The sequence below is a fragment of the Carcharhinus amblyrhynchos genome, chromosome 2 (genome assembly GCF_965287045.1).
Source record: "Carcharhinus amblyrhynchos chromosome 2, sCarAmb.v2.hapA, whole genome shotgun sequence".
In the NCBI taxonomy this organism is placed as follows: Eukaryota; Metazoa; Chordata; class Chondrichthyes; order Carcharhiniformes; family Carcharhinidae; genus Carcharhinus; species Carcharhinus amblyrhynchos.
Window position 1 is genome coordinate 144,192,126 of NC_137325.1, and position 576,716 is coordinate 144,768,841.

Genomic DNA, 576,716 nt, shown 5'->3' on the forward strand with positions numbered 1-576,716 from the left:
AAGACACCGTATGCCTTCTTAACAACCTTATCTACTTGATTCCCAACTTTCAGGGATCTATGTACACATACACCTAGATCCCTCTGTTCATCCACACTATTCAAAGTCCTCCCGTTAGCCCTATACTCAACACATCTGTTATTCCTACCAAAGTGAATTACCTCACACTTCTCCGCATTAAACTCCATCCGCCACCTCTCGGCCCAGCTCTGCAACCTGTCTAAGTCTCCCTGCAAACTATGACACCCTTCCTCACAATCTACCACACCTCCAACTTTGGTGTCATCAGCAAATTTACTAATCCACCTAACTATACCCTCATCCAGATCATTAATACAGATTTCACCAGAACAAAAGTTAGTGTATGTGACCATTAGGGTTAACAGGATTTAAACATCGTGGAATTATCTAAACTCGGAATCTGCCTTTCTATACACTCTGAATCGAACACCACAATTACTTTCATTAATGTCCTTTGGGGAAGGAAATCTGCCTCCCTTACCCGGTCTGGCCTACATGTGACTCCAGAGCCACAGCAATGTGGTTGACTCTGAAATGTCCCAGTGAGACACTCAGTTCAAGGGTGATGAGGGATGGGTAACGAGTGCTGGCCCAACCAGCGACACCCCCATCCCTCGAATGAATAAAAAAACCCACGACCCAATCTTTCAATAGTGAATGAAAGAGAGGCTTCACTTCTTTAACAGTATGTTGACCAGCTGTATTTCTATTTTGCAGTAAGATTTTCAGCCTGGTTGGTGCGAGAGGAAATCTTTCCCTCTTGAAATCTGGATTCACGTTAATCACACTTTATATCATTGACAGGATCGGAGAGTTATTGCCACTCTCCAATTGCCCTCAGAAGGGATTGTGGGCAACTAAAAGTCAATGAGATTGAGTGGATCTTCCCCTCACTGTTCCTCGAGACTGCTATGGGCACAAGAACTAGGAGCAGGAGTAGAACATCGGGCCCCTCGAGCCTGCTTCGCCATTCAATAAGATCATGGCTGATCTTTTTGTGGACTCAGCTCCACTTATCCACCCACTCACCATAATCCTTAATCCCTTTACTGTTCAAAAATGTATCTATCCTTGCCTTAAAAACATTCAATGAGGTAGCCTCAACTGCTTCACTGGGCAGGGAATTCCACAGATTCACAACCCTTTGTGTGAAGAAGTTCCTCCTCAGCTCAGTCCTAAATCTGCTTCCCCTTATTTTGAGGCTATGTCCCTAGTTCTAGTTTCACCCGCCAGTGGAAACAACTTCCCTGCTTCTATCTTATCTATTCCCTTCATAATCTGATATGTGTTTATAAGATCTCCCCTCATTCTTCTGAATTCCAATGAGTATAGCCCCAGTCTACTCAGTCTCTCCTCATAAGCCAACCCTCTCAACTCCGGAATCAACCTAGTGAATCTCCTCTGCACCCCCTCCAGTGCCAGTATATCCTTTCTCAAGTAAGGAGACCAAAACTGTACCCAGTACTCCAGGTGTGGCCTCACCAGTACCTTATACAGCTGTAACATAACCTTACTGGGTATTAGGGTTATAAAATCTGTGTATAGATAGATATAAATACAAAACTGATCAAATGATCCAAGTATCAGTAACATAAAATTCATACAATAGATTTTAACTACCCCGGGCTCCTCTCAAATCAGAGTCACTTTAATAGACCATAAGGCAAAGGAGCAGAAGGAGGCCATTCAGCCCATCGAGTCTGCTCTGCCACTCAGTGAGATGAAGGCTGATCTGATATAATCCTCAACTCCACTTTCCTGTCTTAACCCTCGAGTCCCTTCCTGATTAAAAATCTGTCTACCTTAGCCTTGAACGTACTCAATAACCCGGCCTCTCCAGCCCTCTGCGTTAAAGAATTCCGCACATTCACTTCCCTAATGGAGGAATGAAGAAATGAGGGATTTTAAGTGTGAGAAAAGTGTACTTACATCCGTCGCCATTAACTCTGCGCCATCATCCACTTTATCCACAGATATCACACCCTGTGAGCAGCAGTGATAGTCCTGGGGGTTGGTGGATACCATCAGGATGTCTGGAACGGGAAGAATTAGATTCCTGTTCTTAATTTGGTGATGATTAATATCCCTGCCTTGTTTTTGCCACTTCTGACCTGTGCTGTGACCTGTTCTCGCTCGAGTGAGTGTCAGACCACCCGATGGTTCAGAGACCCTGCCTTTAACACAACAAAACACAAACCTGGGCCCAGGCCGGACACTGATTCAGACGGAATTTAACACTGAGCCAAAGGAGGAGGAGACTGGACAAAAAACAAAATTACTGCAGAATCCGAAACCCAACGAGAAAATGCTGGAAAATCTCAGCGGGTCTGGAAGCATCCGTAAGGAGGGAAAAGAGCTGATGTTCCGAGTCCAGATGGCCCTTTGTCAAAGCTTTGGGGTCACCTGGGCTCAAAACATCAGCTCTTTTCTCCCCTTACAGATGCTTCCAGACCCGCTGAGATTTTCCAGCATTTTCTCTCGAGAAGGAGCCGGGCCTGGTCAGAGAGAGAGGTTTTAGAGGGAGAAGCAAGAGGCAGAGAGAATATTCCAGAATGTCAGGCCTACACCCTGAAGACACGGCCGGCTCTGATGGAATACAGGAAGTGGGAGACACACCAGGGGCCTGAGCTGGAGGGAACGCAGACCCGTCAATGTGTTCTAGGGTTGGAGGAGGTTAAGGAGACAGTGAGCAGGTGGAGGGATTTGAACACGAGGCTGAGAGATATCTATATTTTACTAAAAGCGTCTGGTTGCAATGCCACAATGCTATTGACCCCTCACTTCTGATGTTGTTTACCTTGAAGCTCTTTTTTCTTGCCGGACAGGATCTGATAGTAAATGTGGTAACTCCGTTCCCCAGGCTGCTGAAATATTACACGGGACTTTTCCAGCAAGTCTGAGAACATGAAGAATGAACAATTAGCAACTTGCCTGAAAGACATTCCTGTCCTTTAACACAATGGATTTGCTATTCCGATCCCTCGCAATTAGTGCTGATGCAATCAATTTAAAGTTTATTTGTTCATCACAAGTAAGGCTTACATTAACACTGCAATGAAGTTACTGTGAAATTCCCCCAGTCCATAAGTCCATAAGACATAGGAGCAGAATTAGGCCACTCGGGCCATCGAGTCTGCTTTGCCATTCAATCATGGCTGATATATTTCTCATCCCCATTTTCCTGCCTTTTCCCCATAACCCCTGATCCCCTTATTAATGAAGAACCTATCTATCTCTGTCTTAAAGACACTCAGTGATCTCCACAGCCTTCTGTGGCAAAGAGTTCCACAGATTCCCCACTCTCTGGCTGAAGAAATTCCTCCTCATCTCTGTTTTAAAGACCTTTAGCCTGAGGTTGTGCGCTGTGGTTCTAGTTTTTCCTACTAGTGGAAACATCCCCTCCATTTCCACTCTACCCAGGTCTCGCTCACTGTAAGTTTCAATGTGATTCCCCCCCCAATCCTTCTAAACTCCAACGAGTAGAGATCCAGAGTCCTCAACCATTCCTCATACGACAAGTTCTTCTAGTTGCCACAGTCCGGTGCCCATTCGGGTCAATCCACCTAACCAGCACATCCTTTAGAATGTGGGAGGGAACCGGAGCACCCGGAGGAAACCCACACAGACATGGGGAGGATGTGCAAACTCCACACAGGCAGTGACCCCGAGCTGGGATCGAACTCAGGCCCCTCGCATTTTGAACAGCAGTGCTAACCACTGTGCCACCCCAATCAAATCAAATCAAATTCTCTCACTCTACTTCTCCTCATTCCCTCCATTAATGCTCACACACTCTGTCTATCTCCCTATCTCTCTCTCGCTTTCTCTAACTCTCCTCATTCCCTCCATTAATGCTGACTCTCTCTCTCTCTGTCTCTTTCCCCTGATCCCACTGCTGGCCGTGTCCCCTGCCTAACGCCCAGATGAGTTTTGTTCACGCTGTATGCTTTCTCTAAGGTGTCTTTGCAATCTCTGAAGAACTCACACGATGTACCTGCCATTTCCCCCCAGACCAACCCAATCATTAGCACTCAATCCATTTCCTTATCAGCCTGTCAAACCTTCCTGTGGTGAGAATTCATTCTCATCAGCCTCTCACCTTATCACTCATTAGGTTTTTATATGAATTTGAATATTGCTGAGAAGAGAGGCTGTAAGATTGGGTTCTGATCAGTAACCCTGTAATAGCGCCCGAGCCATTTCCTCACCAGATTAGCTTAATGCTGAAATAGAGACAACAAAGGCAATCTTTGGGATAATAGTTATCCTATCAGACCATTGCTTACTGTATGTTAACTCATGAATGGGTCTAAAGGTTATATAAGGCATTAGTGAGGTCGAATTTAGAGTATTGTGTACAGTTTTGGTCACCTAGTTACAGGAAGGATGTAAATAAGGTTGAAAGAGTGCAGAGAAGGTTCACAAGGATGTTGCCGGGACTTGAGAAGCTGAGTTACCAGAGAGAGATTGAATAGGTTAGGACTTTATTCCCTGGAGCGTAGAAGAATGAGGGGAGATTTGATAGGGGTGTATAAGATTTTGATGGGTATAGATAGAGTGAATGAAAGCAGGCTTTTTCCACTGAGGCTAGGGGTGAAAAAAACCATGGGTTAAGGGTGAAAGGAGAAACATTTAAGGGAATATTAGGGGGGGGCTTCTTCTCGCAGAGTGGTGGGACTGTGGAATGAGCTGCCGGATAAAGTGGTAAATGCGGGGTCATTTTTAACATTTAAGAAAAACTTGGACGGGTTCATGGATGAGAGGGGTGTGGAGGGATATGGTTCAAGTGCAGGTCAGTGGGACTAGGCAAAAAAATGGTTCAGCACAGACAAGAAGGGCCAAAAGGCCTGTTTCTGAGCTGTAATTTTCTATGGTTCTAAGGCTGTCAGTATTGAAAGTGCCCAGTCTGTCTCAGGTACCCTTGATGCAGTGCCCAGCCATTGCCCTCTCCTCCCTGGGCGCTGTGTTCACCCGTGTGTCTCTGGCAGGTTCTGCTCACCAGATACAGTCATGAGTGGCCTCCCATGATTCAGGTCAGTGTGGGCCTCACACCAACACGAATGGACAATTTAATATGGGGGACTATCAGGTATAAAGGCCTGAAAATGATATTTGAACATATTCACATGGGGATCCTGACGTTTAATGGTGGGATACCCGTTACGTCACTGGCAGGGGACCATCACAATGGGAAATCCTGGGATCTGGAACTCTAGCCGGATTGTCCACCCCTGCCGCCAGTCCCACCTGCTGGAATTGGGAGCAGAAAATCCCCCCCATTGTCCCTGTTTCAGCTAGGCAAAATAAGTGACAGCCTTTCGCTAGGTCACTTCACAGGACAATGCCTTGACCAATCAAAGTCAAGTTGCCTGTCTTAAATTTCAAACAATTCTTAGCAGTTAACTGTCAGCCACCATCCACTGGTGCATTCTCCATGGCAATGCATCTACCAATCAGAGTCCACTTGCCAAGCAATCAAAATTCTCTTCTTTGTAACAATATAAAGTTGTTCTCCCCCCGGCATTGAAATAGTTGCAAATTGTCCTGATGAGCACCGGATGAAAAGCTTTGGCATAAATCTCTCTTTTTTCAGCAATATCCGGGGTCTGGACTATCAAACAACTCGTTCTATATGATTTCCACATCAGGTACAGTTTGCCACGAGATGGACCCATCACATCAATCCCCTCCTACTGAAAATGACTCATCGTACATACATACGCATACATATATATACATACGTACACACACATATATACATACGTACACACACATATATACATACGTACACATACATATATACATACATACACACACATATATACATACGTACACACACATATATACATACGTACACACACATACATACACACACACATACATACATACATATATACACACATACATACATACATGTGTCTATGTCAGCAGATGACAGTTTGCCCGTGTGACCGAAATGGATCCTTATGTATTTGCCCTGAAACCAAGGGAGATTTTTGACAATAAATATTGCTGTTCAAAAATCAAAATCCATCAGAATAAGCTGACGTGAGTGAGTATTCTGCCTTTTAGCTCCAACACGGCCCAGACAATGTGTTAAAAGTCTTCACAGCAAGGAGGAGGCCATTCAGCCCCTCAAGCCTGTTTCATCCTCCAGTTGGATCATGGCTGATGTGTATCTTCACCCAGAATCACAGAATATTACAGTGCAGCAGCACTGAGTCTGCACCGATACACAAAAGACAAAAAAAACACAAAGAAACATTCTCTTACTGAACAAAATCTGCTCTACCCTCTTAATCAAACTGATTCCCAGAATGAGCGCAATGTAAAATCCCTGACAGCTGACATAGCGAGGTTCCTGCAGCTGACCTGGTTCACAGGAAGTGTCCAGTCTTCGATTTAATATCTATGAAACATCTGACTTCTCATCGCATTGCGAAAGATAATCTTTGGATTTAATCAGCACGAAACCTCTCAGCCTTAATCCCAGCCGGGGATTATCAGTAACCATGTTAATGTCAGGATTAATAAAGGAGTCATTCAAATAATGGATAGGGGCAGCATGGACAAGCTGGGCCGAACGGCCTGTCTCTAAGCTGGAAACCTCTACTCAGTTGTGCCAAGCGCTGGGTTCTGAGGGAGAAACGTCCGACTGGGAACGTTCCCACTTACGAATCTGGAAGAGTTGTCATTCCGGACAGTCTTTGCATTTCCAAAGGCCTCCATTGCTGGGTTAGCCTCAATGATCTGATCCTCGAGGGTCCCCTGTGAGGTTCGGAAAGAGAAGATCCATTTTCCTTGTTACTTAAACATCTCCCAGTCAAAGAATAATCGCAGCACGGAAAGAGACCATTCAGCCAGTAGTGTCTGTGCTGGCTCTCTGCAAGATCATTTTAGACCAGCACTTCTCCCATCCCTGAGGGTGGCTGAGAGGCACCCACATTGCTGTGGCTCTGGGTAAGGCCAGGCAGGGTAAGGATGGCAGATTTCCTTCCCTAAAGGACATTAGTGAACCAGATGGGTTTTTACAACAATCGACAATGGTTCCATGGTCATCAGTAGACTTTTAATTCTAGATTTTATTGAATTCAGATTTAACCATCTGCATTGGTGGGATTTGAACCTGAGTCTCCAGATCATTAGTAAGTCTGGTCCTCTGGCTTCCTCATCCAGTGGGATCACCACTACGCCATTTACCTCCAACTCTGGAGGCCTTTCCTTATGTCCCCTTTGCTCCTTGTTCCATTTATCTCACATTGGTGTCCACTCATTCTCCACCCAATGGGAATAGTTTCTTTCTATTCTGTCCACTCTGCCTGACCCCCTTATGATTTTAATCACATCCATCAAATATCCTGTCAACATTTTCTTCAATAAAGAACCCCAGAGCTTCCAAAACATTTTCAAGTAACCTGGAATATCTTGTTGGTAATGAGGGCATTGGGCAGTGGGAGAGAGGTCAGTGGATTGGTTGGTGGCTGGTGATCCAGTGGGGATCTGAGAAGGATCCAGTGATGGTTGGTTGGAAGGTTTTTGGGGGGAGGCGGATGGGGGAGCAGGCAGATCGTGCGGTTAGTTTACTGAGTAGCTTTCTCAGGAGGAAGCCCTGTGTCACCTCTGATCCCATCCCTGACACATCCTTTCAGCTGCTAAGTTTCCCTGAGCTGGGAAAAGCTGATTCCCTGAGGTGAACTGGCTGTTTAAGGAAAGGCAGGCCGCTATGACTCTCACCAACTTTTACAGATGCACCATAGAAAGCATTCTTTCTGGTTGTATCACAGCTTGGTATGGGCTCCTGCTCTGCCCAAGACCGCAAGGAACTACAAAAGGTTGTGAATGAAGCCCAGTCCATCACGCAAACCAGCCTCCCATCCATTGACTCTGTCTACACTTCCTGCTGCCTTGGCAAAGCAGCCAGCATAATTAAAGACCCCACGCACCCCGGACATTCTCTCTTCCACCTTCTTCCGTCGGGAAAAAGATACAAAAGTCTGAGGTCACGTACCAACCAACTCAAGAACAGCTTCCTCCCTGCTGCTGTCTGACTTTTGAATGGACCTACCTCGCATTAAGTTGATCTTTCTCTACACCCTAGCTATGACTGTAACACTACATTCTGCACCCTCTCCTTTCCTTCTCTATGAATGGTATGCTTTGTCTGTATAGCACACAAGAAACAATACCTTTCCCTGTGTGTTAATACATGTGATGATAATAAATCAAATTAAATCATTATGATATCTAAATGAACATACCACGTCTGTGAGTGGATTGGTTGTCCCATTGAACAGGAAGTGGGTGGGTTCTTGCTGGGACCAGTTCCCCGGACATATTTTTGCATTTTAACTTTGAACATGAACCCCTCTCATCTCTTTCAGGAGTTCAGGTTAGATTCTCTCTCACACTTCCAGTAAGATATTTGGAGTACTCACCATTTTGTCCAAGGCAGCCCCATGAGCCTGCGAAATAGAGAGAGAATATTATTCTCAATTCAGGAGGAAATTCATTAATAAATGGATTAGCTGTTAATTTAACCACTTCCTATTTGTCTTAATGAGATAAGCAATGTTAGAGAAACACTTAACTCATTTCACACAAACATGAATCTCTCAGGTCAGAGTTTTACAATCTTCCTGGAGGTACAAGGTGAGATTACTCTCTGAGCACAGTGTTTTATTAGTGTCACAAGTAAGGCTTATATTAACACTGCAGTGAAGTGACTGTGAAAATCCCCTAGTCGCCACACTCCAGCGCCTGTATGAACACACTGAGGGAGAATTTAGCGTGGCCAATGCACCTAACATCTTTCAGACTGTGGGAGGGAACTGGAGCACCTGAAGGAAACCCACGCAGACACGGGGAGAACATGCAGATTCCGCACAGACAGTGACCCAATGCCAGAATCGAACCCGGCTCCCTGGCACTCTGAGGCAGCAGGGCTAACCACTGTACCACCCATGGCCCACATGAGATGTAATTCAGACCGTGGACAGGAATGTAGTTCGGAGCGTGTACGGGAATGTAGTTCGGAGCGTGTACAGGAATGTAGTTCGGAGTGTGTACGGGAATGTAGTTCGGAGTGTGTACGGGAATGTAGTTCGGAGTGTGTACGGGAATGTAGTTCGGAGTGTGTACGGGAATGTAGTTCGGAGTGTGTACGGGAATGTAGTTCGGAGTGTGTACGGGAATGTAGTTCGGAGTGTGTACGGGAATGTAGTTCGGAGTGTGTACGGGAATGTAGTTCGGAGCGTGTACGGGAATGTAGTTCGGAGCGTGTACAGGAATGTAGTTCGGAGCGTGTACGGGAATGTAGTTCGGAGTGTGTACGGGAATGTAGTTCGGAGTGTGTACGGGAATGTAGTTCGGAGTGTGTACGGGAATGTAATCCGGAGTGTGTACGGGAATGTAATCCGGAGCGTGTACAGGAATGTAATCCGGAGTGTGTACGGGAATGTATCAGTGTACAGGAATGTAATCCGGAGCGTGTACGGGAATGTAGTTCGGAGTGTGTACGGGAATGTAGTTCGGAGTGTGTACGGGAATGTAGTTCGGAGCGTGTACGGGAATGTAGTTCGGAGGGTGTACGGGAATGTAGTTCGGAGTGTGTACGGGAATGTAGTTCGGAGTGTGTACGGGAATGTAGTTCGGAGTGTGTACGGGAATGTAGTTCGGAGTGTGTACGGGAATGTAATCCGGAGTGTGTACGGGAATGTAATCCGGAGTGTGTACGGGAATGTAATCCGGAGTGTGTACGGGAATGTAATCCGGAGCGTGTACAGGAATGTAATCCGGAGTGTGTACGGGAATGTAATCCGGAGTGTGTACGGGAATGTAATCCGGAGTGTGTACGGGAATGTAATCCGGAGCGTGTACAGGAATGTAATCCGGAGTGTGTACGGGAATGTATCAGTGTACAGGAATGTAATCCGGAGCGTGTACGGGAATGTAGTTCGGAGTGTGTAGGGGAATGTAGTTCGGAGTGTGTACAGGAATGTAATCCGGAGCGTGTACGGGAATGTAATCCGGAGCGTGTACGGGAATGTAATCCGGAGCGTGTACGGGAATGTAATCCGGAGCGTGTACGGGAATGTAATCCGGAGCGTGTACGGGAATGTAATCCGGAGCGTGTACAGAAATGTAATCCAGAGTGTGTACGGGAATGTATCAGTGTACAGGAATGTAATCCGGAGCGTGTATGGGAATGTAGTTCGGAGTGTGTACGGGAATGTAGTTCGGAGTGTGTACGGGAATGTAGTTCGGAGTGTGTACGGGAATGTAGTTCGGAGTGTGTACGGGAATGTAATCCGGAGCGTGTACAGGAATGTAATCCGGAGCGTGTACAGAAATGTAATCCGGAGTGTGTACAGGAATGTAGTTCGGAGCGTGTACGGGAATGTAGTTCGGAGGGTGTACGGGAATGTAGTTCGGAGTGTGTACGGGAATGTAGTTCGGAGGGTGTACAGGAATGTAATCCGGAGTGTGTACGGGAATGTAGTTCGGAGCGTGTACGGGAATGTAATCCGGAGCGTGTACAGGAATGTAGTTCGGAGGGTGTACGGGAATGTAGTTCGGAGTGTGTACGGGAATGTAGTTCGGAGTGTGTACGGGAATGTAGTTCGGAGTGTGTACGGGAATGTAGTTCGGAGGGTGTACAGGAATGTAGTTCGGAGGGTGTACGGGAATGTAGTTCGGAGGGTGTACGGGAATGTAGTTCGGAGTGTGTACGGGAATGTAGTTCGGAGTGTGTACGGGAATGTAGTTCGGAGCGTGTACGGGAATGTAGTTCGGAGCGTGTACGGGAATGTAGTTCGGAGGGTGTACAGGAATGTAGTTCGGAGGGTGTACGGGAATGTAGTTCGGAGTGTGTACGGGAATGTAGTTCGGAGCGTGTACGGGAATGTAATCCGGAGCGTGTACAGGAATGTAGTTCGGAGGGTGTACGGGAATGTAGTTCGGAGTGTGTACGGGAATGTAGTTCGGAGCGTGTACGGGAATGTAGTTCGGAGTGTGTACGGGAATGTAATCCGGAGCGTGTACAGGAATGTAATCCGGAGTGTGTACAGGAATGTAGTTCGGAGCGTGTACGGGAATGTAGTTCGGAGTGTGTACGGGAATGTAATCCGGAGTGTGTACAGGAATGTAGTTCGGAGTGTGTACGGGAATGTAATCCGGAGCGTGTACAGGAATGTAATCCGGAGTGTGTACAGGAATGTAGTTCGGAGCGTGTACGGGAATGTAGTTCGGAGTGTGTACGGGAATGTAATCCGGAGCGTGTACGGGAATGTAATCCGGAGCGTGTACAGAAATGTAATCCGGAGCGTGTACGGGAATGTAATCCGGAGCGTGTACGGGAATGTAATCCGGAGCGTGTACGGGAATGTAGTTCGGAGTGTGTACGGGAATGTAATCCGGAGCGTGTACGGGAATGTAATCCGGAGCGTGTACGGGAATGTAATCCGGAGTGTGTACGGGAATGTAGTTCGGAGTGTGTACGGGAATGTAATCCAGAGCGTGTATGGGAATGTAATCCGGAGCGTGTACGGGAATGTAATCCGGAGCGTGTACAGGAATGTAATCCGGAGTGTGTACGGGAATGTATCAGTGTACGGGAATGTAGTTCGGAGTGTGTACGGGAATGTAGTTCGGAGCGTGTACGGGAATGTAGTTCGGAGCGTGTACGGGAATGTAGTTCGGAGGGTGTACGGGAATGTAGTTCGGAGGGTGTACGGGAATGTAGTTCGGAGTGTTTACGGGAATGTAGTTCGGAGGGTGTACGGGAATGTAGTTCGGAGGGTGTACGGGAATGTAGTTCGGAGTGTGTACGGGAATGTAGTTCGGAGCGTGTACGGGAATGTAGTTCGGAGGGTGTACGGGAATGTAGTTCGGAGGGTGTACGGGAATGTAGTTCGGAGTGTGTACGGGAATGTAGTTCGGAGGGTGTACGGGAATGTATCAGTGTACAGGAATGTAATCCGGAGGGTGTACGGGAATGTATCAGTGTACAGGAATGTAATCCGGAGGGTGTACGGGAATGTAGTTCGGAGTGTGTACGGGAATGTAGTTCGGAGCGTGTACGGGAATGTAGTTCGGAGCGTGTACGGGAATGTAGTTCGGAGCGTGTACGGGAATGTAGTTCAGAGGGTGTACGGGAATGTAGTTCGGAGGGTGTACGGGAATGTAGTTCGGAGTGTGTACGGGAATGTAGTTCGGAGGGTGTACGGGAATGTAGTTCGGAGTGTGTACGGGAATGTATCAGTGTACAGGAATGTAATCCGGAGGGTGTACGGGAATGTAGTTCGGAGTGTGTACGGGAATGTAATCCGGAGCGTGTACGGGAATGTAGTTCGGAGCGTGTACAGGAATGTAGTTCGGAGTGTGTACGGGAATGTAGTTCGGAGTGTGTACGGGAATGTAGTTCGGAGCGTGTACGGGAATGTAGTTCGGAGCGTGTACGGGAATGTAGTTCGGAGCGTGTACGGGAATGTAGTTCGGAGCGTGTACGGGAATGTAGTTCGGAGCGTGTACGGGAATGTAGTTCGGAGCGTGTACGGGAATGTAGTTCGGAGGGTGTACGGGAATGTAGTTCGGAGTGTGTACGGGAATGTAGTTCGGAGTGTGTACGGGAATGTAATCCGGAGCGTGTACAGGAATGTAATCCGGAGCGTGTACGGGAATGTATCAGTGTACAGGAATGTAATCCGGAGCGTATACGGGAATGTAATCCGGAGCGTGTACAGAAATGTAATCCGGAGCGTGTACGGGAATGTAGTTCGGAGGGTGTACGGGAATGTAGTTCGGAGTGTGTACGGGAATGTAATCCGGAGCGTGTACAGAAATGTAATCCGGAGCGTGTACGGGAATGTAGTTCGGAGTGTGTACGGGAATGTAGTTCGGAGCGTGTACGGGAATGTAGTTCGGAGGGTGTACGGGAATGTAGTTCGGAGTGTGTACGGGAATGTAGTTCGGAGTGTGTACGGGAATGTAATCCGGAGCGTGTACAGGAATGTAATCCGGTGCGTGTACAGAAATGTAATCCGGAGCGTGTACGGGAATGTAGTTCGGAGCGTGTACGGGAATGTAATCCGGAGCGTGTACAGGAATGTAATCCGGTGCGTGTACAGAAATGTAATCCGGAGCGTGTACGGGAATGTAGTTCGGAGCGTGTACGGGAATGTAGTTCGGAGTGTGTACGGGAATGTAATCCGGAGCGTGTACGGGAATGTAATCCGGAGCGTGTACGGGAATGTAGTTCGGAGTGTGTACAGGAATGTAGTTCGGAGCGTGTACGGGAATGTAGTTCGGAGCGTGTACGGGAATGTAGTTCGGAGCGTGTACGGGAATGTAGTTCGGAGCGTGTACGGGAATGTAGTTCGGAGCGTGTACGGGAATGTAGTTCGGAGCGTGTACGGGAATGTAGTTCGGAGCGTGTATGGGAATGTAGTTCGGAGGGTGTTCGGGAATGTAGTTCGGAGTGTGTACGGGAATGTAGTTCGGAGGGTGTACGGGAATGTAGTTCGGAGTGTGTACGGGAATGTAGTTCGGAGTGTGTACGGGAATGTAGTTCGGAGGGTGTACGGGAATGTAGTTCGGAGTGTGTACGGGAATGTAGTTCGGAGCGTGTACGGGAATGTAGTTCGGAGCGTGTACGGGAATGTAGTTCGGAGGGTGTACGGGAATGTAGTTCGGAGTGTGTACGGGAATGTAGTTCGGAGTGTGTACGGGAATGTAGTTCGGAGGGTGTACGGGAATGTAGTTCGGAGTGTGTACGGGAATGTAGTTCGGAGCGTGTACGGGAATGTAGTTCGGAGCGTGTACGGGAATGTAGTTCGGAGGGTGTACGGGAATGTAGTTCGGAGTGTGTACGGGAATGTAGTTCGGAGTGTGTACGGGAATGTAGTTCGGAGGGTGTACGGGAATGTAGTTCGGAGCGTGTACGGGAATGTAATCCGGAGCGTGTACGGGAATGTAGTTCGGAGCGTGTACGGGAATGTAGTTCGGAGGGTGTACGGGAATGTAGTTCGGAGGGTGTACGGGAATGTAGTTCGGAGGGTGTACGGGAATGTAGTTCGGAGTGTGTACGGGAATGTAGTTCGCAGCGTGTACGGGAATGTAGTTCGGAGGGTGTACGGGAATGTAGTTCGGAGTGTGTACGGGAATGTAATCCGGAGTGTGTACAGGAATGTAGTTCGGAGCGTGTACGGGAATGTAGTTCGGAGTGTGTACGGGAATGTAATCCGGAGTGTGTACAGGAATGTAGTTCGGAGTGTGTACGGGAATGTAATCCGGAGCGTGTACAGGAATGTAATCCGGAGTGTGTACAGGAATGTAGTTCGGAGGGTGTACGGGAATGTAGTTCGGAGCGTGTACGGGAATGTAGTTCGGAGCGTGTACGGGAATGTAGTTCGGAGCGTGTACGGGAATGTAGTTCGGAGCGTGTACGGGAATGTAGTTCGGAGTGTGTACGGGAATGTAGTTCGGAGCGTGTTCGGGAATGTAGTTCGGAGCGTGTACGGGAATGTAGTTCGGAGCGTGTACGGGAATGTAGTTCGGAGTGTGTACGGGAATGTAGTTCGGAGTGTGTACGGGAATGTAGTTCGGAGTGTGTACGGGAATGTAGTTCGGAGTGTGTACGGGAATGTAGTTCGGAGCGTGTACGGGAATGTAGTTCGGAGTGTGTACGGGAATGTAGTTCGGAGCGTGTACGGGAATGTAGTTCGGAGCGTGTACGGGAATGTAGTTCGGAGCGTGTACGGGAATGTAGTTCGGAGCGTGTACGGGAATGTAGTTCGGAGGGTGTACGGGAATGTAGTTCGGAGTGTGTACGGGAATGTAGTTCGGAGTGTGTACGGGAATGTAGTTCGGAGTGTGTACGGGAATGTAGTTCGGAGTGTGTACAGGAACATATCAATTTCTTACTGTCTTCTTCGCTGATGTCTCTCCGTGAGCAGCAATGATGGCGAAATATTGGATCACCCTTTTTGTGTTCACTGTTTTCCCGGCACCTGATTCACCCCTGTGTAAATAACACAGATTACAAAACACTGACAGAGACAGACCCATCCCCACAGACAGACCCTACCCTGGAGAGACTGTACCCCAGAGAGACCTTATCCCAGAGAGACCCTACCCCAGAGAGACTCTACACTCACAGAGACCTACTCCAGAGAGGCGGAACTCAGAGAGACCCTCCCACACACAGAGAGTGGTTTGGTATCTCTCTGATTGGACACGAAGCCTCTCTCTGATTGGACACAAAGCCTCTCTCTGATTGGACACAAAGCCTCTCTCTGATTGGATGTGAAGCCTCTCTCTGATTGGACACAAAGCCTCTCTCTGATTGGACACAAAGCCTCTCTCTGATTGGACACAAAGCCTCTCTCTGATTGGATGTGAAGCCTCTCTCTGATTGGACACAAAGCCTCTCTCTGATTGGACACAAAGCCTCTCTCTGATTGGACATGAAGCCTCTCTCTGATTGGACACAAAGCCTCTCTCTGATTGGACATGAAGCCTCTCTCTGATTGGACACAAAGCCTCTCTCTGATTGGACGTGAAGCCTCACTCTGTTCCCAGAGACTATTTCAAACTGAAAGTTTAATGACGCTGAGAATAATATTTCACAGTTAGGGATTCTCAGGGTACTTACGTGATCAGCATGGACTGGTTCTCACGATCTGGAATCAAACAGAACATTGATTCAGAAAACTTTCAAACCTTTCCATATAAACACTCAATAATGATGGTGCCGAGCTCGATAGGGTGGGTGTGGAAAAGGACAAAGGACTCAACAGGGTTTGTGTTGGTGTTTGTGTTGGTGTTTGTGTTGGGGTGTGTGTTGGGATGTGTGTTGGGGTGTATGGTGGGGTTTGTGTGTTGGGGTGTGTGTTAGGGTTTGTGTTAGGGTTTGTGTTGGAGTTTGTGTTGGGCTACGTGTTGGGGTGCGTGTTGGGGTACGTGTTGGGGTGCGTGTTGGGGTACGTGTTGGGGTGCGTGTTGGGGTGCGTGTTGGACTATGTGGTGGAATGTGTGTGTTGGGGGGTGTTGGGGTGTGTGTTGAGGTGAGTGTGGGGTGTGTGGTAGGGTGCGTGTTGGGGTGCGTGTTGGGGTGCGTGTTGGGGTGTGTGATGGGGTGCGTGTTGGGGTGCGTGTTGGGGTGCGTGTTGGGGTACGTGTTGGGGTGCGTGTTGGGCTACGTGTTGGGGTGTGTGTTGGGGTGCGTGTTGGGGTGCGTGTTGGGGTGTGTGTTGGGGTACGTGTTGGGGTGTGTGTTGGGGTACGTGTTGGGGTGCGTGTTGGGGTGCGTGTTGGGGTGCGTGTTGGACTATGTGGTGGAATGTGTGTGTTGGGGGGTGTTGGGGTGTGTGTTGAGGTGAGTGTGGGGTGTGTGGTAGGGTGTGTGATGGGGTGCGTGTTGGGCTGTGTGTGTGTGTTTTGGGGTGTGTGTTGGGTATGTGATGGGGTGTGTGTGTGGGAGGGGTTGGGGTGTGTAGTGGGGTGCGTGGGTGTATGTGTGTTGGGGTTTGTGTTAGGGTACGTGGGGGGGTGTATGTGTGTGTGCGTGTTGGGGTGTGTGTTGGAGTGTGTGTGTGTGTGTGCGTATTGGGGTGTGTGTTGGGGTATGTGGTGGGGTGTGTGGTGGGGTGTGTGGGGGTGGGGCGCGTGTTGCGGTGCGTGTTGGCATGCATGTTGGAGTGCGTGTTGGGGTCTATGTGTGTGGGGGTGGGGCTGATTTGTTAAACCCCTCTTGACCCACAAGCTGTGCCTCCCTAAGACCTCTGGGAAACATGGAGCCTGAGTTAAGATGGCCTCACACTGACTGATAACAAATGACAAACTTCTCCTTTTTACTCAGAGTTGGGACGTCGCTCTGATCATTAACCGTGTTGCACTGGACTTACTGCTCAACATTTCGAAATAGGCATTATCGGCGATGGAGTAGATATGTGGGGGGGCCTCGCTCCTCCGTTTGCGTTTATAGGCTGTCACCACGGTTGGTGTGTACACAGGGAGCCACTTGTAAGGATTCACGGACACACAAAATAATCCCGAGTAAGTCTGCAAAGAAATCGGTGTCTCTGTTAATCCAGATAACTCAGCAGACCCCTCTCATTGACACTCACTGACCAACATCCTGGGGCAGAGAAGATCATCTCCCAGCCTTCCCTTCATAGGAAACATTTGCCAAAGTAACAATAACATTCAACATTAAACTGCACAGATAAACAGCAAGATTCAGAAAGATTCCTCTGCTGAGTTTCAGTCCATCGTTTTACTTTCTCATCTTCAATCCTCCAGCAAGAGACATTTGTAATTTTTAAATTTCAGCTGTAGTTTCTGAATCAGGTGTTAAATAAATGGGTGACACAGTGGTTAGCACTGCTACCTCACAGCGCCAGGGACCCAGGTTCAATTCCCAGCTTGGGTCACTGTCTGTGTGGAGTCTGCACATTCTCCCCGTGTCTGCGTGGGCTTCCTCCGGATGCTCCGGTTTCCTCCCGCAGTCCAAAGATGTGTGGGTTAGATTGATTGGCCGTCTAAATTGCCCCTTAGTGTCAGGGGGATTAGCAGGGTAAATGTGTGGGGCGGCAGGTTAGAACCCTGGGTGGGATTGTGGTCAGTACAGACTGGATAGGCCGAGTGGCCTCCTTCCGTACTGTAGGATTCTATGAAAACAGAAACTGAATGGAAAAAGCAGACGGAAAAAAGGAAAGCATGAAACTGACCCCCCCCCCCAATCCTTTCCCCAGCTTCTCCCCCCACCCCCACCACGTCCAATCAACCTAACCCACACATCTTTGGACTGTGGGAGGAAACCGGAGTACCCAGAGGAAACCCATGCAGACATGGGGAGAATGTGCAAACTCCACACAGACAGTGACCCGAGCCGGGAATTGAACCCGGGACCCTGGAGCTGTGAAGCAGCAGTGCTAACCCACTCTGCTACTGTGCCAGAAGTGAGGCAGATTTATTTCCTTTCAGTTGAAAGTCCCCTCTCCAATCTGAATTTGAATTTTCTCTTTCTAATCCTTTAGCATTGTTTCTTCTTCATCTACTTTCCTTCTCTGCCCACAGCCGTGTAACAGAGTTATTGAGGTGTCTGTAGCTCTCACTATCTTTCTGCTACTTACATAGATGAGCCAGTTGGAGTATCTCTGTCTGAGGTTGTGGAGCACAGAAGCTTCATTCAGATGGGTCAGCATAGCAATGTCTTCAACCAACTCAAACTTAGGTGGGTTCATCTCCTGAGTGTCCCCTTCCTTCACAGTTACTTTCTAAAAGGGAGATATCGATTGATTTGATTTGATTTGATTTATTATTGATATACAGTGAAAAGTATTGTTTCTTGCAAACAAAGCAAACCATTCATAGAGAAGGAAAGGAGAGAGTGCAGAATGTAGTGTTACAGTCATAGCTCGGGTGTAGAGAAAGATCAACTTTAGTGTGAGGTAAGACCATTCAAACGTCTGACAGCAGCAGGGAAGAAGCTGTTCTTGAGTCGGTTGGTACATGACCTCAGACTTTTGTATCTTTTTCCCAATGGATAATAATTAAATCACAGCACATTGGAGAACAAATTCATTTCACACCGTATAAACACTGACAGGCATTGCTTGTTCAATCAGAGGATTGTATTTGAGAGAATGATGTGGAGATGCCGGCGTTGGACTGGGGTAAACACGGTAAAAAGTCTCATAACACAGGGTTAAAGTCCAACAGGTTTATTTGGTAGCACAAGCCACTAGCTTTCAGAGCACTGCTCCTTCATCAGGTGAGTAGGAGTTGCTTTCACAAGCGGGGCATATAAAGACTCAAACTCAATTTACAAGATAATGGTTGGAATGCGAGTCTTTACCCGTCTTAAAGGTACAGACAATGTGAATGGAGAGAGCGGTAAGCATAGGTTAAAGAGATGTGTATTGTCTCCAGACAGGACAGTTAGTGAGATGTTGCAAACCCAGGCAAGTCACGGGGGTTACAGATAGTGTGACATGAACCCAAGATCCCGGTTGAAGCCGTCCTCATGTGTGCGGAACTTGGCTATCAGTCTCTGCTCAGCGACTCTGCGCTGTCGTGTGTCGTGAAGGAGACAATACACATCTCTCTAACCTGTGCTTGGCCCTCTCCCCCTCACATTGTCTGTACCTTTAAGACTCGATTACCTGTAAAGACTCACATTCCAACCATTATTCTGTAAATTGAGTTTGTCTTTAAATGCCCTGTTTGTGAACAGAACTCCCGCTTACCTGATGAAGGAGCAGCGCTCTGAAAGCTACTGGCTGTGCTACCAAATAGACCTGTTGGACGTGGTGTGAGACTTCCTACCTTGAGAGAATGCCTAGAGTGTGAGTGTTGACTGACCAATGCAGCATCACTGCCAATCTCAGTCCTGTCTGTAACCTGACAGTAAACAAGCTACAGGAGTGGGATGGGGAACAGAAACTCCGATTTATTTATTCCCCTAATCAAGGAGCATGGAGACTAACTGGAAACATCCCCCCCCCCCCCACCACCACCACCACCACCCCCCCAAGGCCCAACCCTGCTTACAGTCAATCACATCAGCTGAATGGACAGGATTGAACCCAGATGCTTAGGGTGGGATTTTCCAGCTGCATCTGCCCCAAGGCCGGAAAATCCTGCCTGAGGTCAGCGGACCTCTGCATTGCCTGCCCCCCCACTCCAACTCCCATGACGGGCGGGACTGGAGATTCCGCTCGGACAGGCTTTCATGTCAGTTTGACTCAGTTTCTCACTGTTTCCAGCCTCAGGGAAGCTTAGAGATATTTTTTACCCTTTTCTGTTCCCCGCTGGGTGTCACCAGCTGGGCCAGCACTTATTACCCATCCCTGAGGGCACTTAAGAGGCAACCGCATTGCTGTGGAACCTGGAGTCACGTGTAGGCCAGACCGGGTAAGGCCGACAGATTTCCTTCCCTCAGGGACATTACTGAAACAGATGGGTTTTTTCAACAATGTTTTCGTGCTTATCAGGAGATTCTTAATTCCAGATTTTTATTCAGTTCACATTTCACCATCTACTGTGGTGGGATTTGAACCCAGGAAGTGTGAGAAAGGCTATTGAGAATGGATAAGGCACCAGGAGCAGAGGCACTGCTGATTATTGCCCAGTCTTCCTCAGACACAGGGCTGGTGCTGGAGGAGTGGGGAAATGAGGGTATTACACCCTCATTCACAAAGCAAGCCTCCAGGATTGAGGGTCTGTGCCTAATGCAGGAATACAGAGCACTCTGCCACATCCCAGCCAGGATCAACCAACTCAACACTGACCTATCACCCACTAGCTTAACAACAACGTTTTAAGGAATTATTGGCTTTGGTCAAGTTTTGCCCCCTCTCTAGTCGGGCCATCCACACACTGAATGAGAAATTCCTCCTGGATACACGCAACAAATTTCTCTCCATCCAACCCTCTAATACTATGGCTGTCCCAGTCAATATTGGGAAAGTTAAAATCCCCGACCATCACCATCCTATTTTTCTTGGAGCTCTCTGTAACCTCCTTACCTATTTGAGATTGGGACTGTTCTGCTTGGACAGAAGGCGGCTGAGAGGGGATTTGGTAAAGTCACGAGGGGGCTGGACAGAGCAGATAGAGAGAAACAATCCCGTCTCATAAAAGGATCGAGAATGAGAGGGCACAGACTTAAAACGATTTGAAAAAGAAGCAAATGTGATGCGAGAGAAAGCTTTTTCACACCGCGAGTAGTTGGGTTCTGGAATATTCTACCTGGAAGTCTGGTGGTTCAATTAGCTTTCAAGAGGGCACTGGACTTGAATCGAAGCCATGTGTAGGGATAGGGGGAACAAGGCAGGGGGATGGCGCTAAACCATGATGCCCGTTTACAGACCCAAATACGATGGACCAAATGGCCTCCTTCTGCATTATAACAATTTTTAATTCCGTGATATGAAGGCACAGGCACCAGTGGAAGGGTGTGGGTAATCAGAGATGGATAAACCCTAGAGTGGGGAGCGCAGAGATGCCAGAGGATAATCGGACTGGAGGAAATCACAGAGCTGGAGCAAAGGCAGCACGGTGACACAGTGGGTTTGTGCTGCTGCCTCACAGCGCCAGGGACCCGGGTTCGATTCCCAGCTCGGGTCACTGTCTGTGTGGAGTCTGCACATTCTCCCTGTGTCTGCGTGGGTTCCCTCCGGGTGCTCCGGTTTCCTCCCACAGTCCGAAAGGCGTGCTGGTTAGGTACATTGGCCGTGGTAAAATCTCCCTCGGTGTATCCAAACAGGCGCCGGAGTGCGGCAAGTAGGGGATTTCCACAGTAACTTCATTGCAGTGTTAATGTAAGCTGACTTGCGACACTAATAAGTAAACTTTAGAAAGCTCACGGAGGGGTTTGACTGCAAGGATGATTATTTTAAACCGGGCTAGTGTAGGTCAGTGAGCACAGGAGTGACGCCTATCTCTGGCTCGCTGCCACGAATGATTCAGAAAAGCAGAGTTTGATTTGTTTGGTTCAGTGAGAGGTGACCTGGTGAAGTCAGATTGCTCACCCCTCGCGAGGCCTGAAGAAACTGTGTCGAAATGTGACAGTAGAATATAACTGGAGTGAAACATTCCTCACATGAAACAAATTCTAACAGCGCGATTCGATAAAACACTCGGATTTCTCACCTACCTCTCCAGCGACTGTCTCTGCGATGATTTTCCCATCACCGCGTTCCTTTATCTCAGCCTCAATGTAAACTTCCTTCTTGTCAGGGACCCAGACTTTCTTTTTACCTTTCAAATGATGAGATGCAGAAAAGACATTTGAAAAACGTTTCGCCGCATCGCGCCCGAGCTGCAAAAAGCAGTTAAAGCATTGGCCACCCCAGACATCACCCCACCGTCACAACATATCTGTCCCCCCCATATCCACCCACACCCCCCACTACCCAGACTGATCACGACCCTTTGCCCCATTCTCCCCCCCCACTGATCGCCCACAGAATGGCAGCAAACCCCCCTACCGCCAACAAGAGATCTATCTAGCCCACCTTCTCCTCTCTCCCCCCACTAGAGAATGATCAGGCCTCCCTCCTCCCCCACACCCCCCTCCCCCCCAACCCCCAGAGATCCATCTGACCTATCTCATAGAGGTCATGGAGTCACAGAGGTTTGCAGCATGGAAACAGGCCCTTCAGCCCAACCTAAAAGTAGGGAGGTCTTGCTGCGGCTGTATAGGGCATTGGTGAGGCCGCAGCTGGAGTACTGTGTGCAGTTTTGGGCGCCGTACTTACGCAAGGATATCTTGGCCCTGGAGGGAGTGCAGAGGAGGTTTACTAGGCTGATGCCGGAGTTGAGGGGGTTGAGCTATGAGGAGAGGCTGAATAAACTAGGCTTGTACTCGTTAGAGTTTAGAAGAATGAGGGGAGATCTCATTGAGACGTATAAGATGATGAATGGGATGGATAGGATAGAGGTGGAGAGGCTCTTCCCGCTCAAAAAAGACAGTAGGACTAGGGGGCACAGCCTCAGGATAAAGGGGGGGCAGTTTAGAACGGAGTTGAGGAGGAACTTCTTCACTCAAAGGGTGGTGAATCTCTGGAATTCTCTGCCCGTTGAAGTGGTGGAGGCTGCCTCGCTAAATATTTTTAAGAAGCGGGTTGATGGGTTCTTGATAAGAAAGGGGATTAAGGGTTATGGGGAGAGGGCGGGAAAGTGGAACTGAGCCACGACAGATCAGCCATGATCTTATTGAATGGCGGGGCAGGCTCGAAGGGCTGGATGGCCTACTCCTGCTCCTATTTCTTATGTTCTTATGTTTATGGAACACTTCAGCACACGGTTTGGTTCTAGTTCTGCTGTTCCCCATGGATTACTCGGAATCTATCAGCTCAATGGCTGCCCACTTTACAGAGTAACTTGGGATGTGGCGTGGAGCTGGGAAATGGAGATATGTGGCACTGAGGCTAAATTCAACTCCAACCTCCAACAGGCAAGTGACAGCCATAGCCCACCGACACAGGACCCCCAACCCAGGGAACCCTCCACCCACCCGCCATGGACAGGGAACCCCCATATGGACACAGGGCCCTCAACCCAGGGCTCGTCCACTGACGTGGGACCCCCAACCCAGGCATCCACACCACCGCACAGACACGGGACCCCCAAACCCGGGAACCACTGTCCCCCAACATGGATATAGATCTACCCCAACCCAGGAAACTCCCCCATATGGGCACAGGGCCCTCAACCCAGGGCTCCTCCCCCAAAACATGGGACCCCCACCCCCACACAGACACAGGACCCCCAACCCAGGGAAATTCCCCCCCACCCCAGCATGGATACAGATCCACCCCAACCCAGGGATCTCCCCCCTGCCATGGACAGATAACTCCCCATATGGACACAGGGCCTTCAACTCAGTGCTCCTCCCCCGACATGGTACCGCCCCCCCCAACCCAGGGACCCCCACCCACACACACAGGACCCCCAACCCAGGGAAATCCCCCCCCCCAATGAGGAGAATGTGCAAACTCCACACAGACAGTGACCCGAGCCAGGAATCGAACCAAGGTCCCTGGAGCTGTGAAGCAGCAGTGCTAACCCACTGTGCTATAGTTTTGATTAGGTTTAAGATTGTGATTGGAGTATATCACTTTCCAATGTAACAATGAATCCGTGGTTTTATGATCACTATTTCCTTGTGGATCTTTCATTACAATAGTATTAATTAACCCTACTTCATTACACAATAGCACATCTAAGATTGCTTTATCTCTTATTGGTTCTGCTTTAAGAAACTGTCACAAAAATATTCAATAACCTTTTCTTCTACGCTTGCCAATTTGATTGTCCCAGACGAAATGAAGATTAAAGTCACCAACAATTATTACATTGTCTTTGTTACAAGTCCCAATGATTTCTCACGTAATTGTTAGAGCTTCTACAAACTACTCATTGAATCATACAGTACAGAAGGGGTCCCTGATCCTGGCATACAACACAACTTTCAGGGCTCCTTGCAGTGGTTACAAAGAACAGTATTTATTTCCCATATGGACGAGAAGGTGGGAAAATGGAGTCAAAGGCTGAGATCACCCATGGTAGAGAAAGCTCAATGGGCCAGGTGGACTCTTCCTGCCCCTGTTTCCTGTGTGTTCCACAAGCTCCAGGGTAATTAAACAACATGAGGCTTGGACATATCCCTTTTGCTTGCTGAGCGTGGATCTCTGTGAATAAATATTTCTAACAGCAGAAAGCCTACGGGTCGGCTGATTATTTTAAACGGTTGTTAGTGTAGCTATCAGCACACTCAGGGTTATCCAGCAACTGTTGCCCAATCACAGAATCACCTCAAACTGTAGAGGTTTTGTTTTGTGTTTTGCAATTCATAGAATCATAGAATCTCTACAGTGCAGAAGGAGGCCATTCAGCCCATCGAGTCTGCATTGACTAGCAGTCTACCAGTTGTAGACTGATTGACTGTGACTGGTGGTGTGTCTGCTATGACCAGAACAATACACAGCAGCCGTGTTGAATAATGACCCCCCGCTGACAGCTACACACTAATGTGTCCCAGACTGTTCTCTTTTCCCATTGTGAAGATGGAAAGTTTGATTCTGTTCCTCTGCAGTTTGTTAACAAGCTCTTCAGTGAGCTTAACAGCGAGTTAAATGTCTTGCTGGCTCCTCTCCCAGGCCCCACCCTTCCTTCAGAACTTCCAGAGGCATTGGGTGACTGACACCCCATCTGAGCACATCATTCCCAATGTGTGTCTACACCCACCCTGGAGCCCAAAGGCAATGGAAAACCCAATTTGTCTTTACCGCTAGTTAAGGAATGATCAGGTGGTGCCTGCACCGTAAGCAGATAAAGAACTTACTGTCAAACGGAACATTCCGGATTTTCTTCAGCTGTGCTGAGCTCTTCCTCAGGTACGGAGCTGCCTCACCAAAGATTGACAAGTCCTCCTTCTTATCCATTTCCCCCAGGGGAGATGTGTGTGTGTGTGTGTTGGGGTGGGGTGATCTCACTCTGTGGAAGGAGAGAAAGAATATACAATGCAATCAGAGACTTGCTTCACACTGTTTGTGAAAAATATCCATGGAACCTGGGAGTCAGCCATTGGAACTTGTGGAAAATGTAACATTCCAGCTTGTGTCTGGGGTTCATAGATTCACAGAATCCTACAGTGCAGAAGGAGGCCATTCGGCCCATTGCGTCTGCACATATCACAATCCCACCCAGGCCCTATCCCCATAACTCTATACATTCACCCTAACTAATCCTCCTGACATTAAGCGACAATTTAGCATGGCCAATCCACCTAACCTGCACATCTTTGGACAGTGGGAGGAAACTGGAGCATCCGGAGGAAACCCACACAGACACGGGGAGAATGTGCAAACTCTGGACAGTTAATTGTGCAGTAATATTGGATGGGTGACAGTGAATTGGCAAGTAACATTACCTTTCTCCAAAGTTTTATTTCTGTTGAAGACAGTATGGGCTCCTGATTCACTATCACCTAGATTACCCACATACCAAACAGGAGGAGGAGTAGGCCATTCAGCCCCTTGAGCCTGGCCTGCCATTCTGTTTGTTTCACGTTCTACATCCCCACCCACCCCAGCTCCCCTTGCCTAATAAGAATCTATCTATCTCTACCTTTAAAATATTCAGTGACTTCACTTCCACCACCTTGTGACCAGATCAATTCCTGATACTACTGAACAGGAACACCCCAAAATGGAACTGTAGCTCGTAACAAACTCACACGGCTGTCAATTAGTTTCTAACAACAGTAAAAAAAACCTGAAAAGTTTAATTATAATACAATACTCCTTTACTCCCCTCTCTTAGCTCCACAAATATACACAGATTTCAAAGATAACCCTCCACTCTGAAACAAAAAGGCCATAGCCACTCAATTAACCTTTTGTGGATTTACGCTCAAATTTCCCCCAATATTTGTCACATGAACATTTCCAAATTCCACACTTGGAAAGACAAACAATGTTTTCCATCAGCTGTTTTGATAAAGCTGGTTTCCCAACAATCCTTTCAATCAAAACTTCATCTCCACTGTTTTAATAAGGATCCATCTCCAGGTTTTCCAACTTTCTTTTCAGGATCCTTTTGCCTTGAATGTTTTTACACAAACTCTAACAATTAATTATTTCACAATTATTTTAAATTATGTCTCAAGAACTGTAATGAGTTATCATAAGCCTTAGAACCACTTCTGATATCTTCTGGCTTCACACTAGCCAACTTCTTTTCAGCTGTTTGTCTTCACTGAACAGTATCCTTTTCTAGTTTCAGTTTCTTCTGTTTCTTTAACTTCAGGCTTTTTGGAAACTCTTCATCATTTCTCTACTTTCCTTAACTAGCAGTCCTTTAGCTTTCTGGCACTGTTTTTTTTAACCATTGTAAGGCTTTTCTTCTAACAAAGCTAAGTGGTTATTCCTTCTCCTGCTGCCTATCCACAGCTGCTATGAATTCAGTTAAAACATAATCACAGAAGACCTCCCTGCCTTAAAGATATCCCTGGTTACCAAGCTTTTATTCGCTTTTCATGCTGTAACCATCTCTAAGCAGAAAGATGCACAGTTTTAACTGAAACCATAACCCCCAAACATGCAACCACCTTTGTTTAACATGAATCTAATTATACATTTACCCTTTCTTACACAGAACCACTCACTTAAATCCACTTACGTCTATACCTCATTTCTAATATTTAACAATACAAATATAGATAATTTAAAACAATATTTTTTCCCCAACAGCCTTCTGAAGCAGAGATTTCTAATGCCAAACAACCCTCAGAGAAAAGAAATCTCCTCACCTCTGTCCGATAAGGGTGACCCCTAATTTTAAAATAGTGCCACTTTGTTCTGGACTCACCCAGAAAAGGAAACATTTGCTCAATGTCAACTTTGTCAATTATATTCTGGATCATATAAACTGCAATCAATTCACTATTTTAAACTCCTTTGGAAACAAGCCCACCCTGTCCAACCTTTCCTCTAAGACACCCTGCTCATTCCAGGTATTAATCTAATAAACCTCCTCTGACCATTCCCAGTACATTTATCCTTCATTAAGTAAACGGACCCAGACTGTACATTGGAATTGAGATGCGATTGACATTGGACCATACAAAGTAAAAACCATTCCCTTCATCAAATCATTGATATGCTTCCTGTTAGCTAACCAAACCTTTATCAATGCAAAGATGTTACCTCCCACACCACAAGTTCTTATTTTGTGTAGTAACCTTCAATGTGGCACTACATCAAATCCCTTTGCAAAATCCAAATACACCACATCTCCAGGTTCTCCTTCATCCACCTTGCTTGTTACTTCTTCAAAAAAATGCCAATAGATCAGTTAAACATGGTTTTCCTTTCGTAAATTTGTCTGATTGTGCATTATTATGATCTTAATATCCTGTATAGGGCCACACGGTGGCAGAGTGGTTAGCACTGCTACCTCACAGCACAAGGGACGTGGGTTCAATTCCTGGCTCCGATCACTGTCTGTGCAGAGTCTGTATGTTCTCCCCGTGTCTACGTGGGTTTCCTCTGGGTGCTCTGGTTTCCTCCCATAGTCCAAAAGACGCGCTGGTTAGGCGCACTGTCCATGCTAAGTTCTCCCTCAGTGTACCCAAACAGGCGCCGGAGTGTGGCTACTAGGGGATTTTCACAGTAACTTCATTGCAGTGTTAATGTAAGCCTGCTTGTGACACTAATAAATAAAATAGCTAACACACTCTGCTACTGGGTATAACATGCATGTATATAACACACTGTTACAGAATGTAACACATATTTAACATACTGTGTTGGTGGATATACCCATTATATGGTCAAATACTGTCACTGTATAGAACACACCAGAATATAGAGTGTTATAATAGAATGTGTTAATAAAATAAAATACAGCCGCGCCTATTAGTGAAAGCTCTGTGGGATAAATGAGAAAATTAGTTGCACAATGCAAAATGAGATTAAAAAGAGCCACAATCAATTACTTACCCTGTTGACAGACCCAACAAGTAAAACAATTATCAGGAATGTAACTGAGAGGTGATCCTCGCTATTAAATGCAGGCACATCAAAGGCTCCTGCGCTATTGGTCCCTATTTGTAGATAGATCTCAAAGCATTAGGAAGATTAAGAGGAAGGGAAACTTTCCAATGACTCACGGATCTTTCGGGGAATAGAAACAGAAGGAGACAACTGAATCATTGTTATTTTTAATGAAGATGTGAGCACGGAACAATGTGTCCAACCACAGGCTCAGAGAAACGGGGCCAAGAACCAACATTCCAGCAGCTCATTGGGTACCTGGACCCCTGTGAAACATGGGATACTGGCAAAATAGATGCTCCGTATTGAAATGTAAAAGATTAATTCCGGAGCCGGGAGACTTCGAGAACATGATGGATTGGGGAATTTGGGGCTGTTTTCCTTCGGGGAAGAGAGAGGAGATTTGACAGAGGTGCTCCAAATCAAGAGAAGTCTGGATAGAGTAGGAACTGTCCTCATTGGCAGAGAGCTAAGGGGACATCGATTTAAGGTCATTGATATGAGGAAAGATGTCATTACACAGCGAGTGGTTCGGGGCTGGAATGCACTGTCCGGCAGTGTGGTGGAGGGAGGGTGAATTGAGAAACTCAAGAAGCACCAGAAGACTAGCTCTTACACACAGCCTATATTGGCACGATGGAGCGAATGGCCTCCTTCTGTTTTGTAACCTTTCTATAATTCTATAATGTTTTCTTTCCGACCACGATAAAAAATTTCCACTTCACGATCTGCGCTGACAAAGGGTTAAACACACATTCAGATCTCTGCATAACGGGCAAACTGCAGTCAGGACCTTTCTAGCGGATCCCCTCCCCCCAACCTCACCCCCTCCCCCAACAGGGGAAGAGGGAGTCTCACTGTCAAAGTGAAAGTATCACTCTTCACCTCCTTTAATAAGAGGGAAACACTTAGCAAATAAACTGAGGAGGAGTGAAATGAGTCAGTCTGGATTGCTAAGAGCAAAGTCACAATGGAAGCAATGAATTTTGAAGAGGTGATTGAAGGATTGGGTAAGTGTGATGTGGGGGAGATGAAATATGTGAATGTTTGAGAAAGTGGGGGATAGAATCAGAGGCAAAATGGACTGACAGGTAGGGACAAAACAGAAGGAGAGGTTAGGAACGAGGAGGAAAAGCTCTGCAAGATCCTGGATGGTGTCATCATTCTTCACACTGGAACCAATGATTCAGGAACTGGAGCAATTGTGTTAAAATCTGCAGTTATAACAATTTGTGTGTTACAGCGAATAACACGGGCCACACTACATAGAGGAAGACAGAGAGAAGCTTGAAGGCGACTGGATAGTAAATAGTAAATTCAATTTGATACAACGAAATGTGAGGTGGGTCGTTTTGATAGGAAGATTAAGGGGACTGCATATTCCCAGAAAGGTCAGAAATTAACTGGGATTGTGGCCTTTTGAGTGGGTGCGGGTGAGCTGCCTTCTTGCAGTAGTGCAGGTACACCCACAGTGCTGTTAGGGAGGAATGAAGGGTTTATCATTTGAGGAGTGGTTGAGGAGTCTGGGCTTATACTCGATGAAGTTTAGAAGGATGAGGGGAGGAGTCTAATCAAAACTTACAGAACACTGTGAGGCCTGGATAGAATGGACATGGAGAGGATGGTTCCACTAGTAGGAGTGACTAGAACTCGAGGGCACAACCTCAGAGATGAGGAGGAATTTCTTCAGCCAGAGAGTGGGGAACCTGTGGAACTCTTTGCCGCAGAAGGCTGTGGAGGCCAGGTCAGTGAGGGTCTTTAAGACAGAGATAGATAGGTCCTTGATCAATGAGGGGATCACAGGTTATGGGGAAAAGGCAGGAGAATGGGGATGAAAAAGATATCAGCCACGATTGAATGGTGCAGCAGACTCAATGGGCCGAATGGCCTAATTCTGCTTCTATATCTTATGTTCTTATGGTTTTGTGAGGGATTTTGACCCAGCAGCAGTGAAGGAACAGTGAAATATTTCCAATTCAGGAAGGCACAGTGGCACAGTGGTTAGCACTGCTACTTCACAGCTCCAGAGTCCTGGGTTCAATTCCTGTCTAGGTCCACTGTCATTTTCATTTATATTAATGATTTGGATGAGAAGATAGGAGGCATGGTTAGCAAGTTTGCAGATGACACCAAGATTTATGGCACAGTGAAGAGTGAAGAAGGTTATCTACGATTGCAACAGGATCTTATTCAATTGGGCCAGTGGGCCGATGAATGTTAGATGGAACTTAGTTTAAATAAATGTGATGCATTTTGGTAGATCAAGTTGGGGCAGGACTTACTCAGTTAATGGTAGGGCTTTGGGGAGAGTTACAGAATAAAGAGATCTTGGAGTACAGGTTCCTTGAAAGTGAAGGCACCACAGAGTGGTGAAGAAGGCATTCGGCAAGCTTGGTTTCATTGGAACATTGAATGCAGGAGTTGGGATGTCTTGTTGAAGTTGTACAAGACATTGGTAAGGCCACACTTGGAATACTGTGTACAATTTTGGTCATCCTTTTGTAGAAAGATATCATTAAACTAGCTACCGGGACTTGATGGTTTGAGTTATAAGGAGAGGCTGGATAGACTGGGACTTTTTTCCCTGGACTGCAGAAGGCTTAGGAGTGATCTTATAGAGGTGTATAAAATAATGAGGGACATAGATAAGGTAGATAGATAGTCAATATCTTTTCCCAAAGGTAGGGGAGTCTAAAACTAGAGGGCATAGCTTTAAGGTGAGAGAGGAGGGATACAAAAGTGTCCAGAAAGGCAATTTATGGGGCACCTATGACTGTGTGGCCAAATTCCCCTCTAATTCGATTTTCAGGTTTGCTGATGACACCACCCTAATGGCTTGGATCGCAAACAAATGACAAGACAGAGTACAGGAATGAAAGAGAATTTGGTGAAGTGGTACAGCAACAATAATCTCTCCCTCAATGTCAACAGAATGAAGGAGATTGTCATCGATTTCGGCAAGCGTCGAGGAGAACATGCCCTTGTCTATATCAAAGTAAAAAAGGTTAAAAGGTTTTAGGTGTTGGTGGGTTTTTGATAGGAGAGGGGATTAAGGGTTATGGGGAGAGGGCAGGAAAGTGGAACTGAGACACGACAGATCAGCCATGATCTTATTGAATGGCAGGGCAGGCTCAAAGGGCTAGATGGCCTACTCCTGCTCCTATTTCTTATGTTCTTATGTTCTTATGTAGGTGCCAGATCCCCAACAACCTGTCCTGGTCCCCCCCATGCAGACGCTATAGTTAAGAAAGCCCACCAACGCCTCTACTTTCTCAGGAGACTAAGGAAATTTGGCATGTCAGCTACGACTCTCACCAACTTTTACAGATGCACCATAGAAAGCATTCTTTCTGGTTGTATCACAGCTTGGTATGGGCTCCTGCTCTGCCCAAGACCACAAGGAACTACAAAAGATTGTGAATGTAGCCCAATCCATCACACAAACCAGCCTCCCATTCACTGACTCTGTCTACACTTCCCGCTGCCTCAACAAAGCAGTCAGAATAATTAAGGACCCCACGCACCCCGGACATTCTCTCTTCCACCTTCTTCCATCGGGAAAAAGATACAAAAGTCTGAGGTCACGTACCAACCAACTCAAGGACAGCTTCTTCCCTGCTGCTGTCAGACTTTTGAATGGACCTACCTTGCATTAAGTTGATCTTTCTCTACACCCTAGCTATGACTGTAACACTACATTCTGCACTCTCTCCTTTCCTTCTCTATGAACGGTATGATTTGTCTGTATAGCACACAAGAAACAATACTTTTCACTGTATGTTAATACATGTGACAATAATAAATCAAATCAATAATAAATAAAGACTTGCATTCTAACCATTATTCTGTAAGTTGAGTTTGTCTTTATATGCCCTGTTTGTGAACACAACTCCCACTTACCTGATGAAGGAGCAGTGCTCCAAAAGCTAGTGACTTGTGCTACCAAATAAACCTGTTGGCCTTTAACCTGGTGTTACGAGACTTCTTACCATGATTACCCCAGTCCAATGTTGGCATCTCCACGTGGTAGCTTATCATAGAATCATAGAAACCCTAAAGTGCAGAAAGAGACCATTTGGCCCATCGAGTCTGCACTGACCACAATCCCACCCAGGCCCTACCCCCACATCCCTACATATCTTATCCACTAATCCCTCTAACCTACACACCTCAGGACACTAAGGGACAATTTAGCATGGCCAATCAACCTAACCCACACATCTTTGGACTGTGGGAGGAAACCAGAGCACCCCAAGGAAACCCACGCAGACACGAGGAGAATGTGCAAACTCCACACAGACAGTGACCCGAGCCGGGAATTGAACCCAGGTCCCTGGAGCTGTGAAGCAGCAGTGCTAACCACTGTGCTACCGTGCTGCAGTTTGATGCCTGTGCTGACATCATGTAAGGTGAACCTCATTGAGATCATGAATGGGCAAGGCAGGGGTTGTAGAGGTGGGCCTGCTTTGTGGAACACTGTCACTGGGAGGGCAAATGGTGCCTCACCCTCCACACGCACACATTGCAATGTCAGGGAGATACTAACAGGCCGTCTGCAATGACCTGTACCAAGGAGTTCTCCTTCAGGAGAGGAAGGAAAAGCTTACATTCACACAACACCTCTCATAGCCTGAGGTCCACAAGTGCTTCTCAGATAATTAAACACTTCTGTTTCAGGCCAATCAGTAATACTCAATGTCCATCAATAATCAACTACACAGTGGGAATTAGGAATCAATGTCTAAGATATTTTAAAATAGACGTAAAACATCACTCAGCATCCCCCAAGGCATCAACACTGGCTGGGTTCATGGAACAGAACTTCCATCACTCTTCAGTTACAGTGAAGAGAATTCTATACCAGATGTTGGTTAAACTACATATAAAGTGCAGTGAGCTGTTTGGGAACCACATACTGTTAAAATCATTACCTTCATAGAGCATATGGGGGCAGCAATGTGGCCCAGTGGTTAGCACTGCTGCCTCACAGCACCAGGGACCCAGGTTCAATTCCTGATTCTGATCAGAGTCTGCATGTTCTCCCCAAGTCTGTGTGAGTTTCCTCGGGGTGCTCTGAAAGACGTGCTGGTTAGATGATTTGGCCGTGCTAAATTCTCCCTCAGTGTACCTGAACAGGCGCTGGAGTGTGGCGGCCAGGGTGTTTTCACAGTAACTTCATTGCAGCGTTAATGTGAGTCCACTTGTGACACTATAAATAAAAAATAGAAGAGTACAGCACAGGAACAGGTCCTTTGGCCCACGATGTTGTTCTGAAAATGACACCAAATTAAACTAATCCCTTCTGCCTGCCCTTGGCTCATATCGTTTTATTCCTTGCATATTCATGTGCTTATCTAAAAGCTCCTTAAAAACCCCTATTGTGTCTGCCTGCACCATCGTGGCAGAGTGTTCCAGATATTTACCACTCAGCTCTACCTTGAGGAATTTTAACAGCAGGCAGCTCATTTCGTTACAATTACTGGCCAGGTTCCAGTGTCTCCGAGATGGACACATCTCCGGAAGTGAAGAAACGCCCAAAGGCTGAGCTGCTGCTGTGAAATTTTGAAAGAACAATTCGATATTTCTCAGCATTAACCCCAAAAGTAACCCGGTTTTTCCAATTTAGAACCAAAAACGTGAACCCAATGTACTCCCTTTATTAACTCCGTAATTACAGACCAGAACTATCCTCCACAAACCTTTATCGCCAAACCCTCAAGGGATTCATTTCAGGAAAATCTGTTGAAATTTTTTAATGAATGAGACCATTGACTGCACTCATCGTCCACCCGCTTGGGACAATCTCCTGCTGAAAAATAATGAAGAGGAAATCTTGTCAAACACTTTTGCCAATAGGAAATGGGACAGTCGGTATCTCTGGGAAGCCAAGTGCCCATTTCTCCCAAGACCATAGAATCCCTACAGTACAGAAGGAGGTCAATCGAGTCTGCACCAACAGCAATCCCACCCACACCCTATTCCCACAACCCCACACATTTACCCTGCTTATCCCCCTGATGCTAAGGGGCAATTTATCATGGCCAATCAAACTAACCCACACGTCTTTGGACTGTGGGAGGAAACCGGAGCACCCAGAGGAAACCCATGCAGACATGGGGGGAATGTGCAAACTCCACACAGGCAGTGACCCGAGGCTGGGAATTGAACCTGGGTCCCTGGTGCTGTGAGGCAGCAATGCTAACCCACTGTGCCATCGTGCTGTCCTAGTCGATGTGGTCAATTTACCATCACCCACCCTTTGCTACAGCTGTGGACCATTTTCACCCACTCCCAACATCTCATATCTTCTCCAATCCTCTCAAAATATTCTACTTGAATTGACCCACAGAAACAGAACCCTGAAGGATAATGATATTTAACACAATGATAGCTGCTATCAATGATCCTCAGTTAAAGACCAATTCACCAAGGATCCTTAGGCAGCACCTTCCAAACCCATGACCACTTCCATCTCGAAGGACAAAGTCAGCAGATACCTGGGAACACCACCATCTTCAGGTTCCCCTTCAAGCCACTCACCATCCTGATTTGGAAATATATCACCGTTCTTTCACAGTCACTGGGTCAAAATCCTAGAATTCTCTCCCTAACGGCATTGTTGGCCAACTCACAGAACATGAACTGCAGCAATTCGAGAAGGCAGCTCACCCCCACCTTCTCAAGGGACCAGGGATGGGCGGTAGATGCTGGCCAGCCAGCGACGCCCATGTCCTACAAATGAATAAAACAAAAAGCTGCTGTATCGTGGTGCCGAGTAACCGTACACCTGAACAAGCTGGCTACCTTTTAAAAAATACCGCCATGTTTTTGGAAGTCCACGCAAATGATAAAAAAAGAGTGGGACACAGGAAAGGGCCTCTTTCTGCACTGTAGGCTTCTATGATAGAATTTTAGAATCCCTGCAGTGCAGAAGAAGGCCATTCGGTCCATCGAGTCTGCACCAAACACAATCCCACTCAGGCCCTATCCCCACAACTCCATGCATTTACCCTGCTGGTTCCCCTGACACCAAGGGGCAATTTAGCATGGCCAATCCACCTAACCCACACGTCTTTGGACTGTGGGAGGAAACCCACGCAGGCATGGGGAGAACATGCAAACTCCACACAGACTGTGGCCCAAGGCCGGGAATCAAACCCAGGTCCCAATGTGCCACCGTACCAAATTTGACATATATTCTAAAGATATTAGCATACCAGAATATTAGAGAACAACTTGGATTTATTTAGCGCCTTTAATGTAATAAAGACAATCATTGCTACCTTCACTGGAGGACAGAGAAAGGATTCCATTCCAATCCAATATTAGAATTTGGAATATCACGATCAGTTTAATCTTCCCGGATCTGGGTTTGATATCACAGCTGCTTTAAGCAGCTGCATCACTGTTACCGGAATCCCAGTCATGTTGTTACCCTGTGACTGGGGTTCTCAATCCTCCAGGATATCGCTGGAATTTCCAGGAAGTGCAGACTCTGCTACAGTTTGTCCAGGAGATAATTCTCCAGGATTGTGCGTGTTTTATCCACTTCTTAAAAAATGCATCTGTGTAAAATACGTAGTGATGAGGACGCAGGGCTGTTTGATTAAAGCTGGAGAACTGTCCAATCTGAGAAAAGTGGGGTTTACTTTACAATGTGTGGGAATGGCTTTGAGGTTTGAGTTATAAGGAGGGGTTGGATAGACTGGGACTTTTTTCTCTGGAGCGTAGGAGGCTGAGGGGTGATCTTATAGAGGTCTATAAAAAGATGAGGGGTATAGATCAGCTAGATAGTCAGTATCTTTTCCCAAAGGTAGGGGAGTCTAAAACTAGAGGGTATAGGTTTAAGGTGAGAGGGGAGAGATACAAAAGTGTCCAGCGAGGCAATTTTTTCACACAGAGGGTGGTGAGTGTCTGGAACAAGCTGCCAGAGGCAGTAGTAGAGGCAGGTACAATGTTGTCTTTTAAAAAGCATTTAGACAGTTACATAGGTAAGATGGGTATAGAGGGATATGGGCCAAATGCGGGCAATTAGGATTAGCTTAGGGGTTTAAAAAAAGGGGTGGCATGGACATGTTGGGCCAAAGGGCCTGTTTCCATGCTGTAAACCTCTATAACTCTATGATTGGGGTCAGGTGAGTGATGGCAAGAGTGTGGAAGTGGGGATATACTGAAACCTCTAGGAAAACCTCCATCCGGAACGGGAGAGCTTCCCTCTGCTTATTCCCAATTCCGAGATTCTGGAATTTGCTGATTCCTCTGAGAGGTTGGGTTTTATCCCTTGGCAGCAGATATCTCAACAAGTGAACCCCAACCTTGTACTTATTCAAGATTTGTGAGCATTGTTTGATGCTCTATGATAGGTCCCCATGTAAAACCTGGCAGTGTCTCTGCTCCTGATATTAACAGTAGCTTCCCACAGCCATTTGGCTGGACTCTCACTGACCCACCTTCTTCTACAGCTGTGAGAGGCTCCATTATACTACACTTCCCAGCTCCCTGTCACACTTACCCACAATACTACCCAATACCATCCTAACCACTGCACCCTGAGTGGGGGGAGAGTGGAAACTTTCTCTCCTGCCCGTAGGAGCCGTGTCAGGTGGGGGTGCCAGGTCCAGTGGAGGTCCGAAAATCATCACCAAACCAGCTTGCAATCTCCCTGGCCTGACTTTCGAGATGAGTTAATGGCACCTTCCCCACTGCCCAACTTCGCATCTCATCAATGCTCATTAGAAACCCCCTGTATAATTGTAACGACACATCCCTGCTCCTGTACACGAAACCTCTCTCCATGAAGGCCAACATACCATTTGTCTTTTTCACTGCCTGCTGCACCTGTGCGCTTACCTTCAGTGAGCAGTTTCACAGAAATTTCATAAAATCCCTACAGGGCCAAAGGAGGCTATTCGGTCCATTGAGCCTGTATCCAGGCCCTCTCCTCATATCCCTGTGTATTTACCCTGCTAGTCCCCTTGACACTAAAGAGCAATTTAGCATGGCTAATAAACCTAACCCGCACATCTTTTGGAATGTGGGAGGAAACCAGAGCACCCGGAGGAAACCCACACAGACACGGGGAGAACGTGCAGACTCCTCACAGATGATTATTCAAGGCTGGAATCAAACCTGTGTCCTTGGTGCTGTGAGGCAGCAGTGCTAACTACTGTGTTACTGTGCTGCCCCAGTACAACTGGTGTATGAGACACCCAATTGCACACTCCCCTCTCCTAATTTATGGCCATTCAGACAATAATCTGACTTTCTGCTTTTGCTCCCAAAGTTGATGACCTCACATTTATCCACATTATACTGTAAATGCCAATCATTTGTCCACTACTCAACTTGTCCAAATCACACTGAGGGACCTCTGCATCCTCCTCACAGCTCAGCCTCCCACCCAGCTTTGTGTTGTTACTGCTCTTAACATTAATGATGTGCACTGGACACAGATACTGGACGATATTTGCAATCAGATACCAAAAACAGGCCTTATAATTTTACTGGGGCTATTCTGTGATTGTTGGATGAATTGATTGGTGCATCAATAGAGTATTGTGTGCAGTTTTGGTCACCTAGTTACAGGAAGGATGTAAATAAGGTTGAAAGAGTGCAGAGAAGGTTCACAAGGATGTTGCCGGGATTTGAGAAGCTGAGTTACCAGAGAGAGATTGAATAGGTTAGGACTTTATTCCCTGGAGCGTAGAAGAATGAGGGGAGATTTGATAGGGGTGTATAAGATTTTGATGGGTATAGATAGAGTGAATGAAAGCAGGCTTTTTCCACTGAGGCTAGGGGAGAAAAAAACCATGGGTTAAGGGTGAAAGGAGAAACGTTTAAGGGAATATTAGGGGGGGGCTTCTTCTCGCAGAGTGGTGGGACTGTGGAATGAGCTGCCGGATAAAGTGGTAAATGCGGGGTCACTTTTAACATTTAATCTTGGACGGGTTCATGGATGAGAGGGGTGTGGAGGGATATGGTCCAAGTGCAGGTCAGTGGGACTAGGCAAAAAATGGGTCGGCAACAGACAAGAAGGGCCAAAAGGCCTGTTTCTGAGCTGTAATTTTCTATGATTCTATCTTGAAAGGGGGCGGGAGGGAATATCTTGCAAAATTAAGGAGAAGAGTTAAAGGTTGGGAGGAGGATCAAGGAGCCCAGCCTCTCAGAGCCAAGGGCTCGGTTTCAATTCTGGCCTCGGGTGACTGTCTGTGTGGTGCTTACACATTCTCCCCATGTCTGCGTGGGTTTCCTCTGGGCACTCCGGTTTCCTCCCACACTCGAAAGATGTGCGGGTTAGGTTGATTGGCCATGCAATGATTGCCCCTTAGTGTCAGGGGGTAAATGAGTGGGGTTACGTAGGGATAGGGTGTGGGTGGGATCGTTATCAGTGCAGGCTCGATGAGTCGAATGGCCTCTTTCTGCACTGTGTCGAATTTATGATTCTAAAACAGGAGAAATACATAATTTCTCCGATTTGATTTGATTTGATTTGGTGTTGCCACATGTACTGAGATAGTGAAAGGTTTTGTTTCTTGCAGACTATACAAAGCATACCGTTCATAGAGAAGGAAAGGAGAGAGTGCAGAATGTAGTGTTACACTCATAGCTAGGGTGTAGAGAAAGATCAACTTAATGCAAGGTAGGTCCATTCTACAGTCTGACGGCAGCAGGGAAGAAGCTTCTTGAGTTGTTCTAAACCCTCTGCTTCCACCGCCCCCACCACCCCCGCAACTTCAATGGCCGGTCTATCATGAGGAGAGACTAAATCGGTGAGGATTATATTCACTGGAGTTTAGAAGAGTGAGAGGGGATCTCGTAGAAACTTATAAAACTCTAACAGAAAGAATGTTCCCAATGGTGGGCGAGTCCAGAACCAGGGGTCATAGTTTGAGAATAAGGGGTAAAGCTTTTAGAATCATATAATCCCTACAGTGCAGAAGGAGGTCATTCGGCCCATCGAGCCTGCATCAACAACAATCCCACCCAGGCCCTATCCCTGTAGCCCCGTGTATTTACTCTGCTGATCCCTCTGACACTAAGGGGCAATTTAGCATGGCCAATCCACCTAACCCACCCATCTCTGGAACTGAGGGTGAGGAGAAATGTCTTCACCCAGAGGGTGGGGAATGTGTGGAATTCACTCCCACAGAATGGAGTTGAGGCCAAAACGTTGTGTGGTTTCGAGGAGAAGTTGGATATAGCTCTTGGGGCTAAAGGGTTCAAAGGATATGAGGGGGAGGGGGGGGGAGATCAGGACATTGAATTCAATGATCAGCCATGAACCACGTGGGCAGCACAGTGGCACAGTGGTCAGCACTGCTACCTCACACCACCAGGGACCTGGGTTCGATTCCCAGCTCGGGTCACTTTCTGTTTGAATTTGCAAACACTCTGCCCACAATATAACCACAGTACGGCACAGTGGTTAGCACTGCTGTCTCACAGTGCCAGGGACCCGGGTTCAAATCCAGCCTTGAGTAACTGTTCGGAGTCTGCATGTTCTCCCCGTGTCTGCATGGGTTTCCTCCGGGCGCTCCAGTTTCCTCCCACAGTCTGAAAGGTGTGCTGGTTAGGGTGCATTGACCGAAACAAGTGCCAGACTGTGGCGACTAGGGGGATTTCACAGTAACTCCATTGCAGTGTTAATGTAAGCCTTACTTGTGTCTAATAAATAAACTTTAACTTTAAGATGATGTGGAGATGCTGGCGTTGGACTGGGGTGGGCACAGGGAGAAGTCTCACAACACCAGGTTAAAGTCCAACAGGTTTATCAAAGAACAAAGAAAATTACAGCACAGGAACAGGCCCTTCGGCCCTCCAAGCCTGCACCAACCATGCTGCTCGACTTAACTAAAACCCCCCACCCCTTCCGGGGACCGTATCCCTCTATTCCCAAACTATTCATTATTTGTCCAGACGTCCCTTAAAAGTCACTATTGTACCCGCTTCCACTACCTCTCCCAGGCATCCACCACCCTCTGTGTAAAAAAATCTCCTTTAAACCTTGCCCCTCGCACATTAAACCTGTGCCCCCAGTAATTGACTCTTCCACCTTGGGAAAAAGCTTCTGACCATCCACTCTATCCATGCCCCCCATAATCTTGTAGACTTCTATCAGGTCGCCCCTCAACCTCCGTTGTTCCAAACCAAGTTTCTCCAACCTCTCCTTGTAGCTAATGCCCTCCATACCAGGCAACATCCTGGTAAATCTTTTCTGTACCCTCTCCAAAGCCTCCACATCCTTCTGGTAATGTGGTGACCAGAATTGAACACTATATTCCAAGTGCGGCCTCACTAAGGTTCTATAAAGCTGCAACATGACTTGCCAATTTTTAACCTCAGTGCGCTGGCCAATGAGGGTAAGTGTGTGGATGCTGGCCTCCTGCGCTCTTGCTCCTGGAGAATAGGTGACTGCAGGAGAATCAAAACTCAAAATGTTAACTCTGTTTCTCCCTCCACAGAAGTTAGCTGAACTGCTGAGTTTGTCTAGCATGTTCTGTACTCATTATATATAAATGGAGCTCTGTGCAGGCTTTGCCAATGATCATCACCTAAAATTACCTAGGTGAATGAAATTAGCAACTTAAATATCAGCACGGGGTTAGATTAAAGTCTATTTAATGCGGGCTCTGAAATGGGGATGATATATCTGAGTGGCTTTGGTGTCGGCATTACTGGGCAGTGACAGTGTGTTTTGTTCTGTTTGCTTCTGGCCATTTCCTGGTGACCTTGAGCTGTGTGCCCTCTCCATAGCTTTCAACACCTTCAGGACTCACAAGCGCTGTGGAGAAACATAGTGTTGAGGGCAGCCGCAGAGGGCTGCTCTGTGTATGTTAGAGAGACAGCTGGCTGCTCGGAATAGCGGCTGGACGCCGAGGCTCAGGGGGAAAGGGCCCTGTTTCTCCCGCAGCGGCGACAGCCCAGCAGCTGGCAAGCCCCAGCACTCAGCGATGAGTGGTGTGTGGGAATGATCGGCCTGCTGCGAATGAGAAATATAATCAAATAAAGATCGAATAATGAGAGAGTGTGGAAGAGAGAGAGATGTGCTTTTCTCTGGAATAAGAACAGAATGTATGACAGCCAGAGTCAGCCATGCATTGGCTAATCCCACAACTGACCCAACTGAAAATGAAAGGTTTTGGACCTGTGTCAGGGTTTAATGGTGGTTACTTCAAGTCTCTTAATCCAAAATCAGCATCACATTCCTTCTTGGGAGGGTGTGAGGGAAGCTACTGGGTGGATTGTTTTTCAAATGTCTTAATATAGCTGTACCCTCTCCCTCTCCCACCCCCACACCAGCACTTCAATTCAATTCATTGACAAGGTGTGAAGACATAACTAATTGGTTTAACCCATTGCTGGGCCAATTCGAAGGGCAGTTAGGAGTCAACCACATTACTGTGGGAGTGGAGGCACAAGTAGGCCAGACCAGCTCGGGATGGCAGAGTTCCCTCCCTAAAGGAACATTGGTGAACTGGTTGTTTTCTGGTCACCATTGCTAGAAATAGAATAGAAATCCTTCAGTGCAGAAGGAGGCCATTCGGCCCATCGAGTCTGCATCGACCACAAACCCTACCCCCATATCCCTACACATTTACCCACTAATCCCTCTAACCTACACATCTCTTGCCTCTAAGGGGCAATTTTTAAGCATGGCCAATCAACCGAACCCGCACATCTTTGGACTGTGGGAGAAAACCGGAGCACCCGGAGGAAACCCACGCAGACACGAGGAGAATGTGCAAACTCCACACAGACAGTGACCCGAGCCGGGAATTGAACCCAGGTCCCTGCAGCTGTGAAGTAGCAGTGCTAACCCACTGTGCTACCACGCCGCCTGAGACTAGTTTTCTCATTTCTTATCTGAGGAACATGCCTAAGGAGAGCCTCGGCAGCAGGAATGGAGTGGGAAGGAATTGGGAGAGGATAACTTGAGGCCCAGGCTTCGGGCCTATCACTTACCTGAGCAGCTGGAGTGGGGCTGGACCTGATTGAACTGGTAAAACAATTAAACTGTGAGGATGTAGGAAAAATGTGAGAGCAGTGAGTATTCAGGCTTTGATTCCTTTTCCCCAAAGTTAGGCAGTTAGTCAAAGGAGCTGGGAAATTAAAAATTACATTAAAAAAGAAAATACATGTCAAATAAAACATTCAGTTCCTTCAAGGAACGTGCAGTGAGACCTGGGTGTCCTTGTACACCTGTTGCTGAAGGTAAGTGTGCAGGTACAGCAGGCGGTAAAGAAGGAAAATGGTATGTTGGCCTCCATGGCGAGTAGAATTGAGTATCGGGATAGAGATGTTTTGCTGAATTGTATAGAGTGTTGGTGAGGCCACACCTGGAGTATTGTGTACACTTTTGCTGTCCTTGTCTGAGGAAGGATGTCCTTGTTATAGAGGGAACACAGCAAAGGTTTACCAGGCTGATTCCTGGGATGGCAGGTCTGTCATATGAGGAGAGACTAAGTCGGTTAGGATTATATTCACTACAGTTTAGAAGAGTGAGAGGGGATCTCAGAAACTTATAAAATTGTAACATGACCTTCCAGGGTGGATGCAGGAAGGATGTTCCTGATGCAGGGTGTGTCCAGAATCAGGGATCACAGTCTAAGGATACAGGATAGATGTTTAGGATGGAGATAAGGAGAAATTTCACCACACAGAGAGTGATTGGCCTGTGGAATTCACTACCACAGAAAGTAGTTGAGGCCTAAACATTGAATGCTTTCAAGAAAGAGTTAGATGTAGCTCTTGGGATGAAGGGATTAAAGAAGGGAAGGTGGAACAGGCTATTGAGTTGGATGATCAGCCATGATCAGAATGATCCTGCAATCTCCTCCCTCACCTCCCACAACAGCTTGGGACACAATTCATCCAGGCCTGGGGAACATAAGAACATAAGATACATCTATTTTTAAGGCTGCCACAATCTCTGATACCTTGTCCTTCCCTATGTCAATAACCTTACAGTCTCTCTCCCTGAGTTCTATCCCATCATCCTCATTCTTTTGAGTTAAAAGTTGGATATGAAATATTCATTCAACACTCTACCAACGTCCTCTGGCTCCATCCACAGATTGTCCTCTTGGTCCATAATGGACCCTACTCTTTCTCTGATTATCCTCCTCCCATTGATATATTCATAGATTAAGATTTTCCTTTCTTTTACCAGAGGTTTCTCATATCCCCTCTTTGCTTTCCTTATTATTTTCTTAAGCTCCACCCTGCACTTTCTGTACCCACCAATGCTTCTGCTGATTTGCTTCCTTTGTACCTGCTCAAAGTTTTTCTTTTCCTTCTTATTGTATCCTGAATATCTCTGGTTATCCATGGTTCCTCTGGGCTGTTGCTCCTTCCTATCACCTTACAGAGAACACACTGAGCTGGTATCTTTCCCATTTTGCCCCCCCACTGCTCTTCTGTACATTTTCCCACATGATATCTCCGGGCACTGAAAATGTGCCTGGCCTCCCACATAGAGCAGGAGGAGCACACCACAGCTTTGAGCTCCTGTGCCATTAAACTCTTTAAATTTAGAACTTTAGAAGACTTTTCAAAACAAAAATCAAGTTGGGTGGCACGGTAGCACAGTGGTTAGCATTGCTGTTCCACAGCGCCAGGGACCCGGGTTCAATTGGGTCACTGTCTGTGTGGGGTTTACACATTCTCACCATGTCTGTGTGGATTTCCTCCAGGTGCTCTGGTTTCCTCCCACATTCTGAAAGACTGGTTAGGTGCATTGATCCAAACAGGCGCCGAACTGTGGCAACTAGGGGAATTTCACAATAACTTCATTGCAGTGTTAATGTAAGCCTTACTTGTGACTAATAAACAAAACTTTAACTTGAGTTTTTAAAGCAAATAAACCCCTAGCCTTGCTTAAACAATGATGCACAATTTATATTCTGAAAACCACCGGGACTTGCTTACAGTGAGTGTATCCACTGGCTGTATCTCATGGGGGCTCCTTTGTCATTATACAATCTCTTATTGTGGATTTGGAGTTTTGATAGGTTGGTTAATTCTGGTAAACAGAGCCAAGGTCCTGCTGTGTCAATGCCAGTAATGAATCATACCTTTTAAACAGATCATTATCACTCATTTTACAAAGTCACCCCCTGAAAATTGGCTGCAAACTTAACGATGGATCACTGAGTGGTGTCCCTGCAAATAAGGAGGGTGGAAGAAATAGAGAACTCGCATTTACATAGCGCCTTCACCACTTTAGTATAACGTAAAAGGTTAATGATAAATATGTAAATATATAGTCTAAATCATCAGTGTGTAACATCACATGACGACAGAGCTGGAGAAGGATAATTTAATATCGATCTCCGTACTAAGCTTGCACTGCATCTCGTTAGCCTAATTATTTAGATATAGCACTTGGGGCGAAGGGAATCAAAGAATATGGGGGAAGGTAGGATCAGGTTACTGAGTTGAATGATCAGCCATGGTCAGAATGAATGGTGATAGGTCAGGTTTGAAGGGCTGAATGGCCTCCTTTTCCTCCTATTTTCTACGTTTCTGGTTAACAAAAGGGTAGCACAGTGGTTAGCACTGCTGCCTCACAGCGCCAAGGACCCGGGTCTGATTCCGGCCTTGGGTGACTGGCTGTGTGGAGTCTGCATGTCTTCCCCGTGTCTGCGTGGGTTTCCGCCGGGTGCTCCAGTTTCCAAGAACAAAGAAAATTACAGCACAGGAACAGGTCCTCTGGCCCTTCAAGCCTACACCAACCATGCTGCTCGACTGAACTAAAACCCCCTTTCTTTCTGGGAACCATATCCTTCTATTCATGTATTTGTCCAGATGCCCCTTAAAAGTCATTATCATATCCACTTCCACTACTTCCTCTGGCAGCCAGTTCCAGGCACCCACCACCCTCTGTGTAAAAAACCTGCCTCATACATTTCCTTTAAACCTTGCCCCTCACACCTTAAACCTGTGCCCACTAGTAATTGACTCTTCCACCCTGGGAAAAAGCTTCTGATCATCTGCTCTGTCCATGCTCCTCATAAACTTGTAGACTTCTATCTAATCTCTCCTCAACCTCTGTCATTCCAATCAGAACAAACCAAGTTTCTCCAATCTCTCCTCATAGCTAATGCCCTCCATACCAGGGTAACATCCTGGTAAATTTTTTCTGTACCCTCTCCAAAGCCTCCACATCCTTCTGGTAGTGTGGAGATTAAAATTGAACACTATATTCCAAATGCAGCCTAACTAAGGTTCTATAAAGCTGCAACATAACTTGCCAATTTTTAAACTCAATGCCCCAGCTGATGAAGGCAAGCACGCTGTATGCCTTCTTGACTACCTTCTCCATCTACATTGCCACTTTCAGTGACCTGTGTACCTGTACACCCAGATCCCTCTGCTTATCAATACTCCTAAGGGTTCTGCCATTTATTTTTATACATTTGTTTTGATATCTCTCCCCTCTCACCTTAAACCTATGCCCTCTCGTTTAATACTCCCCTACCTTTGGGAAAAGATATTGACTATCTGGCTGATCTGTGCCCCTCATTGTTTCATTGACCCCTATAAGATCGCCATTTTTTCTCTGGAGTTCCAGAGAAAAAAGTCCCAGTTTGTCCAGCCTCTCCTTATAACTCAAACCATCAAGTCCCAGTTTCTGTTACATGGAGTGAATCAAAGTGGGTGAAGACTGGCCACCACTCCCCCCATCATTCAGGGTGGGTTAATTGTGGATCCTCTTCCTTCGATTAGTTACTTCATGGCAGAGTTATGATCTGATCCATTGGTTGTGGGATTGTGTTGTTTTGGTCCTTCCACTGTTTAGTTTGTATGTAATCCTGGCCGGCGCAGGTTCAAAATTCGGCAGGCTCTGCAGACAGAGCAAAGTCTACCAGGCAGTGGTCTCCACATCACTCCCCGATGGGTCTGAGACATAGACATTCTCCTGGCTTTATATAAAGCAAATAGTTACATCCCATCCTCGATGTTTAATATAGAGCACGCAGTGGTACAAGATCCATAATTCTGGAGTGTTTGCACTCTTACTATCAAGGGCATAATGAGTGGAGATCAGTTCCATTGGGTGGGTCACATGGAGGATTCCTGCACAGTACAGGAGGTATTTTAGAGCTGGTCAGGCATGGGAACACACACCATGGAACGTCCCAAACTTACAGATGAAGACATTCTGAAAGGCAACCAATGAGATTGACCTCACAAAATGTGAAAGGCAAACCCCTGGACAGATCTAATTGGAGAACTCTTCATTGTGCAGCAACCTCAGCAGCTGAGAGTAGAGTCAGGTTTCTCAGTGAGCAGTCCCCAAACTGGTGCCTTACCCTCCAACAGTGACCTCACATGGCAGTTTCACAATCGGAACTGCAAGTCGTATAACATGAGATAACACCAACCAAACAACTGGTCTCCTCACAGAATACTCATCCATCTAAATCACAGGAGAAGCCATCGCTCCTAGATTGTGGCCTGACTGTGCTGACATACAGTTTAGGTCTGCCCATTACCGCTCTTTGCACTCTCTCCTGTGGTCTTCACTGCACCAGGCTTTATCCTGCTGCCTTGATGGCAATGGGAGAATGGCCAATGGAACGTTCCTCTTTATTTGAAAGGAGTTGGGGTATAAAATTCTTGCTACAGCTGTACAAGGTACTGGTGAGAGCACATCTGGAGAACTGAGAGCAGTTTTGGTTCCCTTATTTAAGGAAAGGTATTTCATTGGAGGCAGTTCAGAGAAGGTTCATGGGGATGATCCCCGGAATGGAGGGATTGTTTTATAAGGAGAGGTTAAACAGATTGGGATTCCATTCATTGGAATTTAGAAGAATGAGAGGTGATCTTGTTGAAACACGTCGAATTGTTAAGGGGATTTGACAGGGTAAATGCTGAGAGGATGTTTCCCATCCTGACACAGTCTAGGATCAGAGGGCAGAATCTCAGAATAAAGGGACACCAGTTCAATACTGAGACGAGGAGGAATTTCTTCTCTTAGAGGGGTGGGAGTCTGAGGATAGTCTCCTTTTTCACCCCAGCAGGAAGAGGCATATTGATTTTTAAGTATTTTGACTGTGACAGTTTTAGAGTTTGTTTTAGCATTGTCTGAACAAGCTCAGAGACCGACATCCAATCTGGGCTACGTTCCTGGGGAAATTCCATGAACAGTTTTGCTTCGAGTGGCAGTAAAGGATGCAAAACATACAAGTAGGCAAACTGGTCCAGGAAACATTCACTGTGTAAGTTGCTGCGGATTTGAACTGTAAAAGGTGGGTGATGTACCAGAGTGCAGCAATGGTGTCAAACTCACACAGCAGACAACTGGAAAGAAGCCCAGATTAAACCATGCTGCTTGGCACATGAAGAAGCAAACTGAATCCTGAATTATTGGGGTGAGTTTTCCTGCTCCATCTGCTGCCAGGAATCGTAGTGAGCGAGGGGTGAACCATCTCCATTGACCTGGTGGGATTTTCTGGTTTTGGGGCAAGTGTGGCTGGAAAATCCTGCCCTTAGTCTCAGTTAGTGCACATTATAAATGTCACAGGGTGGCACATTAACACTGTGCGTTCTTCAAGACTTAGTCCTGGTGCCAGTACAAAGGGGGCTGGGAGTCTGGGGCAGGGGGACCGGGCAGGAGAGATGGGGCAAGGGAGGGATGGGGGAGACAGGATTCTCTAATGTCAGAGGTCTACAAGATGCACTGCAGCAATTCACCAAAGATCCTTCGAAAGCACCTTCCAAACCCATGACCACTTCTGTCAGAAGGGCAGCAGATACCTGGGAACACCACCATCTGCAAGTTCCCCTCCAAGTCACTCGCCATCCTGATTTGGAAATATATCGCTGTTCCTTCGCAGTCGCTCCGTCAAAATCCTGGAATTCCCTCCCTAACAGCGTTGTGAGTCAACCCACAGAACACGGACTGCAGCGATTCAAGGCAGCTCACCCCCACCTTCTCAAGGGCAACTTAAATGCCCATCAGCGACACCCATGTCCCACAAATGAATATTCAAAAGAGGGTTCTGTTAAGAGGAGGACGAGACTTGCGTTGCTCAAGCTTGCAGGAAGAGAACAGAGGTGGGATCTCACAAAGGTACACATGACATTAATGATACTGGAAAGATTACTCTAGAACACTACGTTAATACACATCGTTCAGTGGGACTAGGAACACTGCAGCAAACATTCCAAGAACAAATCTTTGACCGAGTCAAGAGGTAGTCAGAACTCAGCAAGTTTATTAATTTGTTTATTTAAACATTTGTTTATTTTACAATCAATTCTCTTCCTCCCTGAGCGAAGACATTATCTGACAGGTTATAATTGATGAAAGGACAGAGAGATAATGCAGAGACATTGTTTCACTGGGACACTGATTGGGATTCAGTCCCTGAAAAGTCATTGGAAACAGATTCAATCATAACTTCCAAAATGGCATAAATTCAGGAAAAGGAAGGCTTTACTGAATGATGGGAGAAAACAGGGAGTGGAACTCAACGATAGTTCATTTAAAGTATCGACAATGGGCCGAATGGTCTCCTTCTGTGTTGTAGGATCTCCAGTGTGGTAATGGCAGCTCGTTCCACCGCTATGGTCTAGCCGGCTCCCCTGTCCTCACACTGTTCTGGCAGTGATTACTTCCAACAAGGGGTGACTGGAGAGAGGGACAGGACAACCCCAACCCATTTGCCACCTCCCTAACCCTAAGGCACTGGTGTCAATGGCAGCACTGACCAATCCTTAACTAACTCAGCACTGGCACACCCTGGAAGTGTTCTGGTCCACACAGCTCCAGATCCCGGGAAACTCGTGCCATCACCGCCCCCGCCCCCGCCTCCACCCCACACCCTGCCCCCAACCCCCACCAACTTGGCAGCCCTGATCTCTCCTATGCAAAGGGTCACCTCAGAGTAACTCGCTGGGAGTTACGGCCCTTGTGCCTCTCGCCCCTGAAGCGAGGGTGGAGGCAGGTTCAATCGGGGCATTCAGGAGGGTGTTGGATGCTTATTGGAATAGTCTGCACCAACTCTCTGAAAGAGCATCCCACCCAGGCCCTCCCCTCTGCCCCAACCCCCTAACCCCACACATTTCCCATGGCCAATCCACCCAACCCGCGCATCTTTGGACTGCGGGAGGAAACCGGAGCACCCGGAGGAAACCCACGCAGACACGGGGGGGGACGTGCAAACTCCACACAGACAGCGACCCGAGCCGGGAATCGAACCTGTAGAGCTTTGAGGCAGCAGTGTTAACCACAAGAAAAAAAATATACACCACAAAAACTCCCAACTTAACTGGAAAGACGAGAGTGAGGCAGCTTACTCAGCCAACAGAATGAATTTTTAATTTACATTTCTAAAGGGTGAGGACCCCTTTAATCCCGAGAGATCGCTGTATGTGATTGCAGCATCATGAATTAAGAGAACGGGCTTGCTACAAACACAAGCCTATCTATTGTCTAATTGGTCAAGCTAAGGCTTGGTGCATTGACCCAAACGCCCTATGGACAGGGTTTGCCGCTCAGAGGGAGAAGGGCTGGGTCCAAGGAGCAGTCTGGGAAAGCAGCAGGGTAATCCAGATGTGACTGGAGCTTAGAGTGCTGTCACACAGGGCTGGCTGTGAGAAGCTAGGATTTCTGGCAGCATGTGATGAGGTACTGAGGGTAAGCCTGGGTGTCATTGAAGATGACAAATATTTTCGGGTTCTCGGCGTTATCGACGAGCGAGTCGTATCGGAGAGGCATTTCGCTGCTCTCCTTCAGTGGAGGAGTCTTCATGTCCGACTTTCCGTTTGTGTAGGATCCCGTCAGGACATTCGCCACAAACACAAACTTATGCCCCTGGGCGTTGGGTGGGGAATATTGGTCCTGCGTCGACACGATAGCGTTCACTGCAAAGTAAACACCTTGGCCGTAGACAGTGGCTGAAAGAGAAGGATTTCAAATGTTTCAGTCATTAATTACCCCTCCAGCCAGATAACCCCACCCCACCCCACCCCACCCCACCACCTCGACCCAAAGTCGCACCAAATCCTCCTGGACTATAGTTCTAAAATTGGCTAGACCAACAGCCTGCAATCGTATGGCACCTCTGAAGGGAGTGAATCACTCCTCATGGTTGGAATATTGCATACGGTTCTGGGCGCCACACTATAGAAAGGATGTGAATACGTTGGAGAGAGTGCAGAATAAAAGTTAAAGTTTATTTATTAGTCATAAGGAAGGCTCACATTAACAATGCAATGAAGTTACTGTGAAATTCCCCTAGTCGCCACAGTCTGGCGCCCGTTCGGGTCAATGCACCTAACCAGGGTTACAGGGCTGAGAAACATCAGTGATGAGGATGGATTGGGGAGGTTGGGACTGTTCTCCTCGGAGAGAAGAAGGCTAAGAGGAGATTTGGTAGCAATGTTCAAAATCATGAGGGGGGGCTGGACAGAGTAGGGACGGAGAAACTGTTCCAGCTCGGAAAAGGAGCAAGAGTGAGAGATCACAAAGTGATTTGTAAAAGAAGCAAGCATGATGGGAGAAAAATCTTCTTCACACAACGAGTGGTTGGGGTCTGGAATGTTCCGTCAGGGTGTGTGGTGGAGGCAGGTTCAATGGAGGCATTCAAGAGGGCGTTGGATGGTTATTGGAATAGAAACAACATGTAGGGATAGAGGAAAAGGCAGGGGAAATGGCACTAAGTCATAATGCTCGGTTGGTGAACCAGTACAGACATGACGGGCCAAAGGGCCTCTTTTTTGTTACAACCTTCTGCACCCTAATTCTGTGATATGCCAAACCTAACAGTGATATTTCCTCGGACATTGTCACAGTGAAACACGGGAGGTGAACGGTACCATCCTTCAGGAACACCAGAGGTAACGGTGCCAGAGCAGGAAACCATGGTAAGGGCTGGGCCGAGTGGAGATGTGCTGGGTCTGGAACTGGATCCAAAGGCCGGCAAAAGGACAAGGATATTTATGACCTTTGTCTCAGTCACAGAGAATATAATTTGGGATTTGGAGAGATGATTCAGCAGAAACTGAACTGGAGGGGTTCAAACGGGAGGTTCCAGGAAAGATGGTGATGGACTTGAGAGGCAAGGGATATGGGGCAGGAATTTGCAAAGACAGGGGAGGAGAGAGGGGTGGGGACAGCGGATTTGGTGGAAAGATAGACAACATGGAAGGGTTAACAACATTAGAAAGTCTGGGGATGGGCAGCAAAGGGTTAACCATATTATATGACCCAGGGAAGGATAGTGAAGGGTTAACAACGTCAGCTAACACAGGGGTGGACAGCGAAGGGTTAACAACACCAGCTAACCTGGGGATGGACAGCGAAGGGTTAATAACACCAGCTAACCCGGGGATGGACAGCGAAGGGTTAACACCAGCTAACCCGGGGATGGACAGCGAAGGGTTAACACCAGCTAACCCGGGGATGGACAGCGAAGGGTTAACACCAGCTAACCCGGGGATGGACAGCGAAGGGTTAACAACACCAGCTAACCCGGGGATGGACAGCGAATGCTTAACAATGTCAGCTAACCTGGGGATGGACAGCGAATGCTTAACAATGTCAGCTAACCTGGGGATGGACAGCGAAGGGTTAATAACACCAGCTAACCTGGGGATGGACAGCGAAGGGTTAACAACACCAGCTAACCTGGGGATGGACAGCGAAGGGTTAATAACACCAGCTAACCCAGGGAAGGACAGTGAAGGGTTAACAACACCAGCTAACCCAGGGAAGGACAGTGAAGGGTTAACAATACCAGCTAACCCGGGGATGGACAGTGAAGGGTTAATAACACCAGCTAACCCGGGGAAGGACAGTGAAGGGTTAACAACACCAGCTAACCCAGGGAAGGACAGTGAAGGGTTAACAATACCAGCTAACCCGGGGATGGACAGTGAAGGGTTAATAACACCAGCTAACCCGGGGAAGGACAGCGAATGCTTAACAACGTCAGCTAACCTGGGGATGGACAGCGAAGGGTTAACAACACCAGCTAACCCGGGGATGGACAGTGAAGGGTTAATAACACCAGCTAACCCAGGGAAGGACAGTGAAGGGTTAACAACATCAGCTAACCCGGGGAAGGACAGTGAAGGGTTAACAACACCAGCTAACCCGGGGAAGGACAGTGAAGGGTTAACACAAGAACACAGATATTGGGTCTCCAATACAGTGTCAGAATGATTTGGGCCAATATTTCACTCTGTTATTGAATTCCGATGGTAACGTCAGATCTCCCTCCCTAACAGCACTGTGGGTGTGCCTACACCGCACGGACTGCAGTGTTCTGGGGCTCCACTCACTTCCCTGGATCAAGGGCAGTTTGGGATAGGCAATAAATAGCGGCCTAGCCAGCGGCGCTCACATCCCACAAAATAATGTTTAAAAATGGCAACAGCTGCAATGTCCTCACATTGAAGTTCCATTTCAGGCTGTCCAGGTGAGACATTGCCCGGTTCGCTGCAACCTCTGTGCAGCAAGCTGACAGCACTGCGTATTCTGTGGTCCCTGTCCATTATCGCACGTGTGGGCTCATGCTAAAATGTTACAGAAGCCACCCATTTAAATAAATACACAATTACCCTAGAGAAGTTGGTGATGAGCCTCCTTCTTCAGTCATTGCAGTCTCTGAGGTGTAGGTACACCCACAGTGCTGCTAGGGAAGGCGTGACAATACGCTCTGTTCACACACACTCTTTAATATCTATCAGAAAGATTACAAAACAGGGAGTAAACTGAGGAGTGATCCTTGTTCACTCAGCTTGTTCACCCTGGAGCTTCCTCCTCTGGTGGTAACTAGCCCATTGGTCTAGCTGCCTTGGATCTTACCATTCTTCCCACAGAAACTCCGATTGAAACCATGCACATAAATCTCCTTGGTGCTGGCCTCGGTTGTCCCATGGTACAGGACTCGCTCGACATTGCTCTGTGTGGCTATCATGCTGGCTTTCTTCAGCATGTACTGCTGGTATAACAGCGGATTGTTCACCTTCTCCACCTGAGGGACAGTCAGGGACAAACTCCAGTTAACCTCAATTACAGAAAGCTGCGGCTCACAAGAAAATACTTGACTGGCAATATTCGATCGCACAAGTGACGTTCAGTTAACAACACAACTTAACGTAAGAACACAAGAACTTGGAGCAGGAGTTGGTCATCTGGTCCCTCGAGCCTGCTCCGCCATTCAATAAGATCATGGCTGATCTTCTCATGGACTCAGCTCTACTTACCCACCCGCTCACCATAACCCTTAATTCCTTTACTGTTCAAAAATGTATCTATCCTTGCCTTAAAAACATTCAATGAGGTAGCCTCAACTGCTTCACTGGGCAGGGAATTCCACAGATTCACAACCCTTTGTGTGAAGAAGTTCCTCCTCAGCTCAGTCCTAAATCTGCTTCCCCTTATTTTGAGGCTATGCCTCTGGTTCTAGTTTCACCCGCCAGTGGAAACAACTTCCCTGCTTCTATCTTATCTATTCCCTTCATAATCTGATATGTTTCTATAAGATCTCCCCTCATTCTTCTGAATTCCAATGAGTATAACCCCAGTCTACTCAGTCTCTCCTCATAAGCCAACCCTCTCAATTCTGGACACAACCCAGTGAATCTCCTCTGCACCCCCTCCAGTGCCAGTATATCCTTTCTCACGTAACGAGACCAAAACTGTACACAGTACTCCAAACCTGTTGTTTAGTGGCACAGAGCAGGAGTACTGCTGACAAACAAGGCACGTTGTGCCTCAGGACAGATACAAAATGCTAAATTTCAAAGTGAACACTAATTCATACTACATGAGAGACCTGATTGGTTTGGCAAGTAACTCTGATTGGTCACGGTATTCTCCATGGCAATGCCTTGACCAGAGTAGTTGTGCCAACCAATCAGCATTCTTATCTCTTGCAGAAAACATGTTGCTCCCTTTGAAATTTGGTATCTGCTCTCTGTCCTGATGAGTACCAGATGAAAAACTTCGACAGCATCTCTCATTTTCCTGCAGCAATGTAATCGGAGTTAATCCATTAACCAGGAGCCGCTGTAATATTTCACTTTATGAAGCATACCATCTCTTTGGTTGTCAAATGTCAGATTTGTCAATCACTGAGCCATGAAGATCTAATTGTATAAATATCCGTCACAGATCAGGCACCCACCCGTTTACAAATGGAAAAATAATCTTAGAGCAGAGAAAACCAATCACTGAAAGCAGCCTGAAATTTACAAACTGTCACACTTCCTTGCTAATGAACTCTTCATAGAATCTATGAAACTGGTCCCTGCTGACCAAAATATCCATCTAAGAAAACCCCATTTGCCTGCATTTGGCCCATGTCCCTCTAAACCTATCCATGTATCTGTCTAAATACCTTTTTAAATGTTGTCAATATCCCTGCCTCAATCACTTCCTCCAGCAGCTCATTCCACACACGTACCGCCCTCTGTGTAAAAAAGTTGCTCCTCAGGTTCCCGTTAATTCTTTCCCCTCTTAAACCTATGGCTTCTAGCTCTCAATTCCCCAACCATGGGAAAAAGACTGAGTGCATTCACCCTATCCATGCCTCTCATGATCTTATAGACCTCTATAAGATCACCCCTCAGTCTCCTACGCTGCAAAGAAAAAAGTCTCAGCCTGTCCAATCTCTCCCTGTAACTCAGCGCCTGGCAACATCCTTGTAAATCTCTTCTCCACTCTCTCCAGTTCAATAACATCTTTCCTGTAGCGAGGCAACCAAAGCTTATAACCAATTGTAATGATTATTTAAAGGAGTTTGTAGAATAGAGACCCGGGATCTGTTAACATAACACCCCAATCCTATTACAGCTCTCAGATCACCAATCTCAAAGAATGTCTGCACGTCCCTCCCAAAAATACAGCTGAATTAATCAGACAGATGATTGTGTCCTTGTGGGTGCTGTACACCCAGAACAGTTCCCCTACACAATATTGTTTCCTGCACACTTTCCTGAGTAAAGGATTTGAGCTGGTGCTAGGTGTTGTACGTAGCTGATGTCTCACCATGAATCACACAGGGGGCAAAAAAACCAACACAATATTCAGGTGAGTCAAGGTTAATGGATAGGGAGATTATTAGTCCAGTCCTTAAAACTAAAGGTAATATTTTCCGGCCTTATGTTCAGGTTATTATTTACAAGAATGTTACATTTTCATGCACTTCCATCAACCACGTCCACATTCAGAAAGCAAAGTGTACACTCGTCACACTGAAAAATACACTCTCCAGAGGCAGTGAAGCTTCTCGGAGATACCTTTACAGTGAGTTTGCTTTGTGACTGTACTCCCTCACTCTGCAGTGTAGGATTTCAGAATGGCCATCAGTGTGAACTTTCACCCTGTAGATAAAACCCAGTAACCTCAAAGTGCAGAGTCAGGGTGCATGATCGAGTGAGCCCTTTGTGGCATCCCCCCCTCCCTGAGATACTCATTTTTGGCAGCGAGCAAGACCAAAACAAAACAGGCTCGGCTCTAACCTTGATGATGTGGATTTTGTTGTGCATGTCTTTCAGGGTGTCGTAGAAATGTCGGATCATCTTCAAATATTCGTCACTGGATTCACTGAGCCGGACCAGCTCGATTCTCCCGGAGGCTAAAGACGAAGCATCGATATCTGGGGAAAAGACATGGAAAAGAGTCTGATTGTGTCGAAAAATACCACACTGTGCCTCTCCCAAAGATGCTTCAGAGTCTTCTCCACTGTTAACTACAAAATACCACACCATGCCTCTCCCAAAGATGCTTCAGAGTCTTCTCCACTGTTAACTACAAGTCCGGTATTAACCTCGCGCCTTATTTTACTATTGTCAGAAGTTTTGATACAACACGCAATGTCAGAATGATTATATAGTGATCCTATTGGGACGTACACCAGACCTGGTCAATATTTATCCTGCAAGTTAATTATCTCATTGGCTGTTTGAGGAACGCCATGAGCAGGATTTTTACCCACCCCCCTCAAACCCACCCACCCGCCATCGTTGCCCCTGGCTGTCAACAGGTTCTTCCGGTCTAGCCGATGACTACAGTATGATGAATGTCTCACCCATCCCACCTCTGAGGATCTCACCACAGGGTGGGGTAGGGCTGGGGGAGGGGGTGGTGGGAGGCACATTCAGTGGGGCTGGGAGATGATCCAGGAAAGGGTGGAAAATCCAGCCCTGTCTAAATTTGCTACCATGTTCCTGCCATGGCTACACTTGTAAACTACTTCACTGGGCTAAGAGGGCAGAATGGTGGCACAGTGGTTAGCATTGCTGCCTCACAGCGCCAGGGACCCGGGTTCGATTCCCGGCTCCCGTCGCTGTGTGGAGTTGCATGTTGTCCCCGTGTCTGCGTGGGTTTCCTCCCGCAGTCTGAAAGATGTGCAGGTTAGGTTCAATTGGCCATGCTACATTGAGCTAGTGTCAGGGGATTCACAGGGTAAATATGTGGGGTTACAGGGGTAGGGCCTGGGTGGAATTGTGGTCAGTATAGGCTCAATGGGATGAATGGCCTCCTTCTGCACTGTAGGCACTCTATGATTCTGTAAAGAGAATCAAGCTGAATTCAGGAACAAGGGAATGTAAAATATGGGAATAAAATGATTGAAAATCCTCCACATTCTCCAGTTTGGTTTGTGAAACAGGTTCAAGGGTCTGAATGGCCTATTCATAACCCAATTCTTACATCAAATATATAGGGTGCGAGAAAAGCGCAGAGGGCAGCATGAAGATAAACCCAGAGTCTTTTATCAACATGTAAATAGGAAGAAGGAGTCAAAGGAAGGTTGGGGCTGATTAGGGACAAAAATGATTCTCTCTGGGAGGCAGAGGATGGAGGAAGAGTTAAGATGGGCAGTAACCCTGGCCCAGCCAGCAACCCCACATCCCACCAAGTAAGTATTACAAAATGTGGGAAGGCAGAGTCCAAAATCGCACTTTGCATCTATTGTCACAGAGAAAAGGATGTTGCCAATGTGAAGGGAAGGAGGAGTCAGCGGGGACATTTCAATGGAATAACAGTTAAAGAGGAGGAGGCACTTAAAAGGCGGGCAGTGCTCACTGTGGAAAAGCCACCCGGGAATAAATGGAATGCATCCGAGGTCACTGAGGGAAGTAAAGGTCGAATCTGCAAACACTCTGACCACAGTAGCACAGGGGTCAGCACTGCTGCCTCACAGCGCCAGGGACATGGGTTCAATTCTCAGTTGGGTCACTGTCTGTTCGAATTTGCAAACACTCTGACCACAATATAACCACGGTACGGCACAATGGTCAGAACTGTTGTCTCACAGTGCCAGGAACCCGGGTTCAAATCCAGCCTTGAGTAACTGTCTGTTCAGAGTCTCCCCGTGTCCGTGTGGGTTTCATAAGAACATAAGAAATAGGAGCAGGAGTAGGCCATCTAGCCCTTCGAGCCTGCCCCGCCATTCAATAAGATCATGGCTGATCTGAAGTGGATCAGTTCCACTTTCCCGCTTTCTCCCCATAACCCTTAATTCCCTTGTCTATCAGAAACCTATCTACCCGTGTCTTAAATAAATCCAAAATATACATTTTGGATATGTATTAAAATATATATTAAATATATTCCTCCGGGTGTTCCAGTTTTCTCCCACACTCCAAAAATGTTAGGTGGCTTGGCCATGGTAATGTGTGGAATTACAGGAATGGAGTGGGGAAGAGGGCCTGGATAAGATGCCCTGTCAGTCGGTGCACAGTTGATGGGCCAAATGGCCTGTTTCTGCACTGTAGAGATTGTATGAATAGTTAAAGCCTCCTCTGGCATGAAATTGAAGGGCAAACTGGTCTTGTACTGTGCCATAATGACTCGGTGGGATATTGGGAGGTGCCAAGTGGGAGGTTTGCAAGATAAAGAGATGTCAAGTTCTTACAGTTTCTGTTTCTGATACTTTAAAGGTCTGGTTGATTGATATTTGATAGAGATGGGGCAACAGCGTTTCTTATGGAACATTCACGAATTGGTGCTTTTTCTTTTACACAGAGGGTGGTGGGTGCCTGGAACTCGCTGCCAGGGGACGTAGTGGATGCAGATATGATAGTGACTTTTAAGGGGTGTCTGGGCAAGTACATGAATAGGATGGGAATAGAGGGATGTGGTCCCCGGAAGGGTAGGGGGTTTTAGTTCAGTCGGGCAGCATGGTTGGTGCAGGCTTGGAGGGCTGAAGGGCCTGTTCCTGTGCTGTAATTTTCTTTATTCTCTGCTTCATTTAAGCTATCTCATACATGTTCCAGTCACCACGGTTTACTGTGTGAAAAAGCATCATGAGCTGGTATGGAGGGTATGAGGGCACATGGCAGCAGGAGTGCAGGGGGGCTGCACTCTGACCTTTTAGCCAGTTCCTGAATCCAGACTAGGTTCATAACTCTTCTGAGATCTTCGACCCACGGGTCACAAAGAATTTGACCCGACTCCATGAAAATTGTGATGGGATGGGGAAGGGAATTCCTACCCCCTCAGTCGTACTGACCAGGTGGGGCGCACTGGCTGTGGGCTCACGACCACCACCTTTAGTGGAAAACTGGAGTTCCTGGAATTGGATCCTCGTTGCCATTTTTAAATCCCTCCGCCTCCACTCTGACTTGATTAGAGCAATGAAAATCCAAAGCTGCTTTGTCTCATTCTTTCTTTATAAAGGGTGATGTTATAGGTACACCTCCCACTTGCAAGGCTGCTCGAGTCTGTTCAGGCTCTCTCCTACAGCCGCGATAATGTGCAGCTGCATTAAATGTCAGGCACGGACTTGCTATTGCACTCAACCCTCAGAATCAGACACCGAGAGTCCTGTTCCTGAGATTCTGAGTACACGGAGGGAGTGCTGCAGTGTCAGAGCTGCCGTCTTTCATGTGAAACAGTCTGATTTCTCATCTGGTCATAAAATACCCCACGGCACAATTTCAAGAGCTAACCCTGGTGGCAACGGTTAATTTCCCCTGATCAATTTCACTAAAACAGCCCATGTTATGTTTCTGTTTGTGGGAGCTCCATGGCGTTCGATGGGGTGGACACGCAGATTTGTTTCCGCTGGTCAGGGAATCTGACACAATCTCACAGGGGCTGAAAGGAGAAGTAACTTCACTCAACGGATAGCAAATCTTTGGAATTCTTCACCCCAGAGGGCTGTGGATGCTCCATCGTTAAAGATACTTAAAACTGGGATTGATAGATGTTTGGTCTAGAGAGAAGTTGAAGCCCAATGGTTATGTTGAACGGTCTAGTAGGTTCGATGGGCCAAGTAGTTTATTCCTGCTCCTACTTCTTGTTCCCTTGGAGGTTCCATATTCTGATTTCCAAAACACGTTCAATAAAGTACTGCATAAAAAGCTACTTAATAAGTGTCCATGCAGTTGGGGGTAGTATATTAGTATGGATAGAGGATCGACTGATAGAAGACAGGGAGTTGGGATAAGGGGGGCATTTTCAGGATAGAAACCTGTAACTAGTGGAGTACTGATGTGGAGATGCCGGCGTTCGACTGGGGTAAACACAGTAAGAATTCTGACAACACCAGGTTTAAGTCCAACCAATTTATTTGATAGTAAACTCACAAGCTTTCAGGATTTGCCCCTTCACGACGAAGGAGTAAACCCTGAAAGCTTGTGAGTTTACTATCAAATAAATTGGTTGGACTTAAACCTGGTGTTGTCAGAATTCTTACTAGTGGGATCAGTGCTGGGGACACTATCACTTACAATTTATATTAATGACAAGAGAAATGAATGTATTATCGCCAGATATCTGAATGACAAAAATAGGTGAAAAGAGAGGTGATGAGGATGACACAGAGGGATAGAGACAGGTTCGGTGAGTGGGCAAAAACTTGTCAAATGGAATATAATGTACAGAAATGTAAAGTTACATATTTCTGACGCAGGAATACAGGAGCTGAATATTATTTAAATGGAGAAAGACTGCAGAAAGCTGCAGCACAGCAGGTTTTAGGGATCCTTGTACATAAATCACAAAAGCTAGCATGCAAATTCAGCAGGTAATAGGGAAGGCAAATGAAATGTTGGCCTTTATTTCAAAGGGAATGGAGTATAAAAATAGGAAAGTCTTGTTAAAATGAGACAAGGTGCTAGTTAGACCACACCTGGAATATTGTGAACAGTTTTTGTCCCCTTATCTGTGGAAAGATATATTGGCATTGGAGACAATCCAGAGAAGGTTCACTGGATTGATCCCGGGTATGGAGGGATTTTCTTATGAGGAAAGGTTGAGTAGGTTGGACCTGTATTCATTGGAGTTTAGCAGAATGAGAGGTGACCTTATTGAGACATATTGGATTCTCAGTGGGCTTAACAGGGTCAATGCTGAGAACTTGTCAGAGAGTCTAGGACCAGAGGGCAGAATCTCAGAGTAAGGGGTTGCCTGTTAGAGATGGGGAAGAATTTCTTCTCTCAGAGGAGAGTGGATCTGTGGAATTCTTTACCAGAGAGGGCTGTAGAGGCTGGGGCATTAAATATGTTCAAAGCGGAGATAGATTTTTCGTCAGTAAGGGAATCAAAGGTTATTTATGGGGATAAGGCGGGAAAGTGGAGTTGAGGATTATTTCAGATTGAATCAGTCACAATCTCATTGAATGGCGGAGCAGAGGTGATGGGCTGAATGGCCTCCTTCTGTCCTTACATCTTATGGTCACGGATCAGTTGCTATGATTCCTACATTACAATAGCGACTGTATGTGTCAGTGGCTGTGAAGTATTCTGGGATGTTCAGAAGTTTGGAAAAGTTATTGAGTTAAACGCAAACCTTTCTGTTTAGATTGGATCAAAGGCTCCATCTAGTGGCAGCGGGCAGGTTTGTAGCAGGAATGTGGCTTCAGGTTTCGAATGTGGATGGATGGTGTGGTTGTGTTTATCACTGCAGGCCAGGTACCCCAGGGCAATAATCCCCACAGTGCAGAAGGCCCATCAAACCTCCACCGACAACAATTTCATCCACGCCCTATCCCTGCGACCCCACATACCTACCCTGCCAATCCCTCTAACCTACGCATCCCGGGACACTAAAGGGCAATTTAGCATTGCCAATGCACCCTAACTTGCCAATGTTTGAACTGTGGGAGGAAACCAGGGCACCCGGAGGAAGCCCACGCAGACACGGGGAGAATGTGCAAACTCCAAACAGTGACCCAAGGCTGGAATTGAACCCGGGTCCCTGGCGCTGTGAGGCAGCAGTGCTAACCCACTGTGCCACCGTGCTGCCCACAAAATTGATTCCCAACTGCACTATCTGCCATGGTGGGATTTGAGCACAGGCCGCCAGAACATTATCCTGGGTCTCCAGATTGCCTGTCCTGTGACAATGTCAGTATGCTACCTCCTCCCCCTCCTTGCTGCACCTTTTGGTCACTCTAACTCCCAGTGCCCTGGGGAGGGCTGGTATATTCTGCCTTTCTGGGTGCAGAACGTGTTGTACTCTATATCGGGTGGGATTTTCTGGCCCCCCCGCAGCATGTATTCTGGCACATGGAGGCAGCTCGCTATTGGTGGGATCTTCCAGTCCTGCTGACGTGTGTGATGTTTAGTGTTGTATGTTGTCCCACTGCTGGGGAAACTGTCAAGGGGGGGGGGGGGGGCGTCACTTTTGGTGGGACCAGAAAATCTCGCCCATCATGTCATAAAGTACTCATAGAAACACAGAAAATAGGAGCAGGAGGCGGCCATTCGGCCCTTCGAGCCTGCTCTGCCATCAGATATGATCATGGCCGATCATCCAACTCAATAGCCCGATCCCGCTTTCCTCCCCCATGTCCTTTGATCTGGGCTTCACCCCAAGAGTTATATCTGACTCCTTCCGGTTACCCATTCCATGACGTTCCCAACAGCACAGGTGAACATGAAGAACTGCCTGAGAGACAGGCAAAGGCCTCAACCCCACCACACTCCTCAAATACCTTCTATCATTGCTACTGGGTTTGAAGAGAGTGGATAAATATTCCACGCCTTGCTCAATTCTCCTCAGAGACCGAGGTGAACAAGTTCTTCCTTCAGGTATGAACAGGACAGAGGACCACAAACAGGCTAATTGGCTGAACTGTGATTTACATTCTATTTGTTTCTATATTCTACACCCATACAGAATTGTTGGGGACATAATTACCAACTGGGCTTTCCAGAGACTTCCTCTCAATGGGCAAAGACTCTGCGGCTCCCAAGCTGTATTCCTCCATTCGCTCAAAGTCAATGGTGTAAGGCTTGTTGTCGAATATCACATCGATTCTCTTTTCCTTCTGCTGAAACGCTTTCTCGATGCAAGCACACACCTTCGATGTGTAAGGAACGGTGACCCCGTCCTGACGATGCCTCACCCACTGGACTGACTTGACGATTGCATCTTCTTCCATCTTCAACACATCCTCCTGGACAGCCCAGTGCATGAGTTGGGTGATTCTTTCCTTCACGTGGAAGGTGTAATCTGCAAAGCCTTGAATCTTTACCTCCATCCCCTCCACAGTGATGTGGACGGCGTGCTTCTGCTGAAGGTATTCCAGGTAGCTCTTGTAATCTTTGCTCAGGTTTTGGAAGCATTTGTGTTTCATTACATCCTGACGCAGGTGTGACCGGATGGTTCTCTCCAATTCACTTACTAATTGGGTGATGTCCATATCAGAACCACCGCACACTGTTAACTGAGCAGAACTTGAGCTCTGTGCAGCCTCAGCCATGGACATTTGGATAACTTCCTCAAGGCTAGCCTCAGAGGTCTCAGCGTTGGACATCTGAATGGCAAGTTCCAGATTCTTCTCCTGCTGACTTATTGCCATTGCTTTTGAAAGTTCGAGGGCTTTCTTTAACTCTTCATCCTCTCTTGTCTGCTGCTCCATGGAGTACTGGACAGCAAGGCACAGCTGGGCATCATTCATGTCCGTGTCAGCTACAGCCACCATCTCCAAATCCTCCGCATCACCTTCACCATTGCCTCCCTCTTCTTCTTGCTGCTTCTTGGTGTCAATGTTAGAGACCGGGTCTTCCTCCATGACATCATTCCCAGCTCCAAGACACAGGCTGGATGGTTGATCCGTGTAAAGGTCCACTTCAACCGGAACGCACTCATTCCCGTCAGAAACTCCTTGGGAAGTTGAGTTGTGCCCATCTTTGCTCTCCCTCCTTTGGCCAGACGCAGCGACAGGCTCTTTGATTGATGCCAACAAACTCTGGATTTCATCTGAAAAGCAAAACATGCAAGGAAGTGATTTTTGTGTTAATTTTACGTCGCATCGCAGGCTGCCATCTCCACATAACTCCATAACGTCAAAGGGGACCATTAAACAAGTCAGACATTCACTGACGTTAGTAGAGGAAGGGTCAATGGTTTCAGAGAGAAGACTGCCTTTGGCCACTCTGCCCGCTGTTCCCTCGGCAAATCTTCAACCCCTGTCTAGTTCCTTCTGAAAACCAATGTTTCTTCTTCTGCCACCCAGTGACTTCAATCAAGCCACTGAGGTCGGCCTATTGGAACATGAACTCCCTGATTAAGGAGTCAATTGAAGGGCCAATCAGGGAGTCTTTTCCTTGCATTTAACAAGGTGTGTCAGTTCCTCTGGCACCCCTGAGGGTAGACTGTTGACCAGTAGCACTCTGTGTACTGCTGTCGGAATTGCAAATAAAGGGATTTTGGTGAAGGGATTTCTGCTGCCAAAGACTTATGACACCGCACAACGTATTTATGACCCAATTTAGTAAAACAAATCGAGTTACAAGGAAAAGTAACCCTGGGTTATAAATTCACCTTGGGTGGGATCACACAAGATGGTCGCCAGGGATTTGCCAGCCCATTTTGGATTCTGCTCCATTTCCTAGGGGGGTGGAAAGTGGGCCTGCTGAGCAGCCGGTGTCCATTTGGAGCACGTGTGCATTGGTGCTCTGCCAGTCTGTATCACCATGCACTCACATACCAACTCTGTGCCAGCATTGTACCCTAATGGAGAAAGAGTCTCTCTGGAACATAGAACATTACAGCACAAACAGGCCCCTCAGCCCACAAGTTGTGCCGATCATATCCATACCTACCACGCCTATCTATAATCCTCAATCCCATTAAATCCCATGCATTCATCCAGAAGTCTCTTAAAAGACCCCAGCAAGTTCGCCTCCACCACCACCAATGGCAGCCGATTCCACTCACTCACCGCCCTCTGAGTGAAAAACTTTCCCCTAACATCTCCTCTGTACTTGCTCCCCAGCACCTTAAACCTGTGTCCTCTCGTAGCGACCATTTCAGCCCTGGGAAATAGCCTCTGAGAATCCACCCTATCTATTCCTCTCAACATTTTATAAACCTCTATCAGGTCACCTCTCATCCTTCGTCTCTCCAGGGAGAAGAGTCCCAGCTCCCTCAACCTGTTTTCATAAGGCATGCCTCCCAATCCAGGCAACATCCTTGTAAATCTCCTCTGCACCCTCTCAATAGCTTCCACATCCTTCCTCTAGTGAGGCGACCAGAACTGCGCACAGTACTCCAAGTGGGGTCTGACAAGGGTCTTATAAAGTTGCAGCATTACCTCCCGACTCCTAAACTCAATCCTTCGATTAATGAAGGCCAGTACACCATACGCCTTCTTGACCACATCCTCCACCTGCGAGGCCAATTTAAGAGTCCTGTGGAGCCGGACTGCAAGGTCCTTCTGATCCTCTACACTGCTAAGAGTCCTACCCTTGATATCATATGGTCAGGCGTATGAGGGGACTGCAGTAAAAAGCACAGTGGGTGTACCAACAAGAATGTGGACTGCAGTGCTACAAGGCAATGACTCATCAACACCTCCTCAAGGCAAGCAGGGAGGGACAGCAAGTGCTGGCTTTGTCACATCACAAGATCCAACAAAATCCAACTGGCGTTTCTCTTTCCCTCAGACTCACTAACGCTGCAAAGTACAAGTGGAGTTCAGCAGCCAAGAAGCAGCACTATTCTTTTGACTGAATGGGAGGCAATGGCCTAGTGGTATTATTGCTAAACTATTAATCCAGAAACTCAACTAATGTTCTGGGGACCCGGGTTCGAATCCCGCCACGGCAGCTGGTGGAATTTGAATTCAATTAAAAAATATCTGGAATTAAGAATCGACTGATGACCATTGTCGATTGTCGGATCTGGTTCACCGATATCCTTTAGGGAAGGAAATCTGCCGTCCTTACCCAGCCTGGCCTACGTGTGACTCCAGAGCCCCAGCAATGGTAATCATGGATGGGTAATAAATGCTGGCCACTCAGTGACACGCATGTCCCATGAATGAATAAAAAAATTACGACATTATAAACGAAGGGATCTTCCACTTACCGAGATTTGGGATATTTCCATTTGAGTCACACAGATTCACTGACTGCTGTGGTCCTGTGGGGACATAAACATCTCTCTCAAAGCTGGGAGTTGCCTGGCTGTTTTGGGTTTCCAGGGGATGCTGAGGAGAAAAGGTAAAGTTATTGTTAGCAATACTAATGGAAGGGAATGGGACAGAGTGACACAGTGTCTGTGCTGCCAGAATAATGATTTTAATTAGGCAACTGGGTTGGTTTGCTTGATTAGGAACTGGTCAAATTGCTGGTCAAATCAGGGAGCCCCATGCTCTGTCTTTTCAGGGGTGTCAGTTCCTCTGGCACTTCGGGTGTAGACTGCACCCCGGCAGCGCCCTGTACACCGAGGGCACCCTATACACCGAGGGCACCCTATACACCGAGGGCACCCTGTACACCGAGGGCACCCTATACACCGAGGGCACCCTGTACACCGAGGGCACCCTGTACACCGAGGGCACCCTGTACACCGAGGGCACCCTATACACCGAGGGCACCCTGTACACCGAGGGCACCCTGTACACCGAGGGCACCCTGTACACCGAGGGCGCTCTGCCCACTGAGGGCGCCCTGTACACCGAAGGCACCCTGTACACCGAGAGCGCTCTGCCCACTGAGGGCGCTCTGTACACCGAGGGAGCTCTGTACGCCGAGGGCGTTCTGTACGCCGAGGGCGCCCTGTACGCCGAGGGCGCCCTGTACGCCGAGGGTGCTCTGTACACCGAGCTGCCGGATAAAGTGGTAAATGCGGGGTCACTTTTAACATTTAAGAAAAACTTGGACGGGTTCATGGATGAGAGGGGTGTGGAGGGATCTGGTCCAAGTGCAGGTCAGTGGGACTAGGCAGAAAAATGGTTCAGCACAGACAAGAAGGGCCAAAAGGCCTGTTTCTGAGCTGTAAATTTTCTATGGTTATCCCCCTGACACACTAAGGGACAATTTATCATGGCCAACCATCCTAACCTGCACATCTTTGGACTGTGGGAAGAAATTGGAGCAAACCTACGCAGACACGGGGAGAATGTGCAGACTCTGCACAGACAGTGACCCAAGGTCGGAATTGAACCCGCGTCCCTGGTACTGTGAGGCAGCAGTGCTAACCACTGTGCCACCGTGCCGGCCCATCAAGCTGTGTCGAGATTATACACTTGCACTCCCACGATGTGCACCGAGTGTGTCATTAATGAAATGAGGATGGTTTCTCCCCCATTGTTCATATTTACAATGGGCTGCTGGGTTCCTCCCACAATCACTGATAATTCGGTAAAGTGATAATCCTCGATGCTGTACCTGGGTGATACGATAGTCAAAGAAAAGCCATTCCTCTTATTGGAAGCGCACTGCTTCCTGACATCACCAGGGATCCGGGTTCAATTCCGACCTCGGGTGGAGTCTGCATGTTCTCCCTGTGTCTGCGTGAGTTCCCTCGGGTGCTCCAGCTTCCACCCACAGTCTAAAGATGTGCAGGTTAGGGTGATTGGCCATGATTAAATTGCCCCTTGGTGTCCCAAGATGTTGGAGATCAGGGGAATTAGTGGGGTTGTGGGGGATAGGGCCTGGGTGAGATGCTTTATCAGAGAAGTGGTGCAGACTCGATGGGCCAAATGGCCTATTTTTGAACTGTGGGGATTCTGTGATTCTATGGGGTTAATAGGTGCACTGATCGCAAAACACAACAGGAGATAAGTCAGCAATGTGGATTATACTTCTTGGACAATCTCTGCAATGGAATCCTCCCAGCACCAGCACCAGCGCAGACAGATGGGTGAGTCTCTGGAATTCTCTGCCCGTTGAAGTGGTGGAGGCTGCCTCGCTAAATATATTTAAGACGCGGGTAGATAGGTTTCTGATAGAAAAGGGAATTAAGGGTTATGGGGAGAGGGTGGGAAAGTGGAACTGATCCACTTCAGATCAGCCATGATCTTATTGAATGGCGGGGCAGGCTCGAAGGGCTAGATGGCCTACTCCTGCTCCTATTTCTTATGTTCTTAGATACCTGCCCAAAAAAATGTCCCCAAACACAGAAAAAATATATGGAAATTACAGCAGAAATACAGCCCAAACAGTCTGTGTCACTATTCCCCCTCGAGATACACCCTTACCCCATTTTTTTTATTATTCATTTGTTGGACATGGAAGTCTCCGGCTGGCCAACATTTACTGCCCATCCCTAGTTGCCTGAGGGCAGTTGAGAGTCAACCACATTGCTGTGGATCTGGACTCACATGTAGGCCAGACCAGGTTTCCTTCCCTAAAGAACATTAAGTGAACCAGATGGGTTTTTCCAACATCAGTAGATTCTTAACTCCAGATTTTTTTAAAATTGAATTCAAAATCCACCATCTGCCGTGGCAGGATTCGAACCCACTTCCCCAGAACATTAGCTGAATTTCTGGGTTAAGAGTCCAGTGATAATACCACTAGGCCATCGCCTCCTCTAATGTCCCTTCATTCCCCAGTCTGATCAAAGCTCGGCACAGTTCCAGCCTCAATCCTTTACCCCGGAATTAAATTTCACCAGTTTGTGAAAACGTCAGTTTAAATCTCACAAAACTGACCTTGTATCTAGGACTTGTTGTTCATCACCTCTTAACTAAACTGCCCGCTTTTGTTCAACCCTGTTCCATCCCATTATTCACCGTTTTAGATAATTCACAGTCCCAGAATCTCTTCTGTTCTAAAAATGTGGAATTTGCTACTCCAAACTGCAGTGGATGCTGGGAGAGTGAGTAAACTTAAGGAGTTAGACAGGTTTTTAATTGGGAGGGTTATGGGGAGAAGGCAGGAAAATGGGGATGAGAAGTATATGAGGCATGATTGAATAGTGGAGCAGACTCGATGGGCCGAATGGCCTAATTCTATTCCTATAACCTTGTGATCCTATGAAAGAAAGACCCAACTTTTCAGGATTTCTCTCCGATAACGCGTAAACGCGAGCCTCAGCATTCCATGAATGACTGCGTACCTCGGACTGCATCATGATCCAATGCACTCTCTCCAACCCGATCGTACACCTGTACTTTCTCTCCAGCTGATTCAAAATGTTGGTCCCATGCTCCTCCAGCAGGAAGCGGGAGATGCCGGGTTCCTGCAGAGTCACTGTCCTGGAGCAGATGTTAAAGGTGATGCTGCGAAGTAGCTCATCCACAGCTTTACAGGCACTGCTTTCCCCTGTGATCTGTGCAAAGATATAGAGCAAAAACGCACACTGTAAATTCAGAGAAATACACTCAACACGAAGCACAGAAAGAGACCACTCAGGTTGCTCGTCTCACTCTTGAGGTTTTTCGCAAGTTTCAACAGGTTAGCTCTTGCAGATTCTGTGTGTCCTCCTCACAGCTTGCATTCCTACTTATCTCTACGTCATCAGCAAAGCTGGTGCAACACACTCGGCCTGTTCACGGGATTACTTTTTTTTATTCATATGGGACATAGGTGTCGCTGGCTGGCTACATTTATTGCCCATCTCTAGTTGCCCTTGGAGGGCAGTTGAGAGTCAACCACATCACTGTGACTCTGGAGTCACATGTAGGCCGGACCGGGTAAGAACGGCAGACTTCCTTCCCTAAAGGACATTAGTGAACCAGATGGGTTTTTCTGACAATCGACAATGGTTTCACGGTCATCAGAAGATTCTTAATTCCAGATTGTTTTTTATTGAATTCAAATTTCCCCACCTGCCGTGGCTGGATTCGAACCCGAGTCCCCAGGACATTTACTGAGTTTCTGGATTAATAGTCTAGTGATAATACCACTAAGCCATTGCCTCGCCATGAATAGTAATAGAACACTAGGCCCTTCAAACCTGCCCTGCGATTCAATAAGATTATGGCTGATTTTATTGTGACCTGAACTCTACTTTCTTGCCAGTCCCCCAAAATCCTTGACTCCCTTGTGAATCAAAAATTCATCCAAATCGTAAACAGTGCAGGCCCCAGAGGTGATCCCTCCAGCACTCCATTAATTACAATTTGTTAACCTGAAAAATGACCCGTATGCGGCAACTCTGTTTTCAGGTAGTTAGCCAAACCTCCTCCTTCATTCCTTTCTCTTTCAGCTTTTCACACCTTACACAAGGTCACCACAACAGTGGTTAGCCCTTCATACCAACTATCATTTTCCCTTGGAATTGGTGGGTGCACAGCCAGATGTCTTTCCTACACAAATCCTCCCCATTTGTTTGGGGACCACTGCACCAGTGGCTGGGCCTATCCTCTACCTAGGCTAATACATTACACCCAACATCACGAGCTCTTGGGCTAGATTCTCTGATCTTGCTTGTGCTGGGGTTCTTCATCTCGCTGTAGTGAGCAGAGATCTGGCTGAGCGCCAAATTCTCTGTCCTCACTGGCAGTGGCAATGGGACGTGAACGGTCAGAGAATTCTGGCCTTATTTTGTGTACCTTTCATGTGGCACCTTCTCAAATGTCTTTTAGAAATCCAAATATAGCACATCTACTGGTCCCCCTTTGTCCACCCTGCCTGTTGCATCAGTATTGACTAGCTTTCCCAACTTGGTGTCACGCACAAATTTGGAAGGGGCGATTTTGATTTGAAACAAAGAACAAAGAACAAAAAACAACACAGCACGGGAAACAGGCCCTTCGGCCCAACGAGCCCGTGCCGCCGTCCCACTGTCTGTGACCTATTCATGATTTTAGTCTACACCTAACGTGCGAGGATCAGGGAGATCCAATTTAGGGACAATTTAGTACCCAATCAATCAGCCTAAAAGCACATCTTTGGGGGATGTGGGAGGAAACCGGAGCACCCGGAGGAAACCCACGCAACCACGGGGAGAACGTGCAAACTCCCACAGACACAGGCCCAAATCCATGTGTCCGCACAGCAACAGAGATAGTCTCTGAGCTGTCATGTTGCCCTCGAGATGGTCCAGTTTAAGCACACTAACGACATGAAGCAATAGGCAACTTCCGAAGCAACGTCCAAGAGCAGCCCACTACAACCTGCCGCATGCATGCCCCTTGCTGGACTTAAATGCCTGTGGAGACAAAAAAATTCATTATTAAACAGGCAAAGACTAACATCCCTGAGGCAAAACGTATTCCCAAGCCTACAATGTTTAGTAAGGCCTACTATATCCCCCTATATGTAGCCCGCTCATATGGCTGTCTAAGTGACTCTTAAACAACCCTAGCGTGCCTGCTTCCACCACCTTACTCGGCAGTGCATTCCACACCCCCACTACCCTCTGCGTGAAAAACTGCCCTCTAATATTTGTCTTATACCTAGCCCCCCTCACCCTAAGCCCGTGACCCCTCGTTCTATCCATTTCTAATAGCAGAAAAAGCTTACCACCATTTACTCTATCTATCCCCTTCATAATCTTATAAACCTCTATTAGATCCCCCCTCAGCCGACGTCTCTCAAGGGAAAACAGCCCAAGTTCGTTCAATCTTTCCTCGTAAGACAGCCCTTCCATACCAGGCAACATCCTGGTAAATCTCCTCTGCACTCTCTCCAGGATCTCTACATCCTTCCGGTAGTACGGCGACCAGAACTGGACACAGTACTCCAAGTGAGGCCTAACCAACGTTCTATACAACTGCAACATCAGACTCCTACTCTTATATTCTATACCTCTTCCTATGAAGGCTAACATACCATACGCTTTCCTCATCACATTCTGCACCTGCACCGACACCTTCAGGGACTTGTGCACTTGCACCCCCAGGTCTCTCTGCGTATCTATACTCCGGATAGTTCTACCTTTTATCGTATAACTCCCCTCCACATTATTCCGGCCAAAGTGCATCACCTCGCATTTCTCCGGATTAAATTCCATTTGCCATCTATCTGCCCAATCTACCAGCCTGTCTATGTCCTGTTGCATTGCCAGGCACTGCTCCTCAGTACCCGCCAATCCAACCATCTTAGTGTCATCAGCAAATTTGCTGATCACACCACCTACCCCCTCTTCCAAGTCGTTAATATATACCACAAATAGAAGAGGTCCAAGTACCGAGCCCTGCGGCACACCACTGGTGACAGGCCTCCAATTGGAAAAGGAGCCTTCCACTACTACTCGCTGTCTCCTCCTCCCAAGCCAGTTCTCCACCCATCTACATACCTGGCCTTGTATCCCATGAGCCTTCACCTTTTCTATCAGCCTACCATGAAAAGGTGAAGGCTCATGGGATACAAGGCCAGGTATGTAGATGGGTGGAGAACTGGCTTGGGAGGAGGAGACAGCGAGTAGTAAGTTTAAATCTTTTAGATAAATTGTAAATAGCAGTGACCCCAGCACTGAACCTTGAGCAACTCAACTTTCCATACTGTGAATAACTATCCTTTACTCTCTGCTTTCTACCTTCTATCCAGCAAACTATCCATTCTGCCACTTGACCCCTAATCCTGACCTTATCCATCAGTCTATTATATGGACCATTGAGTTTCAAGGAATCTAATTTTACTTTATCAATTACACTTCTCTAGTCTAATCTCTCCATTAACTCTTCAAAGAGGTAAATAAGGTTGTTCAAACAAGATTTCCCACGGAAACCCGTGTTGACTATTTAGTTTCTTGGATTTTTTTTCCCTTAACATTTTTCTCATTACTGACATTAAGTTGGCTTGTCTGGAACAGTCGCAACTTATAGTTCTAAAGTGCATTTAACAGAATGATCATCCCAAAGCACTTCACTACAGAGTTATAAAACAAAATCTGACCTTAAGCCATGGAGGGAATCATTAAGGAAGATGACCAAACTGACCCAACGCTTGGTCAAAGGCGGTCAGTTTTAAGGAAAACCTGAGGGACAAAATTCCAGAGCTCAAGGCCCAGGTAGCTGCCAATGATGGAGCAATCAAACCCAGGCATGTTCAATAGGCCAGAATAAAGGAACACAGATCCCTCAGAGGGTGTAGGGCTGCAGGGGATCACAGAGATAGGAAGAAGTGAGGCCACTGTTCCATGCCCGGTGGGCAGTTGTCAGGGTGCCCCTTGGGCACTGCCAGTTTGCCCCTTGGGCAGTATAAGGGAGCCTGACCAGCACTACCAAGCTGGCAATACCCAGGGCGCACCCCCCCTCTTACCCCTAACCACCTGGGGATGTGGGGGAGAGGGTCTCAATGGTCTCCTCCCCCCAGCGGGGAACAGGCGGCCCCTGAAGGGAATCACTCCTAACATGTGGCGGGGGCGGGGTGGGGGACTGAAGTCTCTGGGCCCGCTAACAGGATGGAAATAGGGATTTAAATCACCTCCACACCGATTTCTGGTGCGGAGCTCATTACTCCAAAAAACTTAGCCCCAGAGACGCGCAGAGGCCTTGGCGCCCAATGGGGAGCCTGCTAAACGGCCTCCGCTGATCTCTGCCGACCCGTTGTGCTGCTGGAGCAGGGGGCTGGGAGAATCGCCCCCTCTGACAGTGCAGCACCCCCTCAGCTCTGAACGGGAGCACCAGGCCTGAGTCCAGAAGTTTGAGGCAGCAGATCCACAGCTTGCACATGTAAGAATGACCCTGGGTTAGGCTCCTGACGAAGTTATGCTGCTGGCAATCATTAGCTTCAACCCTAGCAGGCGTTATTCCTGTGCAAAAAGAGAAACAGAAGAGTTACGTAACTGAAGGGATGACCCACCCTGAGCCCTGTCACATCGCCTTCCAGTGGAAAGATGGAAACCTGTTGAATCCCAGCCAGAAGGTCCTGGTAATATTCCTGCAGGAACCTCAGTTTGCTGCCTTCCATCCCAATCACTAGATCCTCCGAAACATTCCTTTCCAACAAGTCCTTCACCCGCTCCTCATTCTCAGCTCGGAAACATTTGAGGGAGTTGAAGCAGACCTGGTCCCCGATGTCAGATATCCGAGCCTCACAGCAGCTCAAAGATGACAGCAGCTTCTCCCAGTCGGGAGAGGTGAGGATGTGGAGCTGTCGGTCCGATATTGGGACACTGAACTGGCACAGCTGCTGCTCCACCAGGCGGGCGACCTCGTGGGCGACACGGACCAAGGGAGCCGTGACCGTCATCCCAGTGTCCGAGATGGAAAAGTGAGCCGACAAGTCTTTCTCACGCAGCATGTTCTGCAAGTGGTCCTGAACATCGACCCTGGAGAAGAACTTTGCCCGATCCTTACTAATGGGGACATCCACTTGGGCAATGTTACTCAGGAATTCCAGAATGCGGCTCTTTGTCCTCTCGATCCGCAGGGGATCCATTCCACTGACACGGACACAGTTACCGGAATCGACGTCCAGGGACAACTCCGAACATTCGTTCCTCAGCTCTTGCAGGAACGCGCTGGAACGCAGGATACTCAGTTTCACCGTGTCGGGGATGTTAATGGTGCTCGTCACTTCAGCCGGAACCTCAGCTTGGGTTTCTTGAGTCTGCCGGTCACATCCTCCATCCGCGCTGGAGGGGTGAAGGAAATCGTAATAGGGACGAACAAGCAACTCGCGTTCCTGCAGCTTCTGGCTCTTCTGAAGAACTCGATCAACAGCTGCAGGACAAGAAATAACAGGTCTCAATACCGTTGTAGAGCAGAGATTCATCTCCCCTCCCTCGGAGAACTAACATCAAAATAAGAAGTCCCTCAACACCAGGTTAAAGTCCAACAGGTTTATTTGGTAGCAAACGCCAATAGCTTTAGGAGCGCTGCTCCTTCGTCTGGTGAGTGGGGAGTTCTGATCACAAACAGGGAATGTAAAGACACACACTCAGTTTACAGAATACTGATTAGAATGCGGGTTTTTACAGCTAATCAAGTCTTAAAGATACAGACAATGTGAGTGGAGAGAGGGTTAAGCATAGGTTAAAGTCATGTGTATTGTCTCCAGACAGGACAGTTAGTGAGATGTTGCAAGCCCAGGCAAGCCATGGGGGTTACAGCTAGTGTGACATGAACCCAAGATCCCGGTTATGCTGCTAGGGCAGGGAGCTGGTTGAGGACGGCCTCAACCGGGATCTTGGGTTCATGTCACACTAGCTGTAACCCCCGTGACTTGCTTGGACTTGCAGAATCTCACTAACTGTCCTGTCTGGAGACAATACACATCTCTTTAACCTATGCTTAACCCTCTCTCCACTCTACATTGTCTGCACCTTTAAGACTTGAATAGCTGTAAAAACCCGCATTCTAATCAGTATTCTGTAAACTGAGTGTGTGTCTTTACATCCCCTGTTTGTGATCAGAACTCCCCACTCACCTGACGAAAGGTCAGAGCCCGAAAGCTAGTGACTCTTGCTGCCAAATAAACTGGTTGGACTTTAACCTGGTGTTGTGAGACTTCTTACTGTGTTTACCCCAGTCCAATGCTGGCATCTCCACACCATAACAAACATCAAAACAGCCAAACAGGAATACCTCATTTTATAATCTCTAAAGAGTGTGTGAAGTGATGTGACCTGTTCTTCAGTAACTTTGAGTGGTTAAATAAAATTAAATCCCTGACATTTACTCTAAAACGATTTATTTATCTAACTAGCAGTAAGCAAATTAACTAAACTATTAACAAACTGAATAAATCTCTTCTAAATATTAACTATTCCCGAATAAAACAAGGTTCTACCGGTATGCTGTTCAAATAAATACAATTCTCACTCATTAACAAAATAGAATTGAGTTATCGCTAAATTACAACCAGGTTTTGTGTCTTCTGGAATATTCTGGGCCTTCTCAGTTGATTTTTCTGTCTGGAACTTCTTTTTTCTTTGGGACCATTGCTATCAAGATGGTGCTTTCACTAAGACACAGATGAAGCTATGAGAGCCAGTGACGCTCTCTCTCTGTAATTGAGAGCTGTTAGCTCTGGCAGGTCACAGACTCTATCTTTTTGTCCCCTTCGTTTATACTCATGATGACATCATAGAAACCATAGAATCCCTACAGTACAGAAGGAGGCCATTCGACCCATCGGATCTGCACTGACAACAATCCCATCTAGGCCCTATCCCTGTAACCCCACATATTTACCCCGATAATCCCTCTAACATACGCATCCCGGGACACCAAGGGGCAATTTAGTATCTTTGGACTATGGGAGGAAACTGGAGCACCCGGAGGAAATCCATGCAGACATGGGGAGAATGTGCAGACACTGCACAGACAGTAACCCAAGTTTTGAATTGGACCCAGGTCCTTGGAGCTGTGAGGCAGCAGTGCTAACCAATATGCTGTAATATATGTAGATATATATATCCAACATATATGGATTGGTTGTGAGTTGTCAAAACCATCAGGTTTAAATTTAATAGGTTTTTATTATCTAAATGTCTGATTCAAATTGATTGACTAAATTCAAGAGCCTGTTGTCTTGGTAAAGCTGCTGCTTGGCCTTTCGATACTAATGTTTCAGTTTGGGCTCTCCATGTACTTGCATTTTTAAAAAATCTCTCAGCACAAAGAAAGCAGCATCTTTTAAAGGGATGAGGCAATGCTTTCCCCCCAGTATTTTACAATTTTCCCATTCTTATGAACACCAAATTCTAACGCTCTATCTCCGAATCTCCAATTACTCTAACCCAGCAATGGTGACAGTGATACTTGCTGGGCCAGACTTTCCATTTGCCCCAGGAGCAAAATTCCCTTCCCGAAGGCAACGGAGCTCCTGCTTGCCCATTGAATTCTCTGTCCCAATCACGATGATTCCCCCAGCGGCTGGGACTGGATGATTTAAGGGAAGATTGTGTCGTGGACCACACATCCCTGAAGTCGCCCCGCTGATTAATCTTGTCCTTCCGTGGACACTGCACAGAGACCATTTGGACTCTGTCAGTGTTTATGCTCTACCCAACCCCCTTCTCACCTTCTCTCAAATCTCGCCTGATTAGCATATCCTGTTCTTCCTGTCTGCATTTATTTTATTTTTCCCTCAAATATATCAACGTCGTCCCCCTCAGCCTTCCACTTGGTAGCAGAATCACGTTCTAGCCAGTCTCACAGTGAAGAGCTTTCTCCTGAATTCTTTACCGGACTTGCTCGTGATTATAACATGCCCTGCTAATTAATTTATTAGTTTAAGAACATAAGAAATAGGAGCAGGAGTAGGCCATCTCGCCCTTCGAGCCTGCCCCACCATTCAGTAAGGTCATGGCTGACCTGAAGTGGATCAGTTCCACTTTCCCACTTCCTTCAATTTTGTGTTGATTATACATGCCTTTAAGTAGTGAGCCATTAATTTTGTCTTTATCGTTTCTTTCCCCTTTGACCCTATAGGCTACTTTTATTTGATATGTGTGTGCACTCTGTCCCTTCCTATCACACTGGGTAGTATTACTTACATAACTTTACAATGCTGTCACATCCTTTTGCTTTGTAAGCCTATATGTCCCTGGCCAAGCACACAGCCGTCTAGACTCTCACACCTTTGTACAGACAGCAGCTTCAACTCCCCTCACTATACTGTCTCCTACTGCCACTACTTTTCCCCTGCTTGAAGGGCTTCCTGTATCACTGTGGTCAGTTCACTCTACAGCCCCCACTCTCATCCAAACAAATGGAGAGAACCCCAAACCGTGTTGGACAACTGCAGCGGCTAACGCTCCTGTCCTCAGGGTCCCCTTACCTGTCTCAGCTGCAGTCACACTTCCGTGTTCCTGACCACTTTCCAAACCAGATGACCCTATCCTAAGGGGTGTGTCTACCTTCTGAAACAAAGCGACCAGTTAACTCCCTCCCCACCCTGATGTGTTGCAGCATCTGCAGCTGAGCCTCCAGCTCAGTGACTCTGAGCCAAAGCTCCTCAAGCTGCGGCACGGTGACACAGTGGTTAGCACTGCTGCCTCACAGGGCCAGGGACCTGGGTTCAATTCCCGGCTCGGGTCACTATCTGTGCGGAGTTTGCACATTCTCCCTGCGTCTGCTCTGGTTTCTTCCGGGTGCTCCGGTTTCCTCCCACAGTCTGAAAGACGTGCTGGTTAGGTGCATTGGGCATGCTAAATTCTCCCTCAATGTACCCGAACAGGCACCGGAGTGAGACGACTGGGGGATTTTCACAGTGACTTCATTGCAGTGTTAATGTGAGCCTACTTCTGACTAATTAGTAAATAAACTTAAATAATAAAATTAACCTTTTGCCTGCCCTGCACATTCATGAACTCGCACAAGCTGCAGCCTTGATACCATCACCTGTCCCACTACGCTAATGATGGTTAAATATTTATTAAATTATTTATTTTCTTTTACATATTAATTAATCTTGTCACAAACCAGAGAGAATTCACCTGTGCTTTGTTTAAATAGCACAGTGGAATCTTTCAGTGTGATGACAGGAACGGCTGGAGAATTCCAGCCCGGAATCGCACAGCCTGCATAGTAAAGTAAGCTAACCCGTGAGTAAATAAATACCTTCCCATTCCTGGAACGTAACGATGGCTTTTCCCTGGGAAACCATGGTAACATTGAGCACGCTCCCTCCATTGCTGCGCTTGCTCTCAAAGTAAAGGATCAAGATGTCCTCGTCGTCTGTGGGACTGAGATTTTCCACCAGAATGCGGTCAGTCCGGGGCAGCTGCTCAACCTCGATGGCAGCGCCCTGCAAACATCTGCCTTTGGCCCTTTGCTTCATCCGCTCGAAATCTGGAAAATAAGTTTTAAAATGTGGAAAGCTGTCCGTGTACAAGATTGGACCCAGAATCCAAACTGGCTGAGCGCGGATTTCCATCAATATTACTGGTTGTCCAATTCCCCCTCTTCACCGCCTCCCAGAGGCAGGGAATATCTTGCTATCGCTGCCCTTCTCAATAATATCAGACTGCAATCTCACCATGCAGGGTGGCACTGGACTGGTAATCCAGACACCCCAGGCTCTGGGGTCCCAGGGTTGAATCCCACCACAGCAGATGGTGAAATTTGAAGTCAATAAAACAAGAAAAATCTGATGATCATGGAGCCGATGTTCATGAATGTGACCCGGTCTGGTCAACATGTGGCTCCAGACCCACAGCGATATGGCTGACTCTTAAATATTCCCCTCTGGAACAGTTTAGCAAGACACACAGTTCAAGGGAAATTAGGGATGGGTAATAAATGCTGGCCTAGCTAGTGATACCTGAATGAATGATAAACAATGGGAGCCACATACACAAAGCTGTATACTGCAGTGCTTAAATCTTTAGCAAGGTTTGGTGTAATATATTGTAATTAACAACCAGAGAAACTCAGGCCTCTGAACCTCAGACTCGAACCTACTCCAGACTAGACCATCAAATCCAGGCAGACAGTACTGAAGTGGTGCTGCACTGCTGATGGAGGTGGTAAGCTGCACACCATTTGCCCAAGCGGTTGGCAACATTCAGGGAGTTGTATGGTGGTGGCACACTGGTTAGCACTGCTGTCTCACAGCGCCAGGGACTCGGGTTTGATTCCCGGCTCGGGTCACTGTCTGTGTGGAGACTGCACGTTCTCTCCGCGTCTGTGTGGGATTGCTCCGGGTGCTCCGATTTCCTCCCACAATCTGAAAGATGTGTAAGTTAACTGGATTGGCCATGCTAAATTGCCCCTTAGTGTCAGGGGCACTAGCTAGGATAAATGCATGGGGTTATGGGGATAGGGTGGGATTGCAGTTGGTGCAAACTCGATGGGCAGAATGGCCTTTTTGGCACTGTAAGATGGATCTACAGCCACGACAGAAGCCGAACACATTCTGATCAAAGGTCATCGACATGTTAACCGTTCCTCTCTCCACAGACGCTACCTGGTCTGCTGGGTATTTCCAGCAACTTCCTTTGAGGTTTTTCCAGTATTCTGACCAACACCCCACCCACAACAAACACCAGCAAAACTGCTCCTTTAACTACGTCTCTGCTCAGCGACTGCACTGTCGTGTGTCGTGAAGGCTGCCTTGGAGAATGCTTACCCGAAGATCAGAGACTGAATGCCCGTGACCGCTGAAGTGTTCACCAACAGGAAGGGAACAGTCTTGCCTGGTGATTGTCGAGCGATGTTCATTCATCTGTTGTCGTAGCGTCTGCATGGTCTCCCCAATGTACCATGCTTCGGGACATCGTTTCTTGCAACGTATCAGGTAGACAATGTTGGTCGAGTTGCAAGAGTATTTACCGTGTACCTGGTGGATGGTATTCTCACATGTGATGATGGTATCCATGTCGATGATCCGGCATGTCTTGCAGAGGTTGCTGTGGCAGGGTTGTGTGGTGTTGTGGTCACTGTTCTCCTGAAGGCTGGGTAGTTTGCTGTGGACAACGGTCTGTTTCAGGTTGTGCGATTGTTTGAAGGCAAGAAGTGGGAGTGTGGGGATGGCCTTGGCAAGATGTTCGTCTTCATCAGTGATGTGTTGAAGACTCCAGAGAAGATCTCGTAGCTTCTCTGCTCCGGGGAAGTACGTCCAGTATTTCGTTGTCCAGTACTTCCCCGGAGTAGAGAAGCTTCGACATTTTCTCTGGAGCCATTCAACAAGTCATTGTTGAAGATGAACATCTCGCCAAGGCCATCCCCACACCCCCACTTCTTGCCTTCAAATAACCGCACAACCTCAAACAGACCTTTGTCCACAGTAAACTACCCAGTCTTCAGGACAACAGTGACCACAACACCACACAATCCTACCACAGCAACCTCTGCAAGACATGCCAGATCATCGACACAGATGCCAACATCTCACATGAGAACACCATTCACCAGGTACACTGCACATACTCTTGCAGCTTGGCCAATGTTGTCTACCTGATACGCTGCAGGAAAGGATGTCCCGAAGGATGGTACATTGGGGAGATCATCCAGACACTACAACAACAGATGAATGAACACCGCTCAACAATCACCAGGCAAGAATGTTCACTTCCTGTTGGCGAACACTTCAGCGGTCATGGATATTCGGCCTCTGATCTTCGGGTAAGCATTCTCCAAGGTGGCCTTCATGGCACATGATAGTGCAGAGTCACTGAGCAGAGACTGATAGCCAAGTTCCGCACACATGAGGACGGTCTCAACAGGGATCTTGGGTTCATGTCACACTATCTGTAACCCCCACAACTTTACTGGGCTTGTAAAATCTCATTAACTGTCCTGTCTGGAGACAATTCACATCTCTTTAACCTGTGCTTAACCCTCTCTCCACTCACATTGTCTGTACCTTTTAAGACTTGATTACCTGTAAAGACTCACATTCCAACCATTATCTTGTAAATTGAGTTTGTCTTTATATGCCCTGTTTGTGATTAGAACTCCCACTCACCTGATGAAGGAGCAGCGAGTGCTCTGAAAGCTAGTGGCTTGTGCTACAAATAAACCTGTTGGACTTTGACCTGGTGTTTTGGGATGTCGACAGCTCTCATTGAAAACAAGTTACTGTCCTTTTTATTATTTGTTTTATTATTTATTTTATCTGGGAGTCATGAATCATAGAATCCCTACAGCGAGAGGTGAATGTGTGGAATGGATGACATGGCGAGGTAAATAATTCAACAGGAAAACTGAACAGATATCTGAGGAATGGATGATTGATTGGTTTAATAGCAGCTTGCGGGATGTATGCCTCATCGCTACATCCAGATACAAGTGAAATCACAACGGTCAGAAGAATGAGGCTGGGAACCAACACTCACATCAGTATATTTTTATTTTCTGTCTTCATAGAATCCCTACAGTGCAGACGGAGGCTATTCAGCCCATCGAGTCTGTACTCCCATAACCCCACATATTTACCCTACTAATCCCCTTGATACTACGATTAATTCAGCATGGCCAATTAACCTAACTCGCACATCTTTGGACTGTGGGAGGAAACCCACGCAGACATGGGGAGAATGTGCAAACTCTGCACAGACAGTGACCCAAGCTGGGAATCGAACCTGCGTCACTGGTGCTGTGAGGCAGCAGTGCTAACCACTGTGCCACCCATTCTTATGAATGGATTGCTCTTCTAGAAGACTGCAAAACGTTTCACAGGCACACTCCAGTGTGTGCAAGCTGTTCCCACCTTGGAACCACAAAGCCCTGGCTTCAAATCCCACCCCAGGCCATGAGCAGAAAAATCAAAGCATGGTTACATTTCAAAAGTACACCATCGTCTGCAAAACGATTTGAAATATCTGGGAGTCATGAATCATAGAATCCCTACAGGAGGTCATTCGGCCCATCAAATCTGCACCGACCACAATCCCACCCAGGCTCTATCTCCATAACCCCATACATTTACCTTAACTAGTCCCCCTGATACTAAGGACCAATTTAACACAGCCAATCTACCTAACTCGCACATCATTGGACTGAGGGAGGAAACTGGAGCACCTGGAGGAAACCCATGCAGACACGGGAAGAATGCGCAGCTTGGAATTGAACCTGAGTCCCTGATGTTGAGAGGCAGCAGTGCTAACTACTAGACGTCCAATAAAGTGCTGTATAACTGCAATCCTTCCTCTTTCGTACACACCCCAATCATCACAAATCTACATTCCAGCCTCCCTGACATCTCAAGTCAAGAAGTTGAACTGTCTGCAGTGCTCCAATGATTGGTTCCTGATCTGTACTGAACCAGCCAGTCTCAGCCAGGACAATCACTGAGTTTATAGGTTGGCCGCTGACATCAATAGAATGCAGTCTTTCTCCTTAAATATTATATTTTCGTGGGTGTTGCCAGCAGGTTTTGTATTTACTGCCCATCCCTTAATATCCAGAAATGTGGTGAAAGGCCTTATTCTTTGCAATAATTTTCTGTAACTGATTGAGTCACTGAGCAACTTCGGGGGAGGTTCATACGATAGCGTGGGACTGGAGTCACAAACAGGGGCAAACAGCAAGTTTCCTTCCCTTCAGAGTAAATAATCTTAATTTCATAATCATTTTTGCTGATATTGGTTAATTATTCCCAGGTTTTGGATTAAAATTCGTAAGCTACCAATGTGAGATTTGAATTGACGTTTTCTAGGTTACTGGTCTAGTGACGTTACCACAACACTCACAGCAAGATCCATAATCCAGGCCTTCAGGAGGAGAGGGAATTAGATATCAATAGCAGGTGCACGAGCAGGAATCCACACTCACACATTGTCCACATACCTTGTGCAGACAAAGCTTCCTGGAACTGAATAAGTGCTTGCAGTCTGTCTTGGTCATAGTGGACAGTAAACTGCTCACTGCTGCGATCACTGATGCGCTCGATGTAGAGTATTAACATATCGTCCAAGATCTGTGGCTTCAGTCCGCGGAGTACTACCTTCCTTGGGTCATTTGGTGGTGGCCTCCTCACAGTAAGGTTAACATCCTTGAACTTGTGATCTGACTTGGACAGAACGCACTGAGCATCTATAATCAGCATGAAAACAAACAAAAGGAATAATTCGGGATTGAATTTTAAAATAACACACAGTAAGATAGAATCATACAGTCCCTACAGTGCAGGAGGAGACCATTCAGCCCATTGAGTCTGCGCCAACCACAATCCCACCCAGGCCCTATTCCCGTGACCTCACATATTTACCCCGCTCGTCCCCCTGACACTAAGGGGCAATTTAGCATGACCAATCCATCTAACTCGCACATCTTTGGACTGTGGGAGGAAACCCACGCAGACACGGGGGGAACGTGCAGACTCCACACAGACAGTGACCCAAGGCCAGAATTGAACCCGGGTCCCTGGTGCTGTGAGGTAGCAGCACTAACCACTGTGTCAAGGCTTTCAATGGGAGGGGAGATGATGCAAAGGAGGGAAGATTTGGGATATTCAAATGAAGGAATCAAACACATTTTCAAATTATAATTGTTTGAAAAGTATTCGGGAAAGAACGAGTGAGAAAGTCTGCGAATAAGCACAGGACATTCAAACCTGGTGCATGGTCATCATACAAAGTGCCACAGGCAAGAGACCACATTGTGGGACCCAGGCATACAGTGTGCTGAGGGTGTAAGATGCTGCATTACAGCTCTGCCCCCTTCATAGGAAAGGAAATGGGCACAAACCAGGCTGTCCACCAAGTAACCCAGGAGGGGCGTAAGGACCGTCAGAGATTTGATTTCCCTGCTGCCACCTCCGAATTAAGCCTTGCTTCACATCAACCCCAGCCTCCATTCATTGGTTCCCACCTTTCCCAACCATCCTGATCTTTGAGAAATAGAGGAGGAATTAATCATGGACTGGGACAGCACAAACTCTTCATATCATTACTGATCACTGCAGGTCAGCGAGAATTAACCCCATTTATTCACACATCAATACCGTCCTGAATAAAAATCCACCTCTCTTTCCCATGAGTTGCTGAAGGCACTGGGCCTCAAGAAGGCCCAAAGAAAAGTTCATTTTGAAGTGGTGTCAGCCACACTTCTTCCAAATGGGCATGGTGGCGCAATGGTTAGCACCGCTGCCTCACAGTGCCAGGGACCCGGGTTCGATTCCCGGCTTGGGTCACTGTGTGGAGTTTGCACATTCTCCCCATGTCTGCGTGGGTTTCCTCCGGGTGCTCCGGTTCCCTCCCACAGTCCAAAGACGTACTGGTTAGGTGCATTGGCCATGCTAAAATTGACCCTTAGTGTCAGGGGGTCTAGCTAGGGTAAATACATAGAGTTATGGGGATAGGATCTGGGTGGGATTGTGGTCTCTGCAGAATCGATGGGCCGAATGGCCTCCTTCTGCACTATAATGTTCCAGGGTTCTATAATTAACACCAAGAGCCATCAGCAGTGGAGCTTTAATGGCAACTTGTGGTCTTGTTCCTACTTTTCTTTCCCTCCTTTCCTCTCTCCTTGCTGTTAGTCACTTGCCATCTTACCTGCCGAGTTCTCAAAGGTGATCACAGCGCAGTCCCCCTGTTTTGTGATGGAGGTGATGGTTCCTCCCCCAGAGCGGCGTTTACTTTCAAAGTACAAGGTGAGAATGTCCAAGGGCATGTTGTCTGTGATGCCATACACCTGCAGCACCCGGTCATCGGGCTGTTCCATCCTAACCCCCTGGAACACACACACACACAATGCAGGAAGGTCAGCCTATGATTACAAATAGCCAGCCTGGATCTGCCAATGTTTGAGCTCCTGGCAGGAAACTGAATGGCCAAATTCAAAGCAGAGAGTATTAGCTGAGTAAAGATCACCATGAACGCTGAAGAAGACTCATACTGTACTGGACTCAAAACATTAACTCGGTCTCTCTCCCCCCACAGATGCTACCAGACTTGCTGAGTTTTTCAAGCATTTTCTGTTTTTATTGCAGATCTCCCACATCCACAGACTTTAGTTTTAATTCAAGTATGTCTAGTCTGTGGGTGATAGAGGGTTGTAGCACAGTGGGAGGCCATTTGGTCTATCATGGCTGTACTAGCTCTATATTGCAGCACAGCAGAAAAAGTCCAGCTGTCCTGCACTCATCCCATAGGCCTATGTCCTCCCACTCCAAATATTCAACCCATTCCCTTTAGAGATGTAACAGTCTCAATGTAACCATTTGCCACAGAAAAGACAGTCTTCCTGGGCCCTCCCTCTACTCCAATGTGAACATTTTAATTTGCTAACTGGTTCTTACAGGTTCTCTAGCTAAGGAAGTCTTCCCTATTTATCTTACTAAAATTCTTCATCTATTTTAAAATTCTGGGCAACACAGTGTCACAGTGGTTAGCACTGCTTGCCCCACAGCGCCAGGGACCTGGATTCAAATCTCAGCTTGGGTCACTATGTGGAGTCTCCACGTTCTCCCCATGTCTGCGTGAGTTTCCTCCGGGTGCTCCGGTTTCCTCCCACAGTCTGAAAGACATGCTGGTCAGGTGCACCGGCTGTGCTAAATTCCCCCTCAGTGTAATTCCCCCTCAGTGTACCCGGACAGGCGCCGGGGTGTGGCAACTAGGGGATTTCCACTCTCAATTCTCATCACACTGGTATTGTTTCTCATTCTGGGGAACTTAATGTCCTCTCAATAGTGGAGTTCATAACACTGGACATAACTTGGGCCAGCAAGGTTTTGAACAGATTTATGACAATGTCTTTGTTGTTGTTTTCAATGCCCCTGTGTGAAAGAAAACATTAAATGTTGATGGGATTTATTAATCTGTCAAGTCACATTCTCACTGACAGGCATTAAATTCGCCAAGAACATTAAATTCGCCAAGACCGCAAGGAAACTACAAAAGGTTGTGAATGTAGCCCAATCCATCACACAAACCACCCTCCCATCCATTGACTCTGTCTACACTTCCCGCTGCCTCGGTAAAGCAGCCGGCATAATTAAGGACCCCATGCACCCCGCACATTCTCTCTTCCACCTTCTCCCGTCGGGAAAAAAAATACAAAAGTCTGATGTCACGTACCAACCAACTCAAGAACAGCTTCTTCCCTGCTGCTGTCAGACTTTTGAATGGACCTACCTTGTATTAAGTTGATTTTTCTCTACACCCTAGCTCTGACTGTAGCACTACATTCTGCACTCTCTCTTTTCCTTCTCTATGAACGGTATGTTTCGTCTGCATAGTGCGCAAGATACAATATTTTTCACTGTATGTTAATACATGTGACAATAATAAATCAAATCAAATCAAAACCTAGATTTGAACCCATAGTTCTCTTTGATCATCCACATTCTTCAATATCTTCTCATTAAGTACATTAAGCATTGTCTATTTTCCCTTTATTGCATTAAAAATGATCTGTTAGTTTTCCGTCCACGTGGATACTTTGCCCAATTCACCAATCTGAAAGTTAACGTTCCCTAATCCCATTGGGAGTTTATGTCATCTGTCCTCCTCACCCTCACAGCCTCCAGTATTAGGCCCAGAGCAGCATCAATGAAGCGAGGGGAAACCACGTGAATTTGGCAGTAGAAAGATTTTTGTTTGGTGAGAGAATCAAACCGGAAGTTATTGCAGAGGGAGGGGAGCGGGGGTTAAACGGAAATGTGAGATTCAAAACACAAACCAGTCATGTTCTTATTGACTGTTGGAGCAGGCTTGAGGGGCCAAATGGCCTACTTCTGCTCTTACAGATCGAGTCCAGAAGTTTACATACTCGGAGTGCCAGGCCCATGACTCTCCTGTGGCAACTCGCTTCCCTCTGGTGCTGCGGAAAGTTCCAGCACCCAAACTGTCTTGGTAAAGGGACCAAATGCATGGTTGCTAAGCTTGCCAACGATACAAAATAGGCAGGAAAGTAAGTTGTGAGGAGAATACAGAGTCTACTCAGGGATATAGACAGATTAAGCAAGTGGGCAAAAAAAAATTGGCAGATGAAGTAGAATCTGGGAACATGGAAATGTGTCCACTTTAACAGGAAGAATAGAAAAGCAGTAATTATTTAAATAGAGAGAGATTGCCTAACGCTGAGGTACAGAGGGATCTGGGCATCCTGATGCGTGCAGGTTAGCATGCAGGTGCAGCAAGTGATTAGGAAGGCAAATGGAATGCTGTCATTTGTTGAAGGGGGCTGGAGTATAAAAATACAGGGCATTAGTGAGACCACACGCTGAGAATTATATAGTTATGTAATGTTAGGGAGATTAGCGGGGTAAACATGTGGGGTTATGGGAATAGGAATAGGGCCTGCGTGGTTGGGGCAGACTCAATGGGCCAAATGGCCTCCCTTCTGCATTGTAGGGATTCTAACTCTCAAAGAACAAAGAGCAATACAGCACAGGAAACAGGCCCTTCGGCCCTCCAAGCCTGCGCCGCTCAATGGTCCAACTAGACCGTTCTAAGACCTCGATGAGATCTCAGACTGTAGGTGAAAAAGGAGTTAACATTAGTTACGCCTGGCTGGTGATTGTGGAGATGAACGAGACTGTGGTTTCACCAATTGTCAAATTTAGTGTACAAGATGGCGCCTTTCATAGCAGTTTCTTCAGAAGCGTAAGCAAAATCTAAATGAATGATGTTTTCTGGTTCGACTGCTGTCATCATGTGACCAACCTCAATCTTGGGAACAGACAACGGTTAATAAACAACAGGCTGTTATTAGAGAATGGTTTTAATGCAGGCAAGTGTCGCAATAGGCTTCACAGGAGTGCAATCAAACATTGCTGTGGTGCCAAAGGAATTATCAGGAGGGTTGAGCAAAAACTTGTATAATTGCGCAATTTTCAAATTGTCAGCCATATTTTCAAATCCCTCCATTATCTACCCCCTCTCTGTTCCTGTCCTCCTCCCAGCAAGACAAGGGCAACCCTCCAAGATTAACTATAACATGTCAGAGCTGATATCAACACCCCAGTCACCTGGATGAAGAAAGGAAACCCCAGAGAGAGAAGCATCAGAATTTCCAATAGGTGCCGAGCGTAGTTTTTTCCGCAAACACTTTCGCAGGAAGGATATCAGGAATAGAACAGCACAACCTCACAAGGAGCGGGTCATTGCCCCCATTGGGGAGCCCAAACTTAGAAGTCAGACAAACTGGAAATCTAAGATTTCTTGGAGGAGATGGCCTACACTTTTATCTGAAAATAGACTCCAACAATGCTGAACTGAAGCCCCCAGACTCACACTCAGGCCTCACAGTCAACAAGACACTATATCCCCAGGGGAACCGAACCTCAGGAGAGAGAGCCGTGCAGAAGCCCCCGAAAAGGAACGTGTCAGGGCAGGAAACCTACTCCCAACATACTATCCACCCAACCCAGATAAACACAGCCACTGCTGTGCTAACCTACTCAACGGCGCACCAGAATAAGGGCCAACAAGTCAAGGATATTCACATCACTCTTATACATTGAATAAAGCAAACTACCCCCATCTCTAGGTACCCCTGAGGTACCATTTATCCATGAGTCCAACAATCAAACAACCACTGCCACAATCAGCACATCCCAAAGCCTCGGTAAAGAAAAACACAGGCCCCGGTAGGTGGCAAGGAGCCGACAGGCCCGACTGCCTCCAACCCTTCCCGACAAACAGCAAGGACAAAACAGATGTAGGACCAGTGGTTCTAGCCCTGAAGACCAGATACAATACACTTCATCAAACTCAACATCCAGCCTTCAAATTGAGATTGTGAACGACAGCCAGTCCTCAAAGCTGGCCAGGAATTCATCCCCAGCTACGCTCGGGAGGCCAGGTGCACGGATACCCCTTCTCCAGCTCCATTAAGAACAAAGAAAATTACAGCACAGGAACAGGCCCTTCGGCCCTCCAAGCCTGCACTGACCATGCTGCCTGACTGAACTAAAACCCCCCACCCTTCTGGGGACCATATCACTCTACTCCCATCCTATTCATTTATTTGTCAAGACGTCCCTTAGAAGTCACTTCGTATCTGCTTCCACTACCTCTCCCGGCATAGAGCTCCAGGCACCCACCACCCTCTACGTAAAAAACTTGCCTCGTACATCTCCTTTAAACATTGCCCCTCACACCTTAAACCTGTGCCCCCTAGTAATTGACTCTTACACCCTAGGAAAATGTTTCTGACTATCCACTCTGTCCATACCTCTCATAATCGTGTAGACTTCTATCAGGTCGCCCTCAATCTCCGTCATTCCAGTGAGAACAAACCAAGTTTCTCCAACCTCTCTTCATATCTAATGCCGTCCATACCAGGCAACATCCTGGTAAATCTTTTCTGTACCCTCTCCAAAGCCTCTAAATCTCTCTGGTAGTGTGGTGACCAGAATTGAAGACTATATTCCAAGGGCGGCCTAACTACGAGTCTATAAAGCTGCAACATGACTTGCCAATTTTTAAACTCAATACCCACCCCGATGAAGGCAAGCATGCCGTATGCCTTCTTGATTACCTTCTCCACCTGCATTGCCACTTTCAGTGACCTGTGTACCTGTACACCCAGATCCCTCTGCCAATCAATATTCTAAAGGATTCAGCCATTTACTGTATTTCCTACGTGTATTGGACCTTCCAAAATGCATTACCTCACATTTGTCCAGATTAAATCCATCTGCCATCTCTCCCCCTCAAGTCTCCAACCGATCTATATCCTGCCGTATCCTCTGATGGTCCTCGTCGCTATCCGCAAATCCACCAATCTTTGAGTCATCCGCAAACTTACTAATCAATTCAGTTACATTTCCCTCCAAATCATTTATATATATTACAAACAGCAAAGTTCCCAGCACTGATCCCTGAGAAACACCATTTGTCACAGTCCTCCATTCAGAAACACACCCTTCCACTGCTACCCTCTATGACTGAGCCAGTTTTGTATCCACCTTGCCAGCTCACCTCTGTTCCCAAACAACTTCACCTTCTGCACCAGTCTGCCATGAGGGACCTTGTCAAAGGCTTTACTGAAGTCCATGTTGACAACATCCACTGCCCTACCCTCATCCATCATCATCTTCACTTCCTCGAAAAACTCAATCAAGTTCATGAGACATAACCTCCCATTCACAAAACCATGTTGCCTCTCACTATTACATCCATTTATTTCCAAGTGGGAGTAAATCCTGTTTCAAAGAATCCTCTCCAATAATTTCCCTACCACTGATATAAGGCTCACCGGCCTGTAATTACCATCTGCTGGAATCAGACACGATATCAATATACCAAACAGCAGGATTTCCAAGGACCGAGGGTGAATCCCCACTGAGGAAGCTGCCCTCTCCATTGACAGGATTCTCTTCTCCACTTCATCCATTCTCTTTAGCAAATCTCACAGTTCATCAATGTCAGCACCACTATCTGTGCCAGGGAGCCAATACTGTTGTCCACAACTTCACTCAGAATGGCGGCCACTATCTCAACACCAGCAGATCACCGGCTTGCTCACCAAAACCACCGCTGTGAACTGAGCCCCACCCTGGCCATCTCCAACCATAAGAACATAAGATATAGGAGCAGGAGTAGGCCATCTAGCCCTTCGAGCCTGCCCCGCCATTCAATAAGATCATGGCTGATCTGAAGTGAATCAGTTCCACTTTCCTGCCTGCTCCCCATAACCCTTAATTCCCTTATCTATCAGAAATCTATCTACCCGTGACTCAAATATACTTAGCGAGGTAGCCTCCACTACTTCAACAGGCAGAGAATTCCAGAGATTCACTACTCTCTGAGAGAAGAAGTTCCTCCTCAACTCTGTTCTAAACTGACCCCCCCCCGCTTATTTTGAGGCTGTGCCCTCTAGTCCTGCTATCCTTTCTAAGCGGGAAGAATCTCTCTACCTCTACTCTATCTAGCCCCTTCATTATCTTGTAAGTCTCTATAAGATCCCCCCTCATCCTTCTAAACTCCAACGAGTACAGGTCCAATCGACTCAATCTCTCCTGATAACCATCTCAACCAAACAAGGACTTTCTGAACTTAACTCGGTCCCCCATCACCGAACTTTAGCCAGAATCTTCCAGGATCATGTCTCAGATTACACATGTCAGCGTCAGATAATTAAGGCTTCAGCATCAGGGTAAAAACAGATTAAAAGATGGATAGCACAAGAGATTGCAAAAACACAGCTGCTCTCATGCTCGCATCATGTGACCCCCACCCCCTCTTCATAGAATCATAGAATCCCTACAGTGCAAAAAGAGGCCATTCGACCCATTGAGCCTGCACCGATCATAATCCCACCCAGGCCCTATTCCCATAACCCCATATATTTACCCTGCTCATCTCCCTGATACTAGGGGTAATTTAGCATGGCCAATTCACCTGCACATTTCGGACTGTGGGAGGAAACTGGAGCACCCGGAGGAAACACACGCAGACACGGGGAGAACATACAAACTCCGCACAGGCAGTGACCCAAGTCGGGAATCGAACCCGGGTCCCTGGCGCCGTGAGGCAGCAGTGCTAACCACTGTGCCACCCCATTCTTATTGAATAGTTTGTTCTCACTCTCCTGTGCAGCAGTGTGAAAATCACTAGTACCCAGCACACAGCACAAATACTCATCATCATAAAAATTCAATGCATTGACCCTTGCATCTTTTTACACTCCCACTGTCTATAGCTGAAAGACAGAGAGGATTGTACACGTTACAACAATTAATAGCAGTTATCATTGTCGCCAATATTGAAGCAAGCTTTATAGTTCCAGATTTATTAACTGAATTTAAATTCCACCTTGCTACCATAGCAAGATTTGAACCCAGAGCTTTTGTTTATTTGTATTAATTTCATGAGATGTGGTTTGGCCAGCATTTATTGCCCATTCCAAATTGCCCTTAAGAAGATGATGGTGAGCTGTCTTCTTGAATCGCTGTAGTCCCCGTGATGTAGGTACACCCACTGTGCTGTTAGGGAGGGAATTCCAGGATTTTGACCCTGCGACAGCGAAGGAACAGCAATATATTTCCAAGTCAGGATGATGAGTGGCTTGGAGGGGAATCTCCAGATGGTGGCATTCCCAGATATTGGCTGCTCTTGTCTTTCTAAATGGTAGTGGTTGTGGAGTTGGAAGGGGCTGCCTAAGGAACCTTACTGAGTTCCTGCTGTGCATTCTATTGATGATATATACTGCTGCCACTGTTTATCGACAGTGGAGGGACAGAATGTTTCCGGATGTGGTGCCAATCAGTGGGATGTTTTGTCCTGGATGGTGTTGAGCTTCCTGAGTGTTGTTGGAGCTGCACCCATCCAGGCAAGTGGGGAGTATTCCATCACACTCCTGACTTGTAGATGGTGGACAGACTTCAGGGAGTCGGTGGGGGGGGGAGTCACTCACTGCACGATTCCCAGCTCTGACCTGCTCTTGTAACCACTGTGTTTATGTGGCCAGTGCAGTCCAGTTTCTGGTCCATAGTAACCCCCAGAATGTCGGTACTGGGGGGGGTTCAGTGCCATTGAGTGTCAAGGAAACTCTGGATTGTTAGCACAGCGACATTATCACTACACCACCCTCTGCCCAAAATTTGTGAAAAGTTCAAACTAAGAGGGGTGAGGTTCATTCCAGCTCAAGAATAGCCTCAGGTCTCAGTGATATGGAACAGAGAGAGGAGAGGGCGGGGGCCGCAGACACATACATCTAACACCCTTTCTGTCTGGATTGAGAGGAGGGAGGTAAGGCCTCTCTCTTTACACAACCCAGGGTCCAAATATTTCCCCTAAAGTGCACCTTGTGAAAAATCAGGACTGATAGCACCTGTAAAAAGAGGATCCACCAGCACCCTCTCACAGCCATCCAGGGATAGGCAGTATATACCCACAGATTGAGAATTGATTAAAATAAACATGTGTATTTAATTTAGTTTAATACTAAACATTAGTATTAATGTTCACAATAACTCACATTAATGTGAGGCTCACATTAACACTGCAATGAAGTTACTGTGAAAATCCTCTACTCCGGTCCTGGTTCAGATAAACTGAAGGAGAATTTAGCATGGCCAATGCACCTAACCAACACGGCCTTCAGACTGTGGGAAGAAACCGGAGCACCCGGAGGAAACCCCCGCAGACGTGGGGAGAATGTGCAGACTCTGCACAGACAGTAACCCAAGCTGGAATCAAACCCAGGTCCCTAGCGCTGTGAGGCAGCAGTGCTAACCACTGTGCAGCAATCACAAGTCCCACCTATACATCTGGCCATTATCTCTGGCCAAAATTACTGAGCAGCCTGCTCCAAAACTAGGACTGGCCATTCTAAACTACCCCAAGGCTCACTGTCACTGAAATGGAACCAAACAATCTATTTAAACCACTGACCAGAAAAAAGGAGCAAATTAATACAGGATTCGCCCACTACATCCCCCTCTCCCTCTCCCCCACCCCCCACTCACCCCCGCAACCCTGCTGCTCGGATATCTGGGAGGGGGTTTGCTGTGCTTTGCAAAGCTGGCAACTTTTTGTCGATTAAAAAGACACAGAGTGCAGAGTGGAAGCCTGACGCTGCGACACAAGCTCACTGACAAACCAGAGAACCCTTACACAGAGAAAAACCATTTGTGGTTTAAAATGTGTAGTTGTTTGGCTCACAAGTGATCTTTTGAGTCAGGAATCAAGAAATACAGCTCAGCAACCTTCCCCAGTACGTAGGCCCAGAGCCATTCACCAATGCACACCTCAGGACTGCACACTGTCAACTTTATGGGTCAAGAATTAAAAGGCAAAGCAAAGACAAGAATATAAAACATCTGACTGGGAAGAGAGAGAGAAAGCAGTTACGTCTCCACCTAGTTTCAGGAACACTATAAAACACATTTATTATTTATCAGACATGAAATAATATTTCATAGGGGATTTTTCACAGTAACTTCATTGCAATATTAATGTAAGCCTACTTATGACTAATAAATAAACTTTAATATTTTTACAAAATGGCTAGGGTGGTTGTTTGGGATAGACAACACTATGGAATTTAAACAAATACTAACTTGGGAACATTCATAAAAAAATGCAATTAATACTCTTTGTCCCAAGGCTTGTGGTTTTACAAGTACAGTTGCTGCACTTACTTCCAGCTTCTACTTTTCCATATCAAATTAACCAGGTCACACTACAATCTGGCAGTGGATAAATAACAATGTAATTGAGTTTGGTCCACATCTACTCTTGCTCCCAAGTCCAGCTGCCAGTTCCAGTCTGGCACTGGCAGCTCTGAGGGCCGTACCCACATCCCGGTCACAATATATCACACTAAACAGGACTGGGTGGGGAGCAAGCAATGGGAGGCAAAGCAGCTGGAGACACCTGCCCATTTCCTGTACACAACTGGGGCAAATTTGGCCTTTATCAGGCACAGTGGTTAGAACTGCTCTCTCACAGCACCAGGGACCTGGGTTCAATTCCTGCCTCGGATCACTGTCTGTGTGGAGTTTGCACATTCTCCCCGTGTCCTTGTGGGTTTTCTCCGGGTGCTCCAGTTTCCTCCCACAGTCCAAAGATGTGCAGGTTAGGTTGATAGGCCATGCTAAATTATCTCTTGATGTCAGGGGAAGTTGGAGGATAAATATATGGAGTTACAGGGATAGGACAGAGTCTGGGTGGGATTGTTATCGGTGCCATGGGCCAAATGACCAACTTCTACATCACAGACTCAATGATTCTACCTTCCCCGGGACCCCTTTCAATACTGCAAGGCTCCTTAATGCTGATCTCTTCTCAGTAAGGCACCAAGCCTCCCTATTCAATCTCCCCTCCCCTCGATGTCAATCAATGAATTTTATGCCCAGCGACAACTGGCATTTTTATAGTGCTTTTAAAATAGTTAAACATCGCAAGAGACTTCACCAGGGAATACTAGGGCGAGTTTCACTGAGCATCTTAGAGAGGGTGGGAAGGTTTCAGAATGTATTCCTAATCTGGCAGTTATCTGGGCAGCTGAAGGCATGGTCACCAGTGGAGCGCTTAGGGATTGGGGTTGTCCAAGAGGCCAGAATTGATTTACTTATTTATTCATTATATATGGGTTTCACTGACACGCTAGCTTTTATTGCCCATCCCTAGCTGTCAACCACATTGCTCTGGGTCTAGAGGGACAGCATGGTGACACAGTCCCGAAGTTCCATTCCTGGCTTGGGTCACTGTCTGTGCAGAGTTTGCACATTCTCCCCGTGTCTGCTTGGGTTTCCTCCGGGTGCTCTGGTTTCCTCCCACACCCCAAAGATGTGCGGGTGAGGTTGATTGGCCAAGCTATATTGACTCTAATTTGCGGGGGGGGGGGGGGTTAGCAGGGTTACAGGGATAGGGTGGGATTGTGGTCGGTGCAAGCTCGATGGGCTGAATGGCCTCCTCCTGGACTGTAGGGATTCTACGATGTCACATGTATTCATTGGCCAGACTGGGTAAGGACGGCAGATTTCCTTCCCTAAGGGGCATTAGTGAATCTGATGGGTTTTTCCGACAACGGTTTCATGGTCATCAGTAGATTCTTAATTCCAGGAATGTTAGAATCCGTCATCAAGGAGGAAATAGCGAGGCATCTTGAGGGGAATTGCTTGATAGAGCAGACGCAGCACGGTTTCGTTAAGGGGAAGTCGTGTCTGACAAATTTACTGGAGTTCTATGAGGATGTGTCTAGGGTGGTGGATAGAGGAGAGCCGGTGGATGTGGTCTTTCTTGATTTTCAGAAGGTGTTCAACAAGGTACCTCACAAGAGGTTATTGCAGAAGGTCAGGGGACATGGAGTTGGGGGTAGGGTGTTAGCGTGGATAGATGATTGGTTGTCAAATAGGAGGCAGAGAGTGGGGGTCAATGGGTGCTATTCAGATTGGCAGTTGGTGACTAGTGGAGTGCCCCAGGGGTCGGTGCTGGGGCCTCAGCTATTTACCATTTATATAGATGATCTGGAGGAGGGAACCGAGTGTATGGTGTCGAAATTTGCTGATGACACCAAGATTGGTGGAACGGCAAATTGCGCGGAGGGTGTGGAGAGTCTACAGAAGGATCTAGATAGGCTGGGCGAATGGGCCAGGAACTGGCAAATGGAATTTAATGTTGGCAAGTGCGAGGTGGTCCACTTTGGTAGGAATAATGGTAGGAAGGATTATTACTTACATGGAGAAAAACTGCAGCAGGCGACGGTGCAGAGGGACCTCGGGGTCCTTGTGCATGAGTCGCAAAAACCCAGCTTGCAGGTGCAGCAGGTGGTCAGGAAGGCGAATGGGATGCTGGCCTTCATAGCGAGGGGGATTGAATATAAAAGTAGGGAGGTCTTGCTGCGGCTGTATAGGGCATTGGTGAGGCCGCAGCTGGAGTACTGTGTGCAGTTTTGGTCGCCGTACTTACGCAAGGATATTTTGGCCTTGGAGGGAGTGCAGAGGAGGTTTACTAGGCTGATGCCGGAGTTGAGGGGGTTGAGCTATGAGGAGAGGCTGAATAAACTAGGCTTGTACTCGTTAGAGTTTAGAAGAATGAGGGGAGATCTCATTGAGACGTATAAGATGATGAATGGGATGGATAGGATAGAGGTGGAGAGACTCTTCCCGCTCAGAAAGGACAGTAGGACTAGGGGGCACAGCCTCAAGATAAAGGGGGTGCGGTTTAGAACGGAGTTGAGGAAGAACTTCTTCACTCAAAGGGTGGTGAATCTCTGGAATTCTCTGCCCGTTGAAGTGGTGGAGGCTGCCTCGCTAAATATTTTTAAGACGCGGGTTGATGGGTTTTCGATAAGCGAGGGGATTAAGGGTTATGGGGAGAGGGCGGGACTGTGGAACTGAGCCACGACAGATCAGCCATGATCTTATTGAATGGCGGGGCAGGCTTGAAGGGCTAGATGGCCTACTCCTGATCCTATTTCTTATGTTCTTAATTGAATTCAAATTCCACCATCTGCCGAGGTGGGATTCGAACCCGGATGCCCCAGAACATTAGTTAAGTCTCTGGATTAATAGGCTGGTGATAATGCCACTAGGCCCTTGCCTCCCCAGTAGAAGTGCAAAGACTTCAGTGGGTTTGGGAAGGATGGGGGAGGTTGGAAGGAGAAGGCAGACCCTTCGCTGGGAGTGGCTCACCAGGTAGTGAATGAATCCCCCCGCCTGATTCCCAGAACGATGATAATACCTGGAATGGGGCTCGGGAGGAGCGAGCCATGGAGTCAGGAACAGGCACAGAGCTGGCTGTACCAGGAAGTACACTGGGTTCAGTGGGTCCACGGAACACAAGCAGCAGAAAGAACGCGGGCGCAGCCTCTAGCCCTGTACATACATACCCTGTTCCAGAGCAGGGGATTCTGCTGGAGGGATCTGATCTCCTCGGAGCTCAGTAGAAGTAGGTTCCTGGTCCCCCCCTCACACACACACAGACACACAGCGGCTGAAACTCACAGCGAGAGCAGAAACGAAACAGAAAGTAAAAGCAGAAATATCCGGGCTTTCCAGTGTCTGCTGTGTGTGTGTGTGTGTGTGTGTGCGAGCAAGTAAAACCCCCAGTTATCCAGACACCTCCTGTCGGAACTCAAATATCTATATCAGAAATATCTACACCCATTTCACAAATCCATCTCCCCACCTGCTTTCCTGTTACTTTCCCGAGGGATACACACAATTTATTTCCCTCCCGGATTTCAGGGCTAACTTTATTTTTATTGTTTTGGGGGACCCTCGCCCCTTTGTTTGTGAAGTGACCACAAAGTAGTGGTTGGGGGTTGGTGGAGGGGGCGGGGGGGGGGGGTGGGGGGAGATATATACTCACAGGCTTAGAGATCCAGGGGATTTGCAACTCTAAACATGTACCCTGTGTGGAGTTTGCACATTCTCCTCGTGTCTGCTTGGGTTTCCTCCGGGTGCTCCGGTTTCCTTCCACAGTCCAAAGATGTGCGGGTTAGGTTGATGTGCTAAGAAATTGCCCTTTAGTGTCCAGGGATGTGTAGGTTAGAGGGATTAGTGGGTATAATATGTAGGGATATGGGGGTAGGGCCTGGGTGGGGTTGTGTTCAGTGCAGATTCGATGGGCTGAAGGGCCTCTTTCTGCACTGTAGGGTTCTATGACTCCACCCAGCCTCCCAGGGAAATGTATCCAGGCTGAGGGACACGCCCTCAAACAAATAAAAGCCTGCCCACAGAGGCTGCCCATCAACGATCCAGATTGCTGCGTGTGGCAGGGCAACACAGCAGAGCTGGCTGACCCTTACTAACTCTGCTGTGTTGCCCTTAAAAGGGACAATCAGCACACTGGGCCTGATCTTAATGCCCACTCACGCCACGGTCCCCGCTGCAGTGCTGGCTGAGGATTTGGCGATACACCAAATCTCCGGTCGGTGCAGCGGGGTGGGGGGCAGGTCTCGCTGGTGGTAACGGTTGGAAAATTCCAGCCTGTGCGTTCGCTGGTTCTGCGCACACACTGCCTGAGAAATGTGCAAATTCCGGTGTGTACTCCATCCTCACAGTGCCAAGAATATGTACAAAACAATGTACACACACCACATACACGAGAGAGTCACTAGGGGATTTTCATTGCAGTGTTCATGTCAGCCTACTTGTGGGACTAATAAATAAAGGGTTGGAAGGAATAAAAGGGTTTAAAGAATCTTCCAGAGCTTATTGGGTCTAAGCCTGTGAAGAAGACACAGATAAGTTACGGTGCAGAAAAAGGCCATTCAGCCCAATGAACCTGTGCTATCTAAAAAAGAGAGAAAAAGAAACTAGTCGCTCTTCTTAATCCCATTCCCCAGCACCTGGTCTCGCAGTTCCAGCTCTTCAGATGTAGATTCAGGTACTTTTTTATGAGTAAAAGATTTCAATCTCCAACTCAGGCAGTGGATTCCAGACACCCACCATCCCCTGGGTGTCACAGTTTCTCTGCCCACTCTTCTTCTTCGGCTGTCCCTCGGAGTTGAGAATGATTTGCTTCCACACTGAAAAGCAGTTCTCAGGAGACTGAGGAGCCCAATGTGTGACTTACACACTGTGTCACGGGAGTGGCAGAGGGTGGTCAGAGGAGCGGGCGGGTGGGGTGCCGGGGTTGCCACTCGCTCCTTTCACTGTTGACATCTGCTCTCAGCGATCAAACCCAAGGTGCTCAGCTCCTTCCCGGATGCTTGTCCTCCATTCGGTAGGTCTTGGGCCAGGGATTCTCAGGTATAGGGCATTGGTGAGGCCGCAGCTGGAGTACTGTGTGCAGTTTTGGGCGCCGTACTTACGCAAGGATATTTTGGCCTTGGAGGGAGTGCAGAGGAGGTTTACTAGGCTGATACCAGAGTTGAGGGGGTTGAGCTATGAGGAGAAGCTGAATAAACTAGGCTTGTACTCGTTAGAGTTTAGAAGAATGAGGGGAGATCTCATTGAGACGTATAAGATGATGAATGGGATGGATAGGATAGAGGTGGAGAGACTCTTCCCGCTCAAAAAAGACAGTAGGACTAGGGGGCACAGCCTCAAGATAAAGGGGGGGCGGTTTAGAACGGAGTTGAGGAGGAACTTCTTCACTCAAAGGGTGGTGAATCTCTGGAATTCTCTGCCCGTTGAAGTGGTGGAGGCTGCCTCGCTAAATATTTTTAAGAAGCGGGTTGATGGGTTTTTGGTCAGAGAGGGGATTAAGGATTATGGGGAGAGGGCGCGAATGTGGAACTGAGCCACGACAGATCAGCCATGATCTTATTGAATGGCGGGGCAGGCTCAAAGGGCTAGATGGCCTACTCCTGCTCCTATTTCTTATGTTCTTATGTTCTTGTTGGTGGGGATGTTGCACTTTTTCGAGGAGGCTTTGAGGGTGTCCTTGAGGCATTTCCTCTGTCCTCCTGGGGCCTGCTTGCCACGTCAAAGCTCCAATTAGAGTTATTGTTTCAGGAGATCCGTATCAGGCATGTGGACAACGTGGCCTGCCCAGCCCGAGCTGATCAAGAAGGTCAATGTCCCCTCCAATCCTTCCGGCAATCACCTTAAATCCAAGCCCACAGTCAGTATTGCTCGAGTGATGAAAACCAACCATGCACATGGGGCCAGAACTGGAGGAGCGCAGAGACCTCAGAGGGATTTGGGCTGAAGGAGGTCAGAGAACAAAGAACAACACAGCACAGGAAACAGGCCCTTCGGCCCAACGAGCCCGCGCCGCCATCTTAACAATGTGTTTTTCCTCCTCCACCCTTGACCCATGTCTATGCTTATGGTAACCCCATTGGAAACCAGATTAAGGGGAGAATAATTTAGGGACAATTTGTTACACCAATCAGCCTAACAGCACATCTTTGGGGTGTGGGAGGAAACCGGAGCGCCCGGAGGAAACCCATGCAACCACAGGGAGAATGCGCAAACTCTCACAGACACTGGCCCAAATCCATGTATCTGCACAGCTAGCAGTGATAGTCACTGAGCTGTTGTGGTGCCCAACTGCTGGTCCAGTTTTAAGCACACACAAACAACGCGAAGTATTAGGCTACTCTCGAAACATCCAAGAGCAGCCCACGCACGACCCACCGTGTGCATGCCACTCGTTAGACAACAAGAGATTTGAACACAAACATGAGTTTTAAAAATCACCCATTTATAGACAGGGAGCCAATGTGGGTCACAAGGATCGGAATAACGTTACCAAGGGGTGGTGTGTAGATACGAAATAAGACAGCTGTGAATAGATCACTCGATCACGCCTGATTGACAAATGGGTTCACTCCACCAACTTACTCATATGAGCCAGGAGCCAATTAATTTGATCTAAAACATTTAACCCATTTCACGCAAATCTACAGATGTATCCAATTTGCTTGAACAAAAATGGTGCAATAAACGAGGTTATGCTGAACTTATACAAGACACCAGTAAGACCTCAGCTGGAATACTGTATACAGTTCTTGGCACCGCACTATAGGAAGGGTGTAAACACATTGGAGAGAGTGCAGGAGAGGTTAACAAGAATGATTCCAGGGATGAGAAACTTCAGCGATGAGGACAGATTAGAGGGTTTCTCCTTGGAGGGAAGAAGGCTAGAGGAGATTTGATCGAAATGTTCAAGATCTCTGAGGGGGTTGGACAGAGTAGATAACTGTTTCCACTCGTAATAGGATCGGGAATGAGAAGGTACATATTTAAAGAGATTTGCAAAAGGAGCAATTGTGATGTGAGAAAAATCTTTTTCACACAGTATGGTGATTGCTTGTCCCTTTAAGGGCAACACAGTAGAGTAAAAGTCACATGGCCTATGTTGTCCTTAAAGAGACAATCACCGCAGTCAGCGAGCGTTTCTGGAATGCACTGGAAGTGCGGTAGAGGCAGGTTGAATTGTGGCTTTAGATGATTTCTTAAATAGAAACAATGTGCAGGAGTATGGAAAAAAAGTAGAGGAATGGCATTAAGCCATGATGTTCATTTGGAGAGCCAGTGCAGTAGCAATGGGCCAAATGGCTTCCTTCTTCACCGTAACAGTCCTGTGATTCCTGTGCAATATCATTTGTAAGAAGGACTCATTCAGAAATATTCCAAATGCAAACATATCTTGCAGCACGGTGGCACAGTGGTTAGCACTGCTGCCTCACAGCACCAGGGACCGGGTTCGATTCCTGGCTTGGGTCACTGTCTGTGCGGAGATTGCACATTCTCCCCATGTTTGCATGGGTTTCTTCCCAGTGCTCTGGTTTCCTCCCACAGTCCAAAAAGATGCTAAATTCTTCGTCAGTGTACCCGAACAGGTGCCAGAGTGTAGCAACTAGAGGATTTTCACAGTAACTTCATTGCAGTGTGAATGTAATCCTACTTGTGACTAATAAATAAATAAACTTTTTTCAATAAAAATAATATAGCAGGACATAAGTAGGCTGGAAAATTGGGTGGAGAAATGGCATATGGAATTTAATCCAGACAAATGTGAGGTGATGCATTTTGGGAGATCTAATTCAGGTGGAACTATAAAATAAATGGCAGAACCATCAAGAACATAGACACACAGAGAGATCTGGGAGTACTGGTCCACAGATCCTTAAAAATGTTAGCACAGGTGGAAAAGGTGATGAAGAAAGCATCTGGCATGCTTGCCTTAATCAGATGGGGCATCGAGTATAAAAGTTGGCAATATATGTTACAGTTATGTAAAAAGTTGATTAGGCCTCATGTGAAATATTGTGTCCAATTCTGGTCACCATGCTACGAACAACGTGGATGGGACAGTGGCACTGTGGTTAGCAATGTTGCCTCAGAGTGCCAGGGACCTGGGTTCAATTCTGGCCTTGGGTCACTGTCTGTGCGAACTTTGCACGTTCTCCCGTGTCTGCGCGGGTTTTCTCTGGGTGCTCTGATTTCCTTCCACACTCCAAAAATGTGCAGGTTAGGTGGATTGACCATGCTAAATTGTTCCTTCGTGTCCAAAGATATGTAGATTAGAGGGATTAGTCATGGTGCTTTTGTGGGGTTATGGGGTAGGATCAGAGAGTTGGTGCAGACTTGATGGGCTGAATGGCCTCCTTCTGTACTGTAAGAATTCTATGACTCAATGATTAAGGGAAGGATGAGAGAGAGAGGTACGAAGGGGGAAAGGAGGGTAGAAGGAAGGAAAGAAAGAAGGGTTGTAAAATTTGTTCAGGAGTCATGGATCTTGATCATATATCATTTTAAACAGACGGACTAGTGCGGCAGACAGAGCGTAACCTGCAGATGTGGGGATTTTAGATTTCCAGAAGGCGTTTGATAAGGTGCCTCACAAAAGGTTGCTGCAGAAGGTTAGGGGGCACGGAGTTGGGGGTAAGGTGTTAGCGTGGATAGAGGATTGGTTGTCTCATAGGAAGCAGAGAGTTGGAATCAATGGATGTTTTTCTAGTTGGCAGTTGGTGACTAGTGGAGTGCTGCAGGGATTGGTGCTGGGACCTCAACTGTTTACCATAAACATAGACGATCCGGAGGAGGGGGCTGAGTGTAGGGTAACAAAATTTGCTGGTGACACAAAGATGAGTGGAAAAGTGAATTGTGTGGAGGGTGTGGAAAGTCTGCAGAGAGATCTGGGTAGGCTGAGTGAGTGGGCGAGGACCTGGCAGATGGAATATAATGTTAGCAAGTGTGAGGTTATCCACTTTGGAAGAAATAATAGTAGGAGGGATTATTATTTAAAGGGCGAAAAACTGCAGCATGATACAGTGCAGAGAGACCTGGGGGTCCTTGTGCATGAATCGCAAAAACCCAGTCTGCAGGTACAGCAGGTGATCAAGAAGGCGAATAGAATGTTGGCCTTTATAGGGAGAGGGATTGAATATAAAAGCAGGGAGGTCTTGCTGCAACTGTACAGGGCACTGGTGAGGCTGCAGCTGGAGTACTGTGTGCAGTTTTGGTCCCTTTATTCGCAAAAGGATATATTGGCTTGGAGGGAGTGCAGAGGAGGTTCACTAGGCTGATGCCAGAGATGAGGGGGTTAACTTATGAGGAGAGATTAAATAGACTGGGCCTGTACTCGTTGGAGTTTAGAAGGCTGAGGGGGGAATCTTATAGAGACTTACAAGATAATGAAGGGGCTAGATAGGGTAGAGGTAGAGAGATTCTCTCTGCTTAGAAAGGAAACCAGAACTAGAGGGCACAGCCTCAAAATAAGGGGGGGGGGGGTGCAGTTTAGAACAGAGTTGAGGAGGAACTTCTTCTCTCAGAGGGTGGTGAATCTCTGGAATTTACTGCCCATTGAAGTGGTGGAGGCTACCTCGCTAAATATATTTAAGTCACGGGTAGGTAGATTTCTGATAGATAAGGGACTTAAGGGCTATGGGGAGCAGGAGGGAAAGTGGAACTGATCCACTTCAGATCAGCCATGATCTTATTGAATGGCGGGGCAGGCTCGAAGGGCTAGATGGCCTGCTCCTGCTCCTATTCCTTATGTTCTTAAAGCAGTTTATTAAGAAACAACAGTTTGGACACAAGACATAAATCGACGGAGGAGACATATAACCTGTAACAAATGGTGAAAGCCTGTCCAGGCTGGGACAGAGTGACTGGCATGCATTATCCCCTTTCTTCCTTCTCTTTTTCCTCTTCTCTTTTCAGTGCCTCATGTCTTCAAAGAACAAAGAAAATTACAGCACAGGAACAGGCCCTTCAGCCCTCCAAGCCTGAACTGACCATGCTGCCCAACTGAACTAAAATCCCCTACCCTTCCGGGGACCATATCCCTCTATTCCCATCCTATTCATGTATTTGTCAAGACGCCCCTTCAAACCTACTACCGGATCTGCTTTCACTACCTCCCCCAGTAGCGAGTTCCAGGCACCCACCACTCTTTGTGTAAAAAATCTGCCTCATACATCTCCTTTAAACCTTTCCCCTCGCATGTTAAACTTATGCACCGTAGTAATTGACTCTTCCACACTGGGAGAAAGCTTTTGACTATCCACTCTGTCTGTGTCCCTCATAATCTTGTAGACTTCTATCAGGTCGCCCCTCAATCTCCGTCGTTCCAGTGAGAACAAACCAAGTTTCTCCAACCTCTCCTCATAGCTAATGCCTTCCAGACCAGGCAACATCCTGGTAAATCTTTTCTGTACCCTCTCCAAAGCCTCCACATCCTTCTGGTAGTGTGGGACCAGAATTGAACACTATATTCCATGTGCGGCCTAACTAAGGTTCTATAAAGCTGCGACGTGACTTGCCAATTTTTAGACACAATACCCTGGCCGATGAAGGCAAGCATGCCGTGTGCCTTCTTGACTACCTTCTCCACCTGCGTTGCCACTTTCAGTGACCTGTGTACCTGTACGCCCAGACCCCTCTGCCTATCAATACTCTTAAGGGTTCTCCCATTCACTGTATATCTTTGTTAGACCTTCCAAAATGCATTACCTCAGACTGGAGTTGGAGCTCTTGTCCAGCAGCCAACCTGCACCATGTCCTTTCTAAACCCTTTTCTCAACGATAGACCTGGATTTTATATTGGCAAGACCTTATTTTTCTATCTTAAAAATTCCTTTATTACGAAATGTATATTTACTTGTCTGGAGTAAAAGCCAGTCCTGATATTGACCGAGTTTTAGGGCATCATCAGTCCTGCGTTTTTGGAAATCTTCCTACTTTCACTTTGTACTGTTCCCCGTAACTGGTTTCACAATTCCCTCAAAATTCCCTTCTCCGGCCTTATCCAGGTCTGTTAATGAGCTGCTCAGAATAGATATTCAGTCCAAAGTTCTGATTTATATCAGACTATTGAACCATAGTAATCCACCAAAGTAACTCCTATTCATTTCCTCCTTAATAATCAACTCTTTCATTCCAGTAAGCAACTTAATTAATCAAAGTTAAATGAAGAAAAGACAGACTTGCATTTATAGAGTGCTTTGTGTAGTTGCTGGAAGCCTCAAAGAGGAGAGGAGAGAGGAAAATGCACAGAGACAATGATTCAGGGAGAAACAGCAAGAAGGAAATATACAAAGGTGAGATTCTATACTGAGTGAGACACAGATACCTAGTTAAGCTCTTCCAGTACAGCTACAACACTGGCATCTCCCCAGCAATGTGGAAGATTGCCCAGATATGTCCTGTACACAAAAAGCAGGACAAATCCAACCAGGTCAATTATTGCCTCACCTCTCTACTCTCAATCATCAATAAAGCGATGGAAGAGGTCATGAGCACTTACTCAGCAATAACCTGGAGGTTAATCATCTCATTGATGAAGCCGCTGGAGATGATTGCACCTTGCACACTACCCTGAAGAACTCCTGTAGGACATCCCTGTAGGAGTTCCTGAGGGTAGTGTCCCAGATGCAACCACCTTCAGTGCTTCATTAATGACCTTACTTCTGTCATAAGGTCAGAAGCGGGGATATTTGCTGATGACTGTTCAGTATCATTCGCGACACCTCAGATACTAAAATAGTTAATGTCCAAATGTAGCAAGACCTGGACAATATCCAGGTTTTGATTGACAAGTGGCAAGTAACATTTGTGCTACACAAGTGCCAGGCAATGATCATCTCCAGCAAGAGAAGATCTAACCATCAGCCCTTGACATTCAATGGCATTACCATCATTGAACCCCCTACTATCAACATCCTGGGGGTTACCATTGACCAGAAGCTTTGGTTACCAGAGCAAGTCAAAGGTTAGGAATCCTGCAATGAGTAAGTCATCTTCTGATTCCCCAGTCTATCCATTATCTACAAGGTATAAGTCAGGAGTGTGATGGAATACTCCCCCCTTGCCTGGATGGGTGCAGCTCCAACAACACTCAAGAAGTTCGACAGCACCCAGGACAAAGCAGACTGCTTAATTATTACCTCTTCCACGAACATTTACTCCTTCCACCACTGACAAATGCCAGCAGCCGTGTGTACCATCTACAAGAATCACTGCAGCAATTCACCAAGGCTCCTTAGGCAGCACCTTCCAAACCTATGACCACTATCATCTAGAAGGAAAAGGGTAGCAAATGCCTGGGAACATCACCGCCTGGAGATGGCTCCTTCAAACCACTCACCATCCTGACTTAGAAATATATCGCCATTCCCTTACTGTCACTGGGTCAAAGTCCTGGCATTCCCTCCGTAACACCACTGTGAGTGACAGTCCCAGACAGCTCACCACCACCTTCTAAAGGGCAGTTAGGGATGGGCAATAAATGGTTCTCTAACCAGCAACACTCACGTCCCGTAAATTAATTTTAAAAAGCCAATTCTCTCTGTGAGGAATGATATCAGTTCTAGTACCCCACTTGGAAGGGCATGGTGGTTAGCACTGCTGCCTCACAGCACCAGAGTTCCTGGTTTAATTCCGGCCTCGGGTCACTGTCTGTGTGGAGTCTGCATGGTCTCCCCGTGTCTGTGTAGGTTTCCTTCGGGTGCTCCGGTTTCCTCCCACAGTCCAAAGATGTGCGGGTTAGGTTCACTTGGCCATGATAAGTTGTCTCTTAGTGTCAGGGGGTTTAGCAGGGTAAATGTGTAGGGTTATGGGAATAGGGCCTGGGTAGGATTATGGTCAGTACAGACTCAATGGGCTGAATGGCCTCCTTTGGCACTGTAGGGATTCTATGATTCACTCCATCCTCACATTCCTGAAAATTTATTCCCTCGAATGCCCAGTCAATAAAATTTGAAACCGTTTTATTGTCTCCAGGTCCACCATCATCATGGACAGCGAGTTTCAGGTTATTACCACCTGCTGTGTAAAAAAGTCCTTCCTCACATTGGCCCCCTGTTATCTCTCACCCACAATTATAACTCTGCATCCCCTAGTCCTGCTAGCATCAACCAATGGGAACAGCTTCTCTTTGTCTATCTTATCTAAATCTATCATAATCTAGGGTCCTGAAGCATCTTTACAGGGTGGATGTTGAGAGGATGTTTTCTCCTGAGGAAGAATCTAGAACCTGGGGTCAGTTTTTAAAAATAAAGGAGTCACCCATTTTTTAAAGTAAAGTTTTTTTATTAAGTCACAAGTTATATTAACACTGCAATGAAGTTACTGTGAAATTCCCCTGGTTGCCACAGTCCAGGTCAATGCACCCTAACCAGCACGTCTTTCAGACTGCAGGAGGAAACCAGAGCACGCAGGGGAAACCCATGCAGACACGGGGAGAACATGCAGACTCCACACAGATAGTGACCCAAGCTGGGAATTGAACCCAGGTCCCTGGCACTGTGAAGCAGCAGTGCTAACCACTGTACCACCATGCCGTCCACTAAATGCCGCCCATTTAAAATGGAGATGAGGTGAATCTTTTTCACTCAGAGTATTGTGAGTTTTTGGAACTCTCTTCCTAACAGGGTGGTGGCAGTAGTCTTTGAATATTGTTAAGGTAGAGGTGGATAGATTGCTGGTCAGCAAGCTGCGGGGGGGGGTGATAGGTTATCAGGAGTAACTGGAATGCAGGTATGGAGTTACTATCACATTAACCATGATCTTATTGAATGACAGAACAGGCTTGAGGGGCTGAATGGCCTCTTCCTCCTTCTTATGTGTACATTCATACCCATCTCTCAGATACAGGCATTATTTGTGAAGTTCTGACAAAATGAAGACATTTCAAGTATCATTAAAGACACCATAATAATCATAATCTTTAAGGTTATCTGGCGACTACAGGATGTAACATTTTGGTCTGGGAGTCATAAAATACCCAAAAAGGGGATCAAGCTCTTAAATGATTCTAAAGCGTTTTAAAGAAGCAAAGTTTAAATATGATCCTTAAGTTTAATAACCACAATAAAGCACATAACCGTGACATGCTGGAACAATTTACTCGGGAGATGAATGAACAGGTTAGGTGGATTGGCCACGCTAAATTACCCCTTAGTGTCAGGGGGGCTAGATAGGACAAATGCATAGAGTTGTGGGGGTAGGGCTTGGGTGGGATTGTGGTCAGCACAGACTCGAAGGACCAGATTGCACAGTCCTTCTGCACTGTAGGATTCTATGGATCTATGAGAAGCAGAGCAACACTGATCTCTGTGGCTGTCTGCAGCAGCATCCTCTGAACAAAAAGTGCCAACTCAAATGTTAAGGTTAGGTCAAAGCCACTGTGCATCACTTCGAGAAGCTCTTTCCTGTTGGGAATGATCTTTCCCCCTCTTGAGAACCGGTTTTAATCTTTACTCATTCTCTTGGTTTACATATTGTTCATGAAATCCAATCTTATCAGAGTGAGTAATGTCTTGTTTCGGGGTCTGTGTTAGACACATGTCCTTGGCAGAGATAGCAGGCCCACGCTGTCCTGTGTTTTTCAGCCAGTGAGATGACATGAAAAATTCTTTCAGGAGGTGTTCTAAAACATTCAATACATCTCTTAAGATTTTATATTACTTTATATTATTAGACAGAAATTTCTTACAGTGAGGACCTACATTGCTAAATCATAACACTTTATTGAAGAAGGGGATTTTGAACCAGCTAGTAAGATTTTCAGACAGAATGCAGTCTTTTAAAAGACAAGACATTAGTCAGGAGTTAAATGATTCTTTAAACAAGTCAACAGCTAACAGGAGATAGATTACACATACGATTGTGCAGCAAGATTAAACAGGTAATTACTATTTTTAAATGTATTTCAAATGTGATTTAAGTGTGGCTCACTTCATCCAAAAGCAAAAATGCTGCAAAGTATGATGGTATAGGCTCCAAGTTCAGAGCCAAAGGCCTGGGATCCCTTTAGTTAGCAGAGTTTATATCAGAAAGTTTCTTATGAAGAAACACATTGAAACTTTAAGAAGAGGCATCCATTGTCTAGACATAGCATAGATATGATCCTGGATGCAGGAACACTTGTCTATTCAGTTTGACAATGAGCCGGTGGGAACATTTGCTTTGACCTCTATGCTGAGCGTCCACTGTTACTTAGCAACCAGAGATGAGTTCGGCTAAGATGGGGGTTAGCATCCAGAATGGAATGGACAAATGAGATATCATTATGCTGACTGGCAGAATGAGGTTGGATCTTTGATTTGATTTGACTTATTATTGTCACCTGTATTAGCATACAGTGGAAAGTATTGTTTCTTACGTGCTATACAAACAAAACATACTGTTCATAGATAAGGAAACAAGAGAGTGCAGAATGTAGTGTTACAGTCATTGCTAGGGTGTGGAGAAAGATCAACTTAATGCGAGATAAGTCCCTTCAAAAGTCTGACAGCAGCAGGGAAGAAGCTGTCCTTGAGTCGGTTGGTACGTGACCTCAGACTTTTGTATCTTTTTTCTGAAGGAAGAAGGTGGAAGAGAGAATATCCGGGGTGCGTGGGGTCCTTAATTATGCTGGCTGCTTTGCCAAGGCAGCGGGAAGTGTACACAGCTGGAATACTTGATGGAGATTTATTCTGATGTGTGTGTAATAAATGTAATTGATTTTAAGCTAACATAAGGCGGGAATTATTAATAAGAAAAGCTATAATTTATCTGTTTTTGATCGTACACATCAGAACCATCTGAGAGGTTTTACTGCTCTGTTAGGAGTTGCTTAATCCTTTAATGGCCTCCAGGCAGCTGTTTGTTTATTTCTGACAAATTGTGATTATTTTATATGAAAGTAGATATTTATTTAAAAATAAAGAAAATAAAAAATTTCACTTAATCACAAGAATGGCTTCACACAGTTAAAAGTACTTCAAAAGTGTTTCAATAGATCTTAATTTTAACCTCAGAGCTATCCTTCCCCTTCTCTGTGTAACAACAATCTTAATACATTTTAAAGCCATAGACTTCCAGCAATTTTACCCTTTTTCTCTTGATGTGTCCTTTGAGGCTGACAGTACCTGGCTCTCCAGGTCTGACCTTGTCCACACTGTTTTCTGGGAGATCTAAGCAGCTACCCCATCACAAAGGTTTCAGTGTTTCCTTAAATGTTTTCCTTCCCTTTGATCTCTCTATTGTTTCATCCAATCACTTCAGAAGTGGTCTTATCCCAGATTTGATTAAACTCCTTTCTTTACTTTAGCTCTAATGTTTTAAGAAGTAAATTTACCTTATATTTGTCTTACTTACTTACGCATTTTACAACCTGTATATGTCCCCTTTGAACTGAAGCAAATGATTTCAAAATTAATCCTGTTGTTGCCTTACGTAACATTTTTATTGAGTTCCTCTTCGTTCATAAATATATCAAAGCCACTTCTTACTGCTAGTTTTGACCCCTGCAGTCACTCTGTCTCTTACTCCAATTACAATACAGAACCCCACACAATCTGTTTTTCCAGTACATAAGAAATATGACAGTGATATTAACAAAAGTAAAATATCAAAATTCCTCATTTTCTTGACAATGGCATTATGTCATAGAAATGTAGAAAAAAGGAGCAGGAGGAGGCCATTTGGCCCTTTGAGCCTGTCCTGTCATTCATTATAATCATGGCTGATTGTCTAACTCAATAGCCTGATCCCACTTTCGTTCCATATCCTTTGATCCCCTTTGTCTGAAGTGTTACATCTAACTGCTTCTTGAAAACGTTCAATGTTTTGGCTCAACTACTTTCTGTGTTGGTGAATTCAGACAAAGGGGATCAAAGGATATGGGACGAAAGTGGGATTAGGCTATTGAGTTAGATGATCAGCCATGATTATAATGAATGACAGGACAGGCTCAAAGGGCCAAATGGCCTCCTCCTGCTCCTTTTTTCTACATTTCTATGACATAATGCCATTGTCAAGAAAATGAGGAATTTTGATATTTTACTTTTGTTAATATCACTGTCATATTTCTTATGTACTGGAAAAACAGATTGTGTGGGGTTCTGTATTGTAATTGGAGTAAGAGACAGAGTGACTGCAGGGGTCAAAGCTAGCGGTAAGAATAAAAATTTTACATAAGGCAACAACAGGGTTAATTTTGAAGTCATTTGATTCAGTTCAAAGGGGACATATACAGGTTGTAAAATGTGTAAGTAAGTAAGATAAATACAAGGTAAATTTACTTCTGACCACTCTCTGGGTGAAGAAATTTTTCCTCATCTCTGTCCTAAATGATCTACCCTGTATCCTCAGACTGTGACCCCTGCTTCTGGACTCCCCCACAATCAAAAACATCCTTCTTGCATCTACCCTGTCTGGTCCTGTTAGAATTTTATAGGTTTCTTTGAGATTCCCCCTCATTCTTCTGAACTCCACTGAACACAGTCCTAACCTAGTCAATCTCTCCTCATACATGGTCCCGCCATGCCCGGAATCAGCCTGGTGAGCCTTCGCTGCTATCCCTTGAGAGCAAGAACATCCTTCCTCAGAAAAGGAGACCAAAACTGCACACAATATTCCAGGTGTGGCCTCACCAAAACCCCTGTATAATTACAGCAACACGTCCTTCCTGTTCCTGTACTCAAAACCTCTCACAATGAAGGTCAACATACCATTGTGACTAATAAATAAACTTTAACTTTAAGATGATGTGGCAATGCCAGCGTTGGACTGGGGTGGGCACAGTAAGAAGTCTCAAACACCAGGTTAAAGTCCAACAGGTTTAACAAAGAACAAAGAAAATTACAGCACAGGAACAGGCCCTTCGGCCCTCCAAGCCTGCACCAACCATGCTGCTCGACTTAACTAAAACCCCCTACCTTTCCGGGACCATATCCTTCTATTCCCATCCTATTCATGTATTTGTCCAGATGCTCCTTAAAACTCACTATCATATCTGCTTCCACTACCTCCCCTGCAGAGAGTTCCAGGCACCCACTACCCTCTGTGTAAAAAACTTGCCTCGTATATCTCCTTTAAACCTCACCCCTCGCACTTTAAACCAATTCCACCCTGGGAAAAAGCTCTGACTATCCACTCTGTCCATACCCATCATAATCTTGTAGATTTCTATCAGGTCTTCTCTCAACCTCTGTCATTTTAGTGAGAACAAACCAAGTTTCTCCAACCTCTCCTCATAGCTAATGCCCTCCATACCAGACAACATCCTGGTAAATCTTTTCTGTACCCTCTCCAAAGCCTCCACATCCTTCTGGTAGTGAGGCGACCAGAATTGAACACTATATTCCATGTGCGGCCTAACTAAGGTTATATAAAGCTGCAACATGACTTGCCAATTTGTAAACTCAATGCCCAGGCCGATGAAGGCAAGCATGCTGTATGCCTTCTTGACTACCTTCTCCACCTGTGTTGCCACTTTCAGTGACCTGTGTACCTGTACACCCAGATCCTTCTGCCTATCAATACTCTTAAGCGTTCTGCCATTTACTGTATATTTTCTATCTGTGTAAACCTTCCAAAATGCATTCCCTCACAATTGTCCGGATTAAATTCCATCTGCCATCTCTTCGTCCAAGCCTCCAACTGATCTACATCCGGGTACCTGAGAAAAAGCAGCATGCCTTAATGGCTATTGACCAGTCACTTTGACATCCCTCATTACGAAGTGCTTCAAATGGTTAGCTATGACACAAAGCAATTCCAGCCTCCCGTCTACCTGGATCCACTATAGCTTGCCTACTGCCACAACAGGTCCACAGCAGACACCATCTCCCTGCACTCAACCCTGGAACACCTAGATAACAAGGACATCTATGTCAGACTCCTATTTATGGACTACACCTCAGCCTTCAACACTATTATTCCCATGAAACTCATCTCCAAACTCCATGGCCTGGGCCTTGGCACCTCCCTCTGCAACTGGATCCTGAACTTCCTAACTCACAGACCACAATCAGTAAGGATAGGCAACAACACCTCCTCCATGACCAACCTCATCATCGGTGCCCCACAAGACTGTGTACTCAGCTCCCTACTATACTCCTTATGCGCCTATGACTGTGCGGCCAAATTCTCCACAAATGCAATTTTTAAGTTTGCTGATGACAACACCATAGTGGGTCGGATCTCAAACAATGATGAGACAGAGTACAGGAATGAGATAGAGAATCTGGTGAACTGGTGTGGCAACAATAAACTTTCCCTCAATGTCAACAAAACAAAGGAGGTTGTCATTGACTTCAGGAGGCGTAGAGGAGAACATGACCCTGTTTACATCAATGGGAATGATGTAGAAAGGGTCGAGAGTTTCAAGTTTTTAGGTGTCTAGATCACCAACAACCTGTTCCCTCCATGCTGACACTATAGTTAAGAAAGCCCACCAGCGCCTCTACTTTCTCAGAAGGCTAAGGAAATTTGGCATGTCAGCTACGACTCTCATCAACTTTTACAGATGCACCATAGAAAGAGTTCTTTCTGGTTGTATCACAGCTTGGTATGGGCTCCTGCTCTGCCCAAGACCACAAGGAACTACAAAAGGTTGTGAATGTAGCCCACTCCATCACGCAAACCAGTCTCCCATCCATCGACTGTCTACATTACCGTTGCCTCGACAAAGCAGCCAGAATAATTAAGGAACTCACACACCCCAGGCATTCTCTCTTTCGCCTTCTTCCATCATGAAAAGGTTACAAAAATCTGAAGTCACGTACCAACTGACTCAAGAACAGCTTCTTCCCTGCTGCTGTCAGACTTTTGCATTAAGTTGATCTTTCTCTACACCGTAGCTGTAACACGACATTCTGCACCCTCTCATTTCTTTCTCTATGAACGGCATGCTTAGTCTGTACAGCACGTAAGAAACAATATTTTTCACTGTATATTAATACATGTGACAATAATAAATCAAATCAACATCAAAACCATGTTAGGGTAGAGTCAATGATCAGGACAGCTCAATGAGATTTAACCAAGGTGTCACCTCGTGCAATTTTCAAAGCCATCTTGGCCTTTTGGTGAAGGTATCAGAACAAGCCCAAGGTGGGATGCAATGCCTCATCTTGTCAACTTGGATCTGGTTTGTCTCTCTCATGGGAACCATGAATTGGAATTAATTGGATTTTGAATTTGTTTTTATCAGATGGAATCAAAACCTGAAAACAAAAATACTGTAACATTATTTTTCACTACCTCTGCTGAACCATATCCAGTGCTGGCTTTATAACTCTGCTGTGTGATGGTTGGACATGTTTAGCATCCAGACTAGTGGGACTCCAAAGTCTCTTCCACCGTCTTCCATTGGGAAAAAGATACCAAAGTCTGAGGTCATGTACTAACCGACTCAAGGACAGCTTCTTCCCTGCTGCCATCAGACTTTTGAATGGACCTATCTTGCATTAAGTTGATCTTTCTCTACACCTAGCTATGACTGTCACAGTACATTCTGCCCTCGCTCCTTTCCTTCTCTTTGAACGGTATGCCTTCTCTGTACAGCACGCAACAAACAATACTTTTCACTGTATACTAATGCATGTGACAATAATAAATCAAATCAAAATATCCTGCTGTATCCTCTGATGGTCCTCATTGCTATCAGAAAATCCACCAACCTTTGTGTCATCTGCAAACTTACTAATCAAACCAGTTACCTTTTCCTCCAAATTGTTTATGTATATTACAAACAGCAAAGGTCCCAGCACTGATCCCTGAGGAACACCACTTGTCACAGCCCTCCACTCAGAAATGCACACTTCCACTGCTATTTTCTGTCTTCTATTTCCAAGCCAGTTCTATATCCATCTTGTCAGCTCACCTCTGATCCCATGTGACTTCATCTTCTGTACCAGTCTGCCATGAGGGACCTTGTCAAAGGCCTTACTGAAGTCCATGTAGACAATATCCACTGTCCTACCCTCATCAATAAAAAACTCGATCAAGTTAATGAGACACTACCTCCCATTCACAAAACTATGTTGCCTCTCACTAATATGTCCACTTATTTTCAAGTGAGTGTAAATCCTGTCTCGAAGGATCCTTTCCAATAATTTCCCTATCACTGATGTAAGGCTCACTGGCCTGTAATTATCTGGATTATTCTTGCTACCCTTCTTAAACAAGGGAACAACATTGGCTATTCTCCAATCCTCTGGAATCTCCCCTGTGAGAAGTCTTACAACACCAGGTTAAAGTCCAACAAGTCTTTTGGTAGCAAAAGCCACTAGCTTTCAGAGCACTACCCCAACATCAGGTGAGTGGGAGTTGCTTTCACAAACAGAGCATATATAGACACAAACTCAATTTACAAGATAATGGTTGGAATGCGAGTTTTTACAGGTAATCAAGTCTTAAAGGTACAGACAATGTGAGTGGAGAGAGGGTTAAACACAAGTTAGAGAGATGTATATTGTCTCCAGCCAGGACAGTTAGTGAGATTTTGCCAGTCCAGGCAAGTCATGGGGGTTACAGATAGTGTGACACGAACCCAAGATCCATGTTGAGGCCTCATGTGTGCGCAACTTGGCTATCAGTCTCTGCTCAGCGACTCTGCACTGTCGTGTGTTGTGAATGCCGCCTTGGAGAACACTTACCTGAAGATCAGAGGCTGAATGCCCGTGACTGCTGAAGTGTTCCCAATAGGAAGAGAACACTACTGGCTGGGAGTGTTCATAAGAACATAAGAAATAGGAGCAGGAGTAGGCCATCTGGCCCTTCGAGCCTGCCCCGCCATTCAATAAGATCATGGCTGATCTGTCGTGGCTCAGTTCCACTTTCCGGCCCTCTCCCCATAACCCTTAATCCCCTCTCTTATCAAAAACCCATCAACCCGCTTCTTGAAAATATTTAGCGAGGCAGCCTCCACCACTTCAATGGGTAGAGAATTCCAGAGATTCACCACCCTTTGAGTGAAGAAGTTCCTCCTCAACTCCGTTCTAAAACGCCCCCCCTTTATCTTGAGGCTGTGCCCCCTAGTCCTACTGTCTTTTTTCAGTGGGAAGAGTCTCTCCACCTCTATCCTATCCATCCCATCCATCATCTTATACATCTCAATGAGATCTCCCCTCATTCTTCTAAACTCCAATGAGTACAAGCCTAGTTTATTCAGCCTCTCCTCATAGTTCAACCCCCTCAACTCCGGTATCAGCCTAGTAAACCTCCTCTGCACTCCCTCCAAGGCCAAAATATCTTTGCGCAGGTGCGGCGCCCAAAACTGCACACAGTACTCCAGCTGCGGCCTCACCAATGCCCTATACAGCTGCAGCAAGACCTCCCTACTTTTATATTCAATCCCCTTCGCTATGAAGGCCAGCATCCCATTCGCCTTCCTGACCACCTGCTGCACCTGCAAGCTGGGTTTTTGCAACTCATGCACAAGGACCCCGAGGTCCCTCTGCACCGTCGCCTGCTGCAGTTTTTCGCCCCGTAAGTAATAGTCCTTCCTACCATTCTTCCTACCAAAGTGGACCACCTCACACTTGCCAACATGACTTGCATTCCAACCATTATTTTGTAAATTGAGTTTGTGTCTTTATACACCCTGTTTGTGAACAGAAATCCCACTCACTGGATGAATGAGTAGCGCTTTGAAAGCTTGTGGCTTGTAAATAAACCTGTTGGACTTTAACCCGGTGCTGTGAGACTTCTTACCGTGTTTACCCCAATCCAACGCCGGCATCTCCACATCACGACATCTCCTGTAGCCAGTGAGGATACAAAGATTTCTCTCAAGGACCCAGCACTTTCCTACCTTGCTTCTCTCAGTATTCTGGGGTATATCCCATCAGGGGCTGGAGACTTATCTACACCAATTCCTCCTCCTATCTATTGCTTTATTCATAATCACTCAACCTGTTTCTCTCCGATTGGCAGTTCCTACCCCCTCCCCCCAGCACTCCCTATCGCCCCTAGTGGCTGGGATGGAGACTCACTGGTGCTTAGCTCCTTCCCCTCCCTGCACTGACTCTCTGTCGCCTCTGGTGGCTAGGATGGTGACTCACTGGCAATCCGCTCCCACCCTCCTCCCCCCTCCGCAGTGAATCTCGGTCGCGCTTGGTGGCTGGGATGGTGACTCACTGACGCTCAGCCCCTCCCCCCTCCGCCCAAGCGCTCTCTGTCGCCCCCTGGTGGCTGGGATGGTGACTCACTGATCCTCCTCCCCTCCCCCGCCCTCCCCCGCCACTTCCCCAGCAAATCTCTGTCGCCCCCTGGTGGCTGGGATGGTGATTCACTGACTCCCCCCCTCCTCCCCCCCCCTAGGAATCTCTGTCGCCCCCTGATGGCTGGGATGGTGACTCACTGACGCTCAGCACGTGACCGGTGGCGGTTTGAAGCCGGGATTGAGGAGCGGGGGAGAGGAGACAGCGGCACCGGCAGCACAACAACAACTGAGCGGCGCCAGCGGCAACAGCAGGCCCGGAGCGGCGGTGAGTGAACGGCCCGGACGCCAACCCACCGGGAGAACCAAACCTTCTTACACCTGCCCGGGGAGATTCTATATTTATATCTGAAGTCGCTATTCGATGGAGAATTTGGTTGGGAATAAATAAATAAATAAATAATTAATTCAATAAGACCAAAGGGATAAGGATGGCGGGGGAGTCAAAAATGTCGGAAAATACCGACCGTGGGAAAAGATAACGATATTCGATTTCGTCAATTTCAGTTTGTAAAATTAATTTGTTTTATTTTGTGAAGAATTGCTGTGGTAATTTCTTGGTGCGTCAGAGGCGGTGGGGATGGGATTAGGGGGAGGTGTTGTTAATTCCCCACCTGCGGCAGGCTCCAGCTCAGGGCGGGGTGTGTGTGTGTTTTCCAGTTTATATATTGAGATTGTGAGGATGGCGAGCTCCACACTCATTCCCCCCTCCACACACACACACACAGCTCCTGCTGCTTCCCCCTGGGCAGTGGAGTGTCCTGCCGGCGCCATCACTGTGTCTGGTCAGCTGCTGCTGGACCAGGCTTCATCCACTTTCCCTCTGCCCTCCTCAAACTCTCCCTCAGGCAGCTCGACTAATTTTGTGCTGCCCACACAAGTAGGCATTTAATGAGCATCTGCATTGTGGAGTCTTCTATCTCCCCTTCCTCCCCTGTTAATAAAGACATGTTATCTTTTACCATTTTCCTCCTGTTAAAAAATTGACTTTCCCACCATATTGTAGTTTAATTGGGTTTATTCTTCTTCTAGACTGCACATTAGCATTTATATTCGGCCCTTGCTGGATGCCAGGCTCTCATTGAGTGAAAATGTTGCAGTCTGACATTTTTTTTGTAGCTGATTGCTGACTAATCACTTATCTGCGACTGCCATTTAAAATTCAAAGCCCTTGCTTTCAGTATGTTCTCATATCTTGTATATGCCAGTGCTGACCTTCCTCTGGAGGTGGGTTGGGGAGGGGGATTGTGAAGAGGTGTGTGTTGCCAAGATGAGAGGCCAAACAATCCGGGGGGGGGGAGTTGAATACGTTTGCGTATGTGGAATAGTATTTTTGGAGGCCTAGGACCAGAAAAAGCGCAGAACCAATGTTTATTTATGTTAAAGGATACACTTAATATTTAAAAACCTTGTGTGTGATACATGATACTGATTTATTAATGCAGTCACTGTCTGTCCGAGATGGTTTTCTTAAGTGTGTAAGCTGCTTTCTGTACATGATAATGTGATGCATTTACAGACAGCTTTGCAGATTGCCACTTTGATTCATTGCCTGACTGAGGTAACTCTTTGTTGGATAACTGGAACCTTTCAAATATCAATTTCAACAGTATACTGTCAGATCTGCTGAGATTTTCTGGCATTTTCTGTTTTTGTTTCAGATTCCAGCATCTGCAGTAATTTGCTTTTATTTTACTAAACCCAATCTGTTATCTAGTTTATGGGCAGAAATTGTGGGATGGTGACTTTTCCCAATCATAATGTAGCTCATGATTCCACTTGTGGCTTCAATTATTGCTTGTTATCTATATTACTCCCCTTGAATTTCATCAATTTTTTTTTGTAACTATGTATGTGAATGAGGCATCAGCCTCTGAAATAATTCTTGTGGAGATTTAGAATCAGTACTTGTAAAGAAGCACATATACTCATTTGTAATTTTTGAATGGAGCATTCTCAGGCATATCATAGAATCTCTACAGTGCAGAAGGAGGCCATTTCTCTTCACCCACTCTTGGCCCATTGAGCCTGCACTGACAACAATCCCACCCAGGCCCTGTCCTCTTAACCCCATGCATTTATTTTGCAAGTCCCTTGAAACTAAGGGGCAATTTAGCATGCCCAATTCCTAACTTGCACATCTTTGGACTGTGGGAGGAAAATGGAGCACCCGTTGGATACACAGGGAGACAGTGACCCGAGGCTGGAATTTAACCTGGATCCCTGGTGCTGTGAGGCAGCAGTGCTCGCCACTGTGCTGCACTATTGAGTTTAAATAATTTGCTTTTATTGAAGTCTGCAGCTCAACTAACATCTCTAAACTCATCCCTTTACTTCCCAAATCCATGCCTGTCTTTCCCACAACTATCTTTTGATAAACCTCATCAGATTTTCACCAGAGCACCAAAATGGTTCTTGCAAAATTGCAGGTGACATCTCTTGAGGGAGAATAAGTTATTGCACCCCCCCCCCCCTATAGTTATATCCTTGGCTCTCCTATTTCTCTTTCATGTACTGCCATTAGTGACAGTGTCCAAAACAACCTGTCAGTCTTCATGTACAACCCTGCCGCCCCATCACTTTCCTTGACTCCATGGCATCTGTTGACTTGTGGTGTTACTTGTTTGAGCAGAAGTTTCCTCCACCTCAACATTGAGGAGACTAAAGGCATTGTTGATAGCTAAAGTTTTAAAATCCCCCCCTGCCTTGACTCCCTTTGTAATCTCCTTAAAGTCCCATTATTCGTAATTGCATATTTTTGAAAGAAAATTTGCGGTGGAATGGGGGTGGGGGGAGTGTCGAGAATGATGCCTTTGATTGTAATGTATTTTGTTCTTGGTGGTAATTTATGGAGAATCTTTTAGTTGTAATATGCCTGACTCTGGGTGTGAAACTGCAGGCCTGCACAGCAAAGTGATGTAATGCAATGCACCAGAATGCAGTGAACGTCAGTGTTTGGGGTGACTGCTCTTTATGTATGCCCGGTTAATAGACAACCTTGTTCTTCCAGTAATCAGGCATGTTTTTCTAGCTGTGTGCATACACTGAATATGTGTACGTGCTTTTCTAGATTTGTGGGAACATTGAGGAGTGTTCAGTACTCACCATATTTCTCTTCCATACACATCGGTTATGGATATTTATATACCACTGATCAGCAATAGGTTATTTTAAGATAGCAGAATAAGGACAGATTCCTATAGAAACAGTTTTGTTATGGCAGTTTATCGAAAAGTTCCCTACTCTGATCATGGAATGGTTCCAGCACAGAAGGGGACCATTTGGCCCATTACGTTGTGCCAACTCTCAGCAAGGGAAACTTAGTTTCAATCCCCCATTGGTTTCAGAAAAGAGGCTGCATGAATGAAAAGTGAATTAAGGAGAAAAATTATGAATTTTAGAAAAACGCTGATTCAACCATTGAAGATTTGATCAGCCCATTGCAAAATAGTCTTTAAAACCATAGAGAATTTACAATATGAATGCACCAGGATCATTCCAAGGATGGGAAATTATAATTATACGGATAGGCTTGTGGTGTGGGAATAGATTCATAGCAAAGATTTAATAGATGCTTTTTAGTATTTTGAAGGACTTTTATTAAATCCAACCCCTAAGTTATTCAATTTAAAAATCACTAAGTGAGGATAGAGATTTAGAGAAGTCAACTGGGTCACAGAACTATTTTCAGCAGAAACTTGCATTTATTTAGCCCCTAATGAACATCCCAATGCAGTTCACATAAGCAATTATCAAACATGTTTTGACACAAAGCCACTTGAGGTATTTAGACAGATGAACTAAAATATCAAATAATTTAGATTTTAAGAAACATTTCTTCAGAGGAGTAGAGAGACAGATATGGGGAGGAAATTTCAGAATTTAGGACTTAGGCAGTTGAAAGTATAGTTGCCATTGGTAGAGAGATTTAAGACCCAGCATACACAAGACCAGATGCTGCAGGATTGAAGCCGTGTCCTTTGGTTGTATTTCATGCTGTAAGATCTTGAATAATTGGAAAATTTTACATTTTCATCCTTTGAGATGTTCAATCAGTGCCTCACCTACCTCTTTTCTTTAGTTTGTTCTTAGGATGTGAGCATTGCTGACAAAACCATTGTTTATTATCCAATCCTAATTACCCTTGTAACACTGTTTTGAAAGAGAACAGAGTTCTTTCCATTGTTCTAACCCATACTTATCCATTAATCATGGTCACTAAAAATCAGATTAGTTGGTCGTTGTCTCATTGCTGATTCCTTGTTGTGGCACTTTATATTAAACTTGCATTGGACTCATCAGGTTGCAGTTTAAGTACTGTGCATGGTCTGACTTCATGTTATTAAAAGAAGATAGCATTGGAGAAAATGTGAAAAAGATTGACAAAGATGGCATCAGAACTGGACTACTACAACTATTGGGAAAAATTAAACAGATTGGGGTTTTTATCTTAATGAACACTTTTATAGGGTTCTTTTAAAATTGTGGTTGTAGGCAGTGTTAGTTTCCCCTTGAAAGAATCCCAAATTGGGAGCTAAAGTTATTAAGTCCAAAAGTAGAACAGAGGTTGTTTAGTGAGCATTTGGAGTTCTTTAACATAAGAAGTGGTGAAGAGAAATTGCTTAGATGCTGTCTAAAAGATGTTCAGTGGCTGCGTGAGAGAGTGCGATCATGACGTAGGTAAAATGGGTGAGGTTACAGGTGGAGTATAAACATCCACACAGACTAGCTAGTTCAAAAGATTCATTATGGGGAGGCGATAGTCTAGTGGTATTATCGCTTGACAATTAATCCAGAAATTCAGCTGTTCTGGGGACCCGGGTTTGAATTCCGCCACGGCAGAAAGTGGAATTTGAATTCAATAAAAAAAATCTGGAATTAAGAATCTACTGATGACCATGAAATCATTGTTTTTCCAGCAATCAATAATCTGGTTCGTTCATGTACTTTAGGGAAGGAAATCTGCCATCCTTACCTGGGCTGACCGACACGTGACTCCAAATCCACAGCAATATGTCTGATTCTTAACTGCCCTCCAAGGAAAACTTGGGATGGGCAATAAATGCAGGCCCAGCCAGTGATGCCCATGTCCCAAGCCCTGTATGCTGTAAAACTTGTGTAAATTAGCTGCTGCATTTCCTATAGTGACTTCACTTCAAAAATACTGCAGTCTGTTGGATCAGCCACATTTTTTTTTGCCTTAGATCAAATGGGATTTGAAATGGGCTTTCTCACCTGACCACCATACTTGGTCAACAATAAAAACTCTGCTTTATTTTGGGTAATAAGCCGTGGATAACGAAGGAGGTGAAGGAAAGTGTTAAATTAAAAGCGGAGGCGTTTAGAGTAGCTAAGAGTAGTGGGCGAGAAGAGGATTGGGAGAGGTTTAAATGTCAACAAAGATTGACAAAGAAATTGATAAAGAAGGGTAGGATAAACTATGAAGCTGGGCTAGCGCTTAATATAAAAAAGGATAGCAAGAGTTTTTATAAGTATATAAAAAGGAAGAGGCTGGCTAGGGTGAACGTTGGACCCTTTGAGGATGAGAGGGGGGACTTAGTGGTACGGGATGGGGAAATGGCTGAGGTCTTGAATAACTTTTTTGTTTCGGTCTTCACGGAGGAGGACGTGAATAATTTGCCGGGTGTTAGCGATGGAAAGGTGGTAGGACTGGAGGGTCTCAATGACATTACTGTTACTAGAGAGGTGGTGCTCGACAGACTGGAGGGACTGATTGTGGACAAGTTCCCAGGACCGGATGGAATGCATCTGAGGGTTCTGAAAGAAATGGTGGAAGTGATAGTGGATGCCTTGGTGGTGATTTTCCAGACGTCGCTGGATTCCGGGGAAGTGCCGGAAGATTGGAAAGCGGCTAATGTTACGCTGTTGTTTAAGAAGGGTGGCAGGCAAAAGGCGGGGAATTATAGGCCGGTTAGTTTAACGTCTGTTGTAGGTAAGATGTTAGAATCCATCATCAAGGAGGAAATAGCGAGGCATCTTGAGGGGAATTGCTTGATCGTGCTGCGTCTGCTCTGTTTCATTAAGGGGAAGTTGTGTCTGACAAATTTACTGGAGTTCTATGAGGATGTGTCTAGGGTGGTGGATAGAGGAGAGCCGGTGGATGTGGTCTTTCTTGATTTTCAGAAGGCGTTTGACAAGGTACCTCACAAGAGGTTATTGCAGAAGGTCAGGGGACATGGAGTTGGGGGTAGGGTGTTAGTGTGGATAGAGGACTGGTTGTCAAATAGGAGGCAGAGAGTGGGGGTCAATGGGTGCTATTCAGATTGGCGGTTGGTGACTAGTGGAGTGCCTCAGGGGTTGGTGCTGGGGCCTCAGCTATTTACCATTTATATAGATGATCTGGAGGAGGGAACCAAGTGTATGGTGTCGAAATTTGCTGATGACACCAAGATTGGTGGAACTGCAAATTGTGCGGAGGGTGTGGAGAGTCTGCAGAAGGATCTAGATAGGCTGGGCGAATGGGCCAGGAACTGGCAAATGGAATTTAATGTTGGCAAGTGCGAGGTGGTCCACTTTGGTAGGAATAATGGTAGGAAGGATTATTACTTACGTGGAGAAAAACTGCAGCAGGTGATGGTGCAGAGGGACTTCGGGGTCCTTGTGCATAAGTCGCAAAAACCCAGCTTGCAGGTGGTCAGGAAGGCGAATGGGATGCTGGCCTTCATAGCGAGGGGGATTGAATATAAAAGTAGGGAGGTCTTGCTGCGGCTGTATAGGGCATTGGTGAGGCCGCAGCTGGAGTACTGTGTGCAGTTTTGGGCGCCGTACTTGCGCAAGGATATTTTGGCCTTGGAGGGAGTGCAGAGGAGGTTTACTAGGCTGATGCCGGAGTTGAGGGGGTTGAGCTATGAGGAGAGGCTGAATAAACTAGGCTTGTACTCGTTAGAGTTTAGAAGAATGAGGGGAGATCTCATTGAGATGTATAAGATGATGAATGGGATGGATAGGATAGAGGTGGAGAGGCTCTTCCTGCTCAGAAAGGACAGTAGGACTAGGGGGCACAGCCTCAAGATAAAGGGGGGGGGCGGTTTAGAACAGAGTTGAGGAAGAACTTCTTGACTCAAAGGGTGGTGAATCTCTGGAATTCTCTGCCCGTTGAAGTGGTGGAGGCTACCTCTTAAATATTTTTAAGACGCGGGTTGATGGGTTTTTGATAAGAGAGGGGATTAAGGGTTATGGGGAGAGGGCGGGAATGTGGAACTGAGCCACGACAGATCAGCCATGATCTTATTGAATGGCGAGGCAGGCTCGAAGGGCCAGATGGCCTACTCCTGCTCCTATTTCTTATGTTCTTATTATGGTAACAAGCACACTTGCAGTGACTTGTAGGACTGTTCTAGCGTAGTGAACTAGTGGCAATAGAAGGAACTTGCATTCATGAAGTGTGTTTTGCAGCAAAATGTGCCAAACAGCAAGTGACCAATGAGTTTTCAAATGCTGTAACTTGTAGTTCAGCACTGCACTGTGTTCAGTGAGGTCCTATAAAAAGCTATATTTGGTGGTGGGGGGAGTGCGAAATGACCCATCAGTTGTTTCGGTAGTGCCAATCAAGAAGCCAATGTCACCAAGAACCCTGTTTTATGAATAGCATTAGGGATTCTTTTGTGATCACTTGAAGTCCTCAGAAGGACAGCATTCCTTTGGTACTGAATCTGTAATAAACCAGAATCTAACCCCAAATTTTGGTTCTTAATCAGTAACTTTTCTCTCTGAGGTGAGGATGCTAGTGGTGTAAATTGCTATAGTTCGCAGTGTCCCCTGATTTTTTTTAGCCCTCAAATAACAGTTTTTATGTATAATTTTGCCTCTCCATGACCATAAGATCTGAGAAACTTCTGAGGTCAATATAAATTATTCCCTAACTCAGATTACTGGCTGCACTAAACTAGGATGAGTTCAGACAACCCTTGTCCAAGAGATAACAATATTTTACAGACCTGAGTATTTCTGAAAATGCTGCTTTTGTTCGGGTTGATTTAAATCGTTCAAAGTTTAATGGGATGTGCCTTTTTATAGTTATAACTATTAATTGAATAAAGATTTTGTGGCAGAGTTAATTCTTAAAATTACATGAACTTAGATTCAGACTTTAGTCAGAAGTATATTTACCTCCACGAAACAACATCCAGTTCCTAGGTCAATCCCTATTGAAATCTGTCTCTGTACTTTCTAATGAGATGAGTTGCTGTTTATTGCATGGCAAATGGAATTTAATGTTGGCAAGTGTGAGGTGGTCCACTTTGGTAGGAAGAATGGTAGGAAGGACTATTACTTACGTGGCGAAAAACTGCAGCAGGCGACGGTGCAGAGGGACCTTGGGGTCCTTGTGCATGAATCGCAAAAACCCAGCTTGCAGGTGCAGCAGGTGGTCAGGAAGGCGAATGGGATGCTGGCCTTCATAGCGAGGGGGATTGAATATAAAAGTAGGGAGGTCTTGCTGCAGCTGTATAGGGCATTGGTGAGGCCGCAGCTGGAGTACTGTGTGCAGTTTTGGGCGCCGCACCTGCGCAAGGATATTTTGGCCCTGGAGGGAGTGCAGAGGAGGTTTACTAGGCTGATACCGGAGTTGAGGGGATTGAGCTATGAGGAGAGGCTGAATAAACTAGGCTTGTACTCGTTAGAGTTTAGAAGAATGAGGGGAGATCTCATTGAGACGTATAAGATGATGAATGGGATGGATAGGATAGAGGTGGAGAGACTCTTCCCGCTCAAAAAAGACAGTAGGACTAGGGGGCACAGCCTCAAGATAAAGGGGAGGCGGTTTAGAACGGAGTTGAGGAGGAACTTCTTCACTCAAAGGGTGGTGAATCTCTGGAATTCTCTGCCCGTTGAAGTGGTGGAGGCTGCCTCGCTAAATATTTTTAAGAAGCGGGTTGATGGGTTTTTGATAAGAGAAGGGATTAAGGGTTATGGGGAGAGGGCGGGAAAGTGGAACTGAGCCACGACAGATCAGCCATGATCTTATTGAATGGCGGGGCAGGCTCGAAGGGCTAGATGGCCTACTCCTGCTCCTATTTCTTATGTTCTTATGTTCTTATGTTCTTATTCCAGCCTGTCATATTAATTCTCTTCCCTCGCTGACCTCTGCCCTTTGCCTCCAGCACTGTCCTAATGAAGGTCAGCTTTTGTTCGAGTAACAGCACCTCATCTTTTGGGTATGTTACAGCTTTCCAGACTTATCATTGAATTCAACAATTTCAGATCATAACCTCTGCCCCTTTGTTTTTCATATGGCAGCAGTTGTTGATTCTGCCATTTATAACTTCCGTTTCCAAATTGTCACGTACCACCAATTTTCACCATCATCCCTTTTATTATTTAATCCCTTTAGCCTTTCTCCCTATTACATACTTCATTTGTTCTTTCTTCTCCAGTGATGCCTTGTTCTGTTGAGGTCATCAATCTAAAATGTTAACTTTCTCATAGAGTAGAATCCCTACAGTGCAGTAGGATGCCATTTGTCCCATTGAGTCTGCACTAACTTTCCGGAGCATCTTACCAAGCCCATCCCCTCTCTATCCCTGTAACTCTATACATTTACCCTGCTAATCCCCCTAACCCACCAAGCCTGTGCTGACACAGATGCTGCTCTAATATTTTCTTACCTCTACATAGCCCATGTTCCTCTATTTCCTGCCTATTCATGTATCTATCCAGATGTCTCTTGAATGTTGCTATAGAATCAGCTTCCATCCAGCAGCACAGTCCAGGTATTTGCCACCCTGTGTGGAAAAACTTGCCCCTTACATCTCTTTTAAACTTGCCCCATCTCGCTTTCAACCTATGCCTCTGAATAATTGACCTTCAGCCCTGGGAAAAAGACTGTGTCCACTCTAGCCAAGCCTGTCATAATCTTGTAAGCCTCTATCAGATTTCCTCCTCATCCTCCACTTCAATGAAAATAGTTGAAGTTTGTTCAATCTTTCGTAGTCCATACCCTCCAAACCAGACAGCATCCTCTTTTGCTTCATTCTGGCACTGTGGCGATCAGAATTGTACTTAATCCTCCAAATGTGGTCTAAAGTCTTATACAGCTGCAACATGATTTTCCAATTCCTACACTCTGTGCCCTGATCGATGAAGGCCAGCATGCTGTACGTCTTCTTGACCACCTGTTGCCACCTTCAGGGAACTGTGGATCTGCATGCCTAGATCTCTCTGTATGCTAATATTTCTAAGGGCTCGACCATTTAGTGCGTACTTTTCTTCTGCAGTAGAACTTCCAAAATCATATCATCTTGTGTTAGTCCGGGTTAAATTCCATCTGCCTCCTTTCAACTCAGGTCTCCAGCCAATTCGTATCCCGTTGGATCCTCTGAGAATCCTCTTCACTATTCATTACTGTCCCAATTTTTGTATCGTGCATGCCCAGCACTGATCCTTTTGGAACACCACTTGTCGTAGATCTCCAGTTAGAAAGGGATCCTTTTATTGCTACTCATTGCTTTCTATGACCAAGCCAGTTTTGTACCATCTTATCGGCTCACTTCGGATCCCATATGACTTCACTTTCTGTATCAGCCTGCCATGAGGAACCTTATTGAAGGCTTTACTAAAGTCCATGTATAAAAAAAATCCACTGTCCTGCCCTGGTCAGTTTCTTGTCATCTTCCTCAAAGATCTCAATCAAGTTTGTGAGACACGACTTCCCTTGACAACACCAAACTGCCTATTGCTATTCTGTTCCAGTTGCAAGTACATCCAGTTCCTAAGAATCTTTTCCAATAATTTATCACCACTGATGTAAGACTCTCAGGTCAGTAATTTCCCAGATTGTCTCTTCTGCTCTTCTTAAACAGAGCAACAAAGTTAGCTACTCTCCAATCTGGTATCTTGCCCATGGCTAAAGAGGACACACAGATTCTGGTCAAGACCTCAGCAATTTCTTCCCTTGCCTCTCTTAGTATTCTGGAACAGACCCCATCTGGCCCTGGGGATTTGTCCACCTTGATATTCTTCAAAACCTCCAATACCACCTCTTTATCTCAGCATGTCCTAGAATGTCAAAATCCTGCTTTCTACACTCACCATTTGCCACATCCATTTCCTTTGTGAATAAAAGTAAAAAGTTTGTTTATTAGTTACAAGTAAGGCTTACATTAACACTGCAATGAAGCTACTATGTTGCCACAGTCTGGTACCTGTTTGGGTCACCACCCAATCAGCACATCTTTCAGACTGTGGGAGGAGACCAGAGTACTTGGAGGAAATCCACGCAGACATGGGGAGAACGTGCAAACTGCACAGACAGTGACCTAAACCGGGAATCAAACCTGGATCCCTGGCACTGTGCTGCCTGTATAAAAATATGATAGCAAAGGATGGTTTTGATCGATCAATCTCTGGGTTATGCGCACAGCACCATTCCACTGTGCCATTATACTGATGCAAAATACTTGTTAAGGACCTTGCCAACCTCATCTGGCTCCACACACAGGTTCTTTCCACTATCCTTGTGGACCTATCCCTTCCTTAGCTAGCCTCTTCCTCCTTTATATATACGTTTAAAAAGTGTTGGGATTCTCCTTAATCCTGCCTGTCCAGGGCATTTCCTGGCTCCTTTTTGACCTCTTAAGACCCTGTTTAAGCTCTTTCCTGTTAACTTTGTATTCCTTGAGCCTTGTGTGTCTATCCTTTTTTACATATCTTGAAACTCATAAAATTGTGATCACTGTTCCCAAAATGGTCCCCCGGTGAGACATCAATCACCTGCCTGGGCCCATTTCCCAGAAGCAGGTCTAAGGTAGCCTCTTCCTGAGTTGGACTATCTACATATTGCCTTGAAGCACTCCTGGACATACTGAACAAACTGCCCCAAGACTCTGGCACTAAAGGAATCTGGTTTATGTTGGGGAAGTTAGAAATGTCCATCACAACAACCCTGTTGTTTTTACGTCTTCCCCCAACCTGCTGACACTTGTTTCTTTGAGCTAACAGCCAAAAAACAGCTGCTTTTGTTCTGTGAAACTTGTTCAGCAAAAGCTGGACAACCGTTGTCTAGTTGTTGCGTACACTGACACAGCTCAATTTTAATTTAGTTTATGGGGTAAAATGTTCAGCAATCCTGTACTACTTTGAAACTAACATTTCCATTACTCACTGTTTTACTGCATGAATCTGTAGCACAAGCGTTCCATTGATGCTTAATTCTAAAAGTTGTTTTTGAGTCTGGAACTCCCCTACTCTGAGGAAATATTTAAAATGAGGAAGTATTTGCATATTGTGCAGGAATGTAGCAAGTATACAGTGTTGCTATTGGGTACAGCATTGTGCTATCATTGAATTATTAATTTTGCAACTGTGTAACCTCACTGGCATAATTTCTGTAAAGTCTGCTTGGGGGCTAGCAGATTCTCTGGGAAATGTCTTGGTTATTTATGGATAAGCTGTTTTTAAAGTTTCACTTGGAGCCAGTAACATTGAGGGAAATTATTTGTTTTCTCTGGTTGTCACCTTCCCTCTTCTGAAAATGTTGAATTGTTGGAATAGCAGATAAAGGGAGATTACAGTGACCAAAGAGTACAATCTAAAGTATTTGGGACATGATTAAAATGCAATATTATGAATTAAGGTATGAGAATGTAGATATTCAACCATTTCTTTGTTTAATTCTTTTATAAAATGCTGAATTAAGAGTGGACTGTTTGAGGGGATTTTGTTTTGAAGCTGTCGCTGACGTGGTTGTGTTCTGTTGATGTGTATCAGATTAAGAATATTTTTCCCTTTGTGTCCTTTTCAACCTGTACTGCAGCCTTTGACACAATTGACCACACCACCCTCTTCCAGGATTCTGTACTGTGATCTAGCTGGATGGGTCTACAGTCAACTGGTCCCAGTGTTATCTGTCTAATCTAGAGGAGAATCATTTGCAATGGTTTCTCTTCCTGCTCCTACACCATTTACCTTGGGTGTCTCCAAAGGATCTATTCTTGGCGCTGTCCTCATTCTCATCCATATGTCACTCTTTGACGACATCATCTGAAGCTACAGTGCTAGTTTTCACTACTCCTCAGCACCTCTCTCAACTCCTTATTAAATTGTCAGTCTGCTTATCTTGTACAGTAAGATAAGATACAGGGCGGCACGGTAGCACAGTGGTTAGCACTGCTGCTTCACAGCTCCAGGGTCCTGGGTTCAATTCCTGGCTCAGGTCACTATCTGTGTGGAGTTTGCACGTTCTCCTCGTGTCTGCGTGGGTTTCCTCCGGGTGCTCCGGTTTCCTCCCACATTCCAATGATGTGTGGGTTAGGTTGATTGGCCATGTTAAGAAATTGCCCCTTAGTGTCCAGGGATGCGTAGGTTAGAGGGATTAGTGGGTATAATGTGTGGGGATATAGGGGTGGGGCCTGGATGGGATTGTGTTCTGTGCCAACTCGATGGGCTGAAGGGCCTCTTTCTGCACTGTAGGGTTCTATGGTTCTAAGACATCAATAGAAATTCCCTCCCGTATTGGAAAGACTAAAGCTGTTGTTTTCAGTCACTGTTCCAAACTTAGTGCCTCACTGCCAACCTCATTCCTCTCCATGGAATCTGCGATACAGTTTGCTCGCAATCATTTGGTGTCATATTTGATCCTGAAATAACTTAACTCGACTTTGCTCCTGTTTCAGCTCGTGCGCTGATGAAAGTCTTATCCATGCTTTTGTTACCTTGATTTGACCATTTGGAAGCATTTCTGTTTGGTCTCCCACATTCTACCCTCTTTAAACTTGAAGTTCTGTCTCTTAATTCATAGCAAGCCTAAATCACCTATTGCCTCTGTTGCTGGCTCTGGTCAAGTAAATCCTGTTTTATTATTTCTTTTATGGGATGAATATATATTTAATGCAATGATAATTTCAGTGCTGAACCTGTGGCCTTTTAATCAGAACCTCTGATCAGAAATTCAGGTTAGGTTTGCTGTTTATTTTTTCAAAACTGATACTGTGGCTTGCATATATCTTTGTCTAGATATGCATTGCAAAACTGGTGCTGGAACAGCAGGGCTCACTATTGTTAGGTTTCTAGTTTTGGGAGTACAGAAGCTGTGTAAATGGCAGTATATCTTGTGCGCAAATGGTCTATTCACAGAATCTCTCAGTGCAGAAGAGGCCTATGCACCCATCAAGTCTGCATTAACAGGTGAGAAATCCCATTTACCAGTGGTTTGCCCATACCCTTGAATATTATGCCAAGTGCTCATGCAGGTACTACTTAAAGAATTTGAGGTAATCCGCCTCTACCACCACCTGAGATGGCACATTCCAGGTCGTGACTATCTTCTGGGTAAAAAGGTTTTTCCTCATGTCCCCAATCTCCTGTTCCTCACTTTTTCCTCTGATGGAAAAATCTAGCACGAGGGGGCATGGCTTTAAACTAAGGGGGGGTAGTTATAGGACAGATGTCAGGGGTAGGTTCTTTACCCAGAGGGTGGTGAGGGATTGGAATGCCCTGCCTGCTGCAGTTGTAAATGCGCCTAGTTTGGGGGCGTTTAAGAGGTCTGTGGACAGGTTTATGGACGAAAAGGGATTGGTTTAGGTTAGTGGGTCATTGTTGTTTTTTTTTAACTGGTCGGCGCAACATCGTGGGCCGAAGGGCCTGTTCTGCGCTGTAATGTTCTATGTTCTATGTTCAATGTTTTTATTTGTTCGTGGGATGTAGGCATCACTGGCTGGGCAAGCATTTATTTACCATCCCTGAGGGCATTTAAAAGTCAACCACTTTGTTTTGGATCTAGAGTCACATGTAGGCCAGACAAGGTAAGGACGGCGGATTTCCTTTCCTAAAGGGCATTAGTGAACTGGATGAGTTTTTACAACAATCAACAATGGTTTCATTACACTGGACTCTTATTGAATTCAAATTTCACCATCTTTCATGATGGGATTCAAACCCAGGTCCTCAGAATTATCCTGGGTTTCTGGCTAACTAGTCCAACGACAATACCACTACACCATTTCCTTTCCTGTGTCCCTTTGTGAGGGGAACAGCTGTTCCCTATCATCCTGTCCATGCACCTTTTGATCTTGTACACCTTTATCAGGTTGTGCCCCAGTCTTCTCTGCTCAAATAAAACAATCCAGTCTATCCAACCTCTCTTCAAAAATGTTCCATTCCAGGCAGTATCCCGGTGAACCTCCCCTGCATCCGCTCCAGTGCAATTGCATCCTTCCGATAATGTGGCGACCAGGATGCACACAGTACTCCAGCTGTGGCCTCACCAAAATTCGATATAATTCCAACATGACATCCCTGCTTTTGTAATCTCTACCTCGATAGATAAGGGAAGTGTCCCATGTGCCTTTCTAACACCTTACTACATACCCTTCCACCTTCAGAGATCTACGGACAAATACGCCAATGTCCCTTTGGTTTTCAGCACTTCCTAGCGTCATGTTGTTCGTTGAATACTACTGTATCAAATTACTCCTTTCAATGTGTATCACCTCACACTTTTCAGGGTTAAATTCAATCTGCAATTTACCATCCTGTTTATTTCTTCCTGTATCCCAAGGCAGTCAATCTCACTGTTAACCACTGGCAAAATCTTTGTATCAACCACAAACTTATAAATCCTAACCCCCACCCCCACACCCACATAGTTATCTGTTGTTTATATAAATAATGAATAATAGGGACCCCACACAGATCCCTGTGGTACTCCATTGGACACTGGCTTGCTGTCACTAAAGCAGCCTTCTGTCATCACCTTCTGGCTCCTATAACTGAGCCAATTTTGAATCCATATTATCAAATTGCTCTATCCAATGTGCATTTGCCTTTTAAACTGCCTATGTGGGGCTTTGTCAAAGGCTTTGCTGAAATCCATATCAATTGCATGCACTGCCCTCATCTTCACATCTAATCACCACCTCAATAAATACAAACAAACTTGTTAATCATGACCTTCCTCTGAAGCCATGTTGACCATTCTGAATGAAATGTTGCTTCTCCAAGTGGAGATAAATGCTGTCCTTCAGAATTTTCTCCAATAGTTTCCTTACCACAGTGAGACTCACTAGTTTCAAGTTCCTTAAGTAGTGGAATCACATTAGCAATTTTCCTAGTGCTCTGGTACCTCCCCTGTGGTCAGAGAGGAATTAAAAATTTGAGTCAGGGCCCCTGCAATCTTTTTCCTTGCCTCCCACAGCAGCCTGGGACACAATTCATTTGTATTTTTACGCCTGCCAACATGTCTAATACCTTGTCACTCACTCTGTCAATTTGCTCAAGAACTTTGCAGTTGCTCTGAGTTCCATATCTTCTTCCTCCATCTGTTGGGTGAAGATGGATGTGAGGTATTAGTTCAACACTGCCGATGTCCTCTGTCTCCACCACAGATTGTGGATATGCCGGTGTTGGACTGGGGTAAACACAGTAAAAAGTCTGACAACACCTGGTTTTAGTCCAACCGATTTATTTGATAGTAAACTCACAAACTTTCGGGGTTAGCCCCTTCGTCAGGTGAATGGAGAGTTCTGGCCTCAGTCAGAGCATATGAAGCACAGACAGTTTAGAGATTACTGATTAGATTACTGATTAGGTGTAAAGATTCGCATTCTAATCAGTAATCTCTAAACTGTCTGTGCTTTATATGCTCTGTCTGAGGCCAGAACTCTCCATTCACCTGACGAAGGGGCTAACCCTGAAAGCTTGTGAGTTTGCTGTCAAATAAATCGGTTGGACTAAAACTGGGTGTTGTCAGACTTTTTACTGTGTCCACCACAGATTGCCATAATTAATTTCTTAAGCTCCCCTCTGTACTTTCTGTACTCCACTGATAAACATAACATAAGAAATAGGAGCAGGAGTAGGCCATCTAGCCCTTCGAGCCTGCCCCGCCATTCAGTAAGATCATGGCTGATCTGTCGTGGCTCAGTTCCACATTCCCGCCCTCTCCCCATAACCCTTAATCCCCTTGCTTATCAAAAACCCATCAACCCGCGTCTTAAAAATATTTAGCGAGGCAGCCTCCACCACCTCAACGGGCAGAGAATTCCAGAGATTCACCACCCTTTGAGTGAAGAAGTTCCTCCTCAACTCCGTTCTAAACCGCTCCCCCTTTATCTTGAGGCTGTGCCCCCTAGTCCTACTGTCCTTTGAGCGGGAAGAGTCTTTCCACCTCTATCCTATCCATCCCATTCATCATCTTATACGTCTCAATGAGATTTCCCCTCATTCTTCTAAACTCTAACGAGTACAAGCCTAGTTTATTCAGCCTCTCCTCATAGCTCAACCCCCTCAACTCCGGTATCAGCCTAGTAAATCTCCTCTGCACTCCCTCCAAGGCCAAAATATCCTTGCGTAAGTATGGTGCCCAAAACTGCACACAGTACTCCAGCTGTGGCCTCACCAATGCCCTATACAGCTGCAGCAAGACCTCCCTGCTTTTATATTCATCCCCCTCGCTATGAAGGCCAGCATCCCATTTGCCTTCCTGACCACCTGCTGCACCTGCAGGCTGGGTTTTTGCGACTCATGCACAAGGACCCCGAGATCCCTCTGCACCGTCGCCTGCTGCAGTTTTTCGCCACGTAAGAAATAGTCCTTCCTACCATTATTCCTACCAAAGTGGACCACCTCGCACTTGCCAACATTAAATTCCATTTGCCATTTCCTGATGCCATTGCTGATTTAGAACATAGAACATTACAACACAAAACAGGCCCTTCGACCCTTGATGGTTTCACAGGTCGGCACAATAATCTAAAGCCCGTCTAACCTACACTATTCCAATATCAACCGTATGTTTATCCAATGACCATTTAAATGCTCTTAATATTGGCACATCCAATGCTTTAGCACCATGGAATGCCTTGCCTGTTACTACTCCCTGAATAAAGTTCCTACTTCTGACATCTGTCCTATATCTATCACCCCTCAATTTAAAGCTATGTCCCCTCATGCTAGCCATCTCCATCTGAGGAAAAAGGTTCACGTCGTCCGTCCTATCTAATTCTCTGATCATCTTATATGCCTCTATTACATCACCTCTTAATCATCATCTAACAAAAATAGCCAGGTCCCCCAGCCTTTCCTCATTAGAGCTTCCCACCATACCAGGCAACATCCTGGTAAATCTCCTCTGCTCCCTTTTCCAATGCTTCCTCATCCTTCCTATAATGCAGCGACCAAAACGTATGCAATACTCCAAGAGCGGCCGCTCCAGAGTTTTTACAGCTGCAACATGACCTCATGGCTCCTAAACTCAATCCCTCTACCAGTAAAAGCTAAAGAACCATTTGCCTTCTCAACCTGGGTGCCAAATTTCAGGGATCTCTCTGCTCAACCACACTACCAAGTAACTTGCCATTAGCCCAGTACTCTGTATTCCTGTAAAACCTTCCAAAGTGAATCACCTCACGCTTTTCTGTATTAAACTTCATTTGCCACCTCTCAGCCCAGCTCTGCAGCTTATCTATGTGCCTCTGTAACCTGCAACATCCTTCGCACTGTCCACAACTCCACTGACTTTAGTGTCATCTGCAAATTTACTAACCCATCCTTCTACACCCTCATCCAGGTCATGTATAAAAATGACAGAGCATTGGCCCCAAAACAGATCCTTGCGGTACACCACTAGTAATTGAACTGCAGGATGAACATTTGCCGTCAACCACCACCATCTGTTTTCTTGCAGCTAGCCTATTTCTGATCCAAACTGCTAAATCGCCCTCAATCCCATGCTTCCTTATCTTCTGCAATAGCTTATTGTGGGGAACCTATCAAATGCTTTACTGAAATCCAGGTACACCACATCAACTGCTTTATCCTCATCCATCTCTTTGGTCACCTTCTCAAATAACTCAATTTGTTCCCCATGTACCTGGAGAAAAGCCTCTTCTCCTATTGTATCCTGAATATCTCTAGCCATCCATTGGGCTTGTTACTTTTTCCTATTGCCGTAACAGAATCATGTTGGGCCTTGAACCTCCCCATTTCCTTTTTGAACTGCTCTTCTGTAGATTTAGGGTGGCATATTGGCACAATAGTTAGCCCTGCTGCCTCTCAGCTTCAGGGATCTGGGTTTGGTTCCCAGCGTGGGTCACCGTTTGTGTGGAATTTGCACATTCTTTTCGTGTCTGTGTTGGTTTCCTCCTACAGTCCAAAGGTGTGTGGGTTAGATGCATTGGCCATGCTAAATTGCCCCTTAGTGATTAGCGGGGTAAATGTGTGTGATTACAGGGATAGGACATGAGTGGGATTGTTGTCAGTACAGACTCAATGGGCCAAATGGCTGCCTCTTGCACTGTAGGGTTTCTAAATTGTCTAAATTTCCCCACAAATACCTGTCCCCAGTTTACATTGGCCAGATTCTGTCTTATTTTAATAAAATCCAACTTTATTTTTTAAGTTGTCTATCTTATAGCATAATTTAAGCTTGATTTAGATATCAAAAATGGGAAAGCATCTGTGGAGCAAGAATAGAACTAACATTTTGAGCCTGGGTAACCCCTCTTTGTCAGAGCTGAAGACAAAATGGAACAAAATTTTCCAGACTCACTGTTACCAGACCTGCTGAGAATTTCCAGGTTTTTCTGTTTTTGTTTCGGATTCAGCAGTAACTTTTAAGTTGGACCATATGGGTGGCACGGTAGCACAGTGGTTAGCACTGCTGCTTCATAGCTCTGGGGCTCCGGGTTTGATTCTCGGTTCGGGTCACCGTCTGTGTGGAGTTTACACATTCTTCTTGTGTCTGCGTGGGTTTCCTCCCACAGTCCAAAGATGTGCGGGTTAGGTTGATTGGCCATGCTAAGAAATTGCCCCTTAATGTCCAGGGATGTGTAGGTTAGAGGGTATAATATGTAGGGATATGGGGGTAGGGCCTCGGTGGGATTGCGTTCGGTGCAGACTCGATAGGCCGAAGGTCACCTTTCTGCACTGAAGGGTTCTGTGATTCTGTGATATTGTGGTCACTATCACTAGAACTCCCTACCCCTTTCCATTGGAACCAGTAATGTTACAAACCTCTATTTGTCAAAAAAGCAATATTGGAGAGCTTTATACTGATTGCTCCTTCAGAGCTATCTCCTCTCCCAACTCTTTTTCCCCAAACTCCCTCCATGGATTAATAGAGCATCTAATGGCTGGGGGCATTTTTAAAATTGTTTTAATGGGATGTGGGTGTCTCTGGCAAGGCTAGCATTTCTTGCCCACTCCTAGTTGCCTTTGAGCTGAGGGGCTTACTGGATTATTCCAGAGGCACGGAATTGGTAGTCACTAATTCAATGTCATATAAGTCAGTGTGAAAAGCTTTGAGCTATTGAGGTGATATGTGGCACCTTAATTCAAATATTTTATTCATGAGGCTGCAGCAGTTGAAATAGAATAGCCTATTCCATGGTCTGATGTACTAAGATTAAAAGTGCTGATTGTTTACTTTCTCTGCCGTCCCATTTCAGGTTGAAAGTACATTGAGGCTACTATTTATAGTCCAGTTTAGTGTCAGGTCCTATGACCAGCAGGAGTAGATTCCAATGTTATGACTACCCTGGATGTGGTAAAGACCCACGATGGGAAACCGAAACTTCAACTGGGAAATGTGTATGTAGGCTATGCTCCGTCTTATTCAGTGAGTGATCTGTTATTCAATCAGTCTGTGTACTGTTTATATGAATAACCAGCATGGATCCTGCAGATAAGAGGCTTCAGTTACACTGTGAGAATGGAGTATCATAATTATTAGGAGCTTTGTTCGGGTCATTTGTAAAAAGCTGAGTCTCATAACTAGGCTGCAGAAATTATGACATTTGAAAGGTGAGAAGAGTTAGGAAAAAAAGATTTGGTTCAAATACCAAAGACCAGAAACTGGGAGAAAAACATATAATTTTTTAAAAAGGAAGAAGCTAAATATTTGAATAATAAAGTAAAACGCAGATGGGGAATTAGACAAAGTGGAACTCTTGCAGAGAGTTGGCATTAGCACTCCCTGCTGAATGACTGACTTCTATGTTAGAAAACACTTGGTTCTGTGTTTCATCTAGCCGACTTTGACCACTGGCCTTTTTGGGGATTTTCAACAAAATCATATGATAAGTGGGTCGCACAAGACAAGTGATTACAGTAATTGTTACCTAATGTAGGTCTAGGCTTGAGAGGGAGATATTCAGTGAAATACTGTAAGCCCTTTTAATCTTATACTGATTGAATATTCTTTGTGAATTTACACAAGAAGATTTACATTCTATCCCTCTAATGCTCCTCATTTGTAGGGGGATGAGAGGGGAGCAGAGGATGTTAGAGATGGGGAGAGGATGAAGCTATAGAGAGGTTTGAAACTTCTGATGAGAATTATAGAATTCTAAAAGCATTGGCAGAGCGGGGGCCAGTGTAGATTGAGCATGGGGCAATGGGTGAATGGATCTGGATGTGACTTAAGATACAGACAACAATGTTAGAATTTGTGGAGTGTAAAAGAGAGCATTGTGACAATCAAGTCTGGAGATAAAGGCATGGATGATCTGAAACAAGGGCAGATTTGAGCGATGTTATGGTAGTGGAATCAGAAGATGGCTTTGGTGATGGGGTGGGATGGATGTGATCAGAAACTCAAATATTCATTATATCAAATGAATACTCTAAAAACATATTCTTTGGGATATGTTCTGCTTGTTTATATTGGAAATATGAGTAAGAAAAGCAGGTACAGGGCAACTTTGAATGGACCTAGTGTATTCCGTACGTTAATGAGCCTAGCAACACTGCAAATCAGATGTTTACCTAAGAGACAATGCAAAACATGAATGGATTTTAATAGGTTAAAGATTAGATTTATTATTGACATGTATTAATATGCTGTGAAAAGTATTGTTTCTTACGTGCTATACAGTCAAAGCACACCATACATAAAGAAGGAAGGGGGAAAGTGCAGAATGTAGTGTTACGGTCATAGCTAGGTGTAGAGAAGGATCAACTTAATACGAGGTAGGTCCAATCAAAAGCCTGACAGCAGCAGGGAAGAAGCTTTTGTTGGTTTGTGACCTCAGACTTCTGTATCTGTTTCCTGACAGAAGAAGATGAAAGAATGCCTGAGATTTATGGGGTTCTTAATTATGCCAGCTGCTTTACAGCAGGAAGTGTAGACAGTCAGTGGATGAGAGAAGGAGTGGTTTGAGTGATGGACTGGGTTTCGTTCATGAACCTTTGTAGTTTCTTGCGGTTTTGGGCAGAGCAGGAGCCGTACCAAACTGTGATTCAACCAGAAAGAATGCTTTCTAGAGTGCATCTGTAAAAGGTGGTGAGAGTTGCAGCAGACATGCCAAATTTCCTTAGTTTTCTGAGAAAGTAGAGGCGTTGGTGGGCTTTCTTAACTATAGCATCCACATGGAGGAACCAGGACAGGCTGTTGATCTGGAAACCTAAAAACCTGAAGCTTTTGACCATTTCTACTTCATCCCATTTGATGTAGATAGGCGTACGTCCTCCGCTACCCTTCCTGAAGTTAATGGCTACCTCCTTCGTTTTGTTGACGTTGAGGGAGAGATTATTGATGTCGCACCAGTTCACCAACCAGATTCGCTGTTTCGTTCCTGTACTCTGTCTCGTCATTGTTTGAGATCCGATCCATTACGGTGGTATCATCAGCAAACTTGAAAATGGAGTTAGAGGGGAATTTGGCCACACAGTCATTGGTATATAAGGAGTATAATAGGAGGCTGAGAACACAGCCTTATGGGGTACTGGTGTTGAGGATGATTGTGAAGGAGGTGTTGTTGCCTATCCTTACTGATTCTCTTCTGGGATTTAATCAACTCTGCATTTGCCATCAGCCAATGCCTTTTAACAATGGCTAGCTCAGTTTAGTTTGTGGTCAGTGATCACCCTCAGGATTTTCCCAGTGTGGGATTCATTGAATGTCATGGAGCTGTAATGGAAGGGGCATTTGTATGAATGAAGGAAGTTAGTGAGGTCATGATATTTAAACATGATAAATTTTAAAGTTGCTCCATTGGAACAGGACAGGTTAGGTTACAGATAAAACTAATTTGACTATTATTTCTTGGGGTGTGGTGCCATTGAAAAGGTTAACATTTGTAGTAAATTACCAGCAGTTTTGAGAGAAACAAGTTTTAGTGAGGAGCTGAAGGAAATCACTTGTGGAGAAATGGTTTTGGGGAAATTGGTGGGATTGAAGGTAGTAATCTCTAGGTCCTGCTAATCTTCATCTGAATTCTTAAAGAAATGTAGCCTTGGAAATAGATCCTTTGGTCATTTTCCAAAATTTTGGATTCTGGACTGGTTCCTACAGATTGGAAGGTGACCAATGTAAGCCCACTATTCCAAAAGGGAGGTAGAGAGAAAATAGGGAACTATAGACCAGTGAGCCTAATGTCAGTACTGGGGAAGTTGCTAGAGTGCATTATCTAGGATTTCATATCTCATCATTTGGAAGGCAGTGGTATAATCAGACAGCATGGATTTACAAAGGGGAAATCATGCTTGATGAATCTGTTGGAATTATTTGAGAAAGTAACTCAGTAGGGTTGACCAAGGAGAATTGATGGATGTAGGGTTTGGGTGGCACAGTAGCACAGTGTTTAGTACTACTGCTTCACAGCTCCAGGGACCTGGGTTTGATTCCCAGCTTGGGTCACTGTCTGCGGGGTTTGCACATTCTCCTCATATCTGTGTGGGTTTCCTCCCATAGTCCAGAGATGTGCGGGTTAGGTTGATTGGCCATGCTAAAATTGCCCCTTAGTGTCCTGAGATACAAAGAACAACCCAGCACGGGAAACAGGCCCTTCGGCCCAACAAGCCCGCGCCGCCGCATCACCCTACACCTATTCTACCCTGCATATCTACAATTAGAACCCCTGACTTAGCCAGATTCAGGGGAGAATAGTGTCAGTTTGGTAAAACCAATCAGCCTAAGAGCACATCTTTGGGGTGTGGGAGGAAACCGGAGCGCCCGGAGGAAACCCACGCAACCACAGGGAGAATGCACAAACTCCCACAGACACAGGCCCAAATCCATGTATCTGCACAGCTAGCAGTGCTAGTCACCGAGCTGTTGTGGCGCCCGTCTACCGGTCCAGGATCAAGCACACACACCGACACGAAGTACTAGGCCACTCCCGGAACCTCCAGGAGCAGCCCACGCACGACCCACCGTGTGCATGCCCCTCGTTTGACAATGAGGTGGACCTCCACCTGCGGAGTGAAAAGACAAAAACGTTAATCACAAGCCTGCCTTTCCGGTGTCTCCCGAGGTTCTAACCCTCCATCCTCGTTTCACTCATGTGCCTATCTAACTGAACCTTAAACGAGTCCAACGTTCCCGCCTCCACCACCTCACTTGGTAGCGCGTTCCATACCCCCACTACTCTCTGCGTAAAGAACCTTCCTCTCATATCCAAATTATACCTCTCCCCCCTCACCCTTAAATCATGTCCTCTTGTATTCATAACCAATCTAGGGAGCAGTCTCTCACTATTGACCCTGTCTATTCCCTTCAGTATCTTATATACCTCTATCATGTCACCCCTCAATCTCCGTCTTTCCAAAGAGAACAGTCCCAGTTTCTCCAACCTTTCCTCGTAACCCAACCCCTCCATGCCAGGCAACATCCTGGTAAACCTCCTCTGCACCCTTTCCAGAGCCTCCACGTCCTTCCGGTAGTAAGGTGACCAGAACTGGACGCAGTACTCCAAATGCGGTCTAACCAACGTTCTATACAACTGAAGCATTAGACGGCAGCTTTTAAACTCTATACCTCTTCCTATAAAGGCTAGCATTCCATATGCCTTCCTGACAACATTCTCCACTTGTGTCACAACCTTCATGGATTTGTGAACCTGCACTCCCAGGTCCCTCTGTGTTTCTATACTCCCAATTTGCCTACCTTTAATCACGTAGCTCCTCTCTACATTATTCCTTCCAAAATGCATCACCTCGCATTTGTCAGGATTAAATTCCATCTGCCACCTATCTGCCCAATGCACCAACCTATCTATATCCTGTTGTATCACCTGACAATCCACTTCAGTACCTGCCAACCCTGCCATCTTGGTGTCATCAGCAAACTTGCTGATCACACCACCTACGCTCTCTTCCAAGTCATTTATGTAGACTACAAAGAGGAGAGGTCCCAGTACCGAGCCCTGCGGCACACCACTGGTCACTGGCCTCCAGCTGGACAAAGTCCCCTCCACAACTACCCTCTGTCTCCTATTGCCCAGCCAGTTCTCAATCCACCTAGCTACCTGACCCCGTATCCCATGCGCCTTAACCTTTTCTACCAGCCTACCATGAGGGACTTTGTCAAACGCCTTACTGAAATCCATATAGATGACATCAATGGCTTGCCCATCGTCAACGGTTTTTGTCACCTCAAAGAATTCCACCAGATTCGTAAGGCAAGACCTCCCTCTAACAAAGCCATGTTGCGTATCCCCGATCAGACCGCAACGCTCCAAATGCTCATACATCCTACCCCTAAGTACTTTTTCCATTAATTTCCCTACCACCGATGTCAAACTCACCGGCCTATAATTCCCAGGGTTATCCCTACTACCTTTTTTGAACAGCAGTACCACATTTGCCACCCTCCAGTCTTCTGCGACCTCACCTGTGTCCAAAGAAGAGACAAAGATTTGCGCCAGAGGCCCAGCAATTTCATCTTTCACCTCCCTAAGCAGCCTGGGATAAATGCCATCAGGCCCCGGAGCTTTATCCGTCCTTACGCTACCTAAAAGCCCTAGCACTTCCTCCCTCGTAATAGATATTTCCTGCAGCTGATCCTCAGCTCCCTCTAACAGACCGCACGATTCTGAACCCCTCTCCTTTGTGAATACCGACGCAAAGTATTCATTCAGGAGCTCCCCCATTCCCTCCGACTCAATACATAACTCCCCGCTTTTGTCCCTAAGAGGACCAATTTTCCCTCTAACTACTCTCTTGCTCCTAATATAGGAATAAAATGCCTTTGGATTCTCCTTAATCCTACCAGCCAAAGCCATTTCATGCCCTCTCTTCTCCCTTCTAATTCCCCTTTTTAGCTCCCTCCTACTCTCTCTCTGTGTAGGTTAGAGGGATTAGCAGGTAAGTATGGGGGTTAGGGCCTGGGTGGGATCGTAGTCAGTACAGACTCAATGGGCCAAATGGCCTCTTTCTGTACTGTAGGGTTTCTATGATTCTAAAATTCTAGAAACCTAGAAACTAGAAGGAGAAATAGGCTATTCAGCCCTTCGAGCCAGTTCATGATGATGGCTATTCATCAAATTCAATATCCTGTTCCTCCCCATATCCCTTGATCCCTTTAGCCCCAAGAGCCAAATCTAATTCCTGTAGTTTATTTAGATTTTCAGAAGGCTTTTTATAAAGCGTTACGTAGCAGGCTACTTTGTAAAGATAGAGCATGTGGGAGTAATATCTTGATGAATAGAAAGTTGGTTAGCAGATAGGAAACAAAGAGTTGGCATAGTTGGGTCTTTTTCTGATAGGCAGGCTGTAACTAATGGGATTTGTGCTAGGACCCCAACTATTCATGTATATTAATGGTGTGGATGAGAGAACTAAATATTATCTCCAAGCTTACAGATGGTATAAAGCTGGGTTGGAGACAGAGTGGGCATATGCATGGCAGATGTAATATAATGTAGATAAATGTGAGGTTATCCACTTTGGTAGCAATAATAGGAAGGCAGATAAGTGTTTGAATAGGTAGATACTCAGTGAGACCTTTATGTTCTGCATCTGTTGCTGAAAGTAAGCATTCTTTACAGAAGACAATAAAGACGACAAATGGTATTTTTGCCTTCATAATGAGGGAATTTCAGTATAGGAATAGTGATGTTTTACTGCATTGTAAAGTATTGGTGACGCCACATGTGGAGTATGGTGTGCAATTTTTGTGTCTTTATCTGAGGAAGGATGTCCTTGCTGTAGAAGGAGTGCAGCAAAGGTTTACTAAGCTGATTCCTGGGATAGCAGGTCTACCAAAAGGAGAGACCAAGTCAATTGGGATTATATTCATTGGAGTATAGAAGAAGAGATCTGATATAAAATTCTAGCAGGGTTAGACATGGTAGATTCAGAAGGAATATTCCCAGTGGTGGGTGAGTCCAGAACCAGGTGTCATAGTTTGAGGATAAGGGTCAGACTTTTTAAGACTGAGATGAGGAGAAATCTCTTCACCTAGAGTGTTGTAAATGTGTGGAATTCACTGCTACAAAATAGCTGAGGTCAAAACGTTGTGTAATTTTTAAGAAATTAAATATCACTCTTGAGGCTAAAGAGATCAAGGGATATAGGGGGAAGATGGGATCAGGATAGAGTTTTGATGATCAGCCATGATCAAACTGAATGGTGGAACGCGTTCAAAGGGCCAAATGGCCTACTGCCTGTGTGTTCAATGTTTCTATTTGTTATTCATCCCTAATTGCCCTTGAACATAGTGGCTTACCAGGCCGTTTTGAACATTAATTGTGAGTCAGCCACACTTTGGGTCAGGAAAAAAGATGTCCAAAGATGATAGCTGAGGAATGGAGGTACTGGCATGGGGGCAGGAAGGCATGACGGAATCTAGATCCTCTGGTGCTGATTGATGGAATGAAGCAAAGTGATACAATGGTCATAATTTCAATGAGTGTCATTTGTAATTTTGCTTTGGGCTTTTTCAATGATGTAGCAGAGATGGAAACTTGGTTGGAGATATTCAAATATTACATAGTTTCTTTACAGAGATATGCTAGACAGCTGCTGGGTTTATGCAATTGATTCCAGGTCTTTGAGGCAAGTTAATAGGAAGGCAGTAATCTAATCGGAAATTCTGATTCAAAAGCATGAAGAAATTTCATTTTTTGTTTGTCTTATCCTGGGGCTAGGTTAAATGCCAAATTCAATGAATGCCTGAAATGTTCTTTAATATTCTGTTTTTATCCTGGCATGGGGTGGAGATGGACGATTTGAGGGAAATATTTGACCCATAAATGAAGGGCAGTTAGGTGGGGCAGTAAGGAATTAGTAATCTAGAGACCCAGGGTAATGATTGGGGAGCCTGGGTTTGAATTCTGCCACGGCAAAATGGTGACCATAAAACCATTGTCGGTTGTTGTAAAAACCCATCTGGTTGCCTTCAGGGAAGAAAATCTGTTGCCCTTGCTTGGTCTGGCCTACATATGACTCCAGAGCCACATGATTGTGGTAGATTCTTAAATGGTCTAACAAACCACTTAGTTCGAGGGCAATTAGGAATGGGTAATAAATGCTGGCCCAGCCAGCAATGTCCACGTCCTTTGTTTTAAAATTGTATAAGCAAACTGCTGCAGATGCTGAAAAATCAAGAACACTGGAAGTACTCCAGTCTGACAGCATTGAAGAGTGAGAAACAGAGTTAACATTTTGAGTTAGAACTTGACAAAAGCACCTCACCTTTCAATCAAACACTTTACACACTACTTCTGGGCTCAACCTTTTAATTTCAGGCCATAATCTCTGTTTACCCCATTTTGTTTCCCCTGCATATGTTGGACTTGACCTTGGTTTACTCAGTTTTCTCTTTGGCCGGCAGCTGTTCAGTATTTTATTCAATTGGTTTATGGGATGTGGGCATTGGCTAGTCCAAGCATTAACTGTTCACCCCTAATTGGCTTTGAGAAGGTGATGGAGATCCGTTGTCTTGAACCAAGATGTGGAGATGCCAGCTTTGGATTGGGGTAAACACAGTAAGAAGTCTTACAACACCAGGTTAAAGTCCAACAGATTTATTTGGTAGCACAAGCCTCTAGCTTTTGGAGCGCTGCTCCTTCACCAAGTAAGTGGAGTTTCAGTTCACAAGTGGCATATAAAGACACAAACTCAATTTACAAAATAATGGTTGGAATGCGAATTTTAACAGGTAGTCAAGTCTTGAAGGTACAGACAATGAGAGTGGAGAGAGGGTTAAGCATAGGTTGAAGAGATGTGTATTGTCTCCAGCCAGGACAGTTAGATTTTGCAAGCCCAGGCAAGTCGTGGGAGTTACAGATATGTGACATGAACTCAAGATCCTGGTTGAGGCCATCTTCGCGTGTGGAACTTGGCTATCAGTCTCTGCTCAGCAATTCTGCGTTGTGTGTTGTGAAGGCGACCTTAGAGAACGCTTACCCAAAGATCAGAGGCCGAATGCCCGTGACTGCTGAAGTATTCCCCAACAGCCTTCACGCCACATGACAACGCAGAGTTGCTGAGCAGAGACTGATAGCCAAGTTCCGCACGCATGAGGACGGCCTCAACCAGGATCTTGGGTTAATGTCACACTGTCTGTAACCCCCACAACTTGCCTGACCTTGCAGAATCTCACCAACTGTCCTGGCTGGAGGCAATACACATCTCTAACCTGTGCTTAGCCCTCTCTCCACTCACATTGTCTGTAGCTTTTAAGACTTGATTACCTGTAAAGACTCACATTCCAAGCATTTCTTTTGTAAATTGAGTTTGTCTTTATATGCCCTGTTTGTGAACAGAACTCCCACTTACCTGATGAAGGAGCAGCACTCTGAAAGCTGGTGGCTGTGCTACCAAATAAACCTGTTGGACTTTAACCTGGTGTTAACATTTATACATTAATGAAGTGGAAGCGGGAACTGAATGTATCATCTGCAAATTGAGGTAATACAAAGTTGGGTGGGAGGATATGAGGAGGATGCAGAGATGCTTCAGCATGATTTGGGCAGACTGAGTTTGTGGACACGTGCATGACAGATGCAGTAAAATGTGGATAAATGCTAAGTTATCCACTTTGGTAGCAATAATAAGAAGACAAATTATTACTTGAATGGGTGTAAATTGAGAGAGGTGGATATTCAGCGAGACTTTGCTGTTCTCGTGCATCAGTCGTTGAAAGTATGCGTGCAGGTGCAGCAACCTGCAAATAGTATGGTGGCCTTCATAGCGTGAGGATTTGAGTATAGGGACAGGGATGTTTTGCTGCAATTGTATAGGACATTGGTGAACCACACCTGGAGTACTATATTCAGTTTCAAATAAAAGCGGAAAGATGTCCTTGCTGTAGAGGGAGTCATTTCAAGCATTTTCATGATGTAAGAACTTAAGAACATAAGAAATAGGAGCAGGAGTAGGCCATCTAGCCCTTCGAGCCTGCCCTGCCGTTCAATAAGATCATGGCTGATCTGAAGTGGATCAGTTCCACTTTCCTGCTTTCTCCCCATAACCATTAATTCCCTTGTCTGTCAAAAACCTGTCTACCCATGACTTAAATATATTTAGCGAGGTAGCCTCCAGCATTTCAACGGGCAGAGAATTCCAGAGATTCACCACCCTTTGAGTGAAGAAGTTCCTCCTCAACTCTGTTCTAAACTGCCCACCCCCCTTGAGGCTCTAGTGCCCTCTAGTCCTGCTGTCCTTTCTTAGCAGGAAGAACCTCTCTACCTCTACCTCTACCCTATCCATCCCTTTCATTATCTTATACGTCTCTATAAGATCCCCCCCCTCATCCTTCTAAACTCCGAGTACAGATCCAGTCTTTTTAGTCTCTCTTCATAGTCGAACCCCCTCATCTCCGGTATCAGCCTAGTGAACCTCCTGCACTCCCTCCAAGGCCAAAATATCCTTGCGCAAGTGCGGCGACCAAAACTGCACAGTACTCCAGCTGCGGCCTCACCAGTGCCCTATACAGTTGCAGCAAGACCTCCCTGCTTTTATATTCTATCCCCCTCGCTATAAAGGCCAGCATCCCATTCACCTTGCTGATGACACCAAGATTGGGGGAAAGGCAAATTGTGCGGAGGGTGTGGAGAGTCTGCAGAAGGATCTAGATAGGCTGGACGAATGGGCCAGGAAATGGCAAATGGAATTTAATGTTGGCAAGTGTGAGGTGGTCCACTTTGGTAGGAAGAATGGTAGGAAGGACTATTACTTACGGGGCGAAAAACTGCAGCAGGCGACGGTGCAGAGGGACCTCGGGGTCCTTGTGCATGAGTTGCAAAAACCCAGCTTGCAGGTGCAGCAGGTGGTCAGGAAGGCGAATGGGATGCTGGCCTTCATAGCGAGGGGGATTGAATATAAAAGTAGGGAGGTCTTGCTGCAGCTGTATAGGGCATTGGTGAGGCCGCAGCTGGAGTACTGTGTGCAGTTTTGGGCGCCGCACCTGCGCAAGGATATTTTGGCCCTGGAGGGAGTGCAGAGGTGGTTTACTAGGCTGATACCGGAGTTGAGGGGATTGAGCTATGAGGAGAGGCTGAATAAACTAGGCTTGTACTCGTTGGAGTTTAGAAGAATGAGGGGAGATCTCATTGAGACGTATAAGATGATGAATGGGATGGATAGGATAGAGGTGGAGAGACTCTTCCCGCTCAAAAAAGACAGTAGGACTAGGGGGCACAGCCTCAAGATAAAGGGGAGGCGGTTTAGAACGGAGTTGAGGAGGAACTTCTTCACTCAAAGGGTGGTGAATCTCTGGAATTCTCTGCCCGTTGAAGTGGTGGAGGCTGCCTCGCTAAATATTTTTAAGAAGCGGGTTGATGGGCTCTTGATAAGAGAGGGGATTAAGGGTTATGGGGAGAGGGCGGGAAAGTGGAACTGAGCCACAACAGATCAGCCATGATCTTATTGAATGGCGGGGCAGGCTCATAAGAACATAAGAACATAAGAAATAGGAGCAGGAGTAGGCCATCTGGCCCTTCGAGCCTGCCCCGCCATTCAATAAGATCATGGCTGATCTGTCGTGGCTCAGTTCCACTTTCCCGCCCTCTCCCCATAACCCTTAATCCCCTCTCTTATCAAAAACCCATCAACCCGCTTCTTAAAAATATTTAGCGAGGCAGCCTCCACCACTTCAACGGGCAGAGAATTCCAGAGATTCACCACCCTTTGAGTGAAGAAGTTCCTCCTCAACTCCGTTCTGAACCGCCCCCCCTTTATCTTGAGGCTGTGCCCCCTAGTCCTACTGTCTTTTTTGAGCGGGAAGAGTCTTTCCACCTCTATCCTATCCATCCCATTCATCATCTTATACGTCTCAATGAGATCTCCCCTCATTCTTCTAAACTCTAACGAGTACAAACCTAGTTTATTCAGCCTCTCCTCATAGCTCAACCCCCTCAACTCCGGTATCAGCCTAGTAAACCTCCTCTGCACTCCCTCCAGGGCCAAAATATCCTTGCGCAGGTGCGGCGCCCAAAACTGCACACAGTACTCCAGCTGCGGCCTCACCAATGCCCTATACAGCTGCAGCAAGACGTCCCTACTTTTATATTCAATCCCCCTCGCTATGAAGGCCAGCATCCCATTCGCCTTCCTGACCACCTGCTGCACTTGCAGGCTGGGTTTTTGCGACTCATGCACAAGGACCCCGAGGTCCCTCTGCACCGTCGCCTGCTGCAGTTTTTCGCCACGTAAGTAATAGTCCTTCCTACCATTCTTCCTACCAAAGTGGACCACCTCACACTTGCCAACATTAAATTCCATTTGCCATTTCCTGGCCCATTCGCCCAGCCTATCTAGATCCTTCTGCAGACTCTCCACACCCTCCGCACAATTTGCCTTTCCCCCAATCTTGGTGTCATCAGCAAATTTCGACACCCTACACTCGGTTCCCTCCTCCAGATCATCTATATAAATGGTAAATAGCTGAGGCCCCAGCACCGACCCCTGGGGCACCCCACTAGTCACCAACCGCCAATCCGAATAGCACCCATTGACCCCCACTCTCTGCCTCCTATTTGACAACCAATCCTCTATCCACGCTAACACCCTACCCCCAACTCCATGTCCCCTGACCTTCTGCAGTAACCTCTTGTGAGGTACCTTATCAAACGCCTTCTGAAAATCCAGAAAGACCACATCCACCGGCTCTCCTCTATCCACCGCCCTAGACACATCCTCATAGAACTCCAGTAAATTTGTCAGACACGACTTCCCTTTAATGAAACCGTGTTGCGTCTGCCCTATCAAGCAATTCCCTTCAAGATGCCTCGCAATTTCCTCCTTAATGACGGATTCTAACATTTTACCTACCACAGACGTTAAACTAACCGGCCTGTAATTCCCCGCCTTTTGCCTGGCACCCTTCTTAAACAACGGCGTAACATTAGCCGTTTTCCAATCCTCCGGCACTTCCCCGGAATCCAGCGACGTCTGGAAAATAACCACCAAGGCATCCACTATCACCTCCGCCATTTCTTTCAGAACCCTCGGATGCATTCCATCCGGTCCTGGGGACTTGTCCACAATCAGCCCCTCCAGTCTGTCGCGCACCACCTCTCTAGTAACAGTAATGTCATTAAGACCCTCCAGTCCTACCACCTTTCCATCGCTAACACCCGGCAAATTATTCACGTCCTCCTCCGTGAAGACAGAAACAAAAAAGTTATTCAAGACCTTAGCCATATCCCCATCCCCTACCACTAGGTCCCCTTTCTCATCCGCTAAGGGACCAACGTTCACCCTAGCCAGCCTCTTCCTTTTTATATATTTATAAAAACTCTTGCTATCCTTTTTTATATTAAGCGCTAGCCCAGCTTCATAGCTTCTTCTACCCTCCTTTATCAACTTTTTTGTCAATCTTTGTTGACATTTAAACCTTTCCCAATCCTCTTCTCGCCCACTGCTCTTAGCTACTCTAAATTCCTCCGCTTTTAATTTAACACTTTCCTTCACCTCCTTCGTTATCCACGGCTTATTACCTCTCTTCCTACTGTCCTTTTTAACCATCGGAATAAATTTCTGCTGAGCACCAAGAAAGATCTCCTTAAAGATCCTCCACTGCTCCTCAGCAGACCTACCTTCCAACGCGCTCCCCCAGTCCACATTCGCCAATTCTTCTCTCATCCTACCATACTCCCCTCTATTCAAACAAAGGACACGTGTCCGGGAACCCACTTTCTCCTCCTCCATCTGCAACAGAAACTCCACCATACAATGATCACTCTCTCCAAGAGGATCCTTCACCTCAAGGTCCCTAATTCTACCCGCCTCATTACATAGCACCAGATCCAAGATAGCTCGCTCCCTCGTCGGCTCCAACACACACTGTTCCAGGAAACTATCCCGGCAGCATTCCAAGAACTCCTCCTCGAGCCCACCTCGTCCAACATGGGTCGACTCGAAGGGCTAGATGGCCTACTCCTGCTCCTATTTCTTATGTTCTTATGTTCTTGATCACCTGCAGACTGGGTTTTTGCGACTCATGCACAAGGACCCCCGGGTCCCTCTGCACAGTGGCATGCTGCAGCTTTTCTCCCTTTTTAAATAGTAATCCCTCCTATTATTTCTGCCAAAGTGGATAACCTCACACTTGCTAACATTGTACTCCATCTGCCAGGTCCTCGCCCACTTGCTCAGCATATCCAGATCCCTCTGCAGACTTTCCACACCCTCTACGCAATTTGCTTTTCCACTCATCTTTGTGTCATCAGCAAATTTCGTCACCCTACACTCAGCCCCCTCCTCCAGACCATCTATATAAATGGTAAATGGCTGAGGCCCCAGCACCAATCCCTGTGGCACTCCACTAGTCACCAACCGCCAATCAGAATAGCATCCATTGATACGAACTCTCTGCCTCCTATTAGACAACCAATCCTCTATCCATGCTAACACCTTACCCCCAATTCCATGCCCCCTAACCTTCTGAAGCAACCTTTTGTGTGGCACCTTATCAAACACCTTTTGAAAATTGAGAAACACCACATCCACTGGTTCTCCTCTGTCTACCGCACTAGTCACATCCTCATAGAAATACAATAAATTTGTCAAACATGACTTCCCTTTACAAATCCATGCTGTGTCTGCTCTATCAAACCATTCTTTTCTAGGTGCCAACAACAGTGAAATAATCACAGATGAATATTAATATGATTTCCAGAGTCCAGATGTCACAGTCAGAGTGATGATGATGTCCCCAACTGAAGCTCATCTGGCCTCAAGGAAAGACTCTGACTGTGACATCTGGATTCTGGAAGTCATTAATATTCATCTGTGATTCTTTCACTGTTGTTGGCCACAATTGTAAATCTTAATCTTTTATATTCCCCCATTACTGTGTGCACAACGCAAACACTCCCCACCTTCCTGGGTTTGCAGAAACTAGCCACAGTCTACTTTAAAAATAATTCAAAAACACCTCTGCTTACAGGCAGACAGGGAAAGATACAAAAGTTCCATTTGTCTCTCCTGTTCATATCAGGAAGGGTTCATGGAGTTGGGTAGTTAACAAGAGCGCTAGTTAAGGAACTGGAAGCAAAGAGTAGGGCATTTTTACATTGGCAAGCTAACTAGGAGTGCTCCAAGGATCGCTGCTATCAGCTACTTACAATCTACTTTAACAACTTAGACCAAGAGATCCGAGGGTTCTGAAAGAAATGGTGGAGGTGATAGTGGATGCCTTGGTGGTTATTTTCCAAACGTCGCTGGATTCCGGGGAACTGCCGGAAGATTGGAAAGCGGCTAATGTTATGCCGTTGTTTAAGAAGGGTGCCAGGCAAAAGGCAGGGAATTATAGGCCGGTTAGTTTAACGTCTGTTGTAGGTAAAATGTTAGAATCCGTCATCAAGGAGGAAATAGCGAGGCATCTTGAGGGGAATTGCTTGATAGAGCAGATGCAGCACGGTTTCGTTAAGGGGAAGTCGTGTCTGACAAATTTATTGGAGTTCTATGAGGATGTGTCTAGGGCGGTGGATAGAGGAGAGCCGGTGGATGTGGTCTGTCTTGATTTTCAGAAGGCGTTTGACAAGGTACCTCACAAGAGGTTATTGTAGAAGGTAAGGGGGCATGGAGATGGGGGTAGGGTGTTAGCGTGGATAGATGATTGGTTGTCAAATAGGAGACAGAGAGTGGGGGTTAATGGGTGCTATTCGGATTGGCGGTTGGTGACTAGTGGAGTGCCCCAGGGGTCGGTGCTGGGGCCTCAGCTATTTACCGTTTATATAGATGATCTGGAGGAGGGAACCGAGTGTATGTTGTCGAAATTTGCTGATGACACCAAGACTGGCGGAACGGCAAATTGCGCGGAGGGTGTGGAGAGTCTGCAGAAGGATCTAGATAGGCTGGGCGAATGGGCCAGGAACTGGCAAATGGAATTTAATGTTGGCAAGTGCGAGGTGGTCCACTTTGGTAGGAATAATGGTAGGAAGGACTATTACTTACGTGGAGAAAAACTGCAGCGTGCGACGGTGCAGAGGGACCTCGGGGTCCTTGTGCATGAGTCGCAAAAACCCAGCTTGCAGGTGCAGCAGGTGGTCAGGAAGGCTAATGGGATGCTGGCCTTCATAGCGAGGGGGATTGAATGTAAAAGTAGGGAGGTCTTGCTGGGGCTGTATAGGGCATTGGTGAGGCCGCAGCTGGAGTACTGTGTGCAGTTTTGGGCGCCGTACTTACGCAAGGATATTTTGACCTTGGAGGGAGTGCAGAGGAGGTTTACTAGGCTGATACCGGAGTTGAGGGGGTTGAGCTATGAGGAGAGGCTGAATAAACTGGGCTTGTACTCGTTAGAGTTTAGAAGAATGAGGGGAGATCTCATTGAGATCATCATTAAGATGATGAATGGGATGGATAGGATAGAGGTGGAGAGACTCTTCCCGCTCAAAGGACAGTAGGACTAGGGGGCACAGCCTCAAGATAAAGGGGGGGCGGTATAGAACAGAGTTGAGGAGGAACTTCTTCACTCAAAGGGTGGTGAATCTCTGGAATTCTCTGCCCGTTGAGGTGGTGGAGGCTGCCTCGCTAAATATTTTTAAGATGCGGGTTGATGGGTTTTTGATAAGCGCGGGGATTAAGGGTTATGGGAAGAGGGCGGGAATGTGGAACTGAGCCACGACAGATCAGCCATGATCTTATTGAATGGCGGGGCAGGCTCGAAGGGCTAGATGGCCTACTCCTGCTCCTATTTCTTATGTTCTTATGTTGTGTATCCAAGTTCACTAATGATACAAAGCTAGGTAGAAATGCAAGTTGTGAGGAAGACACAGATACAGGTAGTTAAGTGTTACCACTGGTTGAGGCCCCCAGGGCAATGCCTAAAACAAAAGATCAGGCTGCCGGGTTTAAATTTCAAATAATACTTGTCTGTCAGTTACATCAACTGGTGTATTCTCCATGGCAACATTTTTATTGGAGTCCACTAGCCAACCCAGCAGCACTCTCTTTTCATACAATAGTTGTTTTACCCCATACTTATATATCCTTGTGAAAGGAGTTGATGAATGCAAGACAAAACGCTTCAACACTTCTTTCAGCAAAGCTCAAGTTTTTAAGTTCTTTGCTGTTGTTTGTGGCTGAAACAGAGGTATCCCCCAGACCCCCACCCACGCCTTGAAATTCTAGAGCGAGTTAAGGCTGAAGTAAGCTGCAGTTTCTGGAGACACTCTGCTTTAAACTGTCTTTTCTAAAAGTCAATGCTCTTACATCCCAGTTTTTTAACTGGATCTTTTTGTGGTCGGTTTGAAAATTTCAGAGGTAGGACTCTGATCTTAAGAACAAGGAGAGACAAATTGTGTTACTGCTTCATTAGTTGATTTTGGGGCATCTAGAAGTTATCTAATGTTGTAAAAGACATTTCAGAAGCTCTTCTGGTCATATGACCTCTCTTCCCATAAGGTGAAAAACACAAACTAGAAGTGGCAGTAGGTGATTTAGCCCTTTGAGCTAGCTCCAGCATTCTCTTTGATTTAAAAACTAGGAGCAGGAGTTGGCCATCTGGCCCTTCGAGCCTGCTTGGCCATTCAGTAAGATCATGGCTGATCTTTTTGTGGACTCAGCTCCACTTACCCACCCCATTCACCATAACCCTTAATTCCCCTTACTGTTCAAACATTTATTTATCTTTGCCTTAAAAACATTCAACGAGGCAGCCTCAACTGTTTTACTGGGCAGGGAATTCCACAGATTCACAGCCCTTTGGGTGAAGAATTTCCTTCTCAACTCGATGCTGTTCCCCTTTATTTTGAGGCTATTCCCCCAGTTCGGGTTTCACCTGCTAGTGGAAACAACCTCTGCTCCTATCTTACTTATTCCCTTCATAATATGTTTCTCTTAGATCTCCCCTCATTCTTCTGAATTCAAATGAATAGTCAGTCTACTCAGTCTCCCCTCATAAGCCACCCCCCTCAACTCTGGAATCAACCTAGTAAATCTCTGCACCCTCTCCAGTGCCAATATATCCTTTCTCAAGTCAGGAGGCTAAAACTGTACACAGTACTCCAGGTGTGGTCTCACCAGTACCTTATACAGCTGCAACATTACCTCATTTTTAAACTCCATCCCTTAGCAATGAAGGACAAAATTCCATTTGCCTTCTTAATTACTTGCTGCACCTGCAAACCATCTCCTTGAGATTCCTGCACAAGGACACCAGGTCCCTCTGCACAGCAGCTTGCTGCAATTTTTTATCATTTAAATAATAGTCCATTTTGCTGCTTTTCCTATCAAAATGGATGACGTCACATTTACCAACATTGCACTCCATTTGCCAGAACCTCGCACACACTTAGACTACGTATACCCCTTTGCTCTGCTACTCACCTTAGTCATCTGTGAATTTTGACACTACACTTGGTCCCCAACTACACATCAGCTATGTAAATTGTAAACAATTGAGGTCCCAACACTGGTCCCTGAGGCACACCACTAGTCATTGACAATCAATCAGAAAAACATCCATTTACCCCCACTCTTTGCTTTCTGTTAGTTAACCAATCCTCTATCCATGCTAATATCTGTAAAACCAGTGCTTAATAATCTTCGAACAGATCTTTCCTAGTATTGCCTATTCCCTAATTTATAGAATCGTCTAAAACTACTACTTGTCTTTTTGCTCCCCCTCTTAAATGGCTTCCTGTACCATGGTGCAGTGGTTGGCTGGCTCATCGTCCCTACTGCCCTTTTTCTCATCCATAACAGGGAGCAAGTACCTCATACTGTTGGATGAGGTCAAGAGCTGAGGCTCCTCAGTTCCTGAATTCAGGACCCAACTACCTGCCTCACTAGCAGTCACACACTGCTGTCCCTTACCACTGACTGAATTAGAGGTACCTAATCTACTGGATGTGACTGCCTCCTGAAACAGTGTCCAGGTAACTCTTCCCCTCCCGGACAGGCTGCAGTATCTGAAGCTCGGACTCCAGCTCATCAATTCTGAACCGAAGTTCTTCGAGTATCCGACACTTGCTGCACATGTGGTCACTGCGGCTTGCAATGGGATCCGCCAGCTCCCACATCATACAGCTACAGCACATCACCCACCCAGTCGTCTCTACTTAATTTAGTTGTTTTTTTGTTTTGCAGTGTTTCTAAAATGTAGCATGAATTTCCTACCAGCCAATTGGGTCTCCTGCCTTCTTGTGCTGCTTTGCCCTCTGACTGCTCCCTGGAACATGATCATGGCTGATCATCCAAATCAATAACCTGTTTCCACTTTCCCCCATATTCTTTTATCCCTTTTGTCCCAAGAGCTATATGTAATTCTTTCATGAAAACAAGCAATGTTTTAGCCTCAACTGCTTTCTGTGGTAGTGTTCCACAAGTGCTCTGGATGAAGAACTTTCTCCTCATCTCAGTGGTAATTGGTTTACACTGTGTTTTGAGTCTGTGACCTTTCGGTTCTGGAATCTTCTGCCATGCGGAACATGCTGCCTGCATGCACCCTGTCCAACCATGTGGTTTTTAGGAGATTCCAGTCCCGCCTTCCTCATTCTTCTAAACTCCAGCAAATGTAATCCTAACTGGCTCAAGCTCTTCCCCCTTAAGAATCCTATGTTTCAAGGAGATCACCTCTCATTCTTGAGTAGTGTTTTAACCTGCTTAAACATAAGGAACCATATGGTCTGTTCCTATTTACTATGTTATGAGAAATTTGTTCAAATTTCCATTCATTTTGTTCATTCTACTACTGGCTGACAGCAGGAATTTTATCCCCAATACCTTCCACCTAAACCTACCTCACCAAAACCTTCTTTGAACCCAACTGTGAGCAAATGTTTTGCCACTCCATCATCTTTTTGGCTTGACTTCCACTTTTGATTACACTTCAAACACTTGGGGATGTTTTTCTACATTAAATGTAAGGCTTAAATTGAATTATTACTTCTGTTGCAAGAAGGAACTGGTGACTATCTGGTTCCAATTTTCTGACTAGTTCACCTGAAAGTCGTCTTTGACTCATCATTATCCAAATATCATCACAATTGGGGATATTTTGCTTATAAATTCAATGAGCAAAAGGGAACTGGTGACCATCAGTTTCTAGTTCTTATACCGGTTAATCTGTGATAAAGTCTCTTATGACTCATCATTATCCGAATATGACTTGAAATGTTTTCTCTATTCTCTCTCCTGAGATGCTGTCAGACCTGCTGAGATTTTCCAGCATTTTTGTTTTTGTTGCAACAAGACCTCTCTTTGCTAGCCTTGCCTTTAGCAAAGATTTGAAGAGTGCCTGTTAATCTTTCAAAATTCCCTTCTCCCAACGTTTTGGCTGTAATGTGCTGTTTTAAGAGAAATTTTCTTGAAACTTTGCATGAATTGTCTTGTGGTGCTGTTTCAAATTAACTTTTACTCAATTCACTTTATGTTCTTGGTGGAAATAGTTTTTGTTTCCCCTCTTGGACATCCCTGGTTCCTTATTTTATCTTTAGAAATTTAGAAAATGAGAAGCCTGGCTTACTGCCAAGTTTTGAGTGGTTTGACAGCAGGCAAAGAGCTGATGACTGGATGGTGGCTACAGCAGTGCAGTACAGTATCATAGGGGCATATTTGGTTTGTTTAAACAAAAGAATTTCTGATTGGTCTGTGTGCCAACATTGGGCTTTTTCTTTTTGCGAAACTCTCCAACAACTTGTATTTGTGACCCAGGGTCACCATGGTTTAAAATAAAACCACTGTAGCAGACGAGAGTTTAGAAGGGTGAGGGGGGATCTTATAGAGACATATAAGATAATGAAAGGGATGGATAGGGTAGAGGTAGAGAGATTCTTCCCGCTTAGAAAGGATAGCAGGACTAGAGGGCACAGCCTCAAGATAAGGGCGGTGGGGGGGTGGAGGGGGGTGCAGTTTAGATTGGAGTTGAGGAGGAACTTCTTCACTCAAAGGGTGGTCAATCTCTGGAATTCTCTGCTCGTTGAAGTGGTGGAGGTTACCTTGCTAAATATATTTAAGTCACGGGTAGATAGGTTTCTGATGGACAGGGGAATTAAGGGTGATGGGGAGAAAGCAGGAAAGTGGAACTGATCCACTTCAGATCAGCCATGATCTCATTGAATGGCGGAGCAGGCTCGAAGGGCTAGATGGCCTACTCCTGCTCCTATTTCTTATGTTCTTATGAGAGGAAACTAGGAAATAAATTGAAAGACAGTACTTCAAAACGTAGTAATCTCAGGATTAATCCCAGTGTTTCATACCAGCAAGAGCCAGAATAGGAGAATAGATCAGATGAATGTGGCTGGAAGAATAGTGTAATGTGGGTAATGTATTAGCATGGATAGAGGATTGGTTAACTAACAGAAAGCAAAGAGTGGGGATAAATGGGTGTATTTCTGGTTGGCGACCAGTGACTAGTGGTGTGCCTCAGGGATGTTGGGACTGCAATTGTTTGCAATTTACATAGATGATTTGGAATTGGGAACCAAATGTCAAGTTTGTAGGGTACAGTGGAGGAAAGGTTGCTGTCTTAAGATTTTTCAACTACAGTACTCCAAGGGACTGGAATCTCTCAGGCTGTATACCCAACAGTGACTGGGAGTACATAAGTATTGATATTGCATTGAAGCAGCTCAAGAGAAACAGGTGTAAAGGAGAGTTGAATTCTGTTGCACTGGTTTGTAATTTTGTCATTTTGAAATGTTTTGCCTCCAGGTTGTCTGCCTGACCTGAAATGTATATTGAAAATATCAAAAGAAGTATGACTCAAAACATTGAGAATAGATTGTACTGTATGGAGATATTTTATGGAAATTACAGTAATTTTCATGTTGAAAAGTTTAATGTATTTCTGCATATTTGCAAAGTGCATTTTTTGGAAAAAGAAATCCTTATTGCTATAAAATGAAAATTGTTTCTGAATCCTTTGCATTTTCTATCTGGGATAGTCAAGATACTTGCATGTGATTTCACTCCAATTGAAATTCTACCCACTTAAGGGGGGGTAAAAATCTTTTTATCTAGTCACTGTTTACAATGAACTTCAAAAACAAGGATGATTGTGATACCCACACACAGATCATTTGATGTACAAGCTTCAATATCTCTTTTCATTTCTATCCAATGACTGAGGTGTCCCAAGGCAATAATACAATTTTCTGTTTTATATATTTTCTTTGTTTATTAAAAGCATCATTTTTCACTTCTTCATAGGTCAAGAATAAGGATCTGTGCCGTTAATAATGTCGCAGGAGAAGGCATACCTAGTCTCGGGGGATCCACAGCAGCCTCCTTATCCACGTAATGAGATGTCTTATGGAAATGACCATTATCCACAACAGCCTCCACCTTATGCACAGCCCCCTTTTCCGCAGGCTGCCTATGGGCAGCCCCCTTATCCACCAGCTGCTTTTGGGCAGCCAGGGTTTCCACCAGCTGGGTATGCACAGCCAGCTTTTCCCCAGTCTGCTTATGGGCAGCCTGGCTTTCCACAAGGATCGTATGGAGAACCACCACAGTCATTTCCACAGGGACCATTTCAGCAGCCACCCATGCCTCCACCTCCAATGATGCATTCAAATGGTAAGGTGTTTCTCAAATGCTTTACATGTTTTACCCCTTCTTTTCTCTCTGTTTTTCTTTCCTGGGATTCTTTGCCATGAACTGAAATTTTGAATCCAGTTGCATAACCTCTAGTTTTCAATGCAAAGTGTTGATGGCTAATTTCAAGATATATTGTCAGTTTGTTACAGTCATAAAAACATAAAACTTAGCCAAAGGGAGAGTGGGGCTCAATATGTAACATGGGATTTGGAGGCTGAAGCTGTAGGTAAGTTACTAAATGAGCAACTGTTTGTTTTTGCAAGGTGACGGAATCTGCTGCTGTCACAGTAAAGGAGGAGGTGGTAGAAAAAAGTAGGTGGGTTAAATATGGAAAAAGGGGAAGGTATTTACAGTTGGGGTAGGTCCTACGTTACAGAGCATCATGTTTGTAGAGACTCGTAGCCCACAATTTTTCATTGCTCTTTGGTTGCAGGACTGAGGGTTGCAAACATTGCTGTTGCTCCAGTTCAAATAATGGAATTTTGATAAACCGGGCAATTACAACTATCAGTCAATCTAACATCAGTGGTAGGGACAATTTCAGAGTCTGTAGTCTGTGACAACGTTACTTGTGATTTGAAAAGGCAGGGATTAATAAATGACATGGATTTGTTTCAGACAAATGGTGTCCCATAGGTGCAGAGACAGTGAGAAATTTTTGAGGGTTGCAGGGCAAGTTGAGGCTGTTGAAAAGCATGCAACATTCTTGACTTTACAAATAGAGGCATAGAGTACAAATGCAAGCAAGTCTCAGCTGCGCTTGTGTTCCATTTTGAACAGCACACTTCAGGAAAGATGCTAGGGACTTGGCAGGGTGGAGTGAAGTGTCAGAGATGATGGACTTTAGTTATGTAGGAATAGGAGAAATTTTGTGGAGGCATTCAAAAGTTTATGTTCACTTTGGCAGAATTGAGAAGAAACTGCTTCTAGTGGGAGGAGCCAGATAAAATAGTTTAAAAAAAAGAGGTAGGATAATATTATTTTCATGAGATGGGTTATGATAAACGTGTTTCCTGAAAAAAATGTGAAAACAGGTTCAATAATTTTCAAAAGGCAATTGGTTTTAAATTCTTGGAAGGATGGAAAGTTGGTGGGAAAGAATAAGAGAGTGGAAGTAATTGGATAGTTCTTGTAAATTGTTAGCACTGACATGATGGAATAAATAGCTCCCTAATAGTTCCATTGTGCAGTATCGTTCCCAGGTGAGAAAAACGATGAGTTCAGCTGTACTTGAATTTCTGGATTTAGCAAGCTAGAGGCATAAGGTTAAATGAGATGTGGTGTTATCCAATATAGGTGCCTTGACCTTAAAGCATTATATCAGACCTTTGTCTATCAGTAATCAATTTTAAGAGACAAGTCAGTTGGAACAATGGGCAGTCCTGTAATCAACTCTAAATATGTGACATCCAACAGAATGTAAAGTATTTTTCGAAGTTTTCTTTCTCTTTTTGTGGTTAAGAGCAAGATCTCTTGGAGTGATGGATCTGATCTTCAAATCTGGTATGTAGAAGTGAGATGTGTTCGCAAACAGGGCATATATAGACACAAACTCAACTTGTAAATTGAGTTTGTGTCTATATCTGCCCTGTTTGTGAATGCAACTCCCACTCACCTGATGAAGGGCAATGCTCTGAAAGCTTGTGGCTTGTGCTACCAAATAAACCTGTTGGACTTTAATCTGGTGTTATAAGACTTGCTGTACTTAGCCCAGTCCAACGCCAGCATCTCCATATCACGTAGAAGTGAAGACGGTGGTTTAATGGCGATATCATTTGACTATTCCAACTCCCAAGCTAATGTTCACCTTTGGCAGCTGGTGGAATTTAAATTCAATTAATAAATGTGTAATTTTAAGCTATTTTAGTAAATGTGACCATGAATCAGTTGTTGTAAAAATCCATCTGATTTACTAATATCCTTTTAATGACGTTAAGAAATCTGCCACCCTTGCCTGCTTTGTTCTATATGTGACTCCAGATGCACAGCATTGCAAACTTTTATTCTTTCAAGTATTCAATAGTTGACTTTTAAACATTCTCTGAAATGGGCAGGCCACTCCGGAATTTAAAGTGTAACTTGAGGTCTTTGCCACAATGGAAAGGATAGATAGGATAATTGAGGTAAACAAATAATTTACAAAATTTAAAGAATTTACACCAGTTTTAAACATAACAATTTTAGAGAGGACTCGATGAATCACTTCAACTGGTTACTTGTTCCATGGGTCGGAGTCAGAGGTTTACAGCGTGGAAACAGGTCCTTTGACCCAACTTGTACATGCCTCCCGTTTTTTAACCACTAAACTAGTCTGAATTGTTTGGCCCGTATCCCTCGATACCCATCTTACCCGTGTAACTGTCTAAATGCTTTTTAAAAGACAAAATTGTACCCACCTCTACCACTGCCTCTGGCAGCTCATTCCTCTGTCGGGGTGGTGAAAATAGGCCCTTCAGGAATCTTTTGTATCTCTCCTCTCATCTTAAACCTATGCTCTCTAGCTTTAACCTTGAGGAAAAGATGTTGACTATCTATGCCCCTCATCATTTTATAGGCCACTGTAAGATCAGCCCAACAAGTCTCCTATGCTCCAGGGAGAAAAGTCCCAGCCTATCCAGCCTCTCCTTGTAACTCAAACCATCAAGTCCCAGTAGCATCCTAGTAAATCTTTTCTGCACTCTTTCTAGTTTAATATTATTCTTTCTATAATAGGATGATCAGAACTGTGCACAGTATTCCAAGTGTGGCCTTACCAATGTCTTGTACAGCTTCAACAAGATGTCCCAACTCCTGTATTCAATGTTCTGATCAATGAAACCAAGCATGTCAAATTTCATCTTCACCACCCTGTCCACCTGTGATTCCACTCTCAAGAATTATGAACCTGCACACCTAGATCTTTGTTCTACAATTGTCCCCAACGCCTACCATTTAACTAAGTCTTGCCCTGGTTCTAACCTCATGCATTACCTCGTGTTTATCTAAATTAAACTCCAACTGCCATTCATCAGCACCTGGTCCAACTGATCAAGATCCTGTTGCAATCTGAGATAACCACCATCACTGTCCACTATGCCACCAACCTTGGTGTCATCTGCAAACTTGCAAACCATGCCTTCTAAGTTCTCATCCAAATCATTAATATAAATGACAAATAATAATGGACCCTGCACTGATCTGGGGCACAACTCTGGTCACAGACCTCCAATTTGAAAAAGTCATAAGAACATTTCTTATGTTCTTATGACTTCTGTCATCAAGCCAATTTTGTATCTAATTGGCTATCTTGTCCTGGATCCTGAGAAATTTAACTTTATGCAACAATCTACCTTGCAGTACCTTGTCAAAAGCCTTGCTAAAGTCCATGTAGACAACATCAACTGCATCTCATTTAGCTTCTTGGATACATCTTCAAAAAATGCAATCAAATTTGTGATTCATGATTTTTTGCTCACAAAGCCGTGCTGGCTGTCCCTAATCAATCTTTACCCCTCTAAATGCCAGAAGATTCATTCTCTCAGAACACCTTCTAACAACTTATCATTACAGATGTTAGGCTCACCAGTCTGTAGTTCCCATGCTTTTCCCTGCAGCTGTTCTTAAATAAAGGCACAACACTTGCCACCCTTCTATCTTCAGGTACCTCACCTGTGGCTGAGGAATATTATTCTCCAAGAAAAGCCTCCAAACATCTAGCCTAGTTCTTCCTTCCAAACCCATAAGCAAAACTGTTTTGCACGAAGGCCTACTATGCATATGGACCAAGTTATATTTTCCAAATTAGAGTTCAGAATATAACCAGATGCATATCTGCAGAGGAGTAAGTGTATGGTTAAAACCAATTTATTTAGCAATACTATTTCTAAGTCTTTCCAACTTTCTGGTCACTGTTCATATAGCATGTGCAACTTTTATTATGACTATATTTTCAATGTGCAATTTGGATGCATTGTGATGCAGAAAGCTATGAACCTCATTTCATCTAATGGTAAGGAATTTATTTGCTTTATTGTAGTTACTTTGGGAAGCCCTGGTTATCACGATGATGTTCCACCGTCTTATTATGACAATGAGGAATTCACTGCAGCGAACTTTGAAGACAAGAACATTCGCAGAGCATTTATTAGGAAGGTAAAACTTCTGAGTCAGAATAATTGTAACAAAGATGTGTAAAATAGCGTAACTGTTATACGCAAGCATTAAGCAATATTCCCCAATATTTCACCATCCTGACTTGAGAATACATTGGCGTTCCTTCACTGTCACTGGGTCAGAATCATAGAATTCTCTCCTGAACTGCACTGTGGGTGCAGCTGCACTTGGCATGTTCGCTATGAGTCTCTCCAACTTTTACAGATGCACCGTCAAAAGCATCCTTTTCAGATGTATCACAGCTTGGTATGGCTCCTGCTTTGACCAAGACTGTCACAAATAACTCTGAACTTCTTTCTGTTCTTACCCCAGTCCAATGCCGGAACCTCCACATCTCAAACCTGGAATACCAGACTCCTATTAATTGACTACAGCTAGCATCCAACATCATTATTCCTACAAAACCCATCTCCAAATTCCACTGCCTGGGGCTCGGCTGTTCCCTCTGAGATTGGATCCTAGACTTCCTAACCTACTGGCCACAATCAGTGAGGATAGGCAACACCACCACCTCTACGATCATCCTCAACACCAGTGCCCCACAAGGTTGTGTTCTCAGCTCTTCACTATACTCCTTATACCTATGACTGACTGTGTGGTCAAATTCTCCTCCATCTCATTGTTTGAGATCTGACCCACTGTGGTGGTGTCACCAGCAAACTTAAAAATTGAGTTGGAGTACAGGATAGTCATCAATTTCAGGAAGCATAGTGGAGGATAAGTCCCTGTCTATATCAACAGGATGAAGTGGAAATCATTGAAAGCTTCAAGTTTCTAGGTGTCCAGATCACCTGCAACCTGTCCTGGTCCCCCCACATGCTGATGCTATAGTTAATAAAGACCACCAATGCCTTTACTTTCTCAGGAGGCTAAGGAATAAATGGGTGCTTTTCTGGTTGGCAGTTGGTGACTAGTAGCGTGCTGCAGGGATTGGTGCTGGGGCCATATATATAGACAAACTGGAGGAGGGGGCTGAGTGTAGGGTAAAAAAGTTTGCTGATGACATGAAGATGAGTGGGAAAGTGAATTGCGTGGAGGACGCGGAAAGTCTGCAGAGAGATTTGGATAGGCTGAGTGAGTGGGCGAGGATCTGGCAGATGGAGTATAACGTTGCCAAAAGTGAGGTTATCCACTTTGGAAGAAACAATAGTAAGATGGAATATTATTTAAATAGTGAAAAATTACAACATGCTACTGTGCAGAGGGACCTGGGAGTCCTTGTGCATGAATTACAAAAACCCAATCTGCAGGTGCAGCAGGTGATCAAGAAGGTGAATGGAATGTTGGCCTTTATCGCGAGGTGGATAGAATATAAAAGCAGGGAGGTCTTGCTGTGACTGTACAGGGTACTGGTGAGGCTGCAACTAGAGTACTGTGTGCAGTTTTGGTCCCCTTATTTGCGAAAGGATACATTGGCCTTGGAGGGAGTACAGAGAAGGTACACCAGGTTGATACCGGAGATGAGGGGGTTAACTCATGAGGAGAGATTGAGTAGATTGGGTCTGTACTCGTTGGAGTTTAGAAGGCTGAGGGCTGATCTTATGGAGACTTGCAAAATAATGAAGGGGCTAGATAGGATAGAGGTGAGAGAGATTCTTTCCACATAGAAAGGAAACCAGAACTAGAGGGCACAGCCTCAAAATAAGGGGAAGGTCAGTTTAGAACAGAGTTGAGGAGAAACTTCTGAGGGTAGTGAATCTTTGGAATTCTCTGCCCATTGAAGTGGTGGAGGCTACCTCGTTGAATATGTTTAAGTCGCGGGTAGATAGAATTCTGATCTGGGTTATGGGGACCAAGCGGGTAAGTGGAATTGATCCACTTCAGATCAGCCATCATATTGAATGGAGGGGCAGGCTCGAAGGGCTAGATGGCCTACTCCTCCTCTTTCTTATGTTCTTATGAAATTTGGTATGTCTGCTACAAATCTCACCAACTTTTAGATGCACTATAAAAAGCATTCTTTCTGGTTGTACTACAGCTTGTATGGCTCCTGCTCTGTCCAAGACTGCAAAAAAATTTACAAAAGGAATTGAATGAATCCCAGTCCATCACACAAACTAGCCTCCTATCCATTAACTTTGTTTACACTTCCTGCTGCCTTGGAAAAGCAGCCAGTGTAATCAAGGGCCCATGCAACCTGGACATTCTCTTTCACCTTCCTCCATTGGGAAAAAGATCCAAAGGTCTGAGGTCGAGTGCCAACCGACTCAAGAACAGCTTCTTCCCCGCTGCTATTGGACTTTTGAAGGGACCTCCCTCATCAAGTTAATCTTTCTCTACATCCTACAATGAATGTAACACTACATTCTGCATCCTCCTTTCCTTCTCTATGTATAAAGTTTATTTATTAGTCACAAGTAAGGCTTACACTGCAATGAAGTTACTGTGAAAATCTCCTAGTCGCCACAGTCCAGCACCTACTCGGGTCAATGCACCTAATCAGCTTTCAGAATGTGAGAGGAAACCAGAGCACCTGAAGGAAACCCACGCAGACAAGGGGAGAACCTGCAAACTCCATGCAGAGAGTAACCCAAGCCCGGATTCGAACCTGGGTCCCTGACACTGTGAAGCACCGGTGCTAACCACTCTGCTACCATGCTGCCCACATGTATGATATGCTTTATCTGTATAGTACGCAAGGAAGAAAACATTTCACTGTATACTAATACATGTGACAATAATCAAAATCATTCTCAGCTCTCTGGCACATTACTCTAGATGCCTTTGCACTGAACAAGGCTTCTGAAGTAGCACCGTTGAAATTTTGATTTACACTTTTCTCAGAAGGTATAACTTGACTATGGGTACTTGCTGATTTATACACACTATCTCCTCACTAATGATGCACAGGACTGATTATTTTTCTTGCCATTTGCAGGTCTACATGGTTTTGACTGTTCAGCTACTGGTGACTTTCATTTTTGTGTGCATTTGTACCTTTGTTTCTGATGCCAAGAGATTTGTGAGACGCACTCCTTGGATCTACTATGCCTCGTATGGAGTATTCTTTGTTACCCTTATTGCTCTCAGCTGTTGTGGACAAATCAGACGGAAGCATCCCTGGAACCTCATTGCTTTGGTAAGCATTTCATTAACACCTTACTCCGAAGTAAACTAGACCAGTATAACCTGGATGGTGTGGGTGGAGGGAAAAGAGAAGGGATAAAGATAGAAACTAATCCCAATTTGATCAGCATGTGATTTGTCATCAGGCCAGTGGGAAGCTCATCCTATGCATTAAGTCTTTGTTCATAGTACCTTGCATATTTTGAGTGTAGTTTCTCTTTGTCAGAATTGCAAAAATGTATCCTTTGAATGAAAAAGCTTTTCCTGTTAATTTTTATCCTGTGATCCTTTTAATTACCTGAGGAAATAATCTTGGGTTTGCTGTACATATTTCCAGATCTTCCTCAACTGCCTGCAAGCTACATATATTCTTCAGAGTTCATTTTGTTGTTTGATAGGACAGAACTCAAACATTGCTGAAAAGGCAGATGTGTTGAAGTTTTGCATCTTAATCGCATAAGGGCAAAGAATTTCAAATGATCATTTTTACTGCAGGATAAAAGGTGCTGATTGTTAGCAAGTTAACTCTGGCTGAAGAGTTGCCATGGAGAAATCAACTGGAAACTTGTCGGTTCTCCAGTTTCCTGGGTAATTCTTAAAAAAAAGCACAAGCCTTGAACATATTCCTTTGTTGCAGAGGAAAGTCCCTGTATATCAGTGTACATGATTTCTGGCAAACGCAGCTGAATGAGCCAAGCCACAAAGCTCAACTGGTTATCTTTAAATTAATTTAAAGTGTAGGTATTAGCACAATCAGCATTGAGTAGCATTTGCTGAACAATCTCAAAATCACAATTTCTCTTGTTAAATTATTGTGCTTGTTTAAAATTTGTTATTCTTGATGAATCTTGGATTCTTGATGAATCCAATGCATGGGCAACATGTCTCTCTATTCAACAATATTGGAATTAATTTCCTTTGCTTTTGGGATTTATTTTTGTTCTTTCCTAGAACTGGTATTAGAACAGGTACATGTTTGTTGAGTGGTGACTTGAGAGCCTTTTATTTAAATGTGATTTAGCCAATGCATCTTATGTCATAACTGCCACAGACTTGTGTTCTAAAGTTGCTCGTCGTTATCTATTAAGTATTGGCTTCAACTTTTTCCCCAGCTCTTGAAACAAGCAAAACCAAAACTCAAAGATCAACATATAAGTAGCTGTATTGTGAAACATGACCTTGGATGGAAGACAAATTTTAAGAAAGATCATAGAATCTTAGAAGCCTACAGTGCAGGAAGAGGCCCTTTGGCCCATCGAGTCTACACCGAACACAATCCCATCCAGCTCCCCCCCCCCCCCCCCCCCCCCCCATATCCCTACATATTATACCCACTAATCCCTCTAACCTACACATCCCTGGACACTAAGGGGCAATTTCTTAGCATGGCCAATCAACCTAACCCACACATCTTTGGACTGTGGGAGGAAACCAGAGCACCTGGAGGAAACCCAAGCAGACAAGAGGAGAATGTGCACACTCCACACAGACAGCGACCTGAGCTGGGATTCGAACTCTGAACCCTGGAGCTGTGAAGCAGCAATGCTAACGACTGTCTAGATTTCTAGACAGAGTGTATAGCATTTGTTTTTACAGGTAATGGTTTTATTCCAGCTCTAGTCGGAAGAGTCACTGAACAAATTGTCACTGGGATGCATGTTCTAAAAGTTACTGGAAAAGTTTCAGCAGTGTACCTCTCTTTTCAGCAGTATTTATGTCCTATACTACCAAGTGATGATTTGGAATAAATTTTTAATCCAAACAAAGTAATGAAAGAAATAACATTGGTGTTAGTAAAAAAAAAACATAAGGAGCTATGATGGGAAACCTGGAAACTGTTTTCTTTTAAAACTTCATGTGTGGGACAAAGGGTTGATTCTTTTGAAAGGACAAGGTGGATTTACACACATTTAAACAGCTTCAAAATATGTATTAAATTCACACTTTGGCATGTAATTCCTACAATCGATTGATTATTTTTGTTATTCCTGGTTCCTGGCAAATGTTCAGAGGGGAGGTAATGGCCTAGTGGTATTATCACAAGACTATCAATCCAGAAACTCAGCTAATGTTCTGGGGACCCGGGTTCGAATCCTGTCACGGCAGATGGTGGAATTTGAATTCAGTAAAAAATATCTGGACTCAGTGTTGATTGTTGGAAAAACCCATCTGGTTCACGTTCTTTTAGGGAAAGAAATCTGCCATCCTTGCCCATTCTGTATGTGACTTGAGAGCCACAGCAATGTGGTTGACTCTCAACTGCCTGCCAAAGGCAACTAAGGATGTGCAATAAATGCTGGTCAGCCAGTGACGCCCATGTCCCACGAATTAAAAAAAGCAATGCTTAATTGTTGCATAAGGGACTGTGCGCTGTAATAGGTTTGATTATGAACTGGCCAGCTGCTCTTGAAGGACATCAGGATGCTGGTGATACCGCGGGTAGGGAGAGATGAACAAAGACTCCTATAAGTAACCAGCTTTTCTACAGTTGAAAGTTTTCACTGAGGCAGCCTTGATTGTAAATGTTGAAAAAACATTTCCAAGACTTTTGAGTTGAGAGAGATTAATGTGGGGAATTTGGCATGTTAATTTTGTGTGGCAGTACAAATTACAATTGTGCAAATTAATTTTATCTAGCATACATACCAGAAAGTGCATCCAAGTGACAATTTGAGACCAATTTATTCAGTGACTCTTCCCACTAGAGCTGAAATAAGACCATTACCTATAAAAACAAATGCTGCACACTTTTTGTCTAGAAGTCTTTATTCCAATTTGTCTTCCATCCAAGGTTATGTTTTACCTTACAGATACTTGTATGTTGATTTTTAAGTTTTGTTTTTGCTTGTTTCAAGAGGTGGAGAAAAAGTTGAAGCCAATAGATAATGATGATCTATGCAGTTCTATGTCCATGGACAAAAAAACTCAATCATTCATGCAAAATTACCTATCTAGCTCAAATCTTATGAGGATGCTATAGCTCAGTTATGATATAGAATCATAGAAAAACTACACAAACAGGTCCTTCAGCCCACAAGTTGTGCCAATCTTATCTCTACCTGCTAGGCCCACCTATAACCCTCAATCCTATTAAGTCCCATGTACTCATCCAGAAGTCTCTTTAAAAGACCCTAACGAATTTGCCTCCACCACCACCGACGGCAGCCGATTCCACTCATCTACCACCCTCTGAATGCAAAACTTACCCCTGACATCTCCTCTGTACCTAATCCCCAGCACCTTAAACCTGTGTCCTCTAGTGGCAGCCATTTCAGCCCTGGGGAAAAGCCTCAGAGTCCACCTGATCAATGCCTCTCAACATCTTATATACCTTTATCAGGTCCTCTCTCATCCTTTTGTCTAAGGAGAAAAGACTGAGCGCTCTCAACCTAGCCTCATAAGGCATGCCACCCAATCCAGGTAACATCCTTGTAAATTTCCTCTGCACCCTTTCAATGGCTTCCACATCCTTCCTGTAATGAGGTGACCAGAACTGAGCACAGTACTCCAAGTGGGATCTGACCAGGATCTTATTAGCTGCCAACTCAAACTCAATTCCTCAATTGAAGAAGGCCAGTATGCTGTCCGCAGCCTTAACTACATCCTCTACCTGTCAGGCCGATTTGAGAGTTCTGTGAACCCAGGCCACGATTTTTCTGATCTTCCACACTAAGAGTCTTACCCTTAATATTATATTTCTTCATCCCATTTGACCTGCCAAAATGTACCACTACACGTTTATCTGGATTGAAGTCTGTTTGCTACTTCTCCGCCCAGACTTGCATCCTATCTATGTCATGCTGCAACTTCTGACATCCCTCCAAACTATCCACAACAACTCTGACCTTCGTGTCATTGGCAAACTTACCAACCCATCCCTCCACTTCCTCATCCAGGCCATTTATAAAAGTCACAAACAGCAAGGGTCCCACAATAGATCCCTGGGGCACTCCACTGGTGTCCGACCTTCATGCAGAAAAAGACCCATCTACAACCACTCTCCTTCTGCGGGCAAGTCAATTCTGGTTAAATTTTTATTAAAAAATTTAGTTAAATAAAAGTAAAGCTAGAAATTCAGAGACTGACACTGTTTAATCCAAAAGGTATATATGTCCGATACAAACTGGCAGCAATGTAGATACGGTTTATTACTTGTTTTTGCTTTTTCTGTCTGCAGTCTATCCTGACCCTGAGTATGTCGTACATGGCTGGAATGATTGCTAGTTTCTACAGTACGGATTCTGTAGTGATGGCTGTTGGCATCACTGCAGCTGTTTGCTTTACTGTTGTCATTTTCTCTATGCAGGTAAGCGTTTCAGAAAATATGTTCACACACGAGCTTCTAAACTGGGCACTTAAAAAAATTGAAAAAAGAGGGGAGGAAATGAAGCATGTAACTAATTGTGTAAATTATCTGACTGCTTGAGATTCTAAAACCAACAGTGAAATAGAATGTTAACTTTAATTTGGCCTTTGGCATAGTAACTCTACCCTCCCTTTTCCAAGTTTAGTTTGCTGACCTACCCTTCCTCCCAGTTAGATTATCTGCCACCTCAGTCCTTGTGCTGCTTTTCTCAGCCTTGGTCACCAAGAAAGTGGATATTTCCATTGTTCTCTTGGCTACCACCATCTTTAGTTAGCAACTCATCCAAATGCTGCTTCCTATACCTTATCCTGCTCACCTTTCCTTGCATGAGGACCTGCATTAACATCCTGTCCCCGAGTGCTTCCAACTTATAATCATCCTCATATTTCGATCCCTGTGGCCTCATCCCGTGATCTCCTTCACCCCCAGCCCTCTTTCTGTTCCTCTGCAGTAAACTGGTGTTGTCAGACTTCTTACAGTAATAGTTTGTGCATTCTTATTGTAATGCATTAAGCCACCTTAAACTTTGAAATTCTGTTCTTAGTGCCTCCTATAAATATACTGATATTGATTTCTTGGGAACTATTAAAAATTTTGTGCGTGGGGATAAGAAGTTGATCCTTTTGAAAGGACAAACTAAATGTTTGTGAGCTAACATTAGAAGACTAGACCGTAACCAATGAATTGCAGACATAATCCTAACAACTCAATTTAGCTCGTTCCATTAATCACATTAGATTTTATTGTTATTTTAGTTATTAGTCACAAGTGAGGCTTACATTAACACAGCAATGAAGTTACTGCAAAATTCCCCTAGTAGCTGCTGACACTTGTTCAGGTTGTGGATCTTAACTTGCCATCTGGTCCTGATGTCTGTACAAGGTTAATTTGTTATCCTGCTGATGGATTTTCTTGCCTTTTCACAGACAAAGTATGACTTTACTTCCTGTATGGGTGTGATGTTGGTGTCTGCAGTTGTGCTCTTTTTCTTCGGAATTCTGTGCATTTTTATCCAGAACCGGATTCTCCAGATTGTGTATGCTTCTGTTGGTGCACTGATCTTCACAGTGGTAAGTGTGAATGCTTCCTTCAAACAAATAGTGATTGTGCTTCCTCAAAACTTACACTGTTTACCATGCGGTCACAAGTTCTCTGGTTTTACCTTTCTAAGGAGGTTGTAGCCTGTTGACTACAAATACAATATATATGACCTTTTAAATGATGTCTGCAGACTGACCAGATGGGTAGTTATCAAATCTGGAATAAGAGCGTAATATAAGAAATGGCAGGAGAAGATGACATGGTCCATCAAGCCTGCTACACTATTTGGTAGGATCATGACTGATCCTGAATTTCAACTCCCTCTCCCCGTATTCCTTAATTCCCGAAATGATCAAAGGTCTGTCTATCTTGGTGTTAAATACATTCGGTGGTGCATCCACAACCCTCTGGATTAGAGAATTCCAACAATTCTCAATCCTTTTGAGTAAAGAAATTTCTCCTCATCTTGGTCCTAAATGATTGCCTCTTTTTGTTGAAACTGTTCTAGATTCCTCAGCCAGTTGAAACAATATCTAAGTGTCTATACACAGCTAGACAGAGTAGATAGGGAATAACTGTTCCTGCTCATAAAAGGATCAGGGAAGAGAGGGCACAGATTTAAACTGATTTGCAAAAGGAGCAAATGTGATACAAATCATAGCATCATATAGTATAGAAGAGGCCTTTCAGCCCATTGAGCCTGTACCGACAAAAAATCTCCACCAATGTCACTTTCCAACACTTGGCCCGTAGCCTTGGATGTTATGACGGTGGTTACAGAATGATGAACAAACGTTTAAAGGAGATTAGCTGTCCAATCTAACTGTGTGCTCTTGATTCTTCTGCAGTTTTTGGCCATTGACACACAGATGATCCTGGGTAACAAACAGCTGGTTATCAGTCCGGAGGAATACGTTTTTGCAGCACTCAACCTTTATACCGATATTATTAATATCTTTATGTTCCTCATGACCATCATTGGGAGTACCAGAGAGTGAGATGTCAGCAAACAAGGAAGAGTGCTCCAAGTACAGCGAAGAACTAACCTGAAGCCATCTTTCCTTTTATTGTGTAGTCTAGGTTAAGGAATATTCCTTTTGACTGATACAGTTGTAATGCCACTCCTGTGAATAAGCATGTTTGCATGGATGGGCAAATGTGAATGTAACAGCTTCACTGTGGCCATCAGTGCATTCACTATCAGTTGCTTCTTGCAGCAGGTTCATCTACACATTTGATATTCCCTGTTACTTGTATCCTCCAATGACTTTAGTGTTCACCTTTCCAAAGCAGAAGATTAATCATGTAGTTAATTTAAAAATAATTACAAATTTCTTTGTGGAAGAGTGAGGTTGACACTACTGCAAAACACCACTTGTACACTTTGAGATAATCATGAATTGAGTATTTTGCCTCTGAAATTAAACCAACTGAAGTTGTTTAAAGCAACAGAACTAACACTAAACTTATTAAATTCTATTTCTGCATCTATTTAATCTCAAGTGAACCTGGATAGCGTACATGGTTTGCAAATCAGTGAAAATTAATTAACTGCGTAAGTGTGTAAGAATTGTGAATTACACTATAACTTGATTTAAGTAAGGAAAGTTTGTAGCTTTTAATGTACCCATTGTGATAACCTATACAGGCAATACAACAAACAATTGGAAAATAAGATTGTAAAATTGTTGGAGTGCATTGGGGAAGTGGGTTAAGGAGAGGAAGCACAGTTGTTTTGAATAACTGTCTATATTGTGTTTAAATCCAGTAATTAAAGTGGGTTTTGGGAACTAATTTTTTTAAAGCCAGAAATCGGCCTTTATTTTTGAATGAAGGCAACACTTCAGTTACTGAATTTAAGAAGAAAGAATTGGTCTTTTCAACTAGAAGCAGGTTATGTGCAGAGGAAACTGCAGTTGGAATTCAACCCAAGCAAAGGGAAATCCCTCAGTGGTTCATTTGTGTTTTGATTTATAAATTAAACTGGCTATTTGGCTGGCTGCATTAGGAATGTGTTCTGTGAGTAGAACTTGTATTGTTGAGGAAGGTGTCTAGAGCTGGTTAGTGACATTGTAACTTACTGAGAACTGCATTGCATTTTTAACATTTACGAATTTATGACACATGCACGTATGAAGAAGTTTGTGGTATGATGCTTTCCCTCTTGTAGTATTTGTTAGGTATATTGGATTAAAGAAAGCGAGTTTTTTGAATGCGTATTACAGGTACCCTTATTTCTGAATGTTTTCCAGCTTTTAGCTTGCTCAACTTGGGATTCCACACAACCTAACTTTAGATTATTTAAAATATTTTTGTTGGTCTTTTAACATAGCCATTGATAAATAAATAGGTTTCATTTTCCAATGCTTAAGAACTCAGATCCAACTATCGTCCAGCCCTTTCCCCATTTATGAATTAAGTTTAGATGATCAGAAACCACCAAAGAAATGAGACTTTGAATCATATTTGGGGTTGGTGTAACTAGAAGGGGAACTCCGCATAGGGCAACAAATATCAATATGTTTTGTGATGTAACTAACTCCAGTGAAATTTATCATGTAGAATTAACTGTAATGTACATTTTTGTATCCACTAACTGCATTGGTGCGATCAGTCATGGGCCATGCATCAGAAATGACTTGATTGAACGATTTAAGGTTTGCATGTACGTAAATGGGAATGTAAATGCTTTAAAAAGCATAGGTAATCAAGAGGGTGATTTGCTTGAAGTTGAGTGCTGTAAAGAAGGCTGGTCCAAACAATTTGCATTTCAAGGAAATAGTTTACTTTGTTATCAAATAAAAGTGCAAAGATTATAGTGTGTTTAAATTTTGAAAATGTTTTGACTGTGAACCCAGAACTTGTACAGCTGTTCAAAAATGCATGAGTAAAACTAATTTTTGATGTAATTGTGTTTGAGTATTTGAACATGGTAAGTTTTAGATTTTTTTTCTCATGTTCATTCTAGGTATTTATTTCTAACATGCAGTACAAACTATAGAAACCTGCAGGAAACAGTTTGATCTCGATGGAGATCCAAGTTAAGGTCAAAGATGCTTACTATGTTTTTAATTTTGAGAACTGCAAGAATAATTCACATTCCACTTGGGGGTATTTTATCTTGAAATGAGAAAACAAAGATCCTACCTTCAGGCACATTTTTGGAAAAAGTTTGCTTTAATTTTTGGAAATGAGCATTAAGAAAAGTTGTAATCAACTGACTAGAGATGTGATTTGTTCACCGTTTTGTCTCATCAATTTATATTGCTGGCTTGAAACGCGCTAATATTTTCAGGCTACCATTTTGAAATGGCATGAAGGCAAGAGTGCAGTGCAAGCTATGGTTTTAATCCTTTACCATAACTGTGCTGTAAAATACTAAAACATCACTAATACACTCATTTAAGCTATGGGCCAAATTATGCACAGCTCTTAAAATTCTTTTCAGCAGAAATTGACCAGTTAGCTACTAATGTTTATTCTTTACTCAAGTCTGCTCCTGCTTGTATCTCACCTGATCGACTTGTTTTCAGCTCTTGCTTTTAAAATTCAAGTGAAAGATTGTTGAACAAAGAAAATTTAACTCATTGAGTGTGTGCATTGCCATGCCAGCTAATTGGTAGTGCAAGTGAATGACAGACTAATACCAGAAGCTGAATCCTGACTAAATTTAAAGTTCAATTCTTTTCATTTTTTAAAATCCCAAAATAATGTTGCTCTCCTATCATTTAGTCTGAATTTGTGAACTTCTGTAGATAATACACTTGGAATGGGTAATAAATGCTGGCTTAACCAGCAATACCCAGATCCCATGAATAAAAATGTTAAAAAAAAACAGAAGGCTGCTAAGAGTTGGTGTGATTTTATAATTTGGCTTGTTGTTCCTTTACTGCAGAATTAGGCATTTAGTATGTTGAACAGTTTGACTTGATCTCACTCGAGTTGATTTTAGTAAAGATAAAGCTGATGGAAGTTTGGAGTGCTAACATCTGGGAATCCAGCAGTTTCTTGTTTGAAGGTATTGTTGATGTTCTCTCAACAAAATCCACTGTCCAGAGATTTTTTTTGTTCTAAGGTGTAATGGGATCCTTTCACTTCTGAGTCCTTGGTTCCAATTCTTGGAACTTCACCTCTCCTGACTTTGACTTTTGTGAAATCCTAGCCAAGTTCCTCGTGAACCGTGAGAAAATATCTTGTCTGGTAACAGTAGTCAGTCCCAGCCACAAGAATGTTTGCTGGAGTGAAGGAAAATAGACCTGACTTTGACATAAACCTTGTAGGTTTGAGATGAGAGTTGCATTATTAAGAGAGGGAGTTTTTCTCTGCCAATATCCTGTTGAATTTTATTTGGTAGCATATAATGCTGACAATTACTATCCTGTGTGCTCTTTCAGATTATCTTGAAATGGTTTGGTGAAAAATGGTACAAAAATAACAATCTGTTCCAAAATAAATTGCAATTCTATTCAATTCAGAAATTGCACATTTCAATTTCTGAACCTGTCTGTTCGTCAAGTCTCAATTCAGACAGCAGGATTTTCCAGCTGTTCTTGCTGATGAGATCTTCTGGTCCTGCTGAAGGTGATCTTCCGCACTGGTGGGTTTCCAGGAGGCGAGATAGGTGGATCATACAAAATGCTGTCAACGTTGGCAGGACTGAAAGATCCTGCTGGCAACCAATGGTGAGGTACCTCCACTGCTGGAGGGCTGGAAAATCCCAGCCATAATGACTTGGCAAAATAATATAACACATTTCAGATGTGTTGAGCAATTCCAGCAATAGATGAATTTCTATCTTCATCATTTGCATGAATTCATTTAAACTGCTGATTTGCTCAGTATTCTTAATATGTTGAATTAAGCAATCATTTACATGCCTGCTATTTTCTCTTTTTCACACATTGAAAAGATTTGAGTTGTCTTTTAAATGAGACCGAAGTACTCTTGTACAAATTTTAGCAGATGATTTCAGATTTTCCAGAGTTTGTTTATATTCAGTTGGGCAGTTTTAATGATGCTAAATGTATAGTATTTATAAGGTTGTTGATATTTATTACCACATGGTTTTGCATGACCTTCAAATCTGTTTAATGCAATGTTGGGATTCTTTTCAAGTAACTTTTTAACACAGTTTAAGATTTAGTAAAGTTTCTTCTGTAATAAACTTGGCATTTTTGAATGCTTTTTTTTCTGGAGCACCTATGTTTTCTATCATGTTGTCATTTAGATTATTGGGTCAGTGTGTGAATGCTAATCTAGTCACAATTTGACACGAGTTTTGCATCTGGAGAGGAAGTTGACTGTATTATCTATCCCCTCGTGTATTGTTAACTATAACGATCATCAAACCATTCAGCTTTCTCAACTCTATTTATCATTAACAAATGAAATGCTGATCTGATGAAACTCGATGCGGTTGTTAAAGGTTGGTAGTTAATGCACTTTTGACTTCAGATATGTTCTGTATTGCTATATATTAACTGATGCACCGTTGCAGTAATTAAACAAATTTAAATAAAGTTTTCATGCACTGTAGCAGTTTCATCCTTTGAAAACTACAGGTTCTGAACCAATTGTTGAAATCTCCATTTTTGTGTTGGGTTTTGAGTTAGTTTTAAGCAATGCTGAATTTGTAGACAGGAAAAAGTGAATCTTAATGCAGGTCATTAAATTTGTAGCCTTTTTGTTGTAAATTTTCTTTCTGTAGTTATTCCTTTGGCTATTAAGCTACTTGATTTTCTTCTATGGTTTAAAAAAAACTTAATACAATTATACTTACATTGCGCTTTGCTATAGATTTAGCACCAGGCATACCTAAAAATTAATGTTAACCTGGTGAAGCTACAACACAGGACTGATTACATGTACTGCTAAACAGCAGAATTAATATATAATAAATGGAACTGAACAATTCCACAGCAACAGATCAGGTCCAAGTTCTGCATTCCTGCCACACCAGCTTTGACTAATGGTGAGCAATTAAACAACTGGAGGGGAAAGCTCCACAAACATCCTTTCAAACGTATGATCAACATTTCATCTTAGATTCAGCTGAGATTTTTTCCAGTCAACATTTAAAGACCAAAGTCATTGGCTGGAATTCTCTGTCCATTTGCTGCTGACAGAGGGGCTGGAGAATTTGGAGCTCAACGAAATCTCTCTTTCCTGCAGCAGGATCCTGCTGGTGTGAACAGCTGGAGAATCCTGCCCATCTTTGATCTCAATACAAGCTCCATTATCTCAAATTCTGTCTCATTTCCTGACTGCTGTCTGGGATTGAACCACACTGTCAGCGTACTGTGTACTGTTTGAACATGAGAATCTTTGAATTCTATATCCTTCTCATCATAAAACTGTCTACTTACTAATATCATTTATTTTCACCACTGCATCAGTTTGTCTCCTGCTGAAAGCTTTTTCCATGCTATTGCTCCAGTGTTCTTCCGACCTGCCTTCCATCTCCTACTTCTGATAAATTTAAGCTCACTCCTATCTCATGCCTGGCACCAAGTTGCGTTTACCTCTCTACCCCTGTGCATAACAATCTGCATTGACTTGTACAAATTCTGCTGTACAAATCTCTGACTGCATTTTCTGTATCTGACTCCCTCTTTTTGCCCATTTCCACTGCCACGTCTTGACGATTGTGCTTCCAACTCAAATTTTGTCATTCACTTCCTCAATCTATTCACCTTTTATAAGATGCTCCTGTCAATCGAATTCTGATCAAGCTTTAGTCACTTATCTGACAACTTGCATTTGTACAACACCTTTTTAATAAGATGTTCCCAAGGTTCCTTACAGAAGTCTAATGAAACAAAATTGACACTGAGTCATGGAAGGAGACATTACAGCAGATGACCAAAAGCTTTTTCAAACGATAAGAGCTGGACATTTCCTACTGTTCACGCTGGTGAGATTCTCCAGGTCTGCTGTAGTAAATGGAGATTTGGCTGAGTGCCAAGTTCTACATCCTCATTTGCAGTGGTGGTGGGTTGTGAATGGCAGAATATTCTGGCCTACGTTTAGGGAGGACCTGAGGTGGTTGATCAAGGTGAAAATTTAACGCTCAGGGCTGAGAACATTGTCATATCAAATCAAACATTGTCATTGGAGAAACCATTAAATGCTGGGTTGTTTAAGAGCCCAGATATCTTGGAGGGATGAGAGATTCGAGGGGAGAGAAATGCAGAGGGATAAGGTCATGGAAGGATTTTGAACAATGAGAATTTTTAAAATCAAGGTGTTGCTTAATGGGGTTTGAGTTTAAGAGCTGTGGGGTTATGCTGCAACTATACCAGATGTTGGTGAGACTATGTTTAGAATGTTGTGTTCAGTTCTGGTCGCCTTACTAATAAGAGGGACGTGGAAGCATTGGGGAGAGTGCAGAGGAGATATACCAGGATGCTGCCTGGTTTGGAGGGAAGGCTTTAAGAGTAAAGGTTGGGGGAGCTGGGGCTTTTCTCTTTGGAGCAGAGGAGGAGGATGAGAGGTGACTTAATAGAGGTTTATAAGATGATGAGTGGGATTGATAGAGTGGATGTGCAGAGACTATTTCCTCGGTTGGATATAGCAGTTACTAGGGGGCATAACTAAGGTTCATGGTGGGAGATAATAGGGATGTCCGAGGTAGATTCTTCATTCGGGAATTGGGGTGTGGAATGCACTGCCTGCTGTGATAGTGGAGTCGGACACTTTAGGAACTTTCAAGCAGTTATTTGACAGGCAGATGGAGCACACCAGAATGATAGGGAGTGAGATGGCATGATCGTGGGATTGGACATAGTTCGGCACAACATTTGAGGGCCAAAGGGCCTGTACTGTGCTGTTCTATGTTCTAAATGGGATATCTAATATATTTACCTATTATTTATTAATCCATTGCATTTATCACTCCACAGGGAGAAGGGGGATTGGAGAATGGAGCCTGCGCTCAATGTTGCCTTTTTGATAATTGTGATTCAACTGAGGAAGAGAAAAAGGGCCCAGTTTTGACAAATCCCAGCCTGTGGTCCAGGGAAGTCCCAGCAAGAACTAGAGAATGAGGCAATTAGATCCACACCATGGAGGTGACTCACGAGTACACCATGCTTCTAATGATTACTTCTGCTACACATCAGCCTCGTCTCCAATCTCTGACTTTAGACCGAGGTCCATATCGCTGCTTTACTGCCTATCATCAATGACTTCTTTCCACTTTGCAGCAGGAATGTCTGCACACTCTGACTCCTACCTGTCAGCCTCTGAACTTAAATGGAGCCTTGACACAGTTTCCATTTACAAAAAGAACTACAGATAAAGTACTACTTTTACATGTTTAATGTTCGTATTAACCATTCTCTAATGTGCCGAACTAACACGCATCCACTGTAGAATCTGTATACTGTGTGTATACTCTTCCAGTAATACATATGCTAGTCCATGGATGCCTTTGTGTGGCATGCAGCTTTGTTAGGATCCAGCTTTCCTCCCCTTGGTCTTCCCTTACTCATCCTCCTCTTCTACCTTCTGCTGCTATAGTGAGCTGTGTCTACACCCATCCTTGCACATTGCCCTAGTGTTTGCTCTTTTCCAACCCCTCTTCCCACCGCCCCCCCCCCCCCCCCCCCCCAACATCATCTTGCCTCCCATACCTGTCTACTTGCCTTGATCTCACACCCTTATGTCTCATTCTGGCCTTTGGACTTTGGTCCTTTGCTGTGGTGACTGCATGAGCTCATACCACTGTGCTGCCCAGGTTGATACTGGTCTGGTTGTGGCATAGGGTATACACTGCAACTCCCAGGTGCTGTATTGATGCACTGGTGATGTGGGGGTCTATGGGCCCAGCAGCGTAGTGCTGTTTGTAAAGACCAAGATGGCAAAATGAAGGGTAGGAATTGGTATGCCCCAGAAGGCTGATGTGGTAGGTAGGTAGGCTTTGTGTTGCACTTGTCTTGAAGCCTCTAGCAAACTGAGGGTCGTCTTGTGCATGACATTTTTAGGCAGCAGGTTTGACACAATGTGATTTCTAGCTGGTATGATGCAAGATTGAAATACCTGATGGGATTCTAGTGGGCAGCTATTTTAATAAACACTCATGAGATACAAATTAATGTAAATAGAATTTGTGCCACCTGTCAGCAGGAAGTGTGACCTGCCAGTGGAGAACTGCAATAGGCTTACTGCCATATTGCCTCTTACTAAATAAGAACATAAGAAATAGGAGCAGGACGAGGCCATCTAGCCCTTCGAGCCTGCCCCACCATTCAATAAGATCATGGCTACTCTGAAGTGGATCAGTTCCACTTTTCCGCTTTCTCCCCATAACTCTTAATTCCCCTTTCTATCAGAAACCTATTTACCTGCGACTTAAATATATTTAGCGAGGTAGCCTCCACCACTTCAGCGGGCAGAGAATTCCAGAGATTCACAACCCTTTGACTGAAGAAGTCTCCCCGCTCCCCCCCCCCAATCTTGAGGCTGTGTCCTGTAGTCCTGCTATCCTTTAAGCGGGAAGAATTTCTCTACTTCTACCCTATCCATACCCTTCATTATCTTATACGTCTCTATAAGATCCCCCTGCTCATTCTTCTCAACTCCAACGAGTATAGACCCAGTCTATTTAGTCTCTCTTCATAGGCCAACCCCCTCATCTCGGGTATCAGCCTAGTGAACCTCCTCCACACTCCCTCCAAGGCCAATATATCCTTGCGCAAGTGCAGCGACCAAAACTGCACACAGTACTCCAGCTGTGGCCTCACCCGTACCCTGTACAGTTGCAGCAAGACCTCCTTACTTTTATATTCTATCCTCCTCGCTATAAAGGCTAACGTTCCATTTGCCGCCTTGACCTGCAGACTGGGTTTTTGTGATTCGTGCACAAGGACCCCCAGCTCCTTCTGCACCGTAGCATAGCTTTTTGCCTTTTAAATAATAATCCCTCCTACTATTATTTCTGCCAAAGTGGATAACCTCACACTTGCTAACATTATACTCCATCTGCTAGATCCTCTCCCACAGCCTATCCAGATCTCTCTGCAGACTTTCTACACCCTCCACGCAATTTGCTTTCCACTCATCATTGTGGCATTAGCAAATTTCATCACCCTACACTCAGCCCCCTCCTCCAGATCATCTATATAAATGGTAAACACCGATCCCTGCGGCACTCCACTAGTCACCAACTGCCAATCAGAATAGCACCCAGTGATACCAACTCTCTGCTTCCTGTTAGACAGCCAATTCTCCATCCACGCTAACACCTTACCCCCAACTCCGTGTACCCTAACCTTCTGTAGCTACCTTTTGTGAGGCACCTTATCAAATGCCTTTTGGAAATCTAAAAACACCACATCCACTGGTTCCTCTCTGTCTACTGCACTAGTCACATCCTCATAGAAATCCAATAAATTCATCAAACACAACTTCCCCTTAATGAATCCGTGCTGCATCTGCTCGATCAAACCATTCTTTTGTAGGTGCCTTGCTATTTCTTCTTTGATGACGGATTCTAGCATTACACAGAACATAGGTCTCTTTGTGGTGTAGTGTCCTTTTGACCCACAAGTTGTGCTGATCATATCCTTACCTATAACCCTTGATCCAATTAAATCCCATGTATTCATCCAGAAATCTCTTAAAAGACATAAGAACATAAGAAATAGGAGCAGGAGTAGGCCATCCAGCCCTTCGAGCCTGCCCCGCCATTCAATAAGATCATGGCTGATCTGTCGCTGCTCAGTTCCACTTTCCCGCCCTCTCCCCATAACCCTTAATCCCCTCTCCTATCAAAAACCCATCAACCCGCATCTTAAAAATATTTAGCGAGGCAGCCTCCACCACTTCAACGGGCAGAGAATTCCAGAGATTCACCACCCTTTGAGTGAAGAAGTTCCTCCTCAACTCCGTTCTAAACCGCCCCCCTTTTATCTTGAGGATGTGCCCCCTAGTCCTACTGTCTTTTTTGAGCGGGAAGAGTCTTTCCACCTCTATCCTATCCATCCCATTCATCATCTTATACGTCTCAAAGAGATCTCCCCTCATTCTTCTAAACTCTAACGAGTACAAGCCTAGCTTATTCAGCCTCTCCTCATAGCTCAACCCCCTCAACTCCGGTATCAGCCCAGTAAACCTCCTCTGCACTCCCTCCAAGGCCAAAATATGTTTGCGCAGGTGCGGCGCCCAGAACTGCACACAGTACTCCAGCTGCGGCCTCACCAATGCCCTATACAGCTGCAGCAAGACCTCCCTACTTTTATATTCAATCCCCCTTGCTGTGAAGGCCAGCATCCCATTCGCCTTCCTGACCACCTGCTGCACCTGCAAGCTGGGTTTTTGCGACTCATGCACAAGGACCCCGAGGTCCCTCTGCACCGTCGCCTGTTGCAGTTTTTCGCCCTGTAAGTAATAGTCCTTCCTACCATTCTTCCTACCAAAGTGGACCACCTCACACTTGCCAACATTAAATTCCATTTGCCAGTTCCTGGCCCATTCGCCCAGCCTATCTAGATCCTTCTGCAGACTCTCCACACCCTCCGCACAATTTGCCGTTCCCCCAATCTTGATGTCATCAGCAAATTTCGACACTCTACACTCGGTTCCCTCCTCCAGATCATCTATATAAATGGTAAAAAGCTGAGGCCCCAGCACCGACCCCTGGGGCACTCCACTAGTCACCATCCGCCAATCCGAATAGCACCCGTTGACCCCCACTCTCTGCCTCCTATTTGACAACCAATCCTCTATCCACGCTAACACCCTACCCCCAACTCCATGTCCCTCGACCTTCTGCAATAACCTCTTGTGAGGCACTTTGTCAAACGCCTTCTGAAAATCTAGAAAGACCACATCCACCGGCTCTCCTCTATCCACCGCCCTAGACACATCCTCATAGAACTCCAGTAAATTTGTCAGACACGACTTCCCTTTAATGAAACCGTGCTGCGTCTGCTCTATCAAGCAATTCCCTTTGAGATGCCTCGCAATTTCCTCCTTAATGACAGATTCTAACATTTTACCTACCACAGACGTTAAACTAACCGGCCTATAATTCCCCGCCTTTTGCCTGGCACCCTTCTTAAACAACGGCGTAACATTAGCCGTTTTCCAATCATCTGGCACTTCCCCAGAATCCAGCGACGTTTGGAAAATAACCACCAAGGCATCCACTACCACCTCCGCCATTTCTTTCAGAACTCTCGGATGCATTCCATCCGGTCCTGGGGACTTGTCCACAATCAGCCCCTCCAGTCTGTCGAGCACCGCCTCTCTAGTAACAGTAATGTCATTAAGACCCTCCAGTCCTACCACCTTTCCATCGCTAACACCCGGCAAATTATTCACGTTCTCCGTGAAGACAGAAACAAAAAAGTTATTCAATACCTTAGCCATATCCCCATCCCCTACCACTAGGTCCCCTTTCTCATCCTCTAAAGGACCAACATTCAACCTAGTCAGCCTCTTCCTTTTTATATATTTATAAAAACTCTTGCTATCCTTTTTAAATTAAGCGCTAGCCCAGCTTCATAGTTTCTCCTACCCTTCTTTATCAACTTCTTTGTCAATCTTTGTTGACATTTAAACTTCTCCCAATCCTCTTCTCGCCCATTACTCTTAGCTACTCTAAATTCCTCCGCTTTTAGTTTAACACTTTCCTTCACCTCCTTCGTTATCCACGGCTTATTACCTTCTCCTACTATCCTTTTTGACCATCGGAATAAATTTCCGCTGAGCACCAAGAAAGATCTCCTTAAAGATCCTCCACTGCTCCTCAACAGACCCTCCCTCCAATGCGCTCCCCCAGTCCACATTCGCCAATTCTTCTCTCATCCTACCGTACTCCCCTCTATTCAAACAAAGGACGCGTGTCCGGGAACCCACTTTCTCCTCCTCCATCTGCACCAGAAACTCCACCATACAATGATCACTCTCCCCAAGAGGATCCTTCACCACAAGGTCCCTAATTCTACCCGCCTCATTACATAGCACCAGATCCAAGATAGCTCGCTCCCTCGTCGGCTCCAACACACAGTGTTCGAGGAAACTATCCCGGCAGCATTCCAAGAACTCTTCCTCGAGCCCCCCGCATCCAACATGGGTCGACCAATCAATATGCAGATTGAAATCCCCCATAACTACAGCCGTCCCATTCCTGCACGCCGCACTTATTTGCGCGCTAACAGCCCGCCCCACCTCCAGATCATTATTCGGGGGCCTATAGACGACACCCACCAGCGTCTTCCTCCCTTTGCTGTTCCTAATCTCCACCCACAACGATTCCACCCTCTGCTCCTTGGCTCCAATATCATCCCTTGCTACCACTGTGATGCTATCCTTAATCAGCAGAGCTACGCGCCCCCCCCCCCCCCCTTTTCCCTCCTGCCTATCCTTCCTAAACACTTGATAGCCCTGTACATTCAGCTCCCAGTCCCTGTCACCCTGCAGCCACGTCTCTGTAATGACCACCAGATCGTATCCATTTGTGTCGATCTGTGCCACCAGCTCATCCACTTTATTCCGAATGCTTCGTGCATTCAGATGAAGTGCTTTCATCCCAGCCTTCACCTGGACCCTATTTGTCGCAACGCCACCAACTATACTCACGCCCCCTACTCCCTCTATTATTGGGACATCCTCGGCCTCTTCCCTTACATGTACCCTCTCCTTAACTTTAGACCTTGTACCATCACCTACCCTCGCACCCTCCCCCCCCTAATTAGTTTAAAGCCCTGTCTACAGTCCTCTTTACTCGATTCGCCAGCACTCCGGTCCCAGCATGGTTCAGACCAACCCCATCCCGCCCGAACAGGTCCCACCTACCCCAATACTGGTGCCAATGCCCCATAAATTCAAACCCATTCCTCCCACACCAATCCCTGAGCCACCCATTCACTTCCTTAATCCTGTCAACCCTACGCCTGTCTGCACATGGTTAAAAGTCTGACAACACCAGGTTTTAGTCCAACCTATTTATTTGATAATATTCTCACTAGCTTTCGAGGGGACAGCCTCCTCCCCTCGAAAGCTAGTGAGAATATTATCAAATAAATAGGTTGGACTAAAACCTGGTGTTGTCAGACTTTTTACTGTGTTTACGCCAGTCCAACGCCGGCATACCCACATCATGCACACGGTTCAGGCAGTAGCCCAGAGATGACCACCTTGTCGGTTCTACTTTTTAATTCCATTCCCAGCTTTTCATACTCCCTCCCCAGATCCTCAGTCTGCATTTTGCTTACGTCGCCGGCACCCACATGTACCACAACGACCGGATTCTCACCCTCCCACTCCAGGTTCCTCTGCAGCCCAGCTGCGACATCCCGTACCCAAGCACCGGGCAGACAACACACCCTTCTGTGCACTTTGTCATTGTGACAAAGGACAGTGTCAATACCTTTCACCCCACTATCCCCAATCACTACTACGTTCCTTTTCTCCCTCTCTTTGCCTATGTCCTGCTGCATCACTTTGCTCACCAACCTCACCTGCCTCGTTCTTGTCCAGCCTGGAAGCAAGAACCTCAAACCTGTTATGCAGATTAAGAGGCTGAGGCCTCTGCTCCTCACCCCCCTTCCTCCTCCCAGCAGCCCCCTCTTGTCCCTGACCCTTAGAGTTAGCCAGTCTAGGGGGGGTGGATGTCACTTGCACCCCATTGCCAATGGCACCCTCTCTCCCCCTGATGAGCCTCAGCGTCTGTAGCTCAGAGGCCAGCTCATTTACCCTGAGCTGGAGCTCCTCCAGCAACCTGCACTTACTACAGACATGGTCACTGGGATGAATCCTGGGGTCCACCAGTTCCCACATCATACAGAAACCACACATCACATGCCCCTCCATTATTCACTTTAGTAGTTTTGAAAAAAATTTTTTTTTTGTTTTTCAAACGAACTCACCTGGCCTTTTTTCCTTCGAGCCCTTTTTGATATTAAGCCCTAGTAGCTCACTCTGCTTCCCACTCTCTCTGCTGCCCGCTCAGACGCTGCCCGCTGTCTACACCAGGCCTCCTTTTAAACCTGGCGCTGATTTAAAGCTGATGTCCCACAACTGCCTGCTAACCACTCCCTCAGAATTCTTAAAGCAGTAAATACAATAAATAAATGCTTTAAACAGTTCTACAAAGAACAAAGTGCTTTAAACTTATTTTAAACAGGTTTTTAACAGGTAAAATCTTAGCTCTCTCTCTGCTCCTTCACTCGTCTGCTCCAGCAAACAAGACCCCAGCGTGTTCGCCTCTACCACCACCAATGGCAGCCACTTCCACTCACCCACCATCCTCTGAGTGAAAAACTTATCCCTGACGTTTCCTCTGTCCTGCCTCTACACCACAGGCACTTTGGGAAAATAAGGAAATGGCCTATAAGTTGAACAGATGTATTGCATCTAGTTCACTGTTCAGTGACAGTATTGCTCCACCAGGCTCTCCTTGTAAATAACACCATGAGGAAAATTTTTTTATATCCACCGGAGCAGGAACAAAGACCTTGTTCATCCAAAAGATGAATCTCATCCAAAAGCCAGCAGCTCAGACTGAGGCACAAACAGCTGAGGGTGTAAACTGCTAACCTTGTTTGGACCATGTGAGCAACAGGTAAAGATGCTGTTAACACATATATCTGTACACCATAGAGAAATAGCTTAAAGTCAGGTAGACTGGATATAGCCAGGCACATTGATAACCCACATTATGGAAACAACTGAGAGTTTAGTCACAAACATAGGGTATAAGATTTGCTGCTGCTAACAGAGCAATAGTTAGGGATAATAAAAAGACTGCCTGTGGTGTAGAAATAACACCAGAGGTGTGGTGTGCAGTGAAGCATACACCACATCTTGAAGGAATGTACGAGGTCCAAGTTACAAAAAGCAAATGGTCTGCAAGATGTGTTGTTTCTACAACTAAGCATAAAAGGGGGAAAAAGGTCACTGAGATAGTCGGGACAGCAGTGATTAAGTTGGCAAAGGATTGATTACCGCCAATCTGAACTGGACATGTAACAGTGTTGGATAAGATGGATGAGTTTGCTAATGCACTCTTGTGATAACAGGAGACATTGTTCGATGGGGAGTAGAGGGGATAGAAACTTGGGGCACCTCGAGCCAATAGGGGAATGACAACACATAGATGGGACAGGGACCACCAATTAGGGGAGAACAACACATTGCAAAGCCATTACAATGCTTGTAAAAAAGTATAAAAATGTGCTGCAAATCGATGTAAGGTGTGCCTATTTTATTGGACACCCGGTCTTGCAAGAACGTTAAATATCTTGCTCCTTCAGAACTTGACTTGACTAAATTGTTGGACTGTGAGCTGCGTTTCTCACAGACCACGGCCAAGAATGGAAAACAAAATAGCAAAACTTTTCCTACGATCTGTACCTATTGAGGCATGGCTGCTACATATATATTTTATCACCATAAATTAAATGAGTTGGACTACAATACACTTCCAGAAATAAAAATGAAAATGTTGTTAAGTGGGTGGCCCCTCGGTGCGCAAACGCAGTGCCGGCTGAAAGCCTTGCCGGGAATGGGTCGCCCCGCGATGCGCAGACGCAGTGCTGGCTGAAAGCTGATGACACCAAGATTGGAGGAACGGCAAATTGTGCGGAGGGTGTGGAGAGTCTGCAGAAGGATCTAGATAGGCTGGGCGAATGGGCCAGGAAATGGCAAATGGAATTTAATGTTGGCAAGTGCGAGGTGGTCCACTTTGGTAGGAATAATGGTAGGAAGGACTATTACTTACTGAGAAAAACTGCAGCAGGCGACGGTGCAGAGGGACCTCGGGGTCCTTGTTCGTGAGTCGCAAAAACCCAGCTTGCAGGTGCAGCAGGTGGTCAGGAAGGCGAATGGGATGCTGGCCTTCATAGCGAGGGGGATTGAATATAAAAGTAGGGAGGTCTTGCTGCAGCTGTAAAGGGCATTGGTGAGGCCGCAGCTGGAGTACTGTGTGCAGTTTTGGGCGCCGCACCTGCGCAAAGATATTTTGGCCTTGGAGGGAGTGCAGAAGAGGTTTACTCGGCTGATACTGGAGTTGAGGGGGTTGAACTATGAGGAGAGGCTGAATAAACTAGGCTTGTACTCGTTAGAGTTTAGAAGAATGAGGGGAGATCTCATTGAGACGTATAAGATGATGAATGGGATGGATAGGATAGAGGTGGAGAGACTCTTCCCGCTCAAAAAAGACAGTAGGACTAGGGGGCACAGCCTCAAAATAAAGGGGGGGGGTGCGGTTTAGAACGGAGTTGAGGAGGAACTTCTTCACTCAAAGGGTGGTGAATCTCTGGAATTCTCTGCCCGTTGAAGTGGTGGAGGCTGCCTCGCTAAATATTTTTAAGAAGCAGGTTGATGGGTTTTTGATAAGAGAGGGGATTAAGGGTTATGGGGAGAGGGCGCAAATGTGGAACTGAGCCACGACAGATCAGCCATGATCTTATTGAATGGCGGGGCAGGCTCGAACGGCTCACTCCTGCTCCTATCTCTTATGTTCTTAAGCTTCGCAGGAGGTGGGTGGCCCTGCGATGCGCAGACGCAGTGCCGGCTGAAAGGTCCGCGAGAAGTGGGTGGCCGCGCGGTGCGCAGACGCAGTGCCGGCTGAAAGCCTCGCGGGAGGTTGATGGCCCCGCGATGCACAGACGCAGTGCCGACGGAAAGCCTCGCGGGAAGCGGGTGGCCCCGCGGTGCACAGACGCAGTGCCGGCCGAAAGCTTTGCGGGAAGCGGGTGGCCCCGCGATGCGCAGACGGAACGCCGGCCGAAAGTCTCAAGAGCAGGCGCAGAGCAGAAGCAGTGCCGGCCGACAGCCTTTAGCGCGCGGATGCGCGCGCGCTGTCGTGGCCGAAAGGCTCGTGCGAGGCGGTTGGCCCTTAGGCGCCGTTCTTCGCGGTGCGCAGGCGCAGAGATAGTGCCGGCTGCCGGTTGCCGGCAGAAAGCCGTTAGGCGCGAGCGGAGCGCGCGAGCATTTGGAGCGGCTCGAGGGGAAGGTGCTGTTCTGTTGGTTTGGCGTCGTCGTGTTGGCGGCAGCAGAAGATGGCCGTGGAGCGGCGCCGAGAAAGTCTGAAGTGGCTGGGGATGAGGGGGAGAAAGAAAAGGGGGGGGGGAAGGCGGGGGGGGGGAAGGCAGGGCGGGAATGATGTGTGGCGGCGGAGAGAAGTGTGTGGGAGAGTTCAGAAATGGTGGCGCAGTAATACAGAGAAAGGAAGACTGCTTTGGAGGAAAATAACATTGGTGCAAAGAGCAGGATATACAGTTTGACAGGTGAGTATGAATGTGGTGGCCACTGTGGTATTAATCACACTTCATTAGAGTTTATTCCAAGATGTATTTTTTCTGTCCAATAAAGCAAATAAACCCTGAGTGGTTAATTCCATTAGCGGAAGAAAAGATCTGCATCAGTTCATCAGATATAGGAGCAGAATTAGGCCATTTGGCCCATCAACTCTGCTCTGCCGTTCGATCATGGCTGATGAGCTCCTCATCCCCATTTTCCTGCCTTCTCCCCATAACCCTTCAAATCATTAACAATTACATTACAGGGACCTGTTACACTGAATGTCAGCATTTGGGCACCGTGGGACTTGGACTCCAGGAGGTGGACAAGACGGAAGGAAAGAATGACGTGAACATACATTTAACCTGGATTTTGATTAGCTCATCACAGATAGTACAGGGTTGACCCAGTGTCACCAACTGGGTAGCTAGTTGACATTAATTTCAGACACAGCAACCTGTTCCCTCCTTTTAAATCAGGAATGCCTCAAGAATCTGCCCTTTGCTCCCTCAGCTTTCCCATCTCTATACTTCCCTCTGCGGAAATTATCCAAAAATATGCCATATGGGGTGAATTTTCCTGTCCCGGCCGCCACAGGAATACTACTGGACAAGGGGTGGACCATGGAAAGGTCCGTTGACCTCAGGTGAATTTTTCTAATTTTGGGGCGAATGCAGATGGACAATCCCATCCCAGGTTTCACATGAGCACTGAACACATAAAACTCTCATAACCACCAGGCTGTTTTGTGTTGTTACATTGTTTAACTCAGTTATGGACCAACTATAATTTAACCCAATTCAACCTTTGGAAGATTGAAGCCATTGTCTTTGATCCCCACCATCGCTATGTATTCAGCCCCATTTCCCAGTCACTGCGAGGTTGAACCAGATCGTCCACAGGCTGGCAGTCCATAGAATCCCTACAGCACAGAAGAAGGCCACTTGGCCTATCGAGTCTGTACCGACCACAATCCCACGCAGGCCCTATTCCCATAACCCTCAACATTTACCCTGCCTATCCTCTTGACACTAGGGTCAATTTAGCACGGCCAGTCAACCTAACCAGCACATTTTTGGACTGTGGGAGGAAACCAGAGCACCTGGATGAAATCCACACAAACGTGGGGACAAAGTACAAACTGCACACAGTCGCCCAAGGCCGGAATCGAGCCTGGGCCCCTGGTGTTGTAAGGCAGTTGTGCTAGCCACTGTGCCGCCCTGTTTGACCCAGAGCGCAACTTCTGTCTGGATGGGTAAAATTCTACATCTGCAGGCTGGACATGCACCTGACCCGAGAGTGTTAAATAGCAGCTGGTGAAATCTGGCGAACAACCTGACGTAATTATGCGATATATCAGTGGTTGGGCGCATGCATAGATTGGCTGGCTGTGTGGCCACTGACAGTCATCCAGTTTGTGGAGTGGATTAAATCCCCAGTTGACCAAGATTTTATGTCTTGCATGCAGTTTCAAGCTCAGCACACAGCAAACATGGGCAGAAGGCCTAAAAGCTTTTCAACTTTTTAGATTCAAGAGTGGATCAAAAGGACAAAAGAGCAAGTGCTGAATGAGGAATTGGGAGTTTCAAGGAGAGTTGAGTTAGTGCTTTGTGGCTTTGAAAGAGTGATTTCTGTGTTGGGCTCAGTATAACGGGGAAGTCTTTGGACATTGTCGTCTGGCATTGAAGGTTTTGTTCTCCATGACATTGTTTGTGCATACTACAGTCCCAAATGCAAACCCATGATGGATGTTACTTACTCAGCAGGAGCACATTCTTCTCTGAGGAGACCGAGAACAAAGAGGGAGGAAGCTTGGTGGTCGCAAGCGGAGGCACAGGCACAGGTTCATGAGAGACAGCAGGGATCATACCCTTGTGGAAGATACCACTTCCAAGCTGCCAGGGTGTAGAAGCATCATTAAAACTACTTGTGCAGGGGGTTCCCTGGCCACCACCGATCATTCCCCCTTGGGTGCACTGTGTCAGGGTGTCAGGCTGGCACTGCCCATGGGGCATCACCTTACCCCCCCCCCCCATCAGAGGGGTAGCCTCAATGGCCCCTCTCCCCACCAGCAGGGTGATCATGCCTGGTTCCTGTTCATAGGGACCAGCTTTAATCCCCGCTGGTGGGTGACACTAATGGGATGCTGGCCTTCATAGCGAGGGGGATTGAATATAAAAGTAGGGAGGTCTTGCTGCAGCTGTATAGGGCATTGGTGAGGCCGCAGCTGGAGTACTGTGTGCAGTTTTGGGCGCCGCACCTGCGCAAGGATATTTTGGCCCTGGAGGGAGTGCAGAGGAGGTTTACTAGGCTGATACCAGAGTTGAGGGGATTGAGCTATGAGGAGAGGCTGAATAAACTAGGCTTGTACTCGTTAGAGTTTAGAAGAATGAGGGGAGATCTCGTTGAGACGTATAAGATGATGAATGGGATGGATAGGATAGAGGTGGAGAGACTCTTCCCGCTCAAAAAAGACAGTAGGACTAGGGGGCACAGCCTCAAGATAAAGGGGAGGCGGTTTAGAACAGAGTTGAGGAGGAACTTCTTCACTCAAAGGGTGGTGAATCTCTGGAATTCTCTGCCCGTTGAAGTGGTGGAGGCTGCCTTGCTAAATATTTTTAAGAAGCGGGTTGATGGGTTCTTGATAAGAGAGGGGATTAAGGGTTATGGGGAGAGGGCGGGAAAGTGGAACTGAGCCACAACAGATCAGCCATGATCTTATTGAATGGCGGGGCAGGCTCGAAGGGCTAGATGGCCTACTCCTGCTCCTATTTCTTATGTTCTTATGTTCTTATGAGTCAGATACTACTGTGCTGCGCTCAGTAATGATATTGAAATTGCAATCTCAATATTATAATCAGCCAATTTCTGGTGCGGGGCTGATTATGTTTTGAAATATTGCCTGGGAGACTTGCCATCGGCTGAATGCCGGTCATGACTCCTGTTGCAGGCCCCTGCAAATGTCCCCTGGCTGGGAGAATTGTCCCCAACATTTATGCCTCTGGATTGTTCCAAGGTGCTGTGGGTGATGTTTGCAGTGTCTTCCAGTCAGCTATGTGAGCTGTCAATCTGCTGACTGATAGCAGTATGGGGAAAAGTGAAAGGCAGAGAAACCAAAGACAAGAGTCAAAGAAGTGCCAGAGTATAGCGACTGGAGAACTCAGTGAATGGATCTAGTAAAGCTAAGAGAAATAAAACACAGGGAGAGTGTACAAAACATGACAGGACAGATGGTCTGAGGTGTGTTTACTTTAACGCAGGGAGCATAACATGTAAGGCGGTTGAACTTAAAGCTTGGATTACTACATAGAACTATGATGTGGCAATTACGTAGACATGGATGAAAGAAAGCATGCTACGGTGCAGAGGGACCTCGGGGTCCTTGTGCATGAGTCGCAAAAACCCAGCCTGCAGGTGCAGCAGGTGGTCAGGAAGGCGAATGGGATGCTGGCCTTCATAGCGAGGGGGATTGAATAAAAAAGTAGGGAGGTCTTGCTGCAACTGTACAGGGCACTGGTGAGGCCGCAGCTGGAGTACTGTGTGCAGTTTTGGTCGCCGTACTTACGCAAGGATATTTTGGCCTTGGAGGGAGTGCAGAGGAGGTTCACTAGGCTGATACCGGAGTTGAGGGGGTTGAGCTATGAGGAGAGGCTGAATAAACTAGGCTTGTACTCGTTAGAGTTTAGAAGAATGAGGGGAGATCTCATTGAGACGTATAAGATGATGAATGGGAAAGATAGGATAGAGGTGGAGAGGCTCTTCCCGCTCAGAAAGGACAGTAGGACTAGAGGGCACGGCCTCAAGATAAGGGGGGGGCAGTTTAGAATGGAGTTGAGGAGGAACTTCTTCACTCAAAGGGTGGTGAATCTCTGGAATTCTCTGCCGTTGAAGTGGTGGAGGCTGCCTCGCTAAATATATTTAAGACGCGGGTAGATAGGTTTCTGATAGGCAAGGGGATTAAGGGTTATGGGGAGAAGGCGGGAAAGTGGAATTGAGCCACGTCAGATCAGCCATGATCTTATTGAAGGGTGGGACAGGCTCGAAGGGCAAGATGGCCTACTCCTGCTCCTATTTCTAATGTTCTTATGTTCTTAAAGGGCGTACAGGCAGCTTAGCATTCCAGAATTTGGATGCTTCAGGTGAAATAGGGAGAGTGCCAAAAGAGGTGTGGTGTTGCTTTACCGTTTAGGGAGAATGTCACAGCTACACAGAGGGAGGACACCTTGGTGGAATCATGCAGTGAGGCCATATGGGTAGAATTCAGGAACAGGAGTGGTGCAATCATGCTGTTGGGGCTGTACTACAGACCTGTCAACAGCCAGCACGCAGTGGAGGAACTGATATGTCAGCAGGTTATGGGAAGATGTGAAAACAACAGATTGTTGTGATAGGTGACTTTAATTTCCCCAACATAGACTGGGATTCCTTTTGTGTCAGGGGCTTGTTCAGGACAGAATTTTTTCAGTGTGTCCAAGAATGCTTCTTGAGACAATATGTAGATAGTCCAACTCGGGAAGGAGCTATTTTAGACTGGTTTTGGGAAATGAGCTTGGACAGATGATATTCCAAGATATATCATAGAATCTACGGCACGGAGACAGGCCCTTTGGACCAAATTGGTCCATGCCAACCAAAATGTCCATCTAAGCTAACTCCATTTGCCTGCATTTGGCCCATGTCCCTGTAAACCTTTCCCTGTATCTGTCCAAATGCCTTTTAAATGTTGTCAATATCCCTGCCTCAATCACTTTCTCCGGCAGCTCATTCCACATACGTACCAGCCTCTATAAAAAAAAGTTGCTCCTCGGGTTCCGGTTAATTATTTCCCCTCTTAAATTAAACTTATGCCCTATAGTTCTTGATTCCCCAACCCTGGGAAAAAGACAGTGCATTCACCCATTCCATGCCTGTTATGATTTTATACACTTTAATAAGATCACGCCTCAGTTTCCTCTGCTCCAAAACATAGCAAAGTCCTAGCCTGCCTAATCTCTCCATATAACTCAGTCCCTCGAGTCCTGGCAAATCCTTGTCAATCTCCTCTGCACTCTGTCCAGTAAGACGTCTCACAACTCCATGTTAAAGACCAATAGGTTTATTTGGAATCATGAGCTTTCAGAGCACCACTCCTTCATCAGGCTCCTTTGAAAGCTCGTTATTCCAAATAATCCTGTTGGACTTCAACCTGGTGTTGTGAAATTTCTTACTGTGTCCACCTGAATCCAATGCCGGCATCTCAACATCATGGCACCCTCTCCAGTTTAACAACGTCCTTCCTGTAGCAAGGCAACCAAAACTGAACACAGCACTCCAAGTGCAGCCTGACTAATGCCCTGTACAACTTCAACATAACTTCCCAACTCCTATACTCAGTGTCCTGACTGATGAAGGCCAGCATGCCAAAAGCCGCCTTCACTGCCCTATCTACCTGTGACTGCACCTTTAAAAAACTGCACGTGAACTCCAAGATCTTTCTTCCATGATACTCCCTAAGGGTTCTACCATTCACCATGAAAGTCCTATCTTGATTTAAAAAATGCAACATCTCACGCTAATCTGGATTGAATTCCATTTGCTGTTTCTTGGCCCAATTCCCCAGCTGATGAATATACTGCTGTAATTTTTAATAACCTTCCTCACTGTTTATAATACCACCAATTTTAGTGTTATCTGCAAACTTACTGATCATACCTTGTATATTCTCATTCAAATCGTTGATATAGATAACAAACAGCAATGGGCCCAGCACTGATCCCTGAAGTACACCAAAAGTCACAGGCCTCCAATCCAACAAGCAAGCTTCCACTTTGCTTCCTGCCATCAAGCCAATTGCATATCCAATTTGCCAGTTCTCCCTGGATTCTAACCTTCCAGAGCAGCCTACCATGTGGAACTTTATCAAAGGCCTTACTGAAGTCCATACAGGCTACGTCTACTGCTCTGCCCTCATCAACCTTCCTGGTCTCTTCATCAAAGAACTCTAACTTTAGGACTAGAGGGCACAGCCTCAAGATAAGGGGAGGGCAGTTTAGAACGGAGTTGAGGAGGAACTTCTTCACTCAAAGGGTGGTGAATCTCTGGAATTCTCTGCCCGTTGTAGTGGTGGAGGCTGCCTCGCTAAATATATTTAAGACGCGGGTAGATAGGTTTTTGATAGGCAAGGGGATTAAGGGTTATGGGGAGAAGGCGGGAAAGTGGAACTGAGCCACTTCAGATCAGCCATGATCTTATTGAATGGCAGGGCAGGCTCGAAGGGCTAGATGGCCTACTCCTGCTCCTATTTCTTATGTTCTTACGTTCTAACAAATTTGTAAGGCATGATCTTCCATGCACAAAGCCATGCTGACTACTCCTTATCAAATCCTGTCATTCCAAATGCCTGTATATCATCCCTCAGAATCCTCTCTGGTAACTTACCCATCACAGATATTAGGCTTACTGGTCTATAACTCCCACGTTTTTCTTTGCAGTCTTCTTAAATAAGGGCACAACATTTGGTATCCTCCAGTCTTCTGGTACCACACCCGTGGCTAACCATGATGCAAATATCTCAGAAGTTTCACAACACCAGGTTAAAGTCCAACAGTTTATTTGGTAGCAAACACCACTAGCTTTCGGAGCGAGCATTAAGCACAGGTTAAAGAGATGTGTATTGTTTCCGGACAGGACAGCTAGTGAGTTTTTGCAAGTCCAGGCAATTCGTGGGGATTACAGATAATGTGACATGAACTCAAGATCCCGGTTGAGATCGTCCTCGTGTGCAGAACTTGGCTATCAGTCTCTGCTCAGCGAATCACTCGAGTGAGGCCATAAAATCTTGCCTATTGTCAATAGCCCTAAAAGAGTAATGCATTCGTTCTACCCGTTGGACCCAGTACTCCACTGTAGTGTCAAGAGTTGTTCCCCAAACAGAGGCATGATGTCTGACAATGGCTTAATCCTAGTGCCTCATAGCTGTTAGCAAGCAAGTTTCTTTGAAGTCGTATTTTCTCATTGTCTCCACTGAAGTAAGTTAGCAGAGGCTGTTATCCCTTCACCAGATTCCCTTTTATTTATAAGCTCTATTTAAGTTCATGGATCCAATGTGTGCTTAGCCCTATTTGCTTCAGTCTATGCAAAGACTTCATCCATGTAAAGAGTCCATTGCGTAGATATTTCTGCCTATGCAATTACAAATAAATGCTAGATTGTAAGGGTTAACTAATACTTGGCTTAATTTTAAAACTCAAAAGGCATGCTGGGTTAGCTGAAAATTGACTGCATTCTAGAAAAGTATATAGCAAGCAAAATAAGCTTTGATAACAACAGCTGCAAAACCTGTTTTCTCTAGACAGAGGCAGACTGCAAAGGGCATTCATAATAACGAGATAAGAATTATGATATAATTTGGAACAGTGTTCAGGTTTCAGTTTGTTTTTGAGATCAATGTGTCTCAGTACAAGGGCTGGCAGTAAAAATCATTCTCTCCAATTTTGCTTTGATTTTTCTTTTTGCTTCTGTAATTTAGTTTTCTTTAAGTTCTGTTCAATAAAAGAAATTCATTTGAAAATTCGTACCAGTGGTGTCTTCAAAGGAATGAATGGACCCAACAAGTGTTACAAACTCTGAGCCAGCATTTGGAGTGCTAGGAGTCCTGAAACTCCCAGTTATATATACAGCAAAGGTTCTCTGATTGGACAGGCGATAAAGAGCTTAATCATGGAGTTCATATTCTAAGAAGCCAACCTCAATGGTCTCATTGAAGTCTTTACAATTTGTGGATGCAGAGATGACCTCTTGATTCTTTTGCGCGAGACCAGTACCATATGCTTTATAAGAGAAAGTGGACACTTAATTAAAGCAATTGGAAGAACTGGGCATTATCCAGCCAGTTCAGCTCTTGGAATGGGCAACACCAATTGTTCTTGAACAAGATCATTCACATTTGTGGTGCCTACAAGCTTATAGTTCTGTTTGGGTTGCCATGGAAAGGTCTGTTGACCTTGGGCAGGATTTTTTGGTTTTGGGTGAATGTGGCCAGAAAATACCGCCATAAGGGTCAATTTATTATGGCCAATCAACCTAACCTGCACAACTTTAGACTGAGAGTAAACCAGAGCACCCAGAGGATACCCACACAAGCAGAGGGAGAATATGCAAACTTCGCACAGTCATCCGAGGCTGGAATTGAACTCAGGTCCCTGGCTTTCTGAATCCCCAAACCAAAGCTGGGATTGAACTCAACTCTTCGAGAAATGTGGTGACAAGATTGGGAGCCGGTTTACACAGAAGTGTCTAGACTTCCCTTGGCCTTATGAAAATGTTCATTGTGGTTATCCATTTCTAAAAATGTGCCCTCGGTTCAGCAAAAGCTTTGCCTCACTTCTGGAGGCACACAACATCATTGTCCTGGTCGATGATGATGATTAACCCTGGTGCTGTGAGACAGCAGTGCGAACCGTTGTGCCATCCCTAATGTGGCACTTCATCAAATGCCTGTTGGAAATCTTAAGTACAGTGCACTCACTAGTTCCCCTTTATTCACAGGACATGTGACTTCCTCAAAAAAATCCAGTAGATTAGTAAACATGATTTCTGTTTCACAAAACCATGTTGACTTTGCCTGTTTGCTTTGAATTTTTCCAAGTGCGCTGCTATAACATATTTAATAATGGCTTCCAACATTTTCCCCATGACAGATGTTAGGCTAATAGATCTGGGGTTCTCTGCTTTCTGTCTTGCTCCCTTCTGACTTTTCCATTTTGGATACTGCTGGTCGAGGTTCGTACGGCAATACAACAAAAGCAAAGAGTGGGAGAGCAATAGAGGATTCTGTCATAAGGGGAACAGATAGATGTTTCTCCAGTCTCAGAATTGACACCAGAATGGTATGTCACTGAACAAGACATTCTGAAGGAGGAGGGACAATAGCCACAGTTTGTGGTTCATATCAATACCGGCAAAGTGGGTCCATAGACCGATGTGGAACTGAAAGCTGGATATAGAAATATAAAGCAGGATCTTAAAGATAGTAATCTCAGGTTTACTCCTGTACTGTGGCTCCTGCTTTGTCCAAGACTTCAGGAAACTACAAAGGGTCATGAATGAACAGCCCAGTCCATCACTCGAACCATCCTTCCACCCATTGACACTGTCCACACCTCCACTGTCTTGGAAGAGTAGCCAGCATAATTAAGGACCTCACGCACCCTTGACGTACTCTCTTCCATCTTATTCTATCGGGAAAAAGATACAAAAGTCTGAGGACATATACCGCCCGCCTCTAGAGCAGCTTCTAACCTGCTGCTATCAGACTTTTGAATGGACCTACCTCACATTAAACTGATCTTTCTCTACACCCTAGCTATGATGGTAACACTACATTCTGCACTCTCTCCTTTTCTATGAATGGTATGCTTTGTGTGCAAGAAATAATACTTCTCACTATATACTAATCTGTGTGAAAATAAATCAAATTCAATACCACGTGTTAGTGAAATTAGGAAGTGCTGGGGGAGGGTGCCGGGGGTTCCATGTACAAACCTGGGGGAGGGGGAACGCAGGAGGTGCGGGGCGTCCTTTTTTAAATCTTATTTACATTAGAGCATTCTTTAAACTAGCCTCCTGATCTGTAAGGACTGTGATGGATGGTGGGGTGAGCCCATCCTGTCAGTGAGACATCATAGGATCCACCCCATCCTTTTTTTAAATCCAAACGTTGAAAAATATGGCCAGAAGAGCTGGCAGTGCAGCCAACTTTAAACATTTAAACTTTAAACTTATCCATGTTTACATCTGACATGTGTTTGCCTACTCATTCAACTTGTCTAAATCACCTTGAAGCCTCTCAATGTCTTCCACACCACTTACGTTCCCACCAAGCTTTGTGTCATCAGCAAACTTGGAAATATTACATTTGATTTTCTCATTCAGATCACTAATACACATTGTGAATAGCTGGAGTTCAAGCTCTGATCACTATGGGATCTCACTAGTCACCCTTTTACATTCTGAAAAAGAGCCATCATTAGTCAGACCTTCTGTTTCTTGTCAGCTAACCAATTCTCAATTTATGCCATTATGTTACCCCAATTCCATATGCTTTAATTTTGTTTCTTATGTGGGAGTTTACCAAAACTTTCTGAACATCCAAATAAACCAATGGCTCTTCCTTTTTTATTTTAGTAGTTAGGCCTTCTAAGAACTCCAGTAGGTTTGTCAAACGTGATTTCCTTTCATCCATGTTGACTTTGTCTAACACAGGCAAGAGCAGTCTGTGATCATCTGGGCCTATGGCAACTTTACTTAATAGACTCTAGCATTTTCCTTACTGCTGATGTTTGCTCTGTAATCATGTCTTTTTTCCACATCCTCTTTTTAAAAATAAATTGCCATTCCCCAATCTGCTAGAACTGTTCCAGAGTCAGCAGAATTTTGGAAGATAACCAACACAACCATCATTTCCATGGCCAGCTCCTTTAGTCTCCTGGGATATAGATTATCAGGCCGTTTAGATTTATCAGCTTTCAGTCCCATTAATTACTCCAACACTTTTTTTTAACCACTTCCTTCAATTCCTCCTTTCTAGACCCTAGCATTTCTACATTGTCATTTGTGTCTTCTGTGAAGACAAATTGAAAGTAGTTGTCTAATTGCTCCACTGTTTCCTTTTTCTCCATTATCATTTCTCCTGCTTTGAACTCTAAGGGACTCATGTTTGCATTCACCAATCTTTTTCTTTTTGCATACATATAGATGCTCTTACAGTCCACTTCTATGTTCCTTATACGCTTACTCTCATATTTTTCCCACCTTAATCAGTCTCTTGGTTCTCCTTTGCTGAATTCTAAACTTTTCCCAGTTATCAGCTTAGCTGCTTTTCCCAGCAACTTTATTTGACCAGCCCTGATAAAGGGTCATCCAGACGTGAAACATTGGTTCTATTCTCTTTCCATAGATGCTATCAGACCTACTGAGTTTCTTCAGCATTTTCTGTTTTTGTTTCAGATTCCAGCATCCACAGCATTTTGTCTTTATTTGACTCCTGTTTGGATGTAACAATCACATTAATTTTTTTGTTAGTCACGGCTAGGTCATTTTCCTTGTGTTTTTGCGTTAGGAAGGAATGTACAATTGTTGCAATGCATGCATTATTTTGGTAAATTCATGGTGCACCATCATGCCTTTCAATTAAATTATTTATCGTTGCCACCTCACATTTTGTTTCCTTTGTCTAGATTTAGAACCCTAATCAGATTGGATTACTTCATTTTCCATCCTAATGAAGAATTCTGTCATGCCATGGAGACTCTTTGCTATAAGACCCTGCGCAACAAGGTTATTAATGAGCTCATTTTCATTGCACAATAATAAATCCAGAATAGCCTATTTCCTAATTGATTCCTCAACATTTTGGTCCAAAAAACCATCCATGACACAGAACATAAGAACACAAAAAGTAGGCAATTCAGCTCCTTGAGCCTGCTCTGCCTTTGAATACGACCATGGTCAATCTCATCTTGGCATCATCTCCACCTTTCAACCCACTCACCATACCCCTTCATACCATTACTAGTAAAAATACTAACTCTGTCATATTTGTTTATTGTTCCAGCATCCACTGCACTCATATAGACATACAGGGTCCTATTTTACCATTTTGATTCTTAAGTGCTGAGCGGACTTGAAACTGGGAGTGTTTCAGATCTGACTTTTAGATCTGTTCTCAGACGCCTCCATATGCACTCTGCCTGCAAAAAATATCAGCGATTCCGAATCGCGCTGCACAAGCCTGTGGGCTTAGCGCACCTGAAATCCTGCAGCTCCGATCAGCACCTACAACTGCACATGTGCAAAACAAATGATAGAATGCAGCTCACTTGCCACATCACTCCTGGGCTGGATAATGCCTCCCCCTTATCCCCCCACCCCCTCCACCGCCCAGACCAATTACAGGCCACTCCCCTTTCTTCCTCTCTGATCACAGGCAGAGTGGCAGTGGAGTCCCTCCTCCCCCACTGATCTCAGGCAGAGTGGCATCAGATCCCTCCCCTCACTGATCTCAGGCAGAGTGGCAGCAGATCCCCTCATTCCCCTCCCACTGATATCAGGCAGAGTGGCAGCAGATCCCCTCCCGCCACTGATCCTCAGGCAGAGTGACAGTGGACTCCTCCTTCCCCCTCATCGATTTCAAGCAGAGAGCCGTTGGACCCACCTTCCCCCCTACCGACTTCAAGCAGAGAGCAGTTGGACCCACCTTCCCCACCCCCTCACCAATCTCAAGCAGAGAGCTGTCAGATGCTCAGCATTTACCTCCTCACTAACTGGTGCGCATGAATCGGACTTTCATGTCTGTTTCACGCCGATTCTGGATGGGCAAATGCAGTGGTAGAAGGGAAAGCGCTGGTAAGGTTGAGTGTGCAACCCACTAAGTCACTTTAAATGCATGCAAATGCATTTAAATGGCCGTTGCACCCATTGTGGTCCTGATCGCAGCCATTTTCGGGCCTTGATAAAAGGGGAACCGGTGTGGAGATGGGTGTGGATTGCACTACTCGCCTCATGCTCGACTTTACTTGATGGTAAAATTGGGCCCTATGCTGAAAAGGCCATTTGGTCCATTGAATCTGCACCGACAAGATCTATCACTAAAGACGTGCTAATCCCATTTTCCTGCACTTGTCCCATATCCTTCAATATCATGGTATGTCAAGTCCTCATCCAAATAATTTTTAAAGATTGTAAGGGTTCTGGCTTTGACTACTTTCTCAGCGGTGCATTCCAGATTCCCACTTGGGTAGAGAATTCTGCAGATTCTTAACTGAATGAAATAATTCTATATTTCTATTTTAAATCTGCCACTCCTTTGCATGAGACTATGGCCTCTCATTTGAGAATGTTTAACAAGGGGAAACATACTCTCTATGTCTTCCCTGTAAATCCCCTTTAGCATCTGATATAATTCAATCAGATCTTCTCTCATTTTTCTAAACTCCAGCGAGTACACCCATAACCTGCTCAATTTCGCTTCATAAGGCAAGTCCTTCACTTCTGAAATCAATCTAGTGAATGTTCTCTGAACTACGTCTAATGCATTTATGTCCTTTCTCAGATAAGGGGTCCAAAACAGGGCACAGTAGTCCGGCTGTAGTCTCATCAATATCCTGTATAGTTGCAGTAGAACTTTCCCATTTTTATATACTTCCATTAGCAGTTCCATTTGCTTTCCTTATTACCTGCTGTACCTGTGTTTCATGCATGAGAACACCCAGGTCGCTCTGCATTGAAGCATTTTGAAGTTTCCATTTAGATAATAAGTTGCCTTTTCATTCCTCCAATCAAAATGGATAACCTCATATTTATTCATGTTATATTCCACCTGCCAAATTTTGGCCACTCACCTAACCTATCTATATCCATTTGCAAATCTCTTATTTCCTCATTGCAACTTGCTTTTCTACCTATTTTAATGTTATCTGCAAATTTGTCCGTAGTACATTCAATCCCTGCATCAAAGTCATTAATATAGATGTTAAGTAGATGGCACCCAAGGACCAAACCCTGTGGCATATCACTAGTTACAGCTTGTCACCCAGAAAAAGACCCATCTCATAGAATCATGTAGTGCTGAAGAGGCCCTATGGCCCATTGAGTCCGCACTGATGTGAGAAACACCTGAACTCCCACCTAATCCCATCTACCAGCACTTGGCCTGTAGCCCTGAATCTTATGACACGTCAAGTGCTCATCCTGGTATTTTTTGAAGTATGTGAGGCAACCTGCTTCCATTAAATTTCCAGGCAGCCCATTCCATACCATCACCACCCTTGGGCAAAAAAAGATTTTCTTTACGTCCCCACTAAATATCCTGTCCTCACCTTGAACCTATGACCCCTTGTGACTGACCCTTCAACTAAGGGGAACAGTTGCTCCTTATCCATTCTCTTCTTGTCCTTCACAGAGTCATAGAGTCCTACAGCATGGAGACAGGCTCTTTGGCCTTAACTGGTTCATGCCGACCAAAATGTCCGTCCACACTAACCCTGTTTCCCCGCACCTGGCCCATATCCCTCTAAACTTTTCCTATCCATGTATTTGTCCAAATGCCTTCTGAATATTGTTAATGTACCCACCTCAACCACTTCTGCTGGTAGCCTTTCTATATGCATACCACCTGTGTAACAAAGTTGCCCTTCAGGTTCTCATTTATTCTTTCCCCTCTTACCTTAAACTGATACCCTCTAGTCCTTGATTCCCCAACCCTGCGATAAAGAGTGAGTGCGTTCACCCTCTCCATTGCCTTTCATGATCTTAAACGCCTCTAAGATACCCCTTGTCTCCTATGCTCCAAAGAGAAAAGTTCTTAGCCTGTTCAATCTCTCCCTATAACTCAGTCCCTTGTCATAATCTTGTAAAACTCTATCAGGCCCCCACCCCCAACCCCCAGTCTTCCCTGCACCATTAAAAACAACCCAACAATCTACCCAGCCTCTTTTTATAACTTAAATGTTCCATCTCCAGCAGCATCCTGGAAAATCTCCTCTACACCCCTTCCAGTGCAATCACATCCTTTCTATAATGTGGCAACCCGAACTGTACACAGTACTCTTCAATCTATACAATTCCAACATGACTTACCTGCTTTGTAATCTATGCCACAATTGATAGAGGCAAATATTCCCTATGCTTTTTTCACCACCCTACTAATATGCGCTTCTGCCTTCAGAGATCTGTGGACAAACACACCAAGATCCCTTTGTTCCATGGAACTTCTTACTATCATACCATTCGTTGAATACTTCCTTGTCGAATTACTTCTTCCAAAGTATATCACCTCACATTTGTCAGGGTTAAATTCCATCTGCTATTTATCTGCCCATTTGACCATTTCGTCTATATCTTCTTCTAGCCCAAGACACTCTACCTCACTGGCCAATCTTTGTGTCATTCCGCAAATTTACTAATCCTCCTCCTCACCTTAAGATTCTCCAGGATTCTCCATTCCTGTTGCTGTGAATGGAGATTTTGCTAGTAGCGTGGCAAGACAAATGAGATTGGAGAATCTCAGCTCATAACTTACTTTAACAAAAAAATGGAGAAAGAGTCATAGAGCCACCAGTTAGCTTTAACAACAAGAGTAAAGCATTTATTAAACATGAAAAATTTGGATTATGATGCAAAACTCTTTTACTTCCCACCTTAGTTTAACAATTACACACAGGTTTTCAGATTAACACAGATTAGAAAGTATATTTTAAACTGCAATGGCCTGGTAACATATGTTCCTTTAAACACACAAGATGGCTTTGAGCAAATATACTGTCCACTTTGAACCCCAACTCTCTTATTTGAAACAACTAAACTAAAATAAACTGAGGAATAAAGCATGAAGAGCAGACCCAGAAAAGAAACAATCACAAATGAAACTTAAAACCTTAAACTAAAATGTGATTAAAAGGGCTGATAACGTACTTCAGTCCTGGCAGTATCTGCATGGAAGGCCAGGATAGTGTTCATGCAAATCCATTTTGAACCCCAAATGAATGTCTATGAATTCCTCCTTTAAACCTCCGAGATGATTTCCAAACTACACTCCAAAAAAACACTGAGGTGACCTTAGCAAAAAAAAGTTCTAAGTGCCAAATGACCATGAAAACAGGAGATATTTGTGCCATTTGTTTGGGTGAATTAAAAATCGAATCTTACCTGACCCTGTCAAAAAAAATGAAGCCAAACTTGTCTGTCACCAGCAGGGATGCTGGACGGGGCATAACTCACCCGAAAGCTAGCAGTTAGCAGTACAAGGCGCTATTGCGAATATTCAGTTCTCTGTGTTCTGAGAGTGACTGCCTCCCACAGGTATAGCTAGTCTCTGTGGCTGATCTCCCCTGCCCCTTCCTACCCTCTGGCATGGGCAGTCCAATTTTGCCATCCGCGCTCGGACTGATCATGGCCGAAAGCCCCCATCCTGTGCACGGATTGGATGATTGCTTGTTACAGAATGGCAGTGTAGCTCATCCCCTGATTGTTGCCACAGCATGGCAGTGGTTCCACTGTCTGCAGAACTCCGCCCCTTGCCTCTCACCCACTGCAGAGCTCCCCCCGCAGATCTTCACCCCTTGCCTGCCCTCGTTGTAACCCCATGCTACTCAGGCTCCATCCCCACTCAGGACCTACCCCTTGGCATTGCCCTGGCAGTTTAATGATGTCATGTTTGTGCAATTTACAACAGGTTCACCTTGATATGAACCTGTCGTGAGGGGTCTCCTTGGGTGTTTAAATGTGAGTATATCTGCTGGGCATTGTTTGGGAACTCTGGGTGGGAAGGGCAGATCAGGTTGGGAGGGAGGGAAGTGAGCTCTGCTGGGGGGGGTTGATCCATAAACAGGGGTGACTGTTGGGGTAGGGGAGGCAGCTCTGCAGATGGGAGGCGATTGGCGGAGGTGGCGATGTCTGTCTGGTGGGTGGGTGGGTGGTGGGAGTCTGGCATGGGGGTGATTGGCAGCATGGGGGATCTGATGTGTATGCAGGTGTGATGGGAGATCAGTACAAGGGATGATTGGTGGTGGGGGGGGGGGGGGGTGATATTGGCTGGGGAGGCCGGTAGATCAAAACAGGAGGCGATCGGTGTGGTGAGAGTCCCGATGTCTGTGAGGGTGGGTGGAGGTAACGGGATCTGTGGGAGATTGCGTGCCTGTGCTATGGTGCCACTAGAGCTCAGCAACCAGCTAAGGCTCTGCTGTCCCCCACCCCTGGTGAGAATCACATCTTAGCCTTTTTTGCACCAAGTGCCATAAGATTTATTGCGTACAGTTCTGGTCGCCGCATTATAAGAAAGATGTGGAAGCATTGGAGAGGGTGCAGAGGAGGAGTACCAGGATGTTGCCTGGTATGGTGGGAAGGTCTTATGAGGCAAGGCTGAGGGATTTGAGGTTGTTTTTGTTAGAGAGAAGGTTAAGAGGTGACCTAATTGAGGCATACAAGATGATCAGAGGATTAGATAGGGTGAGAGCTTTTTTCCTTGGATGGTGATGGCTAACATGAGGGGACATAGCTTTAAATTGAGGGGTGGTAGTTATAGGATGGATGTCAGAGGTAGGTTCTTTACTCAGAGGGTAGTAAGGGCGTGGAATGCCCTGCCTGCAGCAGTTGTGGACTTGCCAACTTTAAGGGCGTTCAATTGGTCATTGGAAAGGCATATGGATAATATTGGAATAGATTAGGTTAGAGATCATTAGATTGGTTCCACTGGTCGGCGCAACATCAAGGGCTGAAGAGCCTTTACTGCGCTGTAATGTTCTATTGCGACTTGCAGCTCGCCAAAAGAATTGGTGCATTATTTCGCTCTTTTAGCACTTTAAAATTCTTTTCGTAAGATCACACCCTCTGCCATTAATTGGTAAGACTCGATTAAAATTACATTAAACTTTTGATATACCTCTAAAGTCTGGTTTTTTACCTCAGCTCTATTTACTGCAGCTGTTCCTTTTACTCCCATCTTGTGTGCTCCTCCCTTTGAATTCTCTTCTGAGAAATACTTTGGTCTCTGTTCACCTTACTTCAATTTTGCTAAGACATTCTTTCTATCCCAATACACTAGCTACCTGGATGGTATCTCATTATTTGGAAACTCTGCCTCTTTGCAGGCCCCTTGTCCTGTCCAGTCTTTCTTCTGACAGAGTTGAGAGATGTTCGCCCTTTGGTAACCTATTTTTAACTACAGATTCTAAACTAAGGCTAAACTAAGGACAGTAAGCCATCTTTCATTAAAAGGCTCCCAGTTGCTAAGCAACACTGCTACTTTTGCTAGCCTTTATTTACACTCCAAGCTGTTAACTACTGTTGTGAAGTTGAGCTTGTGAAGTTGGAATTTGATGTTGGTAAAGATGTAAAAAAATTGTAAAAATGTTAGAGGGAAAAAATACATTGAAGTGTCCCTTTAAAAACTGGTGTTTTGTTTCAGTGCTTGGAGGTTTAAAATGCAAAGCACATAAGTCCAAGCTGAAACCTTTGTCTTGACAAGGCAACCTGTTTCTTTGAATTTAGCCAAATCAATTTAAAGCAGGCACTCAGTTACCAGGAAACTATAAATTTTGGATTTGATGGTGTTGACAACATCAGACCAATCCGATTGTAGGAAAATTGATAGGTCATCACATGTATAAAAGAGTGCAGGGGAAAAACAGGAGAACAACAGAAGAACTGCCACCTCTCAAGCCTTGAGAGAGAGAGCAGTATTCAACTCTGTCAGCTTCAGATATCTCTGAAGAGAATGCACCATCTAACTAGTGAAAGATACCAAATCAGAAAGAACTTACAGAGGAACTCCAAAAGATTCCAAAAATCACAAACCTAGTTGCATTTTTGAAAGTGACAGAATTCCATTATTATATTTTTGTTTGGTTACTTAATGAATATTTATTTATTTGAACAGCTTTCCATTAGAATCTTATTTTATTTGATATGTTACTTATTTAAAGTTCCCTGTTAGTTAAATAAATAAATTGTTAAGTGTTCATTTTAAAGTGAGTGTCAGACATTTCTGTTAGTTAACCGCTAAATGTTACTGAAGAATAGTTCACACCTTCCCACACACTTTTAACAGATTACGAGGCAAGGTATTCCTCTTTGGAAGATTCGGCGTTACTTCTCAAAAGGGGGTCAACCTCTGCATTGTAACTCCACTCCAAGCACAATAGAAAGAGAATTGGATGTGAACCAACCTTCACATACTAACACCTTTGTCCAACATGATTCTTAAGCAGGAAGTGTTAGGTGAATTAAAAAGCATTAAGGCAGACAAATCCCCAGGGCTGGATGGCATCTATCCCAGATTACTGAGTGAGACAAGAGATGAAATTGCTGAATAACAGAAATCTTTGTTTCTTTGTCGGCCACTGGTGAGGTACCAGAGGACTGGAGGATAGCCAATGTTGTCCCGTTATTTAAGAAGGGAGCAACGATAACCAGGGTAATTATAGGCCAGTGAGCTTGATGTCAGTGATAGTGAAATCGTTGGAGAAGATTCTTAGGAATAGGATCTATACACATTTGGAACTGAATGGTCTTGTTAGCGACAGACAGCATGGTTTTGTACGTGAGAGGTCATGTCTCATTAATTTAATTGAGCATTTTGAGGACGTGAGAAAAATGATTGATGAGGGAAGGGCTGTGGATGTTGTCTAATGGACTTTAGTAAGGCACTTCACAAGGTCTGTCATGGCAGGCTGGTGCAGAAGATCAAATCTCACAGGATCAGAGGTGAACTAGCTAGATGGATTCAGAACTGGCTTGGCCATAGAAGAAAGAGGGTAGCAATGGAAGGGTGTTTTTCTGACTGGAGGTCTGTAACCCGTGGTGTTCTGCAGGAACAAGTGCTGGGACCTCTGTTTGTAATGTATGTAAATAACTTGGAAGAAATTGTAGCTGGTCTGGTTAGCAAGTTTGAGGATGGTATTAAGATTGGTGGAGTTGCGGATAGTGATGTAAATTGTCAGAGAGTACAGCAGGATATAGACAGACTAGAAAATTGGGTGGAGAAATGGCAGATGGAATTTAATCCGGCCAAGTGCTCAGTGATGCATTTTGGTAGATCCAGTTCAAATGGGAACTATAAAATAAATGGCAGAACAATCAGGAGCATAGACACAGAAAGATCTGGGAGTACAAGTCCACAGATCCTTAAAAGTGGCAGCACAGGTGGAAAAGGTGGTGGAGAAAGTATCTGGCATGCTTGCCTACATTGGATGGGGCATCAAGTATAAAAGTTGGCAAATTATGTTACAGTTATATAAACCATTGGTTAGGCCACATTTGGAATATGGTGTTCACTTCTGGTCACCACATTACCAGGAGGACGTAGCGGCTTTGGAGCGAGTGCCGAAAATGTTTATCAGGATGTTGCCTGGTATGGACGGTATTAACTATGAGGGGAGATTGAATAAACTGGGATTGTTCTGCTTGGAAAGACGGAGGCTGCAGGATGACCTGATAGAAGTTTATAAAATTATGAGAGGTATATATATAGTGAAGAGTTGGAAGCTTTTTCCCAGAGCAGAAGAAACCCCTTGTCACAGACCCGCTTTGGACTTTCACTATCACAGACTCCTCCCAGAACCTCCCTGTCACAGAACCCCCCCCCGCCCCCCGAACCCTCCCCACCACCCCCTGCCACACACTCTCCCCCCACCATACACCCTCTCCCCCTGCCACACACCCTCCCCTCCGCCACACACCCTCCCCCTGCCACACACCCTCCTCCCGCCACACACTCTCCCCCCTGCCACATACCCTCCCCCTGCCACACACCCTTCCCCCCCACCAAACAGGGGACACAAGTTCAAGATAAGGGGGGAAAGATTCAGTGGTGATGTGCAGAGGATGTTTTTACATTGAAGATGGTGGGGGCCTGGAATGTACTGCCAAGTGAGGTGGTTGAGGCAGTTGCTTAAGGCACATTTAAGACTTACCTTGATAGGCATATGAAGAAATGGGGAATAGAGGGATTTCAGCAGTTGGTTTAAATCGGTAAACATGATCGGCACAGGCTTGGAGGGCTGAAAGGCCAGTTCCTGTGCTGTACTGTTAAGAACATAAGAAATAGGGGCAGGAGTAGGCCATCTAGCCCTTTGAGCTTGCCCCGCCATTCAACAGGATCATGGCTGATCTGAAGTGGATCAGTTCCACTTTCCCGCTTTCTCCCCATAACCCTTAATTCCCTTGTCTATCAGAAACCTATCTACCCGTGACTTAAATATATTCAGCGAGGTAGCTTCCACCACTTCAATGCGCAAAGAATTCCAGAGACTCACCATCCTTTGAGAGAAGAAGTTCCTCCTCAACTCTGATCTAAACTGCCTCCCCCCCACTTATTTTGAGGCTGTGCCCTCTAGTTCTGCTATCCTTTCTAAGCGGGAAGAATCTCTCTACCTCTACCCTATCTATCTCCTTCATTATCTTATATGTCTCTATAAGATCCCCCCTCAGCCTTCTAAACTCCAACGAGTACAGACCCAGTCTATTCAATCTCTCCTCATAAGCTAACCACCTCATCTCCGGTATCAGCCTAGTGAACCTTCTCTGCACTCCCTCCAAATGCGGCAACCAAAACTCCACACAGTACTCCAGTTGCGGCCTCACCAGTGCCCTGTACAATTGCAGGAAGACCTCCCTGCTTTTATATTCTATCTCCCTCGCTATAAAGGCCAACATTCCATTCGCCTTCTTGATCACCTGCTGCACCTGCAGACTGGGTTTTTGTGATTTGTGCACAAGGACCCTCAGGTCCCTCTGCACCGTAGCATGCTGCAGCTTTTCGCCCATTAAATAATAATCCCTCCTACTATTATTTCTACCAAAGTGGATAACCTCACACTTGCTAACATTATACTCCATCTGCCAGATCCTCGCCCACTCACTACAGACACTGAGGCTCATCAGGGGGAGAGAGGGTGCCATTGTCAATGGGGTGCAAGTGACATCCACCCCCTCTAGACTGTCTAAATCTAAGGGTCAGGAACAAAAGGGGGCTGCTGGGAGGAGGAAGGGGGGTGAGGAGCGGAGGCCTCAGCCTCTTAATCTGCATAACAGGTTTGAGGTTCTTGCTTCCACTCTGGAAGAGGACGAGGCAGGTGAGGTTGGTGAGCAAACTGCACACGGTACAGTGATGCAGCAGGACATAGGCAAAGAGAAGGGGAAAAGGAACGTAGTAGTGATTGGAGATAGTGGGGTGAAGGGTATTGACACTGTCCTTTGTCACAATGACAAAGTGCACAGAAGGGTGTGTTGTCTGCCTGGTGCTCGGGTACAGGATGTCGCAGCTGGGCTGCAGAGGAATCTGGAGTGGGAGGGTGAGAACCCAGTTGTGGTGGTACATGTGGGTGCCAGCGACGTAGGCAAAGTGCGGACTGAGGATCTGGGGAGGGAGTATGAGAAGCTGGGAATGGAATTAAAAAGTAGAACCGACAAGGTGGTCTTCTCTGGGCTACTGCCTGAACCGAGTGCAGACGGGCGTAGGGTTGACAGGATAAAGGAAGTGAATGGGTGGCTCAGAGATTGGTGTGGGAGGAATGGGATCGAATTTATGGGGCATTGGCACCAGTATTGGGGTAGGTGGGACTTGTTCGGGCGGGATGGGGTTGGTCTGAATCGTGCTGGGACCAGAGTGCTGGCGAATCGAGTAAAGAGGACTGTAGACAGGGCTTTAAACTAATTAGGGGGGGGGAGGGTGCGAGGGTAGGTGATGTTAGGAGGTCTACAGTTAAGGATAGGGTACAGGTAAGGGAAGAGGCTGAGGATGTCCCAAGTGGTGGCGTTATGGCAAATAGGGTCCAGAAGAAGGCTGGGATGAAAGCGCTTTATCTGAATGCACGAAGCATTCGGAATAAAGTGGATGAGCTGGTGGCGCAGATCGACACAAATGGATACGATCTGGTGGCCATTACAGAGACGTGGCTGCAAGGTGACAGGGACTGGGAGATGAATGTACAGGGCTATCAAGTGTTTAGGAAGGATAGGCAGGAGGAAAGAGGGGGTGGCGTAGCTCTGCTGATTAAGGACAGCATCAAGGTGGTAGCAAGGGATGATATCGGAGCCAAAGAGCAGAAAGTGGAATCGTTGTGGGTGGAGATTAGGAACAGCAAAGGGAGGAAGACGCTGGTGGGTGTCGTCTATAGGCCCCCGAATAATGATCTGGAGGTGGGGCGGGCTGTTAACGCGCAAATAAGTGCGGCGTGCAGGAATGGGACGGCAGTAGTTATGGGGGATTTCAATCTGCATATTGATTGGTCGACCCATGTTGGACGAGGTGGGCTCGAGGAGGAGTTCTTGGAATGCTGCCGGGATAGTTTCCTGGAACAGTGTGTGTTGGAGCCGACGAGGGAGCGAGCTATCTTGGATCTGGTGCTATGTAATGAGGCGGGTAGAATTAGGGACCTTGAGGTGAAGGATCCTCTTGGAGAGAGTGATCATTGTATGGTGGAGTTTCTGTTGCAGATGGAGGAGGAGAAAGTGGGTTCCCGGACACGTGTCCTTTGTTTGAATAGAGGGGAGTATGGTAGGATGAGAGAAGAATTGGCGAATGTGGACTGGGGGAGCGCGTTGGAAGGTAGGTCTGCTGAGGAGCAGTGGAGGATCTTTAAGGAGATCTTTCTTGGTGCTCAGCAGAAATTTATTCCGATGGTTAAAAAGGACAGTAGGAGGAGAGGTAATAAGCCGTGGATAACGAAGGAGGTGAAGGAAAGTGTTAAATTAAAAGCGGAGGAATTTAGAGTAGCTAAGAGCAGTGGGCGAGAAGAGGATTGGGAAAGGTTTAAATGTCAACAAAGATTGACAAAAAAGTTGATAAAGGAGGGTAGAAGAAGCTATGAAGCTGGGCTAGCGCTTAATATAAAAAAGGATAGCAAGAGTTTTTATAAATATATAAAAAGGAAGAGGCTGGCTAGGGTGAACGTTGGTCCCTTAGCGGATGAGAAAGGGGACCTAGTGGTAGGGGATGGGGATATGGCTAAGGTCTTGAATAACTTTTTGTTTCTGTCTTCACGGAGGAGGACGTGAATAATTTGCCGGGTGTTAGCGATGGAAAGGTGGTAGGACTGGAGGGTCTTAATGACATTACTGTTACTAAAGAGGTGGTGCGCGACAGACTGGAGGGGCTGATTGTGGACAAGTCCCCAGGACCGGATGGAATGCATCCGAGGGTTCTGAAAGAAATGGCGGAGGTGATAGTGGATGCCTTGGTGGTTATTTTCCAGACGTCGCTGGATTCCGGGGAAGTGCCGGAGGATTGGAAAACGGCTAATGTTACGCCGTTGTTTAAGAAGGGTGCCAGGCAAAAGGCGGGGAATTACAGGCCGGTTAGTTTAACGTCTGTGGTAGGTAAAATGTTAGAATCCGTCATTAAGGAGGAAATTGCGAGGCATCTTGAAGGGAATTGCTTGATAGGGCAGACGCAACACGGTTTCATTAAAGGGAAGTCGTGTCTGACAAATTTACTGGAGTTCTATGAGGATGTGTCTAGGGCGGTGGATAGAGGAGAGCCGGTGGATGTGGTCTTTCTGGATTTTCAGAAGGCGTTTGATAAGGTACCTCACAAGAGGTTACTGCAGAAGGTCAGAGGACATGGAGTTGGGGGTAGGGTGTTAGCGTGGATAGAGGATTGGTTGTCAAATAGGAGGCAGAGAGTGGGGGTCAATGGGTGCTATTCGGATTGGCGGTTGGTGACTAGTGGGGTGCCCCAGGGGTCGGTGCTGGGGCCTCAGCTATTTACCATTTATATAGAACATAGAACATAGAACATTACAGCGCGGAACAGGCCCTTCGGCCCACAATGTTGCGCCGACCAGTCTTATTTTTAAAAAAAGAACATTGACCCACTAATCTAAACCACTCCTTTTTCGTCCATAAACCTATCCACCAATCTCTTAAACGCCCCCAAACTAGGCGCATTTACAACTGCAGCAGGCAGGGCATTCCAGTCCCTCACCACCCTCTGGGTAAAGAACCTACCCCTGACATCCGTCCTATAACTACCCCCCCTTAATTTAAAGCCATGCCCCCTCGTGCTAGATTTCTCCATCCGAGGAAACAGGCTATCACCATCCACCCTATCTAAACCTCTAATCATCTTATATGTTTCTATAAGATCCCCTCTTAGCCGCCTTCTTTCCAGTGAAAACAACCCCAAATCCCTCAGTCTCTCCTCATAGGACCTCCCCTGCATACCAGGCAACATCCTGGTAAACCTCCTCTGCACCCTCTCCAAAGCCTCCACATCCTTCCTGTAATGTGGGGACCAGAACTGCACACAGTACTCCAAGTGCGGCCGCACCAGAGTTGTGTACAGATGCAACATGACGCTGCGACTCCTAAATTCAATCCCCCTACCAATAAACGCCAAGACACCGTATGCCTTCTTAACAACCTTATCTACTTGATTCCCAACTTTCAGGGATCTATGTACACATACACCTAGATCCCTCTGCTCCTCCACTCTATTCAAAGTCCTCCCGTTAGCCCTATACTCAACACATCTGTTATTCCTACCGAAATGGATTACCTCACACTTCTCCGCATTAAACTCCATCCGCCACCTCGCGGCCCAGCTCTGCAACCTGTCCAAGTCACCCTGCAAACTTCGACACCCTTCCTCACAATCTACCACACCTCCGACTTTGGTGTCATCAGCAAACTTACTAATCCACCCAACTATACCCTCATCCAGATCATTAATAAAGATTACGAACAGCAGTGGCCCCAAAACAGATCCCTGAGGCACACCACTCGTAACCGAACTCCATGATGAATAATTACCATCAACCACCACCCTCTGTCTCCTATCTGCTAACCAATTCCTGATCCAAGTACCTAAATTACCACCAATCCCATACATCTGCATTTTCTGCAGAAGCATACCATGGTGAACCTTATCAAACGCCTTACTAAAATCCATATATACCACATCTACTGCCTTATAGATGATCTGGAGGAGGGAACCGAGTGTAGGGTGTCGAAATTTGCTGATGACACCAAGATTGGGGGAAAGGCAAATTGTGCGGAGGGTGTGGAGAGTCTGCAGAAGGATCTAGATAGGCTGGGCGAATGGGCCAGGAAATGGCAAATGGAATTTAATGTTGGCAAGTGTGAGGTGGTACACTTTGGTAGGAAGAATGGTAGGAAGGACTATTACTTACGTGGCGAAAAACTGCAGCAGGCAACGGTGCAGAGGGACCTCGGGGTCCTTGTGCATGAATCGCAAAAACCCAGCTTGCAGGTGCAGCAGGTGGTCAGGAAGGCGAATGGGATGCTGGCCTTCATAGCGAGGGGGATTGAATATAAAAGTAGGGAGGTCTTGCTGCAGCTGTATAGGGCATTGGTGAGGCCGCAGCTGGAGTACTGTGTGCAGTTTTGGGCGCCGCACCTGCGCAAGGATATTTTGGCCCTGGAGGGAGTGCAGAGGAGGTTTACTAGGCTGATACCGGAGTTGAGGGGATTGAGCTATGAGGAGAGGCTGAATAAACTAGGCTTGTACTCGTTAGAGTTTAGAAGAATGAGGGGAGATCTCATTGAGACGTATAAGATGATGAATGGGATGGATAGGATAGAGGTGGAGAGACTCTTCCCGCTCAGAAAGGACAGTAGGACTAGGGGGCACAGCCTCAAGATAAAGGGGAGGCGGTTTAGAACGGAGTTGAGGAGGAACTTCTTCACTCAAAGGGTGGTGAATCTCTGGAATTCTCTGCCCGTTGAAGTGGTGGAGGCTGCCTCGCTAAATATTTTTAAGAAGCGGGTTGATGGGTTTTTGATAAGAGAAGGGATTAAGGGTTATGGGGAGAGGGCGGGAAAGTGGAACTGAGCCACGACAGATCAGCCATGATCTTATTGAATGGCGGGGCAGGCTCGAAGGGCTAGATGGCCTACTCCTGCTCCTATTTCTTATGTTCTTATGTTCTTATGGAGTACTGTGTGCAGTTTTGGGCGCCGCACCTGCGCAAGGATATTTTGGCCCTGGAGGGAGTGCAGAGGAGGTTTACTAGGCTGATACCGGAGTTGAGGGGGTTGAGCTATGAGGAGAGGCTGAATAAACTAGGCTTGTACTCGTTAGAGTTTAGAAGAATGAGGGGAGATCTCATTGAGACGTATAAGGTGATGAATGGGATGGATAGGATAGAGGTGGAAAGACTCTTCCCGCTCAAAAAAGACAGTAGGACTAGGGGGCACAGCCTCAAGATAAAGGGGGGGCGGTTCAGAACGGAGTTGAGGAGGAACTTCTTCACTCAAAGGGTGGTGAATCTCTGGAATTCTCTGCCCGTTGAAGTGGTGGAGGCTGCCTCGCTAAATATTTTTAAGATGCGGGTTGATGGGTTTTTGATAAGAGAGGGGATTAAGGGTTATGGGGAGAGGGCGGGAAAGTGGAACTGAGCCACGACAGATCAGCCATGATCTTATTGAATGGCGGGGCAGGCTCGAAGGGCCAGATGGCCTACTCCTGCTCCTATTTCTTATGTTCTTGTGTTCTTATCCAGATCTCTCTGCAGACTTTCCGTGCTTTCCACGCAATTTGCTTTTCCATTCATCTTTGTGTCATCAGCAAATTTCGTTACCCTACACTCAGCCCCCTCCTCCAGATCATCTATGTAAATGGTAAACAGTTGAGGGCCCAGCACCGATCCTTGCGGCACTCCACTAGTCACCAACTGCCAACCAGAAGAGCACCCATGGATTCCAACTCTCTGCTTTCCTCTATCCTCTATCCACGCTAACACCTTACACCCAACTCCATGCACCCTAACCTGCAGCAACCTTTTGTGAGGCACCTTATCAAACGCCTTTTGGAAATCTAAAAACACCACATCCACTGGTTCTCCTCTCTACCGCACTAGTCACATCCTCATAGAAATCCAATAAATTTGTTAAACACGACTTCCCCTTCACGAATCCGTGCTGCGTCTGCTTGATCAAACTGTTTTTTTCTAGGTGCCTCGTTATTTCTTCTTTGATGACAGATTCTAGCATTTTCCCAACTATGGACGTTCAACTAACTGGCCTATAATTTCCTGCCTTTTGTTTGCTACCTTTTTTAAACAGTGGCGTAACATTATCTGTTTTTCCAATCTTCTGGCACTTCCCCAGAGTCCAGCGAATTTTGATAAATAATTACCAAGGCATCCACTATCACCTCAGCCATTTCTTTCAGAACCCTGGGATGCATTCCATCCGGTCCGGGGGACTTGTCTACCTTCAGTTAGTCTATCAAGCACTACCTCTCTAGTGACAGTAAATGCATTAAGGACCTCATCTCCTACCATCCTTCTATCTTTAATATTCGGCAAGCTATTTGTGTCCTCCTCCATGAAGACCAACACAAAAAACTTATTTAAAGCCTCAGCCATTTCCTCGTCACCCATCGCTAAATCCCCCCTCTCGTCCTCCAAGGGTCCAACATTCACTCTAGCCAGCTTCTTTATATATTTGTAAAATCTTTTACTATCATTTTTTATATTTAGGCTAGTTTAGCTTCATACTAAGCTAAACTTCATGTTCAAAGCTTCATGTTCTTTGTTCTTTGTATAGATTTTGCCCTTCTAGGCACAAAAACTTTAAATTAAACCCACTAAAAAGATTCCCTTTTTAATGTTTACCAGTGCAAATATAAATTCCTTAAAACTACCTTTGTTTCCCTAAGACATTTTCCAGTCGCCATATCGGAATTTAAACTCAAGTTTCCAGACAATAGGTCTGGCCTATTACTCGATTGGTAACAACTATTATGTTACCTTTTCTGGTAGGTTAAAATCGGGGATGCGAAACAGAACAAACTTGGATGAGTGCAGAGATTTTGGAGGGCTGAAGCAGGACACAAGGAAAGCGAGGAGCAATGTAATGGAAGAATTTGAAAATAAAGGTAAGAATTTTAAAATCAGGCATTGTCAGACAGGAAACAATTGTGTGTCAACAAGCACAGGGATGGTAGAAAAATGTGACTTGGTATAAAGTAGGATATGTGCTGCAGTGTTTGATGAAGTCCATTAGACCATAAGACATAGGAGCAAAATTAGGCCACTTGACCCATCGAGTCTACTTCATCATTCAATCATGGCTGATATTTCTCTCATCCCCATTCTCCTGTCATTTCCCTATAACTCCTGATCTCTTAAATAATCAAGAACCTATCTATCTCTGTATTAAAGACGCTCAATGACCTGGCCTCCACAGTCTTCTGCAGCAAAGAGTTCCACAGATTCACCACTCTCTGGTCGAAGAAATTCCTCCTCACCTCTTTTAAAGGATCGTCCATTTAGTTTGTGGTTGTGCCTACTAGTTCTAGTTTTTTCTATGAGTGGAAACATCCTCTCCACATACACTCTCTCCAAGCCTTGTAGTATCCTGTAAGTTCCAATAAAATCCCCCTCATCCTTCTAACCTCGGACGACTACAGACCCAGAGTTCTCAACCGTCAAACTCTTCATTCCAGGGAGCATTCTCCTCTGAATCTCCTCTGGACCCTTTCCAAGGCCAGCACATCCTTCCTTAGATACGGGGCCCATAACTGTTTACTATACTCCAAATGCGGTCTAACCAGATCCTTATCCTGATTTTGTATTCTAGCCCTCTCAACATGAATGCTAACATTGCATTTGCTTTCCTAACTGGCAACTGAACCTGCATGTTAACCTTAAGAGAATTTTGAACAAGGACTCCCAATCCCTATGTGTTTCTGATTTCCTAAGCATTTCCCCATTTAGAAAATAGTCTATGCTGCCATTCCTCCTTCCAAGTGCATAATCTCACACTTTTCCACATTGTATTCCATCTGCCACTTCTTTGCCCACTCTTCTAATCTGTCCAAGTCCTTTTGCAGCCCTCCTGCTTCCTCAATATTATCTGTCCCTCTACATATCTTTTATCATCCGCAAACTTAGCAAATAGTGCCTTCAGTTCCTTCTTCCAAATAATTAATGTATATTTTGAAAAGTTGTGGTCCCAGCACCGACCCCTGAGGCACACCACTAGTCACCAGCAGCCATCCTGAAAAAGACCCTTTTATCTCCACTCTTTGCCTTCTGTCAGTCAGCCAATCCTCTATCCATGTCAGGACTTATTCTTAATACCATGGCTCTTATTTAACAGTCTCCTATGCGGCACCTTATCAAAGGCCTTTGAGAAATCTTAATAAATCACGTCCACTGGTTCTCCTTTATCTAACTCATAGAGTCATAGAGGATTAGAGCATTGAAACAGGCCCTTCTGCCCAATTTGTCCATGCTGTCCTTTTTTTTAAACCCCTAAGCTAATCCCAATTGCCTGCATTTGGCCTATATCCCTCTATACACATCATACCCACGTAACTGTCTAAATGCTTTTTAAAAGATAGAATTGTACCCGCCTCTACTACTACCTCTGGCAGCTTATTCCAGACACTTACCACCCTTTGTGTGAAAAAATTGCCCTCTGGACACTTCTGTATCTCTCCCCTCTCACCTTAAACCTATGCCCTCTAATTTTAGACTCCCCTACCTTTGGGAAAAGATATTGACTATCTAGCTGATCTGCGCCCCTCATTATTTTATAGACCACTATAAGATCACCCCTCTGTCTTCTACCCTCCAGAGAAAAAAATCTCAGTCTATCCAGCCTCTCCTTATAACTCAAATCATCGTCCCAGTAGCATCTTAGTAAATATTTTCTGCACTCTTTCTTCCTTGTTGCCTCCTCAAATAACTCTTAACAGATTTGTCAGGCATGACCTTCCCTTGGTGAAACCATGCTGACTCAGTCCTATTTTATCATGCACTTCCAAGTATTCAAGTTTGTATGGAAGTTGAAAAGCTGTCTGGAGAACTTTGATGCACTTTTGTAGTTTTTCTAAATGTAAAGTTACAACACTGATATATTACTGAACGCAACTGTTAAATTTAAAAATAATATAATTTATTTAAATATACAATAAAATCAGGTTATGGACATTTTAGTTAATTAAAAAAACTAAGAAATTCTGGCCATCAGATATGTCCAAACATACTCTGGAGGTTCTGTATTTCTGTTGATATAGTCTGCCTATAATATGGAATATCCAACTTCAGTGAAAAACTCATTATTCATTTTGGGGTTAGTGAGTACAGCTTTAAATTTCAGTTAGATTTTAAAGCCTAGAATATTCAGAACATCATATAGTTTGAGAAATAAATGTATGAATTTTGGTTCAAATTTTGTTGTTGTTGGTTTCTGTCCCCCAATTCGAGGATGACACCTACTCAGTGTCGTGAGTTTCTATCATGGGTCTTGATTTGAGTGAACAGCATTCTTGACCTGCAGATCTTTGGACACAAGGGGCAGGACATCTTGCGAGATTGTGGGATCTGGTGTGCAGGATTTGCTTCCTTATATTTCCTTTTCTTTTCCTGTTCTGTCTTTTTGTTAAGAAATTAGCACTCAAAGTGTGATGCAGCTTGATAGACGTGTTGTTGCTATTCTGAATAAGTGATAGTAAACTCCTCCCAGTAATTAATGTTAATACTCTTCAAAGTGTTTTTTTGTAATAATTGCTAATAGTTTTCTTTGCACCTTGCTGGTCATATTCGTAAAATGAGAATCCACATCTCATTTGTTGTTCATGACATGTCCAAATATTTATCTTTAATTTATCTAATGATTTTTGAGCTGTACAAGCCAGGTATGTTTCCTTTAAATATAACCTGTTTCTTTTGCACTTCCTATTTGAACATTTTTGTTAGTACTTTTCAAATAAAAATTGCAAAAACAGTATTGAAGGGAATAATTTTTGTTTGCATATTTATCATCCACAAATGAGCCCCTTTTTTGTTAGTTAACAATCAGCTAAAAGAAATTATCTTTCACATGGGAATTTTAAAGCAAAATAGATCACACCACCTAAGAAAGATGAGGTGGAAAAGCTCAGGTCATTGATTTCAAGGGCAAGAACCTGACATTTTATCAGGACAACATAAAGATAATTCTTACACTTGATTCTTTAACATGGTGAAACAACCGGAACAAATGTTTTATCTCTAAAACTGAGATATAACATTTGATGTACTTTAATACTTAGAAGACGTGCACTGAACCTCTGAGTTTAACTCCTATGTTTTGATATCAAGAGAATTCCCAGTCTTAGTTGACATATTAAAGACCAAATTGTCTCAAATAAAAGTTACAGTTGAATCAGTAAGCAAGTTACCTGAGCTGTATTCAAGGAAACTCTAGGCATGTGGAATGGGAAAAATAACTTATTACTTAGCAATTTAAAAAAAATTACTGTAACTTTTGAATAATTTAATGGATATGTTCTGGACTATTGAGTTAATATAGCCTTCATGTAAATCCTTTACCTAAAACCAAAAATTGTATGCTAGTCTTTTGAAAATTGGCTAGCTATGCCTGTGATGTCTGTGCCTGGGCTGTGTGGGATGCTCATCTGTATATCCTTTTGCAATGTGATGGCATGAGATTTTGGCTTTTTCCATTCTTTTTTCATGCTGCCAATTGTCTTGGCTATGGTGCCTTGATTTGCGTTTGGTAGTTCTTTCATGTGCGACAGCACAATGAGGGGAAAACTCTCTTCCTTTTCTCCTAACTTTAGATTGAGCCTTTCTTAAAGCTAGTTTCTTTTTTTCCCATTCTTCCTCTTGCAGCTGCCTCTGCATCCTTTCTTTTTCTGCACGTTCAATGTTTCTTCTGTCTCTTCTGTCAAATGCTTCTGCAATTAATCTAACTCTATCCTTTCTTCTCATACGCGGTGCTAGCTTCTCCAGTGAAGATGTAGCCTCCAACCTGAATTGTTTCTGTTTTGAATTGTTCCTATTTTGCTTACGTCTCATCTCTTGGCCTGCATGTTTTGAATTGTGATGGCCTTGGCATTTTTCACAGAACCGCCAGGGATACTGAGCTGGAATCCTGAATGTGTCAATATCACTAAAGTTAGAAATTGGTGCAATAGGCTGTGGAGAAAAAAATCTTAATTACTTAATCTTGAAGGGGTAAATTGATCCTTTAAAAACATTATTTGATACCCATTACATATGGACATTTAAACATGTCATGATCTTACTTCAAAATTTTAAGTTTTAGGAGGGTGAAAGAACAGAGCCACCTGGGAGTTAATTTATGTTAGTTTTTGAAGATTGCAGAACAAATTGATAACGCTGTTCAAATCCCAAGATTTAAAAAATAGAGGCACTAAATACAACAGCAAAGAAGTTTTACTAAACCTTTATAAATTACTGGTAGGCTTCATTTGCTGACCAAAAGAGAAAATGCTCGAAAATCTCAGCAGGTCTGGCAGCATCTGTAAGGAGAGAAAAGAGCTGATGTTTCGAGTCCTGATGACCCGTGAATTGTGTCCAATTCAAGGCATTACATTTTAGAAAGAATGTCAAGGGGTCAGAAACATAGAAGTATATAGAGAAAGCTTAAAAGAAGGCCTCTGGTCATTGTGTCAGTGCCTACAGATAAAGAGCTATCCAGCCTAATCCCGCTTTCCAGCTTTTGATCCATTAATTCCGGTGGATTTTGGCACTTCAAATGCATGACAAAGTATTTTTTATTTGTGACTTGGGTTTTTCCCTCTATCATCTTTTCAGTCAGTGAGTTCTAGACCCTCTGGCAAAATAAATCCTCAATTCCCCTCTCTAATCTTCTACTTGTTACTTTAAATCTGTATCCTCTGTTTTTTTGTTACTCTTTCGTGGGATGTAAGCGACGCTGGTTGGGCTAACATTTATTGCCCACTTCTGATTGTCAGTGGCTTTCTAGCCCATTTCAGAGGGAGTTTAAGAATCAACCAATTGCTGTTAATATGAAGTCACACATATGCAATGAAGGCAAGACTTCTTTCTCTAAAAGACATGAATGACCCAGATGAGTTTTTATAATAATAGTTTCATGGTCATCATTAAGACTTTTAATTCCAGATTTTATTCAAATTTCGCTATCTGCTTTGGTGGTTTCTGGTTGCTAGCCCAGCTACAATATCACTATGCCATTGCTTCCCCTCAATTGACACGCTGCAAAGAAAAATATCCACTTGACCTCATTCTCACTGACCCATAGATGTAGCTCTCTATGACAGTTTTGGTGGGAGTGACCACTACACAATCCTTGTGGAGACAAAATCCTGTCTTCACATGAGGATACTCTCCATTGTGTTGTGTGGCACTACCACCGTACTAAATGGGATAGATTTTGAATCTATCTAGCAACTCATAACTGGGCAACCATGAGATGCTGTGGGCCATCATCAGCAGCAGAAGTGTATGTACTCAATCACAATCTGGCCGGGATACAAGCAAATTACTGCGGATGCTGGAATCAGAAACCAAAAGAGAAAATGCTGTAAAATTTCAGCAGATCTGGCAGCATCTCTAAGGAGAGAAAAGAGCTGATGTTTCAAGTCCAGATGACCCTTTGTCAAAGCTTTGTCACAATCTGGGCTGGTCTGGCATATTCCCATTCTACCATTACCACCATGTACCATTTAGTTCAATGAGGAATGCAGGAGGGCATGCCAGGAGCAGCATCATGCTTACCTAAAAATGAGGTGACAACGTACAACACAGGACTACTTGCACAGCAAACAGCATTAACAGCAAATTGCAGATAGAGCTAAGTGGTTCCACAATCTCCTGATCAGATCTGATCCAGCTGTGACAATTGTTTATGATTTACATAGATGATTTGGAGTTGGAGATCAAGGGTAGTGTGTCAAAATTTGCAGATGACACTAAGATGACACTAGTGTGCAGAGGATGCTGAAATCTGGCAAAGGGATATAGATAATCTAAGTGAGTGAGTGAAGGTCTGGCAGTTGGAGTACAATATTGGTAAATATGAGGTCATACATTTTGGTCGGAATAATAGCAAAATGGACTATTATTTAAATGGTAAAAAATTTCAGCATGCTGCTGTGCAGAAGGACCTGGGTGTCCTTGTGCAAGAATCTCAAGGAGTTGGTTTGCAGGTGCAGCAGGTAATTAAGAAGGCAAATGGAATTTTGATCTTCATTGCTAGAGGGATGGAGTTTAAAAACAGCAAAGTTATGTTGTAGCTGTAAAAGGTGCTGGTGAGGCCACACCTGGGGTACAGTTTTGGTCTCCTTACTTGAGAAAGGATATACTGGCCCTGGAGCGGGTGCAGAGGAAATTCACTAGGTTGATTCCGGAGTTGAGAGGGTTGGCTTATGAGGAGACACTGAGTAGTCTGTGGCTATACTCATTGGAATTCAGAAGAATGAGGGGAGATCTTATAGAAACATATAAGATTATGAAGGGAATAGCTAAGATAGAAGCAGGGAAGTTTTTTCCACTGGCGGGTGAAACTAGAACCAGGGAGCATAGCCTCAAAATAAAGGGAAGCCGATTTAGGACTGAGTTGAGGAGGAACTTCTTCACACAAAGGGTTATGAATCTGTCGAATTCCCTGCCGAGTGAAGCAGTTGAGGCTACCTCATTGAATGTTTTTAAAGCAAGGAAAGATAAATTTTTGAACAGTGAAGGAATTAAGAGTTATGGTGAGCAAGCGGGTAAGTGGAGTTGAGTCCTGGCATATTCCCATTCTACCATTACCACCATGTACCATTTAGTTCAATAAGGAATGCAGGAGGGCATGCCAGGAGCAGCATCGTGCTTACCTAAAAATGAGGTGACAATGTTCGACACAGGACTACTTGCACAACAAACAGCATTAATAGCAAATTCCAGTTGCCTTCTTAATTACCTGCTGCACCTGCAAACCAACTCCTTGAGATTCTTGCACAAGGACACCCAGGTCCTTCTGCACAGCCACATGCTGAAATTTTTTACCATTTAAATAATAGTCCATTTTGCTATTATTCCTACCAAAATAGATGACCTCACATTTACTAATATTGTACTCCATCTGCCAGACCCTCACTCACTCACTTAGATTATCTATATCCCTTTGCCAGATTTCAGCATCCTCTGCACACTAGTGTCATCTGCGAATTTTGACACACTACGTTTGATCCCCAACTCCAAATCATCTATGTAAATCATAAACAATTGTCACAGCTGGATCAGCCATGATCTTATTGAATAGCGGAACAGGCTCGAGGGGCCAGATGGCCTACTCCTGATCCTAGTTCTTATGTTCTTATTAACCAATTCAGTGGTGGGGGTATCCCAGCGCATCAGTGCAAAAGACTAGACAGAAGCATTTGCAACAATCTTCAGCCAAATGCTGGGTGGATAATCTGTTGTCCTGTGGAGATCCATAGCAACACAGATTTTAGTCTTCAGCCAACTCAGTTCACTCAATGTAATATCAAGAAATATCTGAAGGCAGTGGATACTGCAAATGCAGTGGGCCCTGACAAAACTTTGGCAGTAGAACTGAAACCTTATGGCACATCTCTCATCAAGCTGTCCCAGAACAGCTACAAGGTCGGCATCTACCCAGCAATGTGGATAATTTCCCAGTTATGTCCTGTACACAAAAAGCACACGTACCAACTAACTCAAAAACAGTTTCTTCCCTGCTGCCATCAGATTTTTGAACGGACCTGCCATATATTAAACTGATCTTTCTCGACACCCTATCTGCAACTGCAGCCTATATTCTGCACCCCCTCCTTTCCTTATCATTGATGTACTCTGAACGGTATGTTTTGTCTGTATAGAGTGCGAGAAACAATACTTTTCACTGTATCCCAATGCATGTGACAATAATAAATCAAATCAAAAGAATATTCAACTCAGTCAATTACCACCCCTTTGATCTACGAAGTGATGGAAGCGGTCACCAACAGTGCCAGAGGGCATTTGCTGAGCAATAACCAGCTCACTGATTCCAGTTCCACCAGCGCCACTGAGTTCCTGATCTTATTACAACCTCGGTTCAAATATCAGTTATATAAAAAAAAGGTCCTTGTTCAAATATCGGTTTTATAAAACCTTGATTAGGCCACATTTAGAGTATTGCTGGCAGTTCTGATCTTCACACTATTAAAAGCTTGTTGAAGCTTTGGAAGAGTGCAAAGAAGATTCACTAGGATATTATCTGATCTCAAGGGTGTTGGCTATGGGGAGAGGTTGAATAAACTAGGATTGTTTTCACTGGAAATATGCAGGTTGAGGGGAGACCTGATAGAGGTCTACAAAATTATTATGAGAGGCACAGACAGGATGAATAATCAGAGGCTTTTTACAAGGGAGGAAGTGTCAACAACAAGGGGGCACAGGTTCAAGGTGAGAGGGGCAAAGTTTAAGGGAGATTTGTGGGGAAATTCCTCACGCAGAGTGGTGTGTGCCTGGAACGTGCTGCCAGAGGATGTGATGGAAGCGGGCCCATAGCAACATTTAAGAGGCATCTGGATGGATACATGAATAGAGAGGGAATAGAGGGATATGAACCCAGTAAGGACAGAAGGCTTTTTTTAACTTAGTTAGGTATCATGATAGCACAGGCGTAGAGGACCAAAGGGCATGTTCCTGTGCAGTACTTTTTCTTGTTTTTTCCTTTTTCTTTGTTAGAGAACTGAATTCCAAAGGTGAGGTGAGAGTGCCTGACCTTGGCATCAAGTTCTAACCACAATTTACAAGGCACAAGTCAAAGGTCGAATTCTCCTAAAAAAATTCGAAGTGCCGAATTCACATAAAAACTAGAGTAAATTCTGCTTTTTTCCACTAGGAGTTTAAAATAGAATTTCCCGCACCCTGTGCACTGCTGAGTGCACCAGCGTGAACTACGTTCAAATTCATTGGGTGTGGCCTATTCTGGCTGGGTGGTCGGCAGCATAGAGTTGAGCAGGCCACTGCACATGCGCCAACCTGTTAGTGCCAAAATTGGCACATGTGCAGTGGGGCCTGTCTGCCGGCCTTTTGATTGCTGGCCACTTTGATCGCTGGCCAACCCTGTGGCCTCTGCATTGCCGGCCATGCAACCCTCTGCAGCCCCGATGCTGGCTCTTTTAACGTGTCTAGCCACTGCCTTGATCTTCCACCCCTGGCAGCCCTGATCTCCTCCTAGAAGGTTCCCCCGCCTGCAATGTGCACTCCCATCCCTCCCAGTCCCGTCCACCCCGAAGATTGCCCCCCCCCAACCCCGATGGCTAGCCCCAATCACTGGCCTCACTCCTTCCCCTACTGATCCCCACTGCAGAGTGGCAGTGAGACCCTGCTACCCCCACCAATTGTCCTCCCAGAGGCCCTGCCCCTATCAGGCCCAGCCCCTATTAGGCCCCATCCCCTTGGCACTGCCTGATGCCCAATGGGCAGTGCAAGATGCACCCTGAGCATTGACACTTTGCCCCTTGGATAGTGCCAGGGATCCAGGTTGGCACTGCCACAATGATAATGCCAAGGTAGCATCACCCCAGTGCCAGCCCTCTGAGGTTCACGATTGCGTGCTGCACCCCCCCCGCCCCCCCCCCCCCACTTCTTTTCAGTGGGGTCGGGCTGTCAGCTGCCTGCAAGTGGAGAGCTATTGTAAACCCTGTTGGAGTGAACCATTTCTGGCGGGAGTTGGGGGGAAGAGTCTAGCCGGCCCGGTATTCAAGAAGGATATGAAGGCTTTGGAGAGGGTTCAGAAAAGAATTACCAAAACGTTGCCTGGTATGGAGGGCATTAGCTATGAAGGGAGGGTGGAGAAACTTGGTTTTTTCTCACTGGAACGATGGAGGTTGAGGGGCTACCTGATAAAAGTTTACAAGATTATGAGGGGCATGGACAGAGTGGATAGTCAGAAGCTTTTTCCCAGGGTGGAAGAGTCAATTACTAAGAGGCATAGGTTTAAGGTGTGAGGGGAAAGGTTTAAAGGAAATGTACAAGGCAATTTTGTTGCACAGAGACTTGTGGTTGCCTGGAACTCGCTGCCCGGGGAGGTAGTGGAAGCAAATACGAAAGTGACATTTAAGGGGCGTCTGGATAAATACATGAATAGGATGGAAGTGGAGGGATATAGTCCTCAAAGGGGGTTTTAGTTCACACAGGCAGCATGGTTGGTGCAGGCCTGGAGGGCCAAAGGGCCTGTTCTTCTGCTATAATTTTCTTTGTTCTTTGTTTATTGTTGTAATGCGCAGGTTAGCTGGATCTGTCATACTAAATTGACCGTTAATGTTAGGGGGATTAGCAGAGTAAATACGTGGGGTTACGGGGATAGAATCTGGGTGGGATTGTTGTTGGTGCAGGCTCGATGGGCTGAACTGCCTCCTTCTGTATTGTATGGTTTTTATGATTCTATGATTAATATATAATCATGAAAAGCATTTGACCTAATACTGAGACCTTAAGCCCAATTTTACCATCAAGTTGCACCTGATTGCGGGCGCAAAAACTTGGTGAAGTCAGGTGTGAGGTGAGTAGCGCAATCTGCTCCAGTTCCCCCTTTACCAAGGCCCAATAATGGTCACAATCAGGTCCGCGCCTGGAACATTTAAATGTATTTGCATGCATTTAAATTAACTTAATGGGCTGCATGCCTAACCTTAACGGCACTTTCCCCCCTTTACCATTGCATGCTCCAAACAAAAGTCCGATTTAGATGCTCCAGCCAATGAGGAGGTAAGTGCTGAGGGGGCGGGCGGTGGAGGGGGGCAGGGCGGAGGGCGGAGGTTGTCCGCTGCCACTCTGCCTGTAATCAATGAGGGGGAACATAAGAACATAAGAAATAGGAGCAGGAGTAGGCCATCTAGCCCTTCGAGCCTGCCCCGCCATTCAATAAGATCATGGCTGATCTGAAGTGGCTCAGTTCCACTTTCCCGCTTTCTCCCCATAACCCTTAATCCCCTTGCCTACCAAAAACCTATCTACCCGCGTCTTAAATATATTTAGCGAGGTAGCCTCCACCACTTCAACGGGCAGAGAATTCCAGAGATTCACCACCCTTTGAGTGAAGAAGTTCCTCCTCAACTCTGGTCTAAACTGCCCCCTCCTTATCTTGAGGCTGTGCCCTCCAGTCCTGCTGTCCTTTCTGAGCGGGAAGAACCTCTCCACCTCTATCCTATCCATCCCTTTCATCATCTTATATGTCTCAATGAGATCCCCCCTCACCCTTCTAAACTCTAACGAGTACAAGCCCAGTCTATTCAGCCTCTCCTCAAAGCTCAACCCCCTCAACTCCGGTATCAGCCTAGTGAACCTCCTCTGCACTCCCTCCAAGGCCAAAATATCCTTGCGCAAGTGCAGGACCAAAACTGCACACAGTACTCCAGCTGCGACCTCACCAGTGCCCTGTACAGTTGCAGCAAGACCTCCCTACTTTTATATTCAATCCCCCTTGCTATGAAGGCCAGCATCCCATTTGCCTTCCTGACCACCTGCGGCATCTGTCGGCTGGGTTTTTGCGACTCATGCACAAGGACCCCGAGGTCCCTCTGCACTGTAGCATGCTGCAGCTTTTCGCCCTGTAAGTAGTAGTCCTTCCTACTATTATTCCTACCAAAGTGGATAACCTCACACTTGCCAACATTGTATTCCATCTGCCAGGTCCTCGCCCACTCGCTCAGCCTATCTAGATCCCTCTGCAGACTTTCCACACCCTCCGCACAATTTGCTGTTCCACTTATCTTTGTGTCATCGGCAAATTTCGACACCTTACACTTGGCTCCCTCCTCCAGATCATCTATATAAATGGTAAATAGCTGAGGCCCCAGCACCGATCCCTGGGGCACACTACTAGTCACCAACTGCCAATCCGAATAGCACCCATTGACACCCACTCTCTGCCTCCTATTTGACAGCCAATCCCCTATCCACGCTAACACCTTACCCCCAACTCCATGCCCCCTAACCTTCTGTAACAACCTTTTGTGCGGCACCTTATCAAATGCCTTCTGAAAATCGAGAAACACCACATCCACCGGTTCCCCTCTATCCACCGCACTAGACACATCCTCATAGAATTCCAGTAAATTCGTCAGACATGACTTCCCCTTAACAAATCCATGCTGCGTCTGTGGCACGGACAGAGGGGGAGAGGGGCTGCGAACATTCTGGATGGCAGAGCGGGTCTGGGGATAAGGGGGTCAGTAATATTGCAGGAGTGGGGCAATGTCTATGGGAACCAGGGGAGTCATTATCTGCCCTGGAAGCGATGTGGCAGGAGTGCCGCATGCTATCTTTTTTTCTGCGCATGCTCAGTTGAAGGCGCTGATAGGATCTGCAGCATTTCAGGTGCGTCAAGCCCCGCCCACATGCTTTTGCAACATGATTTGGAATTGCTGATATTTTTTCAGGCAGACTGCGTGTGGGCATCTGAGCATGGATCTTAAAATGGGATCTGAAACACTCCCAGTTTCAAGTCTGCCTAGCACTTCGAATCAAGCACTTTGAATCACCAAGTCAGACAACATGATTGGTGTGGACTTGGAGGGCCAAAGGGTCTGTTCCTGTGCTGTAATTTTATTTGTTCTTTGTTCTTTTGGCAGTGGCCACTGGGCAGTGCCACACGGCAGGGTTAGTGGAGGACAGGCTGTGGGGGGGCAGTGCCAGGGCAGGGCCAATGTGGATGGAGTCTGTGGGGGTAGGCCAATTAGGGCAGGGCCTGTGGGGAGAGGGGGACCGCTGTCATTCTACATGCGATTGGTGGAGGAGAGTGACGGGGCTGACTTGGTTGGGGAGGAAGGGGATCCACAATTGGTCTGTGCAGTGGGGCCACAATCGTTCTGGGTGGTGGAGGGCCACACGCATGGGAGTGTGCATTTCCAACCACTTTCAGATCCCTAACACCTCTCAGGGTTATCGGGGACAAATGCTACCCACAGAGGAAGTGGCTGATGGCACCATGTGGTGGTCACAGAGTGCAGCAGAGATAAGATTCAGTAAGGTTTATGCCGTAACTTGCACTTTGGTAGAGCAAAACCATATGGTTGCTGAATGTGAGGTCACAGTGCCTGGATTGGTCTGGTGGAGCCTCTCAATACAATCCAATGGGATTTATGCATCATTGTTGTTTGCTGTGCTGTAACGGGGCGGGGGAACTGTCCAAGCAGCAAATGGAAGAACGGCACATGCAGACATTGAAGGGGATAAGGCTGAGGCGATCCTCAATGATGAGGATGTTGGATCTGATGCCTTGGTGATGTCCAGACAAGCGTGGGACACACCCATTGTCTTTGGATTCATGGAGATCGATGAGGACATCTAATGTGGACTCCCCATAATCTTCACTTGACATCAATGTGCATTGCACTCTTGTCTGACTGATGGCAGTGCCCATATCCCCTCTGTGATAAGATATCTATCTTAGCAAAGGCAGCAGAAGAGCAGATCCAGCAGAGGAGCAATCTGGGAGAAGTTGGGCAGTCATCTCGACTGTCTAGTAAGTAGCGGAAGAACCCCCCCCTCCGAGATAAACAGAAGGAATAGCATCCTTCAGGAATTGCATTGTTGATTAAGGATAATATTGATGCGATATTGAGGAACGATAGTGACACAGATGATGTAGAATCTGTATGGGTTGAGTTAATAAACAACAAGGGGCAAAAAACATTGGTGGGGATGGTACACAGACCACCAAACTATAGTGGTATTGTTGGGAAAAGCATTAGACAGGAAATCAGAGATGCATATGTTAAGGGAAAAGGAACATCTGTGGTTATGGGTGACTTTAATCTGCATATAGATTGGGAGAGTCAATTTTGTCATGGTACAATCGAGGAGGAATTTCTGGAGTACTTGCAGAATGGTTTTCTGGAGCAATGTGTTGAGGAACCAACAAGGGCACAGGCCATCTTGGATTGGGTTTTGTTCAATGCCAAACAGGAACAAACAACTTCTGGAGTTCACTTATTCATTCTTTAAATGCCTGCCATTGGCTGCCCACTGTTTTTCCTTTCAGTAATGTTTCCCAATCCATCATGGCCAATTCATGTCTCATACCATCATAGTCACCTTTATTGAGATTCAGGACCCCAGTCTCAGAATCAACTACATCGACCTTGACAAAATATTGTACCAGATCACTCATCTCCAAGGGTTCTCTCACAAAAACATTGCTAAATAATCCTGGGGATGAGTGATCTGGTACAATATTTTGTCAAGGTCGATGTAGTTGATTCTGAGACTGGGGTCCTGAATCTCAATAAAGGTGACTATGATGGTATGAGACATGAATTGGCCATGATGGATTGGGAAACATTACTGAAAGGAAAAACAGTGGACAGCCAATGGCAGGCATTTAAAGAATGAATAAGTGAACTCCAGAAGTTGTTTGTTCCTGTTTGGCACAAGAGCGGTAAGGGAATTGTGGTCAAATCGTGGCTTACAAGGGAAATTGGAGATAGGACAGGATTCTGCGATCTCGCTCAGGTGAGGCTCATAAAATCCTGCCGAGTCCAAATGAGAACTCTGTTGAGGCGGGCGAGGTGGTAAAATTCCGGCCACAGTATCAGATTCAATGAAGAAAGATACAAATTGGCAAGAAAAAGCAATAGGCCTGCATATTGACAGCATTCAGCAAAGGAGGATCAAAGGACTGATTAAGGAGGGAAAAACAGGGTGGAATTCTCCCCCAAAAATTCTAAATGTCAAATTTGTGAGAACACTGGCGTAATTCACATGGTTTTTCTCAGTGGGACTTCAGACAATAATCTCCCACACTCTGCAATGCAGAGGCCACCAGCATGACATATTTAAATTTCGGGGGACGTGGCCTTTATTCGCTGGAGAGGCTGAAATCAGCAGCACTCTGCACTTGCACAGTGGCTCCACACTGTCAACCTGCAGTTTGCTGTCCAGCTCAATCGCTGACCAGCCTGGGACCCCCGCAATGCTGCCCCCCCACCCCTCCCCCCAATCTCCAGACCAGCCCAGTCAGTTCCCCCCCTCCAGCAGTGCCAACCACCCCCCCCCCTTGTAGGCAGACCCCCCCCCCCGCAATTGCAGGCAGACCCCACTCCCCCCTGCAGGCAGACATCTCCCCAAAGGCAGACATCCCCCAATGCAAGCAGACTGCCTCTGCCCTGTAGGCAGAACCCCCACAGGCAGACCCCACCCCTTGTCTGACCCACTGTCCCGATCCCTGGCCTTCCTCCTGCCCCTTTGCAGCATAGCAGCAGGACCCCCCACCCCCACCAATTGCACCCTGGGCCCCACCCCTAGTCCCCTCCTCAATAGCCCCCACCTCCTTGGCAGTAAGGTTTATGCTGTAACTTGCACTTTGGTAGAGCAAAACCGTATGGATGCTGAATGTGAGGTCACAGTGCCTGGATTGGTCTGGTGGAGCCTCTGGTGGTGCTATGCCCAATGGGCAGTGTCAAGGTGCCCCTGGGCTTGGGCACTTTGCCCCTTGGTCCATGCCCAGGGGGCACCACCCCCCCACCACCCAGAAGGCCTGATTGTCCCCCTTCACTCTAGCGGAGTCGTCCTGATAGTTCCCCAAAAGTAGGGAACTGAAACCCTGCTGGAGTGGAATACTCTGGCAGGGTGAGAGAGGCTAGTGGACCCGGAGAATTCAATCTTGGGCCCGCTAATCCCATTGAAATAACATTAAAATTAGATTAAAATAACTTACCTGTTTTCCTGCCAGTTTCCAGCATGATCTGATGGTGCCAGAAATCCATGGGAGATGTGCACACAACAGAAATGCAAACTAGCACGGCGGAGTGGGAGAATAGCCCTCATTGAGTATGAAGGTAAAGGAGTGGGGATCATTAAAATTGATTGTAAAAGTTTCTAAATGTTTGCAAAGAAACAAAGATTATAGAATTGTAGAATCTGTACAATGCAGAAAGAGACCATTTGGCCCATTGAGTTTGCACCAATCACAATCCCACCCAGGCCCTATTCCCACAACACCACGTATTCACCCTGCTAATCCCTTGGTACTCGGGTCAATTTAGCATGGCCAATCAACCTAACCATGCATCTTTGGACTGTGGGAAGAAACTGGAGCACAGGGAGGAAATCTACATATTCACGGGGAGAATGTGCAAACTCAACACAGACAGTGACCCGAGGCTGGAATTGAACCCGGGTTCCTGGTATTGTGAGGCAGCAGTGCTAACCACTGTTCCACATGCTGCCCCAAAAATGAACGTAGGCCCCTTGGTGTCAGAAACAGGAGAATTCATATTGGGAAATAAAGAAATGACTGAAGAATTAAATTTATACTTTCCTTCAGTCTTCAAAAAGAAAGACATGAATAATGTACCAGAAGTTCCGAGAGAAACAAGTTTCAGTTTGGAGTGCAAGGAAGTCAGCATTAGTAGAGAAATAGATTTGAGGAAATTGACGGGATTGAAGGTGGATAAATCTCCAAGTCCTCATAATCTTCATCACAGAGTACTTAAGAAAGGAAGTCCTGGAAATAGTAGATCCAGTGGTGGTTATTTTTCAAAATTCTTTGCATAAGAACATAACATAAGAACATAAGAAATAGGAGCAGGAGTAGGCCATCTAGCCCTTCGAGCCTGCCCCGCCATTCAATAAGATCATGGCTGATCTGTCGTGGCTCAGTTCCACTTTCCCGCCCTCTCCCCATAACCCTTAATCCCCTCTCCTATCAAAAACCCATCAACCCGCGTCTTAAAAATATTTAGCGAGGCAGCCTCCACCACTTCAACGGGCAGAGAATTCCAGAGATTCACCACCCTTTGAGTGAAGAAGTTCCTCCTCAACTCCGTTCTAAACCGCCCCCCTTTTATCATGAGGCTGTGCCCCCTAGTCCTACTGTCTTTTTTGAGCGGGAAGAGTCTTTCCACCTCTATCCTATCCATCCCATTCATCATCTTATACGTCTCAATGAGATCTCCCCTCATTCTTCTAAACTCTAACGAGTACAAGCCCAGTTTATTCAGCCTCTCCTCATAGCTCAACCCCCTCAACTCCGGTATCAGCCTAGTAAACCTCCTCTGCACTCCCTCCAAGGCCAAAATATCTTTGCGCAGGTGCGGCGCCCAAAACTGCACACAGTACTCCAGCTGCGGCCTCACCAATGCCCTATACAGCTGCAGCAAGACCTCCCTACTTTTATATTCAATCCCCCTCGCTATGAAGGCCAGCATCCCATTCGCCTTCCTGACCACCTGCTGTACCTGCAAGCTGGGTTTTTGCGACTCATGCACAAGGACCCCGAGGTCCCTCTGCACCGTTGCCTGCTGCAGTTTTTCGCCCCGTAAGTAATAGTCCTTCCTACCATTCTTCCTACCAAAGTGGACCACCTCACACTTGCCAACATTAAATTCCATTTGCCATTTCCTGGCCCATTCGCCCAGCCTATCTAGATCCTTCTGCAGACTCTCCACACCCTCCGCACAATTTGCCGTTCCCCCAATCTTGGTGTCATCAGCAAATTTCGACACTCTACACTCGGTTCCCTCCTCCAGATCATCTATATAAATGGTAAAAAGCTGAGGCCTCAGCACCGACCCCTGGGGCACTCCACTAGTCACCATCCGCCAATCCGAATAGCACCCATTGACCCCCACTCTCTGCCTCCTATTTGACAACCAATCCTCTATCCACGCTAACACCCTACCCCCAACTCCATGTCCCTCGACCTTCTGCAATAACCTCTTGTGAGGCACTTTGTCAAACGCCTTCTGAAAATCTAGAAAGACCACATCCACCGGCTCTCCTCTATCCACTGCCCTAGACACATCCTCATAGAACTCCAGTAAATTTGTCAGACACGACTTCCCTTTAATGAAACCGTGCTGCGTCTGCTCTATCAAGCAATTCCCTTCAAGATGCCTCGCAATTTCCTCCTTAATGACAGATTCTAACATTTTACCTACCACAGACGTTAAACTAACCGGCCTATAATTCCCCGCCTTTTGCCTGGCACCCTTCTTAAACAATGGCGTAACATTAGCCGTTTTCCAATCATCCGGCACTTCCCCGGAATCCAGCGACGTTTGGAAAATAACCACCAAGGCATCCACTATAACCTCCGCCATTTCTTTCAGAACCCTCGGATGCATTCCATCCGGTCCTGGGGACTTGTCCACAATCAGCCCCTCCAGTCTGTCGAGCACCGCCTCTCTAGTAACAGTAATGTCATTAAGACCCTCCAGTCCTACCACCTTTCCATCGCTAACACCCGGCAAATTATTCACGTCCTCCTCCGTGAAGACAGAAACAAAAAAGTTATTCAAGACCTTAGCCATATCCCCATCCCCTACCACTAGGTCCCCTTTCTCATCCTCTAAAGGACCAACATTCACCCTAGCCAGCCTCTTCCTTTTTATATATTTATAAAAACTCTTGCTATCCTTTTTTATATTAAGCGCTAGCCCAGCTTCATAGTTTCTCCTACCCTTCTTTATCAACTTCTTTGTCAATCTTTGTTGATATTTAAACTTCTCCCAATCCTCTTCTCGCCCACTACTCTTAGCTACTCTAAATTCCTCCGCTTTTAGTTTAACAGTTTCCTTCACCTCCTTCGTTATCCACGGCTTATTACCTCTCCTCCTACGGTCCTTTTTGACCATCGGAATAAATTTCCGTTGAGCACCAAGAAAGATCTCCTTAAAGATCCTCCACTGCTCCTCAGCAGACCCTCCCTCCAACGCGCTCCCCCAGTCCACATTCGCCAATTCTTCTCTCATCCTACCGTACTCCCCTCTATTCAAACAAAGGACGCGCGTCCGGGAACCCACTTTCTCCTCCTCCATCTGCACCAGAAACTCCACCATACAATGATCACTCTCCCCAAGAGGATCCTTCACCACAAGGTCCCTAATTCTACCCGCCTCATTCTGGACTGGTTCCTACAGATTGGAGGGTAGCTAATGTAAGCTCGCTATTTAAAAAGGGGAGCGCTTAGGTTGATCTCGGCTGGTCTGTCCAGCTTCATTCCGCTTAAACTTTGTAGAGGTTTGCTACAACTGAATGGCTCACTTGTTCATTTCAGAGAGCAATTAAGAATCAACCATATTTCTGTGGGTATGGAGGCATATCTAGGCTAGACCAGGCCAGGCTGTCAGGTTTCAACCCCTAATGAACATTAGTGAACCAAATGCTTTTTCCAACAATATTTCATGGTCGCCAGTATCGAGATCAGCTCCAGGACCACTGAATTACTAGCCTGGCAACATTACCATTATATCACTATGTCCCATGGATTGATGAATACACTCCACCTGCCTGGATGAGCATAGCTCCAAAAACACTCAAGAAGATTATGCTTGATTGGCATCCCATATGCCAACTTCAATGCCCACTCCCTCCACCAGCAATGCAGAATGGTAGCAATGCATGCCGTCTACAAGATGCTTTGCAGCAACTGGATCCATTGATGGCACATTTTCAATCCATGATCTCTATCACCTAGAAGGACAAGGGCAGTAGAGATATTCATGCAGGATTCCAAGGTGTAGGGGAATTGCCGACTGGGATTTGAAACTTCCTGGACAATTTTCATGTATATCTTCACATCAGGAGTTTTGCAGGGTCAGGACAAAGCATGTTGTCATCTCTGGTTTGTTGCCGGTGCCATGTGCTAGTGAGTTGAGGAACAGGCAGAGAGTGCAGATTAACATGTGGCTATAGGGATGGCGTAGGAGAGAGGGTTTCATTTACATGGATAATTGGAACACATTCTGGGGAAGGTGGGACCTGTACAAACAGGACAGTTTGCATCTGAACCAGAGGGGCACCCAATATCCTGGGAGGAAAATTTGCTACGGCTCTTCGGGGGTGGAGGTGTGGGGTTTAAACTAATTTGTCAGGGGGATGGGAAAAATTAGCTGTAATCCAAAAGCCAATATTGAGGGTAGTGAGGTACTGAGGAAGGTATCAAGGTCACAGGAGTGTATAGGCAGTCAGGATGGTGGGTTGAAGTGTATCTGCTGCAATGCAAGGAGCATCTGGAATAAAGTAGGTGAACTTGGAGTGTGGATTGGGATTTGGACAATGATGTTGTAGCCATTATGGAGACATGGTTAGAACAAGGACAGGAATGGTTGTTGGCATTTCCTGGGTATAGATGTTTCAGTAAGAGTAGGGAAGGCGGTAAAAGAGGCAGAGGAGTAGCATTGTTAATCAAGGATAGTTTAACAGCTGCTGAAAGGCATTTTGAGGGTGATCCGCCTACTGAGGTAATATGGGCTGAAGTTAGAAATAGGAAGGGAGCGGACATGTTGTTAGGACTTTTCTACAGGCTCCCAAAAAGTAATAGAGATGTGGAGGAGGAAATGGCAAAGCAGATTACGGATAGGTGTGGAGGTCACAGAGTAGTTATCATGGGTGACTTTAACTTTCCAAATATTGATTGGAACCTTTATAGGTCGAATAGTTCGGATGGGACACTTTTTGTACAGAGTGTGCAGAAGGGTTTCCTGACACAATATGTGGATGAACCAACAAGAAGTGGGGTAACATTGGACTTGGTACTGGGTAATGAACTGGGCCAAGTGTTAGATTTGTTTGTGGGAGAGCACTTTGGAGATAGTGACCACAATTCAGCGTCCTTCATTATTGCAATAGAAAGGGATAGGGTCACACGGCAGGACGAGGTTTATAATTGGGGCAGGGATAATTATGATTCAATTAGGCAAGAATTAGGGAGCAAAAGATGGGAACAGAAACTGTCAGGTAAGGGCACAAATGAAAAGTGGAGCTTGTTCAAGGAACAAATACTGTGTGTCCTTGATAGGTATGTCCCTGTCAGGCAGGGAGGAAATGGCCGAGTGAGGGAACCATGGTTCACAAAGGAAGTTGAATGTCTTGTCAAGGGGAAAAAGGAAGTATAAGAATGAGAAAACAAGGTTCAGCTGGGTTGCTTGAGGGTTACAAGGTAGCTAGGAATGAGTTAAAAAAAGGGCTTAGGAGAGCGAGGAGGGGCACGAGAAGTCTTTGGTGGGTCGGATCAAGGAAAACCTCAAGGCTTTTTACTCTTATGTGAGAAATAAAAGAATGACCAGGGTGAGGTTAGGGCCAGTCAAGGAGTAGTAGATGAGGTGGAGGGCTCTTGTAGGCTGCAAAGAGACATTGATAGGATGCAGAGCTGGGCCGAAAAGTGGCAGATGGAGTTTAACCCTGATAAGTGTGAGGTAATTCATTTTCGTAGGACAAACTTGAATGCGAATTACAGGATCAACAGCAAGGTTCTGAGGAATGTGGAGGAACAGAGAGATCGTGGGATTCATATCCACAGATCTCTGAAGGTTGCCACTCAAGTGGATAGAGCTGTGAAGAAGGCTTATAGTATGTTAGTGTTTATTAACAGGGGGTTTGAGTTTAAGAGCCATGGGGTTATGCTGCAATTGTACAGCACGCTGGTGAGACCACATTTTGAATATTGTGTGCAGTTCTGATCACCTTACTATAAGAAGGATGTGGAAGCATTGTAGAGAGTGCAGAGGAGATTTACCTGGATGCTGCCTGGTTTGGAGGGTAGGTCTTATTAGGAAAGGTTGAGGAAGCTGGGGCTTTTCTCTTTACAGTGGAGGAGGATGAGAGGCGACTGAATAGAAGTTTATAAGATGATGAGAGGATAGATAGAGTGGACGTTCAAAGATTATTTCCTTGGGTGGGTGTAGCTATTACTAGGGGGCATAACTATAAGGTTCATGGTGGGAGATATAGGAGGGATGTCCAATATAGATTCTTTACTCTGAGAGTGTTTGGGGTGTGGAATGCACTGCCTGCTGTGATAGTGGAGTAGACAGTTTAGGAACTTTCAAGCATTTATTGGATAGGCACATGGAACACACCAGAATGATAGGGAGTGGAATAGCTTGATCTTGGGTTTGGACATAGCTTGGTGCAACATGGAGCTGAAGTGCCTGTACTGTGCTGTATTGTTCTATGTTCTATGATATGCATTTTCAATAGAAAAATCTGAAGATGGGAAGATTGAGGCCAATATTTTGCTCCTTACCTATTCTAACACATCCCTTCTTATGCTCTCCTCTGTCTTTGTCTCTTCCCTACTCCATTCTTTCTCTATTACTCTGATCCATTCACCCTCTGACTTCCTTCTCTTCCTTCTCTCTTCCTTTAGGGCAGCATTCATAACCTTCCCAAGAAAGCTGATCTCATCTGAGCCCTAAATGGACAACTGTTCCCTTGAGACTAGTTTTAGACCTTTTTAACCAGAGAAAACAGTCTGTGTCTACCTTATCAAGCCCTGTTAAGAATTTTCTTTGTTTCAGTGAGTTAATGTTGAATTTTTCTAAACTGTAGAGAACCTAGACCTATTTATTAGGCTTGACATCTCCTCATTGACCATCCTCCTGATTTCTCATGAATATCTAGTGAACTTTTATTGCACTTCTTTTGGTAAGGAGACCAAAACTGTGCAGTGCTTTGGGTGTAGTCATAGTACCTATACAATTGCAGTAAGACTTGTTGTTCTTGTACTTCAACCCCTTACGATGAAAAATATTTTTCTCAGTTGCTTCCTGTACTTTGACTCAAATCACAAGTTGAAGTCAAGGACGCCAACTTCCTCTGCTTGACTGTAGGATTCACTGGTCCACAGGCCCCGAAGCTTGCCCCTTCTGTGGCCTTGTGGAGTCTGTGGACCATGTCTGTGTTTCGTGTCTTAAGTTGCACGCCCTTTTTGTTTTCCTGAAGAACCTTTCATTAATGTTTTGTTTGCACTTCAGTCCCATGCTTCTGATGTAAGGACACCTGGTGCGGAGAGGGGAGGGTCAGGATGGCGACCTCCTTGTGAACCTGCTCCTAGCGAAATGCGCCATTTACAGGTCCAGGCAGCGGGCGATCGAGAGAGCTGTCTATCCTGATTGTCTGCCTCTCTACCACGGCTACGTTTGTGGCCAGATGTCCCTGGAGAGGGAGCATGTGGTGTCCGCAGGTGCAGTTGACGCCTTCAGCACTCATTGGGCACTGCAGGGGCTGAGGTGCATTATTGACCCTAATAATCTCATTTTAATTTGACGTTTTTAAGTTTCCTTTGTACTTTGGTTTTGCAGCTGTATAGGGCATTGGTGAGGCTGCAGCTGGAGTACTGTGTGCAGTTTTGGGCGCCGCACCTGCGCAAGGATATTTTGGCCCTGGAGGGAGTGCAGAGGAGGTTTACTAGGCTGATACCGGAGTTGAGGGGATTGAGCTATGAGGAGAGGCTGAATAAACTAGGCTTGTACTCGTTAGAGTTTAGAAGAATGAGGGGAGATCTCGTTGAGACGTATAAGATGATGAATGGGATGGATAGGATAGAGGTGGAGAGACTCTTCCCGCTCAAAAAAGACAGTAGGACTAGGGGGCACAGCCTCAAGATAAGGGGGAGGCGGTTTAGAACGGAGTTGAGGAGGAACTTCTTCACTCAAAGGGTGGTGAATCTCTGGAATTCTCTGCCCGTTGAAGTGGTGGAGGCTGCCTCGCTAAATATTTTTAAGAAGCGGGTTGATGGGTTCTTGATAAGAGAGGGGATTAAGGGTTATGGGGAGAGGGCGGGAAAGTGGAACTGAGCCACGACAGATCAGCCATGATCTTATTGAATGGCGGGGCAGGCTCGAAGGGCTAGATGGCCTACTCCTGCTCCTATTTCTTATGTTCTTATGTTCTTATTATTGTTAGCACTGCTGCCTCACAGTGTCAGGGACCCGGTTTGATTTTGATCTTGGGTGACTCTGTGTGGAGTTTGCATGTTCTCCCCACGTCTGCATGGGTTTCCTCCAGTGGCTCTGGTTTCCTCCCACAGTCCAAAGATGTGCAGGTTAGGCGGATTGGCCATGCTAAATTATCCTTTAGTGTCTAAAGATGTGTAAAGTAGGGGGATTAATGGGATAAATACACGAGGTTATGGGGCTAGGGCATGGGGCTAGGCCTGGGTAAAATGCTCCTTCGGAGAGTTGTTGCAGACAAATAGATTCTGTGAATATCTTTTTCCCTCCCTTGTTCTTCCATCTTTACCTCAGTTTTAGACCAGTTATCTTCCTGCCCAATAAATCTGATACTGGCTACTTTTGTTTAGCAGGAGATTAACTAGTGAGAAAGATGTAATTACATGATTGGTGGTTTGGTTAATGATTGAAATGGAAACCTTCCACTTTCCTCAAGTTTACCTTACACAAAAAAATTACTTGATGACGGCCAGAATCCTCTGACCTTACCCATGGCTGAGATTTTCCAGTTACGCTAAAATAAACTGAGTTTTGGCCGAGTGCCAGATTCTTGCTGGCAACGGTTGCAAGCCTATTTCTTACTCTATTTTCAGAACTACAACCCTACTCTCTGTAATCTATTGAAAAGTACAACTACTTTTTTGAGCAAGGTTTGCCAACTTCAATTATGCTAGAGGTTACAAGCCTATTACCTAACTATTTAAAAAAGGAACATAATTTAAGAAATGAACCAACCTGACTAAATGAATCTTTTGGAGAAGCATGCCAGCTTTTGTTTGGTCTTTGGTAAACATTGGAACTAATAGATTCCAAACTGTCTTTACATTTATGAATACCTTTTCTTGTTTGGTTTTGAATTCTTCCATTTTTTTTATCAAGCAATCTACAGGACTTGCAAGCACATAACTGGCTGTAATCAGCACTAGAGTGGCTCATTGCTGTTTTACCAGCACTACTGTTTTTAAGGACTGCATCAGAGAACTTTCTTGTCCTTGTATCATTGTACTCATCATTGCTTTCACTAATTTTTTTTCTTTCTGCTTGACTTCCCTTGAACAAATTAGAAGATCTTTTAATCCAAGAGGAACACTGTTGTTTCAGGGTATTTTTCTTGCAATTTCCGTCATCCCCGTAAAAAGAAGAATCAGTTGATGCGTCTTCAGAACAGTTATTTAGATTTTGGCATATTTCGCACTGCCTGATATGTTGGCACATGTAGTTGTCAAATATTTGATCAGTTCCATGTGGGACAAACACTTCTGGTTGCAAGTAGATGTTATTACATGGGAAATACTGGTCTTTAAACTCTGAAGCACAGCCTAGCTCCCTGTAAAATACTCTGTTGCATTTTATACATTTACAACTGTCTGCATGAAGGGCCTTGTCCTGTTTTGGCCTAGTTCTACATATTTCTGTGGGTATAGTCAATGTAGACATATGTTTTGTTAGCTCTTTAGTGTTACACTGCTTCTTTATCATCTCTGCAGTTTTCCTTCGAGAGATTTCTTGCTCCTTCTCTTTGTGTTTGTTACTCTTCTGGATTTGCTTTTCAAAATGAACCTTCAAATTTTGAATATGCTTAGTTTTATCCATAACTGCACGAATTCTTTCCAGTGAATGTGAAGCTACCAGACGATGTGAATCACAATTTGAACCCAATTGCTTAGATTGACAAGCAATTGGTTTTCTTGCTTGTAGCCACCTTGTGTTGATCGTGTTATATAGATTGTCAACATTTCCATGAACATTAGAAACATCTAGACATGGATTGAGTTGATATTGCGAATTGTTCCGAGTCTCCAACTTCTGACGTAGAAACATATCTAATTTCTGTGCTGCATTGGTACTAAAAGTGGATGTGCGGTCAATACCTGACAACACAGATTCTGTTTCATTATAATCGAATTGATATTTGTCTTGAATAAAGGAACCTGCTTTTACAGCTTCAGGTTTCAAATAGCTTACTCCATGGTGATCTCCTCCACAAGATTGGAAGAGATCGTGCTGAGTTTTATTTAACAACTCTAAATCTGTGTGGACTGAAGAATCAGAAGTGGAATTACTTCTGCTGTCTGGATAATATGTATGAGCTTTGGTAGAATTATGTCTCATGCCTGGGCTACACCAGTGTATATCTACATTCTTGTCAGGTATGTAAAATATTTTGCCTTTTTTATTATGACATTCATTTTCTCTGATTTGGCATCTATGGTATCTGTCATTTTGATAACAGTTTTGATTATGTGGGGGTACAGAATTATTTACTTCTATAGTGGCATATGATTTGCTATGTTGTGGAACTTCCAAACTGTTTAGTTGTTGAATATCAGAAACTGAAGAAGTCTTGCTATGAAGCTTGTTGAATCCTTCACAATTCCTGATGGATTTTGAAAGTTCTAGAAAGAACAAAATAATCAGCAGATAATAATTTGAAAGGTGTTACCCCAGCAAAAGAAATTAATCAAGTCAGATAAATTTATTCAGACTATTTTCTTGAGAAGGGAGTAAATACTGATATTAACTGCTTGAGCTGAATGATGTGTTTCTTATTGTAACTTCTATATGTCTATCTGCTTCAATTAAAAAAGTCATAAGAAGAAAAATAGCACAATAACGCATCATATTGGAGCTCCACCTTGCAGTTCTATGGAATGCAACAGTAAAGGTTTGAGGTTTGATTTCCCTATACCTTTGATTAGCCAGTCTTTGCTGGAGATCATTGTCAGCAATTAGTTAGTAGTGATTAGGAATGCCATATTTGGAACTTGGCGTCAGATCATTTACCATTTATCTGTTGGCCATAGGAATGATACGGTCTGCAATGGAAAAGTTTAGAAGGCAAGTTTGCATATAACAGAAGCTAGATCTGATGTATTTTTAATGCTAATTTTGGTTGTTTTTTTACACTGAGGGTGGTGGTGCCTGGAACTCGCTGCCAGGGGAGGCAGTGGAAGCAGATACGATAATGAGTTTTAAGGGGTGTCTGAACAAATACATGAATAGATTGGAATAGAGAGATATAGTCCCCTGAAGGGTAAGGGTTTTAGTTCAATCGGGCAGCATGGTTGGTGCAGGCTTGGAGGGCCGAAGAGTCTGTTCCTGTGCTGTAATTTTCTTTGTTCTTTGTTCTAATAGTACTTTCACTATGTTTTATTTTCTGTAGTATGATATGCCCATGACCATAGTCCAATAAGGGGTGGGAAATCCAGCACCTGAATGAATATTGGGTCTCAACCACATGCCTGAGCTTCTCTTGCGACACTATATTTAAATATAAACAGCCTAATGGGACAGAAGTGACATTGGCAGCCAGTTAGAGTTGCCAAACTCGCACAGAAGGTGAGAGCTGCCTGCTTGGTGACAGTAGCAAAGTCATGCGGCAGCATATTGTGGCTGTGTATACTTGATTAAAGAAGGCAGCTTCTCGAGGGGAAGTAAGGCAGAAGGCAATCATGGACTGAAGAATAAGTTCAGCACTCATGTTTGTGCTCATTGACCCCACAGATAAGATTTTAAAATCATTAAAGCAGTTGATCTGGGCCCTAAGGTGAACCTGATAGCTGTGCACAAGTCTGTCTGGGCTCACTGGAAAACATTTAAAAATTATTATGCAGAGCTGATAGATCCTTAACAAGGAACTTAAGCAGCTGTTAACTGGCTGCATCCACAGTTTCAGGTCTATGACCTTTCTGATGATTTGAAATGGTAACTCTCTTTCTCTTTCTGGTCATCCTATTCTCGAAAGGATATTATTAAACTAGAAAGAGTGCAGAAAGAATTTACTAGGATGTTACTGGGACTCAATTGATTGAGTTATAAGGAGAGGCTGGATAGACTGGGATTTTTTTCCCAAAGAGAGTAGGAGGCTTAGGGGTGATCTTATAAAGATCTTTTAAATAATGAGGGGCGTAGATCAGCTAGATAGTCAACATCTTTTCTCAAAGGTAGGGCAGTCTAAAAGTAGAGGGCATAGGTTTAAGGTGAGAGGGGAGAGATACAAAAGTGTCCAGAGGGGCAATTTCTTTCACTCAATGGGTAGTGAGTGTCTGGAATGAACAGCTAGAAGTAGTAGTAGAGGCGGGTACAATTTTGTCTTTTAAAAATAATCTACATAGTTACAGGGGTAAGTTGTGTGGAGAAGGAGGGCAATTGGGACTGGCTTAGTGATAAAAACCGGGTGGCATAGACAAGTTGGGCCTAAGGGCCTGTTTCCATGCTGTAAACCTCTTATGGGGCGGCATGGTGGCACAATGGTTAACCCTGCTGCCTTAAAGCACCAGGCACCCGATTTTGATTCCCGGCTTGGGTCACAGTGTGGTGGTTGCACGTTCTCCCTTGTCTGCATACGTTTCCTCCAGGTGTTTCAGTTTCCTCCCACACTGTGAAGATGTGCAGGTTAGCAGATATGCTGATCAAGCAGACGCAGCACAGATTCGTGAAGGAGAAGTCGTGTTTAATGAATTTATTGGATTTCTATGAGGATGTGACTAGTGCGGTAGACAGAGGGGAACCAGTGGAAGTGGTGTTTTTAGATTTCCAGAATGTGTTTGATAAGGTGCCTGACAAAAGGTTGCTGCAAAAGGTTAGGGTGCATGGAGTTGGGGGTAAGGTGTTAGCGTGGATTGAGGATTGGTTGTCTAACAGGAAGCAGAGACTTGGAATCAATGGGTGCTTTTCTGGTTGGCAGTTGGTGACTAATGGAGTGCTGCAGGGATTGGTGCTGGGGCCTCAACTGTTTACCATTTACATAGACGATCTGGAGAAGGGGGCTGAGTGTTGGGTAACAAAATTTGCTGATGACACGAAGATAAGTGGAAAAGCAAATTGCATGGAAGGTGTGGAAAGTCTGCAGAGAGATCTGGATAGGCTCAGTGAGTGGGTGAGGACCTGGCAGATGGAGTATAACGTTAGCAAATGTGAGGTTATCCACTTTGGTAGAAATAATAGTAGGAGGGATTATTATTTAAAGGGCAAAAAGCTACAGCATGCTGCAGTGCAGAGGGACCTGGGGGTCCTTATGCATGAATCACAAAAGCCCAGTCTGCAGGTGCAGCAGGTGATCAAGACGACGAATGGAATGTTGGCCTCTATAGCGAGGGGGATAGAATATAAAAGCAGGGAGGTCTTGCTGCAACTGTACAGGGCACTGGTGAAGCTGAAACTGGAGTACTGTGTGCAGTTTTGGTCCCCGCATTTGAGAAAGGATATATTGGCCTTGAAGGGAGTACAGAGAAGGTTCACCAGGCTGATACTGGAGATGAGGGGGTTAGCTTATGAAGAGAGATTGAATAGACTGGGTCTGTACTCGTTAGAGTTTAGAAGGCTGAGGAGAGATCTTATAGAGGCTTACAAGATAATGAAAGGGCTAGATAGACTAGAGGTAGAGAGATTCTTCCCGGTTAGAAAGGATAGCAGAACTAGAGGGCACAGCCTCAAAATAAGGGGGGGTGCAGTTTAGAACGGAGTTGAGGAGGAACTTCTTCACTCAAAGGGTGGTGAATCTCTGGAATTCTCTGCCCATTGAAGTGGTGGAGGCTACCTCACTGAATATATTTAAGTCACGGGTCGATAGATTTCTGATAGACAAGGGAATTAAGGGTTATGGGGAGAAAGCGGGTAAGTGGAACTGATCCACTTCAGATCAGCCATGACCTTATTAAATGGCGGGGCAGGCTCGAACGGCTAGATGGCCTACTCCTGCTCCTATTTCTTATGTTCTTATGTTATGTTCTTAGGTAGATTGATCATGCTAAATTGCCCCTTTGTTTCAGGGGAACTAACTAGGGTAATTGCATGGAGTTATGGGGATAGGGCCTGGGTGGGATTGTGGTTGGTTCAGATTCGATGGACCAAATGGCCTCCTTCTGCACTGTAGAATTCTATGATTCTGTAACTGTATAACTCCACAGATGCCACCACCTCAGCTGAGTTTTGTCCCACATTTTCTGTTTCTTTAATTTCAGATTTTTAGCAACAGCAGCATTTTACTTTTGTAGATTGGGAACAGTTCCCCCGTTAGCATTGACAGTGGTGAACATGAAGAAAGACACCATGGTCATGTGGTGGACCAGGAGACTCTCAAGGTCCTCCCTCAGAAGCGAGTGTGAGCAGGTGACCAGGTAGGTCAACTCTGAACTCTGGACCCAAGGTGCATTCGCAGTGCCACATAATCCCTTGTGGTCAATTAATGCATCTTTTACCCACAACACAAGCAATCTAATCAATGTTGCACAGCCTGTCACTCCTCTAGCATTTGAGGTCAAAGTAATTTCCCTTGACATCAAAGCCACATTTGGCCAAATGTAACATCAAGAATCCTGAGCAAAATTAAGTCAATGGGAATTGGAAGAGGAAGTTCTCCACTGCCCTAAGGCATTCTGGAGTTAGTTTCAGATTTGCCCATGAACCTGAATCATATTCCTTGCAACCAAAGGCTGCCAAAATCAAAAATTGCCATTGTGATCATTTGTCCCCTATTGTACCTCTCCTCTGTATCTGTGATAGGGCTCCTCATAATAATATTATTGATATTATTTGATATTAAATAGCTTCCAAAAGATTGAATTTAAAGTGGTAAGTCATGGAATTAGAGTTCAAAGATGTGATGTGCTCTTCCTGCACTGTGAGGGAAGCCAGGAAGTGTCTCCAGCTGCAGCTACTGGAAGCCTGGTTTTTATAGCTTCATTGGCGGTTGGGAATACTGTGGAGCATCTGTGAGGCAGAGAATATCATGGATAACACAAATAGATGGGTACACTGCAGGCTGAAATACCACAGAGAAGAAGGGAATGGGTGACCACCAAGAAGAGATAGCCAGGCATTGCAGGAATATCTTGTGGCTATTACCCTGCAAAGCAGATATACAGCTTTGGATACTGTTGAGGGGAATGGTTTCTCAGGGAAAAGCATCAGTAGCCAAATCTGTTGCACTGTGGTTGGCTCTGCTGCACAGGGGAGCAATACTTATATAAGATTCAATTGTAAGGGCAATAGATAGACTGAACTCCAGGATGGTATGTTGCCTCCTGGTGCTAGGTCAAGAATATCTCACAGCAACTACAGGACATTCTGAAGGTGGAGGGTGAACATTCTATGGTTGTGGTACACATTGGTACAAATGACTTAGGTAAAAAAAGGATGAGGTCCTAAAAGCAGAATATAAGGAATTTAGAATTAAGTTGAAAAGTAGGATCTCAAAGATGGTGATCTCAGGATTACTCCGAGTGCTACTTGATGGTTAGAGTAGAAATAGCAGGATATATCAGATGAATGTGTGGCTAAATAGATGGTGTGAGTGGAAGGGTTTCAAATTCCTGGAACATTTGGGCAAATTCTGGGGAAGGTGGGACCAACACAAAGTGGATGGCTTACACCTGGGTAGGATCAGGGCTGATGTCCTTGGGAGATTATTTGCTTGAGTAGTTGGGAAGGGTATGAGGGGTGGGAACCTATGGAAGGAGTTGGGGAGAAGGAATCAATGACAAGAACAAAAGACAGTAAGGCAAATTAAGAAAAGTAAGAAGCAGAGAAATCAACGGCCGAATCAAGTAGGGCGTCAGTGAATAGTGGTAATGTTAAAAAGCCAAAAGGCCCTTTGTGCCTTAACATTAACAAAGCATTTGCAATAAATGAGGATGAATTAATCACACAAATGGATGCAAATGGGAATGATATAGTTGGAATTGTGGAGTTATGGCTGCATGGTGATCAGGAAGGGAATTGAATATCCAGGAGTATTTAGTATTTAAGAAGAACAGACAGGAAAAAAAGATGAAATTGATGCAATAGTGAGGAAAACTATTAGCTCCGATGCTCTGGAATCTATATGGGTAGAGCTGAGAAACACTAAGGGGCAAAAAATGTAAGTGGGAGTTGAATTACAGACCCAAAAGCTGTTGTGGTGATGTTGAAAATGGCATTCAACAAGAAATTACAGATTCATCCAATAAATTTGGGCAGCATGGTGGCACACCGGTTAGCACTGCTACCTCATAGTGCCAGGAACCCAAGTTCAATTACTCTGTTGTTTCTGATAGACAGGGGAATTAAGGGTTATGGGGAGAAAGCGAGAAAGTGGAACTGATCCACTTCAGATCAGCCATGATCTTATTGAATGGCGGGGCAGGCTCGAAGGGATTGATGGCCTACTCTTGCTCCTATTTCTTATATTCTTATGTTCAATTCTGGCTTGGATGACTGTGTGGAGTTTATTCTCCCCATGCCTGAGTGGGTTTCCTTTAGGTGCTCCGGTTTCCTCCCATACTCCAAATATGTGTGGGTTAGGTGAATCAGCCATGCTAAATTCCCTGAATATCCCAATATGTGTAGGGTAGGAGGATAAGTGGATTAAATACATGAGATCATGGGGATAGGGCCTGGGTAGGATGCTCTGTTGGAGAGTTGGTGCAGACTCAATGGAACAAATGACTTTCTTCTGCATTGTATGGATTTGATAATTCTATGAAAGGAGCATCTGTAATTATGATTTTATGGTGACTTTAATCTGCATATAGACTGAGCAAATCAAATACCACAGAGGAGGAGTTCCTGGGTATATATGGGTCATTTTTTGGACCAATACGTTGAGGAACCAACTAGAGAACAGGTCATCCTAGATTGGGTATTGTGCATTAAGAAGGACATAATTGGCAATCTAGTTGAATGATAGCGCTTATGGATGAGGAACCACAATATGATAGCACTCTTCATCAAGATGGAAATGATGGAATGTTGATTCCGAGATGGGGGTCCTGAACCTTGATGAAGCAAACTACGATGGTATGAGGCGTGAGTGGCTACAATGGATTGGGAAACATTACTTGAAAGGGTAACACTGGAGAAGCAAAGAATGTATGGGTAAATTGTAACAATTGTTTATCCCTATCTGGGACTGGAAAACAGGAAAGGAGACCAAACCATGACTTACAAAGGAATTTAGAGATAATATGAGATCCAAGGAAGAGGCATACAAATTGGTCAGAGAAAACAGCAAACCTGAGGATTGGGAACAGATTACAATTCAGGCAGGAAGGACAAAGAATTGGTTAAGAAGGGTAAAATAGTGTAAGCCTGCAGGAAGGATAAGAACTGACTGCAAAAGTTTCTATCAATATGTAATGAGAGAAAGATTGGTAAGGACAAATATGGGTTCCCTACAGTCAGAAACGGGAGAATTTATAATGGAGAACAATAAAATGACTAATCAACCGATCACATACTTTGTTTCTGTCTTCACAATAGAGAGGACACACTGTGTTGGGAAATACAGAGTTTAGCGAGTGAAAGGCACTGCAGAAAATCAGTATTAGTCGGGAAATAATGTTGGGGAAAGAGATGGGATCGAAGGCTTATAAATTCCCAGGGCCCAATGATCTACATCCCAGAGTACTATGGCCTAGAAATAGTGGATGCATTGGTGGTCATTTTCTGAGATTCTGTAAACTCTGGAACAGATTGGACGGTAGCTAATGTAATTTAAAAAGGGAGGTAGAGAGAAAACTGGAAATTATGGACCATCACCTGAATTTTGGTAGTGGAGAAAATTCTAGAGTCCATTATAAAAAGTTTAAAACAGAGCATTTGGAAATGTTCATTAGCAAAATCAGCATGGATTTATAAAAGAGAAATTGGGGCGATTCTCCCAGCCTACTGCACTGCTCTATAGTGCAAAAGCAGGAGGCAGATTATTATCTGAATAACTATATATTGAAAGAGGAGAATTTGCAATAAGACCTGGGTGCTCTTGTACATCAGTCACTGATGGTAAGCTTGCAAGTGCAGCAAGCAGGAAAGAAGGTAAATGGTATGTTGGCCTTCATAACTAAAGGATTTGAGTACAGGAGCAAGGTTATCTTGTGAAACCACACCTGGAATGTTGTGCGCAGTTTTGGGCTCTTTATCTGAGGAAGGATATTCTTGCTTTAGAGGGAGTGCAGTGAAAATTTACCGGACTGATTTCTGTGATAGTGGAACTGAAGAGCAATTTAATTGGTTGGGGTTATATTTGCTGAAGTTCAGAAGAATGATTGGGGCTCTCATGAAAACCTACAAAGTTCTAAAAGACAAGGCAGAGTATGAGCAGGAAGGATGTTCCCGATGGTGGGGGAGTCTAAACTATGGGTCATGCTCAGTGGGTACTGGGTAGATCATGTAGATAATTTGTTTTATTTTATTTATTAGTATCACAAATAGACTTACATAACATTGCAATGAAGTTACTGTGAAAATTGCCTAGTCGCTATGCTTCGGTGCCTATTCGGGTACACGGAGGGAGAATTTAGCATGGCCAATGCACCTAACCAGCACGACTTTCAGGCTGGGAGGAAATTAGAGACCCAGAGGAAACCCACGCAGACATGGGGAGAACGTGCAAACTCCGCACAGACAGTGACCCAAGCCAGGAATCAAACCTGGATCCCTGGCGCTGTGAGGCAGCAGTGCTAACCAAGGATTGAGATGTGGCAAAATGTCTTCATCCAGAGAGTGGTAAACCTATGGAATCTGCTTCCACAGAAAGTAGTTGAGGCCAAAGCCTATATGTTTTCTAGAAGGAGTTAGATAGAGATCTTGGGGCGAAAGAGATCAAAGTATATGGGGGGAAGACGGGATCAGGTTATTGAGTTGGGTGATCAGCCATGATCTTAGTAAATGATGGAGCAGGCTCAATACCAAGGGTAGGAGTCTTAGCTGTGTTGAAGAGCAGAAGGATCTTGGGGTCCGGGTCCATAGGACTCTTAAATCAGCCTCGCAGGTGGAGGATGTGGTCAAGAAGGCGTATGGTGTACTGGCCTTCATTAATCGAGGGATTGAGTTTAGGAGTCGGGAGGTAATGCTGCAACTTTATAAGACCCTTGTCAGACCCCATTTGGAGTACTGTGCGCAGTTCTGGTCGCCTCACTCTAGGAAGAACGTGGAAGCTATTGAAAGGGTGCAGAGGAGATTTACAAGAATGTTGCCTGGATTGGGAGGCATGCCTTATGAAGATAGGTTGAGGGAGCTGGGACTCTTCTCCCTGGAGAGACGAAGGTTGAGAGGCGACCTGATAGAGGTTTATAAGATGTTGAGAGGAATAGATAGGGTGGATTCTCAGAGGCTATTTCCCCGGGCTGAAATGGTCGCTACGAGAGGAGACAGATTTAAGGTGCAGGGAAGCAAGTACAGAGGAGATGTTAGGGGTAAGTTTTTCACTCAGAGGGTGGTGAGTGAGTGGAATCGGCTGCTGTCGGTGGTGGTGGAGGCGAACTCGCTGGGGTCTTTTAAAAGACTTCTGGATGAGTATATGGGATCTAATGGGATTGGGGGTTATAGATAGGTCTATGGCTTAGTAGATATAGAAGTGATCGGCACAACTAGTGGGCCGAAGGGCCTGTTTGTGCTGAGTGTTCTATGTTCTATGTTCTAAAGGTTGAATGGCCTATTTCAAAAGTAAAAATGCTCGAAATTCTGAGCAGGTCTGTAAGGATGTTCTATGTTTCTATGTTGCATTGGAGTTATCAGCTAGACTCAGCGGGTAGCCCCAGTCTGCAAAGAATCACACACTCAGGCTGTGTGGTGGTATGAAAACTTGTTGGAGATTTAACTGTCGCAGAAGGAATAAATCATGGCATCTTCAAAGATATCTTGCTCTATATATTGAATCCTGAGCTTTAGAAATACCGACAACTGAACAACGAGGACCATTACAGACAGTTACTCGCAGAGCCGACCAAAGAACACACCCGTCAACTCAACACTCTGATCAAGACGTTTGATCCGGACCTTCAGAGCACCCTCCGTGCTCTCATCCCCATGTATTCCCTGTGTTGGAGATCTCTACTGCCTCTCAAAGATACATAAGGCAAACACACCCGGCCGTCCCATCATACCGGGCAATGGGACCCTGTGCGAGAACCTCTCCGGCTATGTCGAGGACATCCTGAAACCCATTGTATAAAGAACCCCCAGCTTTTGTAACAACACTACGGACTTCCTACAGAAACTCAGCACATTTGGAGCAGTTGAACCGGGGCATTCGTCGTCACAATGGATGTCTCGGCGCTCGACACCAGCATCCCCCACGACGATGGCATTGCTTCAACTGCCTCAGTACTCAACTCCGACAACTGCCTGTTTCTGCTTTTTATTCACGGATTCTGTACATTTTGATTGGATTATTGGCATTTTATTTCTGTGCACTTGCAGTTTATTTTACAACTCTTCTGCTTCACCCTGGACCACAGTGTCTTCACCTTCAACAACCAGTTCTTCATCCAGACACATGGAACAGCCATGGGGACCAAATTCGCACCTCAGTATGCCAACATCTTCATACACAGGTTCGAACAAGATTTCTTCACCGCACAGGACCTTCAACTGATGCTATACACTAGATACAGCGATGACATTTTCTTCCTTTGGACTCATGGTGAACAATCACTGAAACAACTATATGATGACATCAACAAGTTCCATCCCACCATCAGACTTACCATGGACTATTCTCCAGAATCGGTTGCATTCTGGGACACACGCGTTTCCATCAAGGACGGTCATCTCAGCATCTCACTGTACCGCAAGTCCACAGATAACCTCACGATGCTCCACTTTCTCCAGCTTCCACCCGAAACACGTTAAAGAAGCCATCCCATATGAACAAGCCCTCTGTATACACAGGATCTGCTCAGATGAGGAGGATTGCAATGGACACCTCCAGACGCTGAAATATGCCCTCATAAGAACAGGATATGGCGCTCGACTCATCGATCGACAGTTCTGACACGCCACTGCGACAAAACTACACCGACCTCCTCGGAAGACAAACACGAGACACGGTAGACAGAGTACCCTTCATCATCCAGTGCTTCCCCAGAGTGGAGAAGCTATGACATCTTTTCCGGAGTCTTCAACATGTCATTGATGAAGACGAACATCTTGCCAGGGCCATGCCCGCACCCCCATTTCTTGCCTTCAAACAACCACACAACCTCAAACAGACCATTGTTTACAGCAAACTACCCAGTCTTCAGGAGGACAATGACCACACACCACAGAACCTTGCCACAGCAACCTCTGCAAGACGTGCCAGATCATCAAGTATAAAAAAGACGCTTGCAATCTTCTTTTATATTACTAGCTAGCTTACCCTCATATTTCATCTTCTCCACCCTTATTTCTTTTTCGTTGTCATCTGCTTGCTTTTAAAGGCTTCCTAATCCTCTGGCTTCCCACTATTCCTTGCCTCACGGTATGCTCTTTCCTTTGCTTTTACGCTACCTCTGACTTCCCTTGTCAGCCGTGGTTGCCTTGCCCTCCCCATGACATGCTTCCTCTTCCTTGGAATGAATTTCTGTCATGCCTTTTGAATTATCCCCAAAAGCTCCTGACACTGTTGCTCCACAGTCGTTCCTGCTAGGCTCCCTTTCTAATCGAATCTGGCCAGCTCCTCCCTCGTAGCCTTGTAGTATCCTTTACTCAATTATAGCACCATTATATTTGATTCGAATGTCTCCCTCTCAAACTGCAAGGTGAATTCTATTGTATTGTGGTCACTATTTCCTATGGGTTCCTTCACCTTAAGTTCTCTGATCAAGTCTGCCTCATTATGCACCACCAGGTCCAAAAGTGTATGTCCCCTAGTGGGCTCGAGCTCAAGCTGCTACAATAAACCATCTTGTGGACATCCCACAAATTCTTTATATCAACTTGATTTTCCCAGTTCACCTACATATTGAAACCCCCCATGATTAGTGTAATATTGCCTTTCTTACATGCCTTTTTGATCTCCAGCTTTTTAACACCTGCTGTGAATTTATCCTTTGAATGTTGAATCAATTCTCTGAGTTCCCCAGTCTTGGAACTTTCAGAAGGTCTCTGGAGAGAGACAGAGAGAGACACTACCTTCTTCCCCCAGCTTCTGGCAGCAACTAAGAAATTAAACTAAAAACTTGGAATGCTCTGTAAAAAAAAAGCTGTTCCCAGGCATATCACCCGACCTGTCATTCATCCCCAAATCAAGCACTATTCAATAATTCCCAAAAGAAAATTAAAATCCCAGGCCAGACATGCATTAATCCAGATTAAAATCAGCATGATATCAATTATATTGCCTCAGTACCGATACAGGACACCGGCTACAGACATTATAGTGCCAACAAATTGCCAAGAACTGCAGAACCACCTTGCAGAGAAACATGATCAAAATACATTTCTTAAAGGCACAATATTGTCACAATAAATATGATTGGCTTCGTTGTCCCCTCTTTGTCAGCATCCTATTGCCCTCATGGAGATAATTATCCCCCATGTCATAATCCCTCACTTGCCTATCTGATCTGGCATGTCACTGAACCCCATCCTAGGACTTTGCAGTTGTCCGTTGTGGATTTTTCAGTTCTCAGCCATTTTTAGCTGCCATTCCAGAAAAGATATCCGTGTAAAGAACCAATGCTTAAACACCAATAAGGCAACCCAAGATGTACAAAGGTCACACTAAAGCCACCCCCCCACCTACCACCACCAAACACCAGACTTTTTGGAGACTGTTAAGGGCATTCAGAAAACCCTGGGATTTAATGACTCATAAGATTACTAAACAGGGGAAATTAATTGAGAATAAGGACCATAGTATGCCTTATTTTATGCAAAGGTACTATTTGCACAGACACTGTTAACTACTGTAATAGAAATTAAACATGTATTTTAGATTTAAACAAATATTTCTGAATGTATTGTGCACCTTGGCCAAAATGCAAACTGCCCTGGAGCATAATGGGAAGAGAGTTAAACCTGACAGGCCACATTCTTTGTGAACAATAAGCCACAAAATACAGTTATGTTATCAAAAGACAGTCATGGAGATTGTAAATTCTCATACTTTAGAAAATGAATAGAAGTATGCACAAAGTCTATAAAATATTCAATTTCTACTGAGAAGAAGGCAGGGCAAGACATTTGGAACATCACCTTTTCAACTCTGGCTTATGATGAGAAAGCAACCTTTGAACCGTATGAAATTATATAAGTGATGTTGCTTAGTAACAGTGGGTAGGAACTTCCGGATCCTATAGATGAATGAATTCCTAATTCTGCTAGAAAGTAGGATGTAATTGACCAAGGTAAATAATGTGCACAAATGTGATTGGAGCATTCAGTTAGGATGACAGGGTAGGTTGGAGAAAGGAATTTTTGAAAATGTATGACCATTTTGCCTTTGCATTGTAAACTTCAGCAAGGAGTTGGCATGTCCAGCTGCCTTTCTTCCGGCACATGTTGGTCAACAAAAATGTCTTTAACCAGCATACTGTCTTTCGCAAGTCTTTGTATTTAGCTGGGTTCAGTTCAATACATAGCATCTGAGAGAAAACCCCTGCTTCAGAGACCAAGAGTACCACAATAAAGGAGGCCTACACAGGTGTGTGAGCAGCAACTCCTGCCCACAAAACTCAGGAATCTGTGACCCACCAATCCCAAGGATTACTTAGCTGGTTGCCCCATATCCTCTCTGGTGCCCCAGCTCAATTGGAATCTTTGGTGGGTAGTGACAACCTGTGCATTTACTTCCAATATCCCCATTGGACGTGTGGTTGTTTGGTTCACATTTTGAATAAAGGTGGAAGTGACAATGGGATAGTTCGCTAATGATATTATCATTTATTAGAGTCATAGAGGTTTACAGCATAGAAACAGGCCCTTCGGCCCAACTTGTCCATGAGGTCCTTTTTTTCAAAACCCTAAGCTAATACTAGCTGCCCACATTTGGCCCATATCCTTCTATACCCATCGTACCCATGTAACTATCTAAATGCTTTTAAAAAGACAAAATTGTACCCGCTTCTACTACCTCTGGCAGCTTGTTCCAGACACTCACCACCCTCTGTGAAAACATGTACATGTACATTACCCCTAGATCTCTTTGAACATATACATGTACCCCTAGACCTCTTTGTTCTGTAACTCTCCCCAACACCCTACCATTAACTGAGTAAGTCCTGCCCTGGTTCAGTCTACCAAAATTGCATGGAGGGTGTGGAGAGTCTGCAGAAGGATCTAGATAGGCTGGGTGAATGGGCCAGGAACTGGCAAATGGAATTTAATGTTGGCAAGTGCGAGGTGGTCCACTTTGGTAGGAATAATGGTAGGAAGGATTATTACTTACGTGGAGAAAAACTGCAGCAGGCGATGGTGCAGAGGGACCTCGGGGTCCTTGTGCATGAGTCGCAAAAACCCAGCCTGCAGGTGCAGCAGGTAGTCAGGAAGGCTAATGGGATGCTGGCCTTCATAGCGAGGGGGATTGAATATAAAAGTAGGGAGGTCTTGCTGCGGCTGTATAGGGCATTGGTGAGGCCGCAGCTGGAGTACTGTGTGCAGTTTTGGTCGCCGCACTTGCGCAAGGATATTTTGGCCTTGGAGGGAGTGCAGAGGAGGTTTACTAGGCTGATATCGGAGTTGAGGGGGTTGAACTATGAGGAGAGGCTGAATAAACTAGGCTTGTACTTGTTAGAGTTTAGAAGAATGAGGGGAGATCTCATTGAGACATATAAGATGATGAATGGGATGGATAGTATAGAGGTGGAGAGACTCTTCCCGCTCAGAAAGGACAGTAGGACTAGGGGGCATAGCCTCAAGATAAAGGGGGGGCGGTTTAGAACGGAGTTGAGGAGGAACTTCTTCACTCAAAGGGTGGTGAATCTCTGGAATTCTCTGCCCGTTGAAGTGATGGAGGCTGCCTCGCTAAATATTTTTAAGACGTGGGTTGATGGGTTTTTGATAAGCGAGGGGATTAAGGGTTATGGGGAGAGGGCGGGAATGTGGAACGGAGCCACGACAGATCAGCCATGATCTTATTGAATGGCGGGGCAGGCTCGAAGGGCTAGATGGCCTACTCCTGCTCCTATTTCTTATGTTCTTATGTTCTTATGTAAAATGCATCACCTCGCATTTGTCTAAATTAAACTCCATGTGCCATTCATCAGCCCACTGGCCCAGTTGATCAAGATCTTGCTGCAATTGGAGATAACTTTCTTCACTGTCCACTATGCTACCAATCTTAGTGTCATCTGCAAACTTACTAACCGTGCTTCCTATATTCTCATCCAAATCATTAATATAAATGACAAATAACAGTGGACCCAGCAGTGATCCCTGAGGCACACCGCTGGTCACAGGTCTCCAGTTTGAAAAACAACTCTCTACAACCACCCTCTGGCTTCTGTCAAGAAGCCAATTTTGTATCCATTTAGATACCTCACTCTGGATCCCGTGAGATTTAACCTTATGCAACAACCTACCATGTGGTACCTTGTCAAAGGCCTTGCTAAAGTCCATGTAGACAACATCAACTGCACTGCCCACATCTACCTTCTTGGTTACCTCTTCAAAAAACTCAATCAAATTTGTGAGACATGATTTTCCACTCACAAAGCCACGTTGACTGTCCCTAATCAGTCCCTGTGTTTCTAAATACCTCTAGATCCTGTCTCTCAAAATATCTTCCAACAACTTACCCATCACAGATGTGAAGGTCACTGGCCTGTAGTTCCCAGGCTTTTCCCTTCAGCCCTTTTTAAACAAAGGCACAACATTTGCCATTCTCCAATCTTCAGACACGTCACCTGTAACTATCGATGATTCAAATATCTCGGTAGAGAAGCCGCAATTTCCTCCCTAGCCTCCCACAATGTCCTGGGATACACTTCATTAGGATCCAGGGATTTATCTACCTTGATGCGCTTTAGGCTAAGATAAAGTGTAGTATCGACGTGCTGAGCTTGGTTGAAGTCATTAGGTTACATTTTAGCTTAGTTTGAAGCAATTTTTAAAAGCGGCGTTTTGGCTAAGATGCAAGTGAGATCAAAGCTTGGAGGAAGAGTTACGTCTAATCCAATCAGCTTGGATCATGTAGATCAAGCCCAAGACAGGAGGTGAGAGCCCTCTCTTGTCAGCTTGGATCAGGAATGTCTCAACTTGTTGGGACACTGAGTTGGACTTGATTTGATTGAATTGGAATAAAAAACAAAAAAAAAACTTCCAGCACCTCTTTCTCTGTAATATGTACACATGATTAAGATGATGTTCCCGACTTTCCCGGGCAGCACCCTCATTATGTCAAATTGGAAGATGAGATCTTGTCCGTGAGAATCTCTTTTGGACCTGTGTTGTCATTCACATTGATGGCTAACATGGGCTTAGTAATCCAATGTGTGTACATGTTCTTCCTTTCTGCCAAGAACAGTGCTTTAAGTATTAGTTTATGTGGTTTCCAGTGCATGCTATTGCAACTGACTTACTGCACTGTGAGCCTGATTGACAATCTTAAATAGGTTGTTTGTGTATTCTTAGCACACAGAGGATTATTTAGCCAATGTCCAGTCGCAGAATCATGTCTAATGTTGTATATTGTACTTTCAGTACTGGTTGGTTATGGTTTGTATCATGCCTGTTGCAAACAGCACTGGGACAGGCTGTTTGACACAAAATGCCAGACATTGAGACACACAGCCTACATACATAGTATCACAATGACACTGAAATTGACATACTGCACTATTAATTTGTGTGATAGGTAGAATGACATTTTGGTTTGACTGCAGCATCCATTAGTGTCAAATACCACTCACGTTGCTACAGCATTATAGTATCACAGAATACTACAGTGCTGAAGAGGCCTTTTGGCCCATCAAGTCTGCACTGACACATGAAAGGTCCTGACCTTCCCATCTAATCCCACTTGCTAGCACTTGGTCGATAGCTTTAAATGTTATGGCATGCCAAGTACTCATCCAGGTACTTTTAAAAGGATGTGAGGCATCCTGCCTCCAACATCCTCCCAGGCAGTACATTTCAGACTGTCACCACCCTCTGGTTAAAAAATGTTTTTCCTTAAATTCCACCAAACATCCCACCCCTCACTTTCAACTTGTGTCCTCTTGTAACAGACCCTTCAACTAAGGAGAACAGCTGCTTCCTATCCACTCTGTCCATGCCCTCATAATCTTGAACACCTCAATCAGGTCGCCCCTCAGTCTTCTCTGCCCCAGAAAGAACAATGCAAGCCTATCCAACTTCTCTTCATAACTTAAACATTCCATCTCAGGCAACATCCTGCTGAATCTCTTCTGCACTCCTTCCAGTGCGATCATGTCCTTCCTATAGTGTGGTGACCAGAACTGCACACAGTACTCCAGCTGTGACCTCACCAAAGTTCTATACAACTCCATCATGACCTCTCTGCTTTTGTAATCTATACCTCAACTGATGAAGGCGAGTGTGTCATATACCTTTTTCACCACCCTATTAACCTGCCTTTCTGCCTTCAGAGAACTATGAATAAACATGCCAAGGTCCCTTTGTTCTTCGGAACCTTCTAGTGTTAGACTTTTCATAGTATATATCCTTGTCAAATTCCTCCTTTCAAAATGTATCACCTCACACTTTTCAGAGTTAAATTCCATCTGCCACTTATCTGCCCAGTTGACCATCTCGTCAATATCTTGCTGTAACCCAAGACAGTCAACATCACTTTTAATCACCCAGCCAATCTTTGTGTCATCAGCAAACTCACTGATTTTACTCCCCACATAGTCATTTATATAAATGATGAACAATAGGGGGCCCAGCACAGATCCCTGTGGTCACTGGCCCCCAGTCACTGAAGCAGCTATCACCCCCTGTTTCCTACCACTAAGTCAATTATGAATCCACCTGATTATATCATCTTCTATCCCATGTGTATTTGTTCTTGGCCCGTTGAAGTGGTGGAGGCTGCCTCGCTAAATATTTTTAAGACACGGGTTGATGGGTTTTTGATAAGTGAGGGGATTAAGGGTTATGGGGAGAGGGCGGGAATGTAGAACTGAGCCACGACAGATCAGCCATGATCTTATTGAATGGCGGGGCAGGCTTGAAGGGCTAGATGGCCTACTCCTGCTCCTATTTCTTATGTTCTTATGTCTTCTTAATAAGTCTCCCATGTGGGACTTTGTCAAAGGCGTTGCTGAAATCCAGGTAAACTACATCAACTGCACTACCCTCATCTATACACTTGGTTACACGCTCAAAAAATTCAGTCAGATTTGTTCGGCACGACCTCCCTCTGACAAAGCCATGCTGATTATCCCTGATCAAACTTGCTTCTCCAAATGGAGATAGATTCTTTCCTTCAGAATCTTCTCCAGTAGTTTCCCAACCACAGACATGAGATTCACTGGTCTGTAGTTCCCTGGCTTGTCTCTACAAACTTTCTTAAATAGTGAGACCACATTGGCAGTTCTCCAGTCCTCTGGCGCCTCCCTGGTGGCCAGGGAGGAATTAGAAATTTGGGTCAGAGCCCCTGCAATTTGCTCCCTCAACTCCCACAGCAGCCAAAGAGACAATTCAGCCAGACCTGGAGATTTGTCCACTATTAAGCCCACCAATACCTTCACAACTTTGTCACTCTCTATGACAGTTTGCTCCAGGATCTCATAGTTTTTCTCCCCGAGTTCGATAACTACTTCCTCATTCTTGTGGGTGAAGACAGATGTGAAACATTCGTTTAACACTCTATCAATGTCCTTTGCCTCTACCCACAGATTTTCCCCTTGGCCTTTAATGGGCCTACTCCTTCCCTGATTATCCTCTTATCTATTGATATACTTATAGAATATCTTAGGATTTTCCATACTTCTATCAGCCAGAGCTTTCTCATATCCCTTCTTTGCTCTCCTAATTGATTTCTTAAGCTCTATCCTGCATTTTCTGTACACCTCTAATTTTTCCACAGCCTTATTCCTCTTGTTAAAAGCCTCTCTTTTTCACCTCATTGTATCCTGGATGTCTCTGATCATTCATGGTTCTCTGGGTTTCTTACATCTTCCTATTACCTAGAGGGAACATGTTGAGCCTGTATCCTCCTCATTTCATCTTTGAACATCCCCCACTGTTCTGTAGATTTTTCCACAAGTTACTTGTTCCAGTCTACTGTGGCCAGATCCTACCTTAATTTTGTTAAAACCTTCTCTCCTCCAATCCAAAACCTTTGTCTGCAACTTGTCAATTTCTTTGTCCATAACAAATGTTGTGGTTGCTATCACCAAAGTGCTCCCCCACCAACACATCAACCACCTGTCTGGTTTAATTCCCCAAAATTACGTCTAGCAGTGTGCCATTCCTTGTTGGATCCTCAACATATTGACCTAAGAGATTTTCCTGTATACATTCTAAGAACTCTACTCCATCGAAGCTTTTAACATGATGGCTATCCTAATTAATGTTGGGAAAGTTGAAATCACCAAATATTTATTTTTATACCCCTCCGCAAATTGCACATAAATTTGTTCTTCAATTTCCCACTGACTATCTGGGGGTCTATAATAAACAGCTAGCAACCTCGCTGTTCCTATTTTATTCCTAAGCTCTGCCCATAAAGTTTCATTTGATACCCTCTCCAAGATATCAGCTTTTCTTACTGCAGTAACTGCCTCCTTAATTAATAATGCAATGCCTCCTCCTCTTTTACCCCTTCCTCTGTCGCGCCTAAGATTCTATATTCTGGGATGTTGAGATACCAATCCTGCCCCTGACTCAATTGCATCTCTGTGATGGCTATCATATCATAATTACACATATCCATCCTTGTCCTTAATTCATCCCTTTTGCCTTTAATACTCCTGGCATTAAAGTAGAGGCCCTCCAGCCTTGTCTAACTCCCTTGAAACTTATTATTGCTGTATTCCCTCTGACCTGATTGCTTTTCCATGTTATACTATGTCCCTATTCTGCTAACAGTCTGGTTCCCCTCCCTCCACCAAACTAGTTTAAACATTTCCCAACAGCACTAGTAAACCCACCAGCAAGGGTGTTAGTTCCGCGCTGGTTCAAATATAGACTATCCTTATTGTACAGGTCCCACCTTCCCCAAAAATGGTTCCAGTGATCTAGGGATCTAAAATCCTCCCTCCTGCTCTTAAACCATGTATTTATCTGTGCTGCTGTCCTATTTCTGAACTTACTAGCTTATAGCACTAGGAGTAATCCAGAGATTACAACCTGAGAGGCCTTGCTCCTGAGTCTATTGGCTAATTCCCTGAATTCTTGATGCAAGACCTCATCCCTTTTTCTATCTGTGTAACTGGTACCAACATGTACCATGACCTCTGCCTTATCACCCTCCTCCTCCAGGATGCCCCGCAGCTGTTCAGTGACATGCTGGACCCTGGCACCAGGGAGGCAACACACCATGCTGGAGTCTCTTTCATGACCACAGAAGCACCAGTCTGTGTCCCTGACTAAGGAGTTCCTATGACTATTGCTCTTCTGCGTTTTGACCTTCTCTGCTGAACAACAGAGCCAGCCGTGGTGCCACTACGCTTGCTGTTGCTGGCTGCTTCCCCCAATAGGCCATCCCCCTCAATAATATCCAAAGCAGTATACCTGTTAGAGAGGGGAACAGCCACAGGGGATTTCTTCACTGTCTGCCTGCCCTTTCTAGCAGTCACCCATCTATCTGCCTGCACATTGGGTGTGACCACATCACTGTAATTATGACACTTTCCTCCATCTGCATGCTCCTAAGTGCATCCAACTGTTGCTCCAACAGAACCATGCGGTCTGCATGGCCATTGGGTGTACTTCCTGCAGATGTAGCCATCTGGAATGCTAGAAGCATCACGGACCTCCCACATCTCATAGTTAGAGCACTGCACGCTGCTGACTCACATTCCTAGTATTAATTAATCAATCATGTCAAAATAAATAGTTATTAAACATAAAACATACTTAGCATTAATTAAACCTTTCTTTCCTGGTCCTCGTTCAACCAATTCCAGTCCTCACAGATTATGAGCCACAATTTTTATTTTCAAACCATAAAAAGTGATAAAAGTTGTAAAGACTTACCCATCTGACCCACTACTTACCGATCAGCACTCTCTCGTGGGTTCTGCTGCCTGTTTCATCTAACTCACTGTTTCCGCTCAATTCCAAAAGCACTCTCACTGAGCATTATATCAGCTTTTTGAATTCAAACAATACTTGGCAGTTTACTGTCAGTCACCATCAACTGATGCATTCTCCATGAGCAGTTGAGAGTCAGCCACATTGCTGTGACCAGACCAGGTAAGAACAAAAGATTTCCGTCCCTAAAGTACATTAGTAAACCAGATGGATTTTCTAACTATTGACAATGGTTTCATGGTTATTAGTAGATTCTTAATTCCAGATTTTTTAAAGTCAAATTCAAATTCCACCACCTGTCGTGGCAGGATTCGAACCCGGGTCCCCAGAATATTAGCTGAGTTTCTGGATTAATAGTTTCACAATAATAGGCCGTGACTAAGGCATCTGACCTACCTATCTAATCCCATTTACCTGCATTTCGCCCATAGTCTTGAATGTAATGACATGCCAAGAGTTCATCCAGTTATTTTTTAAAGGATAGGAATCAACCTGCCTCAACCACTCTCCCAGGCAATGCATTCCAAACCATGAGAACTGGTGAAGAGTCACCTGTTGGCTGTATTCTCTCCCCAGATGCTGTAAGACCTGCCGAGTTTCCCCAGCATTTTCTGTTTTTGATTAGAAAAGCTCATTTATTTCAAAAGGAATTGAATACAAAATCACAGAATTGTTATGGGGCAGTAGGAACCATTTAGCACATTGTTTCTGTACCAGCTCTCCAGACAAGCATTATGACTTGGTACCATTCCCCTACTTTTTCACTGTGCTCCTGCACATTGTTCCTATTCAAATAATCACCTAATGCCCCTTGAATACCTCAATTGAACCTGCCTCCACCACACTTCCAGGCTGTGCATTTTGGACCCGAAGCACTTATGTGAAAATGTTTTCTCTCACATCACATTTGCTTCTTTTGCAAACCATTTTAAATCTGTACCCTCTCATTCTTGATCCTTTTACAAGCAGGAACAGTTTCTCCCTATCTACTCTTAGCAGCCCCCTCATGGTTTTGAGCATGGAACAGCACGGTAGCACAGTGGTTAGCACGGCTGCTTCACAGCTCCAGGAACCTGGGTTCGATTCCCGGCTTGGGTCACTGTCTGTGGAGTTTGCACATTCTCCTCGTGTTTGCATGGGTTTCCTCCGGGTGCTCCGGTTTCCTCCCACAGTCCAAAGATGTGTGGGTTAGGCTGATTGGCCATGCTAAATTGACCGTAGATGCATAGGTTAGAGGATTAGTGGGTAAAATATGTATGAAAATGGGGGTAGGGCCTGGGTGGGATTGTGGTCAGTGCAGACTTGATGGGCGGAATGGCCTCCTTCTATACTGTTGGGTTTCTATATAAAAAACTTCTATCAATCTCCCCATAGCCTTCCCTCCAGGAGAGTAGTATCAACCTCCCCAATCTATCTTCATAACTGAAGTTTCTCATTCCTGAAATCATTCTTGTAAACCTCTTCTGCACTTTCTCCAATGCATCCTTCATTTATTGTGCTGCCCAGAACTATACATAATATTGCAGCTGAAGTGTAAGTAATGTCTAGTGTAAGTTCAGCATAAACTCCTTGATCTTGTACTCTATGGCCTTAGTAAAACCCAGAATACTATATACCTTATTAACTGATCTCTCCATCTGTCCTGCCACATTTAATGATCCGTGTTATAAATTGACGACTGTAAATTGGGAGAGGGGAGTGTGCAGTGGGACCTGGATGTCTTTGTGCACCAGCCACTGAAGGTAAGCATGAAGGTGCAGCCGACAGTAAAGAAGGCAAATGGCATGTTGACCTTCATTGCGAGAAGTTTCAAGTACAGGAGTAGGGATGTATTGTTGCATTTATACAGGGCCTTGGTGAGGGCACACTACTGTATTGTGTGCAGATTTGGTCTCCTTTTCTGAGGAGGGATGTTTTTGTTCTTGAGGGAGTGCAGCGAAGGTTTACCAGGCTGATTCCAGGGATGGCGGGGCTGATGTATGAGGAGAGATTGACTAGGTTAGGATTGTTTTTGCTGGAGTTCAGACGAATGAGAGGGGATCTCATAGAGACTTATAAAATTCTAACAGGACTAGACAGGGCAGATGCAGGGAGGATATTCCTGATGGTGGAGGAGTCCAAAACCAGGGGTCACAGTCTGAGGATTCAGGGTAGACCATTTAGGACGGAGGTGAGGAGATATTTCTTCACCCAAAGAGTGGTGAACCTGTGGAATTCATTACCACAGAAAGTAGTTGATGCCAAAACATTGAATGTATTCAAGAGGTGGATCGATATAGCACTTGGGGCGAATGGAATCAAAGGTTATGGGGAGAAACCAGGATTAGGCTATTGAGTTGGATGATCAGCCATGATTGTAATAAATGGCGGAGCAGGCTCAAAGGGCCAAATGGCCTCCTCCTGCTCCTATCGTCTGTGTTTCTATGTACATATACAACAAGGTCCTTCTGCTCTGCCCCCCACTTAAGAATTTTACCTGTTATTTTATATTGTCCCTCCCATGTTCTTCTACAAAACTACATAACCTCACACTTCACCAAATTAAATGTCATCTACCACCTACCTACCCACTCCAATTTTACTGGTAGGTCCAATTCAGGTGGGAGCTATAAGATAAATAGCAGAACCATCAGGAACATAGACTCAGAAAGATCTGGGAATAGAGGTCCACAGTTCGTTAAAAGTGTTAGGACAGGTGGAAAAAATGGTGAAGAAAGCATATGGCATGCCTGCCTTTATTGGACAGGGTATTGAGTACAAAAGTTGGCATATTATGTGAAGTTATATAAAATATTGCTTAGGCTACATTTGGAATACTTTGTCCAGTTCTGGTCACCACACTACCAGAAGGACATGGAAGCTTTGAGAAGAGTATAGAAAAGATTTACCAGGATGTTGCCTAGTATGGAGGGCTATAAGGAGAGATTGAATAAACGGTGATTGTTCTCCTTGGAAAGGCAGAGGCTGAGGGGCGACCTGATAGAAGTTTATAAAATTATGGGAGGTACGGATAGGGTGAACAGTTAGAAGCTTTTTCCCAGAGCAGAAATGACAGTTACAAGGGGCATAAGTTCAAGGTAAGGGGGGGAGAGTTCAATGGAGATGTATGGGGGAAATATTTTCCCCAGAGGGTGATGGGGGCCTGGAATGCACTGCCAAGTGAGGTGGTTGAGGCAAATACATTAGTGACATTTAAGACTCATCTGGATCGACACATGAATCGATGGGAATAGAGGGATTTAAGCGTTTGGTTTAGATAGGACAATGTGATCCATGCAGGCTTGGAGGGCCAAAGAGTTTGTTCCTATGCTGTACTGTTCTTTGTTCTTTGGTCACCAACTTGTCTTTGTTTTTTGGAAGTTCTATACTGTCCTCCTCACAGTTTACAATACATCCAAGCTTTGTGTGATCCACAAACTTTGAAACTGTCCCCTACACATCAAGATCTCTATGACCTTCAGACCATTAGAAATAGGAACGGGAGTGGGCCATTCAGGCCTTTGAGCCGACTCCACCATTTAATAAGATCATGGCTGATCTAATGCACACCAAGTCCACTTTCCTGCCTCATCTCCATAACCCTTAACTCGCCTGCTGATTAAAAACCTATTGATCTCAGCCTTGAAAATGTTCAAGGACCTGGCCTCCTCATTGTCTCGCAGTAACGACTTCCATAGATTCACCACTCTTAATCCATCTTACTCTAATGAGCACCTCCTTTTTCTGCAACTATGCCCTCTGGTCCGACATTCTCCCATGAACGAAAACATCCTCCCTATATTTACCCTGTCTAACTTTCTAAGAATCTTATATGTTTTAATTGTATCTCTAATAATTTTGAAGTCCAAGGGCATCCAACCTGTTGAATCTTTCCTCAACTGACAGTCCCTCCACATCTCTTCTTGTGAACCTCTTCCGTACTGCCTCCAATGATAATATATGTTTTCTTAAATAAGAGGATCAAAACTATATACAGTATTCTAAATATGGCCTCACTGGTACCTTGTACAATTGCAGCAACACCTCTTTACTTCTACACTCCAGTCCCCTTGAAATAAAAGCCAGCATTCCATTTGCCTTCCCTATTACTTTCTGCATCTGAATGCTAGCTTTCTGGGTTTCATAAAAAAGGACCCCCAAATCCCTTTGTGCTCCCTCTGTAGTCTCTCTCCATTTTAATAATCTGCCTTCTCATTCTTTCTTACAAAATGAATAATTTCACATTTTCTCACGTTGATTCCATTTGCCAATTTTCTGCCCACTCACTTAACTTGTCATTATCTCACTGTGAAGTATTTATATCCTCCTTACAACCCTTCCACTTTTGCATCATCCTCAAATATATATCAGGTAAAGCAGTGATCTGGTCCCAATGATGATCTCTGAGGACCACCACTACAATTGTTCCTCCAGTGCAAAAAATATCCATTGACCATTACTCTCTGCTTCCTATTATTCAGCCAATTTTGAATCTATGTTGCTACTTTCCCTTCTATTCCAGTTATAACTGGAATAACTCTTCTATCATTATAACTTTTCTCACAAGCTATAATTTTTTTCACAAGATAATTCTGTGGCACTCAAACTCAAAGTCCATGTACACTACATCAACAAGATTAATCTCTCCAACCCTTTCTGTTATCTTGTCAACAAACTCCAGCAAGTTAGTTAAACATTATTTGTCCTAGAAATCTATGCTGGCTCTTCTTAATCAACCAGCATTTTTCATATGACTTCTGATTCTAACCTGAATAATTGGTTTTAGAAGCTTGCCCACTGCTGATGTTAAACTGACTTACCAGTAATTGTTGTGCTATCCTTACAACCGTTTTTGATCAAGGGTGTAATGTCTGCAATCCCCCAGTTCTCTAGCAATTTCTTGGAGTGTAGAGAAGACTGGAAGATTACGGCCACCACCCTGCAATTTCTAGTTTCTTTCAGTTTATCATTCTTGCCAGTCCCTTGATTCTCTAGTATTCCTGGGAGATATTTTGCACCTTCCTTCTGTGAAGACTGACACATAGTATTTGCTGAGTCTCTGCACAATTTCCTTATTCCCCATTATAAATTCTCCAGTCTCAGCCTCTGGTGGGCCCATATTTGCTTTTGCTAATATTTTCCTTTTTATATACCTCAGAACTTTTACAGAATCTGGGTTCAGTTTTGTGTATGGATACAATTGGCAGTGTAAAACGGTGATCTAGACCATTACTTTAAAACTATTGTGTGACACTTCCACTTACTTTTGATAATCTCTGCTTTTGTACGCCAACCTACATTTCCTCAAATGTCATAATTTTGCTGTAATTCTGAATTCACCTGTAGCTATTGATGATATTGATTCCACGCTGCAAGTCTGGCTAAATCTTCCCCATCTCAGATCTCTGTCGCTGCCGTAGTTAATCACATCTGGATCCGTTTCCCAGTCCTCCTCTGTATTTGCATCTGTCCAGTTGTTCTGGCAATTGTTTCTAGATGCAAAAGGGGCCGCAGACCAGACTTCCCTTCTTGTAGACATTCGAATTTTTGACCTTGATTACTTTTCCTTTCTGGTTAATTTTTTTAAGAATCTGTGCAACGTCCGCGAGAGTAGAATAGGAAACCTGACACCAGTGCTCATTGTGACAAGATAGTTAGGTAAAGGGTCCACATTCCTTTGAAAGGTTGATTGTATTTGCAATTCCAATTTAGTAAAGCTCTGATTAATAAATGATCCTGTTATGAGTTATCGGAAATAATGATAGTCTTTCCAAAGATTTTATATAGGTGATACTTTAACCCAATTCTCTATGTATACTTTATTGTTTCAAATATCGTCATTCTGTTATTAACGAAACAAAATCAGAAGCACTTTAATTATTGCATCACCTGAAGCGTCATAAAACTTTGAGTATTTATGCCCTTAGGGAGGGTGGATTGCTGACCGCTGGTTGATATCTAGGTGATCCGGGAGGAGGAGTATTATGGATTCCGAAGACGAGATAAAAACAGATTTTGATAACCTTGTTGCCCGGGGACGAAATAGGGTTTGCAAGCGACGGGGAGGTGTACTCAATGATCCGCATTTTGTTGACGTAGATTTCGAGGAGACAGAAGGCGGCAGGGGCTCCCCCGATGAACAAGGTGAGCAGCAAAGTACCTTTGCGTTTTATTTTTAATAAAAGACTTCCTGCTCACCCCTCGTGGTGGTTACCGCAGTGTAGTAGGCTCCTATTGACTGGTAGTCCTAAATTAAACTGGGGGCTTTGGTTTCGTTTGGCGTGAAGTACATTGGTCAAAAATATATAGGCCAGCTGTATTTTATTTATTTTATGTTTAATGCACTATTCCTTTTGAGTCTATTTTTAAAAGCACTTTAAAATTATAAAAGTGAAGCACTGAGGATGTTGGACATCTCGAAAACATGCGTGGTGGAAAGACTCAGTAGATCTGACAGCAAATGTGGAGAAAGAAACAATTTTGGTTCCCTTGAACGTTCGGGTTTCCAGCGTCGCAGTTAGACAGTCGCCCAGTGATGCGCTGGGAAATTCCTCTGGCAAGAGGCGTGGACTGATTAGGGACAGTCAACATGACTTTGTGAGTGCAAAATCATCTCTCACGAATTTAGTTGAGTTTTAGAGTGTTGTAGGTGGCTGTTTTTCAAATTGGAGGGCTGTGACCTGTGGTGTGCCTCAGGAATTGGTGTTGGGTCCACTTATTAGTTATACATTAATGATTGGATGAAAATTTAGCAGACAAGGTTAGTAAGTTTATAGATAACACCAAGATTGGTGGCACAGTGGATAGGGCAGAAGGTTATCTAGGATTGCAACTTGATCATTTGATCTCGTGGGCTGATGAATGGCAGCGGATGGAGTTTAATTTAGATAAATATAAGCTGATGTATTTTGGTAAATCGAATCAGGGTGGGACCTACTGAGTTAAGAGTAAGACATTGCAGAGAGTTATAGAACAAAGAGATCTCAGGGTACAGGTTCATCGCTGCTTGGAAGTGTAGTTGCTGGTGGACAGAGTGTTGAAGAAGGCATTCGAACTTGATTTCATTGGTCAGAACACTGAATACAGGAGTCGGGATGTCTTATTGAAGTTGCTCCTTGATGCCACACTTGGTCAAATGCTGTCTTGATGTCAAGGGCAGTCACTCTCTCCTTACCTCGATATTCAGCTCTTTTGTCTGTGATGCTAGAAATGTTTTTTTAAAATTATGTTCTCTGCAGCTTGTAAGCATGCCTTTTGGTTTCATTGTTGCTGGGCTGTCTGCTAGAAATCTTTTTATTGCTGCTACATTGGCTTAAATGGGGTTTTGTGTTTTTTATTCTGGGCCTAATGCATTGACTTGGAATTAATGATTGGTTTTAGAACATAGAACATAGAACATTACAGCGCGGAACAGGCCCTTCGGCCCACAATGTTGCGCCGACCAGTCTTATTTTTTAAAAAAAAACATTGACCCACTAATCTAAACCAAATGATTAATGATTGGTTTTGGACAGTTTTTTTTCATAGTAAATTCAAGGTTTCACTTTTAATTGGGCTGCTGGCTGTTGTTTTAGCTTAGAAACTATTTGGACATCAGACTGAAAAGCAGTATTTCTCACCCTGTTCCTGTATTGAAAATTCTGCTGGTTAGCTGGCAACATGTTTCTTTGTCTTCTTGGAGTGAAAATTCTGCTGTTGGTGCTTTGCTAATTAGTAATTGGAGTCTTCAAAATTATCTTTGTGTGTGTGTGTGTGTGTGTGGTGACTTTAATCAAGCAATTGAAGTTGGCCTGTTAGAATAGGAACTCCCTGATTATAGGGCAAATTGATAGGCCAATCAGGAAGTCTCTTGCTTTGTACTTAACCAGGACTGCCAGTTTCTCTGGAACTCCTAGTGTTGACTACTAACTGAAAGCACTCTGTATGTAGTCTGCTGACTGCTAGCACTCTGGATGCAATCTACTAACTTCTAGCACTCTGTGTACTCTGGACAGAATAACACTGGAGGGTCCCCATTCTCTGGGAGAATGTCCAGAAAAAGATCCGTTAGAGCACCCTAGGGAGCTCCTGTCTCCCCCAGAAGGGGTCTGGATAGAGTAGCTCTGGGGTGACTTTCTCCCCCGCCTCCCCTGCCCCCCACACCCCAGCCAAGAATCCGTAAGGTATAACCCCCCCAGACAAAAGTACCTCAAGAGGATCCCCCCCGCCCCCCCACCAGCAGGGGAAAAAACTTGGAGGGTTGCAGATGATGCTTATTTCCAATGTAATAGAGTTGTTTGCTATGTTATTGTGTTAATATTATTTGTTGTTTTATAATCTATCATTGTGGATTGTCTGAGATGAAGATGGCTTATCCCTTGGATAAAGTAACCTCTGGATAGAGTAATCCCCGGTTAGAAGCGAGGAAGCTAATTGGGTAGGTGAAAATCCGAGAGGCGAGAAAATCTGGAGAGTGAAACGCTGGAGGATTGCAGATGACTCACAGTGGTCATTTTATTGTGATAGAGATGCTTGTTACTGTACTGTGATGTCCCCCCGCCCCCCCCCCCCCCCCCAGACGGTCAGCCTGGGAAAGTGGAGTTCCGAGAGCAGAACCCGTGGAAGGGGAGAAAGGGAGGGCAATGCCCTGAAAAGTTAAAGATAACCCACAACAAACCCTTTCTTATTGTGAAGGAGTTAGAACATAGAACACTGCAACACATACAGGCCCTTCGGCCCACAAGTTGTGCTGATCACATCCATACCTACCAAGCCATAGAACTATCTCTAACTCCCAATCCCATTAAATCCCATATACTCATCCAGAAGTCTTTTAAAAGTCCCCAGTGAGTTTGCTTCTACCACCACCGACAGCAGCCGATTCCACTCACTCACCACCCTCTGAGTGAAAAACTTACCCCTAACATCTCCACTGTACTTGCTTCCCAGCACCTTAAACCTGTGTCCTCTCGTAGCGACCATTTCAGCCCTGGGAAATAGCCTCCGAGAATCCACCTGATCTATCCCTCTCAACATTTTATAAACCTCTATCAGGTCACCTCTCAACCTTCGTCTCTCCAGGGAGAAGAGACTTAGCTCCCTCAACCTGTCTTCATAAGGCATGCCTCCCAATCCAGGCAACATCCTTGTAAATCTCTTCTGCACCCTCTCCATAGCTTCCACATCCTTCCTGTAGTGAGGCGACCAGAACTGCGCACAGTACTCCAAGTGGGGTCTGACAAGGGTCTTATAAAGTTGCAGCATTACCTCCCGACTTCTAAACTCAATCCCTCGATTAATGAAGGCCAGTACGCCATACGCCTTCTTGACCATATCCTCCACCTGCAAGGCCGATTTGAGCGTCCTCTGGACCTGGACCCCAAAATCCTTCTGTTCCTCTACACTGCTAAGAGTCCTACCCTTGATATTGTACTCCTTCAGCCCATTGGTCCTGCCAAAATGAACCACTACACATTTATCCGAGTTGAAGTCCATCTGCCACTTCTCCACCCAGTCTTGCATCCTATCTATGTCACGCTGCAACTTCTGACATCCCTCCGGACTATCCACAACACCACCAACCTTTGTATCGTCGGCGAACTTACTAACCCATCCCTCCACTTCCTCATCCAGGTCACTTATGAAAATGACAAACAGCAAGGGTTCTAGAACAGATTCCTGGAGCACTCCACTGGTGACCGACCTCCATGCAGAAAAAGACCCATCCACAACCACTCTCTGCCTTCTGCAGGCAAGCCAGTTCTGGATCCACAAGACCAAAGCTGCCTGAACCGTGTGCAGATGGGCGTAGGGTTGACAGGATTAAGGAAGTGAATGGGTGGCTCAGGGATTGGTGTGGGAGGAATGGGTTTGAATTTATGGGGCATTGGCACCAGTATTGGGGTAGGTGGGACCTGTTTGGGCGGGATGGGGTTGGTCTGAACCGTGCTGGGACCAGAGTGCTGGCGAATCGAGTAAAGAGGACTGTAGACAGGGCTTTAAACTAATTAGGGGGGGGAGGGTGCGAGGGTAGGTGATGTTACGAGGTCTAAAGTTAAGGAGAGGGTACATGTAAGGGAAGAGGCCGAGGATGTCCCAATAATAGAGGGAGTAGGGGGCGTGAGTAGGGTCCTTGTGCATGAGTCGCAAAAACCCAGCCTGCAGGTGCAGCAGGTGGTCAGGAAGGCGAATGGGATGCTGGCCTTCATAGCGAGGGGGATTGAATATAAAAGTAGGGAGGTCTTGCTGCAGCTGTATAGGGCATTGGTGAGGCCGCAGCTGGAGTACTGTGTGCAGTTTTGGGCGCCGCACCTGCGCAAGGATATTTTGGCCTTGGAGGGAGTGCAGAGGAGGTTTACTAGGCTGATACCGGAGTTGAGGGGGTTGAGCTATGAGGAGAGGCTGAATAAACTAGGCTTGTACTCGTTAGAGTTTAGAAGAATGAGGGGAGATCTCATTGAGACGTATAAGATGATGAATGGGATGGATAGGATAGAGGTGGAAAGACTCTTCCCACTCAAAAAAGACAGTAGGACTAGGGGGCACAGCCTCAAGATAAAGGGGGGGCGGTTCAGAACGGAGTTGAGGAGGAACTTCTTCACTCAAAGGGTGGTGAATCTCTGGAATTCTCTGCCCGTTGAAGTGGTGGAGGCTGCCTCGCTAAATATTTTTAAGAAGCGGGTTGATGGGTTTTTGATAAGAGAAGGGATTAAGGGTTATGGGGAGAGGGCGGGAAAGTGGAACTGAGCCACGACAGATCAGCCATGATCTTATTGAATGGCGGGGCAGGCTCGAAGGGCCAGATGGCCTACTTCTGCTCCTATTTCTTATGTTCTTATGTTCTTATGTTCTTATGTGAGTATAGTTGGTGGCGTTGCGGCAAATAGGGTCCAGGTGAAGGCTGGGATGAAAGCACTTTATCTGAATGCACGAAGCATTCGGAATAAAGTGGATGAGCTGGTGGCGCAGATCGACACAAATGGATACGATCTGGTGGCCATTACAGAGACGTGGCTGCAGAGTGACAGGGACTGGGAGCTGAATGTACAGGGCTATCACGTGTTTAGGAAGGATAGGCAGGAGGGAAAAGGGGGGAGCGTAGCTCTGCTGATTAAGGATAGCATCACGGTGGTAGCAAGGGATGATATTGGAGCCAAGGAGCAGAGGGTGGAATCGTTGTGGGTGGAGATTAGGAACAGCAAAGGGAGGAAGACGCTGGTGGGAGTCGCCTATAGGCCCCCGAATAATGATCTGGAGATGGGGCGGGCTGTTAACGCGCAAATAAGTGCGGCGTGCAGGAATGGGACGGCCGTAGTTATGGGGGATTTCAATCTGCATATTGATTGGTCGACCCATGTTGGACGCGGGGGGCTCGAGGAAGAGTTCTTGGAATGCTGCCGGGATAGTTTCCTCGAACAGTGTGTGTTGGAGCCGACGAGGGAGCGAGCTATCTTGGATCTGGTGCTATGTAATGAAGCGGGTAGAATTAGGGACCTTGTGGTGAAGGATCCTCTTGGGGAGAGTGATCATTGTATGGTGGAGTTTCTGGTGCAGATGGAGGAGGAGAAAGTGGGTTCCCGGACACGCGTCCTTTGTTTGAATAGAGGGGAGTATGGTAGGATGAGAGAAGAATTGGCGAATGTGGACTGGGGGAGCGCGTTGGAGGGAGGGTCTGTTGAGGAGCAGTGGAGGATCTTTAAGGAGATCTTTCTTGGTGCTCAACGGAAATTTGTTCCAATGGTCAAAAAGGATAGTAGGAGGAGAGGTAATAAGCCGTGGATAACGAAGGAGGTGAAGGAAAGTGTTAAACTAAAAGCGGAGGAATTTAGAGTAGCTAATAGTAGTGGGCGAGAAGAGGATTGGAAGAAGTTTAAATGTCAACAAAGATTGACAAAGAAGTTGATAAGGAAGGGTAGGCGAAACTATGAAGCTGGGCTAGCGCTTAATATAAAAAAGGATAGCAAGAGTTTTTATAAATATATAAAAAGGAAGAGGCTGGCTAGGGTGAATGTTGGTCCTTTAGAGGATGAGAAAGGGGACCTAGTGGTAGGGGATGGGGATATGGCTAAGGTATTGAATAACTTTTTTGTTTCTGTCTTCACGGAGGAGGACGTGAATAATTTGCCGGGTGTTAGCGATGGAAAGGTGGTAGGACTGGAGGGTCTTAATGACATTACTGTTCCTAGAAAGGCGGTACTCGACAGACTGGAGGGGCTGATTGTGGACAAGTCCCCAGGACCGGATGGAATGCATCCGAGGGTTCTGAAAGAAATGGCGGAGGTGATAGTGGATGCCTTGGTGGTTATTTTCCAAACGTCGCTGGATTCCGGGGAAGTGCCGGATGATTGGAAAACGGCTAATGTTACGCCGTTGTTTAAGAAGGGTGCCAGGCAAAAAGCGGGGAATTATAGGCCGGTTAGTTTAACGTCTGTGGTAGGTAAAATGTTAGAATCTGTCATTAAGGAGGAAATAGCGAGGCATCTTGAAGGGAATTGCTTGATAGAGCAGACGCAGCACGGTTTCATTAAAGGGAAGTCGTGTCTGACAAATTTACTGGAGTTCTATGAGGATGTGTCTAGGGCGGTGGATAGAGGAGAGCCGGTGGATGTGGTCTTTCTAGATTTTCAGAAGGCGTTTGACAAAGTGCCTCACAAGAGGTTATTGCAGAAGGTTGAGGGACATGGAGTTGGGGGTAGGGTGTTAGCGTGGATAGAGGATTGGTTGTCAAATAGGAGGCAGAGAGTGGGGGTCAACGGGTGCTATTCGGATTGGCGGATGGTGACTAGTGGAGTGCCCCAGGGGTCGGTGCTGGGGCCTCAGCTTTTTACCATTTATATAGATGATCTGGAGGAGGGAACCGAGTGTAGAGTGTCGAAATTTGCTGATGACACCAAGATTGGGGGAACGGCAAATTGTGCGGAGGGTGTGGAGAGTCTGCAGAAGGATCTAGATAGGCTGGGCGAATGGGCCAGGAAATGGCAAATGGAATTTAATGTTGGCAAGTGCGAGGTGGTCCGCTTTGGTAGGAAGAATGGTAGGAAGGACTATTACTTACGGGGCGAAAAACTGCAGCAGGCGACGGTGCAGAGGGACCTCGGGGTCCTTGTGCATGAGTCGCAAAAACCCAGCTTGCAGGTGGAACAGGTGGTCAGGAAGGCGAATGGGATGCTGGCCTTCATAGCGAGGGGGATTGAATATAAAAGTAGGGAGGTCTTGCTGCAGCTGTATAGGGCATTGGTGAGGCCGCAACTGGAGTACTGTGTGCATTTTTGGGCGCCGCACCTGCGCAAAGATATTTTGGCCTTGGAGGGAGTGCAGAGGAGGTTTACTAGGCTGATACCGGAGTTGAGGGGGTTGAGCTATGAGGAGAGGCTGAATAAACTGGGCTTGTACTCGTTAGAGTTTAGAAGAATGAGAGATCTCATTGAGACGTATAAGATGATGAATGGGATGGATAGGATAGAGGTGGAAAGACTCTTCCCGCTCAAAAAAGACAATAGGACTAGAGGGCACAGCCTCAAGATAAAAGGGGGGGCGGTTTAGAACGGAGTTGAGGAGGAATTTCTTCACTCAAAGGGTGGTGAATCTCTGGAATTCTCTGCCCGTTGAAGTGGTGGAGGCTGCCTCGCTAAATATTTTTAAGACGCGGGTTGATGGGTTTTTGATAGGAGAGGGGATTAAGGGTTATGGGGAGAGGGCGGGAAAGTGGACCTGAGCAGTGACAGATCAGCCATGATCTTATTGAATGGCGGGGCAGGCTCGAAGGGCTGGATGGCCTACTCCTGCTCCTATTTCTTATGTTCTTATGTTCTTGGATCCCATGCCCTCTCACCTTCTCAAAAGTCTTGCATGGGGGACCTTATCAAACGCCTTGCTGAAGTCCATGTAAACCACTGTTATTGATTAAAGCACAGCATTTGCTCTTAGTACTGTTTAATGTTATAACTTGATGGTTCATTATTAATGCCCAGTGCTGGAATTTGGGCTGGTGCTATTGGTGGCACTTCGTCCTGCTTGAGTACACCCAGCAATGGTTTGTGATCAGTGATGATCATGAATTCTCTGCCCATATAGGTACTGGTGGAATTTCATTACTGCGAAAATTATGGTCAGTCGTTATTTTTCGATCTAGGCTTACCTCCATTCCACTCTTGCTAGGGTCCTGGAGGCATATGCTTTTGGCTGTTCTTGTCCATTTTCTTTATGGGATTTATTTGGTTGGAACAGTGTTTAGCTGTTAAGGTTTATACAGTATCGTGGTTGTTTTTTCTTGTGTGTATTGGTAAAATCTTTTGCTAATTTTCTTTCTGTATATGTCAACTGTATACTTCAATAAACTGTTTGATAAGAGCACCGTAGTTGGTCATTTGAATCATACCTAACTGAAGCATCTCATGCTTACCCTAGCCAAATTCAAGTTGCAAAACTTATGATCCAGGCAGACTTCATAAAACACTTAGGAGTTTCTGACCTAAATTATAACATGTCCATGTTTGAACCAAGGCTTTAATGAGGTCAGGAACTGAGTGACCCTTGTGTAACCCAAACTGAGTGTCCAGGAGCATGTTATTGCTGAGTAAGTTCTTGATAGCACTGCAGATGACTCCTTCCATCACTTTACTGATGATTGAGAGTTGACTGATGGGGTGATAATTGGCTGAGTTGGATTTGTCCTGTTTCTTATGTACAAGACATACCTGGGCAATTTTGCACATTGCCAGATCGATGCTAGAGTTGCAGCTTTACTGGAAGAGCTTGGTTAAGGGTGTAGCAATTTCTGAAGTACAAGTCTTCAATACTATTGCTGGAATATTGTCAGGGCCCTTAGTTTTTGCACTATGCAGTTTCTTTGACCGTTTCTTTATGTCACGTGAAGTGAAGTGAATTGGCTGAACACGTATGATGCTGGGGACCTCCAGAGGAGGTTGAGATGGATCATTCACTCGGCACTCCATTTTGAAGATTTTTGCGAATGCTTCAGCCTTACCATTTGCAGTGATATGCTGGGCAATCTTTGTGGAACCCCCTTTTTTTCAGTTGTTTAATTGTCCATCATCATTCATGGCTGAATGTAGAGGAACTGCAGAGCTTAGGTCTGATCAGTTGGTTGTGGAATTATTTAGCTCTGTCTATTACCTGTTGTTTATGTTGCTTGGCACACAACTGGTCCTGTTTTGTAACTTCACAGGCTGAGTTTTTCTGAGCTCTTCCATGCTCTTCTGAATGGAAGGCTGTGATTAGCAATGATCCACAGGGATCAGTTCTGGGACCTTTGTTGTTCGTGGTATATATAAATTATTTGGAGGAAAATGTAGCTGGTCTGGTTAGTAAATTCACAGACGACACAAAAATTGGTGGAGTTGCGGATCATGAAGAGGATTGTTAGAGGATACAGCAACATGTACACCAGTTAGAGATTTGGGTGAAGAAATGGCAGATGGAGTTTAATCCAGACAAGTATGAGTTAATGCATTTTGGAAGGTCCAATGCATATAGGAATCATACAGTAAATGATAGAACCCTTAGAAGTATTGACAGGCAGAGAGATCTGGGTGTACATGTCCACCAATCACTGAAAGTGGCAACGCAGATGGATAAGGTAGTCAACGAAGCAAATGGCATGCTTGCCTTCATCGGTTAGGGATTGAATTAAAAAATTGGCAGGTCATGCTGCAGCTGTACCTCAGTCAGGCCTCATTTAGAATATTGTGTACAATTCTGTTCGCTACACTACCAGAAGGATGTGGATGCTTTGAACATAAGAACATAAGAAATAGGAGCAGGAGTAGGCCATCTAGCCCTTCGAGCCTGCCCCGCCATTCAATAAGATCATGGCTGATCTGTCACTGCTCAGTTCCACTTTCCCGCTTTCTCCCCATAACCCTTAATCCCCTCTCTCATCAAAAACCCATCAACCCGCGACTTAAAAATATTTAGCGAGGCAGCCTCCACCACTTCAACGGGCAGAGAATTCCAGAGATTCACCACCCTTTGAGTGAAGAAGTTCCTCCTCAACTCCGTTCTAAACCGCCCCCCCTTTTATCTTGAGGCTGTGCCCCCAGTCCTACTGTCTTTTTTGAGCGGGAAGAGTCTCTCCACCTCTATCCTGTCCATCCCATTCATCATCTTGTACGTCTCAATGAGATCTCCCCTCGTTCTTCTAAACTCTAACGAGTACAAGCCCAGTTTATTCAGCCTCTCCTCATAGCTCAACCCCCTCAACTCCGGTATCAGCCTAGTAAACCTCCTCTGCACTCCCTCCAAGGCCAAAATATCTTTGCGCAGGTGCGGCGCCCAAAACTGCACACAGTACTCCAGCTGCGGCCTCACCAATGCCCTATACAGCTGCAGCAAGACCTCCCTACTTTTATATTCAATCCCCCTCGCTATGAAGGCCAGCATCCCATTCGCCTTCCTGACCACCTGCTGCACCTGCAAGCTGGGTTTTTGCGACTCATGCACAAGGACCCCGAGGTCCCTCTGCTCTGTCGCCTGCTGCAGTTTTTCGCCCCCTAAGTAATAGTCCTTCCTACCATTCTTCCTACCAAAGTGGACCACCTCACACTTGCCAACATTAAATTCCATTTGCCATTTCCTGGCCCATTCGCCCAGCCTATCTAGATCCTTCTGCAGACTCTCCACACCCTCCGCACAATTTGCCGTTCCCCCAATCTTGGTGTCATCAGCAAATTTCGACACCCTACACTCGGTTCCCTCCTCCAGATCATCTGTATAAATGGTAAAAAGCTGAGGCCCCAGCACCGACCCCTGGGGCACTCCACTAGTCACCATCCGCCAATCCGAATAGCACCCGTTGACCCCCACTCTCTGCCTCCTATTTGACAACCAATCCTCTATCCACGCTAACACCCTACCCCCAACTCCATGTCCCTCGACCTTCTGCAATAACCTCTTGTGAGGTACTTTGTCAAACGCCTTCTGAAAATCTAGAAAGACCACATCCACCGGCTCTCCTCTATCCACCAGGTTTATCAGGATGTTGCCTGGTCTGGTGGATATTAGTTACAGAGAGAGGTTGGATAAACTTGGCTTATTCTCATTGGAATGACGGAGGTTGAGGGGTGACCTGATAGAGGTTTACAAGATTGAGTGGCATGAACAGAGTGGATAGTTAAATGCTCTTTCCTAGGGTAGAAAAACAAGTGGTAGGGAACATAGGTTTAAGGTACGTGGGGAAAAGTTTAGAGGAGATGTGCGAGGCAAGTTTTTTTTCACAGAACATAAGAACATAAGAAATAGGAGCAGGAGTAGGCCATCTAGCCCTTCGAGCCTGCCCTGCCATTCAGTAAGATCATGGCTGATCTGAAGTGGATCAGTTCCACTTTCCTGCCTGCTCCTCATCACCCTTAATTCCCTTATCTATTAGAAATCTATCTACCCGTGACTTAAACATATTCAAAGAGGTAGCCTCCACCACTTCAATGGGCAGAGAATTCCAGAGATTCACCACCTTCTGAGAGAAGTTCCTCCTCAACTCTGTTCTAAATTGCGCCCCCAGCCTCTCCCCTTATTTTGAGGCTGTGCCCTCTAGTTCCGGTTTCATAAGAACATAAGAAATAGGAGCAGGAGTAGGCCATCTAGCCCATTGAGCCTGCCCCGCCATTCAATAAGATCATGGCTGATCTGAAGTGGATCAGCTCCATTTTCCTGCTTTCTCCCCATAACCCTTAATTCCCCTGTCTATCAGAAACCTATCTACCCGTGACTTAAATATATTCAGTGAGGTAGCTTCCACCACTTCAATGGGCAGAGAATTCCAGAGATTCACCACCCTTTGAGTGAAGAAGTTCCTCCTCAACTCCAATCTAAACTGCCCCCCCTTATCTTGAGGCTGTGCCCTCTCATCTTGCTGTCCTTTCTAAGTGGGAAGAATCTCTCTACCTCTACCCTACCCTTCATTATCTTATACGTCTCTATAAGATCCCCCCTCAGCCTTCTGAACTCTAACGAGTACAGGCCCAGTCAATTTAACCTGTCCTCATAAGCTAACCCCCTCATCTCTGGTATCAGCCTGGTGAACCTTCTCTGTACTCCCTCCAAGGCCAATATATCCTTTCGCAAACAGAGGGTGATGAATGTCTGAAATGCGCTTTTTGGGGGTGGGGGGGGGTGCTGCTAGTGGGAGCAGGTACAATAGCAGCATTTAAGGGACAATTAGACAAGTACATGAATAGGATGGGAATGGAAGGATATGGACTCCCTAAGTGCACAAGGTTTTAGTTTAGGCAGGCATCATGATCGGCGCAGACTTGGAGGACTGAAGGGCCTGTTCCTGTGCTGCACATTTCTTTGTTCCTTGATGCCTCCCTTTTTTGAACTAGGGTTGATCCCCTGGCTTGATGGTAATGGAAGAATGGATGATATGCTGGGCCATGAGGTTACAGTTTGTAGTTGAATACAATTCTGTTGCTGCCCACAGTGCCTAATAAATGCACAATTTTGAACTGCCAGATTTGTTTGAAGTCTCTCCCAATGAGAACAGTGGTAGTGCCACACAATATGATGGAGGATATCCTCAATGTGAAGACAGGCCTTCTTCTCCACAAAGATTGTGCAGCGGCCTCTCCTATTACTGTCATGGACAAATGCATCTGTTGCAGGCGAGTAGAGGAGGATGAGATCAAATATGTTTTCCCGCATCATCTGCTGCAGTACCAGTCTAGCAGCTATGGGAGGAACAATGTATAATCCAGTAAGGAACCAGTTCAGTCATTGTGTAAACAATTAATAAAGTGTATTTATTAAAGTAAAATAAAGAAAAACGCGCATCAAGAAAAACTAATGTCCGCAATGGCCGTGATCTTACCGGCTTGTCACGCTGGTCGACCGGAGTGGCAAGCCGGTAAGGTGAGGCTGAAATTAGGATTGCGCCCAGTATTTCATCTCTCGCAATCTTAACAGCACTGATTTCCCCGGCACTGCCTGCCGGGCACTCTTGCAGTATCGAGGGGATGGGACATGAGAAGAAGCAGAGCCTTAGCAGGGGGATGCAGGTGGGGGAGCTCCATGGAAGGGGTAAGGTGAGAACTCTGCAGGGAGTGCTGATCAATGGGGGTGGTGATCGAGGGGGATAGCAGTTTTCCAAGCGATAATCAGGGGTGTGGTTGGGGGGGAGTGGGGCAAGTCCAGGGCAGTGAACGGGGAGTTAGGAGTGTGGAGGATTGTCTGGGGTGACGATTGGAGGGGTGAGGAGATGATGTCTACGGCAGCGATTGGGGGCTGGGGTAAGGAGGCAATGTCCAGGGCAGCAATCTGGGGGAGGAGGTGTGAGAGGGTGATGTCCAGGGGTAGCAATAGAGGGGAGCTGGGGTTGTTGCGGGGGGGGGGCAATGATTTGTGGAATAGGGGTGGCAATGTCTGGAGCGGCAATCAGGGATGCATGTAACTCTGCAGGGGTGGGGGATGAGAGTTCTGGAGCAGCAATTGGTGGGTCTGGTACTGCCTTGGGCAGAAATCGGGAGGGGTTGAGGGGTCAATATTCTGGGGGGAGGGTGGTGAGGGGGCGATATTCTAGGGGGGAAGGTGGGGGGGAGTGATATCTGGGTGGTGATTGCGGGGGGTGATGTCTGGGGTGGCAACTGGGCGAGTGGGGGGTGAGATGTCCGTGGTGGTGTTTGGGTGGAACTCTGCAAGGCCGGTGATCAGCAGGGAGGGAAGGGGATCAGCACAGGAAGTGTTTGCAGGTTGCCTGATGTCCATGGGAGCGGGGCTGGCAGTACATTGGGAGATGGATTTGCCTGCGCAGTGGAGGCCCTAGAGCTCAGCAATAGCTTCACTGGCGAGATTTGGCTTTGCCCCTCCTGCTACTGGTGAGAATCTAAAGCACTTCTAATTGGGAGAGCTTCTCCTTTATATCCATATGCTATTCTGGCTTCATTTGTGTTTATGGATATCCTGGTTTGGACTTGGATTGACTGATTATTATCATAGAAACTTGTGCTCATGTGGGCTTCTATGAATGGCCTTACTATTGAAGTATGCAACCCTGGCGTTGGTGCTTTGAGGTGAGTGAGGCAAAGATGTTTTGGCCTTGGAGGGAGTGCAGAGGAGGTTTACTAGGCTGATACCGGAGTTGAGGGGGTTGAGTTATGAGGAGAGGCTGAATAAACTGGGCTTGTACTCGTTAGAGTTTAGAAGAATGAGGGGAGATCTCATTGAGACGTACAAGATGATGAATGGGATGGACAGGATAGAGGTGGAGAGACTCTTCCCGCTCAGAAAAGACAGTAGGACTGGGGGCACAGCCTCAAGATAAAAGGGGGGCGGTTTAGAACGGAGTTGAGGAGGAACTTCTTCACTCAAAGGGTGGTGAATCTCTGGAATTCTCTGCCCGTTGAAGTGGTGGGAGGCTGCCTCGCTAAATATTTTTAAGACGCGGGTTGATGGGTTTTTGATAAGAGAGGGAATTAAGGGTTATGGGGAGAAAGCGGGAAAGTGGAACTGAGCAGTGACAGATCAGCCATGATCTTATTGAATGGCGGGGCAGGCTCGAAGGGCTAGATGGCCTACTCCTGCTCCTATTTCTTATGTTCTTACGTTCTTGTCTAATGAGTTCTACGTTCCTAATTAAATTATCACATTTTTATAAGGGACTTTTATAAGGGCCTCTCATCAACCAAAGCCTGTTGTAGACTGGCTTCTATGCTGGTTGGCATGGCCCCTCTTCTTTCTTAACCTCAGACTTGTCCTGAGGTTCATTGTCACAGGATGCACTTACTCGCAAGAAACAATACTTTTCACTGTCTATTAATACATGTGACAATAATAAATCAAATCAAAACTTATATTTCTTGTTTAAAATTAGATTTTTGGGTTTCGAGTTTTGTAGAAGATCCAAATCTGATGCCACCACCATCATCACCAGCATCAAAAGTTTGTCCAGCTGCAGCACATTCAGGACATGCAACGCCTCAAGTTTACCCCATGCGTGATCCCAGCTGTGGAGCATGTGCAGCTCCAGCTTCAAATGTGTCTGTCTGTCAGAGAAGAGGTAGGAGTAGCGTTATTAAAATGGGAATATATATAGATGTTAAATAAATTATACTGAGGAACTTACATGGTCATTCACAATAACTTGTCACCCTACCTAACCCCGGTCTACCCACCTTTCCATTTACCTCATCTATCCTGCCCATTTATTTCATCCACCCTACCCTCTTTAGCACCTAACCATTGACTCATTCACTCACTCTTCACTCATGTAAATAACTTTTCAGTGTGTTAGTAAATGTGTTAATTTTTCAGTGTGTTCACAAATGTTTGTGAAAAAATTTCAAAAAAAAAAATTCCTTCCATTGTTTGCTGGAGCAGACGAGTGAAGGAGCAGAGAGAGAGCTAAGATTTTACCTGTTAAAAACCAGTTTAAAATAAGTTTAAAGCACTTTGTTCTTTGTAGAACTGTTTAAAGCATTTATTTATTGTATTTACTGCTTTAAGAATTCTGAAGGAGTGGTTAGCAGGCAGTTGTGGGACGTCAGCTTTAAATCAGCGCCAGGTTTAAAAGGAGGCCTGGTGTAGACAGCGGGCAGCGTCTGAGCAGGCAGCGGAGTGAGGGGGAAACAGAGTGAGCTACTAGGGCTTAATATCAAAAAGGGCTTGAAGGAAAAAAGGCCAGGTGAGTTCGTTTGAAAAACAAAAAAACAAAAAAAAAATTTTTTTCAAAACTACTACAGTGAATAATGGAGGGGCATGTGATGTGTGGTTTCTGTATGATGTGGGAACTGGTGGACCCCAGGGTCCATCCCAGTGACCATGTCTGCAGTAAGTGCAGGTTGCTGGAGGAGCTCCAGCTCAGGGTAAATGAGCTGGCCTCTGAGCTACAGACACTGAGGCTCATCAAGGGGAGAGAGGGTGCCATTGTCAATGGGGTGCAAGTGACATCCACCCCCCTAGACTGGCTAACTCTAAGGGTCAGGGACAAGAGGGGGCTGCTGGGAGGAGGAAGGGGGGTGAGGAGCAGAGGCCTCAGCCTCTTAATCTGCATAACAAGTTTGAGGTTCTTGCTTCCAGGCTGGACGAGAACGAGGCAGGTGAGGTTGGTGAGAAAACTGCACACGGTACAGTGCTGCAGCAGGACATAGGCAAAGAGAAGGGGAAAAGGAACGTAGTAGTGATTGGGGATAGTGGGGTGAAGGGTATTGACACTGTCCTTTGTCACAATGACAAAGTGCACAGAAGGGTGTGTTGTCTGCCCGGTGCTCGGGTACGGGATGTCGCAGCTGGGCTGCAGAGGAACCTGGAGTGGGAGGGTGAGAATCCGGTTGTTGTGGTACATGTGGGTGCCGGCGACGCAAGCAAAATGCAGACTGATTATCTGGGGAGGGAGTATGAAAAGCTGGGAATGGAATTAAAAAGTAGAACCGACAAGGTGGTTATCACTGGGCTACTGCCTGAACCGTGTGCAGACGGGCATAGGGTTGACAGGATTAAGGAAGTGAATGGGTGGCTCAGGGATTGGTGTGGGAGGAATGGGTTTGAATTTATGGGGCATTGGCACCAGTATTGGGGTAGGTGGGACCTGTTTGGGCGGGATGGGGTTGGTCTGAACCGTGCTGGGACCAGAGTGCTGGCGAATCGAGTAAAGAGGACTGTAGACAGGGCTTTAAACTAATTAGGGGGGGGAGGGTGCGAGGGTAGGTGATGTTACGAGGTCTAAAGTTAAGGAGAGGGTACATGTAAGGGAAGAGGCCGAGGATGTCCCAATAATAGAGGGAGTAGGGGGCGTGAGTATAGTTGGTGGCGTTGCGGCAAATAGGGTCCAGGTGAAGGCTGGGATGAAAGCACTTTATCTGAATGCACGAAGCATTCGGAATAAAGTGGATGAGCTGGTGGCGCAGATCGACACAAATGGATACGATCTGGTGGCCATTACAGAGACGTGGCTGCAGGGTGACAGGGACTGGGAGCTGAATGTACAGGGCTATCAAGTGTTTAGGAAGGATAGGCAGGAGGGAAAAGGGGGGAGCGTAGCTCTGCTGATTAAGGATAGCATCACGGTGGTAGCAAGGGATGATATTGGAGCCAAGGAGCAGAGGGTGGAATCGTTGTGGGTGGAGATTAGGAACAGCAAAGGGAGGAAGACGCTGGTGGGTGTCGTCTATAGGCCCCCGAATAATGATCTGGAGGTGGGGCGGGCTGTTAACGCGCAAATAAGTGCGGCGTGCAGGAATGGGACGGCCGTAGTTATGGGGGATTTCAATCTGCATATTGATTGGTCGACCCATGTTGGACGCGGGGGGCTCGAGGAAGAGTTCTTGGAATGCTGCCGGGATAGTTTCCTCGAACAGTGTGTGTTGGAGCCGACGAGGGAGCGAGCTATCTTGGATCTGGTGCTATGTAATGAAGCGGGTAGAATTAGGGACCTTGTGGTGAAGAATCCTCTTGGGGAGAGTGATCATTGTATGGTGGAGTTTCTGGTGCAGATGGAGGAGGAGAAAGTGGGTTCCCGGACACGCGTCCTTTGTTTGAATAGAGGGGAGTACGGTAGGATGAGAGAAGAATTGGCGAATGTGGACTGGGGGAGCGCATTGGAGGGAGGGTCTGTTGAGGAGCAGTGGAGGATCTTTAAGGAGATCTTTCTTGGTGCTCAGCGGAAATTTATTCCGATGGTCAAAAAGGATAGTAGGAGGAGAGGTAATAAGCCGTGGATAACGAAGGAGGTGAAGGAAACTGTTAAACTAAAAGCGGAGGAATTTAGAGTAGCTAAGAGTAGTGGGCAAGAAGAGGATTGGGAGAGGTTTAAATATCAACAAAGATTGACAAAGAAGTTGATAAAGAAGGGTAGGCGAAACTATGAAGCTGGGCTAGCGCTTAATATAAAAAAGGATAGCAAGAGTTTTTATAAATATATAAAAAGGAAGAGGCTGGCTAGGGTGAATGTTGGTCCTTTAGAGGATGAGAAAGGGGACCTAGTGGTAGGGGATGGGGATATGGCTAAGGTATTGAATAACTTTTTTGTTTCTGTCTTCACGGAGGAGGACGTGAATAATTTGCCGGGTGTTAGCGATGGAAAGGTGGTAGGACTGGAGGGTCTTAATGACATTACTGTTACTAGAGAGGCGGTGCTCGACAGACTGGAGGGGCTGATTGTGGACAAGTCCCCAGGACCGGATGGAATGCATCCGAGGGTTCTGAAAGAAATGGCGGAGGTGATAGTGGATGCCTTGGTGGTTATTTTCCAAACGTCGCTGGATTCCGGGGAAGTGCCGGATGATTGGAAAACGGCTAATGTTACGCCATTGTTTAAGAAGGGTGCCAGGCAAAAGGCGGGGAATTATAGGCCGGTTAGTTTAACGTCTGTGGTAGGTAAAATGTTAGAATCTGTCATTTAGGAGGAAATAGCGAGGCATCTTGAAGGGAATTGCTTGATAGAGCAGACGCAGCACGGTTTCATTAAAGGGAAGTCGTGTCTGACAAATTTACTGGAGTTCTATGAGGATGTGTCTAGGGCGGTGGATAGAGGAGAGCCGGTGGATGTGGTCTTTCTAGATTTTCAGAAGGCGTTTGACAAAGTGCCTCACAAGAGGTTATTGCAGAAGGTTGAGGGACATGGAGTTGGGGGTAGGGTGTTAGCGTGGATAGAGGATTGGTTGTCAAATAGGAGGCAGAGAGTGGGGGTCAACGGGTGCTATTCGGATTGGCGGATGGTGACTAGTGGAGTGCCCCAGGGGTCGGTGCTGGGGCCTCAGCTTTTTACCATTTATATAGATGATCTGGAGGAGGGAACCGAGTGTAGAGTGTCGAAATTTGCTGATGACACCAAGATTGGGGGAACGGCAAATTGTGCGGAGGGTGTGGAGAGTCTGCAGAAGGATCTAGATAGGCTGGGCGAATGGGCCAGGAAATGGCAAATGGAATTTAATGTTGGCAAGTGTGAGGTGGTCCACTTTGGTAGGAAGAATGGTAGGAAGGACTATTACTTACGGGGCGAAAAACTGCAGCAGGCGACGGTGCAGAGGGACCTCGGGGTCCTTGTGCATGAGTCGCAAAAACCCAGCTTGCAGGTGCAGCAGGTGGTCAGGAAGGTGAATGGGATGCTGGCCTTCATAGCGAGGGGGATTGAATATAAAAGTAGGGAGGTCTTGCTGCGGCTGTATAGGGCATTGGTGAGGCCGCAGCTGGAGTACTGTGTGCATTTTTGGGCGCCGCACCTGCGCAAAGATATTTTGGCCTTGGAGGGAGTGCAGAGGAGGTTTACTAGGCTACCGGAGTTGAGGGGGTTGAGCTATGAGGAGAGGCTGAATAAACTGGGCTTGTACTCGTTAGAGTTTAGAAGAACGAGGGGAGATCTCATTGAGACGTATAAGATGATGAATGGGATGGATATGATAGAGGTGGAGAGACTCTTCCCACTCAAAAAAGACAGTAGGACTAGGGGGCACAGCCTCAAGATAAAAGGGGGGCGGTTTAGAACGGAGTTGAGGAGGAACTTCTTCACTCAAAGGGTGGTGAATCTCTGGAATTCTCTGCCCGTTGAAGTGGTGGATGCTGCCTCGCTAAATATTTTTAAGACGCGGGTTGATGGGTTTTTGATAGGAGAGGGGATTAAGGGTTATGGGGAGAGGGCGGGAAAGTGGAACTGAGCAGCGACAGATCAGCCATGATCTTATTGAATGGCGGGGCAGGTTCGAAGGGCTGGATGGCCTACTCCTGCTCCTATTTCTTATGTTCTTACGTTCTTAAATAGCAGCTATTACATAAAAATGGTGTGTGGTTTGCCTCCCCAGCTTCCCCTATGACTCCTGATGATCTCGCTCTAAAAGAAAGCAGTCCAATGGTGATTTTTAAAAGTTCATTCATAGGATCTGGGTGTCACTGGCTGGACCACATTTAACGCCCATCTCTCATTGCTCTTGAATTAATTGGCTTGCTCATTTCAAAGAGCTTTTAAGTGTCAACCACATTGCTGGGCATCTGGATCTGTAGATCAGGCTAATGGTTTCCAGATTTTCTTGTTGAGTTCAAATTCCATCATCTTCCATGGTGAGGTTCAAACTCTGGGTCTCTAGATTGCTTGTCAGTCACTGTAGCGCTACATCATTGTGCTGCTCCTCGGAAGATTTGGGCATTTAGTCAGGATCTTGTGCATACCCCCCAGCAAGTATCCCCATAGCAGAGGCAGCAAACTATTGACCCTGTTGGCAGAGAGTGTGAACAACAGGAAAATGGTAAACTCATTGACAGCCGTAGGACCAGAAACCCACTGACAGCAGTGGGACCAGAGGCTTCCGCTGCCAGCCAGTTGTGGTCCACCTCCACTGTTGCAAAGCAGCCTGGGGGGTGGAGAATGGGGGATGGAGGGTGGTGGGGGAAGAGGTCAGCACGGGGTGCAGAAATAAAAAATTTCACGTGATAGATTTGTTTAGTGTTTGTATGCATAACCTATTTTTCTTGTTTAAAATTAGATCACCAGGTCTCAAATGTGGTGGCACCACTTCCAACATCAGCATCACCAGTTCGTCCAACACCATCAGTTTGTCCAGATGCAGCACATTCAATAAATACATCATCTCAAGCCTGTGCCTTGCCAGGTATAGTGTATTGAAAATTACTGAATCATTTTTATTTCTGGCTATAAACATGCCACTTATTCACTGGTCAGGTAGTAATAGCATTAAACAAACATTAATTTAAATATGTTATGTTGAGAAACTGAATGATCGTTCACAGAAACAGGGATTAGCACAACATGAAAGTATTCTATTCTGCCTTTCTAGTCTGCACCAGCTCTTTCAAAGTCACTACATTAGTCTTTCTCGTATCCTTGCAATTTTTCTCCTTAAAATATTTGTCAATTTCTTTTTAAAGATGGCTATTGAATTATTAAACACTTTTTCCTTTCTGAAAGTGCACTCAAAATTGTGACCACTAGTCCTATAAAAAGGTTTTTCCTCTGTTGTCTTTTGGTTTTTTGACAATCACATTATGTTTGTGTCTCCTTCAATCTCTTAGTTATGGGATACTTCATGAATTTAAATATCTTTGTGAAACCTCTTAGCCTTTTCTACTCCAACAAGAATAACCTCAATTTTTGTAACCTATGTATGTAATTCTCATGCCCACAACTATTCCAGTAAATATCTAGCATATCCCATCCAAACTTTTCACTGCAGTTCATTGAAACATAGAAACTAGAAGTTGGAGTAGGATATTCAGCCCTTTGAACCTGCTCTGCATTCATTCTGATCATGACTGATCATTGAATTCAATATCTTGATCCCCCTTTTTCCTATATCCCTTGATCCCTTTAGCCCCAAGAGCTATGTCTAATTTTTGCTTGAAATCAGATAACGTTTTGGCCTCAGCAATATTCTGTGGTAGTGAATTCCGCACACTCAGCACCTTCTGGATGAAGAAATATTTCCTCACCTCAGTTCTAAAAGGTTTACCCCTTATCCTCAAACTATGATCCCTAGTTCTGGACTCCCCAACCATTGGCAATATTGTTTGGTGCATCAGATTGGGAGATGCATGTATCTGCCATTTTGCGGGATGCCTGTGAGCACATCTCCCAATCAGAAAAAAAGACTGTGCTGAAAACAGGCCTACCGCTGATTTGCAACAACTTACCATGCTTTAGCGTGCCATTATCGGGATCGACACAGCAATCTTTGCCCACATTAGGGTCTCCTACCTCTTTGGCGTAATGTCACTTTGGCGCGAATCAGAGTAGGTTTATAAAGGTCTCAGTCTGATGTGGCAGCGTTGAACTGGCATGAGGAGGTACGTGCAGTGGACCTGAAGCGAGCAGAGTGCAGGGGATGTTTCAGGCAGGCTCTGGAGATACTTATTTGGCTTCTTCCCGGCTGTCTTCAGGTGCTGGCCCATGGATCAGTGATATCTGCGGGGGTGACGAGGGGAGTTCTATTTTCTTAGAGTTCTGTGGGGGGAGGGTCCTGAAGGAGTTCTGCACAGCTTTCCTCTTGAAGGCAGTGCTATAGCTCTGTGGGGGAAGGGTCCTAATGGAGCCCACTTCAGCCTTCCCCTTGATGCCACTGTGCAATGATATTGTCTTGCCATGGGGATGTGGTCAGGGACTGCACTGAGTGCTGGGGTTCTGGGGGGGGGAGGAAGGAGTGCACCATTGTGCTGAGGCCTAACCAGATGAAGCAGCTGCTGCTCCAGGCTGGAGTGCTGAGATTCAGACATGGACTGCATGGAATCTGCTGTCACTGGGCACCCATATGGTGCTGATTTGCAGTCTGTCCTTGCTCCGTGACACTGATCAGCAACACGTGTCTGTAACAGATGTTGCAGCTGTACACATGGCAATGGCTCAAAGGTGTGCACTGCTGCACATCGACTTGCATAATCTGTGCCAGGACTTTCACGATGGAAATTTCAGGCAAATAATCAGATCACACATAGCACCATGGATTGTGTGGTGTTGCCATCACCCACAATTAGGGATATTGGCCCAAGTGAGGGATTGGGGTGATGCTGGGTCTATGCAGCCAGTGATAATAATCTGTCATTCTTTGCTTTTTCCAAACCCTACTGTGAAGATGGATATTGAACTGATAGATTTGGAGCTGGCCATTATGGAGGCAGATGAGGAGGAGGATGAGACAGCTGAGGAGGTGGAGGGCATGGGGAGACCACTGCAGGAACAACCAATACCAGTCCCTCAGGAAGGAGGGCAGGGGGCTGCCACTGAGGGCCAGGAAGTCTCGCGAAAGGGTGCACAGAAGGCAGAGGATGCAGAGGGCAAGGAGGTACAGCCCCTGAATTCATTTGAGGCCCTTTTGGAGAGGATGTGCCATCACCAGCTGCAGCTCCCAAGAGCACAGTGCGACATCTATGAAGTGCTCACACACCTGGCATCTTAGGGGAGGGACGGCCACCCGCTCCCTGTGGATGTTAAGGTGACTGCTGCCCTGAACTTTTTTGCATCTGAGTCATTTCAGGCACCCAATGGTGACCTCATTGGGATCTTTCCGGCCTCCATGCACAGATGTGTGTGGTAGGTCCCAGGTACCCTGTATACCTGCGCAGGATAGTACATAAACTTTGATGTGGGCCGTGCACAGCAGGAGACTGGGGCTGTAGGCTTCGCAGCCATTGCAGGGATGCTGAATGTACAGGGAGCAGTGGATGGGACACACATTGCCTTACTGGCCCATGTGGAGCACCGCAGCCATTTGTCAACAGGCAAGGATTCCACTCCCTGAATATGCAGATTGTGTGTGATCATCACATGTGGAACATGCGAGTCAGTGCACACCATCCACGGAGCGTCCTTGACAGCTTTGTACTCAAGCAGTTCTCTTTGAAGACCAGTCTATTCGGACATCCCTGGCCTCTTTGAAAACCAGTCTAGGAATGGCTACTGGATGACATGGGTTACCTGCTAAGGTCATGGTTGATGATGCCTGTGCGGAGGCCTGAGACTGAGGTGGAGACCCGCTACAACGAGGCCCATGCAGTCATCTGGTCCACAGTAGAGTGATGCATCAACCTGCTTAAAATGCAGTTCTGGTGCTTGGACCGCTCTGGGTGGGTGGGGTCCATCAGTATGACCCTGTGCGTGCTTCATGCATCATCATTGTTTGCTGCTCTCCACACAACATCGCCCAGCAGCAGGGAGATCAGCTGGAACAACAGGAGGAGGAGGAGGAGGAGGAAGAGCGGTACCCTGCCGTATGAGAAGCCAGAGGAAAGAAGGCATGCGGTGATGTTAGATGTCTAGTAGGGAAGGGCAGCGAGGGATGCCTTAATTGCAGCCCGCTGGTGCAGCTGCCATTCCCCCATCAAACGGAACTGGGCCCTCAAATTACCTCATCTTCCCCAGCCTCTCTCATCCCACCACCCTGTCCCCAAGAAACATCCAAACCTATTAATGAGCCTGGGTTGGCAATGGTTGTGAGCCTTGGTTGAAAGCTGGATGATGACAACTTGCTATTGTGCACAGTGGGATCCTGCCCCTGGTGTCATTCAAGTCTGATTCCTACCTGTTCTCCAAATGCATGGTGCCACCCCGGCCCATGTAGCAATAAGGGTACATGTTTGGAGGGCAATCAGTGGGGAAGGGATGGGCACTTGCACCAAGGTCTGGTGGATGTTGCAGAAGGTAGGGCAGGCACTCTGTAACATGTGGCTGAGTCTCACAAGGCACAAACGACAGCACCTCTGTGCATGCCAATGGGGACCACTCAGCTCTGTCAAAGGGGATGGGGGAATCAGAGACACATAAGTCACAGCTGTGAGGTGCAAATAAAAGTTTACTGTGCTCTTAGCATTAGTGACAAATAAACCCTGACTACTGGTGACCTTTACTGTGTCCTCTGTGAACCTACAACTTTCTAACTTTGTGTGGCCTACTGCTTCTCCTAGGTGCTACCCCATGATGCACATTGGAGGTGGAGGTGTCCAGCTGTGATGCACACCCCATTGTCTGTGATCCCCTTGGTAAAGATTCCCTGGATAGCTGGGATCTGGAAGGCCCCAGCTGACTTGCAGATGACACTGTTTCTGTGCCGCTCTGTTCATCTAGCTGGCCCTGAGATGCTCTGCTGTAAGGAAGGGAGTAATCAGAAGGTTTCGAGACATATGGGATCTCCTGGCTGAAAGGCCCCTCATAGGCTCGAGCCCCTCCTCCTCCTTTGGGGTGCCAAGAGGCCCTGGGTAGCTGGACTCAACACCAGAAACTCCAGTGTCACCTGGCTGTGCCAGTCCTTGAAGTCTAGATGCGCCTGCCCCATGGTCTGTGATCCTTCAGCCCTGGCCCTCTGATGACTGGGCCAAGCTTGGGAGACTCTCCCTGCCTCTGTGAGAGAGGCAGGCTCTGGAAGCCCCTCAGCATTAGCTCTCTGAGGCTGTGCTGTTAAATTGTCAAGGCTCACAGCCACAAAGAAATAGAACAGAGAAAATTACAGCACAAGAACAGGCTCTTTGGCCCTCCAAGCTGTCACTGACCATGCTGTCCAACTGAACTAAAACCCCTACCCTTCCAGGGACCATATCTCTCCATTCCCATTCTATTTATGTAATTGTCAAGATGCCCTTAAAAGTCACTATTGTATATGCTTCCACTACCTCCCCCAGCAGCAAATTCTAGGCCACAGCCTGTTTCAGAATGCCAGCGAGAGCCCCAGTCATGGCCAGCAGTGTCTCCCACATACCCACCAAATGGCCAAGAAATGATGTGCCTCCTGGGTGCCGGCAACAGCCTCACCCGTGGCCTGCTGTGTTTCCAGGATGGCCTGGACCCTGTCACCCGAGAGGACAGATCCCTGGGCCAGACTTTCTACTGCAGTTACCATCCTTGCAGTGTTGGCCTGGTTCACATACTGTGTCAGCACCACCTCCTATGACAGCACCCTGTTTGACTCCCCTAAACAGTCGCAGCATGGTTGCTGACAGCCCTTCCATAACTCCCTGGGTTTCCTGATGTATCTCCACCAGCTTTGGGATGAACGAACCCCGAGGTCTGGCATCTGGTTTGGGGAAAGCTGACTCTTGGTCACCAGCAGACCTCTGTGTGTTTGGGCCCTCCACTATGCCCACCTCCACTTGATGTGCATCAGTGTCTGTGATGTGCTCATCAGTAAGCGACTCAGAAGCCTCAGCACTAAAGTTCCTACCGTGTTGATAGTCTCTGTGTTGGTGGGTTGTGTGCTAGATACTGGTGCCGCTTCAGTGGTGCTGCCCTCGAAGAATTCTTCAGAGTCCCCCTCTGAGGTGTCACCCAGGGGGTTGTGGGGAGTTTGCTGAATGGCATCAGGAGGGGGGCGCCAACACCCAAAGGACCAGGTTCCTTTGGATCCAGAGCTGCAATAAAGAAGAGGAATTAAGGGGAGGGAGGTAAATCATTGTATGCAGCATCACACTTACTTCGAGGAGGACCCAGGTTTGAGGGCTACACTGATGCTCACTTGCATGGTGGACGCCGACCTGGCTGTCCATCACCATTTGGGATGGCCCATCACCCCATGCCAGCACTGTGACATGCTGCTGAAAGCCAGTCAGCTGCTGCAGGTCAGGCACACCACCATCAATCTGAGCCCCCTTGTGGTAGTTACGCATGCTTTTCTCCTGTGGGAACATAAGGTGGATAGCAAGCATTAATATATTGAAGTGCATAGTGTGCAATGTGTGCCTGTGTCTTGGACGTTGTCCTGGCAGTTTTGGGTAAAAGGCGTGCTCGTTGAGGGGTGAGGAGAAGGGGTTAGATTCTGTTCCTGGAGGAAGGGTCCTTGTTGCATGCCCTTCTGGTGTCAAAGCATGGCTTCAGATCCATGCCAACCATGTGTGAGTTTTCAAATGAGATGCTCACTCACCCTTGCTGCCCGAAGAAGGTCTTACAGTTTCTTCCTGCACTGCTGGCCAGACCATGGTGTCAGGCTCCTGGCATTCAGTGTATCTGCCACCTCCTCCCACAGTGCCTTGGCGGCTGCACCCCTTGGGCAAGGGCCCTGTTTGGGGAAGATCCATTGGTGCCACAGTATTAAGTAGGCGGTCCTGATCAGCCTTGGCGAATCTTGGGGTTGGTTCCCTCAAAGATATCTTCATGGTGTGACTGGCTGTGTGCCCATTCTTGCAGCTTATATACAGGTCTGGCGTATTAGGGAAGACGCAGTAAGAAGTTTCACAACACCAGGTTAAAGTCCAACAGGTTTATTTGGTAGCAAATTCCACTAGCTTTCTGAGCACTTGCTGCTCCTTCGTCAGGTGAGTGGGAGTCCTTTTCACAGACAGGGCATATAAAGACACAAACTCTATTTACAAAATAATGGTTGGCATGCGAGTCTTTACTGGTAATCAAGTCTCAAAGTGTGAGTGGAGAGAGCGGTAAGCACAGGTTAAAGAGATGTATATTGTCTCCAGACAAAACAGTAAGTGAGATGTTGCAAGCCCAGGCAAGTCATGGGGGTTACAGATAGTGTGACATGAACCGAAGATCCTGGTTGAGACCGTCCTCATGTGTGCGAAACTTTCTATCAGTCTTTGCTCAGCGACTGCGCTGTCATGTGTCGTGAAGGCCGCCTTGGAGAATGCTTATCTGAAGATCAGAGGCCGAATGCCCGTGACCGCTGAAGTGTTCCCCAACAGGAAGAGAGCACTCTTGCCTAGTAATTGTTGAGTGGTGTTCATTCATCTGCTGTCGTAGTGTCTGCACGGTCTCTCCAATGTACCATGACTCGGGACATCCTTTCCTGCAGCGTATCAGGTAGACAACGTTGGCCGAGTTGCAAGAGTATGTGCCGTGTACCTGGTGGATGGTGTTCTCACGTAAGGTAAGGGCATCCGTGTCGATGATCCGGCATGTCTTGCAGAGGTTGCTGTGGCAGGGTTGTGTTATGTCGTGATCACTGTTGTCCTGAAGACTGGGTAGTTTGCTGCGGACAATGGTCTGTTTGAGGTTGTGCGGTTGTTTGAAGGCAAGATGTGGGGATGGCCTTGATGAGATGTTCGTCTTCATCAATGACATGTTGAAGGCTCTGGACAAGATGTCGTAGCTTCTCTGCTCAGAGGAAGTACTGGATGACGAAGTCCCATGTTGTTCTTCTGAGGAAGTTGTGCAGTTTTTTGCTGTGGCGCGTCGGAACTGTCGATTGATGAGTTGAGCACCATATCCTTGTATTAGGATATACAGGTGCGGTGATTTTGGCCAGTCATGGGCCAGATGCAACAGTTCTTTGTGAAAACCAGCTTTCTATCCTTCTCAAGAAATTATCTGCAATCCCATGTGCTTTAACTTTACGTAGTAGTCTGTTATGTGAGACTTTTGAAAGAATTCTGAAAGTCTACCTAAAAAATATCCAGTGGTTCTCCTTAGTCAACCGTACTAGGTACATCCTCAAAAAATTCCAATCGATTCATCAAGCATGATTTCCCTCTTATAAGTCAATGCTGACTTTGTTTTATTATACACTGCCTTCCAAATGTCGAGTTGTGAAATCTTTGATAATAGACTCAAGCAACTTCCGCAATACCTATGTTAGGCTCTCTGATCTATAGTTTCCCCATTTTCTCTCCACCACTCTTTTCCCTTCACAAGTATGATGCATAGAATTGGACACAATTGACAGGATTTTCTTTCTGGAATGGCCACCACACTACCCAACTGCCTCCCTACCCTGCTGCCAATCCATTCACTTGCCATCCTATCCACTTTTCATCCTACTCAGCTCCCAATCTAACCACATAACCCATTTTCCTAACCCAACTACCCATTGACTCATTCACTCACCCATTTCAGTGTGCTAGTGAACACTTGCTAAAATGTGACAGCTATTTACATAAAAAGGATGCATGGCTTGATGCCCCATGCCACCCGCTGCCAACCCCTGATGATCCAACGGTTTGATGGTGATTCTTTTTTTCATTCATAGGATTTGGGTGTCACTGGCTGGGCCACATTTAATGCCCATCTCTAAATGCCCTCAAACTAAATGGCCTGCCCATTTTAAAGGGCTTTTAAGAGTCAACCTGGATCTACAGATCCAGATCCACGCAGTAAGGTTGGCAGATTTTCTTCCCTAAAGTTCATTAAGGTGAACTGTGTAAACAAGCTAAGATACAAATCAGTAGATGAGCAGTGGCAGATGTTCAAACAGCTGGTCCAAAATAGTCAGCAGGAGTTTATCCCAATAAAAAAGGGATCCCACAAGAAAGAGACAAAATCCATCGTTAACAAAGGAATAAGGACAATGTTAAATTGAAAAGCAGGACATATAAAGTGGCATAGGGCAATGATAGACCAGAGAATTGGGAAGATTTTAGGATTCAACAGCAAAAGATTAAAAAACTCATAGGAAGGGAGAAAATGAATTTTTGTTAGGAAACTTGCACGCAACAGTAAGAATTTCTATGGATATATTTGATTTGATTTATTATTGTCACATGTTTTAACATACAGTGAAAAGAATTGTTTCTTGCACGCTATACAGACAAAGCATACCGTTCATTGAGAAGGAAACAGTGCAGAATGTAGTGTTACAGTCATAGCTAGGGTGTAGAGGAAGAGCAACTTAATGCAAGGTAGGTCCATTCAAAAGTCTGACAGCAGCAGGAAGAAGTTGTTCTTGAGTCGGTTGGTATGTGATCTCAGACTTTTGTATCTTTTTCCCGACAGAAGAAGATGGCAGAGAGGCTGCTTGGAGTCCTTAATTATGCTGGCTCCTTTCTGAGGCAGTGGGAAGCGTAGACAGAGTCAATGGATGGGAAGCTGGTTTGCGTGATGGATTGGGCTACATTCATAGAACGTAGAACACGACAGCACAAACAGGCCCTTCAGCCCACAAGTTGCACCGATCACATCCATACCTACCGGGCCATATAACTATCTATAACTCTCAATCCCATTAAATTCCATGCACTCATCCAGAAGTCTTTTAAAAGACCCCAGCGAGTTCGCCTCTACCACCACCGATGGCAGCCGATTCCATCCAGTCACCACCCTCTGAATGAAAACTTACCCCTGACATCTCCACTGTACCTGCTCCCCAGCACCTTAAACCTGTGTCCTCTCGTAGCGACCATTTCAGCCCTGGGAAATAGCCTCCGAGAATCCACCCGATCTATACATCTCAACATTTCATAAACGTCTATCAGGTCACCTCTCAACCTTTTTCCCTCCAGGGAGAAGAGACCTAGCTCCCTCAACCTATCTTCATAAGGCATGCCTCCCAATCCAGGCAACATCCTTGTAAATCTCCTCTGCACCCTCTCAATAGCTTCCACATCCTTCCTGTAGTGAGGCGACCAGAACTGCGCACTGTACTCCAAGTGGGGTCTGACAAGGGTCTTATACCTCCCAACTCCTAAACTCAATCCCTTGATTAATGAAGGCCAGTACACCATACGCCTTCTTGACCACATCCTCCACCTGTGAGGCCGATTTAAGAGTCCTCTGGACCCGGACCCCAAGATCCTTCTGCTCTTCAACCCAGCTAAGACTCCTACCCTTGATATTGTACTCCTTCATCCCATTGGACCTACCAAAATGGACCACTACACATTTATCCGCGTTGAAGTCCATCTGCCACTTCTCCGCCCAGTCTTGCATCCTATCTATGACTCGATGCAACTTCTGACATCCCTCCAGACTATCCACAACACCACCAACCTTTGTATCGTCGGCGAACTTACTAACCCATCCCTCCACTTCTTCATCCAGGTCATTTATGAAAATGACAAACAGCAAGGGTCGTAGAACAGATCCCTGGGGCACTCCACTGGTGACCGAACTCCATGCAGAAAAAGACCCATCCACAACCACTCTCTTCCTTCTGCAGGCAAGCCAGTTCTGGATCCACAAGGCCAAAGCCCCTTGGATCCCATACCCTGTCACCTTCTCAAGAAGTCTTGCATGGGGGACCTTATCAAACGCCTTGCTGAAGTCCATGTAAACCACATCCACTGCTCTTCCTTCGTCAATGTGTTCAGTCACATTTTCAAAGAGCTCAACTAGGCTCGTAAGTCACGACCCGCCCTTGACAAAGCCGTGCTATTTCTGATCATACTAAACTTCTCTAAATGTTCATAAATCCTATCCCCCAGTGTCCTCTCCATCAACTTACCAACCACTGAGGTCAGACTCACCGGTTGGTAATTTCCCGGGCTATCCCTGTTCCTTTTCTTGAAAACAGGAACCACATCCGCAATCCTCCAATCCTCCGGAACCTCTCCCATCTCCATTGACGATGCAAAGATCATCGCCAGGGCTCTGCAATCTCTTCCCTCACCTTCCACAGTAACCTAGGGTACATCCCATCTTGTCCCGGCGACTTATCTATCTTGACAGAATTTAAAAGTTCCAACACATCTTTCTTAATGTCCACATACTCAATCTTCTCAGTCCGCCACAAACCTGCAGTACAACCTCCAAGATCATTTTCCACCGTGAATACCGAGGCAAAGTACTCATTAAGCACCTCTGCCATTTCTTCTGGGTCCACACAGATGTTTCTCCCTTCACCTTTTATAGGTCCAATCCCTTCATTTCTCATCCTTTTATTCTTCACATTTTTGTAGAATGCCTTGGGATCCCCCTTAGTCTTACCCGCCAAGGCCTTCTCATGACCCCTTCTGGCTCTCCTAATTTCCTTTTTAAGCTCCTTTCTACAAACCGTCTAGTCCTCTAGATGCTTAACATCCCCTAGCTCTCTGAACCATTTGTACGCCTTTCTTTTCTTCCTGACTAGGTTCTTCACAACCTTTGTGCACCACGGTTCCCGCGACCTACCAAAACCTCCCTGTCCCATCGGAACGTTGTTGTGCAGAGCTCCAGATAAACATTCCTTGAAAACCCGCCACCTTCCTTCAGTACTTTTCCCCAAGAACACCACCTTCCCGGTTTCTCGTCCAATTTTCTGCCTGGTGTCTTCACATTTCCCCTTACTCCAGATAAATACCTTCCTATCCTGCCTGATCCTACCTCTTTCCAATGCTATCGTGAAGGAGACAGAATTATGATTGCCATCCCCGTGATGCTATCCCACCGAGAGATCCGTCACCTGTCCTGGTTCATTAGCCAGCACCAGGTCAAGCACAGCCTCTCCTCTCGTAGGCTTATCCATGTACTGTGTCAGGAAACACAGTGTCAGGAGATAAGGAATGTGGAATTGTTGTGGGTGGAGATAAGGAACAGCAAGGGGAGGAAGACGCTGGTGGGCGTGGTCTATAGGCCCCCAAATAATGACTAGGAGGTGGGGCGGGCTATAAACACACAAAGAAATGATGCGTGCAGAAATGGAACGGCGATAATTATGGGGGATTTCAATCTACATATTGATTGGTTGACCCATGTTGGACGCGGTGGGCTTGAGGAAGAGCTCTTGGAATGCTGCCAGGATAGTTTCCTTGAACAGTATGTGGTGGAGCCGTCGAGGGAGCGAGCTATCTTAGATCTGGTGTTATGTAATGAGGCAGGTAGAATTAGGGACCTTGTTGTGAGGGATCCTTTTGGGAAGAGCGATCTTTGTATGGTTGAGTTTTTGATGCAGATGGAGGATGAGAAAGTAGGGTCCCGGACCTGTGTCCTTTGTTGGAACAGAGGGGAGTACGATAGGATGAGAGAGGAATTGGCAAATGTAGATTGGGGGTGCAGATTGGTCGGTAGGACTGCTGAGGAACAGTGGAGGATCTTTAAAGAGATCTTTCTTGGTGCTCAGCAGAAATTTATTCCGATGGTAAGGAAGGATAGTAGGAGAAGGGATAATCAGCCGTGGTTAACAAAGGACAGTATTAAATTAAAAGCTGATGCGTTTAGAGTGGCTAAAAGTAGTGGGCGGGTAGAGGATTGGGAGAGGTTTAAAAATCAACAAAGATTGACGAAGAAGATGATAAAGAAAGGAAGGATAGACTATGAAGCTAAACTAGCCCTAAATATAAAAAAGGATAGTAAAAGTTTTTATAAATATATAAAGAGGAGGAGGCTGGCTAGGGTGAATGTTGGACCCTTAGAGGATGAGAGGGGGGAGTTAGTGGTGGGAGATGAGGAAATGGCTGAGGCCTTAAGTAAGTTTTTTGCCTCGGTCTTCACGGAGGAGGACGCAAATAGTTTGCCGGGTATTAAAGATAGAAGGGTGGTAGGAGTTGAGGGCCTGAATACGGTCACTCACTAGAGAGGTAGTGCTCGATCGACTAGCGGGACTGATGGTGGACAAGTCCCCCGGACCGGATGGTATGCATCCCAGGGTTCTGAAGGAAATGGCAGAGGTGATAGTGGATGCCTTGGTGATTATTTTCCAAACCTCGCTGGATTCCGGGGAAGTGCCGGAAGATTGGAAAACAGCTAATGTTATGCCGCTGTTTAAAAAGGGTAGCAGGCAAAAAGCAGGGAATTATAGGCCGGTTAGTTTAACATCTGTTGTAGGAAAAATGCTGGGATCCGTCATCAAAGAAGAAATAGCGAAGCACCTTGAGAAGAATTGTTTGATAGAGCAGATGCAGCACGGATTCGTTAAGGGGAAGTTGTGTCTGACGAATTTATTGGAATTCTATGAGGATGTGACTAGTGCGGTGGACGGAGGGGAACCGGTGGATGTGGTGTTTCTCGATTTTTCAGAAGGCGTTTGATAAGGTGCCGCACAAAAAGTTGCAACAGAATGTTAGGGGGCATGGAGTTGGGGGTAAGGTGTTCGCGTGGATAGAGGATTGGCTGTCTAATAGGAGGCAGGGAGTAGGTATCAATGGGTGCTATTCGGATTGGCGGTTGGTGACTAGTGGAGTGCCCCAGGGATTGGTGCTGGGGCCTCAGCTATTTACCATTTATATTGGTGATCTGGAGGAGGGAGCTGAGTGAAGGGTGTCGAAATTTGCTGACGACACAAAGATAAGTGGAACAGCAAATTGTGCGGAGGGTGTGAAAAGTCTGCAGAAGGATCTGGATAGCTGAGCGAGTGGGCGAGGATCTGGCAAATGGAGTACAACGTTAGCAAGTGTGAGGTTATCCACTTTGGCAGAAATAATAGCAGGAGAGATTACTATTTAAAGGGCGAAAAGCTGCAGCATGCTACGGTGCAGAGGGACCTGGGGGTCCTTGTGCATGAGTCGCAAAAACCCAGCCTACAGGTGCAGCAGGTGATCAGGAAGGCAAGTGGGATGCTAGCCTTCATAGCGAGGGGGATAGAATATAAAAGCAGGGAGGTCTTGCTGCAACTGTACAGGGCATTGGTGAGGCCACAGCTGGAGTACTGTGTGCAGTTTTGGTCACCGCACTTGCGCAAGGATATTTTGGCCTTGGAGGGAGTGCAGAGGAGGTTCACTAGGCTGATACCGGAGTTGAGGGGGTTGAACTATGAAGAGAGGCTGAATAGACTGGGCTTGTACTCGTTGGAGTTTAGAAGGATGAGGGGGGATCTTATAGAGACGTATAAGATGATGAAGAGGATGGATAGGGTAGAGGTAGAGAGATTCTTCCCGCTCAGAAAGGACAGCAGGACTAGAGGGCACAGCCTCAAAATAAAGGGGGGGCAGTTTAGAACGGAGTTGAGGAGGAACTTCTTCACTCAAAGGGTGGTGAATCTCTGGAATTCTCTGCCCGTTGAAGTGGTGGAGGCTACTTCGCTAAATATATTTGAGACACGGGTAGATAGGTTTTTGGTAGGCAAGGGGATTAAGGGTTATGGGGAGAAAGTGGGAAAGTGGAACTGAGCCACTTCAGATCAGCCATGATCTTATTGAATGGCGGGGCAGGCTTGAGGGGCTAGATGGCCTACCCCTGCTCCTGTTTCTTATGTTCTTATGAAACCCGCCTAAACACACCTAACAAACTCCTCCCCATCCAAACCCTTTACCCTAGGGATATTCCAGTTGATGTTTGGGAAATTAAAGTCTCCCATCACGACAACTCTGTTATTACTACATCTGTTTCCCTATCTGCACCTCAACTTCCTGTCCCTGTTGGGCGGCCTATAGAAAACACCCAACAAAGTTATCGACCCTTTGCTGTTCCTAACTTCTACCCACAGAGATTCCGTAGACAGTCTCTCCACGGCATCCACCTTCTCTACAGCTGTGACACTGTCCCTGATCAACAGTGCCATTCGGCCACCTCTTTTGCCTCCCTCCCTGTCCTTCCTGAAACATCTGAATCCCGGCACCTGAAGTACCCAGTCCTGTCCCTGAAACATCTAAGTCTCCGTAATGGCCACCACATCACATTCCCAAGCAGCAATCCATGCCCTAAGCTCAATGACCTTTTGTAGTTCCTTGCAATCTTGAGCAGAGCAGAAGCCATACCAATTTGTGATACGACCAGAAAGAATGCTTTCTATGATGCATCTGTAGAAGTTGTAGCTGACATGCCAAATTTCTCTTGTTTTCTGAGAAAGTAGGGGCTTTCTTAACTTGGTGGGCTTTCTTAACTATAGTGTCAGCATGGGGGGGGACCAGGACAGGTTGTTGGTGATCTGGACACCTGAAAGCTTGAAGCACTCAACCCTTTCTACTTCAGTTTAGGAGTTGGGAGATAATGCTGCAACTTTATAAGACCCCTATCAGACCTCACTTGGAGTACTGTGCACAGTTCTGGTCGCCTCACTACAAGAAGGATGTGGAAGCTATTGAGAGGGTGCAGAGGAGATTTACAAGGATGTTGCCTGGATTGGATGGCATGCCTTATGAGGATAGGTTGAGGGAGCTCGGTCTTTTCTCCCTGGAGACACGCAGGTTGAGAGGCGACCTGATGGAGGTTTATAAGATGTTGAGAGGTATAGATAGAGTGGATTCTTGGAGGCTATTTCCCAGGGCTGAAATGGTCGCTATGAGAGGACACAGGTTTAAGGTGCTGGGGAGCAGGTACAGTGGAGATGTCAGGGGTAAGCTTTTCACTCAGAGGGTGGTGAGTGAGTGGAATTGGCTGCCATTGGTGGTGGTAGAGGCAAACTCGCTGGGGTCTTTTAAGAGACTTCTGGATGAGTACATGGGATTTAATGGGATTCAAGGTTATAGATAGGCCTGGTAGGTATGGATATGATCGGTGCAACTTGTGGACCGAAGGGCCTGTTTGTGCTGTAGGTCTATGTTCTATGTTCATCCCCATGGATGTAGGCAGGGGTATGTTCTCCTTTATGTTTCCTGAAGTCGATGACAATCTCCTTTGTTTTGAGGGAGAGATTATTGTTGCCGCACCTGTTCACCAGATTCTCTATCTCATTCCTGTACTCTGTCACACCATTGTTTGACATCCGACCCACTATGGTGGTGTCATCAGCAAACTTAAAAATCGAATTGGTGGGGAATTTGGCCGTAGGTGTGTATACTGAGGGGACTGAGAACACGGCCTTGTGAGGCACCGGTGTTGAGGATGATTATAGAACATAGAACATAGAACATAGAACATTACAGCGCAGAACAGGCCCTTCGGCCCACGATGTTGCGCCGACCAGTTACAAAAACAATGACCCACTAGCCTATACCAATCCCTTTTCGTCCATAAACCTATCCAGAGATCTCTTAAACGCCCCCAAACTAGACGCATCTACAACTGCAGCAGGCAGGGCATTCCAATCCCTCACCACCCGCTGGGTAAAGAACCTACCCCTGACATCCGTCCTGTAGCTACCCCCCCTTAATTTAAAGTCATGCCCCCTCGTGCTAGCTTTCTCCATCCGAGGAAAAAGGCTATCACTATCCACCCTATCTAAACCCCTAATCATCTTATATGTTTCAATAAGATCCCCTCTTAGCCGCCTTCTTCCCAACGAAAACAACCCTAGATCCCTCAGTCTCTCCTCATAGGACCTCCCCACCATACCAGGCAACATCCTAGTAAACCTCCTCTGCACCCTCTCCAACGCCTCCACATCCTTCTTGTAATGCGGGGACCAGAACTGCACACAGTACTCCAAGTGCGGCCGCACTAGAGTAGTGTACAGTTGCAACATTACACTGCGACTCCTAAATTCAATCCCCCTACCAATAAACGCCAAGACACCGTACGCCTTCTTGACAACCTTATCTACTTGATTCCCAACTTTCAGGGATCTATGTACACACACACCTAGATCCCTCTGTTCATCCACACTATTCAAAGTCCTCCCGTTAGCCCTATACTCGACACATCTGTTGCTCCTACCAAAGTGAATTACCTCACACTTCTCCGCATTAAATTCCATCCGCCACCTCTCGGCCCAGCTCTGCAACCTATCTAAGTCTCCCTGCAGACTATGACACCCTTCCTCACAATCTACCACACCTCCAACTTTGGTGTCATCATTATGGAGGAGGTGTTGTCGCCTACCCTTACTGATTGTGATCTGTGAGTTAGGAAGTTCAGGACCCAGTCGCAGAGGGATGTGCTGAGGCCCAGGCCAGTTTTGGTGTCATCATTATGGAGGAGGTGTTGTCGCCTACCCTTACTGATTGTGATCTGTGAGTTAGGAAGTTCAGGACCCAGTCGCAGAGGGATGTGCTGAGGCCCAGGCCAGTTTTGAGATGAGTTTCTTGGGAATAATGGTGTTGAAGGCTGAGCTGTAGTCAACAAATAGGAGTCAATAAATAAGTGTCATAGGATAGGATGTATAGGATATGTAGGATATATAGGATAGGAAGTGGACAGCTAAGGTAAATGTCCGACCTCTCAATTTGTCGATAATATGAAAATAGATGGAATGGCATGTTGTGATGAGAATATTGGGATTCTGCAATGGAATTTAGATAAAATGGATAACTGGGCAAAAACATGCTGGCAAATGGAGTTTAATGTGGGAAAGTGTGAGGTTATGTGCTTTAGTAGCAGGAATCAAAAGGTAGATTATTATCTAAATAGAGAGAAACTGCAGGTTGTGAAGTACAGAGGGTTCTTGTGCATGAATCACAAGAAGCTAGCATGCAGTTCCAGGCACCCACTACCCTCTGTGTAAAAAAACTTGCCTCATACATTTCCTTTAAATCTTGACCCTCACACCTTAAACCTATGCCTCCTAATAATTGATTCTTCCACCCTGTGAAAAAGCTTTCGACTGTCCACTCTGTCCATGCCCCTCATAATCTTGTAGACTTCTAACAGGTTGCCCCTCAACCTCCGTCATTCCAGTGAGAACAAACCAAGCTTCTCCAACCTCTCCTTGTAGCTAGTGCTTTCTATACTGGGCAACATCCTGATAAATATTTTTTGTACCCTCCTCAAAGCCTCCATATCCTTCTGATAGTGTGGCAACCGGATTTGAACACTATATACCCAGTGCTGCCTAAGGTTCTATAAAGCTGCAACATGACTTACCAATTTTTAAACTCAATACCCTGGCCGATGAAGGCAAGCATGCCACATGCCTTCCTGACTACCTTCTCCAGCTACATTGCCACTTTCAGCAACCTGTGTACCTGTACACCCAGATCCCTTTGCCTATCAATACTCTTAAGGGTTCTGCCCTTTACTGAATATTTCCCATCTGTATTACACCTTCTAAAATGCATTACCTCACATTTGTCTGGATTAAACTCCATCTGCCATCTCTCTGCCCAACTCTCCAATCGATGTATATCCTGTGTATCCTCCAACGATCCTCATTGGTATCTGAAATTCCGCCAATATTTGTGTCTTTCGCAAACTTACTAATCAAATCAGATACATTTGCCTTCAGATCATTGAAATATATGACAAACAGCAAAGGTCCCAGCACTGATCCCTGAGGAATACCACTAGTCACAGCCTTCCATTTGAAAACGCACCCTTTCGCTACTATCCTCTGTCTTCTATGACCAAGTCAGTTCTATTTTCATCTTGCCAGCTCACCTTTGATCCCATGCGACTTCACCTTCTGTACCAGTCTGCCATGTAGACAGCATCCACTGCCCTATCCTCATCAATCATCTTTGTCACCTCCATGGAAAACTCAATTAAGACATGAGACGTGAGACATGATCTCCCCTTCACAAAACTATGTTGCCTCTTGCTAATATGCCCACTTATTTCCAAGTGGGAATAAATCCTGTCTTGAAGAATCCTATTCAGTTATTTCCCTACCACTGACGAAAGGCTCACTGGCCTGTAATTACCTGGACTATTCTTGCTACCCTTCTTAAAGGAACAACATTGGCTATTCTCCAATCCTCTGGGAACTCCCCTGTAGCCAATGAAGATACAAAGATTTCTCTCAAGGCCCCAGCAATTTCCTCCCTTGCCTCTTTCAGTATTCTGGGGTACATCCCATCAGGCCCTGGGGACTTGTCTATCTTCATGTTTTTCAAAACCCCCACTACCTCTTCCTTTTTAATTGCAACATGACCCAAACTATCTGCACACCCTTCCCTAGACTCATCATCTACCAAGTCCTTCCAAATAGGAGTGGCATGGTGGCACAGGGGTTAGCACTACTGCCTCACAGTGCCAGGGACCTGGGTTTGATTCCCAGCTTGAGTCACTGTCTATGTAGAGTCTGCATGTTTTCCTTGTGTCAGCATGGGTTTCCTCCGGGTGCCCTGGTTTCCTCCTGCAGCCTGAAAGCTGTGCTGGTTAGATGCATTGGCCATGCTAAATTTTCCCTCAGTGTACCCGAACAGCCACCGAAGTGTGGCGACTAGGGGATTTTCACAGTAACTTCATTGCAGTGTTAATATAATCCTACCTGTGTCACTGATAAATAAACTTTAAAATTTTCAACCCTTTGCTGAATACTGATTCAAAGTAATTATTTAATACCTCGCTCATTCCCTCTGGATCAACGCATAGATTCGCTCTCCTGCCCTTGAGTGGGCCAACCCTCTCCCTGGCTATCCTCTTGCTCTTTATAAATGTCTAAAAAGCCTTGGATTTTTCCTTTATCCCACTGGCCAATGACTTTTCGTGACCCTTTTAGCCCTCCTGACTCCTTGCTTCAGTTTCTCCTTATACTTTCCTTGCATTCCACACTTGCTTTGTGTGTTCCCAGCCTCCTAGTCTTGACACCTTTTTCTTTTTAACGAGGTTCACATTATCTCTCATTATCCAAGGTTCCCGGAACTTGCCAGATTTATCCTCCATCCTCTCAGGAATGTGCTGATACTGAATTCTTATCAACTTACACTTGAAAGCCTCCCACATGCTAGATATTTATTTGCCCTCAAACATCTTTCAGTTCCTACTTAATATTGTTGCAATTAGCTTTCCCCCAGTATAGCACCTTCACTTGAGGACTGCACCTATCTTTATCTATCAATACCTTAAAGCTTACTGAATTGTAGTCACTGTTCCGAACTGTTCCCCTACTGAAACGTTGACCACCTGGCCAGACTCGTTTCCCAATACCCAGTACAGCCCCTTCCCTGGTAGTACTATCTTCATGCTGTTTCAAGAAGCACCCCTGGATGCTCTTACAAACTCTGCCCCATCCACACCTCTTGCAATAAGTGAGTCCCAGTTAATGTAGGGGAAGTTAAAAATCACCCACCACAGCAATCCTGTTCCTTTAACACTTTGCCAAAATCTGTCTACACGTCTGTCTCTCTATCTAAAGTTTAAAGTTTATTTGTTAGTCACAAGTAAGGCTTACATTAACACTGCAATGAAGTTCTTGTGAAATTCCCCTAGTCGCTACACTGGACATCTGTTCAGACCAATGTCTCTAACCAGCATTTCTTTTGGACTGTGGGAGGAAACCTGAGCATGCAGACATGGCGAGTTTGTGCAAACTCAATTCAGAGTGACGCAAGCTGGGAATCAAACCTGGGCCCCTGGTGCTGTGAGGCAGCAGTGCTAACCACTGTGCCACCATGTCATCTCCCACTGGCTGTTGGGAGGTCTGTAGTAAACCCCCAACATTGTGACTACACCTTTCTTATTCCTGAGCTCTACCCATATTGTCTTGCCGTATGAGCCCTCCGTAGTGTCCTCCCAATGTACAGCTGTGATATTCTCCTTAATCAGTGGTGCAACTCTCCCATCTCTTTCACATCCCCCTCTATCCTACCTGAAACATATGTACCCTGGAATGTTAAGCTGCCAGTCCTGTCCTTCCCTTAACCAAGTCTCTGTATTGGCAACAACATCATAGTTCCAGGAACTAATCCGGGCTCTAAGTTCATCTGTGTTACCTATTACTCTTCTTGCATTGAAACAAATGCACTTCAGTCCACCAGACCCTCTTTGATCAGCAACCACACCCTACCTGCTCCTCCTCTGAGTCTTACTGGCCCTACTCTTGAGTTTCCCTTCAGTTAATTCATCTATGCTTTGGTTCCCACCCCCCTACCAAACTAGTTTAAATCTATGTCAAGGTGGATGGTGAGATGTTTTCACTAGTGGGAGAGTCTTGAACAAGGAAACATAGCTACAAAATAAAGGGCCAGTCATTTAAACTAAGGTGCGTAGAAATTTCTTCTTGCAGTAGGTGGTGAATTTCGGGAATTCTGTGCCCCAGAAGGTGGTTGAAGCTGGATCATTAGAAGTATTCAAAGTGAAGGTGAATAAATATTTGATAGGTTGAGGAATAAAAGGCTATGGGAAAATGGCATGGAAAAGTAATTGAAATCGGCATAACTCAGTTATCATATTGAATGGAGGGTCAGGCTTAAAGGGCCTGGTGGCCTACCCCTGCTTCTTTTTCTTGCGTCCAACAATTGACAATGGTTTCCAAATTTTTATTAACTTCAAATTTCACCATATTGATTTGATTTGATTTATTATTGTCACATGTGTTAGTATACAGTGAAATGTATTGTTTCTTGTGCACTATACAAACAAAACATACCGTACATAGAGAATGAAAAGAGAGAGTAGAGAATGTAATGCTACAGTCACAGCTAGGGTGTAGAGAAAGATCAACTCAATACACGCCAAATCTGTAAGAAATTGAATTAAAGCGTCTTTAGAGAGTTTAAAAGAGTTCAAATAAAGTTTTAGAAGCATAGAACGTGAACGGAAGATAGAACCTTCAGTGGATTTGAACCCTGTTCTCCACTGACAATACTGCTATGTTCTTGTGCTGCTCATGGAAGATTCAGGCATTTGGTCAGGATTTTCTATATCCTTCCCACCCCAATATGGCGAGGCAGCATACTATTGGCCGTTGGCGGAATCTTCCAATCCCATCAAAGTCAATGGCAATTTTCATGGCTTGCCAGCCCCTCTACTGGAGAACCTGTGGTGGAGATGTTAGGGGGGTGTTCGGATTGTTTTCTTGTTGTATTTAAAAACTATCGTCCCCCTCATGTAGCCAAACAAAGTAACAGAGGGCTTTCAAGATGATTTGTTAAACTATAGCTATAGGACCCTGAATGAAACCATTCAGATCATTCAGAGTAAAAAATTTAGGAATACGTAGGCAATTAAAGTCTCAGCTTCGATTAAAAGTAACTTGTATATAACATTCGACGTCTGGGAGTTATCTCTTTCCAATCATAGTTAAGTTTACATCATGCCTACGTAAATGTATAATGTCCAGTTAAAACTTATACATGTTATATCATCAAGAAATGATAGCTATATCTCTGACCAAAGGTATCTCAAGCTCCTTTTCCATTCACAGTAACCCAAGGCTGGAATTGAACCCAAGTCATTGGCACTTTGAGGCAGCAGTGCTAACCACTGTACCACTCACCTTTGACTTCATTTGACCAAAGTTGAACCCGAATGCATATTTATAGCTAGGTTTATTGGGATGTAGAGTACAGCATTCTCTGGGTTTCTGGGAGTGCTTCTGATAAACCCCAAAGGAACGTAAGTGGGCATGCAGAAGAAACAGCTTTTCCTATCATAATTCCCTGATTTTCTTTTCCTCTCTCCAGTGAATGGGATGGAAAACTATACCCTTTTTATTCATCAGCACACCAGAATTGTGCTACTTAGAACATAGAACACTACAGCACAAACAGGCCCTTCAGCCCACAAGTTGCGCCGATCATATCCATACCTACCAGGCCATAGAACTATCTGTAACTCCCAATCCCATTAAATCCCATATACTCATCCAGAAGTCTTTTAAAAGACCCCAGCGAGTTTGCCTCTACCACCACCGACGGCAGCCGATTCCACTCACCCACCACCCTCTGAGTGAAAAACTTAGCCCTAACATCTCCTCTGTACTTGCTTCCCAGCACCTTAAACCTGTGTCCTCTCGTAGCGACTATTTCAGCCCTGGGAAATAGCCTCCGAGAATCCGCCCTATCTATTCCTCGCAATATTTTTAAACCTCTACCAGGCCGCCTCTCAATTTTTGTCTCTCCAGGGAGAAGAGACCTAGCTCCCTCAACCTGTCTTCATAAGGCATGCCTCCCAATCCAGGCAACATCCTTGTAAATCTCCTCTGTACCCTCTCAATAGCTTCCACACCCTTCCTGTAGTGAGGTGACCAGAACTGCGCACAGTACTCCAAGTGGGGTCTGACAAGGGTCTTATGAAGTTGCAGAATTACCTCCCGACTCCTAAACTCAGTCCCTTGATTAATGAAGGCCAGTACACCATACGCCTTCTTGACCACATCCTCCACCTGCGAGGCCGATTTAAGAGTCCTCTGGACCCGGACCCCAAGATCCTTCTGCTCCTCAACCCAGCTAAGACTCCTTCCCTTGACATTGTACTCCTTCATCCCATTGGTCCTGCCAGAATGGACCACTACACATTTATCCGCGTTGAAGTCCATCTGCCACTTCTCTGCCCAGTCTTGCATCCTATCTATGTCACGCTGCAACTTCTGACATCCCTCCAGACTATCCACAACACCACCAACCTTTGTATCGTCGGTGAACTTACTAACCCATCCCTCCACTTCCTCATCCAGGTCATTTATGAAAATGACAAACAGCAAGGGTCGTAGAACAGATTGGTGGAACGGCAAATTGCGCGGAGGGTGTGGAGAGTCTGCAGAAGGATCTAGATAGGCTGGGCGAATGGGCCAGGAACTGGCAAATGGAATTTAATGTTGGCAAGTGCGAGGTGGTCCACTTTGGTAGGAATAATGGTAGGAAGGACTATTACTTACGGGGCGAAAAACTGCAGCAGGCGACGGTGCAGAGGGACCTCGGGGTCCTTGTGCATGAGTCGCAAAAACCCAGCCTGCAGGTGCAGCAGGTGGTCAGGAAGGCGAATGGGATGCTGGCCTTCATAGCGAGGGGGATTGAATATAAAAGTAGGGAGGCCTTGCTGCAGCTGTATAGGGCATTGGTGAGGCCGCAGCTGGAGTACTGTGTGCAGTTTTGGTCGCCGCACTTACGCAAGGATATTTTGGCCTTGGAGGGAGTGCAGAGGAGGTTTACTAGGCTGATACCGGAGTTGAGGGGGTTGAGCTATGAGGAGAGGCTGAATAAACTAGGCTTGTACTCGTTAGAGTTTAGAAGAATGAGGGGAGATCTCATTGAGACATATAAGATGATGAATGGGATGGATAGGATAGAGGTGGAGAGGCTCTTCCTGCTCAGAAAGGACAGTAGGACTAGGGGGCACAGCCTCAAGATAAAGGGGGGGCGGTTTAGAACGGAGTTGAGGAGGAACTTCTTCACTCAAAGGGTGGTGAATCTCTGGAATTCTCTGCCCGTTGAGGTGGTGGAGGCTGCCTCGCTAAATATTTTTAAGACGCGGGTTGATGGGTTTTTGATAAGCGAGGGGATTAAGGGTTATGGGGAGAGGGCGGGAATGTGGAACTGAGCCATGACAGATCAGCCATGATCTTATTGAGTGGCGGGGCAGGCTCAAAGGGCTGGATGGCCTACTCCTGCTCCTATTTCTTATGTTCTTATGTTCTAGATCCCTGGGGCACTCCACTGGTGACCGACCTCCATGCAGAAAAAGACCCATCCACAACCACTCTCTGCCTTCTGCAGGCAAGCCAAGTGTATACTTGCATTATACATTATTGATTCACTAATATTTTAAATTTGGAACAAACAAATCTTGCATTAAGATAGAACATTAGTATTGGTTTGCTGGTTGAAGTGGATGTGTTAGATTTCATGGTTACAATATATCTGCTAATGTGTCTGCTATCATTGTTTGGTATGCAATGGTTCACTGAGTTCTGGTTGTTGTCTTACACATTTTAGGAGCTGCAGCTGATTATGCCCCTGTACCACCTCCTGTTTGTCCAATGGCTCCACCTCTGGGTGCAGGTAATTACAATTAGACACTCATAGCCACATATTACTAATATTATGCACCAAATGTGTAACATTAATGTTGAGTTTCTCTGCCTCTGTCATTTAATTGAAACTTTGAAGGGATCCACTTTACCCAGGAAAACAATCTACTTCTAAACATTGCAAAGATAGAATCGTAAAATCCCTACATTGCAGAAGGAGGCCATTTGGCTCATCGAGTCAGGCAACATGGTCAGTGCAGACTTGGAGGGCTGAAGGGCCTGTTCCTGTGCTGTAATTTTTTTTTGCTTTGTGTACTTTGAGTCTGCACTGACAACAATTTCATCCAGCCCCTTATCCCCACAACGCCACGTATTTGCCCTGCTAACAACCCCCCCTGCCACACTAAGGGACAATTTAGCTTGGCCAATTCACCTAACCTACACATCTTTGGACTATGGGAGCAAACCAGAGCACCCAGAGGAAACCCGTGCAGACACAGGAAGATTGTGCAAACTCCACACAGACAGACACCCTAGGATGGAAATGAACCCGAGTTCCTGGTGCTGCAAGGCAGCAATGCTCAGTACTGTGCTACCCTGCTGCCCAAATGAAGATATAATACAGATCAGTGAAATCATGTACTCACTAGTTCCAGGACCATAGGGAGGCATTTAACCATAGCTAAAATCCAAAGGTGCATGACTTCTAAGCAAATTTATCTTACTTGATAATTGTGGCTGAATTCATCTCAAAAATTTGCAAATTCCAGTGAAGTGTAGAGAAAGCATGTTGAGTCTGTTGGTGGCAATGGTGGCTTTTATTGCTGTATTGTGCGACACTGAGGGATCAATATTCGCAGGTATGGGTTCCACACCATTACCTCATGATATTTAAAAGCTGCCCCTACACACAGCTAGCACACCTCGGAGATGAATTTGGTAATTCACAGCTGCCAGGCCCTGGAAACATTAAGATTTACCAATACCGACCTCGAGCACCTGCAAGATGTAGTGGAGGCCCATTGCGAGGTACTGCACTCAGGGTAAAGAAATGCAACCAAGGTGATCAATCCATTGTTAAGACCCAGACCGAAGACTTTGACATTGTTGAGCATAAAGGGTGGAATTTTACGATCACCTTACATCTGTTTTGCAACTTGAAAATGCCGTGGTGCCCGTTTTTACTTCCCCCTCTTACAACGGAAAAAAAATTGGCGCGATCGGGAGCCTGCTGAAAACGGGTGAGACGTCAGTTTGAATGTTCTTGCATGCATCTTAATGTCATTAGCGAGCCTCACTCCCAATCATGCCAGCTCTCCTGCCTTTAGGACTGCATTCTCCATAGCCGGATCAGTTTGGAAAGCACCTCCACTATAAAAGTCGGATCCTGGTGCTTGATGATTGAGGGTGAGCGAGGAGATGCGTCTCAGCATTCAAACAGATTTGTGCTGCTCAGAGGGAGTTGTTTATTCCTGTTAGGCACAAGAGTGTGGCTGTGGAAAGTGTGGAATGGGACTATGGCCAACCCATGGTTTTAAAGATAAAATAGAGGTAGTATTAGATTCAAGGAAGATGCATACAAATTGGCAAGAAAAAGCAATAGCCCTGAGGATTGAGGGCAGTTTAATATTCGGCAAAGGAGGACCAACAGATCAAATAGGAAGGAGAAAATAGAATAGGAAAATAAGCTAGTAGGGAATATAAGAACTGACTGTAAAAGTTTCTATAGTTATGTAAAGAGAAAATGATTGACAAAAACGAATTTAGGCCCCTTATAGCCATAAATGGGAGCATTCATAACGGGCAACAAAGGAATGGCCGAGGAACTAAATTTGTACTTTGCTTCTGTGTTCACAAAGAAAGACGTGAATAATATACCAAAAGCTCTGAGAGAAACAAGTTTTAGTGAGGAACTGAAGGAAATCAGCGTTCATAGAGAAATGTTTTTGGAGAAATTAGTGGGATTGAATTTGAATAAATCTCCAGGGCCTGATAATCTTCATCCCAGCGTACTTAAGCAAGTGGCCCTGAAATAGTAGATCCATTGGCGGTCATTTTCCAAAATTCTTTGGACTCTGGATTGGTTCCTACAGATTGGAGGGTATCTAATGTAAGCCTGCTATTCAAAAAGGGAGGTAAAAAAAATTTGGGAACTATCGACCAGTGAGCCTAACATCAGTTTTGGGGAAGTTGCTAGAGTACATTATCAAGGTTTTCGTAACTCAGCATTTGGAAGGTGGTGGTATAATCAGCGTGGATTTATAGAAAGGAAATCATGATTGACAAATGTATTAGAATTCTTTAAGGATGTACCTAGTAGAGTTGACTGAGGAGAACCAGTGGATGTGGTTTATTTAGACTTTCAGAAGTTAGAAACATAGAAAAAACTACAGTACAAACAGGCCCTTCAGCCCACAAGTTGCGCCGATCACATCCCTACCTACTAGATCATATCCCTACCTACGTGTCTCACATGGCAGACAACTATGCAAAATGTTATGAAATGGAGTGGATCCTCCCTTTGAGGACTAATACCTAACCACTCAGAGAAGAGTACCTCATCTCGTAATCAGTAAAAGTGAGTGTGAAGTGGTACAATCCACTCTTCAGCAACATTTAGTGGTTATATCAAAATAACTACCTGACACTCTCTAAAATCAACAAGAAACAACTTATTGATTTAACTAACAGTGAACAAGTTAACTAAACAATTACAAAACAAATAACATACGATTCTAATAGAATGCTGTTTAGATAAATACAATTCTCACTTATTAACAAAAAAAAGCACAGCCTCTCCTCTCGTAGGCTTATCCATGTACTGTGTCAGGAAACACAGTGTCAGGAGATAAGGAATGTGGAATTGTTGTGGGTGGAGATAAGGAACAGCAAGGGGAGGAAGACGCTGGTGGGCGTGGTCTATAGGCCCCCAAATAATGACTTGGAGGTGGGGCGGGCTATAAACACACAAAGAAATGATGCGTGCAGAAATGGAACGGCGATAATTATGGGGGATTTCAATCTACATATTGATTGGTTGACCCATGTTGGACGCGGTGGGCTTGAGGAAGAGTTCTTGGAATGCTGCCAGGATAGTTTCCTTGAACAGTATGTGGTGGAGCCGTCGAGGGAGCGAGCTATCTTAGATCTGGTGTTATGTAATGAGGCAGGTAGAATTAGGGACCTTGTTGTGAGGGATCCTTTTGGGAAGAGCGATCTTTGTATGGTTGAGTTTTTGATGCAGATGGAGGATGAGAAAGTAGGGTCCCGGACCTGTGTCCTTTGTTGGAACAGAGGGGAGTACGATAGGATGAGAGAGGAATTGGCAAATGTAGATTGGGGGTGCAGATTGGTCGGTAGGACTGCTGAGGAACAGTGGAGGATCTTTAAAGAGATCTTTCTTGGTGCTCAGCAGAAATTTATTCCGATGGTAAGGAAGGATAGTAGGAGAAGGGATAATCAGCCGTGGTTAACAAAGGACAGTATTAAATTAAAAGCTGATGCGTTTAGAGTGGCTAAAAGTAGTGGGCGGGTAGAGGATTGGGAGAGGTTTAAAAATCAACAAAGATTGACGAAGAAGATGATAAAGAAAGGAAGGATAGACTATGAAGCTAAACTAGCCCTAAATATAAAAAAGGATAGTAAAAGTTTTTATAAATATATAAAGAGGAGGAGGCTGGCTAGGGTGAATGTTGGACCCTTAGAGGATGAGAGGGGGGAGTTAGTGGTGGGAGATGAGGAAATGGCTGAGGCCTTAAGTAAGTTTTTTGCCTCGGTCTTCACGGAGGAGGACGCAAATAGTTTGCCGGGTATTAAAGATAGAAGGGTGGTAGGAGTTGAGGGCCTGAATACGGTCACTCACTAGAGAGGTAGTGCTCGATCGACTAGCGGGACTGATGGTGGACAAGTCCCCCGGACCGGATGGTATGCATCCCAGGGTTCTGAAGGAAATGGCAGAGGTGATAGTGGATGCCTTGGTGATTATTTTCCAAACCTCGCTGGATTCCGGGGAAGTGCCGGAAGATTGGAAAACAGCTAATGTTATGCCGCTGTTTAAAAAGGGTAGCAGGCAAAAAGCAGGGAATTATAGGCCGGTTAGTTTAACATCTGTTGTAGGAAAAATGCTGGGATCCGTCATCAAAGAAGAAATAGCGAAGCACCTTGAGAAGAATTGTTTGATAGAGCAGATGCAGCACGGATTCGTTAAGGGGAAGTTGTGTCTGACGAATTTATTGGAATTCTATGAGGATGTGACTAGTGCGGTGGACGGAGGGGAACCGGTGGATGTGGTGTTTCTCGATTTTTCAGAAGGCGTTTGATAAGGTGCCGCACAAAAAGTTGCAACAGAATGTTAGGGGGCATGGAGTTGGGGGTAAGGTGTTCGCGTGGATAGAGGATTGGCTGTCTAATAGGAGGCAGGGAGTAGGTATCAATGGGTGCTATTCGGATTGGCGGTTGGTGACTAGTGGAGTGCCCCAGGGATTGGTGCTGGGGCCTCAGCTATTTACCATTTATATTGGTGATCTGGAGGAGGGAGCTGAGTGAAGGGTGTCGAAATTTGCTGACGACACAAAGATAAGTGGAACAGCAAATTGTGCGGAGGGTGTGAAAAGTCTGCAGAAGGATCTGGATAGCTGAGCGAGTGGGCGAGGATCTGGCAAATGGAGTACAACGTTAGCAAGTGTGAGGTTATCCACTTTGGCAGAAATAATAGCAGGAGAGATTACTATTTAAAGGGTGAAAAGCTGCAGCATGCTACGGTGCAGAGGGACCTGGGGGTCCTTGTGCATGAGTCGCAAAAACCCAGCCTACAGGTGCAGCAGGTGATCAGGAAGGCAAGTGGGATGCTAGCCTTCATAGCGAGGGGGATAGAATATAAAAGCAGGGAGGTCTTGCTGCAACTGTACAGGGCATTGGTGAGGCCACAGCTGGAGTACTGTGTGCAGTTTTGGTCACCGCACTTGCGCAAGGATATTTTGGCCTTGGAGGGAGTGCAGAGGAGGTTCACTAGGCTGATACCGGAGTTGAGGGGGTTGAACTATGAAGAGAGGCTGAATAGACTGGGCTTGTACTCGTTGGAGTTTAGAAGGATGAGGGGGGATCTTATAGAGACGTATAAGATGATGAAGAGGATGGATAGGGTAGAGGTAGAGAGATTCTTCCCGCTCAGAAAGGACAGCAGGACTAGAGGGCACAGCCTCAAAATAAAGGGGGGGCAGTTTAGAACGGAGTTGAGGAGGAACTTCTTCACTCAAAGGGTGGTGAATCTCTGGAATTCTCTGCCCGTTGAAGTGGTGGAGGCTACTTCGCTAAATATATTTGAGACACGGGTAGATAGGTTTTTGGTAGGCAAGGGGATTAAGGGTTATGGGGAGAAAGTGGGAAAGTGGAACTGAGCCACTTCAGATCAGCCATGATCTTATTGAATGGCGGGGCAGGCTTGAGGGGCTAGATGGCCTACCCCTGCTCCTGTTTCTTATGTTCTTATGAAACCCGCCTAAACACACCTAACAAACTCCTCCCCATCCAAACCCTTTACCCTAGGGATATTCCAGTTGATGTTTGGGAAATTAAAGTCTCCCATCACGACAACTCTGTTATTACTACATCTGTTTCCCTATCTGCACCTCAACTTCCTGTCCCTGTTGGGCGGCCTATAGAAAACACCCAACAAAGTTATCGACCCTTTGCTGTTCCTAACTTCTACCCACAGAGATTCCGTAGACAGTCTCTCCACGGCATCCACCTTCTCTACAGCTGTGACACTGTCCCTGATCAACAGTGCCATTCGGCCACCTCTTTTGCCTCCCTCCCTGTCCTTCCTGAAACATCTGAATCCCGGCACCTGAAGTACCCAGTCCTGTCCCTGAAACATCTAAGTCTCCGTAATGGCCACCACATCACATTCCCAAGCAGCAATCCATGCCCTAAGCTCAATGACCTTTTGTAGTTCCTTGCAATCTTGAGCAGAGCAGAAGCCATACCAATTTGTGATACGACCAGAAAGAATGCTTTCTATGATGCATCTGTAGAAGTTGTAGCTGACATGCCAAATTTCTCTTGTTTTCTGAGAAAGTAGGGGCTTTCTTAACTTGGTGGGCTTTCTTAACTATAGTGTCAGCATGGGGGGGGACCAGGACAGGTTGTTGGTGATCTGGACACCTGAAAGCTTGAAGCACTCAACCCTTTCTACTTCAGTTTAGGAGTTGGGAGATAATGCTGCAACTTTATAAGACCCCTATCAGACCTCACTTGGAGTACTGTGCACAGTTCTGGTCGCCTCACTACAAGAAGGATGTGGAAGCTATTGAGAGGGTGCAGAGGAGATTTACAAGGATGTTGCCTGGATTGGATGGCATGCCTTATGAGGATAGGTTGAGGGAGCTCGGTCTTTTCTCCCTGGAGACACGCAGGTTGAGAGGCGACCTGATGGAGGTTTATAAGATGTTGAGAGGTATAGATAGAGTGGATTCTTGGAGGCTATTTCCCAGGGCTGAAATGGTCGCTATGAGAGGACACAGGTTTAAGGTGCTGGGGAGCAGGTACAGTGGAGATGTCAGGGGTAAGCTTTTCACTCAGAGGGTGGTGAGTGAGTGGAATTGGCTGCCATTGGTGGTGGTAGAGGCAAACTCGCTGGGGTCTTTTAAGAGACTTCTGGATGAGTACATGGGATTTAATGGGATTCAAGGTTATAGATAGGCCTGGTAGGTATGGATATGATCGGTGCAACTTGTGGACCGAAGGGCCTGTTTGTGCTGTAGGTCTATGTTCTATGTTCATCCCCATGGATGTAGGCAGGGGTATGTTCTCCTTTATGTTTCCTGAAGTCGATGACAATCTCCTTTGTTTTGAGGGAGAGATTATTGTTGCCGCACCTGTTCACCAGATTCTCTATCTCATTCCTGTACTCTGTCACACCATTGTTTGACATCCGACCCACTATGGTGGTGTCATCAGCAAACTTAAAAATCGAATTGGTGGGGAATTTGGCCGTAGGTGTGTATAAGGAGGGGACTGAGGGGACTGAGAACACGGCCTTGTGAGGCACCGGTGTTGAGGATGATTATAGAACATAGAACATAGAACATAGAACATTACAGCGCAGAACAGGCCCTTCGGCCCACGATGTTGCGCCGACCAGTTACAAAAACAATGACCCACTAGCCTATACCAATCCCTTTTCGTCCATAAACCTATCCAGAGATCTCTTAAACGCCCCCAAACTAGACGCATCTACAACTGCAGCAGGCAGGGCATTCCAATCCCTCACCACCCGCTGGGTAAAGAACCTACCCCTGACATCCGTCCTGTAGCTACCCCCCCTTAATTTAAAGTCATGCCCCCTCGTGCTAGCTTTCTCCATCCGAGGAAAAAGGCTATCACTATCCACCCTATCTAAACCCCTAATCATCTTATATGTTTCAATAAGATCCCCTCTTAGCCGCCTTCTTCCCAACGAAAACAACCCTAGATCCCTCAGTCTCTCCTCATAGGACCTCCCCACCATACCAGGCAACATCCTAGTAAACCTCCTCTGCACCCTCTCCAACGCCTCCACATCCTTCTTGTAATGCGGGGACCAGAACTGCACACAGTACTCCAAGTGCGGCCGCACTAGAGTAGTGTACAGTTGCAACATTACACTGCGACTCCTAAATTCAATCCCCCTACCAATAAACGCCAAGACACCGTACGCCTTCTTGACAACCTTATCTACTTGATTCCCAACTTTCAGGGATCTATGTACACACACACCTAGATCCCTCTGTTCATCCACACTATTCAAAGTCCTCCCGTTAGCCCTATACTCGACACATCTGTTGCTCCTACCAAAGTGAATTACCTCACACTTCTCCGCATTAAATTCCATCCGCCACCTCTCGGCCCAGCTCTGCAACCTATCTAAGTCTCCCTGCAGACTATGACACCCTTCCTCACAATCTACCACACCTCCAACTTTGGTGTCATCATTATGGAGGAGGTGTTGTCGCCTACCCTTACTGATTGTGATCTGTGAGTTAGGAAGTTCAGGACCCAGTCGCAGAGGGATGTGCTGAGGCCCAGGCCAGTTTTGGTGTCATCATTATGGAGGAGGTGTTGTCGCCTACCCTTACTGATTGTGATCTGTGAGTTAGGAAGTTCAGGACCCAGTCGCAGAGGGATGTGCTGAGGCCCAGGCCAGTTTTGAGATGAGTTTCTTGGGAATAATGGTGTTGAAGGCTGAGCTGTAGTCAACAAATAGGAGTCAATAAATAAGTGTCATAGGATAGGATGTATAGGATATGTAGGATATATAGGATAGGAAGTGGACAGCTAAGGTAAATGTCCGACCTCTCAATTTGTCGATAATATGAAAATAGATGGAATGGCATGTTGTGATGAGAATATTGGGATTCTGCAATGGAATTTAGATAAAATGGATAACTGGGCAAAAACATGCTGGCAAATGGAGTTTAATGTGGGAAAGTGTGAGGTTATGTGCTTTAGTAGCAGGAATCAAAAGGTAGATTATTATCTAAATAGAGAGAAACTGCAGGTTGTGAAGTACAGAGGGTTCTTGTGCATGAATCACAAGAAGCTAGCATGCAGTTCCAGGCACCCACTACCCTCTGTGTAAAAAAACTTGCCTCATACATTTCCTTTAAATCTTGACCCTCACACCTTAAACCTATGCCTCCTAATAATTGATTCTTCCACCCTGTGAAAAAGCTTTCGACTGTCCACTCTGTCCATGCCCCTCATAATCTTGTAGACTTCTAACAGGTTGCCCCTCAACCTCCGTCATTCCAGTGAGAACAAACCAAGCTTCTCCAACCTCTCCTTGTAGCTAGTGCTTTCTATACTGGGCAACATCCTGATAAATATTTTTTGTACCCTCCTCAAAGCCTCCATATCCTTCTGATAGTGTGGCAACCGGATTTGAACACTATATACCCAGTGCTGCCTAAGGTTCTATAAAGCTGCAACATGACTTACCAATTTTTAAACTCAATACCCTGGCCGATGAAGGCAAGCATGCCACATGCCTTCCTGACTACCTTCTCCAGCTACATTGCCACTTTCAGCAACCTGTGTACCTGTACACCCAGATCCCTTTGCCTATCAATACTCTTAAGGGTTCTGCCCTTTACTGAATATTTCCCATCTGTATTACACCTTCTAAAATGCATTACCTCACATTTGTCTGGATTAAACTCCATCTGCCATCTCTCTGCCCAACTCTCCAATCGATGTATATCCTGTGTATCCTCCAACGATCCTCATTGGTATCTGAAATTCCGCCAATATTTGTGTCTTTCGCAAACTTACTAATCAAATCAGATACATTTGCCTTCAGATCATTGAAATATATGACAAACAGCAAAGGTCCCAGCACTGATCCCTGAGGAATACCACTAGTCACAGCCTTCCATTTGAAAACGCACCCTTTCGCTACTATCCTCTGTCTTCTATGACCAAGTCAGTTCTATTTTCATCTTGCCAGCTCACCTTTGATCCCATGCGACTTCACCTTCTGTACCAGTCTGCCATGTAGACAGCATCCACTGCCCTATCCTCATCAATCATCTTTGTCACCTCCATGGAAAACTCAATTAAGACATGAGACGTGAGACATGATCTCCCCTTCACAAAACTATGTTGCCTCTTGCTAATATGCCCACTTATTTCCAAGTGGGAATAAATCCTGTCTTGAAGAATCCTATTCAGTTATTTCCCTACCACTGACGAAAGGCTCACTGGCCTGTAATTACCTGGACTATTCTTGCTACCCTTCTTAAAGGAACAACATTGGCTATTCTCCAATCCTCTGGGAACTCCCCTGTAGCCAATGAAGATACAAAGATTTCTCTCAAGGCCCCAGCAATTTCCTCCCTTGCCTCTTTCAGTATTCTGGGGTACATCCCATCAGGCCCTGGGGACTTGTCTATCTTCATGTTTTTCAAAACCCCCACTACCTCTTCCTTTTTAATTGCAACATGACCCAAACTATCTGCACACCCTTCCCTAGACTCATCATCTACCAAGTCCTTCCAAATAGGAGTGGCATGGTGGCACAGGGGTTAGCACTACTGCCTCACAGTGCCAGGGACCTGGGTTTGATTCCCAGCTTGAGTCACTGTCTATGTAGAGTCTGCATGTTTTCCTTGTGTCAGCATGGGTTTCCTCCGGGTGCCCTGGTTTCCTCCTGCAGCCTGAAAGCTGTGCTGGTTAGATGCATTGGCCATGCTAAATTTTCCCTCAGTGTACCCGAACAGCCACCGAAGTGTGGCGACTAGGGGATTTTCACAGTAACTTCATTGCAGTGTTAATATAATCCTACCTGTGTCACTGATAAATAAACTTTAAAATTTTCAACCCTTTGCTGAATACTGATTCAAAGTAATTATTTAATACCTCGCTCATTCCCTCTGGATCAACGCATAGATTCGCTCTCCTGCCCTTGAGTGGGCCAACCCTCTCCCTGGCTATCCTCTTGCTCTTTATAAATGTCTAAAAAGCCTTGGATTTTTCCTTTATCCCACTGGCCAATGACTTTTCGTGACCCTTTTAGCCCTCCTGACTCCTTGCTTCAGTTTCTCCTTATACTTTCCTTGCATTCCACACTTGCTTTGTGTGTTCCCAGCCTCCTAGTCTTGACACCTTTTTCTTTTTAACGAGGTTCACATTATCTCTCATTATCCAAGGTTCCCGGAACTTGCCAGATTTATCCTCCATCCTCTCAGGAATGTGCTGATACTGAATTCTTATCAACTTACACTTGAAAGCCTCCCACATGCTAGATATTTATTTGCCCTCAAACATCTTTCAGTTCCTACTTAATATTGTTGCAATTAGCTTTCCCCCAGTATAGCACCTTCACTTGAGGACTGCACCTATCTTTATCTATCAATACCTTAAAGCTTACTGAATTGTAGTCACTGTTCCGAACTGTTCCCCTACTGAAACGTTGACCACCTGGCCAGACTCGTTTCCCAATACCCAGTACAGCCCCTTCCCTGGTAGTACTATCTTCATGCTGTTTCAAGAAGCACCCCTGGATGCTCTTACAAACTCTGCCCCATCCACACCTCTTGCAATAAGTGAGTCCCAGTTAATGTAGGGGAAGTTAAAAATCACCCACCACAGCAATCCTGTTCCTTTAACACTTTGCCAAAATCTGTCTACACGTCTGTCTCTCTATCTAAAGTTTAAAGTTTATTTGTTAGTCACAAGTAAGGCTTACATTAACACTGCAATGAAGTTCTTGTGAAATTCCCCTAGTCGCTACACTGGACATCTGTTCAGACCAATGTCTCTAACCAGCATTTCTTTTGGACTGTGGGAGGAAACCTGAGCATGCAGACATGGCGAGTTTGTGCAAACTCAATTCAGAGTGACGCAAGCTGGGAATCAAACCTGGGCCCCTGGTGCTGTGAGGCAGCAGTGCTAACCACTGTGCCACCATGTCATCTCCCACTGGCTGTTGGGAGGTCTGTAGTAAACCCCCAACATTGTGACTACACCTTTCTTATTCCTGAGCTCTACCCATATTGTCTTGCCGTATGAGCCCTCCGTAGTGTCCTCCCAATGTACAGCTGTGATATTCTCCTTAATCAGTGGTGCAACTCTCCCATCTCTTTCACATCCCCCTCTATCCTACCTGAAACATATGTACCCTGGAATGTTAAGCTGCCAGTCCTGTCCTTCCCTTAACCAAGTCTCTGTATTGGCAACAACATCATAGTTCCAGGAACTAATCCGGGCTCTAAGTTCATCTGTGTTACCTATTACTCTTCTTGCATTGAAACAAATGCACTTCAGTCCACCAGACCCTCTTTGATCAGCAACCACACCCTACCTGCTCCTCCTCTGAGTCTTACTGGCCCTACTCTTGAGTTTCCCTTCAGTTAATTCATCTATGCTTTGGTTCCCACCCCCCTACCAAACTAGTTTAAATCTATGTCAAGGTGGATGGTGAGATGTTTTCACTAGTGGGAGAGTCTTGAACAAGGAAACATAGCTACAAAATAAAGGGCCAGTCATTTAAACTAAGGTGCGTAGAAATTTCTTCTTGCAGTAGGTGGTGAATTTCGGGAATTCTGTGCCCCAGAAGGTGGTTGAAGCTGGATCATTAGAAGTATTCAAAGTGAAGGTGAATAAATATTTGATAGGTTGAGGAATAAAAGGCTATGGGAAAATGGCATGGAAAAGTAATTGAAATCGGCATAACTCAGTTATCATATTGAATGGAGGGTCAGGCTTAAAGGGCCTGGTGGCCTACCCCTGCTTCTTTTTCTTGCGTCCAACAATTGACAATGGTTTCCAAATTTTTATTAACTTCAAATTTCACCATATTGATTTGATTTGATTTATTATTGTCACATGTGTTAGTATACAGTGAAATGTATTGTTTCTTGTGCACTATACAAACAAAACATACCGTACATAGAGAATGAAAAGAGAGAGTAGAGAATGTAATGCTACAGTCACAGCTAGGGTGTAGAGAAAGATCAACTCAATACACGCCAAATCTGTAAGAAATTGAATTAAAGCGTCTTTAGAGAGTTTAAAAGAGTTCAAATAAAGTTTTAGAAGCATAGAACGTGAACGGAAGATAGAACCTTCAGTGGATTTGAACCCTGTTCTCCACTGACAATACTGCTATGTTCTTGTGCTGCTCATGGAAGATTCAGGCATTTGGTCAGGATTTTCTATATCCTTCCCACCCCAATATGGCGAGGCAGCATACTATTGGCCGTTGGCGGAATCTTCCAATCCCATCAAAGTCAATGGCAATTTTCATGGCTTGCCAGCCCCTCTACTGGAGAACCTGTGGTGGAGATGTTAGGGGGGTGTTCGGATTGTTTTCTTGTTGTATTTAAAAACTATCGTCCCCCTCATGTAGCCAAACAAAGTAACAGAGGGCTTTCAAGATGATTTGTTAAACTATAGCTATAGGACCCTGAATGAAACCATTCAGATCATTCAGAGTAAAAAATTTAGGAATACGTAGGCAATTAAAGTCTCAGCTTCGATTAAAAGTAACTTGTATATAACATTCGACGTCTGGGAGTTATCTCTTTCCAATCATAGTTAAGTTTACATCATGCCTACGTAAATGTATAATGTCCAGTTAAAACTTATACATGTTATATCATCAAGAAATGATAGCTATATCTCTGACCAAAGGTATCTCAAGCTCCTTTTCCATTCACAGTAACCCAAGGCTGGAATTGAACCCAAGTCATTGGCACTTTGAGGCAGCAGTGCTAACCACTGTACCACTCACCTTTGACTTCATTTGACCAAAGTTGAACCCGAATGCATATTTATAGCTAGGTTTATTGGGATGTAGAGTACAGCATTCTCTGGGTTTCTGGGAGTGCTTCTGATAAACCCCAAAGGAACGTAAGTGGGCATGCAGAAGAAACAGCTTTTCCTATCATAATTCCCTGATTTTCTTTTCCTCTCTCCAGTGAATGGGATGGAAAACTATACCCTTTTTATTCATCAGCACACCAGAATTGTGCTACTTAGAACATAGAACACTACAGCACAAACAGGCCCTTCAGCCCACAAGTTGCGCCGATCATATCCATACCTACCAGGCCATAGAACTATCTGTAACTCCCAATCCCATTAAATCCCATATACTCATCCAGAAGTCTTTTAAAAGACCCCAGCGAGTTTGCCTCTACCACCACCGACGGCAGCCGATTCCACTCACCCACCACCCTCTGAGTGAAAAACTTAGCCCTAACATCTCCTCTGTACTTGCTTCCCAGCACCTTAAACCTGTGTCCTCTCGTAGCGACTATTTCAGCCCTGGGAAATAGCCTCCGAGAATCCGCCCTATCTATTCCTCGCAATATTTTTAAACCTCTACCAGGCCGCCTCTCAATTTTTGTCTCTCCAGGGAGAAGAGACCTAGCTCCCTCAACCTGTCTTCATAAGGCATGCCTCCCAATCCAGGCAACATCCTTGTAAATCTCCTCTGTACCCTCTCAATAGCTTCCACACCCTTCCTGTAGTGAGGTGACCAGAACTGCGCACAGTACTCCAAGTGGGGTCTGACAAGGGTCTTATGAAGTTGCAGAATTACCTCCCGACTCCTAAACTCAGTCCCTTGATTAATGAAGGCCAGTACACCATACGCCTTCTTGACCACATCCTCCACCTGCGAGGCCGATTTAAGAGTCCTCTGGACCCGGACCCCAAGATCCTTCTGCTCCTCAACCCAGCTAAGACTCCTTCCCTTGACATTGTACTCCTTCATCCCATTGGTCCTGCCAGAATGGACCACTACACATTTATCCGCGTTGAAGTCCATCTGCCACTTCTCTGCCCAGTCTTGCATCCTATCTATGTCACGCTGCAACTTCTGACATCCCTCCAGACTATCCACAACACCACCAACCTTTGTATCGTCGGTGAACTTACTAACCCATCCCTCCACTTCCTCATCCAGGTCATTTATGAAAATGACAAACAGCAAGGGTCGTAGAACAGATTGGTGGAACGGCAAATTGCGCGGAGGGTGTGGAGAGTCTGCAGAAGGATCTAGATAGGCTGGGCGAATGGGCCAGGAACTGGCAAATGGAATTTAATGTTGGCAAGTGCGAGGTGGTCCACTTTGGTAGGAATAATGGTAGGAAGGACTATTACTTACGGGGCGAAAAACTGCAGCAGGCGACGGTGCAGAGGGACCTCGGGGTCCTTGTGCATGAGTCGCAAAAACCCAGCCTGCAGGTGCAGCAGGTGGTCAGGAAGGCGAATGGGATGCTGGCCTTCATAGCGAGGGGGATTGAATATAAAAGTAGGGAGGCCTTGCTGCAGCTGTATAGGGCATTGGTGAGGCCGCAGCTGGAGTACTGTGTGCAGTTTTGGTCGCCGCACTTACGCAAGGATATTTTGGCCTTGGAGGGAGTGCAGAGGAGGTTTACTAGGCTGATACCGGAGTTGAGGGGGTTGAGCTATGAGGAGAGGCTGAATAAACTAGGCTTGTACTCGTTAGAGTTTAGAAGAATGAGGGGAGATCTCATTGAGACATATAAGATGATGAATGGGATGGATAGGATAGAGGTGGAGAGGCTCTTCCTGCTCAGAAAGGACAGTAGGACTAGGGGGCACAGCCTCAAGATAAAGGGGGGGCGGTTTAGAACGGAGTTGAGGAGGAACTTCTTCACTCAAAGGGTGGTGAATCTCTGGAATTCTCTGCCCGTTGAGGTGGTGGAGGCTGCCTCGCTAAATATTTTTAAGACGCGGGTTGATGGGTTTTTGATAAGCGAGGGGATTAAGGGTTATGGGGAGAGGGCGGGAATGTGGAACTGAGCCATGACAGATCAGCCATGATCTTATTGAGTGGCGGGGCAGGCTCAAAGGGCTGGATGGCCTACTCCTGCTCCTATTTCTTATGTTCTTATGTTCTAGATCCCTGGGGCACTCCACTGGTGACCGACCTCCATGCAGAAAAAGACCCATCCACAACCACTCTCTGCCTTCTGCAGGCAAGCCAAGTGTATACTTGCATTATACATTATTGATTCACTAATATTTTAAATTTGGAACAAACAAATCTTGCATTAAGATAGAACATTAGTATTGGTTTGCTGGTTGAAGTGGATGTGTTAGATTTCATGGTTACAATATATCTGCTAATGTGTCTGCTATCATTGTTTGGTATGCAATGGTTCACTGAGTTCTGGTTGTTGTCTTACACATTTTAGGAGCTGCAGCTGATTATGCCCCTGTACCACCTCCTGTTTGTCCAATGGCTCCACCTCTGGGTGCAGGTAATTACAATTAGACACTCATAGCCACATATTACTAATATTATGCACCAAATGTGTAACATTAATGTTGAGTTTCTCTGCCTCTGTCATTTAATTGAAACTTTGAAGGGATCCACTTTACCCAGGAAAACAATCTACTTCTAAACATTGCAAAGATAGAATCGTAAAATCCCTACATTGCAGAAGGAGGCCATTTGGCTCATCGAGTCAGGCAACATGGTCAGTGCAGACTTGGAGGGCTGAAGGGCCTGTTCCTGTGCTGTAATTTTTTTTTGCTTTGTGTACTTTGAGTCTGCACTGACAACAATTTCATCCAGCCCCTTATCCCCACAACGCCACGTATTTGCCCTGCTAACAACCCCCCCTGCCACACTAAGGGACAATTTAGCTTGGCCAATTCACCTAACCTACACATCTTTGGACTATGGGAGCAAACCAGAGCACCCAGAGGAAACCCGTGCAGACACAGGAAGATTGTGCAAACTCCACACAGACAGACACCCTAGGATGGAAATGAACCCGAGTTCCTGGTGCTGCAAGGCAGCAATGCTCAGTACTGTGCTACCCTGCTGCCCAAATGAAGATATAATACAGATCAGTGAAATCATGTACTCACTAGTTCCAGGACCATAGGGAGGCATTTAACCATAGCTAAAATCCAAAGGTGCATGACTTCTAAGCAAATTTATCTTACTTGATAATTGTGGCTGAATTCATCTCAAAAATTTGCAAATTCCAGTGAAGTGTAGAGAAAGCATGTTGAGTCTGTTGGTGGCAATGGTGGCTTTTATTGCTGTATTGTGCGACACTGAGGGATCAATATTCGCAGGTATGGGTTCCACACCATTACCTCATGATATTTAAAAGCTGCCCCTACACACAGCTAGCACACCTCGGAGATGAATTTGGTAATTCACAGCTGCCAGGCCCTGGAAACATTAAGATTTACCAATACCGACCTCGAGCACCTGCAAGATGTAGTGGAGGCCCATTGCGAGGTACTGCACTCAGGGTAAAGAAATGCAACCAAGGTGATCAATCCATTGTTAAGACCCAGACCGAAGACTTTGACATTGTTGAGCATAAAGGGTGGAATTTTACGATCACCTTACATCTGTTTTGCAACTTGAAAATGCCGTGGTGCCCGTTTTTACTTCCCCCTCTTACAACGGAAAAAAAATTGGCGCGATCGGGAGCCTGCTGAAAACGGGTGAGACGTCAGTTTGAATGTTCTTGCATGCATCTTAATGTCATTAGCGAGCCTCACTCCCAATCATGCCAGCTCTCCTGCCTTTAGGACTGCATTCTCCATAGCCGGATCAGTTTGGAAAGCACCTCCACTATAAAAGTCGGATCCTGGTGCTTGATGATTGAGGGTGAGCGAGGAGATGCGTCTCAGCATTCAAACAGATTTGTGCTGCTCAGAGGGAGTTGTTTATTCCTGTTAGGCACAAGAGTGTGGCTGTGGAAAGTGTGGAATGGGACTATGGCCAACCCATGGTTTTAAAGATAAAATAGAGGTAGTATTAGATTCAAGGAAGATGCATACAAATTGGCAAGAAAAAGCAATAGCCCTGAGGATTGAGGGCAGTTTAATATTCGGCAAAGGAGGACCAACAGATCAAATAGGAAGGAGAAAATAGAATAGGAAAATAAGCTAGTAGGGAATATAAGAACTGACTGTAAAAGTTTCTATAGTTATGTAAAGAGAAAATGATTGACAAAAACGAATTTAGGCCCCTTATAGCCATAAATGGGAGCATTCATAACGGGCAACAAAGGAATGGCCGAGGAACTAAATTTGTACTTTGCTTCTGTGTTCACAAAGAAAGACGTGAATAATATACCAAAAGCTCTGAGAGAAACAAGTTTTAGTGAGGAACTGAAGGAAATCAGCGTTCATAGAGAAATGTTTTTGGAGAAATTAGTGGGATTGAATTTGAATAAATCTCCAGGGCCTGATAATCTTCATCCCAGCGTACTTAAGCAAGTGGCCCTGAAATAGTAGATCCATTGGCGGTCATTTTCCAAAATTCTTTGGACTCTGGATTGGTTCCTACAGATTGGAGGGTATCTAATGTAAGCCTGCTATTCAAAAAGGGAGGTAAAAAAAATTTGGGAACTATCGACCAGTGAGCCTAACATCAGTTTTGGGGAAGTTGCTAGAGTACATTATCAAGGTTTTCGTAACTCAGCATTTGGAAGGTGGTGGTATAATCAGCGTGGATTTATAGAAAGGAAATCATGATTGACAAATGTATTAGAATTCTTTAAGGATGTACCTAGTAGAGTTGACTGAGGAGAACCAGTGGATGTGGTTTATTTAGACTTTCAGAAGTTAGAAACATAGAAAAAACTACAGTACAAACAGGCCCTTCAGCCCACAAGTTGCGCCGATCACATCCCTACCTACTAGATCATATCCCTACCTACGTGTCTCACATGGCAGACAACTATGCAAAATGTTATGAAATGGAGTGGATCCTCCCTTTGAGGACTAATACCTAACCACTCAGAGAAGAGTACCTCATCTCGTAATCAGTAAAAGTGAGTGTGAAGTGGTACAATCCACTCTTCAGCAACATTTAGTGGTTATATCAAAATAACTACCTGACACTCTCTAAAATCAACAAGAAACAACTTATTGATTTAACTAACAGTGAACAAGTTAACTAAACAATTACAAAACAAATAACATACGATTCTAATAGAATGCTGTTTAGATAAATACAATTCTCACTTATTAACAAAAAAAAGCACAGCCTCTCCTCTCGTAGGCTTATCCATGTACTGTGTCAGGAAACACAGTGTCAGGAGATAAGGAATGTGGAATTGTTGTGGGTGGAGATAAGGAACAGCAAGGGGAGGAAGACGCTGGTGGGCGTGGTCTATAGGCCCCCAAATAATGACTTGGAGGTGGGGCGGGCTATAAACACACAAAGAAATGATGCGTGCAGAAATGGAACGGCGATAATTATGGGGGATTTCAATCTACATATTGATTGGTTGACCCATGTTGGACGCGGTGGGCTTGAGGAAGAGTTCTTGGAATGCTGCCAGGATAGTTTCCTTGAACAGTATGTGGTGGAGCCGTCGAGGGAGCGAGCTATCTTAGATCTGGTGTTATGTAATGAGGCAGGTAGAATTAGGGACCTTGTTGTGAGGGATCCTTTTGGGAAGAGCGATCTTTGTATGGTTGAGTTTTTGATGCAGATGGAGGATGAGAAAGTAGGGTCCCGGACCTGTGTCCTTTGTTGGAACAGAGGGGAGTACGATAGGATGAGAGAGGAATTGGCAAATGTAGATTGGGGGTGCAGATTGGTCGGTAGGACTGCTGAGGAACAGTGGAGGATCTTTAAAGAGATCTTTCTTGGTGCTCAGCAGAAATTTATTCCGATGGTAAGGAAGGATAGTAGGAGAAGGGATAATCAGCCGTGGTTAACAAAGGACAGTATTAAATTAAAAGCTGATGCGTTTAGAGTGGCTAAAAGTAGTGGGCGGGTAGAGGATTGGGAGAGGTTTAAAAATCAACAAAGATTGACGAAGAAGATGATAAAGAAAGGAAGGATAGACTATGAAGCTAAACTAGCCCTAAATATAAAAAAGGATAGTAAAAGTTTTTATAAATATATAAAGAGGAGGAGGCTGGCTAGGGTGAATGTTGGACCCTTAGAGGATGAGAGGGGGGAGTTAGTGGTGGGAGATGAGGAAATGGCTGAGGCCTTAAGTAAGTTTTTTGCCTCGGTCTTCACGGAGGAGGACGCAAATAGTTTGCCGGGTATTAAAGATAGAAGGGTGGTAGGAGTTGAGGGCCTGAATACGGTCACTCACTAGAGAGGTAGTGCTCGATCGACTAGCGGGACTGATGGTGGACAAGTCCCCCGGACCGGATGGTATGCATCCCAGGGTTCTGAAGGAAATGGCAGAGGTGATAGTGGATGCCTTGGTGATTATTTTCCAAACCTCGCTGGATTCCGGGGAAGTGCCGGAAGATTGGAAAACAGCTAATGTTATGCCGCTGTTTAAAAAGGGTAGCAGGCAAAAAGCAGGGAATTATAGGCCGGTTAGTTTAACATCTGTTGTAGGAAAAATGCTGGGATCCGTCATCAAAGAAGAAATAGCGAAGCACCTTGAGAAGAATTGTTTGATAGAGCAGATGCAGCACGGATTCGTTAAGGGGAAGTTGTGTCTGACGAATTTATTGGAATTCTATGAGGATGTGACTAGTGCGGTGGACGGAGGGGAACCGGTGGATGTGGTGTTTCTCGATTTTTCAGAAGGCGTTTGATAAGGTGCCGCACAAAAAGTTGCAACAGAATGTTAGGGGGCATGGAGTTGGGGGTAAGGTGTTCGCGTGGATAGAGGATTGGCTGTCTAATAGGAGGCAGGGAGTAGGTATCAATGGGTGCTATTCGGATTGGCGGTTGGTGACTAGTGGAGTGCCCCAGGGATTGGTGCTGGGGCCTCAGCTATTTACCATTTATATTGGTGATCTGGAGGAGGGAGCTGAGTGAAGGGTGTCGAAATTTGCTGACGACACAAAGATAAGTGGAACAGCAAACTGTGCGGAGGGTGTGAAAAGTCTGCAGAAGGATCTGGATAGCTGAGCGAGTGGGCGAGGATCTGGCAAATGGAGTACAACGTTAGCAAGTGTGAGGTTATCCACTTTGGCAGAAATAATAGCAGGAGAGATTACTATTTAAAGGGTGAAAAGCTGCAGCATGCTACGGTGCAGAGGGACCTGGGGGTCCTTGTGCATGAGTCGCAAAAACCCAGCCTACAGGTGCAGCAGGTGATCAGGAAGGCAAGTGGGATGCTAGCCTTCATAGCGAGGGGGATAGAATATAAAAGCAGGGAGGTCTTGCTGCAACTGTACAGGGCATTGGTGAGGCCACAGCTGGAGTACTGTGTGCAGTTTTGGTCACCGCACTTGCGCAAGGATATTTTGGCCTTGGAGGGAGTGCAGAGGAGGTTCACTAGGCTGATACCGGAGTTGAGGGGGTTGAACTATGAAGAGAGGCTGAATAGACTGGGCTTGTACTCGTTGGAGTTTAGAAGGATGAGGGGGGATCTTATAGAGACGTATAAGATGATGAAGAGGATGGATAGGGTAGAGGTAGAGAGATTCTTCCCGCTCAGAAAGGACAGCAGGACTAGAGGGCACAGCCTCAAAATAAAGGGGGGGCAGTTTAGAACGGAGTTGAGGAGGAACTTCTTCACTCAAAGGGTGGTGAATCTCTGGAATTCTCTGCCCGTTGAAGTGGTGGAGGCTACTTCGCTAAATATATTTGAGACACGGGTAGATAGGTTTTTGGTAGGCAAGGGGATTAAGGGTTATGGGGAGAAAGTGGGAAAGTGGAACTGAGCCACTTCAGATCAGCCATGATCTTATTGAATGGCGGGGCAGGCTTGAGGGGCTAGATGGCCTACCCCTGCTCCTGTTTCTTATGTTCTTATGAAACCCGCCTAAACACACCTAACAAACTCCTCCCCATCCAAACCCTTTACCCTAGGGATATTCCAGTTGATGTTTGGGAAATTAAAGTCTCCCATCACGACAACTCTGTTATTACTACATCTGTTTCCCTATCTGCACCTCAACTTCCTGTCCCTGTTGGGCGGCCTATAGAAAACACCCAACAAAGTTATCGACCCTTTGCTGTTCCTAACTTCTACCCACAGAGATTCCGTAGACAGTCTCTCCACGGCATCCACCTTCTCTACAGCTGTGACACTGTCCCTGATCAACAGTGCCATTCGGCCACCTCTTTTGCCTCCCTCCCTGTCCTTCCTGAAACATCTGAATCCCGGCACCTGAAGTACCCAGTCCTGTCCCTGAAACATCTAAGTCTCCGTAATGGCCACCACATCACATTCCCAAGCAGCAATCCATGCCCTAAGCTCAATGACCTTTTGTAGTTCCTTGCAATCTTGAGCAGAGCAGAAGCCATACCAATTTGTGATACGACCAGAAAGAATGCTTTCTATGATGCATCTGTAGAAGTTGTAGCTGACATGCCAAATTTCTCTTGTTTTCTGAGAAAGTAGGGGCTTTCTTAACTTGGTGGGCTTTCTTAACTATAGTGTCAGCATGGGGGGGGACCAGGACAGGTTGTTGGTGATCTGGACACCTGAAAGCTTGAAGCACTCAACCCTTTCTACTTCAGTTTAGGAGTTGGGAGATAATGCTGCAACTTTATAAGACCCCTATCAGACCTCACTTGGAGTACTGTGCACAGTTCTGGTCGCCTCACTACAAGAAGGATGTGGAAGCTATTGAGAGGGTGCAGAGGAGATTTACAAGGATGTTGCCTGGATTGGATGGCATGCCTTATGAGGATAGGTTGAGGGAGCTCGGTCTTTTCTCCCTGGAGACACGCAGGTTGAGAGGCGACCTGATGGAGGTTTATAAGATGTTGAGAGGTATAGATAGAGTGGATTCTTGGAGGCTATTTCCCAGGGCTGAAATGGTCGCTATGAGAGGACACAGGTTTAAGGTGCTGGGGAGCAGGTACAGTGGAGATGTCAGGGGTAAGCTTTTCACTCAGAGGGTGGTGAGTGAGTGGAATTGGCTGCCATTGGTGGTGGTAGAGGCAAACTCGCTGGGGTCTTTTAAGAGACTTCTGGATGAGTACATGGGATTTAATGGGATTCAAGGTTATAGATAGGCCTGGTAGGTATGGATATGATCGGTGCAACTTGTGGACCGAAGGGCCTGTTTGTGCTGTAGGTCTATGTTCTATGTTCATCCCCATGGATGTAGGCAGGGGTATGTTCTCCTTTATGTTTCCTGAAGTCGATGACAATCTCCTTTGTTTTGAGGGAGAGATTATTGTTGCCGCACCTGTTCACCAGATTCTCTATCTCATTCCTGTACTCTGTCACACCATTGTTTGACATCCGACCCACTATGGTGGTGTCATCAGCAAACTTAAAAATCGAATTGGTGGGGAATTTGGCCGTAGGTGTGTATAAGGAGGGGACTGAGGGGACTGAGAACACGGCCTTGTGAGGCACCGGTGTTGAGGATGATTATAGAACATAGAACATAGAACATAGAACATTACAGCGCAGAACAGGCCCTTTGGCCCACGATGTTGCGCCGACCAGTTACAAAAACAATGACCCACTAGCCTATACCAATCCCTTTTCGTCCATAAACCTATCCAGAGATCTCTTAAACGCCCCCAAACTAGACGCATCTACAACTGCAGCAGGCAGGGCATTCCAATCCCTCACCACCCGCTGGGTAAAGAACCTACCCCTGACATCCGTCCTGTAGCTACCCCCCCTTAATTTAAAGTCATGCCCCCTCGTGCTAGCTTTCTCCATCCGAGGAAAAAGGCTATCACTATCCACCCTATCTAAACCCCTAATCATCTTATATGTTTCAATAAGATCCCCTCTTAGCCGCCTTCTTCCCAACGAAAACAACCCTAGATCCCTCAGTCTCTCCTCATAGGACCTCCCCACCATACCAGGCAACATCCTAGTAAACCTCCTCTGCACCCTCTCCAACGCCTCCACATCCTTCTTGTAATGCGGGGACCAGAACTGCACACAGTACTCCAAGTGCGGCCGCACTAGAGTAGTGTACAGTTGCAACATTACACTGCGACTCCTAAATTCAATCCCCCTACCAATAAACGCCAAGACACCGTACGCCTTCTTGACAACCTTATCTACTTGATTCCCAACTTTCAGGGATCTATGTACACACACACCTAGATCCCTCTGTTCATCCACACTATTCAAAGTCCTCCCGTTAGCCCTATACTCGACACATCTGTTGCTCCTACCAAAGTGAATTACCTCACACTTCTCCGCATTAAATTCCATCCGCCACCTCTCGGCCCAGCTCTGCAACCTATCTAAGTCTCCCTGCAGACTATGACACCCTTCCTCACAATCTACCACACCTCCAACTTTGGTGTCATCATTATGGAGGAGGTGTTGTCGCCTACCCTTACTGATTGTGATCTGTGAGTTAGGAAGTTCAGGACCCAGTCGCAGAGGGATGTGCTGAGGCCCAGGCCAGTTTTGGTGTCATCATTATGGAGGAGGTGTTGTCGCCTACCCTTACTGATTGTGATCTGTGAGTTAGGAAGTTCAGGACCCAGTCGCAGAGGGATGTGCTGAGGCCCAGGCCAGTTTTGAGATGAGTTTCTTGGGAATAATGGTGTTGAAGGCTGAGCTGTAGTCAACAAATAGGAGTCAATAAATAAGTGTCATAGGATAGGATGTATAGGATATGTAGGATATATAGGATAGGAAGTGGACAGCTAAGGTAAATGTCCGACCTCTCAATTTGTCGATAATATGAAAATAGATGGAATGGCATGTTGTGATGAGAATATTGGGATTCTGCAATGGAATTTAGATAAAATGGATAACTGGGCAAAAACATGCTGGCAAATGGAGTTTAATGTGGGAAAGTGTGAGGTTATGTGCTTTAGTAGCAGGAATCAAAAGGTAGATTATTATCTAAATAGAGAGAAACTGCAGGTTGTGAAGTACAGAGGGTTCTTGTGCATGAATCACAAGAAGCTAGCATGCAGTTCCAGGCACCCACTACCCTCTGTGTAAAAAAACTTGCCTCATACATTTCCTTTAAATCTTGACCCTCACACCTTAAACCTATGCCTCCTAATAATTGATTCTTCCACCCTGTGAAAAAGCTTTCGACTGTCCACTCTGTCCATGCCCCTCATAATCTTGTAGACTTCTAACAGGTTGCCCCTCAACCTCCGTCATTCCAGTGAGAACAAACCAAGCTTCTCCAACCTCTCCTTGTAGCTAGTGCTTTCTATACTGGGCAACATCCTGATAAATATTTTTTGTACCCTCCTCAAAGCCTCCATATCCTTCTGATAGTGTGGCAACCGGATTTGAACACTATATACCCAGTGCTGCCTAAGGTTCTATAAAGCTGCAACATGACTTACCAATTTTTAAACTCAATACCCTGGCCGATGAAGGCAAGCATGCCACATGCCTTCCTGACTACCTTCTCCAGCTACATTGCCACTTTCAGCAACCTGTGTACCTGTACACCCAGATCCCTTTGCCTATCAATACTCTTAAGGGTTCTGCCCTTTACTGAATATTTCCCATCTGTATTACACCTTCTAAAATGCATTACCTCACATTTGTCTGGATTAAACTCCATCTGCCATCTCTCTGCCCAACTCTCCAATCGATGTATATCCTGTGTATCCTCCAACGATCCTCATTGGTATCTGAAATTCCGCCAATATTTGTGTCTTTCGCAAACTTACTAATCAAATCAGATACATTTGCCTTCAGATCATTGAAATATATGACAAACAGCAAAGGTCCCAGCACTGATCCCTGAGGAATACCACTAGTCACAGCCTTCCATTTGAAAACGCACCCTTTCGCTACTATCCTCTGTCTTCTATGACCAAGTCAGTTCTATTTTCATCTTGCCAGCTCACCTTTGATCCCATGCGACTTCACCTTCTGTACCAGTCTGCCATGTAGACAGCATCCACTGCCCTATCCTCATCAATCATCTTTGTCACCTCCATGGAAAACTCAATTAAGACATGAGACGTGAGACATGATCTCCCCTTCACAAAACTATGTTGCCTCTTGCTAATATGCCCACTTATTTCCAAGTGGGAATAAATCCTGTCTTGAAGAATCCTATTCAGTTATTTCCCTACCACTGACGAAAGGCTCACTGGCCTGTAATTACCTGGACTATTCTTGCTACCCTTCTTAAAGGAACAACATTGGCTATTCTCCAATCCTCTGGGAACTCCCCTGTAGCCAATGAAGATACAAAGATTTCTCTCAAGGCCCCAGCAATTTCCTCCCTTGCCTCTTTCAGTATTCTGGGGTACATCCCATCAGGCCCTGGGGACTTGTCTATCTTCATGTTTTTCAAAACCCCCACTACCTCTTCCTTTTTAATTGCAACATGACCCAAACTATCTGCACACCCTTCCCTAGACTCATCATCTACCAAGTCCTTCCAAATAGGAGTGGCATGGTGGCACAGGGGTTAGCACTACTGCCTCACAGTGCCAGGGACCTGGGTTTGATTCCCAGCTTGAGTCACTGTCTATGTAGAGTCTGCATGTTTTCCTTGTGTCAGCATGGGTTTCCTCCGGGTGCCCTGGTTTCCTCCTGCAGCCTGAAAGCTGTGCTGGTTAGATGCATTGGCCATGCTAAATTTTCCCTCAGTGTACCCGAACAGCCACCGAAGTGTGGCGACTAGGGGATTTTCACAGTAACTTCATTGCAGTGTTAATATAATCCTACCTGTGTCACTGATAAATAAACTTTAAAATTTTCAACCCTTTGCTGAATACTGATTCAAAGTAATTATTTAATACCTCGCTCATTCCCTCTGGATCAACGCATAGATTCGCTCTCCTGCCCTTGAGTGGGCCAACCCTCTCCCTGGCTATCCTCTTGCTCTTTATAAATGTCTAAAAAGCCTTGGATTTTTCCTTTATCCCACTGGCCAATGACTTTTCGTGACCCTTTTAGCCCTCCTGACTCCTTGCTTCAGTTTCTCCTTATACTTTCCTTGCATTCCACACTTGCTTTGTGTGTTCCCAGCCTCCTAGTCTTGACACCTTTTTCTTTTTAACGAGGTTCACATTATCTCTCATTATCCAAGGTTCCCGGAACTTGCCAGATTTATCCTCCATCCTCTCAGGAATGTGCTGATACTGAATTCTTATCAACTTACACTTGAAAGCCTCCCACATGCTAGATATTTATTTGCCCTCAAACATCTTTCAGTTCCTACTTAATATTGTTGCAATTAGCTTTCCCCCAGTATAGCACCTTCACTTGAGGACTGCACCTATCTTTATCTATCAATACCTTAAAGCTTACTGAATTGTAGTCACTGTTCCGAACTGTTCCCCTACTGAAACGTTGACCACCTGGCCAGACTCGTTTCCCAATACCCAGTACAGCCCCTTCCCTGGTAGTACTATCTTCATGCTGTTTCAAGAAGCACCCCTGGATGCTCTTACAAACTCTGCCCCATCCACACCTCTTGCAATAAGTGAGTCCCAGTTAATGTAGGGGAAGTTAAAAATCACCCACCACAGCAATCCTGTTCCTTTAACACTTTGCCAAAATCTGTCTACACGTCTGTCTCTCTATCTAAAGTTTAAAGTTTATTTGTTAGTCACAAGTAAGGCTTACATTAACACTGCAATGAAGTTCTTGTGAAATTCCCCTAGTCGCTACACTGGACATCTGTTCAGACCAATGTCTCTAACCAGCATTTCTTTTGGACTGTGGGAGGAAACCTGAGCATGCAGACATGGCGAGTTTGTGCAAACTCAATTCAGAGTGACGCAAGCTGGGAATCAAACCTGGGCCCCTGGTGCTGTGAGGCAGCAGTGCTAACCACTGTGCCACCATGTCATCTCCCACTGGCTGTTGGGAGGTCTGTAGTAAACCCCCAACATTGTGACTACACCTTTCTTATTCCTGAGCTCTACCCATATTGTCTTGCCGTATGAGCCCTCCGTAGTGTCCTCCCAATGTACAGCTGTGATATTCTCCTTAATCAGTGGTGCAACTCTCCCATCTCTTTCACATCCCCCTCTATCCTACCTGAAACATATGTACCCTGGAATGTTAAGCTGCCAGTCCTGTCCTTCCCTTAACCAAGTCTCTGTATTGGCAACAACATCATAGTTCCAGGAACTAATCCGGGCTCTAAGTTCATCTGTGTTACCTATTACTCTTCTTGCATTGAAACAAATGCACTTCAGTCCACCAGACCCTCTTTGATCAGCAACCACACCCTACCTGCTCCTCCTCTGAGTCTTACTGGCCCTACTCTTGAGTTTCCCTTCAGTTAATTCATCTATGCTTTGGTTCCCACCCCCCTACCAAACTAGTTTAAATCTATGTCAAGGTGGATGGTGAGATGTTTTCACTAGTGGGAGAGTCTTGAACAAGGAAACATAGCTACAAAATAAAGGGCCAGTCATTTAAACTAAGGTGCGTAGAAATTTCTTCTTGCAGTAGGTGGTGAATTTCGGGAATTCTGTGCCCCAGAAGGTGGTTGAAGCTGGATCATTAGAAGTATTCAAAGTGAAGGTGAATAAATATTTGATAGGTTGAGGAATAAAAGGCTATGGGAAAATGGCATGGAAAAGTAATTGAAATCGGCATAACTCAGTTATCATATTGAATGGAGGGTCAGGCTTAAAGGGCCTGGTGGCCTACCCCTGCTTCTTTTTCTTGCGTCCAACAATTGACAATGGTTTCCAAATTTTTATTAACTTCAAATTTCACCATATTGATTTGATTTGATTTATTATTGTCACATGTGTTAGTATACAGTGAAATGTATTGTTTCTTGTGCACTATACAAACAAAACATACCGTACATAGAGAATGAAAAGAGAGAGTAGAGAATGTAATGCTACAGTCACAGCTAGGGTGTAGAGAAAGATCAACTCAATACACGCCAAATCTGTAAGAAATTGAATTAAAGCGTCTTTAGAGAGTTTAAAAGAGTTCAAATAAAGTTTTAGAAGCATAGAACGTGAACGGAAGATAGAACCTTCAGTGGATTTGAACCCTGTTCTCCACTGACAATACTGCTATGTTCTTGTGCTGCTCATGGAAGATTCAGGCATTTGGTCAGGATTTTCTATATCCTTCCCACCCCAATATGGCGAGGCAGCATACTATTGGCCGTTGGCGGAATCTTCCAATCCCATCAAAGTCAATGGCAATTTTCATGGCTTGCCAGCCCCTCTACTGGAGAACCTGTGGTGGAGATGTTAGGGGGGTGTTCGGATTGTTTTCTTGTTGTATTTAAAAACTATCGTCCCCCTCATGTAGCCAAACAAAGTAACAGAGGGCTTTCAAGATGATTTGTTAAACTATAGCTATAGGACCCTGAATGAAACCATTCAGATCATTCAGAGTAAAAAATTTAGGAATACGTAGGCAATTAAAGTCTCAGCTTCGATTAAAAGTAACTTGTATATAACATTCGACGTCTGGGAGTTATCTCTTTCCAATCATAGTTAAGTTTACATCATGCCTACGTAAATGTATAATGTCCAGTTAAAACTTATACATGTTATATCATCAAGAAATGATAGCTATATCTCTGACCAAAGGTATCTCAAGCTCCTTTTCCATTCACAGTAACCCAAGGCTGGAATTGAACCCAAGTCATTGGCACTTTGAGGCAGCAGTGCTAACCACTGTACCACTCACCTTTGACTTCATTTGACCAAAGTTGAACCCGAATGCATATTTATAGCTAGGTTTATTGGGATGTAGAGTACAGCATTCTCTGGGTTTCTGGGAGTGCTTCTGATAAACCCCAAAGGAACGTAAGTGGGCATGCAGAAGAAACAGCTTTTCCTATCATAATTCCCTGATTTTCTTTTCCTCTCTCCAGTGAATGGGATGGAAAACTATACCCTTTTTATTCATCAGCACACCAGAATTGTGCTACTTAGAACATAGAACACTACAGCACAAACAGGCCCTTCAGCCCACAAGTTGCGCCGATCATATCCATACCTACCAGGCCATAGAACTATCTGTAACTCCCAATCCCATTAAATCCCATATACTCATCCAGAAGTCTTTTAAAAGACCCCAGCGAGTTTGCCTCTACCACCACCGACGGCAGCCGATTCCACTCACCCACCACCCTCTGAGTGAAAAACTTAGCCCTAACATCTCCTCTGTACTTGCTTCCCAGCACCTTAAACCTGTGTCCTCTCGTAGCGACTATTTCAGCCCTGGGAAATAGCCTCCGAGAATCCGCCCTATCTATTCCTCGCAATATTTTTAAACCTCTACCAGGCCGCCTCTCAATTTTTGTCTCTCCAGGGAGAAGAGACCTAGCTCCCTCAACCTGTCTTCATAAGGCATGCCTCCCAATCCAGGCAACATCCTTGTAAATCTCCTCTGTACCCTCTCAATAGCTTCCACACCCTTCCTGTAGTGAGGTGACCAGAACTGCGCACAGTACTCCAAGTGGGGTCTGACAAGGGTCTTATGAAGTTGCAGAATTACCTCCCGACTCCTAAACTCAGTCCCTTGATTAATGAAGGCCAGTACACCATACGCCTTCTTGACCACATCCTCCACCTGCGAGGCCGATTTAAGAGTCCTCTGGACCCGGACCCCAAGATCCTTCTGCTCCTCAACCCAGCTAAGACTCCTTCCCTTGACATTGTACTCCTTCATCCCATTGGTCCTGCCAGAATGGACCACTACACATTTATCCGCGTTGAAGTCCATCTGCCACTTCTCTGCCCAGTCTTGCATCCTATCTATGTCACGCTGCAACTTCTGACATCCCTCCAGACTATCCACAACACCACCAACCTTTGTATCGTCGGTGAACTTACTAACCCATCCCTCCACTTCCTCATCCAGGTCATTTATGAAAATGACAAACAGCAAGGGTCGTAGAACAGATTGGTGGAACGGCAAATTGCGCGGAGGGTGTGGAGAGTCTGCAGAAGGATCTAGATAGGCTGGGCGAATGGGCCAGGAACTGGCAAATGGAATTTAATGTTGGCAAGTGCGAGGTGGTCCACTTTGGTAGGAATAATGGTAGGAAGGACTATTACTTACGGGGCGAAAAACTGCAGCAGGCGACGGTGCAGAGGGACCTCGGGGTCCTTGTGCATGAGTCGCAAAAACCCAGCCTGCAGGTGCAGCAGGTGGTCAGGAAGGCGAATGGGATGCTGGCCTTCATAGCGAGGGGGATTGAATATAAAAGTAGGGAGGCCTTGCTGCAGCTGTATAGGGCATTGGTGAGGCCGCAGCTGGAGTACTGTGTGCAGTTTTGGTCGCCGCACTTGCGCAAGGATATTTTGGCCTTGGAGGGAGTGCAGAGGAGGTTTACTAGGCTGATACCGGAGTTGAGGGGGTTGAGCTATGAGGAGAGGCTGAATAAACTAGGCTTGTACTCGTTAGAGTTTAGAAGAATGAGGGGAGATCTCATTGAGACATATAAGATGATGAATGGGATGGATAGGATAGAGGTGGAGAGGCTCTTCCTGCTCAGAAAGGACAGTAGGACTAGGGGGCACAGCCTCAAGATAAAGGGGGGGCGGTTTAGAACGGAGTTGAGGAGGAACTTCTTCACTCAAAGGGTGGTGAATCTCTGGAATTCTCTGCCCGTTGAGGTGGTGGAGGCTGCCTCGCTAAATATTTTTAAGACGCGGGTTGATGGGTTTTTGATAAGCGAGGGGATTAAGGGTTATGGGGAGAGGGCGGGAATGTGGAACTGAGCCACGACAGATCAGCCATGATCTTATTGAGTGGCGGGGCAGGCTCAAAGGGCTGGATGGCCTACTCCTGCTCCTATTTCTTATGTTCTTATGTTCTAGATCCCTGGGGCACTCCACTGGTGACCGACCTCCATGCAGAAAAAGACCCATCCACAACCACTCTCTGCCTTCTGCAGGCAAGCCAAGTGTATACTTGCATTATACATTATTGATTCACTAATATTTTAAATTTGGAACAAACAAATCTTGCATTAAGATAGAACATTAGTATTGGTTTGCTGGTTGAAGTGGATGTGTTAGATTTCATGGTTACAATATATCTGCTAATGTGTCTGCTATCATTGTTTGGTATGCAATGGTTCACTGAGTTCTGGTTGTTGTCTTACACATTTTAGGAGCTGCAGCTGATTATGCCCCTGTACCACCTCCTGTTTGTCCAATGGCTCCACCTCTGGGTGCAGGTAATTACAATTAGACACTCATAGCCACATATTACTAATATTATGCACCAAATGTGTAACATTAATGTTGAGTTTCTCTGCCTCTGTCATTTAATTGAAACTTTGAAGGGATCCACTTTACCCAGGAAAACAATCTACTTCTAAACATTGCAAAGATAGAATCGTAAAATCCCTACATTGCAGAAGGAGGCCATTTGGCTCATCGAGTCAGGCAACATGGTCAGTGCAGACTTGGAGGGCTGAAGGGCCTGTTCCTGTGCTGTAATTTTTTTTTGCTTTGTGTACTTTGAGTCTGCACTGACAACAATTTCATCCAGCCCCTTATCCCCACAACGCCACGTATTTGCCCTGCTAACAACCCCCCCTGCCACACTAAGGGACAATTTAGCTTGGCCAATTCACCTAACCTACACATCTTTGGACTATGGGAGCAAACCAGAGCACCCAGAGGAAACCCGTGCAGACACAGGAAGATTGTGCAAACTCCACACAGACAGACACCCTAGGATGGAAATGAACCCGAGTTCCTGGTGCTGCAAGGCAGCAATGCTCAGTACTGTGCTACCCTGCTGCCCAAATGAAGATATAATACAGATCAGTGAAATCATGTACTCACTAGTTCCAGGACCATAGGGAGGCATTTAACCATAGCTAAAATCCAAAGGTGCATGACTTCTAAGCAAATTTATCTTACTTGATAATTGTGGCTGAATTCATCTCAAAAATTTGCAAATTCCAGTGAAGTGTAGAGAAAGCATGTTGAGTCTGTTGGTGGCAATGGTGGCTTTTATTGCTGTATTGTGCGACACTGAGGGATCAATATTCGCAGGTATGGGTTCCACACCATTACCTCATGATATTTAAAAGCTGCCCCTACACACAGCTAGCACACCTCGGAGATGAATTTGGTAATTCACAGCTGCCAGGCCCTGGAAACATTAAGATTTACCAATACCGACCTCGAGCACCTGCAAGATGTAGTGGAGGCCCATTGCGAGGTACTGCACTCAGGGTAAAGAAATGCAACCAAGGTGATCAATCCATTGTTAAGACCCAGACCGAAGACTTTGACATTGTTGAGCATAAAGGGTGGAATTTTACGATCACCTTACATCTGTTTTGCAACTTGAAAATGCCGTGGTGCCCGTTTTTACTTCCCCCTCTTACAACGGAAAAAAAATTGGCGCGATCGGGAGCCTGCTGAAAACGGGTGAGACGTCAGTTTGAATGTTCTTGCATGCATCTTAATGTCATTAGCGAGCCTCACTCCCAATCATGCCAGCTCTCCTGCCTTTAGGACTGCATTCTCCATAGCCGGATCAGTTTGGAAAGCACCTCCACTATAAAAGTCGGATCCTGGTGCTTGATGATTGAGGGTGAGCGAGGAGATGCGTCTCAGCATTCAAACAGATTTGTGCTGCTCAGAGGGAGTTGTTTATTCCTGTTAGGCACAAGAGTGTGGCTGTGGAAAGTGTGGAATGGGACTATGGCCAACCCATGGTTTTAAAGATAAAATAGAGGTAGTATTAGATTCAAGGAAGATGCATACAAATTGGCAAGAAAAAGCAATAGCCCTGAGGATTGAGGGCAGTTTAATATTCGGCAAAGGAGGACCAACAGATCAAATAGGAAGGAGAAAATAGAATAGGAAAATAAGCTAGTAGGGAATATAAGAACTGACTGTAAAAGTTTCTATAGTTATGTAAAGAGAAAATGATTGACAAAAACGAATTTAGGCCCCTTATAGCCATAAATGGGAGCATTCATAACGGGCAACAAAGGAATGGCCGAGGAACTAAATTTGTACTTTGCTTCTGTGTTCACAAAGAAAGACGTGAATAATATACCAAAAGCTCTGAGAGAAACAAGTTTTAGTGAGGAACTGAAGGAAATCAGCGTTCATAGAGAAATGTTTTTGGAGAAATTAGTGGGATTGAATTTGAATAAATCTCCAGGGCCTGATAATCTTCATCCCAGCGTACTTAAGCAAGTGGCCCTGAAATAGTAGATCCATTGGCGGTCATTTTCCAAAATTCTTTGGACTCTGGATTGGTTCCTACAGATTGGAGGGTATCTAATGTAAGCCTGCTATTCAAAAAGGGAGGTAAAAAAAATTTGGGAACTATCGACCAGTGAGCCTAACATCAGTTTTGGGGAAGTTGCTAGAGTACATTATCAAGGTTTTCGTAACTCAGCATTTGGAAGGTGGTGGTATAATCAGCGTGGATTTATAGAAAGGAAATCATGATTGACAAATGTATTAGAATTCTTTAAGGATGTACCTAGTAGAGTTGACTGAGGAGAACCAGTGGATGTGGTTTATTTAGACTTTCAGAAGTTAGAAACATAGAAAAAACTACAGTACAAACAGGCCCTTCAGCCCACAAGTTGCGCCGATCACATCCCTACCTACTAGATCATATCCCTACCTACGTGTCTCACATGGCAGACAACTATGCAAAATGTTATGAAATGGAGTGGATCCTCCCTTTGAGGACTAATACCTAACCACTCAGAGAAGAGTACCTCATCTCGTAATCAGTAAAAGTGAGTGTGAAGTGGTACAATCCACTCTTCAGCAACATTTAGTGGTTATATCAAAATAACTACCTGACACTCTCTAAAATCAACAAGAAACAACTTATTGATTTAACTAACAATTACAAAACAAATAACATACGATTCTAATAGAATGCTGTTTAGATAAATACAATTCTCACTTATTAACAAAAAAAGTACACAGTATTCCAAGTGTAGCCTTACCAATGTCTTTTATAACTTCAACAAAACATTCCAACTCCTGTATTCAGTGTTCTGACCGACGAAACCGAGCATGCCGAATGCCTTCTTCACCATCCTGTCCACCTGTGACTCCACTTTCAAGGAGTTATGAACCTGTGCTCCTAGATCTCTTTGTTCTATAACTCTCCCCAGTGCCCTACCATTAACTGAATAGGTCCTGCCCTGGTTCTAACTACCAAAATGTATCATCTCGCATTTATCTAAATTAAACTCCATCTGCCATTCGTCAGCCTACTGGCCCAATTGATCAAGATCCTGTCTCAATCCTAAATAACTTTCTTCATTGTCCACTATGCCACCAATCCTGGTGTCATCTGCAAGCTTACTAACCATGCCTACTACATTCTCATCCAAATCATTAAAATAAATGACAAATAACAGTGGATCCAGCACTGATCCCTGAGGCACACCGCTGGCCATAGGCCTCCAGTTTGATAAACAAGCATCTATAACCACCCTATTTTCTTCTGTCAATTTGTATCCAGTTGGCTACCTCATCCTGGATCCCGTGAGATTTAACTTCATGCAACAACCTACCATGTGATATCTTGTCAAATGCCTTGCTAAAATCCATGTAGACAATATCAACTGCACTGCCCTCTTCTACCTTCTTGGTTACCACTTCAAAAAATGCAATCAAATTTGTGAGACAAGATTTTCCACTCAAAGCCATGCTGACTGTCCCTAATCAGTCCTTGCATCTCTAAATGCCTATCAATCCTGTCTATCAAAATACCTTCTAACAACTTACCCCCTACAGATGTAGTTCCCAGGCTTTTCCCTGCAGCCCTTCTTAAACAAAGGTACAACATTTGCCGCTCTCCAATCTTCACGCACCTCACCTCTGGCTGTCAGTGATTCAAATATCTCTGCTAGGGGACTCGCTCGCAGTTTCCTCCCTAGCCTCCCACAATGTCCTGGATACACTTCATCAGGTCCCAGGGATTTACCTACCTTGATGTGCTTTGCCTCTACTTTAAAGGTGCTCTTTCTAATCCCACCTTCCTGTACTGGATCCATTGCCTTGTAGTTTTCAGCACTCGGAATGCATATCCAGGAATTCCAGACTCCCACTACACTCTGCATTAGAACGTTCTTCCTCATCTCCCATAGAACCATTAAACTATAGAAAATTACAGCTCAGAAACAGACCTTTTGACCCTTCTTGTCTGCGCCAAACCATTTTTTGCCTAGTCCCACTAACCTGCACATGGACCATATCCCTCCACACCCCTCTCATCCATGAACCCATCCAAGTTTTTCTTAAATGTTAAAAGTGACCCTGCATTTACCACTTTATTCGGCAGCTCATTCCACACTCCCACCACTCTCTGTGTGAAGAAGCACCCCCCCCCCCACCATATTCCCTTTAAACTTTTCTCCTTTCACCTTTAACCCATGCCCTTTGGTTTTTTTCTCCCCTAGCCTCAGTGGAAAAAGCCTGCTTGCATTCACTCTATCTATACCCATCAAAATCTTATACACCTCTACCAAATCTCCCCTCATTCTTCTACGCTCCAGGGAATAAAGTACTAACATATTCAATCTCTGTCTATAACTCAGCTTCTCAAGTCCTGGCAACATCCTTGTGAACCTTCTCTGCACTCTTTCAACCTTATTTACATCCTTCCTTTAACTAGGTGACCTAAACTGTACACAATACTCTAAATTCGGCCTCACCAATGCCTTATATAACCTTACCATAACACTCCAACTTTTATACTCGATACTCCGATTTATAACGGCCAATGTACCAAAAACACTCTTTATGACCCTATCCACTTGTGACGCCACTTTTAGGGAATTCAGTATCTGCATTCCCAGATCCATCTGTTCAACTTCAGAATTCTATCATTTACCCTGTGCGTTCTACTTTGTCCTTCCAAAGTGCAATACCTCACACTTGTCTGCATTAAATTCCATTTGCCATTTTTCAGCCCAGTTTTTTAGTTAGTCCAAATTCCTCTTCAAGCTTTGAAAACCTTCCTCACTGTCCACTACATGTCCAATTTTTGTATCATCAGCAAATTTGCTGATCCAATTTACCACATTTTCATCCAGATCATTGATATAGATGACAAACAACAATGGACCCAACACCAATCCCTGCGACATACCACTAGTCTCTGGCCTCCAATCAGAGAAGCAATCCTCCACAACCACTTTCCGGCTTCTTCCATTGAGCCAGTGTCTAATCTGATTTACTACCTCCCCATGTATACCTAGCGACTGAACCTTCCTAACCAACCTCCCATGAGGGACCTTGTTAAAGGCCTTGCTGAAATCCAGGTAGACAACATCCACCTCCTTCTCTTCATCCACTTTCCTGATAATCTCCTTGAAAAACTCTAATTGGTCAAACATGACCTACCACACACAAAGCCACGTTGACTCTCCCTAATAAGTCCCTGTCTATCCAAATATTTGTAGATCGTATCCCTTATCACACCTTCCAATAACTTGCCCACCACCGACGTCAAACTTACTGGCCTATAATTTCCCGGATATCTTTTGGAACCTTCTTTAAACAACGGAACAACATGAGCCAACCTCCGATCATCTGGCATCTCCCCCGTGAATACTGACATTTTAAATATGTCTGCCAGGGCCCCTGTAAGTTCAACACTAGCCTCCCTCAAAGTCCGTGGGAATACCCAGTCCAGTCCTGGGGATTTATCCACTCTGATTTGCCTCAAGACAGCCAGCACCTCCTTCCCTTTAATCTGTAAAAGTTCCATGACCTCCCTACCTGTTTGCCCTATTTCTGTAGACTCCATGAATCTGAGATTCTAGTCGGAATATACGTTAATCATTTGGATGAGGGAACAAAATGTCGCATTCAAAGTTTGCAGATGATGCTAATTTGGGAAGGAGGGTGAATTGTGACAAGGATGCAGAGATCCTTCAGCATGATCTGGACAGGTAGAGTGAGTGGGCAATTCAGTGGCAGATGCAGTAAATGTGAGATTATTCATCTTGGAAGCAAAAACAAGAAGGCAGATTCATACCTGAATGGCTATAAATTGGGAAGGGGGAGTGTGCAGCGGGACCTGGGTGTCATTGTGCACCAGTCACTGAAGGTAAGCATGCAGGTGCAGCAGGTGATAAAAGAAGGTAAAATGGTAGGTTGGCCTTCATTGTGAGAGGTTTTGAGTACAGGAACAGAGATGTGTTGCAATTATTCAGGACCTTGGTGATGCCATACCGAGTGTATTGTGCGCAGTTTTGGTCTCCTTTTCTGCTCTTGAGGGAGTGCAGCTAAGGTTTACCAGGCTGATTCTGGGGACTGAAGTGTGAGGAGAGATTGACTACATTAGGATTGTTTTCGTTGGAGTTTAGATGGATGAGGGGGGAATCTCATAGAGACTTATAAAATTCTAACAGGACTAGATAGGGTAGATGCAGGGAGGATGTTCCCGATGGTGGGGGAATCTAGAACCAAGGGTCACAGCCTGAGGATTCAGGGTAGACCATTTAGGACGGAGGTGAGGAGACACTTCTTCACCCAAAGAGTGGTGAGCCTGTGGAATTCATTACCACAGGAAGTAATAGATGCCAAAACATTGAATGTATTCAAGAGACAGCTGGATATAGCACTTGGGGGCGAATGGGATCAAAGGTTATGGGGAAAAAGCAGGATTAGGCTATTGAGTTGGATAATCAGCCATGATCGTAGTGAATGATGGAGCAGGGTTGAAGGGCCAAATGGCTTCCTCCTGCTCCTATCTTCTATGTTTCTATGAGTTATATATTGTGGATGTGGATGTTAACATTGGTACATAACATTCACTTCTTTAAATAAACTCCCACTGATTTCATTCCTTATGAGTTGTATTCCTGCCTATCTGAAGTGAAAACTTCACCCTGCACAAGATAAAGGTAGGGTGCGATGCTAAGGCTTCCTTCCGGTGCCTCATTCAGCCTTCGCAGCAAATTAGTGGCATTCCTTAACAATGACTGAACACAGTAAGTAGTCTCACAACACCAGGATAAAGTCCGGCAGGTTTATTTGGTAGCACGAATGTTTGGAGTGCCGCTCCTTCGTTTGGTGAGTGCAAGATTTGTTTCACAAACAGGGCATATCTAGACTCAAACTCAATCACCAGATAATGGTTGGAATGCGAGTCTTTACAGGTGCAGACAACGTGAGCGGAGAGAGGGTTAAAGATAGGTTAAAGAGGTGTGAATTGTCTCCAGCCAGGACAATTATTGAGATTTTGCAAGCCTAGGCAAGTCATGGGGGTTACAGATAGTGTGACATGAACCCAAGGTCCCAGATGAGGCTGTCCTCATGTGTGTGGAACTTGGTTATCAGTTTCTGCTCAGCGACTCTGTGCTGTCGTGTGTCTTGAAGGCCACCGTGGAGAACTCTTACCTGAAGATCAGAGGCTAAGTGCCCTTGACAGCTGAAGTGTTCCCCGACAGGAAGGGAACACTCCTGGCTGGTGATTGTCTAGCGGTGTCCATTCATCTGTTGTCATAGTGTCTGCATGGTCTCGCCAATGTACCATGCCATGGGACACCCTTTCCTGCAGTGTATCAGGTAGACAATGTTGGCTGAGCCGCAAGAGTCTGTACCGTACATCTTGTGGATGGTGTTCTCACATGAGATGATGGCATCCGTGTTGATAATCCAGCATGTCTTACAGAGGTTGCTGTGGCAGGGTTGTGTGGTGTCATGATCACTGTTCTCCTGAAGGCTGGGTAGTCTGCTGAGGACAATGGTCTGTTTGAAGTTGCGCAGTTGTTTGAAGGCTAGTGGGAGTGTGGGGATGGCCTTGTTTGTCTTCATCAAGACATATTGAAGGCTCCGGAGAAGATGTCGTAGCTTCTCCGCTCTGGGGAAGTACTGGATGTTGAAGGATACCCTGTCCGCCATGTCCCATGTCTGTCTTCTGAGGAAGTTTTTTGCTGTGGCACATCGGAACTGCCGATCGATGGGTCAAGCGCCATATCCTAGTCTTACAAGGCAGTCTTTCAGTGCCTGTAGGTGTCTATTGCGATCCTCTTCATCTGAGCAGATCCTGTGTATACGGAGGGCTTGTCTGTAGGGGATGGCTTCTTTAATGTGTTTAGGGTGGAAGCTGGAGAAGTGGATCATCGTGAGGTTATCTGTGGGCTTGTGGCATAGTGAAGTACTGAGGTGACCATCCTTGATGGAGATGCGTTACCTTCAAACAACTGTGAAACTATCAAACAGACCATTGTATGCAGCAAGCTACCCAGCCTTCAAGAGAACAGTGACCATGACACCACACAACCATGCCACAACAACCTCTGCAAGACATGTCGGATCGTTGACGTGGGTGCCATCATCTCATGTGAGAACACCATCCACCAAGTACACAGTACATACTCTTGTGACTTGGCCAACTTTGCCTGACTGATACGCTGCAGGAAAGGATGTCCCGAGGCATGGCACATTGGTGAGGCCGTGTAGACGCTACAACAACGACAACGAGTGTTCCCTTCCTGCCAGGAAACACTTCAGAAGTGAAGGACGTTCAGCCTGTGACCTTCGGGTAAGCGTTCTCCAAGTTGGCCTTCAAGACACACGGCAACACAGAATCGCCAAGCAGAAACTGATAGCTAAGTTCCGCACACATGAGGATGGCCTCAACCGGGATCTTGAGTTTATGTTACACTATCTGTAACCCCCATGACTTGCCTGGGCTTGCAAAATCTCACTAACTGTCCAGGCTTCAGAAAATTCACACCTTTTTAACCTGTGTTTAACTTTCTCTCCACTCACATTGTGTGTACCTGCAAAGACTTGATTACCTGTTTAGACTCGCATTCCAACCATTATCTTGTAATTTTATCTCGTCTCTGCCAAACTCTATGGCCTCCACACAGGTGTTATCAGCCTCGTCCCAGTGGGTGACCGTTGTCCTTGAGTCAACACTGAATCTTCTGGACTGTGAAAGATTTCAGGGATGTGAAAGCAACTGAGAATATTGGAGTCATGCACACTCTCTGGGAATTGAGCGCTTACCTCTAGTTGAGCACATATCTGCAGTATATGTTTGGTGTGGTCTCAGGCCAGCTGAACATTCATAAAGTAGCAGCCCTTTTGGTTCATAGTTGTCAATTGATGCCACAATGCCCTGAGTGCCACGTGAGTGCAGTTGTTGGCACCCTGCACCTGTGGAAAAGAACAAATTTGCACATGTTGCTTTGCTTTTAATTTATTATTGTCACATGTATTGGTATATGGTAGAAAGTATTGTTTCTTGCGTGCTATGCAGACAAAGCATACCGTACATAGAGAAGGAAAGGAGGGTGCAGAAAATAGTGCTACAGTCATAGCTAGCTATGGAGAAAGATTAACTTAATATGAGGTAGGCATATTCAAAAGTCTCATGTGGAAAGCTTTCAAGTGTAAGTTGATAGTGATTCACAACCAGCACATTACTGTAAGGATGAAGGATAAGCATGCAAATTTTGGGAACCTTGGATAACGAGAGATATTTGGAGCCTAGTCAAAGAGAAAAAGGAAACATCAGTCAAGGCTAGGAGGCTGGGAACACACAAGTATGGAATACAAGGAAAGTAGAAAGAAAAGCAAGGAGTAAGGAGAGCTAAAAGAGGTCACAGAAAATCACTGGCCAGCGGGATTGAGGAAAATCCCAAGGCTTTTTATACATATATAAAAGGCAAGAGGGTAGCCAGGGAGAGGTTGGCGCATTCAAGGACAGGGGAGTGAATCTATGGCTGGAGCCAGAGGAAATAAGCGAAGTATTAAATGAGTACTTTGCGTCAGTATTCACCAAAGAGAAGGACTTGGTGGATGACAAGTGTGGGAAAGGGTATGAAGATAGGTCTTGAGAAACATTAAGGTAGACACTTCCCAGTGCCTGATGGGATATATCACAGAATACTGAGAGGCAAGGGCGGAAATTGCTGGGGCCTTGAGGGGAATGTTTGTATCCTCTCTGGCTACTGGGGAGGCCCCAGAGAACATAAGAACATAAGAAATAGGAGCAGGAGTAGGCCATCCGGCCCTTCGAGCCTGCCCCGCCATTCAATAAGATCATGGCTGATCTGTCGTGGCTCAGTTCCACATTCCCGAGGATTGGAGAAGAGCCACTGTTGTTCCTTTAAGAAGGGGAGCAAGAATAATCCAGGTAATTACAGACCAGTGAGCCTTATGTCAGTAGTAGGGAAATTATTGGAGAGGGTTCTTTAAGATGGGATTTACTCCCACTTGGAAATAAGGGGATGTATTAGCAAGAGGCAACATAGTTTTGTGAAGGGGAGGTCGTGTCTCATTAACTTTGTCAAGTTTTTTGACAATGATGATTGATGAGGATAGGGCAGTGGATATTGTCTTCATGGACTTCAATAAGGCCTTTGACAAGGCCCCTCATGGCAGATTGCTGCAGATGATGAAGTCGCATGGGATCAGATGTGAGCTGGCAAGTTGGATGCAGAACTGGCTTGGTCATAGAAGAGAGAGCAGCAGTGGAAGGGTGCATTTCTGAATGGAGAGCTGTGACAAGTGGTGTTCCTCAGGGATCAGTGCTGGGACTTTTACTGTTTGTAATATATATAAATGATATTGCAGTTTGGAAGGACAAACCAAAGTAGAACGTACAGGGTAAATGGTAGAACTCTGAAGAGTGCAGATGAACAGAGGGATCTGGGAATACAGATACAGAATTCCCTAAAAGTGGTGTCACAGGTGGATAAGGTCATAAAGAGTGTTTTTGGTACATTGGCCTTTATAAATCGGAGTATCGAGTATAAAAGTTGGAGTGTTAGGTAAGGTTGTATAAGGCATTGGTGAGGCCGAATTTAGAGTATTATGTACAGTTTTGGTCACCTAGTTACAGGAAGGATGTAAATAAGGTTGAAAGAGTGCAGAGAAGGTTCACAAGGATGTTGCCAAGACTTGAGAAGCTGAGTTGCAGAGAGAGATTGAATAGGTTAGGACTTTATTCCCTGGAGCGTAGAAGAATGAGAGGAGATTTGATAGAGGTGTACAAGATTTTGATGGGTATAGATCGAGTGAATGCAAGCACTGAGGCTGGGGAGAAAAAAACCAGAGGGCATGGGTTAAAGGTGAAAGGAGAAAAGTTTAAAGGGAATATTGGGGAGGGCTTCTTCATGCAGAGAGTGGTGGGAGTGTGGAATGAGCTGTCGGATAATGTGGTAAATGCTTTTAACATTTAAGAAAAACTTGGACAGGTTCATGGATGAGAGGGGTGTGGAGGGATATGGTCCAAGTGCAGGTCAGTGGGACTAGGCAAAAAATGGTTCGGCACAGACAAGAAGGGTCAAAAGGCCTGTTTCTGAGCTGTAATTTTCTATGGTTCTATGATTTGGAGGAAAATGTAACTGGTTTGATTAGTTTGCGGATGATGCAAAGGTTGGTGGATTTGTAGATAATAATGAGGATCATCAGAGGATACAGCAAGATATGGATTGGTTGGACTGTGGGAGGAAACCGGAGCACCTGGAGGAAACCCACGCAGACACGAGAAGAATGTGCAAACTCCACACAGACAGTGACCCAAGCCAGGAATTGAACCCAAGTACCTGGAGCTGTGAAGCAGCAGTGCTAACCACTGTGCTACTGTGCCGCCCATACAACAAAATAAACAGTAAATGGCAGAACTCTTGAAAGTATTGATAAGCAGAGGGATCTGGGTTTATAGATACACAGGTCACTGAAAATGGCAACATAGGTGGAGAAGGTAGTCAAGAAGGCATATGGCATACTTGCTTTCATCGGCCAGGTTATTGAGTTTAAAAATTTGCAAGTCATGTTGCAGTTTTATAGAACCTTGGAATATAGTGTTCAATTCTGGTCGCCACACTACCAGAAGGATTTGGAGGCTTTGGAGAGGGTACAGAAACCATTTTACCAAGATGTTGCCTGCAATGGAGGGCATTAGCTATGAGGAGAGGTTGGAGAAACTTGGTTTGTTGTCACTGGAACGACGGAGATTGAGAGGAGACCTGATAGAAGTCTGTAAGATTATGAGGGGCATGGACTGTCAGAAGCTTTTTTCCAGGAGGTAAGAGTCAATTTTAGGGAGCATAGGTTTAAGGCGCGAGGAGCAATGTTTAAAGGAGATGTGTGAGTTTATTGTGGTCTTGGACAGCGTAGGAGAAATACCACGCTGAGATACAACCCGGAAAGGATGCTTTTCAAAAGGGGAGGAGAAGGGATGGAGAGTCAGTTACTAATTTCTATCCTGTACTTACATTCTTCTTACATAAAGGTGGTAGGTGCCTGGAACTCACTGCCAGAGGACGTAGTGGAAGTGGATACGATAATAACTTTTAATGGGTCTCTTGACAAATCCATGAATAAGATGGGAATAGAAGGATATAGTCCCTGGAAGGACAAGGGTTTTAGTTCACTTGGGCAGCATGATCGGTGCAGTCTTGGAGGGCCGAAGAGCCTGTTCCTGTGCTGTAATTTTCTTTGTTCTCTTTGTTCTTTGAATTATAAGAGGGCGCACGTTTAAGGTGAGAGGTGGTAAGTTTAAGGGAGACGTGTGGGCAAAGATTTTCACAGAGTGGTGGTGCCTGGAATACACTTCCAGTGGAGGGTCGAGAGCTTCAAGTTTTTAGGTATCCTAAAACTTGACACCTAACTACACCAACAACCTGTCCTCGCCCACCAAACTGACACTATAGTTAAGAAAGCCCACCAACACTGCTACTTTTTCAGAAGACTGAGGAAATTTGGCATGTCAGCCATGACTCTCACCAGCGTTTACAGGTGCACCATAGAAAGCATTCTTTCTGGTTGTAACACAGCTTGACGTGGCTACTGCTCTGCCAAACACTGCAAGGAATTACAAAAGGTTGAGAATGTAGTCCAATCCATCACACAAACCAGCCTTCCATCCATTGACTCTGTCTACACTTCCTGTTGTCTCAACAAAGCAGCCAGCATAATTAAGGATCCCATGCACCCCGGACATTCTCTGTTCCACCTTCTTCCTTTGGGAAAAAGATACAAAAGTCACATACCAACCGACTCAAGAACGGCTTCTTCCCTGCTGCTGTCAGACTTACCTTGCATTAAGTTGATCTTTCTCTACACCCTAGCTATGACTGTAACACTACATTCTGCACTCTCTCGTTTCCTTCTCTGTGAATGGTATGTTTTGTCTGTACAGCACGCAAGGAACAATACTTTTCGCTCATGTTAATACATGTGACAATAATAAATCAAATCCAACCAACTCAACCAAAGAAGCAGGCCGTAGCAACATTCTACATGTATCTTGGCAGATGCATGAACGGGAGGCAAACAGAGGAGTAGAAAATGCGTATTGGTGCAGGCTTGGTGGGCTGAAGAGTTTATTCCTGTGCTGTATTCTTTGTTCTTTTCCCCAAGATGCCATTCTCCCCAACACTATCCAAAATAATATATATGTTTTACAGGGGATTGCCCACATGAGATTTCTGCACTGCCTGCTAGTCCTCTTGCTCTACTTGATTTTCACCCATTCCCTTTCTGCCTGTGGCGTTTTAACCTGTGGGCGTGATCACCTCTCTGTATTTGCTATCCACAATATTCTCCTCCTTGTGGATGCTCCATTGTGGTCCCCAGCTGCCACTCCAGCTCTGGAACCCAGGAGCTGCAGCTGGAGTTACTTCCTGCATATACGCTGGCTCCAGATACTGGAAATGTTTATGGCTTCCCTCATAAAACAAGGGGAGCACATCACAAAAATTGGTGGAGTTGCAGATAGTGAAGGGGATTGTCAGGATACAGCAAGATTTCGACTGGTTGGAGACTTGGGTGGAGAAATGGCAAATGGAGTTTAATCCGGATAGGTGTGAGATAATGGATTATGGAAGGTCCATTACATGTAGAAATTATACTGTAAATGGTAGAACCCTTAGGAGTATTGACAGGCTGAGAGATCTGGGTGTACATGTCCACCGATCACTGAAACTGGCAACGCAGGCGGATAAGGTAGTCAACAAAACAAATGGCATGCTTGCCTTCATCGGTTGGGGCATTGAGTATAAACATGCTGCTGCTGTACAGAACCTCAGTCAGGCCTCATTTAGAATATTGTGTACAATTTTGGTCACCACACTCCCAAAGAACATGGATGCTTTGGAGAGGATACAGTAGAGGTTTACCAGGATCTTGCCTGGTTTGTTCTCACTTGAATGATGGCGGTTGAGTGGTGACCTGATAGAGGTCAGCAAGATTAAGTGTGGCATGGACAAAATTACCTTACTTTTTCCAGACAAATGTGAGGTAATGCATTTTGGAAGGTCTAATACAGATAGGAAATATGCAGTAAATGGTAGAACCTTTTAGAGCATTGATAGGCAGAGGGATCTGGATGTACAGGTACACAGGTCACTGAAAGTGGCAATGCAGGTGGAGAAGGTAGTCAAGGAGGCATATGGCATGCTTACCTTCATTGGCCGGGGGCATTGAGTTTAAAAATTGGCAAGTGATATTTCAGCTTTATAAAACCTTGATTAGGCCTCACTTGGAATATAGTGTTCAATTCTGGTCGCCACATTACCAGAAGGATCTTGAACCTTTGGAGAGGGTAACGATTTACCAGAATCTTGCCTGGTATGAGGAGAGGTTGAAGAAACTTGGTTTGTTCTCACTAGAACGACAGGGGTTGAGGGGCAACCTGATAGAAGTCTGCAAGATTATGAGAGGCATGGACAGAGTGGATAGTCAGAAGCTTTTTCCCAGGGGGAAGAGTCAATTACTAGGGTGCATAGGTTTAAGATGTGAGGGGCAAAGTATAAACGAGATGTATGAGGCAAGTTTTTTACACAGAGGGTGGTGGGTACCTGGAACCCGCTGCCAGGGGAGGTAATGGATGGAAGCAAATACGATAGCGACTTTTTAAGGGGTGTCTTGACAAATACATGAATAGGATGGGAGTAAAGGGATATGGTCCCTGGAAGGGTAGGGGGTTTTCGTTTAGTCGGGCAGCATGGTTGGTGCAGGCTTGCAGGGCTGAAGGGCCTGTTCCTGTGCTGTAATTTTCTTTGCTCTTTGTTCTTAGTGGATAGTCAGATGCTCTTCCTAGGGTAGAAAAGTCAAGTACTAGGGCACATAGGTTTAAGGAGCGTGGGGAAAAGTTTAGAGGAAAAGTGCGAGACAAGTTTTTTACACAGAGGGTGGTGAATGCCTGGAATGCACTTTTCGGGGAGGTGTTGGAAGCAGGTACGATAGCGTCGTTTAAGGGGCAACTAAATGAATACATTAAAAGGATGGGTTTGGATGGATACAGACACCGTAAGTGCATACAGTTTTGGTTTAGGCAGGCGTTATGATCGGTGCAGACTTGGAGAGCTGAAGGGCCTGTTCCTGTGCTGTACATTTCTTTGTTTTTTGTTCTTTATCACAGCTTTGAGCTCTCCTGCCCTGACTTACCCTTTCCAATTAAATGTTTTGGAAGATACTTAAAATCAAATCATATCAATTACTCTGGGGCCCTTCTTCTCTGGTCTTCATTACTGCAGAATATAGCTCTTAAAATGATAAATCGCAAAATAAAGATCTTACAAACTGTAATCAGTAAAGTAGCTTACTTGATCGTACTCACCCATCTGCTGCTTCTACTTGCCTCAGGAGCTCCATATTCAAGCTCACACTTCCATTGCACTCTTATGCTGTTTTCAACCTTCTGAATGCCTCTCCTCTCCCAGCGTATTCACTCTCCCCTAGATGCTGACTGCCTGTCCCTACATTTTCTCTCTCTGGCAAAGGAAATTATTGGCTCATCATGTCTGCATCAGATAATGCCTTGTTGAAATTGTATGGAGCCTTGGTGAGACTACAACTGGAGTATTGTGTACAATCTGGTCTCCTTATCTAAGGAGGGATAAAGTTGCAAACAGGTGATGCAAGGGATGTTCATCTAACTATTATTGGACTATTATTTAAATGGTGAAAAATTACAACATGCTACTGTGCAGAGGGACCTGGAGGTCCTTGTGCATGAATCGCAAAAACCCAGTTTGCAGGTGCAGCAGGTGATCAAGAAAGCAAATAGAGTGTTGGCCTTTATCGCGAGGGGGTTGGAGTATAAAAGCAGGGAGGTTTTACTGCAATTGTACAAGGCATTGGTGAGGCCGCAAATAGAGTACTGTGTGCAATTTTGGTACCCTTATTTACAAAAGGATATATTGGCCTTGAAGGGAGTACAGAGAAGGCTCACCAGGTTGATACCGGAGATGAGAGGGTTAGCATATGAGGAGAGATTGAGTAGATTGGGCCTGTGCTCGTTGGAGTTTAGAAGGCTGAGGGGAGATCTTATAGAGACATATGAGGTAATAAAGGGGCTAGACAGTGTAGAGGCAGAGAGATTATTTCTGCTTAGAAAGGAAACAAGAACTAGAGGGCGCAGCTTCAAAATAAGGGGGAGTCAATTTAGAACAGAGTTGAGGAGGAAATTCTTCTAGAACATAGAACACTACAGCACAAACAGGCCCTTCGGCCCACAAGTTGCGCCGATCACATCAATACCTATCAATAACCCCTAATCCCATTAAATCCCATATACTCATCCAGAAGTCTTTTAAAAGACCCCAGCGAGTTCGCCTCCACCACCACTGACAGCAGCTGATTCCATTCACTCACCACCCTCAGTGAAAAACTTACCCCTAACATCACCTCTGTACTTGCTTCCCTGCACCTTAAATCTGTGTCCTCTTGTAGCGACCATTTCAACCCGGGGAAATAGCCTCTGAGAATCCACCCTATCTATTCCTCTCAACGTTTTATAAACCTCTATCAGGTCGCCTCTCAACCTTCGTCTCCCCAGGGAGAAGAGTCCCAGCTCCCTCAACCTATCTTCATAAGGCATGCCTCTCAATCCAGGCAACATCCTTGTAAATCTCCTCTGTACCCTTTCAATAGCTTCTACGTCCTTCCTATAGTGAGGCAACCAGAACTGCGCACAGTACTCCAAGTGGGGCCTGACAAGGGACTTATATACCCTCTCAGAGGGTAGTGAATCTTTGGAATTCTCTGCCCATTGAAGCAGTGGAGGTTACCTTGTTAAATATGTTTAAGACACAGGTAAATAGATTTCTGATCAATAAGGGAATTAAGGGTCATGGGGAGCAGGCAGGTAAGTGGAACTGAACCACTATCAGATCAGCCATCATCTCATTGAATGGCGGGGCAGGCTCGAGGGGCTAGATGGCCTACTCCTGCTCCTATTTCTTATGTTCTTATGGTCTTAACTAATCCCTGGGATGTCCAGTTTGTCTTGTGGGGAGAGACAGAGTAAACTGGGCCTGGATTCTCTGGCATTTTGAAGAATGAGAGAAGTAATCTCATTGAAAATTACAAAATTCTTATAGGGCCTGACAGAGTGAGTATAGGTTAGATATTTCCTCTAGCTGGTGAGTCTGGACTGAGAGGTTTTAGCCTCAGAATAAAGGGCAGGCCATTTAATGGTGAGAAGAGTGCAATTTCTTCACTCATTTGGTGGTGAATCTCTGGAATTCTCTACCATGGAGGGTTCTGGAAGCTCAATCTTTGAACATATTCAAAATTGAAATTGATAGGTCCTGAAGACATCAAGGGGTTTGGGGATAGGATAGGAAAGTAGTGTTGAGGTAGATGATCTGCATTTTTCTAACTGAATGATCCATCTCAGCCTCCTCCGGCGATTCCTAGCATCACAGGTCTCAATCTTAATGCAGTTCGATTCACTTCATGTGATTAATAGGAAACTACTGAAGGCATTGGGTAACCCAAGGCTATGAACCATGACAGTATTCCAGCAACAGTCCTGAAGACTTATGCTTCAAAACCTGCTATGCCCTTAGCCAAGATGATGAAGTTCCAGTGCAGCTAGAATACTGGCATCTCTCTGGAAATGTGTAAAATTGCCCAGGTCTGTCCTGTACACAAGAAACAGCACAAACCCAACTTGGCCAATTACCGCCCTATCAGTCTATTCTAGATCACTAGTCAAGTGATGGAAGCGGTCATCAACAGTGCTATCAAGCAGCATTTTCTCACAATAACCTGTTCACGGACACTCAGTTTGGTTTTTGCCAGGGTCACTTAGCTCCTTACCTCGTTATAGCTTTGTTCAAACGTGTGTGAGAAACACAGCTCACAGTCAAACAATTTAGTCGAGTCAAGTTCCGAAGGAGCAAGATATTTTGTTTAACGTTCTTGCAAGACCGGGTGTCCAAAAGATAGGCACACCTTACATCGAGATTAAGCAAGGGTTTTATACTATTTTTACAAGCATATTAGTCAATTACACAATACTTTGTTCTCCCCTAATTGGTGGTCCCTATCCTATTTATGTGTTGTCATTCCCCTATTGGCTCAAGGTGCCCCTAGCCACAGGCTGTGCTGTATGTTGGCTCATGTCCCAAGCCCCTCTACTCCCCTCTAACCATATTTTCTTGTTATTGCAAGAGTGCATATTGTAAGGTTGTTTTAATATCCTTACTTGATTAGTTCTCATGGGAACTCATCCGTCTTATCAAGAACTGTTAACAAGTCCAGTTCAGACCGGCTGTATTCAGTCTTCTGCTAACTTAATCGCTGATGTCCCTACTATCTCAGTGACCTTCATCCCCCTGTAGTTAGAAAATATACTCAGTTGCAGAAACAACACATCTTGCTTACCATTTGTCTCACAATCTGGACCTTATACATCCCTACAAGATGTGGTGTACGTGCCTGACTTCACACTGCACATCTGGTGTTATCCCTACACAATAGGCAGCTTCTTCACTGTCCTTGACCATAGTTGTTCCCATAATGTGGTTTGGCAATGTGCCTGACTATATCCAGTCTACCTGACTTTAGGCTATTTCTCTATGGTGTGCAGATATATGTGTTAACAGCATCTTTACCTGTTGTTCACGTGGACAGAAGAAATGAATGTCAGAGGTGAGATGAGAGTGACTGCTCTCGACATCAAGGCAGTATTTGGCTGACTGGCATCATGGAGCTCTAGCAAAACCAAAGTCAATATGAATCAGGTGAACAACCCTTTGCTAGTTGGAGTCATACTTGGCACAAAAGAAGATGATTCTGGTGGTTTGAGATCATTCATAGGACGTCATTGTACAATTTCCTCATTGTAGTGTTCTAGGCCCAACCATCTTCCACTGCTTCATCAATAATCTTCCTTACATCATAAAGTCAGAAGTGGGGATGTTCACTGATGACTGCATAATGCTCAGAACCAATTGTGACTCTTCAGGTACTGAAGCAGTCCAAATCCAAATTCAACAAGACCTGGAAAAGATCCAGGCTTAGGATGTGAAGTGGCCAGTAAATTGAGGCCATACAAGTGCCAGGCAATGACCATCTGCAACAAGAGAGGATCTAGCCATCGATCCTTGACGTTCAATGGGCATTACCGTTGCTGAATCCCCCACTATCAATCTCCTAGGAGTTACCATTGACCAATAACTGGACAGGATTTACCTTACAAATACTGCAGCTACCAGAGAAGGTCAAAGGCTATGAAGCATGGGGAGGTGATGGCCTAATGGTATTATTGCTAAATTGTTAACCCAGAAACTCAGCGAATAATCTAGAGATGCAAGTTCAAATCCCACCACAGCGAGTGGTGGAATTTGAATTTGATGAAAATTATCTGGAATTAATAATTTACTGATGATCTTGAAGCCATTGTTGATTGTCAGAAAACCCCAACTGGTCCTTTAGGAAACAAAACTTGCCACCCTTACTTGGTGTGGCCTGCATTTGAGTCCAGAGCCACAGCTCTCAACTGGACTCTCAACTCTCTGGACTCTCAACTGCCCTCTGAACAATGGCAACTAGAAATGCGCAATAAATGCTGGCCAGCCAACAATGCCCATATCTCACAAATGAATAAAAAAAAACCTGAAACTTAGGCAACTCAGCTTCTGACTCCCTAAAGCTTGTCCGCCATTTGCAAGGCACAAGCCAGGAATGTAATGGAATACTTTCCACTTGCCTGGATGAGTGCAGCTCCAATCATAGGCAAGAAGCTTGAACTGTCCAAGTCAAAACAGCCTGCTTGATTGCTACCCATACCACAAACATTCTATTCCTTCACCATCGACGAACTGTGGTCACTGTGAGTATCAAGTACATCACCAAGATTGCTTAGGCAGCTTCTTCCAAACCTACGACCATCCAGAACAATGGTTCCCAACAGTTTCCCAACATGTGCTGCAGCTATTGTTGTGGAGGAGACTCCAAGCCCTGACTTTATTTCAATTTCAGGCTGAATATTGAACAGCGCCAGTCAGGTTTCCATTGGTCTAATCATTTGACCAATGACTGAATGTCTGAAAACACTAATTCTTCTTTGATTAATCATGCCCTTTCCCATTCATTCACCCAATGCAGTCTTAAATCTTAAGGCACCTTAAGCCTTCAGTGACTGTTGGTATAGATCAAACAGTTTTATATAGGAATCTGTGGACTTGATGAGTGTTGTTGGAGCTGCACCATATGTGAAATTGGCAAGGATCCCATCACATTCTGAATCTTTTTAATTGCAAATATTGGGTAGGGTTTGAAGAATCAACAGATGAGGTATCTGCTGCAGAAAATTCGCTGAACAGTTTGTAAAACTGTTTGGACGGCACAGTGGTTAGCACTGCTGCTTCACAGCTCCAGACACCTGGGTTCAATTCCTGGCTTGGGTCACTGTCTGTGTGGAGTTTGCACATTCCCCTCATGTCTACGTGGGTTTTCTCCAGGTGCTGCAGTTTCCTCCCACAATCCAAAGATATGCAGGTTAGGTTGATTAGCCATGCTTAGATTGCCCCATAGTGTCCTGAGATGTGTAGGTTAGAGGGATTAATGGGTAAAACGTGTAGGGATATGGGTGTAGGGCCTGGGTGGAATTGTGGTCGGTGCAGACGCGATGGGCTGAATGGCCTCTCTCTGTACTGTAGGGTTTCAATGATTTATGATCTAAAACACACTAATATATGAACAGTATAATTTTCTTTTCAATGCTAATCAGGAGGTTGCAATGAGTGATATTGCCAATAAGAATTCAATTTCAAGCCAAAGTGATGATGGAGATTGCCGTTTCTCTACTTTTGTGTGGCATGGTCTCAGGGGTAGGTCTGCCTGGGTTGGGGTGTGGGGAGGGGGTGTGGGAGGGGGTTGTGATAGCTGTGGATGGTGCCTGCTTTTGGCATGGAGGCTGACTGAGAGAGGCAAAGGTTAAATGACAGGCCTCTCTGCTCTCAGATCAGAGAGATGTGTGCATGCACAATGTTGCACTCAGCCAACGTTCAGGTGATTAAGCTCCACCACCTCCCCCATTGATAAGAAACGGTTTTTGATTTTTTTCTGTTCTAAATGCATAAGATACAGATTTTGGACCGCCCACCAAATGGATCAGAAACTCTCCCATTTTTCATGCTTGTTGTGGACTTCGAATTTTTTTTCGTAAGATTGCCTGACCTCAGAGTGTCAGAAAATTGCATTTTCAAACTCGCCCAAAAAAATGTCTGAAACTCTCCTTTTTTCTTGCTCGTTCAGCACTTCAAGTTTTTTTTTGTAAGATTGTGCCCTTAGAAATCTTTGGGGAAAATTCCACCCAACAGCTTCATATCATCTCTTCTATATGCTTTGGGTCAACAGAGGGATTGCTGGTAAGCACCGCAAGATCCATCCTGTTGTCTTTTTGACCGATGCACCATTCAAAAGTGTTTGATGAAGGCCTGAACTGTAGCCCAAAAAAAAGATTATATTTTGCTCCGCAATTTATTTTATTCTAAAGAGTATGACTTTTCTTCTAGAATGTTCTTTCATAGTGCATATTACTAAATGGTTCTATGCTGAATTTGATTGTATTTGTGATTTGAGACCAATAAGTAGCACTTTCTGTGTTGAACAATTGCTGTATAAGTTTTCAATGCTTCTGTTCTTCGTTTTATGACAGTACCAAAACGGCCCAAAAGTGCATGCGTAAGAAGAAATGCCCCAGCTCAAAAATCGAGAAAGCCTCGACTTGCCATTAATTTTAATTTTCCTCATAATGCTCCCGTCACCAGCACAGTTCCAGACAATCTGCCTGTTGGAAGAGCTTCTGTTGGAAGGAGGGATGATGTTCAGGGAGCGGCGTTACATGGCCGTGGAAGAGGTATTAATAGTATTAACAAACAGGGGATATTTGTATTTATAATATTGATTTGTTTAAGCAACATAGGAACAGGAGTAAGCCATTCAGCTCCTAGCTTTGAGAATCTGTTCCACATCGAAACATAGAAACAGGAACTAGAAGCACTAGTAGGCCATTCGACTCTTTGAGCCTGCTCTGCCATTATTTTAACCATGGCTGATCAACAAATTCAACATTCTGATCCCACCTTCCTCCCCTATCCCTTGAGGCCTTTAGCCCCAAGAGCTCTGTCTAATTTCTTCTAGGAATCAGACAACATTTTGGCCTCAAATACATTGTATGGTAGTGAATTCCACACATTCAGCATCCTTTGGATGAAGAAATTTCTCCTCACCTTAATTCTAAAAGATTTACCCCAAATCCTCAAACCATGACCCCTAGTTGTGATGTATATGGATTTTAGGTGGTCTATATGGATTTTAGCAAAGCGTTTGATAAGGTTCCCCATGGTAGGCTACTGCAGAAAATGCAGATGCATGGGATTGAGGGCGATTTAGCAGTTTGGATCAGGAATTGGCTAGCTGATAGAAGACAGGGTGGTGGTTGATGGGAAATATTCAACCTGGAGTTCAGTTACAAGTGGTGTACCTCAAGGATCTGTTTTGGGGCCACTGCTATTTGTCATTTTTATAAATGACCTAGATGAGGGTGTAAAAGGATGGATTAGTAAATTTGCTGACGACACCAAAGTCAGAGGAGTTGTAGACAGTGAGGATGGATGTTACACTTTGCAGAGGGACATAGATAAGCTGCAGAGCTGGGCCGAGAGGTGGCAAATGGAGTTTAATGCGGAAAAGTGTGAGGTGATTCACTTTGGTAAGAGAAACAGGAGTAAGAATATAGGGCTAATGGAAGGACTCTTATTAGTGTTGACGAGCAGAGAGATCTCGGGGTACATGTGCATAGCTCCCTGAAAGTTGGCACCCAGGTTGATAAGGTTGTTAAGAAGGCGTACGGTGTGTTAGCTTTTTTTGGCAGAGGGATTGAATTTCGGAGCCGTGAGGTCATGTTACAACCGTACAAAACTCTGGTGCGGCCGCACTTGGAGTATTACGTACAGTTCTGGTCGCCGCATTATAAGAAAGATATGGAGGCATTGGAAAGGGTGCAGAGGAGGTTTACCAGAATGTTGCCTGGTATGGTGGGAAGGCCTTATGAGGAAAGGCTGAGGGACTTGAGGTTATTTTCATTAGCGAGAAGAAGGTTAAGAGGTGACCTAATTGAGACATACAAGATGATCAGAGGATTGGATAGGGTGGTCAGTGAGAGCCTTTTTCCTTGGATGGTGATGGCTAACATGAGGGGACAAAGCTTTAAGTTAAGGGGTGGTAGTTATAGGATGGATGTCAGAGGTAGGTTCTTTACTCAGAGGGTAGTAAGGTCGTGGAATGCCCTGCCTGCAGCAGTTGTGGAGTCGCCAACTTTAAGGGCATTCAAATGGTTAGTGGATAGGCATATGGATAACATTGGAACAGTTTAGGTTAGAGGGCCATTAGATTGGTTCCACTGGTCGGCGCAACATCGAGGGCCGCAGGGCCTGTACTGCGCTGTAATGTTCTATGTTCTGTGTTCTAGTTCTGGACTCTCCCACCATTGGGAACATTCTTTTTGAATCCACCCTGTCTAATTCTGTTAGAATTTTATAGGTTTCTATGAGATCCCTTCTCACTCTTCTAAACTCCAGTGAATATAACCCTTACCGACTTAGTCTCTCCTCATCTGACAGACCGGCCATCCCAGGAATTAGCCTGGTGAATCTTTGCTGTACTCCCACTATAGCAAGGACATTCTTCCTCAGGTAAGTATGCCAAGACTGCACACAATACCCCAGGCATAACTTCACCAACACCCTATACAATTGCATCAAAACACTCCTCAAATCCTCTCACGATGAAGGCCAACATACTATTTGCCTTCTTTACTGGCTGCTGTTCCTGCTGATGCAGAGGACTCCAAGGTCTCATTGAGCATCCACCTTTCTCAATTTACACCCGTTCGAGTATAAACCTGTCTTCCTATTGTTGCTACCAATGTGGATAACCTTGCATTTATACACATTATACTGCATCTGCCATGCAAATGGCCACACATTCAGCCTGTCCAAATCGTGCTGAAGCATCTCTCCATCCTCCTCACAGCTCAGCCGCCCACCAAATTTGTATCAACTGCAAGTTTGGAGATAATACATTCAGTTCCCTCTTCCAAATCACTAATGTATAATGTGAACAATTGGGGTCTGAGCACAGAACCCCACTAGTCACTGACTGCCAATCAGAAAAAGACCCGTTTATGTCAACTCTTTGCTTCCTATCTGCCAACCAGATTTCTATCCATCTCAAGACATTACCTGCAATCTCATGCGCTTTAACTTTACAAAAGAGTCTATTATGTGTGACCTCGTCAAAAGCCATCTGAAAGGCTAAATAAACCACGTCCACTGGTTCTCCATGGTCAATTCTACTAGTTACATACACATGCAATGAAATTGTGGCCGTGACTTCCAGCAATCCCAAATGATAATTGCCATTAGAGCCTACTTAAAAGGTGAGTTGTGGAGCGGGGATTCTTCTGGGCCAGGATGGTAGGCATGGCATGGCAAGAGGTTGGTAGCCTAGGGTCTGAGGGCAGGATAGAGTAAATAAATAGGGGAGTTGGTGAGGTAGGATCAGGAGGAGCAAATATTACCGTGAGGTGGACTTATGTCTGTACTTCATGTAATCTTGTCTTGTAATTTAACCCTTGGAATCCAGGTAACATTTTGTTGCTTGGGTGGCACGGTAGTAGGGTGGTTAGCACTACTGCCTCACAGTGCAGGGACCCAGGTTCAATTGCCAGCATATGTCAGTGTCTGTGTGAAGTTTGCCTGTTCTCCCTGTGTCTGCGTGTGTTTCATCCAGTGCTCCGATTTCCTTCCACAGTCCAAAGATGTGCTGGTCAAGTGCATTAGCCATTCTAAACTCTCCCTCAGTGTACCCGAACAGGTGCCGGAGTGTGGCGACTAGCGGATTTTCACAGCAGCTTCATTGCAGTGTTAATATAAGCCTGGTGTGTCTAATAAATTAACTTTTCCCTTCAAGGTCAATATTTCATTGATGTGCAGTGTCCAGAACTGCATGCATATTCTAAATGTTGTCAAATCAAGGCTTTGTACAGATACAGTATGAGTCATGGTCATAGATTTTACATCCTCACTCGGGCGACGCTTGTAAAATCCTGCCTGAGGCCAGTGGAATATTGTCCATGCCGTGCAGATTTTTACACTAAGCTAGTCCCAATTGCTTGCATTTGGCCCTTTATACCCATTTTACCTCTGTAAATGTCTAAATGCTTTAAAAAGACAAATTGTACCCAGCTCTATTACTGCCTTTGACAGCTCAATACAGACACTCACCACCCTCTATGTGAAAAACCTGTCCCTCTGACCCTTTTGTATCTCTCCCCTCCCATCTTAAACCTACTCCTAGTCTAGTTGTAGACTCCCCTATCTTTGGAAAAGATGTAGAATATCTACTTCATCTATATCCCTCATTATTTTATAGACCTCCATAAGATCACCCCTAAGCTTTCCAAGCTGAAGGAAAAAAGTCCCACTCTATCCAGCCTCTTATAACTCAAACTATCAAGTCCCAATAGCATCGTAGTAAATCTTTTCTGTAGTCTTTCTAGTTTAATAATACCTTTTCTATCATAGGTTAACCAGACTGTACACAGTATTCCAAGTGCTGCCTTACTAATGTCTTGTACAACTTCAACAAGACCTCTCAACTCCAGTATTCAATATTCTGACCAATGACACCAGGTATGCGGAATGCCTGCTTCACCATCCTGTCCATCTGTGACTGCATTTTCAAGAACCTGTACTCCTAGATCTCGTTGTTCTGTAATTTTCCCCAACTTCCTACCCTTAACTGAGTAAATCCTACCCTGGTTCAGGCTACCAAAAATGCGTCACCTCGCATTTATCTAAATTAAACTCCATCGGACATTCATTAGCCCACTAGCCCAATTGATCACAATCCTGTTGCAATCTGAGATAACCTTCTTCACTGTCCACTATGTCACCAATCTTGGTGTCATCTGCAAACTTAATAACCATGCCTCCTAAATTTTCATCGAATCATTAATATAAATGACAAATGACAGTGGACCCAGCACTGATCTCTGAGGCACACTGCTGGTCACAGGTCTCCAGCTTGAAAAACAATCCTCTACAACCACCCTCTGTCTTCTGTTATCAAGCCAATTTTGTGTCCAATTGGCTACCTCACCCTGGATTCCACGAGATTTAATCTTATGCAGCAACTCACCATGCAGTACCTTGTCAAAAGCCTTGCTAAAGTCCATGTTGACAATGTCAACTGCACTGCCCTCATATACCTTCTGTGTTATCCCTTAAAAAAATTCAATCAAACTTGTAAGACATGATTTTCCACTCAAAGCTATGCTGTATATCCCTAATCAATCTTTGCGTCTCTAAATGCCTGAAGATCCTGTCTCTCAGAATACCTTCTAACAACTTACCCACCACAGATGTGAGGCTCACTAGTCTGCAGTTCCCAAACTTTTCCCTGCAGCCCTTCTTAAGCAAAGGCAAAACACTTGCTACCTTGCAATCTTCAGGCACCTCACCTGTGGCTGTCGATGATTCAAATATCTCTGCTAGGGACCTGCAATTTTTCTCCCTAGCCTCCCACAACATCCTGGGACACATTTCATCAACTCCCAGGGATTTATCTACCTTGACAAAGTACCTCACAAGAGGTTATTGCAGAAGGTCGAGGGACATGGAGTTGGGGGTAGGGTGTTAGCATGGATAGAGGATTGGTTGTCAAATAGGAGGCAGAGAGTGGGGGTCAACGGGTGCTATTCGGATTGGCGGATGGTGACTAGTGGAGTGCCCCAGGGGTCGGTGCTAGGGCCTCAGCTTTTTACCATTTATATAGATGATCTGGAGGAGGGAACCGAGTGTAGGGTGTCGAAATTTGCTGATGACACCAAGATTGGGGGAACGGCAAATTGCGCGGAGGGTGTGGAGAGTCTGCAGAAGGATCTAGATAGGCTGGGCGAATGGGCCAGGAAATGGCAAATGGAATTTAATGTTGGCAGGTGTGAGGTGGTCCACTTTGGTAGGAATAATGGTAGGAAGGACTATTACTTACGTGGTGAAAAACTGCAGCAGGCGACGGTGCAGAGGGACCTCGGGGTCCTTGTGCATGAGTCGCAAAAACCCAGCTTGCAGGTGCAGCATGTAGTCAGGAAGGCGAATGGGATGCTGGCCTTCATAGCGAGGGGGATTGAATATAAAAGTAGGGAGGTCTTGCTGCAGCTGTATAGGGCATTGGTGAGGCCGCAGCTGGAGTACTGTGTGCAGTTTTGGGCGCCGCACCTGCGCAAAGATATTTTGGCCTTGGAGGGAGTGCAGAAGAGGTTTACTAGGCTGATACCGGAGTTGAGGGGGCTGAGCAAACTAGGCTTGTACTCGTTAGAGTTTAGAAGAATGAGGGGAGATCTCATTGAGACGTATAAGATGATGAATGGGATGGATAGGATAGAGGTGGAGAGACTCTTCCCGCTCAAAAAAGACAGTAGGACTAGGGGGCACAGCCTCAAGATAAAGGGGGGGCGGTTTAGAACGGAGTTGAGGAGGAACTTCTTCACTCAAAGGGTGGTGAATCTCTGGAATTCTCTGCCCGTTGAAGTGGTGGAGGCTGCCTCGCTAAATATTTTTAAGACGCGGGTTGATGGGTTTTTGATAAGAGAGGGGATTAAGGGTTATGGGGAGAAAGCGGGAAAGTGGAACTGAGCAGCGACAGATCAGCCATGATCTTATTGAATGGCGGGGCAGGCTCGAAGGGCTAGATGGCCTACTTCTGCTCCTATTTCTTATGTTCTTATGTTTACAAATATTAATTTCCTTCACTTCCTCCCTTTCACTACTAAACCCTTGTTCCTCAATATTCCAGATGTTATTTGTGTCATCCTTTGTGAAGACAGAACCAAAGTATGCATTTAGTTGGTCAGCCATTTCTTTGTTCCCCATGATAAATTCCCCTGTTTCTGACTGTAAAGGACCTACATTTGACTTCACCAATCTCATTGCAGTTAAAGATCTCTAGAAACTTTTGTTGTTAGTTTTTATTCCCTGCAAGCTTACTTCTGCACTCTATTTTTCCTCCATATCCAATCTCTTTGTCCTTCTTTGATTAAGGGTTATGGGGAGAGGGCGGGAAAGTGGAACTGAGCCACGACAGATCAGCCATGATCTTATTGAATGGCGGGGCAGGCTCGAAGGGCTAGATGGCCTACTCCTGCTCCTATTTCTTATGTTCTTATGTTCTTATGTTGACGCGCTTTAAGACTGCTGGTATGTCCTTCTCTATAATATGTAAACTTCTCACGACATCACTATTTATTTCCTCAAATTCCCTAACATCCCATACTTTTCTCAACAGTAAATACTGATGTGAAATATTCATTCAGGTCTCACTCATGTCTTGTGGATCCTCACATAGATGACCCTGTTGATCCTTAAGAGGCCCTACTCTCTCCCTAGTTACACTTTTGCCCTTTATGTATTTATAGAACAAAGAACAAAAAACAACACAGCATGGGAAACAGGCCCTTTGACGCCACGAGCCCGCGCCGCCATATTAACATTATGAGTGCCCTCCTCTCCCCATGACCTTTGTTTACATCTTTTGGGGAAGATTGAGGGAAGACTAATTTAAGGACAATTTGTTACACCAATCAGCCTAAGAGCACGTTTTTGGGATGTGGGAGGAAACCGGAGCACCCGCAGAAAACCCATGCAATCACGGGGAGAATGTGCAAACTCCCGCAGACACCGGCCCAAATCCATGTATCTGCACAGCAAACAGTGATAGTCACTGAGCTGTCATATTGCCCATCAGATGGTCCAGTTTAAGCGTACACTAACAACATGAAGCACTAGGCAACTGTCGAAACATCATCCAAGAGCAGCCCTCGCACTACCCACCACGTGTATGCCCCTTGTTGGTCAACAAGGCGGACTGAATCACCTGTGAAGTAAAAGAAAAGACATCAATAAACATGCAAAACTTTGACAGACATTTACGGAATCCCCAGAAGCGCAGAAATTAAGCAAGTGAGCCATGAAATGTTTTGGAAAGTCCATAGGAATCAGTTGATTCGCAGGGACGTCCCAAAGCTCTTGATCTTTATTTAGAAAAGTCTCCTGTATCCCTCTATCTCTGCTCATGTGCTTGTCTAAGTAAGTCTTAAACAACCTTAGCGTGCCTGCTTCCACCACCTTACTTGGCAATGCATTCCAGGCCTCCACCACCCTCTGTGTGAAAAACCTCCCTCTATCCATGGGATAGGCATGAACCTCGGGTCAGTAGTTTTAGCTGGGGGAAGGGTAATTATGAGGCTATTAGGAGAGAATTAGGAAGCATAGGTTGGACTAGGAGATTACAGGGACTGGGAACGTCCGAAATGTGGAGTTTTTTCAAGGAGCAGCTACTGCGAGTCCGTGATAGGTATGTCCCTGTCAGGCAAGGAGGATTTGGTAGGGCTAGGGAACCGTGGTGCACTAAAAAAAGTTGATTCGTTGGTTAAAAAGAAAAAGGAGGCTTATGTTCGGATGAGGCTTGAGGGCTCAGGTATTGCATTAGAAAGCTTTAGATTGGCTAGGAGGGAGTTGAAGAGTGAGTTAAGAAGGGCTAAAAGAGGACATGAGAAGACTTTGGCTGATAGGATTAAGGAGAATCCTAAGGCGTTCTTTAGGTATGTCAAGAACAGAAGGTTGGTTAGGGCAAGATTAGGGCCAGTTACAGTAGAGGGAAATTGTGTGTGGAACCGGAAGAGATTGGTGAGGCATTGAACCAGTATTTTTCTTCGGTGTTCACGCAGGGGGACATGAATATTAGCTGAGGAGGACACTGGGTTGCAGGGGTGTAAAATAGACAGTATTGCAGTTGATAAGGGGGATGTGCTGGATATTCTAGAGGGTTTGAAAATAGATAAGTCCCCTGGTCCGGATGGGATTTACCCCAGGATTCTCTGGGAGGCAAGGGAGGTGATTGCAGAGCCTCTGGCTCTGATCTTCAGGTCGTCGTTGGTCTCTGGTATAGTACCGGAAGATTGGAGGATAGCGAATGTTGTCCCATTGTTTAAGAAGGGGAACAGAGACTTCCCCGGGAATTATAGACCGGTGAGTCTTACTTCTGTTGTGGGCAAGGTTTTAGAAAAAATTATTAGGGATAGGATTTATAGTTATTTGGAGAGTAATGAATTGATTGGAGATAGTCAGCATGGTTTTGTAGAGGGTAGGTCATGCCTTACTAACGTTATTGAGTTTTTTGAGAAAGTGACCAAAGATGTGGATGGGGGTAAGGCAGTTGACGTGGTATATATGGATTTTAGTAAGGCGTTTGATAAGGTTCACCATGGTAGGCTTCTGCAGAAAATGCAGATGTATGGGATTGAGGGTAGTCTAAGAAATTGGATCAGGAATTGGCTAGCAGATAGGAGACAGAGGGTGGTGGTTGATGGTAAATATTCATCATGGAGTTCGGTTACGAGTGGTGTGCCTCAGGGATCTGTTTTGGGGCCACTGCTGTTTGTAATTTTTATTAATGATCTGGATGAGGGTATAGCTGGGTGGATTAGTAAATTTGCTGATGACACCAAAGTCGGAGGTGTGGTAGATTGTGAGGAAGGGTGTCATAGTTTGCAGGGAGACTTAGACAGGTTGCAGAGCTGGGCCGAGAGGTGGCGGATGGAGTTTAATGCGGAGAAGTGTGAGGTGATTCACTTTGGTAGGAATAACAGATGTGTTGAGTATAGGGCTAACGGGAGGACTTTGAATAGTGTGGATGAACAGAGGGATCTAGGTGTATGTGTACATTGATTCCCAACTTTCAGGGATCTAGTAGATAAGGTTGTTAAGAAGGCATATGGTGTCTTGGCGTTTATTGGTAGGGGGATTGAATTTAGGAGTCGCAGCGTCATGTTGCAACTGTACACAACTCTGGTGCGGCCGCACTTGGATTACTGTGTGCAGTTCTGGTCCCCACATTACAGGAACGATGTGGAGGCTTTGGAGAGGGTGCAGAGGAGGTTTACCTGGATGTTGTTTGGTATGGAGGGGAGGTCCTATGAGGAGAGACTGAGGGATTTGGGGTTGTTTTCGCTAGAAAGAAGGCGGCTAAGAGGGGATCTTATTGAAACGTATAAGATGATTAGAGGTTTAGATAGGGTGGATAGTGATAGCCTTTTTCCTCGGATGGAGAAAGCTAGCACAAGGGGGCATGGCTTTAAATTAAGGGGGGGTAGTTATAGGATGGATGTCAGGGGTAGGTTTTTTACCCAGAGGGTGGTGAGGGATTGGAATGCCCTGCCTGCTGCAGTTGTAAATGCGCCTAGTTTGGGGGCGTTTAAGAGATCCGTGGATAGGTTTATGGACGAAAAGGGATTGGTTTAGATTAGTGGGTCATTTTTTTTTAACTGGTCGGCGCAACATCGTGGGCCGAAGGGCCTGTTCTGCGCTGTAATGTTCTATGTTCTATGTTCTATGTTCTAACATCCGAGTTATACCTCGCCGCCCCTCACCCTAAGCTCGTGGCCCCTCGTAATTATTGTATCCAACCTAGGAAAAAGCTTACCACTGTTCACTTTATCTGTACCCTTCATAATCTTATACACCTCTATTAGATCTCCCCTCATCCTCCGCCTTTCTAAGGAGAACAGCCCCAATTTGCCCAATCTTTCCTCATAGCTCAGACCTTCCATACCAGGCAACATCCTGGTAAACCTCCTCTGCACTCTCTCCAGGGTCTCCACGTCTTTCCAGTAGTAAGGCGACCAGAACTGGACGCAGTACTCCAAATGCGGGCGAACCAACGTTCTATACAACTGCAACATTAGACGCCAGCTTTTATACTCTATACCCGTCCCTATAAAGGCAAGCATACCACAGGCCTTCTTTGTCACCTACTCCACCTGTACTGCCACCTTCAAGGACTCCTCGGTCCCTCTGCGTTTCTATACTCTTAATAGGCCTACCATTTATCATGTAACTCCCCCCTACATTCTTCCTTTCGAAATGCATCACCTCGCATTTATCTGGATTAAATTCCATTTGCCATTTCTCTGCCCAATATACCAGCCTATCTATATCCTGCTGTATTGCCTGACACTGCTCCTCACTATCAGCAAGTCCAGCCATCTTTGTATCATCTGCAAACTTGCTGATCACACCACTTACTCCCTCTTCCAAGTCATTTATGTATTTTACAAATAACAAAGGTCCCAGTACTGAGCCCTGTGGCACACCACTAGTCACAGACCTCCAGCTAGAAAAGGACCCTTCCTCTTCTACTCTGTCTCCTATTACCAATCCAGTTCTTAATCCATCTAGGCTCCTGTCCTTGTATCCCATGAGCCTTAACCTTTTCCACCAACCTACCACGAGGGACTTTGTCAAACGCCTTACTGAAATCCATGTAGATGACATCTACAGCTTGTCCTTCGTCGACCGTTTTTGTCACCTCCTCAAAAAATTCTACCAGATTTGTAAGGCATGACCCCCCCCTTAACAAATCCGTGCTGCCTATCACTAATCAAATTGCCACACTCCAAATGCTTATACATCCTATCTCTAAGAATCCTTTCCAACAACTTCCCTACCACTGACGTCAAACTCACCGGCCTATAACTACCCTTTTTAAACAACGGTACCACATTTGCTATCCTCCAGTCCTCTGGGACCTCACCTGTGTCCAAAGAAGAGACGAAGATCTGCAACAGAGGCCCAGCAATTTCATCCCTTGTCTCCCTATGCAGCCTAGGATAAATGCCATCAGGCCCCGGAGATTTATCAGTTTTAATACTACCTAAAAACCATAACACTTCCTCCCTCGTAATTGATATTTCCTCTAACGGGTCTACAACTCCCTCCAAGACAGTACCTGACAACAGGTCCCACTCCTGCATGAATACTGACGCAAAGTATTTATTCAGGATCTCCCCCATTCCCTCGGACTCTAGGCATAGTTCCCCTCCTCTGTCCCTAAGAGGACCAATTTTTCCTCTAACCACCCTTGATTCCTAACATAGGAGTAAAATGCTTCTGGATTTTCCTTAATCCTGTCTGCCAAGGCCATTTCATGCCCCCTTTTCGCCTTTCTAACTCTCCGTTTAAGCTCTCTTCTACTCTGTGTATTCCTCCAATGCTCTCTCCATTCCCAGTTGCTTAGACCTAACATACACCTCTCTTTTCCTACTGACCAAGTCCTCAATCTCCCTAGTTATCCATGGCTCCCTGATCCTACCTTTCCCATCCCTCCTCTTAGCCGGCACATGTCTTTCTTGCACCCGTTTCAGCTGTCCCTTAAAAGGCTCCCACATGCCGAACGTGGACTTACACTCAAACAACCTCTCCCAATCAGTATCTATAAGTTCCTGCCTAATCCGGCTATATCTAGCCTTCCCCCAATTTAGCATCCTCCACTTTGGACAGTACTCATCTTTTTCCATTAGTATCCTGAAGTAGACTGAATTGTTGTCACTGTTTGCCACGTGTTCCCCTACTGCAACCTTGATCACCTGACCAGGCTCATTTCCCAGAATTAAATCCAGTATAGCCCCCTCTCCAGTCGGGCCAGCTACAAACTGCTCCAAAGACCCTTCCAGTACACATTTTACAAATTCCTCCCCGTCTGGACCCCCAGCCCTAGGCACCTTCCAATCCACCCCAGGGAGATTAAAGTCTCCCACTACAACAACCCTATTTTTTCTACACCTATCCAGAATTTCTTTACATATCCTTTCTTCTACCTCCTGCGGGCTATTTGGTGGCCTATAGCATACCCCTAGCAAAGTGATTGCTCCCTTCCTATTCCTGAACTCCACCCACAGCGACTCATTTCCCGACTCCTCTAAATGATCCTCTCTCTGCACTGCTGTAATGTGATCCCTAACTAACAACGCCACTCCACCTCCTCTTTTTGACCCTCCTCTGTCACGCCTGAAACACTTATACCCAGGAATATTTAGCTGCCCTTCCTTTAACCACGTCTCTGTCACTGCAACCACACCTAAATTCCTTGCAAACATTAAGGCCTTAAGTTCACCCATTTTACCCATTACGCTCCTCACGTTAAAACAGACGCACTCCAGACCTCCAGGCCCACTCAGATCCTCCTCTCCTGGATGATTGTCCTCTCGTCGAATCTTACCCTGTCACCCAACTCGCTCCCAATCCCAGTGCCTACTGAGCTATCGGTTTCATCCCCACCCCCTCCTCCACATTAGTTTAAACCCTGCCGAAACACTCCAGCTAACCTCCCAGTTAAGATATTTGTGCCCTTCCCATTTAAGTGTTCCCCATCCCTCCTATACAGGTGCCCTTCTCTCACGAACACTTCCCAATGACATACAAATGTGAAACCCACTGCCTTACACCAATCCTTCAGCCACGCATTTAGCTGAAGGATCTCAGTATTCCTAGCCTCACCGTCACTAGGCACTGGTAGCAGCCCAGAGATTGCCACCCTGGAGGCTCTGCTCTTCAGCCTGGCACCCAACTCCCTAAACTGCCTACGTATTTGCCTCCTGCTCTTCCTTCCTACGTCCTTCTCATCTATGTGCACAATTACGTCAGCTTGGTTCCCTTCGCCCTTCAATATCTCTTCTACCCTTTCAGAAACAACCTGTACCTCCGCTCCAGGGAGGCAGACTACCATCCTGGAGTCTCGCTTTTGCCCACAGAACCACCTATCTATTCCTTTGACCCTCCCATCCCCCACCACTATCTCACTTCTAATCCCCTTCCTTCCCTGTAAGGTGTTCTGGTCCTCCTGTCTTCCCTCTGAAAGATCACCTCCCCCATTTGATACCCTTCCCTTGACGTCTTGGGAGAATGCCACTGGGGTAGAAGCTTTTTTGGATTATCTTTTGCCCTGTCTGACAAAACGATCTCATGTCTCCTTTTTGCCCTCCTGATTACTTTCTTAACTACTCCAACAAGCTCTATATTCTTCAAGAGATCCACTTGATCCCACTGCCTATGCATGTCATATGCCTCTTTTTCCTTCTTGACCAGGGCCTCAATATCCTGATCATCCAGGGTTCCCCACTTCTAGCAGCCTTTGCTCTAAAAGGAATGTGATTACCCTGAACCCTGGTAAACACACATTTGAAATCCTCCCACTTACCAGCTGTCCCTTTGCCTGCTAACAGACATCCCCAATGAATATTTGTATCTTCCTGTCCAATAACATCAAAATTGGCCGTGCCCCAATTTAGAATTGTAACTTTTGGGCCAGACCTATCATTCTCCATTGCTATCTTAGAACTAACGGGATTATGGTCACTGGTCCCAGAGTGATCCCCCACTGACACTTCTGTCACCTGCCCTTCCTTATTTCCCAACAGGAGATCAAGATTTGCCCCGATTTGAGTTGGGCCATCCACATACAGAATGAGAACATAGAACATAGAACATAGAACATTACAGCGCAGAACAGGCCCTTCGGCCCACGATGTTGCGCCGACCAATTACAAAAACAATGACCCACTAGCCTATACCAATCCCTTTTCGTCCATAAACCTATCCAGAGATCTCTTAAACGCCCCCAAACTAGACGCATTTACAACCGCAGCAGGCAGGGCATTCCAATCCCTCACCACCCGCTGGGTAAAGAACCTACCCCTGACATCTGTCCTGTAGCTACCCCCCCTTAATTTAAAGCCTGAAATTCTTCCTGAATACACTCAACAAATTTCTCTCCATCCAAGCCTCTAGTAATATGTCTGTCCCAGTCAATGTTGGGAAAGTTAAAGTCCACCCTATTTTCCCTAGAGCTATCTGTAACCTCCTTACATATTTGCTTCCCAATTTCCCACTGACTATTTGGGGGCCTGTAGCATAATCCTGTCAAAGTGATCTCTCCCTTCTTATTTTTCTTTTCTACCCATCTAGACTTAGTGGACGAACCCTCAGATATATTCCCTGTCAGTGCTGCCATGACATTCTTCCCAATCAGAAATCATCGGCCTCTGATCTTCTGGTAAACGTTCTCTAAGGCGGCCTTCACGACACATGACAACGCAGAGTCGCTGAGCAGAGACTGATAGCCGAGTTCCACACACGAGGATGGCCTTAACCGAGATCTTGGGTTCATGTCACACTGCCTGTAACTCCCATGACTTGCCTGGGCTTGCAACATCTCACTAACTGTCCTGGCTGGAGACAGTACACATCTCTTTAACCTGCACTAAACCCTCTCTTCACTCACATTGTCTGTACCTTTAAGAGTTGATTACCTGTAAAGATTTGCATTCCAACCATTATTTTGTAAATTGAGTTTGTGTCTTTATATGCCCTGTTTGTGACCAGAACTCCCACTCACCTGATGAAGGAGTGGCGCTCTGAAAGCTAGTGGCTTGTGCTACCAAATAAACCTGTTGGACTTCAACTAGATGTTGAGAGACTTCTTTCTATGATCGTGCGAATTCTGTATCCATCTTGCCAGCTCACCTCTGATCCCATGTGACTTCACCTTTTGGACCAGACTGTCATGAGGAACCTTGTCAAAGGCCACGTAGTCCATGTAGACAACATCCACTGCCCTATCCTCATCAATCATCTTCATCACTTCCTCAGAAAACTCAATCATGTTATTGAGACACAGCCTCCCCTTTACAAAACCATGTTGTCTCTCGCTAATATGTCCACTTATTTCCAAGTGGGAACAAATGCTATCTTGAAGAATCCTCTTCAATAATTTCCCTACCATTGACGTAAGGCTTCACTTTTTCCCTTACTACCTTTTTGTAGGGTCTGTTCTCTTAGAATAGATGTCGACAAACCTGGTCATAAGTGAAACTGCTTTAATTGAGCAACATTTAAAATTAACATGTCAGAAACAAAAGAGACTGGAGAGAGATAGAGCGATGAGAGAGAGAGAGGGACCAAAAGCTGGCTCTAATACAGACTTAATATTGAACTTGCACAGGACTCAACTGAATCACAATATATGAGCTCTTATTTGTGTTATGAAATGACCAGGTACAAGCAGTGTCTACAGTTTTCAACTTTCAGCTGTGACCATGAAAAGCTTGTTTATGGAAAGAACCATTTCTGCTGATGTCGCATTTTCAAATGCAGTTAATTTCTCAGCTCATGTCAGAATTGCTGGCTGAGTTTTAAAATGTGACTAAGTTAGCCTGAAAGCTTAGTTAGTTACATAGGCATAAATACTTTAAAATGAAGTTGTTCAACTAAAGCAAACCATACAAAGGATCCCACACTTTTGCTGCACCATAGAAAGCATTCTTTTCAGTTATGGCTTGGCATGGCTCCTGCTCTGTCCAAGACTGCAAGGAACTACAAAGGGTCGTGAACGAAGCCCAGTCCGTCACGCAAGCCAGCCTCCCATCCCTTTATTCTGTCTACACTTCCTGCTGCCTCGGAAAAGCAGCCAGCATAATTAAGGACTGCACGCACCCTGGACATTCTCTCTTTCATCCTCTTCCATCAGGAAAATGATGCAAATGTCTGAGGTCACATACAGCCGAGCCAAGAATAGATTCTCCCCTGCTGCCATCAGACTTTTGAATGGACCTACCTCACATTAAGTTGATCTTTTGCTACACCCTAGCTATGACTGTAACACTACATTCTGTGAGCTCTCATTTCCTTCTTTATGAACAGCACGCTTTCCTTGTGCCGCGCGCCAGAACAATATTTTTCACTGTATACTAATACATGTGACAATAATAAATCAGATCAAATCAAGTAGAAATCAAGTATCCTTGCTACCCTTCTTAAACAAAGGAACAAAATTGGCTATTCTCCAATCCTCTGGGACTTCTCCTGTAGCTAGTGAGGATACCAAGATTTTTCTCAAGGCCCCAGCAATTTCTTCCCTTGCCTGTCTCAATATTCTGGGGTATATCCCATCAGGCCCTGGAGATTTGTCTACCTTAATGTTTTTCAAGACTTCCAGTACCTCCTCCTTTCTGACCCAAACTATCTGCACACCCTTCTCCAGACTCGCCAACCACCAAGACCTTCCAAGTAAGCATGGTATGGTGGCAAAATGGTTAGCACTCCTGCCTCACAGTGCCAGGGACCTGGGTTTGATTCCTGGCCGGGGAACATTGTCTGTGTGGAGTCTGCATGTTCTCCCTGTGTCTGCACAAGGGTTTCTTCCGGCCACTCTGGTTTCTTCCCACAGTCCAAAAGAGGTACTGGTTAGTTGCATTGGCCATGTTAAATTCTCCCTCAGTGTACCTGAACAGACACTGGACTGTGACTGTTTTAGGTAAAATAATACCTCTGAGACTGTTAGTGAGTCAAAACACAGTGGTTTTTAAGAACATAAGAACATAAGAATTAGGAGCAGGAGTAGGCCATCTTGCCCTTCGAGCCTGCCCCGCCATTCAATAAGATCATGGCTGATCTGTCGTGGCTCAGTTCCACATTCCCGCCCTCTCCCTATAACCCTTAATCCCCTCTCTTATCAAAAACCCATCAACCCGCGTCTTAAAAATATTTAACGAGGTAGCCTCCACCACTTCAACGGGCAGAGAATTCTAGAGATTCACCACCCTTTGAGTGAAGAAGTTCTTCCTCAACTCCGTTCTAAACCGCAACCCCCCTTTATTTTGAGGCTGTGCCCCCTAGTCCTACTGTCCTTTCTGAGCGGGAAGAGTCTCTCCACCTCTATCCTATCCATCCCATTCATCATCTTATACGTCTCAATGAGATCTCCCCTCATTCTTCTAAACTCTAACGAGTACAAGCCTAGTTTATTCAGCCTCTCGTCATAGCTCAACCCCCTCAACTCTGGCATCAGCCTAGTAAACCTCCTCTGCACTCCCTCCAAGGCCAAAATATCCTTGCGTAAGTACGGCGCCCAAAACTGCACACAGTACTCCAGCTGCGGCCTCACCAATGCCCTATATAGCCGCAGCAAGACCTCCCTACTTTTATATTCAATCCCCCTCGCTATGAAGGCCAGCACCCCATTCGCCTTCCTGACCACCTGCTGCACCTGCAGGCTGGGTTTTTGCGACTCATGCACAAGGACCCCGAGGTCCCTCTGCACCGTCGCCTGCTGCAGTTTTTCGCCCCGTAAGTAATAATCCTTCCTACCATTATTCCTACCAAAGTGGACCACCTCGCACTTGCCAACATTAAATTCCATTTGCCAGTTCCTGGCCCATTCGCATTTCAAATCTCTGGCTTTTATTCCAGAGCTTTGGGAGAATTGGTTCTAAGAATGGACTGCCAGACTTCTCATAGAACTCAAACACAAGCAGGTATTTATACATCATGAGTCTTAGTAACAAGTGTGACATAAACTACCAATTCCGGGCGGGGTCTCTGATCTTCCTTCTTCAATTACCATGCCTGCGACTGCTTCAGCCTCTCTGTCTTTGAAGTTACTTGTGTAATTAACATAAACAGGCAAGGCTTGCAATGTTTGCAAAATAACATTTACACCTGACCATCTGTATTCACATCTGACCATTTGTCTTTACAATCACATCTGACCATCTGTCTTTACATTCATATCTGACCATCTATATTCACATCTGACCATTTGTTTTTACATTCACATCTGACCATTTATTTGTCTTTATGAGAGTTAAAGAATGAAAGATATGAACAATTAATTTACGTTAATGCCAGGAGCAATATAAGCCTGGGAAGATCAGCCATGATGAAGGGTTATGCTTGTTATATATTCTAGGTACAAAATTCATTAACCCTTTCCCTCCTTTAGTGACGAATAGAGGATTTTCACAGTAACTTCACTACAGTGTTAATGTAATCGTATTTGTGACACTGATAAATAAACTTTAAAACTTTAAACTCTTTTGTGAATATTGATGCAAAGTACTCATTTAGTATCTTGCCCATTTCCTCTAGCTCCACACATAGATTCCCTCCCCTGTCCTTGAGTGTGCCAACCCTCTCCCTGGCTACCCTCTTGCTGTGTATATATGTATGAAAAGCCTTGGGATTTTCCTTAATTCTGCTGGCCAATGACTTTTCGTGATCCCTTTTAGCCCTCTTGACTCCTTGCTTAAGTTTCTTTCTACTTTCCTTATACTACACACTTCGTGTGTTCCCAGCCTTAACAAATGCTTCCTTTTTCTTTATAACTAGGCTCCCAATATCTCATTATCCAAGGTTCCCAAAACTTGCCATACTTATCCATCCTTACAGGGTGGCACAGTGGCAAGCACTGCTGACCCACTATGCCAGGGACCCAGTTTAATTCCCTGTTTGGGTTACTGTCTGAGTTTTTACGTTCTCTGCGTGTCTATGTGGGTTTCCTCTGGGTGCTTTGGTTTTCTCCCACAGTCTGAAATGTGTGCTGGTTAGGTGCATTGACCCAAACAGGTGCCGGAGTGTGGCCACTAGGGGAATTTCACAGCAACTTCATTGCAGCTTTAATGTAAGCCTTGCTTGTGACTAATAAATAAATTTTAGGAATGTGCTGGTCCTGAATTCTGATCAATCACAAGCCAGGTGTTGATTTGCTCCCAAACATCTGCCCACAATCTATATTCTTTAGTTTTTGTCTCATTTTGTTATAATTAACCTTCCCTCAATTTAACATCTTCATCTGAAGAGCACACTTACCTTTATCCATCAGTACCTTAAAGCTTAATGAATTATTGTCACTGTTCCCAAATTGCTGCACAACTGAAATTTTGACCACTAGGCTTGAAATGGATGTGTTAGATTTCATGATTACAATATGTCTGCTAATCTGTCTGCTATCATTGTTTGGTATGCAATGGTTCACTGAGTTCTGGTTGTCTTACACATTTTAGGATCTGCAGCTGATTGTGCCCCCGTACCTCCTCCTGTTTGTCCAATGACTCCATCTCTGGGTGCAGGTAATTACAATTAGACACTCATAGCCACATATTACCAATATGAAGCACCAAATGTGTAACATTAATGTTGTGAGTGCTCTGCCTCTGTAATTTAATTGAAACTTTGAAGGGATCCACTTCACCCAGGAAAACGATCTACTTCTAAACATTGCAAAGATAGAATCACAAAATCGCTGTATTGCAGAAGGAGGCCATTTTGGCACATCGAGTCTGCACTGACAACAATCTCATCCAGCCCCTTATTCCCATAACCCCACGTATTTGCCCTGCTAACCCTGACATTGAAGGACAATTTAGCCTGGCTAATTCACACAACCTGCACATCTTTGGACTGTGGGAGCAAACTAGAGCACTCAGGAAATCTGTGCAGACACAGGGAGAATGTGCAAACTCCACTCAGACGTTAGCTGAGGACAGAAGGAAACTCAAGTTCCTGGTGCTGTGAGGCAGCAGTGCTCAGTTCTGTGCTATTGTGCCGTTCCGATAAAGGTATTACACAGATCAGTGAAATCATGTACTCACTGGTTCCAGGACCACAGGGAGGCATTTAACCATAGCTAAAATCCAAAGGTGCTTGAATTCTAAGCAAATTTATCTTTCTTGATAATTGTGGCTGAATTCATCTCAGAAATTTGCAAATTCCAGTGAAGTGTGGAAAAAACAGTGTTGAGTCCATTGGTGGCAATGGTGGCTTTTACTGCTGTACTGTGCAGCACTGAGGGATCAATATTTGCAGGTATGGGTTCCACACCGTTACCTCAGTGATATTTAAAAGCCATTCCTACACATAGCTAGCACACTTTGGCTGGTTATTCATAGCTGCTAGGCCCAGGGAATATTCAGAAGCCAGATTTACCAGTGCCTATCTCGAGCACCTGCAAGACATAGTGGAGGCCCATAGCGAGGTACTACACCTACACCCTGGGTAAAGAAATGCAACCAAGGTGATCAATCCATTGTTAAGACCCAGACCGAAGACTCTAAAATGCTTGTGAAGTTAGCCTAGACCCTAAGTTTTACATTTGACTTTGACATTGTTGAGCATAAAGGGTGGAATTTTACGGCCACTTTACACCTGTTTTGTGGCGGAAAAGTGCAGTAAAATCGGGTGTAAAGCGACTAGTGCAATTGGTGCCCGTTTTCGGCTGATGATGTCTGTGCGGAGGCCTGAGACTGAAGTGGTGACCAGATATAATGAGACCCACATTGCCACCAGTTCAATAGTGGAGTGGTGCATGGGCTCCTCAAGATGTGGTTCAGGTGCCTGGACCACTCTGGCAAAGCCTTCCAATATAACCCCCTGATATCATACTGCATTGTGATGGTATGCTGTGTCTTACACAACTTGGTGCAGCAATGAGGAGACCTACTTGAGGAGGAGGATGTGGAAGTTGACTAGCTGAGCATTGCTGGGGAGGAGGCCACCTCCAGCAATCTGTCCAGGTCTGATTCAGGGAATCTGGTTGCTGACTTCCTGGGGGAAGCCATTTATTCCTGCACTGCCTGCCTGTCTGCATCCTTGGGGTTTTTAAGGAGCTGTCCCTTGTTAGGGCAGTTCGACTGCAGGCATTTTGAGTGAGTTAAGTGCCCGTTTAAGCATTCCAGCAGGTTTAATGCAATTTACCTTGTAACCATGCAGGGGAAACCAAGTCAGCACTTGCAGGTATGCTGATGGAGTGGGAGAGGTAGAATTTATGCCTCTGATGATTGGGGGACAGTGGGGAGAGAGGGTCATGTCAGACAGCCATCAGGGGGTGATGTGGGGGCCATGTACAAGTGGGTCCAGTGGGGTTGGGAGGTGGGGGGAGTGTAAGGGAGTCATAATGCTGGTGGGGGGGAGGAGGGTAGCTCCAACGCCATGGGGGGGAGGGAGAGGCTGTATTGGGCCCAGCAGGGTTCTGCCAGGAGAGCTGGTTTACTTTTCACTTTTTCTGTGCATGCTCAGTTTGTGGCTCTGATCTGAGCTGCAGACTGTCTGGGGAATTAGGCCCATTGCCTCTAGTGGCTAAAAACAAACAAACAGTCTCGCCCAAAGGTTCAGAGACAGATGCTGGAATTTTACCACTTTGCCCGCCCAAGGCTTGTATGATCCTGCCCAAGGCTAAAGGAGAATGCTATTCTGTGAACCTTGCTCGCCCCAATTCTGGGGTGGGCGAGGTGGTAAAATTCAGGCAAGACTGCATTAGATTGGGTGAGAAACTTTGCCCGAGAAATGGAACTCGAACTGCCATGTTCAGACTAGCTGGACACTAATTCAGCCCCTGGTGTTTTGCTCCAGGAATGATTCCAGTGACCCACTAGAAAGCTTTATCAAACAAAGTTTTTTTAAGAACACAGTTCAAATATAGAATCATTGAATCATGGAACCATATGGCACAGAAGAGGCCCTTTGACCCATCGAGTCCACTCCGACATATTAGAAACATCTGAACTTTTAAACAAAAGCACAACATTTCCCACTTTCCAATCTCCACTTCTCCAGGGAAAAACCTGGGAACTATAGGCCAATGAGCCTCACATCTGTGGTGGGTAAATTGTTGGACAGTGTTTTGAGAGACAGATCTACAGGCATTTAGAGACACAGGGACTGATTAGGGACAGTCAGTATGGCTTTGTGAGTGGAGAATCATGTCTCACAAATTTGATTTAGTTTTTTGAAGGGGTAACCAAGAAGGTAGATGGGGGCAGTACCGTTGATGTTGTCTACATGGACTTTAGCAAGGTCTTTGACAAGGTACCGCATGGTAGGTTATTGCATAAAGTTAAATCTCATGGGATCCAGGATGAGGTATCTAAATGGATACAAAATTGGCTTCTTGGCAGAAGCCAGAGGGTGGTTGTAGTGAGTTGTTTTTCAAACTGGAGGCCTGTGACCAGTGATGTGCCTGGGGGATCAGTTCTAGGCCCACTGTTGTTTGTCATTTATATTAATGACTTGGATGAGAATATAGGGGGCGTGGTTAGTAAGTTTGCAGATGACACCAAGATTGGTGGCATAGTGAACAGTGAAGAAAGTTATCTCCAATTGCAACGGGATCTTGATCAATTTGCCAGTGGGCTGACGAATGGCACATGGAGTTTAATTTTGACAAATGCGAGGTGATGCATTTTGGTAGATTGAACTTACTCAGGACTTACTCAGTTAATGATAGGGCGTTGGGGAGAGTTACAGAACAAAGAGATCGAGGGCTACAGGTTCATAGCTCCTTGAAAGTGGAGTCACCAGTGGACAAAGTGGTGAAGAAAGCATTCGGCATGCTTGGTTTCATTGGTCAGAACTTTGAATACAAGAGTTGGAATGTCGTGTTGAAGTTGTAAGGCATCATTTGGAATACTGTGTGTAATTCTGGTCACCCTATTATAGAAAGGATATTATTAAACTAGAAAGAGTGCAGAAAAGATTTACTAAGATGCTACTGGGTTTGGATGGATTGAGTTATAAGGAGAGGCTGAATAGTCTGGGACTTTTTTCTCTGGAGTGTAGGAGGCTGAGGGGAGACCTTATAGAGGTCTGTAAAATAATGAGGGGCATAGGCAAGGTAGATAGTCAATATCTTTTCCCAAAGTTAGGGGAGTCTAAAACTAGAGGGCATAGGTTTAAGGTGAGAGGGGAGAGATGCAAAAGTGTCCAGAGGGGCATTTTTTTTTTTACACAGAGGGTGGTGAGTGTCTGGAACAAGCTTCCAGAGGTAGTAGTAGAGGTGGGTACAATTTTATCTTTTATAAAGCATTTAGATAGTTACATGGATACAATGGGTTTGGAGGGATATCAGCCAAATGTGGGCAATTGGGATTAGCCTAGGGGTTTTAAAAAAAAGGGCAGCAAGGACAAGTGGGGCTAAAGGGCCTGTTTCCATGCTGTAAACCTCTATGACTGGATAACTTCCACCTAATCTCATCTGCCAGCACTTAGCTAATAGCCCTGAATGTTATGATATACCAAGTATTCATCCAGATACTTTTTAAAGGATGTGAGACAACCTGCCTTTACCACCCTCCAAGGCAGCACATTCCAGACTGTCACCACCCTCTGGACAATGCATTTAGAACATAGAACATTACAGCGCAGAACAGGCCCTTCAGCCCACGATGTTGCGCCAACCAGTTAAAAAGCAATGACCCTCTAACCTAAACCAAACCCTTTCCATCCATAAACCTATCCACGGATCTCTTAAACGCCCCCAAACTAGGCGCATTTACAACTGCAGCAGGCAGGGCATTCCAATCCCTCACCGCCCTCTGGGTAAAGAACCTACCCCTGACATCCGTCCTATAACTACCACCCCTTAATTTAAAGCTATGCCCCCTCGTGCTAGCTTTCTCCATCCGAGGAAAAAGGCTATCACTGTCCACCTTATCTAAACCTCTAATCATCTTATATGTTTCAATAAGGTCCCCTCTTAGCCGCCTTCTTTCTAACGAAAACAACCTCAAATCCCTCAGTCTCTCCTCATAGGACCTCCCCTCCATACCAGGCAACATCCTGGTAAACCTCTTCTGCACCCTCTCCAAAGCCTCCACACCCTTCCTATAATGTGGAGACCAGAACTGCACACAACACTCCAAGTGCGGCCGCACCAGAGTTTTGTACAGTTGCAACATGACGCTGCGACTCCTAAATTCAATCCCCCTACCAATAAACGCCAAGACGCCGTATGCCTTCCTAACAACCCTATCTACTTGATTCCCAACTTTCAGGGATCTATGTACACATACACCTAGATCCCTCTGTTCATCCACACTATTCAGAGTCCTACCGTTAGCCCTATACTCTACACATCCGTTATTCCTGCCAAAGTGAATTACCTCACACTTTTCCACATTAAACTCTATCCGCCACCTCTCGGCCCAGCTCTGCAACTTGTCCAAGTCTCCCTGTAAACTAAGACACCCTTCCTCACTATCTACCACACCTCCAACTTTGGTGTCATCAGCAAATTTACTAATCCACCCAACTATACTCTCATCCAAATCATTTATAAAAATTACAAACAGCAGTGGCCCCAAAACAGATCCCTGAGGCACACCACTCGTAACTGAACTCCATGACGAATACTTACCATCAATCACCACCCTCTGTCTCCTATCCGCCAGCCAATTCCTGATCTAATTACCTAAATCACCCTCAATCCCATACATCTGCATTTTATGCAGAAGCCTTCCATGGTGAACCTTATCAAACGCCTTACCAAGGTCCATATATACCACGTCAATTGCCTTACCCCCATCCACCTCTTTGGTCACTTTCTCAAAAAACTCAATAAGGTTAGTAAGGCACGACCCACCCTCCACAAAACCATGCTAACTATCTCCAATCAATTCATTATTCTCCAAATAACTATAAATCCTATCCCTAATAATTTTTTCTAAAACCCTGCAACCCTTGCCTCCCACAGCAGCCAAGGGCACAATTCATCTGGACCTGGAGATTTATCCATTTTCAAGGTTGCCAACATTGCCAAAACCTTATCCTTCCCTATGTCAGTTTGCTCAAGAATGTCACAGTCTCTCACCCCGAATTCTATACCATCTTCCTCTTCTTTGGGTGAAGACAGATGTGAAGTATTCATTCAATACTCTATCATTGTCCTCTGGCTGCACCGACAGATTGCCCCCTTGGTTATCCTCTTCCCTTTGATTTTCTTACAGAATATCTTGGGATTTTCCCTACTTTTACCAGCCAAATATTTCTCATATCCCTCTTTGCATTCCTAATTGTTTTCTTAATCTCTGCCCTACACTTTCTATAACTCACTAATGCCTCCACTGATTTGTTCCTCTTAAGAACATAAGAACATAATCTTCTTTTCCATCTCATTGTATCCTTAATATCTCTGGTTATCACTGGTTCTCTGGGCTTGTTATTCCTACTTATCACCCTTGAATATGCTGGGCTTGCGCCCTCCCCATTTCCTTTTCGAATACCCCCCACTGTTCTGTAGATTATCCCATGCGTAGCTCTTCCCACTCTACCTTGGCCAGATAGAACATAGAACAGTACAGGCCCTTCAGCCCTCAATGTTGTGCCGAGCTATGTCTAAACCCAAGATCAAGCTATCCCACTCCCCATAATTCTGGTGTGCTCCATGTGCCTATCCAATAACCGCTTGAAAGTTCCTAAAGTGACCAACTCCACTATCACAGCAGGCAGTGTATTCCAGACCCCAACCACTCTCTGAGTGAAGAATCTACCTTGGACATCCCTCCTATATCTCCCACCACGTACCTAATAGTTATGCCCCCAAGTAACAGCTACATCCACCCAAAGAAATAATCTCTGCACGTCCACTCTATCTATCCTCTTCATCATCTCATAAGCTTCTATTCAGTCACCTCTCATCCTCCTCCGCTCTAAAGAGAAAAACCCCAGCTCCCTCAACCTTTCCTCATAAGACCTGCCCTCCAAATCAGGCAACATCCTGGTAAACCTCCTCTGCACTCTCTCCAATGCTTCCACATTCTTCTTATAGTGAGGTGACCAGAACTGAACACAATATTCCAAATGTGGTCTCACCAGTGTCCGGTATAGTTGCAGCATAACCCCATGGCTCTTAAACTCAAACTCCCTGTTAATAAATGCTAACACACTATAACCCTTCTTCACAGCTCTATCCACTTGAGTGGCAACCTTCAGAGATCTGTGGATATGAACCTTAAGATCTCTGTTCCTCCACATTCCTCAGAACCCTGCCGTTGACCCTGTAATCCACATTCAAGTTTATCCTACCAAAATGAATCACCACACACTTATCAGGGTTACACTCCTTCTGCCACTTTTCAGCCCAGCTCTGCATCCTATCAATATCTCTTTGCAACCTGCAAGAGCCCCCGCCCCACTTCAACTTGGTGTCACCAGCAAGTTTACTAACCCACCCTTCAGCCCCCTCTTCCAAGTCATTGATAAAAATCACAAATAGCAGAAGACTGAGCACTGACCCGGTGGTACACTGCTGGTAATTGGCCCCCCGTCTGAAAATTTTCCTTCCACCGCCACCCTCTGTCTTCTATGAGACAGCCAGTTACTTATCCAATCGGCCAAATTTCCTTCTATCCCTCACTGCCTTATCTTCTTCATGAGCCTACCATGGGGAACCTTATCAAATGCCTTACTAAAATCCATGCAAAAGACATCAACTGTTCTACCTTCATCTGCACACTTAGTTACATCCTCAATGAATTCAATCAAATTTGTGAGGCAGGACTCATCCCTCACAAAACCGTGTTGACTATCCCGGATTAAACTGCATCTTTCCAAACGGTCATAAATCTTATCCATTGACTTACCAACCACCGAAGTAAGACTAACTGGCCAATAATTACCAGGGTCATTCCTATTTCCTTTCTTGAAGAAAGGAACAACATTTGTCACTCTCACTCTCACTTTACGAATATTGATTGGAGTTGCTATAGTTCTAGCTCGCTAGAGGGGTCAGTGTTTGTACAAAGCGTGCAGGAAGGTTTTTTGTCTCAGTATGTAGACAGGCCAACTAGAGGTGAGGCTATATTGGATTTGGTGCTGGGAAATGAGCCAGACCAGGTGCTAGACTTGGAAGTTGGTGTGCATTTTGGTGATAGTGACCACAATTCGGTTACGTTCACCTTAGTGATGGGAAGAGATAGGCATGAACCTCGGGTCAGCAATTTTAGCTGGGGTAAGGGCGATTATGAGGCTATCAGGAGTGAATTAGGAAGCATGGATTGGATTAGGGGATTACAGGGACTGGGAACGTCTGAAATGTGGAGTTTTTTCAAGGAGCAGCTACTGCGAGTCCTTGATAGGTATGTCCCTGTCAGGCATGGTGGATTTGGTAGATCTAGGGAACCGTGGTGCACTAAAAGAGTTGAGTCGATGGTTAAAAAGAAAAAGGAGGCTTATGTTCGGATGAGATTGGAGGGCTCAGATAGTGCACTAGAAAGCTTTAGATTGGCTAGGAGGGAGTTGAAGAGTGAGTTGAGAAGGGCTAAAAGAGGACATGAGAAGACTTTGGCTGATAGGATTAAGGAGAATCCTAAGGCGTTCTATAAGTATGTCAAGAACAGAAGGTTGGTCAGGGCAAGATTAGGGCCAGTTACAGACAGCAGGGGGAAGTTGTGTGTGGAACCGGAGGAGATTGGAGAAGTATTGAACCAATATTTCTCTTCGGTGTTCACGCAGGGGGACATGAATATAGCTGAGGAGGACATTGGGTTGCAGGGGTGTAAAATAGACAGTATTACGGTTGATAAAGAGGATGTGCTGGAAATTCTTGAGGGGCTGAAAATAGATAAGTCCCCTGGTCCGGATGGGATCTACCCTAGGATTCTCTGGGAGGCTAGAGAGGTGATTGCAGAGCCTCTGGCTCAGATCTTCAGGTCGTCATTGGTCTCTGGTGTAGTCCCGGAGGATTGGAGGATAGCGAATGTTGTCCCATTGTTTAAGAAGGGGAACAGAGACTTTGCCGGGAATTATAGACCGGTGAGTCTTACTTCTGTTGTGGGCAAGGTTTTAGAAAAAATTATTAGGGATAGGATTTATAGTTATTTGGAGTGTAATGAATTGATTAGAAATAGTCAGCATGGTTTTGTAGTGGGTAGGTCGTGCCTTACTAACCTTATTGAGTTTTTTGAGAAGGTGACCAAAGAGGTGGATGGAGGTAAGGCAGTTGACGTGGTATACATGGATTTTAGTAAGGCGTTCGATAAGGTTCACCATGGTAGGCTTCTGCAGAAAATGCAGATGTATGGGATTGTGGGTAATCTAGGAAGTTGGATCAGGAATTGGCTATCAGATAGGAGACAGAGGGTGGTGGTGGATGGTAAATATTCATCATGGAGTGCAGTTACGAGTGGTGTGCCTCAGGGATCTGTTTTGGGGCCACTGTTGTTTGTAATTTTTATTAATGATCTGGATGAGGGTATAGTTGGGTGGATTAGTAAATTTGCTGATGACACCAAAGTTGGAGGTGTGGTAGATTGTGAGGAAGGGTGTCATAGTCTGCAGGGAGACTTAGATAGGTTGCAGAGCTGGGCCGAGAGGTGGCGGATGGAATTTAATGCGGAGAAGTGTGAGGTAATTCACTTTGGTAGGAGCAACAGATGTGTCGAGTATAGGGCTAACGGGAGGACTTTGAATAGTGTGGATGAACAGAGGGATCTAGGTGTGTGTGTACATAGATCCCTGAAAGTTGGGAATCAAGTAGATAAGGTTGTCAAGAAGGCGTACGGTGTCTTGGCGTTTATTGGTAGGGGGATTGAATTTAGGAGTCGCAGTGTAATGTTGCAACTGTACACTACTCTAGTGCGGCCGCACTTGGAGTACTGTGTGCAGTTCTGGTCCCCGCATTACAAGAAGGATGTGGAGGCGTTGGAGAGGGTGCAGAGGAGGTTTACTAGGATGTTGCCTGGTATGGTGGGGAGGTCCTATGAGGAGAGACTGAGGGATCTAGGGTTGTTTTCGTTGGAAAGAAGGCGGCTAAGAGGGGATCTTATTGAAACATATAAGATGATTAGAGGTTTAGATAGGGTGGATAGTGATAGCCTTTTTCCTCGGATGGAGAAAGCTAGCACGAGGGGGCATGGCTTTAAATTAAGGGGGGGTAGCTACAGGACGGATGTCAGGGGTAGGTTCTTTACCCAGCGGGTGGTGAGGGATTGGAATGCCCTGCCTGCTGCAGTTGTAAATGCGTCTAGTTTGGGGGCGTTTAAGAGATCTCTGGATAGGTTTATGGATGAAAAGGGATTGGTATAGGCTAGTGGGTCATTGTTTTTGTAACTGGTCGGCGCAACATCGTGGGCCGAAGGGCCTGTTCTGCGCTGTAATGTTCTATGTTCTATGTTCTATGTTCCAGTCCTCTGGCACAATCCCCATGGACAGTGAGGACTCAAAGATCAATGCTAAAGGCTCCGCAATCTCATCCCTTGCCTCCCAAAGTATCCTAGGATTTATCCCATCTGGCCCAGGGGACTTATCGACCCTCAGGTTTTTCAAAATTGTTAATATTCCGTCAGAACATCTACCTCCTCCACCCTATCAGCCTGTATCATGCACTCATCCTCCAAAAACATGGCCCCTCTCCTTAGTGAACACTGAAGAAAAGTGTTCATTTAATGTCTCACCTCTCTCTTCTGACTCCACGCACAAGTTCCCACTGCTATCCTTGACTGGCCCTAACCTCACCCTGGTCATTCTTTTCTCACATAAAAGTAAAAAGCCTTGGTGTTTTCCTCTATCCGACCTGCCAAGGACTTTTCATGCCCCCTCCTCGCTCTCCTAATCCCTTTCTTTAACTCATTCCTAGCTATCTTGTGACCCTCAAGCGACCCAACTGAACCTTGTTTTTTCATCCTTACATATGCTTCCTTTTTCCTCTTAACAAGACATTCTGCCTCCTTTGTGAACCACGGTTCCTTTCCTCGGCCATTTCCTCCCTGCCTGACAGGGACATACCTATCAAGGACATGCCGTATTTGTTCCTTGAAAAAGCTCACTTTTCATTTGTGCCCATACCTGACTGTTTCTGCTCCCATGTTATGCTCCCTAATTCTTGCCTAATCACATCATAATTAACGCTGTCCCAATTATAAACCTTGCCCTACCATGTGACGCTATCCCTCTCCATTGCAATAACGAAGGACACCAAATTATGGTCACTATCTCCAAAGTGCTCTCCCAAAAACAAATCTAACACTTGGGTCGGTTCATTCCTGAGTACCAAGTCCAATGTGGCCCCACTTCTTGTCGGCTTATCCACATATTGTGTCGGGAAACTCTCCTGCATACACTGTACAAAAGGTGTCCCATCCGAACTATTCGACCTATTAAGGTTCCAATCAATATTTGGAAAGTTAATGACACCCATGATAACTACCCTGTGACCTCCACACCTATCCATAATCTGCTTTGCCATTTCCTTCTCCGCATCTCTATTACTATTTGGAGGCCTATAGAAAACTCCTAACAACGTGACCGATCCTTTCCTATTTCTAACTTCAGCCCATATTACCTCAGTGGGCAGATTGCCCTCAAAATGCCTTTCAGCAGCCATTAAACTATCCTTGATTAACAATGCTACTCCTCCACTTCTTTTACTGCCTTCCCTACTCTTACTGAAACATCTATACCCCAGAACTGTCAACAATCATTCCTGTCCCTGTTCCAACCGCGTCTGCCTAATGGCCACAACATCATAGTCCCAAGTACCAATCCACGCTCCAAGTTCACCTTCCTTATTCCTGATACTCCTTGCATTGAAGTAGATACACTTCAACCCACCATCCTGTCTGCCTGTACACTCCTGTGACCTTGATACTTTCCTCCATACCTTGCGACCCTCAACACTGGCTTTTGGACTACATCTCATTTTCCCAATCCTCTGACAAATTAGTTTAACACCCCCAAAGAGCTGACATGAATTTCCCTCCCAGGATATTTGTGAATTTTGAATTACCAATTGTACCCTTCCATCAAACATGCTTCTGTGATGGCTACTATGTCACATTTCAATGTGTCAATCATTGCCCTCAACTCATCCATTTTGCTTGCAATACTTCTGGCATTAGAGGCCATCCAGCATGGCCTTACTCACTGTATGATCCCGTGCCCTTATTCTGCTTACAGTTTGTGTCCCCTCCCCCTGCCAAATTAGTTTAAACTCTCAACAGCACAAACGTGGGACTGGGAGATTTGCAAAATGTCCTGTAAGGATGTTAGTTCTGTTCTGGTTCACATGTAGACCATCCCGCTTGTACATCCGGCACTTTCCCCAGAAATGGTCGCTGTGATCCATGAATCTAAACCCTCCCACCTGCACCAACCCTTAAGTCATGCATTCATGTATACGATCCTATTTCTGTGCTCGTTAGCATGTGACACTGGGAGTAATCCCAATATTACAACCCGAGGTGCCTTGATTTTTAGTCTACTGCCTAACTCCCTGAATTCTTGATGCAAGACCTCGTCACTCTTTCTGACTATGTCATTGATACCAACACATACCATGACCTCTGCCTTATCAGTCTCCCCCCTCAGGATGCCCTGCTGCCATTCAGTGACATCCCAATCCCTCGTGCCAGGGCTAGGTGGTGGCTTTCTTAACTACAGTGTTGGCATGGAGGTACCAGGTTGTTGGTGATCTGGACATCGGGAAATTTGAAGCTCTCAACTTTTTCCACTTCATCCCCGTTGAAGCAGAAAGGGACATATCCTCCACTATGCTTCCTGAAGTTGGCATGGTGCACAGTGGTGAGCTCACATCCACTACAGTGGTGTCATCAACAAACCTGAAAATCAAGTTGGAAGGAAATTTGGCCACACAGTCATAGGTGTATAAGGAATACAAGTAAAGGGCTGAAGATGCCACTTTGTGGGGCACTGATGTTGAGGATAATCTTGGAGGAGGTGTTGTTGCCTATTCTTACGGATTGCAGTCTTTGGGTTAGGAAGTCTAGAATTCAGTCGCAGGGGGAGGAGCCGAGCCCTAGGCCATGAAGCTTAGAGATGCATTTTTTAGGAATAGGGATAAGTACTCTCAGATGTAAATTATCAGGCCCTTAGGATTTATTGGCCTTCAATCCCATCAATTTTCCCAACACCATACTTTGTTTGCTGGAGCAGACGAGTGAAGGAGCAGAGAGAGAGCTAAGATTTTACCTGTTAAAAACCAGTTTAAAATAAGTTTAAAGCACTTTGTTCTTTGTAGAACTGTTTAAAGCATTTATTTATTGTATTTACTGCTTTAAGAATTCTGAGGGAGTGGTTAGCAGGCAGTTGTGGGCCATCAGCTTTAAATCAGCGCCAGGTTTAAAAGGAGGCCTGGTGTAGACAGCGGGCAGCGTCTGAGCGGGCAGCGGAGTGAGTGGGAAGCAGAGTGAGCTATTAGGGCTTAATATCAAAAAGGGCTGGAAGGAAAAAAGGCCAGGTGAGTTCGTTTGAAAAACAAGGAAAAAGAAACAAAAAAAATTTTTTTCAAAACTACTACAGTGAATAATGGAGGGGCATGTGATGTGTGGTTTCTGTATGATGTGGGAACTGGTGAACTCCAGGGTCCATCCCAGTGACCATGTCTGTAGTAAGTGCAGGTTGCTGGAGGAGCTCCAGCTCAAGGTGGATGAGCTGGCCTCTGAGCTACAGTCACTGAGGCTCATCAAGGGGAGAGAGGGTGCCATTGTCAATGGGGTGCAAGTGACATCCACCCCCCCTAGACTGGCTAACCCTAAGGGTCAGGGACAAGAGGGGGCTGCTGGGAGGAGGAAGGGGGGTGAGGAGCGGAGGCCTCAGCCTCTCAATCTGCATAACAGGTTTGAGGTTCTTGCTTCCAGGCTGGACGAGGACGAGGCAGGTGAGGTTGGTGAGCAAACTGCACACGGTACAGTGCTGCAGCAGGACATAGGCAAAGAGAGGGGGAAAAGGAACGTAGTAGTGATTGGGGATAGTGGGGTGAAGGGTATTGACACTGTCCTTTGTCACAATGACAAAGTGCACAGAAGGGTGTGTTGTCTGCCTGGTGCTCGGGTACGGGATGTCGCAGCTGGGCTGCAGAGGAACCTGGAGTGGGAGGGTGAGAATCCGGTCGTTGTGGTACATGTGGGTGCCGGCGACGTAAGCAAAATGCAGACTGATTATCTGGGGAGGGAGTATGAAAAGCTGGGAATGGAATTAAAAAGTAGAACCGACAAGGTGGTTATCTCTGGGCTACTGCCTGAACCGAGTGCAGACGGGAGTAGGGTTGACAGGATTAAGGAAGTGAATGGGTGGCTCAAGGATTGGTGTGGGAGGAATGGGTTTGAATTTATGGGGCATTGGCACCAGTATTGGGGTAGGTGGGACCTGTTCGGGCGGGATGGGGTTGGTCTGAACCATGCTGGGACCAGAGTGCTGGCGAATCGAGTAAAGAGGACTGTAGACAGGGCTTTAAACTAATTAGGGGGGGGAGGGTGCGAGGGTAGGTGATGTTACGAGGTCTAAAGTTAAGGAGAGGGTACAGGTAAGGGTGGAGGCCAAGGATGTCCCAATAATAGAGGGAGTAGGGGGCGTAAGTATAGTTGGTGGTGTTACGGCAAATAGGGTCCAGGTGAAGGCTGGGATGAAAGCGCTTTATCTGAATGCACGAAGCATTCGGAATAAAGTGGATGAGCTGGTGGCGCAGATCGACACAAATGGATACGATCTGGTGGCCATTACAGAGACGTGGCTGCAGGGTGACAGGGACTGGGAGCTGAATGTCCAGGGCTATCAAGTGTTTAGGAAGGATAGGCAGGAGGGAAAAGGGGGGAGCGTAGCTCTGCTGATTAAGGATAGCATCAGGGTGGTAGCAAGGGATGATATTGGAGCCAAGGAGCAGAGGGTGGAATCGTTGTGGGTGGAGATTAGGAACAGCAAAGGGAGGAAGACACTGGTGGGTGTCGTCTATAGGCCCCCGAATAATGGTCTGGAGGTGGGGCGGGCTGTTAACGTGCAAATAAGTGCGGCGTGCAGGAATGGGACGGCCGTAGTTATGGGGGATTTCAATCTGCATATTGATTGGTCGACCCATGTTGGACGCGGGGGGCTCGAGGAAGAGTTCTTGGAATGCTGCCGGGATAGTTTCCTCGAACAGTGTGTGTTGGAGCCGACGAGGGAGCGAGCTATCTTGGATCTGGTGCTATGTAATGAGGCGGGTAGAATTAGGGACCTTGTGGTGAAGGATCCTCTTGGGGAGAGTGATCATTGTATGGTGGAGTTTCTGGTGCAGATGGAGGAGGAGAAAGTGGGTTCCCGGACACGCGTCCTTTGTTTGAATAGAGGGGAGTACGGTAGGATGAGAGAAGAATTGGCGAATGTAGACTGGGGGAGCGCGTTGGAGGGATGGTCTGTTGAGGAGCAGTGGAGGATCTTTAAGGAGATCTTTCTTGGTGCTCAGCAGAAATTTATTCCGATGGTCAAAAAGGATAGTAGGAGGAGAGGTAATAAGCCGTGGATAACGAAGGAGGTGAAGGAAAGTGTTAAACTAAAAGCGGAGGAATTTAGAGTAGCTAAGAGTAGTGGGCGAGAAGAGGATTGGGAGAAGTTTAAATGTCAACAAAGATTGACAAAGAAGTTGATAAAGAAGGGTAGGAGAAACTATGAAGCTGGGCTAGCGCTTAATATAAAAAAGGATAGCAAGAGTTTTTATAAATATATAAAAAGGAAGAGGCTGGCTAGGGTGAATGTTGGTCCTTTAGAGGATGAGAAAGGGGACCTAGTGGTCGGGGATGGGGATATGGCTAAGGTATTGAATAACTTTTTTGTTTCTGTCTTCACGGAGGAGGACGTGAATAATTTGCCGGGTGTTAGCGATGGAAAGGTAGTAGGACCGGAGGGTCTTAATGACATTACTGTTACTAGAGAGGCGGTGCTCGACAGACCGGAGGGGCTGATTGTGGACAAGTCCCCAGGACCGGATGGAATGCATCCGAGAGTTCTGAAAGAAATGGCGGAGGTGATAGTGGATGCCTTGGTGGTTATTTTCCAGACGTCGCTGGATTCCGGGGAAGTGCCGGATGATTGGAAAACGGCTAATGTTACACCGTTGTTTAAGAAGGGTGCCAGGCAAAAGGCGGGGAATTATAGGCCGTTTAGTTTAACGTCTGTTGTAGGTAAAATGTTAGAATCTGTCATTAAGGAGGAAATTGCGAGGCATCTTGAAGGGAATTGCTTGATGGAGCAGATGCAGCACGGTTTCATGAAAGGGAAGTCGTGTCTGACAAATTTACTGGAGTTCTATGAGGATGTGCTAGACACAGTGGATAGAGGAGAGCCGGTGGATGTGGTCTTTCTAGATTTTCAGAAGGCGTTTGACAAAGTACCTCACAAGAGGTTATTGCAGAAGGTCGAGGGACATGGAGTTGGGGGTAGGGTGTTAGCGTGGATAGAGGATTGGTTGTCAGATAGGAGGAAGAGAGTGGGGGTCAACGGGTGCTATTCGGATTGGCAGATGGTGACTAGTGGAGTGCCCCAGGTGTCGGTGCTGGGGCCTCAGCTTTTTACCATTTATATAGATGATCTGGAGGAGGGAACCAAGTGTAGGGTGTCGAAATTTGCTGATGACACCAAGATTGGGGGAACGGCAAATTGTGCGGAGGGTGTGGAGAGTCTGCAGAAGGATCTAGATAGGCTGGGCGAATGGGCCAGGAAATGGCAAATGGAATTTAATGTTGGCAAATGTGAGGTAGTCCACTTTGGTAGGAAGAACTATTACTTACGGGGCGAAAAACTGCAGCAGGCGACGGTGCAGAGGGACCTCGGGATCCTTGTGCATGAGTCGCAAAAACCCAGCTTGCAGGTGCAGCAGGTGGTCAGGAAGGCGAATGGGATGCTGGCCTTCATAGCGAGGGGGATTGAATATAAAAGTAGGGAGGTCTTGCTGCAGCTGTATAGGACATTGGTGAGGCCGCAGCTGGAGTACTGTGTGCAGTTTTGGGCGCCGCACCTGCGCAAAGATATTTTGGCCTTGGAGGGAGTGCAGAGGAGGTTTACTAGGCTGATACCGGAGTTGAGGGGGTTGAGCTATGAGGAGAGGCTGAATAAACTGGGCTTGTACTCGTTAGAGTTTAGAAGAATGAGGGGAGATCTCATTGAGACGTATAAGATGATGAATGGGATGGATAGGATAGAGGTGGAGAGACTCTTCCCGCTCAAAAAAGACAGTAGGACTAGGGGGCACAGCCTCAAGATAAAAGGGGGGCGGTTTAGAACGGAGTTGAGGAGGAACTTCTTCACTCAAAGGGTGGTGAATATGTGGAATTCTCTGCCCGTTGAAGTGGTGGAGGCTGCCTCGCTAAATATTTTTAAGAAGCGGGTTGATGGGTTTTTGATAAGAGAGGGGATTAAGGGTTATGGGGAGAGGGCGGGAAAGTGGAACTGAGCAGCGACAGATCAGCCATGATCTTATTGAATGGCGGGGCAGGCTCGAAGGGCTAGATGGCCTACTTCTGCTCCTATTTCTTATGTTCTTATGTTTACAAATATTAATTTGCTTCACTTCCTCCCTTTCACTACTAAACCCTTGTTCCTCAATATTCCAGATGTTATTTGTGTCATCCTTTGTGAAGACAGAACCAAAGTATGCATTTAGTTGGTCAGCCATTTCTTTGTTCCCCATGATAAATTCCCCTGTTTCTGACTGTAAGGGACCTACATTTGACTTCACCAATCTCATTGCAGTTAAAGATCTCTAGAAACTTTTGCTGTTAGTTTTTATTCCCTGCAAGCTTACTTCTGCACTCTATTTTTCTTCCATATCTAATCTCTTTGTCCTTCTTTGCTGAATTGTAAACAGCTCCCAATCCTCAGGTCTTTTTTTGTGATCAGTTCGTAAGGATTTTCCTTGGATTTACTACTGGGTTGGATTCTCTGGCTTCCCAGCCACATGTTTCTAGGCAGTGGAAGACAATGCCCTGTTCGCAGGTAGAGAAATTGTCTGGTCCTGCTACTGACATTGGGATTTCTCATTGAAGCCACCCCATGCTGCCCGGAAACCCATGGGCAGGGATACACTGCCAGCAGGACCAGAGAATCTCGCATCCCATGAACAGCCACAGAATCCTGCCCACTACCTCTAATTTCCCTTGTTAAGCCATGATTTGGCCACCTTTCTCTGGAGTCTCATTTGTGGCCACAGGAACACCTACCCCCTCTTGTTACAATTGAATCCTCTGTAACTGTTGTATTCCCATAGTTTTTACTTTCTTTGCATGCAGCAGAGTCAACCATGGTGCAATGAATTTGGCTGTTGCTGATTTTGTTTAAGAAGGGAAACAGAGATAATCCAGGTAATTATAGGTCAGTGATCCTTACATCAGTAGTGGGGAAGCTGTTGGACAAGATTCTGAGATTCAGGATTTACTCGCATTTTGAACTGAACGGACAAACAGTATGGTTTAGTACGAGGAAGGTCATGTCTCATCAACTTGATTGAGTTTTATGAGGCGATGACAAGAATGATTTACAAGGTCATGTCTTATCAACTTGATTGAGCTTTATGAGATGACAAGAATGATTTACAAGAGTAAGGCAGTGAATGTTGCTTGCAGGCTCTTTAGTAAGGCATTTGACAAGGTCTGTCATGGCAGGCTGGTACAAAAGGTATGGGATTCAGGTGTGCTGACTAGATGGATACAGAACTGGCTTGGCGGTAGAAGACTGACAGCGAAGGAAGACTGCCTTTCAGATTGGAGATCAATAATTAGTGGTGTTCCACAGGAATCAGTGCTGGGGCCATTGTTGCTTGTAATATATGTTAATGATTTGGAGGAAAATGTAAGTGGTCTGATTAGGAAGTTTGCGGATCACACAAAAATTGTTGGAGTTGTAAGTAGTGACAAAGATTGTCAAGGGATATAGCAGGATATAGACAGGTTGCAGACTTGGTCAGAGAAATGGCGGATGGAGTTTAATCCAGACAAATGCGAAGTGGCATAGTGTTTCAGTGGTTAGCACTGCTCCCTCACAGTGCCAGGGGCCAGATTCGATTCCCGGCTTGGGTTACTGTCTGTGTGGAGTTTGCATGTTCTCCCTGTGTGTATGTGGGTTTCCTCCGGTGCTCTGATTTCCTCCCACAGTCTGAAAGTTGTGCTGGTTAGGTGCATTGGCCATGCTAAATTCTCCCCCAGTGTACCTGAACACACACTGGAGTTTGATGACTAGGGGATTTTGGCCATGCTAAATTCTCCCCCAGTGTACCTGAACACACACCGGAGTTTGATGACTAGGGGATTTTCACAGTAACTTCATTACAGTGTGAATGTAAGCATACTTGTGATTAATAAATAAACTTTAAACTTTATATTTGTAATTTGAAAGGTCAAGTTCAGGAGCGAATTATACAGTAAATGGCAAAACCCTTAGGGACATTGACATACAGGTCCACAGATCCCTGAAAGTGACAACACAGGTGGATAAGATGGTCAAGAAGGTATACAGCATGCTTGCCTTCACCGGCCGCGGCATAGAGTATAAAAGTTGGCAAGTTATGTTACAGCTGCATGTACTTTAGTTAGGCTGCATTTGTAATATTGCATGCAGTTGTGGTTGCCACACAACCAGAAGGCTGTGAATGCTTTGGAGAGGGTGCAAAGGAGGCTCACCAGGATGAACATAAGAAATAGGAGCAGGAGTAGGCCATCTGGCCCTTCGAGCCTGCCCCGCCATTCAATAAGATCATGGCTGATCTGTCGTGGCTCAGTTCCACTTTCCCGCCCTCTCCCCATAACCCTTAATCCCCTCTCTTATCAAAAACCCATCAACCCGCTTCTTAAAAATATTTAGCGAGGCAGCCTCCACCACTTCAACGGGCAGAGAATTCCAGATATTCACCACCCTTTGAGTGAAGAAGTTCCTCCTCAACTCCGTTATAAACCGCCCCCCCCTTTATCTTGAGGCTGTGCCCCCTAGTCCTACTGTCTTTTTTGAGCGGGAAGAGTCTCTCCACCTCTATCCTATCCATCCCATTCATCATCTTATACGTCTCAATGAGATCTCCCCTCATTCTTCTAAACTCTAACGAGTACAAGCCTAGTTTATTCAACCTCTCCTCATAGCTCAACCCCTTCAACTCCGGTATCAGCCTAGTAAACCTCCTCTGCACTCCCTCCAAGGCCAAAATATCCTTGCGCAGGTGCGGCGCCCAAAACTGCACACAGTACTCCAGCTGCGGCCTCACCAATGCCCTATACAGCTGCAGCAAGACCTCCCTACTTTTATATTCAATCCCCCTCGCTATGAAGGCCAGCATCCCATTCGCCTTCCTGACCACCTGCTGCACCTGCAGGCTGGGTTTTTGCGACTCATGCACAAGGACCCCGAGGTCCCTCTGCACCGTCGCCTGCTGCAGTTTTTCGCCACGCAAGTAATAGTCCTTCCTACCATTCTTCCTACCAAAGTGGACCACCTCACACTTGCCAACATTAAATTCCATTTGCCATTTCCTGGCCCATTCGCCCACCCTATCTAGATCCTTCTGCAGACTCTCCACACCTTCCGCACAATTTGCCTTTCCCCCAATCTGCCTTGCCTGGAGGGTTTTAGGTATAAGAGGTTGGAAAAACTTGGATTGTTTTCACTGAAAAGATGTAGGCTGAGGTGCGACCTGAGAGAAGTCCACAAAATTATGAGAGGCATAGGCAGGGTGGATAGTTAGAGGCTTTTTCCCAAGGTGGAAGGTTAATGGAGATAAAGAGAAGTGGAATCCCAAAGTAAGGTGCTAAATTGGGGGAAGACTAATTGCAACAATATTAGTCAGCAACTGAAAAATGTAGATTGGGGACAGATGTTTGAGGGCAAATCAACATCTGGCACGTGGAAGACTTTCAATGCAAGTTGGCAGGGATTCAGGACCAGTACATTCCTGTAAGGATGAAGGATAAGAACGGCAAATTCTGGGAATCTTGGATAATGAGAGATATTGTGAGCTGAGTCAAAGAGACAAAGGAAGTATTTGTCAAGGCTAGGAGTCTGGGAGCACACGAAGTAAGTGTGGAAAACAAGGAAAGGAGAAAGAAACTTAAGCAAGGAGTAAGAAGGGCTAAAAGGGGTCATGAAAATTCATGGGCCGGCAGCATTAAGGAAATTCCCAAGGCTTTTTATACATACATAAAGAGCAAGAGGGGAGCCAGGGAAGGGGGTTGGTCCACTCAAGGACAGGGGAGTGAATCTATGTGTGGAGCAGAGGAAATGGGCGAGATATTAAATGAGTACTTTGCATCAGTATTCACCAAAGAGAAGGACTTGCTGGATGATTAGTCTGGGGAAGAGTGTGGAGATAATTTGGGTCATGTTGAGACCAAAAAAGAGAAAGTATTGGGGTTCTTGAGAAAATTTAAGGTAGATAAGTCCCCAGAGCCTGATGGGATATACCTCAGAGTACTGAGCGATGCAGGGGAGGAAATTGCTTTGGCCTTGAGAGAACTCTTTGTATCCTCACTGGCTATAGGGGAGGTTCCAGAGGATTGGAGAATGGCCAGTGTTGTTCCTTTGTTTAAGAAGGGTAGCAAGAATAATCCAGGTAATTACAGGCCAGTGTGCCTTACGCCAGTGGTAGGGAATTATTGGAGAGGATCTTTGGAGACAGTATTTACTCCCGTTTGGAAATAAATGGATGTATTAGTGAGAGGCAACATGGTTTTGTGAAGGGACGTTGTGTCTCACTAACTTGATTAAGTTTTTCGAGGAAGTGACAAAGGTAATTGATGAGGATAGGGCAGTGGATGTTGTCTCCATGGACTTCAGTAAGACCTTTGACAAGGTCCCTCATGGCAGACTAGTACAGAAGCTGAAGTCACACGGGACCAGAGGTGAGCTAGCAAGATGGATACAGAACTGGCTTGGTCTTGGAAGACAGAGAGTAGCAATGGAGCATGTGTTTCTGAATATAGGGCTATGACAGGTGCGTTCCTCAGGGATCAGTGCTGGGACCTTTGCTGTTTGTCATATATAAATGATTTGAAGGAAAATGTTTGATTAGTAAGGTTGGTGGATTTGTGGATAGTGATGAGGACCGTCAGAGGATACAGCAGGATATAGATCAGTTGGAGAATTTGGCGGAGAGATGGCAGATGGAATTTAATCCGGACAAATGTGAGGTATTGCATTTTGGAAGGCAAAATGTAGATGGGAAATATACAGTAAATGGCCGAACCCTTAAGAGTATTGAAAGGCAGAGGGATCTGGGTGCACAGATGCACAGGTCACTGAAAGTGGCAGTGCAGGTGGAGAAGGTAGTCAAGAAGGAATATGACATGCTGGTCTTCATCGGCCAAAGCATGAATTTAAAAATTATCAAGTCACGTTGGAGCTTTTTAGAATCTTACTTAGGCCGCACTTGGAATGTAGTGTTCAATTCTGGTCGCCGCGCTACCAAAGGATGTGGAGGCTTTGGAGAGAGTACAGAAAAGGTTTACCAGGATGTTGCCCGGCATGGAGAATTTTGCTATGAGGAGAGGTTGGAGAAACTTGGTTTGTTTTCATTGGAATGACAGAAGTTGACAGGTGACCTAATAGAATTCTACAAGATTATGACGGGCAAGGACAGAGTGGATAGTCAGAAGCTCTTTTCCAGAGTGGAAGAGTCAATTTTAGGGAGCATAAGTTTAAGGTGCGAAGGGCAAGGTTTAAAGGAGATGTACAAGTTTTTTGTGGTCTTGGACAACATAGAAGAAATACCAGTCTGTGATACAATCAGAAAGGAGGCTTTTCAGAAGGGGATGAGAAGATTGTGTTACAAATTTCTATCCTGTGCTTACATTCTTTTTTTACACAAAGGGTGGTCAGTACCTGGAACTCACTGCTAGGGGAGGTAGTGGAAGCAGATATGATGGGAAATTATAGGCCAGTAAGTTTGACGTTGGTGGTGGTGGGCAAATTATTGGAAGGTGTGATAAGGGATAGGAACTACAAGTATTTGGATAGACAGGGACTTATTAGGGAGAGTCAACATGGCTTTGTGCATCGTAGGTTATGTTTGACCAATCTATTAGAGATTTTCGAGGCGGTTACCAGGAAAGTGGATGAAAGAAAGGCGGTGGATGCTGTCTACCTGAATTTTAGCAAGGCCTTTGATAAGGTCCCTCATGGGAGGTTAGTTAGGAAGGTTCAGTCGCTAGGTATACATGGGGAGGTAGTAAATTGGATTAGACACTGGCTCAATGGAAGAATGATGTGTGTATGCCGGCGTTGGACTGGCGTAAACACAGTAAAAAGTCTGACAACACCAGGTTTTAGTCCAACCAATTTATTTGATAATAGACTCACAAGCTTTTGGGGTTAGCCCCTCACCTGACGAAGGGGCTAACCCCGAAAGCTTGTGAGTCTATTATCAAATAAATCGGTTGGACTAAAACCTGGTGTTGTCAGACTTTTTACTGTGTCAATGGAAGAAGCCAGAGAGTGGTTGTGGAGGATTGCTTCTCTGAGTGGAGGCCTGTGACTAGTGGTGTGCCGCAGAGATTGGTGTTGGGTCCATTGTTGTTCATCATCTATATCAATGATCTGGATGATAATGTGGTAAATTGGATCAGCAAATTTGCTGATGATACAAAGATTGGAGGTGTAGTGGAGAGTGAGGAAGGTTTTCAAAGCTTGCAGAGGGATTTGGACCAACTAGAAAAATGGGCTGAGAAATGGCAAATGGAATTTAACACAGACAAATGAGGTATTGCTCTTTGGAAGGACAACCCAAAGTAGAACGTACAGGGTAAGTGGTGAAGAGTGCAGATGAACAGAGGGATCTGGGAATACAGGTACAGAATTCCCTAAAAGTGATGTCACAGGTGGATAAGGTCATAAGGAGTGCTTTTGGTATATTGGCCTTTATAAATCGGAGTATCGAGTATAAAAGTTGGAGTGTTACGGTAAGGTTATAGAAGGCATTGACGAGGCTGAATTTAGAGTATTGTGTACAGTTTTGGTCACCTAGTTACAGGAAGGAAGTAAGTAAGGTTGAAAGAGTGCAGAGAAGGTTCACGAGGATGTTGCCAAGACTTGAGAAGCTGAGTTACAGAGAGAGATTGAATAGGTTAGGACTTTATTCCCTGGAGCGCAGAAGAATGAGGGGAGATTTGATAGACATGTACAAGATTTTGATGGATATAGATAGAGTGAATGCAAGCAGGCTTTTTCCACTGAGGCTAGGGGAGAAAGAAACCAGAGGGCATGGGTTAAGTGTGACAGGAGAAAAGTTTAAAGGTAATATTGTGGGGGGCTTCTTCACGCAGAGAGTGGCGGGAGTGTGGAATGATCTGCCGGATAAACTGGCAAATGTGGGGCCACTTTTAACATTTAAGAAAGACTTGGACAGGTACATGGATGAGAGGGGTGTGGAGGGATATGGTCCAAGTGCAGGTCAGTGGGACTAGGCAAAAAATGGTTTTGCACAGACAAGAAGGGTCAAAAGGCCTGTTTCTGAGCTGTAATTTTCTATGGCTCTACGGTTCTATGATAGTGACTTTTAAGGACCTCTTGACAAATACATGAATAGGATGATATGAATAGAGGGATATAGTACCTGGAAGAGTAACAGGTTTTAGTTCAGTTGGGCAGCATGGTCGGTGCAGGCTTGGAGGGCCGAAGAGCCTGTTCTTGTGCTGTAATTTTCTTTGTTCTCTTTGTTCTCTGAACTACAAGAGGATGCACATTTAAGATGAGAAGTGGTAAGTTTAGGGAAGACGTGCAGGCAAAGCTTTTCACACAGGGTGGTGGTCCCTGGAACACACTTCCAGTGGAGGTGGTTGAAGCAGGCACGTTAGCAACATTCAGTATGTATTTGTCTAGTTGCCCCTTAAATGACGCTATCGTACCTGCTCCCACCATCTTCCCAGGCAGTGCATTCCAGACCTTCACTACCCTTGCACATCTCCTCTAAACTTTTCCCCATGCACCTTAAACCAATGTCCCTAATATTTGACTTTTCTACCCCAGGAAAAAGCATCTGACTATCCAGTCTGTTCATGCCACTCATAATCTTGTAGACCTCTATCAGGTCACCCCTCAACCTCCATCGTTCCAGTGAGAACAAACCACAAAATAAAGACCTTACGAACTGTAAGCAGTAAAAGTAGTCAATATTTACTCAATCATACTCACCCATCAGCTGCTTCGACTTGCCTCGCATCACTTTTGGATCCTGACGTCACCTCAAGAGCTCCATACTCCAAATTCTCATTCTCACTCTTGTGCTGTTTTCAGTCTTCTGACTGCCTCTCCTCTCGCACTGTTTTTACTCTCCTTTAGATGCTGACTGCCTGTCCCTGCATTCTCTTGCTCTGGCAAAGGAAGCTATTTGGCCCATCATGTCTGCATCAGACAATGCCTTGTTGGAATTGTATGGTGCCTTGGTGAGACTACAACTAGAGTATTGTGTATGGTCTGATCTCTTATCTCAGGAGTGCTAAGGTTGCAAACACGTGATGCAAGGGATGTTCACCTACCTAATCCCTGGGATGTCCAGATTGTCTTGTGGGGAGAGATAGGGTAAACTGGGCCTGGATTCTCTGGCTTTTTGGAAAATAAGAAGTAATCACATGGAAAATTACAAAGTTCTTACAGGGCCTGAAAGAATGAATATAGGTAGATGTTTCCCTTAGTTGGTGAGTCTAGATCTAGACGTTGCAATCTCAGAATAAAAGGCAGGCCATTTAATAGTGAGAAGAGTGCAATTTCTTCACTCATTTGGTGGTGAATCTCTATACTTCTCTACCATAGAGGGTTCTGGAAGCTCAATCTTTGAGCATATTCAAAACTGAAATTGATTGATTTCTGGGTCCTAAAGACATCAAAAAGTTTGGGGATAGGATAGCAAAGTAGTGTTGAGGTAAATGATCTGCCATCTTCTAACTGGATGATCCATCTCAGTCTCCTCCAGCGATCCCTGGCATCACATGTCTCAATCTTAATGCAATTCAATTCACTTCATGTGATTAATAGGAGACTACTGAAGGCACTGGGTAACCCAAGGCTATGAACCATGACAATATTCCAGCAACAGTCCTGAAGACTTGTGCTTCAGAACCTGCCATGTCCTTAGCCAAGATGATGATGTTCCAGTGCAGCTACAATACTGGCATCTCTCTGGCAATGTGTAAAATTGCCCAGGTATGTCCTGTACACAAGAAACAGGACAAATCCAACTTGGCCAATTACCGCCCTATCAGTCTATTCTAGATCACCAGTCAAGTGATGGAAGCGGTCATCAACAGTGCTATCAAGCAGCATTTTCTCACAATAACCTGTTCACGAACACTCAGTTTGGTTTTTGCCAGGGTCACTTTGCTCCTTACCTTGTTATAGCTTTGTTCAAACGTGGACAAAAGAAATGAATGTCAGAGGTGAGATGACAGTGACTGCTCTCGACATCAAGGCAGTATTTGGCTGACTGGCATCATGGAGCTCTAGCAAAACCAAAGTCAATACGAATCAGGGGAACAACCCTTTCTAGTTGGAGTCATACCTGGCACAAAAGAAGATGATTCTGATGGTTTGAAGTCATTTGTAGGACATCATTGCACAATTTCCTCATTGTAGTGTTCTAGGCCCAACCACCTTCCACTGCTTCATCAATGATCTTCCTTACATCATAAAGTCAGAAGTGGGGATGTTTGCTGATGACTGCATAATGCTCAGAACCAATTGTGACTCTTGAGGTACTGAAGTAGTCCAAATCCAAATTCAACAAGACCTGGAAAAGACCCAGGCTTGGGATGTGAAGTGGCCAGTAAATTGAGGCCACACAAGTGCCAGGCATTTGCAACAAGAGAGGATCTAACCATCGCTCCTTGACATTCAATGGCATTAACGCTACTGAATTCCCCACTATCAACATCCTAGAAGTTACTATTGACCAAAAACTGGACTGGACTTGCCTCATAAATACTGCACCTACCAGAGAAGGTCAAAGGCTATGAATCATGAGGAGGTGACTCAGCGAATAATCTGGAGACGCAGGTTCAAATCCCACCATGGCAAATGGTGGAATTTGAATTCAGTAAAACTATCTGAAATTAATAATCTACTGATGACCTTGAAACCATTGTTGATTGTTGGAAAACCCCAGCTGGTTCTCCAATGTCCTGTAGGGAAGGAAATCTGCCACTCTTACCCAGTCTGGCCTACATGTGACTCCAGAACCACAGCATTGCGTTTGACTGTCAACTGCTCTCTGTACAACAGCAACTGGGGATGCACAATAGATGCTGGACAGCCAGTAATGACCATGTCTCTCAAATCCTGCAGCCTGGGTAACTCAGCTCCTGACTTCCCAAAGCCTGTCCACCATCTGTAAGGCACAAGGCAAGAGTGTAACGGAATACTTTCCATTTGCTTGGATGAGTGCAGCCCCAACAACAGGCAAGAAGCTTGACACTGTCCAAGATGAAACAGCTCACTTGATTACTATCCCTACCACAAACCTTCTATCCCTCCACCATTGACGAATCGTGGCCGCTGTGTGTAATAAGTACATCACCAAGATTCCTTAGACAGCTTCTTCCAACCCTACAACCATCCAGAACAATGGTTCTCAACTGGTTTGTTGTGGGGAAGATTCCAAGCCGACTTTATTTCAATTTCAGGCTGAATATTGAACAGCGCTTTCAGTCAGCTTTCCATTGGTCTAATCATTTGACTAATGACTGAATGTCACAAAGCACTAATTTGATTAATCATGCCCTTTCCCATTCATTCACCCAATGCAGCCTTGAATCTTGAGGCACCTTAAGCCTTCAGTGACTGATGGTATCGATCAAACAAACCGTTTTATATAGGAATCTGTGGACTTGTTGAGTGTTGTTGGAGCTGCACCATATATGAAATTGGCAAGGATTCTATCACGTTCTGAACCTTTTTAATTGCAAATATTGGGCAGGGTTTGAAGAATCAATATTGGGTATTTGCTGCAGAAGAGTCCCTCAACAGTTCGTAAAACACAGTACTATATGAACAATATAATTAATTTTCTTTTCAATGCTAATCAAGAGGTTGCAATGAGTGATATTGCCAATAAAAATTAAATTTCAAGCCAAATTGATGATGGAGATTGCCGTTTCTCTACTTTTGTGTGGCATGGTCTCAGGGGTAGGTCTGCCTGGGTAGGGAGGTGGGGTGTGGGGAGGGGGTGTGGGAGGGGGTTGTGATAGCTGTGGATGGTGCCTGCTTTTGGCATGGAGGCTGACTGAGAGAGGCAAAGGTTAAATGACAGGCCTCTCTGCTCTCTGATCAGACAGATGTGTACATGCACAATGGTGTCCTCTGTTGCACTCGGCCAACGTTCAGGTGATTAAGCTCTCCCTTATTGATGAGAAACGGTTTTTGATATTTTTCTATTCTAAATGCATAAGATCACAGATTTTGAACCGCCCACCAAATGGATCAGAAGCTCTCCTGTTTTCATGCTTGTTATGAACTTCGAATCTTTTTTCATAAGATTGCCTGACCTCAGTGTCAGAAAATTGCATTTTCAAACTCGCCCAAAAAATATGTCTGAAACTCTCCTTTTTTCTTGCTCATTCAGCACTTCAAATTTTTTTGTAAGATTGTGCCCTTAGAAATCTTTGGGGAAATTCCACCCAACAACTTCATATCATCTCTTCTATATGCTTTGGGTCAACAGAGGGGTTGCTGGTAAGCACCACAAGATCCATCCTGTTGTCTTTTTGACCGATGCACCATTCAGAAGTGTTTGATGAAGGCCTGAATTGTAGCCCAAAAAAAGTGATTATATTTTGCTCTGCAATTTATTTTATTCTAAAAAGTATGACTTTTCTTCTAGAATGTTCTTTCATAGTGCATATTACTAAATGGTTCTATGCTGAATTTGATTGTATTTGTGATTTGAGACCAATAAATAGCACTTTCTGTGTTGAACAATTGCTGTATAAGTTTTCAATGCTTCTGTTCTTCGTTTTATGACAGTACCAAAACGGCCCAAAAGTACATGCGTAAGAAGAAATGCCCCAGCTCAAAAATCGAGAAAGCCTCAACTTCCCGTTAATATTGATTCTGCTTGTAATGTTCCCGTCACCAGCACAGTTCCAGACAATCTGCCTGTTGGAGGAGCTCCTATTGGAAGAAGGGATGATGTTCAGGCAGCAGCGTTACATGACCGTGGAAGAGGTATTAACATTATAAACAAAAAGGGGATATTTGTGTTTATAATATTGATTTATTTAAGCAACATTGGAGCAGAGGTATGCCATTTAGCTCCTAGCTTTGAGAACCTGTTCCACATTGAAACATAGAAACAGGAACTAGAAGCACTAGTAGGCCATTCGACCCTTTGACCCTGCTCTGCCATTATTTTAATCATGATTGATCAAAAAATTCAACATTCTGATCCCACCTTCTTCCCATACCCCTTGATCCCTTTAGCCCCAAGAACTATGTCTAATTTCTTCTAGAAATCAGACAACATTTTGGCCTCAACTACATTCTGTGTTAGTGAATTCCACACCCTCTGGGTGAAGAAATTTCTGCTCACCTTACTTCTAAAAGGTTTACTCCCTATCCTCAAATTATGATCCCTAGTTCTGGACTCCCCCTCCAGGAGGGAACATTCCTTCTGAATCCACCCTGTCTAATCCTGTTAGAATTTTATAGGTTTCTATGAGATCCCCTTTCACTCTTTTAAACTCCAGTGAATATAACACTTACCGACTTAGTCACTCCCCATCTGGCAGACTAGAGAGATGGCTAAACTTGACCTCCTCATAGGAAGTAAGGAAGGACAGGTGAGAGAAGTGTGAGTGAGGGATCACTTTGGGACCAGTGACCATAATTCTATTAGTTTCAAGATAGGGTGGCATGGTAGCACAGCGGTTAGCACTGCTGCTTCACAGCTCCAGAGACTTGGGTTTGATTCCCGGCTTGGGTCACTATCTGTGCGGAGTTTGTACATTCTCCTCATGTCTGCATGGGTTTCCTCCGGACGCTCTGGTTTCCTCCCACAATCCAAAGATGTGCGGGTTAGGTTTATTTGCCATGCTAAAATTGCCCCTGAGTGTCCTGAGATGCGTAGGTTAGAGGGATTAGCGCATAAATATGTAGTGATATAGGGGTAGGGCCTAGGTGGGAGTGTGGTCGGTGCAGACTCGATGGCCTCTTTCTGCACTGTAGGGTTTCTATGATTACTATGAGCTATGGAGAGTGATAGGTCTGGCCCAAAAGTTAAAATTCTAAATTGGAGCAAGGCTAATTTTGATGATATCAGGCAGGAGTTTTCAAATTTCAGATTTTTAATTGGGGGAGTCTGTGGGAAGGCAAAGGGACATCTAATAAGTGGCAGGCTTTCAAAAGTGTGTTAACCAAGGTTCAGGGTAAACACATTCCTCTTAGAGTAAAGGGCAAGGCTGGCAGAAGTCAGGAACCCTGGATGACTCAGGATATTGAGGCCCTGGTCAAGAAGAAGACATGATCCCAGCACTGATCCCATTCAGAAATGCACCCTTCCACTGCTACCCTGTCTTTTATGACTGAGCAGTCCTGTATCTATCTTGCCAGCTCACTCTGATCCCATGCAACTTCACCTTCTGTACCAGTCTGTCAGGAGCAACCTTGTCAAAGGCCTTACCGAAGTCCATGTAGACAGCATCCACTGCCCTACCCTCCTCAGTCATCTTCGTCACTTCCTCGGAAAGCTCAATCAAGTTAGTAAGACACGACTTCCCTTCACAAAACCATGTTGCCTCTCACTCATACGCCTACTTATTTCCAAGAGGGAGTAAATGCTGTTTTGAAGAATCCTCTTCAATAATTTTCCTACCATTGATGTAAGGCTTCATTTTCCCCCTTATGTCTTTTTGTAGGGTCTGTTCTCTTAGAATAGACGTCAGCAAAAATGGTCATAAGTAAAACTGCTTTAATTGAGCAACATTTAAAATTAATATGTCAGAAACAATAGAGACTGGAGAGGGATAGAGCGAAGAGAGAGAGAGAGGGACCAAAAGCTGGATCCGATACAGACTTAATGTTGAACTTGCACAGGAGTCAACTGAATTACGATATATGAGTTCTTAACTGTGTTATGAAATGACCAGGTACAAGCAGTCTGTAACTTTCAAAAACAATTTGCAGCTGTGACCATGAAAAGCTTGTTTATGGAAAGAACCATTTTTGCTAATGTCACATTTTTAAATGCAGTCAATTTCTCAGCTCAGGCCAGAATTCCTGGCTGAGTTTTAAAATGTGGCTAAGTTAGCCTGAAAGGTTAGCATAGTTAGTTACATAGGCATAAATACCTTAAAGTGAAGTCGTTTAACTAAAGCAAACCATACAAAGGATCCCACACTTTTGTTTCTGTCCCCACTTTACTACTGTCTGACTTCCTGCATTGGTTCCCATCCCCCTTTCATATTAGTTTAAACCTTCCCCAACAACATGAGCAAATGCTCCCCCCAGGACATTGATTCGAATCCTGCCCAATCTTGCACCATCCCTCAAGCCACGTATTTATCTTAGCTATCCTGACATTCCTACTCTAAATAGCACATAGCACTTATAGCAATTCTGAGATTACTATCTTTGAAGTCCTACTTTTTAGTTTAACTTCAGACTCCCTAAATTCAGCTTGTAGAACGTCATCCCATTTTTTACCTATATCCTTGGTGTCTATATGCACCACGGCAACCGGTTGTTCACCCCACTCCCCTCCAGAATATCTTGCTCCAAGACATCCTTGATCTTTGCAGCAGGGAGGCAACATACTACTCCTCTAGAGCTAAAGGTCAGCATTCCATTAGCCTTTTGGAGTACTTTGTTCATTTTGATGTATCTGGACCCAAACATAATTTAGGCCTTTACTGTGTCTAGCTTTTTAATAATTAGAAAGCATCCTGTTCCATCCATTTTACATCCAATGTCAGTGACTTGACATTTGCCTTCATAATTATCCAGTTGCCATAATTTTGACCATTCTTTTAATTTGTCATGGGCAGTATGGCGACTTGCCAACTTTAACGGCACTCAAGTGGTCATTGGGTAGACATATGGATAATATTGGAGTAGTTTAGGTTAGAGCGTCATTAGATTGGTTCCACTGGTCAGCGCAACATCGAGGGCCGAAGGGCCTGTACTGCGCTGTAATGTTCTATGTTCTATGTATGACACATTTGTTTCTTAATATTGTGTATTGTATAATGCAAATCAATGTTTGTGATTTCTGACACAGGGAAATCTGATCATAGAAAAATTAAAAGCAAATTAGGGTTGATAATTCTTCAGAGGGCAAAGCAGGAATAAAACAACATGTTTCCTATCTTTCTGAATGTAGTTCACTAACAATCATTTAACTTGAACTAAAGAGGAAAACAACGAGCTTCCATTTTAGTAGGGGATCTGTTTGGGAACAGTGACCACAGCTCAGTAAGCTTTAAGTTCTGATGGATAAAGATAAGTGTTGTCCTCAATTGAAGGTGCTAAACTGGGGGAAGGTTAATTACAACAATATTGGGCAGGAACTGAAGAATGTTGACTAGGGGCAGATTTTCAGGGAAAATCCACATCTGGCAGGTGGGAGCCTTTCAAGTGTAAATTGATAGGGATTCTGGACCAGCATACTCATGTAAGGATGAAGGATAAGTATGGCAAGTTTTGAGAACCTTGGATAGCGAGCGATATTGTTAGCCTAGTCAAAGAGAAAAAAGAAATATTTGTCAAAGCTAGGAGGCTGGGAACACATGAAGCAAGTGTAGAATACAAGGAAAGTAGAAAGAAACTTAAGCAAGGAGTAAGGAGGGCTAAAAGAGGTCATGAAAAGTCATTGGTCAGCAGGATTAAGGAAAATCCCAAGGCTTTGTGTACATATATAAAGAGCAAGAGGGAAGCCAGGGAGAGGATTGGCCCTCTCAAGGACAGGAGAGTGAATCTATGTGTGGAGCCAGAGGAAATAGGCGAGGTATTTAGGGTGCAGAGGAGGTTTACCAGGATGTTGCCTGGTATGCAGGGGAGGTCCTATGAGGAGAGACTGAGGGATTTGGGGTTGTTTTCACTGGAAAGAAGGCGGCTAAGAGGGGATCTTATAGAAACATATAAGATGATTAGAGGTTTAGATAGGGTGGATGGTGATAGCCTGTTTCCTTGGATGGAGAAAGCTAGTGGATAGTGGATAGTGATAGCCTTTTTCCTCTGATGGAGAAATTTAGCACGAGGGGGCATGGCTTTAAATTAAGGGGGGGTAGTTATAGGACGGATGTCAGGGGTAGGTTCTTTACCCAGAGGGTGGTGAGGGATTGGAATGCCCTGCCTGCTGCAGTTGTAAATGCGCCTAGTTTGGGGGCGTTTAAGAGATTGGTGGATAGGTTTATGGACGAAAAGGGATTGGTTTAGATTAGTGGGTCAATGTTTTTTTTTAAAAATAAGACTGGTCGGCGCAACATTGTGGGCCGAAGGGCCTGTTCCGCGCTGTAATGTTCTATGTTCTATGTTCTATTAAATGAGTACTTTGCGTCAGTATTCACCAAAAAGAAAGACTTGGTGGATGATGAGTCTGGGAAATGGTGTGTATATAGCTTGAGTCACATTGAGATCAAAAAGGAGGAGGTATTAGGGCTCTTGAGAAACATTACCTATTATGGAGCGCATTAGCTATGAGGAGAGGTTGGAGAAACTTGGTTCGTCCTCATTGGAATGATGGAGGTTGAGGGGTGATCTGTTAAAAGTCTAAAAGATTATGAGGGGCATGGACAGAGTGGATAGTCAAGTATTTCCCAGGATGGAAGAGTTAATTACTAGGGGGCATAGGTGTAAGGTGTGAGGGACAAGGTTTAAAGGAGATGTACGAGGCAAGTTTTTTACTCAGAGGGTGGTGGGCGCTTGGAACTCACTGTCAGGGGAGATAGTGGAAGTAGTTATGATAGTGACTTTTAAGGCGTGTCTTGACAAGTACATGAATAGGATGGGAATAGAGGGATATGGTCCCCGGAAGGGTAGGGGATTTTAGTTGAAGTCAGACAGCATGGTTGGTGCAGACTTGGCGGGCCTGTGCTGTTATTTTCTTTGTTCTTTGCTCTTTGTTCTTTGTAATATAAATAAAATCAAGTTGTGGCTTCTGCAGCAAATAGTTAGATATGGAAAACACTTCTCCCGATTACATGGAGTGTCATAGTGGGTGAGAGAGCTAAATCTTGCAAGATGGCCTAAGACCAATTTTATGATGTCATAAAACGAGGAAGCAATTGTGTGCTTCAGCCGTCAGTGGTGGGCTGTGTTTCCCATTGCTGAACATCATTGACATAAATCAGCATCTTATTATGACACCTAATCAACGGAATCTTTGCTCCAAGATGAATTAAGAGCCCATGTTGGCAATCAGAACAATGAGCTTTTCAACAGAATTCAAATGGGGTGCAGCTGGTATGAAACTCTTAGGTTATTTTGCATACCTTGCATTGTGCAGCACTCATGGATTAGTGCTAGGCTTCAGAGGATGTACCGTTTCATTTTCGGGGGATCTCATGAGCAAGTATTGACAGCAATCAACTTTGACAAAAGCTTTGACAAGGGCTCATCTGGACTCGAAACATCAGCTCTTTTCTCTCCTTACAGATGCTGCCAGACAGTTTAGCAGCTGTCAGTTGGCATGCTGGGTGTCAGGAAAGTGAAACAAATAATGCCCATTCATGCAACACTGACCCCTCAAAGTTGTCATGATTGTTCCCTTAGTATTGACTCCTTGTTCGCAGCCTTCAAATTATGAAACCGCAGAGCCATTGGGAAAATGTGAAACTAAATCTTTCATTACACTGCAGCTAAACCTCGGTGCTCCCTCATCAGCCTTGACGTTGCCTTCTAACTGCTACACCCTGTTGTCCATTATAACCTAGGTGGGTGTCTTCTGGAGGGCAAAGATCTGAAGGGCCCCAACCTTCAGGTGCACTCTCCTCATCCTGTGGCATTGCAGCTGATGTCACAGAAGAGGTGATTTTGAACTCCTGGAGGCACCGTAAAATCAGACATAAAGTGGCGAGCGCGAATGGTGCCGATTTTCATGACCGGTGGGATTTTACGACATCCGGATTTCTGGTGCAGTCGCCGGAAATGAGTGAGACGCTGGTTAATTTATTTAAATGTTTATTTTAATATGTTCAGTACTCAATTGCCTGGGCTCGCTTGCCTTTATGACCTCATTAGGAGAGATTCTGTCTGGCGAGGAATACGCCTGCTCCCCACAGCACTCTGCACTGGGTATCAGTGGGATTGACAGGGAGGGGGGCAATTGGAGCTGGCCATGGGGAAGAATGTCAGCTGGCCTTGAGGAGGGGGAGGTTGGGCTGGGCAAGGGGAGTCAGGTCAGCCAGCGATTGGGAAGGGGGTCATGTATGTTGGCTTTTGGGAGGGTGGTGTTGAAGAGCTGGTAGTGGGGAGGTGGGGGGAGCGCTAGGGAACCAGTCGAATGGCTGGTGATCAGGAGGCCAATGTGCATGTGCCAATTCCCCAACTGACAAATCGGTGCATGCACAGTGACCTGCTCAGCACGCTGATATTGGCTCCTCAGGTGGGATTGGGCCCTGCTCCCCCTTACCTGTCTGAATCTACCCATGACACTCCATGATGTACTGAGTACCGCAAATGCAAGCCATTAACTACACCTAAAAAATGTATTAGTACAAGGGAAATTGTAAACTTAGTCAAAAGGAAAAAAGCATAAAATAGGTATAGACATCTAAAAACTGACAAAGCCATTGATAATACAGTGAAAGTAGGAAGGAATTTAAATGTGGAATTAGGAGGGCTAAAAGGGGCCATGAAATGTCTTTAACAAACAGGAGAATCCCAATGCTTTTCATGCATATTTTAGGAACAAGAAGGTAGCAAGAGAAAGAGTAGGTTCAAGGATAATGGAGGGAAGTTATGCATGGAATCACAGGAAGTGGATGAAATCCTTAATGAATACTTTTTTTTGGTATTCATCAAGTAGAAGAATATGATGGATGTTGAGGTTAGGGACAGGTGTGTGAACATTCTTGAGAATGTCAATATATTAAACTGATTCGGAGGGGGAGGTGGGATCCTGAGTAGAAGGGTTGAAAGTGAGGGGGGCATAGATGGGGACTGCAATGCACAGCATCGCAGGGGTGGGGTGGAGCAGGGTTTGAAATGCGTATACTTTAATGCGAGGAGTATTCGCAATAAAGTGGATGAACTTGCAGCGTGGATCAGTACCTGGGACTTCGATGTTGTGGCCATTTCAGAGACATGGATAGAGCAGGGGCAGGAATGGTTGATGCAGGTCCCGGGGTTCAAATGTTTTAGTCGGAGTAGAGAAGGAGGTAGAAGGCGGGGAGGGGTAGCATTATTGGTCAGGGACTGTATCACAGTGTCAGAGAGGAAGTTTGATGAGGACTTGTCTGTTGAGGTAGTATGGGCGGAGATTAGAAATAGGAGTGGAGAGGTCACCCTGTTGGGAGTCTTTTATAGACCTAAAAGTTCTAGAGAGGTTGAGGAAAGGATTGCGGAGACGATCCTGGTTAGGAGTGAAAGTAATAGGGTAATTGTTATGGGGGATTTTAACTTTACTAATATTGATTGGAATTGTTATAGCTCTAGCTCGTTAGAGGGGTCAGTTTTTGTACAAAGCGTGCAGGAAGGTTTTTTGACTCAGTATGTAGATAGGCCAACTAGAGGTGAGGCTATATTGGATTTGGTGCTGGGAAATGAGCCAGACCAGGTGCTAGACTTGGAAGTTGGTGTGCATTATGGTGATAGTGACCACAATTCGGTTACGTTCACCTTAGTGATGGAAAGGGATAGGCATGAACCTCGGGCCAGTGGTTTTAGCTGGGGGAAGGGTAATTATGAGGCTATTAGGAGAGAATTAGGAAGCATAGGTTGGACTAGGAGATTACAGGGACTGGGAACGTCCGAAATGTGGAGTTTTTTCAAGGAGCAGCTACTGCGAGTCCGTGATAGGTATGTCCCTGTCAGGCAAGGAGGAATTGGTAGGGCTAGGGAACCGTGGTGCACCAAAAAAGTAGTTTCGTTGGTTAAAAGGGAAAAGGAAGCTTATGTTCGGATGAGACGTGTGGGCTCGGGTAGTGCACTAGAAAACTTTAGATTGGCTAGGAGGGAGTTGAAGAGTGAGCTAAGAAGGGCTAAAAGAGGACATGAGAAGACTTTGGCTGATAGGGTTAAGGAGAATTCTAAGGCGTTCTATAGGTATGTCAAGAACAGAAGGTTGGTTAGGGCAAGATTAGGGCCAGTTATAGACAGCAGAGGGAAGTTATGTGTGGAACCGGAGGAGATTGGAGAGGCATTGAACCAATATTTCTCTTCGGTGTTCACGCAGGGGGACATGGATATAGCTGAGGAGGACACTGGGTTGCAGGGGAGTAGAATTGACAGTGTTACAGTTGATAAGGAGGATGTGCTGGATATTCTGGAGGGTCTGAAAATAGATAAGTCCCCTGGTCCGGATGGGATTTACCCCAGGATTCTCTGGGAGGCAAGAGAAGTGATTGCAGAGCCTCTGGCTCTGATCTTCAGGTCGTCGTTGGCCTCTGGTATAGTACCGGAAGATTGGAGGTTAGCGAATGTTGTCCCATTGTTTAAGAAGGGGAACAGAGACTTCCCTGGGAATTATAGACCGGTGAGTCTTACTTCTGTTGTGGGCAAGGTTTTAGAAAAAATTATTAGGGGTAGGATTTATAGTTATTTGGAGAGTAATGAATTGATTGGAGATAGTCAGCATGGTTTTGTAGCGGGTAGGTCGTGCCTTACTAACCTTATTGAGTTTTTTAAGAAAGTGACCAAAGAGGTGGATGGGGGTAAGGCAGTGGACGTGGTGTATATGGATTTTAGTAAGGCGTTTGATAAGGTTCACCATGGTAGGCTTCTGCAGAAAATGCAGATGTATGGGATTGGGGGTGATCTAGGGAATTGGATCAGGAATTGGCTAGCGGATAGGAGACAGAGGGTGGTGGTTGATGGTAAATATTCATCATGGAGTTCAGTTACGAGTGGTGTGCCTCAGGGATCTGTTTTGGGGCCACTGCTGTTTGTAATTTTTATAAATGATCTGGATGAGGGTATAGTTGGGTGGATTAGTAAATTTGCTGATGACACCAAAGCCGGAGGTGTGGTAGATAGTGAGGAAGGGTGTCATAGTTTGCAGGGAGACTTAGACAGGTTGCAGAGCTGGGCCGAGAGGTGGCGGATGGAGTTTAATGTGGAGAAGTGTGAGGTAATTCACTTTGGTAGGAATAACAGATGTGTCGAGTATAGGGCTAACGGGAGGACTTTGAATAGTGTGGATGAGCAGAGGGATCTAGGTGTATGTGTACATAGATCCCTGAAAGTTGGGAATCAAGTAGATAAGGTTGTTAAGAAGGCATACGGTGTCTTGGCGTTTATTGGTAGGGGGATTGAATTTAGGAGTCGCAGCGTTATGTTGCAACTGTACACAACTCTGGTGCGGCCGCACTTGGAGTACTGTGTGCAGTTCTGGTCCCCATATTACAGGAAGGATGTGGAGGCTTTGGAGAGGGTGCAGAGGAGGTTTACCAGGATGTTGCCTGGTATGGTGGGGAGGTCCTGTGAGGAGAGGCTGAGGGATTTGGGGTTGTTTTCGCTGGAAAGAAGGCGGCTAAGTGGGGATCTTATTGAAACATATAAGATGATTAGAGGTTTAGATAGGGTGGATAGTGATAGCCTTTTTCCTCTGATGGAGAAATTTAGCACGAGGGGGCATGGCTTTAAATTAAGGGGGGGTAGTTATAGGACGGATGTCAGGGGTAGGTTCTTTACCCAGAGGGTGGTGAGGGATTGGAATGCCCTGCCTGCTGCAGTTGTAAATGCTCCTAGTTTGGGGGCGTTTAAGAGATCCGTGGATAGGTTTATGGACGAAAAGGGATTGGTTTAGGTTAGTGGGTCATTGTTTTGCAACTGGTCGGCGCAACATCGTGGGCCGAAGGGCCTGTTCTGCGCTGTTATGTTCTATGTTCTATATCAAAGAAGGAAGTGTTGACTATCCTAAATTGCATGAAGGTAGACAAGTCCCCAGGGCCAGATGGGATCTATCCCAGGTTACTGTGGGAAGCAAAGGGTAAAATAATTGGGACCTTAACAGATGACTTCACATTCACATTCTCTTTGACCACAGGCAAGGTTCCAGAAGACTGGAGAAGAGCCAATGTTGTTCCCTTGTTTAAGAAAGGAAGCAGGGATAATCCAACAAATTATAGGCCGCTGATCCTGACATCAGCGGTGGGGAAGCTTTTGGAAAAGTCGCTAAAGGATGGGATATATGCACATTTAGAGGAAAATGGATTAGTTAGTGACAGGCAGCATGGTTTTGTACAGAGAAGGTCATTTCTCACCAACTTGATTGAGTCTTTTGAAGAGATGATGAATAAAATTGATGAGGGAAGGCTGTGGATGTAGCTTATGTGAGCTTTAGTAAGGCATTTGACATGGCAGACTGGTACAGAACTAAAATGACAAGGGATTCGGGATAAGCTGGCTAGATGGACACAGAACTGACTTGGTTATAGAAGACAGAGTAGCAGTGGAAGGGTGTTTTTCAGAATAGGGATCTCTAGCTCGTGGCATTCCTCAGGGATCTGTGCTGGGACCTCTATATCATAAATACTATGTCATTTATAGTATTAAAAATGATCTGGAGGAAAATGTGGGTGATCTGATTGGTAAGTTTGCAGATGACACGAAGATTGGTGGAGTTGCTGATTGTGCCAAGGATTGTCAAAGGATTCAACAGGATATAGATTGATTGGAGATTTGGGCACAGAAATGACAGATGGAGTTTAATCCGGACAAATGTAATGCATTTTGGAGGATCAAATTTAGGTATGAATTGTACTGTAAATTGCAGAACCATTAGGAACATTGACGTACAGAGGGATCTGGGCATGCAGGTTCATAGTTCTCTAAAAGTGGCAACACAAGTTACCAAGGTAATTAAGAAGGCATGTGGCAGGGCATTGGGTACAGGAGTTGGGAAACCATGTTGTAGCAATATAATGGTAGGCTGGTAGAAAAGGTTAAGGCGCATGGGATACGAGGCCAGGTAGTTAGGTGGATTGAGAACTGGTTGGGAAATAGGAGACAGAGGGTAGTTGTGGAGGGTACCTTGTCGGGCTGGAGGCCAGTGACCAGTGGTGTGCCGCAGGGCTCGGTACTGGGACCTCTCCTCTTTGTAGTCTACATAAATGACTTAGAAGAGGGAGTAGGTGGTGTGATCAGCAAGTTTGCTGATGACACCAAGATGGCAGGGTTGGCGGGTACAGAACTGGATTGTCAGGTGGTACAACGGGATATAGATAGGTTGGTGCAGTGGGCAGATAGGTGGCAGATGGCATTTAATCCTGACAAATGCGAGGTGATGCATTTTGGAAGGAATAATGCAGAGAGGAGCTATGTGATAAAAGGTAGGCCGATTAGGAGTATAGACGTACAGAGAGACCTGGGAGTGCAGGTCCACAAATCCATGAAGGTTGTGTCACAAGTGGAGAACGTTGTTAGGAAGGCTTATGGGATGTTAGCCTTTATAGGAAGGGGCTTAGAGTATAAGAGCTGCCGTCTAATGCTTCAGTTATACAGAACGTTGGTTAGACCGCATTTGGAGTACTGCGTCCAGTTCTGGTCACCTTATTACCGGAAGGACATGGAGTCTCTGGAAAGGGTGCAGAGGAGGTTTACCAGGATGTTGCCTGGCATGGGGGGACTGGGTTACGAGGAGAGACTGAAGAGACTGGGGCTATTCTCCTTGGAAAGAAGGAGATTGAGAGGGGACATGATAGAGGTATATAAGATACTGAAGGGAATAGATAGAGTTAATAGTGAGAGACTGCTCCCTAGACTGGGTACGAACACAAGAGGTCATCACTTAAGGGTGAGGGGGGGGAGGTATAATTTGGAGGTAAGAGGAAGGTTCTTTACACAGAGAGTTGTGGGGGTCTGGAATGCGCTACCGAGTAGGGTGGTGGAGGCAGGCACGTTGGACTCGTTTAAGTTGCAGTTAGATAGGCATATGAGTGAAACGGGAATGGAGGGATATGGTAGGGGCTATTAAATAGGGTTAAACCTCGGGAGACACCGGAAGGGCAGGCTGTATAACTAATATGTTTTGTCTTTATTCCACAGGTGGAGGTCCACCTCGTGTCAAGCGAGGGGCATGCACACGGCGGGTTGTGCGTGGGCTGCTCTTGGAAGTCCAGGAGTGGCCTAGTACTTCATGTCGGTGTGTGTGCTTGATCCTGGACCGATAGACGGGCTCCACAACAGCTCAGTGACTAGCACTGCTAGCTGTGCAGATACATGGATTTGGGCCTGTGTCTGTGGGAGTTTGCGCATTCTCCCTGTGGTTGCGTGGGTTTCCTCCGGGCGCTCCGGTTTCCTCCCACACCCCAAAGATGTGCTCTTAGGCTAATTGGTTTCCACCAAATTGACACTATTTCTTCCCTGAATCTGACTGAGTAGGGTCCCATTCGTAGACATGCAGGGTAGAATAGGTGTAGGGCGATGCGGCGGCGCGGGCTCGTTGGGCCGAAGGGCCTGTTTCCCGTGCTGGGTTGTTCTTTGTTTAAAACCTTGGTTAGGCCACATTTGGAGTATTCCATGCAGTTCTGGTCACCACCGTAACAGAAGGATGTGGAAGCTTTGGCAAGAGCCAAAGAAGATTCACCAGGATGTTGCCTGGTCTCAAGGGTGTTGGCTGTGAGGAGACATTGAATAGACTAGGATTGTTTTCAGTGGAAAGACAAGGCTGAGGGGAGACCTGATGGATGTCTACAAAATTATGAGATTCATGGACAAGGTGGATAGTCAGAGGGTTTGTCCAAGAGTGGAAGAGTCAATTACAAGGGGGCACATGTTCAAAATGAGAGGGGAAAATTTAAGGGCGAGGTGAAGCATTTTGGTAGATTGAACCAGGGCAGGACTTACTCAGTTAATGGTAGGGCGTTGGGGAGAGTTACAGAGCAAAAAGATCTAGGGTTCAGGTTCATAGCTCCTTGAAAGTGGAGTCACGGGTGGACAGAGTGGTGAAGAAGGCATTCAGCATGCTTGATTTCATTGGCCAGAACACTGAATACAGGAGTTGGGATGTCTTATTGAAGTTATACAAGACATTGGTAAGGCATCACTTGGAATACTGTGTACATTTTTGGTCATCCTATTAAAGAAAGGATATTATTAAACTAGAAAGAGTGCAGAAAAGATTTACTATGATGCTACCAGGACTTGAAGGTTTGAGTTATAAGGAGAGGCTGGATAGACTGAGACTTTTTTCTCTGGAGCATAGAAGGCTGAGGGGCGATCTTCTAAAGGTCTACAAAGTAATGAGGGACATAGATCAGCTGGATAGTCGATAATCTTTTTCAAAGGTAGGGGAGTCTAAATCTAGGGGGCATAGATTTAAGGTGAGAGGGGAGAGATAGAAAATGACCCAGAGGGGCAATTTTTTCACACAGAGGGTGGTGAGTGTCTGGAACAAGCTGCTAGAAGTAGTAGTAGAGGCAGATACAATTTTGTCTTCTAAAAAGTGTTTTGGCTGTTACATGGGTACGATAGGTATAGAAGGATATGGGCCAGATTTGGGCAATTGGACTAGCTTAGTGGTTAAAAACAAAGGGCGGTATGGACAAGTTGGGCTGAAGGGCCAGTTTCCATGCTGTAAACCTCTATGACTGTATGTGTGGGTTAGTTTTTCACACACACAGTGGTGGGTGCTTGGAACATGCTGCCAAAGGATGTGGTGGAAGCAGCCATTTTAGCAACATTTAAGAGGCATCTGGATGGCTGCATGAACAGAGAGGAAATAGAGGGATACAGACTGAGTACAGGCAGAAGGTTTTTTTAGTAAGGGCATCAAGGTTGGCATAGGCTTGGAGGGCCGAAGGGCCTGATTTTATGCTGTACTTTTCTTTGTTCTTTGTTTTTTGTTACTGGTTTCTTTCACTGTGAAGACTAACGCAAAGTACCTATTCAGTTCCTCCACAATTTCTTTGTTCCTCATTTTCCAGTGGTCCGATGTAAACTCTTGCCTCTCTTTTACCATTGATATATCTAAAAAATCTCTTGCACTCTTCATTTATACTTCTAGCTAGCTCACCCTTACATTTCAGCTCCTCCCTCCTTATTTCTTTTTCAGTTATCCTCAGTTGGTCTTTAAAAGTTTTCGAATCCCTGGCTTCCCACTAAGCTTCACTACCTTGTATGTTTTTTTTTACTTTCATGCTGTCCTGGAATCATAGAGTCCCTACAGTACAAAAGGAGACCATTCGGCCCTTTGAATCTGCATTCACCACAATCCCACCCAGGCTCTATTGCCGTAACCCCGCACATTCACCCTGCTAATCCCTGACACTAGGGTCAATTTAGCATGGCCAATCAACCTAACCCGCACATCTTTGGATTGTGGGAGAAAACCAAAGCGCCCAGAGGAAATCCACACAAACATGAGGAGAATGTGTAAACTCCACACAAAATTTGGAGAGTGACCCGAGGCTGGAATTGAACCCAGATGCCTAGCACTGAATGAGTGAGGCAGCAGTTGTAATCACTGTGCCACCATGCTGCCCTTGTCAGCCATGGTTGCCTCTTCCTTCCCTTAGTATGCTTAGCGTATTGGCAAATAATGATTGAATTAAAGCATGAAAAAACTAATTGGGCACGATTTTCCCAGCCCGCTGTGCTGCTTGAGCGGTGGGGCTGTAGCGGGATTCGTCACTAGCATCCAGCTAATCTCGACTTTCCCAGGCCACTTTTTTATGCCGTAGTCAGCCTCGCACCAGAAATCAGCATGAGGTTGATGACAATATTTAAATCTGAATTTCAATATAATTAGCGGGCTGATCGGTGGTGAGGGAGGATATTGGGAGGCCAATGGTGAACAGCCAGTATATATGTCCCAATCTCCCTACTGACAGATAAGTGCATGTGCAGTGGCCTGCTCAGCACGCTGCCCCCCTATTATGTTAATTTTTGCTTTAGAGTGAAGAGTGTTAAAATATGAACATGGTTTGTTTGGGCCCTGAAATAAGTTTTGGATTATGAAACTGTCAATCTTAACTGTCTTTCGGTTAATGGTTTCACTGGCTGACTTTGAAGAAAGTGAACATTCAGCTGAACTGAATGATTTACTACACTTTGATGCGATTCCACTGAATTTGATTATTTCTTACAGAACCAGATACAATGAATCGTGTTCTTGGAGAAATTGCCTTTCAGTTAGATCGTCGAATTTTGACTTACATCTTCACTGACAAGATCCGATTGTATGGATTCAGAATAGCTGATATCAATGCCAATATTGCTGAGGTCAGTCTGTTTAAGTGGAGCTCTATATTTTTTTGAAGGGTTCAGGATACCTTTTTTGTGGTCCAATAAATTTCCAGCTCAGAAGGAAATTATTTGGCTCTCTCCTGTACCCCATATACTTGAATTAAGATAGTTCTTAGGATTTTTTTTGTTAAAGGATTGAGTGCTGTTGGCAACACCAGCATTTGCTGCTGTCCCTGAATTATCTTTCAAAAGGTGGAGCTGAGCCTTATCTTGGAATAATTTTCGCCCATGTAGTGTCAGTCAATTTAGTGCTGTTAGAAAATACATTCCATATTTGACACAGTGACTCTGGAGGAGTGATCATGTAGTTCCATGTTAAGATGATGTGGCATGATGTGGAGATGGTGGTGACGGACTGGGGTGGGCACAGTAGGAAGTCTCACAACACTAGGTTAAAGTCCAACAGGTTTATTTGGAATCACAAGCTTTTGGAGAGCTGCTCAGCTGAGGAACGATTTTAACTTGGTGTTGTGAGACTTCTTAAGAGGATATGTGGCTTGCACAGTAGCTTGCTGGTGGTGGTCTGGTGGTGGTGTTCCCTTGTATCTGCTGCCCTTGTGCCTGTATGTGGTAGAGATAACAAGTATAGAAAAAGACACCAAGGGCTTGCTGTGTATCCACCTTTCTCAATTTACACCTATTCAAATAATCTGCTTTCCTGTTAATGCTACCAAAGTGTATATTCTCACATTTATCCACATTATACTGCATCTGCCATGCATATGCCAACATGCTCTGCCTGTCTAAATCATCTCTGCAACCTCCTTAGAGTTCAGCCTTCAATCCAACTTTATATTAGCTGCAAATTTGGAAATAATATTTTTCAGTTCCCTCTTCCAAGTTATTAATATATATTATGAAGTTGGGTAGGGTAATTGTAGATCGGGAGATAAGACATCAGAATTTGGTGTTTGTAAGAATGGGAAAATTGTAAACTGCTAGGGGGGAAGGCATTGCCTAGTCCCTTTAAAAGGTGCTGCTTTTTCTATGCTTTTTAAAAAATGCAAGTACACAGGGAGCCCAAACTGAAATGTTAGTATCGAAAGGCCAACCAGTTTTTACCAACACAACAGGCGTTTGAATCAAGCACTTAGATACCAAAAACCTATTAAATTTAAATCTGATGGTTTTGACAAACGAGGACCAATCCGATTGTAAAAAATATTAATATATCATCACGGTGTAATGCAGCTTTAATTTAAACACTTTCCAAGCATTCCAGTTTAAAGAGTCAAACAAGGACAGTAATTCAGTTGTTTCTTTTTTTAAACACATCTCATACCAACTCAAACATGAACAGTTGCAACTCATTAACTCTTTACTGAAATTTAACTCTAACTGAACATCACCTTTCAACTGAACTTTAACTCTTAAAATGCGCTTTAACATTAACTGAACATCAACTTTAACAATTTAACTGAAAATACAGAGTAACAAGTTTGGAAAACCTTGGCCAAGAAATAATCTTGATCTAGAATCTATCTTCTTCTCTGAACATAAGAACTAGGAGCAGGAGTAGGCCATCTAGCCCTTTGAGACTGCCCCGCCATTCATAAGAACATAAGAACATAAGAAATAGGAGCAGGAGTAGGCCAACTAGCCCTTCGAGCCTGCCCCGCCATTCAATAAGATCATGGCTGATCTGTTGTGGCTCAGTTCCACATTCCCGCCCTCTCCCCATAACCCTTAATCCCCTCTCTTGTCAAAAACCCATCAACCCGCTTCTTAAAAATATTTAGCGAGGCAGCCTCCGCCACTTCAACGGGCAGAGAATTCCAGAGATTCACCACCCTTTGAGCGAAGAAGTTCCTCCTCAACTCTGTTCTAAACCGCCCCCTCTTTATCTTGAGGCTATGTCCCCTAGTCCTACTATCCTTTCTGAGCGGGAAGAGTCTCTCCACCTCTATCCTATCCATCCCATTCATCATCTTATACGTCTCAATGAGATCTCCCCTCATTCTTCTAAACTCTAACGAGTACAAGCCTAATCTATTCAGCCTCTCCTCATAGCTCAACCCCCTCAACTCCGGAATCAGCCTAGTAAACCTCCTCTGCACTCCCTCCAAGGCTAAAATATCCTTGCGCAAGTACGGCGCCCAAAACTGCACACAGTACTCCAGCTGCGGCCTCACCAACGCCCTATACAGCCACAGCAAGACCTCCCTACTTTTATATTCAATCCCCCTCGCGATGAAAGCCAGCATCCCATTCGCCATTCAATAAGATCATGGCTGATCTGAAGTGGATCAGTTCCACTTTCCCGCTTTCTCCCCATAACCCTTAATTCCCTTGTCTATCAAAAACATATCTAACCGTGACTTAAATATATTTAGCGAGGTAGCCTCCACCACTTCAACGGGCAGAGAATTCCAGAGATTCACCACCCTTTGAGTGAAGAAGTTCCTCCTCAACTCCAATCTAAACTGCCCCCCCCTTATCTTGAGGTTGTGCCCTCTAGTCCTGCTATCCTTTCTAAGCGGGAAGAACCTCTCTATTTCTACCCTATCTATCCGTTTCATTATCTTATACTTCTCTATAAGATCCCCCCTCATCCTTCTAAACTCCAACGAGTACAGACCCAGTCTATTTAGTCTCTCTTCATAGTCCAACCCCCTCATCTCCAGTATCAGCCTAGTGAACCTCCTCTGCACTCCCTCCAAGGCCAATATATCCTTCCGCAAGTGCGGCGACCAAAACTGCACACAGTACTCCAGCTGCGGCCTCACCAGTACCCTGTACAGTTGCAGCAAGACTTCCCTACTTTTATATTCTATCCCCCTTGCTATAAAGGCCAGCATTCCATTCGCCTTCTTGATCACCTGCTGCACCTGCAGACTGGGTTTCTGCGACTCATGCACAAGGACCCCCAGGTCCCTCTGCACCGTAGCATGCTGCAGCTTTTCGCCCTTTAAATAGTAATCCCTCCTACTATTATTTCTGCCAAAGTGGATAACCTCACACTTGCTGACATTATACTCCATCTGCCAGGCCCTCGCCCACTCGCTCAGCCTATCCAGATCCCTCTGCAGACTTTCCACACCCTCCACGCAATTTGCTTTTCCGCTCATCTTCACGTCATCAGCAAATTTCGTCACCCTGCACTCAGCCCCCTCCTCCAGATCATCTATATAAATGGTAAATAGCTGAGGCCCCAGCACCGATCCCTGCAGCACTCCACTAATCACCAACCGCCAATCAGAACCGCCATTGATACCAACTTTCTACTTCCTATTAGACAACCAATCCTCTGTCCACGCTAACACCTTACCCCCAGCTCCATGCACCCTAACCTTCTGTAGCAACCTTTTATGAGGCACCTTATCAAACGCCTTTTAAACACCACATCCACTGGTTCCCCTCTGTCTACCGCACCAGTGACATTCTCATAGAAGTCCAATAAATTTGTCAAACACGACTTTCCCTTAATGAATCTGTGCTGCGTCTGCTCTATCAAACCATTCTTTTCTAGGTGCCTCGCTATTTCTTCTTTGATGACAGATTCAAGCATTTTTCCAACTACAGGCATTAAACTAACCGGACTATAATTCCCTGCCTTTTGTCTGCCACCTTTTTTAAACAGCGGCGTAACATTAGCCGTTTTCCAATCTTCCGGCACTTCCCCGGAATCCAGTGAATTTTGGTAAATAATTACTAAGGCATCCACTATCACCTCTGCCATTTCTTTCAGAACCCTGGGATGCATTCCATCCGGTCCTGGGGACTTGTCCACCTTCAGTCCCATTAGTCTATCAAGCATGACCTCTCTAGTGACAGTAATCGCATTCAGGCCCTCAACTCCTACCATCCTTCTATCTTTAAGATCTGGGAAACTATTTGTGTCCTCCTCCGTGAAGACCGAGGCAAAAAAATTATTTAAGACCTCAGCCATTTCCTCATCTCCCACTGCTAAATCCCCCCTCTCATCCTCTAAGGGTCCAACATTCACTCTAGCCAGCCTCCTCCTCTTTATATATTTGTAAAAACTTTTACTGTCCTTTTTTATATTTAGTGCTAGTTTAGCTTCATAGTCTTTCTTTCCTTTCTTTATCACCTGCTTAGTCATTCTTTGTTGATTTTTAAATTTTTCCCAGTCTTCTAATCGCCCACTATTTTTAGCCACTCTTGAATGCATCAGCTTTTAATTTAATACTCTCCTTTATTTCCTTCGATAACCACGGTTGGTTATCCCTTCTCCTACATTCCTTCTTTACCATCGGAATATATTTCTGCTGAGTACCTAAAAAAATCTCCTTAAAAATCCTCCACTGTTCCTCAGCCATCCTACCAACCAATCTGCGCCCCCAATCCACATTTGCCAATTCCTCTCTCATCTTATCGTACTCCCCTCTGTTCAAACAGAGGACACAGGTTCGGGATCCTACTTTCTCATCCTCCATCTGCATCAAAAACTCAACCATACAATGATCACTCGTTCCAAGAGGATCCCTCACAAGAAGATCCCTAATTCTACCTGCCTCGTTACACAACACCAGATCTAAGTTGGCTCGCTCCCTCATAGGTTTCGTCACACACTGTTCAAGGAAACTATCCCGACGGTATTCCAAGAACTCTTCCTCAAGCCCACCGTGTCCGACTTGGGTCAACCAATCAATATGCAGATTAAAATCCCCCATAATTATTGCCGTTCCATTTCTGCACGCATCATTTATTTGCTTGTTTATAGCCCGCCCCACCTCTTAAGTTATTATTTGGGGGCTTATAGACCACACCCACAGGTGTCTTCCCTTACTATTCCTTATCTCCACCCGCAACAATTCCACATTTTGCTCTTTGGAGCCTATATCTTCCCTTACTACCGCCCTGATATTATCCTTAATTAACAGAGCTACCCCACCCCCTTTTTCTCCCGTCTATCCTTCCTAAACACTTGATACGCCTGGACATTCAGCTCCCAGTCCCTGTCACCCTGCAACCATGTTTCCATAATGGCCACTAGATCATACCCATTTGTGCTGATCTGCGCCATCAGCTCATTCACTTTGTTCTGAATGCTTCGTGCATTCAGGTAAAGTGTCTTTATACCAGCCTTTATCTGGACCGTATTTGAAGCTACGCTACTAACCTTTCTCATACCCCCTACTCCTTTTATTACTGGGACATCCTCAACATTTTCCCGCGCCCGTACCTTCTCTTTTATTTTAGATTTTGTAATTTCTCCCACCCCTGCATCCTCCCCCCCTCTAATTAGTTTAAAGCCCTATCTACAGTCCTAGTTATACAATTCGCCAGGACTCTGGTCCCAGCACGGTTCAGACTAAGTCCATCCCATCTGCCCCAATACTGGTGCCAATGCCCCATAAATTCAAACCCATTCCTCCCACACCAATCCCTGAGCCACCCACTCATCTCTTTAATCCTATTTACCCTGTGCCAATTTTCACGTGGTTCAGGTAGTAATCCAGAGATAACCACCTTGTCGGTTCTGCTTTTTAATTTGGTTCCCAGATTATCATACTCCTTCTGCAGATCCTTAGTTCCCATTTTGCCTATGTCATTGGCACCCACATGTACCACAACGTCTGGAGTCTCACCCTCCCACTCCAGGTTCCTCCGCAGCTCAGATGAGACATCTTGGACCCGAGCACCAGGCAGACAACATACCCTTCTGTATTCTTTATCATTGTCACAAAGGACTGTGTCTATGCCCCTAACTACACAATCCCCAATTACCACTACATTCCTCTTTACTTTTTCCTCTTTGTCCTGTGTCTGCACCACTGTACCTTGGGCAGTTTGCTCATCAACCTTACAGCCCTCGTTCTTGTTCACACTGGGAGCGAGAACCTCAAACCTGTTATGCAGATACAGGGGCTGAGGCCTTTGGGTCCCCCCCTCCTTCCTCCCCGCTCCCCCCCTCCCCTCCTTCCTCCCCGCTCCCCCCCTCCCCTCCTTCCTCCCCGCTCCCCCCCTCCCCTCCTTCCTCCCACCATTACTCCCCTCAGCAGCACCTTCTTGTTCCTGAACCTCAGAGTTAGCCAGTCTAGGGGGTGTGAATCTCTCTTGTACCCCATTATCCAGGTTACACTCCCTCTCCCTGATGAGCCTCAGTGTCTGAAGCTCAGTTCAGTTTGTTTATTTTGAGCTGGAGCTCTTCAAGCAACCAGCACTTAGTGCAGACATGGTCATTGGGAAGGACCTTGGGGTCCACCAGCTCCACATCATACAGAAACAGCACATCACATGCCCCTCCATCCCAGTCTCCTCGTGATTTCTAAACACAGCCAAGAATTTAAACTTACCCTGCCCTTTTCTCCAAAGCCCTGTGATCCAAAGCCCTTACAGCTCACTCTGCTTCCCTCTCACTCTGCTGCCCATTCCTGACACTGCCCGCTGTCTACAGCAATCTTTCAGGGTACAAGTCTTCTTCTTGTGATGGTTGATCTCTTCGAGTTATCGCTGTCAAACAAAGGACTGCAGTGCCTTTTATCCACAATTCTCCCCTTGCTTCTGGAAGATTCTCTGTCATCCAGCCAACTATTTAACCAGAAACTGATCACATGGCTTGAACATCCAATGAAATTACTTTCAAATGATGCCATGATGCTTAGTTCATTTGACATGTATACATGATAGCCATAAAAATCAGAGTCACATTGTCTCAGTTAATGTAAACAGCTTCCCTTTTCTGGGCCAACACAGGAAGCTTCAGATCACAACTCCCAGACCTAATTCTCTTTACAACTTGCATCTGGTTTTAATGTACAAGTTGACCAAAATTCCCAGCATATTAGCTGTCAGCCAGAAATACCATTTTAAAGCCACTATTGCCATTATTGTTGTTAAATTATTATTGTAGCCATTCTTTTTCTGTCCACAATGGGTATAAAAGAAGGGGGAATGGATCAAAGAAGTAGAGTAATTGCCATCTGCTGGAGCTAACAGCTCTCAACGCTCTTGGTAGAGCATCGCTGGCTCTCATAGCTTCATCTAAGTTTTAGAAAAAGCACCATCTAGATAACAAAGGTCCCAAAGCAGAAAAAAGTCCCAGACAGAAGAATCAACAGAGAAGGCCCAGAATATTCCAGAAGACACAAAAACAGGTTATAATTTACAGAGTGACTAAATTCTATTTTAGTTAATGAATGTGAGTTATAATTATTTGAATAGCATACCTGTTTTAGAATCTTGTTTTATTTGAGAATGGTTAATAGTTAGGAAGGATTTATTCGGTTTGTTCATAGTTTATTTAACTTGTTCACTGTTTGTTAGATAAATAAATTGTTATGTGTTTATTTTAGAAAGAGTGTCAGGGATTTATTTCATATTTAACCACTAGAAGTTGCTGAAGAGCAATTAACACCTCTTCACACACACTTTTTACAGATAAGATGAGATACTCCTCTTTGGGTGTTTTGGTGATAGATCTCAGAGGCAGGATCAACTTCTGCTACATAACAAATTGGGGGCTGGGTCTGGGATTTGAACAGTCCAAGATCTTTAAATAAACCTTAAGTGAGAACTGGAAAATCTGTTCAATTCAGTGGCTTGTTGCTGAAATCAAAAGTGGGGAAATGGCTCTTAGTGTTTACGCTTAGAGGTTCTGGAGGTTGAAGATGCTCTCCAAATTTGCCAAGAAAGTTTAGAAAGACAGAAAAATATGACATTTGTAAAATTAGCAAACAGGCTGATTCTCCCATTGCAATGTGCACATTTTCTGGCGCGTTGGATTGGGAGATGCATGTGTCAGCCATTTCATGGGATTTGCACATGCCTTCCCAACGCACACGCATCTCCCACAGCCAGAGAGTAGGTGCAATCGAGACCATGCTGGAAATCAGTGGGAAGACAAGGTAAGTGATTTAAATCTATTTTTAATCTATTTTAAATGTCATTATTGGGCCTGGGACTGAATTCTCTGGGCCCGATAGCTTCTCCCAACTCGCCAGGAGTGTTTCACTCCAGTGGGGTTCAGAATAGCTCCCCACTTGCAGGGAACTAGCGGGAGACCCCGCTGGCGTGAAGGGGAGCAATCAGGACCCCCTAGGGAGTCGGGTGGCGGGGAGGGTGGTGCCCCCCTGGACATGGGCACCCTGACAGTGCCAGCCTGTGCCCCCGGGACTGCCCAAGGGGCAGAGTGTGCATGCTCTGGGGGTACCTTGGCACTGCCGACTGGGCATTAGGCCTAGTGGGCATGAGCAAGGTCTATTCTGGGAAGGGCCTAGGGGCGATTGGTGGGGGTGGGGAGGTCCCACTGCCACTCTGTAGGTAGGATCAGTGGGGCTGGAGGGAAGCTAGCAATTAGGGCAGACTTGTGGTGGGGGGAGGAATCGTCGCTGCTGGGGTAGATCGGGGCTGGCTCAGGATTGCTTGTGTAAGCACGATTGGGCAATGAGAGTGTCGCGTGGGGCAGCTGTGTGGTGGCCCCAGGCTGGCCAGCAATTGAACTGGCCAGCAAATTGCAGTCTGACAGTTTGGGGCCACTGCGCATGCGCTGAGGACTGGAATTGTCAGATTTTGGTGTGAATAGGCCCTGAGTTTTTGATGATATTCATGATTGTGACTTCTGCATTGCACAGAGTGTGGGTGACTTGAGTCTGAACTCCCATTGAAAAAAAACTGCAAATTGCACCATTTTTCCCACTAATTCAGCACTTCGAATTTTTTTGGGAGAATTGGGTCCACTAAATTGGGTTTAACCAGTGGTAATGAGAAAGCTGAAATTGTAATGGCAGTTAGCCAAGCATTTAGGTATATCAGAGAAACAGTGAAGATAGAAAAAATTAAATTGCACATGAAACAATTGGAGTTAGAAAGTGAACTTAAAAGGTTGGGGTTCAGAGAGCGAAGAAAGGGAACGATTGTTCAAGTTGGAAAAAATGAAGTTGGAACTTGAAGCAAAAAGACTTCAAATGACAGGAGTCAAGCTAAAAGTGATAATGAGCAAATTCAACATAGTCAACTGCCTGGGAGGGATATATACAAATATGTCCAAACATTACCAAAATTTGATGAAAAAGATGCAGAAGCCTTTTTTATTTCCATTGAGAAATTGGCTACACAGATGAACTGGCCAGAGAAGCTGTGAGTAATGTTAATTCAGACCAAAATGGAAGGCAGGGCTATTGAGGTGTTTGTAGGGCTGTCAGAGGAAGTGTCAAGAAACAAGAAGTAAAATGGGCTATTTTGAATGTCGATGAATTTCTACCAGAAGCATATAGACAACGGTTCAGAAATGTAAGAAAGGAACCAGGTCAGATTTATATCGAGTTTGAAAGAATTAAACAGAGCGACTTTGATAGATGGGTGAAAGGATTAAAGATAGAAAAGATACATGAGGCTCTTAGAGATATTATTCTGCTGGAGGAGTTTAAAAACTCACTTCCAGAAGTGATAAGAATTCATGTTGAAGAACAAAAAGTCCAAACATCAAGAAGAGCTGCAGAGATGGCAGATGAATAAACATTAGTGCATCAATGACTTTATTAGTTACATGGATAAGATGGGTATAGAGAAATATGGGTCAAATATGGGCAATTGGGACTAGTTTAGACATTTAAAAAAAGGGTGGCATGGACAAATTGCACCTGTTTCCATGCTGTAAACCTCTATGACACTAATTGAAATCTAGCTTCCACAGCAATTTCATTCCATGAGGGATAGAAATTGGGAAAGAGGGAGATCCTTCAATGAAAAACAAAAAGTAGAACACGCTGGGAAAGTTTGTGAAAAAAAATCCAAGAGGGTGGAAAAGAGATGAAAGACATCAGGTTTTTTTCATAAGAACATAAGAACATAAGAACATAAGAAATAGGAGCAGGAGTAGGCCATCTAGCCCTTCGAGCCTGCCCCGCCATTCAATAAGATCATGGCTGATCTGTCGTGGCTCAGTTCCACTTTCCCGCCCTCTCCCCATAACCCTTAATCCCTTCTCTTATCAAAAACCCATCAACCCGCTTCTTAAAAATATTTAGCGAGGCAGCCTCCACCACTTCAATGGGCAGAGAAAGACACAAAGTCACATTGCTTATGGCTTAAGAAATGACTGGGAAAAAGGATATGGTAAAAGAGACTCAACCAGTTAGATTAGTTAAGGCAGTGAAGGAAATCTCAAGAGAAGTCGAGAAGCTGAAGGAAAGTGCACAGCCTAGGCACAGGCTAGATAGTATGATAGTGCCCGATTTTTTCAAAGGCTTAGCCTGTGTGGGTAAGATTTACTCAGGTAGAACAGGGGGAGTAGGTAAAGAGCTTAAAATATTGAGAGATACGGGTGCTAATCTGTCTCTAATTGTAAGAAATATAAATATTTGCACTCTTTCTGAAAAAGTAGTAATCAGTGGAATAGATGGCAAGAGGAGTAGTGTTCCCCTGTGTAACGTAAGGCTAGAAAGTCCAATCATGACTGGGGAAATGATAGTGGGAGTAATGGAAAACCTGGCTATTTCAGAAGTACAGTTTATTTTTGGAAGCTATATAGCCAGATCACAGGTGGCAGTGATGCCCATTGTAGTGGAACAACCAAAAGAAAATCAGGGAACTGAGGAGTTAAAAGAAAAATACTCTGGAATTTTTCTGGACTGTGAGGTGACAAGATCCTCAACCGTAAGTTAAAACAGGAAGGGAGAACAAAAGGAAAAGATGAAGGAGTTGAGGTCCACTTAGCTGACGCTCTGTTTGATGTGATGGTAAAGGAAAAACCTAAACAGCTAGAGGATCAGGCAGAGGTGTTTAGTTCTGAAAGATTAATGGAGTTACAGCAGAAAGATGAGACAATAAAGGATTTATATCATAAAGCCTACTCAGTAAAGGAATCAGAATACTATTACCTTAAGGATAAAATTTTAAGGCAGAAATGAAGACCTTGGCAGGTTAGTGCAGGTGAGAAATGGGTGGAAGTTCACCAGATTGTGCTGCCGGTAGAGACAGGAAATATTGTGGGTAGCACACAAGTTACCTGTGGAGGTCATCTTGAAGTGAGGAAGACTCAAGTTAAGATACAGAAGCATTTTTATTGGCCTGGATTACATAAAGATGTAGTTGAATTTTACCGTACCTTCGCATGTGTCAGATGGTAGGAAAGCCGCAAGCAGTGATATAACCAGCGACTTTGATGCCAATTTCTGCATTTGAAGAATCTTTTACATGAGTTATAATTGATTGTGTAGGTCCCCTCCCTAAAACCAAAAGTGGGAACCGGTATTAGCTCACCATAATGGATGTGTCCACCAGGTTTCTGGAGGCAATTCCATTATGGAATGTCAAGGCAAAATGGGATGTGGAGGACTTGCTCGCTTTCCTTATCCATTATGGATTATATAAGGAGATTCAATCAGACGAAGGGTCCAATTTTACTGTCAAATTATTATTTAAGGAGGTCAAGAATAGTTTAGGCATCAGACACTTTACACCGGGTCTGTATCATCCTGAATCCTAGGGCGCATTGGAAAGATGGCATCAGACCCAAAAGACCATGTTAAGGGCTTATTGCCAGGATTACCCAAATGATTGGGATAAAGGTATCCCATTTATATTATATAGATGCTTCAAATGAATCAACTCAGTTTACTCCGTTTGAATGGAGTGGAAAATAAGAGGGCCTTTAAAATTAATTAATTAAGAAAAAGTTGGTATATCAAAGTCAGAGATCTCACAGCTGGATTATGTATCTGAGGTGAGAGAAAGATTAAACAGAATAGATGAATTATTGGGACAACATTTGAAGGTGACACACCACTTAATGAAGCAAGAAGCAGATGAGAAATCTAAAATTTGAACGTTTGCCCCTGGGAATAAAGTATTGGTGCTATTACCTGTGGTAGGAGATCACTTCAAAGGAAGGGTAAGTGATCCCTATCAGATTGAGAAGTTAAATCTGGTGAATTATCTGGTAAAGATGCCAGATAAGAAAAGAATGTTTAGAGTATGCCATGTGACCATGCTAAAACAGTACTATAGTAAAAAGTCTGACAACACCAGGTTTTAGTCCAACCTATTTATTTGATAATATACTCACAAGCTTTCGGGATTAGTCCCTTCGTCAGGTGAATGGAGAGTTCTGGCCTCAGACAGAGCAAATAAAGCACAGACAGTTTAGAGATTACTGATTAGAATGCGAATCCTTACACCTAACCTGCTGTTCAAGACCTGAAGTGGCTGATAATGTGAGTGGAAGGAGCACATTATCAGCCACTTCAGGTCTTGAACAGCAGGTTAGGTGTAAGGATTCGCATTCTAATCAGTAATCTCTAAACTGTCTGTGCTTTATATGCTCTGTCTGAGGCCAGAACTCTCCATTCACCTGACGAAGGGACTAACCCCGAAAGCTTGTGAGTATATTATCAAATAAATAGGTTGGACTAAAACCTGGTGTTGTCAGACTTTTTACTGTGTTTACTCCAGTCCAACGCCGGCATACCCACATCAAAACAGTACTATGACAGGGAAAGGGAATTGGACAAACAGGTATTAGTTACTGCCCCTCAGAGTGAGTAATCAAATCCAGATGATTTGGATTTTGATGTGCCTCAGAATACAATGCATAATGAAGAAGTCCTTAAAGAATGGGATAAGACAGTGAACTATCTATCCCAGGAACAGAGAACTGAATTGAAAGACTTGTTACAATGCTATGAGGATCTATGTTGAAATAGAACGAGGGGGACTGATGCCATAGTACATGAGGTTGATGTAGGGAATTATGTTCTATAAAATGACACCCCCATCAGCTTCATCGTCTCAAAGCAGCCCATATTCAGAAGGATGTAGAAGCGATGCTACAAGAAGACATCATAGAACTGAGTCAAAGCAAGTGGAGTTCACTGGTCATGTTGGCTCCCAAAGCTGATAATCTAAGCAGAATCATTGAGTGCTATCGGAAGTGCTATTGGTCAGCACTGTGATGAAATCTAACTCAAACCCAATTCCAAGATTGGTGGATTGTATGGAAAAAGTAGTACAAGCCAACACAAAGTTGGACTTACTTCGGGGTTACTGCAAGTACCTTTGTCAGAGAGAGCAAAAGAAGTTTGTAACCCTAAATAGGCTGTATCAATTTAAAGCAATGCCCTTTGAGATGAAAAACACACCAGCTACTTTTCAAAGGCTTATGAACAGAGTTGTTGCAGGAATCACTAATTGTGCTGTCTACATGGGTGATTTAGTGATCTTTAGTTATTTGTAGAAAGATCACATGGAGCATTTGGAAGAGCTCTTAGAGAGACTACAGAAAGCAAAGTTGGTCATAAACTTGGCAAAAAAAGAATTTGCAAAGGCGGAAGTGACATTCTTCGGGCACAACATTGGATACGGATAGATGACACAGATTTGTGAAGACAAAGGCCATTGAGGAATTTCCAAAACCATTCTTGAAGAAGTGCTGTGATTTTTGGGACTGAGTGGATTCTACAGGAAATGTGCACCAAACTTTAGTAGCATAATGACATTGATGGACTTGTTAAAAAAGAACACAAAATCTCGGTGGACAGAACAATGCCAGGAGGCATTTGAGAATTTAAAGAAGTTTTAACCACTTCACCCATTTTGGCCATGCCAAATTTTTTGAAACACTTCAAAGTCATCATTGACACAAGTGACGTAGGTGCTGGAGCTGTGTTGTTACAGGAGGATGATTGTGGAATTGAAAGGCCAATCAGTTATTTTTCAGAAAAATTCAATATCCTGCAGCATTAACATTCAATATTAATGCTGCAGTTTTATAAGACCCTGGTCAGACCTCACTTGGAGTACTGTGCTCAGTTCTGGTTGCCTCATTACAGGAGGGATGTGGAAGCTATTGCAAGAGTGCAGAGGAGATTTACAAGGATGTTGCCTGGATTGGGTGGCATGCTTTATGGGGATAGGTTAAGGGAGCTCAGTCTTTTCTCTTTGGAGAGAAGGATGAGAGGTGACCTGATAGAGGTGTATAAGATGTTGAGAGGTATTGATTGGGTGGATTCTCAGAGGCTTTTTCCTAGGGCTGAAATGGTTGCCACGAGAGGACACAGGTTTAAGGTGCAGGGGAGTAGGTACAGAGGAGATGTCAGGGGTAACTTTTTCACTCAGAGGGTGGTGGTGGAGGCAAATTTGATAGGGTCTTTTAAGAGACTTCTGGATGAGTACATGGGACTTAATAGGATTGAGGGTTATAGATAAGCCTAGTAGGTAGTGATATGATTGGTGCAACTTGTGGGCGGAAGGGCCTGTTTGCGCTGTAGTTTTTCTATGTTCTATCCACCAGAAAAAATATTCAACCATTGAAAAAAAGTTATTGAGTTTGGTAATAGCCTTACAACATTTTAATGTTTATGTTGTAAACAGTACAGAGACAATTGTGTATGTTAATCACAATCCTTTGACATTTCTGGAAAGATTTAAGGACAAGAACACCAGATAATTTCATTGGAGTCTCATGTTACAAGCATTAATTCACAAATTGGACATGTTGCGGGTCATGAAAATCTTATCATGTATGCTTTGTGACAAGTTTAGAAGAAAATGTTTATATAAGATAGAAATGGTAGTGTTTAGTGTTATTTATAAATAGTACAAAATGTGGAATTCTAAATTAACGAACTGGATCTATTCGCAGCCACTTTTTCATGATGATCGTTCATTTTTTTTAAGCAGGAGGTGTAGTGAAGTTGATTAGAGTAATTATAGATTGAGAGGTAGGAAGTTAGAATTCAGTCTTTGTAAGAACGGTAACATTGTAAAATGCTCAGGGGAAAGCATTACATGATCCCTTTAAAAGATGTTGTCTTTTTTGTGTTTCGAAATTTAAAAAAAATGCAAGTACATAGCGAGCCCAAACTGAAACATTAGTATTGAAAAGCCAAGCAGCCTTACCAAGACAACAAGGTCTTGAATTTAGCCAATCAATTTGAATCAGACACTAAAATCCTATTAAATTTAAATCTGATGGTTTTGACAAACCAGGACCAATCCTATTGTGGGAAATATTGATATGTCATCACGGATATAAAAGAAGGGGGCAAGGGATAACAAAGTAGAGCAACTGTCACCTGCTAGACCTAACATCTCTCAGCTCTCAACTCTCTCTAGAGAGAGGAAAATTGCTGGCTCTCATAGCTTCATCTGTGAATTAGAGGAAGCACCATCTAGATAGCAAAGGTACTAAAGAAGAAAGAAGTTCAAGACAGAAGAATCAACAGAGAAGGCCCAGAATTCCAGAAGACACAAAAACTGGTTGTAATTTAGAGAGTGACTAAATTTTATATTTGCTAATGAGTAGGAATTATGTTCATTTGAACAGCATACCAGTAGAATCTTGTTTTATTCGGAAATAGTTAATAGAATGGATTTATTTGGTTTGTTCATAGTTTATTTAATTTGTTCATTGTTAGATAAATAGTTACATGTTGATTTTAGAGAAAGTGTCAGGGATTTATTTGTATTCAACCACTAGAAGTTGCTGCAGAGCCCGTCACAGCACTTCACACACACTTTTTACAGATTATAAGGCGAGGCAATTAACCCCTCTGAGTGTTTTGGTGTTAAATTTCAGAGGGGGGAATCAACGTCCACTTTATAACAATATATTGTGAACAGTTGTGATCCTAGCACCAATTCCTCCAGTACCCTACTAGTCACTGCCTGCAAATCAAAACAAGACCCATTTATGCCAACACTTCCATCTGCTAACCAGCTTTCTACCCCTCAAGATACTAACCACAATCCAGTGAGTTTTAACTTTACAATAGTAATAGCTATGTAAGACCTTGTCAAAAATCTTCTAAAAGTCTAAATAAACCACATCCACCAGTTCTCCTCGGTCAGCTCTACTCATTACCATCCTCAAAGAATTCCAGTACATTTGTCCCTTTGTAAATCCATGCTGACTTTGTCTGATTATCCCATTGTTTTCCCAATGTTGATCTATGAAATCCTTGATTATAGACTCTTGCAACTTCCCCAGTACTGATATCAGGCTTATTAGTCTGTAGTTCTCTGTTTTCTCTCTACCATCTGTTTTGATTCATGGGCTTACATTAGTTATCCTCCAATCTATAGGAACCAGTCCAGAGTCCAAAGTATTTTGGAAAATGACCACCAATGGATCTAATTTCAATGCCACTTCTTTAAGTACTTTGGGAAGAAGATTATCAGACCCTAAAGATTTATCCATCTTCATCCCATCAATTTCCCCCAAACCATTTCTCTGATATCCTTTAGCTTCTCACTAAAACTTGTTTCTCTCAGAACTTCTTGTATATTATTCATGTCTTCTTATGTGAAGACAGAAGCAAAGTATGAATTTAGTTCCTTAACTATTCCTTTGTTCTCCATTCTGAATTTCTCTTTTTCTGAATGCAAGGGACCAATCTTTTACTCTTTACATATCAATAGAAACTTTAGTCAGTTTTTATGTTCCCAACTAGCTCACTCATACTTTGTTTTCCCCTTCTTAATCAATCCCTTGGTTCTCCTTTGCAGAATTTTAAACTGCTCCTAATTCTCAGGTCTATTGCTTTTTCTTGCCACTCTTGCGCCAAACAGGAATAAACAACTTCTGGAGTTCACCTATTCATTCCTTAATTGTCTGCCCACTGTCTGTTTGTTCAGTAATGTTTCCCAGTCCATTGTAACATCATCATTACCTTTACCTTTATTGAGATTCAGGACCCTGCTGTCAGAATCAATCATGTCACTATCCACCTTGAGAAAGAATTCTATCATATAATGGTCACTCATCCCCAAGGGTTCTCTCACAGAGAGATTGCCAACTAATCCTTTCTCATTATACAACACCTAGTCCAATATGGCCTGTTCCCTTGATGGTTCCTCAATGTATTGTTCCAAAAAACCATCCTGTACGGACTCCAGAAATTCCATCTCTATTGTCATCTCCGGAGATGAGGGGGTTGGACTATGAAGAGAGACTAAATAGACTGGGTCTGTACTCGTTGGAGTTTAGAAGGATGAGGGGGGATCTTATAGAGACGTATAAGATAATGAAAGGGTTGGATAGGGTAGCGGTAGAGAGATTCTTCCCGCTTAGAAAGGGTAGCAGGACTAGAGGGCACAGCCTCAAGATAAGGGGGGGGGGGGCAGTTTAGATTGGAGTTGAGGAGGAACTTCTTCACTCAAAGGGTGGTGACTCTCTGGAATTCTCTGCCTGTTGAAGTGGCGGAGGCTACCTCGCTAAATATATTTAAGTCACGGGTAGATAGGTTTTTGACAGACAAGGGAATTAAGGATTGTGGGGAGAGAGCGGGAAAGTGGAACTGATCCACTTCAGATCAGCTGTGATCTAATTGAACGGCGGTGCAGGCTTGAAGGGCTAGATGGCCTACTCCTGCTCTTATTTCTTATGTTCTGTGACTAATTTTACTCTCCCAATCCATATGCAGATTAAAGTCACCCATAATCACAGATGTTCTTTTACATCACTGATTTCCTGTCTAATGCTATCCCCCACATTACACTATAGTTTGGTGGTCTGTGTACTACCCCCACAAATGTTTTTGCTCCTTGGTATTACTTAACTTGACCCACACAGATTCCATGTTGTCTGTGCTAATATTTTTGTTCTATGTTGTATCAATATCTTATTTAATCAACAATGCAACTCCACCACCCTTTTCCTTTCTAAGCTCGGAATAGCCCTCAATGTTTAGTTCCCATTCTTGGTCACCTTGGAGCCAACTATTTCATACCCCTTTACATCTATCTGCACAATTAATTCATTCATTTTGTTTCAAATGCTCCTATCATTCAGGTAGAAAACCTTAAGGTGAGCCCTTTGAATGTTTTTTGTTTTGTTCCTACTATTTTTTGTTCTGTTCTTATCTGACTCTGGCCCTTCATTTCTGCACCTATCACTTTTCTTATTGTCTTTTCCTCTTGTTCTTGATTCCCCTGCTTTGAATCCTTACATTGGTTCCCATCCACCTGCCATGTTAATTTAAGTTCTGCCCAACTACTTTAACAAGTAACCCCCCCTCCAAGGACATCAGTCTCCCAGGTGGTATTGAAGCAGCAGCGGGGCTGCAGAAGGAATTGGACAGACTGGGAGAGTGGGCAAAGAAGTGGCAGATGGAATATAATGTGGAAAAGTGAGGTTATGCACTTTGGAAGGAGGAATGGAGGCATAGATTATTTTCTACTTGGGGAAATGCTTAGGAAATCAGAAGCACAAAGGGACTTGGGAGCCCTTGTTCAAGATTTCCTTAAGGTTAATGTACAGTTTGAGTCAGCAGTTAGGAAGGCAAATGCAATGTTAATATTCTTGTCATGAGGATTAGAATACAAGAGCAAGGACTTCTAAGGCTGTATAAGGCTCTGGTCAGACCCGATTTGGAATATTGTGAGCAGTTTCCTTTGACAGGATACCACATGGTAGATTGTTGCATAAAGTTAAATCTCACGGGATTGAGGGTGAGGTTTCTAAATGGATACAAAATTGCCTACTTGAAAGAAGCCAGAGGGTGGTTGTAGAGAGTTGTTTTTTAAACTGGAGGCCGGTGACCAGCGGTGTGCCTCAGGGATCAATGCTGGGCCCACTGTTATTTGTCATTTATATTAATGATTTGGATGAGAATATAGGAGGCATGGTTACTAAGTTTGCAGATGACACCAAGATTGGTGGCATGGCAGACAGTGAGGAAGGTTATCTCCAATTGCAGCAGGATCTTGATCAATTGGGCCAGTGGGCTGATGAATGGCAGATGGAGTTTAATTTAGACAAATGCGAAGTAATGAATTTTGGTAGGTTGTACAAGGGCAGGACTTAGTCAGTTAATGATAGGGCATTGGGGAGAATCACAGAACAAAGAGATCTAGGGGTACATATTAATAGCTCCTTGAAAATGGAGTCACAGATGGACAGAGTGATGAAGAAGGCATTCAGCATGCTTGGTTTCATCGGTCAGAACATTGAATATAGGGGTTGGGATGTCTTGTTAAAATTGTACAAGACATTGGTAAGGCCACACTTGGAGTATTGTGTACATCTCTGGTCAGCCTGTTATCGAAAGGATATTATTAAACTAGAAAGAGTGCAGAGAAGATTTACTAGGATGCTACCAGGACTTGATGAATTCAGTTATAAAGAGAGGCTGAATAGACTGGCTTTTTTTTTCTCTGGAGCGTAGAAGGTAGAAGGATCTTATAGAGATCTATAAAATAATGAGGGGCATAGACAAGGTAGATAGTCAATATATTTTCCCAAAGGTAGGGGAGTCTGAAACTAGAGGGCATAGGTTTAAGGTGAGAGGGTAGAGATACAAAAGTGTCCAGAGGGGCAATTTTTTCACAGAAAGGGTGATGAATGTCTGAAACAAGCTGCTAGAGATAGTAGTAGAGGTGGGTACAATCTTACCTTTTAAAAAGCATTTAGATAGTTACATGGGTACGATGGATATGGAGGGATATGGGCCAAATGAGAGCAATTGGGATTAGTTTGAGGGTTTTAAAAAAAGAGGACGGCGTGGACAAGTTGGGCCGAAGAGTCTGTTTCCATGCTGTAAACCTCTATGACAATCTATGATTATGACTAACCAGTCCCAATGCCCCAGAATTCTGAAATTCTCCCCCTCACACCATCTTTTCAGCCACATGTTCATCCTACATAGCCTTCTGTTTCTCCTTTAACTACTTTGGGGCACAGGAAATATTCCTGATGTAATTACCTTCGCGGTCTTTTCAGCTTGCTTTCCAGCACTCTATTCTGCTCTTAGGACCTCATCCCTTGTTGTACCATGACCACTGGCCGTTCACTTTCAGCACCTTATTGACCTTTTAACGAGACTACTGAATTTACAAAAAGAAAAAAGGGAAAGACCTGTCAATTCAATTCAATTTCCACTTAGCTGCAAATTCCCAACAGCTCCACATTCACTCTGGCTGTAGTCTTACCCTGGAGGAGATCTCTCCTACAGTTGTTGCCCAAGCACACTAACTCTTTTTGCTCTTACGCTCTGTGCCCCTCTATAATTCTATTAATAAAACTCAGGATACTGTAAGTTTTATTAACCACCCTCTCAACCTATCCTACTACCTTCAATGACTTAATACACCCAGGTCCCTCTGTTCAGGCACCCACTTTAGAGTTGTATCCCCCATTTCATATTGTCTTTCCAAGTACTTCCTACCAAATTAATCACTGTCCATTTCATGCCTGCCAATCTGGTGGCTCCAAATTTCAGTGAATCTCTGGAATTCTCTGCCCATTGAAGTGGTGGAGGCTACCTTGTGAATATGTTTAAGTCATGGGTAGATAGATTTCTGATCGATAAGGGAATTAAGGGTTATGGGGAGCAAGCGGGTAAGTGGAATTGATCCACTTCAGATCAGCCATGATCTTATTGAATGGTGGGCAGGCTCAAGGGGCTAGATGGCCTACTCCTACTCCTATTTCTTATGTTCTCATGTTTTTATTTGCCACTGACGTATCTATGCCCTTTTGAAGTTCTACACTACTCCTCATAGTTCACAATGCTTCCAAGTTTTGAAGTATTTGCAATTCCTACGATATCTTTGTGGTTCATGAAGGACACTGAATGTTGGCTGAAATGCACTAATTAGTGTATAAAATTTTGCCTATGGATGGGCAAAATCTAGATGGATTTTTATAACAATTGAATATGGTTCCATTGTCATCGTTAGACTTCTAATTCCAGATTTTTATTAAATTCAAATTTCACATTTGCCGTGGCGGATTCAAACCAAGATCCCGAGAGCATTACTCTGGGTCTCTGGATTACTAGTCCAGTGACAATATTGCTACAACATTGCCTGCTTGTCTGCTTCTTCTGTGTTGACCATTGGGTGAAACTGGCTTTGCCTTGGTCCATTCTTATCTGACCAGTCATAGTTAGAAAATCAGTTGTAATGGCTTCACTTCCTCCTTGCATACTGGCACTGTGAGGCAGCAGTGCTAATTACTGTGCCACTATGTCATCTTACCTGCCCTGGAACTGGTTTCAATTACCTATGATGTGGAAATGCTGGTGTTGGACTGGGGTAAAACAGAAAGAAATCTCCCAACACCAGCTTAAAGTCCAACAAATTTATTTGTAGCAAACACCCCAAGGTTTTGGAACACGTTGCTTCTTTGTCAGGTGGGTGGGAGTTCTGATCACAAACAGGGCACAAAGACACAAACTCAATTTACATGCATAATGACTAGAATGTAAATCTTTACTGCTAATCAATTCTTAAAGGTACAGACAATATGAATGGAGAGAGCTTTCAGCACAGGTTAAAAAGATGTGTATTGTTTCCAGACAGGAAAGTTAGTAAGATTTTACAAGTCCAGGCAAGTTGTGGGGGGTTACAGATAGTGTGACATGAACCCACCCGCCATTCAAAAAGATCATGGCTGATCTTTTCGCGGACTCAGCTCCACTTACCCACCCGCTCACCATAACCCTTAATTCCTTTACTGTTCAAAAATTAATCTATCCTCAACTTAAAAACACTCAATGAGATAGCCTCAACTGCTTCTCTGGGCAAGGAATTCCGGATTCACAACCCTTTGTGTGAAGAAGATCCTCCTCAACTCAGTCCCAAATTTGCTTCCCCCTTATTTTGAGGCCATGCCCCCTAGTTCTAGTTTTACCTGCTAGTGGAAACAACTTCCCTGCTTCTATCTTATCTATTCCCTTCATAATCTTATATGTTTCTATAAGACCTCTCATTCTTCTGAATTCCAATGAGTATAGCCCCAGTCTACTCAACCTCTTCTCATAAGCCAACCCTCTCAACTCTGGAATCAACCTAATGATCTCTTCTGCACCCCCTCCAATACCAGTATATCCTTTCTCAAGTATTTCTGTTGTGCCTCCAAATAACCCCCCAAAACTCCTGCCATTGTTGTTACATAAGAACATAAGTATTGGAGCAGGAGTAGGCCATCTGGCCCTTCGAGCCTGCCCCGCCATTCAATAAGATCATGGCTGATCTGTCGTGGCTCAGTTCCACATTCCCACCCTCTCCCCATAACCCTTAATCCCCTCGCTTATCAAAAACCCATCAACCCGCATCTTAAAAATATTTAGCGAGGTAGCCTCCACCACTTCAACGGGCAGAGAATTCCAGAGATTCACCACCCTTTGAGTGAAGAAGTTCTTCCTCAACTCCGTTCTAAACTGCCCCCCCTTTATCTTGAGGCTGTGTCCCCTAGTCCTACTGTCCTTTCTGAGCGGGAAGAGTCTCTCCACCTCTATCCTATCCATCCCATTCATCATCATATACGTCTCAATGAGATCTCCCCTCTTTCTTCCAAACTCTAACGAGTACAAGTCTAGTTTATTCAGCCTCTCCTCATAGTTCAACCCCCTCAACTCCGGCATCAGCCTAGTAAACCTCCTCTGCACTCCCTCCAAGGCCAAAATATCCTTGTGTAAGTACGGCGCCCAAAACTGCACACAGTACTCCAGCTGCGGCCTCACCAACGCCCTATATAGCCGCAGCAAGACCTCCCTACTTTTATATTCAATCCCCCTCGCGATGAAGGCCAGCATCCCATTCGCCTTCCTGACCACCTGCTGCACCTGCAAGCTGGGTTTTTGCGACTCATACACAAGGACCCTGAGGTTCCTCTGCACCGTCGCCTGCTGCAGTTTTTCTCCACGTAAGTAATAATCCTTCCTACCATTATTCCTACCAAAGTGGACCACCTCGCACTTGCCAACATTAAATTCCATTTGCCAGTTCCTGGCCCATTCGCCCAGCCTGCCTAGATCCTTCTGCAGACTCTCCACACCCTCCGCGCAATTTGCCGTTCCACCAATCTTGGTGTCATCAACAAATTTCGACACCATACACTCGGTTCCCTCCTCCAGATCATCTATATAAATGGTAAATAGCTGAGGCCCCAGCACCGACCCCTGAGGCACTCCACTAGTCACCAACCGCCTATCCGAATAGCACCCATTGACCCCCACTCTCTGCCTCCTATTTGACAACCAATCCTCCATCCACGCTAACACCCTACCCCCAACTCCATGTCCCCTGACCTTCTGCAATAACCTCTTGTGAGGTACCTTGTCAAACGCCTTCTGAAAATCAAGAAAGACCACATCCACCGGCTCTCCTCTATCCACCGCCCTAGACACATCCTCATAGAACTCCAGTAAATTTGTTACACACGACTTCCCCTTATCGAAACCGTGCTGCATCTGCTCTATCAAGCAATTCCTCTCAAGATGCCTCGCTATTTCCTCCTTGATGACGGATTCTAACATTTTACCTACAACAGACGTTAAACTAACCGGCCTATAATTCCCCGCCTTTTGCCTGGCACCCTTCTTAAACAACGGCGTAACATTAGCCGCTTTCCAATCTTCCGGCCCTTCCCCGGAATCCAGCGACGTCTGGAAAATAACCACCAAGGCATCCGCTATCACCTCCGCCATTTCTTTCAGAAATGTTCCACTGTCTTTCCTGCAAGACTCCTTTTCTAATCGACTCTGGCCGTCTTCCCCCTCATGCCTTTGTAGTTACCTTTATGTAATTGTAATTATTACATCTGATTCTAGCTTCTCCCTCTAATACTGCAGAGTAAATTCTATCATATTGTGGTCACTGCTTCCTAAGATTTCGTTCACCTTAAGTTCCCTAATCAAGTCTGCCTCATTACACTTCACCAAATCCAGAATTGCCTGTTTCCTAGTAGGCTGTGTCACAAGCTGCTCCAAAAAAAACTCTTAGACATTCTACAATTTCCTTTTCTTGGGATCCACTACCTACCTGATTTTCCCAGTCCACCTGCATATTGAAGTCGCCCATGATTATTGTAATATTGCCTTTTATTAAATATACCATTTCTATTTCCTGATTTATTTTCTGTCCCACATCCTGACTACTGTTCAGGGGCATGTGCATAACTCCCATTAGGGTCTTTTTACCTTTGCAATTCCTCAACTCTACCCACAGAGGTTCTATGCCCCCTAGATCGAGTTTATCGAGGAAGTGGTGAAGGTGATTGATGAGGGTAGAGCATTGGATGTTGAGTACATGGACTTCACTAAGGCCTTTGACAAGGTCCCTCATGGCACACTGGTGCAGAAGGTGAAGTTGCATGGGATCAGAGGTGAGCTGGCAAAGTGGATACAAAACTGGCTTGGTCAAAGAAGACAGAGGGTAGCAGTGGAAGGGTGCATTTCTGAATGGAGAGCTGTGACAAGTGGTGTTCATGATGTGGACATCCCGGCGTTGGACTGGGACGTTGGAGTGAGTGTACTATCAAATAAATCGGTTGGACTTAAACCTGGTGTTGTCAGACTTTATACAAGTGGTGTTCCTCAGGGATCAATGCTGGGACCTTTGCTGTTTGTAATATATGGAAATGATTTAGAGGAAAATGTAACTGGATTGATTAGTAAGTTTGCGGATGACACAAAGGTCCGCAATTTGTGGATAGCGATGAGGAGCCTCAAAGGATACAGCAGGATATAGATCAGTTGGAGACTTGGGCAGAGAAATGGCAGGTGGAGCTTAATCCGGACAAATGTGAGGTAATGCATTTTGGAAGGTCTAATACAGATAGGAAATACACAGTAAATGGCAGAACCCTTAGGAGTATTGATAGGCAAAGGGAAGTATCTGGGTGTACAGGTACACAGGTCACTGAAAGTGGCAATGCAGATCGATAAGGTAGTCAAGAACACATTTGGCATGCTTGCCTTCATCGGCTGAGATATTCAGTTTAAAAATTGTCAAGTCATATCGAAGCTTTATAGAACCATAGTGAGGCCGCACTTGGAATATAAGGCCTGATTTTACCAACAATTTGAGCCTATTTTTGGGCGCGAAATTGTGATAAGTCGGGTGTGAGGCCTTTATCGCGATCTGCACCTGAGTCTGTGCAGATCGCCGCTTTACTAAGACCTACAAGTGCATTCATTTAAATTGAATTAATGAACTGCTGGCCTAACTCAATCAGCATTTCCCCCTTTACCACTGCATTTACCAATCTGGAACCGTGCCTTTAGGGACCTGCTGAATAAAAGTCTGAGTCGGGTGTTCCAGACTCTGACAAGGGCGTTCAGTGTTTCCAAGGGTTCTCTGACTCAGATCGGTGGTGGGGTTGGGGGGGGGCGGTGGGGGCAGATGGATCTCCGGTGGGGAGGGAAGCAGATGGGCAGATGGACCTCCAGTGGCGGGGTAGGGGGGGGGGGGGGGGCGGTGGGGGGAGGCAGATGGACCTCCAGTGGGGTGGGGGGGTGCAGAAGGATCCCCAGTGGTGGGGAGTGGGGGGTTGCAGATGGATCTCTGGTGGGGGTGCGGGGGGTGGCAGATAGATCTCTAGTTGGTGTACAAAGACACAACTCAATTTACATGAATAATGATTGGAATGTGAATCTTTACAGCTAATCAAATCTTAAAGGTACAGGCAGTGTGAGTGGAGAGAGCATTAAGCACAGGTTAAAGGATGTGTATTGTTTCCAGACAGGAAAGTTAGTGAGATTTTGCAAGTCCAGGTAAGTTGTGGGGGTTACAGATAGTGTGACATGAGCCCAAGATCCTGGTTGAGGCCATCCTCGTGTGTGCAGGTGTGTGTGTGTCCCTTACCCACCCCCACCCCACACTACCCACACACATCACTGCCTCCCTTATCCACCCCCCCCACTGCCCAGACCGATCGCCACCCCTGCCCCCTCCCCCCGCCCACCTACCAATCGCCCGCAGAGTGGCAGCGGATCCCCCTACCCCCCACCATCTTTGTGTCATCCGCAAACTTTTGTTACCCTACACTCAGTCCCTTCCTCCAGATCATCTATGTATATGATAAACAGTTGAGGCCCCAGCACCGATCCCTGCAGCAGTCTACTTTAGCCAACACCTCCCTCATCCCTTTGTAGTCTCCTTTGTATAATTACAAGACACTGATATTGGATTTTACCTTCTCACGCTCCATCTGTATTTTAAATTCAACCATACTGTGGTCGCTTCTTCCGAGAGGATCCCTAACTGTAAGATCATTAATTATCCCTGTCTCATTATACAGGACCAGATCTAGGATAGCTTATTCCTTGGTAGGTTCCATTACATAGTCTTCAAGGAAACTATCGTGGATACATTCTATGAACTCCTCATGGTTGCCTTAACCGACCTGGTTTGACCAGTTGACGTATAGATTAATATCCCCCGTGATAGTTGCTCTGTCATTTTTGCATGCAGTTATTTCTTTGTTTATTTCTTGCCCCATGATGATACAACTATAGACTATGCCTATCAGTGACTTTTTCTCCTTACTATTTCTAATTTCCACCCAAATGGATTCAACCTTTTTTTCCATAGAACCTATATCATCTCTCAGTACCGCCCTGATGTCATCCTTAATTTTATAGCTACGTCACCTCCCTTACCCTCCAGTCGATCCCTCCGAACAGTCTGATATCCCTGGATATTTAACTCCCAGTCGTGACCATCCCGCAACCATGCCTCTGTAATGGCCACCAAATCATGCTCATTCGTAATGACTTGTGCTGTCAATTCATTTACGTTGTTTTGAATGCTTCGAGCATTCAGATAAAATGCCCTTATGCTAGTTTTTGTATCTTTTTTTGAATTCTAAGACCTCCATTAATAATACCTCCTAAGTTCACCTTCCTTGTAACTTTTACCCTGATTTTTGATGTAGTTGGAACCTTCTCCCCACACTTTGTCCTTGCTCCTTGCTTCTCAGACTCCTTACATAGATTCCCATCCCCCTGGCATATTAGTTTAAACCCTCCCCAGTTGCTTCAGCAAACACTCCCCCTCAGACATCAGTCCCAGTCCTGCCCAAGTGCAACCCATCCAATTTGTACAAGTCCCACCTCCCCCAGAACCGGTCCCAATGCCCCATGAATCTGAAATCCTCCCCGACTCCATCTCTTCAGCCACGTATTTATCCAATATATCCTGTCATTTCTACTCTGGCTAGCACGTGGCACCAGTAGTAATCCTGAGATCACTAACTTTGAGGCCCGATTTCTTAACTTTCTTCCTAGCTCCCTGTATTCTGCTTTTAGGACCTCATCCCTTTTTGTTTTACCTACGTCGATCATATCAACGTGTCCTACAACCACTGGCTGTTCGCCCTCCCCCTTCTGAATGTCCAGCAGCTGTTCTGAGACACCCTTGACTCTAGCATCAGGGAGGCAACATACCATCCTGAAGTCTCGTTTGCAGCCAGAGAATCCCCTATAACTATTGCGCTGGCACACTTTTTACCCATCTTCTCTGTAGCAGAACCAACTGTGGAGCAACAAGTTTGGCTGCTGCTGCTTTTCCTAGAGAGATCATTCTCTTAACATTATCCAAAACCGTGTATCTGTTTTACAGGGGAATGGCCACAGGAGATTCCTGCACTACCTGACATATCTCTCTTACACTGTCTGGTGGTCACCCATTCCCTTCCTGTGAAGTCTGAGCTTGCGGTGTGACCACCTCTCTATACGTGCTATCCACGATGCTCCCTGATTTGTGGATACTCCACAGTGTCTCCGGCCGCCGCTCCAGCTGTGCAACTTGAGCTTCCAGGAGTTGTAGCTGGAAACACTTCCTGCAACACACTGACCCAGGGGACTGGAACTGTCTCCAACCTATCACATGAAGCACAAGGTGCAAACCACAGCTTGGAGCTCTCCTATCATGTCTTACCCCTTTAAATTAAACTTTTGAAAGATGTTTTATTTCAGATTATATACAATTTTCTCGGGCCCTTCTTTCTTGCTCCGTGTTACTACCAGATATAACCTTTTCAAAATATAAACCACAGAAATTACACAGAAACAGTATTGAAATGTACAACAGCAACAACTACAATGCCAAGAGCAAAAAGAAAAAAATACTTACTTACCAATCAGCACTCTCCCTTCTAGCTTCTGCTGCCTGTTTCTCCTAACTCCCTGTGCTCATCCGACTCCAAAAGCACTCCTCTCAGTCAAAGAGCATTCCCTGTGTTCATCCAACTCCAAAAGCACTCCTCTCAGTCAAAGAGCAATCCCTGTGTTCACGCAACTTCAAAAACATTCCTCTCAGTCAAAGAGCAATCCCTGTGTTCACCCAACTCCAAAAGCACTCCTTTCAGTCAGACAGCACTCACTGTGCAGTCAGAGCAGCACTTTGAGGCTTCTGTTTTTATAGGCACAACTTACAAAGCCCTGGAACTGGTTTTAGCTGGCTGCACAAACAACCAGCCAAGTTCAGTTGAGAGCTGACTCAGCTGATTTCTGTTGCAGGAATGCACTAAAGTGCAGCTTTTAACTCCCCAAATAAGAAATAATTTAGCTCGCCCTGAAAGCAAGTTTAATGACTACCTAATAACTTACCACTCCCTGTTTTCACCCAACTCCAAAAGCACTCCTCTCAGTCAGGCAGCACTCACCATGCAGTTTCAGGGATTTTCAAAGTAACTGCACTGCAGTGTTAATGTAAGCCGACTTGTGACATTAAGAAATAAACTTTAATTTTATCATAAAGGAAGTTCTCATGAAAGTCTACATTTTTTCTCCAGGTTGCAGGAGCATCTGGGCAAAGTGCTGAGATGAATGCCCGAAACACTGAGATAATGAACAATCTGAGAAACTTTGGTTACTGCCCCGTCAACCATTCCACATTTGCTGAATTCATAGTAAATACCTATGGAATCCTGAAGGAAAAGCCACAGTGTCAAACAGCACTAGAAAATTACAATAATCTGGAATATCTCAAAAAAGTGGTGACTGAGAACACTCCACCACCTTTATTGAGGGACATGATGGTACTATTGACCTGTCTGTCGAACTTATCAATGGCTGATGGGAAACCAATGTTTATTTGGTAGGTGTCCTCAGCAGGGAAGAAAACTACCACACATTAGTTCTTTCAATAAACTCACAATAAACAGGAAGTAGTCTTTCTTTATGTTGGGATTGATAGATAATTGATAGAATTGATCTTAAATTGAGATAAGTGATGAAATTCATTTTTTTAATTCAGTATGGTTGAGAGTGAGAGACATAGTGGGCGTTTCTCCTATTCTGACCCGCTTATTTTCTGGTGGGACATGTTGGGAGATGCATGTGTCCCCAGCAAATGTTTACAACCTGTGCGCATCTCCCAACCGGAAGAAAATGGCATCGCTGGGCTACACTGAAAATTGACCTACCACTAATTTGCATCACGTACCATACTTTATTGGGATCAACACAGCAATCTCTGCCCACATTAGTATCTCCCACCTCTTTGGCATGGCAGCGTTGAACTGGCAGGAGGAGGTAAGCACTGTGAGCGGAGTGCAGGGGATGTTGCAGCCAGGCCCTGGAGATGCTTGGTGGGCTTCCTCCTGGCTGTCATCAGATGCTGGCCAGTGGACCTGTGATATTTGGGTGGGGATGGTGGAGGAGGGGGGAAGGGAGGACTTCTGTTTCTCAGAGCTCTTGGGGACGGGACGCTGAAGGAGTGTTGCTCAGCTTTCTCCTTGAGGGCATTGCTGTAGCTCTGTGGGGGAGGAGCTCTTAAAGAGTGCTCCTCGGCCTTCCCCTTGGGGCCACTGTACAGTGGCATTGTCTTGCAGCAGGTTGTGGTCAGGCACTGCGCTAAGTGCTGGGATTCCAGGGAGCAGTGGGGGGGGGGGTGGTGGTTTGTGGGGCAGGTGGGAAGGGATTCGAATGCACCATGTGCTGACTGAAGCCTAACAAGGTCAAGGTCAAGGTCAAGCAGTTGGCTGTCCAGGCTGTGGTTCAGACATGGACTGCATGGAATCTGCTGTCACTGGACACCCATCTGGTGATGATTTGCAATCTGTCCCTGCCCTGTGACACATATAGCAATGGCTTAAGGGTGTGCATTGCCCATTGCTGCACATCGACCTGCATGACCTGTGTCAGCGTTTGTCATGTTGGGAATTTCACACAACCTAATCAGATCACACATGGCACCATGGATTGTGTGGTGTTGCCAGCACCCACAAGTGGAGGTACTGACCCAGGTGAGGGATTGGGGTGGTGCTGGGTCTATGCAGCCAATGGTAATAATGTCATTCTTTGCTTTTTCCGTGCCCTGCTGTTCAGATGGATATTGGACTGATAGATTTGGAGCTGGCCATTATGGAGGCAGATGAGGAGGAGGAGGAGGTGGCTCAGGAGGTGGAGGGCATGGGGAGACCACCGCAGGAGCAGCCAATACAGTCCCTCAGGAAAGAGGACAGGGGGCTGCTGCTGAGGGCCATAAGGTGGGTAAGCAGTCTCCCGAAAGATTGCACAGAAGGCAGAGGATGCAGAGGGCAAGGAGGTGTAGGCTCCAGAATTCACTTGAGGCCCTCTCAGAGGCGATGTGCTGTCACCGGCTGTAGCTCTCCAAGAGTACGATGCGGCATCCATGTAAGCAAAGTCACCAACCCCACATGGGAGGCCGAGATAGTGCTGGCAAGTATCAACTCCCTGCACAAGACAACGGCCATTCAGTGCTGCAAGAGGATGAATGTTCTCCTCTGTCCTGCCATGGTAAGTCATTCTACTTGACAGTCTCCATGCATCCATCAAACATCCACAGGGAGCTCAATCACTGCCACCTGAAGGGACACCTGTCTCCAAAACACTTACTCATCTCCGATGTGGGTCGTCTCCTTATCACCTCAATGCTGCCACTCACCAACCACACATGCCAGGCATCCTTACCATCTGCCCTGACATATGGCCTGTTTACATTTTCTCCATTTCTTCATTCCTTCCCATGCAGGTTAAACTGATCCCAGACAAGAGAAGGGATGCTCGAGTTTAGAGTCCTTTCTCAGTTTGAGGAGAGAGGTCTCCAGCTTGGCAGGGGGAAGAGGGCCTGCACCAAGGGCGAAATGGGTGCCAAAAAACTAAGTGAGAACCAAGATTATTATCATCTATCACACCAACCTTACATGAGTCCTGTCTCTTCCCCACTTATGCCCTCTCAAAGCAGTAATAACAGCTGCCTTTCTTTGCAAATACATGAGGGGAGCAGTCCCAGTGCCTCTGTAGCTTGGCACAGGAATCCATCCGATAGACCAGCTCAGATATTAAAGCTGAAGAAGCATCAGCTATCACCTACACCTTCCACCAGCACAAAGGCACACACCTTGGTGGGACTCAGTATTAGAGAGGCATTGGAGTCACACAATCTGATGAGCATGTCACTTTCTGATTCACAGCAGGCAGAGGCATGAATATCTGAGGAAGCAGGCAGTTGGAGGACTGCAAGATGCCAGGACTCTGCTGAAACCCAGTCAGAAGATGCACCTCTGGAGTCAGTCATGCCTCAATTGCTGGAGCTACAAGTTCAAAATCGGGAACATCAGCAGAGTATGTTAGCTGCACTCCTTGGATTGAAAGGCTGATTGGATGAGGCCCAATGCCTGTTGAGGAGATTGTGTCGGCTCTCTAAGGCAGGCAGGTTAACCGTGTGAGCTTGGAGGACTCTGCAGAGACCTTAATGCGAGACCTCTGTGCAGTACTGGTGGAGGGCATGCATGATGTGCATTTAGTGGTGTGGATGTGGACTCTATAGCGTAGAGCATGAACTCCATGATGCAGGGTATGACCTCCATTGTGCAGGCATTTGTGGGGCAGCTAAAAGTACCAGCAGAGGGCAGCAGAGCTTCTTCACTTCAGCTGTCCCTCTATCCCAAGGAGGAAGCCAGGAGTCTTTGAGCACTCATTGCAAGAAGAAACTGGTGCATAGCTGAGGGCTTCCCACCCAGGAGACTTTGGGAGTGTCCAACACATCTGACCCCACTCTTCCTGTGACCAGCTCCACAGGCTGAGGAGGGTGGCACATCACACAGCAACACCCTGAAAACAGGCCCTCCCGGTCTTGGTCCTCTAGAGAATGCCAGCTAAAGTGATCATAGTGTGGCAGATTGAGAAGGCCTCCCTTTCTGCTTTGGATTCTGGAGATACACTAAGACATAGTGGTATGCTTTGAAAGATAAAGAAGGTCTTGTTGCACAACGTGGGAGCATGTGCTAAGCACTTGTAGATAGGATCACCTGTATAAGTTAGCAATGACCTTGGTAAATGAAATATACCTCACTCATTGCAAACCCTGTACAACTCCCTGCTTCTGTAACATTTCCTCATGTAGTACCGCTGAGACAACTGTATGCTAATACATGTGACAATCATAAATCAAATCAAATCTATTGGATTTCTTATTCTTTTCATTTTATCACTATGTCTTAACACTAAGTGCACCAATCCCCACCATTCCTTCCAACCCCAGTCAAGCCCATTGCCCTTCCGACCCTTTCCTTGTCTATCCATTCTTCGCCCCACTCCCTTCAAGTCAAGTCTCCTAGTCATTTCAACATTCCCACCCCTATTTATACTTAGAGCTTTGGCTCTGAAATTATCCTGAAATTGTTGTACTGTTGCCTGCGCAGTCTGACTTGGAATCAGAGGAGCCAAAGCGTATTGTGATATAAGGTAGGTAAACATACTGCAAAGTCATGAGTGAAGTGCCGTTTGTCAGGCGTATTTCCTTTGTATCCAATTGTGAATGATGCTGTTCTAATTAGATGCCAGCTTCAGATCCAGTGTGGGGGTATGATTCCAGCGTGCTGTCTTCATAATGAGCATAATTTATATTCAATTTTATTCAAATCCAGTTCCTGATATGGCACAGAAGGAAATATGCACTGTCATTGAAGCCTGGGGCAGATGATCACAACCTATTTTCATGTATTTACAGATATTTTCCCTCCTGCCCATTGCTAATGGGAGCAGAAAATCCCTCTAAAAGTGTTCTGTTTCTTTGCTGTTTGGAGGCAATAGGGTAGTTGTGTTGTCAGTGGACTATGAATCCAGAAACCCAGGGTAATGTTTTGGGGACCCTGTTTCAAATCTCACCATGGCAATGTGAAATTTGAATTCAATAAAAATCTAATAAAATTCTAATGATGACTGTGAAACCATTGCTGATTGTTTGAAAAACCCATTTGGTTCACTAATATCATTTTGGGAAAGGTACCTTCTATCCTTACCTGCCTGGTCTGGCCTACACCGTGTGCAGCATAATGGCACAGTAGTCAGGATAACTACCTCACGGTACCAGGAACCTAGTTTTGATTCCGGCTTTGGTTTACTGTATGTTTGGAATTTACACATTCTCTCTGTGTCTGCATGGCTCTCCGTCGGGTGCTCCAGTTTCCTCCCACAGTCCAAAGATGTACAGGTTAGGTGGATTGGCCATGCTAAATTGCTCAATCGTGTCCAAGATGTGTAGATTTGGTGGATTAGCCACAGTAAATGCACGAGGTTATGGGGCCTGGGTAAGATGTTCTTTGGGAGAATTGATGCAAACTTGATTGGCCAAATGGCTTCCTTCTTCACTGTGGGGATTCTGTGGTCCGAGCATATGACTCCAGATCCGCAGCAATATGGTTGACTTTTAAATATCCCTTGAAATGGCCTTGCAAATCAGCTCAGGGAAATTAGGGATGGATGACAAATGCAGGCTCAGCCAGTGACACCCACATCCCATAAATTGATAAAAAATTATAAATTCCCACATTCACTTTTGCTTTGTTAATCTTTTCCTTTTTGCATATCTACAGAAGTTTTTACAGTCTGATTTTATGTTTCTCATTGGTTTATTCTCATTCTATTTTCCCATTCTTGACTTTTTCTTGGTCCTCTGTGTTATGATCCAGGCCAGAAACTCAAAGATGTTTTACAAAGTCAGCCTAGACCATAACTTTTACACTTTGAATTTGGCATGGGTGAGCGTAAGATGTTTCATTGCAGGTGTGTTTCAAGTGAGCCATTAAGGAGTTTTTATCAAAAAAGATTTATTTAAGAATACAGTTAACATATACAAAGAAAATTAGCATAACTTTTATCAATGGCAAAAAAAAATCATGCTGTTGTATAAACCTGAACAGCTTCCAATTCAAACAACTCCCATAAACATATATCCCTTTCTATTCTTGGCATAGAAGCAAGTATGCTCACGTGATGCTGGATTTTGCAGCTTTTAATACCTACTGTGAATTAGTTGTTTGAAATGCTGGATTATGCTGAGATGTCCCAGAATTGGAACTTGTAGCTCACTTGAGGGACACAGATAGAGACACTACTTGCCTCCCGCTTTTGGCTAAAAAAACACTGACAGCAGAATTTTCACTCGAGAGAATACTGCTTTCAGTTTGCAGTCCAAACAGCTTCTGACAAAATGAAATTAAAACCTTGTATTTCCCTGTGTAAATAAAACTGTCCAAAGCCTGCACTTGACCTGTCAATCATTCACAAATCAAACCCCAGACAGCAATCTCAAATGACCATAAAATTCCAGGACACTGCATTAATCCAAACTAAAAATAAACATATTGTTTCAAATATCCTACTTTAGCAACAACAGTAGATATGGATACAGACAGCAAAGTATCAAAAACAAAAATGCCAGCCTGCTTGAAAGATCTTTTGCAGAGAAACAGGGTTTAAATACATTTCTTAAAGGCACAGTGGTGTCACATTTGCAGAGTTCTAAAATGCCCCCAAACCTCAGGTTTGCCCTTTTTGGAGAGGAGAGCAAAGGGAAGCCACATCTGTAACCCACCCACTCAGAAGTTGAAAATCATGAGAAGGCTGTTCCTCGGGGTTGGCTGGGCAATGGGTCAGGGAAAGGAGTTGACTACACAATGTTTATTCTTTTTCTTTTTTCCCAAGTAGTTATTACAGTGCGAGAGATAGAGCCAGTAGAACTGGCTATGATCCTTTTCTCCATGAAGCAACAAAGACAATTAAGGTTTTGACTAGGGCTCTCCTATCATGTGGCTTGTGTGAGTTGCTTGACAGAATTTGATGACATCTTTATACAATCTAGGCAAATAGAATTGTTCTTGTACCTTTGCTTGAGCTTTCCTAATTCCTAAATGTCCAACCATTGAAATTTCAGGAGTCATGCTCAAAATTTCATTCTGGTCCTCAGGTGGATTAAGTATGATCCTATAGAATGGGTGCAACAGGCTTGAGGGGCTGAATGGCCTATTCTGTTCCCATATCTCTATTGCTTATGGTATTATGGTTTCACAACTTGTTAAACTACTGCCCACAATTCATCTGTCAGAACATGAGATAGTGTCCATTTTCTCAGTAAACATCCTGAAATTCTGTTTCTGTTTAGACTAAACTGTCTTATATATCTACTTTAAGTCTGGATCCTGCTACTGTAACTCCATTAACTCCAATGAACTAAATACCTCAGCTTCATCATCTTGATTCTTCTAAGTAATTTTCCCAATAGATCCAGCAACCTCCCAAGTTTTCTAGATTCTTCCCCTTTCTATTTAAACCTGACAATCTGGAAACAATGCTCTTTCTGTAAAGCGTGTGCTGATTGTACCTCAACAAGACACTCTACTATGGTAGGCTTAGCCAGTGTTAGTGTCCAGCAATATCATTCCCCAAAATAAATTGAATACCTACAATTTCTCTACTACCCGACAATCACCTTTCCTGTTTTCAAATCATTTTTAAAACTTACTTCACAAAATTAAATAAGTTTGACCCCCAGGAATTCCACTAATTAAGACTCCATCCTACAATATTATTTCTGGACAACAGAGATAGCTGTATAGCTATCTTTTCAAAGGAGGGAAAATATCCTTAGAAACTAGAAGCAGGAGTAGGCCATTCGGCCTTCCAGCCTGTTTCACCATTCATTTTGATCATGGCTGATCATCAAATTCCTGATCCCCCCCTCCCTTTATCCCTTGATCCCTTTAGCCCCAAGAGCTATATCCAATTTCTTCTTGAAATCAGTTAACGTTTTGGCCTCAACTACATTCTGTGATAGTGAATTCCACACATTCACCACCGCCTGGGTGAAGAAATTTCTCATCTCTTCACCTCATTTCTAAAAGGTTTTAGACAGGGTAGATTCAGAAAGAATGTTCCCAATGGTGGGGGAGTCCAGAATTAGGGATCATTGTTTGAGGATAAGGGGTAAACCTTTTAGAATTGAGGTGAGGATGAATTTCTTCATTCAGATGGTGGTAAATGTGCAGAATTCACTACCACAGAATGTAGTTGAGGCCAAAACATTGTCTGATTTCAAGAAGACATTAGATGTAGCTCTAAGGAATAAGAAGATCAAGGGATATGGGGGGAAAGGGGGATCAGGGTGTTGAATTCAATGATCAGCCATGAATGGTGGGAGCAGGCTGGAAGGGCTGAATGGCCTACTCCTGGTTCTAGTTTCTAGGTTTCTAAAGATATTACCCCTCCTTTGAAAAAGATGAAAGATCCCCTATCACTCTTCTAAATAAACTCCAGTGAATATAATCCTAACCAACTTAATCTCTCATATGACAGACCGGCCATCCCAGGAATCACCCTGGTAAACCTTCACCATACTCCCTCTATAGCAAGGATATCCTTCCTCAGATAAGGAGACCAAAACTGCACCAAGACTGTAAGTATGACCTCTCGAGCACCCTATACAGTTGCAGATAAAACATCCATATCCCAAGACTCAAAATCTCTCGCTATGAAGACCAACATACCATTTGCCTTTCTTTACTGCCTGCTGCACCTGCGTGCTTACTTTCAGCAACTTATGCATGAGGACACCAAGGTCCTGCTGTGTGTCATAAGAACTTAAGAAATAGGAGCAGGAGTAGGCCATCTAGCCCTTCGAGCCTGCCCCGCCATTCACTAAGATCATGGCTGATCTGAAGTGGATCAGTTCCACTTTCCCGCCCTCTCCCCATCACCCTTAATTCCCTTGCCTGTCAAAAACCTATCTACCCGTGACTTAAATATATTTAGCGAGGTAGCCTTCACCACTTCAACGGGCAGAGAACTCTAGAGATTAAGTTCCTCCTCAACTCCGTTCTAAACTGCCCCCTCCTTATCTTGAGGCTGTGCCCTCTAGTCCTGCTATCCTTCCTAAGCGGGAAGAATCTCTCTACCTCTACCCTATCCATCCCTTTCATTATCTTATACGTCTCTATAAGATCCTCCCTCATCCTTCCAAACTCCAACGAGTACAGACCCAGTCTATTTAGTCTCTTCATAGTCCAACTCCCTCAACTCTGGTATCAGCCTAGTGAACCTCCTCTGCACTCCCTCCAAGGCCAAAATATCGCACACAGTACTCCAGCTGCGGTCCCACCAGTGCCCTGTACAGTTGCAGCAAGACCTCCCTGCTTTTATATTCTATCCCCCTCGCAATAAAGGCCAGCATTCCATTCACCTTCTTGATCACCTGCTGCACCTGCAGACTGGGTTTTTGCAACTCATGCACAAGGACCCCCAGGTCCCTCTGCACCGTAGCATGTTGCAACTTTTCGCCCTTTAAATAGCAATCCCTCCTACTATTATTTCTGCCAAAGTGGATAACCTCACATTTGCTAACATTGTACTCCATCTGCCAGGTCCTCGCCCACTCGCTCAGCCTATCCAGATCCCTCTGCAGACTTTCCACACCCTCCGCGCAATTTGCTTTTCCACTTATCTTCGTGTCATCAGCAAATTTCGTCACCCTACACTCAGCCCCCTCCAGATCATCTATATAAATGGTAAATAGCTGAGGCCCCAGCACTGATCCCTGCGGCACTCCACTAGTCACCAGCTGCCAATCAGAATAGCACCCATTGATACCAACTCTCTGCCTCCTATTAGACAACCAATCCTCTATCCACACTAACACCTTACCCCCAACTCCATGCACCCTAACCTTCTGAAGCAACCTTTTGTGAGGCACCTTATCAAAGGCCTTTTGAAAATCGAGAAACACCACATCCACCGGTTCCCCTCTGTCTACTGCACTAGTCACATCCTCATAGAAATCCAATAAATTAGTCAAACACGACTTCCCCTTAACGAATCCGTGCTGCGTCTGCTCTATCAAACCATTCCATCTCTCTCAATTTATACCCATTCAAGTAATAATCTGCCATCCTATTAATGCTACCCGAAGTGAATAACACATTTATCCACATTATACTGCATCTGCCATGTATATGCCCACACACTCACTCTGCAAAGCACACTGAATCATCTCTGCATCCTCCTCACAGCTTACCCTCCTATCCAACTTTGTATCATCTGCAAATTTTGAGACAATATATTCAATTCCCTCTTCCAAATCATTAATATATAATGTGAACATATGCATTTTCCTTTTTTATAAGTCTCCCTCGTCAAAGGATTTGCTGAAATCTATACCGTCTACATCAAGTGCATTGCCCTCGTCCACATACGTCAAAAAATTCAATCAAATTCATTAGGCACAACTTCCGTCTGACAAAGTCGTGCTGACTATCCCTGATCAAACCTTGTCTCTCCAAGTGGAGATAGAGGCTAGGTGACAACAATGGTGGGTTGGGGAGGGTGGTGGTGGGTAGGGGAGTGGTAGTGGCCTTTAGTGAGTTTACTAGCTTTTTTGTTCAATTGGCAAAAAAAAATACAATTTCCATGTGATTAGTAGGCCCACAGTGCTGTTCTCTGGGCCCACTAGTGTCTACCACACCACTGGGAGTGATTCCCACAGCGGGGTTTACAACTGCTCACACTAAGGGGGAACAGACATCCTCACCTCACCAGTGGGGACAGAGGCTACTGAGGCCCCTATGGGAGATTGGGGGCAAGGGGAGGCACCCCTTGGGCAGTACTAGCCTGGTACTGCCTAAGGGGCACCTGGCACTGCCCACCAGACACCTTGGCACTACCCACCAGGTATGCCAATGCGGCAGGGCCAGAGGGGTGGAGGGCATACTGAGGCATGGGGCACGATTAATGGAGGGGACCCGCTACCACTCTGCAAGCTAGATTGGTGGAAAAGGGAGGGATGAGACCAATCGGGATTGCCCATGGGATGTGGGGGAGGGGAGGTGATATCGGGCCTGATCAATAGAGTGGGGGGGCCTCTGGCCTGGTCATTGGAGAGGGGAGATCTGGGCTGGCGGGGCTGGGGACATCGGGGCTGCCTGGGGAGGTCCAGTAGGTGAACAATAGGGGGGTTGGGGGGGCATCTGGAAGGTCAGTGATCGGGGAGTTTGCAGGGAAGGCCAGCGATTGGAGGCCAGCAATTGATGGGGTGGGGTGGGGTTGTGGGGGGGAAGAACGGTGGGAGGGCAGTGCATATGTGTCAATCTCCGCACTGCCTTATTTCATTAAAATCTGCTCCCTCCCAACCCAAACATTTTTTTGCAACTTGTCTTTTTTTTATCCATAGCAAGTTTAAATTGTACCATACTGTGATCACTATCACTAAAATGCTTCCCCATCACCATCTCAACCATTTGTCTGACTTCATTCCCCAGAATTTGGATCAGCACTGCACCTTTCGTTGTTGGACCCCCTACATATTGACCTAAAAAGTTCTCCTGTACACATTTCAAGACATCCACTCCAAAGCCCATAATGCTATGTCTGTCCCAATTAATGTTGGGAAAGTTTAAATCACCTCATAAGAGTACCATATTATTTTACATACCTCTGTCAATTATGCACAAATTTGCTCTTTATTTTCCTGCTGACTATTTGACTATTTGATAATAACCATCTAGCAATGTGGCTGCCCCTTTTTTTTATTACTAAGCTGTACCTACAAAGCTTTATTCATGTCCCCTCCAAGATAACATTTCTCTTTACTACAGTAACTGACTCCTTAACTAATAATGCAAGTCTGCTCCTCTGCAACTTCCCTTTGTAATGACTTAATGAGATCCATGAGATGGGCCTGTTTGAGTATGAGCTCCCTGATTGAGGTCTTAATTATCTGCCAGTCAGGGAGCCTCACCCATGTAGAAATATGGGAGTGTCTGGTCCACTACCACACCTGATTCTGACTTTGTACCGAAGCACTGTAAGAGTGGAATAGTGGTTGTAAGTGAAGGGAATCAGGTGAAGCGACACCGGCCTCAGGAGTTATTTCACTCCTATCTCACCTGAAGGTTCTGTGTCCCGGAATGTTGAACCCTCAACCATGTCTCTGTGATCACTATTGTGTCACTATTCCTCGTGTCGATCCTCGCCCTTAATTCATCCATTTTACCTGTAATACCCCTGACTAAAGTAGAGGCCATCCAGCCTTGCCTTACTCCCTTGAAATTTAATACAGATCTACTCCCTCTGACTTGATTGTTTTACTGCATTATGCTGTGTCCCTATTCTGCTAATAGTCTGTGGCCGCTTCCCTCTGTACAAAATAACTCTGATGGTAAAAGGACTTACTTTATCAGTTTGGAAAACATTGTTAATAATTAAGTTGGGGGTCTAACCTTATTGAATATAATGATATAATACCAAAACTGCCTAAGCTATATTATCAAATGACATAAATGGGCTGTTCAACCACTGTTTATTGATTGAAAATTGTGGTGGCTGTAGGTGAGGAAAGTTTTGAAATAAATGCTGGTGAGCTTTCATTCCTGAAACTTTGATGCAGCAGTTCAATGGTACCATCATGTTCCTCATAGCTGATGAATGTCATCCATGAAGAGGTTTATGATAAGCGATTAATGGTATTGCATATTGGGGGTTATTCCTTTAAGCTGACATGAAATTGAAAAATGTAATGGGTATGTTGATAGTAACCCAAGTTCCTAATGGAACTGACAGCCCATTTCAGTGCTGCTGCTTTCACTTTCACAAACCTGTGGAACAATAAGAATTTAGTATGAGATGATACACTAATTCATATATGTGGTTTTCAGTTTTCTATTTGTACAAGATTAATCTTTCATATGTAGAGTGCCCCACTGTTTCATTTTGCCTAAGAGATTTTCTGAAAAGAATTAAGCTTGCTGCAATACTAAGTTTCTGAGAAAACTGCTGCACAAATGCTATTGAAATGCTGCGGAATTGAAGCTGATATTATTTCAGGGTGCTCATCTCTGACTGAAGTGGATGGCCTATTACTTTTAAAAAGCGAACCTGGTTACATAGGCTGCAATTCTCCTGAAATGGGACTAAGTGCCCATGCCAGCGGGAAGCCTGGAGATTCTCTTCCTACCTGATAGATGCTAATTTATATAGAGTGGACAATCCATCCCTATCATTTGATTTGATTTATTATTATCACATGTATTGGTATACAGTCCACTTCAGAAACTACACAGCTGAAAGGCAGGAATGCAGATATTGATCGCTGGGCTGCTCGGGAGCAGCAGGGGGACAAATGGCCACTAAATCTATCTCCTTGAGTCTACTTGGGAACCAAGATACAAGGCTAAGATATCGTTACCATGGAGCAATGCACTGTTGGCATTGCCAAAGCACATGGCCTGAAGGGAGGCTGAGTGGTGTGTTTGGGGAGGTAGGGGGGACAGCGCTGAGTGGGGGAGTCAGAGGGGGAAGTGGGGATGTGTGTTGGGGGATGTGGTCTGAGAGGAAAGGATCAGAAAAACCTCAGGCCTATGTAGCTTTGGGGGGTGGGGAAAGGTGGGAGCATGCCTTTCAATGCTGAAAGGCTTGTGTACTTCTTTGACCTTCAGGGGCCAACACACTAGATCATAGCTTGTGAGAACCGTGGGCAGCATAATAGCACAGTGGATAGCATCGCTGCTTCAGAGCGCCACGAACCCGAGTTCGATTCCCAGCTTGGGTCACAGTCTGTGTGGAATTTGCACATTCTCCCTGTGTCCACGAGGGTTTCCTCTGGGTACTCCAGTTTCCTTCCACATTCTGAAAGACGCACTGGTTAGACCATTGACTTGAACAGGCACTGGACTGTGGCAACTAGGGGATTTTCACAATAACTTCATTGCAGTGTTAATGTTAAGCCTTACTTGTGATTAATAAATAAACTTTAACTTTAAGGACCTGTGCGAAAGCAGTTCATGCTGGGGGGTGGGGGGTGGGAGCACATGAATAGCAAGAGCTATTTCAATCAGCTTCAAGCCTGCTTATTATTTTTAAAGTTGTGAATTTGAATATGGGCAGGAACCTGATCAGGGCCCGGGAGGGTCACGAGTTTTGCAACTGATGCGGAACCCATTTTTCCTCCAACTCCTGATTCTCACAATATCTGATGGGAGCTAGCAGACCCAAAAATTATTTCCCATCGAAACATAGAAAATAGAAGCAGGAGTAGGCTGTTTGGCTCTTCAGGCTTGCTCCGCTATTATGATTATGGCTGCTTGTTAAATTCAGTATCTTGATTCTGTCTTTCCCCATATCTTTTAGCCCTATGAACTATATTTAATTTGCTCTTGAAATAAATTAGTTGCAGCACTGTTCCTGAAGCTTTGTTATGATAGTATCTCACTGGAAATTCAGTTTTGAAATACACTGAATGCATGTACTTAGATGATGGATGCAAACTAAAGGATGGCAGAAAATGTTGGGACTTGCCCATTGTCATGTCTCGTCAGTTTTGATAGCTTAATAAGTCTCCATTACTTTCAAATAACCTCTTTGGCATTGAAAAATAACTTTTACAAGTCTCAAAGAACATAGAACAGTACAGCACAGTAATAGGCTGTTCAGCGTATGATTTGTGTGCCAAATTGAATAAATTCCTTCTGCCTATCCTTGGTCCATATCCCTCTATTCCTTACATATTCATGTGTTTAACTAAAAGCCCTTTAAAGGCCCTATTTTATCTGCCTCTACCACTACGGCTGGCAGCGTGTTCCAGACACCTACCATTTTCTGTGTATAAATATTCCTTTGAACTTTCCACCTTCTACCTTAAGTGCATGCACCCCAGTATCCTTCCTTCAGTTTGTAATTATTGGTGGCGATTTAAAACAAAACTATTTTTTCTCTTTATTGCTGGCCATCTCTTTTAATCCTATCTCTGTTTGGCTCTCTGTACATCATTTTGCATTGAATTAATTATTCCAATTGACATTTTCTAGTCCAGATTCTGCACACTTTGGCAATCATTCTTCAACCTTATTGCTGAAGGAGGTACATAGGTGCCTGCCTCACTTACACAGGCCCTAGATAATCTTTGGAGGGTATTGCGCCAGAACTGCTTTCTATGCACAGCAGGTCCCAGTTCATAAGCTCATAGAAAGCCAATGAACAAGTGCAGCGACTGGTAGGCACCATTTATTTGCTGTTGACCCTAAAATCCAGCTCACACAGGACAATGAATGTGAAGTACCAATTATCGATACAAAACTTTGATTGATTAGCACTCTTAATGTTTTAAAGTCAGCCAAATCTCCAATCACTGCAGCGGAACCAGAAAATCCCAGCTGTGGGCAAGATCAGAGAAACCAGCCCTCTATATCTCAATCCAGAACATACCTGGAAAGTCACAATTCGGGTCCTCTACATCAGAACTATTATCTGGATCCGGATAATTGACTGGAGGCAGTGCTGTCAAAAAGCAGGGAAAATTGTAACTTAATATACATCTTAATGCCTGAATATGTGTATCTTTTTCTTCATCAAACTTCTTCACTCCTTGTCTCTTAAATGCGTTGACTTCATGTTAACGTTCATAACATACTGTTTTATGCAAGTAACTGTTGTGCATTGAAATGTCTAGAGTTCCCCAAGATCCTAACTTGGTCCCTTTGCTACATGCTGTTCCTCAGAGACATAATCCAAAAACTTATCAAATGCTTGAATCCGTAATCAAGGAGAAAATAGCGAGGCATCTTGAGGAGAATTGTTTGATAGAGCAGACGCAGCACGGTTTCGTTAAGGGGAAGTCGTGTCTGACGAATTTATTGGAATTCTATGAGGATGTGTCTAGGGTGGTGGATAGAGGAGAACCGGTGGATGTGGCGTTTCTTGATTTTCAGAAGGTGTTTGATAAGGTGCCGCACAAGAGTTTGTTACAGAAGGTTAGGGGACATGGAGTTGGGGGTAGGGTGTTAGCGTGGATAGGGGATTGGCTGTCAAATAGGAGGCAGAGAGTGGGGGTCAATGGGTGCTATTCGGATTGGCGGTTGGTGACTAGTGGAGTGCCCCAGGGATCGGTGCTGGAGCCTCAGCTATTTACCATTCATATAGATGATCTGGAGGAGGGAGCCGAGTGTAAGGTGTCGAAATTTGCTGATGACACCAAGATTGGTGGAATGGCAAATTGTGCGGAGGGTGTGGAAAGTCTGCAGAGGGATCTAGGTAGGCTGGGCGAATGGGCCAGGAACTGGCAAATGGAATTTAATGTTGGCAAGCGTGAAGTTGTCCACTTTGGTAGGAAGAATGGTAGGAAGGACTACTACTTACATGGCGAAAAACTGCAGCATGCTACGATGCAGAGGGACCTCGGGGTCCTTGTGCATGAGTTGCAAAAACCCAGCGTGCAGGTGCAGCAGGTGGTTAGGAAGGCGAATGGGATGCTGGCCTTCATAGCGAGGGGGATTGAATATAAAAGTAGGGAGGTCTTGCTGCAACTGTACAGGGCACTGGTGAGGCCGCAGCTGGAGTACTGTGTGTAGCTTTGGTCGCCGCACAACGCAAGGATATTTTGGCCTTGGAGGGAGTGCAGAGGAGGTTCACTAGGCTGATACCGGAGTTGAGGGGGTTGAGCTATGAGGAGAGGCTGAATAAACTAGGCTTGTACTCATTAGAGTTTAGAAGGATGAGGGGAGATCTCATTGAGATGTACAAGATGATGAATGGGATGGATAGGATAGAGGTGGAGAGGTTCTTCCCGCTCAGAAAGGACAGTAGGACTAGAGGGCACAGCCTCAAGATAAGGGGGGGGCAGTTTAGAACGGAGTTGAGGAGGAACTTCTTCACTCAAAGGGTGGTGAATCTCTGGAATTCTCTGCCCGTTGAAGTGGTGGAGGCTGCCTCGCTAAATATATTTAAGACGTGGGTAGATAGGTTTTTGATAAGAGAGGGGATTAAGGGTTATGGGGAGAAGGCGGGAAAGTGGAACTGAGCCACTTCAGATCAGCCATGATCTTATTGAATGGCAGGGCAGGCTCGAAGGGCTAGATGGCCTACTCCTGCTCCTATTTCTTATGTTCTTATCATGTGCATTGTCAATAAACAGCTGTGTCTCACAATTACCTTTCTCAATCATTCTGGGCCTGATTTGTCACATTGCATGTGAAACATCAATATTCGCCCTGCAACGTTTTCCTCTAAATAATTATCTTACAGATATTTGGCTCCAGCCACTGTTTCCAGCTGCTTTCTTGGCCACTGTCTGCAACTGAACCAGTTCGCAACCATGATGTTCGACTTGGTCCTGAGCTGAACTCCCAACCTCTTATGATCTCCCTCACTAAGAAGGTCTATTTCCACCACTATAATTTCTGGTCTCAGCCCTGGCCTCCGTCTATTTGCTGCTGAATTCTCAATTCTCTCATGGGCATTTCCATTTTTAATCTTCTGTAAACTTCAATTCATGTAAATTTCTGCTCATATCTCAGATAACTCACATCAAGTCCCATGTACATATTTCTGCAAATTGCTGGCTGACAATAATTCAGTAAGTTTTAAGGTATTGATGGATAAAAATAAGTGTACTCCTCAAGTTAAGGTGCTAAATTGGGGGAAAGGCTAATTACAACAATATTAGGCAGGAACTGAATTAATGTAGATTGGGAGCAAACGTTTGAGGGCAAATCAGATCAGGCATGGGGAGGCTTTCAAGTGTTAAGTTGATCGGGATTCAGGACTGGCACATTCCTGTAAGGATGAAGGGTAAGTATGGTGAGTTTTGGGAACCTTGGACAATGAGAGATATTGTGAGCTGTGTCAAAAAGAAAAAAGAAGCATTTGTCAAGGCGTGGAGGCTAGGAACACATGAAACAAATGTGGAATACACAGTATTCACCAAAGACAAGGAGTTAGAACTTAGAACACTACAGCACAAACAGGCCCTTTGGCCCACAAGTTGCATTGATCACATCCATACCTACCAGGCCATAGAACTGTCTGTAACTCCCAATACCATTAAATCCCATGTACTCATCCAGAAGTCTTTTAGAAGACCCCAGTGAGTTCCCCTCTACCACCACCTACGGCAGCTGATTCCACTCACTCATCACCCTCTGAGTGAAAAACTTATCCCTAACATCTTATCCCTAACGGCAAATTGCGCGGAGGGTGTGGAGAGTCTGCAGAAGGATCTAGATAGGCTGGGCGAATGGGCCAGGAACTGGCAAATGGAATTTAATGTTGGCAAGTGCGAGGTGGTCCACTTTGGTAGGAATAATGGTAGGAAGGATTATTACTTACGTGGAGAAAAACTGCAGCAGGCGACGGTGCAGAGGGACCTCGGGGTCCTTGTGCATGAGTCGCAAAAACCCAGCTTGCAGGTGCAGCAGGTGGTCAGGAAGGCGAATGGGATGCTGGCCTTCATAGCGAGGGGGATTGAATATAAAAGTAGGGAGGTCCTGCTGCGGCTATATAGGGCATTGGTGAGGCCGCAGCTAGAGGACTGTGTGCAGTTTTGGGCGCCGTACTTGCGCAAAGATATTTTGGCCTTGGAGGGAGTGCAGAGGAGGTTTACTGGGCTGATGCCGGAGTTGAGGGGGTTGAGCTATGAGGAGAGGCTGAATAAACTAGGCTTGTACTCGTTAGAGTTTAGAAGAATGAGGGGAGATCTCATTGAGACGTATAAGATGATGAATGGGATGGATAGGATAGAGGTGGAGAGACTCTTCCCGCTCAGAAAGGACAGTAAGACTAGGGGGCACAGCCACAAGATAAAGGGGAGGCGGTTTAGAACGGAGTTGAGGAAGAACTTCTTCACTCAAAGGGTGGTGAATCTCTGGAATTCTCTGCCCGTTGAAGTGGTGGAGGTTACCTCGCTAAATATTTTTAAGACGCGGGTTGATGGGTTTTTGATAGGAGAGGGGATTAAGGGTTATGGGGAGAGGGCGGGAATGTGGAACTGAGCCACGACAGATCAGCCATTTTCTTATTGAATGGCGGGGCAGGCTCGAAGGGCTGGATGGCCTACTCCTGCTCCTATTTCTTACGTTCTTATGTTCTTATCTCCTCTGTACTTGCTCCCCAGCACCTTAAATCTGTGTCCTCTCGTAGCGATCATTTCAGCCCTGGGAGATAGCCTCCGAGAATCCACCCTATCTATTCCTCTCAACATTCTATAAACCTCTATCAGGTCGCCTCTCAACCTTTGTCTCTCCAGGGAGAAGAGACCTAGCTCCCTCAACCTACCTTCATAAGGCATGCCTCCCAATCTGGGCAACATCCTTGTAAATCTCCTCTGCACCCTCTCAATAGCTTCCACATCCTTCCTGCAGTGAGGCAACCAGAAGTGTGCACAGTACTCCATGTGGGTCTGACAAGGGTCTCATAAAGTTGCAGCACTACCTCCCGACTCCTAAACTCAATCCCTCGATTAATGAAGGCCAGTACACCATGCGCCTTCTTGACCACATCCTCCACCTGCGAGACCAATTTAAGACTCCTATGGACCTGGACCCCAAGGTCTTTCTGCTCCCCAACGCTGCTAAGAGTCCTACCCTTGATATTGTACTCCTTCATCCTATTGGACCTGCCAAAATGGACCAGTACACAGTTGAAGTCCATCTGCCACTTCTCTGCCCAGTCTTGCATCCTACCCATGTCATGCTGCAACTTGTGACATCCCTCCAGACTATCCACAACACCACCAACTTTTGTATCATCGGCAAACTTACTAACCCATCCCTCCACTTCCTCATCCAGGTCATTTATGAAAATGACAAATAGCAAGGGTCCTAGAACAGATCCCTGGGCGCTCCACTGGTGACCGACCTCAACTGGTGAGTTGATGGATGAAGAGTCTGGGTCGGGTATGTAGATTCCTAATTAAAATGTAATTTAATCATACGAGATCCACTCAATAGTTGTGGCAAAAATCTCACATCTCTAAAATTTTGAAAAATCTTAATGTAAGTAATTTTTTTCAAAGGTGTCAAAGCTGTCACCCTCTTTAACATTACTCAATCTACATTAACCTGTACACTGTTTAGAAACATGTTTGATTCACTCCTTTGAGTGCCTTTTTGGTTTCAGCAAGCCAGCAATTATAGACCTTGACCTTGATTCTTAAATGTAATTATTTCATGACAACGTTTTATACAGATGAAAATGAAAAGATCAACTCATATATCTAGCTTTCACCATACAGTTGCAATGCCTTATGCATCACAATCCAGACTATCATAGGTTTAGAAGTTAATGCTATTGTAAGAGAAAAAAAAGAGATTCAATTGTGTTTGTCAATTCTACAAAACAGCATATCCCTCCCTCATGGAGGTACTCCAGGAAAAATTAGATCTGGCCAAACTCTGTTAATATGTATACAGGTCAGCATTTTTGTCAATACGACAATGTTTTTGGACTAATGATAGTATGGATAGCTTGTTCATCATCAAAAAACGGAGATAGTTTTTAATCAGTGTTGGGACAGCACCATGGCACTGCTGCCTCTCAGTGCCAGGGACCCATATCGATTTCAGTCTTGGATTGTTGTGTGGATTTTGCACGTTTGCCTCTTGTCTGTGTGGTTTTCCTCCGTGTGCTCCAGTTTCCTCCCAGTCAAAAGATGCGCAGGTTAGGTGGATTGGCCATGCTAAATTGCCCTTTAGTGTCCAAAAATGTGTAGGTTACGCAGATTAGCCATGCTAAATGTATGGGGTTACGGAGAAAGAGCAGAGAGGGTGAGCTTGGGTTAGATGCTCTTTCGGAAAGTTGGTACAGAGTCAATGAGCTGAATGGTCTCCTTCTGCACTCTAAATATTCTATGGATTCTATGGTTCTTGCAGTTAAAAAGACACATAAAGATTTAATACAATTGTGATAAATAAGCAAGAAAATATACGCTTGTTTTAGACTTTGGGCTTCAAAAAACTTACGTGCATAATCTAAAGTCAGATCAACAGGTGCTGCTGGGTCAAAAGCTGGAAAAGCTTGTGGAAGTGGGCACGGTGGTGCTAAAAATAGAACAGAAATATTGAAATCATAATTGTTAACACATCTGAAACAATTCCAGTAATGATAAGTGACTGAAGAGCTGGGTGTCTGTGTTGGTCCGGCGAGTTTAGCAGCATGAAATGACAGCGTAGAGGCTCTGTTAGTGAATGGATTGATTTATTATTTGTAATTATATACAGTGGTGGCCTCTCTACACTAATGCCTACTTTTATCCATGCCAATTAGGTGCCTATCACTTCCCAATCTTCCTCACTTTCCCACTATGCCTAGGTGCTTCCCAAGGTTTCGCAGCTGAGGTTGAGGAGGCTTGCTAACATCCTTACCCTGTTGCCTGAGATGAACATGGTGGATTTCCCCTTGGGGGCCAAGACACTGAGGGCCATTGCTTGCTTTCAGGCAGCATGGGTATTGCATTGCTGCCCTCATTGGTGTGTGAGGCTGGAGAGGGGGGACTCTGATGTCCGAGGTTGGGCACCAGATGATCCTTATCCCCTCGGGTGCCAGATGGTCGTCCGTGGAACAGAGGGATAGCTGGTGTGAGATCCAGTGCCTGCACCATGGAGTTGAAATGCTCAGACATGAAAGTTTTGAGCTGAACCATAGTGTGGACATCTTCTGTCACAGAGTGCATGTCCTATGCCAATAAGCTTCATTTAGTGAGCTCACCTTTAAGAATGTAATTGTGAAATTCACACCTTATCTCCTTTGAATCTGTAACATTTTTACTTAACATTCTATGCTCCATTGTTACCAACTTCCCTTAATAAAACTTTATTTTCAATGTTGCTACGCTTATAATCTTACTAGGTACATCAATCCAGTTAAACTGTCTCTACCATTTTACAGTTTCCATTTTTAAATAATTTCTAAAAACATACAATCAACAGAACACATTCCCAATTGCTGGAATTCCTTGAAGTTCATACTATGAAGATTCCGTAACAATTGGGACAGCAAACTGATAAGAGTATGGATCCTGATGGACTTCATTCTACGGTCTGAAATTAAGTGTCTAGTGAGATAATTGATGCATTGGTTTTGATTTTCCAAAACTTCCGAGATTTGAGAAAGGTCCCATTAGATTGGAAGATAGCAAATATAATTCCGGTATTCAAAAAAGGGGGGAGACAGAAAATAAGAAACTACAGGCTGTTAGCCTAACATATATCGTAGGGAAAATGCTGGAAGTTATTATTAAATAAGTTAATACAAAGCACTTGATTAAACCCTAAAGTGATCAGGAAGAAAGACAACGTAGTCTTGTGAAAGGGAAATCATGGCAGGATTCTCCCAGCCTGCTGCACTGTTGAAGTAGTACAGTGGGCCGGAAGACATCAGTGGGACTCACGACCAGCATTATTTCCACATGATTAGTAAGCCCAGGGTAGTAATCTCTGGGCTCACCAGTGTCACCCCTGCACCGGGAGAAGCCCACACCAGCTGGGTTTACAACTGCTCCCCACCAACAGGGAATAGGCATACTCAGCCTGTTATTGGAGACAGAGGCCATTGAGGTCAGGGCATCTTGGGCAGTGGTAGTCTGGCGCTTCCCCCTGGGCACTGGGCAATGCCAAGAGGTGGGGCCAGAGGGAAAGGACTTACAGGGGGCCGGTCACGGAAGGGGGAACCACTGCACACTTTGCAATGGGATTGGTGGCAGAAGGAGGTGGGAGGCAGTCGGGGGCGGAGGGGACGGAGGCTTGGGGTTGGCCATGGGGTTGGGGAGATCGGGGATGGCTATGTTTAGCCAACAAGACCAAGCTATGGATGAAGGGGATTTCCAGAAGGCATTTGATAAAGCGTTGAATCAAAGTTTTGGAAGGAATATAAAAGCTCATGTTATAGGAATAATATATTGGTATGGATAGAAGCAGGGAACAGGCATAAATTAGTCTTTTGTGGGTTGACAAAACGTAACAAGTGGTCTGCCACAGGGATTAGTGCTCGGAGTAACTGATTACAATTTCTAGAAATGACTTGAATAAAAAGATTGAAGGGATGGTTAAGAACATAAGAAATAGGAGCAGGAGTAGGCCATCTAGCCCCGCCATTCAGTAAGATCATGGCTGATCTGAAGTGGATCAGTTCCACTTTCCCGCTTTCTCCCCATAACCCTTAATTCCCTTGTCTATCAAAAACCTATCTACCCGTGACTTAAATATATTTAGCGAGGTAGCCTCCACCACTTCAACGGGCAGAGAATTCCAAAGATTCACCACCTTTTGAGTGAAGAAGTTTCTCCTCAATTCTGATCTAAACTGTCCCCCCTTATCTTGAGGCTGTGCCCTGTAGTCCTGCTATCCTTTCTAAGCAGGAAGAATCTCTCTACCTCTACCTTATCCATCCCCTTCATTATCTTATATGTCTCTGTAAGAACCCCCCTCATCCTTCTAAACTCCAACGAGTACAGACCCAGTCTATTTAGTCTCTCTTCATAGTCCAACCCCCCCATCCCCGGTATCAGCCTAGTGAACCTCCTCTGCACTCCCTCCAAGGCCAATATATCCTTCTGCAAGTGCGGTGACCAAAACTGCACACAGTACTCCAGCTGTGGCCTCACCAGTACCCTGTACAGTTGCAGCAAGACCTCCCTACTTTTATATTCTATCCCCCTCGCTATAAAGGCCAACATTTCATTTGCCTTCTTGATCACTTGGTGCACCTGCAGACTGGGTTCTTGCGACTCGTGCACAAGGACCCCCAGGTCCCTCTGCACTGTAGCATGCTGCAGCTTTTCGCCCTTCAAATAATAATTCCTCCTACTATTATTTCTGCCAAAGTGGATAACCTCACACTTGCTAACGTTATACTCCATCTGCCAGGTCCTCGCCCATTCACTCAGCCTATCCAGATCTCCCTGGAGACTTTCCACACCCTCCACGCAATTTGCTTTTCCACTCATCTTTATGTCACCAGCAAATTTCATCACCCTACACTCATCCTCCAGATGACCTACATAAATGGTAAATAGTTGAGGCCCTAGCACCGATCCCTGCGGCACTCCACTAGTCACCAACTGCCAATCAGAATAGCACCCATTGATACCAACTCTCTGCTTCCTATTAGACAGCCAACCCTTTATCCACGCTAACACCTTACCCCCAACTCTGTGCACCCTAACCTTCTGTAGCAACCTTTTATGAGGCACTTTATCAAACACCTTTTGGAAATCAAAAAACATCACATCCACCGGTTCCCCTCTGTCTACTGCAAATTGCTAAATTTGCTGATGACACAAACATAGGTGGGAAAGTAAGTTGTGAAGGGAATACAAGAAGGCTACAAAAATATCTAAATAGGCTAAATGAGTGGGGAATGTCTGATGAATGGAATATAATGTGGGAGATACAGTGGCACAGTGGTTAGCACTACTGCCTCACTGCACCAGGGACCTGGTTTGATTCCAACTCAGGTTACTGTCTGAATGGATTTTGCACATTCTCCCTATGTATCTGTGGATTTCCTCCAGGTGCTCTAGTTCCGTCCCACACTCCAAACGTTGTGCAGGTTAGGTTGATTGGCCATGCTAAATTCACCGTTGGTGTGAGGGGGAATTAGCAGGATAATACATGGGGTTATGGGTACAGAGTCTGGGCATGATCCTTGTCGATGTAGGCTCAATGGACAGGATGACAGTATACTAGACAGACCACAATTGGAGTACAGTGCACAGCATTAGTCACCGTATAGCACAGTTATGGTCTCTGGTAGGCAGTGCCAAGTTGCCCAGTGGGCATGCCAGGGGCTTCAATGGCCTCCAGTACCTCTGGTGAGGCCATAACGTTTGGCCTCTCACTAGTGGAGACCAGCTGTGAGAAGCTGGTGAGAAGCTTGACTGATGAGCAAGTAAGTTGCTCACATTCGGACTCATTAATAACATTTAAATTATGTCATTAACATTTAGATTGGCTTTCTATCCTTTCTTGGTGCAAAGGCAATGTTGCCGCCAAACAGGGCAAGGCAGGTACGATTGGGGGAGGCGAGAAACCAGGCATGTCTCTTGTTTTTCACCTCACACCTGATTGTACCACCTTGTCTTGTCGAAAGTTGGGCAGGATGATGTCATAAGATCACACCCTTGGTGTACTGATCAGTTGTCGGCACCATACTCCTGTACTGCAATGAGACCGGGCCTATGTATTAATGACACTCCAGCACTAGAGAACATTCATCAGCTCCGCTGCATCCTCTCAAATTAATGGGACGATCATTGAACTATTGTTGGCATCAAATGTAACTTTGGTGGAATGGAACTTGTGTCCAGAAAACTGGAAACCTTCTTCCTCACCCAATCCTGTTTTCTTGTCTTTCAAATGGCCTATGTTTTGGGGAGGGTGGATCTCATCTTGAAGTGCAGCATCATTGATTTTCAGCTTGCTACCAATTGTTTAGGATGGTGATAACTTGTCCCTCAAAGTGGATTTCATTTTGTTTAATATTGTAATGATGTGAGGTGCCCTGCTGCATGTGCTCAAAGACCTGCAAGTTAAGAATCAAACTATTCAGATTCAATCATATGAAGACGCATGGCAGAAACTTGTGACTCTGAGTAAGCATCATCCTTGCATCAATTAATTGATGGCAAGGGCAGGGTTGGAACATCTTCATCCTATGGATGTTGGAGCCGTGACAATTGATCTCAGAGTTCCTGGTTCATGTAAGGGTAAATTAGCTGGGGACTGATTCCAATCACTTTTGCAGAGTCTGGAGAGTGTACTTGTGTGTGAAGTTGAGTATGATAGAGTGGGATTTAACTGTAATGTCCCCAATAATCTGCGTCAAGCTTCACATGTGGAAGGGTGTGGGATCCAGGACTTAATACTGAAGAGCGATACCAAGGTGGAAAAGAAACTCAATGAGACAGGAAGGACTAGAGTAGGAAAAAGTAAGGCGTTAGATAAGTAAGCAAAAGAGGAAAGTAAAAAAGCCTAAATTTGGGTTACTGTTTTTATGCAAAGTAACGTCTGTTGTAGGTAAAATGTTAGAATCCATCATCAAGGAGGAAATAGCGAGGCATCTTGAGGGGAACTGCTTGATAGAGCAGACACAGCACGGTTTTGTTAAAGGGAAGTCGTGTCTGACAAATTTACTGGAGTTCTATGAGGATGCGTCTAGGGCGATGGATAGAGGAGAGCCGGTGGATGTGGTCTTTCTTGATTTTCAGAAGGAGTTTGACAAGGTACCTCACAAGAGGTTAGGTTATTGCAGAAGGTCAGGGGGCATGGAGTTGGGGGTAGGGTGTTAGCGTGGATAGAGGACTGGTTGTCAAATAGGAGACAGAGAGTGGGGGTCAACGGGTGCTATTCGGATTGGCGGATGGTGACTAGTGGAGTGCCCCAGGGGTCGGTGCTGGGGCCTCAGCTATTTACCATTTATATAGATGATCTGGAGGAGGGAACCGAGTGTATGGTGTCGAAATTTGCTGATGACACCAAAATTGGTGGAAAGGCAAATTGTACGGAGGGTGGGGAGAGTCTACAGAAGGATCTAGATAGGCTGGGCGAATGGGCCAGGAAATGGCAAATGGAATTTAATGTTGGCAAGTGCGAGGTGGTCCACTTTGGTAGGAATAATGGTAGGAAGGATTATTACTTACGTGGCGAAAAACTGCAGCAGGCGACGGTGCAGAGGGACCTCGGGGTCCTTGTGCATGAGTCGCAAAAACCCAGCTTGCAGGTGCAGCAGGTGGCCAGGAAGGCGAATGGGATGATGGCCTTCATCACGAGGGGGATTGAATATAAAAGTAGGGAGGTCTTGCTGCGGCTGTATAGGGCATTGGTGAGGCCGCAGCTGGAGTACTGTGTGCAGTTTTGGGCGCCGTACTTACGCAAAGATATTTTGGCCTTGGAGGGAGTGCAGAGGAGGTTTACTGGGCTGATGCCGGAGTTGAGGGGGTTGAGCTATGAGGAGAGGCTGAATAAATTAGGCTTGTACTCGTTAGAGTTTAGAAGAATGAGGGGAGATCTCATTGAGACGTATAAGATGATGAATGGGATGGATAGGATAGAGGTGGAGAGGTTCTTCCCGCTCAGAAAGGACAGTAGGACTAGAGGGCACAGCCTCAAGATAAGGGGGGGGCAGTTTAGAACAGAGTTGAGGAGGAACTTCTTCACTCAAAGGGTGGTGAATCTCTGGAATTCTCTGCCCGTTGAAGTGGTGGAGGCGACCTCGCTAAATATTTTTAAGACACGGGTTGATGGGTTTTTGATAGGAGAGGGGATTAAGGGTTATGGGGAGAGGGTGGGAATGTGGAACTGAGCCAAGACAGATCAGCCATGATCTTATTGAATGGCGGGGCAGGCTCGAAGGGCTAGTTGGCCTACTCCTGCTCCTATTTCTTATGTTCTTATGTAAATAAAATTGATGAGTTGCAGATGCAGATATTTATGTAGAATATGATATCGTAGCAATATCAGAGACTTTAGTTTGGGACTTAAAGTGACTTTCAAATTCCACTTAAAATTTGTGCTTTTCATGGTCATTCTTCCTTCAAGGCCTTTCCAGTTGTACAGTACTAGAATCACAGAATAGTTATGGTGCAGAAGGAGGCCAATCAGCCCATTGTTTATGCACCAAATGAACATGATGACTTAATGCTATTTTCCTGCTTTTCCCCTATACCCTTGCACATTTTGTCTATTCAAATAATCACTGAATACCTTCTTTACTGCTTTGATTAAACCTGCCTTCACCACACTTCCAGGCAATGCTTTCTACACCCAGACCATTCATTGTGCAAAGCTATTTCTCACATCACATTTGTGTGTCGTACCTCTGCTTTTTGAGGGAAGAAACTTGACTGTGCCTGAACCATTTCATTTTTGACGGTAGCCTATTCAGCTATAGTTTTTTCCCACCAGCCATTTATTCCAGTATATCCTGTGAGCTTCATTCTTGCCCCACTGAAGTTGGCTTTCCATCAGTTAATTATTCTTTCTCGGATTGCAGTTTGTCTCCTCCACGATCGTCCTCAACACTGGTGCTCCATAAGGCTGTGTCTCAGCCCCCTACTATAGCCCTTATACACCTTTGACTGGATGGCCAAATTCCCTTCCAACTCAATTTTCAAGTTTGCTGATGACACCACCTTAGTGGGTCGGATCTCAAACAGTGATGAGACAGAGTACAGGAAAGAGCTAGAAAATCTGGTGAAATGGTGCAATAACAATAATGTCTCCCTCAATGTCAACAAAAACAAAAGAAATAGTCATCGACCTCAGGAAGCATAGTGGAGGGCATGCTCTTGTCTAAATCAATGGGAGGGAAGTAGAAATTGTCAAGTACTTCAAGTTTTTAGGTGTCCAGATCACCAACAATCTGTCCTTGTCCCTCCATGTGGACACTATAGTTAAGGAAGCCTACCAATGCCTCTACTTTCTCAGAAGACACAAAAAATTTGACATGTCTGCTACAACTCTTACCAACTTCTGAAGTTGCACCATAGAAATCATTGATTCTGGTTGAATTACAGCTTGCTATGACTCCTGCTCTGTCCAAGACTGCAGGAAATGACGAAGAGTTGTGAATGAAGCCCAGTCCATCACACAAACCAGCCTCCCACCCATTGACACTGCTGCCTTGGAAAAGCAGCCAGCATAACCATGCAAATCAGACACATTCTATTGCACCTTCTTCCATCGGGAAGAAGAAAGGAAAGTCTGAGATCACATGCTAATCAACTCAGAAACAGTTTCTTCCCTGTTGCCATCAGACTTTTAAATGAATCTACCTCACACTGAGTCAATTTTTCCCTACACCCTGGGTCTGACTGTAACACTGCATTCTGTCGAGAATTACCAGCATTTTCTGTTTTTGTTTTAAGTTTATTTAGATGTATTTAAATAAGGTTCCTGCACTTTCTAGATTGGAACTTTATTGCGTCACCAGTGAAAGGTGGGAAAAATCTCAGATCTTCCCCACCTCTCACTGGTGATGCAATGAGAGAAGGTGATCTCGTCACCGAGATTCTTGTTGCTGTAGTGTCATAGGATTTTCTGCTGGCATTGCCATTTTTGTTTGTAAATAATGACTGAAAATCTCACCTCATGTTATTTTATGACAATGAACAATGATCAGGATTTTCTGATCCCACAACACTCCCCTCCCCCTCACCCCCTCACACCCCATGGCACGTTTTCCACTGGTGAAGACAGTTCATCAATGGTCTGTTTTGGGATCTTCTCACTCTGCCAATGTCAGTGGTGCTTTGCATTGATTGCCAGCTGCACCACCGGGGTACCCACCAGCAAGAGGTTGGGGGAGTGGCAACATCAGCGGGACCATAAAATCCCACTCGCGGGAAGGATCAGAAAATTCAACCCTGTGTGTTTGAGTCTTATTTGCTATCTGACATGGCCAAGTAAGACACTGAGTTGTCTAGGCAGTAGTGGACAATAAATTCTGGCCTTGCCAGCAATAACTGCATCCCATAAACAAATAATAAACAACTAATTAGCCTCACTGAAGATTGGTAAGGAGAAATTGGTTACCAGGAAAGAGCTGGACTCATTACCAAGAAGTCTTTTAGACAGCCAACATGGTATCCTTGGACTAAATGGCCACCTTCTCTGCTGTCTAATTATATAAATTGCGTAATATTGTTAATTTCAAAAGTCCAGAGTGCAGGATGTAGCTGATGTAAAATAATCTATCTCTCCCAATTCTCTGTTATGTACACATTAATTTTGAAGTGAAAGGGGAAAGTAGATAGTAAGTTAAAATAAATAGCAAAATATGACTTTCATTCATATAGTGCTTTCCACCTCAGGAAGTTCACAAATGCTTTAACATTAATTACTTACTTTTGAATTGTACTTGTGATTGTAATGCAAGAAATCTGGCAGTCAGTTGGCATGTAAAGTCCCTCAAAAGGCAATTAAATAAATTCTTCTGTTATACATGTTGTTTCAGGGTTAATGTTGGCCAAACACTGGAAATGCTCCCTGTTATTACTGGAAAAATGCCGTGGAGTCTTAAATCTCCACTGAAAGGATGACTGAAAATGTGCAAGTGGAAGATACTACTGATATGTGTATGCCTCACCAAGAGTGCCAAGTTTTAGAAACCAGTTGCGGCACTCTAGTAATGGTCCAAGTAAGTACACTGAGTAATGGATGGATGAATACCTAGAATGTCATATATTTTTATAGCACAGAAGCAGGACATTGTTATTGGACAACATTGGACTTATATCCACAATGCTGGATCATTCTTAAATTACTAAATATTGAAAATGAAATTTAAACACTTCTTTGATTTATTCTTATTTCAATCCATTACGTACCTGCTTGTTCAAGAGGCTGTTGTTCCTCTGCCTCATACGCTGCTAATAAATAAGACATGCTTAGTTGCAGCATTGACAATTAAAGCATCTCATCATTTTTATTTATAATCTTTAAAGCACAAGTCTAATGATGTTATACTGATTGTTCTCTCATGGGGTTGACTGATTTCCAAATATATATTTGCAGACTGCGAATTGTGCTTAATGGCAGTCCATATCTGGAAATTACTTGCCTGTGTAAATTGAATTGAATGAATGGATTAAAAAGCAGTTCTTGAATGTGATATAATTTTCAAAATATGCTTGAATTTTTTAATCATGCTCAGAGAAAATTACCCCATTGCTTTGTGCCAATCAAGGATACATTTCAGTCAGAGAAATTTGGATCCTACTTGTTGATAATCATTGAATCAATCCATGGGAAGCAACCCATGTTCAAGTGCAGCAAGACTTGAACAATATCCAGGCTTGGGCTGACAAGTACTAACTGCGTAAATGCCAGTCAGTGATAAGACCATAAGATATAGGAGCAGAATTAGGCCATTCGGCCCACCAAATCTGCTCTGCCTTTCAATCATGGTTGATTTTTTTTCTCATCACAATTCTCCTGCCTTTTCCCATAACCCCTGATCCCCTTATTAATCAAGAACCTATCTATCTCTTAAAGCCACTCAATGACCTGGCCTCCTCAGCCTTCTGCAGCAAAGAGTTCCACAGATTCATCAATCTGTGGCTGAAGAAATTCCTCGCCATCTCTATTTTAAAGGATCGTCCCTTTAGCCTGAGGTTGTGCCCTCTGGTTCCGATTTTTCCTACTAGTGGAAATATCCTGTCCACATCCACTCTATCCAGGTCTCGCAGTATCCTGTAAGTTTCAATAAGATCCCCCCTCAACCTTCTAAACTCCAATGAGTACCGACTCAGAGTCCTCCACTGTTCCTCATACGACAAGCTCTTCATTTTAGGGATCATTATTGTGAACCTCCTCTGGACCCTACCCAAGGCCAGCACATCCTTCCTTAAATATGGGGCCCAAAACTGCCCACAATACTCCAAATAGGGTCTGACCCAAGCCTTATATAGTCTCAGAACTACATCCCTGCATTTGTATTCTAGTACTTGTGACTTGATCATCTCTAACAAGAAAGAATTTCTGGTCAGTGAACTTTGAGCATGGGTAGTGGGAGAGCATGGCATAGTGACATTTATGGGCAGCAGGGTGGCACAGTGGTGAGCACTATTGTTTCATAACACCAGGGGCCTGACTTCGGTTCTGGCCTTGGGTGACTATCTGTGTGGAGTTTGCATGTTCTCCCCGTGTCTATAGGTTTCCTCTGGGCATTCTGATTTCCTCCCACAGTCCAAAGATATGCAGGGTTGCCCCCTTGGTGTCCAAAGAATCATAGAACCCCCACAGTGCAGAAAGAGGCCATTCGGCCCATCGAGCCTGCACTGACAATGGCCCTACCCAGGTCCTACCTCCATAACCGCAAGTATTTACCCTGCTGGTCCCCCTGAGACTAAGGGGCAATTTAGCATGGCCAATCAACCTAACCCACACATCTTAAGTCGGTAAGTATTTGCTACTTTTATTGCATATAGTTATACATTTTTTAATGGTTTATCGTTTATCAGGGCTGTATTCTGTAACAGCAGTCGGAGTACTTACACCACATGAACTGCAGTGGTTCAAGAAGGCAGCTTACCACTACCTTCTCAAGAGCAATGAGGAATGAGCAATGAATGCTGAGGTAATCAATGATACCCACATCCCATGAATGAACTGAAAGAAAAGCCTCCCCTTGGAGAAGTCTACCAGGTTCTCCCCTTCATCAAAAGGCCAAAGATTATTTTGCACATTCTGATCTGTCGTGGGGCTTAAGGTCTGACTTTTTAAGTCATTTTGTCTCCTCAGTTTCAACTAAATAGCGTTTTTCAAGGCTAGGAGGCTGGGAACACACAAAGCAATTATGGAATACAAGGAAAGTAGAAAGAAACTTAAGCAAGGAGTAAGAAGGATTAAAAAGGGGTCATGAAAAATCATTGGCCAGCAGGATTAAGGAAAATTCCAAGGCTTTTTATACATTCATAAAGAGCAAGAGGGTAGCAGTGAGAGGGTTGGCCCACTCAAGGACAGGGGATGGAATCTATGCATGGAACCAGAGGAAATGGGCGAGGTATTAAATGAGTACTTTGCATTAGTATTCACCAAAGAAAAGGACTTGGTGGATGATGAATCTGGGAAAGGGTGTGTAGATAGTTTGAATCATGTTGAGATCAAAAAGGAGGAGATATTGGAGTTCTTGAGAATCATTAAGGTAGACAAGTCCCCAGGGCCTGATGGGATATACCTCAAAATACTGAGAGAAACCAGGAAGGAAATTGCTGGGGTCTTGAGAGAAATCTTTGTATCCTCACTGGCTACAGGGGAGATCCCAGAAGATTGGAGAATAGCCAGTGTTGTTCCTTTGTTTAAGAGGGGTAGCAAGAATAATCCAGGTAATTACAGGCCGGTGAGCCTTACATCAGTGGTAGGGAAATTATTGGAGAGGATTCTTCAAGACAGGATTTACTCCCACTTGAAAATAAGTGGATGCATCAGCGAGAGGCAACGTGGTTTTGTGAAGAGGAGGTCATGTCTCACTAACTTGATCGAGTTTTTTGAGAAAGAAATGAAGATTATTGGTGAGGGTAGGGCAGTGGGCGTTGACCACATGAACTTCACTAAGGCCTTTGAGAAGGTCCCTCATGGCAGACTGGTGCAGAAGGTGAAGTCGCACGGGATCAGAGGTGAACTGGCAAGGTGGATACAGAACTGGCTTGGTCACAGAAGACTGAGGGTAGCAGTGGAAGGGTGTGTTTCTGAATGGAAGGCTGTGACAAGTGGTATTCCTCAGGGATCAGTGCTGGGACCTTTGCTGTTCATAATATATATAAATGATGTGGGAGAAAATGTAACTATAGTTTGATTACTAAATTTGCAGATGACACAAACGTTGGTGGATTTGCGGACAGCGATGAGGACCATCAGAGTATACAGCACGATACAGATTGGTTGGAGGCTTGGGCGGAGAGATGGCAGATGGAGTTTAATCCGGACAAATGTGAGGTAATGCATTTTGGAAGGTCGAGTAAAGATAGGAAATATACAGTAAATGGGTGAACCCTTAAGAACCCTTAAGGGGGGTCTGGGTGTACAGGTACACAGGTCGCTGAAAGTGGCCATGCAGGTGAAGGTAGTCAAGAAGGCATACAGCATGCTTGCCTTCATCAGTCAGGGCATTGAGTTGAAAAATTGGCAAGTCATGTTGCAACTTTATAGAACCTTAGTTAGGCCACACTTGGAATATAATATTCAGTCCTGGTCGCCACACTACCTGAAGGATACGGAGGCTTTCGAGAGGGTACAGAAAAGATTTACTGGGATATTGCCTGGCATGGAGACATTAGCTATGAGGAGAGATTGGAGAAACTTGATTTGTTGTCACTGGAATGGTGGAGGTTGAGGGGTGACCTGATAGAGGTCTACAAGATTATGAGGGGCATGGACAGAGTGGATAGTCAGAAGCTTTTTCCCAGGTTGGAAGAGTCAGTTACTAGGGCACACAGGTTTAAGGTGCAAGGAGCAAGGTTTAAAGGAGATAGAACATAGAAAAACCACAGCACAAACAGGCCCTTCGTCCCACAAGTTGCACCAATGATATCTATGCCTAGTAGGCTTACCTATAACCCTCAATTCTATTAAGTTCCATGTACTCATCCAGAAGTCTCTTGAAAGATCCTGTTGAATTTGCCTCCACCACCACCGACGGCAGCTGATTCCACTCACCCACCGCCCTCTGAGTGAAAATCATACCCCTGATATCTCCTCTGTACCTACTCCCCAGCATCTTAAACCTGTGTCCTCTCGTAGCAACCATTCCAGCCCTTGGGAAAAGCCTCTGAGAATCTGCCCGATCTATACCTCTCAACATCTTATACACTTCTATCAGGTCACTTCTCATCCTTTGTCTCTCTAAGGAGAAAAGACCGAGCTCCCTCAACCTATCCTCATAAGGCATGCTGCCCAATTCAGGCAACATCCTTGTAAATCTCCTCTGCACTCTTTCAATAGCTTCCACATCCTTCCTGTAATGACGCGACCAGAACTGAGCACAGTATTCCAAGAGAGGTCTGACTAGGGTCTTATAAAGTTGCAGCATTATCTCCCGATTCCTAAACTCAGTTCCTCGATTGATGAAGGCCAGTACACCATACGCCTTCTTAACCATATCCTCTACCTGCGAGGCCGATTTAAGAGTCCTATGGACCCGGACCCCAAGGTCCTTCTGATCCTCTACACTGCTAAGAGTCTTACCTTGATATTATACTCCTCATTGTTCCTGTGGAGCAGCACCGAGAGGCAGTGATTTTTGGGCGTGTGTGGAGGTCGTGAGTAAGGTACATTTTCTTGTTTATATTTTTTAACTTTTTATTTCTAGTTAAAGTCGCGAGTAGCGGTGTTTTTTTTTAAAATTAGTTTGAAACCGGAAGTCATCACTAGGACGCTTACCGGTATTTGTAGTTTTTTTTTCGGGTCTCTGACCCTATAAATTGGCACAGAGAGGATACCCGATCCTCTACACTGGTAGAGAATCCCACCCTCCCACCTCCTCTAACCTAATTATAAGTGTGTGGGAAGTTTTTTTTTCTTTTCTGCTGGAAATTGTTTCAGAGATGGCAGTTCAGGCAGTAAGCTGCACCTCCTGTGGTATGTATGTGGTAAGGGACACCAGTAGTGTTTCTGCTGATTTTACCTGTAGGAAGTGTGTACGATTGCAGCTTCTGGAGGAGCGTGTTAAGGAGCTGGAGTTGGAATTGGAGGAACTCCGGATAATTCGGGAGGCTGGGGCGGACATCGATAGGAGTTACAAGGAGATAGTCACTCCTAGAAATGAGTCTTGGGTAACTGCCAGGAAGAGGGGAAAGAAGCAATTGGGGGGACAATCCCCTGGGGCTGTTCCCCTCCAAAATAGGTTTTCTGTCCTGGAGGCTACAGCTGAGGAGGAATCAACTGGAGATAGCCAAAGGGAGCAGGTCTCTGGAGGTGAGCCTGTTGTGAAGGCTCAGGTGGTTAGGGGATGTAAAAGATTGGGCCTAGTGATTGGGGACTCCACAGTTAGGGGGACGGATAGGAGAGTCAGAGGTAATGGTAGGGACTCAGGGCTGGTGTGTTGCCTCCCAGGGGCTGGGGTCCGGGATGTTTCAGAGAGGGTGTTCAGGACTCTTAAGGGAGAGGGAGATCAACCCGAAGTCATAGTTCATGTGGGGACACATGACATAGGGAGGTTAAGGGAAGGGGATATTAAGCAGAAATTTATGGAGTTGGGGTGGAAACTTAAGGCCAAGTCGGACAGAGTGGTTATCTCGGGACTCTTGCCTGTGCCACGGGATAGTTTAGAGCGGAACAGAGAGAGGGAAAGTTTGAACTCGTGGCTGAGGGGATGGTGCAGGAGGGAGGGGTTCAGGTTCTTGAGCAATTGGGGCTCATTCTGGGGAAGGTGGGACCTCTACAGGAGTGATGGTCTACACCTGAATCAGAGGGGAACCAATATCTTGGGGGGAAAATTTGCAAAGTCTATGCAGGAGGGTTTAAACCGATTCAGAGGGGGGGTGGGATCCTGAGCAGCGGGGGTGCAAGTGAGGGGGGCATAGATGGGGACTGCAATGCACAGCATCGTGGGGGTGAAGCGGAGCAGGGTTTGAAATGTGTATACTTTAATGCGAGGAGTATTCGCAATAAAGTGGATGAACTTGCAGCGTGGATCAGTACCTGGGACTTTGATGTTGTGGCCATTTCAGAGACATGGATAGAGCAGGGTCAGGAATGGTTGTTGCAGGTCCCGGGGTTCAAATGCTTCAGTCGGAGTAGAGAAGGAGGTAGAAGGGGGGGAGGGGTAGCATTATTAGTCAATGATTGTGTCACGGTGTCAGAGAGGAAGTTTGATGAGGACTTGTCTGTTGAGGTAGTATGGGCTGAGATTAGAAATAGGAGAGGAGAGGTCACCCTGTTGGGAGTCTTTTATAGACCTCCTAAAAGTTCTAGAGAGGTTGAGGAAAGGATTGCGGAAACGATCCTGGATAGGAGTGAAAGTAATAGGGTAATTGTTATGGGGGACTTTAACTTTACTAATGTTGATTGGAATAGCTATAGCTCTAGCTCATTAGAGGGGTCAGCTTTTGTACAAAGCGTGCAGGAAGGTTTTTTGACTCAGTATGTTGATAGGCCAACTAGAGGTGAGGCTATATTGGACTTGGTGCTGGGAAATGAGCCAGACCAGGTGCTAGACTTGGAAGTTGGTGTGCATTTTGGTGATAGTGACCACAATTCGGTTACGTTCACCTTAGTGATGGAAAGGGATAGGCATGAACCTCGGGTCAGTAGTTTTAGCTGGGGGAAGGGTAATTATGAGGCTATTAGGAGAGAATTAGGAAGCATAGGTTGGACTAGGAGACTACTGGGTCTCGGAACGTCCGAAATGTGGAGTTTTTTCAAGGAGCAGCTACTGCGAGTCCTTGATATGTATGTCCCTGTCAGGCAAGGAGGAATTGGTCGAGCTAGGGAACCGTGGTGCACTCGGAAAGTTGATTCGCTGGTTAAAAGGAAAATGGAGGCTTATGTTCAGATGAGACTTGAGGGCTCAGGTAGTGCACTAGAAAGCTTTAGATTGGCGAGGAGGGAGTTAAAGAGTGAGTTAAGAAGGGCTAAAAGAGGACATGAGAAGACTTTGGCTGATAGGATTAAGGAGAATCCTAAGGCGTTCTATAGATATGTTAAAAACAGAAGGTTGGTTAGGGCAAGATTAGGGCTGGTTAGAGACAGCAGTGGGAATTTATGTGTGGAACCGGAAGAGATTGGAGAGGCATTGAACCAATATTTCTCTTCGATGTTCACGCAGGGGGACGTAAATGTAGCTGTGGAGAACACTGGGTTACAGGGTTGTAAACTGGACAGTATTGCAGTTGATAAGGAGGATGTGCTAGATACTGTTGAGGGTTTGAAAATAGATAAGTCGCCTGGGCCGGACGGGATTTACCCTAGGATTCTCTGGGAGGCGAGAGAGGCAATTGCAGAGCCTCTGGCTCTGATCTTCAGGTCGTCGTTGGTCACAGGTATAGTGCCAGAAGATTGGAGGATAGCGAATGTTGTCCCATTGTTTAAGAAGGGGAACAGAGACTTCCCCGGGAATTATAGACCGGTGAGTTTTACTTCTGTTGTGGGCAAGGTTTTAGAAAAAATGATTAGGGACAGGATTTATAGTTATTTGGAGAGTAATGAATTGATTGGAGATAGTCAGCATGGTTTTGTGGAGGGTAGGTCGTGCCTTACTAACCTTATTGAGTTTTTTGAAAAAGTGACCAAAGAGGTGGATGGGGGTAAGGCAGTTGACGTGGTATATATGGACTTTAGTAAGGCGTTTGATAAGGTTCACCATGGAAGGCTTCTGCATAAAATGCAGGTGTATAGGATTGAGGGTGATTTAGTTAATTGGATCAGGAATTGGCTGGTGGATAGGAGATAGAGGGTGGTGGTTGATGGTAAGTATTCGTCATGGAGTTCAGTTACGAGTGGTGTGCCTCAGGGATCTGTTTTGGGGCCACTGCTGTTTGTAATTTTTATAAATGATCTGGATGAGGGTATAGTTGGGTGGATTAGTAAATTTGCTGATGACACCAAAGTCGGAGGTGTGGTAGATAGTGAGGAAGGTTGTCTTAGTTTACAGGGAGACTTGGACAAGTTGCAGAGCTGGGCCGAGAGGTGGTGGATGGAGTTTAATGCGGAAAAGTGTGAGGTAATTCACTTTGGCAGGAATAACAGATGTGTAGAGCATAGGGCTAACGGTAGGACTCTGAATAGTGTGGATGAACAGAGGGATCTAGGTGTATGTGTACATAGATCCCTGAAAGTTGGGAATCAAGTAGATAGGGTTGTTAGGAAGGCATACGGCGTCTTGGCGTTTATTGGTAGGGGGATTGAATTTAGGAGCCGCAGCGTCATGTTGCAACTGTACAAAACTCTGGTGCGGCCGCATTTGGAGTATTGTGTGCAGTTCTGGTCCCCACATTATAGGAAGGATGTGGAGGCTTTGGAGAGGGTGCAGAGGAGGTTTACCAGGATGTTGCCTGGTATGGAGGGGAGGTCCTATGAGGAGAGACTGAGGGATTTGAGGTTGTTTTCGTTAGAAAGAAGGTGACTAAGAGGGGACCTTATTGAAACATATAAGATGATTAGAGGTTTAGATAGGGTGGATAGTGATAGCCTTTTTCCTCGGATGGAGAAAGCTAGCACGAGGGGGCATAGCTTTAAATTAAGGGGGGGTAGTTATAGGACGGATGTCAGGGGTAGGTTCTTTACCCAGAGGGTGGTGAGGGATTGGAATGCCCTGCCTGCTGCAGTTGTAAATGCTCCTAGTTTGGGAGCGTTTAAGAGATCCGTGGATAGGTTTATGGATGGAAAGGGTTTGGCTTAGGTTAGAGGGTCATTGTTTTTTAACTGGTTGGCGCAACATCGTGGGCCGAAGGGCCTGTTCTGCGCTGTTATGTTCTATGTTCATCCCATTTGACCTGCCAAAATGGACCACTACACATTTATCTGGGTTGAAGTCCATCTGCCACTTCTCCGCCCAGCCTTGCATCCTATCTATGTCACGCTGCAACCTCTAACATCCCTCCAAACTATCTACAACATCACCAACCTCCGTCTCATCAGCAAACTTACCAATCCATCCCTCCACTTCTTCATCCAGGTCATTTATGAAAATTACAAACAGCAAGGGTCCCAGAACAGATCCCTGGGGCACTCCACTGGTGACTGACCTCCATGCAGAAAAAGACCCATCTACAACCACTCTCTGCCTTCTGCAGGCAAGCCACTTCTGGATCCACAAGGCAATAGCCCCTTGGACCCCATGCCCTCTCACTTTCTCAAGAAGTCTTGCATGGGAGACCTTATAGAATGCCTTGCTGAAGTCCATATAAATCACATCTACTGCTCTTCCTTCATCAGTGTACTTAGTCACATTTTCAAAGAACTCAATCAGGCTCGTAAGGCACGATCTGCCTTTGACAAAGCCGTGCTGACTACTACTGAGCATACTAAACTTCTCAAAATGTTCATAAATCCTGTCCCTCAGAATCTTCTCCATCAACTTATCAACCACTGAGATTAGACTCATTGGTCAGTAATTTCCTGGGCTATCCCTATTCCCTTTCTTGAATATAGGAACCACATTCGCAATCCTCCAATCCTCTGGAACCTCTCCTATCTCCATCGATGATGCAAAGATCATCGCCAGAGGTTCTGCAATCTCTTTCCTGGCCTCCCACAGTATCCTAGGGTACATCCCGTCCAGTCCCAGTGATTTATCTATCTTGATGCTATTCAAAACTTCCAACACATCCTCTTTCTAAATGTCCACATACTCAATCTTTTCATTCCACTGCAAGCCTGCAGTACAACGACCCAGATCTTTTTCAACCGTGAATACCGAGGTAAAGTATTCATTAAGCACCTCTGCTATTTCTACCCGTTCTGTACAAACTCACCCACCTTCACATTTTATAGTTCCTATTCCTTCACATCTCATCTTTTTACTCTTCACATATGTGTAGAACGCCTTCAGGATCTCCTTAATCTTACCTGCCAAGGCCTTCTCATGACTCCTTGTGGCTCTCCTAATTTCCTTCTTAAGTTCCTTCCTATAAGTCGTATACTCCTCTAGATCCCTAACATCTCCTAGCTCTCTGAATCTTTTGTACGCTTTACTTTTCTTTTTGACTAGGTTCATTACAATACCTCCTTCCAATTTACTCATCTAATTTCCTTCCTGATGGCTTCATATTTCCCCTTACTCCAGATAAACAATTTCCTAACTTGCCTGATCCTATCTCTTTCCAATGCTAGCGTAAAGGAGATAGAGTTATGATCACTACCCCCAAGATGTTCACCCACTGAGAGATCCGACACCTGTCCAGGTTCATTAGCCAGTACCAGATCGATTACAGCTTCTCTTGTTGGCTTATCCATGTACTGTGTCAGGAAACCCTCCTGAACACACCTAACAATCTCCTCCCCATCCAAATCCCTTACCCTAGGGATATTCCAATTGATGTTTGGGAAATTAAAGTCTCCCATCATGACAACTCTGTTATTACTATATCTCTCCAGGATCTGTTTCGCTATCTGCTCCTCAACATCCCTGTTACTATTGGGCGGCCTATAGAAAAGACCCTGCAAAGTTATCGACCCTTTCCTATTCCGAACTTCCACCCACAGAAACTCTGTAGACAATCCCTCCACGGCGTCCACCTTCTCTACAGCCATGACACTATCCCTGATCAATAGTGCCACTCTCCTCCATCTTTTACCTTCCTCCCTGTCCTTTCTGAAACATCTGAAACCCGGCACCTGAAGTATCCAGTCCTATCCCTGAGACATCCAAGTCTCTGTAATGGCCACCACATCACATTTCCAAGCAGCGATCCACGGTCTAAGGTCATCCACTTTATTCATCACACTCCTGGCATTAAAATAGACACATCTCAATCCTTTGGTCTGAGCGCCCCCCTTCTCCATCACCCGTCTATCCTCCCTCTTACACTGTTTACAATCTTTCTCTATTTGCAAGCTAACCTCCTCGCTCCCAGTCGTCTCATCTCGATTCCCTCTCCCCAACCATTCTAGTTTAAAGTCTCCCCAGCAGCCTTAGCTAACCTTCCCGCCAGGATATTGGTCGCCTTGCGATTCAAGTGCCACCCGTCTTTTTTGTACAGTTCACACCTACCCCAAAAGAGGTCCCAATGATCCAAGAACCTGAATCCCTGCCCCCTGCTCCAGTCTCTCAGCCAAGCATTCATCCTCCACCTCATTCCATTCCTGCTCACACTTTCCCGTGGCACAGGCAGCAATCTCGATATTATTACCTTTGCGTTCCTCCTTCTCAACTGTCCACCTAACTCCCTATATTCTCTTTTCATGACCCCTTCCCTCTTCCTACCTATGTACCACTACCTCTGGCTCCTCTCCCTCCCACCTCAGGATTTCTGGGACGTGACCAGAGACATCCCGGATCCCGACACCAGGGAGGGAAACCACCCGTCTGCCTCCACAAAATCGCTTGTCCGATCCCCTGACTGTAGAGTCCATGGTTAATACTGCCTTCGTCTTCCTTTCCTTAGCCCTCTGAGTTACAGGGCCAGACTCTGCTCCAGAGACACAGCCACTGCTAGTTCCCCCAGGTGAGCTGTTCCCCCCCAGCAGTACTCAGGCAGGAAGGGGCACGTCCACTGGGGTACTCTTTATCACCCGAGCTTTCCCCTTCCTGACCATTACCCACTTGTCTGCCTCCCACGGCCTTGGTGTGACCACCTGCAGGTAGGTCCTGTCTATCACCTCCTCATTTTCATAAGAACATAAGAAATAGGAGCAGGAGTAGGCCATCTAGCCCTTCGAGCCTGCCCCGCCATTCAATAAGATCATGGCTGATCTGTCGCTGCTCAGTTCCACTTTCCCGCCCTCTCCCCATAACCCTTAATCCCCTCTCTTATCAAAAACCCATCAACCCGCGTCTTAAAAATATTTAGCGAGGCAGCCTCCACCACTTCAACGGGCAGAGAATTCCAGAGATTCACCACCCTTTGAGTGAAGAAGTTCCTCCTCAACTCTGTTCTAAACCGCCCCCCTTTTATCTTGAGGCTGTGCCCCCTAGTCCTACTGTCTTTTTTGAGCGGGAAGAGTCTCTCCACCTCTATCCTATCCATCCCATTCATCATCTTATACGTCTCAATGAGATCTCCCCTCATTCTTCTAAACTCTAACGAGTACAAGCCCAGTTTATTCAGCCTCTCCTCATAGCTCAACCCCCTCAACTCCGGTATCAGCCTAGTAAACCTCCTCTGCACTCCCTCCAAGGCCAAAATATCTTTGCGCAGGTGCGGCGCCCAAAACTGCACACAGTACTCCAGCTGCGGCCTCACCAATGCCCTATACAGCTGCAGCAAGACCTCCCTACTTTTATATTCAGTCCCCCTTGCTATGAAGGCCAGCATCCCATTCGCCTTCCTGACCACCTGCTGCACGTGCAAGCTGGGTTTTTGCGACTCATGCACAAGGGCCCCGGGTCCCTCTGCACCGTCGCCTGCTGCAGTTTTTCGCCCCGTAAGTAATAGTCCTTCCTACCATTATTCCTACCAAAGTGAACCACCTCACACTTGCCAACATTAAATTCCATTTGCCATTTCCTGGCCCATTCGCCCAGCCTATCTAGATCCTTCTGCAGACTCTCCACACCCTCCGCACAATTTGCCGTTCCCCCAATCTTGGTGTCATCAGCAAATTTCGACACCCTACACTCGGTTCCCTCCTCCAGATCATCTATATAAATGGTAAAAAGCTGAGGCCCCAGCACCGACCCCTGGGGCACTCCACTAGTCACCATCCGCCAATCCGAATAGCACCCGTTGACCCCCACTCTCTGCCTCCTATTTGACAACCAATCCTCTATCCACGCTAACACCCTACCCCCAACTCCATGTCCCTCGACCTTCTGCAATAACCTCTTGTGAGGTACTTTGTCAAACGCCTTCTGAAAATCTAGAAAGACCACATCCACCGGCTCTCCTCTATCCACCGCCCTAGACACATCCTCATAGAACTCCAGTAAATTTGTCAGACACGACTTCCCTAAACCGTGCTGCGTCTGCTCTATCAAGCAATTCCCTTCAAGATGCCTAACCAGAGAACTAAGAACTAAGAACCAGATTCCCTAACCAGACGAAGATCCTCGAGCTGCAGTTCCAGTTCTCTAACACGGTCCCTTAGGAACTGCAGCTTGACACACTCAGCACACCTCACACTCATAATTTCCCTTTTTTAAGGAACACAGAAAAAAGTAATTAAAAATTAAACTTACCTGCCTCGCCCTTTTCGCCTAAACCCGTTGAGCCAAAGCCCTTTAGCTCTCACTCTGCTCCCAACTCACTCCACGCCCAATCTCAACACTGCCCGCTGTATAGAGTGGCCTGCTCTTTAAACCTCCCGCTCACCACTGGCTGATGTCAGACGCCTGCACAACCTCGAGAAAAAAAAATCAACCTCCCAGAATCCCCTGCGGCCGACTTCCGCTTCCCTTAGTTTAAAAGAAAAACCCGCGAAAAGAAAACGGAATAAATAAATAAATAAAACACCAGTACTATGGGTACTATCAGCACTCCGCTAAGAATCTCTCCCTCTCTGTCCTGCTCCAGCCGCACAAATGTACGAGGCAAGTTTTTTACACAGAGGGTGGTGGATGCCTGAAACCTGCTGCCAGGGAAGGTAATAGAAGCAGATAGTGAATTGTAAGGGGCATCTGGACAAATACGTGAATAGGATGGGAATAGGGATATGGTCCCCAGAATGGCAGTACAATAATATTTGCTATCCATAATTTCCTTTGAGAAGGTGGTGGCCTTGAACTGCTGCTGTCTGTAAAGTGGAGGTATACCTACAATGTTGTATCACTTTGCAGTCTCTTTGCATTGGTCTTAAGGCCTAAGCTTTTATCAGAGGACACAATTACAGTTCTCACTTTGAAGTCATTGATATATAAATTGTAATTTTCTGAGCCCAAACTCTGATCCTTGTGATGTCCCATTTGATGCCATTGGTTTAAATAAGCAATGTTGGTACCACTGGGTTATACTTAAAAAAAGAATTTAAAACCTTTAGTGTCACATTTTATTCAATGTCAGTACTTACATTGTTGTTCCAAAGCTTCTTGTTCTTGCATTTCCCTCTCTGTTAACAAATAACAGAGATGCTTAGTTGCAAACCTCATTAATGCAACATTTAATGTTCATGTTTAAATAATATACTGGCAGTTATCTGAGGTTGAATTCTGAGTATTTGTTATGGCCTGTAAATTTTGTTTAATGGCAGCCCATATCAGGAAGTAACTGTCACTACCTGCCTGTATCAGTTGAAATAAATTAATGGAATAAATTCAATATGGTTACTAATTCCAATTCCAGTATGTGCTGAGGTTCTTACCATGATAGAAATTTTATTTTTTTTTACTGCTAATCAATCTCAGTGGAGAAATCTCCAGGTTAGTCATTCAGCAAATACCACAGATTTGTATTGAGACAGAATTGTGGTTCAACCATATTTGTGACCTAATGAAGGTAGAGGGAATAGTTGGATATTAACATCAATAATTTCACCTCAAAAAATATGAAAACAGTGAATGGCAAGAATGTTTTCAAACAAAGTTTGACACCAAACCACTTAACTAGCTGGTAAGACAGGTGCTCAAATGTTCAATTGAAAAGGCTGGCTTTAAGAAGTGTCTTAAAAGAGGTGGGAAATTCCCAAGCCTAGACATAAGCATTAACACCAATTGTAGAGGAATGAAAATATGAATGCATGTAAAATAGCTGCAGAAGTAGGCCATTTGACCTCTTACGTTTTTCAACCCCTGAAACTTGCTCTGCCATTCAGTAAGATCATGGCTGATCTGTTGTGTTTTCATTCCATATTCCTAAATACATTGATTTCCTTTGCCTGACGAGAATCTATTACCTCTGCCTTAATGACCTCCATCTCCATTGCCTTCTGAGGCAGAGTTCCAAAGCCATATAACCCCTTGAGAGAAAAACATTTTCCACATCTCTGTCCAAGAGAGCAGTCCCTGGAACACATTGACTGACTGAAAATGTGATAGAAGCAAATAAATAACTTTCAAAAGTGAATTGAATATATAATTCAAAAGGAAGATTTTGCTGGACTATGGGAGAAGAATAGGAAATGGGGATTAAGTGACAGGGAGGGGGGCAAAAGAGGTGGCGGAGTGGCACTGTTGATCAGGGAGAGTGTCATGGCTGCAGAGAAGGTGGATGCCGTGGAGGGACTGTCTACGGAGTCTCTGTGGGTGGAAGTTAGGAACAGCAAAGGGTCGATAACTTTGCTGGGTGTTTTCTAAAGGCAGCCCAATAGTGACAGGGAAGTTGAGGTGCAGATAGGGGAACAGATCCGAGAGAGATGTAGTAATAACAGAGTTGTTGTGATGGGAGACTTTAATCTCCCAAACATCGACTGGAATATCCCTAGGATAAGGGGTTTGGATGGGGAGGAGTTTGTTAGGTGTGTTTAGGAGAGTTTCTTGACACAGTACGTGGATAAGCCTATGAGAGGATAGGCTGTACTTGACCTGGTGCTGGCTAATGAACCAGGACAGGTGACGGATCTCTCGGGAGGAGAGAATCTCGGGGATGGCGATCATAATTCTATCTCCTTCGAGATAGCACTGGAAAGAGAAGGATCAGGCAGGCTAGGAAGGTGTTTGTCTGGAGTAAGGGGAAATATGAAGACATCAGGCAGACAATTGGACGAGTAAACTGGAAGGAGGTGTTCTGGGGGAAAAGTACTGAAGGAAGGTGGCGGATTTTCAAGGAATGTTTGACTGGAGCTCTGCACGACAACGTTCCGATGAGACAAGGAGGTTTTGATAGGTTGCGGGAGCCATGGTGCACGAAGGTTGTAGTGAACCTAGTCAGGAAGGAAAGAAAGGCGTATAAAAGGTTCAGAGAGCTAAGAGATGTTAAGGATCTAGAGGAGTATAAGGCTTGTAGAAAGGAGCTTAAAAAGGAAATTAGGAGAGCCAGAAGGGGACATGAGAAGGCCTTGGTGGGTAAGATTAAGGAGAATCCCAGGGCGTTCTACAAATATGTGAAGAGTAAAAGGATGAGAAAAGAAGGGATAGGACCTATAAAAGGTGAAGGGGAAAATGTCTGTATGGAACTAGAAGAAATGGCAGAGGTACTTAATGAGTACTTTGCCTCGGTATTCACGGTGGAAAGTGATCTGGGAGGTTGTACTACAGGTTTGCGGCAGACTGAAAAGATTGAGTATGTGGATGTTAAGAAAGAGGATGTGTTGGAACTTTTAAATTCTATCAAGATAGATAAGTCACCGGGACCGGATGGGATGTACCCCAGGTTACTGTGGGAGGTGAGGGAAGTGATTGCAGAGCCCCTGGCGATGATCTTTGCATCGTTGATGGAGACGGGAGAGGTTCCAGAGGATTGGAGGATTGTGGATGTGGTTCCTATTTTCAAGAAAGGGAACAGGGATAGCCTGGGAAATTACCGACCGGTGAGTCTGACCTCAGTGGTTGGTAAATTGATGGAGTGGATTCCGAGGGACAAGATTTATGAGCATTTAGAGAAGTTTAGAATGATCAAGAATAGTCAGCAAGCTTTGTCAAGGGCAGGTTGTGCCTTACGAGCCTAGTTGAGTTCTTTGAAAATGTGACTGAACACATTGACGAAGGAAGAGCGGTGGACGTGGTTTACATGGACTTCAGCAAGGCGTTTGATAAGAGAGGGGATTAAGGGTTATGGGGAGAGAGCGGGAAAGTGGAACTGAGCCACGACAGATCAGCCATGATCTTATTGAATGGCGGGGCAGGCTCGAAGGGCTAGATGGCCTACTCCTGCTCCTATTTCTTATGTTCTTATAAGGTCCCCCATGCATGGCTTCTTGAGAAGGTGAGAGGGCACATGGTATCCAAGGGGCTTTGGCCTTGTGGATAAAAAAACATAAGAACATAAGAAATAGGAGCAGGAGTAGGCCATCTAGCCCTTCGAGCCTGCCCCGCCGTTCAATAAGATCATGGCTGGTCTGTCGTGGCTCAGTTCCACTTTCCCGCCTTCTCCCCATAACCCTTAATCCCCTTGCCTATAGGATCCAGAACTGGCTTGCCTGCAGAAGGCAGAGAGTGGTTGTGGATGGGTCATATTCTGCATGGAGGTCGGTCACCAGTGGAGTGTCCCAGGGATCTGTTCTAGGACCCTTGCTGTTTGTCATTTTCATAAATGACCTAGATGAGGAAGTGGAGGGATGGGTTAGTAAGTTCGCCGATGATACGAAGGTTGGTGGTGTTGTGGGTAATCTGGAGGGATGTCAGAAGTTGTAGCGTGACATAGATAGGATGCGAGACTGGGCTGAGAAGTGGCAGATGGACTTCAACGCAGATAAATGTGTAGTGGTCCATTTTGGCAGGACCAAAGGGATGCAGGAGTACAATATCAAGGGTAGGAGTCTTAGCTGTGTGGAAGAGCAGAAGGATCTTGGGGTCTGGGCCCACAGGACTCTTAACTCGGCCTCACAGGTGGAGGATGTGGTCAAGAAGGCAGATGGTGTACTGGCCTTCATTAATTGAGGGATTGAGTTTAGGAGTCGGGAGGAAATGCTGCAACTTTATAAGACCCTTGTCAGAACCCACATGGAGTACTGTGCGCAGTTCTGGTCGCCTCACTACAAGAATTTACATGCCTGAATTGGGAGGCATGCTTGATGAAGATAGGTTGAGGGAGCTAGGTCTCTTCTCCCTGGAGAGATGAAGGTTGAGAGGCGACCTGATAGAGATTTATAAAATGTTGAGAGGGACAGAGTGGATTCTCGGAGGCTATTTCCCAGGGCTGAAATGGTCGCTACGAGAGGACACAGGTTTAAGGTGCCGGGAAGCAGGTACAGAGATGTTAGGGGAAAGTTTTTCACTCAGAGGGCGGTGAGTGAGTAGAATCGGCTGCCGTTTGTGGTGGTAGAGGCGGACTCACTGGGGTCTTTTAAAAGACTTCTGGATGAGTATATGGGGTCTAATGGGATTGGGAGTTACAGATAGTTCTATGGCTTGGTAGGTATGGATGTGATCGGCGCAACTTGTGGGCCATAGGGCCTGTTTGTGCTATAGTGTTCTATGTTCTATAACTTCAGAGAGCTGGCACAGTCATGGTGGGATGAATAGCCTCCTTCTCATGATTCCAGGAACTGCTGGCATAAGCTACTTAAGATGTGTTATGACTGATGAAGCCAAATATAAATTAAACAAAGCTTTGTGCTTAATGGTGGTGACGGATCTTTGCTCATTAAATATACACGTGAATTATCTTTACCAATATTATAAGGAATGATTTTTATTAAAACAAATGCATGCAACTGAAACAGTGACACCACAGGAATATCTATCTGGTGAGTGATTGTCACAGAAAAACATTGATGTAAGTTAGCAGCGGGCCAACAATGCTATCTTTAAATCATTATGCATTGAAAACAACTCAAATATTTTTACCTCAAATCTTTTTTCAATTTGTTACTTACCAAGTTGTTCAAAGGAATCCAGTTCCTCTTGTTCCTTTTCTGTTTGAAATAACAGATGTTAGATTTAACCTTGCTGATCAGAACATCTCAACAAGCCTCCATATAAAATCCAAGCATAATGGGGTTGATTTCCTAATATGAATTGGATGTGATGTAAAATTGAAAGTTCTTGAAAATCTCAGCAGGGTGAGACAGCATCCGGGAATAGAGGCAAAATCAATGGCTGATATTTCTTACAAGCCGGAAAGTCTCCATAGCTTAGCCTAAAAGGCACAGGAGCCTGAATCTGGAAATCCAACTCCCAAACACAGCACCCATTATTTCGCTAGGGCATTTATCAGGGTTTAGGTGGTGGGTATGGAATGGCATGGGGGGGTGTAAAGTATTTATTACAATTCTGGTTCATGGAGACAGCAGCAGATTTTAAAGTGCAGCTTCTTTCAAACAATTTGATTATCCAGATTTCTGAAACATGATTCAATTACTTTAAAAGCGATTTAACGCTACCAAACTTGGAGAGGGCGGGTACCCTCTTGGGATACCTCAGATATCCTTTTGGGATTGATAGGAGCAAACATGATTCTATGGAAAAAATGCATATGGAGGGGAATCCTCTGGCCACCCTGTGTTTCTCATGGTGGAAAATGGTACACCCATTGACTGTATCCCACTCTGCCGAGAAACTCATGGGGGTGTACCTTCAGCAGGACCAGAAAATCCTGCTGGTATGAACAGCAGGAGAGTTTGGATGTAGGGTGGAATTTTACAGCTGCTTTTGTGGTGGGAAAATGTTGTAAAATTGAACGTAAAACAGCTAGCACGACTGGCGCCTGTTATCACAACCGGCGCGATTTTACAATACCTGGAATTCCGACGCGGTCAGCCTCTCACCAGAAATGGATGAGAGACTGATTAATTTATTTAAATTTATTAAAATTGTGTTTTGCATGTGTTTAGTGAGCCTAGTGCTTAATTATCCAGGCTCGCTTGTCTTTATGACCTTGCCGGGATAGGTTCTCCCCGGAGAGGAATACATCTGTTCCCCAGGAACAGGGAACATTTGTGTTGGCCTTGCTGGTAAAACCAGAGGCAACTGAGGCTGCCCGGGCAGGCCAAGTTCAAGGCAAGGGTGTCTCTTCGGTAATGCCAAACTGGCAGTGCCGCTCTGGCACCTGAACAATGCCCATTGGGGGGTTGGGCCGATGTGAGCGGAGCCTGTGGGGGCAGTGCCAGGGCAATGACAATGGGGCTTTTGGGGATTGGGCCTGTGGGTATGGGCGGGCCTGCTGGCACTCTGCATGCAATTTGTGGGGGTGGGAGAGGGTTCGCAAGTGGTGGGGGAGGGCAGCAGCCATAATCGGTGGGGTGAGGGAGGCGTCTGCAATGGTCTGGGCAGCAGGGGGTGGGGGTGGGGGGGTGGGGTGCAGGGCCTGCATCTCGGGCCACAGACCCCCGCAGTTGTTGGGGAAGTGGTTGCTGTTTCAAGCTGCCTGCAGTAGTAGGGGCCTGACAGCGCCCTCTCTCTATCCATCAGACCCCTGCTACTGTTAATGCGCTTATCCTACATAATGCCTATGTAAGAAGGACCCTCCCCTCCTCCAACCAGGCCATGATTTACCTGGTACCATGTCTAAATGGCATGACCCTGGCTGGTTAAATACCAGTGATATAGGCTGAGGCTCTTAATTGGCCAGTAAAAATCTTCAATTGGCTTGGAAGGGAAGGCTGTCGATGGGTCTTCCAAACCCAAACTTAATTGTGAGTCCACAAAATGACAGGGTTTCCACTCCATAATTGGGTTGGAGATGAAACAGATACCCCACTTCCTAGCTCACCTCTGAAGGGGGAACAACATTTCCTTCACAGAATGGAAAATTCTATGCCATTTCTGATTTTAATTCAGCTCCTTTCTACACCATTTTTGACATTACTTTGGGCTTAGTAGCTTTATCTCTCACTGAGAATTAATTGGCAATTGACTGTAAAAGTAATCATCAGAGGGTTAGTAAATAATTTTAGCCTCTTATTAAACTCCTGCACTTTGTTTTGACAATCTCTACATTTGACCTTCTCAGTTTTTTTGACTAGCTGTGCCTTGTGCCATTAATTTTTTGAACATAGATTCAATTGGCCTTGAATTCTCATTTTAATACTTACTCAAATCCTCAAGCATTTCTTCCTCACGCTGCAATCTATCTGTTCACAAACAGTAGAAATTCTTAGTTGAAAATCTTAGTTAGAGTAAAGGTAAATACAAAGATTATGTCAAACTTTAGAACAAATACACATTATCAATAAAAGGTGTTATAGGGCTCAGAGTTAGGGAGGGGTGCTTAGGCAAGGGTTGGAGGAATTTTAACCTTGAGTAGAATGTTAGTTTGTGTAATGTGTCAGAGAGTGTTTAAAAGTAGCAAAAAAATGGACATGTCAGGAAGTAGGCCTCAACATGCTGATTGCCAGAATATGTTCTGATGCTTGAATATGTGGATGAAGCAGGTTGCCTATTAGTATTCTGTATTTACATAATTGGAGTGCTTTTTCAATGTGCCTTTTCAATGTATTTTAACAGCATATCTGATGGGTTTCCAGGCTTTGAGACTTGATGGCAAGGCAAGAACACAGCCGCATTTGATGGTACTTATTGAAAATCTTGGACACACTTCAATGAATAATCAGTGCTCACAGCTATTTTCTTCCGCACTCATAGGAAATGAGTTACTTAGGGTAATTAATCTGAGAATTTAATTTGAGTGTTTGATGAGCAGATCCTTTACTGCCTTAGATTGGATCTTAGCAAAAAAACAATTTGGCTAGTAACGGGCGCAATCAGCTGAACAACAGAGACCAGCAAAGATGTTCAATTCACAAGGAGGAACAGTTTTTAAAAAATTTTTACTCCATCCTTAAAGCTACAAAGCCAATGCTCAGAATGGATCAGAAAACCCAAATCCATTCCTTGCTCGCGACATAAACCAAACTCAAAATCCAACTGAATCCAATTGAAGGTCCTCGAGGGAGACAAACATAATCCGACATGACAAGGTGAGGCATTACACTCCATCTTGGGCATGATCTGATGCCCAATCTCAGTTGAGGCTGAGTTTCCTTGAGTGTACCCATGCCTATGCTTCAAGGGTTCCCAATGGAATCAATTGCACAGCCAGCCTATGCTTTCTGTGGCCCAATGGCAAGGGTGCAGTGACGGTCACCAATTCGTCAATTGGGATTGAGTCGCCTGCTGCAGAGGAGGAAGAGGGGGCACTGCAAGGTGAGCCCAGGAGTGAGGCTGCAGCAGAAGGATAGGGGGTTGCCAGTCATGGGCGGGAGGTGGGCACGTATCAGCCCAAGGAGGGGGCCAGGGCACAGGGCAGAGGAGATAAAGACCCTGACAGTCGGGACTCAGGTCCTTCAATGGAAATGGTGCATTGCTGCAGGCTCTGGCTCAGGAAAGGGACATTGTAGCACTTGTGTCAGGTCCTCGTAGGCCCTAAACTTTTACACAACTGTATTTTTCCAGGTCGCCATTAGGACCTCTGTGGGATTTCCTCATGTTTGATCCACAAGTGTGCCTATGAGGTGGCAGATTCCCTTTTTGTCTGGACAGGCCAGTCCACTAATTTTGATCAGGGCCAGGCCCATCAGGAAGCCTATCTCTCTCAAGCCGCAGCTGGACTTCATTGCTACCATTGTGCAGGAGAGTAATTTGCTACAAATTACTGGGACACAAGCTTTAGGCGAGGATTTCTTTTAAAGATATTGGCCAGGGTCTGCAAATGCTTGCTTGACAGCCAAATGGACTTGTATATTGCCACATCCAATGTTCCATGTTGTTGGCCAGTTTATGCAGGAAACAAAATTGGCAGAGGGCTGGGAGATTTACGACTGGCGTTTGGATGGTCGCGATCTTCCCAATCCTTTTTTTGGTTGTAATCATACAGAAATCAGAATTTCCATCTATTTAGCGAACCTAGGACTCGATTGTCCAGGCATGATAAAGTTTCTGCTCCTGCTGGTGAAGGTCTGCACCAGTGAGGATCATCTATGGACCCCACCAACGAGAAGCAGGTGTGATGGGCAGTGCCAAGAGGTGGGGCCTGAGCGGGCGAGGCAAATGGGAGCAGAGCCAGACCAGGGTTTGGGGGAGCCAGGGTGGCAGGAAATGGGGGAGCTCTGTAGGGTGGTGGTGGGGACTGTTGGTGGGGCCAGCACTTGGAGGCCAGCGGGGATGGGGGTCAGGGCCGGCCATTGTGGGTGTGGGGGGGAGGGGTGCGAATTGGGAGGACAGTGACTGGGAGGCTGCGGCCTGCGATCAGAGGCCAGGTCTGACCATCAGGAGGCCGGCACGTCAGGAAGTCAGCAATGAAGGAGGAAGCATTTGTCAACCGTAAATTCATTCCACTAATCCCCCCCAAAAAAGGGCATATGGTTTTCTTTGGGGAAAATCGCCCACCACATCTTTGCAATGCCATGTGGCATGAAGTCACTCACAACTGAAGAAAACTTTTCTATTCTTTCTGAAATTCTTTCTGAAATTATGGAGAATGAGATGGGAAGCTGTGTCTGTACGTTGGATGTTCTCTATTGCTGCTCGGGAAATTGCATAATAATCAGCACAGGTGACAATGGTGAACGGATAATTGAGGTGGTGTGGAAGTGGATAAGTGGAGATGGCTGGAATTGTCCAGGCCCTTTAGCAATGGGTTGGAGGCAGCAAGGGTGGCAAATGGCACTGAGAAGACAGAAAGGTACCCAATGACTTCTTGCTATCAAATCATTTTGCTAGATAGGGGAAGCCGATAGATCTGCCATCCGCAGGGAGACTAATTGAGCCACATGGTTGCAGATGGGCATGGCAGGGGTGGGGGGAGGAGATCTTCCACTGCACGGGAAGACTGCCAAGTGAATTGGCAAACTGAGTATGAGATTATACATAACCCCACTCATTCTGCTGACCTGGAAAAGGTCATGAAAGTGTTTTCTAACTAAATCCAGAATTAGTGGAATAAAGATCCTGCTGCAGAACTCCTGGATAACACGGAGTCACACCTTCTTTGTGGTAGCACTGAAAGACCCCACCCACTTAGCACAACCAGGCTGGTACTGCCCAAGGGGCAATCTCTGCCCTCAATCTCCTGGGGGCGGGGTTGGGGGGGGACGGGCTCAAGGCCTTCCGGTTCTACTGGCCTGTTGATGGGGGACCATATGTGATTCTCATCAGAGTGAACCTTCTCTGGCGAGGCCACAGAGGCAAGTGCACTTGCACAATTCTGTCTTGGGTTCGCTAATTCCATTTAAATAAGCATTTAATTATATTTAAATAATATATTCAGCCTTGTGCCCGCCGGCCGTGCCAGATATCCAGTGCCAGTAAGACCGAGAGAAGCGAGAAATCAGTTGTGAATCTGATTTCTCGGGTTCTCTCACGATTTTACCGGCTTGCCCTAGCTGTTGGCCAGCAGGGTGAGAAGGTAAGATTGCAACAGGAGACTTGAAGATGATAAATTGAAAGTTTAAGATTGCATTGGGATTAACAAATTATATCTTGCCAAACAGTTTCCCATGTTGACTAGCTCAAAAATCAAGGAACATACATTAAAAACTAAGAAGCAAGGAGTAAGAAGGAAAGACAGGCAAAGTTATTTTGCTGGGGATCAGCAGGGAAGAACTTCAGGCAAAGAAAAATTCTAATACTGTCCATATATTCATTCTCAGATTGAAGCATATGTTAAAAAGGCAAGTAAGTGGATTTAGATCAATTAAAGTTGACCAAAAATGTTGTGTAAGTGCATTTTCTTCAATTTATAAAATTACATCAATGATCCATGGAAAGGAAGCTTTTTACTTCTTAGAATTTAGCAATGTCTGAGTTGTGTTTGCAGGTTGAATTTGATTCAAAGGACAAGGAAAATTACAGAGTACAAGCCTAAAACTTACCTTGTTCCTCTTGCAGCCGCAGTTTAAGTCTTCTCCGTTCTATTGACAGAGAAAAGAATGATGCACTTCATAGTGACTAGCTACAGATCAAGGCTAAATTGTAGTAATATTTAATATCATAGAATCCCTGGAGTGCTGAAGGAGGCCATTCGGCACCAACCACAATCCTACCCAGGCCCTATGCCTACAACCCCATGCATTTACCCTACTAGTCCCCTGACATTAAGGGGCAATGATGTGGGTATGCCGGCGTTGGACTGGCGTAAACACAGTAAAAAGTCTGACAACACCAGGTTTTAGTCCAACCTATTTATTTGATAATATACTCGCAAGCTTTCGGGTTAGCCCCTGACACTAAAACCTGGTGTTGTCAGACTTTTTACTGTGATTAAGGGGCAATCCAGCATGGCCAATCTACCTAACTCACACATCTTTGGACTGTGGCAAGAAACCGGAGCATGCAGAGGAAACCCAAGCAGACACAGGGAGAACTTGCAGGTTCTGCACAGATAGTGACCTAAGCTGGGAATTAAGTTTAGGTGAGTGGACCTGTGAGAAATGCCTTGAAGACGTTTGTGGTTAGGTTCCACTGTTATTTTGTTTCTCCAAGTGTGGCATTGTTCTGTTTGTGTTGGTGCCCTGGATGCAAGTTCGACCAGTTGTCTTTCCCACTTAGGGTCGCTCCTGGACCTGGCTCACTTTAAGGTGACCTCTTCATTAATATCCTAATACTTCAGCACTAGCATTGTTATTGAACACTGCTTCTTGTTCTGTTCCCCAATGCCAAAGCACCTCTTTGGCAGTGAGCTTGAATAATGGTTCACATTCTGCTGAAAGATTAGGTAGAAATATACTATATGGTACACAGATACAACAAATTGCTGCACTGCTTTCATGTCTGTGCCCACTGCTACAGTTCACACTTCAGGATCTGAGCGAGAACCTTTTTTGCTGTCAGTACATGATCTGTGATCTTGACATCAGGCATCTTTTGTTACAATTTCTCTTGTTAAACTTCATATTCATCTGATTAGCTGTCTTCTGCAGTTGTATTAAATTGTGATCATTGTTAGTTATGGCTTCTTCCGTTGTCTTCATAGCCATAGTCTAATAGATCATCCACTACAGCTTCCACTCCAGGAAGATCACTGATGCTATGCCTCAGGAGCTGTGGAAATGCCACACAGCATGCACAGCCATCTGTTTCTCTCTAATGCCATTAGAAAGCTGTTCTTTCATCCAGCTTCACTTGCCTGCCACCATGCTTTGCCTCCAGAGTAGTGAATGTCTTGGTCTTGCCCAGTTGCAGCAAAATTTCCTCAATGGTTGGCACCGGATAGTGAGAGATATTGAGTACTTTATTTAGATCCTTTTCTTTGGACGGAATTTTACAAGATTCTTTCTAAGCGTCCAGCTACGGTGAAAATGGGAGAGTTCTTAATCCAGAGTTCCTAATCTTATATGCCCAGTCTTTGAAAAGATGGATTAGACTGTATCTAGCCACTGGAGTCACTAGGCAGGGCCTAATTCAGCAGATAGTCAGCAACTCCAATCGGAGCCAGAAACTGTGAATGCGCAGGACGCAGCAGGATGGTGTCATCAGCAAATTTGAAAATTGAGTTGGAGGGCAATTTGTCCACACAGTCATAGGTGTATAAGGAGCTGAGGACACAGCCTTGTGGGGCTCTCGTGTTCTGTTGCTTTATGTAATCATGATGTAGGTATGCCGGCGTTGGACTGGCGTAAACACAGTGAAAAGTCTGACAACACCAGGTTTTAGTCCAACCTATTTATTTGATAATATACTCACAAGCTTTCGGGTTAGTCCCTTCGTCAGGTGAATGGAGAGTTCTGGCCTCAGACAGAGCATATAAAGCACAGACAGTTTAGAGATTACTGATTAGAATGCGAATCCTTACACCTAACCTGCTGTTCAAGACCTGAAGTGGCTGATAATGTGAGTGGAAGGAGCACTGATCACAGTTTAAAGAGATGTGTATTGTCTCCAGACAGTACAGTAAGTGAGGTTTTGCAAACCCAGGCAAGTCACGGGGGTTACAGATAGTGCGACATGAACCCAAGATCCCTGTTGAGACCGTCCTCATGTGTGCGGAACTTGGCTATCAGTCTCCGTTCAGCGACTCTGCGCTGTCGTGTGTCGTGAAGGCCGCCTTGGAGAATGCTTACCCGAAGGTCAGAGGCTGAATGCCCGTGATCACTGAAGTGTTCGCCAACAGGTGGCGAACACTTCAGTGGTCACGGGCATTCAGCCTCTGACCTTCGGGTAAGCATTCTCCAAGGCGGCCTTCACGACACACGACAGCGCAGAGTCGCTGAACGGAGACTGATAGCCAAGTTCCGCACACATGAGGACGGTCTCAACAGGGATCTTGGGTTCATGTCGCACTATCTGTAACCCCCGTGACTTGCCTGGGTTTGCAAAACCTCACTTACTGTACTGTCTGGAGACAATACACATCTCTTTAAACTGTGATCAGTGCTCCTTCCACTCACATTATCAGCCACTTCAGGTCTTGAACAGCAGGTTAGGTGTAAGGATTCGCATTCTAATCAGTAATCTCTAAACTGTCTGTGCTTTATATGCTCTGTCTGAGGCCAGAACTCTCCATTCACCTGACGAAGGGACTAACCCAAAAGCTTGTGAGTATATTATCAAATAAATAGGTTGGACTAAAACCTGGTGTTGTCAGACTTTTCACTGGCTTTATGTAATGTCAGCTTTTCATCTCTCGTCATGAGTCTTGCTCTCACTGCAGGTCTCTTTTTAGTTAGATCATCTTTTAGCTGCCAAATTCACATTCTGCCAGCTGTGTTACTGTCATCATAATATTCATGGGCACCATTCATTCAGGGTTCATAACGTGTCTTCTAAACTTTTGAAATCTCTGTTGTCTTTGCTCATCTGTTAGATTTGGGGTGGTATATCCTATATATAGGCAGACCCTTCCCAGCAGTAGGCATCTGGCTACTCTTAATGGTTCAGGCTTGTTAACTAAGTCTATTGCAATCTCAGTTTCACTGCTGTATGTCAAAAAATTGCCAGCTTTGCCATGCATCATTTTCCAATTGAACTGGAGATGGAATGGGCAAAATTTACTGCAGCCATTTTTACTGACTCAATAATTTATTTGTAGCCTCGATCTGTGTTTCCTTTTTTTTTCTGCAGCTAATAATTTCAAAACTCAATAAACCATGACAGCCTCCTCGTGGTTTTCCAGGACGGAAGGACCCTTATCTACATGAAACACAGAGGTTTACCACTGGCAAGGGCCACCCACATCATCCAGCAGTCACAGAATGTGCACCACTGCAATTGTCTGTCTGCTTGTCCTGAGACGTAAAATAAAAAAGAGCTTCCTGACCTTAGCGGGCACACCCTCTTCTCCTCCTGTTGCCTTAGCATTGGCACTTCTATTAGTGAAGGCAACCAAATTACCACCTTCCATTAGACTTGGCAGCTCTGTGAGACAGTGTCATAATCAATAGGATAATGGCCTTCGTGGCAGTCTCTAAATTGGTCACTGTCGGTAAAATACCTTCTAGGGTCCTGCCTCCTTCATGGTTTGAACACAGGACTTACCTACATTTTGAGACATTGGGAAAGTATTTTATATCTTCTCCATGACACTGAGAATGTATTTACATTCCTTCTGAGACACTGGGGATGTGTTGAGGGAATGCAATTAAATTTCCTGAGATATTAGAAACACATTTTAAAATTCTCCATTGTCATAGAATCCTTGGAGTGCAGGAGGAGGCCATTCGGCCCATTGAGTCTGCACCAACCACAATCCCACCCAATCCCTATTCCCATAACACCTCATATTTACCCTTTTAATTCCTCTGACACTAGGGTTGATTTAGCATGGCCAATCAACCTAACCCGTACATCTTTGAATTGTGGAAGGAAACTAGGAACCAAAACTCCCACCCAGGCACAAGGAGAATGTGAAAACTCCACAGAGACAGTGACCCATGGCCAAAATTGCTGACCCATTTTGGACACATTATAAATTTCCCAAATTTGCCTTCAGTCCCCAGGATGCCTAAATATGCCTGTTAGATGCAATTAACATAGTAAAATAGCAGCTAATGTATAAAGTGCAGCATTACCAAAGGATGTGGAAGATGTTAATTGAGAGAGATAGAAACATGTTCCACATTGGATTTGCTAAGATGGTGCTGTAGCTAATTTGATTCCACTACTTCTAAAGGACAAAGTTGCCTTGACCAAGTCTGGCTTCCTTTACTCTATCTTATGCTGGAGTTTCCGAATGATGAGATGTGAACTTTTTACACCTCCTAATCTGATTTGGGAGCAGGAATTGACCAGATGTCGTTCACATTTAGATTGGGAAGAACTCCTTTTGTTTTACTTCCCCCTTTACAACACCTTTTAACTTAAATTATATCAGAACCAAATATATTTGCAACTTACGCTTTTGTGCATCTTTCTTGATCTTGGCTTCTGTTAACAGAGAATAGATTTGCTTAATCTTTAAGCACTAAATTTGTTGTCGTGTACAATTCAATAATTTACAACTAAACAATTTCTTTGTGAATGTTGATTGTTGTTATTCTCAACTTTTCAATTGCATAAGCAGGGCTTCCCGAATTTAAATTCACAGTTCCAGTTTGGAGCTGTGAAAGTGGGGGGCGATTCTTGTATCCTACTGCGCTAATATTTTAGCGCACTGGACTGGGAAATTCAAGCAATGCCCAATGCGTGGGATCTGCGCTGGGCGTCCTGCCCCGATAACATCTGCCAGTGCCAAATTTCTGGCAGCATCAGCTATATTATTCAATTGAGAATTTAAATTTAATTTAAATAGAATTAGTGTGCCTGGGACTGAAATCTCTGGGCCTGCTAGCATTGCCCCCATTATGAGTATTTCACTCCAGCGGGGTTTACAGTAGCTTCCCTCTTCCGGGAAGCTGGCGGCCCAACTCCACTGGAGTAATGTGGGGGTGGGGGGGGAGCAAGTGGGGCCCCCGAAAGAGTCGGGCACCAGAGGGGGTGCCCGCTGGCATTGGCAGTACCAGCTTGTGCCCCTTGACACTGCCCAAGCGTAAAAGTGCTAATGCTTAACGTTACCTTGGGCACTGCCCATCAGGCATGGGGCAGTGCCAAAGTGGGGCCTGATGGGGTGATCGGTGGGGTGGGAGGTCCCGCTGCCACATTGCATTTGGGCTGAGTGACAGAGGGAAGAAGGCCAGCGATTGGGACTGGCCATCAGGGTGCGAGGCTGGCATTGCGCTGTAGGGGCTCAGGGCTGAAGGGGTGAGGGGCTTGGGACTGCGGGGCGGTTTGGGGGGGGGTGTTCCAGACTGTTGGGGTGGGGGTCGAGGGTGGGCCCGGGCATGTGTGGAGGGGCCAGCGATCCAGGCTGCAGAAGGGGTAGAAGGCCAGTGATGAAGGGATCGTGACACTGGCCAGTAATTGGGAGGCCAGCAGATAGGGGCCACTGCGCATGTGCCAATCCGGGCGCTGATAGATCGGTGCATGAACAATGGCCCACTCAGCACTATTCTGCCAGCCTCTCTAGAAGGGATAGGCCTCAGCCACTGATTTTTAGTGTGATTCACACTGTGTACTCTGCAGTAGTATGAGAGATTCTTTTTGAAACTCCCGCTGAAAGAAGTCCAGTTTTCACACAAATTCAACACTTAGCGTTTTCTTGGGAGAATCCCAGCCCCTGTATTTCATCGATATCTGGAGTTTTATGCAGACTTTTACCATTCAGAATTATCTATTTTAAAATTACCTCAAGTTCACTTCAAGTAATCTAAATAAAGTTGGAGTTAACAATTTAATTATTTAGTTCATGTATTAATAGAAAGAACCTAAAGATGGAAGCAGTCGACAATATTATCCATCTCACCTGCTCTACCACACAATATGATCATGGCTGAATTCCAGCCTTAAATACAATTTCCTATTTCTGATATTATTTGCATCCCCAAAAATTGATCTGTTCCAGCCTCAAGTAAATTCAAAAATGGAGCATCCATAATCATCTGGAGTTGACAATGCCAAAAGTTCACAAGTCCTTCGAGTGAAGAAAAAATCTTTGTCTCTTTGGACGAGACTGGCAGGCATCCATGCGAGAAGGGGGAGAATTCAAGACAGGGTAGGTTTAGTTCTTAGTTTTTCCTGTGTTATTTGAAGAAAGGGGGAATTATGAGTGTGAGCCAGTTTGTTGTTCTCAGTGTTGGATGAGGAAGGTCCTGGAATCTCCTAGCCTCCCGCACGTCCATATCTGCACCAGGTGCGTTGAATTGTGGCTTCTAAGGGACCGCGTTGGGGAACTGGAGCTGCAGCTCAATGACCTTCGTCTGATTAGGGAGAGTGAGGAGGTGATAGAGAGGAGTTACAGCCTGATGGTCACACCAGGCCATGGGAGGCAGAGAAGTGGGTCATGGTTAGGAAGGGGAAGGGGAAAGGTAAGGTACTAGAGAGTACCCCAGTGACTGTGCCCCTTAACAATAAGTAGTTCTGTTTGACTACTGTTGCGGGGGGACAGCCTACCTGGGGAAACAACAGTGGCCATACCTCCGGCACAGGGTCCGGCCCTGTGGCTCAGAAGGGCAGGAAAAGGAGGTGGAAGGCAGTAGTGATAGGGGACTGTATAGTGAGGGGGTCGGACAGGTGATTCTGCAGATGCAGTCAAGAAACACGGATGGTAGTTTGCCTTCCTGGTGCCAGGATCCGGGATGTTTCTGATCGCATCCAAGATATCCTGAAATGGGAGGGAGAAGAGCCAGAGGTCGTGGTACATATTGGTACCAATGACATAGGTAGGAAAAGGAAAGAGATCCTGAAAGGAGAAGATAGGGAGTTAGGAAGGGAGTTAAGAAGGACCGCAAAGGTAGTAATCTCAGGATTGCTGCCTGTGCCACGAGACAGTGAGAGTAGGAATGGAATGAGGTGGAGGATAAACGTGTGACTCAGGGATTGGAGCAGGGGTCAGGGATTCAGGTTTCTGGATCATTGGGACCTCTTCTGGGGATAGGTGTGACCTGTACAAAAAGGATGGGTTGTACTTGAATCCCAGGGGGATCAATATCCGGGCAGGGATGTTTGCTAAGGCTACTGGGGAGAGTTTAAACTAGAAAGGTTGGGGGTGTGAGAATCAAAATGAAGTGACTGGGAGTGAGGAGAAATAGAGAAAGCTTGTCGACAGTGTGAGAGGGAGGATAGGCAGGTGATAGAGAAGGGAAGTGCTCAGACTGAAGGTTTGAGATGCATCTATTTTAACATAAAGAGTGTTGTGAACAAAGTGGATGAGCTTAGAGCGTGGATCACGACTTAGAAATGTGATGTGGTGGCCGTTACAGAGACTTGGATGACTCAGGGACCGGACTGGTTACTTCAAGTGCCGGGTTTCAGATGTTTCAGAAGGAACAGGGAGGGAAACAAAAGAGGTGGGAGAGTGGCACTGTTGATCAGAGGTAGTGTCACGGCTGCAGACAAGATGGACGCCATGGAGGGATGGTCGATGGAGTCTCTGTGGGTGGAGGTTAGGAACAGAAAGGGGTCAATAACTTTACCGGGTGTTTTCTATAGGCCGCCCAGTAGTAACAGGGATGTTGAGCAGATTGGGAAGCAGATCCTGGAAAGGTTTAATAATAACAGAGTTGTCATGATGGGAGATTTTAATTTCCCAAATATTGATTGGAATCTTCCCAGGGTAAGAGGTTTAGATGGAGAGGAGTTTGTTAGGTGTGTTCTGGTGGGTTTCTTGACACAGTATGTGGATAAGCCTACAAGATGAGAGGCTGTACTTGATTTGGTATTGGGAAATGAACCTGGTCAGGTGTCAGATCTCTCAGTGGGAGAGCATTTTGGAGATAGTGATCATAATTCTATCCCCTTTACAATAGCATTGGAAAGAGATAAGATCAGACAAGTTAGAAAAGTGTTTAATTGGAGTAAGGGGAATTATGAGGCGATCAGGCAGGAAATTGGAGACTTAAATTAGGAAGAGGTTTTCTCATGGAAATGTGTGGAAGAAATGTGGCAAATTTTCAGGGAATATTTGTCTGGAGTTCTGCATAGCAACATTCCAACGATACAGGGAAGTTATGGTAGGTTACAGGAATCATGGTGTACAAAGGTTGTAATAAATCTAGTCAAGAAGAAAAGCTTACAAAAGGTTCCGAGAGCTAGGTAATGTTAGAGGTCTAGAAGACTATACGGCTAGTAGGAAGAATCTTGAGAAGGAAATTAGGAGAGCCAGAAAGGGTCATGAGAAGGCCTTGGCAGGCAGGATTAAGTAAAATCCCAAGGCATTCTGCAAGCATGTGAAGAGCAAGAGGATAAGAAATGAAAGAATAGGACCTATCAAGTGTGACGGTGGGAATGTTTGTATGGAACCGGAAGAAATAGCAGAGATACTTAATGAATACTTCACTTCAGTATTGACTATGGAAAAGGATCTTGATGGTTGCAGTGCAGACTTGCAACGGACTGAAAAGCTTGAGCATGTAGATATTAAGAAAGAGGATGCATTGGAGCTTTTGAAAAGCATCAAGTTAGATAAGTCACCGCGACTGGATGGGATGTATCCCAGGCTACTGTGGGAGGCGAGAGAGGAGATTGCTCAGCCTCTGGCGATGATCTTTGTATCATCAATGAAGACAGGAGAGGTTCTGGAGGATTGGAGGATTGCAGATGTCGTTCCTTTATTCAAGAAAGGGAGTAGAGATAGCCCTGGAAATTATAGACCAGTGAGTCTAACCTCAGTGGTTGGTAAGTTGATGGAGAAGATCCTGAGAGGCAGGATTTATGAACATTTGGAAAGGTATAATACGATTAAGAATAGTCAGCATGGCTTTGTCAAAGGCAGATCATGCCTTACGAGCCTGATTGAATTTTTTGAGGATGTGACTAAACACATTGACAAAGGAAGAGCAGTAGATGTGGTTTATATGGACTTCAGTGACGCATTTGATAAGGTGCCCCATGCAAGGCTTATTGAGAAGGTGAGGGGGCATGGGATCCAAGGGGACATTGCTTTGTGGATTCAAAACTGGCTTGCCCACAGAAGACAAAGAGTGGTTATAGATGCATCATATTCTGCCTGGAGGTTGGTTGCCCGTGGAGTGCCCCAGGGATCTGTTCTGGGACTCTTGCTGTTTGTGATTTTTATAAATGACCTGGATGAGGAAGTGGAGAGATGGATTGGTAAGTTTGCTGATGACACATAGGTTGGAGGTGTTGTAGACAGAGTGGAAGGATGTCAGAAGTTGCAGCAAGACACTGATAGGATGCAAGACTGGGCAGAGAAGTAGCAGGTGGAGTTCAACTCAAATAAGTGTGAAGTGATTCATTTTGGCAGATCAAATAGGATGGCAGAATATAATATTAATGGTAGGACTCTTGACAGCGTGGAAGATCAGAAGTTAGGGGTATAGACACTGTCTTTTGTCACAATGATAAAGAGCACAGAAGGGTGTGTTGTCTGCCTGGTGCTCGGGTTCAGGATGTCGCATCTGGGCTGCAGAGGAACCTGGAGTGGGAGGGTGAGAATCCGGTCGTTGTGGTGCATGTCGGTGCCAAAGACATAGGCAAAATGCGAACTGAGGATCTGGAGAGGGAGAATGAAAAGCTGGGAATGGAATTAAAAAGCAGAACTGACAAGGTGGTTATCTCTGGATTACTACCTGAACCGCGTGCAGATGGGCATAGGGTAGGTAGGATTAAAGAGGTGAATGGGTGGCTCAGGGATTGGTGTGGGAGGAATGGTTTTGAATTTATGGGGCATTGGCACCAGTATTGGGGCAGGTGGGACCTGTTCAGGTGGGATGCTGTTGGTCTGAACCGTGCTGGGACCAGAGTCCTGGCGAATCGTATAAATAGGACTGTGGATAGGGCTTTAAACTAATTGGGGGGGGTGGAGGGTGCAAGGGTAGGTGAAATTACAGGGTCTAAAGTAAAGGAGAGGGTACAGGTACGGGAAGAGGCCAAGGATGTCCCAATAATGAAGGGAGTAGGGGGCATGAGTAAGGTTGGTAGCGTTCCTTCAAATAGGGTTCAGGTGAAGGCTGGGATGAAGACACTTTATCTGAATGCACGAAGCATTCGGAACAAAGTGAATGAGCTGGTGATGCAGATCAGCACAAATGGATATGATCTGGTGGCCATTACGGAAACGTGGTTGCAGGGTGACAGGGACTGGGAGCTGAATGTCCAGGGGTATCAAGTGTTTAGGAAGGATAGACGGGAGGAAAAATGGGGGGGGGGGGGGTTGCTCTGCTGATTAAGGATAGTATCAGGGTGGTAGTAAGGGAAGATATAGGCGCCAAAGAGCAGAACGTGGAATCGTTGTGGGTGGAGATTAGGAACAGCAAGGGGAGGAAGACGCTGGTGGGTGTCGTCTGTAGGCCCCCAAATAATGACCTGGAGGTGGGGCGGGCTATAAACGCGCAAATAAATGCTGCGTGCAGGAATGGAACGGCGATAATTATGGGGGATTTCAATCTACATATTGATTGGTCGACCCATGTTGGACGCGGTGGGCTTGAGGAAGAGTTCTTGGAATGCTGCCGGGATAGTTTCCTTGAACAGTGTGTGTTGGAGCCAACAAGGGAGTGAGCTGTCTTAGATCTGGTGTTATGTAATGAGGCAGGTAGAATTAGGGACCTTGTTGTGAAGGATCCTCTTGGGAAGAGTGATCATTGTATGGTGGACATTCTGATGCAGATGGAGGAGGAGAAGGTAGGATCCTGGATCTGTGCCCTTTGTTTGAACAGAGGGGAGTACGATAGGATGAGAGAGGAATTGGCAAATGTAGATTGGGGGCGCAGATTGGTCGGTAGGTCTGCTGAGGAACAGTGGAGGATCTTTAAGGAGATCTTTTTTGGTGCTCAGTAGAAATTTATTCTGATGGTAAAGAAGGATCGTAGGAGAAGAGATAGTCAGCCGTGGATAACAAAGGAGATAAAGGAGAGTATTAAATTAAAAGCTGATGCGTTTAGAGTGGCTAGAAGTAGTGGGCGAGAAGAGGATTGGGAGAGGTTTAAATATCAACAAAGAATGATGAAGAAGTTGATAAAGAAACAAAGAACAACCCAGCACGGGAAACAGGCCCAACGAGCCCGCGCCGCCGCATCACCCTACACCTATTCTACCCTGCATGTCTACGAATGGGACCCTACTCAGTCAGATTCAGGGAAGAAATAGTGTCAATTTGGTAGAAACCGATTAGCCTAAGAGCACATCTTTGGAGTGTGGGAGGAAACCGGAGCGCCCGGAGGAAACCCACGCAACCACAGGGAGAATGCGCAAACTCCCACAGACACAGGCCCAAATCCATGTATCTGCACAGCTAGCAGTGCTAGTCACTGAGCTGTTGCGGCGCCCGTCTACCGGTCCAGGATCAAGCACACACACCGACATGAAGTACTAGGCCACTCCTGGACTTCCAAGAGCAGCCCACGCACGACCCGCCGTGTGCATGCCCCTCGCTTGACACGAGGTGGACCTCCACCTGTGGAATAAAGACAAAAAATATTAATCATACAGCCTGCCCTTCCGGTGTCTCCCGAGGTTTAACCCTATTTAATAGCCCCTACCATATCCCTCCATTCTCGTTTCACTCATGTGCCTATCTAACTGCATCTTAAACGAGTCCAACGTTCCTGCCTCCACCACCCTACTCGGTAGCGCATTCCAGACCCCCACAACTCTCTGCGTAAAGAACCTTCTTCTCACCTCCAAATTATACCTCCCCCCCCTTACCCTTAAATGATGACCTCTCGTGTTCGTACCCAGTCTAGGGAGCAGTCTCTCACTATTAACTCTATCTATTCCCTTCAGTATCTTATATACCTCTATCATGTCCCCTCTCAATCTCCGTCTTTCCAAGGAGAATAGCCCCAGTTTCTTCAATCTCTCCTCGTAACCCAGTCCCCCCATGCCAGGCAACATCCTGGTAAACCTCCTCTGCACCCTTTCCAGAGACTCCACGTCCTTCCGGTAGTAAGGTGACCAGAACTGGACGCAGTACTCCAAATGCGGTCTAACCAACGTTCTGTATAACTGAAGCATTAGACAGCAGCTTTTATACTCTAAGCCCCTTCCTATAAAGGCTAACATCCCATAAGCCTTCCTAACAACGTTCTCCACTTGTGACGCAACCTTCATGAATTTGTGAACCTGCACTCCCAGGTCCCTCTGTACGTCTATACTCCTAATCGGCCTACCTTTTATCACATAGCTCCTCTCTGCATTATTCCGTCCAAAATGCATCACCTCGCATTTGTCAGGATTAAATGCCATCTGCCACCTATCTGCCCACTGCACCAACCTATCTATATCCTGTTGTATCACCTGACAATCCAGTTCCGTACCCGCCAACCCTGCCATCTTGGTGTCATCAGCAAACTTGCTGATCACAGCACCTACGCCCTCTTCCAAGTCATTTATGTAGACTACAAAGAGGAGAGGTCCCAGTACTGAGCCCTGCGGCACACCACTGGTCACTGGCCTCCAGCCCGACAAGGTCCCCTCCACAACTACCCTCTGTCTCCTATTTCCCAGCCAGTTCTCAATCCACCTAGCTACCTGGCCTCGTATCCCATGCGCCTTAACCTTTTCTACCAGCCTACCATGAGGGACTTTGTCAAACGCCTTACTGAAATCCATATAGATGACATCAACGAAGGATAGACTATGAATCTAGGCTAGCGCTAAATATAAAAAAGGATAGTAAGAGTTTTTATAAATATATAAAAAGGAGGAGGCTGGCTAGGGTGAGTGTTGGACCCTTAGAGGATGAGAGGGGGGATTTAGTGGTGGGGGATGAGGAAATGGCTGAGGCCTTGAATAACTTTTTTGCTTCGGTCTTCACGGAGGAGGACGCGAATAGTTTGCTGGGTGTTAACGATGGAAAGATGGCAGGAATTGAGGGCCTGAATGAGATCATTGTTGCGAGAGAGGCAGTGCTTGACAAACTAGAGGGACTGATGGTGGACAAGTCCCCAGGACCGGATGGAATGCATCCAAGGGTTCTGAAGGAAATGGCAGAGGTGATAGTGGATGCCTTGGTGATTATTTTCCAAACCTCGCTCGATTCTGGGGAAGTGCCGGAAGATTGGAAAACGGCTAATGTTACGCCGCTGTTTAAAAAGGGTAGCAGGCAAAAGGCAGGGAATTATAGGTTGGTTAGTTCAACGTCTGTTCTAGGAAAAATGCTTGAATCTGTAATCAAAGAGAAAATAGCGAGGCATCTTGAGAAGAATTGTTTAATAGAGCAGACGCAGCACGGATTCGTTAAGGGGAAGTCGTGTCTGACGAATTTATTGGAATTCTATGAGGATGGTCTTGCTGTGGCTATATAGGGCATTGGTGAGGCCGCAGCTGGAGTACTGTGTGCAGTTTTGGGCGCCGTACTTATGCAAGGATATTTTGGCCTTGGAGGGAGTGCAGAGGAGGTTTACTAGGCTGATGCCGGAGTTGAGGGGGTTGAGCTATGAGGAGAGGCTGAATAAACTAGGCTCGTACTCGTTAGAGTTTAGAAGAATGAGGGGAGATCTCATTGAGACGTATAAGATGATGAATGGGATGGATAGGATAGAGGTGGAGAGGCTCTTCCCGCTCAGAAAGGACAGTAGGACTAGGGGGCACAGCCTCAAGATAAAGGGGGGGCGGTTTAGAACGGAGTTGAGGAAGAACTTCTTCACTCAAAGGGTGGTGAATCTCTGGAATTCTCTGCCCGTTGAAGTGGTGGAGGCTACCTCGCTAAATATTTTTAAGACGCGGGTTGATGGGTTTTTGATAAGAGAGGGGATTAAGGGTTATGGGGAGAGGGCGGGAATGTGGAACTGAGCCACGACAGATCAGCCATGATCTTACTGAATGGCGGGGCAGGCTCGAAGGGCCAGATGGCCTACTCCTGCTCCTATTTCTTATGTTCTTATGTGTCTAGTGCGGTGGATAGAGGGGAACTGGTGGATGTGGTTTTCTCGATTTTCAGAAGGCGTTTGATAAGGTGCCGCACAAAAGGTTGTTACAGAAGGTTAGGGGGCATGGAGTTGGGGGTGAGGTGTTAGCGTGGATAGGGGATTGGCTGTCAAATAGGAGGCAGAGAGTGGGTGTCAATGGGTGCTATTCAGATTGGCGGTTGGTGACTAGTGGAGTGCCCCAGGGATCAGTACTGGGGCCTCAGCTATTTACCATTTATATAGATGATCTGGAGGAGGGAGCCGAGTGTAAGGTGTCGAAATTTGCCAATGACACAAAGATAAGTGGTACAGCAAATTGTGCGGAGGGTGTGGAAAGTCTGCAGAGGGATCTAGAGAGGCTGAGCGAATGGGCGAGGACCTGGCAGATGGAATACAATGTTGGCAAGTGTGAGGTTATCCACTTTGGTAGGAATAATAGTAGGAAGGACTACTACTTACAGGGCGAAAAGCTGCAGCATGCTACAGTGCAGAGGGACCTGGGGGTCCTTGTGCATGAGTCGCAAAAACCCAGCCGACAGGTGCAGCAGGTGGTCAGGAAGGCAAATGGGATGCTGGCCTTCATAGCGAGGGGGATTGAATATAAAAGTAGGGAGGTCTTGCTGCAACTGTACAGGGCAGTGGTGAGGCCGCAGCTGGAGTACTGTGCAGTTTTGGTCTCCGCACTTGCGCAAGGATATTTTGGTCTTGGAGGGAGTGCAGAGGAGGTTCACTAGGCTGATACTGGAGCTGAGGGGGTTGAGCTATGAAGAGAGGCTGAATAGACTGGGCTTGTACTCGTTAGAGTTTAGAAGGATGAGGGGGGATCTTATTGAGATGTATAAGATGATGAAAGGGATGGATAGGGTAGAGGTGGAGAGGTTCTTCCCGCTCAGAAAGGACAGCAGGACTAGAGGGCACAGCCTCAAGATAAGGGGGGTGCAGTTTAGAACAGAGTTGAGGAGGAACTTCTTCACTCAAAGGGTGGTGAATCTCTGGAATTCTCTGCCCGTTGAAGTGGTGGAGGCTACCTCGCTAAATATATTTAAGATGCGGGTTGATAAGTTTTTGGTAGGCAAGGGGATTAAGGGTTATGTGGAGAAAGCGGGAAAGTGGAACTGAGCCACTTCAGATCAGCCATGATCTTATTGAATGGCGGGGCAGGCTCGAAGGGCTTGATGGCCTACTTCTGCTCCTATTTCTTATGTTCTTATGTTGTTATCTTGGGGTCCGAGTTCAAAGGAAGCTCAAAGCAGCTGCGCAGGTTGAATCTGTGGTTAAGAACGCCTTCATCAATCGAGGAATTGAGTTTAGGAATCGAGAGATAATGTTGCAACTTTATAGGTCCCTGGTCAGACTCCACTTGGAGTACTGTGCTCAGTTCTGGTCGCCTCATTACAGGAAGGATATGGAAGCCATAGAAAGGGTGCAGAGGAGATTTACAAGGATGTTGCCTGGATTGGGGAGCATGCCTTATAAGGATGGGTTGAGGGAGCTTGGAGAGACGGAGGATGAGGAGTGACCTGATAGAGGTGCATAAAATGTTGAGAGGTATTGATTGAGTAGATAGTCAGAGGCTTTTTCCTAAGGCTGAAATGGTTGCCACAAGAGGACATTGGTTTAAGGTGCTGGGGAGTAGGTACAGAGGAGGTGTTAGGGTAAGTTTTTCACTCAGAGGGTGGTGGTTGCGTGGAATAGGCTGCGACAGTGGTGGTGGAGGCGGATTCGATAGGGTCTTTTAAGAGACTTTTCGATAAGTACATGGAACTTAGTAAAATAGAGGATTATAGGTAAGCCTAGTAATCGCTAAGGTAGGGACATGTTCGGCGCAACTTTGTGGGCCGAAGGGCCTGTATTGTGCTGTAGTTTTTCTATGTTTCTATGACACAAACCTGTCCATCAGTGTCAAGTCATAAATTGGGTAGTTGAAGATTCTTTTCCCAGAAATACTTCCTTGTCACGGTACTGTGGTTGTAAACTGTTTTGAAAAATTGTTCTTTGTCACTTCTGAGGTCACAATCAGGATCAGAGAAGCCTTTCCCCAGTGAAGTTCATACCTGTTCTTCAGCATACTTGCTTCCTAACTTATGTTAGGAATGGGTGAACAGTCCTTCCAGTTAAGTCCTAATTTGATGTCATTTGTTAAATAGAAGTCACAGATATGTAAAGGGGCTAACGGTGGCACCGGATGTTGGTGGAGAATTGTATGTGGAGTTGGATCAAAGAAATAAAGGTTGTTAATGAAGGAGCAGAACTTGTGTCTGCTTTACTGAACTGCAACTGAGAGGTTCTAACAACTTACACCTTCTGCTGTGCAATCAGAGGCTCTGTGCCAAGTCATGGTTACAAGAGTCTATGGCACACTAGCATCTGGTATCTCCAGCTCTCCATGTAATTTCTGTCCTTCTTAGCAGTTTTATTGTGGAGCCTGCTTAGCTTGCTGAATGACAGCATATATTTTTTAAAAATTGCTTAACCATCTTTGGCATTAATTTTCCTCATAACAAACATACCCATTGCTGCGGCTCGTTCTGCGAACATTTTGTCTGTTAATAAAGAATGTGATAATTGAAATGCCATCTTTTTACAACAAAGAAATACATAACAACTTAAAGTTGCCATAAAATAAGCGTAATATTGTGCAAAGACCCATAATAGGTGTTTAGATTTGTGTTTTTTTGTTTTTAGAAGTCCAGTTTTGTTAAAAACATCATACATCCCTGTAATGACCGATTTAAAAATTTAGGCCTTTTAAAACAGCTCCAAGGACAGGACATTTCACTTTTATTTAATTGTTAGGTTTAATTGCTTTAAAAGAATCAGGAAAATTAGCTAAAAATAGCAGTATCAAAATGCAGCAACTTGCTTTCTAGTATTTGATCTGTGCTATTAATATTACATCACAAAACAGTCTTGCAATTATATTTCATAATCAAATTTGGCATGTTGTAGGTCATTAAATCCATGGCTTTCCATTATATGATTTTAACTATATTAGTTACCATCCTTTGTTTTACCAATTTCTTCGAAACATAAGGGATAATTAGGAGTAACTTAAAAGCTCCAATTACATTTCATTAATTATGATAAAATTAAGAACTCAATTGAGCTGTTGTTTACTGGCTTATGACATAAGTATCTACAAACTCCATAGTAATTCAAGCCAGCAGTGTTCTATCCCACTGGGCTACCCTCATATCACAAATCAAATCCTCTGGAACTTACGTTTCCGTAAAAGTTGCTTTTCTTCTATCAACAACCAGTCTGTCGACAGAGAATGAGTCAGTTGAGTCCTTATACTTCAAAAGAATCCATTGTTACAACTGAATATCTTTATAAATTAATGACATTGGTAAAGAGCTACATTTCTCGAAAGTGAATCTCAAAATAATTGAGGAGCACTTAAAATTACTGTTATAGATGAAGGCTTTTAGCAAGAGGCTGCCAGTGTAAAAATTAGCATTCAGAAAACTGAGTTTTGATCTTGTTATGGTTCAGGTTAGAAACTCCACAATGTTTTATGAAGTCTGCTTAGATCATAAGTTTTGCACTTCAAATTTGGCTAGGATAAGCATGACATGGTTCACCTCAGGTATGATTCAAATAACCCACCAGCGAGCTTTTATCAAACAAAGTTTATTTAAGAATGTTTTAACAGGTATAGAAAAAAATTAACAAGAACTTTTATCAATTACAAGCAGAAACAAAACAACCAAGATGTTCCAATGAAACCAAACCTTCCGTAGAAAAATCCCTTTAAACAGGTTCAACACAGCAAAGGCTAAAGCTCATGTTATACTGGAATTGAGTCCTTTGATTGGAGATTTGAAAACCCTCAGTCTTGTACGTTCTAGTAGTCCTCTTCACACACCCAGAACACTTTGAAGTCAGAACAACTTCCCAGAACCCCAGGTAGATTCTGGTCAAGCCACCGACAGCAGATTTTCTACTCCAGGAAGGCAACATCTTGTTTTCAAATAACCAGGAGAATTTCCATAATAAACCAGGGAAAAAGAGAAACACTTCTTTTCTGCTTGTTGTCCTTTCTAAACACTAACCTGCAGTTCAGAACTGAAAACGAAAGAGATCCTACCACCTGACTTGCCAACCAGTTTTCCTCCTGATAACGCAGGGTCTTAAAACTAATTTCCAAAGTAAAACTAAGTGATCCCCATTTAAATCACTTAAGGAGCAATAAAAGGATTCTCGTAACAGCCTGGAAACAATGACATCAGCAAAGGCTGTGAGTGACAGAGAACTTGATTTTTGTAAAAAGACTCTTAAAGGCTCATTAACATCACACACCTCCAAGAAAAAAATAAACCTCAACATTCACAGATGGTTTCATTTTTCAAACTCCTTTCAGTTTTACACTACTAGTACTCTACAATAAATATACATACATTTTACAAAAATCAAAACATGAAAATGTAATAGTAAATATAGTCCATTTTAGTTCTTGTCTTCCACCATCGAACACTCCTCCCTTTATCACATTCGTGACAAACTGCTTCCTCTCCAAAATTCTCTTTCAGTCTTTAATCCTGCGTTGATTCCAAGTTTAAACTTCGTTTGTCATTGCAATGATAAATTAGCTCTGGTAATGTCCTCACAGAACATGACATCAGCTAAGGCTATGAGCTACAGAGAACATGATTTTTTTAAAAAAGCTCATAAAGGTATAATCTCTGAAAGGCATTTTTCATGAAATCTCCTCAGCTCCCACAATGACTGGGGAGTTAATAGCTACAACCATCTCTAGTATTACTGAAAAAATAAATGCTGTGGATGCTTTTCATCTTGTACTCATTGGACAGAACGCAAGAGAAACCAGAAGCAGGTAGACCATTCAGCCCTTTGAGCCTGCTCCACCATTCATTTTGATCACATTCATTGGGACAGAATGCAAGAATGCTAAATTTCAATGCATGAGAAACAGGATGCTGATTGGTTGGCAATTGGATTCTGATTGGTTGAGGAGTTGTCATGAAAATTGCAGCAGGGAACAGTTAAACAATAGTCACCTTCTTTTGTACATTTGCAGCTAATGAAGAATTTCCCAATTCCTGCTGATGACCGTTATAATGGGACTCCTTGTGCCACATTTAGTTTAGCTGCCTTAATGTAAAGGCAGACAATTTCTTTCATTCTCCAGAATTAAACTCTTGTTCATGTTTGGATTAAGATTCAGTTGAGATCAAGGCTGGGTTGTTCTGGCGAAACCCAAACTGGCACATGTGGCAGATTATTGCTGACTAGGTGATACATGATAGTACTACAAATAAGTTTTGCACTTCTATAAAACCTTTCACCACCAGTATGTCCTAATGTGCTTTAAAGACAATGAAATATAAGAACATAAGAAATAGGAGCAGGAGTAGGCCATCTAGCCCTTCGAGCCTGCCCCACCATTCAATAAGATCATGGCTGATCTGAAGTGGATCAGTTCCACTTTTCCGCTTTCTCCCCATAACCCTTAATTCCCTTGTCTGTCAAAAACCTATCTACCCGTGACTTAAATATATTTAGCGAGGTAGCCTCCACCACTTCAACGGGCAGAGAATTCCAGAGATTCACCACCCTTTGAGTGAAGAAGTTCCTCCTCAACTCCGTTCTAAACTGCACCCCCCTTGTCTTGAGGCTGTGTCCTCTAGTTCTGCTGTCCTTTCTGAGCGGGAAGAACCTCTCTACCTCTACCCTATCCATCCCTTTCATTATCTTATATGTCTCTATAAGATCCCCCCTCATTCTTCTAAACTCCAACGAGTACAGACCCAGTCTATTCAGTCTCTCTTCATAGTCTAACCCCCTCATCTCCGGTATCAGCCTAGTGAACCTCCTCTGCACTCCCTCCAAGGTCAAAATATCCTTGCACAAGTGCGGTGACCAAAACTGCACACAGTACTCCAGCTGTGGCCTCACCAGTGCCCTGTACAGTTGCAGCAAGACCTCCCTGCTTTTATATTCTATCCCCCTCGCTATAAAGGCCAGCATCGCATTCGCCTTCTTGATCACCTGCTGCACCTGCAGACTGGGTTTTTGCGACTCATGCACAAGGACCCCCAGGTCCCTCTGCACCGTAGCGTGCTGCAGCTTTTCGCCCTTTAAATAGTAATCCCTCCTACTATTATTCCTGCCAAAGTGGATAACCTCACACTTGCTAACATTGTACTCCATCTGCCAGGTCCTCGCCCACTCGCTCAGCCTATCCAGATCCCTCTGCAGACTTTCCACACCCTCCGTGCAATTTGCTTTTCCACTCATCTTCGTGTCATCAGCAAATTTCGTTACCCTGCACTCAGTCCCCTCCTCCAGATCATTTATATAAAGGGTAAATAGCTGAGGCCCCAGCACTGATCCCTGTGGCACTCCACTAGTCACCAGCTGCCAATCAGAATAGCACCCATTGATACCAACTCTCTGTCTCCTATTAGACAACCAATCCTCTATCCACGCTAACACCTTACCCCCAACTCCATGCCCCCTAACCTTCTGAAGCAACCTTTTGTGTGGCACCTTCTCAAAGGCCTTTTGAAAATCGAGAAACATGACATCCACCGGTTCCCCTCTGTCTACCGCACTAGTCACATCCTCATAGAAATCCAATAAATTAGTCAAACACAACTTCCCCTTAACGAATCCGTGCTGCGTCTGCTCTATCAAACCATTCTTTTCTAGGTGCCTCTATTTCTTCTTTGATGACGGATTCAAGCATTTTTCCAACTACAGACATTGAACTAACCGGCCTATAATTCCCTGCCTTTTGTCTGCTACCTTTTTTGAACAGCGGCGTAACATTAGCCGTTTTCCATATACCTGAAATGCAGTCATAGTTGTAACTGTAGGAAGCAATGTAGGGGCATGCCTTATGAGGATAGGTTGAGGGAGCTTGGTCTTTTCTCCTTGGAGAGACGAAAGATGAGAGGTGACCTGATAGAGGTGTATAAGATGTTGAGAGGTATTGATCGGATGGATTCTCAGAGGCTTCTTCCCAGGGCTGAAATGGCTGCCACAAGAAGACACAAGTTCAGGGTGCTGGGGAGTACAGAGGAGATGTCAGGGGTAAGTTTTTCACTCAGAGGGTGGTGGGTGCATGGAATTGGCTGATGCGATAGGGTCTTTTAAGAGACTTCTGCATGAGTACATGGGACTTAGTAGGATTGAGGGTTATAGGTAAGCCTAGTAGGTAGAGATATGATCGGTGCAACTTGTGGGCCGAAGGGTTTGTTTGTGCTGTAGTTTTTCTATGTTCTATGTTCAAAGCAGCTGATTTCCACATAGTAAGCCCCCACAAAAGGCAGTACAAAACTGAATGGGTAATTTTTTTTGTGATGTTGATTCAAGGCTAAATGTTAATCAGGACACTGGCAATAAGTCCTTTGTCATCGTGCCATTATAGGTTTACACTCATGTGGTGACAGATAGAACCTTAGCTTAGTGATGTAGAATTGAGAGCAAAGATTCAGCCCCATTTCTTTCAGGATAAGATGATAGAAAAAAATGCTAGTTTTGAAGATTCATGAGTTTGTGGACGATCCGTATCTTGGTACCATCGTCAGCTATCACCAATGGAGAGAAGAATGTTACATGCTCACATAGCAGACAGAGTATTTTCATTTTGCAGCTAAAGTTCAAATATCTTTAAAATTAAGTATCGTTAAAATTAAGCATGATTCCAATACAGTATTTACCTCTTTCCAATTTTTCTACAGTTGCTTTCTCTGTAGAGAAAATAAATACAAATAGCCAGTTAAAATATTACAGCTTTAAGCATTTTTCCCTTTTATAAATATGCAAACTTCAGGGTTTCTTTGTGATACCTGGTTCCACATTTCATAAAGTAGAACTGGGATCATTTTTCCAAATTGATATGACAACCTGTTTTGCCATCAGTGTGATACATTTTCCACTGAAACTCTTAATTGTTATGGAGCTTACCCTTCGCATGACATATCATTCTTGCAATTATTGTGTTGAAGAAGAACAGTCACCTAATTGAAAATGTGTGCATCCCATAAATACCTGGGTTTCTTTGCCACACCTGACACTACCCTTTTTTTGGCAAAACTTGCAATCCTTGCATTAGAAATAAGCTGAAAATCAATGACTCCAAGGATGGAATAAAATCTCTACAGTGCAGTATCCTTTCCATAATAAAGTGACCAGAACCGTACACACTATTCCAAGTTTTACCGTACCAGTGTCTTGTACAACTTCAACAAGAGGTCTTAATTCCTGTATTCAATGTTCTGACTAATGAAAACATGTGTACCAAATGCCTTCTTCACCATGCTGTCCACCTGTGACTCCACTTTCAAGGAGCTGTGAACCTGTACCCCTAGATATATTTGTTCTATAACTCTCCCCAACTCACTACCATTAACTGAGTAAGTCCTGCCCAAGTTTGATCTACCAAAATTCATCACCTCACATTTACCTAAATTAAACTCCATCTGCTATTTTTCAGCCCACTGGCCCAATTGATCAAGATCCTGTTGCAATCCGAGATAACCTTCTTCACTGTCTGCTATACCACCAATTTTGGTGTCATCTGCAAACTTACATGCCTCCTAAATTCTCATCCAAATCATTAATATAAATAACAAATAACAGTGGACCCAGCACTGATCACTGAGGCATACCACTGATCATAGGCCTCCAGTTTGAAAAATAACTTTCCACAATCACCCTCTGTCTTCTGTCATCAAGCCAATTTTGTATCCATTTGACGAGCTCACCCTTGATCCCATGAGCTTTAATATGATGCAACAACCTACCATGCGGTTCCTTGTCAAAGGACTTGCTAGGTCCATTTTGACAATGTCAGCTGCACTTCTTTCATCTACCTTCCTGGTTACCCCTTCAAAAATACTCAATCAAATTTGTGAGACATGATTTCCAGTCACAAAGCCTTGCTCACTGTCCCTAATCAGCCCTTGCATCTCTAAATGCCTGTAGATCATATCTTTCAGAATATCTTCTGACAACTTAGAACATAGAACACTACAGCACAAACAGGGCCTTCAGCCCACAAGTTGCGCTGATCACATCTACACCTACCAAGCCATAGAACTATCTATAACTTCTAATGCCATTAGATCCAATATACTCATCCAGAAGCCTTTTAAAGACCCCAGCAAGTTCGCCTCTACCACCACCAACGGCAGCCGATTCCACTCACTCACCACACTCTGAGAGAAAAACTTTCCTCTAACATCTCCTCTGTACTTGCTTCCCAGCACCTTAAACCTGTGTCCTCTCGTAGCGACCATTTCAGCCCTGGGAAATAGCCTCCGAGAATCCACCCTATCTATTCCTCTCAACATTTTATAAACCTCTATCAGGTCGCTTCTCAACCTACGTCTCTCCAGGGAGAAGAGACCTAGCTCCCTCAACCTATCTTCATAAGGCATGCCTCCCAATCCAGGCAACATCCTTGTAAATCTCTTCTGCACCCTCTCAATAGCTTCCACATCTTTCCTGTAGTGAGGTGATCAGAACTGTGCACAGTGGGGTCTGACAAGGGTCTTATAAAGTTGCAGCATTACCTCCGACTCCTAAACTCAATCCCTCGATTAATGAAGGCCAGTACACCATACGCCTTCTTGACCACATCCTCCACCTGCGAGGCCGATTTAAGAGTCCTCTGGACCCGGACCCCAAGATCCTTCTGCTCTTCAACCCAGCTAAGACTCCTACCCTTGATATTGTACTCCTGCATCCCTTTGGTCCTGACAAAATGGACCACTACATGTTTATCCACGTTGAAGTCCATCAGCCACTTCTCCGCCCAGTCTTGCATCCTATCTATGTCACGCTGCAACTTCTGACATCCCTCCAGACTATCCACAACACCACCAACCTTCATATCGTTGGCAAACTTACTAACCCATCCCTCCACTTCCTCATCCAGGTCATTTATGAAAATGACAAACAGCAAGGGTCCTAGAACAGATCCCTGGGGCACTCCACTGGTGACCGACCTCCATGCAGAAAAAGACCCATCCACCACTACTCTCTGCCTTCTGCAGGCAAGCCAGTTCTGGATCCACAAGGCCAAAGCCCCTTGGATCCCATGCCCTCTCACCTTCTCAAGAAGTCTTGCATGGGGGACCTTATCAAACGCCTTGCTGAAGTCCATGTAAACCATGTCCACCGCTCTTCCTCCGTCAATGTGTTCAGTCACATTTTCAAAGAACTCAACTAAGCTCGTAAGGCACAACCTGCCCTTGACGAAGCCTTGCTGACTATTCCTGATCATTCTAAACTTTTCTAAATGCTCATATATCTTGTCCCTCAGAATCCTCTCTATCAACTTACCAATCACTGAAGTCAGACTCACCTGTCGGTAATTTCCCGGGCTATCCCTGTTTCCTTTCTTGAAAATAGGAACCACATCCGCAATCCTCCAATCCTCCGGAACCTCTCCCGTCTCCATTGACGATGCAAAGATGATCGCCGGGGCTCTGCAATCACTTCCCTCACCTTCCACAGTAACCTGGGGTACATCCCATCTGGTCCCGGCGACTTATCTATCTTGATAGCATTAAAAGTTCCAACACATCCTCTTTCTTAATATCCACATACTCAATCTTTTCAGTCTGCCGCAAACCTGTAGTACAACCCCCCAGATCACTTTCTACCGTGAAAACAGAGGCAAAGTACTCATTAAGCACCTCTGCCGTTTCTTCCAGTCCCACACAGACTTTTCCCCCGTCTCCTTTTATAGGTCCTATCCCTTCTTTTCTCATCCTTTTACTCTTCACATATTTATAGAACGCCTTGGGATTCTCCTTAATTTTACCCGCCAAGGCCTTCTCATGTCCCCTTCTGGCTCTCCTAATTTCCTTTTTAAGCTCCTTTCTACAAGCCTTATACTCCTCTAGATCCTTAACATCTCTTAGCTCTCTGAACCTTTTATATGCCTTTCATTTCTTCCTGACCAGGTTCACCACAACCTTTGTGCACCACGGCTCCCGCGACCTACCAAAACCTCCTTGTCTCATTGGAACGTTGTCGTGCAGAGCTCCAGTCAAACATTCCTTGAAAATCTGCCACCTTCCTTCAGTACTTTTCCCCCAGAACACCTCCTTCCAGTTTACTCGTCCAATTGTCTGCCTGATGTTTTCATATTTCCCCTTACTCCAGGCAAACACCTTCCTAGCCTGCCTGATCCTATCTCTTTCCAGTGCCATCTTGAAGGAGATAGAATTATGTTCTCCATCTCCGAGATGCTCTCCCACCAAGAGATCCGACACCTGTCCTGGTTCATTAGCCAGCACCAGGTCAAGTACAGCCTCTCCTCTCGTAGGCTTATCCACGTGCTGTGTCAGGACACCCTCCTGAACACACCTAACAAACTCCTCCCCATCCAAACCCCTTTCCCTAGGGATATTCCAGTTGATGTTTGGGAAATTAAAGTGTCCCATCACAACAACTCTGTTATTACTACATCTCTCTAGGATCTGTTTCCCTATCTGCACCTCAACTTCCCTGTCACTATTGGGCTGCTTATAGAAAACACCCAGCAAAGTTATCGACCCTTTGCTGTTCCTAACTTCCATCCACAGAGACTCCGTAGACAGTCCCTCCACGGCATCTACCTTCTCTGCAGCCATGACACTCTCCCTGATCAACAGTGCCACTCCGTCACCTCTTTTGCCCCCCTCCCTGTCCTTCCTGAAGCATCTGAATCCCAGCACCTGAAGTACCCAGTCCTGTCCCTGAGACATCCAAGTGTCTGTAATGGCCACCACATCACATTCTCTTTTTCATTCTTTTTTTAAAAAAATTTTTAAAAAAACACCATTAATGTCCCAGTCTCTCATCTTTGAACTAAGGATCCACCATTTGCCAAAAAATCCAATGTCTAGAACCCTATCTGGAAATTCTGACCATCGTGGCTTTAGATACTCACACTGTGCATTGTATATACTGGTCTTTGCATCATAGGGAGCAGCGTACACCAGAGAGAAGAGCAGCAGGTTCTGGTGTCGGAGTCGACCCTGGTTTTTGACTGTCACCAGATTCTGGACATGCTGGTCTGACCGGCCGTTCTGGACCCAAGGTGACAGAATCAAAAGCTGGTTGGATGACTCCAACAGAAAGGCGTGAAAGGATTTGTGACAGGGGTTTTTGCATCCACAAACACATGCCCCTGTGAGATGTGTGCAGTATATGGCTGCTTTTCCCGGGTGATCCCTGGCTCCCACAACAATCTCTTTACTGGCCTCTTTGTAATCGTTAACAAGGCTCCGTGTCCAGATGCCTAATGGAATCAGATTGTTGTGGCTGACTGCAGATCCACTGGCAATTACAGTGCTCAGGTCATATGCTGTTGGGACTCCAGACACCGCCAATCCTGAGCTAAGGTTGGAAGAGGCAGATGTATTGCACATGGTTTCCGATGGCGATACATAATGTGAACCTGGGGGTGGTGAGGGAGTTGTTCCTGTGTACCTGAAAAAAGGGTTCTTGAGGTCTTACCCAGTACAGATGTGAAGCTCACCGGCCTGTAGTTCCCAGGCTTTTCCTGTAGCACTTCAGATATTGAGAAAAGCACCTGTACACCCAGATCCCCCTGCCTATTAATACTCTTAAGGGTTCTGCCACAGTCCCTGGAAGGACTGGGGGTTTTGGTTCTGTCGGATAACATGATCATGCAGGCTTGGAGGGCCGAAGGGCCTCCTGTGCTGTAATTTTCTTTGTTCTTTGATGATGAATGCTTAACTGCAGAAGTAGAAGAATAGCGTTTACTAATATTTTGCTGTAATTAGTATGACTCCATCTTAGTCGGCCTTGTGACTCCCTAGTTTACTGATTGGAACTCCACATACATGCTGTAGCGTCTGATGGTTAGTTTCTTCTTGATGTTTTGTTTCTTCTTGTTTCCTTGTTTCTCCTTGCCATCAATTGTAACCTCTGTACATTGAACCTTTATTATGGGAAGCTTGCAGTAATATTGTCATTCCCGTTGAAGAAGCTATATTTTTTGTTATTGAAAGCAGAAGGTGAAACTTTGTTTCTAGCCTTCTCCTTATCAATCCTTCATTGCTCCATTTTGAAGGCACTCAGGTTTTGTAGTTGTTGTACATTGGAAAAATTAGTGTTGTGACAGAAAATAATGACGTGGAATTGAGCTTTACATCAGTAATGGGAAACTCAATTAAAAATCAAACTATGTAAACTTATGACTGAATCCTAAATTTTCAATGAGCTTTTTGAAACTGATTATGATCACCCTTGGATAATAGGTTCAAAGTTCTAATGCAGTTTCATGTATTCACTTGTTCAATTACTTACGTCTTTTGAGTTCAGCTGATTCACACTTCAGCTTTCCTGTTAACAAAGAATGTAGTAGAGATTTAATCATCCAGGCGATTCAAATAATAGCTATTGAAAATTCTGAACTTAGTTATCAGTCAACGTGTATACAAAAGCATGTGAGAGAAACTATTTACATGTATAAATGATGCTTCCATTACTCTGAGTGAAGAGGAATCTGTGGATTCGGAACAGCTCTGAAGCAATGCCTGACAATTTTGTGGAGGTTACTTTTCGACATTATAAACTGTTACATTTGAATGAAAGAGGGAAAAAATGCTGTCTACACCATGTTCAGAACCATTCACAACTCTTCAAATACTGAAGCAGTCCATGTCATAGAGCCATAGAGCAATTAAGGTTTACAGCATGGAAACAGGCCCTACGGTCCAACTTGTCCATGCCGCCCATTTTTTTTAAAACCCCTAAGCTAATCCAATTGCCCACATTTGGCACATATCCCTCTGTACCCATCTTACCCATGTAACTTTCTAAATGCCTTTTAAAAGATAAAATTGTACCTGCCTCTACTACCAACTCTGGCAGTTTGTTCCAGACACTCACAATCCTCTGTGTGAAAAAATTGCCCCTCTGGACACTTTTGTATCTCTCCCCTCTCACCTTAAACCTATGTCCTCTAGTTTTAGACTCCCCTACCTTTGGGAAAAGATATTGACTATCTACCTTGTCTATACCTATCATTATTTTGTAGCTCTCTATAAAGTTATCGATCTGTATAAGGTCACCCCTCAATGACTCCTAATGGATACAAAACTGGCTTGGTCAAAGAAGACAGAGGGTAGCAGTGGAAGGGTGCATTTCTGAATGGAGAGCTGTGACAAGTGGTGTTTCTCAGGGATCAGTGCTGGGGCCTTTGCTGTTTGTAATATATATATAAATGATTTGGAGGAAAATGTAACTGAATTGATTCGTAAGTTTGCGGACGACACAAAGGTTGGTGGATTTGTAGATAGCGATGAGAACCATCAGAGGATACAGCAGGATATAGATCAGTTGGAGACTTGGGTGTAGAGATGGCAGATGGAGTTTAACCTGGACAAATATGAAGTAATGCATTTTGGAAGGTCTAATACACATAGGAAATACACAGTAAATGGCAGAACCCTTAGGAGTATTGATAGGCAAAGGGATCTGGGTGTACAGGTACACAGATCACTTAAAGTGGCAGTGTAGGTGGAGAAAGTAGTCAAGAAGGCATATGGCACGCTTGCCTTCATTGGCCGGGGCATTGAGTTCAAAAATTCCACTTTATAGAACCTTAGTTAGGCCTACTTGGAATATAGTGTTCAATTCTGGTTGCTGCACTACCAGAAGGATGTGGAGGCTTTGGAGATGGTACAGAGAAGATTTACCAGGATGTTGCCTGGTATGGAGGGCATTAGCTATGAGGAGAGGTTGGAGAAACTTGGTTGAGGGGAGACCTGATAGAAGTCTGTAAGATTATGAGAGGCATGGACAGAGTGGATAGTCAGAAGCTTTTTCCCAGGGTGGAAGAGTCAATTAGTAGGGGGCACAGGTTTAAGGTGCGAGGGACATTAAAAGTATTAAAGGAGATAAAGAACAAAGAACAACCCAGCACGGGAAACAGGCCCTTCGGCCCAACGAGCCCATGCCGCCGCATCACCCTACACCTATTCTACCCTGCATGTCTACGAATGGAACCCCTAACTTAGCCGGATTCAGGGGAGAATAGTGTCAATTTGGTAAAACCAATCAGCCTAAGATCCCTGAGTAGCACTGATCCCTGAGGAATGCTACTTGTCACAGCCCTCCACTCAGAAACACAACTTTCCACTGCCACCTTCTGTCTTCTATGACCAAACCAGTTCTGTATCCACCTTGTTAGCTCATCTGTGGTCCCATGCGACTTTACCTTCTGCACCAGTCTGCCATGAATGACCTTGTCAAAGGCCTTACCGAAATCCATGTAAACAACATCCACTGCCTTACCCTCATCCATCATCTTCATCACTTCCTCAAAAAACTCGATCAAGTTAGCGAGGCATGACTTCCCCTTCACAAAACCATGTTGCCTCTCACTAATATGTCCACTTATTTCCAAATGGGAGTAAATCCTGTCTCGAAGAATTCTCAAAAAAAAGGCTCCAAAGTTGCAGTTTTTTTCACTCAAAGGGTGGTGTTTGGAACAAGCTGCCAGTGGCAGTAGTAGAGGTGGGTACAATTTTGTCTTTTAAAAGGCATTTAGACAGTTAAATGGATAAGATGGGTATGGAGGGATGTGGGCCAAATGCGGGCAATTGGGACTAGCTTAGTCGTAAAAATTGGGCGGCATCGATAAGTTAGGCCACAGGGCCTGTTTCCATGCGGTAAACCTCTATGACTGTAAAGGGTCAATCTTTTAGGACTGAGATGAGGAGAAATTTCTTCAGCCAGAGTTTGGTGAATATGTGGAATTCATTACCACAGAAAATAGTTGAGCTCAAAATGTTGTGTGATTTCAAAAAGGAATTAGTATAGCTCTTGGGGCTAAAGGGATTAAGCGATTTGGGGGAAGGGGGGATCAGGATATTGAATTTGATGATCCGCCATGATCACAACGAATATCAAAGCAGGCTCAAAGGGTCAAATGACCTACTACTGCTTCTAGTTTCTGTGTATTACATTATCAGTCGCTTGTTAGATATCATCTGAAAATCAGATCTTTCGTTAATAGAGGCAAGAACAATTATCTGTTCAATTTTGTACTTTAATATAAGTTAGCCTATACAATGAAATCCAGACAATGAAATCTGCCATTCAATCTTCACAGACTATGTCACAGATTATATTTCACTATTCTTAAATGTTTAATTTAAAAATCAAGTAAATCTAATTTCATACTTACGTTTTTCCATTGGTTTAATCTTCTGTTCAATTTCCCTTTCTGTTGAATACAAAAAAAATCATGGTGAATGTCATAAATATCCATCTGCTAGAGGTATTGAACAAACCAGATGATGATTTAGTTGTATTTTACCAATAAAAAAACTGATTCTTCCTTGTGCCGAGGCTGCAAGCTCAATTAAGGTGGCCTCTTAGTTTGGTCCATTTGGACCTGACATTGGGATCCAGAAAGTCACAAGAAAATCTTCCCATAGTGTGCAGCAGTTGTACTACTTTGAAATGCAAGTGTGGGAATTTCCTCTGGATTTCAGAAAGGCTGCTTGGGCCAGTTATGGTGTTTCTCAGCAGGTATAATTTGATGCTTATGCTAGAACTGAGGTCCTATGAATTTTTGCCCCATAATTATTGTTTTTCAGAAGGTTAATATCAAGATTAATGGAATTAATAGAGTCATAGAGTCGTAGAGGTTTACAGCATGGAAACAGGCCTTTCGGCCCAACTTGTCCATGCCGCCTTTTGTTTTTAACCACTAAGCTAATCCAATTGCCCAAATTTGCCCCATTTGCATTTGATAAGGTCCCCCATGCAAGACTTCTTGAGAAGGTGAGAGGGCATGGGGTCCAAGGGACTTTGGCCTTGTGGATCCAGAACTGGCTTGCCTGCAGAAGGCAGAGAGTGGTTGTGGATGGGTCTTTTTCTGCATGGAGGTCAGTCACCAGTGGAATGCGCCAGGGATCTGTTCTAGGACCCTTGCTGTTTGTCATTTTCATAAATGACCTGGATGAGGAAGTGGAGGGATGGGTTAGTAAGTTCGCCGATGACACGAAGGTCGGTGGTGTTGTGGATGGTCTGGAAGGATGTCAGAAGTTGCAGCAGGACATAAATAGGATGCAGGACTGGGTGCAGAAGTGGCAGATGGACTTCAACGCGGATAAATGTGTAGTGGTCCATTTTGGCAGAACCAATGGGATGAATGAGTACACTATCAAGTGCAGGAGTCTTAGTAGTGTTGAAGAGCAGAAGGATCTTGGGGTCCTGGTCCACAGGACTCTTAAATCGGCCTCGCAGGTGGAGGATGTGGTCAAGAAGACATATGGTGTACTGGCCTTCATTAATCGAGGGATTGAGTTTAGGAGTCGGGAGGTAATGCTGCAACTTTATAAGACCTTTGTCAGGCCCCACTTGGAGTACTGTGCGCAGTTCTGGTCTCCTCACTATAGGAAGGACGTAGAAGCTATTGAAAGGGTGCAGAGGAGATTTACAAGGATGTTGCCTGGATTGGGAGGCATGCCTTATGAAGATAGGTTGAGGGAGCTGGGACTCTTCTCCCTGGAGAGACGAAGGTTGAGAGGCGACCTGATAGAGGTTTATAAAATGTTGAGAGGAATAGATAGGGTGGATTCTCAGAGGCTATTTCCCCGGGTTGAAATGGTCGCTACGAGAGGACACAGATTTAAGGTGCGGGGAGGCAAGCACAGAAGTGATGTTAGGGGTAAGTTTTTCACTCAGAGGGTGGTGAGTGAATGGAATCGGCTGCCGTCAGTGGTGGTGGAGGCGAACTTGCTGGGGTCTTTTAAAAGACTTCTGGATGAGTATATGGGATTTAGTGGGATTGGGGGTTATAGATAGGTCTATGGATTGGTAGGTGTTGATGTGATCGGCGCAACTCGTGGGCCGAGGGGCCTGTTTGTGCTGTAGTGTTCTATGTTCTATGTTCTATGTATCCCTCTATACCCATTTTACCCATGTAATGATCTAAACGGTTTTTGAAAGACAAAATTGTACCTGTCTCTACTACTACCTCTGGCAGCTTGTTCCAGACACTCAGCACCCTCTGTGTGAAAAAATTGCCCCCGGATCCTTTTGTATCTCTCCCCTCTCACCTTAAATCTATGCCCTCTAGATTTAGACTCCCCTACCTTTGAAAAAGTATTGACTATATAGCTGATCTATGCCTCTCATTACTTTATAGACCTTTAGAAGATCACCCCTCAGCCTTCTACACTCCAGAGAAAAAGTCCCAGTCTATCCAGCCTCTCCTTATAACTCAAACCTTCAAGTCCCAGCAGCATCCTAGTAAATCTTTTCTGCACTCTTTCTAGTTTAATATCTTTCTATAATAGGATGACCAAAACTGTACACAGTATTCCAAGTGTGGCCTTACCAATGTCTTGTACAATTTCAACAAGACGTCCCAACTCCTGTATTCAGTGTTCTAACCAATGAAATCAAGCATGCCGAATGCCTTCTTCACCACTCTGTCCACCTGTGACTCCACTTTCAAGGAGCTATGAACCTGTACCCCTTGATCTTTTTGTTCTGTAACTCACCCCAACGCCCGACCATTAACTAAGTCCTGCCCTGGTTCAGTCTACCAAAATGCATCACATCGCATTTATCTAAGTTAAACTCCAGCTGCCATTTGTCAGCCCACTTGCCCAATTGATCAAGCTCCTGTTGCAGTTGGAGATAACTTTCTTCACTGTCCACTATGCCACCAATCTTGGTGTCACCTGCAAACTTACTAACCATGCCTCCTAAATTCTCATCCAAATCACTGATATAAATGACAAATAACAGTGGACCTAGCACTGATCCCTGAGGCACAACGCTGGTCACAGGCACAGGCCTCCAGTTTAAAAAACATCCTTCTAGAACCACCCTCTGTCTTCTGTCATCATACCAATTTTGTATCCATTTAGGTACCTCATCCTGGATCCCATGAGATTTAATCTGATGCAACAACCTCCCATGTGGTGGTACCTTGCCAAAGGCCTTGCTAAAGTCCATGTAGACAACATCAACTGCACTGCCCTCAACTACCTTCTTGGTTACCCCTTCAAAAACTCAATCAAATTTGTGAGACATGATTTTCCACTCATAAAACCATGTGGATTGTCCCTAATCAGTCCTTGTGTCTCTAAATGCCTATAGATCCTGTATCTCAAAATACCTTCCAACAACTTACCCACCACATGTGTGAGGCTTACTGGCCTGTAGTTCTCTGCAGTCCTTTTTAAACAAAGGCACAACATTTGCCACCCTTCAATCTTCAGGCACCTCACTTATGACTATCGATGATTCAAATATCTCTGCTTGGGGACCCGCAGTTTCCTCCCTCGTCTTCCACAATGTTCTAGGATATACTTCATCCTAGGGATTTATCTACCTTGATGTGCTTTAAGACTTCCAGAACCTCCTTCTCTGTAATATGTACACTCCTCAAGACGTCACTTTTTATTTCCCCAAGTTCTCTTACATCTATGTTTTTCTCAATACTGACAGGAAATACTCATTTAGATCTCACCCATTTCTTGTGTTCCACACATAAATGACCTTGTTGATCCTTAAAAGGCCCTTTTAGCCTTTATGTATTTCGAATCTCTTTGGATTCTCCTATGCCTTATTTGTCAAAACAATCTCGTGTCCCCTTTTTGCCTTCTGATTTTTCTCTTAACTTGACTCCTACATCCCCTCTAATCTTCAAGGGATTCACTCGATACCAGTTGCCTATGCATATCATGTACCTCCTTCTTCTTGACCAGCGTCTCAATATTCCGAGTCATCCAGAATTCCCTACTTTTACCAGCCTTTCCCTTCACTCTAAGAGGAATGTGTTTACTCTGAACCTTGGTTAACAAGCTTTTGAAAGCCTCCCACTTGCCAGATGTCCCTTTGCCTTCCCACAGACTCCCCCAGTTAACTTTTGAAAGTTCCTGCCTGATACCAACAATTGATAGGTCCTAAAGGATATGACTGCTAGACGGGGTCTGCAGCAGGTTATGAAGGATCCAACAAGTGAAATATCATACTTGACCTCATCCTTACTAAACTGCTGGCAGCAGATGCATCTGTCCATTATAGTATCGGTAAGAGTGACCGACGCACAGTCCTTGTGGAGACGAATTCTCACCTTTACATTGAGAATAACCTCCGTCGTGTTGTATGGTACAATCACTGTGCTAAATGGGACAGACTTCGAACCTATGTAACAACTCCAAACTGGGCATCCGTGAAGTGCAGTGTGCCATCAACAGTATCAGCCTTGAGGCTACCAAACAGGACTACTTGCATACCAAACGCCAAAAACAGCAAGTAATAGACAGAGCTAAGTGATCCCACAACCAACAGGTCAGATCTAAGCTCTGCAGTTTTTCGACATCCTGTCATGAATGGTGGTGGACGATTAAACTCACTGGGGGAGAAGGCTCCACAAATATCCCCAAGCTCAATGATGGTGGAGCCCAGCACATCAGTGCAAAAGATAAGGCTGAAGTATTCGCAGCAATTTTCAGCCAGAAGTGCCGAGTGGATGATCCATCTCGGCCTCCTGCAGTGGACCCCAGCATCTCAGATGCCAGTCTCCAGGCAATTCCTTTCACTCCACCTGATATCAAGAAACGGTTGGAGGCATTGCAACTGCTCAAAGGCAATGGGCCCTGATAACATTCCGGCAATGGTACTGAAGACTTGTGCTCCAGAACTTGCCACTCTCCTAGCCAAGCTTTTCCAGTCAATATACAACACTGGCACCTACCCAACAATGTGAAAAATTGCCCACATATATCCTGTGGACAAAAAGCAGGACAAATCCAACCATGCCACTTACTGCCCAATCAGTCTACTCTCGATCATCAGTAAAGTGATGGAAGAGGCATTGACAGTGCTATGAAGCAGCACCTGCTCAGCAATAACCTGCTCAGTGGCACCCAGCTTGGGTTTCACCAGGATCACTCAGCTCCTGACCTCATTCCAGCCTTGGTTCAAACATGGACAAAAGAGCTGAATTCCAGAGGTGAAGTGGGAGTGACAATCCTTGACATCAAGGCCGTATTCGACTGAGTGTGGTATCAAGGAACCCTCACAAAACTGGAATCCATGGGTATCAGAGTGCAAACACTCTGCTGTTTGGAGTCCTACCTGGTACATAGGAAGATGGTTGTGGTTGTGGAGGGTCAGTCATCTCAGCTCCAGAACATCTCAGCAGAGACCCTCAGGGTAGTGTCCTAGGCCCAACAATCTTCTGCTGCTCCATCAATGACCTTCCCTCCATCATCAGGGCAGAAGTGGGGATTTCGCCAATGATTGCACAATGTTCAGCACCATTTTTAGCTGGGGGAAGGGTAATTATGAGGCTATTAGGAGAGAATTAGGAAGCATAGGTTGGACTAGGAGATTACAGGGACTGGGAACGTCCGAAATGTGGAGTTTTTTCAAGGAGCAGCTACTGCAAGTCCGTGATAGGTATGTCCCTGTCAGGCAAGGAGGATTTGGTAGGGCTAGGGAACCGTGGTGCACTAAAAAAGTTGATTCGTTGGTTAAGAAGAAAAAGGAGGCTTATGTTCGGATGAGGCTTGAGGGCTCAGGTAGTGCATTAGAAAGCTTTAGATTGGCTAGGAGGGAGTTGAAGAGTGAGTTAAGAAGGGCTAAAAGAGGACATGAGAAGACTTTGGCTGATAGGATTAAGGAGAATCCTAAGGCGTTCTATAGGTATGTCAAGAACAGAAGGTTGGTTAGGGCAAGATTAGGGCCAGTTACAGACAGTGGAGGGAAATTGTGTGTGGAACCGGAAGAGATTGGTGAGGCATTGAACCAATATTTTTCTTCGGTGTTCACGCAGGGGGACATGAATATAGCTGAGGAGGACACTGGGTTGCAGGGGTGTAAAATAGACAGTATTGCAGTTGATAAGGGGGATGTGCTGGATATTCTAGAGGGTTTGAAAATAGATAAGTCCCCTGGTTCGGATGGGATTTACCCTAGGATTCTCTGGGAGGCAAGAGAGGTGGTTGCAGAGCCTCTGGCTCTGATCTTCAGGTCATCGTTGGTCTCTGGTATAGTACCGGAAGATTGGAGGATAGCGAATGTTGTCCCATTGTTTAAGAAGGGGAACAGAGACTTCCCCGGGAATTATAGACCGGTGAGTCTTACTTCTGTTGTGGGCAAGGTTTTAGAAAAAATTATTAGGGATAGGATTTATAGTTATTTGGAGAGTAATGAATTGATTGGAGATAGTCAGCATGGTTTTGTAGCGGGTAGGTCGTGCCTTACTAACCTTATTGAGTTTTTTGAGAAAGTGACCAAAGATGTGGATGGGGGTAAGGCAGTTGACGTGGTATATATGGATTTTAGTAAGGCGTCTGATAAGGTTCACCATGGTAGGCTTCTGCAGAAAATGCAGATGTATGGGATTGAGGGTAGTCTAGGAAATTGGATCAGGAATTGGCTAGCAGATAGGAGACAGAGGGTGGTGGTTGATGGTAAATATTCATCATGGAGTTCGGTTACGAGTGGTGTGCCTCAGGGATCTGTTTTGGGGCCACTGCTGTTTGTAATTTTTATTAATGATCTGGATGAGGGTATAGCTGGGTGGATTAGTAAATTTGCTGATGACACCAAAGTTGGAGGTGTGGTAGATTGTGAGGAAGGGTGTCATAGTTTGCAGGGAGACTTAGACAGGTTGCAGAGCTGGGCCGAGAGGTGGCGGATGGAGTTTAATGCGGAGAAGTGTGAGGTGATTCACTTTGGTAGGAATAACAGATGTGTTGAGTATAGGGCTAACGGGAGGACTTTGAATAGTGTGGATGAACAGAGGGATCTAGGTGTATGTGTACATAGATCCCTGAAAGTTGGGAATCAAGTAGATAGGGTTGTTAAGAAGGCATACGGTGTCTTGGCGTTTATTGGTAGGGGGATTGAATTTAGGAGTCGCAGCGTCATGTTGCAACTGTACACAACTCTGGTGCGGCCGCACTTGGAGTATTGTGTGCAGTTCTGGTCCCCACATTACAGGAAGGATGTGGAGGCTTTGGAGAGGGTGCAGAGGAGGTTTACCAGGATGTTGCCTGGTATGGAGGGGAGGTCCTATGAGGAGAGACTGAGGGATTTGGGGTTGTTTTCGCTAGAAAGAAGGCGGCTAAGAGGGGATCTTATTGAAACATATAAGATGATTAGAAGTTTAGATAGGGTGGATAGTGATAGCCCTTTTCCTCGGATGGAGAAAGCTAGCACGAGGGGGCATGGCTTTAAATTAAGGGGGGGTAGTTATAGGACGGATGTCAGGGGTAGGTTCTTTACCCAGAGGGTGGTGAGGGATTGGAATGCCCTGCCTGCTGCAGTTGTAAATGCGCCTAGTTTGGGGGCGTTTAAGAGATCCGTGGATAGGTTTATGGATGAAAAGGGATTGGTTTAGATTAGTGGGTCATTGTTTTTTTTTAACTGGTCGGCGCAACATCGTGGGCCGAAGGGCCTGTTCTGCGCTGTAATGTTCTATGTTCTATGTTCTATTTGCAATTCCTCAGATACTGAAGCAGTCCATGTTCAAATGCAGCAAGATCTGGACAATTTCCAGGCTTGGGCTGACAAGTAGTAAGGAGCATTCACAACACACAAATGCCAGGCAATGACCTTCACCAATAAGAGACACTCTAACCACCACCCTTGACATTCAATGGTGTAACCATCACTGAATCCCCCACTGTCAACATCCTTGGGGTCACCATTGACCAGAAGCTCAACTGGACTCACCACATAAGAACAGTGGCTACAAGAGCAAGTCATAGATTAGGAATACTGCGGTGATTAACTCACCTCCTGATTCCCCAGAGCCTATCCATCATCCCCAAGGCACAAGTCAGGAGTGTGATGGAATATTCCCCACTTGTCTGGATGGATGCAGCACCAACAACACTCAAGCTTGACACCATGTAGAAAAAAGCAGCCCGCTTGAATCGCATCACATCTACAAACATTCAATCCCTACACCACTGATGCTCAGTAGCAGCAGTGTGTACTATCGACAAGATGTACTGCAGCAATTTGCCAAAGATCCTTAGACAGCACCTTCCAAACCCACGACCACTTCCATCTAGAAGGACAAGGGCAGTAGGTAAGCGGGAACTCCACTACCTGCAGGTTCCTGTTCAAGACTGACTTGGAAATATATCGCCTTTCCTTTGTGGTCGCAGGGTCAACTTCATGGAATTCTCGTCCTAACAGCATCGTGGGTCAACCCACAGAACATGGACTGCAGCAATTGAAGAAGGCAGCTCACCAACACCTGCTCAAGGGCAACTAAGGATGGGCAATAAATGCTGGTCAGCCAGCGACGCACAAGTCCCATGAATGAATAAAAAAAATCCACTTCTTTAGGTTACATGTGCTCCAGATCCACAGCAATGTGGTTGACTCTCAAATGCCTTGAAATGGTCTAGCAAGCCATTCAGTTCAAGGACAGTTGGGGATGGGCAATAAAAGGCCCACATCCCCTGAATATATAAAGAAGTTTCCAAAAACAGTGCAACTCAATTTTATGAGTCCTGAGGAGCACTTATGCTTCATTACATCAGCAGCTACCAAGGTTGGTTGTGCAATATCTTAAACCATAATGGTCTATGCCATTGACGTGATTTTACTTTTCCATGGAGGGCACAAATGCATTTTAAGACACTGCATCTTTATTGCATTGCGATGCCTTATTGACCAAATGTTATTGTTATTTTATTAATCCATACAGAAGGGAAAGATTCCAATTTATCTGCTGAAGTGGTGGTGTGCAATATTTGCATTAATAGAGCACTTTTAATTTCATCAAACCATCTCAAAGAACAAAGAAAACATGTAATCAATTATTTTTGAAGACTGAATTTTACAATCTTTGATATGAAAATTCCACAACTTACTTTGCTTAACTATATTTTCTTGCTGACGTAATCGATCTGTTGACAGAGAATAACAGCATTTTGTTAATAACGCATTGCAAATAACAAATTGAAATGAGCTCACATTGTCTTGCAGAATATATGTACAATAATTATGCACAATCAAATATTTAATCAACTGTATAGGACTCATTTGCAGAAAAATAAATTGCAGTTGTTGGTTACCACTTCAGCTGTCTGATAGAAGGTCCTCTCCAGTAATCTGGGAGGAATATTGTTAAACTATATTCGATTCTGGTAATCAACATCTGAACAAGAATTTTCTGAAATTATGGATTGGGCACTTTCTTCGTACATCCGAAATATCTCTTTTGTTACTTAGAAGAGGTGATTCCTCACTGATTGATACACAATGTAATTTCAGGAATTATGAAGAACAACTAATTTGTACAATGTTTCGAAGCAGATTTATAGCAATTTCCAGGGGGCAGACAGCCCTTGTATGTCTTGCGAGGCACTCACCTTGAATTAATTAATCAATGCTGTGCAGGCTGTACAAGTAGAAGCCTGCGATACCATTTGCCCCCTGGAATCGATCTAAGTTTGCTGAGCAGTGCTATCTGAACAAATTTATTGGCATTTAGCTCTGACGAAGGGTCATCGACTCAACACGTTGGCTCTATTCTCTCCCCTCAGATGCTGTCAGACTTGCTGAGGTTTTCCAGCATTTTCTGTTTTTGCTTCAGATTCCAGCATCTGCAGCACTTTACTTTTAAATTTATTGCCTACATGTTTAAAACTACAGGGGTGGATTTTCCATCCCCTGCATTTAGTGGGCTGGAGATTGGAGGGGGCAGACAATCCAATAGGAGTCCCAAAATGGCACTTAAGCCGGCAGGATTTCCTATTGGGATATTATTAGTGTCCTGTGTATCTGTACACACAGATCCCTCTGTCTATCAATGCTCATAAAGGTTCTGCCATTTACTATATATTTTCTGTCTTTATTAGAGCTTCCAAAATGCATTACCTCACATTTGTCCGGATTAAACTCCATTGCCATCTCTCCACCTAAGCCTCCAACTGACCTATATCCTGCTGTATCCTTTGATGGTCCTCATTGCTATCCGCAAATCCACCAACCTTTGTGTCATCCACAAACTTACTAATAAAACCAGTTACATTTTCCTCCAAATAATTTATATATATTACGAACAGCAAAGGTCCCAGCACTGACCCCCTGAGGAACACCACTTGTCACAGCCCTTCATTCAGAAAGATACCCTTCCACTGCTACCCTCTGTCTTCTATGACTGAGCCAGTTCTGTACCCACCTTTCCACCTCACCTCTGATCCCATGCGACTTCATCTTCTGCACCAAGTCTGCTATGAGGGACCTTGTCAAAGGCCTCACTGAAGTCCATATAGACAACATCCACTGCCCTACCCTCATCAATCATCTGTCATTTCCTCAAAAAACTCGATCAAGTTGGTGAGACACAAACTCCTCTTCACAAAACCATCTTGTCTCTTGCTAATGCGTCCACTTATTTTCAAATGGGAGTAAATCCCATTGGGGATCTTCTTTTCAACAAAAGGTGGTTGAATCCCACCTTGTTAGAGCTGTCAGGGCCAGTGGGAAACACTCTAATTTTCTTGCTGGCAGCAGCACTTAGTTTTTATTCCAAAGAATCACAGCCCATATTTTTAAACACTTTGAAAAAAAATAGAAGGAGCAGGTTCCCACAATGTCATGCTGGTGGGGTGGGTGGGCTCTGAATGAATCAGCAACTTCACCTCCTGCCAGAAGAGGGCACCCTGATCTGAAAAACAAGCAGAATCATAGAACATAGAACACTACAGCCCAAACAGGCCCTTCGGCCCACAAGTTGTGCCGATCACATCTATAACCTACCAAGCCATAGAACTATCTGTAACTCCCAATCCCACTAAATCCCATATACTCATCCAGAAGTCTTTTAAAAGACCCCAGCGAGTTTGCCTCTACCACCACCGACAGCAGCTGATTCCACTCACTCACCACCCTCTGAGTGAGAAACTTACCCCTAACATCTCCTCTGTACTTGCTTCCCAGCACCTTAAACCTATGTCCTCTTGTAGCGACCATTTCAGCCCTGGGAAATAGCCTCCGAGAATCCACCCTATCTGTTCCTCTCAACATTTTATAAACCTCTATCAGGTCACCACTCAACCTTCGTCTCTGCAGGGAGAAGAGACCCAGCTTCCTCAACCTATCTTCATAAAGCATGCCTCCCAATCCAGGCAACATCCTTGTAAATCTCCTCTGCACCCTTTCAATAGCTTCCACATCCTTCCTGTAGTGAGGCGACCAGAACTGTGCACAGTACTCCACGTGGGGTCTGACAAGGGTCTTATAAAGTTGCAGCATTACCTCCTGACTCCTAAACTCAATCCCTCGATTAATGAAGGCCAGTACACCATATGCCTTCTTGACCACATCCTCCACCTGCGAGGCCGATTTAAGAGTCCTATGGACCTGGACCCCAAGATTCTTCTGCTCTTCAACCCAGCTAAGACTCCTACCCTTGATATTGTAGTCCTGCATCCTGTTGGTCCTGGCAAAATGGACCACTACACATTTATCCGTGTTGAAGTCCATCTGCCACTTCTCCACCCAGTCTTGCATCCTATCTATGTCACGCTGCAACATCCCTCCAGACAATCCACAACACCACCAACCTTCGTGTTGTCGGTGAACTTACTAACCCATCCCTCCACTTCCTCATCCAGGTCATTTATGAAAATGACAAATAGCAAGGGTCATAGAACAGATCCCTGGGGCACTCCACTGGTGACCGACCTCCATGCAGAAAAGGACCCATCCACAACTACTCTCTGTCTTCTGCAGGCAAGCCAGTTCTGGATCCACAAGGCCAAAGCCCCTTGGCCTCTCACCTTCTCAAGAAGTCTTGCATGGGGGACCTTATCAAACGCCTTGCTGAAGTCCATGTGAACCACGTCCACCGCTCTTCCTTCGTCAATGTGTTCAGTCACATTTTCAAAGAACTCAGCTAGGCTCGTAAGGCACAACCTGCCCTTGACAAAGCCGTGCTGACTATTCCTGATCATTCTAAACTTCTCTAAATGCTCATATATCTTGTCCCTCAGAATCCTCTCCATCAACTCACCAACCACTCTGGAATCTCTCCCGTCTCCATTGACGATGCAAAGATCATCGCCAGGGGCTCTGCAATCACTTCCCTCACCTCCCACAGTAACCTGGGGTACATCTCATCCGGTCCCGGCAACTTATCTGTCTTGATAGAATTTAAAAGTTCCAACACATCCTCTTTCTTAATATCCACATACTCAATCTTTTCAGTCTGCCGCAAACCTGTAGTACAACCCCCCAGATCACTTTCCACCGTGAATACCGAGGCAAAGTACTCATTAAGCACCTCTGCCATTTCTTCCGGTTCCACACAGACTTTTCCCCTTCACCTTTTATAGGTCCTATCCCTTCTTTTCTCATCCTTTTACTCTTCACATAGTTGTAGAACGCCTTGGGATTCTCCTTAATTTTACCCACTAAGGCCTTCTCATGTCCCCTTCTGGCTCTCCTAATTTCCTTTTTAAGCTCCTTTCTACGAGCCTTATACTCCTCTAGATCCTTAACATCTCTTAGCTCTCTGAACCTTTTATACGCCTTCCTTTTCTTCCTGACGAGGTTCACCACAACCTTCGTGTACCACGGCTCCTGCGACCTACCAAAACCTCCTTGTCTCATTGGAACGTTGTCGTGCAGAGCTCCAGTCAAACATTCCTTGAAAATACGCCACCTTCCTTCGGTACTTTTCCCTAAGAAAACCTCCTTCCAGTTTACTCGTCCAATTGGCTGTCTGATGACATCATATTTCCCCTTAGTCCAGACAAACACCTTCCTAGCCTGCCTGATCCTGTCTCTTTCCAATGCTATCGTGAAGGAGATAGAATTATGATCTCCATCCCGGAGATCCGTCACCTGTCCTGGTTCATTAGCCAGCACCAGGTCAAGTACAGCCTCTCCTCTCATAGGCTTATCCACGTGGAACACTGCAGGGAACTTCCCCGTCTATAGGCATGGGACAATACCCCAGAACCTCCCTCCCACTGAACCCCTCCAAGGACATGGCAGACCTCCCCCCCCCAACCCCCCACCCAACCTCCCCACCAACACTGAACCTCCCCAATCAAAGCCACCTTGGCACTGTCCCGTAGAACTGCTGATGGCAGTGTTAGGGTACTGGCTGAGCATGACTCTCCCCACTTGGGGATTGTGTTTATCTGTGCACCCCATGTGGATTCTGTTCACCAGGTCTGCATTTGTCAAGACTTCATAGAACCAGTTGTAGTCATAGAGGTTTACAGCCTGGAAACAGGACCTTCAGCCCAACTTGTCCATGCGACCCAGTTTTTACCACTAAGCTAGTCGCAATTGCCTGTGTTTGGTCCATATCCGTCTGTACTAATCTTATCCATGTAACTGTCTGAATGCTTTTTAAAAACAAAATTGAACCCACCTCTGGTAGTTACTACCTCTGGCAGCTTGTTCCAGATACTTATCACCCTCTGTGTGAAAAAATTGCACCTCTGGACACTTTTGTATCTCGCCCCTCTCACCTTAAATCTATGTCCTCTAGTTTCAGATTCCCCTACCTTTGGGAACAGACGTTGACTATCTACTTCATCTATGCCCCTCATTATTTTATACATCTTGATAAGTTCACCCCTGTAGATGAGATTTTTTTCCTCTTGAGGCCATGTATTGCTAAATTTAAGCTAATATAGAGACCCATGAAATACAATGTATTAATTTAAGACATAACTTTATTTAACCAAATGATCAAATATAAGGTAGCCCAGCACATGAGGTATAGTACGTTGGCAGCCCAATGTCACTCTGAAGAACAATGCCCCATGAAGGCAATTATACATTTACGAAATCATATTGCCTATCTTTCTGGTGGGCATTATTCAATCATTATTTATACAAATCAATCAATAATAACTCCAGGCAGTAACAGTACACATCTTGACTTCATGGGATTTCATTTATTATAAATTACGGATGTACCCTCCTTCTGTGCCTCGCAACACAGAATGCTGGATAGTGAGAACGATTCCCACTGAACTGAACCCACGTGACACTTGTCCGACCCTGAGAAATCCCATATATCTATATATCACCTGCATTATCAGCTTGGGGCTGTATAACTCTAATCATCAAATGGGAATTCTGATAGTATGGAGTTTGACAATATTTCTACTAGGATGTGTTGCTGATAGGTTTTATATACCTGTTTCATGTAAGTGTACAGTACACTTGGATCACCAGTGGTAAAATTGGTAGGGTTTCCATTAAATGGTATCCATTATTCCCGTCTTTTTTCCTTATACCACTTTTAAATAAGTCCAGAATAAGATGAAGCATCTCCCTTTGCCTGAGGAAATCTCAGCACTGTCCATCTGAGGTGGAACCCTACGAAAAGTGTTCCTACCCAAACAACTGCCTGTACCTGCCTGAATTACACAATAAATCTATCTGAAATAGTTGAAGGTTCTTGAGGCCAGTGGTCGTATAACTGGTTTTGGAGCAGTTTAGCTGACCTCAAGTTGCGCTATTTTTCTAAAGTAGTAAAGAGCCATATAATCCCTACGGTACAGAAGAAGACCATTTGGCGCATCGAGCCTGCACCAACTCTCTGACAGAAAATGTTATCCAAGCCTACGCCTCCACCTGTAAGCCTGTACATTCACGATGGCAATCCACCTAACCTGCGCATCCTTAGACTTCAGATACATTGTAAAGTCACTCTTTTTTAATTTAGAACTTACCTCTTGTGAAGAGTGCTTCTTGTTGACGCTGTCTCTGCACTATTTCAGATAAATCAATTGCTGGGTTAGAATTTTGCACACGTCACAACAAAAATCAAACATCTAATTTATAATGATACAAAGCAGTGAAGAGCTTTTTTTGTTGGAAAATAAAATTACTTAGAAGCTTCTCCCCATCAACCCTACAGCTTCCCACCCCTCTCCACCCTCTCACAGCTTCTTTGCTATTTATGCCTTCATGACCTCTATTCTACAAAGTATTAACAAGAGCTTAGTTGTACACTAAGCATGCATTCCACATTATATAAAATCAGATCTCTGGGATGAATTTCACATAATTTTTCAACCCACAGTTTTCCTGCCCACCTCTGTCCTCCATGCTATGGGGTGGATAAAGCCTCATTATAAGAAATAAGGGACGAGAGAGGGCTTCCAGCCATGTCTCCTTATTGACTGTAAGCTGAGATGCAGGATAGCCATTGAAACAGTTGCCTCTGAGGAAAACCATGCTTATTGCTAACATTTTTCTTAGATGTATTCCTCAATTGCTCAAAGTTCATGTATGTAAGACAAATAAGTTCAAGTGCTTGCAATTCCTGCTATTGATATTTTAATGGTCTGGTTGATCTGGACTTTTATAGGGTTATAGAAATAACAGGTTTCTTTTTCAGAAAGTTATAAATTAATGAGTTTCTGAAACTTTTTCATATATGACATTGTTAGTTTAGGTTTGATGGTTCCGTCTACTAGGTGAATGGACATGGAAGTACCATTGGTTGGCATGGACGGTATGCATGGCCTTTGGGATTGATGGAGGCTGATAGGTTGGCATGGAAGACATGAAGGGGCCATTGGGGTTGAGTGGAGAGACATTGATTGAAATGAAGAATACGAGGGGTGAATGGGAATGAATAGATCAGCATTGTAGGTTGACACAAGGCAAGGGCAAGAGCTTTAAACTTATCTTTCAAAGGTTCCCCTCATTAAAATATTGTTTATAACCCCTCTAAGGCATTCAAAGCTAGTCTGACTTGATGAAAATTGTGCGTGACTAGGAAGTGTCTATTCCTACAAGGAAATAGCGAGGCATCTTGAGGGGAATTGCTTGATAGAGCAGACGCAGCACGGTTTTGTTAAGGGGAAGTCGTGTCTGACAAATTTATTGGAGTTCTATGAGGATGTGTCTAGGGCGGTAGATAGAGGTGAGCCGGTGGATGTGGTCTTTCTTGATTTTCAGAAGGCGTTTGACAAGGTACCTCACAAGAGGTTATTGCAGAAGGTAAGGGGGCATGGAGTTGGGGGTAGGGTGTTAGCGTGGATAGAGGATTGGTTGTCAAATAGGAGACAGAGAGTGGGAGTTAATGGGTGCTATTCAGATTGGCGGTTGGTGACTAGTGGAGTGCCCCAGGGGTCGGTGCTGGGGCCTCAGCTATTTACCATTTATATAGATGATCTGGAGGAGGGAACCGAGTGTATGGTGTCAAAATTTGCTGATGGCACCAAGATTGGTGGAACGGCAAGTTGCGCGGAGGGTGTGGAGAGTCTGCAGAAGGATCTAGATAGGCTGGGCGAATGGGCCAGGAAATGGCAAATGGAATTTAATGTTGGCAAGTGTGAGGTGGTTCACTTTGGTAGGAATAATGGTAGGAAGGACTATTACTTACGGGGCGAAAAACTGCAGCAGGCGACGGTGCAGAGGGACCTCGGGGTCCTTGTGCATGAGTCGCAAAAACCCAGCCTGTAGGTGCAGCAGGTGGTCAGGAAGGCGAATGGGATGCTGGCCTTCATAGCGAGGGGGATTGAATATAAAAGTAGGGAGGTCTTGCTGCAGCTGTATAGGGCATTGGTGAGGTCGCACCTGGAGTACTGTGTGCAGTTTTGGTCGCCGTATTTACGTAAGGATATTTTGGCCTTGGAGGGAGTGCAGAGGAGGTTTACTAGGCTGATTCCGGAGTTGAGAGGGTTGAGCTATGAGGAGAGGCTGAATAAACTAGACTTGTACTCGTTAGAGTTTAGAAGAATGAGGGGAGATCTCATTGAGACGTATAAGATGATGAATGGGATGGATAGGATAGAGGTGGAGAGGCTCTTCCCGCTCAGAAAGGACAGTAGGACTAGGGGGCACAGCCTCAAGATAAAGGGGGGTCGGTTTAGAACGGAGTTGAGGAGGAACTTCTTCACTCAAAGGGTGGTGAATCTCTGGAATTCTCTGCCCGTTGAAGTGGTGGAGGCTGCCTCGCTAAATATTTTTAAGACGCGGGTTGATGGGTTTTTGATAAGCGAGGGGATTAAGGGTTATGGGGAGAGGGCGGGAATGTGGAACTGAGACACGACAGATCAGCCATGATCTTATTGAATGGCGGGGCAGGCTCGAAGGGCTGGATGGCCTACTCCTGCTCCTATTTCTTATGTTCTTATGTAGACCAGCAATCCAGGGATACCAGCCTACATCATTGACCCACGCTGCTAAAAGCTGGAGGTGCTGGGAAATGGGACTAGAGTCAGGTCCTATTGCCTTTTTTAAATGTTTGTGGAGTTTCCTTCACTCCATGAAAACCCAGTCTAATATCTTTAAAAGGGAAAAACTGCTTCTAGGTCTTTCAGTTTAAGCCTTTCATTAAAACTTACAGTTTTTCAGAAGAGCTTCTTCTTCTTCCCTCAACTTTTCTGTTGGAAGAAAATATAAAATTACATCAAAATACTGCATCTTTAAACATTCAAGAGCTAATATTCAGTCATAGAATCCCTACATTGCAGAAGAAGGTTATTTGGCCCCCCAGGTCTGCATCAAATCTCCAACAGAAAATCTTTCCCATGCCCTACCCCTGTATTTACCTCCTACTATCCTCCAAACCTACACATCTTTGGATACTAAGGGGCAATTAAGCATAGCCAATCCGCCTAACCCGCGTATCTTTGGAGTGTGGAAGGAAACTGGAGCACCTGATGGAAATCAATGCAGACACAGGGAGAAAGCACAAACTCCACACAGTCACCTGAGGCTGGTATTGAACCCGGGTCTCTGGCATTGAGAGGCAGCAGTGCTAAGCATTATTGCCACCGTGCCACCCCCTATTTTGGTAGTGATATTGATGAACCAATTGCCAGAGTTTACTTGGCAATTTTGACAAGTTACCGGCTTAGAATGAGGCTACTGGTGATTTCACTGGTGAATTTTAGTCTTAATTTGAAAATGGAGACTTGTGTTTCAGGAAAATAAAATCTGAGTTTAGAGGAAAACTGAAAAAGTAAATCAATGGGAGGAATTTTATTTATTAAGTATAACTAATAAAATAGTAATACAGAAACATTAAGATGTATAGGTTATTGAAAGTAATAAGTTGAGAAATTGCAGAAGAATTTTGCATATTCTGTGAAAACTGATTATATTCAGGAATTGTTTAGATTGGAGAATTGTTCATTTAAGAAAGGTGGAAGAGTAGCTTGTTAACTTACAGACCTGTTCATTATCCTAGTTGAATTTTTTGAGGCGGTCACTAAATGAGTGGGGGTAAATGGATGTTTTTCTGGTTGGCGATCTGTGACTAGTGGTGGGCCTCAGGGATCAGTGTTGGGACCGCAGTTGTTTACGATTTGCATAGATGATCTGGAGTGCGGACCAAGTGTAGTGTGTCAAAATTTGCAGATGACACTAAAATGAATGGCAGATCAAAGTGTGCAGAGGACGCTGAAAGTCTGCGAAGGGATATAGAAAGTCTGAGTGGGTGGGCAAGCGTCTGGCAGATGGAGTACAATGTTGGTAAATGTGAGGTCATCCATTTTGATGGGAATAACAGCAAAATGGACTATTATTTAAATGGTAAAAAACTGCAGCATGCAGCTGTACAGAGGGTTTGCTAAGACTCCACACAAGAGGTTATTAGCAAGAATCACAAGGAGTTGGTTTGCAGGTGCAGCAGGTAATTAAGAAGGTAAATGGAATTTTGTCCTTCATTGCTAGCGGGATGGAGTTTAAAAACAGTGAGGTTATGTTGCAACTGTATAAGGTGCTGGTGAGGCCACACCTGGAGTACTGGTCTCCTTACTTGAAGAAGGATATGCTGGCACTGGAGGGGGTGCAGAGGAGATTCACTATGTTGATTCCTGAGTTGAGAGGGTTGGCTTATGAGGAGAGACTGAGTAGACTGGGGCTACTCTCACTGGAATTCAGAAGAATGAGGGGAGATCTAATAAAAACATATAAGATTATGAAGGCAATAGATAAGATAGAAGCAGGGAAGTTGTTTCCACTGACAAGTGAAACTAGAATTAGGGGGCATAGCCTCAAAATAAGGGGAAGCAGATTTAGGACTGAGTTGAGGACGAACTTCTCCACACAAAAGGTTGTGATTCTGTGGAATTCCCTGCACAATGAAGCAGTCGAGGCTACCTCTTTGAATGCTTTTAAGGCAAGAATAGATAAATTTTTGAACAGTAAAGAAATTAAGGGTAATGGTGACTGGGCAGGTAAGTGGAGCTGAGTCCACGAAAAGATCAACCATGATCTTATTGAATGGCGGAGCAGGCTTGAGGGGCCAAATGGCCTACTTCTGCTCTAGTTCTTATGTTCTTCTATTCTTATGTTCTTATAGTTAAGGGAATGCCTGTTGGTTTCAGTTGACTTTCAGAAATCACTTTGATAAGCATCCACACAAGAGGTTATTAGGAAAGAGCATGAAATTGGAGATAATAAGAACATAAGAACATAAGAAATAGGAGCAGGAGTAGGCCATCTAGCCCTTCGAGCCTGCCCCGCCATTCAATAAGATCATGGCTGATCTGTTGTGGCTCAGTTCCACTTTCCCGCCCTCTCCCCATAACCCTTAATCCCCTCTCTTATCAAGAACCCATCAACCCGCTTCTTAAAAATATTTAGCGAGGCAGCCTCCACCACTTCAACGGGCAGAGAATTCCAGAGATTCACCACCCTTTGAGTGAAGAAGTTCCTCCTCAACTCCGTTCTAAACCGCCTCCCCTTTATCTTGAGGCTGTGCCCCCTAGTCCTACTGTCTTTTTTGAGCGGGAAGAGTCTCTCCACCTCTATCCTATCCATCCCATTCATCATCTTATACGTCTCAATGAGATCTCCCCTCATTCTTCTAAACTCTAACGAGTACAAGCCTAGTTTATTCAGCCTCTCCTCATAGCTCAATCCCCTCAACTCCGGTATCAGCCTAGTAAACCTCCTCTGCACTCCCTCCAGGGCCAAAATATCCTTGCGCAGGTGCGGCGCCCAAAACTGCACACAGTACTCCAGCTGCGGCCTCACCAATGCCCTATACAGCTGCAGCAAGACCTCCCTACTTTTATATTCAATCCCCCTCGCTATGAAGGCCAGCATCCCATTCGCCTTCCTGACCACCTGCTGCACCTGCAAGCTGGGTTTTTGCGACTCATGCACAAGGACCCCGAGGTCCCTCTGCACCGTCGCCTGCTGCAGTTTTTCGCCCCGTAAGTAATAGTCCTTCCCACCATTCTTCCTACCAAAGTGGACCACCTCACACTTGCCAACATTAAATTCCATTTGCCATTTCCTGGCCCATTCGCCCAGCCTATCTAGATCCTTCTGCAGACTCTCCACACCTTCCGCACAATTTGCCTTTCCCCCAATCTTGGTGTCATCAGCAAATTTCGACACCCTGCACTCGGTTCCCTCCTCCAGATCATCTATATAAATGGTAAATAGCTGAGGCCCCAGCACCGACCCCTGGGGCACCCCACTAGTCACCAACCGCCAATCCGAGTAGCACCCATTGACCCCCACTCTCTGCCTCCTATTTGACAACCAATCCTCTATCCACGCTAACACCCTACCCCCAACTCCATGTCCCCTGACCTTCTGCAATAACCTCTTGTGAGGTACCTTGTCAAACGCCTTCTGAAAATCCAGAAAGACCACGTCCACCGGCTCTCCTCTATCCACTGCCCTAGACACATCCTCATAGAACTCCAGTAAATTTGTCAGACACGACTTCCCTTTAATGAAACCGTGTTGCGTCCGCCCTATCAAGCAATTCCCTTCAAGATGCCTCGCAATTTCCTCCTTAATGACGGATTCTAACATTTTGCCTACCACAGACGTTAAACTAACCGGCCTATAATTCCCCGCCTTTTGCCTTTTGTCAATATTTTGATTGACGTTGGAAATTGTTTGGAATGCAAGAGAAAGGGAGTGGGGATAAAAGTAGCTATCTTGATCAGTGGAATGTAAAAGTGGTGTTCATCAAACACTTGTTCTGCATACCTCAATTTATTAACGTGTTAGATGAAAAAATATTTAAATTTCCGAATGACCAATTTCCAGATGACGAGTAAAAAGGTTCAGTAAATAATGCAGTTGGAACAAGAATTTGCAAAATGGTACAGATTAAATAAGTATGAGATGTGGTGGTGGAAGCAGTTTCGATTGTGGCATTCAGGAGGGCATTACATTATTCTTTGAATAAAAGCAATGTGCAAGCATATGGAGAAAGGGCAAGAAAATGGAACTAAGCCATAATGCTCATTGGAGACTGATGTAGACATGATGGGCTGAATGGCCTCCTTCTGCACCGTAACAATTATGCGATTTTGTGAATAAATTTGAGGACCTAAGATCTAAAAAAAATTAAATCAAGAGTACTTTATAAATGATTAAAAAAAGGAACTTTTAAAGGGAGAAGCATAGTATGAAAATTAATCAAAAAGGCTAATGCAATATTCACCAATTTCTCAATGTGACTGGAATATAAAGAGAAGGAAAATGTACTTCAGCCATTTTGGAATATAATCTGTTTTAGGATGATTTGGCCTTGAATGGATCTGGTGCAGATTTACAAGAATTCTATTGGGATGTAGTGCTAAATTATTGAGGACAGATTATCTACACATAGCACAGCCCTTGCCTACAGAAGATTGAACTGTGAACGGGACATTTAAAAATTTAATAGGGTGGACACTGAGAAGCTATTTCCCCTGGTGAGAAAATCAAGGGTAAGGGGGCATAGCGGTAAGATTTTGAAGTGGTGGAGGCTACCTCGCTAAATATTTTTAAGACGCGGGTTGATGGGTTTTTGATAAGAGAGGGGATTAAGGGTTATGGGGAGAGGGCGGGAATGTGGAACTGAGCCACGACAGATCAGCCATGATCTTATTGAATGGCGGGGCAGGCTCGAAGGGCTAGATGGCCTACTCCTGCTCCTATTTCTTATGTTCTTATGAATTCAGGAGTGAAATGACAAAAGAAGGTATTAGATTACTAGATCTCTCTTCCTTCAAAGTTTATGAATTCTGGGACATAATAATGTAAGAAATAAGAGCAAGCGTTGGTCATTTGGCCCCTCTATTATTGAATGATGGTCTGATCTACCATTCAGTAATATCATGGCTGATCTGATGGTGGCCTTCCACCTCCACTTTCCTGCCTGCCTCGCATGACCCTTGACTCCCTTTTGATCTATAATCTTTTAAAATCAGCTTTGAATATATTCAATGACCCAGCCTCCTCTACCCTTCAGGGCAGAGAGTTCCAAAGATCCCTCTGAGGTGAGAACTTCCACCTCATCTCTGTCTTATATTGGGACTATTTTGAAGATAGGCCCCCTCATCCTAAATTCCCCTGTGTGAGGAAACATTGGGCTGGATGTTACGGGGTACCAGATTCCCCACCTCCCAACTAAAAGGTTGTATAGGAAGACTGCCCACCTAAAAGCTGGATGCCCCACAGCCATTTTCAGATGGAAGCAGAATGAATTGCCCACGGTGGAGACTTACCTCACCTTGGAAGGAAGTCCCACCTTGGAGAGCTGCTGATCAAACTGATGGACTGGCAGTTTGATCTGTAATCCCAGCAGTGCCAGGTTTGAGTCATGTCTACTGCTGGAACTAGAGGAGGAAGAGGATGAAAGGGTAATGGAGCCAGGCTGCAAGTTATGTCCAGGGTATTGCTGGGGCCTGGCTGGCAGGCCACAGTGAGTAGGGAGAGGTGTTGGGTTTGAGATACTTGGGGGAGAGAAAGAATTAAGGGGGTATAACCTTGGGAAGGTACCTCTGATGGGAAATGGGGACCCCTCCAAAGGAGGACAATACTCCCTAACTTCTTGCCTGACAACAGCTTGTGCAGTGAAAGGCTTGATGTAGAGACGTTGGCATTGGACTGGAGTAAACACAGTCTGAAGTCTCACAATACCAGGTTAAAGTCCAACAGGTTTATTTGGTACCAGACACCACTAGCTTTCAGAGCACTGCTCCTTCGTCAAGTGAGTGGGAGTTCTGTTCACAAACAGGGCATATAAAGACATAAACTCAATTTACAGAATAATGATTGGAATGCGAGTCTTTACAGCTAATCAAGTCTTAAAGGTACAGACTACGTGATTGGAAAGAGCGTTAAGCGTAGGTTATTGTATTGTGTTGTTATGTGTATTGTCTCCAGACAGGACAGTTAGTGAGATTTTGCAGGTCATGGGGGTTACAGATAGTGTGACATAAACCCAAGATCCTGGTTGAGGCCGTCCTCGTGAATGCGAAACTTGACTATCAGTCTCTGCTCAGCAACTCTGTGATAAACTTTGTCCCTCTCACCTTGAACCTGTCCCCCCTTGTAATTGACACTTCCACCATGTCTTCATTTACAGGGTCTCCCAGATTGCTTGGCTTCTGCAATCTCTCTCCATTTAAATAATATTCTGATTTTCTATTCTCCCCACCAAAGTGGATTAGCTGAGCTTTCAGAACTGTAACAGATTTTGGTCAGGTAAAAGAGTTTACTCTTGAAATTTAGTTAGCTAAAAAAGCTGGACCATGGAAAAGTGGTATATTAACAGACCCCTTTGAAACTGTTGGGAGGTAACCAGTACTGGTGCAAAATAAAGAATTGTCTACATCATTCATATCCAGTTTTTCCGTATTCCAAGACTTACGCATTTCAATATCAATAACTTGTTTTTGCTTTGTTGTAACTGTTGACAGAATAGAAATAATTAAACCAAATAAACTTTAAAGCTGTTACTAAAACAAATCTATAAATGCATCATGCAAGCACACACATACTACGCTTATGCAGCAAAAGTTAATCCCTTTTGGGGGAATCCTTACGACAGCTTTCAATTGCCAGTTTTGGAATATGTTGGGTATTTAGTGGAAATTAAGTTAAATTTAAGTCTCTTTATTAGTGTCACAAGTAGGTTTTAAAATTGCAATTAAGTTACTGTGAAAGTCCTGTTGTTGCCACATTCTGGTGCCTGTTTGGATACACCGAGGGAGAATTTAGCATGGCCAATGCACCTAGCCAGCACCTCTTTCAGACTGTGGGAGGAAACCAGGGCAGCCCCACACAGACACTGGGAGAACGTGCAGACTCTGCACAGTGAGCTAAGCTGGGAATTGAACCTGGGTCCTAGGTGCTGTGAGGCAGCAGTGCTAACCACTATTCCATCTTATGGCAGCTTTCAGTTGTCAGTTTGAGGATATGTTGGGTATTTAGTGGAAATTATATTGTGCAGCAGCTGAAAACATGGAACTTGAATACATCACAGTCCAGTAAAATCCTGCAGGTTTCTTTGCACAATCTGTTTGTCTCTTGTTTGAAAATATAGACTGAATTCTACTGATTGCCTCAATCTTCCGTTACTGGGGTCAAATGTGGGTTATTCAATGCATGGGTTGTTAGTGGAATTTTAGTGGTGATCTTTTCACTATGTGGCAAAGTAACATTCAGTTACCAATGGAGCGAGTTAATGGACAAAAGATAATACCAAGAGGGAGATTAATGGTGCCATTTTTAAAAGCTAGTATGCAACATTCACACTAACTGCACACAAAAATCAAAAAGAAGGGTGTAGCTGTTCCCCTGAGTTGAAGGATCAGTCACAAGAGAACATAGGTTCAAGGTGAGGGGCAGGAAGTTTAGAAGGGATGTGAGAAAAAGCTTATTACCCAAGGAATGAGAACAGTCTGGGATACATGCCTGGGAGGGTGGTAGAGACGAGTTTCATAGAACATAGAACATTACAGCGCAGAACAGGCCCTTCGGCCCACGATGTTGCGCCGACCAGCTTTTTAAAAAAAAACAACACTAACCCACTAATCTAAACCAATCCCATTTCGTCCATAAACCTATCCACAGATCTCTTAAACGCCCCCAAACTAGGCGCATTTACAACTGCAGCTGGCAGGGCATTCCAGTCCCTCACCACCCTCTGGGTAAAGAACCTACCCCTGACATCAGTCCTATAACTACCCCCCCTTAATTTAAAGTCGTGCCCCCTCGTGCTAGCTTTCTCCATCCTAGGAAAAAGGCTATCACTATCTACCCTGTCTAAACCTCTAATCATCTTATATGTTTCAATAAGGTCCCCTCTTAGCCGCCTTCTTTCCAGCGAAAACAACCCCAAATCTCATAGTCACATTTCCTCACATAGAAATCCCATAGTGCAGAAAGAGGCCATTCGGCCCATCGAGTCTGCGCTGACAACAATCCCCCCCCCACAGGCCCTATCCTGTATCCCTACATATTTACCTGCTAATCCCTCTAACCTACACATCCTGGGACACTAAGGGACAATTTAGCTTGGCCAATGAACTTAATCCGCAAATCTTTGGACTGTGGGAGGAAACCCATGCAGACACAGGGAGAATGTGCAAACTCTGCACAGATAGTGACATGAGCCAGGCATCAAATCCAGGCCCCTGAAGCTGTGAAGCAGCAGTGCTAACCACTATGCTACTGTGCCGCCCAAAACATTCTTTGGAAAGTATCTGGATGAGCATTTGGTGCGTCATAACATTCAGGGCTATAGGCCAAGTGCTGGCAGATGGGATTTGGTGGAAGTTCGGGTTTTTCTAACGTGTCAGTGTTGACTCAGTGGGCTGAAGGGCCTCTTCTGCACTGTAAGATTCTATGATTCTGTAAGCAAATTTGCAGATGAGTTGATTTAGTGACAGAAAAATTGGTTGCTTGTTTCAGTGATACTTTCCTGGAAGTGTTTCCATAAGTAGCAAGGGAACAGAGCATGATGCTGTTCCAAATGGGTGGAAGGGAGAGATGATTTAGTGAGGTCTGGCAAGTGAATGACATGCAAGATGGCAATGTGGCAGCTTTAAATGTCCATCAAAGAGGAATAAATGTCCTTTTGATTGACTTTCTTATTGACTTTGTATAATGATTAATGATACATAGTACTGTGTCTAGAGATTATTGATCTATGTATAACATCATAGTAATCTGTTGTCATGACCACAGGAATAAAGGAGAGGGATGATATATTTTTAAAAGGGGTGCAAGGTTGCTTTAAAAGATGCAAACACAATTTGATGGTAATATCATTAGAATGTTTGCAGAGGCTGCTGTTTTACTTTCAGTTTTGTATTCTTTGCAGTACAGAGAACATCTCTTTGATAAATCTGGTTGTTGTTACTTTGAATCCAGGTGTGCAAACCATGTTTTTCAAAGCCCATAACCCCTAACGTAGTTGGGGCATTAGCGTTATACAAAATAATCAAACAAAAATGTCCTAATAATGAGTTTGTCCTGTGGAGGAATTCTAAATTAGGAATACAACGTGAAAGGCTGTCATTGCCATTAAAAAGCATTTAGAACTTCACCTTTTGGATCTTGGTACATGGTATAGCACCAACCATCTTTAAACTCTGCTGTCTATAAATCAGCTGATGGGGGCAATTTTCCCATCTCATGGCACTGCTTTTGCAGTGCAGTGGGCTGGGAGACTCGAGTGGAGGCCATTTTGTGGGCTCCTCACTGGGTGCCACGGCCTCCAGTCTCCAGCAGCTGGATTTCTGGTGCTGTCATCTCCATGCCAGAAATTGGCGCGGAGCTGCAAAATGTATGCAGATTCTCATTTAAATACTAGTTAAGTAGCACTAGCGGTCCCGGGACTGAAGCCTCTTCCCCCTCTGCGAGGAGGGGTTCATTCCAGCGGGGTCTAATATAGGTCCCCACTTGCGGGCAGCTTGCAGCTTGACCCTATTGGAGTGAAGGCCCCCCAGAGGGTCAAGCACTGGGGGGATGTCCCCTGGGCATTGCCACTCAGGCAGTGCCAGCCTGGGCCCCTGGCACTACCCAAGGGCCAAAGTGCCAATGTCCAGGGGGCACCTTGGCAATGCCCACTGGGCATTGAGTAGTGGCAGGGGATTGGGTCTAATGGGGATGGGGCCTGATGAGGTCAGGGCCTTTGGGGGTCCTGCTGCCACTCCGCATTTGGGCTGAATGACAGAGGGATGGAAGCTAGTGATTGAGGCTGGCCATCAGGATGGGGGCAAGGGGGTAAACTTGTTGGGGGTGGGGGAGGGCTGCCGGAGGGGGAGGTGTCAGGACTAGGGGGCTGGTGATGGAGGTGGTGGGGATCAAGGAGGGGTATTGGGAGATCGGGGCTGCAGCGGTGCAGGGGGGGGGAGGGAAATCAAGGTGAGCTGGGGGCAGAAGGACATTGATAAGCTGGAAAATTGGGTGGAGAAATGGCAGATGAAATTTAATTCTGACAAACGTGAGGTGATTTATTTTGGTAGGACCAATTCAAGTGGAAGCTATAAAATAAATGGCGGAACAATCAGGGGCATAGACACACAGAGAGATCTGGGCGTGCAGATCCACAGATCCTTAAAAGTGACAGCACAGATGGAAAAGGTGGTGAAGAAAGCATATGGCATGCCTCCCTTCATGAGACATTGAGTATAAAAGTTGGCAAAAGTTGGTTATATAAAACGTGGGTTAGGCCACATTTGGAATATTATGTCCAATTAGGTCATCACACTACCAGAAGGACGTGGAGGCTTTGGAGAGAGTGCAGAAAAGGTTTACCAGGATATTTCCTCGTATGGAGGGTATTAGGCATGAGGAGAGATTGAATAAACTGGGATTGTTCTCCCTGGAAAGACGGTGGCTAAGGGGTGACCTGACAGAAGTTTATAAAATTATGAAGGGTATGGATAGGGTGAACAGTTGGAAGCTTTTTCCCAGGACAGAAATGACAATTACAAGGGGCATAAGTTTAAGGTAAGGGGGGAAATGTTCAGTGGTGATGTGTGGGGGAAGTTTTTACACAGAGAGTGGTGGGGGTCTGGAATGCACTGCCAAGTGAGGTGGTTGAGGCAGACACGTTAGTGACATTTAAGACTTACCTGGTTAGACACATGAACAGATGGGGAATAGAGGGATATAAATGATTGGTCTAGATAGGACAACATGATCCAGGCAGGCTTGGAGGGTCAAAGGGCCTGTTCCTGTGCTGTACGGTTCTTTGTTCTTTGGGATGGGGGGTCGAGGCTGGTCCAAACATGTTCGGGTGGCCACTGATTGGGCCTTAGGGGAGGTTGTGGGGGGAAGAGAGCTGGCGATGCAAGGGTCACGGGGCTAGCCAGTAATCGGGAAACTGGCACTGTGGGCTACTGTGCTTCCGCCGATCTTGGCGCTGACAGATCGGTGCATGTAGAGTGGCCCACTCAGCGCTATGCTGCCGGCCTCTCCATCGGAAATAGGCCCTACTCACTAGTTTCTGGAGTGAATCACATTCAGGCACTCTGCAATGCACAGAGTGTGGGAGATTCATTTTGAAAATCCCACTGAAAGAAACAGCATGATTAGTCCAGTTTTTATGTAAATTTGACATTTAGAATTATTTTTGGGAGAATCACCCCCACAGACTTTGACATTATTCTCACTCTGGAACTTACGTTTTTTGAGAAGTTCTTCTTCTTCTTTTAAATTCTCTGTTGACAGAGAATAGAAGTAATCAAATATCAGTCTAGTAACATTCAGGCTTGTGCAGACAAGCGGCAAATAACATTTGTGTCAAAGAAACCAGGTACTGACCATTGCCAACAAGACAGAATCAATGCACTGGGAGGCAGGGAAGGGGTATCCCAAAGATGCATGGGGGAATCTGTCTTGGAACTTCACAGCTAAGTGTTTGCATGACAATTGCTCAGAAGTGCTAACTTTCTCTGGCGAATTGCTCTGTTTTGGGAACTGTCTGAAAAAGGAATTTAAATCACAGACGTTGGAGGGATTACATCAATAGTTATGCAGTAAAAGTTAAAAGAATTAAAAACCATTCTAATTTCTGGTTATTGTAAAAACCTATGCCAACCCTTCCAATGGGACTCCCTTCACACCTCCGACCCTCTGGAGCACCCCCACCCCAATTCCCCCCTGCGTGGGACTCCTCAAACCCTGCCCACCCTCCGATAACCTGCAAAAATGAACTGGATAAATATTTGGAGAGAAAAATAATATTGGGTTATGGGAAAAGCAAGGAAGTGTAATTATTTGACTGTTTTTTTCAGAGAGCTGACACAGTCACAATGGACCAAATGGCCTCCGTGATTATGATTCTCAGAACAATAATGTGGATCACACTTACGTTTTTTGACACGAGCTTCTTTTTCTGCTTGTTTTGCAACTGTAAACAGAGATTTAAAATATTTAGATCAAATGAAACACAAAATACATAGAGTTATTTATACAACTGACTGACTGACATTTTAAGTTAACATTTTTTTGGAGAAGATCTTTTCATTTCATCATCCAGTAACAGCATGTACACTTAGTTAGGAAAGGGTTAGGAATCTAACTTCAGGCACAGCAGATAAGGGGGTGACAATGAGAAGGAGGACATTCAATGCAGGGCATAGGGTGTTGTATTTGAATGCACTCAGTACACAAAATAAAGTAAATGAGCTTGTAGCACAGATAGAAATTGGAAGATACGATGTTGTGGGCATCACAGAGACATTGCTGCAATAGAATCAGGCTCAGAGCTAAATAGCCAAGAATTCGCATCCCATTGGAAAGACAGGCTGGTGGGCAGAAGGGGCGGGGTCGCCTTATTAGTAAGCAATTAAATTAAATCGATAGCAGGAAATGATGTTGTGTCAGAAGATGTAGAATCTGTGTGGGGAGAGTTGAGGAACCGCAAAGGTAAAAAGCCCATGATGAGAGTCATGTACTTGTCTGCTCATCTCAATTTTAAACTACTTGCTTTCACGCCTAACTCCTTTTTTCATGTTCTGAACCTTACAATCAACTGTCTTCAGTTTAATTGAGTCATTTACATCCATGCTTACTCACAAGTCTGTTTCACAATTTACTACAGTGATATTGGGGAAGTATTGAAAATATTTATAGTTTTTCAAAGTTAGAATGCCAAGAAAGTGTCAAGCTCTACTTGAAGGCAGTTTCACATCTTAAAGGAGATGTGCTCTAGAACAACAACAGGTGGTTAGAGTCTTCTCAAACTGAACAAATGCTACAATATACCACACAGCAAAAACAGTAAATGCTGGAAAATCTCAGCAGGTCTGACAGCATCCGTGGGGAGAGCCAATGTTTTGAGTCTGGTTGACCCTTTGTCAGAGCTCCATAATATGCTGTAATATTTTGAGTAATTGTGAGAACTAAAGACAGCATGCATTGATGTTTGGAATAAAGGAAATATGCCTTGTATCTCCCTCCACCGACCTGTTCAACAGGAAGACCAGTCCCAGGGGCCTTTCTGCAAGAATGTGGATGCAGCACAAGAATAAGGTCAACAATCTAAAAAATTGACAAGGTGAGTGGCTTGAACTCCAAAAAACATATCTTACCAATTGCACCAATAGCTAAATCCAATGCTGAATTCACCGTGTGCCCACCATTCCCTCACCAAACAGCGATACCATTTATAAACTTTACCTTAACCTTATACATTTATCAGTGTTGCAAGATTTGCATCCACCATGTGAAACTTGCGAACATGGCAATTCTTGAACCATGATATCCACGTCATCCAAATATATTGCTTGACATTTACTATCATATTTCACTGTTTTAGACATGACGAATCAGCAAACGTTGGAGGAATAAATAGTGATGTCTTACGCAGTGTGCATATTATAGAGAAGGAGGTGCTGAAAGTCTTAAAACGCATTGAAATAGATAAATCCCCAGGACATGATGAAGTGTATCCCAGGATGTTGTGGGAGGCTAGAGAGGAAATTGTGGGTCCCCTAGCAGAGATATTTGAATATCGATAGTCACAGGTGAGATGCCTGAAGATTGGAGGGTGGCATATGTTATGCTTCTGGTAAGTAACTGGCTGTCTTATAGAAGTAAAAAGTCTGACAACACCAGGTTTTAGTCCAACTGATTTATTTGATAGTAAACGCACAAGCTTTTGAAAGCTTGTGCGTTTACTATCAAATAAATCGGTTGGACTAAAACCTGGTGTTGTCAGACTTTTTACTGTGTTTACCCCAGTCCAACGCCGGCACATCCACATCATGTCTTATAGAAAACAGAGGGTGGAGGTGGAGGGAAAATGTTAAGACTGGAGGCCAGTTACCAGCGGGATACCACAGGGATCAGTGCTGGGTCATGTGCTATTTGTGATTTTTATCAATGATGTGGAAGAGGGGGCTGAAGAGTGGGTCAGTAAATTTGCTGATGACACCAAGATTGGTGGAGTAGTGAATGAGGTGGAGGGCTCTTGTAGGCTGCAAAGAAACATTGATAGGACGCAGAGCTGGGCCGAAAAGTGGCAGATGGAGTTTAACACTGATAAGTGTGAGGCGATTCATTTTGGTAGGACAAACTTGAATGCGGATTACAGGATCAACAGCAGGGTTCAGGGTTGGTAGGAATAATGGTAGGAAGGACTATTACTTACGTGGCGAAAAACTGCAGCAGGCGACGGTGCAGAGGGACCTCGGGGTCCTTGTGCCTGAGTCGCAAAAACCCAGCCTGCAGGTGTAGCAGGTGGTCAGGAAGGCGAATGGGATGCTGGCCTTCATAGCGAGGGGGATTGAATATAAAAGTAGGGAGGTCTTGCTGCAGCTGTATAGGGCATTGGTGAGGCCGCAGCTGGAGTACTGTGTGCAGTTTTGGTTGCCGCACTTACGCAAGGATATTTTGGCTTTGGAGGGAGTGCAGAGGAGGTTTACTAGGCTGATACCAGAGTTGAGGGGGCTGAGCTATGAGGAGAGGCTGAATAAACTAGGCTTGTACTCGTTAGAGTTTAGAAGAATGAGGGGAGATCTCATTGAGACATATAAGATGATGAATGGGATGGATAGGATAGAGGTGGAGAGATTCTTCCCGCTCAGAAAGGACAGTAGGACTAGGGGGCACAGCCTCAAGATAAAGGGGGGGTGGTTTAGAACGGAGTTGAGGAGGAACTTCTTCACTCAAAGGGTGGTGAATCTCTGGAATTCTCTGCCCGTTGAAGTGGTGAAGGCTGCCTCGCTAAATATTTTTAAGACGCGGGTTGATGGGTTTTTGATAAGAGAGGGGATTAAGGGTTATGGGGAGAGGGCGGGAATGTGGAACTGAGCCACAACAGATCAGCCATGATCTTATTGAATGGCGGGGCAGGCTCGAAGGGCTAGATGGCCTACTCCTGCTCCTATTTCTTATGTTCTTATGTTCTGAGGAATGTGGAGGAACAGAGAGATCTTGGGGTTCATATCCACAGATTCTGAAGGTTGCCACTTGAGTGGATAGAGCCCTGAAGACGTGTGTTAGTGTTTATTAACAGGGGGTTTGAGTTTAAGGGTCGTGGAGTTATGCTACAACTATACCGGACCTTGGTGAGGCCACATTTGGAATATTGTGTTCTGTTCTTTTCACCTTACTCTAAGAAGGATGTGCAAGCATTGGAGAGAGTGCGGAGGAGATTTACCAGGATGCTGTCTGGTTTGGAGGGTAAGTCTTATGAGGGAGCTGGGGCTTTTCTGTTTAGAGCAGAGGAGGATGAGAGGTGACTTAATAGAGGTTTATTAGATGATGAGGGGGATAGATAGGGAGGATGTTCAGAGACTATTTCCTCGGGTGGATGTAGCTGTTACAAGGGGGCATAACTGTAAGGTTCATGGTGGGAGATATAGGATGGATGTCTGAGGTAGGTTCTTCACTCAGAGAGTGGTGGGGGTGTGGAATGTGCTGCCTGCTGTGATAGAGGAGTCGGACACTTTAGGAACTTTCAAGCAGTTATTGAGTAGGCACATGGAACACACCAGAATAATAGGGAGTGGGATAGCTTGACCTCTGTCTGATTAGTCACATGACATTCTGTAACGTCACCAGAGGCATTTGTGGATTTTTATCTTTTTCCGTGTTGAATTTCAACCTGGCAGCCAATCTTCAATAAAGCTGCAT

The 576,716-nt window shown here is 45.1% G+C and overlaps 5 protein-coding genes and 1 pseudogene across 8 annotated transcripts in view; 3 read left to right on the forward strand and 3 right to left on the reverse strand.

The window, feature by feature from the left end:
• LOC145359946 (myosin-7B-like) overlaps positions 1 to 25,007 on the reverse strand; it is a 90,850-nt gene extending 65,843 nt beyond the window's left edge. Inside the window, exons 1-11 of the mRNA XM_080214831.1 lie at positions 24,872 to 25,007; positions 21,680 to 21,783; positions 18,153 to 18,296; positions 16,923 to 17,079; positions 15,671 to 15,698; positions 14,941 to 15,037; positions 8,453 to 8,483; positions 6,697 to 6,821; positions 5,935 to 5,998; positions 2,819 to 2,917; positions 1,951 to 2,054 (exon numbers count right to left, since the gene is read on the reverse strand). Of these exons, the coding sequence (XP_080070957.1) occupies positions 1,951 to 2,054; positions 2,819 to 2,917; positions 5,935 to 5,998; positions 6,697 to 6,821; positions 8,453 to 8,483; positions 14,941 to 15,037; positions 15,671 to 15,698; positions 16,923 to 17,079; positions 18,153 to 18,296; positions 21,680 to 21,783; positions 24,872 to 24,971 (1,053 nt within the window). The 5' untranslated portion in view covers positions 24,972 to 25,007. The remainder of the gene's footprint in view (positions 1 to 1,950; positions 2,055 to 2,818; positions 2,918 to 5,934; positions 5,999 to 6,696; positions 6,822 to 8,452; positions 8,484 to 14,940; positions 15,038 to 15,670; positions 15,699 to 16,922; positions 17,080 to 18,152; positions 18,297 to 21,679; positions 21,784 to 24,871) is intronic.
• Positions 25,008 to 49,165: 24,158 nt separating this feature from the next.
• parp10 (poly(ADP-ribose) polymerase family member 10) lies at positions 49,166 to 114,256 on the reverse strand. Of its 3 annotated transcripts, none has more exons than XM_080213722.1 (11): positions 113,856 to 114,256; positions 84,073 to 84,250; positions 82,367 to 82,612; positions 77,696 to 77,926; positions 72,987 to 73,849; positions 68,353 to 68,565; positions 65,374 to 65,494; positions 62,197 to 63,261; positions 55,566 to 55,702; positions 52,906 to 53,074; positions 49,166 to 49,991 (listed from the first exon to the last, which is right to left on the reverse strand). In XM_080213722.1, exons 2-11 carry the CDS (start codon positions 84,239 to 84,241, stop codon positions 49,696 to 49,698), a joined length of 3,510 nt encoding a protein of 1,169 aa, XP_080069848.1. In that variant the 5' UTR covers positions 84,242 to 84,250; positions 113,856 to 114,256; the 3' UTR covers positions 49,166 to 49,695. The 3 variants fall into 3 exon arrangements, with proteins under 3 accessions (XP_080069848.1, XP_080069838.1, XP_080069828.1); XM_080213712.1 differs by lacking the exon at positions 113,856 to 114,256 and adding an exon at positions 96,809 to 96,902; XM_080213702.1 differs by lacking the exon at positions 113,856 to 114,256 and adding an exon at positions 96,661 to 96,713.
• A 2,726-nt stretch (positions 114,257 to 116,982) lies between these two features.
• On the forward strand, positions 116,983 to 177,646 carry LOC145359234 (protein lifeguard 1-like). Its single transcript, XM_080213733.1, has 7 exons — positions 116,983 to 117,085; positions 159,097 to 159,465; positions 163,502 to 163,617; positions 166,517 to 166,717; positions 170,882 to 171,010; positions 171,997 to 172,140; positions 172,960 to 177,646. The coding sequence occupies exons 2-7, from the start codon at positions 159,126 to 159,128 to the stop codon at positions 173,107 to 173,109; spliced, it is 1,080 nt and encodes a 359-aa protein (XP_080069859.1). The 5' UTR covers positions 116,983 to 117,085; positions 159,097 to 159,125; the 3' UTR covers positions 173,110 to 177,646.
• A 12,666-nt stretch (positions 177,647 to 190,312) lies between these two features.
• Positions 190,313 to 331,448, forward strand: LOC145359951 (uncharacterized). Its single transcript, XM_080214843.1, has 6 exons — positions 190,313 to 190,347; positions 218,623 to 218,738; positions 286,030 to 286,215; positions 291,629 to 291,754; positions 315,627 to 315,692; positions 331,369 to 331,448. The coding sequence occupies exons 2-6, from the start codon at positions 218,636 to 218,638 to the stop codon at positions 331,446 to 331,448; spliced, it is 561 nt and encodes a 186-aa protein (XP_080070969.1). The 5' UTR covers positions 190,313 to 190,347; positions 218,623 to 218,635.
• A 15,666-nt stretch (positions 331,449 to 347,114) lies between these two features.
• Positions 347,115 to 461,825, forward strand: LOC145361759 (speriolin-like protein). Of its 2 annotated transcripts, XM_080217725.1 has the most exons (7): positions 347,115 to 347,176; positions 368,875 to 369,075; positions 387,955 to 388,020; positions 416,414 to 416,614; positions 431,634 to 431,767; positions 460,218 to 460,522; positions 461,755 to 461,825. In XM_080217725.1, coding segments are annotated over exons 1-7 (930 nt in total). In that variant the 5' UTR covers positions 347,115 to 347,154; the 3' UTR covers positions 461,756 to 461,825. The 2 variants fall into 2 exon arrangements, with proteins under 2 accessions (XP_080073851.1, XP_080073843.1); XM_080217717.1 differs by lacking the exon at positions 461,755 to 461,825 and having other exon boundaries at positions 460,218 to 460,548.
• Positions 461,826 to 535,388: 73,563 nt separating this feature from the next.
• Positions 535,389 to 540,283, reverse strand: LOC145359959 (mitochondrial import inner membrane translocase subunit Tim29 pseudogene; annotated as a pseudogene).
• Between the last annotated feature and the right edge of the window lie 36,433 nt (positions 540,284 to 576,716).

Bases quoted from the DNA above. Each gene is read 5' to 3' on its own strand.
- parp10 (XM_080213702.1), bottom strand. From the start codon at position 96,690: ATGGCTCGCTCCTCCCGAGCCCCATTCCAG. The intron at 84,251-96,660 runs GTATTATCATCG...TGTGTGTTCCAG, and splicing joins CCTCCCGAGCCCCATTCCAG to GGGGTTAGGATGGAACAGCC. The intron at 63,262-65,373 runs GTAAGTGGAAGA...TTTGCTTTTCAG, and splicing joins TGGAAATATCCCAAATCTCG to ATGAAATCCAGAGTTTGTTG.
- LOC145359234 (XM_080213733.1), top strand. From the start codon at position 159,126: ATGTCGCAGGAGAAGGCATACCTAGTCTCGGGGGATCCACAGCAGCCT. The intron at 166,718-170,881 runs GTAAGCATTTCA...TTCTGTCTGCAG, and splicing joins CCTGGAACCTCATTGCTTTG to TCTATCCTGACCCTGAGTAT. The intron at 172,141-172,959 runs GTAAGTGTGAAT...ATTCTTCTGCAG, and splicing joins GTGCACTGATCTTCACAGTG to TTTTTGGCCATTGACACACA.
- LOC145359951 (XM_080214843.1), top strand. From the start codon at position 218,636: ATGCGAAACAGAACAAACTTGGATGAGTGCAGAGATTTTGGAGGGCTG. The intron at 286,216-291,628 runs GTAGGAGTAGCG...GTTTAAAATTAG, and splicing joins GTCTGTCTGTCAGAGAAGAG to ATCACCAGGTCTCAAATGTG. The intron at 315,693-331,368 runs GTAATTACAATT...TACACATTTTAG, and splicing joins GGCTCCACCTCTGGGTGCAG to GAGCTGCAGCTGATTATGCC.
- LOC145361759 (XM_080217717.1), top strand. From the start codon at position 347,155: ATGGCTCCACCTCTGGGTGCAG. The intron at 388,021-416,413 runs GTAATTACAATT...GTTTTATGACAG, and splicing joins GACTCCATCTCTGGGTGCAG to TACCAAAACGGCCCAAAAGT. The intron at 416,615-431,633 runs GTATTAACATTA...TATTTCTTACAG, and splicing joins GTTACATGACCGTGGAAGAG to AACCAGATACAATGAATCGT.